At 41.7% G+C, this 576,716-nt stretch overlaps 1 protein-coding gene and 1 non-coding gene across 3 annotated transcripts; one reads left to right on the top strand and one right to left on the bottom strand.

Moving 5' to 3' along the window:
- Positions 1 to 107,204: 107,204 nt before the first annotated feature.
- Positions 107,205 to 406,819, bottom strand: MED13L (mediator complex subunit 13L). Of its 2 annotated transcripts, none has more exons than XM_065889573.1 (31): positions 406,650 to 406,819; positions 361,316 to 361,553; positions 240,571 to 240,655; positions 228,974 to 229,057; positions 169,592 to 169,737; positions 166,504 to 166,698; positions 165,949 to 166,137; positions 161,464 to 161,629; positions 159,441 to 159,545; positions 154,615 to 155,346; positions 153,363 to 153,588; positions 152,287 to 152,389; positions 151,870 to 151,994; positions 148,987 to 149,086; positions 143,537 to 143,754; positions 143,039 to 143,244; positions 137,832 to 138,769; positions 133,465 to 133,644; positions 132,627 to 132,850; positions 130,595 to 130,787; positions 129,489 to 129,915; positions 128,685 to 128,904; positions 127,208 to 127,396; positions 123,602 to 123,825; positions 123,269 to 123,411; positions 119,742 to 119,900; positions 118,274 to 118,450; positions 116,520 to 116,677; positions 113,697 to 113,858; positions 111,111 to 111,223; positions 107,205 to 110,041 (listed from the first exon to the last, which is right to left on the bottom strand). In XM_065889573.1, the coding sequence occupies exons 1-31, from the start codon at positions 406,719 to 406,721 to the stop codon at positions 109,909 to 109,911; spliced, it is 6,630 nt and encodes a 2,209-aa protein (XP_065745645.1). In that variant the 5' UTR covers positions 406,722 to 406,819; the 3' UTR covers positions 107,205 to 109,908. The 2 variants fall into 2 exon arrangements, with proteins under 2 accessions (XP_065745645.1, XP_065745643.1); XM_065889571.1 differs by having other exon boundaries at positions 143,537 to 143,757.
- On the top strand, positions 142,302 to 142,409 carry LOC136133350 (U6 spliceosomal RNA). The gene has a single exon (XR_010656499.1). It is a non-coding gene; the product is annotated as a U6 spliceosomal RNA (small nuclear RNA).
- Positions 406,820 to 576,716: the final 169,897 nt, after the last annotated feature.

Consider the following 576,716-nt stretch of genomic DNA (forward strand, 5'->3'; position numbering starts at 1 on the left):
TCCCGGTAAGACACCTAAAACCACACTCACGGGAAGAAAGGTCCCCGGACTGCATACAAAACAGATATCATGCAAACCAAAACCACAACGAGATATCACTCCACACCCATCATGACGGCTACTATGAAAACAAACAAACAAACAAAAACAGGAAACAACAAATGTTGGCAAGGACGTGGAAAAATTGGAACCCTCCTGCATTACCACTGGTAAGAATGCAAAATGGTGCAGCCACTGTGGAAAACAGTATGGTGGTTCCTCAAGAAATTAAACATGGAATCACCATATGATCCAGCAAGTCCACCTCTAGCTATATACCCAAAAGAACTGAAAGCAGGGACTCCAACAGATATTTGTACATCCATGTTTCTACCAGCATTATTCATAAGGTGGAAACAACCCAAGTGTTCATCAAATGATGAAAAAAATGAACAAAATTGTGGTATCTACAGACCATGCAATATTATTCAGCCTTTAAAAGGACGGAAATCCCACCACTTACTACCACATGGATGTACCTTGAAGACATTATGCTAAGTGAAACAAGCCAGACACAAAAGGACGAATATTGCACAGTCCCACTCATATGACCCAAAATAGTCAAATTCATAGAGACAGAAAGTAGTGGTAGTTGCCAGGGGCTGGGGGGAGAGGGGAACGGAGAGTTAGTATTTTTGAAGCATGGAGCGTCAGCTTGAGATGATGAAAGAGTTCTGGGGGTGGATGGTGATGATGCTTGTACAAAGTTGTGAATGCACTCCACGCTACTGAACTGTATATTTAAAATCGTTAAGATGTTCAGTTTTATGGTACGTATATTTTAGTAGAATAATAAAGAAAAAAAGAAATATAGTTGTGTCTAATTTCCTTACCATTTCAGCCACTGGAAAAGTCCTAGACTCCATGTCAAGGCAGAAGAATAACAGTGTGCCAGGGGACACGTGAAGGAGAGAGCATTCCAGGCAGAGCGAGGCAAGGAAGAATAACCACTCTGTCCAAGACATGGAGTAATTTTCATTTTCTTCTGTTGTTGCCACTCATGTTTTCAATTTTCTAAAATTGCTACAGCTCTGGGTTTTCAAATGTCAGGGACAGAAGTTTTCTCTCCATACAGAATCTCCCAGAACACTGTCATCAAATTATACACTGGACAACAATGCCGTTAACATTCATCTATGTCACAGATGAACATCATATTTTATAGCAACTAGTCTTTTTAAAAAAATGCAACTTTAGACCAAAGGACATAGACTTGGCTAAGAGAGTGGAAAAAGAAGCAAGCAGGAAGGGAAATGTTTTTCAAAGAGGTTTCAAGATGGGGAGGAAAAGTCATTGGTGATAAAATGTGGATTCTGTGGGACGAAAGCAACATAATTTAAAGGACAGTGTGGATTTACCCACTTTCATAGGCAAGGAGAGAATGGTTGAGGACACACTCTGAAGAATTTAACACAGTTATACAAGTAAAAGAACTGATTACCATTACACATACTTAAGTAATATATAATTTTTTGACTCTTCATCTTATGGCTTCCAGATCGAGGAGCTAGTATGGTCCAGGTTCGGGTGAGAATCTCATCAGTGAGTGTTCCACCCTCTTGACCTCATCACCTCCCAAAGGCCCTGCCTCCTCATACCATCGCCTGCTGGGTGGAGGGGATAAGTTTCAATATCCGGAATTTGGAGAGAGACACAAACATTCAGACCATCACAGAGAGGAAGACAGCCAGTAAATGCACATTACATGGGGTGCAACAGCTTCATAGATATGAATTTCCTTTAGAGATAATGAGAGTGTTTTGGAACTAGAAAAGGCGGCGGTTGGTCCACATTGTGAATACAGTAAATGCCACTGAATCTCTCACTTTAAAATGGTTAACTTATGTTATACGAATTTTGTCTCATTTTTTAAGTGTTTTATCGATTTTACCACACTGTGGATGATTTAATCTCTTAATTTCTTAAACTCACTGTGGAGCTTAATCCTTCTGGGGAAACTCAGGGTGTGTCATCCACGCACATCAGTTATCTCCCCCAAGTGGTGAGGGATCTGGGGTGTCAACTGTCAGTCCAGGGTTGAGAACTCTCCCTAAGGGATGCGATTTCACAGGCACTTCCAGCCTGCAATGGAAATGGCAAAGTAAGTGGGCTCCAGCTGGTGGCGCTGAAGATACAAGCACAAAGTCACAGGTAGAGCAGGTGTCAACAGTGTCACCTGCACCAAAGTTCACACACTGTTGCCATCAGCATTCTTCATTGTTTTGCCTGCTGTGTTATGTTTCAGTGTTTGAAAACACCTCACTTTTTTCATCCACTTTATCACCAATGTGCACTCAGTTTGTCTCTAGCCATTATTGTAAACAGTAGCTGGGATCATTCTTATTTCTCTTGGGTAGACATGTAGGAGAAAAATTACTAGATCAGAGGATTATGAATTTTCAACATGATACTATAACATGAAGCTGTTTTGCCAAAGCACTTGTGCCAATTTGCATTCCCGCTGCACCCCACATCCTTTTTCATCCTGGTTTGAAGATGTAATTTAATATTGAGTCAAAAATAAGCATATCAAAAAAGTAGTATGTGTAACAAGTTCTCATAGTATGTTTTTTTAAAGTTTGATAATATACTGTGTTAGCAAGCTTGTGGACTAAGAAGCTCTCTCATTCATTACTGTTGGGTGGTGTGCATTGATACAATCTCTAGGAAATGGAATTTGGCAATGTCTATCCAAAATTTTAATGTACATATAATTTAACCCAGCACGTCCTCTTCTGGATATTTACCCAACCAATATCCTCACCTGTGTGCCAAGAGACACAGAATAATAGTCACTGCAGCTCTGGTTAATAGCAAAAGGTTAAATTATGAGATAGCCATAGGATAAGATACTAGGTAACTCTTTAAAAACACAAAGTAGTCTATTGTATTATAATGAAATCATCTCAAGGCCTATTGTTAAATGAAATGAGTAAGAGGTTTTTGTATGATACCATTCGCAATACAAATATTTAGAGCTTTGTAACTTCTTTGCATGCATTCTTTGTGTAGACTATCTCTGGAAAAAAGCAAAAGAAACGGGTAACTCCTTGCTTCCTAGGAAGGGACCTGAGTGGCTGCAGGGCAGCCTCACAATCTTTTCAGGTAAAAAATATTATTATAATCATTGGAGATGAAGACACTGTGAACAGAGCATTCTTGAAGACCCACTGGGGTAAAAAGAAAAGAATCCAAGGAAATCACCTCTATTAATTCACTCCAAGTGTCGTGATCATTTTCTCTACTCCAGGCTCTGTGGGATAATAATAGCACCTGTGCCTTGGGGTGGTTTGGTGATTAAATGACACCCTATAAGCAGGAATTTGCACCCCATGAGAGCTCAATAAATAGGAGCTAGTTATTAAAACAATATTTTTTCGTAGTATAATTTATTTTACAGGTTATCTCACTTGGTTTTGCCAATAGCTCTTTGCATTAAATAAGACAAGGATGGCTTCTATCACACCCATTTTAGAGAAAACTGAGGCTCAGAAAGGTTAAGTCCATAAGGGTTCCTCACCCAGCTTTGGAGAACACAGAGGGGGCTTCCTGGAGGTGGCAGTGCCCGACCACAGACTCTGCCACCAGATGCATGGGATCGTATCCTGGCTCTGCCGTTCACGCACTGTGGGACCCTGAGCAAGTTCCTTAAGCTCTCTGTGCCTCCATTTTTGCATCCGTAAAATGGGAACAATAAAGCTACTGCTTCCTAGAATTGTGAAGATGAGATGAGCTCATTCGTGTTAATTGCTGCAGCCAGTGAGGCTGTTAAAAATCAGATCACATCACTCTTCCACTAAACCCTTTCATTGGCTCCTATCTCACTTGGAATAAAACCCTAATTCCTTCCAGGGAGGGGCCCACGAGGTCTGACAAGGGCTTGGTTGTCCAGCTACCTCCCTCTCTGGTCTCATCCTTTAACTCACTCCTCATCGGTCAACCGGCTTCCTGGCGGTGCCCTAAACACACCCAACTCCGCCCTGCCTGCAGGCCTTTGGACCTTTTGTTCCCTCTGCCAGGAAGGCCCTTCTCACAGGTATCCCCGCGGCTCCCTTGGCCACTTCAAATCTCGCACAAGTGTCCCTTATCAAGCCAATCGTCCCTGACCACCTACCTCCTTATCCTAAGGGGTTATTTCTCCCTGACACTTATCACCATATATCTGTTTATTTGTGGATTCATATCTCGTCCTTAAACATAAGCTTGACGGGGGCAGGTAAGTCCTCTGTTTTGTTCATCACTGCATCCCCGACACTTAGAACAGGACCTCTCACCCTTCGGGCCCCTGGTAAATAATAGCTCCCCCAAGAGGCAGGAGGGAAGGGTGTTTCGGGCAAAGGGGGCACAGCCCGAGCAAAGGCATGGCAGTGGGGAACGGAGCATGACCCCAGCAGGAGCCGCAGATGGCTCCTTTGACCTGGCTTCGCCTCTTCAATTACAGAAATGGCCTCTGCATACCACCAAAAACTCAGATGCGTTGATTCCTTAGAATCCCAGCTAAAACACTTTGGACTGACACGTCATCCAAACCCTTCATCTCCCTCGTCCTTTCCCAGGGCCGCTGCCGCCTTAGTCTCCAGCCCCCAAGGCTAGACGTACAGCCAGCCAGTCCCAACCAGCAGCCTGGGGGGCCTTGGGAGGGCCTGTATCTAGCAGAATGAGGGAAAGACTTTGGGGGAGAGGGATGCATCCCTAGAGTAAAGCCGCCTAGTGGAGCATTGTCAGCTCACAGCAAATAAACAGGAAAAAAAAAAATACTAGAAAGGGCCTGCATCTCCTCTACCCCTTTAAGAAAGACACCTCTGGACTCTGGCTGGAGGTCGCAGCAGGAAACCAAACACACACAGAAGGGCTGCCCAGCCAAATAAATAGTCATTTATTAAGGTACTTGTCTCCACAGCAGGAAATCAGCATGGGGGTCAGGAGCCTCCCGAAGTCGGCAGGCATCTTTAAGAGAGAGGGGGGAAGAAAACTTGATTTGAAACACTTGTCTCCAGATGGGACCAGTAAAAACGCAGGCCCTCAGACTGGTTTCAAACCTTGCAGGAAAAGGAAGAGCAATGAACAGCTTTCTAGAAACTTCCAGGCCCGAAAGAATGGCCCTCTCCAGGCCACCATGCAGGCTACATTGCCTGAGCTCCCACCAGACCTGTCCCCCCATGGCTTCCTCTGGGTTTCTGGCTGGAGCTAAGATGGTAGCCCAGTGGCGTGTTTCGTTTCTGCAAAAGGAGGTTGTCTTTGAAATGGAACCAAGACAAGGTCTGAACAGGTAATTCCTGGGCAGGGAAGCTCTGGGCAGTGCATCCGGGATGGGGCCTCTCCAAGAGACAGGCTGCCTTGAGCACTGTTGGTCTCCTTTCCCAAAAGCTGCATGCTCTCTTCTTCCATGGAGCCATGCAGTTTTCTCACTTTGTCTGGAACACTCTCTCCACACCACCCCGACCATCCCCACCATCACCACCTTCTCATCCTTTAGACCCCGGTCCTCCAGGGAAGCCTCCTCTGATCACTCTGACAAGCTCAGACGCCATGCAACGGACTCTCCTGTACCTACCCTCTCTCCAAAATGCACCTTGGCGATGCTTATCACAGCTAGCATCTCACATCTGATACAGGCGCAACTGTCTATTGCCATTCTTCTCCAGTCCTTCTGCCGTGCTCACCATGAGGGCCACAGTGCACGACACATAGTAGGCCCTCAATTAATATGGGTTCAATGAATGAATAAATGGACCCTCAGAAAAAAATGCGCTCAGGCTCCAATGCAAGCGTCCAAACTCTTGAATGTATGCACGAATGAGTGAATGAGCGAATGAATGAATGAGGGAATGAATGAATCAGAGTGAGAGATGAATGAGTGAGAGAATGAATGAATGGGTGATTAAATGAGTGAATAAGTAAGCAAAAGACTGAGAATGAATAGTGATGGCTCCCTCAGGGGTGGCCCCGGAGTTCATACCTTTTTTCTGTCTCTCCTTTTCTCTATATGCCATTAGCGAAGGAGGTAGGAGAGTTTGGCATGAATATGGCTCTAACCAAAACACGTAGGAAGAGGAGGACATTTCCCAAAGGGGCACCTGGTTGGGAGGCTTCCAGGCAGAAGCTGACCCGCAAGGGGCAGCTCTGTCCCTGACCCCTTTCACCTTCCCTTGTTCTGATCTTTATGGGGCCGTCTGCCTTTTAGCATCAAAGGAGACAGCAGGGCCCTGATTTGTCCCACAACCGCTCTATAAAAATGTAATTAACCAATAACCCTCTGTCTGACAAACAAACCATCTTCCTGTTTCTTCTCCCATAAAAAGCATTTGACAGCTCTGTTCTATCAGCTTATAAAACCTGGAGAGAGTCGACTTAGCCCTCTTTGGAATGAAAACCCCCAAGGGGGGAGTACCCAAAGTGGGGAGAAACACACCTCTGATCTCCCAGGCAGTCGGCGGCAAAGTCTCTGGAGGTTTCTAGGGAAGGAAAGGGAAGCAAGTCATTTTGGTCCGATCTGGGACTGGACAATGCAAGTCTCACCTAGAAAGGGCAGGGGGAGCTTGGAGATGTGGAGAGCCCAGGCCTGCCGCAGCCATAGGCAGCATTCTCACCGCTGCTGGAAAGGTCATTCCTTCATTTAGTCACTCAACAAACACAGATCAGGCACCTACTATGCACTGGGCATTATACTAGGCCCTGAGGGTTCAAGTTCAGTACAACATGTCATTCAAGAAACCCACATCTATAAATATGCATTTAGTTTACATGATGATGGAGCACTTTGAATTGATAGACATGCAAAAGGTGTGTAGAGTCCAGCATTACATGGATGAAGCAGATTATAAAACAGTAAGGACACTATGGTTCCATGTTGATTTTTTTTTAAATGAAAGAAAAAAATAATGGAATTTGAGGGAGGGGTGATAGAATTGTTCTCTATCTTGATTGTGGGAGCTATGTCATGGGTTGAATTGCATCCCCCAAAAAGATACGTCCAAGTCCTAACCCACGGTACCTGTGACTATGACCTTATTTGGAAACAGGGTCTTTGCTGATGCAATTAGGCAAGGATCAAGATGAGATCATCCTGGATTAGGGAAGGTCCTAAATCCAATGAGAGTGTCCTCATAAGAGGACGGGAAGGGAGATTTGATACACATGGGGAAGAGGACATGGGAAGACAGAGGCAGAGATCGGAGTGATGCAGTCACAAACCAGGGAATGCCTGGAGCTGGAAGAGGCAAAGAAGGGTCCTTCCCTAGGGCCTTCAGAGGGAGCGTGACCCTGCTGCCACCTTGGTTTCAGACTGCTGGCTTCCAGAACTGTGAGAGAATAAATTTCTGTCGTGTAAGCCACCAAGCTTGTGTTAATTTGTTACAGCAGTCACAGGAAACATACAGGGTGGCCACCAGACTAGATGCATTGAACTGTTCACTACAATTCTACTGTATTTAAATTATGCTTTGATTTTTGAAGTATTTTAAAAACAGGGAGCTTAAGGACTTGAACACACACTTCTCCAAAGAAGATACACATATGCAGGAAAAGACTTTCATCGTCTTCATCAGTCAGGCGGAAATGCAAATCAAAACCACCATGATATACCACTTCACACCTAGTAGGACGGCTATTATCAAAAACAAAACAAAATAACAAGTGTTGGTGAAAATGCAGAGATATTGGAGCCCTCATACATCAGTCGTGAGACTGTTAAATGGTGCAACCATTGTGGAAAATAGTTTGGTGGCTCCTCAGAGCTAAACACAGAATTACTGTATAATCAAGCAGCTCCACTCCTAGGAATATACACAATAGAGCTGAACGCAGGGACCCAAACAGATACTCGTACACCAATGTTCACAGCAGCATTATTCACGATAGCCAAAATGTGGAAGCAACTCAAGTGTCCATCAACAGACGCATGGATAAACAAGATGTGGTACGTACCTACAATGGAAAATTATCCAGCCTTAAAAATAAATGAAGTTCTGACACAGGCTACAACATGGATGAACCTTGAAAACATGACGCTTAGTGGAAGAAGTGAGGCACGAAAGGACAAATATTATATGATTCCTCTTACATGAGGTACCTAGAACAGAAAAATTCGTAGAGAAAGAAAGTAGAATAGAGGTGACCAGGGGCTGGAGGAAATGGGTGTTAGTCTTGAAGAGGGGTACAGAGTTTCTGTTTGAGATGATGAAAAAGTTCCGAAAACAGATAGCGGTGATGGTTGTACCATATTGTAAATGTACTTAACGTCACTGAATTGTACACTTAAAATGGTCAAAAAGGTTAAAATGGTAAATTTTATGTTGTCTATTTTACAAATATATAAAATATGTGTACATATATATATTTTTTTTTTTAATAGGAGAGATGCCTAGATGCTACCAAGGACTTGTTTTTGTTTTCTTCTTCATAATTTGTGGTGTTTTTAATACTTGTTTTACTATGAATATATGTTGTATAAAGAATTCACAGTCTGGGGCTTCCCTGGTGGCGCAGTGGTTGAGAGTCCGCCTGCCGATGCAGGGGACACGGGTTCGTGCCCCGGTCCGGGAAGATCCCACATGCCGCGGAGCGGCTGGGCCCATGAGCCATGGCCGCTGAGCCTGCGCGTCCGGAGCCTGTGCTCCGCAACGGGAGAGGCCGCGACAGTGAGAGGCCCGCGTACGGCAAAGAAAAACAAAAAAAAACAAAAAAAATTCACAGTCTGGTGGGGGGATAGATAAGGAAATCAGCTACTACAGTATACGGTAATGTACACACAGAGCCAGGGCATCTAAATCAGACTGTGGGGATACCACGCAAGAGTCTCCAGAGAGAGGGCAATAAGCAGGAATGAGCCAAGGAAAGAGGTGGGGTGGAGGGGAGAGGACATTCCAGTGGAGAACTGACATAGGAAATGCAAAACACTGCCCAGTTTGATTCTTGGCTTGGCTACCTATTTGCTGTGTGTCATTGGGTGAGTTAGTTAACCTCTCTGTGCTTCAGTTTTCTCTTCTGTAAAATGAGGATCAATAATTGTACTTACCTCATAGGGTGCTGTGAGAATTCAGTGAGTTATTACATATAAAGCAATTATAACAGTGCCCAGCATGTAGTAAAGACTATGTGAGAGTTAGCTTTTTTTTAATGACTATAAAGAACAGGAAATTTCTGGAAATAGTACAAAAGAGAAATGGAATGGCTAAAGGAGCCTGGGGAAAGTGCAATGTACGAACCATCTTCAGTGAAATGTAAAGCAAATAAAGCCTCGGGAAAAAAATAAAGGGAAATCGCAAATCTGAAAATAAAGTGTCTTATGATGATGGGATTACGTTTTGGACCAAGATATTTACAGCTAACAAAATTGAGTTAAAATGGGTTTTGACTAAGTGAAAAGATGCTGAAAATGCATAAAGGAGTCAGGCTTGAAAGACTGAATATAAGTCAGCCTCCTTGTTAGAGAAAGCTCCACCGTATTCAACATTTGGAATTGATGACTTGGTGGTTTCCTTTGGGGAAGAAAATATCTTGACATTTCCTGGTAAGTCTTCCTTCCTACCCACTTGCTCTCAATGACATTCTCTGTCAGCATAATGTCCCTGCTTGAGCACTGATGGGTGTGTGTGTGTTGATACGCAGGATGTTAGCAGTTTGTAGGCTCAGGTCAGTATCTGCCATCTTCATGAAGATGCAAGCAATTCTACCGCCTAAGCCCCCCCTTCCAGTCACAAATCACCGTTCAATGGATTCCAGGATCTCAAAGCTGTGGCATAAATTTCCAAGCCAGAAGAAAAGCATGGAAGCCTTAAGTGCTGGGTTTCAACCCTCTAGACTCCCTGGAACCACTGTCTGGGGTTCTGGCAGCATCAATATGGCCCTTTCATCCTTCCAAGGGATATGGATAGTGTGTTAAGCCAATGAGAGATCGCATGTGGTCTCTGAATGGAAGCCACAGCATGTACTTCAAGGCCCTTGGACACACTTTGAAATTCTGAATGACGAAACTCTGCCCCTCATTCCTCTGCATTATCGTCTTTTAGATGGGTACAGCAGTGTTTTATTCTGGCACAGAATGAAAGGTCTTAAAGTCTTTGAGGGAAGGGAGGCGGGGTCAGTGTAAGCCTATAAATATTAGGACTTTATTTCACATTTGAAGGAAAGGTTTGGAAATATCCTTTTATCCATTCAGCTTCAAGTAATAGAATATCTCATTACAGTGCCTTAAATTAATAGGCATTCATTTTTCTTACATAAGAATTCTGGAGGTGGTCAGCTATATATCTTGATTCAGCAGCTCAACAATGTCCTGACCAAAGTTTTGACAAAGGAGCTCCCACAGCTCCAGCCATCACATCTAAATTCAAGACAGGAAAAACACGGAAGGGGAAAGTGCCACATCTGTCCCCTTTTTCTAGGAGAATAAATTTTTTCCCAGAATCTCTTGCAACACACCTTTTGGACAGAACTGGGTCACGTTCCCTCCAGGTGCAAAGAAAACTGGGAAATTAGGGATCAGAACTTAGACCAATTATGACCCATAGCCTGGGAGTCACTGTACCACCTTCACAGGCTGGTAGAGAGAATTAAATGAAATGATCCATAAGGAACTATTGGCACTGTGCCTGGCATACAGTGTGTTCAACAACTGATAACTATTACTCAAATTCTGAGTTTCTGTGGTTCATTTGGTCTCTTCTTTAAGTCATCTTGGCCTGGGTAATCTTTGGCCCCAGCCATGCCAACCGATCAATCTTTATAGGCACTTTGAGATGTCCAAGATCAAAGCATGCCAGAGCATTTGTTCCTTCTTCTTTTTCCTTTCTACACAAATCAGGAAGTACCTAGATTAACATCTAACAACCTGTACATGAAGAAATACATCAAAGAGTGATGAGAGGTTTAATTCAAAATAGAGAAAGACAAAGCACCTCCCAGATCTCTTAAAACCCATAGCTGTCGGGGAAGGCCTCAAAATTAGACTCAAAGACTTTCTGCCTGGCTTGAACCATGAAGAAATTTCTCAGGTGATGGAATTGGGAACATATGTCTTGATTCATTTGGGGCTCTGCAGCCTTATTAAGCCAAGTCAATAAGAGGAATTATTTAAGTGACATTGTATTCCATACCTAGCAGAGAGAGAGAGAGAGAGAGAGAGAGAGAGAGAGAGATGGAGAAGGGGGGAGGGGGAGAAGGAGGAAGAGGAAGAAGGGAAGGAGGAGAAGAGGAAGCAGGGGGAGGAAGGGGAAAAGAGGGAATGAAGCACACATGTGGGGAGGGATGAGCGAGCAGGCATGGACCTTTGCCTAGAACCCCATGGTAGGCGTGGGAGTGTGTCTGGTATCTAATTTCTGCTGGCATGTGTGGCCGGGAGAAGCACATGTGTGACCTGACCTGGGAGGAGGTCAAAATGACCCACAAACAGCTGAGCATTCCTGATCATTCCATTTTCCAATCCAGGGGTTGTTTCCAGGAGCTCAGCAATTTCTGCCCCCCTCCACAGTCTCCCCACAGCCATGATCTCCCATGCACTCCCCTTCACCTCTCCCTGCCCATGGGAGAGCTCACCCAGATGCCAAAATGCGGAGGCCGGAGGGGGCAGTGGGGTGGGGGCGGGGGTGAGAACACTGCAGGACTCAGAAGATGACACAAGACAGCTTACTCAGAAGACAGAAACGTGATCTGTCCTCTCATAGGCAGGCACCACTTGCCTGGGGGGTCAGGAGCCGCCAGGTGTAATTAGCCTAAGCCCCAGCAGCAGGCGCTGTGCCCCATTCAGGTCAAGACCCTGTTCCTGGTATCTGTGTCTACTGCCTCGGCAGCACGGCGTTATCCAACCACTGACCTAGGGGAGCCTCCCAGCAGAGAAGGGGCCTGCAGCTTGCTTCTTGGATGGCCATGGCCATGGCCATTATTCTAGGAAAACTAATAATAATAATAACAGATAGTTCGTAATAATGATTGGTGATAATAATAGAAATAATAATATTACAATCATAATGACCACCTTTTGAGGAGAGACTTTGTGGCAGGTACTTGGCAAGGTGGTTAATGCACCTTGCGTTAAGGATATCACCGTCCTCGGGGGGTTGATGGGTGGGTACTCATCAAACCTATCCAACAACCCCACAAGGAAGGTAACATCCTCATGTTCCAGATGATGACAGTGAGAAAAGCAGGAACTGAACTCAGCGTTTCTGGACTTCCAGGCACAGATGCTTAACTGCTATGTTCTATCAACCAATGATGGCTTTCAAAATATGCTGCTACTCTTCCAGCTTGTGAGTGAGCTCCAAACTCCAACCTAGGACTCTGAGAACTGGATTCGCTGGATTCTAACCCAAAATTACTAGCCCTTTATCCTCTGGTTTGAGGAAGCCTTGCATACATGGTGGTAAGTACATAGCAGGACAAAGCTGAAAAGGAAAATTGACCCCCGATCTTGGAAGGCATTAAATAAGGTGTGTGAGGAAAACACTGAAACAAACTGAACTGGCCTCTCTTTCGATGTATGTATTTCTGAACATCCTTCTCTGAGCCCAACTTTTGTAACAGGCCCCATACATGAGTACTGGGACCCACAAAGCATTTATTAAGCCCCTGCTGGACACGATAGGCTGCTACAGGCACTCTATAAAATGCAGGGAGGGTCCAAGTAATGACTCCCTAAGAGGGTCTAATCATTGATTGAGGCAGGAAACACCTAATGCAAAGATGTTCGTCAGTGCCTGCACTGTTTTAGCTGATGGCTACAAATCGCTGTTTTGTAGCACCTGGAGCAGGCAGGTGAGTTGGAGAAAGCAAGTATTCTCCTCTCCCGGCCATCAGTGTCCACAACTTCCCCACCTGCTCACAAAACAAACATTCTCTGCATATTCTTCCTGCTCCCACTACATATCCTTGAGGTGAGAATGAACTGTCCCCCCCCACCTCCATAACTTCAGAACCATCAGTGTCATTGGGGGCAAAGGTGCACATGGAGGCTGAGAGTTTTCTCAGATGGGATCCAGCCCAATCCCTCTTATATCAGAATGCCTTGTTTACCCATTAGTGGAGCTTTGGACACTAGCAGCAGACAGGCTGGCTCCAGGGCATTTAAAAGGTCACAAACTGAGAGCCCAGGAAGGCAATCAGCTGGGATTCTGATCAACTGAGCTTCCAGGGATGAACACAGTTTTCTAAATGCACCAACAATGTGCTTTGTCCTAGAGGACACTGGGACCCATCGGTCAGAGGTGAGCCTCTCTAGAAAATGATCTTTCTCTCCAGCCCACGATGGCTAATAAATAACCCTCGGGCACCTGCCCTCAATCAGAAGCACTGCCTGAATCACTCTGACCTTGGGGAAACTGAGATGACCTTGGGGGAACTTGGTAAAATCACTGCCTTGGAGAAACTGAGGCAGTAAAATTAAATGGGACCCATGATCCTCAGGAGTACGCTCTAATCCCAAACTGTTGGAATAATAAGGACTTAAACATAACAGGCAGAGCCTTTTTAAATCACTTGTATGCACCAAACATTCCTGCTGAGCACTCTAGATGCATTCTCTCATTTAATACAAAAGCCCTAAGAGGTACCTACTTTTATCCCTATTTTACAGGTGAGGCTCAGAGAAGTTAAGTCACTCACCCAAAGTTATCCAGCTAGTTAAGTGGTGGAGCTGGGATTTGAACCCAGGTCTCTAAATCGAGGTTGGCCTCATCCAACCTAGAAGGGAGGAAATGGATGGAATCTAGCAGAGGGGAATTATAAAGGTGTCAGGGCAGAGAGCTTGGTGAGGCCCAAATTGGAAAGAAAGGGTATTTTTGTTCATTGTTTGTTTTTCCCAGCACAGTTCAGGGCAGAAGGTGCTCTGACAGGCTGAACTGGTCAGACTTGGGGGTAATATTGTGATGGACTTAGAAGATAAATGCTGACTCACCCTTTGAATGTTTTATAGCAGGTAGAAAGCACAGGGAGGGAAACTTGTTGGCTAGTATCTTAGAAGAAGAAACTCTCCTTATTTTGTAGATGTGGAAACTGAGACACAGATGGAAAGTGTCCTGCCTAAACACGGACTGGGATTATTGGTTTCCTGGTTCCTAGAACACCTCTTCTTTAAATAACAACAGTAACAACCACAGTAATAATAAAAGCGGCCCACATTTTACTGTGTGCTTTGTATGTGTCAGGCTCTGTGCTAAACATTTTATATATCTATAAATACAACATTGTTCAATCTTCACCAAAACCTCACAGATAATTTCAAAGGCTCAGAGAGGTTGAGTCAATCACCTAAGTCACACAGCTAGTAAATGGCAGAAGTAAGATTTTAAAATTTAGGCAGCCCGACTCCAGAATCTGAGCTTTTTTTTTTTTTTTAATTTTTTGGCCACACCATGAAGCATGTATGATCTTAGTTCCCTGACCAGGGACCGAACCCACGCCCCCTGCATTGGAAGCGCAGAGTCTTAACCACTGGACCACCAGGGAAGTTCCCAGAATGTGAGCTTTTTTTGGGGGGGGCGGTACACTGGCCTCTCACTGTTGTGGCCTCTCCCGTTACGGAGCACAGGCTCCTGACGCACAGGCTCAGCAGCCATGGCTCACGGGCCCAGCCGCTCCGCGGCATGTGGGATCTTCCTGGACCGGGGCACAAACCCGTGTCCCCTGCATCGGCAGGCGGACTCTCAACCACTGCGCCACCAGGGAAGCCCCAGAATGTGAGCTTTTAACTCTTCAGCTCTGCTTCCTTTATAGAATAGCATTCATCAACAAACACTGATTAAGACCCCACAGGGTTCTGGGTGAGTGAGAGGTTCTGCCTATCCTCCATGAACTCACCAGTGCATCAAAGAAACAAACACATACATAGGGAATTTAACACAGTGTAAAAATGCTTTGAGTGAAGGAGGAAGCAAATAACCACCTGAGATGGACAAAGACTATCAAGAGATGTTGTCTGAAGGGCTTCCCTGGTGGCACAGTGGTTAAGAATACGCCTGCCAATGCAGGGGACACGGGTTCGAGCCCTGCTCCGGGAAGATCCCACATGCCGTGGAGCAACTAAGCCCATGCGCCACAACTACTGAGCCTGCACTCTAGAACCCGCGAGCCACAACTGCTGAAGACCACTCGCCTGGAGACCGTGCTCCACAACAAGAGAAGTCACCTCAATGAGAAGCCCGCGCACCGCAACAAAGAATAGCCCCCGCTTGCGGCAACTAGAGGAAGCCCGCACACAGCAACAAAGACCCAGTGCAGCCAAAAATGAATAAGTAAAATAAATACATTAAAAAAAAAGAGAGAGATGTTGTCTGAGCTGAGTTTTGAGGGATAAGCAGGAATTTACGAAATGAAAATAGGGAAAGGCATTTCAACAGGGGGAACAGCAAAGTGTGAGGGGAGAGCTATGAAGCATGTTGTGTCTCTAAAGAACAGCAAAAATGTCTAGCTGGCTAGATTATGAAGTGGGGAAAAAGCCCAAATGCCTACCGACAGGTAAATCAATTTTTTAAAAATATGGCAGAACTCTACAATGGAATATTACTCTGCGATAAAAAGAAACAACTAGTATATGCAATAATATGGATGAATCTCAAAGCCATTATGCTAAGTGAAAGAAACCAGACCAGACACAAAAGAGTATATACTATATGATCCCCTTTAAATAAGATTCTCGCACAAAAAAACTAAATGAGAGAAATCAAAAACAATGGTTACTTCTGCAGGGGAAGTGTCACTAGAAAGACAATGAAGGAAGCTTCATGGTGATGGAAATGTTCCATATCTTGATTGTTGTAGTGGTTAGATGGGTGTGCGAATTTGTCAAAACGTGCCAAATAAAACTTGTAAGGTACGTGCATTTTATTATGTGTAAATTATATTATGATTTGAAAAGAGAGAGAGAAGAATGAAGTGGAGACGGAAAGAGAGAGAGAGAGATCTTAGCCTGAAGGATTGTGTATGCCTTGTACGGAAATTGGACTCCAGAGGGTAGGAGGGAAGTTATTGGGATGTTTACACAGAGGGGTAACGTTGTGGCTTGATTTGAGAAGAATCATTCCAGACTCAAAAGGAGGACAGAGAACTGGGGGAGGCAAGGAAGAAAATTAGGAAGCTGGTACCTAAGAAATGGCTACAGATTCAATTAACGCAGTTGCCATAGAGATTAGGGAAGGGATGGGAACATTCAGAGGCAGAAGTGGGAATGCCTGGATACCGACTGGATGTGGGAGGTAAGGGGCAGGAAAGAGCTTTGGATAATTCTAAGGTTTCCAGGGGAGCAGGTAAGTGTCAGCATCCTTAACAGAGATGGACACTTTTTTTTAAGGCAGGTTTGGGGACACAAGAGGGAGTTAGAGTAATGAGTTTAGGTTAGGTTTACACGTGGTGAGCTTGAGGGGCTGGTGGGACATCTAGGGGGTGGATATTCATGGAGCAGATGGATAGCGGGGACAGGAGAGAGACTGGAGAAAGGCAAAGAGAGATTCAAGAAACAGAAGTGGGGGATGGTTATAGAAGTTACCATTGAGAACATGCTTCCTGCATTCATGACATCTCTTGGTCCTCACGACACACACTGAGGAAGCTATCTCCATAGAAGGACATATGATTTGCTCAAAGTCACCCAACTGGTAATGGGAGAAGCCAAGATTCAAACTTGAGCTAACTGACCCCAGTGCTGAGGAAGGTTCCTGACCACCATGCCACACGAGTGCATAGGACCCCTCCAGGAAAGCATTCACCAAGCTGAAGCAGACCTTCCATTGGCCCATAGCTTTTTGCCCCAAAGTCATCATCACCTGCCTCTTCCCATCATGCAGTTAAAATCAACCAAACCTGACTGAGTACCCTAGGCTTCAGGGAACACTCAGTTTTAAAGGACAGGGTTCTTCCCCTCTAGGAGTTTACAAATTCAAGGCCATCCTCAGACTCACACATTTGAGGAAGCGTATATTCCATGCAGGGGTTCCTCAAGGCCAAATTTAGATCTGGTTCCCAAAATAGATTCACCTCTCCCTATAAACCAATTCTGGGCTCAATGTGCATACCCTAGTCTTATATAGGTAGCAGGAACCTGCATCAGTCCTGAAGACAGTTCTTGCAAACTTTCACTCAACAAATGTTTATTAACTGCTGGCAATGTGCTAGGCATTGTGATAGGCACTGGTGAATACAAGTGTTTTAAAAAGATAGAACTTAAAGTATCAGCAAAGCAAGGGCATCAAAAAATTAAGAAGGAAAGTCTTCTTTAAGAATTTCATATTTTATATCCACCCTTAAAAAACATACAAGTAATCATAATAGCAAAAGTTGAATTTAGGGACCTCCCTGGTGGTGCAGTGGTTAAGAATCCACATGCCAATGCAGGGGACACAGGTTTGATACCTGGTCCGGGAAGATCCCACATGCCGTGGAGCAACTTAAGCCCATGAGCCACAACTACTGAGCCTGAGCTCTAGAGCCCGCAAGCCACAACTACTGAGCCCACGTGCCACAATTACTGAGCCCACGCGCCGCAACTACTGAAGCCTGTGTTCCGCATCAAGAGAAGCCACTACAATGAGAAGCCTGCACGCCACAACAAAGAGTAGCCCCCACTTGCCCAACTAGAGAAAGCCCACACGCATCAACGAAGACCCAACACAGCCAAAACAAAAAACCGTAAAATAAAATTTAAAAATTGAATTTAGGGCTTCCCTGGTGGTGTAGTGGTTAAGAATCCACCTGCCAATGCAGGGGACACAGGTTCGAGCCCTGGTCCGGGAAGATCCCACATGCCGCGGAGCAACTAAGCCCGTGCACCACAACTACTGAGCCTGCACTCTAGAGCCCGCGAGCCACAACTACTGAAGCCCGCACATCTAGAGCCCATGCTCCGCAACAAGAGAATCCACCGCAATGAGAAGCCCACACATGGCAACGAACAGTAGCCCCCACTCGCTGCAACTAGAGAAAGCCCGCATGCAGCAACAAAGACCCAACACAGCCAAAAATAAATATAAATAAAATAAATTTATATTTAAAAAATTGAATTTAAAGGGTATATTTTCAGTACTCTGGGTCTCTAGTCCAAGAAAAAGACATTAGTCCCCAGTCTTTATGGAACTGGATGAAATGTTTGAGCATGGTAGTTTTTGAGTCAGACAGGACTTGGTTCAAATCCCATTTCTGCTACTTTGTAGGTGTATGATTGTGGACTAGTCCCTTAAATTTTGAGTCTTGGTTTTTTCATCTATATAAATGTGAATAGAAACAACACGCTCTTAGATTTGTTATATGGATTTCATAGAGTAATGTCAATAAAGTATACAGTCTAAAGCAATATATTTAGGTTATATATTTATATCTCTTTTTATGAGATCTTCCTTCTCCGTGGTTGTATTAGTTATCTATTTCTGCATAAAAAATCACCATGAATTTAGCATCTTAAAACAATGCACATTTACTATCTCACAGTTTCTGCACATCAGAAATTCAGGCATAATTTACCTAGGCTCCCTCTTTTTGAGTCTCTCACAAGCTTGAAATCTAAGTATTGGCCAGGGCTGGGGTCCCATCTGAAAGCTCAACTGGGGAAGGTTTTTCTTCCAAGCCCACTTATGTTGTTGTCAGGATTCAGTTCCTTCTGGGCTATTGGGCTGAGAGCATCAGTTCCCAGATGGCTGTTAACCAGAAGCCACCCTCAGTTCCTTGTCACATGGGTCTCCCCAACATGGCAAGTTGCTTTATCAAAGCCAGCAAGGGAGAGAGTCTGAACAAGATAGAGTTTACAATTCCCCCCCCCGCCCCAAGAGGGGCAGGAATTCAGATGAGATGGCTTTCTCCACCTCTGGCTAAGACCAGGTTGCATTCCAATATCAGACCAGAGCATTGGAACCACCAGCCTTAGGAATCTTGGTACATGGAAAAGCAGGAGATAGGAGTAAGCTGAGAATACAGGGCCTGGAGCAGGGGGTGCCAAACTTCTTCTGTAAAGAACCAAACCAGCTCCACAGGCCAGACAGTCACTGTGGCACACAGTGGCCATAGGCAGCACAGAAACAAATGGGTATAGCTGTTTTCTAATAAAACTTTATTTACAAAAATAGGCAGTGGGCCAGATTTGGCCCCTGGGCCATAAGTTTACCAACCCAGGATCTAGATCCAAATGAACAGCTGTGAAATCCCAGCTGCATTGTGCTGTGTGTCCTTGTATGTCACCTAAGTCTCTTGAGCCTTAGTCTCCCTCGTGAAAATTCAGAAAAATAAGAGTACCAGCTTCACCATGTTGCTGTGAGAATCCTCACATTTTAAATACAAAGTATTTCACATCATTCTGGGAACTCAGTACACCAGGATAAAAGTCAGCTGTTACCACTGTCTGGTCTAGATCGCCAAGGTTCTGAACGTAGCTCCACCCCTTCCCAGCTGGGTGACCTTGGGCACGTGATGAAACCTCTCTGTGCCTGAGTTTCCCGTATGTAAAGTAGGAATAATAACAGTCATGAGAATTCAATAAAACAATGAGTGCAAAATGTTTAGAATAACACCTGTAAAAGCACTCAAAAGTTAGCTTGAGTTATTGTTTTGTTATAATAGGATAAATTATAAATTATTGTTTTATAATGTTTCTCACAGAGAAGAGATTGAATCAACAGAGTAAGGGGGAAAATTCCTTCACAAGCAAAGAAAACAGCACCAAGAACCTTGCCTTTCCCAAAAACTCTCTAAGACGTGAGCCTTTCACCAAAGACACTGAGTGTGAAAATGTCTTTCTCTGCACCCACAGGCCAGCCAGGAGACAGCCACACTGAAACCAGCAGGGTCAAAGCTGAATAGTATTTATCACACTTTGCTTTGCCTCTAAATTCCTACTAAAGATGAAACACAACATTTTAGAACCTTCGTGGGAGCTTTGAGACAAAGTTATGGGATTGGGGGGGGTGACTATTTTACTAAATGGATTATTTTCATCTGGTTTTAATCTTAGTTTCACATTTGTTTCAGCTTTTATTTAGTCTCCAGAATTTGCCATCAGCTTGTCAAAGACAAGTGATTCTTCAGCAACTATGTTCTCTTTTGTTATTCATATAATATATATGAATGTCTCTTTGGATGGGGGTTTTCCTACCACACACAGAAGCCAACACAATTAATTTTCCTTAAGGAAATTCCATCACCTTTGAGAAAAATGGTTCTTGATCCTCTCCTGTGAGTTGCTGCTACAACACACACACACACACACACACACACACAAGTCCAAACAGCACTAAAGTAATTAAAGCAGCTGGGATTGATTGGGGTTTTGAGTGACCTTTTGCTAACTTACCTATGCCTGCCATTTAGAGAAAGAATAATTTATGATGCAAGTTGAAGTGCAGAAAACCAAGGCAGACAGAAAGAGAATTCTGATTAGCCAAGAGGGGTGAACTGTCAGGAAGAGCCCCCGGAGCCCCTTGTCAAAACAGGGAACAAAAGCATTAAATGTCCAGGTTTGCCCAGACACAGACGCCTGCGGTTCCCAGGGTGCGTCTGCTCCTCTGGTTTGTAGAATCCAAGAATTTCAAGGCTAGGAAGGTCTTAAAGGTCTGACCAAGCCCGCTCATTTGACAAATGAGGAAACCGAGGCTCAGAGGAGGGGCTGACTGGCTCCAGATTTGACTGTAGGTCACCTGCCTGTCGGGTGCTAAGTTTCCCACTTTATCTGTTGCACTCAAACCAGAGGGATCTTCAAACTCCAAGATGCCCTTTAATTGTAAATTATAAATAAGTTTGCGATTAAAGTTACAAGCTAAAATCGCAGAATGAAAACTTGACAACACCATGGATTATTTTCTGCCTTCTTCAATACCATAACCTCAGCACCTAGACCAGCAGCTGCTATGTGGTAGATAATACGTTTCTCTGGAATAAGCTTTCAGGAGCAGCTGTCCCTGGATTCAAGAGATGCATGAAGTGCTGAGGAGGCTCTGTATCCAAAGTGGTACCCATTTGGGGTACCAAGTCAGGAAAACAAGAGATCTAGAGGCCCGATGTCTTTCATTTGCATTAAGATTATTACATGGCTTCCCAATTAACAGTCCCAGAGGCAGGGATGACCCCTGATGAATCTCTGCAGCTAGGAGAATAGACTAAATGGTTGGGACTTCCCTTAATGCGTTCCCACCAGTGCTCTACCTCTGTTTCCGCTGTTACTCACACCTGGGAAATACTTCACCCACCTCTGAATCTTCACATCCCACCCACATTTTAAAACCCAGCTTGCGTGCAACCTCCTCCATGAAGCTCTCTCTTCTTTTTCCTACACAGAAGCAACCCCTCCTTCTTTTGAGCTAACTTCCACACAGCTTTTGGGAACTTAGTTTAAATGCTACTTTGTCAGGGGAACCTTCTCTGACTTTCTGGATGAGGTCAGATTTTCCTACTTCTTATACTTTTACTCTCATATCACTAATTATGCTTTCTTTATTATCTGTCTTCCCCTTTTGGACAGTAAGTTTCATGGGAACAGAGACTATATCTGCTCTGTTTCACTGCTGTATCCCTAGAACCTAGCACAGTGCCTTGACCACAGGAGGCATGAATGGAAGGATGAATGGATGGATGGTTGGATGGATAAATGGATTAATCAATGAATGGTTGAGTGAATTAACCAGTGAATGAAACAATGAATGAATGATGAATCAATGAATTAATCAAATGAATCAGTGAATGAATCATTTATATGCTATTTATCCAATCTCTACCATGCTGTTGAATTTATGTTTCAAAGACAGAATAATGCAGTGGTTGAAAGTATGGTTTCTAACAGACTCACGGACATAGAGAACAGACTTCTGGCTGCCAAGGGGGAGGGGAGTGGAGGGGGGATGGATGGGGAGTTTGGGATTAGCAGATGCAGACTGGCATATATAGGATGGATAAACAAGGTCCTACTGTATAGCACAGGGAACTATATTCAATATCCTGTGATAAACCGTCATGGAAAAGAATATGAAAAAAAGTATATTTGTACAACTGAATCACTTTGCTGTATAGTAGAAATTAACACAACATTGCAAATCAACTCTGTTCAGTAACATAAACTGAAAAAAATAAAAGTGTGGTTTCTAGAGTCAGGCTGCCTGAGATGAAATTTTAACTCTTTTTACCACCTGCATGGTGCTGGGCAAGCTCGTTAACATTTCTGAGCCTCCCTTTCCCCACCTATAAAGGAGAACAATCATACTGCCCACACCTCATGGGGCGACTGTAGGTTTAAATGAGATAATGCACGTGACGTGCTGGGCACATCACAAGTACTCAGTAAACGTCAGCTTTATTGTTCTGATTATTACCTCACTTCAGCACGCACTGTCAAATTCATCTTTGTAAGGCCCAACGCCTAGCAGAGTGCACACATTTGGTTCTCAAAAATATTGAACACTTAGGGCTCCCCTGGTGGCGCAGTGGTTGAGAGTCCGCCTGCCGATGCAGGGGACGCGGGTTCGTGCCCCGGTTTGGGAGGATCCCACATGCCGCGGAGCGGCTGGGCCCGTGAGCCATGGCCGCTGAGCCTGCGCTTCCGGAACCTGTGCTCCGCAACAGGAGAGACCACAACAGTGAGAGGCCCGCGTACCGCAAAAAAAAAAACCAAAACATATTGAACACTTAGACGACCTAGAGGGATGGGATAGGGAGGATGGGAGGGAGGCTGAAGAGGGAGGGGATACAGGGATATATGTACACGTATAGCTGATTCACTTTGTTATACAGCAGAAACTAACACAACATTGTAAAGCAATTATACTCCAATAAAGATTAAAAAAGGAGAAGATTGACTTTCCTTTGCTGTTTTAAAGTTCGGAAAAAAAAATATTGAACACTTAAATGGATATTTTAAACCCCTCTGCCAGAACACTTCAAAATTCTGAGAATGTCAAACATGTCAGCATCGTGGCAGGAAGCTAGAGACGTGACAGCTAAATGTAATAGCTGATGCTAAGAAGGACATCCTTGGGTCCATTGACAAAGCTGGGTTACAGATGAAGATGAGAGATGAAAGTTGATAACTAGTGTGGTTACAGGAGGCTATCCATATTCTTCGGAAATATACACTGAAATGTTCAGGGGTAAAAGACCATGATATACGCAATTTACTCTCAAATGTTTCAGAAAAATCATACACATATGAGAGAAAAGGAAAAAGCAGAGTAAAATATTGACAAGTGACTCCAGGTAAAGGACTATAGGTATTATTCATGCTATTCTTATTCTTGAAACTTTTCAATAAGTTTGAAATTATTTCCAGATAGATTTTTTGCAAATGATGGAATGAATCTGGAACCACCAAATTACAGTTCTGGGTTTTCAGATAATTGTTATACCTGAAGAACTAGCTACTGAGCTAATCTCCAGTAGGGCATCAGCAGATAAGCCTGCAGAGGAGGCAGACACATGACTCCCGATCCCTCTTTCGGGGTAAACATTACCAATCAAGATGGCATCTTTAATAGTAAATCCAGACACAAACTCAGAATCCTTCTCAACACAGCTACTACCAAGCAAACGAGCTGACTCTCTGGATGAAATAGCCATGGACTTGACCCCGTTCTGAGAGTATTCGGTTCCAATGGGGACTCGTCAAAATTCAAAGCCTTTCTACACTTTTTTTTTTTTTTTTTGTCACACTTGTGGGATCTTAGTTCCCCAACCAGGGATTGAACCCAGGCCCTCCGCATTGAAAGTGCAGAGTCCTAACCACTGGACCGCCAGGGAATTCCCCAAAGCCTTTCTAATGAAAGCGCATTAGCCCCTGGAACACCTAGGTAGAGGGTCTACAAACTACCATTCAAAACCTTACTTCCACCAAAACTTAGAATTGATTTTACTTTGGTGAAAGGAGGTTCTATGTGGTTGGAAGATTCTAGCAGTCAGATTTCTTCGTGTTTGATACCATCTCTTCCAACACACCTTCCAACTTGACAAGTTGCTTTAACCTTCCTGTGCCTCAGTTTCCCCATCTCCGATAAGGAACACACAACCCCCAGGCTGTTAGGAGGACCAGCTAAGGTAATGAATGTGAGCATCTTGTACCCCTTTATGGCTAAATTATTTGATTATAGTGATCGTGATTATCAACATCATCATAACCATCATCTTTCCCCCTTTCTCTGCTCTCCAATTACCACAGCTAATGGAGTCCCGTTTCTCTTTAAAGTGTAGAAAGCAGCCTCTGCCCAGAACATTTCCAGCTTGGGTTCTTCAACAGCCCACAGAGCTCTCCTGCCTTGAACCTGAATCATGCCCGAGTTTGGAGAGAGCAGTTACATGTCCATTTTCTTCGATTATCAGTGAAAGGTTAAGTGCTCCAGCCGTCAGCCTCAGATGCCCATCTGGGTTTTCCATTATGAGCGGAGGTAGACCAACCGGGTCTGCGAGTTCATTCTCTGGCCCTGGCTCTCCAGCTAATAGAACCTCAGCCACTCTCTTGAACGTAAAGCTTTATCTCCAGGCAAAGCCAACCAATTTAAATGGCACTCACAGCTCATGCCCGCAGGTCATGGGCTCTGAGTACTCCAAGGGGCCGGAGCAATAAAAATCTATTAGGTCTCCTTTGTCCCATCTTGTTGTGAACTTATAAGAAAAAGGCACTAAGAGGATCGGTACCCAGAAAAACCTTCATAATTGTGGCTTCTACACAGCGAATGAGGACAATTACCAAGGCAACCAGCCAATCATTCTGGTTAAGGGCAGAGGGGGTTTAGTCCAGAAGAGGCTGTTTCGAACCTCTATAGCGCTCTAATCAGAGAGGAACCAACATTTTAAAAGGCCCTTGTGTAAAAACAGGAGGGACAGCAGGGGAGGAAAAGAGGAGAGGGGGGAAAATTAATTTCCTCTCATTTCCTGCCTGCTCCATTGATTGCAGTCCAAAGGCGAGGTGATGTACTCTACCCTGCGCACCTGGGGCCACAGGGGCTGGCAGCCGAGGCGGCGATGTTGTCTGATTTTCTGCGTGTGTTTATTTACTTATTTTCCCCTCTGGATCTGCCATCCACAGTGCAGATCTCATGACAGGCACAGCAAAGGTGTCAGTAAGAATCTTTAAAGGACAGTATAGAGTCTCTTCCTGGATCGTCTAGTCCCCTGAGAATAAAAATAATAGTGCATCCTTCCTTACTCAGCCTTCACCCCCTCAGTTGCTGGTTTGGGCAGATCATTTTGTGACAGAAGCTGTTTTGTTCATCACAGTGTCTCCTATGAAGTTATGTAGGAAATCAGGGAAATGGGGGCATTGGGAAATCTCCGGATGCTTTTCCACCTTGGGGACTCTGGAGAGTCTAGCTGATACTGAATTGGGGACTGACTTTTTTCTCCTGGGCCGTGCGAGGCGCCTGGGAGGGTTGAGGATTGGGGTGAGAATCTGTCTTTGGTCTACAGTGTCTGTGTTCTCAGCTCTGTGTCCCCATGATTCCTGTGTCCCCACCCCCAGCCACCCAGCCAATGGCAGCAAAACACTAGATAACCTGCCCCGTGTTTGCTCATCTTCCTGGTAAAATTAACAAAGCCATCCAATGAAATAAGGAACTACCTTTTCCACTGGTGAGCTCCCCATGACAGGAGGTGTGAAAGGAGAGGTATTCCCCAGGTGAAAAAATTCACTGATTCACTCAACAAACAGGCCAGGTACTATTCTCCCGGCACTGCATAGGAAATTATTTCTATGGTTCTTTCCAACTAGCAGAGTCTATAATTCTAATTACACCGAGATGACAGTAATGAAAACAACAGGATAATATGACAATAACAACAAGTGGATTGAGCATTTGCTAGGTGCCAGCCCACGTGTCACGATCTCTCTGGGATATTATGGCATCTGTCAGGGTCCCAGTGGGAAATAGGTGGTACATTCAAAGGGTTTAATTGAGGAGAGTTTAATAAAGGGGCTCTCTTTTTTTGTAGATGTATTGCCATGGTTTTCTTTTTCCCCAGCTTTATTGAGATGTAATTGACATGTAACATTGAATACGTTTAAGGTGTACAAAGTGTTGATTTGAGACATTTATATGTTGCAATAAGATTACCACCACAATGGCCTTGCCTAACACCTCCATCATGTCACACAATAACCATTTCTTTTTTGTGGTGAGAACATGTAATATCTACTCTCTTAGCAAATTTCAGGTACATAATACAATGCTGATAAGTCCTGGGGATCTAATAAAGGGGTCTATTTTCACAGGTGCTAACAGGGTTAAAGGGACCAGCAAGGGATGTTTAAATTCCTGGGGCCAGCAATGGGTGGGGAGCTGGTACCAGCCAAATGAAGGGGTGTAGGGCTCGCTGGTGAGGGACCATGGGAGAGGGGCCACCCAACAGGAGCTGGGGAAATAGAATATGCCGGTTGTTCCCTCCTACTACCCTCCAGTCTCTCACCAGCGATTTCCACTGGCCAATTGACTGAGGTTGAATCAATCACCAATAGCCAATGAGTTAATCAACCGTGCCTATGTAATAAAGCCTCCATAAAAATCCAAAAAGGAGGGGGTTCAGAGAGCTTCCAGGCTGGGGAACGAGAACACCTCCATGTGCTACCGTGCTGGGCTTCCATCCCAGGAAACAGAAGGCAAGGGAATCTAGTCCATGCAGGTCGGCCCCCAGGAGGGAGCACAGAGCAGGGAGAGAAGGGTGAGGGGAAGATATGGGGGTAGGGGAGGGGCAGATGGATAACAACCACCATATCAGTGTCCCCAATTTACAGACAGGGATACTGAGTCCCCAAGAGAGGAAAAAACTAAGAGACGGAAATCCATATTCTCATGTGGAATCTTGCCCTTTTTTAAGTGAAGGCAAAACAAAACCCCATTATGGGGGCCAGAAAACCTATGTGAGGGCCATGTGTTTGCAAACCCCACTGCAAGCAAAGCCATCCAGGATCCTCAGGTTCTGGGGCAAGTGCCCAGGACTTTAGTCTCCGCACTGAAGTGAACGCCTTGTGTGTCCTTGGGCAGGTTCTGTCCCCTCTCAGGAACCCTGCTCCCTCATTTGTTTCCCCGAGGAAGGTAGAAGATGACAATCCCAAAGACTCTTTTCTAGAACTTCAAGTCTCCTGATTTGACATGCTTTTTCCTCGGAAGGGAAGCTATTCGATCCCACAATCATTTCTGAGAAACTTCCACTGTTACCTTTAAGAGCTGCTCTTCCCAGTCGCCTCCTACAGATGTTCGCATCCTCTCCAACTTTGATCACTTTTCCCCCCTTTCCTTGAGAAGCAAGAAAGTTCACCAAAGGTTATGGAATAGTTATCAGGGAAAGCTTTTTAAGGGCAATCTAGAGCCTCTTCTAGTCCTATGAGCAGAGAGATAATAGGGCACATTACGTTGCTGCTTTGGCCGGGACGTTTCGTTACTGAGGTTGTTTTGCTCGTCACTGAATTTATAGAAAGTATGCTGGAAATCGGGGTAATGTTGGTGCGATGTTGTGATCTATAAAAATATATTTCTCATATATATCACTATTGGGTCTTCATCCACAGTTCTGGCTCACAGCTCCCAAAATCTTTAGAATTTCCTGAGATAAAAGCAATACAAGCATCTTTTGTTATAATATTTGGTCTCACGCTCAGTTCCTTTAAAAAATGCTTCAGAGCCTTAAAGGTGCAATGGGTGTCTTGTTTTTCGTAAGTAGCCCCTTTCTACCTCAACTGGGCCTATGATAATGAAGGTGATTTTTGGAAGCACCTAAGGGTGGGGACTAACTGCCAAGTAACCATGTAATTAGAAGGTTGGAATTTTCCTTTTTTTTTTTTGAATTTTATTTTATTTTTTATACAGCTGGTTCTTATTAGTTATCTATTTTATACATATTAGTGTATACATGTCAATCCCAATCTCCCAGTTCAGCCCACCACCACCCCCCCAACTTGGTGTCCATACATTTGTTCTCTGCATCTGTGTCTATTTCTGCCTTGCAAATCGGTTCATCTGTACCATTTCTCTAGATCCCACATATATGTGTTAATATACGATATTTGTTTTTCTCTTTCTGACTTACTTCACTCTGTATGACAGTCTCTAGGTCCATCCATGTCTCTACAAATGACCCAATTTCATTCCTTTATATGGCTGAGTAATATTCCATTGTATATATAAACCACATCTTCTTTATCCATTCATCTGTTGATGGGCATTTAAGTTGCTTCTATGACCTGGCTATTGTAAATAGTGCTGCAATGAACATTGGGGTGCATGTGTCTTTTTGAATTATGGTTTTCTCTGGGTATATGCCCAGTAGTGGGATTGCTGGGTCATATGGTAGTTCTATTTTTAGTTTTTGAAGGAACCTCCATACTGTTCTCCACAGCGGCTATATCAATTTACATTCCCACCAACAGTGCAAGAGGGTTTCCTTTTCTCCACACCAAGAGGGTTGGAATTTTCAATCCCACCTCCTGATTTTTGGGGAGGCGAGAGGGGCTGGAGGTTGAATCAATCACCAATGGCCAATGAGTTAATCAATCATGCCTATATAATGAAGCCTCCATAAAAACCCAAAAAGGAGGGGGTTCAGAGAGCTTCCAGGTTGGGGAACCAAAACACTTCCACGTGCCGTCATGCTGGGCTCCAAGTCCTAGGAGGACAGAAGCTTCTTTGTTCAGGACCTTGCCCTATGTATCTCTTCCATCTGGCCGTTCCTGAGTTACATATTCTTTTATAATAAACTGGTAATCTAGTGAGTTAATGGGTTTCCTGAGCTCTGCGAGCTGTTCTAGCAAATTAATTGAACCCAAGAAGGGGGTCACTGAAACCTCCAATTTGTAGTCGGTTGGTCAGAAGGGCTTCTGACCTGGGCTTACGATTGGATTGGCATTTGAATTCTTGAGGGACTGAGCTCCTGTGGAATCTGATTCTATCTCAGCGTAGATAGTGTCAGGACTGAGTTGAAACCCTGCTGGTGTCTGAGAATTGCTTGTTGGTGTGGGAAAGTTGGAATTGGGTCCAGGAACCTAATTTAGTTGGAATGCTACTAGATGATATGGCCAGAGGATTCAGGAATATTGGAACCCTGCCCCAGACCACATGAGGTCCTGAGGGAATTCCATGCATGGGACGGACACACGGAAGGTGAATCTGCAGACTGACCATAAAATCTCACGCCTAATTCAAATGATCACGCCTGGACCGTGGAAAGAAACTTCAGTTACAGTAGCCCTAGAACAGAAGCAGGCCAGAGCCCTTTCCATTTACTTCATCCCCTACATTCAAGCCTACGTTTCAGCATCACTACTTTTGATGCAAGATTCACTCACTGGTCCCCTCCAAGTCTGCCCTATTTCCCATCTGGATGATCGCAACAGACTTCTAACTGGGCTTTCTCCATGTTTTTCCTGAACCTTCTCTAATGTTTACTAATGCTTTCTTGACATCTTTATTGAGGTATTGACAAATAAAGACGGTATAAGGTATACAATTTGATGTTGTGGTATATGAATACATCGTGAAAATAATCCCCACAATCAAGCTAAATAACATAGTCCCCACCTCACATAGTTATCTTTGTGTGTGTGTGTGGGTGGGTGTGTGTGGGGGGGGGTGTGTTGAGAACACTTAAAGATCTACCCACTTAGCAAAATTCAAGTTTACAATATGGTATTATTAACTACAGTCACCATGCTGTATGTCAGATCTCCAGAACTTAACTGCATAATTGAAACTTTGTACCACCAGACCCTCAACTCCACATTTCCTCCTCCCCTGCCCCTGGAAACCACCATTCTACTGTTTATATGTTTCTATTTAATGGTGTTTAAATAGTTAAACACCATTCTACTGTTTAACTCTTTTAGAGTCCACATGTAAGTGAGATCATGCAGTATTTGTATTTCTGTGTCTGGCTTATTTCCCTGAGCATAATGTCCTTGTGACTTGCTTTGACTAATAGAAAATGGTAGGAATGACATCTGGGGATTCCAGAGCACGATACTTTCAGCTTCCACATTTATCCCCTGGGAACCCAGCACCATGCTGTGAAGAAGCTGGTCCAGAACACTGGAGGCAGAGAGACCACATGGAGAACTGAGGCCCCCCACCAAGAGCCAGACCAATGGCCAGTTGTGAAAATGAAGCCCTCTCAGACATTCCAGCCCCCGCCATGCTCTCAACAGATTACAGCCACATGAATGACCCCAGCCAACACACCACAGAGCAGAAGTGTGTGGTCCCAGCAGAGCCCTGAGCCAATAAATGGTTGCTATTTAAGGCACTATCTCTTGCTTATAGAAGAGATAACTGAAATAAACATCCCTCCCCAAGAAAGAGTCTCCAATCAGTGTATTAGAATCTCAGTTATGCAAATCAGTGATTCCTATCCCCGGGGTGGAGTAAAAGGGATTGGGGGATGGGAGGACCCCTTTTCTCCTAGAAGAGGACAGAAGGACCAAACCTTTTATCTTTCAAGCTCATACATGCCGGTAAAAGCAGCTCTCATGAGTTGTTGAGTTTTTTAATTGTGGTAAAATTAAATTAAGTGTGGGGAAATTTAAGAATAAAAGCAAGTGTTCCACATAACATAAAATTTACCATTTCCACCATTTTAAAGTGTACATTTCAGCAACACTGGGTACATTCACCGTATTATGCAACCTCCACCACTGTCTAATGCCGTAACTTTTTCATCACCCCAAACAGAAAACCCCTTACCCATTAAGCAATCATTCCTCATTCGCTCCCTCCCTCAACCCCAGGAAACCACTTATCTACTTTCTGTCTCTATGGATCGGCCTATTTGGGACATTTCATATAAATGGAAACACACGAAATATGAGCTTTCGTGTCTGGCTTCTTTCACTTAGCATGATTTTTTCAAGGTTCATCCATGTTGTAGCATGTATCACTACATCATTCTGTATAATATTCCATTGTATGGACAGACCTCCCTTTGTTTATCCATTCATCCGCTGATGGACATTTGGATTGTTTCCATCTTTTAGCCCCTGTTAAATAGTGATGTTATTATGCACGCTTAACATACAAGTTTTGATCTAATTCGGTGGTTGTCAACAGAGGGCCCTTGTGCCCTCCCCCCACACAGGGGGACATTTCGCCGTGTCTGGAGACATTTTTTTTTTTTTTTTTTTGGGAGACATTCTTGATTGTCACGAATGAGGCAAGGTGCTATTAGCATCTACTAAACAGAGGCCAGGGATGCTGTTCAACATCCTACAGTGCACAGGACGCCCTCACCACAGGCATGATCCAGCCACAAATGTCACTAGTGCTGCGGCGGAGAGACCCTGCTCTAATCCAACCTCTCCCAGCCTCCGTGGGTGTATAGGGACTATACCACACTTGCCCTTTAGTGGAGATTCTTTCAGAGCCCCCCAATAAATGATAAACTTTATCTCCTTCCCATCTCAGAATTCACAGCCTTGTGGCCAGTTTAGAAACGTGTGATTCTTTTCTAACACCCACCATTTCCAAGAGGGAAATCAAAACAAAACCCTCCAAATCAATTTGCAGGAAAAAAAATAAAAGGATATTTCTGATGTTTTTCTAAGCTTTTCATCCTTTTTAAAACATGGGGGGGTCAAGTGGCAACTGAAGAATAAAAGCAAGTGTTCAAAAGCATCAGGGACCAAAAGTCCACAGAAAATCAAAACAAACCTGGCTCTCAGTGTGCGTAATTACGGGTACAACCCAGTAATGAGAGCTTTATTAGTTTACTGTGATGCCATCAAGTACCAAAAAGCGGGAAGGAGTGGGAGAAAGAAAGAAAATGGATATGAAAGAGGAGAGGGAGGGGGGAGACATGAAAGAGGAATACGAGAGGGCAGAGCGGGGGAAACTAAGATGCATCTGTAAGTAAAGTGCACATTCTGGGTGTTGGACCAGCATTTATCCAAAGGAGCAGCGGGAACAGACCTGAACACCTTCTCCAAAATGTGCACCTCTGCATTCAACCAACAGATCACTTGCTGATGCTCTGAGTTTGACCCTGTTTTCAGTAGTGGGGATGCAGCGATGAACAAAATAGACAACAATCCTTCCCCTTTTCCCTGGAGCTGACACACTCAAGCAGGAAAAACAGACATTAAATGAAATAGTGAGTGCAATGCATGGTACCTTACGCAGAGAAAAAAGAAAGCAGGGAAGGGGGATAGGAAGCGTCAGGGATGGGGCAAGTGTTGGAATTTCAGAGCAGGTGGCCAAGAAGGGGGTGACAGATGGGCGAAGATCTGAAAGGAGTGAAGGCATGAGCCAAGGGTAGATCTAGGGAAAGAGCATTCCAGGCAGAGAGCAAAGGATGTGCATATGTCCTGGGGTGGGACGTGCCTGTGGAGGAACAATGAAGGGGCCAGTGTGGTTGGGGCAAAATAGGGGGGCCAGTGGGAGAAGGGGCAGATCCCATAAGGCCTCATAGGGCACAGGAAGGCCTTTGTTTTTATCCTGAGTGAGAAGGGGGTCCTGGGTGGGTTTTGGACAGAGAAGGGACAACAGGATCACTCTGATAGGGACTAGGGTGAGGCGGGTGAGACCCTGGAACAAAGGGTCACCTACACCTTGGTGCGAGGAATTTGCGATGGACACCAACCACCCCCTCCAAGGAAGGTCTCGTAGCCCCACCCACCGGGGGTGCTGCCGGCAGATGGTCTCCAGTTGTTGATCCCCAAAGGGATGGCCCTAGATGCAAGAACCTGCCTCCTCCAGGGACCCACCCCTTCCCCGGGTGTGCGGTTTTTTTCCCTTTTGGCCGCACTGTGTAGCATGTGGGATCTTAGTTCCCCAAGCAGGGATCGAACCCATGCCCCCCCTGCAGTGGAAGCACGGAGCCCTAACCACTGGACCACCAGGGAAGTCCCACCCAGGGTGTGCTTTTAAGTCAGGATGCTGTTATCTTTCAGGTATGGTAAGGCCAACAGATCAGGAGATGACTGTCATTGAAAAGATAGCCTGTTATACTCACAGATTTGAAGAGGAGGGGCTCACCACACCACACAGGGCCACCTGGGGAAGCACCAGGGCTGGGCAGAGCAGGAGGGAACAGGGCCAAGAGCCTTTATTGTGGTTTCCACAGAAAGGAACATGGGCGACGTGAGGCAGGGTAAGCAGGCTTAGGGTTGGCTGGTCTGAATCGTTTGGGCAGGCTCTGGGGTGTAAGGGGCTGGCCCCAGTTGTGTGGTAACTGGCCCTGGGGTGATTCGGGCAGGTGGATAGTAGCCCAGAATGGGAGAGCCCCATAAAGGAGGTCCTTGGGGTGTGAACTCTGAACTGGTTGGTTTGCATAGGAAAGATGAGCTCACAGGTGGATCACTTACTCTCTCTAGGGACTGGCTAGCCCTGGGAGGGATAGTCCCTGCAGGGGCAGCAAGGGCCCAGATGTCAAAACATCAGGATACAAAGACATGCTTAATACAGGGTGACCCACATCCAAGGACTGATCCACACAGGGGTACAAAGGCCTGGGCCTCCCGTTTTTATTGCTGTATAATATTCCTCAGCACAAAGACACCCCATTTTCCATTCTACTGTAATGGACTTTCGAGTCAACAGGAAGGTAGTAAAAGAATTTCTCCAAATGGCTAATAGACACATGAAAGATGCTCAACATCATTGGTTACCAGGGAAATGCTAATTAAAACCAAAAGGGGACACTACTACATACCCACCAGAATGGCTAATATTAAAAGCTGGAAAATACCAAGCGTCGGTAAGGATGCGGTACCACAGCATTCCTCTTTCATCAAGCCAAGCTGGGTGGTAACCAGGTTCCTGGATGAGAAATTGACTGTGTTCACCAAAACCAAAGGAAACCAAGAACCACAGCAACTGATTACAGACTTCAAATCAACCAAGTAGCTCTTCAATATAAACACAGACACCAGGCAAATTCTCCAGCCCTCCCTCACCTCAAATTTACCATTCTCCCTCCTAAGCCCCTCATCCAGCTTGGTTTTCCCCACTAAGGCTATAAAGCCAAGCACAGTTGAATAGGGGCATATATTTGGACCTCAGCACCAAACCAAAGGGGGCAGAGATGGATGCGCCATCTCTGACACAGCTGCATGCTTGAACCTTGTGTCGTGGAGAGCCAGTGGGTACGTGGACAGTCATCGCTCTCTGACATATTGCCCAAATGCAGGTCTGGTTGTTTTGACAGGCATCCAAGTGCCTTTCAAAAACAAAAATATTCTAAGAGGTACAGTGATGGATATTGAAATCCAAATCCTAAAAGCCTTCTGACTATGGTGCTCCAGGTGGCTCAGAGATATTTTTTTTTCCTCTTTTTAATCTAAATCATGTTCCCAGACAGCACAGAGCCTGGTATAAATTCTCTTCTGCACTAATCTTTTATATACTTTTATGCTTGTCTGAGATGATTGAACATGACTCATTCATGGTTCCGTTTTCCACCACCACTGGTCGCTTCCAGTCAGCAACATCTGGTTTTTTGCAGTAAAAGTTTCCCTCTGTCTGTCACATAACTCTGCGGTGTTCTTAGAAGAGGAGTCTACACCAGGGGCTGGTCAAATGCCAGGAACTGCCATGTACGATAGCAGAGCCTGGATCATCTACACTATTTATTGATGGTGATATATGAAATTGAAAGTCAGCTGAACGAAAACTACCAGCTCCACAGTGTAGACTGGTGGGTTTCCACCTTTTTTTTTATTGTCTTTGCTGCAAATCCTTTTTTTGAAACAAAATTTCAATAAAATGGTGAAAAACGTTCCTGTTCTGGGGGAGACATACCCTCCCCTCTACTCTCAAGACAATTCCTGGGGCGCCTTCTCTGAAACACAAGTGCTCCCAAGAGCTGCTCGAAAACCACTACGTAGACCAAGCTCATGGCGTAGTTCTGGTTAATGTAGGTTATCTCCAGGCGATTTTGATTTTTCTTCTGCTTTTTCTGTATTTTAAATTCTCTACGATGAACATTTATAACTCCATAATCATAAAATAAATTGGAACGTCTTAAAGAAAACTGGCATTGTTTGATATTCCTTAAACATACCCCATAAAGCATCAAGTCAGTTTCTGGCAATTGGTCTGTAAGTATAACAACCAAGTGCTAAATACATGCCAGGTACTGTTCTTGGCATTGAAGATACAGTGGTGAATAGACAGAGAGCAGCTGACTTCAAAGGTCTGACAGTTTAATGGCAGGAAGACGAGGGCAGAAGCAGCTCTGCCCACCACGTTCTCCAGCAACTTGCTTGAGGAATTCTCTGTGACTTGGAACTCTGTGGGTCTAGAAATACTAGTACCCAGAGCGAGGATGCTTCCCCCTCAGGACTCAATAATAACCCCATTCAACGCAAAGCTATGGCTGCCTCCTGGTCACTTTGAGTAACACATGCCAGCCATTCAGAAGGCGAAGCAGCCACCATGCTGGCATAGGGCATTGACCTTGATCATTATCAGAAGGAGGGGCTGCAGACACACAGCGGAGACAGGGAGGTAACTGCTTGGTGCTCGGGCAGTTTGCTAGGACATCTCTTGGTGCCTGCGTGCCTAGGAGTAACTGTACATGGGCAATACAGCCACCCCAGCCTGATAAGGACATGGTCACCAGGGGCTCAGACCCCTCCAGGATGAGGGTCTGGGTCACCTCACCAGGCCAGCCACTCAGACAACCAGAGGGAGGGGGGAACCTGGAATGAGTGGTGGTGGAGGAAGAAGATGAGTATTCGTGATGACATGGACACCACCTGCAATAGTGGGGGCTCTCGTTCAACCCACTACCCCTCCTCTTAGAAATGTCTTCAGAAATTGTGGCCAACCAGAGTCCTGGAGAAACCACACTTGGATGAAACGAACGTATGTGAGAAGCAAATGGCTCCAGCCTGTGCTGGGGGCGGAGTGTGGGAGAAGATGTTGGTGCCCCATCCAGATCCTCTTAACTGGACTGTGCACCCATCCCCCAGCTGCACTGTTGTTGGCTCAATACAACTCATAGCTCATTCCTTCTCCAGATAATTACCCTAAGCCAACATGGAACAACCTCTTCCAGGAAGCTAAGCTACCCCCCCCCCATGGGGGAGACTGACTAAATGACATGGAAGTACAAAATCCCAGCCCCCTTGCCATAAAGAGAGACCAACTCCATGATGCAATTTATGTTCCAGAGTTGCCCCTGGGATCAGACTGAAGTTGTCTCCAGCTGTTATATTCTCTTGTTTCTTTTTCTGATGTTTCGTATTTTGTCGATTGAGATAAAATTTATATACAGTAAAAAGCACAGATACTAAAAGTACAATTCAATGAGTTTGACAAAGGTCTTCCAATGTAACCAACAACCCAATCAACAATTAAACATTCCCATCATCAGCTCCTGCCCCCTTCCTTCCAGTCAATCCCAACCACTGAACAATCACTTTTCTGATTTTTATCACCACAGATTAATTTTGTCTATTCTTGAGCTTTATATATATATGGAATCACACAGTATGGATTCTTTTGTATATATCGATTTCCATCAACATAATATTTCTGAGTTTAATCTGTGTTGTATATATCAGAGGTTCATTTTTTATTGCTAAGAACTGTTCAACTGTATGAATAAACAATGATTTATTTTCCCATTCTTCTGTGGATGGAAATTTGGGTTTCTAATTTTTACCTGCTATAGGTTAAAGCTGCTATAAACATTCCTGCACGAGATTTTCTGCGAGCACACGTTTTTATTTCTCCTGGGCAACTACCTAGGAGTGGAATGACTGGGTAATAGGTGGGTGTATAACTTAACATTATAAGAACCCTCCAGCTTTCCAAAGTGATTGTACCGTTTTACACCAACAATGTATGAGAGTTCTAATTGTTCCACATTCTTGTCAACATTTAGTGTTGTCAGATTTTTTACTTTAGCCACTCTAGTGGGTGTGAAAGGATATCTCATTGTGGTTTCAATTTGCATTTCCCTGATGGATAATGATGTTGAGCATCTTTCCATGTGCTTACAAGCCATTCATGTATCTTTCCTTCCAAAATGTCTCTTCAAGTATTTGCCCGTTTTATCAAGTTGTCTTTTTATCATTGATTTGTCAGTATTTTAAATATATTCTGGATACAAGCCCACAATTGATATATGTGTTATATTTTCTCATATCTGTGGCTTGCCTTTTCATTTTCTTAATGGGGTCTTTTGGTAAGCAGGAGTTTTTAATTTTGATGAAGTACAATTTATCTATTTTTTTATGGTTAATGCATTTTGTGTTTTCTCTAATAAGTCTTTCGCTACCCCAAAATTGCTAAGATATTCCCCACTGTTTTCTTCTAGAAATCTTATAGTTTAGCTCTCACATTTAGGCCTATGATCCTCCCCCAATTAGTTTTTGTGTATAATGTGAAGCAGGGATTGTGGTTCATTTTTTCAAACATTTATCCAGTTGCTGAAAAGATTTTCCTAATAAAATTGGGGCATTTGCTGAAAATTATGCATGTGTGAATCTATTTCTGGATTCTGCTGCATTGATCTATTTGTTTATCCCTGAGGTCATATTCTTGCTTAGATTTTTTTCCCCTGCTTTACCATCTTTCCCTCACCCCTCATCTCCTAAGAGAACTCTCTTAATGAATCACTTGTGTAACATTCCCATCACAGGCTCTGTTTTCAGAGAACTAGACCTAAGACCACAGACAACAGACATGCAAGTTAACTGTGAAATGAGATACTTTCAGGTGCTAATCAGTGCTGGGAATAAGGTGAATATGGAAAGGACTGGCTTGTGGGTGGAAGCTAGCTTAGAAAAGGCCTCTCTGAGAAAGTGACATTTAAGTCAAGTCCAGAGTAATGACAACATAAGTGGATGGCTGAAGGGCAAGGAAAATAATCACTGGAGCCAAGAAGGTCCAGGAACTGAGAGGGAAGAGTGTTGAGTGTTGATCTGCAATGTCATGGCTGAAGCCAGAAGCATGATGGTAAGAGAAGTGATGGAAAGTGGGACAGAGAACCAGCTGCCAAGACAGGCAGGAGTTTATTGAAAAGCCCTTCACATTAGCTGGGAGTTTTTATGGAGGAAGGACTAGAGATCATTTCAAAGCGTCAATGGGAAGCAAAGAGGACACCCATCCCATCTCCAGGTGCGGAGTTCCTTGGGGGCTAGGAGGAAACCACAGCCTCCCTGAAGGGTGCTGTAGGGGGAAAGTATCCTCAGGCAGCAGCCAAGATTCACATGGAGCAAGAATTTGATGAGTGGTTCTCGAAATTGAGCATGTAGCAGAATCAAGTGGAGGGCTTGTTAAACACAGACTGCTGGGTCCCACCCTAACATTTCTGACTCAGAAAGTCTGGGGTGGTGACCCAATTGTATTTCTAACAAGTTCCCAGGTGATGTTGATGATGGGGTACCAGGGACCACTCTTTGAGAACCACTGGCTTAGACAAGACTATGTCAGGAGACAATCAGTGGTTCACCACTGGCAAGACCACTGATGGTTTCTGTTAATAAAGTTTTATTGGCACACAGCCACACCCATTTGCTCACATGTCATCTACAGCTGCTTTCCTGCTACAATGGCAGAGATGAGTAGTTGCAACAGAGATTGTGTGGCCTGCAGAGACTAAAACGTTTACAATCTGGCCCTTTATAGAAAAAGTTTGCCGATCTCCATTCTATTTTATCACTAGACTTCTGAAATTTCTTGATGGTGTGTCTAGAGGAGGAGGTGAGCAATGAAGTAGCCAAGATAAGAGTCATGATCTTTTGCAACCTAAACTCTTCTCTCCTGCTCTCTTTGAACTTGTAGGTTAAAGGTTATTTAGGGCTCCCCTGGTGGCACAGTGGTTAAGAATCCGCCTGCCAATGCAGGGGACACGGGTTCGGGCCCTGGTTCGGGAAGATCCCACATGCCACAGAGCAGCTAAGCCCGTGCGCCGCAACTACTGAGCCTGCGCTCTAGAGCCCGTGAGCGCAACAACTGAGCCTGCATGCCACAACTACTGAAGCCCACATGCCTAGAGCCCATGCTCCGCAACAAGAGAAGTCACCGCAATGAGAAGCCCGCGCAACGCAACGAAGAGTAGCCCCTGCTCGCCGCAACTAGAGAAAGCCTGTGAGCAGCAACGAAGACCCAACACAGCCAAAAATAAATAAACACATAAATAAATTAATTTTAAAAATATAAAAGAAGGGATTGCAAATTTACATTGAATAAGAAACAAAACATACAGTCATAGTTTCATGTTTTGTTTAAAGGCAAAAATAGAAACTTATATTGCAATATATATTGCATGTGATTGTCTTCTTAATAGAAGGTTGTTCTCTGGGAGGAACTCTTAGGTGGCTTAATTTGAAGTAAAACTCATCTAATTTATTCCAGCCAATTATTTTCATATAATTGACTGAAAATCCGTTTTCCCCTATGAATGTGGGAAACACCCACAGCACCTTCACTGACCTTTCAGAGTCTTAACTATTCTGGGCAAAGCTAGAAAAATGCAGGAACCAGGCCTGTAGGTCTCTGGCTGTTTCTCCTGCCTTCTCACTTCAGGGCCTTAACAAAACAAAAGTAGTGACTACAGGTCTGAGTTCCAACCAGCAAGGGTTACAGTGAATACATATTTCTTCAACTGATTTTTTTGTTTTTTAAATCTAACCTACTACCAGGCACTTTAAGAGCCTATTAAGGTCTCAAAACCGCCATGTGAAGTACATACTACAGCACCCACCTCACAAAGGAGAAAATTAAAGCTCAGAGCAGTTAAGTGACTTGCCCAGGATCACACAGCATGAAAGGAGTGAAGACAGATTCAAACCCAGCTCAGCCAGATGGCCAGGCTTACTTACTCAGAATGCATGCACGTGGTGCTCACTCAGGGCTGGCTCCCTTCTCGAATTTCTGCTCCCGATGGGTCCTGCCAGGAGTATTCCAGCTGAGGGAGAAGGAAGACAGTGAAGAGACACAGGCCTGGAATTGTTTGGGCTGGAAGCAGGATCAGACACTGGCCCATCCCTGGACTTGTTGCTGCTTCCAGCACACAACCCGAGTCCAGCTGGGCTTCTCCATAAATACAACGCCCTGGCAGGCCCCCTGGTCCAGGTACCAGTGAAATCCAACCTAAAGAAATGGCTCAGGGGACACCAGGCTCCACAGGCTTGATGAGCAGAAAGGGCCTCTAACGATACATGCATTCAAAACCCACTAGGCCAGGTCCCGTGTACCGCTCCCTCCACCCGGCCCTGGGCCTGGAAACCTTTTCTTAAATATTAAAACGTGGCCTCTAAGCTGGGAGATTAACCTAGACGCAGCCTTCTTATCTCAGGTAGGAGTTTCAGAGGCCCTCCTGGTGGAACCGTAACAAGATCCCTCCATGAGGGGAACTAATCACCGTGAAAGCTTTGGAGGGTGGAGGGGAAGCCAGGAGCAGAGAGACAGCCCCACCCAGCCCAGCCTCATTCCCCACAGTGACCCAAATGAGGGGAAGAAATCTACCTGCTGCAAACCTGGGCCTCAGCCTCCCCGCAGATGCAGAGTGCAGAGCTGTAGACACGGAAGGCAAGCCATGGCCAGACCCATTTCACAGGTGGGGCTCATCAAGTAACGCTCAGTAAGCCATCCAGGGCCCGGGACGTGCAGGGTCCTCTTGCAGTTGTAATAACCAGCATGGTTGGCCTACGGCCCAATCTGAAAAGTGATCCAGGAGCATGCTGGACTCGGATAGTTAAAGAGTCAGGGGTTTTGTGAGTCGGTAGTCGAACTGTCGGTAGCTTGAAATCAGCCACCACAATCCTTCTCCCAGCAATTGTTTTTATGGCCCAGATTGCGGGCGTCCTTTGAAAGCCCACGTGCCTGGGTTATCATGATATGAAGGCAGAAGGAGGTAACTGAAAGAATTTGAACTTTAGAACCCCAAAGACCCGTGCAGCGTCCCAGCGCCTCATCAACTAACTCTCCGCAGGTGCTTGAGTCACGTGACTGATCTGACCCATGCTGTCCTCCTGAGTTAAAGCGAGAGAGGATATCTACCAGCAAGGCTGCTTCCACAATTAAATGAAATAAATGTTTGTAAAGCATACACAGGGGCTTGCTGCAGGGCATGGCGGCCGATGAAATTGACACGGGGGTCATTTTCAGGCCCATCTTCCCCACCGAATTGTGAGTCTTGCAAAGGCAGGTTCTGTTCCTGGCGCCCGGTAGATGCTCAGTGAATTCTAATTGAAGGAAATCAACACCAAGACATTAACAAATGCCTTTCTCACCTCCACTCTCCCGGAGGGGCGGGTGGGGGGGGGGGGTGGTGTCAGCTCTGTTGCCAGCAGCAGAATAAATGTTGGGTGGTGCCCTTCAGAAGCCAGAGGCATCACGGGACCTAAGCCACCATTCTAATCAATACGTCTTATCATAAGAGGTACATAGGGGCCAGCTGGTCTGTTTTTTTAAAATTATAATCCCCATTTCCCAACGAAACATACACTGTGCCATCTGCACTAGTTTGCCCAAGCCCTTCCCTCTACTCGGAATGCGTGCCCTCCCCTGCTCTGGGAGTCCTGTGCACCCTTCAAGGCTCAGCTCAGGTATCTCCTACCCAGTGAAGCTTCCCTACAGAGGAGGGAACCTGCCTCTGGTTAGGGACACGCTGACCTTCTCTGCTGGAGGCTGAGACACAGGCTCCAGACACACAGACCTGGGTCCCCATCCACTTGGGTGACTTTGAGCAAATCATGTGATTTCCCAGAGGCTTGAGTTTTTGAAAAACTCCCCAGAACTACTTCAGGCCTTGAACAAAAGTATGTAAAGCACAGGACCTGGGACTTAGTGAGCCCTTGATAAACGGGACTTGTTATTTTTACTGAGGACAAGGCCCATATTCTCCAACTCTACCTCCCACTCCCCAACACACACACACACGCACACGCACGTACACGTATGCTCACACACGCAGGCCTCTCTAAACACACAGGATGCTCAGCGGGCCCTGGTTGGTGAGTGGCTGGTGGTGCAGGACAGCAGAGGGCAAGCAGCACACCTTGTCTCCATCACGCACCTACTGTGTGCCAGAATCACACACTGAGAAAAATGGGGATAAAGGGATGAGCTGGGGCGTCTGGACATGAGGGAGGCTGATTTGCAAGGGGAACAGGATCTGTCTGCTTCGGGAAACGGGACCAAGCTGTCGACCACCAAGCTACAGAACTGCCCTGAGTCCCAAACTTCCTTATCTGTAAAAATGTTCTAGGATTCACGTCATGGGATTATGTGAGCATTAAACAGCCCACATAAAGTACTAACACAGAGGAAGTGTTAAAAAATGTTAGCCTTTATCAATGTGCTTGTTACTAGTGGTAATAAACCCTGGAAGGTATTAGCATTGGGCACCTAGAAGTCAAGGGAGAAAAAAGTGATGAAAGAAAACCTGGGCCTCGGGCTTTCCTTGTGTCTTCAAACGGGGAACGCACCCGCGCTGGGAAGAGTCGTATTAGTTAGGATGTGCTCAGCTGCAGGTAACAGACTAGCTCGCCTTAAACAACAGAGTTTAACTTCCCAACTAACAGAGCTGCCGGGGCTGTTTGAGAGCCCAGGGAGGCCAAGGTTCTGGATCGATGTCACTGAACTCTCTAGATCTCAGTTCCTGGACTCAGCTCCGCGATGGCCCTCACCTGCCAGCCTCCAGAAGCAGTGGGGAGGGGAGGGGAGGGGAGGGGAGGGGAGGGACATTTCCTCGAGCCCCACCCCCCAGGGCTGCGTCACGCGCCTTCCCAGAAGCCAAGGAAAGCCCAGGCAAAGGGAATGGGTTTACCATGACTACTTAGGGCCTCAAGGTGAAGGCGGTTCATCCCCTGGGGCTGCGCCCACCTCCCCTGCAGACTACACACACCCCCTTGTTTGCCACAAGTGATGAGACTCCATTAGCAGGAGCACCAGGGGGAGGCTGGCGCTGCCCACCATGGTCTTCCCTGGATGCCCATGTGGGAAGAGCAAACAGCGGGGGCAGAGGATTCCATCCCCAATGCCCCCAGGAGCTGAAGGTCAATTAAGGTCTCAGGTGGGACTTATTAGATGCCTACTGTGTTCCCGGTCCTGGGCCTGATACAGTGGGGGGTACGGGAGACCCGGCTCCTGCCCCTAAAAGGACAATAAAGTCAAGTCATAGACACAGCTGTCTAAAGAGCGGACCCCTCGATTGCTCCAGGCTGGCCAGATCCTGTGGGTCTCAATGCCCTGGGCCGGCAGAACGAGCCGGGCCAGTGGGTGTGGAAGAGGCGAGAGCACTGAAAGTAAATAAAAAGTAATTCAATTAAAAATAGGGTGTTACTTGGGATCTAAAAAAATGGTACAAATGAACGTATTTATGAAACAGAAATAGAGCCACAGATGTAGATAACAAACTTATGGTTACCGGGGGAAAGAGGGGAGGGATAAACTGGGAGATTGGGATTGACATATATATACTACTGTATATAAAACAGATAACTAATAAGGACCTACTGTCTAGTACAGGGAGCTCTTCTCAATACTCTGTAATGACCGATATGGCAAAAGAATATTAAAAAAGAGTGGACATATGTTTTTTAAAAAGAGATTTGAAATATCAATACATTGGTTTAGAACAGTGGGGAAAAAAATGAGGCTGTGTCTCTCAGAAGGTCAGAACCTTGTGGGCAAGTAACCTGATCAGAGCTCGGCCTCTGGAGGCAGACCTGGGTTCAGATCTTTAGCCTGCAACTTGCTGAGTGGGTGCTGTGTGACCCTGAGCAACTGACCTCACCTCTCTGGTCCTCTCTCCTGCCTCTGTAAAACGGAGGTGAGCAAACTACCGACTTCAGAGAACTATCCTGAGGCTCCACGAAATACACTGATTGATGAGTGAAAGTTATTTCTCAGAACCACAGGAAAGCACCTCAGGGGTTTGACGAAGACCAAGAACGCTGGGCCGGAACTTAAGCAGTCACCCAGCGGGGTAGAGAGCCAAGGAGCACAAGCTTCCAGGTTCCGAGCCTGGCCACCTCCCTCCACCCGCGGGGCCAGGGAGCCTGACTCACCTGGTCCCCAGGCGCGGGGTGGGGCTCCCGGCTCTCACCTGGCGCTGCAGGCGGCCCACACCCGCCACCCGCCTTTCATCTCCCCTCCCCGTGGCTCCGGGCGCTGCTTTCCCAATTGCCCAGGTGACGCCAGGGCCCGGGCTCTCGGCTTCCGCGGGGTGCGGGGCGGGCAGGTGCGGCCGCCGCCAGGTGAGGCCGCTGCCAGGTGAGGCCACCCCGCGGGAGGCCCGCCCACCGCGCCGCTTCGCCTCCTCCCGGTCTGTGGCGCCATCTGCTGGCCTTCTCCGGAAGGACACAACCTCTGCTCTGACTTCTGCCTCAGTTCAGCAAACTAATGCGTATGGTGTTAGGTGTCCGCGATTCGCACCATCCCATGCTCTCCGGGAATCTGCAGACTACCAGAAAGCTCGGATGTAGAGAAGACAAGCAAAGAAAAGATGCAAGTTGCAAGCATTCCTTGTTCAGATACAGAATGACTTTAGTTGGGGAGGTACCAGCCCATCCTCTCTGAGGTGATGACAGGGGAAGACTTCAAAGAAACCAAGAAAATCTCCACGGAAAGAGGGTGAAAGTAATCCACGCAGTGGAAACAGAATGTGCAAAGGCCCTGAGGTAGGAAGATACCTGGCTTTTTAAAGAAAGTGAAAAGCCCAGAGGCTGGAACATAATGGCTGTGGTATGAATGAAATAGGTAGAGATCAGATAAGACCCTCTATCTATACTCTCACTGTTCCCACAAGAGAACCAAGATCCAGGGAAAGGACTTGCCCTACTTGCAGAGTGAGGCAGTGACAGCCAAGCCTAGAGGACTCCTAGCCCAGAGCTCTTTTCACCACTCCACCACCCTCTCCAGCCTTGACTGCTGCTGGTGTCCGAAAATCCATTCATTCATTCATTCAACGAACATTTCTGGAGCAGCTATTATGTGCCAAAGACTGTGCTAAGCATTAAGGACAAAATGGTAAATGAGATATATTCCTTGAGATCCTCCTAATATAGTGAGGGCATCAAACCAGTCTAGGAAGATTAGAGAACGTTCCCCATCACTCACAAGAGACAAACCCAAAGGAATGAAACTCTAATGGTGGAAATCTGGGACAAGCAGAGGCCAATAGAGGAGACATCTCAGCATTCTTCAAAGCATACCATAGGAACAAATTATTTTAATCAAACCCTATCCCCACCTTTTTGTAGAAGTGAAACATTAGGTCCTAGAGGGATTGAGTCAGGATACACAGATGGACCTCTACTGAGATGCCAGAATCCTGGGGGCAGATTCAGTTCAGGGGATATGTTAGTAATAGGAGTTCACCCCAGTTTCCAGAGGAGACAGCTTGTCCTCAGCCTTCTGCAAGAGGGTCCTCAACACATAGTGGGCCAGTCAGGCCGATGAGGCCAGTGTGACCCACGCCCGTCCTCCTCCTCTTCATCATCATCAATATTTGGACTCATCATCATTGGCGTTATTCAGAAATTACTCTCAGCCACCTTCCAATTCTTGATTTATTAAACCAAAAAGACTTATTGATCACCGCCCCTGTCCCAGCATTGCATCTGGGGTTGGGACACACTTAGAAAGGTAAAAGCCACCCTTGAACAGCTCACGGAAGAGGCAGGTTGATATTTAAACAAATCATTTCAACCTGGTGTGAAAAAAGTGCTGCAATGGTGCTACTTTCCACTTGGGAAGAAGCACAGTAAGACCATGGATTCATCCTGCCTGGGGAGGTCTTGAGAGAGAAGTCCTGTGTGAACCACAGAAACCTTCATCTGGGGCTTCCCTGGTGGCGCAGTGGTTGAGAGTCCGCCTGCCCATGCAGGGGACGCAGGTTCATGCCCTGGTCCGGGATGATCCCACATGCTGCAGAGCGGCTGGGCCCGTTAGCCATGGCCACTGAGCCTGCGCGTCCGGAGCCTGTGCTCCGCAACGGGGGAGGCCACAAAAGTGAGAGGCCCGCGTACTGCAAAAAAAAAAAAAAAAAAAAAAAAAAAACCTTCATCTGAACCTCCAGTCCCGTAGTACTACGTACTTCGAGTAGTTCTCAAATGCTGTCCTGAAGCAGCAGCATTTTCACCACTTGGGGACTTGTTAAAAATGCAAATTCTGAATCTGAAACTCTGGGGTGGGTCCCAGCAATCTGTGTTTTAACATCCCTCTAGGTAATTCTGATGCTCCCTGAAGACTGAGAACCTCTGGGTGAGGCAGGAAAATGCAGATGAGCCTGTAAACTGGTGTTTTCAACAAGCATCCAGGTAATTTCCCATGATCCCAGCGTCTGGGAACAGTACCGAGGTTGAAACTACTGATTTTTCTTTTCACCCAACTTTTACATTCCCTTTTACTTCTCAGAATTATTGTCTCATCTTAATTCTGTGAGTGTTGTCATAGACTGTCAGGACCACACCAAAAAGAACAAATGTGGTCAAATAAGGGATAGAGTGACCAATCGTTCATTTGCCTGGGACACTCCTGTTTTAGCACTGAAAGTCCCACATCCTAGAAAACCTTTAAATCATGGACAAACCAGAACAGCTGGTCATCCTAAGTGGGCATTTATATACGTGCTTTACTGTGACTAAATAACCAACAACCCAAAATGCTGAGAAAGCGTTTTGAATTATAATGTCCTCAACCTTTTTACACCAGTCCTAATCCCAGCCCCAATTTTGTAATCATCATGGTTTCTGATCCACTCTAATTAATTAATCCACTCTAATTGACAAAGTTCATAGGCAAAATGTTACACATTTCATTTTTATGTAAATATCATTAAAACTTGACTGTAAGGTTGAAAAGTTTCACTTAGGAGAAACTTCTAGAGAAATTAGGTGGAAGAAAGTTAATTGCTATATTAGTTGTCAGTGTCTTGAGATATGGAAACAACATGAGTTATAAACAGGAGGATGGGCCCTCACATGGTACCAAAAAACAAATGAACCAAAGCTATATGTATTTTAACTCAGCAGGACACTATTGGGGCCTTCCCGGGACAGACACCTCCCCCATATCCTTTGCTTTAGCTCCTCTCTGAAGTACCCAAATAACAGTATCTGACGCATATTTCCTGAGTTGTTTTTTGGCTCCTAAAACCACCACCAAATGGAAGAAATTAACTACTTGATGATCATGAGCAAGTAGCCCTCGACCTTCTGGTGTGTAAGGATTGATCACCATCAACCAATCAGAGAATTGTGAATGAGCTGATCACATACTGTGGGAAGACCCTCCCTCATCTGTCCTTTTAAAATGTTTTGCTGAAATCCCTATCAAACTACCAATGGCATTTTTCACAGAACTAGAACAAAAAATTTCACAATTTGTGTGGAAACACAAAAGACCCCAAATAGCCAAAGCAATCTTGAGAAAGAAAAATGGAGCTGGAAGAATCAGGTTTCCTGACTTCAGACTACACTACAAAGCTACAGTAATCAAGACAGTATGGTACTGGCACAAAAACAGAAATATAGATCAGTGGAACAGGATAGAAAGCCCAGAGATAAACCCATGCACATATGGTCACCTTACCTTTGATAAAGGAGGCAAGAATATACAATGGAGAAAAGACAGCCTCTTCAGTAAGTGGTGCTGGGAAAACTGGACAGCTACATGTAAAAGAATGAAATTAGAACACTCCCTAACACCATACACAAAAATAAACTCAAAATGGATTAAAGACCTAAATGTAAGGCCAGACAGTATTAAACTCTTAGAGGAAAACATAGGCAGAACACTCTATGACACACATCACAGCAAGATCCTTTCTGACCCATCTCCTAGAGAAATGGAAATAAAAACAAAAATAAACAAATGGGACCTCATGAAACCTAAAAGCTTCTGCACAGCAAAGGAAACCATAAACAAGATGAAAAGACAACCCTCAGAATGGGAGAAAATATTTGCAAATAAAGCAACTGACAAAGGATTAATCTCCAAAATATACAGGCAGCTCAATATCAAAAAAAAAAACAACCCAATTCAAAAAATGGGCAGAAGATCTAAATAGACATTTCTCCAAAGAAGATATACAGATTGCCAACAAACACATGAAAGGAAGCTCAACATCATTAATCATTAGAGAAATGCAAATCAAAACTGCAATGAGGTATCATCTCACACTATTCAGAATGGCCATCATCAAAAAATCTACAAACAGTAAATGCTGGAGAGGGTGTGGAGAAAAGGGAACCCTCTTGCACTGTTGGTGGGAATGTAAATGGATACAGCCACTATGGAGAACAGTATGGAGGTTCCTTCAAAAACTAAACCTAGAACTACCATACAACCCAGCAATCCCACTACTGGACATATACCCTGAGAAAACCATAATTCAAAGAGAGTCATGTACCACAATGTTCATTGCAGCTCTATTTACAATAGCCAGGACATGGAAGCAGCCTAAGTGTACATTGACAGATGAATGGATAAAGAAGATGTGGCACATGTATACAATGGAATATTACTCAGCCATAAAAAGTAACAAAATTGAGTTATTTGTAGTGAGGTGGATGGACCTAGAGACTGTCACACAGAGTGAAGTAAATCAGAAAGAGAAAAACAAATACCGTATGCTGACACATGTATATGGAATCTGAAAAAAAAAAAGTTCTGAAGAACCTAGGGGCAGGACAGGAATAAAGACGCAGATGTAGAGAATGGACTTGAGGACACAGGGAGGGGGAAGGGTAAGCTGGGACGAAGTGAGAGAGTGGCATGGACATATATACACTACCAACTGTAAAATAGATAGCTAGTGGGAAGCAGCTGCAAAGCACAGGGAGATCAGCTCGGTGCTGTGTGACCACCTAGAGGGGTGGGATAGGGAGGGTGGGAGGGAGACCCAAGAGGGAGGCGTTATGGGGATATACATATATGTATAGCTGATTCAGTTTGCTATACAGCGGAAACTAACACACCATTGTAAAGCAATTATACTCCAGTAAAGATTTATTTAAAAAATAAAATAAAATGCTTTGCTGTAAGCCTTCAGGGAGCTGGGGGGGGCGGGGCGGGGGCGGGTTTGAGCGAAAGCACCTGTCCTCCTTGTGTTTACAGTTAAGTTGCACTTTCCTTCCCCACAGCCAGGCGTCAGTAGATTGGCTCTTACTGCGCATGAGCAAGCGGGCCTGCGTTTGGTTTGGTAGCAATTTGGCAACCGACTTGGGGCTCAGTCGCACGTGGATGCCTCACCCTGGCGCATGGGCCCTGGCTGGCAGCTGCTCCTGGGGGCCTGTCCAGCAGCTGCCTGAGCACCTTTGTCTCAGAGACGACCCCAGAACTGGCCAGCGGGCGTCCCTGGCCCTCGGCGCTTTGAATTTTGGCGGTGATGGAAACAAGGCACTCGCACTGGCCATTGGAGCCATCTTTGGTGAGTAATGGGGCTTGCGGTGTGATAACACCCGTCTACTCTTCCCTATCGCGTTGGTTTTGCCTGCGGCAGAGCATTGGTTGGGATTTTCCCTTTTGGACCAGCCTTGGTATTTCATTCGGCCTCATCTCTGATGGGCCGTTAGTTGGGGTTCTCCCTTTCTGGGGCTCGGGAACTTTGACCCTGAGAGGCAGTTTTGCATTGGATATATTTCGTAACACCTGCCGTAAATAGTTAATTACGGGTTATCAGAGCTCTGTTCATCTTAAAATCCCCCTAGGGTGAATGTAGCAAAACTGGGAGATCTTCAGCTATGCTCTCGTAAATGAAAGAAAATGATGTTTTGATTGTAACATTGTGTGGCCTCAGTACTCCCTGAGATCTGGAGAACAGGGGCGTCTAGTGAGCTTTTCCATTGCTTTGGCTTTTATCTTGGGGGTGTGTGTGTGTCTCGGCACCTGAGTCCTCAGTACTCTTCCTGGTTTTGCTGAAAGTGGCATGCGAATGTGAGCAAATTATGGATATATTGTTTTCTATTACTGTTATTTGTTTAAACTGAATTGGGTATTTGGAAATTGGCAGGGGCGGGAAATCCTGAAAATGGCCAAGATGGCTGGGCAGTTTTCAAGGAGGAATCTACATTTCTCTTCCTGCATCTTTGAGATGTAAATGATCTACTTGGGATCTCAGGATCTACCTGGGATCTCAGGAACATATCTAATAATCTGTGTCCCTGAGGCTGAGGGGGGGAAAAAAAAAAGCCTCTTTTTTTCTCAAGCAGAAAAACTAAGATTTCTGGTTCTGTGTTTATGTAAAACTTAACTTGTAAATAAGCTGTATTTAATTGACTTAAAAGTAAGCGCTTGTAAATTAAATCCTTCTAAGTATAAAAGATGCTAGCCAGAACAAATTTCAGGTTCACATGATCTAGGAATTATTCACTATTAAATTAATATCTGGTGTTAAACCTAGTTTAAGCTTGTTGGTATACTCAATACAGGTGTCTCTTGTTGGGCCTAGCTTTACTGAAGGTCAATAAATTTATGTTACTTGTGTTGCAGTTTGTTAGCAGAAAGAAAAAAGTTAACTTGGTATGATGAAATTCTTATAAATAAATGCAAATGAGATAAGAGCTTTTGGGTGAACTCTTTAGAAATAATTGTGTTTTAGGAATGTCTACTTTAAAATGATCTCTCCAGGTATTTGGTAAGTTGAAATTTTAAAGTTGTGCTACATTAAGTTAAATGACGGAAGTTGATTGAATAAGTCATTCCCAAACATAATAAGATACTGAAAATTACTAAACATTGGCTTCCCTTTACAGAGAAACTGAACGTCTTTTTGGTGCCACGCTGAGATATTTTCTATAAAAAGCACATGTTTTTAGAAATTATTATTGGTATTTATGTTTACCAATTTACAGAATGTTAATGTAAAAGGTTATAATTGCTTCTTGGTTTTCACTAGAAATAAAGGTTTTTAAGAGTTGAGGATTCTAATTTACGTGCGTAATTAAAGCTACTAAAAACAATAAAGGAAACATTTCACTCTACAGGAGGAAAGTAGGATATGTGTTTTGAGTAAAAGAAGGTATGAGGAATGGAATTGCATTTTATTAAAGCAGATAAAGTGATTTGGTCCTAGCGCTGGTTGTTTCTAGATGGGAAAAAAATATGGGACATAACTAATACGGATGCAGAAGGCTGTGGAAGGTTTGTGGAAAGGGAGCCCTGAAAAAGTTCTGTGCGTGGTCGGGCTGAGATTAGAGTAAACGCGATTAGGTAAATGGATTTTGTTATTAAAAGGCTGGTGGAGAGCTCCAGCAGGGTACTGTGCTTGTGGAGGTGTGGTTGGCGGTCACCGTAGGGGTCACCGTGGACGTGCACGAGATGTTCAAGTACCCCTTAGAGCAGGTGGTCACCAGCTTCCTCCGGAAGTATCTGAACCCCGTGGATAAAAATGTCATCTCTGTAAAAAAAACTGTGTAGGAAAAACAGGATGTGTCAACAGGGATCATCTATAGAAAGAGGATTGCAGTCTGTCAGAGTGTGGTTCCAGAAATTTTAAGGAAGGTGAACATTTTAAAGGTGCCTCATATCCAGTTAGAAGAGGAACCGTGGTTCAGTCCTCAGGAAAGGAACGTGGCAATAAGGAGCCACTGTCTTACATGGACACAATATGCATCCATGAAGGAAGAGTCTGTCTTCTGGGAAAGTATGAAAAATCCAAATTGGACAGAGTTCATTCAAAAAGACGGGAGTTCAATCACAGGGGCTGGTTTTCTCAACTGCGTTTTGGAAACTTTTGCCAGCACATTTTTAAGACAGGGCTCCCAGAAGGGAATTAGATTAACGGAGATGCTGCTAAAGGAACAGTGTGGTGCCCCCTTAGCTGAATAAAGAACCCCCAGGAAGTTGTGTTGTGTCTACTTTTCCTCGAGAATCTTTTCTCAGATACAACACAATTTTCGAAATACAGGTTTAAGGATGTGGTGTTGGCAGCTTACAGAAGAGGAGACCTTCCTGCCAGGACATGACAAGATACACTGCCCTGGGAGCTGGCCTCAAATAGCGGCTCTATTGGAGCTGAGACCTTCTGGCTGATTCTTGTGGCATAATCTCTATGATTTTACAAATAAAGGAAAAATCCCATAGAAGGTGGTGTCTGCCCTTCTTCAGGATTCATGAGAGGATTCTGGGACAAATAAAGGAGTTAAACCAGATACCTGATTCTTAGGTGGCCTGGAACAGAAAGGAATATACCAGACCTGTGTTGAAGTTAAGCCATATTCATAGTAATGTTGAAGATTCTCAGAAATCAGGAGCATTTGATTTCTACCCATCAGTACTACATAACTGCCATCAGCTGACTTGTATAACGTAAGATGTGAACTGTGATTGGTCCTTAAAAGAAGCTGGGGAGTGGGGAGGTGGGCTATCATCTTGACTCCTTTCTAACTCACTCTGGGATCTGGAGCAGATCATGTGACCACTCTGTCTTTCACTGGGCAAAGGGGGATAATTGGGCACAGATCTTTCTATTTGTGATGATTAAACAAGGTGGTTTGGTATGAAAAGCACAGGTTTGGGAGTCAGAGACTCGGGTTTGAATTTGAGCATGGCCACGCAATAACTCGGTGATCACGTACGTAATTTAAAATCTTTCTGGAATTCATTTTTTAGGTTTGTAAAGTGAGATTATAGAGTTAACCTTATGATGTTGTTGGAACAATTGGAGATGGTGTGATAAAGTGCCTACCATGTCACCTGGTGCACAGAAGTAAATAGAAGCTATTATTAGTACACGAAACCAGTTTGGAAATGTACTTTTCTGACGTAACATAACGTAGGATTACTGTTTGAAAGTTAGATGACGGTAGTTTGCATTTCCCGCGATCGGAAGCCAAGACGTAAATGCACACTACCTAAAAGAAAGCTTGAAGAGGGGCAATAATTTGGAATTCATCTTCTTAAAATAAAAAAACTGGGCCATTACTGGAAAGTCTTGGGAAATCATTTTTTTAATATTTGAAAATGTTTCCATTTAGCGAATTGATGAATTTCAAAGCAATTGTTGTTTTGTTTTGCTTTGTTTTTTATACAAGCCTGCCACTGTGAGCTCCTCTTACTGTATTTGAGCTGTTTGTGCTGCCTGAGTTTTGTGTCTTAGGATAATTTCCCTTCATTTCCTTAGTGTTTCATTCCTCAGCTGTGTTGGAGGGAAAATGAATGGTAGAAACCAGAACACACTTTGACCTCCTTTTCCAGTTTGTAAATGGCAGTTGGCAGGCTTTTGGAATAATGGCGCATTTCCAAAAATAAAAGGTGATGTGAATTATCACAGAGGTGAGAGGCAAGAAATCTGTACTTGGAGGCTGACGTTAGAATGAACGTAACCCTGGGAGTTCCCTGATGGCCTGGTAGTTGAGACTCCGAACTTTCACTGCCAGGGCCCGGGTTCAATCCCTGGTCGGGAAATTGAGATCCCGCAAGGCTCGTGGTACAGCCAAAAAAAAAAAGAAAAAAAAAAAGAATAAACGTAACCCTTCATACTCAACAACTTGCATTCTGTGAAGGCAGGAGTTCTCAACCTTGGCTGTCCATTGGAACCACCTGGGAGCTTTCTGCACTCCTGCTGCCTAGGTTACATCCCAGACCAATAAGTCAGAATCTCTGGGGGGTGGAACCCAGGCATCAGTATTTTTTAAAGCTCCCTAGGTGATTCCAATGGGCAGCGAACACTACAGTGAATTCTAGGTGATTTGCAGATATTATCTGATTCCTTTCTTAACACCTCCAGGGTAAGAAAGTATCTTTGTAGCAAGAATTATTGTTAGAAAGAGTGAAGTACAGAGAGGCTGACTTTTTGCCTTAATTCCTTGAAGCTGGGGTGGCCAGTGGAAATGCCTACAGGGGTCTGGCAGGTGACCTGATGCGTGAAGCAGGCTGGCAGCCACTGGGGAGACTCCAGGAGTATATGGCTGGCAAAAGGTGGGCAGCTGCCGCCTGGCTGGTTTCCCTAGTTCTTCCAACTTCCAATTTTCCAGGAAAAGATAGAATAAAAAAAAGAAAGAAATCACCCAATTTTTATGTGTTGGCAACGAATTCAGGATTGTTTAAAGCATGGTGCCGGCCAAACAAAACATGATTGCCAGTAGTTCCCAGCCTTTGCTTCAAGAGTGTTACGGACCAGTTTAAACATCTCAGCCAACTTTTAAGAGATTTTCACTTCCCTATTCTGGATGTAAGCTGCTTTCTGCCTCTCCTCCAAGACTGCTTTTACCATGTATTTTCCTCCCCATTCCCAAGCAATCCTCTGAACTTGCACTAGACACTTTTCCTCGTTTTTTTCACCCCTGCAGGCATCCCTTATTTCAAGCTTCACATATGTGGCTTAGAAATCATATGCTCCTTTTAAAATTAATTAGGGCTTGTTAAACTTTATTTTTATTATGTGTCAGGATCTTCTTCCTGTGATAAAATATTTAGAAGTCCACATTTAATTTGATTATCTAGAAAATGTCAATACCGGGAGTAGAGCCTTCCTGGGTACATTAGGAACAAGGGTGAGAAGGGTTCATTCACAGACCTGGCCAGGCTCCTGCCGGCTGAGTTGCTGATCCTACACAGGAAGGTACAATGATTCCCAGGCTTCTACTTGTACCAGAAATCCTTGGGTGGGTGGGCTCACCTGCCGGTCCCCAGGGCCTCCCCCAGAGATTCTGATTCATGGAACTTCAAATGGGACTCGGGGACCTGCGTTTTAAAACAAGTTCACCAGGAGACTTGGTTGTGCTGTTTCACAGACCAAATTTTGAGAAACAGTGATCTAGGGGAGGTGTTGGTGGCTTCTGTGTCTCCTATCGTTTAAGAAGGGTTTATAGCCATTTGGGCCCACTGATCAATCCAGCTAATCACTCCGGACACAATATGAAGTTCTCCTGCACAGAGAAGCTGACTTAGGCTATCCCTACATGATTAGGGTGCTTTTACCATGAACGGGCTTTTATGGTTTCGATCATGGGGTTGGAAAAGGTGCTACATTCTTTTGATATAAATTGCTTTGTGTATTTTATAAACAGTACCTGTGTAGTAATATCCCGTTTATCGACGTCATGGTGCGTGGAACAGCTGACTCAAGTTTATTCTTTTAAGTTGCACGTCTTTTCTTGCTCTATTTCAGCCATTTACACGGAACTCTTTTTTTTCACATCTTTATTGGAGTGTGGATGCTTTGCAGTGTGGCGTTGGTTTCTGCTGTGCAGTAGGAGGTATCGGCTATACGTATATGTGTATCCCCATATCCCCTCCATCTTGAGCCTTCTCTTAATTTAGTATACCTTTCCCTGCTTTTGCAAACAGAATGTACTGAAGATAATGAAATCATTTCAGGGTCATCATTTATGTTTTGAATTCTTTCAGGTCCTATTTAGGTTTGTTAAAGCCCCTCCACTGAATGGCTCTGCTCTTTTGAGTTTTGCCACGTTTTTCATAGTTTCTTCTTTTCCGTCCCTGTTCCCTGTTGTTTCTCTCCTCCTTAACTCTGCCTGCCTCTAGGAACTTTGCCCTCCCTTACTGTATGGAGTTGGGAAATGCTGTAATTGCATACTGTATGTCAAGTAACAGTAAACAGGAGCTGAGTGAGTCTTTGGGAGGCTTTCTTTAGCAGTGAAATGGATGAACGTTGCTGTACTGACTTGGTGACGTTATTTTAGTGGCTCTGCTACTTCCTCTAACTTATCCTGATCCTTGACTGCAGTTGTCAGATCTGTGACCTCAAGATAACTGAGATATTGCTACCAATGATTTACTTAAATCTGTAAGCTGTTGTCTCCCCAGTTGTGTTAGTGTTTTTATATGTACTGTCCTATAATGCGAAACGTAAGTAGATTACAAATGAACATTTCTGTGACAAGTTTCTTTGCAGGATAAAGTGTTTTTGATTCAGTGTTACTGTGATTTAGAGCTATAAATTAGTTGTATACCTGTGAAATTCAATCCTACCATCATTCTGAAATAAAGTTGTCACAACTAATTAAAAAAAAAGTAGGCTGGTGCAGGACTAGATTTGTTCCTCTAAAGAGAATAAGTATACTTAGAATCCTGATTTTTTAATTAAATTATATCTTTTTTAATTAATTTATTTATTTATATTTTGGCTGTGTTGGGTCTTCATTGCTGCGTGTGGACTTTCTCTAGTTGCGGTGAGTGGGGGCTACGCTTCTTGCGGTACGCGGGCTTCTCATTGCGGTGGCTTCTCACGTTGCAGAGCACGGGCTCTAGGCGCACGGGCTTCAGTGGGTGCGGCATGTGGGCTCAGTAGTTGTGGCTTGTGGGCTGTAGAGCGCAGCCTCAGTAGTTGTGGCGCACAGACTTAGTTGCTCCGCAGCATGTGGGATCTTCCCGGACCAGGGATCGAACCCTTGTCCCCTGCATTGGCAGGCGGATTCTTAACCACTGCGCCACGAGGGGAGCCCTAGAATGCTGATTTTGATAACCCGTGGTATGAATTTACTTGCCTTTAAGTGATCTGTATTTGCTTTTTTTTAAAATTGAAGTATAGTTGATTTACAATGTTAGTTTCTGGTGTACAACAAAGTAATTCAGTTATATATAGACATACATGTATGCACATATACATATATATCTTTTCATATTCTTTTCCAATGGTTTATTACAGCATATTGAATATAGTTCCCTGTGCTATACAGTAGGACCTTGTTATCTGTTTTATATACAGTAGTTTGTATCTGCTAATCCCAAACTCCTAATTTATCCCTCCCCCATCCCCTTTCCCCTTCAGTAACCATAAATTTGTTTTCTATGTCTGAGTCTGTTTTTGATTGTAAATAAGTTCATTTGTATCATATTTTAGATTCCACATATAAGTGATATTATATGCTATTTGTCTTTCTCTTTCTGACTTAACTATGATAATCTCTAGGTCCATTCATGTTGCTGCAAATGGCATTTTCATTCTTTTTTGTGGCTGAGTAGCATTCCACTGTGTATATATACCACACCTTCTTTATCCATTCCTCTGTTGACGGACATTTAGGTTGCTTTCATATCTTGGCTATTGTAAATAGTGCTGCTATGAACATTGGGATGCATGTATCTTTTCAAATTAGAGTTTTCTGCAGATACGTGCCCAGGCGTGGGATTGCAAGATCATATGGTAACTCTATTTAGTTTTTTAAGGAACCTCCATACTGTTTTCCATAGTGGATGCACCAATTTACATTCCCACCAACAGTGCAGGAGGGTTCCTTTTTCTCCACACCCTCGCCAGCGTTTGTTATTTGTAGACTTTTTAATGATGGCCAGTCTGACTGGTGTGAGGTGATACCTCACTGTGGTTTTGATTTGCATTTCTCTAATGATTAGTGACATTGAGCATCTTTTCATGTGCCTGTTGTCCATCTGTATGTCTTCTTTGGAGAAATGTCTATTTAGGTTTTCTGCCCATTTTTTTATTGGGTTGTTTGCTTTTTATTGAGATATATAAGCTGTTTGTATATTTTGGGAATTAAGCTCTCGTTGGTTGCATCGTTTGCAAATATCTTCTCCCATTCCATAGGTTGTCTTTTCATTTTGTTTATGGTTTCCTTTGCTATGCAAAAGCTTAAAGGTTTGATTAGGTCCCACTTAGTTTTGGTTTGCTTTGACGGTTTGCTTTTATTTCTTTTGCCTTGGAGACTGACCTAAGAAAACATTGCTACAATTTATGTCAGAAAATGTTTTGCCTATGTTCTCTTCTAGGAGTTCTGTGGTGTCACATCTTATATTTAAGTCTTTAAGCCATTTTGAGTTTTATTTTTGTGTATGGTGTGTTCTAACTTCATTGATTTACATGTGACTGTCCAGCTTTCCCAGCACCACTTGCTGAAGAGACTGTCTTTTCTCCATTGTATTTTCTTGCCCACTTTGTTGAAGGTTAATTGGCCGTAGGTGTGTGGGTTTATTTCTGGGCTCTCTATTCTGTTCCATTGAGCCACATGTCTGTTTTTGTGCCAATCTCACACTGTTTTGATTACTGTCGTTTTGTAGTATTGTCTGAAGTCTGGGAGGGTTATGCCTCCACCTTTGTTCTTTTTCCTGAGGATTGCTTTGGCAGTTCTTTTATGGTTCCATATAAATTTTAGGATTATTTGTTACAGTTCTGTGAAAAATGTCATGGGTAATTTGATAGGGATCACATTAAGTCTATAGATTGCTTTGGGTTGTATGGCCATTTTAATAATATTCTTCCAATCCAAGAGCACGGGATATCTTTCCATTTCTTTGAATCATCTTCAATTTCCTTTATCAGTCTTTTTCTTTTGCTCAGCCTATGAGTCTTTTACCTCCTTGGTCAGGTTAATTCTTAAGTATTTTTTAATGCAATTTTAAAGGAGAATTTTTTTAACTTTCCCTTTCTGATATTTTATTGTTAGTGTAAAGAAATGCAACAGATTTCTGTAGGTTAATCTTGTATACTGCTACCTTGCTGAATTCGTTTATTAGTTCTAGTAGTTTTGGGGTGGAGTCTTTAGGGTTTTCTATATATATGGTATCACGTCATCTGCATAAAATCACAATTTTACCTCTTCCCTTCCAATTTGGATACCTTTTTGTTCTTGTCTGATTGCTGTGGCTAGGACTCTCAATACTATGTTGAGTGGAAGTAGTGAGAGTAGGCATCCTTGTCTTGTTCCAGATGTTAACAGGAAGGCTTTTGGCTTTTCACCACTGAGTATTATGTTGGCTGTGGGTTTGTCATAAACAGCTTTTATTATGTTGAGATATGTTCCCTCTATACCCACTTTTGGTAAGAGGTTTTTTTTTTTGATCATGAATGGATGTTGAATTTTATCAAATGCTTTTTCTGCATCTATTGAGATGATCATGTGTTTTTTTTATTTCTTTTGTTGATGTGGTATAGGTTGAACCATCCCTGTGACCCTAGAATGAATCCAACTTGATTGTGGTATATGATCTTTTTTATGTGTTGTTGGATTCGGTTCGCTAATATTTTGTTGAAAATTATTGCATCTGTACTCATCAAAGATACTGACCCGTAATTTTCTATTTTGGTAGCATCTTTGTCTGGTTTTGGAATCAGGGTGGTGGTGCCTTCATAGAATAAGTTTGGGAGTGTTCCCTCCTCTTCGATCTTTTGGAAGAGTTTGCGGAGGATGGGTATGAGTTCTTCTTTTATGTTTGGTAGAATTCGCCAGTGAAGCCATCTGGTCCTGAACTTTTGTTTGCAGGGACTTTGTTGTTTTGTTTTTTACAGATTATTTCACTTCTAGTAATTGGTCTGTTCAAACTGTTTCTTCTTGACTCAGTTTGGGTTTCTAAAAACGTGTCTATTTTTTCTAAGTTGTCCAGTTTGATAGCATATAATTGTTCACAGTACTCTGATGGGTTTTTTTCCCTGGAGTATCAGTTATTATTTCTCCTCTTTCATTTCATATTTTGTTTCTTGCAGTCCTCTCTCTTTTCTTCATGGTGAGCCTGGCCAGGGGTTGTCAATTTTGTCTACCCTTTCAAAGAACCAGCTCTTGGTTTTATCTTTCTTTTACTATTATTTTTTTTAATATTTATATCCTCTCTGATCTTTATTATTTCCTTCCTTCTGCTGACATTAGATTTTGTTTTTCTTTTTCCAATTCTTTTAAGTGGTAGTTTAGGCTCTTTGAGATTTTTCTTGTTTTTTGAGGAAGGCCTGAATCTCTATGAATGTTTCCAAGGACTGCCCTTGCAGCATCCCATAGACTTTGGATAGTAGTGTTTTGTCATTTATATCAAGGTTTTTTTCCTTTTGTTTTGTTTTGTTTTGCGGTGCGAGGGCCTCTCACTGTTGTGGCCTCTCCTGTTGCTGAGCACAGGCTCCGGCCGCGCAGGCTCAGCGGCCATGGATCACGGGCCCAGCCGCTCCGCGGCATGTGGGATCTTCCCGGACCGGGGCACGGATCTGTGTCCCCTGCATGGGCAGGCGGACTCTCAACCACTGTGCCACAAGGGAAGCCCTATCAAGGTATTTTTAAATTTCCTCTTTGATTTGCTTATTGACCCATAAAATTCTTCATCTTATAGATGAGAAAGCTGGGGCTCACAGTGAAATGGTTTAGCTCAAACCAGCTGCTGATGTAGAGGGAGAACACAGGCCCAGCACCTGAGACCTTCAAATTCTCCACATGGTTCCTGCACTGGCGCTTCTCAAACTGTGTTCCCTCTCTGTTTTGGGGAGGCAGGGCCAGCAGTAAACCTGCACAGCCTTGCCCCAATTCTCCTGTTCTCTGCCCTAATATAGCCCACAGAGGCCTCCGTTTCCCTGGTTCACTACATTGAGAACATCATGCTGATGGGATCTGCTGAGCAGGAAGTAGCAAGGTCTTCAGAGGCTTTCAAAACACATGCAAACAAGAGAGAGAAGAGAACCGCCACAAGCACTCAGGGCCGCGACCTCAGTGAAGGGTCTGGGACACAGTGGTCTGGAGTAGTTGGAGATCTCTCCCCCAGGGTGAAAGACAAGTTACTGGTGGAAGGGGTGGAAGGAGGAATTTGTAGATATCTATGAGGGCCTCACAACCAGGATTACAGAAACGAGGATGTAATGACTTGGCATATCTTCTATTGCTGTGTTTTAGGGATGTATTTGTTTTTATGTGTCAACCATCCTCTTTTCTTCCCATCATTACTTTATACACGATTGTCGGACGTTTAGTTTACGATTTAGCCTTTAGGGACTAGAATGTTCAGCGGTGCTGTGACTGATTTTCAGGAGTGACGTATATACGAATCAGTTATGCATTCAGTGACCCTTGAAACTGTGCATCCCCTCATTTTGGGGAAAAGAGTGAGAATTTATTTGGAAGAAGCATGGCTGTATCTTGTCAGATAGGAACATAAAGTTGTTTGTTGTGTATAAAATTACAATGTGTGGAGCAGGTACATATAGAAGCTGAGTTGTGGAAGGAGGACACTGTGCAGTTTTCAATTTGTTGCCTCTAGTTCCAAGTTCACCCATTGTTACCTGCTCCTTGGAGAGGAATCTGGACCTCTTAAGCGTTTTCCCTTTCCCACATGGCACGATGTTAAGTGTTGCCAGGAGAGGGCGCTGGAGAGACACTGCCGGAGGAAAGGGCTCTTCCTAGACCTGATGGGTTGCTCACCAGGCTTCTCCAGCACGCCCCCCAGTGGCCGGCTGCTGCAGTGCATGGCAGTCAGCTGCATCCAGAGGCTTCCCCCGACCTCCTCCCCACACCACAGGGTAGTTTTGTAACAGCCTGCCTCCTGTGAGACCCCTCCCAGTGCCAGCTTTCCCTGGCACCCGGGAGGGGCAGGTGTCCAGGGAGTCCTCCAGCATGGCACTGCAGCGCTGATGCCATCTGCTGAACCATGGCCATGCCCTCCCAACAAAGTCTGGATCTCAGCCCTGTTGGGGTCCAGGGTGTGAGGGTCTTTTGGGTGCTCTACCTCAGCCCCAGGGGGAGGAGCTAGTCCTTACAGCTGCTCTTCTTGGATTCTTTAGACGTCTCTGAACTTCTAACTTATTTCTCACTAACAACATAAGGCAAATCCAAAGTGCCTTCAAGGAGGGGAGCACCTGGCAGTCATCTCAGGACTGCCCTCCCTCCACAGCCCCTCTTCTACCTTTCTGCCCCTCCTCCCATGCCCCCCATTTCCGTCCTTTCCTCTCTGTCCCCCTGTTCTCCCTCCCCCTCTTCCTTGCCTTATCACCAATTTTCCTACAATTGAGACGAAGGTTGCATGAAATCCCTTAGTGCCTGGCAGAGGGCTCCCTTCTTCCCCTGTGATGTCACACTGGGAAGGGGTGGGCAGAGGGCACCAGGCGGCCACCAAGGGCCCTCATGGTCACCTCCCCAGCCCGGAGGCCCACACAGCACTGGCTTCCCTTCAGGCACTTCCTGCTGTCTTGCTCTCCAAAACTCCTTCAGGGACTGAGGATTGAAAAAGGTACACAGAAGAGTCTAAGGAAAAGCTGAGACACACGAAGACGCCCCAAGGCACAGAGGGGCTGGAAACTTCCTTCTGGAACCAGAGTTCATTGTTCCCCCCACCCCGCCCCTGTGGGAGTGAGGAAATTGGCAGAGCGCGGGACGGTCAGTGTGCCCCCTACTGGCCAGTTGTATGTATGGACGTAGAGAAACACACACATTGTATGTTACATGATAGCGTGAGTTATATCTTATTGGGTGGCTCTTGATAACAGATTGCAGGATGCGCTGTGCCTGTCCATCAACCAGGGGCTGTTGGGTGGATTACAGGAGACCCACGCGTTGGACTGCAAGGCAGCCATTTAAAGAAAGGGCTAGATCTGTGTACTAGCATGGAAGCGTGTCTGTGATGCAGTGATGAGGAAACAGAAACGGCCTGTAAAAGTAGATGCAAACATGACATTTTCTATTCAACCTGGAGGGGTTAAGCCCCACCTCGTTAAAAATCATAATCTCAAGGACGAAGGTGCTGAAGAGCAGACACCATCACTTTCAACCTAGGCTCTGGTGATATTTGACTACAGTGTGCACACGGGCATTCTGTAATAGAACTGAGGTATTTCCAGTCTGGAAAATGAATATATGGAAGACACAAACAGACTTAAGGCTGGTCAAGGCCCCGCCCCAGGCCTCAGTTTTCTCATCTGTAAAATGGGGATGACCTTCTCTTCCTCTCGTAGTTTTATCTATGTAACAAAGATTTGTAGAAACAGTTTCTCTGTGCCAGGTACCATTCTAAGCGCTTTCAACATATTAACTAAATCAATCTTTATAACGAGCTAATGAGGGAGGGACTATTATTATCCTCATTTTATAGATGGAGGAACTGAGGCACAGAGAGGTTGAGGAAATTAGCCAAGCTCACCCAGCTAATAAACGGCAGAGCTGGGATTTGAACTCAAGAAGTCAGGCTCCTGGGCCTGGCTTCTGAGGTACCATACAACGTAGCAGAGTCAGTGAGAATGTATGTGAAGTGCATTCCGCATAATATGTGTCAGTGATATTTGTGGAAGGTGACAACGCTTCTCAGATCTACCTAAAGTGTGTGCTCTCCACAAACTCCTAGAACAGCCCCTGGCTCAGAAAAGCACACAGGACCCAACTGCTGAATTAATGAATGCGTGAATGCATGAATCCACAGATATCTGGATTAAAACCTCGCATTTCTAAGCAGTTTTTTGCATGGCAGCATCTAGCCCACGAGTTGCCACATAGTAGGGCTAAGAGATGCAGAGATGAATAGTGAGATGAACACATCTGGCACACAGTAGGCTGGCAGGAAATGAGGGACGAATTACAGCAGGATGGTTTTCCTTCTGTTTCCTACAGCCCCATCCTGACTCCCACTCGCCTGGGAGCTTCACGCGGGCAGGGACCCCGGCACCCGGCCCAGGGCCTGGCACACAGTAGGCGCACAGGAAAGACTGAAGAACACGTGGCTGACGAGAGAGGGGCCTGCAGGACCAGAGGGGGTCAGAGCTGGGCAAGCCTCAGTCCTGAGAGCTCAGGCAGGATGACCGCAAGGGGCCAGCCCACCGCCTCCGTGGGCAGCTCAGGATGGCGCCTGGCTGCGCCCTGGGTGAGAGACAGGAGGGTCTGCCTCTGGAGGGGAGGAAAGTGGACAGGAAGGCAGCTGCGGGGCGGCCGGAGCCCCAGGCAGGCGGGGCCCAGGAGGAAGCCCGCCGGCCTCAACTGCGGGTCTGAAGCCAGGAAGAGCTTCCCCGCACCACGTCTTCTGGGGGGACCTCCTCCTGGTTCCCTCCAGCAAAAAGCATCCTGACCTCAAGGAAAAGGCTCCTGAAGGAAAATACATGCGGACTCCCCGCAAAGTCCTCCTTCCACCGCGCAAAGCTCCCACGTCCACCCTGTAAGTAATCCCACGCCGGGAAGAGTGTCCCTGCCTCGAAGCCCCCAGAGGCAGAATTAACAATCCAGCTTCCTTCTCCCTGTCTGCCCAGGCCCCACCCACCCCTCCTGAAACCTGGTCCCTTGCAGCCCCCTTCCACCTCTGGCCCTCCTGGGGAGGAGCCTCCCATCACTCATCCTCGCAAAGGTCCCTGTGCTTGCTGAGAACGTGGGTCTCTAGCTGTGCGGTTCTAGGCGTGTCCATCAGAGCTGGGCCCTTAGTTGTGTGGTTCCACTCGTCTGCGTTCTCACCTCCTTGTTACACAGCTGTCAACTGCTGAGAGAGGCCTGTCAAAATCTTCTGCTGTCATTGTGAATTGGGGATATGATAAGTGCGCCCAAGTTTGAAATTCTTATACCTCCAGTGAATTAAGTCTTTGGACATTATATCGTAAGCCTCTTCATTTCTGACAGCGCTCTTTGCCGGAAAGTCTTTTTGGTCAGATAGTAATATAGTCCTACATGCTTGTTCTTAGTATTTTGTCTTTGCACTTGTAGTCTTTCTGTGCCCTTATAGTTTTAGCTGCATCTTTTACAGACGGTGTATTGCTGGTTATTATTTTTATTTCTGTTGTTAATCCAACATGACACGGCTTCTTCTCGCTATTACTGACATACTTAGATTTACTGTGATTGCTGATATATTTGAATCTAGATCTACCATCTTCTTTTCGCACGATTTTTCATGTTTTTTCTATGCATTTCTTTTTTTCTTCCCTTTTCGGCCTTCCGCTGGACTGACTGAGTTTTCTCTATTTCCCCTTTTATTTCTCATGTTGGAAGCTGTACATTCTGGCCCTATTATTTTAATGTCGACAATGACATTTAAATTTTTCCCCTTGGCTTCAAGCTAATTGTGGGTAACTGAATTATTCAATATCTATACGTTCCTCTCCAGCAATACAAGGAATTAGATCACATTTATTCAGATTATCCTGTGACAGGATTTATTTCCACATGGTTTTAAAACCTCAAAAACACTCATTGTTGTTTTCTATAAATTGTGCACTTTGTTTTACCCACATATTTACCAATTTCCCTTCCCCACTTCTTCCGGTGGTCCATACTTCCTCCTGCGTTTGGCATCCTTCTTCCTAAAGCACGTGTCTCAGCAGTTATTTTGCATGGCAGGTGATGATTAAAGCTCCTTTTGAAAACAAAATATTTATTTATTTGGCTGTGCCACGTCTTAATTGCAACACGGGATCTTCGATCTTTGTTGCAACATGTGGGACCTTTTTCGCTGCAGCACAAGGGATCCAGTTCCCTGACCAGGGATCGAACCCTGGCCCCGTGCACTGGGAGTGCGGCATCTTAGCCACCGGACCACCAGGGAAGTCCCAAAGCTGTTCTTTTGTCTAGTTGAAACTGTCTACTTCAGCTCTCATTGTTGACTGATAGTCTCACTGGGTATAGAATTCCAGGTTGTCAGTCACTGTGTCCTTGGCACTTTGAGGACTGTGACGTTTATCTTCTGTTGTTGCCGTGGAGATGTGTGATGTCAGGCCTTCCCTGGAATCTTTCCTTCAATTGATTGTGATATTTTCTTTGCCTCTGCGTTCTGCAGTCACATTATGTCATGGATTTCTTTTTACTTATCCTGCTTGCTTTTTATATATGATCCAAAATTGTTAGGTATTTTGTAAATGCAGGGGTTTCTGGTTTGGTAGTTCACAGTATAGCGGCGGGGGCAGGAGGTGGGGGGGAAAGCCGAAATCACTCTTGGAGGTGCAAGTGTATCCCCAGCACTGCCTGGCCCCTGGCCATGTGCAGGTGTGGGAGAAGAGGGACAGAGTCGGACAATTCCAGGCCTCAGCTCTCAAATGAGCCTGGCCTTCAGCTAGCCCTCTGGGTGCAGGACATCGGGGTGGGAATAATTGGCACAAGTAAGTAAGATAACTTGCTAGGTAACTCAGCCGTGTTCCTTTGGAAGGGGATCTCCATGACTGAGAGCGGAGAGAGGGGTGAATTCCTGCCACGTGTCAGGGCTCGTCCAGGCGCTGAGAGAACAGGGACAGTTGAGGGGAGAACCCCCTTTGGGGAGCTCACAGTGCAACAAGGCCAGGGCCGCTCTAATGTAACATCGGGGTCGGGGGAAGCTGAGGCTCAGAGGGCAAATAGGCTAACTTCTCTGTGCCTCAGTTTCTTCGTCTGTCAGACGGGATAATACTGGTACCAATCTCTTCCGGCTGTTCTGAGAATGCAGTGAGTTGATATCTACGAAGCGCTTTCAGTAGAGCAGGAGTTAAGAGTAAAGGAAGGTACCACACAAGTGTTAGTGACGAATATCCCCCACGCCAGCCCAGAGTCCACCCCTCCCCACTGCCCTCCACCCCTCTACCGCAGTGCCCTGTCATCGTTTTCTTCATAGCCCTTGCCCCTGTGTGAAATCACACGTTCACTTACCTGTGCTCCTGTTTACTGCGTCTCCCACACGCATCACACGTGCCACGAGGGCAGGACCTCACCTGTTAATTCACTGAGTGTCCCTGGCCAGGTGGCACTCCATAGATGTCTCTGAGCCTGAGAGTAACTAAGCAACTGATGGGGGCTACCTTTCAAGGAATCCCAATTGACCTTGATCCACGGGCCAAGGACTCACTCTGAGCCATGGAAAATAGCCTCTGAAATGCACATTCCCGGCCAGGCACAGCCACACTTAGAGTCAGCGTCACCCCATCCAGCCCCGCCTCCTCCAAGGGCATCCGCGTCCCTGGGCTACCTTTATTTTGTGCTCATAATACACTCTCCTTGGGCCTCGGTTTGTTACACCCATTGGCAATTACTGATCCCCTCCCTGCACAGCCGGGGAAGGTTCTCACGGCAGGAACGAAACCAGTCATGTGAGTCTCCAGCAGGTGCCAGGTATCTGGAAGGTATTCCTTCACCCGGATTCGGCAGTTCTCTAAGTTTTGCCAACCTCGTTGTATTTATGCCCTCCCCCCGCCCCCCGCCAGCACGCACTTATTTCCCCCATGAGTATTTTTAAAGCAAATCTCAGACGTTGCATCATTTTATCCAACTTTACAATTCTGAGGGGTTTACACACCCACCAGCTTCTCTCTGAGAGGTGGGTGCCGTAACCCCATTTTACACATGTGGAAACTGAGGCTCAGAGAGTTGAAGTTCTTGTCCAGAATGACAGAGGTGAACGGTGGGGCCGGCACCAGGCTGGCTGGACCCCCGGTCCTAAGATGCCCCTCCCTCCACGAGGCCCCTGGCCAGCCCTCCTCCCCTTCCCCGGGGCAGGGCTCCCAGGGCCAGACTTTGATCTCCTCCAGGGCCAAATTCCAGATGCAGGCCTCACCAGCCGGCTCGGGCAAGACGATTGATGGGGTGTTGATGACGTCAGGGTTTACAGACAAGCTCCGGGCTGGGCCGGGGTGCTGTGGGCTGATTGTCAGCCGTGATGGGAACCAGACACCTCGGCCCCTGGGCTCCCGGAGGAGAAGGCGAGGGGCCAGGAGAGGGGCCTGGGGGCTTCTCACCCTGGAGCCGCCACAGAATCAGCAGTACCTGTCAGGTGAGAGCAGGTTTCCTGGTTCCTCGAGGATCTCAGGGAGGCCCTCGAGGTGTCGGGGGTGCCCTGAATCCCCTCCGCGTAGGATCTAGCAGGAAGGGCTCTCAATTCAGAGTCCAGTGTCGGCCGCTGAAAATGACCTCACTCCGTCTTTCCCTCTCTGGCCCTCAGTCTGTTCATCAACAACAAAAGAAGGTGAGGCTAGACTGGGGGATCAACACACTTTTCCTGTAAGTGGCCAAATACTTCAGCTTTGGGAACCACACAGCCTCTATTGCCACTACCAGACTCTCCACTGTAGCCTGAAAGCCACCAGATGCAAGATCTAATCAAGTGGGAGAGGCTGTGTTCCAATAAAACTTTATTTACAAAAGCAGGTGGTGGGCCTGATTTGGCCCTCCAACTGTAGTTGGCTCACCCCTGGAGTCGCCAGTCACTAAAGGCCCTTTGAACTCTGGAAAATGTGCAAGTCAGAGAATAGGGGGCCTTGTGGGGGGCCGGTAGATAATGTGAATGAACCAAGCAAAAGGCAGCAGAGGCATTAGGGAGTGGTGAGGACTGCAGCAAACTACAGAGCTGTGCCGTGACTCAAAGGGGATGTGGTGGGTTATTCCTTGCTCTCGCCAATCATGGCCAGGTGGAAAACAACTGACTCCCAGATATAAACGAGTATTCAAGAAAAGTGGAAATCTGCTTGTTAAAAAATTGTGAGTTACCCGATTTTGAAATGTTACGTCTAAACTCAAACTTGTAAAAACCATCGTGTGGTCCAAGTCGCGTCACACACGCTCACGGGCCATATTAGGCCCAAGGGCCACTCTTTGCAAACTCTGCTCTCCATTCAGACCTTTCCCCACAGCTGCAGATACCGGGTTAGTGTTTGCAGAAGTTCAGAGATTTGGGGGCTCACCTCGGTGGGCTGGCTATTTTCTTCCACCCTTGGATGTCCACAGGGTGATGGGAAACTTACAAACGCTGATGAGGGAAGAACCCGGCCTCAGCTCGTGGACCTTCATAGGCTTCGGGGACCTGGACCACAGAATCCCCTTGGGGAAGCGGCTTTGCTGCCAGGCTGGGAGGAGTGATGTCCCAGGGTTCCCGCCTGGGGCTGCGGACAGCACGGGGGCTTCTCTGCTTGGGAGGGATGCAAGCAAGCCTGTCACTCCAGCCACCTGCCCTGATGTCCCCAGATGGCCAACCAGCTCAAGCCCCTGGAGGCTTGTCCCTCTGAGCTGGCTCCCCTCGGAGGCCCACACTGCTCTTGTCAATCGCCGTTCTCCTGCTGGCATGGAAGGGGCCCGGGGCTCCAGCCTGTTGCGGTTTCAGTGCCAAGTGTCTCTAAGGCAACATCCAACCAAGATGTGCGATTCTGGAAATGGCTGTGAGAGGCGGGAGGCCGTGGGCGGAGGCAGAGGCGTGGGGCTGGCCCGAGACCGGGATGTTTATTCTTCCTTCGGGGCCTGTGGGCCTGGGAGCCATTAAAAATGTCGATTAATCTTCCTGCTGGTCTCAGAGGGTAAAATTAGAGCCAGAAATGAGTCTGGAGCTACAAGGACATGGGAAGGATATGCAGAGGCTCTGCCCCTGTGAACTGGTGAGGAAAACAAGATGCCTTCCACTGCCACTCCAGAGTGATCCAGTGGGTCTGTCTTTTCATCTGCCTTTGAAAATCAGGTTTATTGAGGTATAAGTTACCCTCCAAAAAATACAACCATTTTGGTGCAGCTCCTGTGGAAAACAGGAGAGGGCACTTCCGTGGCGGTCCAGTGGTTAGGATTCTGTGCTTCCACTGCAGGGGCATGCGTTGGTTCCCTGGTCAGAGGAGTGAGATGATTCCACGTGCCACACCGTGTGGCCAAACAGACAGAAACACTAAAAAGAGAATGACTGCATGATCCAGCAATCCCACTCCTGGGGATCGACCCCCAGAGAACTGAAAGCAGGATCTCCAAGAGATGTGCATAGGGCAGCAGCAGCCTTCACAGTAGCCAAAGGTGGAAGCAACCCACATGCCCATGGATGGACAAACAGAACGCCGTCTATTCTAACAGTGGACTATTATCCAACCTTAAAAAGGGAGGAGATTCTGACACACGCCACAACTTGGACACACCTTGAGGACGTGATCAGTGAACTAAGCCAGTCCCAGAAAGACACATGCTGTGTGATTCCACGCGTGAGGTTCCTGGAAGTGTCAGATCCATAGAGACAGAAATAGATGGTGGTTACCAGGCTGAGGAGGGGGAGGGAGGGTGGGGAGTTGTTGTTTAACGGGGACAGAGTTTCAGTTTTGCAAGATGGAAAAGTTCTGGAGATCAGTTGTAGCAAACTGTGAATATACTACACACTGCTTAAAAGTGGTTAAGAAGGTAAATTTTATGTTGTATGCTTTTCCCCACAATTAAACATTAAAAATTTTTAAATGCGCCCATTTTACGTGTACAATTCCTTGGACTCTGCCAAATAGAACATCACCCCAGTCAAAATAGAAAGCGTTCCCTCACCCGGAGAGTCCTTTGTGCCTCACTGCAGTCTATGCTGGTTTTAAACATCCTGCTGAATTCAAGTTTAACTAAAAGGGAAGGATACCCCCAACTGCCCTGGGGTCTGGGTCAAGCCTAAACCTCTGTGACTGCTGCGAGCTGTTTCCCACTCAGGCTCCGTCCTACCTGGTCCTCGAACGTGTCTGTGGGAGGGGACGGCGGCGAGCAAGGGAGACACATTTGCTTTGGCTTCTTAATTTCTAATCAGCTGTCCAGGTATTGAAAGTAGCAGCATGAAACACCGGCTCGACAGAGGCAGACAGACACACACACGGACACGGACACACACGCACGGACACGCACACATGAACACGGACACACACACACGCACTCCCCCTGGCGGCTCCCCAGCCTTTGCTCACTGCCCGCTGTGCTATAATTGGCCACGTAGGAGCCAGGCTGCTCTTGAAAACCACCTCCACCCATGGCCCTGGTGTGCAGCCGGCAGTGTGTCCCCTGGGGCTGTTCACCCAGGCGAGGGCTCCCCTGGGAGAGTGAACGCAGACCAGCCTCCTTGAATGCCCCCTCCTCACTGCCCGCCCCCCAGCTTCGACCTCTGGCTTTCAAACTCCCTGACTTCTGCCTGTAAAGAGTGGTCGGTGAAGGTCGCCCCCTGGTGGAATATCTGGGACATAACAAGAATTGGTCTCTGCTTTCGTGGTGTTTCGTTGAACTCATTCAATTCCAAATATTTGAGGAGGGGGAAATATGACAGTGGAGAAAGCTGGAAGACACCTTAACCAAGTGATCAGGTTCATGTCACCTGGAAGGGGACAGAGGGACATCGTGTACCCCTGGCGTGATGCACTGAGAAGGGCACCTCCTTTCTCAGGTATTCTTACCCCCCAAGTCTGTACTACTTTTCCAACTTTTCCATGAGCCTAAAATTCTTTCAAAGAATTTTCCAAAATTTCAAAATAAAAAGTTAGAGTATTTGTGGGCTTTCTTGCATATGTAGAAGGCACTGATCTTTAAACTGGGGATACACGCCTTCATGGAACTAATGTTTTCATGGGAGAGAAGACACAAACCAACCCAATGCTTGCATCTATGTCAAGTAATAAGGGCTGGGAAGCAAAAGAAGGAAGGACAAAGGGTCAGGGGTGAAGGGCCGAGGGCAGCTGGTGGCTGGTGGTCGGGGCAAGCTCTCTGTGGAGGTGACTAATGGCAGGGCCGTGAGTGGCTGAGGGGGGCACACAGACTCATTCATTAAACCAGCAGATATTACCCCAGAGCCCGCTATGTGCCGGGCGCTTGGGGACACAGCAGTGAGCAGATTCTGTGTCCCTCGCAGTGCTTACCTTCAAGGAAGGCAGAGAAAAAAATACAGTCACGTTGTGCTTAGTGCTGTGAGCGAGAAGCCCACCTCCAGACCTCTGCACGTCCTGCTCCCTGCACCAGAAATGCGCGCTCCTTCTCCTCTGGCCTCTGCTCGCCCATCACTCGCCCATCAAGACCTGTGTCACACACATGTTCTGTTTGAAAAGCACACGCACCCCCTTTCCATGCTGCCAGCCCCCTCCCCTGCTTCCTGCCCACAGCACTGAGCACGATCCATCACACGATGTTACTTATTAATGAATGAGTTGGAAAAGTAGTACAGACTTGGGGGGTAAGAATACCTGAGAAAGGAGGTGCCCTTCTCAGTGCATCACGCCAGGGGTACACGATGTCCCTCTGTCCCCTTCCAGGTGACATGAACCTGATCACTTGGTTAAGGTGTCTTCCAGCTTTCTCCACTGTCATATTTCCCCCTCCTCAAATATTTGGAATTGAATGAGTTCAACGAAACACCACGAAAGCAGAGACCAATTCTTGTTATGTCCCAGATATTCCACCAGGGGGCGACCTTCACCGACCACTCTTTACAGGCAGAAGTCAGGGAGTTTGAAAGCCAGAGGTCGAAGCTGGGGGGCGGGCAGTGAGGAGGGGGCATTCAAGGAGGCTGGTCTGCGTTCACTCTCCCAGGGGAGCCCTCGCCTGGGTGAACAGCCCCAGGGGACACACTGCCGGCTGCACACCAGGGCCATGGGTGGAGGTGGTTTTCAAGAGCAGCCTGGCTCCTACGTGGCCAATTATAGCACAGCGGGCAGTGAGCAAAGGCTGGGGAGCCGCCAGGGGGAGTGCGTGTGTGTGTGTCCGTGTTCATGTGTGCGTGTCCGTGCGTGTGTGTCCGTGTCCGTGTGTGTGTCTGTCTGCCTCTGTCGAGCCGGTGTTTCATGCTGCTACTTTCAATACCTGGACAGCTGATTAGAAATTAAGAAGCCAAAGCAAATGTGTCTCCCTTGCTCGCCGCCGTCCCCTCCCACAGACACGTTCGAGGACCAGGTAGGACGGAGCCTGAGTGGGAAACAGCTCGCAGCAGTCACAGAGGTTTAGGCTTGACCCAGACCCCAGGGCAGTTGGGGGTATCCTTCCCTTTTAGTTAAACTTGAATTCAGCAGGATGTTTAAAACCAGCATAGACTGCAGTGAGGCACAAAGGACTCTCCGGGTGAGGGAACGCTTTCTATTTTGACTGGGGTGATGTTCTATTTGGCAGAGTCCAAGGAATTGTACACGTAAAATGGGCGCATTTAAAAATTTTTAATGTTTAATTGTGGGGAAAAGCATACAACATAAAATTTACCTTCTTAACCACTTTTAAGCAGTGTGTAGTATATTCACAGTTTGCTACAACTGATCTCCAGAACTTTTCCATCTTGCAAAACTGAAACTCTGTCCCCGTTAAACAACAACTCCCCACCCTCCCTCCCCCTCCTCAGCCTGGTAACCACCATCTATTTCTGTCTCTATGGATCTGACACTTCCAGGAACCTCACGCGTGGAATCACACAGCATGTGTCTTTCTGGGACTGGCTTAGTTCACTGATCACGTCCTCAAGGTGTGTCCAAGTTGTGGCGTGTGTCAGAATCTCCTCCCTTTTTAAGGTTGGATAATAGTCCACTGTTAGAATAGACGGCGTTCTGTTTGTCCATCCATGGGCATGTGGGTTGCTTCCACCTTTGGCTACTGTGAAGGCTGCTGCTGCCCTATGCACATCTCTTGGAGATCCTGCTTTCAGTTCTCTGGGGGTCGATCCCCAGGAGTGGGATTGCTGGATCATGCAGTCATTCTCTTTTTAGTGTTTCTGTCTGTTTGGCCACACGGTGTGGCACGTGGAATCATCTCACTCCTCTGACCAGGGAACCAACGCATGCCCCTGCAGTGGAAGCACAGAATCCTAACCACTGGACCGCCACGGAAGTGCCCTCTCCTGTTTTCCACAGGAGCTGCACCAAAATGGTTGTATTTTTTGGAGGGTAACTTATACCTCAATAAACCTGATTTTCAAAGGCAGATGAAAAGACAGACCCACTGGATCACTCTGGAGTGGCAGTGGAAGGCATCTTGTTTTCCTCACCAGTTCACAGGGGCAGAGCCTCTGCATATCCTTCCCATGTCCTTGTAGCTCCAGACTCATTTCTGGCTCTAATTTTACCCTCTGAGACCAGCAGGAAGATTAATCGACATTTTTAATGGCTCCCAGGCCCACAGGCCCCGAAGGAAGAATAAACATCCCGGTCTCGGGCCAGCCCCACGCCTCTGCCTCCGCCCACGGCCTCCCGCCTCTCACAGCCATTTCCAGAATCGCACATCTTGGTTGGATGTTGCCTTAGAGACACTTGGCACTGAAACCGCAACAGGCTGGAGCCCCGGGCCCCTTCCATGCCAGCAGGAGAACGGCGATTGACAAGAGCAGTGTGGGCCTCCGAGGGGAGCCAGCTCAGAGGGACAAGCCTCCAGGGGCTTGAGCTGGTTGGCCATCTGGGGACATCAGGGCAGGTGGCTGGAGTGACAGGCTTGCTTGCATCCCTCCCAAGCAGAGAAGCCCCCGTGCTGTCCGCAGCCCCAGGCGGGAACCCTGGGACATCACTCCTCCCAGCCTGGCAGCAAAGCCGCTTCCCCAAGGGGATTCTGTGGTCCAGGTCCCCGAAGCCTATGAAGGTCCACGAGCTGAGGCCGGGTTCTTCCCTCATCAGCGTTTGTAAGTTTCCCATCACCCTGTGGACATCCAAGGGTGGAAGAAAATAGCCAGCCCACCGAGGTGAGCCCCCAAATCTCTGAACTTCTGCAAACACTAACCCGGTATCTGCAGCTGTGGGGAAAGGTCTGAATGGAGAGCAGAGTTTGCAAAGAGTGGCCCTTGGGCCTAATATGGCCCGTGAGCGTGTGTGACGCGACTTGGACCACACGATGGTTTTTACAAGTTTGAGTTTAGACGTAACATTTCAAAATCGGGTAACTCACAATTTTTTAACAAGCAGATTTCCACTTTTCTTGAATACTCGTTTATATCTGGGAGTCAGTTGTTTTCCACCTGGCCATGATTGGCGAGAGCAAGGAATAACCCACCACATCCCCTTTGAGTCACGGCACAGCTCTGTAGTTTGCTGCAGTCCTCACCACTCCCTAATGCCTCTGCTGCCTTTTGCTTGGTTCATTCACATTATCTACCGGCCCCCACAAGGCCCCCTATTCTCTGACTTGCACATTTTCCAGAGTTCAAAGGGCCTTTAGTGACTGGCGACTCCAGGGGTGAGCCAACTACAGTTGGAGGGCCAAATCAGGCCCACCACCTGCTTTTGTAAATAAAGTTTTATTGGAACACAGCCTCTCCCACTTGATTAGATCTTGCATCTGGTGGCTTTCAGGCTACAGTGGAAGAGTCTGGTAGTGGCAATAGAGGCTGTGTGGTTCCCAAAGCTGAAGTATTTGGCCACTTACAGGAAAAGTGTGTTGATCCCCCAGTCTAGCCTCACCTTCTTTTGTTGTTGATGAACAGACTGAGGGCCAGAGAGGGAAAGACGGAGTGAGGTCATTTTCAGCGGCCGACACTGGACTCTGAATTGAGAGCCCTTCCTGCTAGATCCTACGCGGAGGGGATTCAGGGCACCCCCGACACCTCGAGGGCCTCCCTGAGATCCTCGAGGAACCAGGAAACCTGCTCTCACCTGACAGGTACTGCTGATTCTGTGGCGGCTCCAGGGTGAGAAGCCCCCAGGCCCCTCTCCTGGCCCCTCGCCTTCTCCTCCGGGAGCCCAGGGGCCGAGGTGTCTGGTTCCCATCACGGCTGACAATCAGCCCACAGCACCCCGGCCCAGCCCGGAGCTTGTCTGTAAACCCTGACGTCATCAACACCCCATCAATCGTCTTGCCCGAGCCGGCTGGTGAGGCCTGCATCTGGAATTTGGCCCTGGAGGAGATCAAAGTCTGGCCCTGGGAGCCCTGCCCCGGGGAAGGGGAGGAGGGCTGGCCAGGGGCCTCGTGGAGGGAGGGGCATCTTAGGACCGGGGGTCCAGCCAGCCTGGTGCCGGCCCCACCGTTCACCTCTGTCATTCTGGACAAGAACTTCAACTCTCTGAGCCTCAGTTTCCACATGTGTAAAATGGGGTTACGGCACCCACCTCTCAGAGAGAAGCTGGTGGGTGTGTAAACCCCTCAGAATTGTAAAGTTGGATAAAATGATGCAACGTCTGAGATTTGCTTTAAAAATACTCATGGGGGAAATAAGTGCGTGCTGGCGGGGGGCGGGGGGAGGGCATAAATACAACGAGGTTGGCAAAACTTAGAGAACTGCCGAATCCGGGTGAAGGAATACCTTCCAGATACCTGGCACCTGCTGGAGACTCACATGACTGGTTTCGTTCCTGCCGTGAGAACCTTCCCCGGCTGTGCAGGGAGGGGATCAGTAATTGCCAATGGGTGTAACAAACCGAGGCCCAAGGAGAGTGTATTATGAGCACAAAATAAAGGTAGCCCAGGGACGCGGATGCCCTTGGAGGAGGCGGGGCTGGATGGGGTGACGCTGACTCTAAGTGTGGCTGTGCCTGGCCGGGAATGTGCATTTCAGAGGCTATTTTCCATGGCTCAGAGTGAGTCCTTGGCCCGTGGATCAAGGTCAATTGGGATTCCTTGAAAGGTAGCCCCCATCAGTTGCTTAGTTACTCTCAGGCTCAGAGACATCTATGGAGTGCCACCTGGCCAGGGACACTCAGTGAATTAACAGGTGAGGTCCTGCCCTCGTGGCACGTGTGATGCGTGTGGGAGACGCAGTAAACAGGAGCACAGGTAAGTGAACGTGTGATTTCACACAGGGGCAAGGGCTATGAAGAAAACGATGACAGGGCACTGCGGTAGAGGGGTGGAGGGCAGTGGGGAGGGGTGGACTCTGGGCTGGCGTGGGGGATATTCGTCACTAACACTTGTGTGGTACCTTCCTTTACTCTTAACTCCTGCTCTACTGAAAGCGCTTCGTAGATATCAACTCACTGCATTCTCAGAACAGCCGGAAGAGATTGGTACCAGTATTATCCCGTCTGACAGACGAAGAAACTGAGGCACAGAGAAGTTAGCCTATTTGCCCTCTGAGCCTCAGCTTCCCCCGACCCCGATGTTACATTAGAGCGGCCCTGGCCTTGTTGCACTGTGAGCTCCCCAAAGGGGGTTCTCCCCTCAACTGTCCCTGTTCTCTCAGCGCCTGGACGAGCCCTGACACGTGGCAGGAATTCACCCCTCTCTCCGCTCTCAGTCATGGAGATCCCCTTCCAAAGGAACACGGCTGAGTTACCTAGCAAGTTATCTTACTTACTTGTGCCAATTATTCCCACCCCGATGTCCTGCACCCAGAGGGCTAGCTGAAGGCCAGGCTCATTTGAGAGCTGAGGCCTGGAATTGTCCGACTCTGTCCCTCTTCTCCCACACCTGCACATGGCCAGGGGCCAGGCAGTGCTGGGGATACACTTGCACCTCCAAGAGTGATTTCGGCTTTCCCCCCCACCTCCTGCCCCCGCCGCTATACTGTGAACTACCAAACCAGAAACCCCTGCATTTACAAAATACCTAACAATTTTGGATCATATATAAAAAGCAAGCAGGATAAGTAAAAAGAAATCCATGACATAATGTGACTGCAGAACGCAGAGGCAAAGAAAATATCACAATCAATTGAAGGAAAGATTCCAGGGAAGGCCTGACATCACACATCTCCACGGCAACAACAGAAGATAAACGTCACAGTCCTCAAAGTGCCAAGGACACAGTGACTGACAACCTGGAATTCTATACCCAGTGAGACTATCAGTCAACAATGAGAGCTGAAGTAGACAGTTTCAACTAGACAAAAGAACAGCTTTGGGACTTCCCTGGTGGTCCGGTGGCTAAGATGCCGCACTCCCAGTGCACGGGGCCAGGGTTCGATCCCTGGTCAGGGAACTGGATCCCTTGTGCTGCAGCGAAAAAGGTCCCACATGTTGCAACAAAGATCGAAGATCCCGTGTTGCAATTAAGACGTGGCACAGCCAAATAAATAAATATTTTGTTTTCAAAAGGAGCTTTAATCATCACCTGCCATGCAAAATAACTGCTGAGACACGTGCTTTAGGAAGAAGGATGCCAAACGCAGGAGGAAGTATGGACCACCGGAAGAAGTGGGGAAGGGAAATTGGTAAATATGTGGGTAAAACAAAGTGCACAATTTATAGAAAACAACAATGAGTGTTTTTGAGGTTTTAAAACCATGTGGAAATAAATCCTGTCACAGGATAATCTGAATAAATGTGATCTAATTCCTTGTATTGCTGGAGAGGAACGTATAGATATTGAATAATTCAGTTACCCACAATTAGCTTGAAGCCAAGGGGAAAAATTTAAATGTCATTGTCGACATTAAAATAATAGGGCCAGAATGTACAGCTTCCAACATGAGAAATAAAAGGGGAAATAGAGAAAACTCAGTCAGTCCAGCGGAAGGCCGAAAAGGGAAGAAAAAAAGAAATGCATAGAAAAAACATGAAAAATCGTGCGAAAAGAAGATGGTAGATCTAGATTCAAATATATCAGCAATCACAGTAAATCTAAGTATGTCAGTAATAGCGAGAAGAAGCCGTGTCATGTTGGATTAACAACAGAAATAAAAATAATAACCAGCAATACACCGTCTGTAAAAGATGCAGCTAAAACTATAAGGGCACAGAAAGACTACAAGTGCAAAGACAAAATACTAAGAACAAGCATGTAGGACTATATTACTATCTGACCAAAAAGACTTTCCGGCAAAGAGCGCTGTCAGAAATGAAGAGGCTTACGATATAATGTCCAAAGACTTAATTCACTGGAGGTATAAGAATTTCAAACTTGGGCGCACTTATCATATCCCCAATTCACAATGACAGCAGAAGATTTTGACAGGCCTCTCTCAGCAGTTGACAGCTGTGTAACAAGGAGGTGAGAACGCAGACGAGTGGAACCACACAACTAAGGGCCCAGCTCTGATGGACACGCCTAGAACCGCACAGCTAGAGACCCACGTTCTCAGCAAGCACAGGGACCTTTGCGAGGATGAGTGATGGGAGGCTCCTCCCCAGGAGGGCCAGAGGTGGAAGGGGGCTGCAAGGGACCAGGTTTCAGGAGGGGTGGGTGGGGCCTGGGCAGACAGGGAGAAGGAAGCTGGATTGTTAATTCTGCCTCTGGGGGCTTCGAGGCAGGGACACTCTTCCCGGCGTGGGATTACTTACAGGGTGGACGTGGGAGCTTTGCGCGGTGGAAGGAGGACTTTGCGGGGAGTCCGCATGTATTTTCCTTCAGGAGCCTTTTCCTTGAGGTCAGGATGCTTTTTGCTGGAGGGAACCAGGAGGAGGTCCCCCCAGAAGACGTGGTGCGGGGAAGCTCTTCCTGGCTTCAGACCCGCAGTTGAGGCCGGCGGGCTTCCTCCTGGGCCCCGCCTGCCTGGGGCTCCGGCCGCCCCGCAGCTGCCTTCCTGTCCACTTTCCTCCCCTCCAGAGGCAGACCCTCCTGTCTCTCACCCAGGGCGCAGCCAGGCGCCATCCTGAGCTGCCCACGGAGGCGGTGGGCTGGCCCCTTGCGGTCATCCTGCCTGAGCTCTCAGGACTGAGGCTTGCCCAGCTCTGACCCCCTCTGGTCCTGCAGGCCCCTCTCTCGTCAGCCACGTGTTCTTCAGTCTTTCCTGTGCGCCTACTGTGTGCCAGGCCCTGGGCCGGGTGCCGGGGTCCCTGCCCGCGTGAAGCTCCCAGGCGAGTGGGAGTCAGGATGGGGCTGTAGGAAACAGAAGGAAAACCATCCTGCTGTAATTCGTCCCTCATTTCCTGCCAGCCTACTGTGTGCCAGATGTGTTCATCTCACTATTCATCTCTGCATCTCTTAGCCCTACTATGTGGCAACTCGTGGGCTAGATGCTGCCATGCAAAAAACTGCTTAGAAATGCGAGGTTTTAATCCAGATATCTGTGGATTCATGCATTCACGCATTCATTAATTCAGCAGTTGGGTCCTGTGTGCTTTTCTGAGCCAGGGGCTGTTCTAGGAGTTTGTGGAGAGCACACACTTTAGGTAGATCTGAGAAGCGTTGTCACCTTCCACAAATATCACTGACACATATTATGCGGAATGCACTTCACATACATTCTCACTGACTCTGCTACGTTGTATGGTACCTCAGAAGCCAGGCCCAGGAGCCTGACTTCTTGAGTTCAAATCCCAGCTCTGCCGTTTATTAGCTGGGTGAGCTTGGCTAATTTCCTCAACCTCTCTGTGCCTCAGTTCCTCCATCTATAAAATGGGGATAATAATAGTCCCTCCCTCATTAGCTCGTTATAAAGATTGATTTAGTTAATATGTAGAAAGCGCTTAGAATGGTACCTGGCACAGAGAAACTGTTTCTACAAATCTTTGTTACATAGATAAAACTACGAGAGGAAGAGAAGGTCATCCCCATTTTACAGATGAGAAAACTGAGGCCTGGGGCGGGGACTTGACCAGCCTTAAGTCTGTTTGTGTCTTCCATATATTCATTTTCCAGACTGGAAATACCTCAGTTCTATTACAGAATGCCCGTGTGCACACTGTAGTCAAATATCACCAGAGCCTAGGTTGAAAGTGATGGTGTCTGCTCTTCAGCACCTTCGTCCTTGAGATTATGATTTTTAACGAGGTGGGGCTTAACCCCTCCAGGTTGAATAGAAAATGTCATGTTTGCATCTACTTTTACAGGCCGTTTCTGTTTCCTCATCAGTGCATCACAGACACGCTTCCATGCTAGTACACAGATCTAGCCCTTTCTTTAAATGGCTGCCTTGCAGTCCAACGTGTGGGTCTCCTGTAATCCACCCAACAGCCCCTGGTTGATGGACAGGCACAGCGTATCCTGCAATCTGTTATCAAGAGCCACCCAATAACATATAACTCACGCTATCATGTAACATACAATGTGCGTGTTTCTCTACGTCCATACATACAACTGGCCAGTAGGGGGCACACTGACCGTCCCGCGCTCTGCCAATTTCCTCACTCCCACAGGGGCGGGGTGGGGGGAACAATGAACTCTTCCAGAAGGAAGTTTCCAGCCCCTCCGTGCCTTGGGGCGTCTTCGTGTGTCTCAGCTTTTCCTTAGACTCTTCTGTGTACCTTTTTCAATCCACAGTCCCTGAAGGAGTTTTGGAGAGCAAGACGGCAGGAAGTGCCTGAAGGGAAGCCAGTGCTGTGTGGGCCTCCGGGCTGGGGAGGTGACCATGAGGGCCCTTGGTGGCCGCCTGGTGCCCTCTGCCCACCCCTTCCCAGTGTGACATCACAGGGAAAGAAGGGAGCCCTCTGCCAGGCACTAAGGGATTTCATGCAACCTTTGTCTCAAGTGCAGAAAAGTTGGACTTTATTTTTCAAAGGTGGTGGGAGGACAGTGATAAGGCAAGGAAGAGGGGAAGGAAGAACAGGGGGACAGAGAGGAAAGGACGGAAATGGGGGGCATGGGAGGAGGGGCAGAAAGGTAGAAGAGGGGCTGTGGAGGGAGGGCAGTCCTGAGATGACTGCCAGGTGCCCCCCTCCTTGAAGGCACTTTGGATTTGCCTTAAGTTGTTAGTGAGAAATAAGTTAGAAGTACAGAGACGTCTGAAGAATCCAGGAAGAGCAGCTGTAAGAACTAGCTCCTCCCCCTGGGGCTAAAGTAGAGCACCCAAGAGACCCTCACACCCTGGACCCCAACAGGGCTGAGATCCAGACTTTGTTGGGAGGGCATGGCCATGGTTCAGCAGATGGCATCAGCGCTGCAGTGCCATGCTGGAGGACTCCCTGGACACCTGCCCCTCCCAGGGTGCCAGGGAAAGCTGGCACTGGGAGGGGTCTCACAGGAGGCACGCTGTTACAAAACTGCCCTGTGGGGTGGGGTGGAGGTCGGGGGAAGCCTCTGGATGCGGCTGACTGCCATGCACTGCAGCAGCCGGCCACTGGGGGGCGTGCTGGAGAAGCCTGGTGAGCAACCCATTACGTCTAGGAAGAGCCCTTTCCTCCCGCAGTGTCTCTCCGGCGCCATCTCCTGGCAACACTTAACATCGTGCCATGTGGGAAAGGGAAAATGCTTAAGAGGTCCAGATTCCTCTCCTCCGAGCAGGCAAAAATGGGTGAATTTGGAACTGGAGGCAATAAACTGAAAAGAGCACAGTCTCCTCCTTCCACGACTCAGCTTCGATATGTACCTGCTCCACACATTGTAATTTTATACACAACAAACAACTTTATGTTCCTATCTGACAAGATACAGCCATGCTTCTTCCAAATAAATTCTCACTCTTTTCCCCAAAATGAGGGGATGCACAGTTTCAAGGGTCACTGAATGCATAACTGATTCGTATATACGTCACTCCTGAAAATCAGTCACAGCACCGCTGAACATTCTAGTCCCTAAAGGCTAAATCGTAAACTAAACGTCCGACAATCGTGTATAAAGTAATGGTGGGAAGAAAAGAGGATGGTTGACACATAAAAACAAATACATCCCTAAAACACAGCAATAGAAGATATGCCAAGTCATTACATCCTCGTTTCTGTAATCCTGGTTGTGAGGCCCTCATAGATATCTACAAATTCCTCCTTCCACCCCTTCCACCAGTAACTTGTCTTTCACCCTGGGGGAGAGATCTCCAACTACTCCAGACCACTGTGTCCCAGACCCTTCACTGAGGTCGGGGCCCTGAGTGCTTGTGGCGGTTCTCTTCTCTCTCTTGTTTGCATGTGTTTTGAAAGCCTCTGAAGACCTTGCTACTTCCTGCTCAGCAGATCCCATCAGCATGATGTTCTCAATGTAGTGAACCAGGGAAACGGAGGCCTCTGTGGGCTATATTAGGGCAGAGAACAGGAGAATTGGGGCAAGGCTGTGCAGGTTTACTGCTGGCCCTGCCTCCCCAAAACAGAGAGGGAACACATTTTGAGAAGCGCCAGTGCAGGAACCATGTGGAGAATTTGAAGGTCTCAGGTGCTGGGCCTGTGTTCTCCCTCTACATCAGCAGCTGGTTTGAGCTAAACCATTTCACTGTGAGCCCCAGCTTTCTCATCTATACAATGAAGAGTTTCATTCAATACTTATTCATTTGCAAACGTTAATTGAGGATCTACAAAGGTGTGAAGCTCTTTGCTAGGCAGGGGAAACTCAGTGATGAACATGGAATGCACAGATCTTTTCTTTAAGAAAGCATACAGGGCTTCCCTGGTGGCGCAGTGGTTGAGAGTCCGCCTGCCGATGCAGGGGACACGGGTTCGTGCCCCGGTCTGGGAAGATCCCACATGATGTGGAGCGGCTGGGCCCGTGAGCCATGGCCGCTGAGCCTGCACGTCTGGAGCCTGTGCTCCGCAACAGGAGAGGCCACAACAGTGAGAGGCCCGTGTACCACAAAAAAAAAAGAAATAATAATAATAATTTGTTCCTATGGTATGCTTTGAAGAATGCTGAGATGTCTCCTCTATTGGCCTCTGCTTGTCCCAGATTTCCACCATTAGAGTTTCATTCCTTTGGGTTTGTCTCTTGTGAGTGATGGGGAACGTTCTCTAATCTTCCTAGACTGGTTTGATGCCCTCACTATATTAGGAGGATCTCAAGGAATATATCTCATTTACCATTTTGTCCTTAATGCTTAGCACAGTCTTTGGCACATAATAGCTGCTCCAGAAATGTTCGTTGAATGAATGAATGAATGGATTTTCGGACACCAGCAGCAGTCAAGGCTGGAGAGGGTGGTGGAGTGGTGAAAAGAGCTCTGGGCTAGGAGTCCTCTAGGCTTGGCTGTCACTGCCTCACTCTGCAAGTAGGGCAAGTCCTTTCCCTGGATCTTGGTTCTCTTGTGGGAACAGTGAGAGTATAGATAGAGGGTCTTATCTGATCTCTACCTATTTCATTCGTACCACAGCCATTATGTTCCAGCCTCTGGGCTTTTCACTTTCTTTAAAAAGCCAGGTATCTTCCTACCTCAGGGCCTTTGCACATTCTGTTTCCACTGCGTGGATTACTTTCACCCTCTTTCCGTGGAGATTTTCTTGGTTTCTTTGAAGTCTTCCCCTGTCATCACCTCAGAGAGGATGGGCTGGTACCTCCCCAACTAAAGTCATTCTGTATCTGAACAAGGAATGCTTGCAACTTGCATCTTTTCTTTGCTTGTCTTCTCTACATCCGAGCTTTCTGGTAGTCTGCAGATTCCCGGAGAGCATGGGATGGTGCGAATCGCGGACACCTAACACCATACCCATTAGTTTGCTGAACTGAGGCAGAAGTCAGAGCAGAGGTTGTGTCCTTCCGGAGAAGGCCAGCAGATGGCGCCACAGACCGGGAGGAGGCGAAGCGGCGCGGTGGGCGGGCCTCCCGCGGGGTGGCCTCACCTGGCAGCGGCCTCACCTGGCGGCGGCCGCACCTGCCCGCCCCGCACCCCGCGGAAGCCGAGAGCCCGGGCCCTGGCGTCACCTGGGCAATTGGGAAAGCAGCGCCCGGAGCCACGGGGAGGGGAGATGAAAGGCGGGTGGCGGGTGTGGGCCGCCTGCAGCGCCAGGTGAGAGCCGGGAGCCCCACCCCGCGCCTGGGGACCAGGTGAGTCAGGCTCCCTGGCCCCGCGGGTGGAGGGAGGTGGCCAGGCTCGGAACCTGGAAGCTTGTGCTCCTTGGCTCTCTACCCCGCTGGGTGACTGCTCAAGTTCCGGCCCAGCGTTCTTGGTCTTCGTCAAACCCCTGAGGTGCTTTCCTGTGGTTCTGAGAAATAACTTTCACTCATCAATCAGTGTATTTCGTGGAGCCTCAGGATAGTTCTCTGAAGTCGGTAGTTTGCTCACCTCCGTTTTACAGAGGCAGGAGAGAGGACCAGAGAGGTGAGGTCAGTTGCTCAGGGTCACACAGCACCCACTCAGCAAGTTGCAGGCTAAAGATCTGAACCCAGGTCTGCCTCCAGAGGCCGAGCTCTGATCAGGTTACTTGCCCACAAGGTTCTGACCTTCTGAGAGACACAGCCTCATTTTTTTCCCCACTGTTCTAAACCAATGTATTGATATTTCAAATCTCTTTTTAAAAAACATATGTCCACTCTTTTTTAATATTCTTTTGCCATATCGGTCATTACAGAGTATTGAGAAGAGCTCCCTGTACTAGACAGTAGGTCCTTATTAGTTATCTGTTTTATATACAGTAGTATATATATGTCAATCCCAATCTCCCAGTTTATCCCTCCCCTCTTTCCCCCGGTAACCATAAGTTTGTTATCTACATCTGTGGCTCTATTTCTGTTTCATAAATACGTTCATTTGTACCATTTTTTTAGATCCCAAGTAACACCCTATTTTTAATTGAATTACTTTTTATTTACTTTCAGTGCTCTCGCCTCTTCCACACCCACTGGCCCGGCTCGTTCTGCCGGCCCAGGGCATTGAGACCCACAGGATCTGGCCAGCCTGGAGCAATCGAGGGGTCCGCTCTTTAGACAGCTGTGTCTATGACTTGACTTTATTGTCCTTTTAGGGGCAGGAGCCGGGTCTCCCGTACCCCCCACTGTATCAGGCCCAGGACCGGGAACACAGTAGGCATCTAATAAGTCCCACCTGAGACCTTAATTGACCTTCAGCTCCTGGGGGCATTGGGGATGGAATCCTCTGCCCCCGCTGTTTGCTCTTCCCACATGGGCATCCAGGGAAGACCATGGTGGGCAGCGCCAGCCTCCCCCTGGTGCTCCTGCTAATGGAGTCTCATCACTTGTGGCAAACAAGGGGGTGTGTGTAGTCTGCAGGGGAGGTGGGCGCAGCCCCAGGGGATGAACCGCCTTCACCTTGAGGCCCTAAGTAGTCATGGTAAACCCATTCCCTTTGCCTGGGCTTTCCTTGGCTTCTGGGAAGGCGCGTGACGCAGCCCTGGGGGGTGGGGCTCGAGGAAATGTCCCTCCCCTCCCCTCCCCTCCCCTCCCCTCCCCACTGCTTCTGGAGGCTGGCAGGTGAGGGCCATCGCGGAGCTGAGTCCAGGAACTGAGATCTAGAGAGTTCAGTGACATCGATCCAGAACCTTGGCCTCCCTGGGCTCCCAAACAGCCCCGGCAGCTCTGTTAGTTGGGAAGTTAAACTCTGTTGTTTAAGGCGAGCTAGTCTGTTACCTGCAGCTGAGCACATCCTAACTAATACGACTCTTCCCAGCGCGGGTGCGTTCCCCGTTTGAAGACACAAGGAAAGCCCGAGGCCCAGGTTTTCTTTCATCACTTTTTTCTCCCTTGACTTCTAGGTGCCCAATGCTAATACCTTCCAGGGTTTATTACCACTAGTAACAAGCACATTGATAAAGGCTAACATTTTTTAACACTTCCTCTGTGTTAGTACTTTATGTGGGTTGTTTAATGCTCACATAATCCCATGACGTGAATCCTAGAACATTTTTACAGATAAGGAAGTTTGGGACTCAGGGCAGTTCTGTAGCTTGGTTGTCGACAGCTTGGTCCCGTTTCCCGAAGCAGACAGATCCTGTTCCCCTTGCAAATCAGCTTCCCTCATGTCCAGACGCCCCAGCTCATCCCTTTATCCCCATTTTTCTCAGTGTGTGATTCTGGCACACAGTAGGTGCGTGATGGAGACAAGGTGTGCTGCTTGCCCTCTGCTGTCCTGCACCACCAGCCACTCACCAACCAGGGCCCGCTGAGCATCCCGTGTGTTTAGAGAGGCCTGCGTGTGTGAACATACGTGTACGTGCGTGTGCGTGTGTGTGTTGGGGAGTGGGAGGTAGAGAATATGGGCCTTGTCCTCAGTAAAAATAACAAGTCCCATTTATCAAGGGCTCACCAAGTCCCAGGTCCTGTGCTTTATATACTTTTGTTCAAGGCCTGAAGTAGTTCTGGGGAGTTTTTCAAAAACTCAAGCCTCTGGGAAATCACATGATTTGCTCAAAGTCACCCAAGTGGATGGGGACCCAGGTCTGTGTGTCTGGAGCCTGTGTCTCAGCCTCCAGCAGAGAAGGTCAGCGTGTCCCTAACCAGAGGCAGGTTCCCTCCTCTGTAGGGAAGCTTCACTGGGTAGGAGATGCCTGAGCTGAGCATTGAAGGGTGCGCAGGACTCCCAGAGCAGGGGAGGGCACGCATTCCGAGTAGAGGGAAGGGCTTGGGCAAACTAGTGCAGATGGCACAGTGTATGTTTCCTTGGGAAATGGGGATTATAATTTTAAAAAAACAGACCAGCTGGCCCCTATGTACCTCTTATGATAAAAGGTATTGATTAGAATGGTGACTTAGGTCCCGTGATGCCTCTGGCTTCTGAAGGGCACCACCCAACATTTATTCTGCTGCTGGCAACAGAGCTGACGGCCCCCCCGGGAGAATGGAGGTGAGAAAGGCAGTTGTTAATGCCTTGGTGTTGATTTTCTTCAATTAGAACTCACTGAAAACCTACCGCGCGCCAGGAACAGAACCTGCCTTTTGCAAGACTCACAATTCGGTGGGGAGGATGGGCCTGAAAATGACCCCCGTGTCAATTTCATCGGCTGCCATGCCCTGCAGCAAGCCCCTGTGTATGCTTTACAAACATTTATTTCATTTAATTGTGGAAGCAGCCTTGCTGGTAGATATCCTCTCTCGCTTTAACTCAGGACAGCATGGGTCAGATCAGTCACGTGACTCAAGCACCTGCGGAGAGTTAGTTGATGAGGCGCTGGGACGCTGCACGGGTCTTTGGGGTTCTAAAGTTCAAATTCTTTCAGTTACCTCCTTCTGCCTTCATATCATGATAACCCAGGCACGTGGGCTTTCAAAGGACCCCCGCAATCTGGGCCATAAAAACAATTGCTGGGAGAAGGATTGTGGTGGCTGATTTCAAGCTACCGACAGTTTGACTACCGACTCACAAAACCCCTGACTCTTGAACTATCCGAGTCCAGCACGCTCCTGGATCACTTTTCAGATTGGGCCGTAGGCCAACCATGCTGGTTATTACAACTGCAAGAGGACCCTGCACGTCCTGGGCCCTGGATGGCTTACTGAGCGTTACTTGATGAGCCCCACCTGTGAAATGGGTCTGGCCATGGCTTGCCTTCCGTGTCTACAGCTCTGCGCTCTGCATCTGCGGGGAGGCTGAGGCCCAGGTTTGCAGCAGGTAGATTTCTTCCCCTCATTTGGGTCACTGTGGGGAATGAGGCTGGGCTGGGTGGGGCTGTCTCTCTGCTCCTGGCTTCCCCTCCACCCTCCAAAGCTTTCACGGTGATTAGTTCCCCTCATGGAGGGATCTTGTTACGGTTCCAACAGGAGGGCCTCTGAAACTCCTACCTGAGATAAGAAGGCTGCGTCTCGGTTAATCTCCCAGCTTAGAGGCCACGTTTTAATATTTAAGAAAAGGTTTCCAGGCCCAGGGCCGGGTGGAGGGAGCGGTACACGGGACCTGGCCTAGTGGGTTTTGAATGAATGTATCGTTAGAGGCCCTTTCTGCTCATCAAGCCTGTGGGGCCTGGTGTCCCCTGAGCCATTTCTTTCTTTTTTTTTTTTTTTTATTTATTTATTTTTGGTTGCACTTGGTCTTCGTTGCTGTGCACAGGCTTTCTCTAGTTGTGGGAATAGGGGGCTACTCACTGTGGTGCGTGGGCTTCTCATTGCGGTGGCTTCTCTTGTTGCGGAGCACAGGCTCTAGGCGTGCGGACTTGAGTAGTTATGGCACTCAGACTCGGTATTTGTGACTCACAGGCTCTAGAGCGCAGGATCAGTAGTTGTGACGCATGGGCTTAGTTGCTCCGCGGCATGTGGGATCTTCCCGGACCAGGGCTCGAACCCGTGCCCCCTGCATTCGCAGGCATATTCTTAACCACTGCGTCACCAGGGAAGCCCCTGAGTCATTTCTCTAGGTTGGATTTCACTGGTACCTGGACCAGGGGGCCTGACGGTGTTGTATTTATGGAGAAGCCCAGCTGGACTCGGGTTGTGTGCTGGAAGCAGCACCAAGTCCAGGGATGGGCCAGTGTCTGACCCTGCTTCCAGCCCAAACGATTCCAGGCCTGTGTCTCTTGACTGTCCCTTCTCCCTCAGCTGGAATACTCCTGGCAGGACCCATCGGGAGCAGAAATTCGAGAAGGGAGCCAGCCCTGAGTGAGCACCACGTGCATGCATCCTGAGTAAGCCTGGCCATCTGGCTGAGCTGGGTTTGAATTTGTCTTTATTTCTTTCATGCTGTGTGATCCTGGACAAGTCACTTAACTGCTCTGAGCTTTAATTGTCTCCTTTGTGAAATGGGTGATGTACTGTCTACTTCACATGGCCATTTTGAGACCTTAACAAGCTCTTAAAGTACCTGGACCTGGAGGAGATTAGTTTTTTTGTTTGTCTTTTAAAAATAAATTAGTTGAAGAAATATGTATTCACTGTAACTCTTGCTGGTTGGAACTCAGACCTGTAGTCACTACTTTTGTTTTGTTAAGGCCCTGAAGTGAGAAGGCAGGAGAAATAGCCAGAGACCTACAGGCCTGGTTCCTGCATTTTTCTAGCTTTGCCCAGAATAGTTAAAACTCTGAAAGGTCAGTGAAGGTGCTGTGGGTGTTTCCCACATTCATAGAGGAAAACGGATTTTCTGTCAATGATATGAAAATAATTGGCTGGAATAAATTACACGAGTTTTACCAAACTCAGGTCTGCTCACCCGTAAGCAGTAAAGCCCATCTCCTGACACCCGGCTGTGGTGAAGGAAGTACAGCTTTATTGTAAAGGTGCCAGTAGAAGGAGGACAGGTAGTCGTGCCCCAAAACCCTGAGCTCCCTCAAGCCTTTCAGCAAAGCATTTTTTTTTAATGATTGCTTATTTATTTATTTATTTATTTTATTTTTGGCTGTGTTGGGTCTTTGATGCTGTGCACGGGCTTTCTCTAGTTGCGGCGAGCGGGGGCTACTCTTCGTTGCGGTGCACAGGCTTCTCATTGCAGTGGCTTCTCTTGTTGTGGAGCATGGGCTCTAGGTGCACGGGCTTCAGTAGTTGTGGCTTGCGGGCTCTAGAGTGCAGGCTCAGTAGTTGTGGCGTGTGGGCTTAGTTGCTTCCTGGTCTGGGAAGATCCGCGGCATGTGGGATCTTCCCGGACCAGGGCTCGAATCTGTGTTCCCTGCATTGGCAGGCAGATTCTTATCCACTGCGCCACCAGGGAAGCCCCTCAGCAAAGCATTTTAAAAGCCAGGTGAGGGAGGTTCTCCCCAGGGTATGTGATCAGCTCGTGCACAATTCTCTGACTGGTTGATGGTGTTCAATCCTTAGGTGCCAGAAGGTTGGGGCTACGTGCTTGTGATCATCACGTAGTTAATTTCTTCCATTTGGTGGTGGTTTTAGGAGCTGAAAAACAACTCAGGGAATGTGCATCAGATACTGTTATCCAGGCACTTCAGGGAGGAGCTAAAGCAGAGGAGATGGGGGAAGGGTCTGTCCCAGGAAGGCCCCATAGCGTCCTGCTTGGTTACACTCAAGTTATACCACCTAAGAGTTCCCCCCAAATAACAACCTTTGATTAAGAAGACTATTACATGCAATGTATTATTGCAAAATGTTTTATTTTTGCATTAGAAAAAAGTACACAAAAATATGACTGTACATTTTGTTTCTTATTCAGTGTAAAGTTGCCACCTCTTCTTTATGGGGAAAGATGGTCTTATACTGTGTGACGGTGTCCTTTTTATTTTTCCCGTGGTTATTAGAAAATGCCCTTTCTCTTTGAAATGATAGCGGTGATCGTTTTAAGTTTTTGGAACTTATTGGTGAATAGGCAATATACATACAGAGTTCAAAGGACTCCAAAGGTAAACAGGTCAAGTGAATCTCCCTTCCTCCCTCCCTGACTCTCAGTGATCAGTATCTCTCCCTGAAGGAGGCAGCTTCTTATAAATTACTCCTGACCTAGTCTAGTCCATGCATTCTCATGGCAAAAGGGCTGCATCATCCCTAAGGGGGCAAAAATTGGTTCTTTGGCAGAGCTGTGACGGTGGGGGTTAAAAAGATCTTAGATGCTATTTACATTTTATAATTGTGTACATAGTGCCACTTTGTGTCCTGTTTTGGTTTGCTTGGGGCCCAGTCATTGGCTGTGCACCAAGCGTAACATTGTTCCTCTGGGAAAGTGGGATCTGCTTTATGATAACATGAGTGCATCCGTCTTTGAGGCCATCTCTGAGGTCCTTACAATGAGCTGTGTTCTGCAGTGGGTGTGGCTGCACCTGATTTCCCTCTCTTGTTGCCTTCAGGCATGTTTGTGAACAGGCTGTGGGCTCCGTGGTCAACGAACTGCCTGGATCTCAAAATCAGACCTAGAAATATGTATTTACTGATAATAATGCTCATTAAAGATAGCAGGTGAAGGCAGCCCAGCCTACACTGACATTCTGCACCTATGCAGACATCACTAATCAATCATTGCACACTTTCCTGTGAGCTCAGACAGGACTTCAGAATCCTACTTAACGTAGTGTTCTCAGGTTAGGGTCAGGGAGGTGAAAGGCACTGACAGCACTACTGTAAAACCACAGTACATTGGTTGCCAGGCTTTGTTTATGGTGTGTGTTTTGTTGTTTTTATTTTATTGAAGTGTAATTTACAATGTTGTGTTAGTTTCAGGTGGACAACAAAGTGATTCAGATACACACACATACACACACACGTGTGTATATATATGCCTTTTCAGATTATTTTCCATTATAGGTTATTACAAGATATTGAGTATAGTTCCCTGTGCTATACAGTAGGTCCTTGTTGTTTCCCCATTTTATAGATGGTAGTGTGTATATGTTAATTCCAAACTCCTAATTTAGCTCCCCACCCCCACTGTTTCCTTTGGTAACCATCAGTTTGTTTTCTATGTCTGTGAGTCTGTTTCTGTATCATTTTTTTAGATTCCACATATAAGTGATATCATATGATATTTGTCTTTCTCTTTGTGACTTCATTTAATATGATAATCTCTAGGTCCATCCATGTTGCTGCAAATGGCATTATTTCATTCTTTTTTATGCCTGAGTAATATTCCATTGTGTATATATATACCACATCTTCTTGATGCATTCATCTGTTGATGGACATTTAGGTTGCTTTCATGTCTTGGCTATTGTAAATAGTACTGCTATGAACACCAGGGTGCATTGCATGTATCTTTTCAAATTACAGTTTTCTCCAGATTTATACCCAGTAGTGGGATTGCTGGATCATATGGTAGTTCTATTTTTAGTATCCTAAGGAACCTCCATACTGTTTTCCATTGCGGCTGCACCAATTTATATTACCACCAACAGTAAAGGAAGGTTCCCTTTTCTCCACACCCTCTCCAGCATTTATTATTTATAGACTTTTTAAGGATGGCCATTCTGACTGGTTTGAGGTAATACCTCATTGTAGTTTTGATTTGCATTTCTCTAGTAATTAGCAATGAGCATCTTTTCATGTGCCTGTTGTCCATCTGTATGTCTTCTTTGGAGAAATGTGTATTTAGGTCGTCTGCCCATTTTTGATATTAGGTTGTATGAGCTGTTTGTATATTTTGGAAATAAATCCCTTGTCAGTCACATCATTTGCAAATATTTTCTCCCAGTCTGTAGGATGTTGTTTCATTTTGTTTATGGTTTTCTTTTGCTGTGCAAAAGCTTTTACGTTTAATTAGGTTCCATTTGTTTATTTTTGTCTTTAATTCCATTACTCTAGGAGATGAATCCAAAAAAATTATTGCTGTGATTTATGTCAAACAGTGTTCTGCTTATGTTTTCCTCTAGGAGTTTGGTAGTATCCGGTCTTACATTTGGGTCTTTAATCCATTTTGAGTTTATTTTTATATATGGTGTTAGAGAATGTTCTAATTTTATTCTTTTACATGTAGCTGTCCAGTTTTCCCAGCACCACTTATTGAAGAGACTGTCTTTTCTCCACTGTATATTCTTGCCTCCTTTGTTGTGGATTAATTGACCACAGTGTGTAGGTTTATTTCTGGGCTTTCTATCCTGTTCCATTGATCTATTTGGCTGTTTTTGTGCCAGTACCATACTGTTTTGATTACTGTAGCTTTGTAGTGTAGCCTGAAGTCAGGGAGCATGATTCCTCCAGCTCAGTTCTTCTTTCTCAAGATTGTTTTGGCTATTCAGGGTCTTTTGTGTTTCCATACAAATTAAACATTTTTTGTTCTAATTCTGTGAAAAATGCTATTGGTAATTTGATAGGGACTGCATTGAATCTGTAGATTGCCTTGGGTAGTATAGTCATTTTCACAATATTGATTCTTCCAATCCAAGAACATGGTATATCTCTCCATCTGTTTGTGTCATCTTCAATTTCTTTCATCAGCATCTTATAGTTTTTGGAGTACAGGTCTTTTGCCTCCTTAGGAAGGTTTATTCCTAGGTATTTTATTCTTTTTGATTAAATGGTAAATGGAATCGTTCCCTTAATTTCTCTTTCTGATATTTTGTTGATAGTGTATAGAAATGCAACAGATTTCTCTATATTAAGTTTGTATCCAGCAGCTTTACTGAATTCATTGATGTGCTCTCGTAGTTTTCTAGTTGTGTCTTCAGGATTTTCTATGTATAGCATTGTGTCACTTGCAAACAGTGACAGTTTTATTTCTTCTTTTCCAATTTGGATGCTTTTTGTTTCTTTTTCTTCTCTGATTGCTGTGGCTAGGACACCCAAAACTATGTTGAATAAAAGTGGCGAGAGTGGGCATTCTTGACTTGTTTGTGATCTTAGAGGCAATGCTTTCAGCTTTTCACCATTGAGAATGATGTTAGCTGTGGGTTTGTCATATATGGCCTTTATTATGTTGAGGTCGGTTCCCTCTATGACTACTTTCTGAAGAAATTTTTATCATAAATGGATGTTGAATTTTGCCTTTTCTGCATTTATTGAGATGATCATATGGTTTTTATTCTTCAGTTTGTTGATGTGCTGTATCACATTGATTGATTTGAGGATACTGAAAAATCCTTGCATCCCTAGGATAAATCCCACTTGATCATAATGTATGATCTTTATAATGTATTGTTGGAGTCAGTTTGCTAGTATCTTTTTTTTTTTTATGGCTGCGCTGGGTTTTCGTGGCTGCGCATGGGCTTTCTCTAGTTGTGATGAGCAAGGACTACTCTTCGTTGCAGTGCACAGGCTTCTCATTGCAGAGCACGGGCACTAGGTGTGCAGGCTTCATTAGCTGTGGCATGCAGGCTCAGTAGTTATAGCTTGCAGGCTCTAGAGCGCAGGCTCAGGAGTTGTAGTGCACCGGCTTAGTTGCTCTGCGGCATGTGGGATCTTCCCAGACCAGGGCTCAAACCTGTGTCCCCTGCGCTGGCAGGCAGATTCTTAACCACTGCACCACCAGGGAAGTCCTAGTTTTCTAGTATCTTGTTGAGAATTTTTGCATCTATGTTCATCACTGATACTGGCCTCTAATTTTCTTTTTTTGTGATATCTTGTCTAGTTTTGGTATCAGGGTGATGGTGGCCTCATAGAATGAGTCTGGAACTGTTCCTTTCTCTGATTTTTTGGAATAGTTTCAGAAGGATAGGTGTTAACTCTAAATGTGTGGTAGAATTCAACTGTGAAGGCACCTGGTCCTGGACTTTTGCTTGTTGGGAGTTTTTAAATTACTGATTCAGTTTCGGTACTGGTACTGTCTTTTCATATTTTCTTTTTTTTTTTTTTTCTTTTCTTTTCATATTCATTTTCTTTTCATATTTTCTATTTCTTCCTGGTTCAGTCTTGGTAGATTAAACTTTTTTGTGAGTTGGTCCATTTCTTCTAGGTTGTCCATTTTATTGGCATATAGTTGCTTATAGTAGTCTCTTATGATCCTTTGTATTTCTGTAGTGTTGTTTGTAAATTCTCCTTTGTCATTCCAATTTTATTGATTTGGGCCCCCTCCCTTTTTTTCCTGATGAGTCTGGCTAAAGATTTATCAATTTTGTTTATCTTTTCAAAGAAGCAGCTTTTAGTTTCACTGATCTTTTCTTTTTTTATTTCTGCTCTGATCTTTATGATGTTTTTTCCTTCCACTAACTTTGGGTTTTGTTTGTTCTTCTTTCTCTAGTTGCTTTAAGAATAAGTTTAGGGTGTTTATTTGAGATTTTTCTCCTTTCCTGAGATAAGCTCGTATCACTATTAACTTCCCTTTTAAAACTGCTTTTGGTGCATCCCAGAGGTTTTGGATCATCGTGTTTTCATTTTTCTCTAGGTATTTTTTGATTTCCTCTTTGATTTCTTCAGTGACCCATTGGTTGGTTAGTAGCATATTGTTTAACCTCCATGTGTTTGTGTTTTTTTGCAGTTTTTTTTTCTTGTAGTTGATTTCTAGCCTCATAGTGTTGTGGCTGGAAAAGATGCTTGATACGATTTCAGTTTTCTTAAATTTACTGAGGCTTGCTTTGTCACTCAGGATGTGATCTGTCATGGAGAATGTTCCATGTGCACTTGAAAAGAATGTGTACTCTGCTGCTTTCAGATGGAATGCCCTATAAATATCGATTAAGTCCATCTGGTCTAATGTAGCATTTAAGGCCTGTGTTTCCTTATTGGTTTTCTGTCTGGATGATCTGTCCATTGATAGAAGTGGGGTATAAAGTCCCCACTATTATTGTGTTACTGTCAATTTCTCCTTTTATGTCTGTTAACATTTGCCTTATATATTGAGGTGACTCGCGGGTGCACCTTTGTTGGGTGTATATATATTTATGTTATATTTTCTTCTTGGATTGATTCTTTGATCATTATGTAGAGTTCTTTGTCTCTTGAAACAGTCTTTAAAGTCTATTTTGTCTGATATAAGTATTGCACCTCTAGCTTTCTTTTGATTTCCATTTGTGCGGAATACCTTTTTCCATCCTCTCACTTTCAGTCTGTATGTGTCTGTAGATCTGAAGTGAGTTTCTTGTAGGCAGCAAACATATGGGTCTTGTTTTTGTATCCATTCAGCCAGTCTGTGTCTTTTGGTTGGAGCATTAAGGCTGTTTACATTTAAGGTAATTATCATTATGTATGTTCCTACTGCCATTTTGTTAATTGTTTTGGATTTGCTTTTGTAGTTCTTTCTTCCCCCTTCTCTTGTTCTCTTCTCTTCTGACATGATGATGATCTTTAGTGTTACGTTTGGATTCCTTTTGCTTTTTCTGTGTGTATATCTATTATAGATTTTTGTTTTGCGGTTACCACGAGGTTTTTGTATAGGAGTCTATATTTATACATGCTTAAGTTGCTGATCTCTTAATTTCAAACACATTTCAGATACACTGCATTTGTACTCTCCTCCTCAATTACTGTTTTTGTTTTTATATTTTACATCTAATTGTTTTTTGTATCCCTTAATTGCTTATTGTGGATACAAATGATTTTACCCCTTTTGTCTTTTAACCTCCCCACTAGCTTTGTGTGTGGATGATTTCCTACCTTTATTTTATGTTTGCCTTCACCAGTGAGATTTTCCATTTCATAATTTTCTTGTTTCCAGTTGTGGCCTTTTCTGCCTAGAGAATTTCCTTTGGCATTTGCTGTAAAGCTGGTTTGGTGGTACTGAACTCTTTTGGCTTTGCTCATCTGTAAAGTTGTGATTTCTCCATCAAATCTGAATGGGAGCTTTGCGGGGTATTCTTGTTTGTTTGTAGGTTTTTCTCTTTTATCATTTTAAATATATTTTGCCACTCCCTTCTGGCCTGCAGTTTTTGATGAAAAAAAAATCATCTGATAACCTTATGGGTGTTCCCTTGTATGTTATTTGTTGCTTTTCCCTTGTTGCTTTTAATATTCTCTGTTTAATTTTTGTCAGTTTGATCACAATGTGTTGTGATGGATTCCTCTGCGGGTTAATCCTGTATGGGCCTCTGCACTTTCTGGACTTGGGTGACTGTTGCCTTCCCCCAGGTTAGGGAAGTTTTCAGCTATTATCTCTTCAAATATTTTCTCAGGCCCTTTCTCTCTCTCTTCTCCTTCTGGAACCCCTATAATGTGAATATTAGCATGCTTGATGTTGTCCCAGAGGTCTCTTAAACTGTCCTCATGTCTTTTCATTCCTTTCTCTGTTTGGTGACAGTGATTTCTGCTACTCTGTCTTCCATCTCACTGATCCATTCTTCCACCTCATTTATTCTACTACTGATTCCTTCTAGTGTATTTTTCATTCCACTTATTGTTTCCTTTAATTCTGTTTGGTTGTTCTTTATATTTTCTAATTATTTGTTTGAAACTTCTAGGAATTCCCTGGCAGTCCAGTGGTTAGAACTCGGTGCTTTCACTGCTGTGGCTCAGGTTCAATCCCTGGTTGCGGAGCTAAGATCCTGCAAGCTGCGTGGCGTGGCCAAAAACCAAAACTTTAATTTCTCGCTCTGTGCATCCATTCTCCTCCCGAGTTCTTTGATCATCTTTACGATTGTTACTCTGAACTCTTTCTCGGGTAGATTGCCTATTTTCATGTCACTTAGTTATTCTTCTGAGGTTTTATCTTGTTACTTTGTCTGAAACATATTCCTCTGTCACCTCATTTTGTCTAAATTGATATTTGTATTTTTATGTATGTGGCAGGTTGGTTACATTTCTCAACCTTGGAGAAGTGGTTCTCCGTAGGAGATGTCCTGTGTGTCCCAGCAGTGCACTCCCCTCCTGTCCTGCAAGGGCCAGGGGCCAGCTGGTCCCAGAGTAGTGTCTGGCCTGCATTTGTGGGCTTACTCTGCAGACTGCAGAACTGTAGTTTTCTTGCTTCTGGTGTCTGCCCCCGGCTGGGTGAGGCTGGTCTAGACGCTTGTACAGGCTTGATGAGGAGGAGGAGAAAGAACAGAGTTTGAAGGAAGGATGGACTCAATCCAGAGTGACTGTGGATTTCCTGGTGGAACTATCTGGTAGGTAGATAGAAGTACGGAATCCACAGTTACAGATTTGGGAGTTGTGGGGAAGGATGAGCTCATCTAACAAAAGTGTATAGGAGAAAAAATATCCCAAGTTTTAACAGAGTAAATGCAGTCTGATGTACTAAGGTGTCCTTTGCTAACTCCTGCCTGCCCATATTGCCCTAGTACAAAAAAGTTAAGTTGAATTGGACAAGTATTTCTCAAACTGCAGTCTACTGACCCCAGTATCAGAGTTACCTGGGGTGTAGAGAGCATTTAATGCAGACTCCTGGGACCTACCCACCACTGACTGGACCAGAAACTGTGGATGGCCTGGGAATCTGCATGTTAACCAGCTCCCAGCAGATCAAGGGCTGAGACTATGCCAAGAGGCATGAAGAATCCTCAGTGGGAGAGGAGGTCAAGATGGTGGAATAGAAGGGCTTGAAACTCACCTCCTCCCACAAATACATCAAAAATACAGCGACACGTGGAACAGTTCTCTCAGAATACCTACTGAACGCTGGCAGAAGATCTCATACAACCAAAGTTGCAAGAAAGATCATCAGGCAACTGGGTAGGACACAAGAAAAATAAAAAGTAATCAGGACAGGACCTGCACCCCTGGGAGGGAGCTGTGAAAGAGGAGAGGTTCCCTCACCCTGGAAACCTCCTTCACTGGCTGGGAGATCAGCCAGGACAGAAAGGGAGCTTCAGAGGCTCAGAGGAGAACGCAGCAGCTGGGTTGCCGCACGCAGAACAGAGAGAGACCAGCACAGACGGTCCTGGCCACTTCCTTGCACTCCCAGCCCCAGACGCACGTCTGCTGGTGCACATGGGGCTGGGCGCTGCAACTTGGGCTTCAGCGGACAGACCTGGAAAGAGGACTGGGGTTGGCTGTGTGGAGACAGCCTGAAGGGGCTGGAGTGTGGGCTGGGCTGCAACTGGGGGTATGCACAGGATGGAGCCCGTGTCCCCCATGGGGGCATCATTAACACGTGCATGAAGGGAGGGGCGCCGCCACAGCAGCCTCATTCTCGGGGGGCACAGCTCTGCCTCTACAAGTGCTGGGAGCACACCACACCAGTGGGCTGCCCGCACGCGGACGCGGGGCTGAAACCTGAGCAGCGTCCCAGCGGTTGTGCCACCTGCAGATTTACGCTGCCTTCTGTGGCTCTGTAAGCTCAGTGCCTGTGGGACATCCCAGTGGATTGCCGGTGCTCCGGGGGTTGGGCGCGTCTGGAATTAGCAGCTGTGGGCTTTGCCTGCACCCGCACACGGAGGTGGGACTGAGGTCTGGGCCCATTCCATAGCCCCCGTGGAGGGTCCAGGTGCATGACTGCAGTTGTCCCAGTGCCTGACTTCAGTGGATCTGGGCCAACAGATCTCTGTTGGTGGCTTTGTGAGCACAGTGCCCAAGGGACACTCAGGCCGGTTGCCTGCACTCCCATCGTTAAGGAGGGGCCGAGGGCAGTGCCAACAACAGGGCTCACCTGTATGTCTGCACATTAGGTAACAGGTGACACTACAGAGTGCAGTCCCTGGTGGACAGCTCCCGTAGAGGAATCCTCAGTGGCTTCTCCCCCGGCAGAAGTGCTCCAGTGCACCTACTTCAGAGTGCAGAGCAGAAACAGATCCGGGGGCTCCAACAACTAAAGGACAGTCCCTGCCCCCGACAGGGCTGTGATAACCACAGAGCAAAGAGGAGGCCCTGCTCAACATCCAGCGCAGGCTCTGGTCACCACACCACCAATCACGCCCCCTTTCAAGGGGATAACGGCTAGCACACACCGAGGAAGACACGGCAGGCATCCACGCTAAAAACAGTCCTCGCACTGAAAATATTAGACTCACACGGGCTACACAGGGACGCTCCCACAAAAAAACAGCCCTGGGGCTTCCCTGGTGGTGCAGTGGTTAAGAATCCGTCTGCCAATGCAGGGGACACAGGTTCGAGCCCTGGTCCGGGAAGATCCCACATGCTGCAGGTCAACTAAGCCCGTGCCCCACAACTAGTGAGCCTGTGCTCTAGAGCCCGCGAGTCACAACTGCTGAGCCCATGTGCCTCAACTACTGAATCCCGTGCGCCACAACTACTGAAGCCCACATGCCTAGAGCTCGTGCTCCTCAACAAGAGAAGCCACTGCAATGAGAAGCCTGCGCACCACGACGAAGAGTAGCCTCCGCTCGCTGCAACTAGAGAAAGTCTGCAAGCAGCAACAAAGACCCAACAGAGCCAAAAATAAACAAATGAGTTTATAAAAAAACCAAAACAAAACAGCCCTTCAAGACGACAGAAGATAACTGTTTCTCCTAAACAGAGAGTCAGAGAAATGTAAGTAAAATGAAGAAATAAACCCACACATCTACGGTCAATAAATCTTTGACAAAGAAGGCAAGTATATTCAATGGAGAAAAGACAGTCTCTTCAGCAAGTGGTGTTGGGAAAGCTTAATCTATGTTGATTCCTCTAGTTTAGCCATTTTACCTGCAGTGCAGCATCGCTCCAAATGTAACGAGTGCTTTGAACAGAAACAACATTGGGGAGGTCACTTTAAAGCAGCTTTATTTTTGTTTTCCGCTGACCCCTTAAATTTATTCGAGTTATTTCTCCCCTTGCTCCTAAATAAAATTTAGGGTAGGCCTCATGACTTTTCTGATCACTATTCCTTTAAGTTACAAAACGCAGTCTCAGCGGGCACGTGAGTCTGACTCTGTGTCATGGGTGCTTTGGTGAGTTCTTTGGAGATTTGCCCATAATGGAGCCCATAATGGAGATCCCTCACTGGCACCTCTCTGATATGGGCAAAAACATCTTTCCCACAGCTGGATAGCTGCATGTAAATCAATGAAGTTAGAACACTCCCTCACACCATACACACAAATGAACTTAAAATAGCTTAAAGACTTAACTATAAGACATGACACCATAAAACTCCTAGAAGAGAACACAGGCAAAACATTCTCTGACATAAATCATATTAATGTTTTCTTAGGTCAGTCTCCCAAGGCAATAGAAATAAAAGCAAAAACAAACAAATGGGACCTAATCAAACTGTTAAAGCTTTTGCACAGCAAAGGAAGCCATAAACAAAAAGAAAAGACAACCTATAGAATGGAAGAAAATATTTTCCAACGATGCAACTGACAAGGGCTTAATTTACAAAATATATTGATATATACAGCTCAATAACAAAAAACCAAATAACTCAATCAAAAAAGAAGACAGCAGACCTAAATAGACAGTTCTCTAAAGAAGACATACAGATGGCCAAAAGGCACATAAAAAGATGCTCAACACCGCTAGCTATTAGAGAAATGTATATCAAAAGTACAATGAGGTATCACTTCACACTGGTGAGAATGGCCATCATTAAAAAGTCTACAAATAACAGGTGCCGGAGAGGGTGTGGAGAAAAGGGAACCCTGCTGCACTGTCGGTGGAAATATAAATTGGTGCAACCACTATGGAAAACAGTATGGAGGTTCCTTAAAAAACTAAAAATAGAACTACCATATGACCCAGCAATCCTACTCCTGGGCATATATCTGGAGAAAACTCTAATTTGAAAAGATACATGCATCCCAGTGTTCATAGCAGCACTAATTACAATAACCAAGACATGGAAGCAACCTAAATGTCCATCAACAGATGCATGGATAAAGAAGATGTGACACACACACACACACACACACACACACACACACACACAAATATGGAATACTACTCAGCTGTAAAAAAAAAATAATGCCATTTGTAGCAACATGGATGAACCTAGAGATTATCATACTAAGTGAAGTCAGACAGAGAAAGACAATACCACGTGATATCACTTATATGTGGAATCTAAAATATACAAATGAACTTATTTACAAAACAGAAATAGACTCACAGACATAGAAAACAAACTTACAGTTATCAAAGGGGTTAAGGGGGGGTGGGGGAGGGATATATTAGGAGTTTGGGATTAACATATATACACTACAATATATAAAACAGATAAACAACAAGGACTTACTGTGTGGAACACGGAACTATATTCAATATCCTGTAATAAACCATAATGGAAAGAATATATTTATTAAAAAAAATATATGTATACACATAAACGGAATCATTTTGTTGTACACCAGAAACTAGCACAACATTGTAAATCAACTATAGTTCAATTTAAAAAAATCATCGGGGTAGGGAATTGAGGGTGTCAGCAAGAGAGGAGCTCAGAGTGCTGTACGGCTCAACTGTGGTGACAGAACTGGATGAGGAATGCTTCTGCCCTATGACAGAGGCACTCTGACGGAAACTAGTTGGGGACAGAGCCGAGAAGACTCGAAATTGAAGACAGGCATGGGGGTTACTCATTGCCCAGGCTGGGCTGAGAAGCGCGCTCCTTTTTGGGGCTCCTTTAGAGGTGGGACCACTGTGTCACGGACACTGGCCTCCTTGACCCTCAGGATACGGGTGGGGTATCTCTTCATTCGCTAGCACAGGGCTGGCACCTTAGAGGCACAGGGTATCTGTTGACAGAATCAACAGATTCATTCTGCAGATATGTTATGGTTCTGTGTATGGTTCTGTATGACAGGGACTGAGGGAACCTGATGGTAAAAAATGTTCCGGTGTGAAGTGGCTTCTGCATTTCTTAGGGAGAGAAGCCTGAAACTAAGGGAGCTACTCAAGACTGAAGGGCAGCGTCCAAGGAAAAGGAGGACAGAGATGAACAAAAATTCTGCTCTGATTCACAGATTTCCCCGGGGCCTAGGAAATGAACACAGCCGAGTGAGTCTTGAGAGAATAGGGTGGAGGTGGAGGTAGGACTGATGGATGAGAGGATTTTTTTTTTTAATTAGAATGGGTACTTGTAGAGCAATAAGTGCATGGTGAATGTTTGTGGACTGTTGTAAGGTAGTCACTAATTGAAAATGAAGGTTTCTTTCCAAAATGTTTGAAAGATAAAAGCAGACTTCATACACAAAAAGGCAAAATTGAAAAGTAAAAGGAAGCAAATAAATATATACGTGCATTTGTATGAACTGGCTGGTAAGTCAAAGGGTAACACAGAACAGGAAATGCAAATGGTAAAAATTACCCTATTGAAAGGAGATTATAATTCTATGGGACAATGAAACGCAATGATTTGTATGAAGAACAACTAACACAAAATGACAGAGTTTGGAAATAAATAGTTGGTCAAAGATATAACACCAGAATTCTAATTAAAGGAAATAGGGGGGGACTTCCCTGGTGGCTCAATGGTTAAGAATCTGCCTGCCAATGCAGGGGACACAGGTTTGATCCCTGATTGGGGAATATCCCACATGCAGCAGAGCAATTAAGCCCCTGTGCCACAACTACTGAGCCCGCACGCTGCAACAAATGAAGCCCACACGCCTACAGCCCGTGCTCTGCAACAAGAGAAGCCACTGCAATGAGAAGCCCTCGTGCTGCAATGAAGAGTAGCCCCGCTCACCGCAACTAGAGAGAAAAGCCTGTGCGCAGTAATGAAGACGCAACACAGTCAAAAAAAAATAAAAAGAAATAGGGGTGGTAATATTCATATCAAAGGATAATTTAAAGCAAAAAATATACACAGAATAGTCATTATACAGAGATACATCATAAACCTTTATGCAGCAATAATGTAGAGCAAAAGGAAAAAGGACAGCCAGAATCACAGTGGGAAATTTTGACTCCTGTCTGCCTGAGACAGAGTTGAGATCCAGACAGAAGATATGGAAAATATACTTGAGGCAGAATTAATCCATCTCAAATCTTACAGGCTGGCACTGCCCTGTCCAGCAGGTTAGTGTGTGGCTGGCTGTTGAACACTTGGAAACGTGGTGAGCATGGCTGAGGGAACTAATTTTTTTAAATGTTCATTAAAATTTAAATTTAAGGGACTTCCCTGGTGGTGCAGTGGTTAAGAATCCGCCTGCCAATGCAGGGTACTGGGGTTCAAGCCCTGTCTGGGAAGATCCCACATGCTGCGGAGCAACTAAGTCCATGAGCCACAACTACTGAGCCCGTGCGCCTAGAGCCCGGGCTCCGCAACAAGAGAAGCCACCGCAATGAGAAGCCCGCGCACCGCAAGGAAGAGTAGCCCCCGCTCACCACAACTAAAGAAAGCCCGTGCGCAGCAACAAAGACCCAACACAGCCAAAAATAAGTAAATAGAAGATAAATAAATTTATAATTATCAGGGACAAGTTAATTTAAAAAAATTTTAAATTTAAAACCAGAAGCAGTATACAATATGTTTTTCTGTTAAATCCAACTTGTTTTGGTACAACTACATTTTGCCTTAACCACTGAAAATTTGGCATCCAAATTTAGATACACTGTAAACAGGAAATAAATATTGGATGTTGAAGACATTGCAAAAATATCTCACCGATAACTTCTATATTTCATGTTAAAACATGAAAATTTATATATATGGGATTAATACAAATACTAATTTCACCTGTTGTCTTCACATTTTTAATGTGGCTACTAGAAAATACAAAATTACATTTATATGGCTCACATTATATTTCTGTTGGACAGCACTAGGAAATAGGATACACCTTGCTTTGAAGGCGTTGGAGACTGTAAAACCCAATCATTACTAGATTATGCGTAGTAAGAGAAAATTACAGTCCAAGAGGCTTGAAATCCAAAGAGAACTTTCCTTTATTAAAAAAAGGGCAGATCAAAAAAGAAATAAAACACTGAGTCTAAAAATAAAAACGAAAACATTAAACATCAAAACTTGTAGGATGCAATCAGCTTTAACATAGTCCCAGAGCAGTAATTTTTATCTCTTTTAGGATCAGATACCTCTGAGAATCTGATACAATAGATCCCCTCCCTAGAAAAAATGCAAATACAAAGAATTTTGCATATAATTTGAGGGGGGCCACACACATCCAAAAGCCCCCAGGCTATAATGCCTGTATCATAAAAATGGAAAATAAATTAACTAAGCAGGCAATTAAGATTCAAGGAAACTAAAACAAAACCCTCAAGGAAACTAGGAAAAGGAACAAGATTAAAAGCCAGGATAAAAACAGCAGAATTGTTAAATGCATGAGCTGTTTCTTTGGAAAAATCAAACAAAACTAAAAAACAGCAACTGTTAGAATAATCCATGGAGAAGGGAAAAAAATGCATAAACAGTTAGAAATGAGGAGGAGCATATGTTACCAAAAACAATAGGTTCGGAATTAAGGGAATACTCTACACAATTGCATAGTAATATGTTGACAAACTCAATTTTTTTTCCCCTGTAAAAATCCAAATTACCAAAATTGACATAAGAAATAGAAAACCTAAATCAGCAACAGAAAAATAAAAGAAATTCTTATATTTTCTAGTATATAAAATATATATTTTCTGCTCCTCCAAAAAGCAGCAGAATGGATGAATTTGCTGGTAAATTTCAGATTATTGATGTGCACTCCACTCTTTCAACAAACATTTCCCGGGTGCCTACTCTCGGTGCAGTATATATAGTCAGCCCAATCTAAAGTCAGGTAAGGTAAACTCTGCCATGTCACAGAAATGACTGGAAGGTCATTAGTTCATCCTGTGAAACAAAATGACCTTGATCTCTAGACCCGATAAGGAGATAAATTCCTAAGCTTTGTGGTGATATAAGAGAGATCAACAGGGAAAAAAAACATTGGTGTGTGCATGTATAACTGTATAAACATTCTCTTCTACAATTAAAAATCACATACTTAAAGGAAGCAGATAGGAAATTATTTACGTATTAAATAATGCATATACGTTAATAAGAGCTACATGAAGCCAAGCCTCTAAGTGAACAGAGTAAGATTTAAGTAAGAGGGGCTACTTGTAAATGCTTACTGAAAAATGTTCAAGCTCAAATGAAATAAGACAATTACTATCTTACACGTTAAATTAAATTGATTACTCCCACAGCAAACATCTCCTTGTGTCAGCCCTCTCATCTTAGCTCTTGCGGGGCCAATTTTCCTGAATATCATGTGGTTTTATGAAACTGGTAGATTGAAACCTGCCTAATTTGCTAGTAAGGCAATGAAGGCATAAAATAGCAATAACCAGAGAAATGCTGACAGGGGCTGCTGATTTCAACGTGTTTGCCTGTTCTGAGATTTGGGTGATTTTAAGCACTCTGCAACAGACCTGCTTTGATTCCTACATCTGAACAGAGCACTGAGTCACAGCCGGTACACACACTGTTTTTAGATTATTGAGATAAAACAGGCTTTTCTCACTTCCCTGCTTTTCTTAAAGGAAAAGTGAGGCTGACCCCAGTGTCTGTCTGCATCTTCCCTGGTAACTAATGCTCATTGAGGAAATAACCTTTGCAGAGAAAAATCAATACTTTTAGTCTTATCCAAGTCTTCTTCCTCATCAGCTATTTCTTACCTGCTTCATTACTTTGGAGTTCTAACCAGAAGCAGTTAAGTGCCAAAAAATCTTTAATAAAGTTGACCTGAGAATTTCAAGTTAAGTGGTGGGAGGCTGGTAAATCTGGTTCCCAGCAGAGTAAGATGCCCAGGGCAACTGCTGCAACCACGTATTACCTGGCACCACAGAATTTTCTAATGGCGTCTCATTAGGTATTAATGACATGAAATAATTACTGTTTAAGTGACATTTTTGTCAAGGGGATTTATAAACAAGCGAATCATTTAACACCAAGATAAAAATTTTACTGGTAATACATTCAAATTGCCTCTTGATAGGATTTTAGCAAGTGGCGAATTCAGAAGAGAAAGAAATGACAAGCGGCAAAGGCTGTTTTCAGTTGTGGCTCTCACGCTTAGGCACTAAGTCTTATGAAAAGTCTGTCTTTAAAAACTCCTGTGGACAAACTGCACTTTTTATAAGATTTTTATTAGCTCTTTGACACCAGTTGGGGACAAATTCCTGGCCCTGTGACTTCTCGAATAGCAGGAACATAAAACTATTTGATGGCATCCTTGGAGGGGATGAACTGGCGTAAGGCAGAATGTGAGCAGTGCAAACGGCTAGCGGCAGATGGTTCTTGAGTGACAGGTCAGATTTACCTACATCTAATTTGCAAAATGTTTCAATGCATTTGACAAATAATTTTTCCTACCTCAAGGAGATTCAGCTAGTATTGCTGAATTGGTACAGCAAATAGTGGCTATGAAAACAAAGTTCCTAGCATAAATAAAATCAATATTCATTGATTGTTGGATAAAGTGCCATCCGCTGTATGAGCACAGAACCCAAGTAGATCAATTGGTTGGGAAAATACCACCTAATTCTGATTTTTACGGGGCACAGGAATCATCGGACTGACCTGATCACATAGGATCTAGGAAATGTGTGGTTCTTTAATGCTTTGGGCAGGCAGCGTTACCAAGAGTGCTGTGAACTATGCATAAGGCAGTGTAACTGGATGAGACAGAGACCGATGTTATCTGTTCACAGAAAAGTGGCCTCACTTTTCTCAGGCCTCTTCAATAGTACAACTATAATAACATGGACACAGCTTTTTAGTTTGCAAAGCATTTCTCATGGAATTGCCCTCATCCCTCATTTGCAGATGAAATAACTGAGGCTGAGTAGTCTCAACACTTTATCGTTAGATTCAGAACAATGTATACTGCCAAAGAGTTGGAGGAAGATTAAAGGCAAGGTCTTTCAATTTATTCAAATTTCGACAGTAGGTTCTGCCAGGTCCTGTTGTTTACTATTTTAGGGAGAGCTTCTGCCCCCACAGGTGTTTTTCCTACGGAATGGACCCAAGGAGAAGAGAACAACGTAGTGGGTGCCATGCAGTCAATGAGTGCCTTGCTTGTTATGTGTGTTAGATGGCATACTACTGTCACCAGGCTGTGAACTGGGAAAACAGCAAAGCGATGGAACTGTTCTTTTTAAGGAACATCAGAAAGAAACTGGCTGAGACCGTGAAGAGAAAGCAAGTAGAAAACAGACTTGTAAACTCTTCTAGTATTGACCGCAATCTTAAGAGCTAGGAGACAAGTGGCTCACTGTTACACGTGTGATCACTGTTAGATGTGATCTACTCAGAACAGTTAAGGAACTAAACACCAGAGCTCCAAATCCAGTGGTGTGTGTGTGTGTGTGTGTGTACGCTAAAACTGATCCAGGAATGCCCTTGTATCCTGAATATGTGAAAACCGTCTGAGAACAGCTACGAGATGTGCTGATCAGGGGAGTAAAACTTTACGCTGGAAGGTAGAGCCTGGCTGCTGGTCAAGGACTGTTCATAATACTTAACACCTTTTGAATAGGCGTAGATCACTCCCATTACAAAAGCAGGATGGAAGGGGAAAAAAGCCACTCAACGTTTCAGTAATTCAATAATTTATTCCTCTAAAAAAGTGTGTAAAAGTATATAGCTCTCATTCACAAGGTATATATGAATGACATTTAAAATGGAGGCCTTTTAGTATTGTTTCTTTTTATCAAAGTCTTTTAGTGTACTGTACCAGCGCTATACTGTAGTTTTTTTAAATGAACTTCACATATTTTTGTATTCTTTCAAATTGTTTGCTATATATAAAAGAAGCTCACTGCAAAATGCTTGAAGGAAAAAAAGGAAACAAAAGAAATTCAGAACTTCCCAGAAATGTACAGCTTTTACATTTAAAAAAGGTTCTGAAATATACATACAAGCATGCTGGACAATCCCACCCCTCTCCCCTCCCCCATTTCCCCTCTTTAGTTCAAACCATGGTAAGAGTTCTGATTTCTGCAGAATTTCCAAAATTAAAAATAAAAAAAAAAATAAAATAAGTTCTCACTCTGTAGCAAATCCAGGGCTTGTACATTTCAGATTAATTCAGTAAAAAACTCACAAGTAAAATAATGCATATTTAAGGGAAATATTATACAGACTTTTTCACACAGAAGTACATAATAAGATTTTTTTAAAATCTATTGCCATTCATTTATTTTTGCACAAAAACGTATAAATATGTCACCAGCTTTTCTTAACTTAAAAAACTTAAATAAAAGACACCAGATGAAAACTACCCTTTGCTGCTTTTTTTTTTTTAATTTTTGTAGGGGTTTTTTTGTTTTTTGTATTTTTTTTCTTTTTTTTTTGCTGAGAATTGGGTTTCTAGGGAAGAAAAGCCCCTGCATTAAAAACAGCCCATTAAAAAAAAAAAAAAATTCAAAGTTCTGATGAATTCTGGGAAAAAAAGCAACCCCAAAGTGGTAAAAGATTACAAATATCTACTTTACAATTTGTCTTCTCACCAAGATAGTTTTATACAAGTTTACAATCTTCATCATCTTATGCTCTTCAAAAGGCCTTGAGAATTTTTCCTTTCTGATTAAGAAAAAATAGCACTGCAATATTTTTAAAGTCAATTTTACACTGTACACATTAGATACAAATGGTTTGATATATCAGATTTTTTTAACCTATACACTGCGAAAGTCGACCCCTCCCCCCCAATTGGTGGTACAGAGAACAAAATTATCCATTTACAAGTTACTTCTCTGCTTTCACATTCCCACCACACAACTTTTTTTTTAATATGTTTTAAACGTTAGATTATTTCAAGAAAAATACTTTTACAAAATCATATCAGTTATTACATTTTTCCTTTTTTTGTTAATAACCAGAATATGGAAGTCTCTTGGAAGAACTTTTAAAATTTGCATGATTCTCTCCACAGGTGACTAGAGCTCAACAGCCTGACCAGAGCGGCTCATGGGAGGCAAGCCCACGCCCACTGCCCTCAGACAGAAACGCACAGCAAGGTAGGGGTAGAAATGGAGTCCTAAAGACAACCCTCTCGGGCCTGGATAAAATACTTCAATTAGCCTTAATGATTTAAAAAGGCATGTTTTTTTTTAAAAAAGTCCCACCACGAAGGCTCAACTTCAAGTACTAATTTAATGGTTAGTTGAATATTTCTTTGAAATAATATTCCTATGGTCCAGAAAAAATTTACCATATTTATAACTGGTTTTATGAGCAAACACTTTCGATTGTGATATATACATGAGTCCCTTTTGATCTAATGAGAGGAGAGACCTGGCTTTCAGTAAGAATTCACTAGAAAATATATTTCCATTGTGACTATATAAAACTAGTGAAGGTACTTGCCTCCATGGCTCTGGGTTGAGCTTGACTGCCTTCTGTATAAAAATGTTATCCTTCAGGAAACGCTGGCCACTTTTAATAAGGAATATGGCAGAATGTTTACCCAGTTTATTCTCAACAAAACCTACTGCTGGGTGGTTTTGAATATATTACTTGTAAGCAGGATCTCCCCAATTTGTTTTCACTCCTTTTCTGGCTTCTAGGACAGAGGTATGTAGTCAAAGAATCCTATGGTGGATCTGAGTTGGGTTTCAGCTACTGTACCTGGTCCTTGTGAATTAAAAAAATTAAAAGAAAGTCACAAAAACCATATGACAAAACAGCCTAAAATAAATAAACAAAATGAAGATGTCTCCAGACCTTTTGTATCTACACACAGGTATAAAGTCAACCAAAGCACTCATGCCAATCTGGATGGGAGCACTAGGGAGACAGAAACCCCATTATGAAATCATGTACTTGAGCTGGTTCTTGTTTCTCAAAAGTCCCAGATTATGGAGTTCAGGTAACCCACAGGCCATACACCAATAACTAACTAGAGGATTTCATCCAGAGGGCTGAACTGCCCTTCTTAAACAGAGGCTGAAAACACAGACTCTTGTGCAAAAGGATACTGTCTCTTCTGGTTCCCTCTTGAAAACCAACAACAAAAAACTTCCTGTGGCCCAGTGGTTTGGGGCCGCACACACCATAACACTGGCTGAAAGTCACTGCTTATGGAAGTTTCCAGGTCCATGAGAGAAGTGTCTGTGAGTCACTCTGGTAATGAACACTGCAGAAATGACATGTGCCTGCTGAGAAGTAATCACAGTGCAGGACTGCAGAGTGGTCTCAAGAGGAGGGAGTAAGGTATTTGAAGAGTGTAGCAGGTTCCTTGGACTGAGGTTGCGGGGAGAAGGAACTGAGCCAGAGAGAACAAGTGCTTTTCCAATTAGAGTATATTCATGATGGCGTTGTACAACTGAGTGAGCACCACAAAGTGGACGGGAAGGCAGGAGGTACGGTCCTGGGTGGCCGGGTTGCACGTGAGCCAGGACAGGGCGTTGTACTGCTCCAAAACAAACCTGCCAGAGAGAACACACGGGTCAGGGCATCAGGCACGACAGAAGTAAGGCTGAAAGTTCTAACGTGCCAGTGCCAGATGTCAGCAGGAAGAAGGCCTAATATCATTTCATAAGTTGCCCCAGGCTCTTTCCCAGAGTTCGTTTCCTCATGTCCCCCCTTCCTTCTAGACCTGCACTGTCCAATATGGCAGCCACCGGCCCCCAACTCCGTGAACTCAGATATGCTGTACATAGAGAACAGGCACCGGGATTTCAAAGACTTAGTATTTAAAAAAGCATGGAAAACAGCTCATGAATATTTTTATATTGATTACTGTTCAAATGATACTATTTTTTATATTTTGACATCGTTATCACATGTTTTTATATAACTGATAAAGTTATTACTAAAATTAACTTCACTAATTTCTTTTTAAAACTTTTCTAGTAGCCACACTAAACTAGTAATTATATGTGACTCACATTATACTTCTATTGGACAGTGTTGCTGTAGAGGCCCTGGAAGCCAAAATCATGTAGATTAGGTAGGTTCTTGCTTTAACTATAATTTCCAAATCATTTAAGAGTTAGAAAACATTAGGAAGAGCTTGCATATTTTCCCAAGGTACGTGAGGAATGTTTACAGCCTGCTAAAGTACGAGACAAATCTGGGAGGTATTTCCCAGCTATGGAATTTATGTTTTACTTAACTTTATTTACATAATCTATGTCAGGGAGGGCAGAAAATGTTTCCAAAGTCAAGTGCTTTAAGTTCCAGACTTTGTCTTCTAACTATCCACCCCCTTATTCTGATCTATTTTCATCACCATGAAATGCCTCCTCTGAATGGGAAGCAAGGGCAGTTGTACTTGCACATAACTACCGGATTTAACAAAGTATGCTACACTGTCTGTCCTATGCAGGTATTGGGGGGGATGTGGCTCTCACTGGCTAATCAGACAGTGCTCCACTGCACAGAAGGTAGCACCTCTTGCACAAATACCACACTTTAATTAAAACACCTTGGAAAAACAAGAGTAAAGTATATAATTTCAAACTGCACTGCTATGTTGCCTAGGTCTGAATCTACCTTAAAACATCAGATGTGGTTTTGGAGTCAAGAGGATGTGGAACCCGCTGAGAATTCCTGGCAGGGAGAAGTTCGTCCGTCTGTGCTACAGAAATGTGGTGATGTAGCGAAGCCTGGTGAAAGAACAAAGACAGTTACCTTCCTGGTCTAGTCAACCATGGGGCAGAAATAAGGCCACGTCTACCAGAAGGAGATGCTCTCTAAAGTCCATTGTAGTCAGGGCTTCTATTCTAAGTCCATGAATTTAAGCTGCTCAGTAACCCCAATGTGACCCCAAATAACTCCATATCCTAGAGTAGAGGGGGAAAAAAAAAGCTAGCTTTGCAAATGGACTGAAAATAATTAGTGTCCCTCTTAAGGTTTTTTTTTTTTTTTTGGCGGTACGCGGGCCTCTCACTGTTGTGGCCTCTCCCGTTGCGGAGCACAGGCTCCAGATGCGCAGGCTCAGCGGCCGTGGCTCACGGGCCCAGCCGCTCCACAGCATGTGGGATCTTCCCGGACCGGGGCACGAACCCGCGTCCCCTGCATCAGCAGGTGGACTCTCAACCACTGCGCCACCAGGGAAGCCCCCTTTTCAGGTTTTAATCTGTAGAAGGCTCCACAGTCGGGATGTGGCTGACTGTGTTGTTGTGGTGGTCTTCTATCCTGATCCCTGTACTTCATAACTGGTGCTGTGCCCTTCTTACAGCATCACATCCAAAGGCACCTGATGTCTGCTGTCATCAGAATATGACAGATCCCTGGATCCAGCAGGTACCAGCACAGTCCATCTACTATAAAGTTCCCCATCAATTTTTAACGTAATAGTTTTAGTATAGTTTTACTTTATTAATTGTAAAATATAAGAGGACGCAATATATGGGCTTCCCTGGTGGCGCAGTGGTTGACAGTCCGCCTGCTGATGCAGGGGACATGGGTTCGTGCCCTGGTCCGGGAAGATCCCGCCGAGCGGCTGGGCCCATGAGCCATGGCCTCTGAGCCTGTGCTCCGCAACGTGAGAGGCCACAACAGTGAGAGGCCCGCGTACCGCAAAAAAAAAAAAAAGAGGCGGGCTTCCCTGGTGGCGCAGTGGTTGAGAGTCCGCCTGCCGATGCAGGGGACACGGGTTCGTGCCCCGGTTCAGGAAGATCCCACATGCCGCGGAGCGGCTGGGTCCGTGAGCCATGGCCGCTGAGCCTGCGCGTCCGGAGCCTGTGCTCCGCAACGGGAGAGGCCACAACAGTGAGAGGCCCGCGTACCGCAAAAAAAAAAAAAAGGCGATATAAATGCTTGATTCTCCTTACTTTTCGATTTTCTGATTAATGAGCTGCTGCTCTGGCAGCTTCAAAAGGTGACTTATAAATGTTTTGTTTTTCAGCACAACTATGAACCCATAGATTGGTATCAATCTACTGCCACCATTGTTCATTTTAATGACTAAATGATCCCATCCCTGGGCAATGGGAACCCCTCCAAGTTGGCTACTGGGTCCTTTGATAAGACTAATAATCTTTGGTAGCTTCCTTGCTTTTTAGGCATGACAGGATGTCTCAGGTACACCTCAAATATTTCTTACTTTAGCCCTGGAATCAGTCATTTCCTCAAAGAACTCTGGTTCTTTAATGATAAACAGACAGTATTGCGAAACCATAATTGTGTCAATAAAGCTGTTTATTGCTGCTAGGCTATCATGGCTCCTGAGCCTTTTCAGTAAACAGAGCTAAAGAATGTGTATACTTTTCAGAGAGGAAAAGATAAATCTAGGTTCAGACTAGTAATTCTAATTGAGAGATTGCAGGATTTTTATATAAATTCTTTGATTTCATAAAGTCATCAGGAAAAGAAAATTACTTCAATTGTTTTTGGTTTTAACCTTCCAGATTTGTGTGTGTGTGTGTGTGTATATGTATGTGTACGTGTGTGTATCTTAGTGATTACTCTGTAGTGGGACTTCTGCATCCAAAGGGAAATGTGCAGGGTTGTAATATTTGGCCTTCCCACCGTACCAGGGCCATCTCCCCACAGCTCGGCCAATACAGTGTGTTGTCAAACCGTTGGCTTTTTGGCAATCCATGGATTTCATTCTAGGTTCTCTCATCCAAACTGGAAGTGAGAGATCTTTTGTTTTTAACTCTTAATTTGGATTAAAAATTTCCAAGAAATATACAGGAAGGCGCAAGCAGAAACATGGAATTTTTTAGCTGACTCCTGCCCTACTCTAAAAAGGAACGCTGACTGCCTGTGGCAGTGGAGGAAGAGGACAACTAGTCATCATCATCCCCCCGGGCCCGCCCCCCCCCGGCGTAACTTCCCTGACCGCAGTGCCTTATACAGAAACACGTGGCCACCCTAGATGTGTCCTTTGGGCCGCGGGAAGTCTCCTCCTTGGGTGAATGTCATTCATTTCTTTGTGACATGGTTTTGGGCTCCTCTCCTAAATGCTGTTCTTCACCTCTACCTGTAATCAACATACCCTCAGACTCTTAAGTAGATGTGAGAGAGTCGGGGAGCAGAATAAGACGATGGTGCCCAAGGCAAATTCTAACCAAGACTGATTTTGAGCATAAGTCACTCACGCCCCAACTTCAAATACAACACCAAACCAACCTTGAGGAAGAGGGGACACTGGTTCTGAGCCTGGGGACACGATGACCAAAACCACTGGGGGAGATTCTCAGCTTTGGCAGTCGATACAAAATACCCAAGGGCCAGAGGCTGCTGTTTCAGCTCCTCAGGCGCTTCCCTAGAAAGAAGACGCTCACCCTGGCTCTGAAAAACAAAAGTCCCAGAGGCGTGATCAGCATTTATTACCAAATAGAGCTTTTTTAAAAACCAACTTTTTAAAAGAAATTGATATGACATATTAGTTTCACGTGTACAACATAATGATTCTAACTGTGGGAAATAATCACCACAGTAAGTCTAGTTAACATCCACCACCATATAGAGTTACAATTGTTTTCCTTCTGATAAGAACTTTTAAGATCTACTCTCAGTAACTTTCAAATATACAACATGGTATTATTAACTAAAGTCACCATACATTACATCCCCAGGACACTTACTTTATAACTCAAAGTTTGTGCTTTTTGACCACCTCCACCCAACGTTTTATCAATTCTCCCTGCACACTGTAGTGACTAATCCCCTTCCTGGCAGCATCTCACACCAAAATGTCAACTGACCAAGAAAGTCAACAGGGGAGGCAGTGCCTCTGCTGTGCACACAGATATCTGATGAAAACTATGGCTCAGGAAGAAGGTGCCAGTAAAACTGACATCAGCCAAGGAAATACAGGTTTCTTTTCTCTGTTTCCTTTTCTTCAGAATGTAAAATCTGCTCCGTGGCACTATTAGGTAATAAACTAAAAATGGAAAGAGTGGAATCTGACAGCTGCGGGTACCACCACACCCACATGCTCTTTCACCAGCAACCAACCAAAAATACACACGCACACCTGACTGTCCACTGTCAATAACGTTCTAACACTTCACCGGTATCTGACCTGCCAGCAGCGTGAGATCTGCTCCTGAAGAAGCCCTGTTTCAATTTACAGCAGTCCCGGTAATAAGGGACTCCTGTGAGAGCCACCGGGCGTTTCTGCAGTTGACATTTTCCTTCCTTGACTCATTTAGCTAGCTTCGAGAGTTGAAAATGTACCTTTTATGCAAAAGCAGTAATAAGTCATCCATTTGTTCTCAAAAGCCTTCTGTTTCAAGGAAGAAAAAAAAAAAATCCTCAACTACTACACCAAGCTGTATCATTTCTGAGTTGGTTAAAAAATAAAAACTTACTGCAACCTTGAACAAATTTTTTCTCCTGTGGTAATTTCTTAACTGGATATCAAAGAATGTTTAATGGTTCGGAAAGAGGAAATGCCGAAAGCCTCTCGGGTCACCTGGCTGCAGGTGCTCAGGATTAGAAAAGGCCACCTGACCAGCTTCAGCATAGTACTGTTTGGAGTGTGACATTCAGTGGCTTGAGGTGCCAACAAAGGGAGAAAATAAAGCACGCCTCTGTTTCTCACAAAACTAACACTACACTTCAGTTACCAATTCTTTGTTAACGGAGGAGCTAAATTATAACAACCAGTACTGGGAGGTAGCTGCTATTATTTCCATTTCACAGATAAGGTAACCAAGGCTGAGAAAGGTAAAGTAAGCTTGCCCAAAGTCACAAAGCTAGGAAGATGTTCGGCTATAATTCAGAGCGATATTTATCAAGCTCCAGGGCATGCATTCTTAGCTGCAATGCTATTTGCCTCTAGAATTCACGTTAATCCTAAATTAAAACTATCCCATGTAAAATTTGTGTTTTTGGTCCCCATCACAACCATCTCCAATGAACCAATAAATTGTCATTAACTGGCAAATGACTGGAGGAAACAGACATTTACAATCCCTTCCTTGCAGAAGGGAGAATTAGGGGGCAGGCAGTAACGTGAGGGCAGTCTACTGAGGTGGCCTTCCCTGGTTTCATCTTCTCTGAAACTAAAGTTTTCAATCTTCTTTTCTCTAGACTGTCCTTCAGTGAACTCAGGGCTGGCAATAAAAGTCCCACCTGACAGAAACCTAAGTCCTCGAAGGACACCTTTGTGCCTAATGAGCGTAAGCAGGGTGCTTGTACTTGTCCAGTTTAAGGTATTAGACATAGCTATTTTTCTGTGTCTTAACCCCTCAATCTCTTAACATCTTAAGTAAAAAGTGTAATACAGTGATAAGGCATGAATCACCTAGCTTTTAAAGAAACTTAACGTGAGCTGATGGCAGAACCTTTAACGCCTCAATCGTCTGCTACTTCACCTCTAATATCCTGGGATATTTAAAGGTGAAAGCAGCTGTAAGCCCTGTTTTTCCCTTGATACGCTGGTACTAACCTGCGCACTTCTCCAAACTCAGCCTCCTGTGGGCTCCTCCCACTCCCGCAGGCTGGCCACAGAGAACACCTAACATGCCTAAAATAAAGGCGCCATGACCTAAACCAAGACCAGTTGAGCTCCCTTCCGAATTAATTAACCATCAACAATGTGTTATTCAATTAACACAGTTACTCTGAATGTTAAATAAGCAGGGTTATTGAACTAGCCTCTGAAAAGCCACTGTTCTGGCAAAAAATTAAAAAATAACTGGGAAGCAGCAAGCAACCAAAATTAATTTTTGCTCAGAACACAGTAACTGCACAAAACCCTTGCAGCTGTAATGGGACTATTCTGATTAAACACATTCATCAGGAATAATAATAACATTTCTTTAGAATTCCTGCTTTGTTCGAAATGGAACTACAGGGTTGCTGTCCCACACTTACTCCTCTTGTACCAGGGACCAAGACCGTCAGGGAGAAAGGTGTGTGTAGTAAAAGACGACAGCACTTCTGGAGGATTTTCCTGAAGGCTGAGGTGGTTTTAAACAACCTATTTCAAGTCGTCCTTACCCGACTATGCTGGAAGTGAGAGCCCACACCAATTCCAGAAGGAGAGCCTGGGGAGGGAACTGGGGAGGAGTTGGGAGAGGAATGGAGGTTCCCAGTCATTAATATGCCAATATCATTGTCCATATCATCTGGGAATGGAAGGTCAACAAACATGTCATCTAGAGGGAGAGAAAAAAAGGACAAAAATTAAAAAGCTAATCCATAGCCCCAATTTAAACCAATGCACAGTTTATTGGCCTATGACTATTACAGGCATGTGTTGTTAACAACTTAGTAAGACTTAATGCGTGCCCACTGGGTTCAAGGTGCTGCAAATTATTCTTGCATTTTGTACTCTCTCCAATGATCTCCTAATGTGAGGTATTAACAGAACGGAGAAATAAAGAACGTAAAACTCTGCATTCTGCATAGCCTCCAAAGGCACATAAAAAGAAGGCAAAACAGCTAAAGAAGCAATTTAATTATTAAAGTTAAAACTGACACCATTCAAGAAAACAGCAGACACCATCTATGCATCCAATTAGCATCTAAAATACTTAAGGCTGAATTAATGCATGCTAATAAGTGTGAACTTGCCCTCAAACTGGAGGCCTATTATACGAGCAGATCAAAGCATGATGTTTTTGTTAAGAAATCCTCTCTCCCATATCATAAAAGTAAGGTACACGCACAGCAGAAAATTTGGAAAGAGAAGTATAAAAGGGGAAACCCAATCACCATGAACATTTTTGCTGATCCTTTTTCTGTATTTATTATTACACTGTGATATTATGTGTGTTTTCTATATACACACACGCAGGACAGTATCCTTTTACCCTTTATCCATTTAACAGGAGTAAATGTTGGTAGCTGCTAAAAATTCTTCAAAGAACAATGCAAACGGCTGCATAATATTGAACATTTTACAGTTTATAAATAATCATTGCTTAACAGGTGCCTTAAGATATTCAAACCATAAAAATCTATTAAGAATAATCAAATAAGGGGACCTCACTGGTGGCACAGTGGTTAAAAATCCACCTGCCAATGCAGGGGACACGGGTTGGAGCCCCCTGGTCCAGGAAGATCCCACATGCCGCGGAGCAACTAAGCCCGGGTGCCACAACTACTGAGCCTGCACTCTAGAGCCCACGAGCCACAACTACTGAGCCCGCATGCCACAACTACCGAAGCCCACGCGCCTAGAGCCCGTGCTCCACAACAAGAGAAGCCACCGCAAGGAGAAGCCCGCGCACCGCAACGAAGAGCCACCCCCGCTCGCCACAGCTAGAGAAAGCCCGCGCAGCAACGAAGACCCAACACAGCCAAAAATAAATTACTTAAAAAAAAATTTCAAGACTAATCAAATAAGGAGTTGTTTTAGAGCAAGTTAGATTCCCAATGATCAGCTAAAGACAGGTGCTATCTTCATACTGCCTAGCAGTCTTCATACATTTCACATCAGATCAAGAAATCTTTATTGAAAGAGTGACACCCATGTACAGGACACTATCAAGCAGATACTATTTTTTTGCCCTTAATGAAAAACAGGAGAAAGTTAATTACCCAAGAGAGGAAAGTGTTTATTTGGTCTTGGCAACAGTGCAAATTAAATCTTCAAAACCAAAACGATTCTCAAACCTTCAATTCCCTCTTCACGTTTCATATGCTGTTTACTACGACACAGAAGAACCTGCAGCGGCCAGGCGACTCTTTAGCACTATGTCTTGTTGAAGGAGCGGAGCCGCTCTATGCATACAGGGTCTTCCACTCACCATTGTTGGGGCTAAACCCATCTTCATTGGGATAGTTGGCTGGAGCCACTTGGATGGTTGACGATGTTGGGAACACCAAGATGTGTGTACAAGAAGCATCTTGAGGGGTGTTAAGTTGAGATGACTGCATGTTCAGTGCAGTACTTCGGCCAAAAACAGAGCCCATTGTGACAGCATCTTAAAAAGGGGGGGAAAATGTATCAATGCCTTTTGTGCAGCAGTGAACAACTCCAGAAACGACCGGAGCTGGATTGATGTGAGTCTGACACAACTGCCATGATGGGTACACATTTACAGTTGAGCCCACTTGTCTAAATATTTTCAAGAAACTGACTCAGAGCAGATAGCTATGATAACTCAAGCCACATTTCACTCTGGCAAGGTTAAGAAAAATTTGGATTGAGTCGACCAAATATGTTTTAATTACTTAAATAAGAAGTATTTCTAAAAATAAAACTTTCTTTCCTCCTGTGACTGCTAATAATTTATAACGGACTGTTCCCCCAAACAGTGCAATTCTGTAGAAATGGTATCATTCAACTAATAATTGTTACAACTAGTATTTATTGAATGCATACTACATGCCAGATTCTGTACTGAATTCTTCATTCATATCATATCATTCAATCATCAAAGCTACACCTCAGAGGTAGGAACTACTACCCCCATTTCATGAGGAGGACAGAACACAAATGATGTAACTTGCCCAACTGGTGCGGGTGACAATTAACCCGAGGTCTGACCAGCAGGCCAGTACAGACATCTGTCTCTCTCTAGACTGGCCACAAGCAACTACATTCTCATACCACAACACTTCTGTTGGTTTTTACAGGGAGGGGACAAGGGTCTGCTGTTTGATCAAAGAAATACCTGGATGGTAAAAACAGGTTTAAAAAGTATAAAACTTCTTAGCTATTAAATTATAAAACAGCTTAGTTGCTGTTTTTAAAAAAATTCTGTGGCCATGATGTTTCGTCTGCCCACATCTTGGCACTTACTGAGTACTGTGGCTACCAGACACTGTGATAAATGCTCTACCCCTGTCTACTTCACATTCATCCTCAACCACAGAGAGACTCTAAACGTCCTCTTGAGGCTGCTTGAAGAGTCTATCAAATACCTTTCTTCAAAAGGGTATTAAAATACGTATCATGTTGGTGTCCACTTAAGTCATTTTTGGAGGGTGAACTTCATAAACTAACAACAGATTGGGGTCAAATAATTCGCCAGGACTCTAAGAGCTCTCAATCACACCCAGGACTTGGGCTCTCTCCCAAGTGACGGGCAACAAAGATAATAAAATCACAAACCACTCCCTTTGGAAGAGACCAGATGGTTTCCATTTTGAGCCCTAAGTACAATTTTTTCTCATAAAGATAATAAAGATCATTCTATACTTGTGTGTGGACTTAAGATTGAATGGACTGAACTGTTCTGATACCTAATTAACAAAACTGACGAGATTTACCTGGCATCACTACAAAGGACCCCTGGGGCTCCATGGCAACCAGGCAGGCACTAAGGATAGAAGGAGAGTCTGCGGCAGAGATTCCACACATCCGGCACACGTCCTTGAGCCGTTTACTGATTGTCTGTAGTGAACATTCTCCAAGGAGGATACTCCAATCTGGAATCAAATATCACAATCGCACACAGTCTCCAGAAATTCATATTGATGTGAGGTTTGAGCATTTTACCAGTTTTGCCTGATAACTGAATTTCCAGGATTGGGCCCTGAAGGGAATATGGCTTTATAGAGGTTCCCCGCCTTGCTACAAAGAAAATGTTACTTGACCTCGATTACACTTCATTAACAAAGAAACGAAGGCCAACGACTATAGAGACTGAAATCATGTCTGAAATGACCTGTGAGTCCGGCACAGACCGGGCAGACTTAGGCACTTAAAATAGTTTTCAATGGTGATGCCAGTATGTTCTGTCCTTTCTCCTTCTCCAGGTCTGGTTCTTTCACTACCCCTATGAACACTTTTCTTTAGAAGAGAGCACAGTTTGGGGTGAACCTCAGTTTTGTTTACTGCTAGCGTCGATTGGTTGTTTCATGAAATGCAAGCAGCAGAAGAAACGAAGGGGACCCTTTCCTGGCATGCCCAAAGCAATGGGTGCAAGTAAAGTGCTCCAAATGATGCCACATTAATTGTTCAGATTAAAAAGATGTCATCAATTTTCTATCATCTGTTTATTGCCTCCAAACAAAAGCACTACGTCTCCTCACAGAACTGTTGAGGGTAATGTTACTCCAGGAATTGAAAAGCACTTGGTACTCCCTTTATTTTGACCCCCGACACACATGAAGCACGTCACATTACTGCAGCCGTACACTGCTGTCATGTCACATCCCACTGATGTTAACACCACTCCACCTCTCTACCTCCATATACTTTTTTCAAACAACCTGCTCTCTCCTTAAAAAGTGAAAAAAAAAAAAACTTTCACATTTCATATTCCTAATGAACACTGAACTGAAGTGGCTGAAATAAAAGGGTCAAGGAACATAGAGGAGGGAGTATTTTTAAAAACCACAGAAATACCAAAGAGAAGTGAGTTTGGTAAAAACCAAGTAAGAAGGAAAAGACAGTATGATTATTTTTATCACAAACACTCTGGTGATAAAGAACAGAGATTCACAAAACTGACTCTGAAATCTGTGGACTCATATCTGATACTGCCTCACAGAGATGCAATGTGGTGCAGACCTCAGTTCCCCAAAGGAAGAAACTGTAGATTGGGAAGCTGATGTCCTGGACACTAGGCTTTTCTCTGTGTTTTTACTCCTTGAAAGTACATTTGCTCTCAGTCTTTTGATGGAGCCCTCAGTCACACTTACATTCTTCTCCCCCAAGAGATAAGAAAGAAGAGTGTGTCCCTTCTAAAAAATCATAAAAGGGAAGGCGATGGCTTTAATAATTTTCCAAAATACCAAGTAACTAGACTACTAGGCTACATTTTTATCCCCTCTACTTCTTTTCTATTATATTCTAACTTTTCCCAAGGGTTAAGAGTAGCTCAAAGCCTTTAAGAAATAAGATTGACTAAAAGGCATACTAAGAGAGAAGATAGGAATTCTGACAGAAATGAAATGATGAATCCCCTAATGTATTAGACCTCCAGGCTACTGATACAGACTCATTATAATATTCTTTTAAAAATGAAAAGGGTAATATTTTCTATTGGTCTACAGTATAATTTAATACAAAAAAAATTCTGTGTATAACAGATTCCTAAGAAAACACTTACTTAATACATATTATATAATATTTGTATAAACTGCTGTTAAACCCTAATAATTAACTCACTTAGGCACTTACTACAAGGCAAGTTATATCTGTATCAGGGGTTTTATTTCAGGGTTTCCACAAATACCAGATATAAATTTCATGTAAAGAAATAAGATGCACACTCTAACGCAAGGGTCAGCAAACTACGGTCCACAGCTCACATCCTGCCCACCACCTGTTAGTAAACAAGGTTTTATTGGAACACAGCCACACCAATTCACTGGGGTATTGTCTATGGCTGCTTTGGCATTACAGTAGCAGAGTTGAGTAGTTCAACAGTGACCAGCTAGCCTGCAAGGTCAAAAATATTTACTACCTTGCCCCTTACAAAGAAAGTTTGCCAACTCTGTTCTGATATATACTTAGCACGTGCAAAACCACCAAGCTAATTTGTGACATATGCTTGCTTTTGTGCAGACGTTAGAAAAAAACCTCTCCCGGGACTTCCCTGGTGGCGCAGTGGTTAAGACTCCACGCTCCCAATGCAGGGGGCCCGGGTTCGATCCCTGGTCAGGGAACTAGATCCCACATGCATGCTGCAACTGAGAGTTCGCATGCCATGACTAAGGAGCCCGTGAGCTGCAACCAAGGAGCTGATGTGCCGCAACTAAGACCTGGCAAAACCAAATAAATAAATACTAAAGGGCTTCCCTGGTGGCGCAGTAGTTGAGAGTCCGCCTGCTAATGCAAGGGACACGGGTTTGTGCCCCAGTCCGGGAAGATCCCACATGCCACGGAGTGGCTGGGCCCGTGAGCCATGGCCGCTGAGCCTGCGTGTCCGGAGCCTGTGCTCCACAACGGGAGAGGCCACAACAGTGAGAGGCCCGCGTACAGCAAAAATAAATAAATATTAAAAACAAACCCCAAAACTTCTCCCATCTATATTCATATACTGAACTTTTTATAAATGTGTCATTAATCGATAGGGCTTTAAATTAATAATCTAGGCCTGTTCATATCGCTCATATAAAACTGTACAAGTAGCTGCGCAAGGATAATAAATGAGCTGGGCTCAACGCCAGGCAAGGCAGCTGCCTGTGGTGGTCAGTTGTGTTATGTTGCAGTTACTTTTAGTGCTTTCTTATATTTATGGTAAGAAATATAAGCAGTCGGTAGATATATTGGGGGATTCAACTTAAAAAAATCTGCTCTCTTAAATTTCCAGACTGAAGAATATCAGACAGTGGCAATGTGAATAAAGACTCTTCCAATTTGCAACTACTTGTCCTTGTCAATCAGGATTATCTTGCAATCAAGCCACTGAAACAAAAATAAATACAAAGCTCATCACCAGCAACCACCAAAAACAAACCAGCAAACGAAAGTAAAGGCTGTATATGACTTCTACTCTCATCCATAATCTCTGATATAAAATTTTCCAGTTAAAACTGACTTGTTCTTCTCACAATATATAAATAAATGTTAGAAATTCTAATTTACCAAGTATCATTTTTATATTAAAAAATATTTTTCCGTTTTATATACTGGGGTTCAATTATTATATTTAAGATTTTCTTTGTGTAAATGATTTCGTTGCTAATGAAAAGTCTAAAAGCCACTGGTTTATCCTGTACATTTAAAAGAATCAGAAAATATAATCTGCTTTATTCTTACCACCAACTTTATAATTTTCTCCCTCAGCTTAGTTAATGACATTAGCTCAGCCCTTTTCCTTTCCTTTGTTTCAGGAATTTCTCACCTTTAAGTTCCCCATGGCCAAGACGCCCAAGTCGCCCAATTACAACTCTCCAGGGCAGAGATGTCATTTGGACAATACCTATGCACCATTCCCATAACTTCTGTAGTCCAATTTTACGTGCAGATACTTTACTCCTCCGTGATCTAAAACAGACATGGAAAAGGGTCCCCAAATGAATCAAAGCTATCATTTAGTACGACAAAACCAAGAAAATTCCAAAGAACCCACCCACATGTTACCCACTGCATTTAGATAGGAAAGTTAGAAAGATCCATTATCTGAGAAAAGGCACAGCATCAATTTACACACACCATAAACACCAAGGCTCCTCACCTGTTTGGTAAAGCAATATTTACAATACATGTTTCTAATAATTCTCCATGGAGGTCAGTGCAGGAAGCCAAAAGCCAGCGCTGGTCGTGAGACAGACAATAGCCCACAAAGAGCACATTGTATTTCTGGCTCGCTTCACCAAATGTCTCTCCCAGCTCTGTCTGCTTGTCTTTGATTGGGGCCAATATAAAAGGAGGGGAGTAAAGCTGGATTGGGCTGGGCCGCTGAAATCAAAATCAAAATCAGTATCAGCACAAAGCCACTCCATGTTTACAACAAAACCCATACAGCACTGAGGGAAACCGACAGGGAGAAATGACAATAGATTGCTTCCCGACTAGTCCTATATATACAAATAATAATGATACAAAAAAAATTGTTTAAGGTAGGGAACCCAATCAAGCCAATTATTTCCTTATTAAAAGAAGTTATTATTGGCCCAACTTCATTAGTCATTAGGAAAGCGGATTAAAACCACTACACACCCACCAGAATGTCTGAAATATAAAGGACAGAAAACATCAAGTATTGGTGAGAATACAGGGCAATTAGAACTTTCATACATTGCTGGAGTATGATGTGCTTCGGAAAAGTATTTGACAACACCTGTAAAAGCTGAACAAACGCATACCCTCTGACCCCCCAAAATGCACATATATGTTTACAAAGCACAGGTATAAGCATGTTTACAACACTATCAATCTTAATAGTTCCAAAGAGAAAATAACCTAAATAACCATCAACAGTAAAATGGATAATAAATTGTGATAAAGTTACACAAGCAGAATATTAAACAGCAGCAAAGAGAATGCAAAAAACTACTGCTACAAGCAACAAAATGGATGATTCTCAACACTGAGTAAAAGAAGCCAGGCGCAAAACACTGTAAATTATGATTCCATTTATATAAAGCCAAAAACAGGCAAAATTATGCTGTTGTAAGTCAGAATAGTGATTACCATTGGAGTGACTGGAAGGGACATTAGAGAGGTTTCTGGATGCTTGTTATGTTTTGTTTCTAGTGCTAGTTACGTAATATTTTTACTTAGTGGAAATTCATCAAGCAGTATGCTTAAGACTGGGTACTTTTCAGTATGTATATTATACTTTATGATGTGTGTGTGTAAGTAGTTAAAGAGATCAAAGTGTTAGCTGTTACCTAAGACAAATATTTTAGATAAACTGTGATGAAATTTAATTGTCATCTTTGTTTCTAGCTTTATATACATTTCGATATTTAGTAAACTACAGCAGGGGTCAGCAAACTTCTGTAAAGGATCAGACAGTAAATACTTTAGGCTTTATGAGTCTCTGTCACATAATCTTCTCTTTGTAAAAATGTAATAATCATTCTTACCTAGCTGGTCATATAAATGCAGGCTGCAGGCTGGATTTAGCCCACAGAATTGCCAACCCCTGAACTATATAGCATAAGAAACAGTAATAACGGAATTACAGAATTTTAAACTTAAAAGAGACCTTGGAGACAAGTTAATCCAATTCCTTCATTTTAGGGATACTTATTCAACAACTTGCTCAAGTTTCAAAGCTAACCTTATCACTGATCCATTCACTCTCCACAGACCCGGAAATTCTACTCCTAGGTACTTACCAAGAAAACTGAAAACATATAGCCACACAAAAACTCATACACAAATGTTTAGAACAGGGTTAGTCACAATAGCCAAAAAGTGGAAAAATCCATACGCCCATCCACTAATAAATGGATAAACAAAATGTCGTCTATCCATATAATGGAACAGTACTTAGCCATAAAAAAAAAATGAAGTACTGATACATGCTACGACATGGATGAACCTCGAAAACATTATGTTAAGTGAAAGAAGGCAGACATAAAACATTCTATATTGGAAGGTTCCATTTACAAAAAACGTCCAGAACAGGCAACCCCACAGAGACACCAAGTAGAACAGTGGTTGCCAGGAGCTTGCATGAGACTGTGCCACTGCAGAAAATGAGAATTCCTGGAAGCAGGGGACTGGTGTCTTGTTCACCACTGCACAGTCGACACCTAGTACAGTGTCTGGCACACGGCAGACACTCAGCTATAGTTGCTGAATGAAAGTACAAAATTCTAGCTGCAGACTGGGGGGGAGGCAGCATTTAGCAATTAGCCATTGCACCTTAATGCAAGTAAAAATTTATAAACCTCAGTAAATGTTCACAACATTTGGTTCTTACATTTTTAATTAAGTCAAATGATTGATTTCTCTCTTCCTGTTCCAAAGCAGAGGGAAAGAAAGAATTTTTTTGTGTGATTTATTTGAATCTAAGCCTCACTATATTATCTCATGAACTCTCATGGTGTTCTGCCAGTATGTTATATAATCTTTTAAAACATTACATAATGCCTCGGATCTTAATATAGGTAGTCAGCCTTTACTCTCTTCTCTGAAAATGCAGACTACTATTAGCTGTCATCTGAAATTGTGGTAACTTCTGACCAAAGCGTAAGGAATGATTGCATCTGAATTGCAGAATAAGCACAAGAGGTAAGAAACTAAAAGATTCAAAGTTTATAAAGAAAGGCACAAACTCAATTCCTGGACACAAATTTGAAACAAGTAGAAACATATTTAGTTTTATTCCAGAAAAAACTAGTAGTAGAGAAAACATATGACATGCTCACAAAAGTAAAAAATACAGACTCAAGAGAATAAACTAATCTAAAACTGCCAGAGATAGAAATTTTCTATAACCCCAGAGCGAATATAAGTTGTCAGCTAAGCAGTTTCCTCTCTTGGGACCAAACTGACCTGAACCAAGTTACAACAAACGCAGTATTAAGTAGTGCGTCATTTTTTTAGTCTTCCACAAAAACTTACATTACCAACTAAAATTAGCGATTTTTTGGTGTTTTTAAGTTCGCTAATGGTGAAGAGGTGTTTGCTGGCCTTTATTAATGGGTAATTTTTCATGCAAAAGTTGTGGGAACTGATTTTTGAAGGCTTTGAGCGTTCTGAACACTGCCCTGTATATCTACCTTCTGAAGGTATATCTACCTTCAGGATAAGGTGATTAGTAAAACAAAAGAAGTGTACAACTTCTGTTTAAAACATGTTTTGCTTTGGTGTTTTAGAATTCCCCCTGAGGTACTTATCTGTGGGAAACAGGTTTACAAAGATGGAGAGCAAAAGCGTTCATTTACATACAGAAGCACTGAGACAAGGGGAGGAGAAAGCATCAGAAAATGAGGGGCCTGTGCAGAGTAAACACATACACAGCGGCCGTTCCAAGGGAACAAAATGAGCGGGGGAAGGTGGAGAGTGATTTAAGACACAAATTAGCTTCAAACAATGATGAACAAAATAAATATAGGAAAACTGAACTTTCATAAGTAAAAGGGATAAGTGTACTGTTGCCTTAGGTCTTACATCAAAAAATGGCAAGAGTCTGCTTGCCTCTTTTCTCAAAAAATTATACAAGTTCAGAGAAGTATCTCCTCTATTTCAACTTAAGGATTAAAGAAACCTACCACGCTTATAATAAAGGTAGAAGACCAACCAAGCAAGCAACTCTCCTGGTTTGCATCTTTAGCATAAAAGTAGTCTTTTTGCAAATTTCTGCCCTGTTGCTGCTACCTACCTCTGGGTTCTTGAGAGTCATCTCAATGCTGGCGGCAGGCCCAAATCCTGTGAGGGATTTAATGTGGATCTGTGTAGGCAGAGGTCGCCTGCACTGGCAGTACACTGAAAATGCCATGGACTTCAAGTATTGAATGTAGAAAACTTGTTCATCCTTCATTGTCTGCAGCATGTACTGGCAAGGCACAATCTACAAATACAAATAAAACTAGAAATAGAGATCTAATATGCTAACAAGGCAGTTCGAAAATGAAATGGTATGAATTCTTTACTTGAATGGGGGAGGCAACTTTAGTTTTAAAGTACAGAAATGCCAAACATCGTATAATTCAATCTTAATTCCTTTCAGTGACATAAAGTCCTATATTCCAAATATACCAGCAATTTAAGAGGAGGTGTCACTCTGCTGGTCAAGTTACACTGTCACTTAGAAATTACCCTGTTCCCATTTTAGAGATAAATTATCAATTTATTGTTGCCATGCCCCTAAATTTAAAAACTTGCTTTTAAATATATTTCTCACTTTTGTAAGGTTATACGCATAGTATGCATGGCATCTTTGGAATTATTGTCTAGTCATCTGAGGCACAAACTTCAAATCAATGAAAAACTATCAACAAACTATACTGGTAGCTTTAATTTCAATCTTTTAATTCTATAATATGGCTTGAGTTAAAGTGACAGAAAAACAAGATTCCAAACACCCAAGACATCATTTTTCACCTATTAAATTATAAATTTTTAAAAATTATTACGCTATAAAGCTGGCAAGGGTGCGCTGAAAATGAGCACGCTCCTTCACTCCTGAAAGAAATGTAAATAACTGTAACATTTTGGGAGAGGAACCTGGCATTAGTTATCAGTATCTTTATCAAAGAATCCACTTTAAGAAATGACTTGAAATGTGAAAGACAGGTTACACCTGAAGATGTTTATTATGGCTTTATTAATTAATTAATTAATTCATTCATTCATTTACTTATTTATTTATTGGTCATGCTGTGCAGCTTGTGGGACCTTAGCTCTCCGACCAGGGATTGAACCCAGGCCCCGGAATTGGAGGCACAGAGTCCCAAACACTGGACCGCCTTATAGTTGTATTTGTAACAGTGAAAAGGTTAAAAAAAAAAAAAAAAAAAAAGTAATTATATCTAACTGTAGAGAAACAATTGCACATGGAAAATATGCAGTCTATAAAAAATATGCTGCTTGGTGAGAATTTTAAATAAGGTGGAAAAATATCCATGAATAACTTCAAGTACAAAAAGACTAAAAATTATGTGAAAAGTATGATCTCAATTGTGTAAACAAACACAGAAAAAAGGCTAGAAAAACACCAAAATGCTAATAATGGCTGAATCTAAAAGGCAGAATTAAGAATACTTTTTTCTAATACATACAATTTTTAAAAAAATCATGAACCTGTTTACTTTCATAAAAACATAAACAATGTAAAAAATAAACTTGCAAATAGTTACCTGGAGAATGAAAGAATTTCTCATATGCTCAGGTAAATTATCCAGCATTTCTGTGTAGCAGCGCATCAAACTCAACAGCCAAAAATTTCCAGAAGTGGAGTCTTCCTCTGCGGTATAAGTGAAGGGGTCCACCATGTAAATGACAACAGCTGGAGGGTAGGCTTGGCTGTCTGCAGAGTCAGGCTCTGTGGGAATTCCTATCCTCTCCCTTTCTGTAACACTGCAGAGAGAGTCACTTATGAGATGCACAACATAAATATAAATTATACAAAATAAATCAATTCCAGAGCACACTGACTCGGGGACAATGATTACAGATTAAATGCAACATTAATATGTACCAAAATGAAGGCAAAGCAAATCAGTTAGCATCCAGATGGATGGAAAACAACAACATGCTCCTCTAAAATGAGATCTCTTTTTTTAACTCCCCCCCACCACACCGTGGCTTCATTCTACAAAGATGTTTTATAATGCTGTTACGTTAATAGTAAGAGCTTACTATTATCCATATATTATGTTCATATAATAAGAGTATTAACGGTAATATTAATTACATTAAGTATATTAATTAGTAAGTATATATTACCATTATACTAGTAATATAATAATAAGTTTTAAGGAGTTCTCAAATTTCTTATCACTGAACTACAGACTGACAGTTGTTACTCTCTGGAGGGAAGAAGAGAAATACCACCCTTTACAAGGTTTAGAGACTCATGAAGTCGAGGGGGCTGGGGGTGCAGAGGAAGAGTAGACAAGGGGTCCGAGCTGAAGCCACTCGTCTTGGTCAGAGTACCGTACCTTTCCTGTCCATCCTGTGAGGGCTGAGAGGAGCTCTGCCCAGGCTCAGTGTCTCCACCACAGCCTATGTTCCCTTGCGTTCTCTCTGCAGAGCTGGCCCCAGCGCTGGGGTTCTGCGCTCCGACACTACCACTGAATCCTGAAGAAGAGGTAGTGCTTATCTGGTTAATAATGGGAGCAGAGGCAGATGTCGAGGCTGGTGGCACAGAGGAACCAGATGCGGAGCTACTTGCTGCCAGGTTCACAGAACTGCCATTGGAGGTGGGATTAAATGCACTGCCAGCTGAGGGGGCTGCCGATCCTGGATTTGAAGCTAAAGGCCCCGCATTCCCAGGTGTAGCTTGTCCCTGTGCTGCTGCTGGTGGGGTCTGGTACTTAGGTGGTATCAACAGGCTGCTGTCGAGCTGCAGAGTGGCTAGATAAGGTGCTGAAAGTGTACACGCAGAGAGGTGACTTTAGGAATGTTCTGCAGTGTCTGGCTGAAGCAGATATTTAGAACAGTCACTTTAAAAAAATTATGCTTCCAGGTTGCATTACTCTATGACACCCAAAATGCTATCTCTACCACTGAACATAAGCTTGTAGGTTCTGTAAACATGGAAATAAACATGGAGTTACTTATTATAAATTCTGGGGAAGAGCCTTATTTGGGGGGGGGAGAGGAGAAAATCAATCATTTGTAACATTTGCCTTTCAGACTGATTCCATACGCATTCACTGAAAACGGAGAGGCCGTATATTCTACAGCCATCATGGTATATTATGCTCCTATGTGCGTAAGGCTTTGTAAGCATCTAAGATTCTCTTGGGAATCTGGGTTAAAATAAAGCAGTTAATACCAAGTCATGCTGCTACATTTTCGAAATGTGGAGTAAATTAGATATGACTTCCTTAGGCTACTGTAAATAGCTTTTAAAGAATATACATGCACATAAAAATTAGCATTTAACTACTTAGAATGCAAAAATTAGACCTAAATAAATACAGTAATGGAACACTAACATTTCCCAAGACAAAAGAAGTATAATGTGGCATGTCTAATAGGGAGCAGGGGGAATGATCTGCTATTTCTCAAATTCTACTTTGCCAAATACATCCCCATTTACCTAGGTGATGGCGGCAAACTTGCGCATAAAGTTTGAGTCTGGAATGATTGTCACTCTCCTCGCTGCCCCACGGCTGGTTAAACCACTCGCTCACAAGCTCTTCCGCCAGCTTCTGCGCCACGGTCTTCCCCACGCGCATGATCCCATCGCGCAGCACTTTGCAGATAGGCTTGTGCTGTCCAAGCCTACACATCTGACGGCACAAACCAGATCACCGTTTACAACAGGAACCACTCCTTCGTTCAGTACACATCGTTACCACGGAGATCCTTGACCATACACATGGAAGCATTTTCCTTTGTCTTTTAGCGTTACCACACGCAACCAAACCAACATTATATGCTGGTCCCTTCTGGTAATTATAATGTACCTGAAACTGTTCTCTGTCTCTCATGAATGTTTCTTCACCCCAACCACTTCCTCCAGCACAAGGGAAGATTGCTGAGCACTACCTGATTGCTAATGGTCAAATAAAGAATTAACCAGATTCCTGCCTACTTAGGCTGACTGAGACATATGTCCACTAAAACCTCTTAAGTAATCCCGACTTATGATGTTCTCCCATAAGATAACATTAAAATTTTATAGGCCATCTGTTACATTGTTAGAGACATTTGGAGATCACCAATAGCAAAGGCCACGGAAACAGTGGATATGCTGATCACTTTTTAAAAGTAAATAGTTGTTTTAGCACAATGAGATTCTGTTACTGACGTGCAGGACATTAAGTGGGTGCTTATGGCAGAGAATTAATATGCCTGCACAAAGTAAGCTACCTAGCTACCTGTTCACCAGCAGAAGAGTCCATATCATTAGCCCTCACTAGAGTTGATGAACAGGAGGCTTACCAAGCCCCTAAAAATTCTCTAGTGTACACTCTTCTGAAGCAGGTACGCATTACTGCCAAAAGAGCAATCCTAAAATGATCTGGCAGTCCTTTTATGTTTTGGAACTTATGTTGAAAGCGTCACTCAAAAGAAAGGCTGGGCTTTAAGATTGCTTAGACAAGTTTTCTGTGTTAGGGTAATTATGATTTAATATTATTAGGCATCATGAACCAGGCACTGTTTAGAAATTACTGTAACCAAGGATTTCCTTCAGTGGCTTAATTGATGCCATTATCTCATACTTTAGCATCTTCTCACTTCTTGGTAGCAACACATAAGTTTACTATTTCATGTGTACTCATACACTTATAGATAGTGAATGTTCCGTTATGGAGTATTTTTGAAATTCAACTTGGCATCTTATTTAGCAAACACTTTTGTAATGCTTATAATATGCCTGTCGCAGCTCTAAATACTTTATAAATACTAATTTCATTTATTCTTGTCAAATATAAAGATAACAGAAGTATAAGGTACAAAAACCTTATGTCTATGTACTTCAGCAGAAGAAATGTGGCACTAACTCTTCAAAGACAGACATGATTCTAATTTTTCAAAAGTAACAAGCATTTATGTACTAAATATATAAAATTATCTAAGTGGCTTTTATATTACTATGGTTATCACATTATTAATCTGTACCAAAATTTTAGTATTAAGATGAATGGAGTGTTAAATAAAACAGGGACATGAGTCATTAAACTTATTATGATTCAGAAATTTTCAAGCTAAACATTTTTATACTGTTTTCAGGAATTCCCCCCCCCGCCCCCGCCCACCCCAAGAGTAGATGTGCTTTCTTTTCATAAAGCTCATCTTCTGAACAACCACTATCCCCTGGTGAGTAATACTTTTAAACTTGAGCCCATAAATGGGGAAAAAACAGCTGACGGGACTTTAAGATGGGTGGTAAGGCTGGTAGAGGAAAATCTTTAAATCTAATAAAATATAAAAGCTAACATGGGAAAGCAATGTACTCCTTGAAAAACTTGCCAATGTAATCCTTTTCTTCATCCTCCAACTATGTGAAAATTTTCTTTGAGTCCTACTTTGAAAATATTTTTTCTTTAAAATTTAGTCACAACTAGAAACAACCTGAGGACTCATATCATACAAACAATTTTCATCTTTCATATCCTTCTCACCTCATATACAGCGCTCAAGTCCCTGAAAAAAGTTTTGGCTCCTTCGAGCAAGGCCTCATTTTCTGGACACACCACAATATAGGCAACATCACGGTGGCCCCCGTATGGGTCCAACAACAGCCTCTCCCAAAATGGCAAGGAGAATGGCGAGATGGTGAGGAAGTCCTTGTCATAGCCTACCAGCAGAGTGGGGATGGGCAACGGCTCAGGAGATTCTTCAGAACCTAAAACAAGATTGCAGTTTAGGAAAGTGCTTCAGGGTCTGTTTCCCACAACCTCGACAACTGAGAATTCTCTGGTGCATTAGTCTTATTTCTGGCATCAGAAATTTTATTGTAGGTTGACATGATACTCTTAAAAGTACTCTTCAAATCCTCTTATTACATGGCCCCTGATGAAGAACCTTAATTAAATGAGTCAGAACATGCTTATAAAGTTTCAGTAGGATCAGAGAGCAGACTAGAGCAGGTTAAAGTTAGTTTTCCAAACAGCACTATGTCGTTTCCTTTAAGAAACGCACTATAATCCTGACTATGAAGAAGCTGACAGAACTAGTTCAGAAGTTCATCCAGATGAAAATGCAGTGAGGACCAGGAAGATAAGGAGACCCTAACAAATGGTCTATTTAGGGATTATCTGCCCCACTGACCTTGATTATGCCAAAGACATTTAGAAAAATTATCTCCAAAACTGACTACTGGAAAACAGGCAGATTATAAAACTTAATAGTCAGGAGGAAAAAGGTTCTATTTTGTCAGTGAGGGAAGAACTTGACTAACTAAAGCTGCTTTTCATAGAACAAAAATCTGAAGGAATTTAAACAGGGGAAGGATTCTACCGTAGGTTCCCCGTCCTGCCATTTTGTGGAACTGCTGCCAGGTGAGTGGTCCCTGCACGTGCTGGATATTCTCCCAGGTCCTGCCCGTGCGCTTCTTCTGGATGGCGTCTTGGAGAAAGGGCTGCAGGGACAACAGCATACGGACCACATCTTGGGAGGAGAGCATGCTGATGTCCAGCACTGGAAGAGAAATGAAATGAAAAGGAAGGGGAATCATAAAGGGGGGCTGGCACACTCCTCTTCTTGCCATCATTGTGGACCTCAGTTATACTCCACGACAGAGACATCACTGGCAGCAGGGTCCACTTACAGTAGATTCTAAAATACCCGACTTAGGAGTCAAGAGGAAAGACAATCTTCTAAAGTAGAAGATAGTTTATTATTTATTACTGGAAATAATAAAAGGGAAAATAGTTTACTCTATATAAAAGAGGTTAACTACAGGACTGCCTAAAAGTGGAAAGGTAGATAGGCCTGACTTTTAAAATCATACAGACTTGTTTCCAAGGTTGTTCTTAAGAAAAGAGAGCGGCAAAAATTTCTTAATTATTGTTTCTTACTTTTAGTTTCTTAATTACTTTTATTTACAAAAATCCATGTTTTGATTATATGATGAGTGGGAAAAAGGAACTTGAAGCTTTTAAAAACTTCAAAAACTGCTCTTAATGAAAATATTTTCACAAAATACAAAATGCATAAAGAGAAAGATGACCTTCTACACAGGCAGAGGCACATGAAAACAGGGCAGAGGCAATGACAGGCCTGAAATTCATCTGTACAGAGAGGAAGGTAGGAGATTCATGGTTTCAGAACATGTTCTTCCTGAAAGAGGGTTTCTTAACCTAGAATTTGAAAAACCTCTGAAACTCCACCCCAAACTGCATATGCATGCATGAGCATAGGTGTATTTTACCCCAAGGGAGAAGGTCCATAATGCTCGTCAAATTCTCAAAAAGATCTGAAGGAAGAACTACTTAAGCTGGAGATGGTCAGCTATGAATCTGCACAGCTGGGTTCCTAAAGACCTTTCATTCCTCTAGCTTTTCTAGCTGATTAGGAAAGTGGCATGGATGGAAATCTGTGGTTTATTTACCAACTAAATCTGAAACACAGGGTGCTAAAGGGGTCTTAAGACATTTTTAGATGTGTCCCCACATCAAACACAGGCTGCAACTTGATGGCACAGAGTTTTTGTTTTTCAATCTGGAACGAATTTCTCAGGAAATTTCATATGCAAATCTGGATTTCCAGCTTCTCTTGAAAAACTGGAAAACTGCCTGACAGCCCTGGGGCTGAGGCCATCATATTCCTGGATGACCACCACTTGGAGCCAAGGAGTAGCTGTCCCCTTCAGACAGTTCTTGACGCTCCCCCGTGCCTCCCCCCACCCCAGCTGGCCTGAGACTGAAGCAGCATTTATCACCTTGATCTTCAAGCCTGTGCTTCTTTTCTTCTTATAGGAAAGGAAAAAGTAAAGTATCTCTTGTATCCATGGCTCTATCAGAAGTAGGAAAATGACACACCAAGAGAACCACAGGTTAGAGAAAAATAAAAGTAGAGGTAATTCTTTGTGAACTCTATTTCTGTGCATACAAAATAGAAAGTACATTGCGAAACGACACGATTTAGGTCGCTGACTTTTGCAGACCTGGATCTGCACATCATTCATTTACATCATCTGCCTGGTAGTTTCAAGCATCTGAATTTGGAACCCACATCTCGCCTACAAAAAAATGTGCTGTTCTTCATATCCAAAGATGCCACTACTGATCCACCCACACAGACTGTTTTTCTACCTGAAGGCCACTGTCTAGTAAAAGAAACCACCTAAGATAATCACCCACAATTCTTTAGGGGAAAGAGTTTAATTCATAAATTTATGCAGCGGAAATTGAAGGCCTGCTAAGTATAAGGTACTCTACTTAAACCTAAGCAGTTATAAAAATGAGTATGACCCTTGAAATACTTCCTCAGGAGTCTCCACCTCCAAGAAGTCTCCTTGCTTATATAACCTTCTCCCCTGCAAGACTGACGACTATTCTGAAGCAGGGTCCATGTTTCTTTCACACACAGACTCCTCCAGCTCGGCCTCTGCTCCCCCCTGTCTACAGAAACAGCTCTTACCATGGTCAAAAGACTGGTTTAATCCTTAGCTTAAAAGCCTGGCTGAATCTGAATGCCTGTTGACCACGCTCTCGTTCATGAAACTTGGTTACATGGCAGAACTCAGTAAAGCTCTGTCCCAGGCCCTCCTCTCTTTCCATACAGTCCTCCTCCCCAGTGAGCTCTCCTCCTCCTCCGAGCTCCCGACTTGGGTTATCATCTACGTGCCATATACTCCCTTTCCCCTGAGCTCCAGGTCATGAAGTCCCAAGTGTCTACTTGACACCTCTACCTGGATATCTCAAGAGAAATCTTTAAAACTTCCAAAACTCAATTTATGACCTTTCTCCCAGACCTGATATTCCTCCAGTACACTCATCTTTTTAAAATGATTTTATTTATTTTTGGCTGTGTTGGGTCTTTGTTGCTGTGTGCGGGCTTTCTCTAGCTGTGGCAGGCAGGGTCTACCCTTCGGTGCGGTGCGCGGGCTTCTCATTGTGGTGGCTTCTCTTGTTGCGGGGCACAGGCTCTAGGCTCGCGGGCTCTAGAGCACAGGCTCAGCAGTTGTGGCGCATGGGCCTAGTTGCTCCACGGCATGTGGGATCTTCCCGGACCAGGGATCGAACCAGTGTCCCCTGCATTGGCAGGCAGATTCTTAACCAATGTGTCACCAGGGAAGCTCCCAGTACACTTGTCTTTGAACGACACCACTGTCCGTCCAAGTATACATGTCACAAACCTGGGTGTCTTCCTTAATATCTCACTCTCCCTGATCCCCCAAATCCAACCCATTTCCAAGTCCTGCAATAATACTTCCCAAACATCTCTTGAATGTTTCCACTTCTTTTCCATCTCCTTTGCTAAGACACTAAGCCAAGCTACTGTTTCTTATTTCATCTACTGCAGGAACTTCTCAGTCTCCTCAAATCCATTCTCGCCATTTTCTAATCCACAGCCTACCTTAGAGAGTACATTTTTTCCTAACTATACAAATCTGATGTCAATGTCTCTTCGTAAAACCCATCATTGACTTAAGACTCTTCGGATGAAGACCCAGTGCCCAGCATGTCTCAAAAGGCTCTTGACAAGCTAGCGCTGCTGGTCTCTAGGCTTCTCTGAGTTCTCTGAAGGCCCCACGCTCTACATAACGCTGGGCCATTGCACTCGCCCCTCCTCTGCCTGGGACAGGGCTCCCCGCCCCCTCCCTCGTCACCCAGTTAACCTGTACTCATCGTTGGGATCTCAAATGTTACTGCTTCTTCAAGGAAGTGTCCCCTGACATACCGTGATTTCAACACTTATAATGGTTTGTAATAATATGCTTATTTATTTATTTGATTCGAATAATTAAATAAATAAGCGTATTATTTAATTGGAGGATGGAGGAGAAGGCTTATCCATTTTCCAAAATAGATTAGAAAGTCCCTGAGGGCAGGTACCTTGTCCCTTTCATTCACCATTTTATCCCTTCAGGACACATTATAGCATAGATAGTGAATCAATAAGGAAAGGGAACAGCAAGGCTGCTGCTCAGCACTCTTAGAGCCCAACTCTAAAGACGTTTATCAACTGGAGTTTTTTTTTTTTTTTTTCCCCTGGTACGCGGGCCTCTCACTGTTGTGGCCTCTCCCGTTGCGGAGCACAGGCTCCGGACGCGCAGGCTCAGCGGCCACGGCTCACGGGCCCAGCCACTCTGCGGCATGTGGGATCCTCCCGGACCGGGGCACAAACCCGTGTCCCCTGCATCGGCAGGAGGACTCTCAACCACCGCGCCACCAGGGAAGCCCTATCAACTGGAGTTTTTAAGACAGTGACGTGCCCCAGTAACCACAATGCAAAGTAAAATGTGATCATTGTTACCAGAGACACAAAATGCTGGGAAATCAGAGGAAAGAGAAAATACTCTGGTAAATGGATAGAAGGCTTCCTGGAAGAAGTATCATGGAAACTTGACCCAGAAGAATGCATAAACTTAAACTAAAAAGAAGACTTAAACATGAAAGGGTATGCAAATTATCAGTTTGTATAATCTAGACAACTTTTTTTCCACAAAATAATTACTCTTCTCTAAATGTGTTTCAATATAAAACATCTCCCCGTTCTTAACTTTAGGGTGATATCAAGATAGCTCTCACTTTAGTTATGTCTATTTTTTAATAAATGAAATTTAAAATTTTGTCATATATAACAAAGTAAAGAAAGTTTGCAAGTTATCATCACACCAAGACAATTTTCAAAGCAAATTTGTATTCTGGGAAACCTACCATTGCTATGAGGCCAAGAGTGCACAGTGGCACTTCTCACCAGAGCTTCATCCACTTTGCCACCTGTGGGATTATCCACATACTGCCGACCCTGCTCCAAGGCATTAAAACATTCCGTCCAGTAATCATTATTATCTGCTTGCACCCGGTCGTAACTCCAGCTCACACAGGGAAGAGTTTGGCGATTGTTACAGGAAATGTAGTCCAGGAAACTCAGTGAAGCAAAAGGTTGTGTGTGTTGATTCTGCAGGAGGAGGAGAAGGCTTATCGGTGGCTCCTGGGATTTTCTGGCTCCTTCCATCTGCGGAAGGAAGGTGGTCTGACACATCATTAAGCGCCTTTCGGCAGCCTGACCAATATCAGAATTCTTCCCAAAAATATCCAACTCATCTTCCAGGAAGAGTCCCGAATTGTAACCAAGTTTGCGATTCATGATCGCACTAAACCCACAGGTACAGCGGTACTGGTCCTCATTGGAAGAATCGGGGATGTAAAGCCCAACATCCGCCCCTTTGATGTTCATGTTGCAGGCACAGATGCAACAGCTGTCAAAGTTTCTGTCTTTAAAGATATTCATCACGGAATCAGAAAGAATCAGAGTCACATAGAGACTGTGAGCTTCAGGAATTGGCTGCATGGTGGCGGGCTCCACAGAATTAAGAGGCCGTGTGGTAGAGGGGGTAGAGGCTGGTGACCCCTGATCGGTGCTGTCATATTTAACAGACCCTTGACCACTGGCAGTGCCCCCTCCTCTGGGAGTTCTTGGGGTCCTGGGGGTTCGTGGTGTGGGGACAGAGAAGCGAGGTGTTGCTGGAGATGGCAAAACTCCTGCTCCACTGTTGCTGGCTGGGGCAGCGCTGTTCAGCGTCACCGGGGTGTTCATCTGTGGTGTGTTCAGATAATCTGGATCTGCTAGGCTCCCGACACTAGGCACATTACTGCAACAAAGAGACAGCACCAAGTGAGAACGGGAGGCCGGTCACAGGTGCTGGAATACACACATAATCACCCCAACCTGGCCTGTGCATTTCCTATTTATGCACGTTGTCATTTGGTTTATTCAGTTTTCTATTAAGCCTCATCTTAATCTTTTGAGGGAACTGTAACTACTTTTACAAGAAAACATGATGCTGGATTTGGGCAATGTAGTTTTGAAAACCTATAACTACTAAATAGAACTTTAACACTTGAGCTCAGATGCCAAAGTAGCTAGAAGACCATAGGATGAAATTTCCATCTAATTTGCAATTACATTTTTGTCATTTTTTGAAATTGAAATTCTGCCAGTGTACTTGTTCTCTGAGGCTATAATCTACATATGATTCTAAAGTAGTTATAATCAAATGCTCATGAAAATTTAACATTTTTCTAATTTCCAAAATGTAGTCCTATCTAGGCTAGCATTTTTATAGTAATGAGTGACCATGAGGGAATTCTATTTTAGGAAGAAACCCACTGGCCAGTACTATATTACAATTAATACAAATACTACACATGCTGCTAAAAGGACTTAGTATTAGTTAAGTAGCTGCCCAGAAGTATAGATATTGCATCACAGTTTCCAAACTTCTAACAGATTTCTGTAGGGTGGTAGGCAATTCGTTCATTTTTTTATTTTTCAATATGTCATGCATTATATAGCACAATTATTTTTAGCTCCCAGAGACTGATCACACTGTGCTACCTATTTTCTCATAAGCAGCGACTTCTTTTTGGAATAGCCACATGGAAAACAAAACAGTGTCTGCAATGTTCTGCTATTTTATTATTGTAATAAAATTTTCTTGATATGTATTCTTAGATGTACATGTAAAACAGCGCAGGATTATTCTTTCCAGTTAGAAGGTATCAAAAGAAATAGATTTTTTAAATACTTAAAATTCTTCTGAGATCTGTTAATACTGTGCTTAAACTAAATATCCCTCCAATAAAGTATGCATTCATTCACTTATAATTTGAAAGAAGAATGTCATAGAGTAATGGCTCTTCAAATCATTTTCTTATGACTTTTAATCAGCTGTGCCTAACTTATCAACCCGAAAATCCAAATCAGTCACTGCAACGAAATGTTAAATCTGAGGCCCAGTGGTATCTTTTATACAGATAACAAATGACCCAGAAACCTCGATCAGCAATCACTGCTATCTCAGAGACCAAAATAATAAGTGTGTAATATGAGTCTAATTGGACTCCTTTCAAATTTTTCTGTTCAACAAAACCCCCAAATTATTATGCAGTTCAGATCACAAAAGGAACTATGACGATTAACTGAAAACCGAAATAATTAAATTCCTCCCGAGGCAGTAAAAATGGTTTATCTTGTACAGTAACCTGACTTTTCCCATTCAATAAAAATGAATTGGGTACCAAACCCATGCTAGATGCTGCATACGCAACAGTGAAAACGAGGGAGAAAAGTTAGCTCACAGCAAGTATGACAGCCATCAAGTGAGTGCTGGTGTGCTCTGTGATAAAGCGGGGGTCCAGGGCGATGGACACCACAGCAGGAGGATTTCCCATAGCCTAGAACTGTCCTGTCCAGTAAGTGAGGTAGTCACTACCCCCATGTGATGAATTTAAATCAACTTAAATAAAAATTCAGTCTTGATCTCAACTAGCCACACTTCAAATGGTGCACAGCTACAACGTAAGGGTAGTGGATGCTGCACTGGAAGGTGCAGATACAAACACTTATTTCATCAGAGACAGTTCTATTAACAGCACCAGTTTAGAATACCAAGAATCTTTGGGGTGGCAAATGATAGATCTGATAGATCTAAACTAAATTGTTTGTTACTGAAACCATCAAACAGCAATGGGTTGCATGTCACTGTTTGAGAAGCTTGTGTGTGTAAGAGATTAAGCTGTGGAATGGGTTCGGAAGCTGTTGCACTACTTGCAAATGGCCTGCTAACTCCTGGGGTACTAGTCGCTCTAGCTGTGCTGGACCAGTCTCAGATTAAATAAGCTAGGGCACAACAGGAGACCAGCAGCAGAGAACTAGCCAGGCCCTCCCATCCAGGGTGCTTTGAACACACGCTTTCACACTGCTGGTGGTTGTGGAAATACTCAGAGTTCTCAGAAAAAATCTTATGTGGGAAGTAGGGCAAGATAACCCCATTTTAAAGAAGGGAAGAACCAGTAAAATGATCATTTAAGGCCATACAGAGACTGAACAAAAAAGGCAGGAATCTGAGCCCTATGACTGTACAGCCCTATAGCTGTACTTCCCCAACTCTAAGGTTCTTTTAAACCACTTCTCTGCCACACTTTTTCATTCCCATACAGACTTTATATACACAAGCATAAAGCCTGTTTATAAAATTAAACTTGATTTCATCAAGATGATATTTATATGAGGTCACAAAGAAGTAGCCCACAGACTGGACCTAGATCATAAATTTTTCTTAGCTCCTAGAATGTAACTCTGGATTAACTGTCAACACTTTTTCTTTTTTTTTTTGCCTGGGGGGGTGGGGGTGGGGTTGTGCCTTGCTGCATGGCTTGCAGGTTCTTAGTTTCCTGACCAGGGATTGAACCTGTGCCCTAGGCAGTGAAAGAAAGCACCGAATCCTAACCACTGGACCACCAGGGAATTCGCAACTGTCAACATTTTTAAAACGGAAATACATTGACACATTTAATTCCAGGTCTCCAATTCCCTGTATTTAAATAGCAAAAAAAAAAAAAAAAAAAGTCCCTTTAAAAGGGGTGTACTCTCAACAGTTCATCATTGACCCTGCTCGCTCCCACTGCCTCTCTCAATGATGCCGAGCATCAGTAGTGCCAAGTCTTCTGCTTTGCCCAGTCCATTTCATCCACATATTGCTTACCTGGTCCTGACAGAAATTTGAGTTTGTGGCCTTTTATTTTATGGAATTTAAATTATTTTATTAAGAAATTATCACTCAAAGGGGAAACTGATTCTACACTGTTGCAGTAAGAACTTTTTTGGCGACAGTATGAAACATGTCCAAGCTACAATAAACACTTCCTTTTCCTTCCCCCGTATCATAGCACCATTCTGTTGCTGCTTTCTTACATGACATGGTGTCAGTAACAGAGAAATTATCATGTGAATACTTCATTTTAAAGTGCCTTAAGTAAACACATTTGAAATCATCAAATTATATAAAACAAAGTACTTACCACCGTCACCCTAAAAATATTACCCACTCTAACTAATGCTTGATTCTGTGATAGACACTGATTTCACATTGAATGACCATGAACATCATGGCTCTCTATACAAATAACCTTAATTTTTCCATGTATATGAAATTTAGTTTAGAAAATTTTCAACGTATATTTTCAACAGAAAATAATATGCACAAAAACATGAATGGCCAATAAAGGAAAGTTTCAAATGAAATGCTGTGATCATTTAAAGTAAATATTTAGTTAAGATAAAAATCAGGAAGCAACCTAAGTGTCCATCGACAGCTGAATGGATAAAGAAGATGTGGCACAGTGCTCGCTTCGGCAGCACATATACTAAAGTTGGAACGATACAGAGAAGATTAGCATGGCCCCTGCGCAAGGATAAGATGTTAAAAATAAATAAATAAATAAATACTTCAAAAAAGAAGATCACTATAGAACTATTAAAACAAAACAAAAAAACAAACAAAAAAGAAGGTGTGGCACATATATACAATGGAATATTACTCAGGCATAAAAAGAAACGAAATTGAGTTATTTGCAGTGAGGTGGATGGACCTAGAGTCTGTCATAGAGTGAAGGAAGTCAGAAAGCGAAAAACAAATGCTGTATGCTAACACATATATATGGAATCTAAAAAAAAAAAAGGTTGTGAAGAACCTAGGGGCAGGACAGGAATAAAGACACAGACATAGAGAATGGACTTGAGGTCACGGGGAGGGGGAAGGGTAAGCTGGGACGAAGTGACAGAGAGGCATGGACACATATACACTACCAAATGTAAAACAGATAGCTAGTGGGAAGCAGCCGCATAGCACAGGGAGATCAGCTAGGTGCTTTGAGACCACCTAGAGGGGTGGGATAGGGAGGGTGGGAGGGAGACGCAACAGGGTGGAGATATGGGGATATATGTATATGTATAGCTGATTCACTTTGTTATAAAGCGGAAACTAACACACCATTGTAAAGCAATTATACTTCAGTAAAGATGTTTTAAAAAATCATATTAAATACAGCAGATAACTCGACACAATCCCAGCACATACTTGTAGCCATCTCTAATGAAAGTGGCTGCAGGTGGCATGGGCAGTTGTTCAATTTTAGGAGGGATTGCCCACGAAGGCCGAAACAGACAGGCATCAGGAATCTTCAGAGGTAGCAGGCATTGGCTCGGCAACATTTTCAGTGGAGCAAACATGGAGGATCCCACAAAAGGTTGTAAAGTTGGAACTTTGTGCACATATGAAAAGTCCTGTGACAACAAAGTGGGGCTGGTGATAATGCTGGTAAACAACTTTAGGATACACCATAATAGCAAAAAAATCACTATAATTCAATACTTCTCTTTTATCTGATCAACAGAAAAATGCTAAAGCTAAAATTTTAACTTAATCAAAACACTATAATTACCTCATGACCTAATTCAGAGAACTCTTAGGAACTTATGTATACATGGCATACAGACAATACTACTTTAAAGAAGTTGTATAAAAATCTGCTTTCAAACCACCCTGTCTTTGTATAACTAATATATTGGCAATTACCTTTATTTCCTCTGGCTTGGGACTTCCTAACCCGTCTTCCACTTCCACTTTGAATTCAGTAAGCTGTGTTGAAACCATACTGACCATAGGGCTCTCCATCATGCCTAATGCTGTCACTGTCTCTGAACTGATTCCATCTTTATAATTCATCACAGGAGAAAATGCAGGGTGCTGTTCCAAAGAAGGAGGGGTGGGGAACATCCTTTGCAGGTCTGCAACTGCTAAAAAAATAAAGATAAAAAATAAGAAAAAAAAATTTGTAACAGGCCTGACTTCTAAAAAAAAGAAAACAACCTAGTTCATAGCCAGGCCCTCTAGTTGGCATCAGAAATAATGCTGACTGAATGGTCATATCAGTTACATAATAGACTATTAATAATGGAAGTATCTAAGAAGAAGGCCATCAGCAGGAAATTATCCTTTGCTGCAACTTTATCACTATCCTCTTGATGCTTTATGATTTGGCTTCACATTAATTATGTGAACAAAGTCTACATAACATACATTTTTTCTTCCAACAACTGATTCCCTGAAAAATCTAAGGAGATGAAACTTCATAGTCAGGGTTAATAATCCTATCTAGAACCAAAAGACAATTTATTGAAAATCAGCTGGGAAAAAAAGTACCTTTTAAGAAATACTTAGATCAGTGATTCTCAACCTTTAAAAAAAATCATTGTTATATACATTGGGTTAACCATCATCACTAATAGTGTCTCATTAAGGGACTGATTCTTAAGTAGGAGTGTATGCAATGAAATGCAAGTTGCGGTTGTGAAATTTGGCCACTAGGGGGTGTCCTGTACAGCAAATTTATTTACACATTTGGAGCCACAAGTTCAAATCAGTGATTTGGAATCATATCTGGTGTCCCAATTTCCAATTACATTGCTCTTTCTAGCAACTTCAATATTTAAACAGGTAAACAGTAACCACTGAACAGATCTTAATATGACTTACAGCTCTGAATCAGAAATTAATAAAGAATAGCTGTACCATGCTCTGACCTGAGCTAGAGTCTAAGGTAGAGCTGTACAGAGAAGCTGCAGTGGGCTGGGTTCCCCAACCCACGTGCTCCCAGCACAGCGCTGCTGTGGTCTGGTCACTTCCTCCCTCAGGGCCTCAGTTCCATCATCTAAAAGGGAAGGCTTGACTAGATGTGTGATTCTCATTAGGCTTGCTTTCTTTCCTTTGTTTATGGGGGGAAGGGAAAGCCTCCATGATATGGAGCAGAGGAAAGGTGAGAACCTCTGCATTAGACGATTTTTACCATGTTTCCTAGTTAAACAATTATATAATCCTGAATAATTTACCCGCTCTTGGCCTCAGGGGCCAACAAGGGGAGAACAAGGCCAACAGGCAGGGTTTCAGATCTAAACTTTCACTTCCATTAAGAGAAGCTGCACTTCTATTTATTTTCTACAATACAATTCTGTATGAGATTTCATTAGACAAAATGGTACCTGCTGCTGTTAAGGAAAAAAATTTTTAAAAGACAGAAAAGAAGAAGAAAACCTACAACCCCCAAGTTGATCTTCAAGTCACCTTGCTGTGACAGTATTTTACCCTTAAGAACATACAATTCACAGAATTAGGGATACAAGCCAAGCCAGAAACTATCATAGAACCATTGGACAGATTATATAATTGATAAGTTCTGTGGCTGAAAAACAGCTCTTCAGATGTAGCACCAACCAGATCAACACATTTTTTTTAAAACAAGGCTGAAGACTTTAATATAAAGTTGAAGTACGTTCAAAATATAAAGTTGAAATACATTCATCATCTTTAACTTCTAGTCCCTATACCTTTTCCCAAGCCAAAGAGCAGCTCCTGGTCAATTTTAATATAAAATTAATTTGTAAGTGGAGTATTTTAAACCACAAGTCTGCTTCATAAAATCTTCAAACTCATATTACATGACAAATCTTAATTAACAAAGTATTTGGAAAATATGAAACTATATAAATTCACTTTGAGTTAAAATGACAGTGAACTTCAACACAGCCTTTCCTTAATTTATTAAGTATTTGGGCTGTGGTACAAAATTTTGTCCTCAAATTATTTTATTAAATTTTTTAAATCTTCCCTAAGAAATGTAATAAACACATTTTCCATTCAGGGCTACTCAACTTCTTTGATGTTACCTAACACAGTTATGTATCTCAGTTTTCAAAGCCTCAGCCACCTTGATAATTTTTGTCAAAGGTAAAAGAGAACATACACAAAAAGCATGGATGAAATGAGATTCCACCTGCCAGAGATTCACGTTAAAAAGTGGTCTTCACCATTCTTATTATCAGATATTCTTCAGGAAGACTCTTAACCTCTCTAGCTTCAATTTCCTCATCTACAAAATGAGAATAATATTTCCCTCATTTTTTTTTTGCACATTAAATGAGATAAAGTATGCACTGAAGTAAACACTTTGCTATAGGTACATCTACACACTCATAAAGTGATGAGAGTCAGCAATAATTAGTCCTTCCTCCCAATTTTGGTTTGATTAGAAAAAGATGGAAATGCTGTTCAGTCACAGGGAATGAATTTCTGAAAAGAAATCACCCTAAGTTTTGAGATGAAAAACAGGGAACTGGACTCAAAGTGGGTAAGGCAGAAAGAAAATAGAAACCCAGAGAAACATTCTGGTCCTCCAAAGTAGAAATACATGGCTTGCCTGTTCAATTTTCTTCCCATAAAATGACTAAAGTGAGTGTGGGGAACAGCTACCAGGATGGACTGGAGTTGACATGTCTTCCCCACAATGCTCCACTTACTTATACCCACCTATTCTCAAGAATCACTGCCCTTCAGCAGGAGCTCACCATTAAAGACACCAACCATCTCCTATTCTGAACATCAAGTATTTATGCACAAGACAGAAGCCCTCCAACAAAAGCATCATCACTAATTTCTCAGTATTCTTCCCAGCCCAGAGCACCTAGCAGAGTCCCTCACAAATAGTGTTTTTGTTTGTTTTTTGTGGTACACGGGCCTCTCACTGTTGTGGCCTCTCCCATTGTGGAGCACAGGCTCCGGACGCGCAGGCTCAGCAGCCATGGCTCACGGACCCAGCCGCTCCACGGCATGTGGGATCCTTCCAGACCAGGGCACGAACCCGTGTCCCCTGCATTGGCAGGTGGACTCTCAACCACTTCGCCACCAGGGAAGCCCAGTAAGTGTTCTTGTAGAATAAAATGTCCAACTCTTTCATTTTGCCTCCTCAAAGACCCATACTTCAAAATTGACATGCTTTCAAAGACAAAAATTCATAAGTGACTGGTTAACAATAAAACCTAAGAAAAACACTTGTTTTAATTAATATAACACAATACTATCTTAACACAGACTTGATACTAAACTAAACCTCACTGATACTGTGTGTCGCTTTCTTTCATTATTATATACACAAATGAATAATTATGTATCTATGGTGTCCAACACAGTATCCACTAGCCACATGGCTACAGAGCATTCAAAATGGGCCCCATTCAACCTGAGATGAGCTGCATGTATAAAATATACCCCAGATTCCAAACAGTTAGTACAAAAATGGAATGTAAAACATCTCAATATTTTTATGCTGACTACATATAAAAATGACAATGTTTTGGATACACTGAGTTAAAATATATTATTTAAATTAATTTCACATGATTCTTTTTACTTTTTTAATGTAACTATTAGAAAATTTAAAATTACTTATGTGGCCCTCCTTTGTGGCTTACCTTGCACTTCTGTTGTGGGTTTTTTTTTTTTTTTTTTTTTCCGGTATGCGGGCCTCTCACTGTTGTGGCCTCTCCCGTTGCGGGGCACAGGCTCCGGACGCGCAGGCTCAGCGGCCATGGCTCACGGGCCCAGCCGCTCCGCGGCATGTGGGATCTTCCCAGACCGGGGCACAAACCCGTGTCCCCTGCATCGGCAGGCGGACTCTCAACCACTGCGCCACCAGGGAAGCCCTGCACTTCTGTTGGATGGTGTTATTCTAGACATTACATATTATATGTCTCCCATTTCCATGTACAGTAAGCTACTGCAGAGATGATAGTTTCTTGACATGCTATTTTCATTGCCATGTCTTGGGAGGAAATACTATGTATGTGTCCCCCCCACACACTTACACACACATACTTTGAGACATTAATAAGATCCTCTTGACCTTGGTTTATCTGTATTTTCCTCATGCCAATATTTTTGCTATATTTCAAATTCATTAATTTTTATAACCTGTACTTTATCATAAAATTCTGAGTAGCTTCTTTTTGAAACAATTTCTTTTGGAATAAAAATGAGAGAAAGAAGAGAGAGTACACCATATACTTTACTGGGTAATGACACCCACTAGCAGGATGGTTTGTGAGTAAATAATCTTGGACAAATTATCAGACATTTTAACATTTAACACTGCTACATATCACTTAATGTCAAAAAAAAGCAGGAGTAACTGGTTTAATAAATACAAGGGAAAAATTCATTCATCTGCCCTATTCCAGATGAATCTACTTTAATCATGTTTCTTTTAATCTGTGAGTTTCATGTTTGTAAAATTCTGCAGTGCAGAGTAATAAAAAAAGAAAAATGTTTAATTAAAAAAAAACTACAGCAACTGGCTGGCTATCATCATTCATTTTCATACATGTCATGCTTGAGAAAGCTTTGCATATTTTAAAAAGCTATGGATCCACTAAAGCTGTCAAAATCCAATCTCTGTATACTTCACACTTCTACATTTGAGTAAATCAGCACTACATTTATAGGTTCATAAAACTTTTTGACTCAGCCCTATGACATGGTGGTTTTTCCCCTCAATTTGTTCTCATTACCAGCTGAATTAATGAGAAGATATTAAAGAATGATTTGCAATGGAATTGTTTCAGCTTCAGAGTATCCATATAAGCTATCCTGACTTTCTTTTCTCTTGTAGAATGTTTCTTAGGGTAAAGAATAAGTAGAGAAGAGCAAGTTTCTCTTTTTGTCCACATACATAATAAAACTAGTTGATCTCTTAAGGAAACACAAAAACTTCAGTATCTGTTGGAAAAAGGACCACAGAAAACAAACATTCATTATCCTTGTGTGAATTAAATTTATGAAAACTGAAACATTTTACACAAGCTCTTGCAGTGGAATATTTCTCTGAAAACCACTATGCAGCATTTATCCTACTAGGAAAGGGCTATTGCAAAAATAAACCTAAAACATGTTTTTTCACATTTTAAACCACAGAAGTTAATTTGAAAACAAAAGGAAAAGGAATTCAAATTTAAATGGGTCTCTTAGCTGCCTGCCACCTTAGGAACACCAATTTATACAAGTTTTAATTCACCGCCAGTATTCTGTTAAAATGGGGGGAGGGGAAGGAGGGGAATCTCAGACAAGGCACCACTGAGTATGAAAACATAATATGTAAATTATAGGCACTGAGCTGAAGCTCAGTTTCCTTTTCTTACTTGGTGGGTAAGGAACAGCAGCTCTTCCATCCTTCCCAAGAGGGCGGTCTTCTGTCCCAACCGTAGGCATTTTTGATGAGCGTAGTGCAGGTGACACAGCCTAAGAACAGATTATTATTAAAGCGGAGCAACACATTTGTACGTAAGTAGGGTGAGAGTCCACTGTTCCTTAGAGTGTACGCCTATTGATATTTTAAAATAAAGGAAAGATGCTTCCTTACATAGCATTCATCAGGTGAACTTCTAGAAATACCAGCAGACAGTGACACAGAAGAGATGGTTACAAGCTTGTCAAGTATGAGAAACAGACTGACTGAGTCTTCTTGTCATGGATCTGGTGAGAGCAGACTGTGCCATCAAAGCAGAGCTTGCAGACCTTCAGCAAATCTTCCCACCCAGGTCATTAGAGACGCAGTTTCAGGGACACAATAATCACATTAGGGTGGTGCCTCCAAGTAGTGACTGGTTATCAGTCTGGTTTTCCTTCTGTTTGGAAGCAGGCAGCTAAAAGGGAGGACCTCAAGCCCTCCCAAACTATTATTCTTTTATTTTTCACCACATAAAAATACGTATCTCCTATTCCTATTTCTACAGTTACTGTTCATCTTCATGAAAAATAACCTTATCTCACAAAATTATTGAAATGCACAGAGAAGGTTTTTCTCTGATTTGTTATTCAAAACAAATTAAGTCCTTTAGTAAGCAAGATTATCTTTAAGAACTCAAATGAACTGATGGCAAGATAAAATAAAGCAAAAAGATTCTCACAAATAGAAGGTCTTTTATTTATGTACACGTATTCAATATCATAGAGTTGAAACATATAAAACTAACTTTAAAACCTATGAGATGAAAACTTGGACAACAGTCTCTCAATTCCAGTTACTAATAAGTTGAATTAGTAAAATGACTCTAAGGTAAACTGTTCCCTTGATTAAATGTCAGGCGAGAACTCAAAGTAGAAACAATCATTTCAGAGAAATGAAAATTCGATAAACAATGTCCAATCTCCTTTGCATATTAACATTACTAACAATACATTCAAGCAACAGAGTAAACATTTATTCATTTAGTCCAATAGTAATTCATAATTTATACAGAGAGTAAGGACAATGGCTCAGAGCACAGCAATCACTAGGGATGGTGGCTGTGAACAGAAACCAGGCTACTCTACGGTTTGTTTCTTTTCTTTTCTTATATCTCCCTTCCTACTTCCCTTTGATTCCTTTACTTTTCATACTTTCTTCCCACCGTCCCCACACCAAAGCATCTGAACTAGCCCTCGTTAAAACCAATCCTAGATAATGCATGGCTTAATGGAGACAGTCAAGTTCAAAAAGGATCTCCAATGCCTGGGTCACAGAATAAGGAAACGTGTCATTTCCTCTACTGAAGTTTTTCACATTGCCATGTCCTTTCCCTTCATGCAGCCACTGCCCGATTTTCGGTCCTCATGTTTCAATCCAACGAGTTACCAAATAGTACGCCTGCTTTCTGTGTATCAGACTGATGGAAAACGACACTCACTTCTACCAGGTCAGTTCCACACTCAGCAGCCTCCAGAAGGGCACATTACCAGCACAGTTTGAAGTCTAAAGCCTTAAGAGTGGCCACAAACCTTCCCAGCCCCACCAATCTTTACCCTCCATTCAGAAAACAGATCCATGTGCACACTGTCCCCCAAAGCCCAGCCAGTTCATTCTTGTAGCTTAACCAAGGCTCCTTCCAGGCTCAAAGTAACATTCCTCCCCTGCCTCCCCCTAACCTAGTCGTTCCACATTTCAAGTCAATTTTGTTCTTTGAGGTCATTATTATCTCCTCATCTTCTAAGTACTTAGAATAGTAATGGTGTACAATATCTGTTAATCGGATACATTTTATTTTAAAGTGAGAAGGGGCTGTAGAAATCTGATTCCTACTTAACCTTCAAGCCTTTACTTAGACACTGCTTGCCTGTCATGTTGCACTTGAACATGTAGCATCTTTAGATTCAGGTCAATTACTGCCCTCAGAGGACTCAGTATATTTTTAACTTTATATGCTATTTCTCCTGAAGTCTGTGAGTATCTCAAGTATAAGAGTGGTAATTTAATTGTATCTGTAAACCTAGAGTACCTGCCACAAAGGAACTGATCAATAAATGATTAACGAATACATGTAAACTGGATAGATGGGAAAGTAAACACATAAATGAAAGAAAAATAAACTAATAAACTGACCTCCTTGAAGAGGGGCCTATCTTACTCATCTCTAGGTCCCCCAGAGATAACAGGCACTTTTATTTGCACAAAGGTACAGGGTTGGTTAGGAGGACGAGGACACAAATTTCCTGACTTAGCCGAGTTACTCTCCAGAGAATTATAAATTCTTATCTGTCACTTTCATCATATGACGCCTTGTATTATTTAACGTCTATGTGTATAAATTCTATCTCCCAACTTATGATGCTATAATCCTAAAAAGTATATAGATCGTACTTGTAATCTCTCTCAAAATGTTGACTAACCTATGACTTATTAGATGAATAAAAAGTTATATGGGCATTATTTTTAAAATCTGAGCTAAAGGGACTACATAATACATTCCTGTTAGTCTCATGATATTGAGAAGGATTTTTTTTTAAATGTGTAAGATTTTAATATTTACAACAGGAATAACACTAATGGAAAAAAAGCCATCAACAAACAAAACTCAAGGGGTATTACAGACTACACTAATAACTTTTAGAATCCTTTCAAGGTATACAAACGTTTTTGAAGAACATTCAGAACCTGAAATAAGAGCCCCCAATCCAGGAGACCAAACTATAAAGAAATACTGAAACACTGATATAAGTCCATGCACTTAAGTGAATTTTTGTTTGTGTAGCCACAGCAGACTCACCCCAAGTTCGTCGTCATCAGAATTGTCAAAGATGTTGTCTAAGTCATGAAGGGAAGGTGCCAGATCTGTCACCTGTGTGAGGCTACTGGAGCCAGCCCTGCCAGCAGCACTATCCTGCCGAACATCTGTGGGAAAGGAGGCAAAAGGCACAGAATGAGCAACTTCATCAAGGGAGAAGGAGCGAGGAGAGGACAACGAGCAAGCCCTGCCTGCCAACTGTTTCCCTATGTTTTCGGTTAAATTTAGCGACAATTACTGCCAAATACGTTTATCAGTTTTGAAAGGAACTGAAGAACAGATTAAAGATGAGATCAAATTATTGCTATTACAATAAGGATATAATTTTAAATAGAGAAGCATCTCCCTCGCATTTATTTTAGCAACAATCCAAGTGAGGCAAATAATCATTGTACACACCTGTTTTAGTAGAACTGAAAAGGGACATGGCATTTTTCCCTTCAGGCACCGGCGTGGAATGACCTGGTGTAGTGACATCCTTGGTACCAAATCCATCCTCTGACTGTATAATAAATTCAGCCAAACAAAACACATGAACACCAACCCAAAGTGTGGAATATGAGGGAGAACACAAAGAATTAGAGGGTAGAATGGAACTTGTTATGAGCACAAGTATGATAAACCATGGTCTATGCAACCAAAGGAAATAAAAGATATGTCCTTTTCCCTGAATTTAAACCGAACCAAAAACTCCCACGCTTTCCCCTCAATCTGGGTCAGTCAGGGTTTTATGCCTCATGGTACTGGTGGCATGTGCTTACAGGCCTGCCATGGTGGTAAAAGCTGCCTTTAATATAGTAGTTTGGTTGCTGAATTATGCTTCAAGCTTTTTGGATCTAGATGGATCTCTGTAAAGGACTCTAAGAAGTATTCTCCTGAACTATACTGGTCCCTCTTGTCTTACTTCCTCTATTCTTAAGAATACCTCTTTAAATAGCCCAGTAGTTTAGAATGTTTTAAAACTTAAGGCTAAAGACAGCAGACACCCATATGACAATGGAACCAGTACAATTATACTGACACAGTCTTGGAGTGGTGCTGGTATTAATTCAGAGAGACATAGAGGTAAAGCGCTTAGCACAGTAAACACAGTGAGCGCTCAATGAACAGGAGATGTTGTTACCAAGATTTTTTCTTACATTTTGGGTATTTTGGAATAATAATTAAAAAGAAATAAGCAGGGAGCATAGGCCAACAAGAATTAGCATATGAGAGGAAACATGCACTGTACAAGCTATAGCCTGGAAAATATGAGGCTTCATTTATGTTCGGCTGACTTTTGAACAAAGGTGAGCCATGACATAAAAAGGAACAATACGCTGTTCGATACAATAGTACCAAGAGCATGAATATGGGGACAGAGCAATCAGGCAAGACTATCTCAAACATTCTGCCTCCAAAGTCTTCCCACATGTGCTGTACTGACACAGACTGAAACCCACAGCAGGCTGGACTCTCTCTATGTTAAATGGTACCTTATTCTTTTTCAGGGAATCTTTCTCTGTCCCTTGTTTGCATTTTTTGTTCGCTGTGAAGATGTATTTTATGTCACCATCCTCAAAGGTGTATGGGTCATTGACTTCTCCCAAACTGTCTCCAGGTTGTTGTGATAGAGGCAATGGGTCAAGGAAGTGGAGTGGCTGCATCTGGGGCTGCTTGTCTTGCCAGATTTTAAACCGTTTGTTAGGTTGTGCTAAGAGTCTGAAAGAGAAAACAAATGACAATTTAAGCAAGAAACATAAAGAGATTAGATTTTTTTTAAAGCAACAGTTAATGATTTAAAGCATTTGTAAAGCTTAAACTAAACTTAAAAAAAAAACACCTAAAGGGCTTCTCTGGTGGTGCAGTGGTTGAGAGTCTGCCTGCCGATGCAGGGGACACAGGTTCGTGCCCCGGTCCGGGAAGATCCCACATGCCGCGGAGAGGCTGGGCCCATGAGCCATGGCTGCTGAGCCTGCGCATCCAGAGCCTGTGCTCCGCAACGGGAGAGGCCACAACAGTGAGAGGCCCGCGTACCGCAAAAAAAACAAAAACAAAAAACACCTAAATATTCACCTACAAGTGTATTTTAGAGATTGTATTCACAATTAAGTAAATCTCAGTAGCTTTTATCAAGAACATATACTTTTGTCTCTGATTCTACGGATTCCACTTAAGAGCATAGGTGGGCTCTGACAAGACTGTCCAGGTTCAAATTCCACCTGTGTCATTTACTAACTGCATGACCCTAGTTTCTTTCTCAGCTATGAAATTAAGGTAGCAATACAGCTGTGGTGAAAATTAAATGAGATAATCTGTGTAAACTGTTTAGAATAATGGGTAGCTCAAAAGCACTCTGAAGTATTATTACTAGATGCGTGATACATACCTGAATGCATGCAAAGCCTTCCTTAAAAGTGTGAACATACAAAGAGGGCACTGACCACAATATGGAAGGTCCCATAAAGCTATATCCTTTGATTAACAAACAGCAGGCCAAAAATAAAGCGATACTAGTATAGCTAATCCTATGATGAAACCTTTTTATGCCAGCATTGAAATAATGACATGTGTGGTAAACCTCACGATGGATAAAGCATTTGACTTTTAAACATTTTCCAAATGCAGAGTCTAGAATGGTGAAGAAAGGCCTCTTCAATTTTGGATCTGAAGGCCCTGATTCTTGGGAACCTACAGCCTTGGGCTTCTGATGGGTGATCATGTGGATGGGGTGGAGAGTCACCTTACCTTTGCAATGCAGTGCTCTCTGAGTTTACCTCCATTTTGGCATCACATCTCTCACCCTGGAGCTCTGGAGGCCGGAACTCAGCATCATCAACGGATGGGAGATGATAACTATGCCACCACTTATCTGATGACTCTGGGTTCGAGGGCCTAATCCCACAATATAAGGCGGTCTCACTGACCTCTGCCATCAGAGGCAGTCTTTGGCCTACGAGGACAGTTCTGTCATCCAGAGTAGACAACTGCTGGAGTTCTAGCCCATTTCCATAGAGGGCCGGATTCACAGGGACAGATGGTGGGTCCAAATTCTCCGTTTCCTGACCTCGTGGCTGAGGGCTGAGTGTTGGCGGCAGAGGGGAAATAGGGGAATGAGGTGAATCCATAGGATTCAGATTCATTTGCTTGCTTGTATTTCTGGAAGGCACGGCCATTTGCTTATCATACTTCCTACTGCTAGCCACCTCTAAGGAGGAGTCTATCCCTGCCAAGCCTAGCTTCTGTCCTGGTGGATCTTGTTCCATGCATAACTCTTCGGCCACAGAGGGCCTATGGTGAAATGGTATCAAGGGTCTCTTTTGCAACTTGTCTCCCTTTTCCTGTCTTTCTGTTGTTTTGTGCTTAGAAGAAGCAGGAGGTGGTAAAGATGAAGATGATGATGGTCCTGCACTGAACCCTGGTTGTGATATTGTGGGAGGTCGACTGGGTCCTACTGCACAACGTTTTAAAAGTTTATGCCTGAAATGAGAATTAAAATGAAGTCAGTAAATACACAGATGAAAATAACTGCATCATTCTAATTACAAAAGAGATGCATCTAACAAGGTTATGTCTTTTTAAGCACACGTTATATGCAATAATACATCTAAATGGACTCTGGGTGTTAAATATATTGATAATGACTAAAAACTGCAACACACCCTGACAGAAAACAATGAACCAGTTACATACAAGTTAAGTAGATAAGAGATGAACTTAAGAAACATTAATTAATATGCTGCTAACCTCTACAAAAATACTAATTTGAAAAATCCCCAAATCTTTCAAGTTTGGTGAGGGCCTCAGACAATCTATTCATATTGCATTTTAAAACTAACAGTAATGAGATCATCTGTCAAGAAAAGAACCAAAAAAAAGCTTCCAATTTCTATTTTACAACATTCTACCAACTCCAATACAGAATGGCTAATCAAAAAAAAAAAAAGAATGGTTTATAAAAGCTTATAGCGTTGTAAATCAGGAATAAGATAACTATGCAACTCTCCCCCAAAGTGTGAAACTAAGGGTCAGTTTTAAGAATATTTAATAGGGGGACTTCCCTCGTGGCGCAGTGGTTGAGAATCCGCCTGCCAGTGCAGGAGACACCGGTTCGATCTCTGGTCCGGGAAGGTCCCACATGCCAAGGAGCAACTGAGCCTGTGCACCACAACTACTGAAGCCCACGCGCCCTAGAGCCTGTGCTCCGCAACAAGAGAAGCCACCGCAATGGGAAGCCCGCGCACCACAAGGAAGAGTAGCCCCCACTCGCCACAACTTGAGAAAGCTTGCGTGCAGCAACGAAGACCCAAAGCAGGGAAAAATAAATAAATAAGAATATTTAATAGGATAAATATACTAGGAACCTTATATGCTACTATTATCCAAGAAAGAAGGGATAAAAGACAACTTTGGATCTTACAGAAACATGTTAAAATGAGACAGAAGCAGAAGGTTGTGAGTGAATATTAAAACAACACACACATACAAATGCATCTGTACTATCTAAGCAGGAATAGCAAGTCTGCTCACATCCTAACACACTTCTTGGCAAGCATGGGTGTGAGAAATGCTCAGTAAGGGCCCACTAGATGATCCTAAGGTTTAATCTGTGCAAAAAAGTTATATAGCAGGTCAGCCAGTTCCTCCCAATATATAAATCACTCCCAGAAAAAATGTAAGCTCTCCTGCCAGTGTATCAGTAACTCTCTGAGGCCACTAGGGTGGCATTAAATTACTGTTGCATTGCACTAAACAATGCCCTAGTGGGAAGTAAAACGGATTTGTGTGGCATAATGGGATGGTTTAGTGGGACAGCAGGATGGCCACCCTGCCCCATAAGGCCGTTAAATAGTGTGAGGAGAGGACCATTCCATAACGGGTTCGGTAATCTTGCAGTAGATAATCTGAAAACACTCTTGCCAAAGTCTTTGCTACACTTTAAAAAAAAAAAAAAAATCCTGACTTTGAAGAAGGTTGTCTATGCATAAGGCTATTGTCAATAAGGCAAAAATTGGACTTTAAATCTCCAGGGCAAAGTACCACAGTAAGAGACGAAATGTCTCATCTGAAAATATCTCAATTATCTCAATATCTTCTAAGGGTGCTTACTTTAAGACCTAAGCTCTAAAAGTCTTTCACATAAAACTTTTTGATTTGGATTTTCTCAGAGAGCATTTAACCACACCAGTCCTTTGACAGATATTTTATAGTAGCCTCTTCAAAGTAAGGACTTTTTGCAAAGTGGATAATCTTATAAAGTCATTTTTTTCAACTGCATTTAACAACTCAACTACATTGTGGAATGGTTAGAATAAGGGATACACCAGTAAGTAACAGACCATCATTGCAAATCTGTGAACAGGTAAGGGACCTCACTGAGGCAGGCAGCAGGAAGATCGGGCTCAGAAGGCTAACTATATGAGTGGTTTGGCCTTAATGGGAGGGAAATCAGAGGCAGGGCCAAATAGTGCAGAAACACATGGTGACTAAAAGAATAAGGAAAGTAGAATGACTATAACAGACATTTCAAAGGAAATCATTGTGAAATGCAATGATAAAATTGATCTAGAAAATTAAGAAAAATAAATAAATAAAGTTTCTAGGCTGAGAAGGGGAAAACTGTGACAAAAATGACTGCAATCGGGTACCTGGTTTGTGAGGAAACAGGTATATCGATAGTAAGGGTTTATCTTAAAAGCACTCCCCCAAATACAAGATTAGAGTACATGTAAGAAGTCAGGTCTAGAGATAAACATTTAGAAGTCAGTGGAATAGAATGCAAATGCATGTCTACAAATAAGACCTGAAGGGTATAAGAATGTGGTGAGGAAATTGAGCAATAACTCCGGAGGACAAAAGAAAAAGTGTTATTTGTTTATTTACACTTCAGGTAAAAATAATGCAAGGTAGTAAATAAAAATGTGATAGAAATCAGTAAAAAAAGTTATTTTTAAAAAGTGAAAAAAATATAGATTAAGGAAAAGAGCAGGAAAAATAAGATGCAGGCACAAGTGAACTTAAATACACTAAACTTTTTATCCTATGTACTTTCTAAAGGTGGACCATAACTTGGCTGTAAGCTGTTTAGAAGCCACTGTTCATAGGAAAATACTTTTTGTCACACAATTTACAATGGCCTAGAGATGAAAGTAAACCAGGTATTCAGCTGGTATACCACACCTATCCTGAGACTAGAGAGATTCTCACATGCTCAGAAAGAGGACCCTTAATGAGCAAATAATATCATTGAAAACATCCTCCTTGAAAATTCAATCAAAGAGTTTCATTAGGTACTTACAGCATCTCAACAAAAAGCTGACTACCAAGGCAGAGCTTGATAAAAGAGAATCAATTTATAGGGAAGGGGGAACAGGAAGAAGCTGTCAAAACTGCTGCCTAAGTGTACAAACACACATGTGCACACGTGTGTATGTGTGTTTGCAGAGATTCTCGGGCACCATACCACCTCCCTAGCCCAAAGCCTATTCATATATGGCACATTAAGAACCCTGTGGTCTAAACTAGAGAAATGAATGGCCATCTTCCAAGTACACTTATCTCAACTGGCCGAAGTACTGAGCAGCATCAAATGGAAGCAAAGATACTCTAAGTTGCTCACTAAGTGAATAATCATCGCCACATGCTCCTACAGTGAGCTGAGCTGGTGGGGGAGGGGGGTAAGGCTGATATACACTTAAGAAATTTAAGAACCCCCATGAAAATCTGTGACAATAAGATTCTCTATTACCACAAGGAGTGATAAGTCAAGGGAACATACATGAGTGCAAAAATTTTCTACAGAAAATAATTTGGGTTTCCATTCAAATATCTAAATGAATGAGCAATAATTTTAGCTTTCAGCAGGTGTTATCACCACATACCTACTTCAGTCACCAAAAAACACGAGCACCAACAACAAAAATTTTCTATGAAAGGTCTATTTAATCCAAATTCTATTAATTCAAGCCAACCTGTTTGATATTTATCTCAACTTTATAATTAAGAGTAATTAAATAAACTCAGTTAAAATGGCAAGAGACTGTCTTGTCAAACTGATGCTTTCAGTTCTGAAGAAGTTATCCTGAAGAAATCTGTGGGAGCAATTTGGTAACAGGGCCAGTTGTCTAAGAAGGCTCATTCTGAGTCCCAACAATAAAACTGTAGCATCTGCATAGAAGAAAAACACCAAGCTTTTTTCCACCACTGGAAGCAGAAGATTTAAAAACAAACCAAAGCGGGGACCTCCTTGGTGGTCCAGTGGTTAGGATTCCGTGCTCCCAATGCAGGGGGCCCAGGTTCGATCCCTGGCCAGGGAACTAATCTCACGTTCCGCAACTAAGAGTTCACATGCCTCAACTAAAGACCCTGCAAGGCACAACGAAGATCTCACATGCCGCAACTAAGACCTAGCGTAGCCAAATGAATAAATAAATATTTTAAAAATAATAAAAAATTAAAAATACATAAATAATAAAACAAAATAAAGCAAAATGATGTGGAAGAAGTGGTCTGAGAGGCCAGGAGACAACCAACGAAATGTTCTATCATACTGTTCTGCCTTGGCCCCTACCTACCTAGAGCAAGAACAGCTGACTCTTTGGGTTGGATCCACAAAATCCCAAGTAGCAGGATTGTTAGCAGGCTCTTCTTCAAGAGTTGGAGTTGACATCTGGCTCCTCCTAAAAAAGGTTAAAAAATGTGGCTTGTGTAAACATGAGATAATATCCATACCTCTGGGGGGAAAATGTTAGAAAGACATGAATACATTTTACACAGTAATGGTATCTTGCTGATAGATGACTGAAAGCAACTCAAGGTGGGAGGTTGCTGGGGTGGGAAAGGCAACTACTACTGCCATGCACTAGAAGAGTCGGGATTCCAAATATTTTTATTTAAGTTTAATATACATTTTAACATGGGTGGTACACATAGCAATTAAAACACTACCTGGCAATATTATCTGTTGGTTTTTAAAAAGTCACCTAAATTCTGTAGAAATTTTAGATTTAAAAAAATTATCTTTTCACAGCATCTATGAATTATATACCCTCAGATAGACTGTTTAAATCACTCTTAAAACACCTATATTTACTAGCATTTAAGGGCAGCACTCCACACAAGTGATGTGAACTAAAACACAAAAATCAAATATATCTCCTGCATGTTACTAATAATTGGTAGCAAAAAGTAGATGTCTACTACTGCATAAATAAGAACACTCGGCAGTATTTCTGTATCGTTGATTTTGCTACAGCTGGTACTGCAAAGTGTTTCACTGATGGCTCTGCAAGGACTTCGCTTGCTCTCCACGCTCCCCCCCCTGCCTTTCTGGGTGTCTCACTTCCCTGTTCGGTGCTGCTGATAGAAGGCCTCTGATTTGTTAGACTTGGTGGAAAGGTTAGTAGTGATAAAAATCAAAGATGGTAAATAAAAGGAAAAGAAAAAGAAAATGTTAACATGGAAATTGTCTAGGCATCGCAGACATAAGTGAAAATATCTGTACCAATAATTCTAAAGGAAAAGATCATTTTAAAGTGAATAGAGATACCTTTTAAATTCTAGAACTTGATATATGATTTCCCACTGCAATTATTTTAGATTTTTCTCTACTAAATCTTCTTTAGTAGCCTATTCTAGAGTCAACTATTTGGGAAATAAATACATAGTAGGAATTTCCTAAAAGCTAGGTCCAAAGGACAGGTTTTAATTGTGTATATAAAGCTTTGAGTAGCAGTCACTGAAGAAACACTTAATTGGCTTCTAAATGAATTCTTAGGAATTACTGACAAGAATGTCCATATTTATTCTGCTCCAGAGAATGAAGACTCTTTTGTTTATCTGTATCAATCAAAAAGTTGGACACCTCAGTCATATCAAAACAGATGTGAAAATATGCTGAATATGTTTATGTAACTCTTGATAAGTGAAATAGTATTTACTGACTACTGTTTGACATTATCATTCCTGCAATTAAAATAATCACCAGCCATCTCTTCTTAGAATCAATTCCTCTTCTTTTCCAAAACTATGTTAAGGAAGGAGGGAGGTCAGAGGGGATGGACGGGAGGGAGGTGGGGCAAGGAAGGGAAGTTGAGTAGGGGAAGAAAAGAATTTCCCCAAGTCAACAAACAGAAGCACAGCAGCTACTAAACACCCCTCTAATTGTCAACAGTTCAGTTCAGAAATGCATTGTCAATTAAAGCATGAGGCTAATGTATAATAGAAAACATGGCAAAGAAGGTCATTTCCCTTTGTAAACAGGAAACATTCATTAGTAGGTATACAGGGAAAAACCAAACCCACAATTACTGTCCTGACACTCAGAGTGAATCTCTGAGGCAGCTGTGCTAAAAAATGTCAGATGAACACCATGACAATCTTGAGATGATCAGGAACTTCAAATTTTTCCTGGATAGTCAAATTATTTAACATCTTTGTTTTGAATTTTACCCTATTATGTTCCAAAAGATGAACTAACAATCCAGTGACCCCCTCAGGGTGTGGTCACACAACAGCACAATGTGACTGATCCTCTTCATGTAGTAATAAAAGACATGGTTACTAAACCACGATCCAGACAGAATGCAAAAAACATACTTGGACTGCGTTCTGTTGAGGATGCATTCCTTCCAGACTCGGTGGACCATATGATTGTGGAGTTTTGGAGGAATCTTCCCCGATCTCTTTGGACTGTGCATAGTTATCATCCCCCCATCTTGGGAACCTAGGTGACTGACAGCACTCTGTGTCCCTCCACTCTCACCTAGGAAAGAAAGACAATTTGGAAGGTCAGAATTTTCTGAAAAGGTCTCCTAGTGCACAGACTACTGGCTTATTTAACATAAATATTTCATTGTTGAAACTGATCATGTAACTCTGTTGCTGCCCCTGACAATAACAGTATCTGTAGCTATGAGTAAATTTGCATCAGTATAGCTTTCAATCACATCAATACTCACACTCACATACCCTCAATGGCATATCCATCCAGAGGCATTCCTGCTCCACAGGTATTGGAGACAACTTACATGGGAGGATTCAAACATGACAATATTAAAGATATAAACATGCATGGGTTGTTTGAATTTTTAAAGCCCAATGCAGTAAATAAGTCTCAAGGCAGAACAAAACAGTAGAGGGAGCTTTATGCTCATGTAGCTAAATGGCTGTGTAACATCTGCACGCAGTGCCCTGGGTAAGAGAAAGAAATTCTTAAGAAGGTCAAATTTCAAATCTGTGTGTGGAACTGTTCATCCTTATGCCTAACACTACTTATGAAAGCTTAATACTAAAACACTGAAAGAAGCTGACTCAACATTTTATATCAGAGGATTAAAAATTCACTGGTTTCTCTCTAACAACTCCACTTAGTTTTTCCAACTGTACTTGGTATTACAATCCATTTTCTACTATGTCTACTATAATTGCTGATAATACTAGTTATTGGTTATAAGTATTTTACTACTTCCATCTCATACAAGACAAATACTGAAGTCAATTTCCAGTATTAAATTCTGATTCAACTACTTTTATCTATTTGAGTTCATAAACATATTGTGGGTTTTAACTCTTGATAGTACTACGATGCAAAACATCTTGATTGAAATAATCAATTTTAAGCACTCTGAAAGGCCTCCACTGTCGTGTGAAAAAGAAAGAAACAACCTTATATCACAAACTAATATTCTTGGTATCACTGCAAAACAAGCATTATATGAGTTGAATGGTTAGTCTCAGCTCTATTTTTTTGCGGTACCCGGGCCTCTCACTGTTGTGGCCTCTCCCATTGCGGAGCACAGGCTCCAGACGCACCGACTCAGCAGCCATGGCTCACGGGCCCAGCCGCTCCGCGGCATGTGGGATCTTCCCACTGCACCACCAGGGAAGCCCCTCAGCTCTATTTTTTAAAAAAAGAAAGAAAAAACAAACCCCAATGCTTACATTCTTAGGAACAGAAACTTTCTTGTTCTCCAGAAAAGTACTGTTATAATACAAATTAGATAAATTAACGGAGACAAGAAATTTGATCTTTCATTGCTACCTTTTATCTTAAAAGTTCTCTGACTTGGTTCATGGTACAAAATAAATCATTTTGATTTTACAGTGGATTTTCAAATGCCTATTATAAAACTAGGCAAAGTGAAGAAACAAAGAGAAGTAGATAACATAGCCCTTTGCCCCCAAACACCCTACAATACAGCCAAACAGATCGTAAATCCATGGTATCATAAGGGAATTATTTATGGCGAAAACAGGAGAGGGCACGGGGAAAGCAAGCCACAAAATCTTTTCTGATTAAAGTTGGGTAAATGCTTTTCAGTAGCTTTTAATGATTTAACTAAAATGTGAGTCAGACCTTATATGGAATTAAATGAGAACTGTACTCCATGCTGTTAAATGCATATTGAATGTTTCTTCTCACAATTATCTCCATAAACAGAAAACACAAGCTGATGTACCTATCCACACGAGGCAGAACTGTTTGGCCCTCCGAGAATCCATGCTAATCTAGGAGACTCTTGGCCATTCTAAGGGGCAAAGTAACCCACTTTGTCCTATGTCTAGGAAAACACGGCAATGCTCAACATCAGTCAAGTGCAGAACGACAAGGCTGAGCAGGACTCTTGCTGATGGAATGTTAGGAGTCCTAAGCTGTAATTCAACATTATTATGATGTATAAACTTGGACAAATTAATTTTATTACAAATATCAGTCATTTTTAGTTTTGTTTGTTTTTGGGAATGAGGAGGCATCAAGAGATTTATTTACCCAGGGCCTAGCACAATGACATACACAGAGTTAGAAGGGAAGAAATCTGAATATCTATAGTTACAAGGTACACACTTGAAACCCACCATAACAAAACAACTTTTTTTTTAGGTTTACTCTCTCTCTCTTTTTTTTTTGCCCCACACGGCATGTGGGATCTCAGTTCCCAGACCAGGGATCGAACCCGTGCCCCCTGAAGTGGAAGCACAGAGTCCTAACCACTGGACCACCAAGGAAGTCCCCAAACTTCTTTTTTTTGAATTATGGATTTAGAGTTCTGAACTGATCAAAGGTCAAGGCATCATGCATACAGCAGGCCTTCAGTTTTAAGGTGAACACAAATTTCACTAAGTACCAGGCAAAACAAAAACAAACATAAACAAAAACTGATGCCAACTTATGTAGTATAACTCTTAAAAATCCAAATCCAAGCTTTGATATGAAATATGATTAACATTTTTCAAAATACTGATAATTCTAGACTCTTTAAAATATATCTTCTCTATGATATTATTATAAAAAACTATACAAGTATTTTTATGCTTTTTCAGTTTAAAGTAGTTTTTTTTTTTGCGGTACGCGGGCCTCTCACTGTTGTGGCCTCTCCCGTTGAGGAGCACAGGCTCTGGATGCGCAGGCTCAGCGGCCATGGCTCACGGGCCCAGCCGCTCCGCGGCATGTAGGATCTTCCCCGACCGGGGCACAAACTCGTGTCCCCTGCATCGGCAGGCAGACTCTCAACCACTGAGCCACCAGGGAAGCCCCAGTTTAAAGTAGTTTTAGTAAAAACTGATTGACAGCAAATCCTTTCATAAGAGATCATCCAAATTCTCTGCTCTACCATATTAGAGACGGACATAGTACATTTTTTCACCATCTTAGTAACTACAAGGCTCTTAAAAACAAAGGCTAGGGACGTCCCTGGTGGTCCAGTGGCTAGGACTCCCGCTTCCACTCCAAGGGGCAGGGGTTCGATCCCTGTTAGAGGAACTAAGATTCCGCAAGCCATGTGGCACGGCCAAACCCTCCACCCTCCCCAAAAAAACCCAAAGGCTACGTGTTGTCCATTTCTGTCTCCCACACAGTATCTGAGTAATTCCTTCCAGATAACTTAATACTGTGTGCTGAACCTGGAGCTTTGAGCACTGCTTTAAATTTCTTACACTACTGTTTGTATATTGCTTTATTGTTTACCAAGCACTGTCAAGTACGTGATCTAATATGTATAATAACCCTGGAAACTTTATAGTATTTCACAGAGAAGGAAACTGGTGTTCAGAGCAAGTATGAGAATTAAATAAGGTCACTCACCTAGTAGGAACTACAGCTAGGTTTTAAAATTAGATTCAATCACAAAGTCTATACTTTTCCCCAATATATTATTTAACCATGAACATTTACTGAATGCCACTACATGCCAAGCACTATGCTAGAAACTCTGAAAAACTGTCTTATCTGACCCTCACGAAACTCACCACATGATGAGCATGTATCATGACTGACAGTCTGTTTTCAAAGTTTAGCGGCCAAGGCTTTACTTACTCTGATGCTCCTGACAACACGGCCCACATTAAATACCTATAATTAATCTCATTTCAGCTCAAGTATGATGAGTATCCTTTTCTCACTGACTAGACTTTCAATTAAAATGAAGTCAACTACAACAACAAAGAAGTTAATATAGGATATATACTACTCAACAAAGAAGGCAACATTCTCCCAAATTAAACAATTTCTGTATTTTTCCAAGAAGGAAGAATGTTGAAATTGACAAATTTTTCAAATGTAATTAATATTTGTCATTACTGTAGACAAATACATTATTGAAAGGACAAGGCATTTATTCAGAGATCCTGGATGTTAGACTAACTTTATAATATAATAAGGAAAGATAATTCATCCAAGACTTGTCCCTGGCTGGCAACAGCCAATTGGGCAAAGGCATCAACTATTCTCTGATTTAGTATTTTCCTTTTTTTAAAAAAAAAAAAAAGAAAGAAAGAAAGAAAGAAAAGAAACTCACATCTTGTCTCCTAAATGCACCCACATCAGTATAAAAGAGCAGATGCACATGGAGAACTTACGAGAAACAAACTGTGTAATTTGAGGAAAGACTAATACAGGCAGAATTAAAATTCTGAGCTCATAAATTCTGTTTGTTTACAATTTTCTTTCTCCATTTTGTAAAACCCCCACATTACTCTATCTCCATCTCTTCCACCAGGAATTTCTCAATGTGTTTTCTCACCTGTTCCACGGCAAGGGAACTACACGACTTTCTGGGATCTCTTCCACACCCGGACTGCACTCACCTATGACAGCCTGTTCTGGAGAGGTGGGCGGGGTGAGCGGCATCCCACAGTTACTTGGGTCCTTCACGCTACCAAGTCCCTGCTGCCCAACTGTAATATGGCCTCCGGTACCAGCAACACTCTGAGGAACTGGGAGGTCATTCTGAGAGATCAAAACAAAAGCTGAAGGATAAACCATCCGAACACCACCTGTGAGGCAAGAGAGAGAGAGCACAAGGCCTGAGAAAAAGTTCACACTCGACCGCCAAATTCATTATTCCAGTGGTCAGAGTCAAAGGTCGCTAGGTACTGCCAAAAGTGATAGGTTTAGTCCTTTCATAAGTTAATAGCTATTTAAACATGTGTTCCAACATTATCATAATAGCATTTGGAATATGGGGACCATTGGTGCTTCAGGCAAGATAACTACTCAGCAAATACCACTGTGTCAAGAGAATTCAAAAAGATGGGAAAATTATGGAGATTATTTTTGATGAATCTGAATGATTATCTCTTTAAATTAAGGAAGACGAAGAAGATTGAATTAAGTTCTTCAGGCAAAATATTTTCTCTTACCAACAATTACTTCTACTGCCACGGGGAAATCATCATCATACCCCAACTCCTCCTCTTCTTTCAATTCTTCCTTCTTTTTCAGCACCATTGGGTAGAAATACTGCCATTCCTCAATCAACTTACGGGTGGCTGGGTCTGACATCTTGTATGCTTGGCCTGTTAGCGTGCCATTTAAGCCATAAGGACTTACCAGTACTAAAGCAGAGAGGAGAAACATACGTTACAGATCACAGTAGTAATTCTTGCTTAAGTGTAATGCTACATGTATGGTAATTTTTAGGGTGAAGCACAGTATCACTTAATGTATATTGCTCTTTATTTCCTAACTCCTTTTAAAGTGTAATTTTTAAAACTTTCTCATTTTAGTACTTCTTATTTATATGCCTCTCAACGCAAATCAATTTTTGAAGGAAATCAGATGGGGGAGGTATAACACTGTCTGACAGCTATATCAACACACAATATATAAACTATCTATACATTAAAGCATATAAACATCTGTTTGGTAATAGTTTATATAATGTGAATACTGAATCTTCCATGACAAAAGAAGACCATTCAATACATATACCCCAAAACCAGTCTAGGACTTGAACATTCTTCCTATGGTTTCCTGAGACTTCCTAAATATTTGAGGTAATTTTAAAATAATATATACATAAAACATCTAATAGCAGGAAAGCCTTAATGTACCAAGTCTGAAACATAATGTTATGTATAATTTCAATTATGACTGTTTTGGAGGTCTGCTGATTAAACAACTCTAAATAAAATTTATTTTACGCAAAATAAAGGATTCAAAGTCCCTCTCTCTCTTATTCTTTCACTGTTTGACCTCGATGTCATTTTCACTGAGCTAGACACAAAAATGTAGCTAATGTAATACTGTATAACTCAGCCAGTTCTTAGTCTCATGGTGAGTATTTTGACCTTCCGAATAACACTTTTCTGGGGATAAAGGTTACTTCTCCTTAATCCTGATTTATAAAAAATCTCAGCATAGGCATTAACTGGGAAGTCCATTTTGGGGGATGGCTTTATTTTTTTAACAGCTGGATGATATATCACATCAATCAAGACAGAGATGGCTGTAGACATCATATATTTCGTGTTGCCTTTCTGCTGTTCCATACTGATCCAAATGGGATAAAAATACTGATCTAACCAACACACATAATCAAGGGCAATTTTCCTGTTTTAACACTTCTAGGAAATCTCCACATCAATATGGTTATGTTCACTATAATTATCTATATGCCAACACCTGCCTAAGGATGTACCTTCTCCTCACCAATCATGGGAAATAGGCAGGATAATGCCCCACAAAGTCGTCCATGATTCAAGGTATTAGTAAGAAACCAGTAAGATTTAAAATAAGTAGTCTATAGGGACCTGGTATTGCCAATACTATCTTTCCTCATGACTAGTAATGCCCTCTGCTATTATCATAAGTAAATGCTTTTATTTTGCTCGACAAAATCTAAAGTCAGGGACTTCCCTGGTGGCACAGTGGTTAAGAATCCTCCTGCCAATGCAGGGGACACAGGTTCGAGCCCTGGTCCAGGAAGATCTCATATGCCACGGAGCAACTAAGCCCGTGAGCCACAACTACTGCAGCCCGTGTGCCTAGAGCCTGTGTTCCACAACAAAGAGAAGCCACTGCAATGAGAAGGCCATGCACCGCAACAAAGAGTAGCCCCCGCTCGCCACAACTAGAAAAAGCCCGCGCACAGCAACGAAGACCCAACGCCAAAAAATAAATAAATAAATGAATGAATAAATAAATAAAATCTAAAGTCAGATGATCCTCAACACTTTCAGAGTCAAGGAAACACAATATTTAAATAATCTCATGTATTACTATCTGAACTGCCTTTTAAATGACTCTATAACAAGGAAACACGGTATTTAAATAATCCTGACACAGTATTTAAATAACACAGTTTTTAAATATGCACATACTGTACAACTCTTAAGTGTACAGTTTGAGAATTGGGTCATTTCGAATTACATAGTAGTTCATACACAAAACATCCAAAATTACAGAATAATAAAGTAAATAGCTTAAAATGTGTTGCAAGATGGAGGAAAATGTAGGCAATAATCAGGACACAATTACATGAGGTTCAATGTTCTTTTTTACCTTAAAAAAAACCTTAATAATCCTTAAGGTAAGAAAAAGATGCTTTCATCAAATTAAATCAGAATCATTTGTAGGAAACCAAAAAGTCATCGTAAATAATATGGAGGCTAAATACTCATTTGACAGACTATTATATCAATAAAAATACTTTAGTTAATTTTATTAAAAAACATTTTAAAATTACATTTTGTGATATACTAAGACTGTTTCAACCAGACATCGCTAGAACTGATAAATCAGATTGAACTAAAAAAGGTATTTCTATATGGTTCGATTTAATATTATAACATTTAAAAAGAGTTATTCATCGAAAATTATGAATTCCAAACACAAAATCAAAGCTTTAGAATGCACAGCTAGAGAAAAAGGGACATAGCATTATTTTGGTGATATCTAGGTGATTAGTTGAGAACTAATGAAAATATGAATGTAAGTTAAATTACAACCAAATACCTACAAACAATGTAGCCTGTAATTAAAAGAAAATAAGATATTAATATCAATGAAGAAACTACATACTATATAACTCTAGAAATTTGATTTTGGTTGAAATTTCAAATAGTACAAAGTTTAACAGTAATTTTCTGTAAGTCATTACATTCCTAAAACCACGGGACACTGAAAACCTTTAATTTATAATATTTGTCAATTACTCATTGGATTATATTTTTCAAATACTTATTAATCCTCTTTTGATATAAAGTAAATTCTCCACATTTTATTCCTCAATACACATAAGACCATGTTGTATGTGAGAAGCTTTCAGTAAAAAACTAGCAAGCTATTATCACTTGCTTGTGGTCTTCTCTTTCTTCTTCAGAAATCATCCTTATTGCTTAGCTTAACTATTCAAGATAGTATCTCATTCTGTAAAACCTTACTGGGAAAGGTGGCTATCCACTTGGTGGGGAAGGGTGGAGAGCAGGGACATCATCTTTTACTTACCTTGAAATGGTGCAGGTGAAGACTGAGCCATGTGTATATGCTCCTCATTGATCAAATAAATTGGCTGGTGTTGGGCAATCTCCACACTTGTGCATACATTACTTTCCCCATGAAGAAAGAATGTGAAAGCACAGGACAAATGCTCACTAAAATAGAAAAAATGAGAAACTCAGCTCTACATTTTCATAGGAAACAGGTGCTAGAGACAGGAACTACAGATGTGACACAGCTTTACTTTATTACCATCCAGCAAAGCCTGCCCCTGATGATATTAATAAGCACAAACTTTTAGTTGACTGTGGACAAATAACAATAACTTGACAAACTAAATTTAAAATTCCAGATAAATAGAAAAATTAGTTATGTTCCACTCTGAAACTGAAAGCTATTGTGCAGAATGCTTTCTGTTTCCTTTGCATAAAGTCTCCTATGCCAACTATAAATTCCTAAGGACAGAAGAATCATAACATTTTTCTACCTTCTCATGTATTACTATCTGAACTGAATGGCTCTAGAACAATGACAAAAGAGTTCTGCATATGTTTGGTATGACATAACAATAAGACAACAATAAGATCAAATTTACAAGCTTACAATGTTACAGTAAGGTTAAAATTATTGATCTAAAAACAGCAATCAACAACCCTGCTGTATGTAAATTCCCCATATACAACTGCTAAGGTAATATGAGCCTCTAAATGGGCTGGTAATCTATTATATTTAATTTTTACAATTTACCTCTGATCACAAAATTTTATTAAAGCATTCCACTTCTCCATTTTCCACACAGTTAGCTAAAAATTGATAAAAATGATGTGTCTTGGAGAAAAATAATTTCAAAATTAATATAGTGGCACATTCTTTCAAAGTTGTTAACTTTGGTCCTAAGCCACCCATAACATCTCCATTTCTCAAGACAGCTTATAAGAACATTTGCCTGATGAACCAAAATCACTGTTCCAGGCAACCACCATTTAAAAACTCATCTCCAACATTTCCTTCTTTTCAAAGTTCTCCAAAACATTATAAAGTGTACTTTGAGTACTACTCAAAAAACTAAATTTAAGTATAAAATTATAATGCTTTACAGAAAAATTGAAATAAAAATGATAAAATTTCCACTCTATCCCACAGTGAAGCATATATATTCTTCCTTGACAAGTATGTTGAGATGATCTGAGAAAATTTTGTATTTTACTAGAATGTGCAGCTTCGTCAATAGGAAACACTAGTCTTGATATTTGGGTATTTAGCACAACAGAGTATCTTTTTTTTTTAAATTAATTTATTTATTTATTTATTTTTGGCTGTGTTGGGTCTTCGTTTCTGTGCAAGGGCTTTCTCTAGTTGCTGTGAGCAGGGGCCACTCTTCACTGCGGTGCGTGGGCCTCTCACTGTCGTGGCCTCTCTTGTTGCGGAGCACAGGCTCCAGGTGCGCAGGCTCAGTAGTTGTGGCTCACCGGCCCAGCTGCTCCGCGGCGTGTGGGATCTTCCCAGACCAGGGCTCGAACCCGTGTCCCCTTCATTGGCAGGCAGATCCTCGACCACTGCGCCACCAGGGAAGCCCCACAACAGAGTATCTTAATCTTAAGATACCAACTAAAATTTTGTTAATAATTTTGAAAAATTTAAACATCTCCTTAACACCATACACCTAAGTTTCAAGTTCACAAAGAGGAACAATGCATGTAATTTAAATGTATATAAGTATAAAGCAGTATCAATAGTAAAAATGTGCTGTCCTTTATTTACGGAAATGACACTGAAAACATATCATCCTCCATGCACAACATTATGCCAGGCACATAAGAACACCAAAATAAAGATTAATTGATTGTGGATTTGTAATTTTCCATTTGTAAAATTCAGTGGAGGAGTTGGAGCTGACTTATCCCTACTGTGCCTACTATCCCATGCAGTCATCAGAACATTTATAAGACAACTGGTTAGAGTTACAGATACTGAGTACAGCCCAGAGTATGTTCTCATTCCACTGAACACAAATGCAACCAACATTTGTCTATCAACCAGTAAGTGAGGAGAATGGTGCAAGAAGCCTGAAGTGACAACAAATAAAACACGATCCTTGTCCTCAAGGAGCATATAAACTAACAAAAGACTGATATAAATGCATATTAACAAAATAAAGCCAAGCACAAATCCAGAAATAGAAAAACCAAAATGCCACGGGAAGGCTAAAGGATACTAATTTTTTCAATTTGGAAGATCCAAATGCTTTAAGAAGATGAAATCAAATGAGCTGATTTCAGTGCAGAGAGAAAAGAAAGAGAGGAAATATGAGGCAAGGAGTAGATGCAGTGAGAACAGGATATAGCTTCGAAATTCTAAAAGGAGGAGAGACATGACATGATGGGAAAGGAGTCTGGAAAAGAAGTCAGAGGTCACCCTTGAGACAACCAAAAAGTCTTGCATGTAAAAAACAGCAGGGAGCTGATTTAAGGTTTGGTTTTTAAAAGTCAGCTAAGTCTAAAGAATCGTGATAAAAACCTCAAAATAGCATTCATCTGAATTTGCTATGTCCCAAAAGACACAGAGAAGCACAAATGAAAAAGGTAGGAAGTGAATCAATGGCCTATTTTTTATATTGATAACTTTAAAAACAAAACATGTTTTTTTAAAAGAGACAAAACTACACAAGAAAAAGAGCAAGTTATGGGTGAAATATAACAGAAGCCACCAGTAACTATATAATGTTTGGTATGTTACTTCACTGTTCTGATCATAGTTTCCTCATATGTAAAATCAGCTGCTGGCACAAATTGCTGGGCCCCCCAGAAGTAATAATTCAGAAGGTCCAGGATGGGCCCCAAGAAGCTACATTTCTACCAAGTTCTCAGTGATGCTGCTGCTGCTACTCCTAGCCCAAGGACCACATTTTGAGAATCATTGAACTTTATGGTACATAAATCTTTTTCCAGCTATAAAATTTATTTTTCTCTAATATTACATGAAACAAGAGGGCAGGGAGGACAATTCTGACACTAGAGAGTAGAATTCTCCTGAAGTATACACTTAAAAACCTAATAATTTTGGTTGCCTTTGGGGAATGAAGTGGCATGACCCCAGGATAAAGAAAGAATTCACAGTATTCTTTTATGCTTTTTGCATGTAGGGCCATGTGTCACACAGAAGTAATGGAGGCAAGATCTGAAGGAAGCCCCTGCCTCTCATCTTATGCAGTGTGCTTGCTGGCCCAACCAGAGGAATCCACAGGGTTTCATCTCGCCATTCGGCTCTTAGTTGAAGTCTGCTGAGATCATCTTTGACTTTGATTCTGTTATCCAGCATATAGGATATTTAATCAGCAAGCCATCAATATCTTTATTCATGTCATTGCTAAAAACGGTGAATAAGACTATACTGAGGAAAGAATCCTGTGTCATTTTATGAGGTAATTCCCAAGTTGCAAATTCTCCCAAGTGCTGCCACACATTTATTATTTCTTGTCTACAAAGGACAATCTAAAAGATTAATATGTCAAATGTCTTTATAAAATGCAGACACGTAACAACTACCACATTACCCTGACCTAGAAACCTGCCTAAAAGTAAAATTCAGGTAGTATGATACAGAAGTCAACCCCCCTAATCTACAGATGAGAAAATAGGATAAAACCTGTGGCTTGCAAATGCCATTCTTAGAAACACAGCTGGAATTAGACTTGAAATTTAGTGATCTTTCCTCTAGCTAGATTGTCTATAAATGAGAATACTAATTTCTATCTCTACCAACTTATATTTTTAAATAGGTAAATGAGATCAGAATTGTGAATGAACACTGAAAACAAGTTCATTGATTACAATGAACTTTGTAACATTTATTACAAAGTTAGGAGGTAAAACTTATTACAAGCTTCATACATGTTCTGACTTCTTCTCACCCGTTACCCACTCTTACCTGAACCTTTAATCACTCAACTCCATCTATTTCATATACTCTCATCATCTGAAAATTGAAAAGGGCTTTAGAGATGATCAGGCTCAACCCCCTTCTAATTCGGGGGAAGGCAAATCTGTGCTCAAAGTTACACAATAGTTTGGAGCACAGTTGGAATAAGAATTCAGGTCCCCCTCTTAACATGGTGTTCACAGTGCATTCATGATGTTTCTACCTTCGATGTTTCTACCTTAGGCCAATGCTACCTTCGCCCTGTATAATACATTCCATCATCAGCATGACCACATACTTCGTAACTTAAGTCACTCCCTGCATCATTTCTATTAACCCCCTACTGCCATAGACCAGAAGGTACTATTCAAATGAATACACATTGTAATAAATGAATACACATTGTAATTTCACCCTAACTAAAGTTGGAGCCTAACCTCTGTTCTTTTAGGGTGCACCACTTAACAAATATTCCAACGTTCTCAGCTCCGTTTATTCTCCCCTCTTTACTCAGTAAATAGGGTCTGATGTAGGCAATTCTTCATTTAACCTCCTTTTCGCCTTAAACATGTATGTAAGTTACACTTACCTCACTCTTCCCAAGAATCCTAGAGGATTACAGATTTCCTTTTCTCTGTAAAAGTACTCCCATTCTCATTCTCTGCCACTCCTGAGTAGTCTTTATTTCTACCTCTTTACTTGCTCTTCACTTGAGCATGTTACTCCTTTAGGGCTCCTTTATCTTTCTCCCTCTATTGACTAAGATCAAATAATCAACATGTAAATAAAATGATTAGTATAATAGTAGTATTAATACTAATATCACTAAATAACCTGTCTATAAATAACTTTTGTGTTATAAAAGAAATTTAAAAAAAGAAATAAATATACTAAGATATAAAATAATGGGAGTGCTATTTTAAAAAGGAATAGGTCAGAGAAAAACTTTTCTGAAAGAAGGGGGAGCATTTAAACTGAGGTGTGAATCTTAAGAAAATTATATGTGCAAGGATATTGAATTAGAGATATTTCCTTTTTAAAAGGAAAGGAAATTTTAAAAAGGAAATTTTTAAAGCATTTATTCTTTAAAAAAATTATTATAGTTGATTAAAAAAGGAAATTAAAAAAATTTTAAAACATTTTAACGGCTGCATCATTGTGAATATGAAGACAACTGTAAGATGAATTTGGAAATACGGATATAATTTGTTCCCTCTCTATCAAAAAGATAAAGGTCATCAGAATAGCTGAAAAATAATAAATCCATCTAGATAATGCTTACACAAGGCATACAAAATCAAACCACACCAAAAAAAAAAAAAAGAGTAGAAAATGATATTCCAGGTAAATCCAAATAAAAATAAAGCTGGTACAGAAACAGCAATAAACAAAATATTTTTAAAACTTAGGTTCATCATTACAGAATAATAAACAGAGAATCCAATAAGAAATTTAAACAATCTTGAGTGTGTAAGTACACAGCCATATGGTATGCAACGTAACTTAGAAATATATAAAGAAAAAAATGGTAGAATTACAAGGAGAAACTTATAAATCTTTGATAAACATTTTAACACACTTTTCTCAGTATTTAATAAGCAAATTATTCAGAATACCAAAAAAAGATAAAAATATACAAACTTAAATATATATGTTGGCTTTCAAGAAATAATCTATTCTCTTTCCAAGGACACATGGAAGATGTACAAGAAAGGACTGGGAACTAGGATACAAGTCCTAAATTTCAAAGAATTGATACCACACAGACTATACACTCTTTAATCCCAGTGCAATTTAGTTAGAAATCAACAGTTTAAAAAATAAAGGTTAAAGTAAAATCACTTTGTTTGGAAACTTGAATATGCACTCCCTAAATAAATCATGGGTTACAGAGGAAATCACAATGGAAATCAAAAAATGTTTAAAACAATGACAACAAAAGTGATACATGTCAAAATCTGAGAGATACAGTGCTTTGAGAGTAATTTATATCCTTACATACCTAAAAGGAAGTCTTAAAATAAGTGAGATAAGCTTTCAAATCAAGAAGTTGGACAGGGAGACAACAAAAAAGTCAACTCAATGGAAATAGAGGGATGAAAATAATGACAAAAACACAAAAACTTAGGGTGCGGGGGGAGAAGTGAGGCAATAGAAATGATTAACAAAATCAAAACTTGGACTTCCCTGGTGGTGCAGTGGTTAAGAATCCGCCTGCCAGTGCAGGGGACGTGGGTTTGAGCCCTGGTCCAGGAAGATCTCACATGCTATGGAGCAACTAAGCCCATGCGCCACAACTATTGAGCCTGTGCTCTAGAGCCCACGAGCCACAACTACTGAGCCTGCGCTCTAGAGCCCGCGAGCCACAACTACTGCGCCCGTGTACCACAACTACTGAAGCCTGCGTGCCCAGAGCTTGTGCTCCGCAACAAGAGAAGGCACCGCAATGAGAAGCCCACGCACTGCAACGGAGAGTAGCCCTCGCTCGCTGCAACTAGAGAAAGGCCACGTGCAGCAACGAAGACCCAACACAGCCAGAGATAAAATAATTTAAAAAAAGAAATGTATCCTTTATTAAAAAAAACAAAATCAAAACTTGTTCTTTGAGCACACTAAAAGAAAACAAACCACTAGGCCAACTGATTCGAGGAAGGGAAGGAGGGAAGATGCCTATGCAAGGAGGGAGGGTCACCATCAAACAATCCTGAAAACCAAAAAGAGGAAGTAACCTGAGGCACTGACCACTGGGCACCAAGACTGGACACTTACTGCAAATGCCTTTTTTTGTTGTTGTTCATGCTGTTCTTTTGTCTAGAATAAACTTCCCCTCTCTTTCATCTAATTCCTACTCATTTCTTTCAAGAAATCATCTTTAAAGCCCCAGAACAGGCAAAATGCTCCCAAACTACTCTGTATATATCTCAGTCAAAGCACCTCAGTGTTCTTAAGTTTTATGTCTAGTCCATCTGACTAAGTTTTGTGAGGACAAAAATCATGTTTTATCTATCATTTCTGGACACCCATACTTAGCATGGTGCTTGGACTGGGTAGATGCTGCATTAATCACTTACTTGAGTTTGTGATACGCTGTAACTTTCTTCTAAAATTTTCTGGCATTTTATTTGGAGACTGTGAAATAACCATGGAATTCTCAGTCATGAGACAGTGAAGAATATGAGGGGGAAAAAAAGCTGTGATACTCCAGCCAAGAATTTATTAGGGAAAACCTACCCCTAGTCTTGAGAATTTCTGACGATCCCTCTATCTGTTCTTCTAGAGGGAACCTGCTTGGGGGATATCACTGACAGCTATGGAGTATACTATGGTATGACTCTCTTTGGGACCCAAGATAGTTTATATTCTCTGAACTAGAAAGGAGACTAGCACAGAATAAGGACTAACCATACAGATCAACAGGGTATTCTCTTCTGTAAATGCCACTGAGGAATTCTGTTCCTTTACTCTGTCTATTATCTACTCTAAGTAGTATGGCCAAATCAGTCCTCCTAAAACATTTATTATCAAAATCTATACTACTAAATCAATCCCATGTCATAGTCCCCACTGCCCAGAGGGAAAAAACTACACCCCCTTCATATCAGGCAAGGCCTTCTAGACTCTGGTACAACCCACTTTTTTTTTTAATGTAGTATTTAAAACCTTACTTCCATGTATAAACTCTCAATGACAGCCAGTTTGGAACGGTTAATACTCTGTGCATATCCCACCTACATTCTTATAACTCCACACAATTTCCTACTCCTTCCTTCTCCTTAAATCCCATCTTTCAAAGTCCAATATCACTTCTTTCTCCATAGAGCCGTCTATATGAGCTCTTTTCACACAGACCTCTTAATTCTGTGCTGCCAAGAGTATTTACCCTTGTTTGGCACCCATACTTTCAAAAGAACTCATTTAATTAACAAGTATTTACTAAGCACACCTACCAATCTTGTACCAAACACTCTGCTGGAGTTAGACATGTGGAAATAAACAAGACCAGAATCAGCCCTTGGGTATTTTATAGTTTCTTAAGCAAAGTACCTAAAAACTTTAAAATGTAGCAAGACCCCAGAGACTTTCAAAGGGGTAGAAATACGAAGATTAAGACATTCTGGTTACCCTCAGTTAAAACTGTGTGCTTTAATATTAAATCTCAAAAACGGGCCCTCATCATATAATTACAATATCTTATATTGGTTTGTAACCTATGCAATCTTAAAGAATTAACAGTTTATAGAAGGAATGAAATGAACCCATGGGAATGAGGAGAGGTTTAGCAAAAAAATCAGAACAAACTTTCCTAGCATTTATAAAATATCATATATTCCATCTTAGTGTTATAATTGACTCAAATTCTATCTTCTCAGGGGTCCAGTAAGTAAAATTAAACTATATTTCAAGAAAGCTGGTTTCAATCTATCTTCCAGTGTCATCTCTTGCTACATTAATTCATACATCCAGTGGTTCCATCACCCAATTTGTTTCCTTCATAAGCCTTTGTCACAATTTGCAAGTATTTATTTTGATGGTCTCCCCCACCATAATGTAAGCCCCCTGAAAGGAGGAACCATGTCTGTCCCACTGCCCTCTGTATCCTCAGCACCTAGACATATAACACTTAATAGTCACTGAATGGATGAATGCAGTTTTAGTCATAACCAAAGACTAAATGACTTTTCTTTAGCGAGTTCCATCATGAAGAGAACAAGAACAGTTGATGTGCACAATGAATATTTTTTTTTTTTTTTTTTTTTTTTTTTTGCGTTACGCGGGCCTCTCAATGTTGTGGCCTCTTCCGTTGCGGAGCACAGGCTCCGGACGCGCAGGCTCAGCGGCCATGGCTCACGGGCCCAGCCGCTCCGCGGCATGTGGGATCCTCCCGGACCGGGGCACGAACCCGTGTCCCCTGCATCGGCAGGCGGACTCTCAACCACTGCGCCACCAGGGAAGCCCCACAATGAATATTTTTAAAGTGAGTAGATTAATTATTATTAAGAGAAGGAGGTAAATGTAATTTCCAGTGAGAGAAAAAAGGGAACTTTAAAAACTGTTTACTTAGGAAACACAAGGGGGGCTGGTGTGGGTTGCATCTGTATAGTTGGGAAAGGATTTGCAAAAATGCAAAAAAGGAGGTACTGTCTTCCAAATCATTTTATTCTCTTACAATATTCTAAATCTTAAGAACAATTTTTTTTTTTTTACTTCTTACACTGAGTTTTCAGAATGCAAGTATTACATGTGCTTTCAAAATGCATTAATGAATATTAATAAACTCCTGTTCTTCTCACAGTGTAAAAGTGTTTTGGTAACAGATTCACAATGCAGAATGCATTTAGATAATTTCATCTAAATGCTTTCTGTGTTATGAAATTATTATCTTAAAATTTTCCAAGCTGTCATTAACCCAATCTCTTGCAAGAAGTAATTTGCCTCACTCTATACATCCTCATTTGGGAATATTTTGCTAATGTTACTTTATCATTTCCTTTCCTTAAAAATATACCATTTACTTTGTCAGCCTTCACAAAGACTACGTTGAGATCCTTTGCTCACTGGCATACTGACCTTTCTCTTACTGGACAGGCCTTAACTTTCATCTCCTTTTTAAAAGATGGTGACATTATATAATATTCAAATAAGAGTTGATTAAATTATTTTATAAAATCCTGAGATGCTCTATTTCAGATATCTTCCCTTTAAATTAGAAGTTAAACCTGATTACAAAGGCAATGAAAATGTCCAGGAAAGTTAATGGCACATACTTTTTTTTTTTTAAATGAGAGAGTACCTGCATTATAACTGTTAAATTATCATTACAACTCTATGAATGATCACCCTTCTAAGAAAGTTACCAGTTACATTGTTTCAATACAAAATTGCCTCAGTGAACAATTTTTCTTCATGTATATAGGTATACACATATGTGATACAACACATATGTATATTTATAAATACACACACACATGCAATATAATATATATATAAGAGAAATTAAATCAGCAAGCTCTATGACTGTTCCTTTCTATCCTTCCAACCTCAAAGCTAAGTCGGTCCTCCTCAGCAGTAAATTCGGCACTGTGGTGGTGCATTAATTCTTCCCCATCACAAGGGTACTGTTCCTGGCACTGTAGTGGTAACAGAGCAGCAACGCCTCTTGCATTAATGCAAAAACAATGCTCTAGTGGCCTAAAGGACTTAATGTTTCTCCCTGGGTATCTCACGTACTAGAAGCAAATGACAGTGTGGAGGCTCTGACTCAGTGTTATCTTTGATCAAAAGGCAGGAAGAGTGTGAGGGTTCCCATCCTGATGGTACAAACAATTAATTTTCAAGATGCCAAAATAGACATAGGAGCTGCTCTAGTCAGTGATGTGTGCTTGGAAATCAGAAGCTGATATACACAATATTTGAGGAGACTTACGAAAGTCATCTTATTAAAATCTCTCTTGAGGTTTACTAAACTAGGCCAGGTTATCTAGTCTCAGCCTCTGGATAACCCTTTGAAAATTCAATGGGAGACTGCCTGGCAGAGAATACAGATTAAAGTGACATTTATATTAGGTAACTCATAACCATTAAAGTACTTTTACTGCTCACTTTAAGACGTGCTTGGATTCTTTTTTTTTTTTTTTTTTAAGTATGAAACAAAACCTTTAATCTATTTTTTGGTTACTTTAAAAGACAGTAACAACGTTGGGGGGTAGAGTAGTGGAAGGGTATAGGGAACCACATACATTTTTCTACCATTTTCTCATAAAGTACTAATTAGGCATTATATATTGCTAAGAACAAAAAAGGATCAACTGACACTAAAATAGCTAAGATTTTATATATATGCCTGAGAGCATATACTAGCCTTTCTCTGTCACTCCTTACTGCTAAACTGAAATGCTATATCTTCCCAAACTACAAAATACATTTGTATAGTACATCTTAAAATCAGTGACTGTTTACTTGGTATTTTACACAAACGTCCAACCACCATGACAGATTCTGCTGCTGGAGGAGGAGCCTGAGTGACAGACATGGTGGAGTTCTTGCCAGCTTGAAAGAAACATAGGGACAGACCTCTGACATCTGTCTAGATTCCCACAAGCAGCTCACAGTGGGAGAAATAACTTGCCAAAAAGCATAAAGCAGATGGGAATTCCACTATGCTGCCATTCATCAGGTGAACAACAGCAAGTAGGACTTTACCTATATGGCCAAACAAAAAAACAGAGACAAAAATAGAAAATTTGTTAACAAATAAGTGCTAGGTATATAGCCTTTTTGCTTTCATAGACTGTTATTTTTCCATACTCCATTACTATAGTTTCCATCAGGTATGAGTATCAACCCTTATTATTTTTTCCTGCCTCATTCTATTTATTATACGTAAACTACCTTAACACTTCTAGAACAAGATGAGGCAGGTTAAAGAGGGAAGGATCCATGTTGAGATTTTCTTTCTGTCTCACACCCTAATTCTACTCCATAACATGTTACCAAAAAGCCCGAACGAGCTTTTTGGCCAAACCAATATGTAAGGAACTGATAGTGTTACAGAGTTATGTTACAGTATGTATTTAATGAGAGCTAATACATAAAGAAACAGTACAACAACAAAATTATTTTATGTCTCTATTTACAGTGATGGTTCTAGCTATATTTTTAAGACACTGTCTACAATAAAGCAGGAAGAACATCTAACTTTTTATATTGCTCTATTTCAGATCTAGCAGCTGACACTCTATGTAGCTTGGCAAGTTTTTAAAGGCTTTCCAACATTTGGCATTAGCCTACCAGAGAGCAGGGCCTTTTATATTCAGCTTTGCTGCAAAATGTCTCACTCACCAGTACTCAAAGGAGGTCACAGTTTTCCCAGCAAAAGGAAAATAAAATTGGAGCTGACACTTATTTGGTAGACTGCTGTTATCAGCAAGTATTTATCTTCCATACTCTTCCCATGCCACAGGCCTACACCAGAAGCTAGTTTTTTCTCTTCTTTATTCAAAACACAGTGCAGCCTTTAATCATCAGCACTGCTTGCAATCCCAACTCCCCTATCCCTATTATAAGAAAAATAAATCTGTTGGCTAAAATGAACAAAAATAAACATAAGATGCTTCTATACTTTTCTTATAGTGTACTTAAAACTATGAAGTCAAAGATAGCTACAGGTTTAGCAATATGTTAAACAAATTCTGAACAGAATTAACTTTGATTCTTAACAGTTAAAAGCAATTTCTCCTAATGAGGTAAAATTCAGCTGAGAGGATATAAAAGAAAAAGTAGATACTGGAACTAACGGAGTCATTAGTTGCTATAAATAAGGATGGCATTAGCATCTCATTTAAGAGATCAACAGAATACACAAGATCCTTCAGGTGATGGATGCAGCACCTAAAGAGTTGGTGTATACCCCAGAGACATCCAATAAAAACTCACTCTTCAAACTATTCTAATATATACAGTTGTTACATCAACACTTATTTAATGATAATGACATACAATCAGCATCTGGTCATTACCAACAGTATGAATGCTTTAAATTATGGATGTTTGATTTTTTTTTTTTTTTTGAGAGCACCAATTTGCAAAAGGTTTCGAGGAAAAAAGAATTCTGACAGAGAATCTCCTTTCATCATCAAGAATCAGTAGCTTAGCCACCTTTCAGACAGTTTAGAAGTTTTTTAAAAGATAATTTCAGGGGGAAAAGAAAGCTCTGAAGAAAACAAAACAGATGCTGTGTTCAAGAGTGGCAGTGGAGGGAAGCAGGGGGGAAGAGATGACACATAAGACGGGAGGCAGTGGTGGGTACAGAAGGCGTCTTCTCTGAGGAAGGGCAAACGAGAAGTCAGCCCTCGTGAGACCTCAGAGAGAGGAGTTTAGGTAGAGGGCACATACAAAAGCCAGAAGTACAGGAAGAAGCTTAATATGTTTGGGGAACAGAATGCTCACTGTGTTTGAAAGCTCATAAATAGGAAGGAGACAGGTACAAAATGAGATCAAAGAGGTGAGCAGGGGCTGCATCATGTAAACCTTTCAACAATGAGATGGGGCTTGAATTTTATTCTAAATACACTGATAAACCCTGCAGGATTTTAAAGCAAAGGAATTACCATGGTCTCATTTATATTCTGAAAGGATCACCTTTAGTTACTCTCTCGGATAATTCATTATGAAGGAGTTAAGAGTAGAAGCAGGAAGACCAGCTAGAAGGCTAGCTTGGAAGCCCAAGTGAGAGAAAAACATGGCTTAGAGTAGGGTGGTAGCAGTGAAGACTAAGGGACATGGATTCGAAATGTATTTCAAAAAGAGAGCTGACAGGACATGCAGGCAGACACACTATGAAGGGAGTTGGACACATTAGTAAGGAAAGAGGTAAGGGTGACATATCACACTTGGAAGATGTTAACTTAGAGATGGTAGTTAAATCAAGGGGATAAGTCAGAGCACACAGGTCTGAGTCTGAAAGACGCCAGATATAGAAAAATGATACAACTCAACCTCTGTTGGCTCTTTAAAGAGGTGGGGGGGGGGGGGGAATGCAACCATGTTTTCAGTAAGCCAGTATGTGAAGCCTATCTTTTAATGATCTTTCTGCAAACAATAGGTAAAGAGAGAAAAGAAAGTTACGGTGTATTTTTCTTAATTTTTATTCTTTTCTGTGACAGAAACTCCCCCACCCTCCACCCCCACGTGCTGACTTCCATCTGATATTTAATGAATTTAACTGAATCAAACGAACCCATTCAGATTTTCTTTCAAAATCATCTTTTTAAAAAGAATTCGCTAAGTTTAGTAATAAAATTAACTGAAAACAAATAATGAAGTTATAAAATACTATTTGATTCAAATTATCATCTGAATACCAGTTTTTCTAATTAGTAATCACAACTCTGATTAACATCACAATCTTAACAATAAATGAATCAATCATACAATTTATTTTACATTAAATTCTGAGATTTCCAATTAAAATAATTTTCCCCTTTCATAATGCTAATAAAGGTGATGGAGAAATGTGTTAGTCATTGCTTTTCTATGAATCAGGCTGGGTCATCCACTCAAAACACCAGACTCCAACAGATCTACCACTTTCTCATTGAATGACTCTGACAAAGTCATTTACTAATTTTAAACATATATCAGGACTGGAAACTACCCAAACTCCCATCAATAGTAGAAAAGATAAATAAACTGGGGTATATTCACACAATGGAAAACTATACAGCAAACAGAGTAAGTGAACTAGAACTACACACAACAACCTGAAAACTAGCACAACCAATGCTGAACAAGAGAAGACAGAAATAAAAAAAATACATACGTAGGATTCTATTTATATGAAATATAAAAACAAACTCAACTAAACTGTCAGAATAGTGCTCATGCTTGGGAGGGGAGAGGCAGTGACGTAAGGAGAATGAGGGAGGTTTTCGGGGTGCTGGTAATATTCTATTTCTTGATATGAGTGCAGATTATATAAATGTGCTCAATTTGGAAAAACTCACTGAGCTTTATACATTGTACTATATATTATAATTCAATAAAAAGTTATACACATGAAATGTGAAAGAAATATAGCAAAATGTAAACATTCTGGACCTCATTAGGTTAAACGAGTTGTAAAAGCATGAGTATTTATCTCACTCCTGTGATAAACAGAAAAATGGTTTCCCAAATATGCCTGTGTCCTAATCTCCTGAACCTGTGAATATGTTATGCTACACAGCAATGGGGAATTAAGGTGCCAATCAAATAACCTTAAAATAGGGAGATTATCTTGGATTATGAAGTGAGCCCAATGTAATTACAAGAGTCATTAATTTAATTTATTGTTTATTAATTTTATTTAATTTATTAAAAAATATTTTTAAATACTTTATTTAAATAAATTTATTTAATTGTGCAAGAAGGAGGCAGAAGAGTCAATGTCAGAGCTGCAGAATGTCAGAAAGACCCAACTAGCCACTGCTGGCTTTGACAACAGAAGGGAGCCACAAGCCAAGGAATGTGGGCAGCCTTTAGAAGCTAGAAAATGAAAAGAAATAGATTTGCCCCTAGAGTGTCCAAGAAGGAATGCAACCCTGCCAACATCTTGATTTTAGCCTGGTGAGGCTCATTTCAGACTTCTGATTTCCAGAACTGAAAAGATAATAAATTTGTAAAGGGAGCTAATGATCTACTCTGCTCCAGCTCTATGCTAGTCAGAGAATGCTTAGAGTGTTTGGTTTAATTCTGGATGCCACATTTAAAAGGATATTATGCAAACTGGAACACACTCAAAAGAAAATGACCAAAAGAACTTAAAGCCACCCAACATGACAACAATTGAAGGAAGTGGAGATATTTAACCAAGAGACAAGACAACTTAGGGAAGAGACATAATCATACACAAGCCACACTCAAGTATACCATGTCATGAAACCTACTTTGCTCAGTATGGTATTTTACAATCATTGTTGCAACAGTATGTGCTGCCCTCAATTGTGGCAAATATCAATTTTACACACTGATTAAAATGTGGCAACACACTGGTCAAAACTTCATGGTATACTACAGAACACAGGCACACTGGCCAAGCACCACTGATGTAGACACTACAGAAAAATAGATTTCAATTCAGTATAAAGACTTTCTAACTGGGTTGTTTAAATAAAAAATGGGCTTACAAGAAGGGTAATATATTTGCTGTACCTGAAGGTGTGACGAAGGAAACTCAAGAGTATTGAAAAGGGAAAGGGACAGGATGACCTTTAATGGTGCCGTTGATCCTGAGATTCTAATGATTCCACATTTCGATTCTCAGATAAGTTGTGCCTATTTTAAAATATCCCATATGGACTGATTATTCAGAAGCAAATAGAATACTAAAATGCAAAGCACATCAAATTATAAAGGGAAGATGTACTGAGACAGGGTAAAGAGAAGTATCTTGAAGACACTATTCTTTTTTTTTTTTTTTAAGACACTATTCTTGAAACTTGAAATGTATATTGCTAGTAAAGCCACAAATACATGAATTTGTTTTTAATTAAAAATTTTTTTTTTTTTTAGTTTATTTTTGGCTGTGTTGGGTCTTCGTTGCTGCACGTGGGCTTTCTCTAGTGGCAGCGAGCGGAGGCTACTCTTCAGTGCGGTGCGTGGGCTTCTCATTGCGATGGCTTCTTTTGTTGCACACAGCATGGGCTCTAGGCCCATGGACTTCAGTAGCTGCGGCACATGGGCTCAGTAGCTGTGGCTCATGGGCTCTAGAGCACAGACTCAGTAGTTGTGGCACATAGGCTTAGTTGGGGCGCAGCATGTGGGATCTTCCTGGACCAGAGATCGAACCTGTGTCCCCTGCATTGGCAGGCGGATTCTTAACCACTGTGCCACCAGGGGAATCCTTTCATTAATTTTTTAATTGAAGTACAGTTGATTTACAATGTTGTGTTAGTTTCAGGTATACAGCAAAGTGGTTCAGTTATATATATTTCTTTTTCAGATTCTTCTCCATTATAGGTTATTTTAAGATATTGAATATAGTATAGTCCCCTGTGCTGTACATTAGGTCCTTCTTGTTTATCTATTTCATATATAATAGTATGTATACGTTAACCCCAAACTCCTAATTTATCCCTATAAATTCTTAAATCAAGTCTACCAAACCAAACTTTTCTGCTCTCCTTTTGTTACCAGGATTACTTTTCTAAAGCAGAGCTTACATGAATACCTATTTGTAAAAGCAGCAATATAACAGAGGTGAATAAACACAAATTTACTCTCCCTGGAAAGGAGACATGAGACTGATCTGATAGCCTTCAAGAGCAGCATCCTGTCAGACTGAAGTATCAGCCTGTGAGTTAGAATGAGAAAAATCAGTATCGTTGAATAGAAAAAGTTATAAAAAGAAGAAAACATTCACTGGGTATGGTGCCGTTACACTGTTTATCGTCAAAAGCTTAAGTCTCAATTCAATTCTCTCATGGATAAAGGGTTGTATTTACCCAGTGTTAGCCCATGTTCATCTTGAACAATGTACTCACAGAACATAAACTTTTAAATTTCTTATTCAGTAACATTTAACTTCTGTGCTCGGGGTCATCATTGGTAAGAGTTCTTAGAAATATTCTTTCTCTGGAGATATCTTCAGCTACCCTGGAAGAACTACCATCTTAAAACCAATGGATGGGGCTTCCCTGGTGGCACAGTGGTTAAGAATCCGCCTGCCAATGCAGGGGACACGGGTTCAAGCCCTGGTCCAGGAAGATCCCACATACCGCGGAGCAACTAAGCCCGTGTGCCACAACTACTGAGCCTGCGCTCTAGAGCCCACGAGCCACAGCTACTGAGCCTGCACTCTAGAGCCCGCCAGCCACAACTACTGAAGCCCATGTGCCCAGAGCCCATGCTCCACAATGAGCAGCCCCCGCTCACTGCAACTAGAGAAAGCCCATGCACAGCAGCGAGGACCCAAGGCAGCCAAAAATAAATAAATTAAATAAATTTTTAAAAAAAGACTCAATGGATGGTTCCATCCCTCTATCCCATTTAATCATTATCCACTGAATTCCCTCTGCATCAGTTAAGCATACAATAGAGTGCAGTACACAAAACCACAATAAGCAATAGAGAAAAAAGGATTAAAGCCATGAAAATGTATTAATTTATTCTACGCAATGCACTTGTAATTCTTTCACTTTCAGTCAAGATCACAGTACAGTTTAATAGTCTAGTTCAGGGACCAATTAATCCTTTTATATTTAAATCAATCACTGACTCCTCTCCGAATAATTTAGCTTCTACATGCTGCCTCCCATTTGATGTCTTTGGGGAAAAAGCACAGTTAACACTTATGTGGCACATTAATCATGTTTAGTAATAGAAAAAGAAATGCATTATCAGAGAAATCTCTTACAGAAAGTAAAACATGCTCTAAAACATGTTATCATAATCAGTATGTGTTGTCATTTTCTTAAGTAAAACAGGGAAGTTAAACCTGGAGCTAAGAATGTACCCTTCATCTGCCTTTTTGCAGTATGCCAAATGCATGTATCTATTTATTTTTATTTTTTTGTATCTATGTATTTTGATTATGTATAAAATATATATCCAGGAATAAAGCCACTCTATACAACCCCTCCCCTCCACTGCTGTCAGATTCCTCTCCCCCATCCCAACCCAAAGCAGAATGACTTGATGATGCTCAAACAATGGGAAACGGGAAAAGTAACAGAAAAGCATGTTATTTTATTCAAACTGGCCTGTGTTTGGCACCTTGCCACAAAGCTGTGTCCTTTTCCTTGAATAACTCTGAAGCCTAATTAATAGCATTAATTCAATGCAATAGTTATGTGTTGTCTGAAGATCCTTACCACTGCATGTAAAGCAGTTGTTCATGTTTAAGAACATTTTCCCTAAATAAATGTGTCAAGAAAGCATTAAGAGTTCATGTGATTTAGAATGCTACTTCTTACTCTCACCAACAGCATGAGAAGGAGGTGCTCCTTTTTGTTCCTTGATCTTATTCACCACAAGAATAAGTCAATTTTGTATTCTAGTGGCCACACCATGGATTATAAATGCGGGGTTTAGTTTCAGAAATTTCAAAGCAAATGTAAGCACTTTTCAAACAGTCCATAAGTGAGTATTTTCAAAAAATTTTAACTGATTAACTTTGGATGTAAATCCAGCACTGAAAAAAGTGGTGTCTGTATCCTGGCATAACCCAAATGCACTGCTGACTCAGGAGCTCTGCCAGTTCAAACAGTTCCAAAGGGAGGGAAGCACACAGTGAATGTTAGCTCTGTGTTCACTTCACACCAACACAGAGAAATCAAATGGCAACAGTTTAAGATCAGGTCTATAATACTAGTAGGAAGAATAATTTAAAAAGAGGCCATGATATAGGCGGTAATCTGAACTCGTAAGAGCACACAGCATCTAAAGAAAGAAATTCAAAAGCCTAACTACATTGTCACATTGAAGAAATATTTCTCTGGTGTGTGAATTGTGACAGCCTCTGAGAATCTGTTTGACAATTATGACCTACAAATAATCATCAGGTGGAAAAATAGTGAGTGTCATTTCTCTCTAATCCCTAGAATAGTCATATCAAAGAAACATTCAGAAAGAACAAAAGCCTTTTGTCTTTTTTTCTTCTCAGAATAGAACACTACTAACCGAGATTAAACAAGTGAACCAAAGCTTATCATCAAAAATCATCTTGTCCCTAGAATATGAAGTCACACCAGCTAACAAGCTACCGTCAGCAGGATGTGTCTGCCTTGTGTTGAGTTCATGGTGGTTGCGATTCATTCACACTCCTCAGTCTAGTTTCCCCTTGCTAAGCGAGAATTAAAAGTGCCACAGATAGACAAGATGGTAAGAGACCGTACAGATCACTAAAAAAACAAATCCCAGGAGCTAAATGCAAGGGGGAAAAAAGCCTCCTGTATGTGTTTGGGTAAAATGCACTGTTACTGTATTTCAGGGACCGTACCTCTCAGATGGTGAATCCCAAGGGGTAAAACGCTACATGCTTTCTGGATTCAGTTTAGGATAGTGTTCAAAAGAAGATCATAAAATGCTAGACAGTCTTTTTGAACACTGGTGTATCTTTCCTTTCTCTTCTCGATCTCTAATCTAGCTATCTTAAATCTGGGCCCAGATGGCACTGACGTCCCCTGGCTGAGACAGCAGATGAAAACCTTACCACGTCCCCAGAGTGCTCCTCTCTCAAGGTCAGCCCCAATCTGAGCTGCTCTGCACAATCCTCTCCCATCATCCTGGCAGCAGAGGCTGCACAGCCTCTAGATGGGGATCTCAGGTACCTCTTCTTTTCTTTAAAAAAATTTTTATACTAATTATTATTTAGTATTTATTTATTTTTGGCTGCATTGGGTCTTTGTTGCTTCGTGCAGCCTTTCTCTAGTTGCAGCGAGCGGGGGCTGCTCTTCGTTGCGGTGCGCGAGCTTCTCACTGCGGCAGCTTCTCTTGTGGAGCAGAGGCTCTAGGTGCGCAGGCTTCAGTAGTTGTGGCAAATGGGCTCAGTAGTTGTGGCGCACAGGCTTAGTTGCTCCACGGCACGTGGGATCTTCCCGGACCGGGGCTCGAACCCACATCCCCGGCACTGACAGGCGGATTCTTAACCACTGCGCCACCAGGGAAGTCCCTCAGGTACTTCTTAAGAGCCCCCGACGTGGTAGGTTCTCTCTTCTTTTACTAGGCTGTTTGTACTTGCGACTAACATATCTATGGACAGTCAGTATTGAAAACTATAGTGTGACACAAAGTATGAGGCACAGCATATCTGGTGTTCTTCTATAAATCTTACATTGAACATAATTTGATCAACATCAAGACACCAGACTGTCAAATAAATAACTCAGTAAGCATTATGATTACCAAAGACAATCCAATTTAGAGTTACTATTATATTAGCAGTCATCTTCAGACAAGTTACAAGTAAAAAGGGAAAAGAAGCATATTGCAACAAAAATTATTAATTCACAAAGTTTTTAAGCAGCCTTTCAAAATCATCAATAACAAGATGTAGTAGGTAATAAATAAAAATTAGGTGAATAAATGGTGGTATTTCTAAGTCAACATATAAAAGTTACTCTGGAAGAGACTAATGCTTAAAAAAGGAAAAACAGGTTTATAAAAACATCTTAGTTGTAAAGCTAATATTAAAATTCAATCATTATTCTCTACATATTCTTTAATATACCATGTCTAAATCATAATATGATAGGCTGGCTTATAGTTACTCACACAAGGGAAAGAATTCTTCTGTTATTTTAAAAAGTTGGATCAGTTAATTTTAAATAGTCATTGTTTTTTAAAAAACCGAACACAAACACATTGAGTATCTATTTGAAAGGCACTGGAATGCCCCTCCACTGACTCATTAAAAAAAAAAAAAAAAAAATCACAAAAGAAATAATTAATACTGTGATATAAAATCCAGAGCCAAATGGAGGTAAATAATTCCACCTCCCAAAATAATAGCTGGAGTGGCCATTTCAAAGAAATTCTGTATATGTAACGCATTTATCTTACATTCCGTTATCTTCTTTTTTAAATGGAATTAATTCAACATTCAAACATAACTTCAACAGTACTTTATATATATTAGAATATTTTAACAATTAATATATATGTAGTAACGTGAAAATATAATTAAATATACCTGTTCAATTCATAAGGAAATTTGTTTTTTAGGAATCTATACTACTTTTTTTTTTATTTTTACAACTTTATTGAAGTGCAATTGATCTACAATGTGTTAATTTCTGCTCTACAGCAACGTGACTCAGTTATAAATATATATATTCTTTTTCATATTCTTTTCCATTATGGTTTATCATAGATATTGAATATAGCTCCCTGTGCTGTACAGTAGGACCTTGTTATTTATCCATCCTATATATACTAGTTTGCATATGCTAATCCCAAGCTCCCAAACCTTCCCTCCCCACCCTACCCTACCCTGGTCCCATGGCAACCACAAGTCTGTTCTCAATGTCTGTGAGTCTGTTTGTTTCACAGATATGTTCGTTTGTGTTATATTTTAGATTCCACATATAAGTGATATCTCATATGGTATCTGTCTTTCTCTTCATAAGGAAATTTTTAATAGCAGGGAAAACCAGCATAGTATTTCTTTTTCATTTCCACCTGCATACAGTGAATTAAATTTTCTTTTTTTTTTTTTGCGGTATGCGGGCCTCTCACTGCCGTGGCCTCTCCTGCCGAGGAGCACAGGCTCCGGACGCGCAGGCTCAGCGGCCACGGCTCACGGGCCCAGCTGCTCCGCGGCATGTGGGATCTTCCCAGACCGGGGCACGAACCCATGTCCCCTGCATCGGCAGGCGGACTCTCAACCACTGCGCCACCAGGGAAGCCCTACATTTTCTTTTTAAAAAGATAAAAGAAAATGCTTTCCTTTCCTCAGCACACAAGGAGGACATCGACCCTTACTGACAAGGACATAAAAAAAATAAAGACAAAAATATTGAGCTAGCTGTTTTACAGGTTTACAGAAAAATGTTGATAGTGGGGAAAAACTACTGCTTTCATTTTATTTGATAAGTGGGTTCCCTTTATCCAACAAATCGGCCTAGGTTAGCTACTTGGTACAAGTGACATGTTCTTGATAGTCAATATAACTTAAGGTAAAATAATGTCAGTGATTAAAAACACAGAATTAAAGAAACTAGATTAAGATAATGAGGAAACAGAAGCTGACAGTAACATTATCCGGAGACAGCTCAAGGATATTCTCCAGGGTCTCCTAGTGAGACCTAGGGATCTTTACTAGTAGTTCCTGCCCCACTCCACCCTCTAGCAAAGTCCTCGTGATAAAATCCCAGTCCTCAATACTGGAACTCTTCCCCTTGCCCTTCTATCTGAATAACCTGTACATTGTATCTGAGACACTAAAAAGTTAAATAAAGGTAGGGTTCCAGTCTTCCCTCTTGCTTTTTCTTCCAATAGTATGGAAAGACTAGATGGTGTTAAGAAAAAGAGAAGTTTAACTACAACATTTATGGAATGTGTTTTTATTCAGGTTAGTTTTTATTTGGTTTTATGAAAAACCTACAGTAACAGCTGTGCTTACAAAGATATGTTACTTTTAATTGTTCCACTTAAAAACCCATTTACTACTATCTGAAAAATCTGGGGACAAAAATTTGGAATAGAATAAATAAATCTCTGACTATCACTAGTCACAAAGGCACTGATACCTACTCAGGGAACCAAGAGTAGAAATAGTCATGGGGGCAGTTCCTCAGAAACCACTGGGCTGAATGAGGGGTGGGAACCCAACCCACCCTGCCAATTCCTTCCCAGCACTTGAAACTGGGATAGAAAGAGTGAGTTCTCGTCTCTCCAGTAGATCGCACCTATTAGAACCCATAACCCTGATATCTGTATGTGATCATTTCAGGAAAGGGGCATGGGGTGGGGTGTGTGATGAGATATCGTGAAAGGAGTAGGGAGTAAAGCATTAAAAGGCTACTGCAGTACCCCAGAGTGCAGTGATGAAAATTTAAGATTAGAACATGACAGTGAAAATGAAAAGGAAATACATTTATAGGTAGACAAACCAAGAAGTATAACCTTTTGATACCGTAATGGGTACATTCTTCAACTGGTAATGTTTAAGACATAAACTAATTTATAAATCAGAATGAAGCTTCGTCTTTTTAAATATCCAGAAAAATTATTTTTCTGCAGAAAAATGAGCTAAGTTATCCACATCTTACTTGCAGTCTTTTCTTATGCCTTTTAACTGGGAGGTGGGGCAGTGCATCAAGTTACAGACAGCCATTACTATTATTGATTTCTATTTTTTAAATCTCTGTGTTTTTAAATAATTTTTTAAAGGAGGAGACAATGATACTTACATTGTCTCTACTTAACCTTGTTCCCAAGGAAACAGCTTAAGTCTCAAAATCAGACCCTGCATAATTGTTGACTACAAAGGAAGTATGCTACAATGAGACACTGCACTTTAGCAGAATGAAAATGGCCAGCTTGGTTTTTGCCTTAATATCAAACAAAAGTCTCTGATTTTCATATAGAGACCAATACTTTCTACTAAGCATATGCTGACAGGAATAGGTTACATCACTTAACATGTTCTCAAGTGCGGAATGTTACTATTTTCAGTGGCATTCTATTCTAGATTAAAACAAAGATGTAACTGAAACCATCTTTATTTTTAGATACTAGGGACGGCCTCTTGGAAGAAACTCAGCTTTGAAGTCATTCTGTTAAAAGTGGAGATAACTGCTCATAAACCATCATAGATGAACATATTTCCCATGACCAAATAGCTTGAGATTAAAATGATTTAAATTTTATACATTTTATATTAGTAAAAGAACCCAACAACAATTAAACATAAATCTTTTTGAATATACTACATAATTTCTAATAATATAACTGTGAATCTCCTACCTTTTATAACCAGCTCTTTTCTAGAGAAAGCATTTAACAATTTGGCATAGCCAAAGAAAGAGTGATACATGAATCATTTGCAGACTTAGGAAAAAGTAAATGAAATACAGAGAATTCCATAATTACAGTCAAAACCTCTATACTTCTAAATAAATGTTTTCTTGTTAAAGATTTAGAAATATTTAAACCAGGCAGTTCTAACATAACTGGTATTGAGTCTAAAAATGTAACACTGCATGGACATTTTATTTTGCCCAAAATATACAAATGGTAAAGGAAGCCTGGTTAACTCAAAACTTAGCCTCATTTACCACTATACTTCAACAAACTAAAATAAACATTAAGAAAACACCTGGGAGAAAGAACCTTACAGAAAGTGCACCCATCCAGGGCCCTTCCACATGGGGAGAAATGGTTCTGGGAGCATAATAATGATATGATTTCAGATGTGACAACCGAGATTCATGATGATGGTCCCACATCCTCTGGGAACTATTAAATATATTCCAAATATTCTGATTACAAAGACAGAGAATTAGGGAACATATTTGAGAGATTTACATTAAAAAGAGGAAAATGAAAAAGGAATTTTGAGAGAGAGAGAAAAAAAGAGAGGGAGAGAGAGATAAAGAGAAAGAGAGAGGGAAAGAAAAAGAAAAAGGGAAAAGGAAGAAAGGAGAGAACAGAAAAAAGAAAGAAAAAAGGAAATCCCTGGAGAATAAAATTCTAGGACAGGATTTTTCAAACAGTTGGGGTCATAAAACCAGTTTAGTGAATTTCAACCAATATCTTTTAACTAAATAGAACAGAATAAAATAGAATAGAAAACATAACAGAATCTGAGACTTGTTTTCAAGAAAGCGAGAGAGAGACACAAACACATGTACGCTAGTTGCAATGTAAGATTCATTTCTTTGAATGCAGTTAAGAATAATTTAAAAGTTCTTTCAAAGATCAAATATTGTGGTAAACCTCAATTTAATATCCCAATAACATGAAGATTTTTCATTAATATTGGCCTTTGAAAATGCTGTTAAAGCCCCAAACCATAATTCACAGCTAGATTCTTCTCGGTATAACTCCATAACTCAAAAGTTAAAATTCTGACTCTGAGAGTTCATGATACAAGACATAGCACTGCTTTTCTAATACTGGTACCCTAGCAGGCCAGGACAGTATATGCAATCAGAAAATAATCGAGAAGATGCACGAAGTCTGAAAATAGAAATAACAATTTCACTAACATTTATTAGACCAGTCTGTGCGTGCTATAAAATTTCTCTGTGCGAGACTTCCCTGGTGGCACAGTGGTTAAGAATCTGCCTGCCAATGCAGGGGACACGGGTTCGAGCCCTGGCCCAGGAAGATCCCACATGTCGCGGAGCAACTAAGCCCGTGCACCACAACTACTGAGCCTGCGCTCTAGAGCCCGTGACCCACAACTACTGAGCCCACGTGCCGCAACCACTGAAGCCCACACGCCTAGAGCCCGTGCTCCGCAACAAGAGAAGCCACCACAATGAGAAGCCCGTGTGCAGCAACGAAGACCCAATGTAGCCAAGATAAATAAATTAATTAAAAAAAACAAACAAACAAAAAATTTCTCTGTGTACACATGGAATAGGGACCATCAATACTAAAATTCTCTATAAACTAAATGTATCTACTGAATGGGAAATTAAGAGCCAATACCACTGAGACATTCTAATAACCAGTGGCAGAAAGCCAAGCCTGGTTCATACAAAAGCAGTAAATTTAAAGACTTCTCCCTCTGAATTAAAAGCACATCGTACATAGAAGATGGTAATTCTTTTTTTCATTAAATCGTTATGCAAGCTCCATTTATAGATATCCAAATTCACTTGTTTTAAGTTTATAGTTCAAGAAATGTACATTCTTCAAACTTAATAAAAATGCTCATTTTTCAAATATTTAGCAATATACTTTAAAGACATATCTTGTACAAAACTGCATTCATAAAACGAACATATAAAAATACCTAAATTAGGAAGCCAATGTTTTATAAAGTCTAATCCTAAAAAAATGGGTTATTTGTAGATTCTTCTATATCATAAGCAATTCCCACAGAATGAAAATATGAAAGAATATTATATAACATCAAGAAACAGAAGATATATTTTGCTAAGACAAAACAGTAGAATCCAGTTAGTCAGTATTTCATTTAAATAATTTTTTTAAACTAGAAATACAGTTTTACTCTCCCTATAAAGGGAGTAAATCTTCTGTATAATCTCTATGACTTCAAAATCATAAATGAAAAATTAATTCTAATTAACCTAGATATTAACTCTGTCATTAGGAGTAAAAGTTGGCTAATAGGGTCATATGCAAAGAGTAACAATAAATGGCAACAAATTTTATCAAGAGATAGTCCCTAAGGAGGCACGCTAATTGATAACAAGACAAGAAACAAGGTGAACCACAGCCATACTTCTAGCATTTAAAGAGATGCATACGCTGAGAAACCACATGCCAAAAAGCCACAATCAAATGATAGCTTGCCACTCAATTTAACAGCCGCAGCCAACCAGTTTTCTGTTATTGAAGTCTAAAGTATATTACGTGCTTAACTAACTTTCAAAAGCACATTTCATTTGGCTGAGAAGCAGAAAGACAGTTTCTTGGGGTAAATGTCTTTCACAGAGCAAAAGAGTCATTAGGGGGCAAGGATTAGAATTCAAAGCCATGAGTGACTTGTCTTTTGTGAGCTCAAAGAGATGACCTGATACACAGGACAGAGACACAAAAGGGTCAGACTGAAAGGATGATGAAAGTCTTTAGGAAATACAAAGGTTGAGAGAGAGGGAGTGTTGTTAGGTCCAATATTACTGGAAGTGGGTCTTACCGAGCCCAAAACTCAATTTTGGATGCCTAAAGGCATCTGTTTCATTCTGCAAGAGACAGAACCTAAAGGCATTTAACTAATGGGAAAACTGCTCCAAGATTTTACTGAGTTTTGCTGTAGAAATTAATTCTTTATCATCCATTGAGAAAAACGTTTTGGTGTCATTCTAAAATGGTGTTAAATCAATTGTGATCTTTGTGGGGGCAAAAGCTGGAAAGCATCATTCACTCTTAAGACAGCCAGTTAAGAACAAAAATCACTAGTCATGTGTTGGACTCTGGTTTGCATTACAGACCAGTCTCAAAGAGACTACATTTCATAATCTCCGTGAAACGGCCGAGGCCCATTCCACATGAAAGATACAATATACTCTTAAATGATGACAAAGACAGTAGCAGTAAACCTCAGAAGAGAAGCCAAATCTTCAGCATCCAAACTCCGAAGCTCTATCTACCCGTATTTTGTGCAGCAGAGCTAATTAGCTGCATTAAATGAGTTCAGTATTCACATGCTATCCAGAGTTGCATGCCGTCTCTGCCATCAGCCCTGTCATCAGCACTTAAATTCCAGTGAGAGCTTTCTAGGTAATGATCTAATAAATGAAGATGTAGCAATCTGTTTATGAAATATTGGTGACTGCTCTTTTGCTGCTGGATAAGCCTAGTCTGCCCCATATTCAGACTAATGGTCTTTATTGCAATCTCTGAAACAGTTTACACATGGAGACAGTCCAAAAGTCAATTTCAGTACCTTTACATTCACCTGGCAATCTAGCACATTTATAAACAGGATTCAGTTCATTAAAATGTATTATTGCATATGTTTTTTGATACAATGTCTTATGAATTCTGAAATAACTTTATCATTTAGTCAAGGACTCAACCAAAACTTCACATATTTTTCTTACTTATTTCTGGTAAGATGTATAACAGAAAAGTTTTTAAGCCCTTTAAATTACTAAAAGAGGGTTTCCCTGGTGGTGCAACGGTTGAAAGTCCGCCTGCCGATGCAGGAGACACGGGTTCGTGCCCCGGTCTGGGAAGATCCCACATGCCGCGGAGCAGCTGGGCCTGTGAGCCATGGCCGCTGAGCCTGCGTGTCTGGAGCCCGTGCTCCGCAACGGGAGAGGCCACAACAGTGAGAGGCCCACGTACCGCAAAAAAAAAAAAAAAGAATTCAACTGTAGCCAACCAAAAGACATAAATTCCTGACCAAGAAAAGGAATCAGCTAGCACTCTTAAATTGAAAAGCGGCGATTATTTCCCACTTAAGTTCTAAAGGAACGGCATCAGCTTCTGATTTGAGGCACCCATCCTTCTCAGTTGATCTGATTTCTCATTTTAAGACGTGAACAAGGACACAAAGAAAATACACCTTCATTTGTTTATTTTCAACCTAAGCAATGTTAAACTTCTAAAATTCAAAAGTACTATTTCATATATATTCTGGAGATAAGTATATATAATTATTATACTCATACATCTGTATAAGTAGTAAAATTAAAATAAATGTTGAGATTATTAAAAGTCCAAAGAAGTTTATACTATAGCATAAGTCAGCAATAAGACCTTTCACTTTTTCATCTCTATAATGGAAAAGAAACAGACCACAGGCTAATCTGGTATCTTGTTAACCATTTATACAGCCATTTTTAAGTCCCCAAATGTTTTTTAAGGTCATCAAAAGATGAAATGGGAAGGCTTTCTTTCAGACATAAGTTGCTAATAACTGTTTTTAATCAGTGTTGCTGGAAAGAGAATACTGTCCAATTGGGAAAGTTGAATTAAAAGCAATTTAACCAACTGTAAAACAAGGACAGCATAACAGAGTACATAGTGGTTTATGGACTTCCAAATTTAGCATTTATGTATTCTCAAATATTATCATATTCCTCCATTCCCCCTCAGTTAACATTCTAAAACATCAGTAGTTTTTCATCCCTTTTAGCTGAATGTCTTATAAACACAAGTGTAAAATACAAGTACGTTAATTAAAGATCTTAGAATGGTACAAGTATATGTAGATGGTACTTAATAAAGTAATAAGTTGTTATGCTTATAAAGACACATGAAATAATCATTTCCATTTATAGGTTTATATGAAATAGATGTAATAGAACAAAAATTTTAAATTTGTATGTCAAGTGTCCTTAAATAAGCTTGATTTCACAGGCAATGCCCCCCAAAAATCATACTGTGCAGAAAAATGTTTTATATATAAAATGTAATTGTTTAAATATTGAGGGAAAATATTACAGTAATGAAACAGAAGAAAAAACACTGAGGAACTAAAAACATAAATGAGGCACCAAGAAAAGGGCTTGAAATTATACTTTAAATCTGATTTATGTGATATGATTTTTAACATAATAAAAGTTACAGAAGTAACAAAAATAAATCAGTGTCATAAAATCCAACATTATCACCTTAAACGAAATACTTGGAAAAAGTCTTTTTCTCAACTGTGAGGCAAAAAAACCCTTCAAATACTATACAATTCCACGTATGAAATTCATATATTGTGAGAGAAAAGTAAAATAAGTTCAAGACTACTCCTGCACACTCCACAGGAAACAGTCCAGGATCACCTTCTCTGAACTTGGAGAACATCTCTGTGTATCCCTAAAGGTATCCGGAGTTGTGCCAACTAGGCAAATTTCTAATAAGCCAGGAGGTGTCACTTTGTATTAATATACTCAGTATTAAAAATCTGAGAAATATTTTAAGGCCTAAGGTGTTAAAAAGCAACCATATGTATGCCAATAATTTGATAATTTAACTATAGATTACAATTATTAAACTGCATTGGGAGGAAAGATTCTAGATTCAACCATATCTTAAGTATACACACACCAACACAAATGACGCTTGTTTTATAGAGCTTTTTCTGCAGAATTATTAATTCACTGAAGGTAAATGGAAGTGAAAGGACAGAGATAAGAAAAAAGTTAAAGACATAAAAGCATGGTGTCATCTTTAAGAAGAGGAAGTGGAAACTGAAGACAGTGGTGTAAGAGTATCTGTGTCTCCTGTTATTCTCTACAGTCTGCTTTCCTTCCCCTTCCATCTCTGAGGCTCAGCTCACATCTATAAACATGCTAACCACTAACCCAAAGCCTTCTTATCACTAACTTGATAAGAATATAAATTACTTTTTTTCATCTTTAACTTTAAAAATTCTAAGTAATTTTAAAGCAATCTGGGGATAGGGGAAAGGTTTCTTTCAAGTCATGAGACTCACTTATTTCCAAAACTAAACCTTCACTGTTTGTCCTGCCTAACTTTTAAATTCCACCTTCTAAAGTTGTCCACATAAACATTTTTTACCCAGATGCATTTTTGGTTTATTTGAAAATAAATTGTAGTTAGGGACTTCCCTGGTGGTCCAGTGGTTAAGAGTCCATGCTCCCAATGCAGGACGCCCAGGTTCGATCCTTGGTCAAGGAACTAGATCCTGCAAGCTGCTCAACTAAGAGTTCACATGCTGCAATTAAAAGAGCCCGCATGCTGCAACTAAAGATCCCACGTGCCGCAACTAAGACCCAGCGCAGCCAAAACCAAACCAAACAAACAAAAACCCAGGTATTCAAATAAAAACTTACTTAAAAAAACTGTAGTTACATAAAACATGGCTATTTTAATGCAAGGCTATAAAATCAATTCTCAATTGTTCAGCACTAAGAAAGGCAATGTCAGAGGGTCTTACAATTAGGCAGACCTGAGTTCAAGTGTGATCCATTATTAACTGCCTTAAGTTAATTAACCTTTCTGTATTTTAGTTTTCAAGGCTCTAAAATAGAGATAATAATGCCTAACTCACAGAGATATAAACATTAAATAAGATAAGATGTGATCATGCTCTGTATATAATAGTTACTGAAATTAATTAAAGTTCTCACTACAAATCAGAATGAAATCATCTACTCATCAGTACTCATCTCAAATTACCTAATGTGAGTTTGGGAATGTAAGTTCAAATTTTACAATTCAAATAAACATATTAGAAAACATACTAGGGCTTCCCTGGTGGCGCAGTGGTTAAGAATCCGCCTGCCAATGCAGGGAACATGGTTTCCAGCCCTGATCCGGGAAAATCCCACGTGCTGCGGAGCAACTAAGCCCGTGCGCCACAACTACTGAGCCCACATGGCGCAACTACTGAAGCCCACGTGCCTAGAGCCCGTGCTCTGCAACAAGAGAAGCCACCGAACGAGAAGCCTGCGCACCGCAACGAAGAGTAGCCCCCGCTCGCCACAACTAGAAAAAAGCCCACGCGTAGCAACAAAGACCCAATGCAGCCAAATAAATAAATAAATAACTTTTTTAAAAAAAGAGAGAAAACATACTAGAAAGGAAAATCCACTCCAAAAATCCAAATAACAAAGTATTACAAAAGTCACATCCAAACAAATCAATTGTGCCACTGGTTTTTAAACTCTTCTGAGCAATACTGTCTTCCTTTCACACAAAATTTTACACAGCATCCGAATCTATTTTAAAAAGGAAAGACCAGAGGGGCCCAGACTGGAGTGAAGGCTATTTTCACTCAGATGGCCTCACAGTCCTGCACACCACACCAAGTCCCAGAGCTCTTCATACCCCTTACCTGAGAACTGCTTACTCTATGCCAATCTAGTCTGTCTACATGATGTTCCATACAGAAAGTGGACACACTTTGTGCCTTTCCTCCCTTCTTGCAAGGTACCGGCTCCTCCACCTTTCTGTCTACTTTATTCCTCAAAAGAAGATCAAGATTGTTCCCATAGGCTCTACAGGATAGCCCAAAACAATACCCTTCTTTGAACTTGGAGTATTCTTTCTGTATCACTCATCTGGACCCTCAGGACAGCACCTTGCTTGATATTATTCAAGTTGGGGCATTTCTGTCTTCTCTGCATACCTAGTCCCACCCGTGAGAACAAGGTATGTGTCGGCCTCTGAACAGTCCTGAAGAAAACCCAGCAGATCACTTTTTTGTATTAGTTGTAGGCACTGAGTGTGCTTTGAGAAATGGGGGGGGAGGAGTCATTTTATTATAATTACACACTGTTTTGGATTATCTAAGCTACTGCTAGTTTCACATACCTCCAAAACAGAATCTCATTAACCCTAAGTAAGGCAAAAGCCTTTTTTTAACCTCCAACATTAAAAAATTTTTTAATTGCAATATTGCAAAATTGTGCTACAAACACTTAGTTCCATTAAGTAGTACTGCTATGCTATTACTAACACAAAAATACAAACAACAGTTAGTATTTACTTCTTACGGAAAGAGGTTAATTTGATTAAACTTCTCTGCTCCTAAAATCTTTGGAATTTGGTGCCCCGGATGTCTGGAGCATGACTGCCTGGGGAAGAAAGCATGATTGAGAAAGCAAGAGGCTTTGACAACAGCTTAGTTAAGTCTTAGACTAAGAAGGGCGTTCCCAGGGTCTCATTAATACTCAGCTAGTCTAACAGAGGGCTGCTTTGGCGAAGGCACACAAGGAAGACTGCTTAAATACACAACAAAGCAACTGAGCCTTCTACAGTACTAAGCTGCCGAAAGGGCAGATTCCTCTCCTTATAGCTCTTCCATCTGACACTCCTTCAGCATTAAGGCTCATCACAGCAGCACACAGTCGATCTCTGCTTTATAGTGAACTATTCAATTATAAACAGCGTGAGGACAGGGGCCACATCACTTCTGTCCATTGTTAAACCCCTTGCATCTAGCACAATGTATGGCATACAGCAGGCTCTTTTAAAAGGGGGGTGGGGTGGGGGAATCTATGTATATGTATACATATATGCTGAGTATAATAAATGGGTGGCAAGAACAAAGAAAAGCGTTTTCACGCTCACCATCACAATGTCATATTGATTTTTTACAATATGACCTGAAGATAGTTTTTAAATTACGTTAAATATAAGCTATCACATTAATAAATTTCCCTGCAAGGCAGGATTATACGTAGAATATTTAATATTATTTCTGACCAGATCTGAGCTTAATGTATAAACAGTTTTTAAGAATCTGAAGAAAATACGACTGCAATACAGTAGAATCTCCTTCTGCATTCTGGCAGCACATCAAAAAACCTGTCCCAACAGGCCTAATATTGCATGGTCAGCGAAGAGGAAAAGTGAAAGGAGTCTTCTACTTTGCTGCTTCTCTGAAAAGGGAATCACATTAGGCCATTAAGTAGTCAGATACATTATTTTATTGCTTGCAAAACCCTTGGGTAATAAAGAATGAGTACAAATTGCCACAGGCAGTTTTGGAGGAAAAAGAGAACTGTGCAAAACAATGACAGCTGCTCTATGCAGCACTGGACAACTGCAGTAAAGAAAACAGTGCATCAGTTGTAGTCTTTCTGCTCAAGTAGAGCACTCAGCCATGTGTGAGAAGGAGCTATATAAGCACGTCATTCTGCAGAATCTGGGTGTAAGTGCATAAGGAAGAGAAAGGTGAGAGAAGAGGGAAATTTATTTTGTAAAAGCGATCACAAGTCAGATTCAGTCACACACATACATTTCCATTCTCTTCTAAATAAGACTACCATGGGCAGCCACCATGAAAAAAAGCACATGCCCCTGGGAAACACATACGTAAAAGGTCAATACTCTTTACTGGGGGGAACATTAATATTTTCCCATGAAAATAATAAGACATAAAAATAAAGAAGGATATTTCTTTAACGTGGCCTATGATCTAAGAAACCAACTTAATTTCTAGACAAAGAAAACCAATTTGTGTCACATCTTGTACAGGAAAACAGCAAGAATGAGTGCTTTATTTTCATGGGATTCAGAGAATAAAACTGGACTCTTACCTTTAACCTTAAAAGATATTATAAAATATCAGATTTACTTCTAAAGACCACTGCTTTACTTTAACCCCTTTATTGTGCTATTTTAAAGTACTGTGCTATTTAAAGTAAAGTATAAAATCTTTATTTTATACACTACTATACTGTTAAAGTTTTAGAAAAAATTATAAGAACCCTTTAATACTATGGTTATAAAAATGTAAGAGCTTTACTTTTAAGTTCATATAGAATCTCATTACAAAATCATGTAAGTTTTATCTGTAACAAAAAACAGAAAACCCTTATTTATGAATTTTCAACTTTCAAATTTTCATTGTAAAGAAGAAAAACCTCTTGAGCAAAAGAATCAACTCTACCAGCTACCAACAGATGGCACAGGTGGTCACAAGCAGCCACTCCAATATCTGCTATCTCATCCTCTATAATTGGCAGGTTCATATTTAGTTTTACGGAGTTTTAATAAGATGACTGACCCTATCGTGTTTAACAAACAAAAAAGCAGGACAAAGAAAAAATGTATAGTCTACGTAAATAAAATCCGAGATCATTTTTAAAACTAAAAGTGATGAGAAAATGATGAACATCAGTGGAAATAACTGTGGAGGATACAAAGTGAGCCCTGCACTACTGGAAACAACAATAATCAACATGAGATAAGGTCAGGAATTCCCTGGCAGTCCAGTGGCTAGGACTCAGTGCTTTCACTGCCAGGGGGAGGAGGCTGGGGTTTGATCCCTGGTTGGGGAACTAAGATCTTGCAAGCCGCATGGCATGGCCAAAACAAAACAAACAAACAAAACAAAACGAGAGCTAAGGAGAAGGTGCAAGATGGGAAAACACAGTATGAAGAATAGCATCAGTGTTTGAAAGCTTTCTGGCCCAATAATACTAATTCAGGAGAATTTAGAGGATAAACAGAATTAAAATATTCAGAGGAAGAATTCACTGAATGTGCTCAAGGCCAGATGAAATCTACACAACACTGAAATGGGTGCTACAACAACGTAGCTCTCTATGACACCTATGCTGATCATCCGACGGGAGTTTACCTGCCTCAACAATTCTAAAATGGTCCACTTCAGTATGCCCTGGGAAAAGACACTTGGGTAGCGCTTATATTGGCAAGAGCATTCCTGTAACACAGATGATGGGAAATCAGAAAATTCTAAGCAGGCGAGATAAAAGTAAAAACAAAACATTTTGACTACATACTCCTATCAGCTAAATAATAAATGAGCACACATCCCCCAATATGTGTCTATTTGTTTACATTCTAATTTTCTACACATAACTCTGTATTTCATTGACTCTAAGAAACAATAAATTGTAGATACTGTCATTTTATTAACCACAAAGGAATAAAAAACACTAATTAATTCTTACGTAAGAAATACCACAATTTGAGATGTTAAAATGCAGGGGGCGGGGCGGGGGATACATCTTAGAGCCAATGAAATGTAGTATGTGGTTAACACTAATCTATTTGTAAGCTCTAAAACATCCACAAAGTTGGAATTTTAAATAGAAAGGAAAAACGAAACAAAGTAACATTTTTATTTGTGCACTTTAACAGATTGTCTTTGGCACACAAGGTTGGAGATCCTTATCAGAATATAGGATGAAAGAAGGAAACTGGTAGATGATGATGTTAGATCTCAATAAATAAATGGTTACTGAATGAAGAAGTAGATGCTTTATCTCCTCTATTACGTTTATTACACATCACATGAACATGATCTGTGATGAACTCAACAAGAAAAGAGGAGGAAAAGCAGACAATAAATATTTCTCATAAATTACCACCCCTCTTAACTTCTTCATTAGAGTAAATGCAGGAGTAAAGAGCACAGATTTTAGAGGAGAACAACTCTGAATTTGTAGCATGACTATGCCACTCACTATGAAAAGCACCATGGATACTTCAGTGTTCTCACCTATAAAATGAAGGTAACAGTTCTTACATCACAGGATTAAAATGGGGGATCAAATGAGTAAATGCACATAAAGCTTTTAGCAGATTCTCAGAACATAACAAGACTCAATAAATGGCAACACAGGGATCATATATGGGAATTAATTTCACATTTTAAATTACTTTAGATTACCTGAGGTGACAGGTGCAAAAATGATATTTGAAAGTATTTGACTTAAAATCAGTCTTATTTACCAAGACTATGTTTAGATGTCACTCTAACACAAATATTCATGGGAAGAATCCTTAAATCAAAATCCATTTTTATCTATAACCTTGAGGAAAGATCAAATAAGGGAACAGCACCAAAAATTACATACTGCCTTCTTTATTTGACATCAGGATCTGGGTGGTGGGGTGCTTTGTTAATCTAGCCCTGGGGAGGCCTCAGATGTGTCTGACAGCTGACAATACTAATGGGACAGCAAAGTACACAGTCAACAACACAAAGCCAGAAGAATCTCCAAAAACAGCAGGGTTCATTTTAACAAGACACGGTCTTCTTAACAAGTGTCTTTAAAAGAAATACCAGTTTAAGTAAGAATTTATTGATAATCTGTTCTGTAAGAATGTATTCTATTGATTACCACTTTTCAAACACTAACATTTTTCGAATATAAACACTCCTGATATATGGTTTAGAATTTCCAAAATGGTCAACTAAAGAATTCTACCTGGGCATAAACCCGAATGTGGATGATGAAATATTGACAACGTTGGTGGTAAACAGGAACCACTGGCCTATAAGTTTGTTTCCTGACCCCTGCTGCCTCTGTTTATTTTATTGTCTTAGGATTGGCAATAGCTTTTCTCAAAATAAGAAATCTGAATTCTATGTACTACCTTGAACTGACTTGCCGCATATGCTTTTCAGAATGTCAGTGTTTTGGATTTGAACTCTTAAATTACATTTTAAGGACACTCAGTCTGTGCTCTCTCTAGAACTGTTAGGATTCTAACCTGAAATAACACCGGTGTGTTACTGTTGTGCACAACCACGTGCTAGCACTGGCATCACCTTTTATGTACTCATGGTGGCCCACATTAAAAAAGCATATGTTTCCAAGATATAAAAATCGAAAGAAAAATAAAATTAAAAAAACATAGGGCTTCCCTGGTGGCGCGGTGGTTGGGAGTCTGCCTGCCGATGCAGGGGACGCGGGTTCGTGCCCCGGTCTGGGAAGGTCCCACGTGCCACGGAGCGGCTGGGCCCATAAGCCATGGCCGCTGAGCCTGCGCGTCCGGAGCCTGTGCTCTGCAACGGGAGAGGCCACACAGTGAGAGGCCCGCGTACCGGAAAAAAAAAAAAAATCAAACGGGGGGAAAAACGGCAGGGCCCCAATTTGAGGTCCGCCACAAGAGAGCTCTGGTTGTAACATGAGAAATAACCTGGGCACAAGGCCAAGGTACTCAAAAGAATGCAGCACTGATATCATGACCTAGTCCATGAGAATGATAAAGGTGCTGCTTCCAAAAGTGACTGAGAAAAACTCAAGGGCCAAGGAATACGGAGGTTCTAGCTCATTTGAAGATTTAACATCTTCTCCCTGCAACAGCTCATAAGGTAGATGCTTCTTATCAGCCAGAAACTTAGTGGTACAAATGGATAATAATAACAAAGGAATCCTAAACAGCCCTGTTAAAGCCAATACTTGGAACTAAGACTTGTTAGCCAAACTCATTCCTCATTTAAAACAATCCTAGCTTTAGTCTTTTTCCCTGAAAGATGATGCCTACCCTAGCTTCCTTCACTCTTCAAGTCCTGATGAGTTTTTTCAACTGGCCTGGGTTCCCCATCTCCAACCAGCAGGTGCACTGCCTGGTCTAGTGGTAAAACCCTGCCTGACCCACATTCTTGCCCAGGCTACCCAGTCTCAACACATGCCTATCAGAACCCACCAAAGTCAAGGGCACTGAGGTATGAGCAGAGTTACGGGAGCAGAAGGTATGAAGACAGGCTCAAAGTCCAGCCCCCTTTAACTTGCTGGCTGTCCAACTTTGAGTAGGTTACTTAACCTTACTGCACCTTACGTTTTACATCCATAAACTGAGGATAATTATTACCTAATAGGATTAATATCAGGATTAAATCTTTGAAAAAATGCTTAGAAGAGTAGTACACAGTACTACTTTAATCAATAAATGTTAAGATATTATTTCATTTATATGAACAAAAGGCTTACTGCAAAAAAATACTGCAAGAGTATTATCTGTTCCTTATTTAACCAGCTTTACAAAAGAAATAAAAACTAGTTAATGTCAATTATATCTCAATAAAACTGGAGAAAATTTAAAGAAATAAAAACTATAACAGGGTTAGTCATTAATTCATCTATCCGCATACCACCCGCTGACTTACTGCAATCCTACACAAAAGACTGGGCCTTGTGCTTAACACATTAGTCATCAGTCAAGTATCAGTCAAGCAGGGGTGGGCAGAGAGAAGAGGGGGACTTCATGGCCACAAAAAATAATTGTAAGAATCCATCCCCTCTTGCCATTTTTGGTTCACAGCCTTCACAGAATGAGTGTCAGGTATTATTTTGTCCCACACCTTCATTTTACAGATAAAGAAACTGGTATTTAGAAAGAAGATTTGTACAGAACCTTTATCATTATTAATAAGTTATTTTATATGTATGTAAGCAACATGTACATTTGGTATTCTTGATTACTTAGAAGCACATGTTAGATTTTATTAAGAAACCTCAATAGTGAAAATATAAATCCATATTTGAACAAATATTTTTGCGTAGCTATTGAAAATTAAGGGAGGTCCCAGTTTTGGGCTAAATATAAATAATATAATTAGAAACATCAATGAAAAAAAGAGTTTTTTCCATAATACCATTTGTCAGAAATGGTATTACTAGGTGAAAGAATAACATGAATTTTACAGTTCTCATTTTGTGGTACCATATCACTATTTAGAAAGACTGGATTTATTGACATTTTTTTGAAGAGTAGCAATAAATGAGTAGGCTACCCTTCAATATCACCAGCCTTGGTTTTTTCCATTTTATTTATTTTTGCTTCTTTAATACATGTGAATGGGTACCTCCCATTTGTTTCCATCTTCATTTGTTTTAAGAAACAGGATGGATGAACAAAATACTTTTCTTGTAAAGTTTGTTAAAAAGATTATTGTAAAGACTGACTGAGGGACTCCCTAGTGATGCAGTGGTTAAGAATCCACCTGCCAATGCAGGGGACATGGGTTCAAGACCTGGTCTGCGAAGATCCCACATGCCGCAGGGCAACTAAGCCCGTGCACCACAACTACTGAAGCCTGCGCGCCACAACTACTGAAGCCTGCGTGCCTAGAGCCCATGCTCCACAAGAGAAGCCCCCGCAATAAGCCCATGCACCGCAACAAAGAGTAGCCCCCACTAGCCACAGCTCGAGAAAGCCCACACGCAGCAACAAAGACCCAACACAGCCAAAAAAAAAAAAAAAGGCTAAAACTGAGTCTTTGCTTCATAAATAATGGCTGTTTTTATTTATCAACCATTTGCACAGAGGAGAATGGTCTAATTAATGTTTTCAGTTTTAGTATTTTCTGGGTATTATACTTTATATATTTCTCATGATCAGACCGTTGCTTTTCTTTTTTTAGTATTGCTGGTTTTGAAGTACTTTTTGAAAAAATTTTAATGAAACCACCAAAATACAGATAAATTACTATTGCTTCAATAGGGTTTTCTTAAAGCTTTATTTTGAAGTACAGCCAAGATAAATAAACTTTTCTGGTGTACGTTTTTTTTTTGTTTTTTTTTTTTTTGCGGTACGCGGGCCTCTAACTGTTGTGGCCTCTCCCGTTGCAGAGCAACAGGCTCCGGACGCGCAGGCTCAGCGGCCATGGCTCACGGGCCCAGCCGCTCCGCGGCATGTGGGATCTTCCCGGATCGAGGCACGAACCCGTGTCCCCTGCATCGGCAGGCGGACTCTCAACCACTGCACCACCAGGGAAGCCCTGGTGTATGTATTTTTAAATGAGGATGTTTCATTCCACGTTTGACTTCAATGTATATATCCTGAATTATCATTTTCAGGTTTTTTCCATATTAACACATACTTTTCTCAGTTTATTACAATGTTCCTTTTCCCAATAATTTTATTTCACCCAAACAGGTATTTGTTATATTCATATACAGTTGATTCTATTCTAAACTATGTATCCTGCGTAACTTTTTTTTTGGGGGGGGGGGGGTTGCTGGGTTTTAATATCGTAAAATTTAAACAACTTGTACTTTTTTAATGTATTAGAAACGGGTGATACAATCCCACATATGTCCTTTTTACCCATTAGAATCATGCCTGATTTTTTTTCATGCATACTTGACTATAATTATGCCAAGTTTTATATAGCATAAGCATCAATCACTTTTGACATGATGCATTAAGGGATAGACTAGATAAAATAACTGCCAAGGGACATGTCCAAATGCAAGGGCTATTATAAGATAGGCACTTATAATCCCAACACACATTTTTGGACAGCCCAGAATTAAATCTCAGATCCACATCACTAGCTGTGTGACCTTAAACAAATCACATAATCTCTCGTCTGTAAAATAATCATCTCTCTCTTAAAGTTATTATGAGGATTACATGAATGTTCATTTGACTAATAAACATTAAATATGTCAGGCACTCTTCTAAGTACTTTGTAAATATTAACTCATTTAATTCTCATAACAATCCGATGACATAGGGAGAACAATTACTGTTCTTTTACAGATAAACTGAAAAAAGAGGTTAAGTAATTTTTACTTGCCTAAGGTCACACCATTAGTAACTGGGAAAGCTAGGGTTTGAATCCAGGCAGTCTGACCTCAAAGTCCACGCTCTTAAGCACCACACTTAAGTGTCTCTCAAAATACTGAAAAGCACTTGCCTGGCACCCAGCATAATGATAACAATGATGATAAAGCACACAGTGCCCAGCCTAGCATAGAAACATACAGTCCTCCAGAGGCCCAAAGATGGCTGGGGGCCCCAATGTTGATCAAGATGACATATAAAATATACAAGTACTTCTAGATTAAAATTACACAGTACAGAAATCTCTAAAAATACAAATTAATAATACTGCTTTAAGAATTTAAAAAGAAATCACTAATGAACTATACTATAAAACACTCTCCCACTGAGAGCTTGGTTTTTCTCTTAACATTGTTAAATGAATCTTAAAAATAACTAGCAGTTGATATTTTGGTACTATCGACATTTAGCACTCAATTTCAATTATAAACTAGAGGCACTAATTTTTAAAAGGAAGTGCTCAAGTGTATTTATTACTATAAAGATTCAGAAGAAAATTACATGTATTATTTTATGTTTACTTTTTTAAAATACCAGCATTATTTGTTCTGATTAATAATGTAATATATGTTCATGATGGAAAACTAAGAAATACAGGGGGTTTGGGAGAAGAAAACAAGAATCACCAGTAATTCAATATCATCGTGTACAGTTTGAGATATTTAATTTTCAGATGATGACAGCTGCTTTCTTTCAATTCTGAAAACAGATGAAATTTCAAGAACTAAAGTAATTATTGTCAAGGTGCTTCAAAAAGAAATGTTCTTCAATTAAGTGAGAAACATTAACTCCACTTACTATCGTTTTAAATAATGAATGTTTTCTCCACTCTTTATGCTTAATATAAACTAAGTTCAGTCAACAGGCATGATTGACTGAATCGGACTAAAATGTTTTTTAAAACAATTTAAACAAATTTTGATAAAATCAGTCACATGTTTATAAACTGATTACTAATTAATGACAAACACTGGAATTAAAATTAATTCTCTTCCACAGTACAGATAAGGCCAAATCACTCAGTTGGTATCGCTTAAGCATAACATGATTTAGCTTGGTTCCAGATATGCTAACAAATTGGAAGAGAAAAGTAACTTTTCTTCTTCTAAATGGAGTACCCTATGAAAAAGAACTTTCAGGCAAAACCAATTTATTTAGATGAATACCTATTCGAAAGGCATTTACACTTTCAGTATATTAACATCAATAGCCCTCAGAGGCCAACCTTCAAATTCCAACAAAGGGCAAGGAAAATAGTGTTAAAAAGTATTCAAGTAAATTGCCCTTCTCCTCCTACACCTGTACCCTGATAGTCTTATGGAACCTTTCTGGGTTTTCTACCATAATAAAGGCTTATTTGATATGATTTTATCTTACTCTTAATTTACAGGACAGATAAGACTCTTTATGTACCTTCCAATTTTCCGAACTAGTAACAATTAAGACTTAATGCTTAAAATAATTCTTTTTAATATCTTTTTGTGTCATTTTAAATCCATTAATTTATTTAACTTAAATAAATTAATTTAATTTTAAATCCATTAATTTGAGTCACCTCAAATAAATCAGGTTAGTAAAGGCACTCCAATACTGTAGTAATTCAGTATTCACATCAGTTTTGGGAAGCGACTCCTTACACTACAGGAAATTAAACTTGTAAAAGCTTTCAGCTTCTATACCTTATTTGATTTAATGTTAATCAAGCTAGCACTGATTTTTAATATATGTTCAAACAGGTTTTTAAGCAAGTTGTTGATCTGCTATTTGAAGAATAAGCAGGCTTGCCATTCTGCCAGATACTCTTGTTAATGACCCTTTATGCCCTGTCTTTAACCACACTGTTTAAACACAAGGAATATTTTTGTTATATTTCATATACAGTGACAAAACAAAGCAAGAATTCTTTCGATGAATGAATTTTATAAAACCATAGAGTGCCCTTAAACTTCGCAGATGTTTATGTACCCATGGCTGACTGCACACTACAGTATGTCAAGGTAACTGGTAGATGCATTCCTGCCAAATCTTGGCCAATAAACATTATTTTCACAGGCCCTTAAAACTACTATCCTGCTTAACACGACACTACCACCAGGACCACCACTTAAATTCCAACCAGCTTGCTGCCCCAAACTTCATACTCCAATTTCCAGCCATACTCCCCCCCACCCCCGTATGAGGGGGACCATTGGGTAATAAATCAGCTCACTAAAGTATGCAGGACAGAGTTGTAATCTGATCTGAAATGTATGGGAACCCGGTTCCATTTTGCAACTTTACATAATTTTTAAATTTCCCTTTAACTGAAGGAAAAGGATTAACAGGAAACCTGGCACTTGAGTGTACCAAACACTGCACAGGGCACAGGTAGATTCTTGTCTTGCTGGGAAAGGTAGTCAGGACTAGCCACCCAACACAATAGCTTTTGAGTCTGGAGAAAAACAGCTTGATATTCTGAGGACAGAATGAAACTAAAATTAAAACCATAGACATTTATTGTGGAAAAGTCCTTAAAATGATCAGGTCCAACCCCCTCATTTTCTTAACAAACTGTAGTGAAAAATTAAGTTTAAATTATTTCAATCCAAATATTCAAGTATCTGCTGTGTGCTGGGTATTAGTTTATGGATTAGATTTTTAAAAGAGACTTCTTGAGTACACACATGAAACACGCCTGTTTATGATATACAGTTCACTTTTAAGCCTATAAGATGAGTTGAGAGGCAGTATGGATTAGTGGGAAGAACAGAAATCTGGAATCACTTACCAGAATTAAATACTGTGGAGCTCTACGCAAATCACTTAACCTCTTATTTTAAAAGCTAAGGCGACTTTCTTACCTCACAGGTCCTTCCAACTCCAGTAACATAACAAATCGGATTCTTTTATTAAAAGAATCCGGATTCTTTTATTAAAAAGTAGCACTGAGTAGTTTGAAAGTCTACACTTGGAAGCTAGGAAATTGGATTAAGATGGAAAATGTTTAATTTTCCTTAATTTTGTGGTAGATTAAAGAAAAATTACTATTATAGAGATACAATATTAGAGTCTTCCGAATAAAATTCTGAAAGAATACATAAAAGACCATTCATAGGGACTAATTCGTGCAAGTCTGGGAGCAAAAGAGGTGAAGAGGGAGGTTTTTGTTGCCTTCGAAACTACCTAACTTTTTCAAGGGCATGTATTACTTTTATAATTTTTTTAAACCTCCAATTTTTAAAAACCTTATGAGCACTTAAATCATAGAAGGCAATGTAACGTAGCAGAAAGTACAATGAACTACAGAAGGGGAGAAAAGATTACTAGTCTGCCTCTCTAGCTCTGTGACCTTGGGAAGTATATTTGAGTTACAACATTCTAGCTTTCTTATGAAAACAAGAATGAGACTACTCAGTGTGGTAACTATCCCGCTGGACTCAATTTTATATTAACTGGTCTTAGGTTACTTTTCTCTCATTTAGTCATTAAGTGCATCCATCAAACACTGAAAGAGCAGCAGGAACTAAACAAAAGTAAGATAGAGTGAAAATTAATTTCCCTATAATAAAAATAATTAACAGCCAAAAACAATCTAACAGAGTTCTGGAAATGTTTAATTTGCTGAAGAAAAATAAGGGATAAAAGATAAACTTGGGGGTTTCCCTGGTGGCGCAGTGGTTGGGAGTCCGCCTGCCAATGCAAGGGACACGGGTTCGTGTCCCGGTCCGGGAAGATCCCACATGCCGCGGAGCGGCTGGGCCCATGAGCCATGGCCGCTGAGCCTGCGCGTCCGGAGCCTGTGCTCCGCAACGGGACAGGCCACAACAGTGAGAGGCCCGCGTACCGGGGGGAAAAAAAAAAAGTACCAGTCACTGAATATTTAGGCAAAGCTTCAAGAGACAGACGGAAATTCACCTCTCCATACCCCTGATCTCTATTCCTTTGACCCAAGGATTCAAACTGATACCTAGAAAGACTTCCAGTTTGACAGCTCTAGGGGAATATGCAAACCATGTAACTACCACAAGGGAGCCGTCAACTGAGCAGCTTCCAGCTTAGCCCCTTAGGGCAAGTGCCCTGACCAATGCCCAAGGCCCGGAACCTCTTTCTTCCTTCTAAATATGCATTGAAATTTCCTATTTGGGACTTTATTGTGCAAACAAGGTCCAGAAGAAGCATGATTAGGAATCTCCTTCAGAACCTTGAGCACTGCCATCTCTGCAGTCTTCTCTTTGTGTCCCTTCTCCACAAATAGTTTTTCCATTGTTTGCAGTTAGCCCGGGAACTAAAAAGTGAATCATTTGTTTTTTATTTGTTTTGGAAGAAGACAGTACTTATTATTTGTTTGCTAAGATTAAGGGCAAGAGCCTTGGTAGCACAGAGATCTAGCTCTGCCCCATAGCAGTCTCATCTCCCCATCTCTCACCACCACTCCTATCACTGACCTCACAGGGTTGCTGTGAGGAGTAACAAGACACAAGTACCTAGCAAGCAGTATGCAGAAAGGTCCTGTCCCTATCCCAGAAAATGTACTCTTAGCTCTGGCACTTTCTTAGTCTTTTACTGAAATTCTCTAGGTCTCCACGTTCTCACCTGTAAAACCAAAGTAAATAACACAAAGCTGCAGGTATATAGTGAAGACTGGAAATAATTTATGTTGAGCATTTAGCACAGTATCTCAATAAATAATAGTCTTAAACAAATATTAGCTCCCTTTCCTTCCAACTTGAAGTTGTTTTACTGAGTATCTCTATCTTGGTTGCTTTTTATTCTACCATTTCAATTTGTCTTTCAGAGCACATCCAAACCTGTACTGTGGACTCTGGGAAGCATGATTACCTTTCTACTGGTGCCTTCTCTTCAAGTTTCAAGTAGAGGCCAACTGATTAAACCCATACAGAGAGGCTATAGTGGCACCAGGGAGCGCTATAAGGAAATTCACTTTAATGCTATAATAAGGCTTAGGTGCTTCTCAACTGCAATAATGTGAGGCATACCGTAGCTTCAAAAAAAATTTATCATGAGCAATAAGAGCCTGCAAGTTGTAAATGCTAAAATCCTTGGCAAGAGACAAAATATGACAATACACAAAGCACTAACTAAAAACAGTCCCAGGATACGTTAATAAAATCTGAAGAAGCAAGGAGACAAGAGCAATAGGGAAAAGTTATACATGAATTGCCATAATTTAGTGGCAAGTTTGGGCTAGGCCATCAAATGAAGGCTTGGTATTCCTGTCTGTTTGTTTAAGATCTCTAACTCTCAGGACAATGCTTATTGGTGGCTCTTCTGCAATTCTTAAATTCTAACAAGGAACTACTCTAATTATTTAGTCATTACTAAAACAACGTTTAAGTCTCTATTCTCATGAACCATCACAATTAATCTAAGCTTCATTAATTTAGAACTTTGTCACAGAACTTCTATCTAACTGTCTAGATCACTCAAGGAGTTCTCTTATTAGAAGTTATCTCTTCCTATGTTCATTGCTGTTAAGCTGAACTTTCCTCTCTAGAAGCCAAGTCTTTCCTTGAAACACCACTGTGTACATGTCTTTGTTACTGCTATTTTCCTTTCCACGATTCTACCCCAAGTCATCCAAACCTCAGATTTAACACAACACATTTAACTTCAAGAATCTTTTCTCTTCACTAGAACCCACATCAGTATCTTCCAATTTTCACCTTTAGCACTTAATATTCCACAAACCAAGACACTAATTATATATAGTGTCTTATGTCTAATTGCTTTAAGTGTTTATATCTTACCTTCCTGATAACACTAAGTTCTTTAGCAGGACTTTGTCAAGTTATCTCACTTATGTCAACCAAATACCAAAACAAAACGATTTTTTAAAAAAAACCAAAAAGAACAAAAAAGAAAACTGTTAGAAAAGCTACTCACAGAACACAGATAACAAAGCAAACAAATTCTGAAATTAGAAAATTTCCTATATAGTCCTATATGCATGTCTTGGATTGATCTTCAACACACCATCACTATCTATTAAGTAAAATAAAGCAATGGAACAATGGGTAGGGTATGGGTACCATTTGCTATACTATGTGTATAGAAAAGGGAAATATATACAACACACTGTATATCTGCATAAACCAATCGCTGGAAAGACAAAAAGAAACAGGTAATATGATTTAACACTAGGAGAGAAACTGGCTGGCTGGGCAGTGACTGGGGAAGAGACTTCTTTGCCTATATAATTTTGTGCTGTTTAAATTTTATACTACATACATGTATTGCCCATTCCACATAATAATTTAAATAAGATAAAAATAATTACTCAGAGAGCTCATCAGTTGAAAAGAAAACACTTTCAGGTATGTATATTTTAGTGAATTATCACAAGAATTAAAATGCTGTGCTGTGCGTAAGATTTATTATGACAAAGACACATACTCATCCAATCATTTCTCAGGTATCTATGAAGATTCTAAATTCTAGCCCTTATATAACTTTGTAATCAGATAAAATTTTACCTTAAAAATTTATTTCTAATCAATAATCACTCCTCCTACATTAAAGGTATAATCATTAACCTTATTAGTGAAGACAGCATGAAGAACTGAGAAAAATAGCAGTTGTGAAACTAGAAATGCCTAGATCTGAATCCTCAGCTTTCTAGCTGTGTGGCTTCTCAGCTAACCACCTCAGCGTATCTGGACAGCAAATTTCCTCTTAAGGGCAGAGGTCAGCAAAGTTAGGTACCAGGGCCAATTCCATCCCGTTGTAACCGAAAGTGGGGGTCTGGCTGCTCATCACTCTAAAGCCAATAAAGAGGCAAGTTGGTGGAAAGGAAAGTTTGCTTTATTTCGGATGCTGGCTACCAGGGGCAGGGCAGGCTCCTGTCCAAAGGCCGACTCCCTGCCACTGACAATCAGTGGGCAAGAGCTTTTATAGACAGAGGGAAGGGGCTACAGGTAGAAACAGCACAGTCAGCTCTGACAGTCATCTTGAAATTGGTCATCGGTGGTCTGACCAGCGTCGTCATCTTGATTGTTTTAAGTACAGTTAATCTTCAGTTCCAGGATCGGTTTGTTCCCATTTCTTTGAGGTCATTTCTCGGAACTGTAGCTTATGTCATGGCTACAGTCTGGTCATCATGTAGTTAACGTCTTTCACCTGCTGGGGTTTTAGTATCTATAAGACAGCTCACAGGGTATGGCTCAGAATATTATCTATAGCCCTTGAGGAGAAGCTAAAGGTCCTTGACTTTGCTTAATGAGTAAACTATTATTATTATTTGGTCTCCTTTGGCTGTTTTCCTTTGTTTCTGCATTTTCTCACTTCTCTGATTAAACTTATTCTTTGGCTAAAGTTTTTCCACAGAAAAAAGGCAGGCTGAGGACATGGGTGGGAGCGGGGGGAGGACCACAGGGTCCTGCTCCATTTCACGGTCACCTATTTTTTGTAAAATAAAATTTTGCTTGAACAATCTATTGCCCATTTGCTTACATATTGTCTATGGCTGCTTTCACAGTGCAATGTCGACTTGACTAGTTTTGACAGCAACCATATGCCCTGCAAAGCTGAAAATATTTACTATCTGCAGGAAAAGTTTACCTGCTCCAGCCTAAGAATAAAATGCAGACAAACCACATCTTTGTTGAAATTTTTTAAAGTATTGGAATGCCGAGCAGGCAGCAGGTCAAAACTATTTTCAAAATAACATGAAGACATTATTTATCCTTTTCACTCTAATTTTCTCCAAGCGCACAATGGAGTTTTCCAGAGGCTACATCGTGTGTGATGTCACAATAGACTACAAGCAGAAGCAGACACAAGAATACAGCTGTTTTCCCTTAAGCCAGAGTTTAAAGAGATTTGCAAAAACAGTGCCACTCTTCTGACTAAATATTTTTTCTTTTAGAAAAGTGTTATTTTAGTTAAAAAGGTTGTGTTAACATATAATGGGTTTGTTACTGTTACTTTAAAAACTCATAAATATTTTAACTTTTCTCAGTTTTAATTCTTTGGAGTAAATATTGATAAGTATAACCCAATAAACAAAAGCTCTTTTGGGTGCTCAGTAACGTTTATAGGTGTTTTAACAACAAAAAGTTCAAGAATCTGCTATACTACAGCTCTAGTGCATCACAGCAGCATGATTAACTGGCCTACTAGAACAGTCAATACACTGGGCAGGGACTGTGGATAAACACAGTGTCATTTATTAATCATGGACATTACCAGGACAATCAATGACAACACCCCATCCCTCAAGCTGTTTCCGAAGGAAAATCTGACAATTCTCATTAGAAGCTCCTCAGGGGACTTTTTAAGACATTTACTCAAGGGACTTCCCTGGTGGTCCAGTGGTAAAGGATCCACCTTCCAATGTAGGGGACGTGGGTTCCATCCCTGGTCAGGGAACTAAGATCCCACATGCTGCAGGGCAACTAAGCCAGCGTGCTGCAAACTACAGAGCCCATGCGCTCTGGAACCCGTGCGCCACAACTAGAGAGAGAACCACGCGCCACAGAGAAGCCCACGCGCCACAACGAAAGATCCCGCATGCCTCAAAGACGATCCCGTGTGCTGTAATGAAGACCTGATGCGGCTACCTAAATAAATAAATAAATAAGAGAGATTTATTCAAAACTTTGAAGTAAGGTCGATGGAAGACAGCTTGTCCTTTCAATGCCATATAGGCGAAATGCCCATCCAAGGATTATCTAGTGCCTCAGTTCCTCAGCTGTGCACCAAACCCCCCAAAACACTGCAGCAAATTCACATGGATGTGGTGGGATATTTTAAATTTGGTGGCGGCGGGGGGGGGGCCCTCAGCTGTGACTATGACATAAAGTAAAATCAATATGCACAGGAAATGAGAGTAGTAGCATCCAATCTGATTCCAAGGTTTGAGCAGTTGTACAGTGCTCAACAGGCATACATGTCCTATTTATCAGCAATTCTGGGTAAGAAGAAAATACATTTTATCCTTTCAATTTATGTTCATTTTTTGTTCAAACAGCTACTAAGCTGTAGATACATATATACCTATTAATTTTCTAGAAAAACCTAGCTACTCAAATACTCTTTGAACTGGTTTTCACATCTTACCTGTTCTTTCACTAATTAATGAGTTGATTAAAATGTATGCCATTTGTTCATTTTATATTTGCATTAGAGTCCAAATTTTACCTTTCTGTAAATTATACTTTAGTGTGCTGAAGTGACCCTTTTCCAGTGTATCTAGAAATAACTCTATTTTTAAAAGCTAAATTTTCAAGAATTCACTAAGTAATCATCAAGCACTATGGAGGGATGTATATATAGGAACATATAAAGTATCAAGAAAGACTCCATATACATTACTATGTTCAAATAAAGGACATATCTATGTGTTAGAATTCAATTAAACTCTCATAATTCTATGTGGTTTTCTGAATTTTACTATTTTTAATAAATACATTCAATCTTTTTGTTATAGGAAAATACACGACAGATTTTTTTTTTTTTTTTTTTTTTTTGCAGTATGCGGGCCTCTCACTGTTGTGGCCTCTCCCGTTGTGGAGCACAGGCTCCGGACGCTCAGGCTCAGCAGCCATGGCTCACGGGCCCAGCCGCTCCGCGGCATGTGGGATCTTCCCAGACCGGGGCACGAACCCGCGCCCCTGCATTGGAAGGCGGACTCTCAACCACTGCGCCACCAGGGAAGCCCCCATGACAGATTTTTTTTAAGACGTTTGGAATGACTTATGAACACATTCTTCAAACAAAGCAGTATAAAGGCAAGCTTTAAAAAGTGAGTGAGTAATATGGAATTAAATTCCCTCCAGGGAAACATTTTAATATTATTCATTAAACACAGGGCTAAGAACAAAAGAACAAATGGCCACATTTGTATAATTAGTACTTTTAATGCCAGATATGCCAGTAAACTAAAAATATAGATAACAATTTATTTTATCCTCAACCTCCCACTATTTTTTTCTACTGTTCTTCACTCCATATCAAATATTCTTATCTAGACCATTCTTCTCATTTCAAGCTACATAAGTGATAAATGTGTTTAAGAAGGAAAAAGCATAGGAAAAATGTTCCCCTTTTTGGTACCCTTATGAGGAATGGCAGGGGAAAAAGCAAAGTAAAAAGCAAGCGTATAAATATGTTTCTAGAAGGTCTGAATGATACCTATCCAAGTGAGAAGAAAATCCTGGAAGTGGTGGTGGTTTGTAAGGAGCTTCCTTCTTTCCTCATCTGGTAATTGTGACTGCTGGATCCATTTCTGTCTGGGTCACTTTTCACCTATGCTGCCTCCTTTTATTATCCAGGGTAGCTATCTCACCTTACTACTAAAGACACTTGGCTTAACATTACCTAGAAGTGTATTTTCTATGTGAAATATGGAAAATAGACTCTCACGCTTTATAGTGAACCTTAATAGTCAACAGGCTTCTTTATAACTACATATGTATATGAGACCAAAATCAAACCTATGAAAATACTTGGTGTAAAGGGGGTGAATTTTATGGAAGTTCTATCATCTGCTTTTAATGCATGGTTTATATAAATTATACAACTTTCATATATATACATAATATTAAATGATCTGAAAATGGAAAAATAAAATGATACATAATGCTATTCCTGAATTATGATCATTTAATTTTGAAAAGTTGAATGGTTTCATTCATAATATAGTGAATAGTATATAAAGTGCTTTATAAGAATCTAGGAAGAAATTTATGAAACAGGCTTTAAATAATTTGTCTAATTATTTAGACTTTCACATTATCTCATTTAATCCTCAAAACAACCTATATAAGGTAGACATCATTATACCTTTATTATTATTCCTACTCAGAGTTTAAAAAACACAGGAACAGAAACACAGGATATAGTAAGTGGATCAGTTTGACTGTGTTCACTGAGAACATAACTAGGAGTTATAACGAAGTTCTAAACTTCTGTCATTTACTCCCATCAATAATACTTGTAATAATGTATATGTATGTGCATCAGATTCCTAAAAAAGTCGCATGCACAAAAAGTTCTAATTCCTGAAGTCAATATTTATGATTCTGAATACTTACACTGCGGGTCAGGATGACTGGCCCCTACTCATCTGCCTCACCCCAGGTTCAGCTCCAACTTGGTTGCTCGGTAACTTCAGCTGTTTCTGAAAATAACTGACTTGTTCAAAGGAGTTGCAGGAGTACTGCATGCATCCTTAAAAGAGATCAGATACACAAGGTGCCAATGGCCCAACTGTAGACTTCTCCATGATATACTCAGAAGAATTAAGAGCTCTGAAACTTGGGAAGCTTAGTTTACAGAAAATCAAAGCACAAATGCAGAATGCTTTGTTCTATAGCAGCTACAGAACATACCCTGTATTGTACTTCAAACACACAGTCACGTTCGAACGTATCCATAATATACTTCAACTAAAGCATCCTCTGGTTTGAAATGTACTTAGCAAGTATTTTATTGAGTCTTCACTGGGTATTTTTAACAGCATGTGTTTCTAAGGGTTGGGGGACAGGGAGGCCTTGCCATTATTAAAGTAGTGTCCTTCAGTATTGTAATTTACCTTTTTGAACCTACAAAACACGCTTAAAATGATCAAGGGTAATACAAGACAGTACATGTTTAATTTAATACTTGAACATAATCATGTGTCCCAAACCAGTACTATAAGTTTTTAGAGACTGGGAAAAGGAAGGGCTACTGGGATAAAGTTGAAAAGTAAAAGCATATAATCCCAATTTTTCTGTTTTCACAAACTGGGTGTTTGTGGGCTATCACAATGTCTTATTCTTTCCCTAAGAAACTCTAGTTGAAATCAAGGCCTAGAAACACTTAAGGACACAGCAAATCATTAGCAGAAGAAAGCTGTTATTTATTTCAGGAATGTGAACCATACTGTGATAGAAAGCTTCAGTTCTAGATCTTGAAATGTTAAGTAAGAAACAAAGGAGAGGAGGTGGCATGCTACAATGAAATTGATAGAATACTTTAAAGACCATTGAGACAAACTCAAAATTCTCCAGCTAATAGTCCAATTTTCTCATTCAGTGAAACTTACCTTCTACAGTCTTTTATTTTTTAAAAATTCATCTAACATAGAAATACTTTAGTCAACTGTCTTCAATTATACATACTAAGACGTTCCTTTGTTTTCTTAGATTCTCAGTACCAGATAAACTCTGTAAACAACACTGGTCAATCTCAGTGATACATAATAATCCTTCAAATGTTCCCCAACAATGCTCCCTCTTCTGTGTGCAACCAATTAGAGAGCCCTCCTTCTTTCTATGAGGCCTGTTAAGATCTCAAAATGTGTTGAGTCTGCTTCCACTAGCAGAATTGCAATTCATGGGCTAGCAATGGGGGACAAAGTCCAACAGGGTATATATAACGTATGCTTTCTACTAGGGAATACTTGAATTAAAGTAACCATCATAAAGAACCCAACTGCTCAAACTTGAACAGACCACTCAATAAGAAATAATACTGAGGAAAAACTCATGCAAAACTGACAATTATAAGAAACAAGGATTTTAACCCATTTATAAAAGATAATATTTTAAAGGATCATCTTTTAAAATAAGAATGATAAAGAGAATGTTGTCTTAATGACATAACTCAATATTTTGTTTTACATTAAATGAGTTTTAAGACCTCATTTTTTACTTTGATCCTAGAAAACTAAATAGATTTACAACAGAAAGAAGTTCCATTCAGTTCCTCCAAACCTGTAATATCCTTTGTACTAGGGATTGTAATAGATGCTGAATAGAATACAAGGAGAAATAATGATGTATAGTAAACACCAAAATAAGTATGATTCTGTTTTAAAGATTCAATTTAGGAATAATGAAGGAATGGGAAAAGGAGGAAGGAGAGTAAATTCTCATCTTCCTTAGTACAAATTCAAGAGAAAAATAAAAATTTTTAAATAATAAAATAAAATTCAAAAGAACAGTAAAAACATACTATTGATAAATATAGAGGTAAAATGTCAGAAACAAACAGCTAGAAAAGATGCCTCAGGGGAGCAGCTCAAAGAAGAGAGATCAAAGTTAACTTGCCAGGGAAGACAGAAAGAGTGGGGTAAAAAAAAACACGAACAAAAGAGAAAAGGAGTTTAGACTATGCTAGGAATTGTGAAGGGCAACTATGGCTGGACAAAAGGCTTCGACTGGGGAACAGGAATGCCCGATAAAGTTCGGGTAACATCCTAAACACTGATGGCACATTATGTTCTTATGTGGGAGAGCGCTTCACCAAAAGTAGACTAACAGAAGGATACACAGAGCAGAGGGATTAGAAACATAAGCAGTTTGAAGTCAGAAGACCCAGACAGGCAGAAGACTGTAACAACAGACCAGATATGAACATTATAACAAAGAGGAAGCTTCACAGTTACATAATTCAGTATTTCATCTTAGCACTCACAGTGTTCTATATTCTTTAGCCATAAATATTGTTATAATAATACTTCGAACTTACACAACTATTAATAAAACTCTACATGAAGTACACTGTCACTCTCTCCTGTCAGGTTCTCAGATAGGAATTTAATACTTTCTAAGAACCACTCTTAATAAATCTTTATTTTTATAATATCCTCTAACACTCCAGAAACATCAAAGAAGTAAACCAAATACTTATAAAGTACATTATGTACTTTCTGGAGACATGCCTAGATTCTACAATTCCCCTAGATCAGAGAATCGAAAAACTGAAAATTATTTTAGAAATGATAAATGCTAAAACTAAAGTCCAGAGGGATTCAGTAAGTCCCACAAAGTCAGACAGTTAATGGAAGATCATCCATATTTCTAGATGGACCAGTGATCAAGGAGAGCTCTGTTTCCAGCTTAGTTTCAGTCCTCTAGGAGGAATTACAACAATGATATTCACAAAACCTCTCTAGTATATATATACATTTTTAAAATAAATGTATTTATTTTATTTATTTATTTTTGGCTGCGTTGAGTCTTCGTTGCTGCGCGCGGGCCTTCTCTAGTTGTGGCAAGCGGGGGCCACTCTTCGTTTTGGTGCACGGGCTTCCCACTGTGGTGGCCTCTCCTGCTGTGGAGCACCGGCTCCAGGCACGCGGGCTCAGTAGTTGTGGCTCGCGGGCTCCAGAGCGCAGGCTCAGCAGTTTTGGCGCATGGGCTTAGCTGCTTCGTGGCATGAGGGATCTTCTCGGAACAGGGCTCGAACCTGTGTCCCCTGCATTGGCAGGCGGATTCTTAACCACTGTGCCATCAGGGAAGCCCGATATATACATTTTTTAAAGGTGTACCTCTTACTGTAAGGTGTTTAAAATCCTTTTTGAAACTGACAGTATATATTTAAACTGTGAAAATAAATTATTGATATTCAGGATATAAGTTTTTATTGTGTACTTTTTAGACTGCTAATAGGACAAAAAACTAACAGTGATAATTGCCTTTCAGTTATTAAGGAAAAAAAGTAATTTTTAAAAAGTAAACAAGCTACCTCTGGTTGAGCTGATCTTTCAATTTGACACTCTATGCATAATGTGTGAAAGTACAAAGCAGAGTGCCTGGTACATGAAAGATACTTTTAAAAACAAAAGACAGTACCACTTAGTTTTATCATAGGCTCCTATTAAAAGTTTGTCTCCTCCCTTCCTAGATCCAACAGTTTTCTACTTTGCAGCTACTTATAACAAAATATAATAAGAAGTCTACGTTCCTATCTTCATTTCAACTGCCATTTGTAACTCAGGCTACTGGAACCTGAAATTCACTACTGCAACCTGAAATTGACTACTGCACTGAAACTGCTCATGTTATGTCCATCATGGATGCATAACTGCCTTTTAGAGTGTATTTTATATGGTCTCTCTGGTAGACACAGCTGATTAATCTTGAAACTTTAAAAATTCATGGTTTTGGTGACACCGATCCTCCTGGTTCTCATTTCTCACTGACCTTTCCTAGTCTCCTTTATGTACTCCTTTTTCTCTACCCATCCTGTAAATGTAGATGCTCCCCAGGACTCTAACCTCACTGTCTTCTCACTTTTCACACAATTCTCAAATTCAAGTGACGAAATACACAGAACCTTTTGATATATCTTCCATCAAATAAACCAGCAGAAAATGACTACATTATTTTATAGATCCACCAAAAACAGACAAAAAATATGGTAAAACTATTATGTTGATTAATAAATCCAAGTTGTCCCATTAATTTTATTTATGAATTTCCCATTGGCTAGTCCTTGTTAAAGGTACCACATCACTAATGACCTTAATTTTTCTGGACACTAATAAGAGATTCCCTTTATCTTTCACACTGTAAGTAATTGTTTACATGTCTGTCTACCCTCTAATGAGAGATCCCTTTCCCTGACTTTTCATCTTTGCACCTCAAGAAGGAAACACAGATGACTGGGCTATAATATAAGGGAAGTACAGCAAAGAGGAGGATGGGAAAGAAAACAAGAAGAGGTGAAGCGATAGGGTAGGGTGAGGAAAAACAGGGAATGAAAATTTTAAAGTGCTAAAAAATATTCTCCTACATCAAAATATTTCATCTTGTTACACAAAAACTGATTTTTGCTACTAAAACCAAAAGACAAGGGCATCTCTTGCACATTAGGCAGTGTGAGAACATAAAAAAAGAAGTTAAAGAAATAATCTCAGGCTTAAGAGTCAAGAAAATATCCAGATGAAGTGACACAAAAGCACCCAAAGTAATGTACTTCCCATCGTGTATGTGCGTGTGCATCTGTTAACAGCACACACAAAAATAATGAGAATAGTTGAAAACATGTGAGGTTATTTCGAGTATCACCCCAGAGTAGGCCAGGTTTGCTCACAAGGAAGAAATGGTGAATTAATTCAGAAAATGCACTGGCAAGTTGGTATTTGTGTTAACTCAGCTACTGTACACCTGATACTAGGAAAGATCAAAGGTCCAAACTGTTATTGGGGGCAATCAATTATTTTGCTAAAATTGGCATTCAAAGACTAAGGAATTATAAACTTCAAATTCTGTGGTAGTCAAATGTGGGTTGAAACTAGACTAAATTAGAAAATAAACACCTTTCCAATAGAAAGAAACTCCATCATTGGAACAACTTCTAAATTATTTTAAAAGAACATATTTTTTTACTGGTTTGTTTTTAAGAATATTCTGAAAGCAAAGGCTTTTTCAAGTTCAACATACCTTAGAAATCAGAAATTTTGTATGCTTGATGTTAGCTGCCACAACTCTTTAGGACAAAGCCAAGTTCTCTTTCCTACTTATTATATTCCCAAGGATGAGTAACAAAAGATATGCTACTATAGCAAAAAAACGATATAAATTTCTTTTATCTTTTTGAAACTGCCTGGTCAAATTTCTATAAATATCCCAAACTTCATCTCATATCTAACACTGAGAACTCTTTTAGTCTACCAGCAAATGGTTTAGTTTTGCTATCAATATGGAGAGAAATGATAGCTCAAAAAGTAATATGCTATTAATCGAACAGGTGAAACCTAACCATCAATATATTCATTTGTCGCCACTATTAGAATTATTTTAGCTTACATAAAGTAGTGTGTTAGATCATCTTTTTAATCTATTGAAAAGAAGTATCTATAGGCTAATATCACTACTTTAAAAGTGTATTCCTTCTATCTGGGTCTAATGGTATCAAATAAGAGAATTCCTAAAAATATTAATGTGTATATATAATGTGTTTAACACTGGGCAGCAAATTTTCCTCTCCCCTGGTTACTAAATTGGTATGTACTAAAAAAAAAAAAAAAAAAAAAAGCTTCAAGAAGATTAATTTGTTCTTGCTTTTTCTCAACTAAATTATAAACTAGCCACATAAATTAACTCATTTAATCTTCACAATAACCCTCTAAGATACTAATTATTATCAATTCAATAACAGCAAAAATAAAAGTTCACCCCAGAAAAATTAAACAACTTTTCTAAAAGCAAATAACTTGTAAAGAGAGGTACGGGATGTGATCCCAACTCTTCTTATTCTAAATGCCCTCCTCTACAGGGCCACTCTGTCCATCCAAAATGACTCAAGCACTGAGATCCTGTTTCAACATCCAACAAGATGCTCTATTTTCCACTCAGAGAATGAGTGGAAAAGTCATTACACCTAATAAAGTTTTATTATAGCAAATGCTGAATTTTTAAATTGAATCTTTGCTTTAAAATGTTTTCTAATTGTTAAAGTCTTCTAAAATAGTTTTTTTAGTCATCAATATTTCTACACTACAAGAAAACGAAGTTCCACGAGGTTCAACCACAAATATAAAGTCTTAAAAATAATAAAATAACTTAATTACATTCCTCAGAAATCAACAGCCTCCCAGTTTTACACAAAATCAAATATCCAAATATATTACATGTATTATTTACATCTGGCTTGCTTAAGTTAGGAAGACTCTATGAGTATCTAAATAAAGTGTAAAGATATACAAGCTATACAAAGATCATTAAGCACATCTGACTTTTAAACATTATTTTTTACATTAAAATACTAATTGCTACTCCTTCAATCCCTTTTTTATTTCTACATTTCTTCTTCATCCCCAAATTCCTCTCAAATCATCACACAAACATCTATACCTATTGATCAAAAGTTTTAGGACTGGCTCAGTCACTTCATCAGTGACCAGCTGTGAGAATGCACACTACGCATGGAGAGGCACACTAGGAACGGCAAAGAAGAACAACGTACTAAAGCAAATCCATATATAACCATTCAGACTCCTCAACAATAAAAGCCCAAACTTTGACCAGTAGGAAAATCTAAGTCCTCTGTAAATTTTAGGAAAATGCTAAGATGAATTATGTCCATGAAACATTCATTAGTTAGACCAAATCGATAAAAATAAAAGGAAAAAAAAAGTTCCTCTCCATCAATCAAAGCATCCGTAAACAGAATCACACCCATGCACACTAGTACCTTTTTCTAAAATCTGTATTATCCTTTTCAGGCAAACTTTGATACACATAATACCTACTGTCTACTTAAATATAATTTTTAATAAATCCTAAATGTACTAAAAAGGGGGAAATATTTCAAGAAAGTTCATGGTGATTTGGGGGAAAGAAAAAAAAAAGCCAGGCCCTAATTTATCTGATTTGAAAAAAGAAATCCCAATTTTCATAAATTAGATTTAGTTAATGAGGAAGTGGTTACATTGCTCAGAAATCACTTCATCAAAGCTTTAACACAACCACTTCATCAAAGCTTTAAGACACACAGGCTGGAGAGAAGGCTGCTATTAAATCTCTTACAGGAAGAAGTGGCAGGAGTAGCCAGCTGAAATTCTGGCCAGCTCTCCAAAAGATCTAATCTACCACATAAGGTTTCAAGAGCACCTGTCTGCAGCCAGAAGCTGGGACCCTTAGCTTAGGGCAAGTTCATGGATGGTAAAATAGAATCAAGATTGTGTACCCAGCTCTACAAAAAAAGAAACAGTCACCAACTTCCAATTAAATCTACACTGTGTTCAAAGGAAAGTGAGATAAATATTAGATTTTGATGGTTTTCATTTTTGATTCTGGCTTGATTGATCTAAAACTCTGTATTTGTTTAGTATCAAAGGCTGCCTTTAAAGCCATGCATATAATAAATGATGGTTAAAAGTTTAGGATTATTTAGAGAAGTAATTTCCAGTTCTGGTTTGACAACTGTCAAGGATGTGTTGACTGACTTTTAAGGGGCATCAAACAATTCTACAAAAACTGTCACCATTTGAATTCACTCGACTGTTGATTTAAAGTTATGCCACATAACACTATAAGGAAGAAAGATAAATGAGAATAATGAAAATAACAAAATAGAGTAATTCAATTCCAAATAGTGTGGTTATAAGGGACTTAGACATGGGTTACTGATCATCATTTTTCTAGTCAAGATTTAATATTCCACAAAAATTTAATAATAGAGTATTTAATAAAATGTGATCCAGGAATCTATTTCAAACATCTAAACTACTAACATTATTGGAAAATAAATAAAAGCTACTTCCTCCATTCACCTCTTCCCCAAAGATAGCTGTGGTCAAGCAAAAGAAACCAAAAACCCAAAAGAATTCTAAAGACTCACCTTTTGTTGACCGGCTTTTCATCTTTTTCATAGGGCCGGACAAACCATTTCCCAATCCTAACGAAGTTCTTATCCATTAGGCACCTACAATAATTACATCAAGAATACAGTTTCAATAACAAATTAGCAAGTCGCTGAATTAATAATCACAGATAAGATCCACCATTGAAAATAAAAACATCACCAATTAAACTGTCAAAATGTTTTTCTAGTACTTAAAATTCTTACACTATACTTACTGAAAGAATTTTCTGACTTTGGGTATAGATTTTTATTATGTATTATTCTTATACATGTAAAAAAATCAGAATTAATTGGTTGATATATTCCTGAAACATCTTACACTTTTGAATTGCTTCAAATCCAATCACACTTCTATATTAACTTTTGTGTGATCAAGAATGTTGGGAATATAGGCAGCATTTCTTAAAAGTACTTCAGAGATATTCTTCCAAGCCACTGACACCCTTTTTGCAAGTTTTAATGCTGGATCTTTCTTGCTTGGTGTGTGGTAGTCAATTCTTTAGCAGGGATTTCGGTAATAAAAGCATAGCACAGCCTCTTCTAATTAGGTATTTTCCTTTTGTAGACATGGTAAAGCACTTGATTATGGCTTTGCAAAAAAATGAGGAACTGCAGTCATTTCTTCAGTAATGAATATTTTGCTTTCTTCATATCTAAATTGTGCCCCGCTTCTGTTTTCATGCCGTTTTGTGTACATTGTTTTTCCGTGTCAAATCACAGGGTACTCTTTCTGAAGACATGTTAATGGCAACTGAACTCAACTCATATAATACCCAAGGTGCACACAATTCAGCTGAAGTGACAACAATATAAGTAGCTATGCTCAAGTTCACTAGAGTACAGGCAGATGACAACTATATCATAACTCCAGTCAATTGTGAGATGCCATCATTTGTAAAGAGCATCCCTAATTTTAACAATATAAAAATGTGGGAGAAAATGTGCATTTTGAAACTGATGAAATACAGTAATCTCTAATACTATTCAATGAAATGATACATATTTTGTAAGAAAACCTGTCAGAAAGGTGGATATAATTCTCCTATACAAGGTTCTACCTACCAGCAAAAGAGCAGCACAGCAATTCTTTGTTGAATATTCAGGTAATTCTGCACGTGGCTTTTGGCTCTGTCATTTCCACTCCATCAAGGAGGATGGAAACAATTCAAGCCTTCGCCCAACTCATTACAGATTTGCATTAGTAAATGGCAATAGTTTCTGCTGGCCACAATGTAACTCCCTATGGGCAGAGCCAATATGAAGCAGTGTCTCATCAAAAAGTCACTTGCTTCAACTAGTTTTATTTTGAAAATGAACTTCTACAACAATCTTCCTTGCTCACAATGAAAAAAAAAAAATCATTTTCAAAGTAACCAGTCTGTTTTCCTAGGATGATAAGTGAACTTGCTTTTTAGGGTTAAAGACTGTATGACTCCATTAAAGTTAGAATAGAAAATATGGAATACACAATAAGGTGAAAGTGCTCAAGAAGCAAAACTGAAAAATAAAATCGCCACAGTTTATTCCCTAGTTAAGGGACTTAACTGTGTTTTTTAGGTAGACTACATATATACTGTCACATTTCCTCAGTTCTTTACTCATTTTTAAAGCCCAGATCTATCTTGTAATTGATTAATGTTTCTTTATTCTCCAAAAGCTGTTATTAAATTGAAGGTGTATCTTAAAATCAAAAATGCTTAGAATGAAAGTAATAGGACATGTACAGAATCACATCAAACATTAAACAATGTCTTCTACTGATACACATCTTCACTTAAATAAATACCACTTCATTATCTCATAAGTCTTGAAGGTCAGAATTCAAAAGAATCATTTATTCAACAGAGAAAACATGAATTTACAGGTTATGAATAGAAAAAACTTCAAGGCTTTAGACAGTATAATATGAAAGAAAAACATAAAATATTTCTGATCAAAAAGGACAATGTACAAAGTCTGTTTCAAAACCCTTGCCCTTCTATGAAGTAAAACCCACAAATTCTATTTACTGTTTTCATTCCAGAACAAATGAGGGATTGGAGTGGAAGAGCAGCAGTGCACAGCCAAGACCACTCAAGGACAAAGGCAAAAGGCAAAAAGCTAATGAAAATGCTGGGAGCCTAACTCTCTGTGCTAATGTATCTCCTGGAGTTTCCACTACAGATCACATTTCTTTGTCAGGCAAAGTCAACAAAAGGTTATTATCACTAATACATAAAACAGCCATGGAAACTACTGATTCTTCAATCCAAAATCATCTGGTTCCAAATGAGAGTCATGAATGATTTACGTGATTTTCAACCACTAATCAGCTTCTATGTGATCAGTGATTTCCCTCTCACTGAAAGGAAAACATGAAAACACACAATTGCACTGAATGAGCAGTGTTTTTAACACAGTTTGGATTTGCAACTGACTTATTTCTGCATAAGGGAGTCGTCAAAAGTCATACTGTCACCAGTGATGTGGCAGAAAGTTAGCAAAGTCACCAAGTACCTCAGAGAAGGTTGGGACCAAATTAATGAAGATGCTGAATGTGCCCCCTTTCTCTGCCCTGACCTGCAACTCAATAGAGAATTAAAGAATTGCTGAGTTAGATGTAGATATGGTTAAGTATGAAGGCAAAGTTTCTTTTTACTCAAAAACAGGTAAAAAGAACTCAGCAACTATCACCATCAATTTTTACACTCCTCAGTCTCTTAAATCTCAACTGTGGCTGGTCCAAAAGAGAAACTCACTCACTCTCTCTCTCTCTCTCTCCCTTTCTCCGTCTCTCTCTCTCTCTCTCACAGACACACACACACACAGAGATACACACACACGTATACAGATACACATGGAGCCTCCAAGACTAAGCAATACAGAAAGCATTTCCATCTGGTGTTTTGTACTTTAAGTTACGGGAAGAAATGTGATGAGACATGTGGCTTTGCTAAGAAAGACAGTTCTACCACCTGATTGATACCTGGGACTATGCTGGCTCAGGAGCAGATAATATATTGTGGTACTAATAAGCTCTTGGTTCTCAATCATTCTGGGGTCATGATTCTATGTTTAAAAAAAAATCTAATGAAAGTTATTATAGACTCTTTCCCCTAAAAAACGCAAGGAAAAGCAAAATACTACATACAATTCCACAGTGTTGATGAACTCTGAAGCAGATCCTAGAGTGAGAACTTCTGAACTAAACACTACCATTAATCACTACTAACCCTGCTTTGGCCTAGAATCCCTGTCTATCCCATTATATCCCTTCCTCCTCTATTTAATTCTATTCATCCTTTCTGTCCCAGATCAGAACAGCATTCTAACATCTACAACTTTGTACTTTCTCCACTGAGTTGTAATGAATCATTTCTGTGGCTCTTGTCTCCCAAGAAGCTATGAGCAATTTGGGGGCAGACACAGTTATCTACCTTATTTACTGGCAATATTCAACAAATATTTAAGTGCCTATTATGTAATATGCTTTATGTTCTGCTCTAAAGTAATAGGTCTTCAATGAATATCTGAGAAATGAATGCTATTATACACCAATGAGTATTTTCCTATTTGCAGTATAATACTGTTACCCTTCTTGTTTGTAACCACTAATCATGGCCAGACTCACACTGTTATTTGAATTTTCTTGTGTGCATGTGTTTGAGGTAGAAAAAAATTATGTATTTCATTTCTTTATAGTCCATCACCACTCACTCCAGACTAAAATCACAGTAGATACTCAACGTGTGGAAATTCACATAGGTGTTAAAAAACTTTAGGAAGGGAGACTTCCCTGGTGGCGCAGTGGTTAATAATCCGGCTACCAATGCAGGGGACACCGGGGAGCCCTGGTCCAGGAAGATCCCACATGCCGCAGAGCAACAAAGCCCGTGTGCCACAACTACCGAGCCTGCGCTCTAGAGCCCCCAAGTCACAACTACTAAGTGCGCGTAACACAACTACTGAAGCCCGGGCGCCTAGAGCCCATGCTCCACAACAAGAGAACCCACCGCAAGGAGAAGCCCACGCGCCACAGTGAAGACTAGTCTCCGCTCACCGCAACTAGGGAAAGCCGTGTGCAGCAACAAAGACCCAACGCAGCCAAAAATAAACAGAATAGAAGAGAAGAGAACAGAACACAATAGAATAGAATAAATGTTTAGGAAGACTGGCACTACTGCCCATATGTTTTAATTATACTTGAAGAACAAAGTTAAGCAAATCTTTTTAAGAGAGAGAATGCTAAGGTATAAAAACTACAGAATATCAGAAATATAATTTTCCCTCTTTTACAACTCTATCAACCTTTATTTTACTGTTTTTGAGGGACAAAATTTATATTTAAGTTGATAAATATATAAACCTAGCAGACAAACTTCATCTGCCAAAAAGTGCTTTAAATCAACATCACAAATAGTGCTAAGACTACGTATCAGTTAACCCTGGCTGTCCACTCAGTATCGCCAAGCATTGTTATTGAGATTTTCAAAATTACCTTACTATTAAGATACGACAAAATTCTGTAAAGTAGTTCAATATTATCTTTAAAGATCACAATGTGATTTCAGATTTATAAAATGTTTTGTAAGCAACAGTTCTAGGTAAATATTCCTCTTTAGAAATAATTCCAAGCCCCCTACTACCTCCCTAAAAAAATCACTGTTTCAAGAAGAAAGGAAACAAACACGTGCTGAAAAATAAAAAAGAAATCAGGTTGTGTGTGTGTACATGTTTCTGTGTCATGCCCAACAGCTCTAAATAATTAACTACAAGAACAACTTGACTCTGAAGCTGGCAAGCCCCAATCTCTAACCCCAAAGCCATGGGCTGACCTGACCTAAGTTTACAAGAGCCACAGCTGCAGCCGCAGCATAAATCAGCAAGCCATTTCACAGACGGGATAGTTGGGAGGTTTAGAAGGGAGCCACCACTGGCTTGGCTCTTCTGCGCCCCTCATATTACGCAGGTGTGACAGTTTTCATAGATTTAAAAAGTCCAAGGATAGTGTTCCTCTACCACATCCTCAACTAAACTGCCCCTCAGTGTTATCTACTTACAGAGCTACTTAGATAGACTAAATTTTATATAACTTCGTACCAGAACATCCTCACCAGCATCAAAATCTTTACCTCACCAATCCAATTTACATCAAACATGTATGAAGTCTCCTCCCAAGAAACTGCAGTGCTCTCAATTCCCAACTAAAAACAAAAAAAAAAAACGCAAAAAAAACCCAACCCATATAATTTAAGGCTGAAGAAACCTTTTTCAACTAATCCCTTCTATCTTCATTACTTCGGATTCCTACTGTGCCCTAGTGGATGCTGTCTCCTCTGGCCAAGTAATTCCTATTATTTCCACCCTCTCCAAAATCTCTGCAAGGCTAAGGTCTTTCGTAGGACTAGCCTCACCTGCAACATCCATTTGACTTTCAAACATTTAGTGTCTAATCCCACTCTCTAACCACACTAATAATAATAATAAATTTAAAGTCTTAATCCTTTCCCAGTCCTAAAAATATTAATAGATGAAATAATTAGTCTTAGGGTGAACATGTTTTTCTCTAGACATTTTCAATTAGATATATGCTTTCATTCACTGCGTCTACAATGTCTGTAGTGTCCCTTCCTTTAATGCACATGCCCCTCAGGTCTAAAGGCTCATTTTTCTACTTCTTTTAAAGAACTGCACACTGTAGCAATTTAACAAAACGGGAATTTATTAATTACTCATTTCCAGCTCCTCTAATCACCTTATTTACCAAAGGATCCTCAATGTTGCGGTATCACATAACCATTTCTTCAACTAGGGCTATACTCTATCACCGTTCTCTAATGAATATATTCGTCGCCTTGAAATCCTTGAACCACCACATCCAAGGACCTTGCTCCTTTGCCCTCTGATAATCACCTCTATTGGATCACAATGCCACAGGGCATTGAAAGCTACTAATTTACAAATATAATGTTACTGTTATCATATAATTCCAATTTTCTCCATGCTATTTTTACTGTACTTTTCCAAATTATCTTCACTCTAAACACCAACTCTTGGCAAATAAGAAGCTCTGAGCCAAGGCAATTTTACAGCTGTGTTATAAACTACCATGGGTGAATAGGCTGACAATCCATTAGGAAAGCAGCACCAATGGACTACTCCAAAGAGCCATTATGTTTTACAAATACCAAATACCCATAGATTAAAGTCTCCCTAAGTAAGCATGGACCGGACAGAGCATAACAGCTTCAAGAGACCCACGTAATCTTCCATTGTGTGCAAAGCAATGATTTGCATTTTAGAGGGGGGAAAAAAAACACAACAAAACCTTTCCATCAAAATCAGCTGTGTTTAATTTTAAAAACTTAAGAAAATTATAATTAAAGTATACTACCACACATAATAACAATTTGACAGCATTATGGCAGACATTTTAAGTATTTCTTCAAAGCTACAAAAGCAAGATTTTCGTAAGTCCCATACGTGGTGCAAATCACTAACGCATTAGTAAAAACTCTGGGTGGCATGAACTGCACACATTTCCTGGATTTGTTTTAAAGCTTTTCAACCAAATGTTTTACTTTATTTAAATAGTTACATGAGAACGATATGGCATATTATGAAAACTATACAAATTATAATAACGTAAGAGTAATAGCCATTAAATCTGCAATGTTAAAAATGCCAAATGAAATTTCTGAAAAAACCTGCAGGTTTTTGTTTTCCAAACTCTATTCACAGCAAAGTGCTTTTCTATTACTGAGTGTGAGACAACCTAAACTTAAAATACAAAGTGTAACCTTTGACAAGTTCATTAGAAATACATACAAAATCCCATGAAATTGCAAAGACTGATGAAGAACAGTCTGAAATAGAGCATTATTTTTACAAAGAGAAAGAGAGAGAAAGCAGGCACAAAAGGGTGAAGCCGGGGAGTCAAGTCAAATTAGCAGATTCTATAGAAGTAAAAAAACAAAATGGTATTTTATTATTCTGGTCATTTTGCCAAAAAGGGATAATTGATCATTAAGAAAACAGGAAGCACACTACCTTCTAAGAGAGGAAAAATAACCATGATTGTATGATCTAAAACCATAAGAGTTAGAAGGCCTACACACTTTCAGATACTGAAATTGTGACTCAGAAATCACAGGTGAAGAAAATACCCTAAGAAGCCAATATGGCTCAAAGGTTTCAAAAACATGTATAAATACACCGATAATTGTGTCTTAGAAACATATCTGTGTTTTTAGTAATATAAACAGCACCTGTTTGGAGTATAGGTTATTAGAAGAGGGAAGACCTCAATTAAGAGGTATGGTAGATTGTATCCTTTTCCCAAATATGTGCTATCGTTCCCTGTCCCACTGACATCAAGCTTGGCCATGTGACTTTGGTACCTCCCACTGACGGATAATACCTTCTCATCCACTTGACTTTAAGCTTGGTGGTAAATGTCCTGGTCAATGAAATATGAGCAGAGATGGCATGTACCACTTCTGAACAGAGGCTTCAATGAATGCGCTATTATGTATTTTGCCATTGTTCTTTGCTCTTTATCGGGAATCTTTGACAGGGGGTGCCCCAACAGCATAATTCCTGCCTGGATGTAAGAGGACATAGAGCAGTGCTGCAGTAAATGACTCACAATGGTCAGCAGCATGAGCAAGAAATGAACCTCAACTGTCAAAAGACAGTAAGAGCTTTCAAGGTCTTTTGTTACTGCAGCATAACTGAGTCTAACCTGATTGATTAAAGAGGCCACTGCAATACTTCGTGAAACACATGAAGTTTTAAAGTAGGTCAGTGGCAATCAAAATGAAGAGAACTGAACTAACTAGAGGAATATCTGGTAGGCTGGAGGAAAGCGGTGAGGATATATAATAAGAATATATAAGGATATATAGTAATATATAGTAAGAACCACAAACAAGGAAAAATAAATAACTTAGGGGACCAAGATAGTAAACAGGCCACCCCATGGAAGTAGGATTAGATGAATTATATATGACCCCCAAAGAACAGAATCAAGGTAAAGAAAAGAAAACTACAGGGAGACAGACTTCTGCTCAGCATAAGAAAGACTTTCTAACAGTGAGTATTCTCAGAAGATGAGAAGAACTTTGGAAAGTTCGGCTCACATAATCAGAAGTATTCAAGGAAAGGATGGAGGAACACATAAAAAGGATATTATATTTAGAATGGTATTCCAGAATTAGCTGGGTCAACAGACTAACTGACTTTTAATGTTGTATCCAACCTTGGAAATAGTAATATCAATACTTCTGTTAGCGAAACTAAGTCAATCTTATCTAAATAGAAATGCAAAGACATAACAGAAAATTGCTGAGAGTAAGATAGTAAATTAGGTTGTAAACAGATAAGTAAGTTACAGCAAGTGCTCTAAGCTATGAGAAGAACAAAAGGGCAAGCATGTATTAGCCAACCCAGTTTCTGTTGACAATGAATAAAGAGAGCTAAAAACAATCATGTAAAATGCTTCCCTGGCTCATGAGTAGGGTAATTTTCATTCATATAACACAGTTACTTAAAGTTTGATGAAAAGACAATATTATTTTAAAGGACAAAAGAACTATTAAAAATTTTCAAAAGAATCTCAACTCATCCATTCTAATAGTAGAAAGGCAGCCGAACAGCTTAATTATTCATTATTTTCTAAAAGAAACATTGTTTTGTTTCAAAATAAACTCCTATAGTAGAATTCAAATTAAAATACGCAAAATAATAATTTATGGGGAAAAGGAATTAATAATTATTGAAAATAGGTCAAGTATTACGTGGCAGGCATCATATACAACATCTAACAAAAGCTCAAGATGCATAGTATCCTACATTTAATTTAAAGGGCATTAACTAAGACTTTGTGAGGTTAGGGCAACTGTCCAAATAACAGACCCTGAAATCAAACCAAGGCCCAACCCAAAGTTCTTCTGAACTATCTCAAGCTTTATTGCATGACATACTGCATATGACACAATTAACTTTCTTATAAAATAATAATTCAATCTGACCTAGACTACAGTTTCTATCATAAATTCTGAATACATGAGCACAGAATGAATTAATTTTCTGCATTTCTCTTTTCTCCCAGTTTTTCTGCTCTTCTAATTTTCTTCCAACAAAGAAACATGCTACCATTTAAAACACAAAATACTAAAAAGAATACAATTCAATCACAAATTCATTAATATTTTTCTGAAAAGAATTATGATATAAAAAACAACACAGTGAGCTACAATTTTTAAAAATATGTACTTTGTTCCATATACATTAAAAAATTATTGGGGCTTCCCTGGTGGCGCAGTGGTTGAGAATCCGCCTGCCAATGCAGGGTACGTGGGTTCGAGCCCTGGTCCAGGGAGATCCCACATGCTGCAGAGCAACCAAGCCCATGTGCCACAACAACTGAGCCTGCGCTCTAGAGCCCGCGAGCCACAACTACTGAGCCCGCGAGCCACAACTGCTGAAGCCCATGCGCCTAGAGCCTGAGCTCCGCAACAAGAGAAGCCACCACAATGAGAAGCCCGCGCATCACAACGAGTAGCCCCTGCTCGCCGCAACTAGAGAAAGTCTGCACGCAGAAATGAAGACCCAACGCAGCCAGAAATAAAATTAATTAATTTAAAAAATTATGTTAAAAGGACTGTGTTTAAAGGTACATTAATTACTATACAGATATAAGAGCTTTATTCTGGCACAGAATTATGGAAATAGTAAATTTTCCACATTTTCCTGAAGGGACTTTGTGTATACGTGTGTTTTGTTTTGTTTTGCAATGGGAGAAAGAACTGCCAAATATCTGGAACATTTAAGAGTACTCAACTCTTAAAATCAATGCTTCTAAAATATACTGCCTTAGTAACAGATAGCCTCTAGGTCTACTCCAAATCACAGAAGCAGGAACAAAAGTTCAGAATGAAAAATAGATAAATTTGGTGGGAAAGGTCTTTCTGAGTGACTTAAATTATGACAACTTATTAACTGTAACTTAAGAATCCTAAGCAGTGATATTACCCTAGATAATAGCTTGGATAAGAAACTTAAAGGTACTAGAATGTCCTTCCAGTTTTGATCACCTAAAAGAACTATATATAAACTCAGGGAAGGAAGTACAAAGTTTTTCCCATAGACATTCTTAAATAATCCATTCTTTCTCATCTATGCCTCCGCTTAAAACACCATCCAGAGCCTGGGACATGTTATGCCAGCAAGGAAGGAGGTGTTCAAACAATGATGAGGACAGGTCAAAAAACCACAGGAGCCCTCATGAAGGGGCTTCCCCCCGGCCGAATCTGCAAGTACTTAGGCATCAAATTAAATGATACTGATAAATTATAATTCACTGAGTAGAACAGGAATCCCTCTTTTCCAAATTTATATAGATAGAAAGATTAAGGGAGAAAGAGAAATACATAATCAATCCATGGCAGAAACTGAAAATCTTTTCCTTACAAAAGAATGCCAACAAATAGAAGGAATGGTGACATTACAGTCATACAAGTAATAACTGATATAGACAAGGACCACCAATAGAAGCTTAACCAAGTGACTCAGAATTTCATAACAAATGGGATAATTACACAATCTCATTGGATCTGGCCACAAATTACTTATTAATTTCAAAGACAGAAATAACAAAGATCATAGTTACTTATTAATCTACAGTGGAGAATCTTGGCAGAACACCACTCACAAGAGGGATCAATGTTAATAATCGTCAATAATGAGAGGCTCAACAAATGGGCCTCCTCTTTTGATACACTGAGAAGGACACAACATGATTTCTATGGTACTCCTATTGAAGAAGCATAAACTAAATCTAATCATGAGGAAACTATCTCAAATTGAGGTACATTATATAAAACATATGGCCTTAACTCACCCAAAATGTCAATGTTGAGAAAGAAAAAGAAAGGTTAAGGAACTCTTCTAGATTTAAAATGACATGAGAACTAAATAATAATGCATGATTACAGACTAATCTTGGGGGAGGGAAGTTAAGCTAAAAAGAACGTAACTGGGACAAATGGGAACATCTGAGTTGAACTACGGATTAGATAATGGCATTTTATCAAGGTTTTATTTCCCAATTTTCATAATTGTGCTGGGCTTATAGGAGAGGATGTCCTTGTCCTCAGGAAATGTACACCTAAATACTTCGGAGTTACAGAAAAAGAATCTCAAGTGTGTAAATGACTCTCAGGCGTTTAAGGGAATAAATCTGAATGCACACACATGCACACACATGATTCACATTGGGTGCAAAAGCAGGGTGGGTGAGAGGGTGAGGAATCACACCCTCTCTGTGATTTTATAATCACAAATTATAAAGCAAACTGGGCAAAAGAAAAACTGTTAGTGAAGCTGTGTGAAAGGATACATGGAGTACTTTGTGCCACTCCTAGAAATTCTCTAAGTTTGAAATTGTATCAATATAAAAAGAAAGAAGAGATTTATATACATTTTTATAAAGTTGTATGTGAAAGTGTTTTCAGAATTACAGGAAACCCTCTGAGTATCTAGCATTATACTTGGGTGTGTCAAAACCACCATGATGATATTCCTTCTCTTACCTTTCTAACAGATTGTGGATCGCTTTGAAGAGCAGCGTCCGACATTCGTAGGAAAGGCCATTTTCCCAGAGTCCTTCTTCCACAACTGAAAATAAAACAAAACAAAGCAAAACAAAAAAATGAACCAGTAAGCAGGGCATCCAAATAAAAATAAAAGAAACTTTAAAAATATTTTTCTAAAGCAAAGTTAATGAGCTAATTTAAGTAGATTAAATCGCACTGAAACACAGAAAAGAAGTTAAATAATTGCCCAAAGTCATAAGATACTTATGTACAGAAGGGAATAATGTGTTTTGATTTTAAAGTTATTGAAATATAGGCATGTTACAATCCCCCTCCACATAAAGGTCTTACCAACCTGCCTCTTCAAAGTTTGAAATCATCCAAAATTCTCAAATTAATCTTTCTACCTAATAATGTCACAAAGACTAATTTTGTTAAAGTTCTATTTAAAGTAACAAAATGTCACAAATTAATACAAAGGTTACCATATGTATATTAAGAGAGAAAACCAGGAAAAAATATCCAAAAATGACATTACACAAATTTCTCTAAATGTTTTGAAAGCAGTATGTGAATATGATTTTAAGGACATGATTTTAGGGAGAATGTCAGAAAATTAAATCTTAATATAACATCAAATTTATTTCCTGAACTCATGATTTCATTAATGTTTAACATTTGGGGAAGCATCATATTTGCCTTTGAAATATGTTGTAGCATTACTTAGAGCCACAAGTAACTCTAACACAAGAGAATCCAACAGACTAACAATGCCTCATGTATTCCTAATGTTCTTTTCATATGTAAAAATTATAAAATGCCCTAGAGAAGATAGCTAATTTTCTTCTAAACTATATTAGTTCATTTCAACATAGCAAAAAATTGAAAGGATGCAAACAACATCTGCAGAAGAAAATTTCCTCTGCCTTTTACTTGGTGTCTTGACAAAAGTACTCACCAGAGAAAATTTTGACAGAGAATTGAAACACATGTTAAATCCACAACGCATTTTTAATGCATTTACCACACCAACTGACATCTCAAAATGCATCTCTCCTTATTTTCCAATCAGAAAGAATTCAAAAAAGTGTACTTACATTTAAGGGTTTTCTCTACAGGACTTTTTTTAAATGATAAAACTGGATAAATATTTTTTTTCTTGGGATGTCAGATAACTCTTTATCTTCCTGACTATGTGGCTAATCATGACCTACCAAATTTTTCCAAATTAACCTCTTCAGAGACATTTTGTATTATTTATAACTAGAGAAATGGAAATGAAGTACAGCAAATAAACAAACATTCCTGTTATCAATACATTATCTCTGTTCAAGACAAAACATCCAAAAATTTTCTACAGTCCTCTAAAGGCATCATGAATCTCTATTTTCACACATTTATCTTTGGGGTAGAGCTTTCCTGAGTGAGAAAGCAAGCTAACATTTCAATAAAAGGAACATCCCATATTAATTTGCTTTTATTTCCTAACGTACACTAAAAATTCCTAAAACTTCATCAACATTCAAAGTCCAACTCTTCTGAATTACTCTTCAAATCAGTCACCAGTAACAGTTTTTTCTACATATTAGTCTTTTGTGCCATAAAGAGTACTGGTGATGCAGTGTTTATGAAAAAAGTGTCCCATTTGTCTTTCCAAGATTTTCTTCCAAGTTGGTGACACCCATTCTGCATATTAAAAAAAAAACTTTTATAATTAAAACCTTCAAACATATTTTAATATAGAATAACAGGCCTCAAATAAATTCCTAAACCAAATTATCAACATTGTGTCATCTGCTTAACCACCCTTTTTTCTTTCTTTCTTTTTGTTTTTCTTCATATATTCTGAGGCAAATCCCACTCCCAAGTACTTCATTATATATCAAATCAGAATCTAAACAAGGTCTATCAATTACCTCTCAATTTATATCTCTTAAGTCTCCATAATTTGCAACAACTCATCTCCTCTTTTCAAACATGGCATTTATTTACTGAAGAAACCAGGTTAGCTGTTTTATAGAATACCTCACATTGTCATCTGATTGTTTCCTCATGATATTATTTTTTAATGTTGGCGCTACTTTGACCTTAACAGAAGATGTCAAAGGAAAGTTCTCAAATAACAGAGCTCTATTTCTTCCTCAAATGATCCTCAAATAATTTGTTAACTGAAATGCTGAAGGGTTATAGCTGTCTAGACATGCAATGTGGAATACTAAACAAATGTGAGCATGCACAGGCAATGCCAGTTACATCACTGTCTTAAGACACCACTATGATTTTATCCTGATTTTAACAATTTTTAAAATAGGTCTTAGAAATTTTTTCTTGAAAAATAATCTTACAAGAGCAATTACAAAAAACCTACACCTAACATCGTACTTACAGTTAAAACCCTGAATATTTTCCCCTAATATCAAAGACAAAGCAAGGATGTCTGCTCTTACCACTCTTATTCCACATTACAGTGGAGGTCTCAGCCAGTACAAGAAAAAGAAGTACCAGGCATACTAACTGGAATGGAAGAAATGAAATGATCTTTTTTTTTTGCAGATGACATGACTATTAGAAAGTCCTAAAGAATCAACAAAAAAAAAGCTACTAGAACTAAAACTGAGTTTGAGTCAGTTAAGGTCAACAGATACAAAACAATCATATTTCTATAAACTGTAATGAATAATTAGAAATTTTTAAAAATTTGAGTACCATTTATAATAGCACCAAAACCCATGAAATCCTTGGATCTAAATCTTACAGTTGGGAGACTTACACCAACTGATTTCCAGATTTACTATAAAGCTAGAATAAACAAAACAATATGGTACACTACAGAAAGGACAGATATACAGATCAATAGAACAGAATAGAGAGTCCAGATATAGACCCACAAATATATGGTCAACTGATTTTCAACACAGCTTGCAACGGCAATACAGTGGAGAAAGAACAGTCTTTTCAACAAATGGTGCTGGATTTAATGAATATCCCAATGTAAAAAAAATCAGCCTCAAACCCTACCTCTCACACCATACAGAAAACCTCAAAATGGATCATAAAACAAAATGCAAAACCTGAAACTATAAAACTGTGAAAATATAGGAGAAAGCTTTTATAAGCTTAGGTTAACCAAAGACTTCAAAGATACGACACTAAAAGCATGATCCATAAATAAAAACTGTTAAAAAGAGCTTCATCAGTATGAAGAACTCAGTTCCTTAAAAAGCACGCAAAAGTTACATTAAGCTATGGAGAAGATAAGCCACAGATGGGGGAAAAGCAGTTACAAATCACATATCTGACAAGGACTTGTATTCAGAAGATGCTATTCTTGAAAAAAAATCCCTAAACAAATTAAAAAAAAATTTTTTAGAGAATGGACAAAAGATTTGAACAGATACTTCACCAAAGAAGATACATGAATGGTAAATAAAAACATGAAAATATGCTCAAAACATCACTAGTCATTAAGGAAATGCAAATTAAAATCACAGTAAGATAACACCCATTATAATGGCTTAAAAGAAAAACTGAAAATACTAAGTGCTAGTGAGCATACAGAGTAACTAGAATTGTCCTATACTGCTAACAGAAATGCAAAATTAGTACAGTCACTGTGGAAAAGTTGACTTTGGCAATTTTTCTAAAGTTAAACATACACTTTACATACAGCCCAGCGATATCCTTCCTAAGTATATATTCAAGTAGAATAAGAACTTAGGTTCACATGAAAAACTTCAGCAAATGTTTTTACTTGTTTTTTTTTTTACCCCCCATAATTGACAAAAAGTGGAAACAGTTGTCTCTCAACTGGGGAAAGGACAAACAGTGGAAAATCCATATAACGGGATACTATTCAGAAATAAAAGGAACAACTGATACACTCAAACCATGAATGAATGTCATTATGCTAAGTGAAAAAAGCCATACTCAAAAGACCACATGCTATATGATTTCATGCACATAATTTCCTGCAAAGGTAAATGAGGTAATGTAAACTGCTCAATGGTCTCCAGGGATGGGGGTGGTTGGAGGAGGGCTGATAACAAAGGGACATGAGAAATTGGGGCAAGGGGTGGCTGGGGGTTGGGGGGGCAGGTTCTAGATTATGCTTACATTGATTTTTTGAAATACATTTTTAGTGCTAAAAATGAGAACAGGGTGTGAATTAAAAGGACTCCTATTCTAAATATGTATTCTAAACATAATTGTTTTTACCCAAAGGATTGGTGTCTATTTGGTTAATCTTCACTCATAAATTATTAAAAGCAAAAAACAAAAAAACAGTTTAAGCAAAAAGAGACCGCAGACCTGATCACAGTGTTCCTCCCCAACAACACAATATACTGTTATTTACATTATGTACTTTATGTTAATTCCTATAATACAAATAGAACAAAGTAATTCAGGAAAATATTTTTGGTTTTAAATATTAAAAATTAATTTGAAAATGAACCTTTATTAATATAATTAAATAATTAATTAAATTCTTATATCTCCCTCATATAGTATTAAAAAGTTTAGGAAACAATGTAAATGAAAACAAGGAAGAAAGTAATTACATGAAGTAAAACAGATCCCACATTAAGCTCTTGTTTAAGAAAAGTAAACTAAAGGTGAAAAAAATAGAAAATTATGAATTATCCTATAAGTTAACCAGTAAAACTTTAAATAAGTCAGTAGAGGTAATTAAAAAGGATACAGTGTTTGGACTTCATATAAACATTAAAATTTCATAAGTTACATATTTTATTAAAGATTTGAAAGCAGTCAGTAATTCACTAGAACTCAACAACTGTGATCCAAGATTAACCACTCTAATAAATACTATTATTTAAGCTATGGATTTAAGGATAATGCATTAACATGCTAACCCTTTTAATTTACTATCTGTATATAGCAAATAAACTTGTGGAAAGGAATATAAGTCAGACCATACTTTATTTCTTATCTATTTCACATAAAAAATTTCCAGAAATACAAGAGTGATGTATATTTCAATGAATCTCTAAAATTCCAAAATAAGTTAAATCTAGAATGACATTTTTGGAGTCTAATAATAGATATTTGGCCGATAATCACTGTCCAACAGTTCTTGGCTGTGTTATACTTCAAGCACCAGGACAGAAATTAGGAATGCTCTCAAAAATCAAATAGACTTTGAAAACCACTGTGAGGCAAAATTACTTTAAATACTTGGCAGAACTGCTATCAAATGTTTAAAGTCTTTTATTTTAAAATAATAAGAAGAGGGCTTCCCTGGTGGCGCAGTAGTTGAGGGTCCACCTGCCGATGCAGGGGACACGGGTTTGTGCCCTGGTCCTGGAAGATCCCACACGCTGCGGAGCGGCTGGGCCCGTGAGCCAAGGCCCCTGAGCCTGTGCGCCCGGAGCAACGGGAGAGGCCACAACAGTGAGAGGCCCGCGTACCGCAAAAAATAAAAAATAAAAAATAAATAAAATAATAAGAAGAAAGTAAAATAACTTAAACAGTCAAGGTTAGTTTTCTACCCAGAAAACAATCTTTCTCATTTTATAAGGCTTTATGTACCAAGTTTGAACCAAGCACTACATATAAATGGAGGGGAGGGGGAGTGCTACTTTCCACCACAACGCTATGAGACAGAGTAAAGGACACAAAACATTCACTTTTCCCACTTTTGCCACTCAGTACCTGACTTCTTCCCATAGGCAAACTGCCTATTTCATGAGTTCTGGCTGGGGATGAAGATGGTCAGTCACCCTTAACAGGAGTTGAAAATGCTGACTCACCTACAATGTGGACAAGGATATATCCTAACTACTAGATGCTCCGGCACCATACTTTGACCACGGATCTAGGGACTCAAAAGGGAGTGGATGGAGAGATCTTTCTGTCAGCACTAAAAAGAGAGGCTACAAGATCAAGTTTCCTGAGGTTAAAGTAGCAGAGGTACTGTAGCATCCAGTGCTTGGTGTTGATAGCACCAGTTTCTCATCAGACCAACCTGGAGCACTGATCCTAAAAGTGAATACTCAGTATTCTTTTAACCACCTCCTTTTCTTAGTTTACAACTAAGAACAATGATCAATAGTTTATTCTTATCTCTATTTTATAAATGAAAAAACTAAGGCTTAAAAATCTTAAACTTGCCCAAGGTCACATAATATATTCAAAAATCTAGTTTAAATGTATCTATACTCAACAGCTAACGGGATCAAATGCATTTTATATCTACTTTTGTAAGTAGTAAATATACAAATTATTCCATTAATTAAACTCCTCAGGGGAAGCAATTTATTTTCATAACGGCACCGACTAGGACATTTCAGATATTCATAAACCTGTTTTGAACTGACTTGTTATTATGTGTGCACATACTTTTCAAATTTCATTGGAATTAGCTTCAATCTAAAATCTCCTTATATTCAGTAAAGAGGATTAGTAGCAAAGATGGGATTCAAATCCAACTTTTCTGCCTATCGCCCATGCTCTTTCCATTACACCACTTCTCCATAAGGCTTGTGTTGTTAAACTACCCCACCCCCCTTTCATTCTTAGGACTGAGGAAAGGCAACCTTCAACACTTAAATTTCCCCTTGGATTCACAATTTGCACCTTAAATTATTGTCTTCTAAATAGCTGCAAAGTAACCTTTTCAAAGGTTAAACAAAACTGAAATCACAGAAACAGGTTTTTTAACTAATTTATCTGATACATCCTCCTCCCAAGGTAAAATTTAAAATTTAAACCAACACTTCATTTGCTTCATACTGAGATTTTTCAGAAAGTATCCTCTTTTGAGGGGGGCAGGGGGAGGGGAGCCAGGGCATAGTTGCTCTAGGTTAAGTTTCTATAAATGACATGAGGCGCATTTACTACTTAATTCTCTATCTCCCTTCCAATGTGGACAGAGAAGAATAACAACTGACAAGAAGTTTTACAAGAAGGCCAGCAGGTGCAGGGCCCTATCCTTATGAAACCTACAATCTCCCCAGGGCATAACTGTCTTCATCTTTTAAAGAAAAGAAAAAAGCCTTTCTAATTCTTTTGATCTTTCAAGTTTCAACTTAAATGTTTATCAACTCCTTAAGATTATAAATTAGCAAGAAGACTATCTCTATAGTGTATACTTAGGTATAATGGAAAATTGTTTCTAAAACTTTGTTAATAGTCTCAGGAAATAAAAGCACCAAGAGAAGTAAAATGAATGTACAATAAATGACTGGCAAAACTCAACCAAAATAAATTCCAAAATTAAAACTTTCTCTTGATGTTATGTGGTCAATTATAGCCAGACTGAAACTGAAAAATAAAACGAAGTACTACCACAGCTGCCTACTTAAAAAGAAAAACTATTTTGGCACTAAAGTTACTTCACTTAAATTGCAAAAGCTATAATCAGAATTTGTTTAAATGGCTCTTATTTAACCTTTTTTAATATAGTAATTCTCATAATCAAATATTTAAGCTGCAAAAGTATTATATAAATGTTTTCTTTTAGCAGAGAGACAGTGTTTTAGAAAGGAAAATTTAAATAGCAGTCTAATTATTGCTTAGTTCCCAAATAATTTTTCAAAATAATCACAAATTGTAATACAACTTCTTTCAACTTTGCGAAACATGGCTCCTTGCAGAACTAATAAGCTTCTCTGAAAGAAAAATCAAATAAAAGGTTCAGAAAAAAAAAGTCAATATGGCAAAATATCAAAGCAGCATATACTTCAATGATTTTGTGTTTCCCAGCAGAGATCCTGGAAAGATATCTTTTCCAATTCGAGAAATGAAACTGACATACTTTACTTGAAGGGGAAAAAAATGGGAAGAGGGAGAATGGAATAGGCTAGGGAGGAGCATAAAGATTGTGAAACCTTCAAGAAATTCAAGCTCATGCTTTTAGAATTCAGGTCACCATGCCTTACACAGTTTAAAAGTAGAATTACTTTCAAAGAATACATATTTCCTCTGAGCTATGATACATATTTCCTTTTAATGTATCATATTGCAGCAACAGCTGAAATGAACGTCTAGACATCAAAAACACTTCTTGCTCCCACCTACTGCTTTTTTACCTCAGGCATCAAAACTTAATGAAACCTATTATCCAGAACATTGAGTTCAGTAACCACATTGGCCATTGCAAATACTGGAGGGGGGAGGGACACTTTCAGGGATGGCACTCCTTATTCAGCCATTAAAATTACTGAAAATCAAATTGTACTCCAAACTCCAGAAACACAAATAGATTAAAGCAAGGCATATGAAACGAGGAGATTATTTGCCAGTTAGATTTCAGTGACAAAATGCTAAAGATAATGCAGCTCTGAATCCAGGATTTATAATTTTCCCACTGCCTTTATGTTCAACCTTTATCTGCAATATATAAAGCCCACTAGTTTTGTTATTTTTAACTATTAAATCTACTACCTAGGAATTGTACTAAGCAAATATTATAATAATGTTTATCAATTTATCATTTATCCATTTAATTTTAAGGGTTGCAACAAATGAAATATTTTAAAGATAAATATATAGAGATTTTTGAAGTGTCTGCTTTCTTTTCTTTTTTTTAATTGCGCTATAGTTGATTTACAGTGTCTTCTTAAAACTGACTCACAAAAAAACTGAGTAACAAAGTAGCATAATGCTATGTTAATTCTGAAATACAGCATTATACCCATAAAAAATCCAATTACATAACAACACTATTGATTGATCACAGTTATGTTGCCATTGACTGCCTTGTAAAATCTATATTTGAAGTCATTAATAACTAAATGGACTGACTTATTACTTAATTCAAATTCAACCCACTTAGAGTTCTGATTTCCTTGATTTGCTTGTGGGTGTAGAATATTTGGTATCAGTTAACAAATCTATGTTGAAATGGATTTTAACTATCCCAATGTCAATTCATCAATCAAATAAGAATTAAAGATAGAAGATATATATATCAAAATGCTCCATTTGTTTTGACCTATTTGCCACTTTAAATGATTATGAACGTTGACAATATTCATCAGACAGAAGCACCCTTGTAATTCAAAATTTTAACAGTATTATGTCTAACTAAGGAATCTCTAACAGCATGAGTTCTCTGCCAGTTGCAGGATAACCAGAATTTTAATGACGGTTTCTACACAGCACTGTAGCAGTTGAGACATGACCCAAGTTAGCATTTCAATGGATCACAGGACTCCACGTAAAGCCACTAAACTTTAAATTGACGGAGACCATAAAACTAAATTTCTAGATAAATTGAACAAGACCTTCAAAAGATAACTGCTACAGAAAACAGTCAGGCTGCAGTGTTACTTTAATAGTCACACAGTGAAAAAGAAATCTTGCACAATGGCTGTTACTGACTTCTAAGAACTAAACTTGCCCTCATTTGCTACTCTTTTCAAAGATTTTTAAGTAATAATTACTTTTTCCCCTTTCAAGCTATTAATATGCTCTTAATTTTGTTAATAATACATGTAAACAAATAAAGGCCTAGAGGGACAGCCATCAAAATTAACAGTTATTTTTGGTTGCTGGAATAATTATTTTCTTCTTCACCTCTTTGTGCACGTTAGAGATTTTCTTCAATGAACATGTTCCTTTAAAAAGATACATCATATTTGAAATAGATTTTTTAAAATAAGGCTACTATTATTTATTAAACAGCCACATGCTTTTAAAAAAAAATGCTGTGTGTTCATAAATTACAAGAAAGATCAGCATTCTTAGGACAGGAATCACCACAGGAGAAAATTAAATTTTGAAAGAGGAGGAAAACCAGATATGTGATTCAGGTAGAACGTTTATATTTAAATCCGTCAACAATGCAAAACAAACATTTTATAAACTTCCTCTAAGACAATGACTTTAATCAAGATGACTCAGCTACTGATTTCAAGATTGGCACAATTGAGCAGTAAAAATTAAAAATACTTCCTTCCACTCTTCAGACACAACCTGATTTGAAACACAACACACACACACACTCACACACCAGACTGCTACTAAAATTCTGAGAGAGCAAGTCCCCAGATTGCCTTTTACACTAAAGCTCAAACAGTTGTCTGTCACTGCTCTTACAGTGAGTAATCCATGCAGCTGTAACTGTTTGAAATGCAGCTGTCTCGCTGGCATTCTCTCCCCACCCCCACTCATCCAGCATTTCTGTTCTTGCTACAATAATCTTACAGAGCATTTTACAGGAGGCTTAGCCCTGGCTGAGGGCACTCTACAGCATGACCGAGAGAACATGGAAACACGATTCATTAGACACGCCTGGAGTGATAACAATGGTGCTGCTTCTTGCTGCCTTTCATTTCGTACATCAGGCTGAGACTAATGCATTCTCGTTACACAACAAGCACATTTATAGACAGGAAAAAACTGTAATCACCTTTGATTAAGAGACAGCATATTTTTCCTATATGAGCCGCCAGCCATACTGACAGAATAATTATTTTTTTAACTGACAGGTTAAAATAGCAAATGTAGCAAAAATAACATCTGCCTGAGGGGGAGGGGACGGGGAGGGGCTGGGACGGGGAGGGGCTGGGAGGGGGAGGGGCTGGGGAGGGGAGGGGCTGGGAGGGGCTGGGAGGGGCTGGGAGGGGGAGGGACTGGGGAGGGGAGGGGAGGGACTGGGGAGGGGAGGGGAGGGACTGGGGAGGGGAGGGGAGGGGGTAGGGGTTGGGGAGGGGAGACGACTACTATTGAAGACTTCGTACACAGAGGTTTCTTAGACCAGGCTCGGTGTCATATCCTTGAGACCTGGTGGGTACCTTGGCTTATATTTAAGCTACACAGTCTATGACAAATAGAACAGGCCCTTATCAAGCAATCTCATTCTATACATCTAATTCTTTACATGTAAAAATTACAGAATTTCTTTGGTCACTTCATGTGTAATTCTTACTGACCTCCCTTCTTTCTACTTCTTTCACCATAGGACTACAGAATTCAACAGTAGTATTAATCCTCTTCTCTTTTTCCATTATCCTACTTTTACTACAAAATAATTTATCCTCTTTTACATAAAATGCTAGGCCAAAACAGAAAACCTGCTTCCTATTTAAAGAAAAACAGCAAAAAATGTAATTTTGATTAAAAACAGGAATATAGAATAATTATTTTATATCACCCAGCTTCCTCAATCACTCAAAGCACCCAACAAAGGTTTGAATTATAAATTTAAAAGACCTAATTTAAACTGAAAAAAGTTGTAAGCCACATTATACTGACAACGTGTAAAGTCAATTTTCTTAACAGGAATTTTGTTACCTCTCCATATACCCATACAATTGCAGTCTTTTGTGGGTTCATGTATGTATGTTGCTGGATTATTGTTTATGGGGAGTTTGACAGTTGACATAAAAAATATATTTATTAGCCAGGAACTGAAAGTTTATACGTTAAACCAAAATATTGGAAAGTACTTTTTCAAGGTTAGCAGACTATATAATTAAACATTTTTTAAAAGATGGTCAGTCTCTCTTTTAAGCTTTCTATAACATTACTCTATTTTACACTAAGAATGTGCTACAAAACTACCAAAACAATCTGTACATGTGAACATTTGTTAAAACAGTAAAGAACCAAAAGTGAGCAAATAATTGAAAAAGTCTGGTTCACAAAACTTTGAGTCCTAAAAATAGCCTTTTTAAAAAATGGTTATGTAGAGCAAATGAATTTTTGTAAAACAGCAAAATGCTTAAGCAATTTTTAGCTGTTGGATTTTACAGTTTGCTGACCTGAGCTACCACACCAGGCTAGAAACTAGGAAATCTGCTGCCTATCTTTAATGTTTCTGTAAGAGGACCACTGACCCCTAATACGCATTTAAACACAGTGTGTTTTGAAGAGAAGTCTGATGTGCTCCACACTATGTTAGAATTACACATTTAAAAATTTTATCATCTGGCATAAAATAACATCTACTATAGAAGATAACATCTATACAATTTCTACTCTCTAAGTGCCCATCTTGCCTCCCTTATTTTGGTCTTTTTTACTGTAACAAAGCATGACTCCCCCCAAACTAATCAAATTACGTCCACAAGCTTTCCCGGCCTGTTTTATGCTTGGAAAATACAAAATTAACCACCAATATCAAATATGTCACCACAAACATTATTTTTAAAACTTCAGTATAAATGAATTCTTACTTTAATAAATAACTTGTTGGTTTACATATGAATTTCCATTATATTAACCCAGCTCTTAGAAGAATCTCATATCATTATTTTTGACTTTTATAAGGTGGAATGTATAATTCTCCCCTGAAGTCTTCAAAGTTAATTTATGCTTAAAAAACTTTTTTAAACAACCTATTAGAAAGCAATAAAAGCTTCTCAAAACTTTAAATTGAAACATATCCAGAAAGACGTTGTCTTTATTCCAAAACTTCTGACATACTTTTAAAGTTTCCAACTCCTAAGCGATAAAATTTAAAAATGACCTAAATATTCCAAAACTGCCAACATTTTTACTTCACGTAGGTGTTTCAACACTAAAAGATTCCTTTGCAATAACATGCTTCAATTATGAAATTTACAAGTGCTTTGGGAAATGAAGATCAGTTATTTACACAGTGGTGTGAATGAGTTCAATCCTATTTTCTTTCTAAACTTGGCCAGAATGGCATTTTGATTGGAGGGTGGGGCGACCCAGTAATTTTGGATAGGGCACAATCTGGAGCTGGGAAGGGATGAGTAGGTTCAATAACACAGAAGGCAGTGGTTTAGTCCCTGTGATCCTGGGAGCACGATATCCTGTGAAAGAGCCCCAGCAAGTTTCTGGTCTTTTCCATCTCCACATTTAAAGTAGTATGGCTACAGTTTTATCCAGTTATAAATAATGGAGTTCTTCTGAGGGTTCGTTTGAAAACATAAATAAGTACAAAGAGTTTGTAAAGAGGACAGAACTTGCAAACCACTAGAAAAGGAAAAGGAGTAAATAGGACCAGAAACCCACAACGCCTGGGTCATTCCCTAGCACTAACACTCCCCGGCACCGCTGCTTCCTTCACAGTTATCTCCACTTTCCTTGAGCTTCTTTCCAGCTTGGCAATTGCATGATTCTAACTATGTGCTCTATAAGGTGGGAAAGCCTTCCAAGACAGATGGCGAGGACTTCAAATACAGAGTCAATTCCTACCCAATCCACTGGTTCTCATCACAAAACCCAGTACACAACTCAACACTAAAGTTAAGCATTACTGGTTAAATCAGTTTACATAGGCTAGCCTTAGAATCTATCCACCGGTTAGAACAGGTTTTTCATGGGGAAAAAAAATATGCATTTTCCAAATAATTAACTTATAAATGACCTTTTGGAAAACACGGTATTAATACTTACTTTGTCAACTGGTGTTTGCCCATGTTGAGTCTCCTTTCTAGTTTTTAAAACCAGCTATTAAAAATACAACAATTAAGTTACCTTAATGAGCATTTATTACTGAAAGGAAAAGGAGAGAGTTTTGATAGTGAAGAAGAAACTCAGGAAGCTTCTGGGGTGCCTGTAAAATTTCTCAGGAGCTATATATTAGATGTTTGTTGTACAATAATTCGTTTATTTTGAATGTAATTCTCTATCATAGCTCACAATTTTAAAGCTTGCTTTCAACTATGCTCCAGAAACAAAAAATATATATGGAATAATACAAGGTTAAAATTCAATTATATATATACTATAATCACAACTTTTAAGATGCATGTTCAAGTATCTTGTAATGGAATAAACAAAAATTATAATAATTGCTATAAATTTTAAACTTAAGTACATGCATATAGTCCTTAAAATAACAGTGAAAACCCTCACTAAAATATGCATATATTCAAGGCAATATTATTCCTAGGAAGGGCTTAGCGAATCAAATGTTTATCAGATAATAAAGAAAATAGCCTAAAGACAAAATGCAGTAAACATGAAATAGATGTCGTTTGGACAAAACATATACTAACACTATGTAAAGATACTGTTTTACAATCCAGCTTCATGAAGAAGCAAAAGCTTCTAAACTGCTCTCACTGCTTTCACTCTTAGCATCCTAAAGTCCATTCTCCATGAGAGAGCCAAGGTGATCTTTTCAAAACTTAAATCACACCATAGCATTCCTCTGCTTAAAACCCTACTCCAATGGCTTCACATGGCATTAAAAATCTATTTAAGCACCTTACCATGGCCTACAAAGTTCCATATGATCTCATCTCTAGCTACCTCTTCCATCTCCCACTAGTTTACCAGTTTCAACAGCACTGACCTTCTATCTGTTTCTCCAACAAAGTGAGCTTGGAGGCTTTTGCCCTTACTTTTCCCTGTGTCTGCATGCCTGGATGGCTTCAAGTCTCAACCCAAATGTTGTTTCCTCCCAGAAGCTTTTGCTAACTAACCCCCTTAGCTAAATAAAGTACCCCTGCCCTTTCCTAGTCACTCACTTTCTCATCATTTGCATTGTAGCCCATGACCATATGAAATTATTTATTTGTTTATCATCTGTCTTTTATCCACAGAAAAATGCCACTTCCATATGCACAAGGGGAATGTCAATACTTGTGTGCTTAGTATACCACACAGAACCTTCCACAAGGAAAAACACTGTGATCTCAAAAAAAATTGAAAATATTCAAAGTGGAACAAAAGGCAACCTACCACCCAAAGACACAAAGACAATTTAATGTTACTCAACTTTTCAGACAAGGGAATTATATATGATATGGTAGCATGGTATAGTATGAGTCTAAGGGTTTGGAAACTATGAAAACAGTTCCACAGAATGCTTAGCTTTTATCCTACTGATGATTTAAGGAAAGTTGCATTCTCAGACTTGTGATTTTATACGGTTTTCATGGAAACCAAATAGGGTCATAATTAAAGCATAAAAACATTTCTAGAGAAACAGTATAAATGAAAGATGTGATGAAAATAAGATCTTATTTGAACCTATGATCATTAGCAAGATTAGACTAATGCGAAGGATTCTTGACAGGAAAAAAATCAATTGAATTAGATTAAATTAAAGTGCTTTAAAATAATGACAATAAACTATCACAATTTAAAGCAGTTAATGTAAGGATGTGAGCCTATGAGTTTTGTGTGTTAAAATCAGCCAACTCTAAATTATAAAACTTCTATCCCAATAAGCAACATTTAGAAATGGAATTAACTTTTTGTCTTTCCTAGGCATAATTCATTCTAGTAATCAATTATAGATAGTTGTTATTAGTATTATTATTAATAAGGGCTCTTCACCACTATAAATTCACAATGTTCTCAAATTTCTAATGACTATCAGTCACATTCATCAAATTTAGAACAACAAAATAAAGTTACACAATTATGGAGCAGTATTAAATTGTTAAATTCATATTATATATTGATATAGTTGTATATAAATGTGTTACTTTTCCATTCTATAAGGTACAGGGAGCCAAAAGGCTCACTATAGTTATCTGAAGCCACATCTACAAAGGCCACCGGAACTTTTTATTTTCCCGGGGCGGGGGGAGGGCAAAAAAAATTTTGTAAAAAAATACTGCAGGGCTTCCCTGCTGGCGCAGTGGTTGAGAGTCTGCCTGCCGATGCAGGGGACATGCGTTCGTGCCCCGGTCCGGGAAGACCCCACATGCCGTGGAGCAGCTGGGCCTGTGAGCCATGGCTGCTGAGCCTGGGCGTCCGGAGCTTGTGCTCCGCAATGGGAGAGGCCACAACACAACAGTGAGAGGCCCGTGTACGGCAAAAAAAAAAAAATTGCAGAATCATTTCTGTGTAAGTTTTAGCAATTTCATATGATTTTCTTCCTGGAACATCAGCTTCAATACCATTATTCTCAACTTATCTCTGGCTTATTCATGGACACCAAATTTTGTGATTCTCAAAAAAAAAGTTAACTGAATTTATTGTTTTTAATCAAAGTATAACTTGATCAATTTACCAACAGTAAATTCTCAATTTGAGAGACAATATTTAAAAGACATATTTTATCTATCTGAGGATAACCCAAATATTATACTTTGAGCTAGTTATTAAAAACCCCATTTTCAGCAGAGATGTTTAAAAATGAAGGTGAATAGAGAAGAAACTGTAACACAATGGCTCTTTTAAATTGACTAGACAACTATTCACTGTTCACATTCATTTTGTATCCTTCAGTCTGGAAAAAGTAAGGCCCCTTTCTAACTTTCAATTAGTCATATGCTGTCCCATTTAATTTTTTCTCTAACGATTTTGCCCTCTTGAAGGTGAACTCAAATTAAGTCAAAAACATATACACAGACAGTAATTTGGGAGTGGAGTTCCGCCTCTCCAAACCAGACATTATGCCTTGCCAAGGCAGAAACTGTATAAATAAGGCTATTCACAAGATAGGAAGCATCGGCACATGCCCATTTACCTTCAGGGTAGTCACTGAAACTTCAAAGCGCCATTACGCACAGCATCAATGCTTTTGTCTAAAAGATCTCAGAAACTGTAAGTGATCTTGGTTTCATAAATATCTAAGACTTCCCAGGAAACAAACAGGTTTCTTAAGTTCACAAGAAACTGCCTAAACATTTCTTATTAGCAATGAAAGTCACCACCTCTTTCTTTGAAGGTGATTGACCATACTTGCATAAATTTAAGAAAAAAAATTTCTTGGCCATAATGAAATAACATAAAGATGTTTTATACTTGCTTTGCTTTAGTTCAGGTTAAAAACAACTATTTTTAAAATAAAACTCCAGATTGTGCGGTTTCAATTTTCCACTGCTCATTTTCTATGACAATCTGACCAAGAATTTCTCTGGTGAGGAGAGGAGATGATATTCTGAAACCTTTTTCTCAGAAAAATAAATATATTTGATAACATATCCAGTTTTTCTGTAAATACTAATGAAAAGGTAATGATAGCATAAAATGAAAGTTGGTTTTCAGAAATGAGTGAGTCAAGCTCATCTAAAGACCAGAAAGGACTTTCTGGAAAGACTGATAAGCATCTTAGAATCTCACTACATCTCTCACACACTGAGCCAATCTGCAGCCATTTCCCTCTGAGCCAATGCACTTGATGGGTGTGATAACAGATGGATCATTGTATCTGCCAACTTCCTGTGATGTACTGTATGGAGACTGATAATTTAGTGACTACAGAAGTCCTACAACAGACAATGCAAGCAATCCTGGCATTCAGTAAGTAACTGCATGCAGTCCTTTGACAGTCTGTAGGTTGAATATATGTGGATCATCATACAATGTAAGCTCTCTGCAAGTATCTATGCCACCTTGAAAACAGAAAGAAATTAAACACTGGGCAAGCTAAGAACTAAATAGAAAAACAGGAAAGAACTTAAAGTAACATTTTTCACTTAAAAACATATGAAAAATATACATTGCTCAAAAAGTTATTAGAGTCTCATAACCAGGTTAGCTAGAAATACAGGTGAACATAGAAAAAACATCCATTGTGGGCCTGAATTTCACGTTTCACAACCTGGGTGATATTGACATTTTGTGTGAAATAATTCTTTGTTGTAGGGGGCTGTCTTGTGCATTACAGGATGGTTGGCATCATCCCTGGCCTCTACCCATTAGATGGTAAATGGCACCCTACCCCCAGTGGTAACAACCAAAAAATGTATCTAAACACTGCTAAATGTCCCCTGGGGGACAACACTACCACCCTTGTTAAGAACCACTGGAGAAGACAGTCTAGAATTGCACTCCTCTAATTCTAATGTGCATTTTGGAGGGGAGGGAGAGAGTATAAGGGGAGTGTTTATTCATGGAAATTATATGCAAAATACTCAAACATAATCTATACAGAGTGGATCAGCTAAGCACATATTACTATGAAGAGGAAAGGCCATCTAAAGATTCAGTGGCAAAATTGTTCAACAGGTTGCAGAGGGAACTGGAAAGGCAACTTCCATCAACAAACATGAGAAGTGTGCTTGATTCTCTCTGCAAAACAGGAAAAAATTCATAGCTTTGCTATAACGCTGTATACAAATGATATTGATGATACTTCCGTCACAAATTCTCATCAGATAAATTCTCCATTATGCTGGGCACTGATTTACATAATTGTCAACTTTAACAGATGCTTAGAGATGAAACTCTCTAGGTTTTATGTTCTGGTTTTTTTTTAAAAAAGTCATATTTATGCATATACATACAAATGTGTGTGTACGTAATATACTCAAAATCCCAATGTAGTCACATTTGAGAAATATGGGTACCAAATTAAGTATGACCATGTTATTTTACTTGCACATCTCTGGAACCTGACAAATGTACTCAAGTTATTCGGGAGAGGATCAGTTTGTCATTTTTGCAGCACCTCTAATGTAATGCTCTTAAGTATAAAGCACAAAATCTCTTTTAAAATATTGTTTTAGGATACTACAAAATATTAGCACTTGGAGTAAATGTCCCATAATCAGATTAAGTATGCTATTTGCACCTGGAAATGTAGTTCTCTTTCTCCTCATTCTCTTTCTGCCTGTTCTTTTTGCAATTTTACTACCGGGCAAAAAAGGTGGATAAAGAGCGGAGGTGGGAAGAACAGACTAACTGGGGGAAATGAACTCAACATTACTTACTGCACAGTTGCAATTCTTTGATTAGGAAAAATTAAAACTAGAAATTTTTGAAAACTATGAGTAAATTGGATTTACTAATGATAATATAGGCATAAAGAGAAGAATCCTTGGTAATCTGATAGAAGGACATGAGTGAAGGGGAAAATTTTCCCCCAACTAGTAGAGGCCATTAGCAATACTGAATAAAACCAGAACCAATTTCCGGCAGGCCCCACAGATTTTCTTCTTTTTCCGAACTTCTCTGTGTTCTTCACTATACAAGCAGCCTTTATTTTCAAATTCTCAAAGTGCATCCATAAAACATAGCACTTTACCCTGCAACACTCACCCTGCCAGTCAGCACTGCCTAAAAGTCCAATACTGGACTTCCCTCTCCAAATGCAAAGGCTCAATCTAAGAGTAGAAACAGGAACTCCTAACAATCTGGGAGCTCTGTAAGCATGGAGGAGAGCTAGATCCAGGATGACTATAGAGCTGGTACTACAACTCACGGTCTGCTCAAAAACTGGCCTCAACAGGCTTCAAGACCATGGTGACTAATTTGTGGCCTCGGGATACAGACAGGCCCTCAAGGCCATAGCTCACCCAGTTTGACAGTCTATTTTCCAAAGATGGCTGGCACAACATATTCCATCCTACATGTTCTTTTTACATTGTGATATTGTCACTCTTCCCAATCAAGTAATAGGGAATATGTTGCCTCTCCTGAATCTAGATGACTGTGAGTGCCTCAAAGTGACAGTATGCCAGTCTCCAGGTTCAAACCTTCAGAAACTGGCAGTCTCCACGTCCTGCCTCTTGGAATGCTCATTTTTAGAATCCAACCACCTTGCTGTGAGGAAACCCAGTTCACATGGTGAGGCCACATGTGGCTGTTCTGGCTGTCTGAGCTCAGGTTCTAGCCAACAGCCAGCATCACTAGGCTAGCACCACTATGTGAGCAAAGACATCTCCAGAGAATATCAGGCCCCAGCCATAGAGTCACTCCAAGTCTTGGAGTCTTGCTAGGGGTCCTCAGACATCCTGGAGCACAAACTAGTCCCTGTTGTATCTGAAGTTCTGACCCACAGAGTCCATGGGCGTAATAAAATAGCTGTTTTTTGTCACTAAGTAACTCATCCAGTGCAACCATCATCCTAGGCAGAGTAGATTCAAGATTCAGTACCTCATTCACAAAAACAAAGTCATTACTGTATTTCACACCAGTTTTGCAATAACATAATCTGGATGATTTATTGCTGGGTCACAAATCATTAAGGTCTAGGTGGTATACTGACAGTGAAAATGTTACATTTTAAAGGCACGATTTCATTACCAAGCACAATATAAACAAAGATATAGAGATTCAGTGAAATGAAATAGTGAATTTGTAATTTACAGCATTATATTAATATAGGAAATTTCTATGAGAAATATTATGATGGAAACAGAATACTAGGATGGTATTCAGACAGATGAGTAAAGAAGCCACCAGGTAATTCTAGCACCCAGCCATTCAGGTGTCCTAGTTTTCCCAGCTGAGCCCTCAGACACCTTGATGCAAAGGCAAAACAGATCTACTATGCCCTGTCCAAATTATTAACCTAAAGAATCTGTGAGCATAAAAAATGGTTGCCATTTACCAAGTTTAGGGTGGTTTGTCACACAGCAATAGATAATTGGAGAAAATGATAAGGGGAAGATCACTACAAGGAGGTAGCAATTGTTCCAAGAACTAATGCTATCAAGCCATGAGGATGTGAAGAAAAAGCTGTCCAAAAAGGGAGAACAGCAAGTACAAGTCCTAAAGCAGGAAGGAACTTGGAGGTACGAGATAAGTCAATCAGATGGCAAAGCCTAGATGATACAGTTTTGTATGCCTTGATGAGTTATTCAGAAATTATCTTTGGTGTACAAGGAAGCCACTGTAATGTTTTAAAAGTAGGACAGTCTTTCAAAGATTCTTTTGGCAGCTGTGTTTCTTGATGTTAAATGAGGAAACTGAACTAAATGCCATGATTCCTTTAGGTCTACCATCCATATACTCAGTGTTTTTCAAATCTAGAACATCCTTAAGCTCTCCACAATACATTTACCTTGTATTTTCACTTATTTGGGTCATCAGAATGACCTCCTCATAACCGAATGCCACCACACAATTTCTGGGTGCATGCATTTACATGTGTGTTTCCCCCATGGAGGTGTAATGAGCAAAGAACACAGAGAAGAGAGAGAGAGAGAGAGAGAGAGAGAGAGAGTGTGTATGTTGCATTCACACCACATGAGGGCAGAATGAAGCTCCAGTAAGCTGCATAAAGGAAAGTTTTACAGCAGTTCCAACAGGAGGAAATGGCAGAAGAACTGAGTCATCACGCCATCCACAGAATAGGCAAGTCAAAATAACAGATCTCTTTCAAAGCAGACAGTACCAAACTCTTGCAGAAAGTTACATTCAAGTAAACATCAGGTAGCATAAAATACTGTTGTTACTCTGTTTTTATTGGTTAGTTTTGATAGTTACATTTAACCTGTAAAATTGCTTTATAGTTTTAAGTTTTATAATTATACATGCTATAATATAAGCATAAGGCATTTATTTCAAATTAGTGGTGTTTGTCTTTAATATCACAATATAATAAAATGCTGTCATATATATGAATATATTATAAATCGGTGACTTTCACATCATATAGTATGACACATGTTATATGCACATTTTCATCAACATTTTATTTTCCTGAGTAAACTTAAGATCCCTATGTAATTATTTTAAGTTAGCATAAACACAAGGTAACTGAGGTGAATTAACAGTAAATAAACAATAGTTATTTTGAAATAATTCTGTGTTTTAAAGAATAGTCTTCTCCTTCCAACTTGTCTTTACTTGACTAAATCTTTTTCATTCTTCAAAGTCTAATTTAAGTACCATCTCTCTACATGAACATCCCAGGCTACTCCAGCACAAGTTCTTTTCAGTACCTCTGAGCTCCCAGATAATGTCTACGTCATTCCTAGGCATGCTTCCTGACATTGTGCATTCTTGTCACTAAAATGGCTGATGATGAGATGACAATGGTGATGTAGGTGCTGTGATAACAATGGCAGCAGCTATCCTCTACTAAGTGATAATTTACGTTCCAAGCAGAAAATTCCCTCTCCATGATAATCTCGATCTTTTTTTTTTTTAACTCTTTATTGAATTTGTTATAACATTGCTTCTGTTCTATGTTTTTGTGTTTTCTTTGTTTTTGGGGTTTTTTTTTTTTGGCTGCAAGGCATGTGGGATCTCAGCTGCCCGACCAAGGATCAAACCCACACCCCGTGCATTGGAAGGCGAAGTTTTAACCACTGGACCACCAGGGAAGTTCCTCCATCTTACAGATAATTATGAAATTTTCTCAAGGCCACAAAAACTACTGGATGAGCTAGAATTCAAAAACTCTGATCTGTTTTGTAACACCAGTGTTAATCAAAGAATGGACCTTTGAAATAACAGAATCACCGGGGTAAGTTAGACAGAAATTCTCAGGTACCCTAAATTACACTAAAATCTAGGGAAAATGATTTTGAGAATCTATTAACAAGCTTCCCAGGTACATTCTTATATACAATGAAGATTAAGAAACACATTGCACCTGAATAGCACTGGGTGCCTCCATCTAGATTATATTTTTTCAGAATATAAACAATCTTATATAGCTCTCCCTTGTCTAAAGAATATAGACAAAAATAAGCCATTATTTAAATTTTATAGTTTAAAAATATATAATCTAAATTATATAAAATATAATCTATTATTAGATCTAATTACTCTACAAGATAAATTTTATAAAATGTAGTCTCCATTCTATAGGTATATACAGTCTACACTTAGAAAACAATGATAATTTCCATGTTTTCAAGGATTTTTTTTTTAAACATATAGGAGTCTGTTGGTGTTGTTAAGTATAAAGACTGGAGGGGTTGAGTACAGGAAAGGGAACGGATGGTAATGACATAGAAGGCTGATAGGGGAAAGACTATAAAGAAAGGGAAAGAACCAAAAACCTCTTGGGTGGCCCCTGTTGTCTGTCAACCCTCTATTCTGCAGGAGTAGCAAAGGCCAAGCTGGAATGCTCCTACAGCTACAGTGTCTTTTTACTTTTTCTATCTGGCTCTAGAGTTTTATGATTCAGTGAGGTGGGTGGTGAGTTAAACTGCTGTTTTCTATACCAAACATTTGTCTGTGGCCATCAGGATAAATCTGGGAAAGCTCAACTTAACACATGTCTGACCCTGGTCAAGTCATAATTCCTCAAAATACATCTGTAATATTGTGACCTACCAGAAAGGTGTGAAAGGTGTGAAATTTTTATTCTGTAGTATTTTCTTTGTTCTGTTTTGTTTAACCAATGAATCTAAGGCACTACGTCCAAGGTGTTTTAAGACAATTAAATCTCGGCCTTAGGACATTTTATTATATAAGAAAAAAGGAAAGAACCAGTATTTTCAAATCAAACCACCCTTAAATGCCTATTTTATTAGTAACTGCTGAAAATCAGAGCAATTAACACATTTAGTTAATAGAAGACGTCACAAAACCATAATATAGTTGAGAAACATTTCCGGATTCTCTGAATCTACAATGATTACCACCTTAGAGGTAACCAAGGGGTCAAGAAATAAGTGTGCTACATGCAATCCCTATCAAACTACCAATGGCATTCTTCACTGAATTAGAACAAAAAAAATTTTTACAATTTGTATGGAAACACAAAAGACCCAAAATAGCCAAAGCAATTTTGAGAAAGAAAAATGGAGCTAGAGGAATCAGGCTCCCTGACTTCAAACTATACTACAAAGCTACAGTACTCAAGACAGCATGGTACTGGCACAAAAACAGAAATATAGATCAATGGTACAGGATAGAAAGCCCAGAGATAAACCCACGCATGTATGATCACCTAATTTATGACAAAGGAGGCAAGAACATAAAATGGAGATAAGACAGCCTCTTCAATAAGTGGTGCTTGGGGCTTCCCTGGTGGCGCAGTGGTTGAGAGTCCGCCTGCCGATGCAAGGGACACGGGTTCGTGCCCCGGTCCAGGAAGATCCCACATGCCACGGAGCAGCTGGGCCCGTGAGCCATGGCCGCTGAGCCTGCGCGTCCGGAGCCTGTGCTCCGCAACGGGAGAGGACACAACAGTGAGAGGCCCGCTTACCACAAAAAAAAAAAGTGGTGCTGGGAAAACTGGATAGCTACCTGTAAAAGAATGAAATTAGAACACTATCTAACACCATACACAAAAATAAACTCCAAATGGATTAAAGACCTAAAATGTAAGACCAGACACTATAAAAGTCTTAGAGGAAAACACAGGAAAGACACTCTTTGACATAAACCACAGCAAGATCTTTTTTGGCCCACCTCCTGCAGTAATGAAAATAAAAACAAAAATAAACAAATGGGACCTAACTCAACTTAAAAGCTTTTGCACAGAAAGGAAACCATAAACAAGAGGAAAAGATAACCTTCAGAATAGGAGAAAATATTTGCAAATGAAGCAACAGACAAAGGATTAATCTCAAAAATATACAAACTTGAGGGTCTGCCTGCTAATGCAGGGGACACAGGTTTGGGCCCTGGTCTGGGAGGATCCCATATGCCGCAGAGCAGCTGGGCCCGTGGCCACAGCTGCTGAGCCTGCATGTCTGGAGCCTGTGCTCCACGGCGGGAGAGGCCGCGATAGTAGGAGGCCCACGCACCGCGATGAGGAGTGGCCCCCACTTGCCACAACCGGGGAAGGCCCTCACACAGAAATGAAGACCCAACACAGCAAAAATAAATAAATTAATAAACTCCTACCCCCAACATCTTAAAATAAGGGGGGGGGGGGGGGGGGCGGAAGACCTAAACAGACATTTCTCCGAAGAAGACACAGAGATGACCAAGAGGCACATGAAAAGATGCTCAACATCACTAATTATTAGAGAAATGCAAATCAAAACTACAGTGAGGTATCATCTCACCCCAGTCAGAATGGCCATCATCAAAAAATCTACAAACAATAAATGCTGGAGAGGGTGTGGAGAAAAGGGAACAATTTTGCATTGTTGGTGGGAAGTGATACAGCCACTATGGAGAAAGTATGGAGGCTCCTTAAAAACCTAAAAATAGAACTACCATATGACCCAGCAATCCCACTACTGGGCATACACCCTAAGAAAACCATAATTCAAAAGGACACATGTTCCCCAATGTTCACTGAAGCACTATTTACAATAGCCAGGACATGGAAACAACCTAAATGTCCAATGATAGATGAATGGATAAAGAAGATGTGGTACATATAGACAATGGAATATTACTCAGTCATAAAAAGGAACAAAATTGGGTCATTTGTAGAGATGTGGAAGGACCTAGGGTCTGTAATACAGAGTGAAGTAAGCCAGAAAGAGAAAAACAAATATCGTCTATTAACACATATATGTGAAATCTAGAAAAATGGTACAGATGAACCTATTTGTAGGGCAGGAATAGAGATGCAGATGTAGAAAACTGACATATGGACACGGGGTTGGGTGAAGGAGAGAGTGGGACAAATTGGCAGGTTATGTTTGACATAAATACACTACCATGTGTAAAACAGATAGCTAGTGGGAACCTGCTGTATAGCACAGGGAGCTCAGCTTGGTGCTGTGTGACAACCTAGATGGGTGGGATGGGGGTGGGTGGGTGAGAGGGAGGTCCAAGAAGGAGGGGACATAGGTATACATACAGCTGATTCACTTCATTGTGCAGCAGAAACTAACACAACATTGTAAAGCAATTTTACTCCAATAAAAAAAAAAAAGGAAGTGTGCTATAGATGACACACTGAGCTTTCATGAGAAAAACAGAAATGCAATGATATGCCAACCCTTAACACTGCTTAACCAGAGGCCCTTTGAACCAAGAACATCATTGAGCATGTTTCTCAAATTTTAACTATGCCAACATTTCAAAGTTTGAAAAAAGGGAACTTTATATAGTGTCCTGATCACATAAACTAAAAGATAAATCACAAGGTGATTCATTGATGAACTGATGAAAACTTGGTAGGTTTTCCAAATATACTCAGCAGGAAATAATGAATCATAATGCAGATTCTCCTTTTTTCAGAGAGTGATATCACAGCCTCTAGAGAAAATACTGATTTTCAGCAGTCGGTATTATAATCCCACCATGGGGTCCCAGCTCGTAACAGAAATAGTCTGTCATATAAAGTCAAAGCTAAAATATTTTGTTATACCTACTCCTTTTTTTTTTAAAGAAAAAAGATAAATGATTCTCCTACAAGTTACCATAACATGTTATTTTTTTAAATATCTTTCCCATCTGATTTTGAACTCCTTAAGGGTAGAGAATGTGTCTTTTATCTCCTTTGTTTCATGGAGTACACAGGACAAGGTAATATGCTTGCTGAGTATTCACTAGATGAATAGATGGATGTGAACTGTTCTAGTTTCCAAGGCAGATAGGACATTTAAAACAATTTTAAGTATACTTTATAACTCACCTAGGAACAAAATTATCTGGAAAGGAAATTTTGCATAAAATGAACAAAAAGCATATCCCCCTCCCTTTTTCCAGCATGCGCTATCCTCCTTATCTTGCTATATACTTGTGTGTTTATTGTCTGTCTCCTCACCCCATCCCCTACTAGAATGTAAGCTTAATGAAGGCAAAGATTTGCATGCTTTATTTCAAGGCTATATTCCCAGTGCTCAGAAGATTCCCTGGGACACAGTAAACATTCAGTAAGTGTCTGTCAAGTCCATCTTCAGGGTTCATTAATGGTGTTTTTATTTCTTCTAGCAACATCTTTAGAGCTCTGGCTTTATACCAACAAATAGTAAGTCTTACAGACGTATATGCATGTAATCAAAAATTATTTCATCCCTTATGAAATACTGCTATCTTTGAGTTGTAATATAGCAAGTACCTGGAGAAAGGCATGTTAAAGATAGCAAGCCATCACATCCTCATCTAATCACAAAAAAGGACCCAGAAAAGCAGACGACTACTAAAACTAGTGTAAAACCATAACCTTTAATAACAATTGGTCATCCCTCACGTTAAATATCTCTCATGCAACAGCAAAAACCCGATTCAGCACTGACTTGGAAAATATCACATTACTAACACTATTCCTGTAACTTCTTAAGTTATTTCAGGAAGGTGTCTAACTAGCATCATTCCTATGCAGCAAGAAAAATGGCTAAAATGACAGTCATTACGTTTTAATCTAATTACATTTTAAATGTCTACCTGCTTTGTTCAACTGTAAGTTCCTGGTCTACAGGGTCTGTACCTGTTGCCTTGTTTGTCTTCATCAGTTGCTAATTACTTCATTATTTGTTTACTCACAAAACAAAACAAAACAGAACAAAACCAAAAACCTGTCTCCTGTCAATTAGAACACAATAATCATGAGGGCAGAGAGATGACAGGGCTGAGCACAACAAATAAATATTTGTTGAACTGAATTCAATACAGAGATCAAGATGCCAATAAAATTAATCTTCAATCTGCAACCTTATTTCTAGACAATTCAACTATCATATTAAAGATCCATACCAGGATCTAATAGGAAGGCAATTAAGTAAGCCTCAATCTGTTAGCGTTCTGTTTCAAACCAATATTAAAGCTATGCATAACCAGTTATTGTAATTATGTAAATGGGCTATAAACATTAGGTGGCAGCAGTGGTACACTGTACTATAAACCTGAAATTGATTTTTTATATCCTCATATATAGAAATCTGATCCATAAATGGGGCTACATTTAAATAATCTCACATATAAAATGTGCAAAAGGAACTGAAATACAATAATAAAACATAAAAATAACATCTCTTTGTATCCAGATTTTTCAAATTATTTCTTTAATAACTGAGCAATATCAAAAAGCACTGGCAATTTCCTATAAATGTATTAAAATTTTTGCTTTATACTGGCTCTCTCACAATCTACATCCAAGCAGCCAATTCCTACCTTCAAAATTATATCTACAATATGACCACTTCTCACCATACCAACTGTAGTCCAAGCCACCATCAGCATTCACCTGGATCATTACAACAGCTTCCCCTGCTTCTGTGCTGTGCCCTCCCCATTCCAGCCCCACCCAGCCCCACCCAATCTACTCTCTGCAGGGTAGCTAGAGGGATCCTTTAAACAAGTTAAGTTAGGTCACCCCATTTACTCTGCTCAGAACCCTTCAATGACTTCCCAACTCAGAGGAAGGTCCTACTTTGTCTTCAATACCCTTTGTGAACTGCCCCCCACCACATGCACACCCTACCCCAACTTCACCCCCACTACTCTTCTCCAAGCTCACTCCACTCCAACCATATTCATCCTTCATCAAGTCAACAAGCACTCTCCACCTCAAAGGCCTTTGCATTTGCTGTCCTCTCTTCCTGGTATGCTCTTCTGACAGCTATCCAGTTTTTCCCACACATCTCCTTCAGGTCTCTGCTCAAATGCTACCTTAATCAGTGAGACTTTGTATGACCACTCTATTTAAAACAGCAACTGTATCCTAAATACTTCTGTTTTTCTCCATGATACTAATCGGGATCTGACACACTTTATATTTTGTGTTTACTTCTTTACCACCTCCTCTGGAACTTAAAAGCCACAATAACCAACATTTTAGTATGTTTTGGTCACTATTTGGTCCAGTGCCTTAAACAGTACCAGGAGGTAAGTAGTGGCAGTCAAATATTTGTCAGTAAATGACTCCTACTATCAAACAAGCATATAGCAATAATTTTACACCTGTTTCTTACTTAAGACATAAGACTGCATTAAAAGTTCAAGACTACTACTGGTTTATTCACTACTTTTAAGTTCAAGTATGCACAATTCAAGTGTATGTATAAAAATGAAGTGACTTTTTAAAATACATTTTAAAGCAATATGAACTTAAGTCAAATGTGTTAGTGACTTAATATCTTAGAATTATATTTTTGTTAGAATATTATTAAAATATACTGATTAGAATTATATTTTTTAAAAATAAGAACTACTGTTAGTGTCTTTAAATATTAGAATTGCATGTAGCCAAGTTCTTCCACTCAAATCAAACAGGTGAATTCAAAATTGCCTGCTATATTTTCTCGTGTCTACTGACAAGCTTTGTGGGTTCAGACTCTGCTGGCTTCAGAGAGAGAAAGAATTACAGGTTTGCGCTCCACCAAATGACTCTATAATCGGTGCTGATTGCTTAATTCTGAACTACATCAGTAGCCAACCACTGATTATAAAATGCTTAGATTTAGTCTATTTTCTTTACTGTTTACATTCTGTAGAATAAACATTTGAGCAAGAGATAAAAAAGAACCTTATTAAGGGGCTTCCCTGGTGGCGCAGTGGTTGAGAGTCCGCCTGCCGATGCAGGGGACACGGGTTCGTGCCCCGGTCCAGGAAGATCCCACATGCCGCGGAGCGGCTGGGCCCGTGAGCCATGGCCGCTGAGCCTGCGCGGCCGGAGCCTGTGCTCCACAACGGGAGAGGCCACAACAGTGAGAGGCCCGCGTACCACAAAAAAAAAAAAAAAAAAAAAAGAACCTTAAGGAATCTTCAAAATATAGTACACCTTTAAAACTCTCACATGTCCTTTGTCAGGATGATCAATATTATAGCTAACCTCCTAAAAAAGTGACTTTGAAAGCATCTAAACTAAACATATATGTGAAAGAGCCATCACTGTCACTTAACTGTAATATGTGGCAACTGCTTTTTTTTCCATATAAGCACACTTGTACATGTTCCAAAGAAAAGGTTATAAAATTGCTTGGGAAAGGTTCTTGTCTTCGTTTTGCTTTGTATTGTTTGGTTGTTGTTCAGAGTAGGGAGGGGGGAGAGAAAGGGTAACAGAGTATGAAGAGAAATTTTAGAATTTAACGAATGTGGAATATTTTTCTTGTTCCTTCGGTGTCAAACTAAACAAGGCCATGTGCTACTTTGCCACAGCAATGTACACAGGAAATTATCATGCCACATCTTATGCACATAACAAATAAATACAACACAAAAGTATTTCCTTGGGCACAAATTAACTACAAAGAAACTATGATGACCAGAGCCATGTAAACTTAGATATAGCCTTCTTTCCTGAAAGTTGGATTAGAAAGATCTCAATTACAAATGGGTTGTGCTCCGAACTTTCGTTTGTAAATCACTAACTTGGAATTCAAAACTTTGTTCTCTCATGGGAGCAGTGTTAAAAAAATATGGCCGTTAGGCTTCCAGCTTGTCCATAACAGCTGATACTACCTTAATTTACACTTCCTCTTAAGAGTTAACTCACCTCCATTACTCTTCTCTGGGATCCCTTTCTTCTAAAAGGTTTTAATTAAATTGTGTATTAATTGACTTTTGTGGTCTAAGCTAGGTATCACCACCATGCTTCCTATATATTGCTATGAAAACAAGCAAACTGAAGGGCAAGGCAAAAAAAGAAGAGTAACTGAGAATACTTTCTGTTCTTCATGTCTCTGGAGAGGCCTAGACCCAGATGAGTTGTTCATGTTCGTCAATGGGATAGATTAAAGTTACAAATCCTAAACTATGTAAATTGAGTATACAAAACGTACTTTCAAGCAAAAAGAAAATCACAGTAATTTGTACCTTTATAAAATTAGGTTATAGATTGGCTAAAAGAGACCACATACATACCCCTCCTTAAAATTCCCAATTATTTAGCTAATGCACAGAACTTAATAAAAGCCAGGTGGCTAGACAGAGCCACAGAATAGGTACATATGCAGCTTATCTTTGTTTGGCTTTTCCTTTGCCCCTGGGTTCCACATGCCACACACTAGCAAGGGTCCTGACTGAACTGAGAAATTCTTGCTATTCCACTGTCCCAAAGGCTTAACTCACCATTTGGAAGTACTCACACCATGATTCCATCTAAAGCAATGTTTGAAAATAAGCTTGCCTGATTCCTAAATCAAACTTAGCAGCAACAAGGCCACATCCTCATCTAGGGTGAGAAAGCAAAGTTGGTGCCCAAGTATTCCCGAAAATTCCCCTATCTCCTGCCCTCCACTGTTCCAAACAGCTTGGCTCCCCTACTGTCCAACCCTAACTAAGACTGATTTCAGATAGCTTTTCTAAAATTCTGGGTGATTTTGACACTGACATATCTGAGGATCTTTGTCCCAAATCTATTTTCCCACCAAAAAAAATTTTTCTTCCTTTAATGAGAGAGCCTACCCCAAAACATGGAACTTTTGCTCAAAGCACTCTTAATATAAATTCTGCATGCTAATGGTTAATCAATTTGGCTAATATAACTAAAGGCTCACATACTGTACTTTTCACTATGAATTCATAGCCACTATGAATGTACATCCTCTAAAACTCCAACAACTTCATGGAGAGACTTTTAAAGGATTAACTGAGATAATACCTAAAGGTACCTAAAACAGCGCCTCCAGCAGAGAGTAAATGTTCCTTAAAAGATTATGGTAGTCTGTGCACATAAGCAGTCTGACTGCTGTATGCTAATACATCTAACGGATTTAATTATTTGCTATCTAATAATCAACATCTATGCTACACTGCTTTCAAGGTGCACTTCACAGCATCGCTACAGTGTTTCTGCCGTATGGTTGCTCCACTTAATTCACCCCATACCACTTACAAAGGTAATTACACGTGTCTGTGTATCCAACAAAATCACATTGCAGGGCAAATGACTCTGTTGTCAGGACACTAACTTCATATTGTGACCCCATTACCTTCACATAGCCATTTAAATAAAACTGGCTTATCAAAATCATCTCCTTCTGATCAACAAATTACTATCCATCTGATACCAAATAGGGCAGCCAAACTTCTAGAAGACAAAGTGCTCTTTGGAGGAGATGGAGGGAAGTTTACTTCTTCTATAGCTCCTGGTATATTGTTTGACAAGGCAATGCTAATGTCAACCAAATCAATGACAGGTCTAAATGGCAGATAAAAATTTTCAATTTTTTCTGACACTTAACCTCTATGCACATCAGTATGTTTCCTTTAAGAGTTACTTATCATAGGCTGAAAAACAACTTGCGATGGATTTCCTAGAGCTGAGTTCCAGGGTAGTTGGATGCTTGGCCTAGCTCATCTTTAAAGGTCCCTTCCAGTCCTGAGATTTTATATTCTCTCCTACTCTTTTACGGTTTTCAAAGTAAATAGCATATAGTAGTTCCTGAGGAACTGTTTCAGGTACTTTATCAATTAGTCTCAGCCTAATGAGGGAAAATTTTAAAAATCCCCCGCACAATAATAACACGTTTGAATAGCATGTTCCAGGTTCTCTGCAATATCTAAACAAATCAACAAATAAGAAAAATTGAATCCTTTCCTTTTTGTGACAAGAAATGTTCAAAAATTGTGCTAGCAATACAATTACAACTGACCCTTGAATAATGCAGGTTAGCAGCGACCCTTGGTGCAGTGGAAAATCTGCTTCTATCTGCATCCAGAGTTCCACATTCCTGCATTTTACCAACAGTGCATTGTGTAGTACTGTAGTATATACTATTGGACCTGTGGAGTTCAAACTCTTGTTGTTCAAGGATCAAATGTACTTTAAATTTTGATAAAATCCTCTAAGTGGCCCCAACTCAAGAAGAGTGGCAATGGTACAGATCAAAATATGTCTATTACAACAAAGACAAATACCTCTCAAATATTTGTGGTGTGCCTTTTATGTGCAAGAAGGTATTACTGGAGCTACAACAATAATTATACCCCTGGGCCCATGCCCTCAGAGATGACGAGACATATATCCATTTAACTAATATTCAACAAATATATATATATATGAGTGTGGTTTTTTCTGGCTGCGCAGCATGAGGGACCTTAGTTCCCTGACCAGGGATTGAACCCATGTCCCCTGCAGTGGAAGCACGGAGTCCTAACCATTGGACCACCAGGGAATTCCTCCAACAAATATTTACTTTGCAAAATTTAGGCTTATTTAGACAGCTTGCACTGGTGGGGGGCGGGAGGGGGAAGGAGAGTGCTAATCCATGTATCCACTGTCAGGTTCTGGTAAAAATGAAAAAAATGTAGTCAATCAAAAACTTACGAGAAATAGCTTTTTTGCTTTTCCTATTACAAATGTAAGGAACAGCCATGTTTCTGAAGCCCTGATATCACTTATTCCACATACTAAAATACAGCACCTTACTTCCATATACTTGTCTAATTTAACAATATTATATTGGATCTATGCATCTAGTTTTCTTCATGGCCTGGGTATACTGCTGACCTTGAAACTTAAGAGAAACACCAGATAGTTATATCTTATCGGACTATTCACATCATGAATAATTTTTATCAGTAGCAATAAAATATAAAACAGAATTGTTTTACTGTTACTGCTATCCTTGCTGGATACAACCACTGTAAAAGGTATGGGAAAATATGTCCACACCTATAAACATTCCTGTAGACAACAGACCAATTTCTGGCTTAACAGCAACCTGAAGAAGGCAATCTGGCACTGACAAATCTGCCACAGAAATCTTGATAGCAAGTTATTATTAATACCCTAATGATGGTAACAAAATTTCTCCCTCACTGTATATGAGGATCAGCCTTGTTACTCTGGCACTGAAATAACAGCAACAAAATCAGAGAATGCCCGTGGGGGATGGGGGTGGGATTTGAGGCTAAGATGAGCATAGAAACGCATAAAGATTTAGTCTTGCCCTACAAATTGGGAGAACAGGTTATAGGACAGCCTTTATAGGATGAAAAAGAATGAAATTTTCTTTTCCGATTTTTTTTTAGTCTAATCAGATAAAGACTCAGGTGACAGATGCAAAATCCAAACCTTAATATAAGAATAAGATTCGAAACATAAACGCTAAAGATTTCTTTCTAGGCTTTAAAATAACTCATCCTTAGTATACCAAACTATAATTTTGTTACCTTACAGGTAGAATGATGTGGACTTACACTTTATACAAAGTTTTCAAGTGCTTTTATACAGGGAGCATTTTTTTTTTTTTTTTTTGGTTTGGTTTTTGGGGTTTTTTTGGCTGCACTGGGTCTTCGTTGCTGCGCACGGGCTTTCTCTAGTTGTGGCGAGCGGGCGCTACTTTTCGTTGTGGTGCGCGGGCTTCTCATCCCGGTGGCTTCTGTTGTTGCGGAGCACGGGCTCTAGGCATGTGGGCTCAGTGGTTGTGGCTCACGGGCTCAGTTGCTCCGCGACATGTGGGATCTTCCCCAACCAGGGATCGAACCCATCCTGCACTGGCAGGTGGATTCTTTTTTTTTTTTTTTTTTTTTTTTTTGTGGTGACCGAGGCATGAACCAGTGTCCCCTGCATCGGAAGGCGGACTCTCAACCACTGCGCCACCAGGGAAGCCCTGGCAGGCGGATTCTTAACCACTGCGCCACCAGGGAAGTCTGAGAGCCTGTGTTAAAAATTTTGTGATCGTGAAAAGTAAATTATAAATAAAAATGACTCCTTAATCTAAGAAACTACCCTATTAATATTATTGGTGTTGGATAACAGGAAATTGTTAAATATACTGCTAAAAGATGAATTTTTTTCAAGCTGCTAGGAGTGATTTAGTGTTAAAGTCACTTGTTTACAATCATTCATGCATACATATACATACATGTTCATTTATTTAATTACATGAAAGTTCAGGTGGGGAAGAAAAAAGTATTAAAATAATTCAACTATTTCCTGAATTTCTCACTCTACCAGTACTCAAGTGTCCTCTCTACAATTATATTTTGTTTTTTAAAAAGAACAAATATTAAATGTACTTTTATGGAGCTATGCAATATCTTACATTAAAATTATTTGTGTAATTGTTGTTGGTGAAACTTTATAAATGTGGATTATATTTCTCTCCTGCCTGCAAAGTGAAGAGAGCTAGTGCAGGTAGCTCAAAAAACGAAAAAGAGGGAATAAAGTCTAAAATAAATTTTATGTCAATAGCAAAAAAGTACTTTATATAGTAACCGCCTAGAGATAAAATCAGCAAAGTGATGTGTTCAGTTTTCAATCTATACCAGAAATTTGTCTGCTTGTTTTATGTATACCCACTAACCCGCTTTGCATTTTTAAGCTAAAACCACCCTGCTTTCAAAAATAAATAAATAAAAGTAGCTTCTTTTGATTCTGTTATTTTGGGGAGAGGAGAGTAAAAGGAAGGGGAAGTACTGGAATTTAGGGTACTTTCTGGAGAATGCCAGCCTTGCATTGAGGGCGGGGGGGAACTGGATACAGTGTCCATCTATTCAATCAATACTGACCCTTTCAAATTTTTCACTTGTCTTCAGTTTCCCAACTAAATTTGTTCCTCATTACTGCCTTTGATTCACTCTTCTCACCACTTCTCAGGCTGTCTTATACACAGCTCTGATCATGCGACTTCCTTGTTCAAAAAATTTCACTGCCTAAATAAAGTCCAATGATCTCAGAATTGCACTTTTCTTGCCCCATCTATTTGTCTTTTCTTCCTTCTGTCTATAACATTCCCAACCACTAACCGTTCTCTATTTTACTTTGATCATACCCTATATTCATGCCTTCGCTCATATACTATAGTGACTATACCATGTACCTGTAATAGGTTACCCAGGTTCTGTCTCTGCCTACTACTATGCCATGTTTTTCATACTATTTCCCTCATATAACTCCAAATGGAATTAATTTCTCTCTTTCATGACTTCTCAAGGCATTCTTATATTACAGACCTGCTCACATCTTGCATACACTATAATGAGCTTTGTAAAATAAGTCTTACACCCCAATAGATTATAAGCTTATCAAAAGGAACTGCCTAGAATTCAGCAATCACTTCCTATTTTTAAATATACCCCCCAACAACCCTAAAAAAGAATTCCACATCTTAGCCAATAAATATGTTAGATTCACCTGTGATTCTGTGAAACATGCTTCCATGTTTTCTCTTTTTATTCTCATCTGACAAACAGAGCTAGCTTCATAAAGAAGACGCCAGGCTCTGTCCAACAACTCAAATGGCTTGTGACTGAACAAGAAAGCAACTTGAAGATTGATATCTGGTATTTTTGACAGAAGTTTCTCACAGTTTATCTAAATGCCAATCTTCCACCAATACTTAATCAGACCTTGAAGAACAGGTAATAATTGGGATAAGGCAACAGGGAGATGAAGGAGAGATGGGAGAACAGAGATGACCCAAGCAGAGGAAACAACATGAATAAAGGCAGAGAGAATTGGCATTGAGAATGGTCTGGCTAGAGAAGAAATGAGTGGAAAATGTTAGGTTCCTTTCAGATGCCCCCACAGAGCCTGGAACTAGTTGGCAATGAAATATATTTGGTAAATGAATGATAAAATGACGTTCAAGGAAAAGGGGCTGGGGGTGGGGGGAGGGAGAAGAAAGGGAAAGACAGACAGAAGGAGAGGGACAGAGAGGTATGACATTTCTTTCATTTTGGCCTCTGATAATTCCATAGTGACATAAATGGATACACTCATTTCCCTCATACTGAATCATGTACAAAAAAAAAAATCCTTAAGTATATACATTTAATAAATGCACACATGGAGAGATCTGGCTGTCAAAAGAATGGCTCTAACTGTAAAAATCTTTCAAAGACCTAATTGGAATCAGAGCTGACGTAGAGATCGCTGCTATACCAGTATGGCCCTAAGCCAAACCTCCTGTTCTGGCTGACCATGCAGACTGTGTCATTGGACATTAACTTCACACAACATGCAACAAGCCACCAAGTATCTAGTCCTCTTGTGTCTGCCTAAGGCCAGATTCTACCTTCACTTACAGTAGAGTAGATTGCCAACATACTCAAAATATTACAAGAAAGTCTTGGAAAGAAATCCAAGAAGACAAAAAAATGTCATTTCTGCTCTTCTTATTAACATCTAGATATTGTCATCATTTAGTAAACCAAATTTCTATAATGAATAAGATGAGAAAGCCTTAATTCACCAGGCTGGCATTCCAAATCTCCCAAGTATCCATCCTGGTCTCATCTTCTATTGCTCCCTTGAATGCACCTCTATTCTCCAGCTAAATTCCACTGGCTGCTCCCTGAAGGAGCTCCACTGACACTCAGAATCATCTGTTATTTCTCTGACCCTCCCACAGAACTCAAGCACACTGCTCTTACATCTGGCATTTCCTAACTTTTACAGTTATCTGTATAGGATTCTAAAGCTGGGAAGATAGTGAAAACTTACCTTATTAATGGGTACTCTAGAATAATGCAAAAAATATAAGCTTTGGAATTAGATAGATCTTGATTTGAAACCCAGATCCGCTGATTCTTGGTTGTATAGTCTTAGGCCATTTATTTCTCTCAATCTAAGTTTCTTTTTCTGTAAATGCAATCTATACTGTATCAGTACCAGTTATTCAAAGAATTAGAGCTAGTGTATGTAAAGCATCTGGCACTATACTAGGCACATACTAAGACCTAATACATGGTAGTTATTATTGTCATTCAGCATTGTATACCCCTCAACTCAACTCCCCACAGGTCCATCACATCACCTTACTATTAAAAAAAAAAGAAAGAAAGAAAGAGAGAGAGAGAAAACTAAAATAACAGAGAAGAAACTGGGCCCACAATTTAAATTTCATCTTAACCAGGCTTGCTGCCACCAGAATCACTTGTGTGTGGGGGGGTGCTGTTTAGTTATAACATTGTTATTCAAAAGAAATATATATAAGAGGTCTTCATGAAGAAGCCAGTTTTTACATATAATTGGTTAAGAGATCAGAGATGTCTTAAGTTACTACAGAAATGTCAGAACTGTTAAATGCTTTAAGCGAAAATGTTTCTTCACATTCTATCTTTAAATTGCTTCTTCGATGAAAAAGAAAATTATTTTAAAAGGTATCATGAAGAGACTCCATTAGCAAGGGGTTAGGACAGAGATTTAACAATAAATATATACAGTGGAATTCCTTTCTTGCACTGATTTTGGAATAGAACAGTGAAACTATATTATACACTGCCTGTAGGAAAATGTGGGTGTGATGCATCCCATGGAGTAGCTGAACCTGAGCAACAGGAAGCCAATTACAACAGACCTAACTGCAGGAACAAATCTACAGCAAGTTTCAGAAAATCAGAATTAACCATAATGTCAGAAAGTAAAATGCCTTCTGCCTACAATGGCTATGGAAACGGTGCAAACCAATGTATGTTGATTGTTAACATTCCCAAAGGTGATGGTAAGTACAAAAACACAGGGAAGCAAAAGGTAATGTAGGTCTTTTAGAAAGACATTTCCTAAATCTAAAAATTAGGTAATTCCTAAATTTGAAAGACAGTAAAATACATTAACACTCAACTTCTACTCCCTATGCTTTCTCACCTCTATACTTCTGTTTATCTTCTTCAGTTTGTCCAAGATGCCTGAATGCCAAACTCTGCTTGTCTGGACCACTCAAATACCATCTCTTCCTGCTCCCCTCCCTCCCTTCACAATCTCTTCAGCATTTTCACTTACCCTGACTTGTGTACTTTCATGCTCCATATGATATGGAAACATCTTTTGTTTCATTCCCCCAATGGATTACAAACTCACTGTCGACAGAATGTTCTTATAAAGCCCCAAAAGAGTTGTGAAAGAGTAAATATTCAGTAAATGTTTGCTGAATGAAAGGGAAGTAAGAAGTAATTTTTGCAAAGTCTGAAATTATTTTTAGCATAATTATGTTCTAGCATAATTGTATTACTGTTCCATATCTAAACAAACTTTAATAGCAACAATGGTCCATGTCCTGCTAACTTACAGGAGGTAATAAAAAGATAGTATTTTGTGGATTTTTTTTGGGGGGGTGTGGAAATAGGTGATTAAAGTATCAAATTTTGTCTGCAGTTAAAGTTGCTTCAACTTCCAGCACATGTCTACTACTCAAAGAATGCAAGCCACGATTTAGTAACATTTTATACAACACCTTGGGGGCTTCCTACACACTTGCCCTCCGCTCCCCACTTCCTTTGCACCCGGGCCTCAGAAAGCAAAAGGAGATCGTGGGTAAGAATCTGGAGTCACAAGACCCAGTCTTTGCAAAAACCCAATGGTATGGGGAAACAGGAGCAGGATGGGGGGAGAGCTGTTCAACAATCAAAAACAAATCTAAGAGAAATAACTAAATAAAATGTGTGAACAGTACAGTGTGGTTATAAGAATACAACCTTTTTAAAAAAAAGAATTATAATGAAATAATTTATAGAACTTGTTTTAAAACTTTCAAGAAAAAAAATGATGAAGCAAATATGGCAAAACAGTATTAACTTTTAAATAGAGATGAAATGTATGTGAGGTATTCAGTATAATATTCTATCTAGCTTTTCATATATTTCAAATTTTTCATAATAAAATTTAAAAAGAATAAAAAACTTAAAAAAAATATTGAGCTGTGAGACGTGAATTCCAGTCCCAGCTAGGGCAGGTACTGATAGACACAGACAAGTAAACTAAACCTCTGTGAGTCTTAGTTCTTCATTTGTTAAAAAATGACAATCATACAATGCTCAGATTACATACAAATTAATACAAAGCTTCCAGGATTAAATCAGTATGTAACATAATGAGGGTGGTGACATCACACAGTAATTACACCATATGTGTTAGCTATTATTACTACTATTCCTGCTGGAAGGTGGAATAACCTGGTTTAAACAGTTGTATCTTCCCACTGTATACAGAACTTACTGCTGATGGCAGAGGGGGTACCTAGAGGAAAAGATCAAGCCCCTTTCTCTGGTCCAGTATTTGTAAAGAAACTACGGTGGCAGCTAAAAGCCACAAAATAAAACAAAGAAAGGAAGAAGCTAAAGGGCCACCTCCATCAGCAAGAGAATGCAGAGCTTACTTTTGTGACTGACAGCTGCCACAAATCCCCACTGCCACGACCTCCACCTCCACAAACAAGTAACAGAGAACTAGAAGCAATCAAGTTTTTTTAACAGCAAGAATGTGATCTGTCAACAACAAAAATCAGTTGTTACTCGTACAATAAAGAATTAAGGTAAGAGTTGTGTACACTTAAAGGCTGAGAGTAAGTTAAATTCACTCTCTTACAAGAAATGATCATCAATATTCCAATGGCACCTGCACACGGGAAGCAAATGATTTATCTTCTCTCAAAAGAAACAGACCAGACACATCTGCTTCTACTTCAACCCATTCCCCTTACAGCAGAAAATTTTTGTAACCGGACAGAAAAACCTTCTAACTTAAATATGCAAAGACTATACTTAGCTTAATTCTTCCTTTTGTGCTTAGAATATATTTGCCCACGAGCAGACTTACACCATAGCCTCACAGGTTCTTCCCTTCCCCAAACTGACAACATTCAGATAAAAAGGAAACAACCCTTTCATTAAAAATAGAAAATAGAAAACACCCTAATACATATCAATGTCAGTGAAAGGAAAACTAATGAATAGTAGACATAACAGCAACAAGAAGAAAAGTCATTACTGCCTGGAGCACTGTTCTTGTGGCAGTAGCAGAAATAGTGATGATATTCACATTAACAGCTTATGCTTAGTTTTCTATGAACTAAGTGCTGTGCTAAGTGATTTCCATGTGTTAACTCATATAATCCTTGAATTCAATGAACTATTATGACTCTAATTCCCCACTTTGCAAATGAAGAAAATTAAATTTAGTAGTTTGCCAAAGGTCGTACAGCTAGCATCCAGGAGAGATGGGACTTGAACCTGAGTCTAACACCAAGCCCATGCTGTTAATTACTGAACTTCACAGCCTCTAAAGAATGGATCCCTACAGCTTCCATGAGCCTGGAGCTACGACTCTGTTATTGCCAAGGCCAATTAGGGGCACTGACAATGATAAACCACAATCATCTTGCCACCTCCCAATTAAAAAAAAAAAAATGTTAAAAGCTAATTCTAGTAAGTATACTTTTTAAAAGTTCTACTGTTTTTTTAGAATTAGTTCCATGCAAGACACTTATTTTTCCCACGTTGTGAGTTCAATCTCATCTTATTCAGAAACTTCTGTTTACAATGATTCGTTCTCTCAGGGTTTCAGACAATTAAAGTGTTAATGTACTTAAGAATGGAAATTTTGCGCCAATGATTCAGAGAGGCACTAGTAATTCAATAAAATAACATGTAAAGTACATGTTAGCATAACATAACACACTCAACTTTTACTTTTTAAAACCTATTAAAAGAGACAGATATTTAATCCCATCCATAGAAAATACTCAAATTTTAAAAGTAATATTAAAAAAATACTCTTTATAATATAAAAATTTAAAAATACTTTTTCAGGCTCTGAATACTTCCAAATCCCATATTTATTTTAAATTAATAAAATTTAATGAAGGAAAGCCAATGAGGTAGATAAAGCAAATATGCCACAGTTCAGTCACAATATGTGCATTTCATATTTGCTCATGAAAAATGTTCACAGCCTGAAGTAGGACAGGCCTTTTGATCTGAGCCTATTAGGGCAGTGCTGGGGTTCACTTAACTGTTGGGAGTAGCATTTTGCCAAACACTGTCTTAAATAAGCGTCTGGTTCATACTTATCTATAACCAAGATTTAAAAAACCAAACTTGAAACTGTTGACATATTAGGTATTCTTTACTGATTCTATTCATAGAATTTTTTTGTCCTCCAAAACACAAAAACATAAATATATTGATTCTTGTTTCCAAGTATTCATTCTTTCATTTTAATAATCAAAGATATGTAAGCATACCCATCAATTTTTGACTATATACTATATATTTTAATGATTAAAAAGCAAGGTAGTAAGTAGAATTTAAAATACTATTTCCATTATTGTATATATAAATTTATACTCCAATTAATTTTTTACTCAACTCAATAGAGGAAAAATGTCTGCACATCAATTATTTCCATGTTTCTACAAACAATTCACTCTAGAACTTTTTTTGTTTTTTGGGGTTTTTTTGGCGGTACGCGGGCCTCTCACTGCTGTGGCTTCTCCCGTTGCAGAGCACAGGCTCCGGACGCGCAGGCTCAGCAGCCATGGCTCACGGGCCCAGACGCTCCGCGGCGTGTGAGATCCTCCCGGACCGGGGCACGAACCCGTGTCCCCTGCATCGGCAGGCGGACTCTCAACCACTGCGCCACCAGGGAAGCCCTTTAGAATGTTTTTTCTTAAACCTTTTATTCCGCCTAAGAATTTTTCTTAATTCTTTTATTGTAAACAATTGTCATGATTTTATTTCTCAAAAAAAAAAAGTGAAATCTCTTAAGTCTGTATTACTATTAGCAATATGTTAAGGTTCAAGTACATTGACTTCAGTTTTAGTTTTGCAATGGTCCTAAATATCTGTCCAGCTGTATGATCAACATTCTCCAGCAAAAATAAGTTATAACTCATAACTTTTCACTGAAGTACATACTATACATAACACGAGTACATCCATTAAGATGCCATTTTTTACTCCAAATTAACTAATGAAAGAATACTGAATTAAAGGTGGCAAACTATAAATGTGAAGCATATCCAATGCCTAAGAAAAAGATTTAATAGTCCAAAATTAAGTTCAGTACATCTGAGGGGAGAAAAGTGATGTTCATTCCAAATCAAACATCAGCGGTAAGTTAAGGAACAGATGCTGCACCCTGCAAGTCAGGTTTCCAAGTACCAACCTCCCCCTTAGCCCACCAATATCAAAGCGTCAAAAGTATAAACAACAATTATAGGTGTATGTATGCTGAAGCAATAGGTAAAGTTAAGTCAGATTTGGTGTTATTTAAACCAATGCATGATATTAACTCTGAGAATCTGAAAGAGAAATAGAGAATACATGACTCACCTAACAGAGTATGTTCATAAAAGATTCAGCACTTGCAAATACAAGGAAACACAACACCAACAAAACAGCAGACATAAATTAGAGATGAAATGGAGTAAGGAGAAGAGATAAGGAACCAAAATTACTGCTCATGTGACTAGCATTTTGATAATGTTGATAATGGTTAAAAGATATTGGATATTATCTCATTTATTAATTTCTATAACCCTATGAGGTAAATACCATTAATATCCCCATATTACAGATGAGGACACATAAAGCTAAAGTAACATTTCCAAAATCACATGGCTAGTGAGTGGTTCATTTGGCTTTAAATGTTTTTCTATTCTGTAACAAACCCAGAAATTTAGAACAAATGGTTTCTGTCAACCATCAAACAACAGTTCTTAACATCTTATTTCTCTCTGGAAACCAAAAAACACATTCAATTTCACCTTCCTTCAACAACAACAACAAAACCCACAACCACAACTTTCTAGGAAAGGATTTTCTTTATTGAGTTTTCTTTGAGTTTTAAAAGAAGGGCAACATTAAGAGTTGAAGATCTACAGTATTCAGTTTCTTAAAAAATAATAAATAAATGAATTCTCTTTCCTGCATCATCGAATACAATAAGGTCATAGTAGGGGCTCTGAGATTTTATGTCCAACAAATGAAGGTCCCAATCTAAAGCTTATGTAGACATTACAAAAACCGTTTCAATGGTAAGCGTTTATTTTAGTACTGGCTGTCTGCCCAGAGAATACCCGAATACGTTTTAACGAAGTGGACAGAAAACAAAGTGGGATAGATTTGAACTCCACTTTAAACCTACTAAGGTCTACATAACACCACAATTTCCTCTCATTACTTTTACATATAATTAGACTTGGGAAGTGAATAGGTAATTTTTTTACATCCAGTAATTCATATCTGATCACTTTAACTTACAGTTCACATTCTTATATATTTTAAAGTTATATTTCAATTGAATTTTGGAGATTTAAGGAAAAAAGCACTAAACCACCAAAACTGATATCTTGTTTTGTAAGGTAACATCTGTGAAAAGGATATAATATTAAAAGAACATACATGGGTTTATTTAACTGTCTGGAAAGAATTAGAAAGGTTGCACTGTGTTTGTGAAAACATATAAATATATAAAGTTATCTATAGATCATATGTGCAGCATCTATACATTCAATTCCATAATAACAGCTTCTCTTGCTTTTTAAATTAAATCTTGAACTTTATGCTAAACAATTCTCAAGAGGAAAGAATTATAAATGTGCAACATCCTGTTCTTTATTTCAAAGTGTCAGTGTGAAATAATGAAGAGCTAATGTGGTCCTAACGATTACTGTACGTTTCATTAAAATTTCATCTTTGTCCCATTTAAGGACTCACTACATGCTTCTGGCCATATGGAGTCAGTTATGCAGACCCTGTGATTTCTTCTCCATAAACATTACTTCACTACTTGCACAGCAACAAAAATAACATAAACTAAGAAATAATTTATACCATTTTTATAGCTGAGTTTTCCAATGATTCCCTTACAATTCAAATCATCAACATATCATCAGGTCAAATTTCATTACAATGAAATCAAGAGAAATTTCAAATTTTTCACAAAGGAATATAGAAGTCCCAAATAAGTATTCATTAACTTACAGTTTTAAAAAAAATGATTTTAAGCAATAGGGTTTAACTGTTATGATGTATATGAACATACATTTCAATGCTACTGAATGAAACAACCTAGTCAACATGAAACAGTTAATGTGAACCATGAAAGCATCACAGTAGTGACCAACTCTTATTCTTCCAAAGGTCTGTAAGCACTGCAATAGCCACCCCAGAAGCACTATGGTATAGCAGGAAACAGCAAGAGCAAAGCGATGGGAACCAAGATCCTCCTCTCCTACTACTTGCTATGGAACTGGACAAGTCACTTAGTCCCCTGGGCCTTGGCTCTCATCTGTAGGAGGAAACTGAACTAGAAATTTAGTTGGCAGACTTTTAAAGGAGAATCCTGGCTACAATTATGCCCCCAGAATAAAACAGATAAAAGTAGACCTGCACTGAACTCTCTCCAGCAGCAACTCCTGAAGCGGTACCGAGCAAGCACCTAGGGCCTCAGTAGAGTGCAACCAGAAATCTGGGGGTTTGAAAATACTTATTACTACTCAAACAGCTTCCAGCACTTAACTCCCAGATGCTATGTACTGAGATTAAATTAACACAATCACAATGCATTGCCACTCCCAAAAATATCAATCAGAAACTGGATAAAGCAATTACATGCAATAAATATTTACTGAATTATCTACCAGACACTAGATCTTGAGGATTAATGGCAAATAAGACATAGTCCCTCCCTTAAAATAAGCCTCCCTTAAAAAGCTACAGGAGACACAGGTACAACCAATTACAACGCAAACAAGCAAAAGCTATTGTGGGAGTAGCAGAAAATGCTACTAAGACACATAGGAGGGGCAGCTTATTCAAATTGGAGGTGTCAGGAAAGGCTTGCCAGAAAAAATTACATCTAAGCTAACAAATGAAATACATACTGAAGCTATATATGCCATATATGTCATAAATTACAGTGTTCTAACTTGAGTGAATTCACTCACTTTTCTAACCACTCCTCGCAAGTCTCCCCCTTACTCCCCACACATTCTAACCTACTCATTTTTTTTTTTTTAATAAAGTTGTTTTATTTATTTATTTTTGGCTGCGTTGGGTCTTCGTTGCTGTGTACAGGCTTTCTCTAGCTGCAGCAAGCGGGGGCTACTCTTCGTTGCGGTGCACGGGCTTCTCATTGCAGTGGCTTCTCGTTGCAGAGCAAGGGCTACAGGCACGCGGGCTTCAGTAGTTGTGGCACGTGGGCTCAGCAGTTGTGGCTTGCAGCTCTAGAGCACAGCCTCAGTAGTTGTGGCACACAGGCTTAGCTGCTGCGCGGCATGTGGGATCTTCCTGGACCAGGGCTTGAACCCATGTCCCCTGCATTGGCAGGCAGATTCTTAACCACCGTGCCACCAGGGAAGTCCCTAACCTACTCACTTTTATTCTACTGTTCTCAGTAAAACTGACAACGGGTACGTCCATGTGAGTATCTCATTTAAGAAAAATAATACGCTTTCAAGAGTGAGCGCTATATGGAAATATCCACATGGGTGTGAGTTAATACCAGAGGGCTACAGAGGAGTAAGGCTGCATGGTTATTGATATAAAATTTATCCATGCATTTCTACTGAGGGTAAGGGCTACTTTATGCTCAGTATATTCTTAAGGTCCAAAGATATTTTAAATGTTTCAATGTTGTCACATGTCTCAACCCAAAAGAGAAATTGTTTTGAGAAGATCTGAGGATATATATATATTAACTATATTAACTATATATATATAAACTATATACATTACATATTAATTATATATATAAAATATATATTAACTATGAGATTTTTTCAGAACCAATAAAATTTTATGTCTCCAAATAACCCTATGATGGAAGTAGTATACTTTGATTAATTTGCTATCTTTTTTTTTTTTGGCAGTACGCAGGCCTCTCACTGTTGTGGCCTCTCCCGTTGCGGAGCACAGGCTCCGGACGCGCAGGCTCAGCGGCCATGGCTCACGGGTCCAGACGCTCCTTGGCATGTGGGATCTTCCTGGACCGGAGCACGAACCCGTGTCCCCTGCATCGGCAGGCAGACTCTCAACCACTGAGCCACAAGGGAAGCCCTAATTTGCTATCGTGACCTTCAATTTTTATATTTAATTCCTTATAAATTATAGTTTGGGGGCAAGTGATTTTTACCCATTTTTCTCTTTTACTACATCTTAACATTTTAGTTGATGAAAAAATTCAAGTTCAACTGGCCATTAAAGTCCTACTAAATCAAGACATTTTCAATGCAAAATACAACATTTTACAACTCTCAAATAGTAACAAATATGAACAAAGCTGCTTAATATACTTGGGGAAAAACAAAAACCCACAAAGCTTTAGGTATAATAGAAGACAACCAAAGCAGGTATTTACTTAAAATCAATAAGCTTATTACCATATCACCCTTAATAATGAAAAATATATATCAAGTCCAAGATACTCATTAACTACACCTCTCTTTATATAATAAAAACTTGTAAATAACTGCATTGTACATAAGATGAATAATTTTAAAATGTACATGGAAAGGGTTTTTAAAAGATTCATAGTAAAGGTCTTCTAAATAGAAAAGTACACACATATCACACATAATATCTGTTTAGAGATAAATTAACCTGAAATTGAGTTTTTAAAAATTTTATAAAACAGACTAATATAAACGGACTTTCCAGTAATATTTTCAAATTGCTAAGCCTTTTATAGTAATCAAACTCAGAATAATGTATTTTCAATGCTCTAATATCAAAAGAACAAAATAATGAGTTTTTTAAATCACTGAATGCATCACATGACAGAAGAAGTAAAATTGAAAATCTTGCGGAAAGGGGGAAAACACATTACGTTGCAAAGGCAAGATGGCCTATGTAATATTTATCATAAAATTTTACATCTTTAAAAAAATACAGGTCCACTCACAGATTCATAAGTTATACTGGGTTCAAATGCTGTGGGTTTGCTTACCCCACAGGTACTAACTTGCTGCTCTTCAAACATAATCTCTGATCCTATCCAAGTCATTCTTTTCCCATCAGTACTGTGTGCCAAGGCACTGTGAACATGCGCATCAAGAAAAGAAAATTAAATCGTTCCTCCCCACAGTTTTACCTTTATTACTTCAGATTGCCATAAAAAAGTATTCAACACTCTCAGATCATTCACTCATGAGCTGAACCCACCTGTCTATAAACAAGTCAATTTACTCAACCAAAATCCTATGTATACAAAAGGAAAAAATCCAACAACAAAAAGGAGACTTAGGGCTTCCCTGGTGGCGCAATGGTTGGGAGTCCGCCTGACGATGCAGGCGACGTGGGTTCACGCCCCACTCCGGGAGGATGCCACATGCCGCAAAGCGGCTGGGCCCGTGAGCCATGGCCACTGGGCCAGCGCGTATGGAGCCTGTGCTCCGCAACGGGACAGGCCACAGCAGTGAGAGGCCCGCGTACAGGAAACAAACAAAAAAAGGAGACATAAGGGACTTCCCGAGTGGCACAGTGGTTAAGAATCTGCCTGCCAATGCAGGGGACAAGGGTTCGATCCCTGGTCTGGGAAGTGCCCACATGCCAAGCAACTAAGCCCGTGCACCACAACTACTGACCCGGTGCTCTAGAGCCCGCAAGCCACAACTACTGAGCCTGCGCGCCACAGCTACCGAAGGCCACACACCTAGAGCCCATGCTCCGCAATAAGAGAAGCCACCGCAATGACAAGCGTGCGCACCGCAACTAAGATAGCCCTGCTCGCTACAACTAGAGAAAGCCCATGCACAGCAACAAAGACCCAAGCAGCCAAAAATAAATTAAATAAATAAATTTATTAAAAGAACAAAAAGGAGACTTAGGAACAGAGCAAAAAAATATGAAGGAGAAACACTTATTGTTTATTTAAAACAGAAGCTGTGGGCTTCCCTGGTGGCGCAGTGGTTGAGAGTCCACCTACCGATGCAGGGGACACGGATTCATGCCCCGGTCCTGGAAGATCCCACATGCCGTGGAGCGGCTGGGCCCGTGAGCCATGGCCGCTGAGCCTGCGCGTCCGGAGCCTGTGCTCCGCAACGGGAGAGGCCACAACAGTGAGAGGCCCACATACGGAAAAAAAAAATAATATTAAAATAAATAAAAATAAAATAAAGTAAAACAGAAGCTGCTGCAGCTGCAAGGAACCTCTTCTGTTATGAGTCCCTACATTTTTTTTTAACAGCTTTATTGGAGTATAATTGCTTTACAATGGTATGTTAGTTTCTGCTTTATAACAAAGTGAATCAGTTATACATATACATATGTTCCCATATCTCTTCCCTCTTGCATCTCCCTCCCTCCCACCCTCCCTATCCCACCCCTCTAGGTGGTCACAAATCACCGAGCTGATCTCCCTGTGCTATGCGGCTGCTTCCCACTAGCTATCTATTTTACATTTGGTAGTGTATATATGTCCATGCCACTCTCTCACTTTGTCACAGCTTACCCTTCCCCCTCCCCATACCCTCAAGTCCATTCTCTAGTAGGTCTGTTCCTTTATTCCCGTCTTGCCCCTAGGTTCTTCATGACCTTTTTTTTTTCTTAGATTCCATATATATGTGTTAGCATACGGTATTTGTTTTTCTCTTTCTGATTTACTTCATTCTGTATGACAGACTCTAGGTCCATGCACCTCACTACAAATACCTCAATTTCGTTTCTTTTTATGGCTGAGTAATATTCCATTGTATGTATGTGCCACATCTTCTTTATCCATTCATCTGATGATGGACACTTAGGTTTCTTCCATGTCCTGGCTATTGTAAATAGAGCTGCAATGAACATTTTGGTACATGATTCTTTTTGAATTATGGTTTTCTCAGGGTATATGCCCAGTAGTGGGATTGCTGGGTCGTATGGTAGTTCTATTTTTAGTTTTTTAAGAAACCTCCATACTGTTCTCCATAGTGGCTGTATCAATTTACATTCCCACCAACAGCGCAAGAGGGTTCCCTTTTCTCCACACCCTCTCCAGCATTTATTGTTTGTATTTTGTTTGTACTTTTTGATGATGGCCGTTCTGACCAGTGTGAGATGACATCTCATTGTAGTTTTGATTTGCATTTCTCTAATGATTAATGATGCTGAGCATTCTTTCATGTGTTTGTTGGCAATCTGTATATCTTCTTTGCAGAAATGTCTATTTAGGTCTTCTGCCCATCTTTGTATTGGGTTGTTTGTTTTTATGTTAGTGTTTGTTTTTTGTTATTGTTTTTTTGCATGAGCTGCTTGTAAATGTTGGAGATTAATCCTTTGTCAGCTGCTTCATTTGCCAATATTTTCTCCCATTCTGAGGGTTGTCTTTTGGTCTTGTTTATGGTTTTCTTTGCTGTGCAAAAGCTTTTAAGTTTCATTAGGTCCCATTTATTTTTGTTTCTATTTCCATTTCTCTAGGAGGTGAGTCCCTAAATTTTAAAACACACACTTTGAACAGACGGCTATTTGGCTAAAAAGGCTTCAGGCATTATCTCCCATTCTCACTCACATCTGCCAAAGAAGAGGACACTAGTTTTCTGCTACAGCTTCAGTATAGATATCACTGACAATATTACACTCAGGACCACAGATTAATGATAAATAACTGCTACCTACCATAATTTACATCTGTAAGAGTGTTGCTAGTTTCAAAGACAAAGCAAGAAGCAAAATTTAAAGCCTAGGTAAAGAATTAATGCCTTAAATGTAGGCTATTATAGCTAACACACAATTCAAAGACAACTCTGTACTAATAAATATTTCAAGTTATGGTCACTTTTAGTCATTTGTTTATATCAGAAGTTTACACTGCCAAAGTAATAACTAGCAGAAAGTGTAGCTAGGGGCTCCCCTGGTGGCACAGTGGTTAAGAATCCGCCTGCCAATGCAGGGGACACGGGTTCAAGCCCCGGTCCGGGAAGATCCCACATGCTGTGGAGCAACTAAGCCCGTGCGCCACAACTACTGAGGCTGCGCTCTAGAGCCCGCGAGCCACAACTACTGAAGACCGCGTGCCGCAACTACTGAAGCCAGCGTGCCTAGAGCCCATGCTCTGCAACAAGAGAAGCCACCGCAATGAGAAGCCTGCACACCACAAGGAAGAGTAGCCCCTGCTCACCGAAACTAGAGAAAGCCCGCACGCAGCAACGAAGACCCAATGCAGCCAAAAATAAATAAATAAAATAAATAAATTTACTTTAAAAAAAAAGTGTAGCTGGAGTAAGGATCACCTTATACTCATATAATTACATTTTTAAGTCAGTCTTCCAAAAGCACATTACAAGACATGCTTATGAATACCAGCCTTCGTATACCTGCTTTTGGATTATGATTCTGTGCTAATAATCTAAAGAAACAAGCAGTCTTCTGCCCTCGTGCTGCAGTAAAACGCTGGGATAAATAACATCCAGACTCCTAACACAAAAACATACTAGAATCTGACTCTGAAAAAAGGCTTAAAACTATTTAAAAAAAAAAAGGCACCATCGTTTCTTTGGACGACTACAAGAGCTTCCCAGAATGCCCATGCCCCCTTTTGGCCACATCCACTTCTGCCCACCTTGCACACTAAAGCCTGCCAAAGTCACACCATTCCTGTCTCAATCCTCATCTGTACACATTCCCCCAGCTCCCCCACCCCCAATTCCTGCTTAAAATATGTGACATGGATTCTCCTTGTTCTTAGGATAAGTCTTTATCATGTCTGGAAATCTATTTGTAGCCTGGCTCTGCCTACTCTAACCCCCACTGACACTCAGATCTGCCTCATCTGATAACACACTCCCAGTCAGTCTCTCTGCTAGAACCACACTGGTCTTCTTTCATTCCTGCAATACACCAAGCTTCCTGCCACCAAGGGCTGCTGTCTTACCTGCCACAGAAATACTGTCACTCCTTTCTTCATCTACTTCAAGTCTATTCTACTTTCACATCTCAGTTCAAACACCACTTTCTCAGATAATTAATTTTCTTTTACTAAGTCCCATACTATCTACATAGCACCATACAGTTCACAATTCCTGTACTTAACTTAGGTGCAATTGTTTTCATTTATTTATGTGACTTTATTAATGCCTCCCCTTCCCCCACAGTCTAAATTCAAAGATTGCCAAGTCCAAGTTTGTACCCACCACTATAAGGCCTAGTGCTTACAGCACAGTGACTGGTACAAACTGAGCAATTAATAAATATCTGTTGAACGAATGAGTTAAGAGGGGGGATTAAAAAATCAATATACATCTTTCAGTAGGAAAATTTATTACCACATTTTCAGCTGCAATCTCACAACAATTTATTTTTACTGAATTGGAAATTTGTGAAAAGTACCCTTTAGAGAACAAATTTTTCATGCTTTGACTTCAAGCATGAAGATAAAATTCTTCATACATAACCCCATGAATTTACATCACAAAAATAATAGGCTATTCTAGAATTAAATCTTTAAAAACCAGACTGTGCTTTAGAGAGACAAAGGATTAAAGATGAGTTTATAAAAATAAAGAAATGGATAGGAGAAGGGATTGAAAAAAAAAAACAACTCAGAAAGTAAAGCAACTTCCTGAAGGGAATAAAATGGTTTACAGAAAAGAATATATTTTAATTCACTGTTAAAATAAAAAGATACTAGAAATTGTTGGCAAGAAAAGATTAATATGATTTTTTTATACATAAAAGAATCCCCTGGGACTTTCCCTGGTGGCACAGTGGTTAAGAATCCGCCTGCCAATTCAGGGGACACGGGTTCGAGCCCTGGTCCGGGAAGATCCCACATGCCGCAGAGCAACTAGGCCTGTGCACCACAACTACCGAGCCAGCGCTCTAGAGCCCGTGAGCCACAACTACTGAAGCATGTGCGCCTAGACCCTGTGCTCTGCAACATGAGAAGCCATCACAATGAGAAGCCCGCGCACCGCAACAAAGAGTAGCCCCCCTTCGCCACAACTAGAGAAAGCCCGCGCAGCAACGAAGACGCAACACAGCCAAAAATAAATAATTTTTTTTAAAAAAATGGATCCCCTAAATGAAGGCAGATTAAACAACTGATTTTTTTTTAAATTGGGAAGATGCAGATTAGATGCAAGCCTGTTAAGGATGTAATACTTTATTATAAAAGTGTCATAATCAACAGCCCAGCATATATTACGTGTAACATTCATTTTTCCTTGTTAGAGTTATATTGACTTAACGTGGAGGTTTAATTTTTCCGCATAATATTTACACTTCTAAAAATCTCATTCTCTAAGTAAAGGCCATCACAAGTACTTCTTTTATGTAGAGGTCACTATGAAGTGTCAAGAGATCAATTCATCATATTACGTGTATTCCCTTATGACACAATTTACTAGAGACCCGAATACACAATGTCAAACAGTAACCATTTAAACTTAGCTACCTTAAAAAAGACTGCGCTACTGTCATGTAGATATCCCATTGTGTTCTTTCCTCACCTAGATTTTTATTTTCTTGACTTCCTTATTCATTATTGCTTCATTGTTAACATTTCCTTTTGATGTGTATTGATCATGCTAATAGCTATAATACTCCTTTTTGTGCCTGAAACGGACTGTATTTTGTAAAAATTCATATGAACTGACAAACAAGTTTGTTTAATGATGTTTATTCAAAGGAAGAACATTTTCTAAGACATTTTCACATTTAAAACATTCAAGATAAAATATATGTTAGATTTTTTTTTTAAAGCGTAACTCAGAGAATCTTTTAACGCTTTATAACAAATTTACCGCATGTAATTTTCATAGACCACCTAAGGCGTACCAAGTCTATCACCAACACCTGTTAAGCCAACCTAATCTTGTGCTACCCACCTGTCAGGAGTACAAAATAGCGAGCCTTATGTGACTGTAGTTCTCGAAGTTCAAAATGAAGAAATTGTTATTCCTATATATAAAATCCTAAATGTGACAAAGATTTAACTAAATTAGTCATGAGAACAAATAAGAGAACTAAACAAAAGGAACACACTTCTTTAACTGCTAGAATAGTACCTGGTGCTTAATAAACATTTCCTAAGTGAATGAACAAATAAATGGCACAAATCTTTGTGATGAGAAGCTATTAGGCTCCTTCCCCACTTCTTCCCTGGACTCTAACCAGAAGGAAGGTGAGAAAACTAAACCTGTCTTACATAGCCTACAGAATCCAACTAATTCTACATGTACAACTATTTAATCCTGCCAGATACTTCTTGGAAGTCTCCCTGTTTTATAAACTACCATGATCCGAGATGCAAACTAAAATTAGAATCTTCTTCTTCAACATTCCTGAAGAGACAGTCTTCTGTTTAAACAATTCCAACAATGATTGTATGAGGGAGGAAAAAACAAATGCCAGGCTTATAATATAGACACTGAAATACTTCTTGAAAGAACATGATCCAAAATGGAAACCCTCCAGATGCTACAGACAAGGTCAGGGTGGGGGAAAAAACACCCTATGAAATGAAAGCCAATAAGAAGCATAAGCTGCCTAAAGGAGTCTTCAAAATGTGACAGAACTAAGTTGTCTGGTGAGTCAAATCAAAATGATCAGACTCTGGCCTTAGAAAAACATTACTAAAGTGTTAATATTATATACAATTGTTACAACTGTTACACTGAATCAATTATGAGACAATGGGGCTTTGGGGAATATATATTTTTTAACGAATTTAAGGGCTTCCCTGGTGGCGCAGTGGTCAAGAATCTGCCTGCCAATGCAGGGGACACGGGTTCGAGCCCTGGTCCGGGAAGATCCCACATGCAACGACGCAACTAAGCCCGTGTGCCAAGGCTACTGAGCCTGTGCTCTAGAGCCCGCGCGCCACAACTACTGAGCCTGCGTGCCACAACTAATGAAGCCTGCACGCCTAGAGCCCGTGCTCCGCAACAAGAGAAGCCACCGCAATGAGAAGCCTGCACACTGCAACAAAGAGTAGCCCCTGCTCGCCGCAGGTAGAGAAAGCCCGCACACAGCAACAAAGAGCCAATGCAGCCATAAATTAATTAATTAAAATTTAAAAAAAAGAATAATTTAAAAGGAGTTTGTCCAGGGGCCTCCCTGGTGGCACAGTGGTTGAGAGTCTGCCTGCCAATGCAGGGGACACGGGTTCGAGCCCTGGTCTGGGAGGATCCCACATGCCGCGGAGCAACTGGGTCCATGAGCCACAATTACTGAGCCTGCGAGTCTGGAGCTCGTGCTCCGCAACAAGAGAGGCCATGACATTGAGAGGCCCGCGCACCGCGATGAAAGGTGGCCCCCGCTCGCTGCAACTAGAGAAAGCCCTCGCACAGAAACGAAGACCTAACACAGCCAAAAATAAATTAATTAATTAAAAAAAACCAAAAAACAAAACACTCACTCACTTAAAAAAAAAAAAAGGAGTTTGTCTGAAGCAGAAGCAATGGTAAACATACAGACACTAGACAGCAGAGAGGAGCTCACTACTGTGGAGCACGAGCACAGTATCAGGTTTCTCATAATCCAAGTAAAATGTCCCAGAAACACATCCAATTCCTTTGATCCCATGTTTGCCAAGCAACCCTTTAACACTGCTAGTTTAGTTTCCCAGCTACCAAGACACCATGAAAAAGAGATGTTGGAGAGCAACGACGTTTCCTAATAAGTCCACTGTCAATTAACTAACAAGTATTGTGGATTATAAACCAACTTCTTTCTGAAAGTGTCTCAGGTACGCTTTTATGTATGCCTTAATAGAATATAACTAGATTGTCAACCTGCTTCTAAATGCAATAAGTTTTAATATGTTGTCTTGGTTAAAGTTTACAAAGAAAATCTACCTCTACACAAATAGGTACCTGGAAAAGACAGGAGCATTTTTATAACCCTTTCAGTTAACTGTGGTTACTATACCAAAGCTGATAAATGGTAGTTTCCAAAACATTAGTAGAATCTAAACACCTGTATCAATGAACTTTCCATAGTCTGTCACATTAAAATCCAACAGTTTGTCTTGCCCTCTGAATGGACCTTTTACCCATGCAAGATTTTGTAATATCATGCATTGATTGTGTGGAAGATACTCGTTCTGAGTTATGCAGATCTTCTATATGCTGACACATTTTACCTTACAATATTAATTAAATACAATATTAATTACAATAATAATTACAATATTAATTAATTAAATACAATATTAATTAATTAATTAATCACATTTATTGTTATCACCAATGATCTCATCAGAAAAATCTTTACGTATTGGGAACTTAACAACACACAGTAGCTGATACAAGTTTTTATTTTGGCTGCACTGGGTCTTCATTGCTGCGCTTGGGTTTTCTCCAGTTGTGTCGAGCGGGTACTACTCTTCATTGTGGTGCGCGGGCTTCTCACTGCGGTGGCCTCCCTCGTTGCGGAGCACAGGTTCTAGGTGCATGGGCCTCAGGAGTTGCGGCACACAGGATCAGTAGTTGTGGCTCGCGGGCTCTAGAGCGCAGGCTCAGTAGTTGTGGCACACGGACTTAGTTGCTCCGTGGCATGTGGGATCTTCCCAGACCAGGGATCTAACCTGTGTCCCCTGCACTGACAGGCGGACTCTCAACCACTGCGCCACCAGAGAAGTCCCTGATACAAGTTTTTAAAACCATAATTTTCACATTAAATCATGAATTTTATCATAAGCAACAAATACTGTCAGTCTTTCTTGACAAGCTCACTTCAAGTTCATTTTAGAGAAAATACCTGCACCTAAATCTGAGAAACTATAGTTTGTCAGTTGTTCTTTGAAAACCAAAAAAGTGGCTGGTTTAACACAACACTCAGATAATTGCACAAATGCTTTCCCTTGAGATAACCACCATATGCAGCAGAAGTGCTTTATGTATGTTTATACTTGCTAGTTTCTCGCACAGAATATTAAAAAGACACGTACTCAAGGGCAAGATTTAATAAAATTAATAATTTTTACATCTTGATCAATGACACTCTTAAATATAAGGTACTGTCTTCTGTGAATGTGTGACAGTGAAGAATAATACAATCACTACTACAGTTTGATGCCTCTGCCTTGATTCATACTGAGGTACCAGCAGTTTTACCCACCATTGCTTTTGCACCATCAGTGCAAATGTCAACACAGTGAAAAAGGCAAATACTATAAAAACTGTTTTCAGTCCCTGAAAAGAGTCTAAAGGACTCCCTCTCACCCCTGTGACTGCAGACCATACTTGAAACTGATGGATTATATATCAACTTCTAAGGTTTCTTGAGCAAGCATCTAAAAACCATCCACTGGAAAGCCTTGTTAGAAATAGCCAAATGGCTTCTCTCCCAGAAATTTCTTTTAGTTGCAAAGATGGAAGCTCCCTACCTAGTGAGACAATGGATTTATATAGACCTCTAATAATTCTTATACCGAGCTAATCTGTAGTCCTGTAATTTACATCCACTTCTTATAGAATAACACAAAATAAGTTTCTGCCTACAGTGGAGACTATTTTATAGGTCTCCAAAAGACCAATATTTTTATTTTCCTCTCTAGGCTAAATATATCATTGTTATAACCATTCCCCATACGTCATGGTCCCCAGATTTAGCACCATCCCAACCACCCTTTCTGTCCTGTCATGGCTCCAGTTTTCAAAGTCCTTCTGTAAAATGAAGCTTTCTAAAACGAGCATCTAATTCCAGACATCTCTGATGAAGACAGAGAGCAGTGAAACTGTTAACGTACCCTGATCTGGACACAATGCTTAGACCAAGACAGCCTATTAACTTCATTAGTCACATACCAAAACAGCAACAAGCTTTTTTTCACTCACAATACTGTTAAGCCCCATCTCCTCCTACTATACCTGCCAATCTGTGTTTTTAAAACGTCAATACAGGGTTTCACCTTTATCCTTATTACATTTTACCCTGTCGATCAGATACACAGACCAAAGGTAATCTTTTGAAAATTCTCAACTTTATTATTATTTTTTAAATCGGCTTTAAGCAGATTTTACAAATATGACGTCTTTCTCATTATCCAAGACTTTTCCTGTTTTTGTTTCTAAATCAACAAGTGGTGAATAAGACAAAACCACAGGCAAAGCCCAGTGACATCAAACTGTGGAGTCTCCTTCTGGGCCACAAAAAACTCAATCAAGACCCACTTGGGTTTAAGTCCCCCTAACACATACCCCTAAATTTCATAGAAGTTAAAAGTCTGTACAACTGCTTACCTCTAAGTCAATGACTCTAGAAAAGGACCGAAGAGCTCCTTTCTAAAATGAAAGACTCACATGTTTTCAGATGTAAAAAATTCAGTCAGATACCAGCATGTGATTTCCTCCCTTCAGCTTCAAAGAGAAAGGTTATAGCAAAGTGCTATTGTATTATTTCAGGTAGCCAGTTATGTCACTACCAAAGAGATCCTTTTTGCCATATATCCTAGACTAATAAACATTATCTGAAAGAACATCTTCCAGTTTCTATGCTCTAGAAATGAGAAACCTCCGGTTTTCTGTAAATGGCCACAGAAAATGAAAACACATTTAATAGAATTTAGGCCATTTTCTACTCCCTACTAGCTACTTTATCTGGAATGCTAAGCATCTACCCCCAAAGCTACAAAGCATACTAAAAAGGTTTGAAGTCAAAAAGTCCTAGAGCCCTAGCTTCACCACCTTAAAACTGGGTGACCGTGAGCCTTCACTTTGCATCTGTGTAACCCTGAATCTGTCCATTTATTGGAACCTCAGCAGACTCAGAAAATTTCATACATCACAGCATAACTGTAAAGAATAATAACTGAGATAACAAACATGAAGATGCCTCATAAACTGTCTAGCATTAAAGGCAAGTTCTCAATACACATGAGTTTCCATCCTTCTTGCCACAGTATCTACCAAGGAGTAAGCATTCCCGCATTACAACATTGTGCTTCCTTCCAACCCACTTAAGGTAAAAACCAAGTATTATTCTGAGTTCCCACAGAAGACAAAAGTTGTCACTCCCAGTCCAAGAGATAACAGGTTTCATACAGAGCATTACAGATTGAGATAAAATTGATCAGAAAATAGGCCCTGCTCATCTTTGGATATAGGTGCATGGCATACTAGAAGAGGAAGGAAGGAAGGAAGGAAGGGAGGGAGGGAGGGACAAGAAAAGAAAAGAAAAGGGAAAGGAAAGAAAAAGGAAAGGAAAGAAAAAGGAAAGGAAAGAAAAAGGAAAGGAAAGAAAAAGGAAAGGAAAGGAAAAGGAAAGGAAAAGGAAAAGGAAAAGGAAAGGAAAGGAAAAGGAAAGGAAAAGGAAAGGAAAAGGAAAAGGAAAAGGAAAAGGAAAAGGAAAAGGAAAAGGAAAAAGGAAAAGGAAAAGGAAAGGAAAGAAAAGAAAAAAGTCTGCCAAACTAGTGATCCTCAACCTAAAAAACTATCACCCATGGAAAAAAGTACAGATTTAAGAGTGAATTTTTTTCAATCAAAAGCACCCATCGCATGTTTTTGAAAACACAGGGTAAGAAAATAAAAATTTCAATGGCTAAATATAACTTGGCTAGGTATGGCACTGTAGGTGTTCTTCAAATATAATTATCACATACAACAATAAAACCACTATAAGCAAAGAGAACAACAAGATCAAGAAACTATGTCACCATGATCCAGAGACAAAGACATAGGACTGTCTTATTTTAATATGGCAGGACATAGGGTAGTAAAGGAGATATTTTAAATATAGTATAATAAAACACATATATGCTATAATAAAAAGCACACATTCTTGTTTCTTTCTTCCCTTGCAAGCATGGCAAGACAATTCAATCAGAGATGTTTAACATACTACATTTCCTTTCCTCAACTGCCTGATAGTGTGTACATTTGTTAGATATCAAGATAAAGAAATATGAGATGCAGTGAAATCGGTAACTATTCCTAAATATTGGCCCAATGACTGACAAACAAAATACCACATATTATTTCCATCTCACCAAATTAATAAAACTAAACATTTCAGTATCACACAATTTGCATTACAGGAATCAAAAGGAAAAAGGACTATCCATATAAAGGGTCAATTGAGAAAATAATCCCACTATACTATATATGAGAAAGAGGAAAAATGGCAAAGCCAGGATAACCCAGTGCAAACACTGATATTAAATTTGAGAACATAACTCCATATTTGCAGGCAAAGGTTAACCAAAGTACTACACAATATAAACAGACAAGATAATAACCAAAAGAGATGAAGGGTTCTTACTGGTTAAGCAGAAAAAATTCCAGCTACAAGTATACAAACTAGAAAAAGTCACCACATAATAAAAGATGTAAGGCTTCTTACATAATTTATATACATTTTTATAGTTATTCATCTGTCTCCCCAATGTAATTCTTGTTCTCCCTGTGCCTAAGTACTTAGAAATATCACTCTGCCTTAAATCTCAGACACTTCACATGAAAATTTTTCAAGTATAATTAGTATAATCTTAAAATTTCATTTTACACTGTTATTATTAATTTGGTACCCAACCACACTGTTCTTACTATATTTAATAGGCCTCTTTCATTATTGATTATCTCCCTGCATAGTTAATTTTGTGTTATTAAAAACACACCAAAAGATAAATCTGTCATGTGAAAAAAATTATTACATTAAAAGAGTACATTATAACATTTAGAAGAAAGCCAGTGTCAGAAAAAATATTTACTAACAGCAACTTAAATTTTATAAGATCAACTCTTTCACTGGAATTCCCAAGACAGAATTCTTAATATAGATCACAGAATTTTCAGAATTAATTCCACAGATCTGTGTTATATTTATGATGGCCAGATATTATAGTACTCTATGGTACTCAGACAAAAACTCTGATAACGGAATATTTTGTATTGAAATATTTGCAGGAATTTAACTTTATACAATTTGACAAAAGATCCTAATTTCTGCATAGTTAGGAAGACCTAGAGTCCTAAGGACTTGCAGAGCTAATTGTTCTTTGAGACTAACCTGCAAAGCTGTATGTAATAAATAATCCTGAAAATTAAAGTCAAATTTAGAGCTAAACTCAACTATGTAACTATGGAAAGCTATGCAGTCATTTGAAAGAAAAAATATTAATTTCCCTACTCACGTTACACAAACAGAAGAAGATGAATATATTTTTATTGATAGCAAAATAACGCTGTGATACATTTATACCATTCTTAATAACCCACTGACCTTGTCTTCACCTCTTAGTAAAGAATAACATCCTTCCTGACTGACCACCTATTAGCCTCTTGACAAAGGAGTGTCTTAATCAACCTTGTAGCACCCAGGACGTATTAGGAATTCCAAATTTTTTCTTGATGACTTTTCACTCCTAAAATATTCTGATTACTTAGCAGTTTGAAATGAGAAAAAGATCTAACTCATCTTTTTATTAAGTGGGTTCTGAATTAATATAAAGAACTTACTAGAGACTACACAGTTTTGCTGTTAGCAAAGCAATCTGTATTGGAATGAATTTTTGTGAAGTGAATTAATATTCTGCACTGCCCATTTTAAAGTATACTTATTTTCTCCACAGAATTTTCACTTTAAAAATACATATATATATGTTTGTATAAAACAAAAGTAAAAGGGGAATACTGAAAGCAGAACACAGTTGTCCAAACTGGAAAGGTAATGAGTAATTATGGTTATGCTTCTTAAGACTAGACAGAGTTGTTTAAGAAGTCCTTCCAATAAAGACTTAAAATCTCCAATTTACTTATGTGTGTATAGGTACACAATTTTTAAAAAAGAGAATATTTGGGGGGACTTCCCTGGTGGTCCAGTGGTTAAGAGTCCGCCTTCTGGTGCAGGGGGCGTGGGTTCAATCCGTGGTCAGGGAACTAAGATCCCACATGCTGCAGGCCAACTAAGCCCGCACACCACACCTACAGAGCCCACGCACTCTGGAGCTCGTGTACTGCAACTAAGACCCAACACAAGCCAAAAATAAATAAATAAATATTAAAAGAGAGAGAGAGAGAATATTTTCGTGTCAAGAAGTAGTACAGATTATCTCCTTTTTTAAAACTCATACTGCAATATAGAATTTTAATATAAAACTCGTTTTGCCTGTATTTAAACTCAGAGAAACTGTGGACACAGATAAAAAATAACGTTGTCTATATGGGTTAAAGATAAGTGAGAAGGCTTCTCAAGGTCAAACACTGGTGTCAAGTAATGGGGACAATCATGTACCTGAGCAGGAAACAAACTGTTTTTAAAATGCTACAGGAAGAACTTCCCTGGTGGCGCAGTGGTTAAGAATCCGCCTGCCAATGCAGGGGACACGGGTTTGAGCCCTGGTCCAGGAAGATACCACATGCCGTGGAGCAACTAAGCCCATGCACCACAACTACCTAGCCTGTGCTCTAGAGCCTGCAAGCCACAACTACTGAGCCCACGTGCCACAACTACTGAAACCCATGCGCCTAGAGCCCGCATGGGCTGACCCATGTCAGCTGACCATGGCAGGCTGAAGTGCTACTGGGACCGTATCTTGACCAACCAACATAAATTTCTAAAATGCCAGTGTTTTCAGTGTCAACTATCATAGAACAAAGACAAAGCTAAAGAAATATTCACCTGCCTGCCACTTCCTCTCATGACCTCACTTCCAACTTCAATAAGGAGCAACAAGAGAAGCTGCCACAATGAGAAGCCTGCGCACCACAACGAAAAGTAACTCATGCTCGTCACAACTAGAGAAAGCCCGCGTGCAGCAATGAAGACCCAACGCAGCCAAAAATTAAATAAATAAATTGATTTAAAAACAAATGCTACAGGAGAGTAGACTGGAAGAAGGAAAAGGGAGAAGGGAAGAGAAACTAAAGAGATTCAGGGCAAAATCTTGAAGTACAACTATAGATGATATGGCCATTCTCCATGGAACAGTCCCTCATTACAGAATTAGTAGCTGTTTACCGAGCTACCACCATCTATATTCTGAATCTAGAAGCATATCTATTAAAAGGAATTTAAGTAACTACTTGAAAGGGTTATTGTAAAAGATTCCAATGACATACCAGTAAGCACCAGTTAAGATGCTGGTCACATCTCATAACTGTCAACATTCTTTATTTGAGTGTCTCTATAATCTAAGTGACTTACTTCATGGCTTTTTCCATTCCAAACTGCTAACAGGAGCAACTGTAAGGATTTCACCTCAGTCTCTGTGGCTTGGCCACACTGCCTTGGTCATAAATCCCCAACCTAGTGCTGTTTACAACAGAAGACTCTTTATTACTATTATTGCCTATCTGTGCAATGGAGCTCAAGAAAGTGGAGAAGAAAGAAAGCCAAGAAAGTGAGGCTCAACAGAAGGCAAGAATGGAAATACTTTCTGGATAGAACAAATGGTTAGATGTGCCCGAAGTCAAGTCAAAAAGAATGAGAACTTTATTTTAATAAGTCCACCGGATATACAAAGAAAAATATGACTTGTTGAATAAGTCTATAAAGATTACAGCTGACCATGGCAGGCTGAAGTGCTACTGGGACCGTATCTTGACCAACCAACATAAATTTCTAAAATGCCAGTGTTTCAGTGTCAACTATCATAGAACAAAGACGAAGCTAAAGAAATATTCACCTGCCTGCCACTTCCTCTCATGACCTCACTTCCAACTTCAATAAGGAAAGTAATTGGAAAATAATCTCCTCAGACTCAGAACTCCACATCTACCCAAACACCAGAACCTTGGTCTCTCTTCTATTACCGTAAATCACTGGTACTCAACATGGGGCAATTTGGACCTCTAAGGTCAAAGTTTTTGATTGTCAAGACAGTGCACAGGACAGCCCCCCAAAGAAAGAATTATCTAGCCCAAAATGTCAACAGTGTCAAGACTGAGAAACCCTGGTACAAATGAATTATCCATGCTGCTAGCTAAAGCAAGTCCCTAAGAGGATGCACTAGATCCCATTCCCCTCAACTACTACAAGACACTGGTCCAACAATTCTAACCATCACTATTATATCAATTTGTGTGCAATAAAAGGCAGAATCTTAATTCAGGGGATCCAATCGAATTTTATTTAAAGTAATATATATTTTAAGCTATCTACAGTACTAATCAAACCTAAGGGGCTAATCAAAACTGTAACTGTAATTATATAGCAGTTCCTCCTTACTATATAATTACATTGTTTGTATGTGGAAGAAACTTCTAAAGAACTTGGAAAGAAGCTCTTTGTTAAATAGAAACAAGTCTTGAAATTTTTATCTAAATACATCACTTACGAACATTTTCTTTTTTAAAAAAAAAAGTACAATCTAACTTTTAAAAAAATTCTCATTCAAGCATTCAGTCTTCTGTTTGAGATTATATATGACATCAGCTAAGCCTAAATTTCCTTTGCACATCATCCAACTGGAATCTGGCACCAGCAATTTAGACAACAAGAATACAAAACAATCTCTCATGTCATCACAAATTACACTGTAAAACAATCATTTCTTTTAAGTAAATCAAAGTTTTAACTAAAAAAATGTTTGTGAGATGGAAAAAAAGGGGGAAAAGAGTGTATTTCTACAGATTATGCCTTTAAAAAAATTGGAACACTAGAAGAATCTCAAAACAAACTTTTTTTGGGGGGGGGGGATTAACACACTCTTACTACCAATGCTAAGACCTAAAGTCATATTTCAAATTGGTATTACCACAGTGAACTTCAGGCAACTGGAAAACTCTGTGGAGTTCATAACCCACAGGTCCCACCACCTTTCACGTCCCTCACTCTCATGCTTTCTCCTAGTTTAAATTCCATAGTTGCTCATTATAGTCACTCCTGTGCATAAACCTTCATCTACCTTGGCCCTCTCTCATTTCCTTGTATACTGTGACAAAAACTCTATTTAAATCCAACTCCCCAACTAATCAGTGCCTCAACCTGTACAGTTGAATGTGACTACAAAACCACAAAGTGGTCATACTGTAAATTTAAAACCACAACTAAAGTGGGCTCTTGCCATCATGCAGGGAATTAAATCACCTTTCCCTAGGCCCTTCACTTTACTGCTCTCCTAGAAGACTAACCCTTTTCTTCTTTACCCTCCACAAACCTCTGACACCTCTTCCTCTATCTTTGCTCTCAAGTGATGACCTTGCTTCCTTTTTCAATGACACTTAAAAACCACTGAAAGAGAAATTCCACATTCCACATCTACCACCTACGTGCATCCGTACTCATCAACTCCGTCTTCTCTCTTATTACTACACATATGTCCTTGCTCTTATCTAAAGCCAACCTCTCAGTTCTGCACTTTCCCCCATTTCCTATGGCTTACTGAGGAACACTGCTCCAGCAAATTCTACCTATCCCATCTGGCACTGTCAATTTCTCATTCTCTACTGTATCATTCCCAACAAATAAAACAAGTAAAGAAAAGAATGGAGAAGTAGAGAGACACAGATACCTTCTCATAAACGCAGAGATCCACAAAACACAACGTGGGAAGCGATGGACTCCAAACAACAAACATCACATGATTACTCTCCCCACTGGGAAATCTTGGTCACTATTCAAGGACCGCCCCCTTTATAAAGTGCCCTCCCCCTGAAAGTTCCTGCAGGGCACTATCAGAGCACTTTGATCACCCTGCTAACACACTGCTCTTCAAGTACTGCACAAAGATACATATGTTTACCCCCCTCTTGAGATTTTAAGTTCCCTGATGTGTGTGAATGTTCATCAAAGGAAGAAGTGAATGAATTTTTGCATATATTTCCTGTAGTTTACAAATTTGAAAAAACATGACCAAAAATCTCTTGAGAGAAAAGCTGATTTAAATAAATGTATTGTAAACACCTTTAAAAAGGATCAGAGAACAATGTGAACTTAATGCGAATCCACAAGTGACAAGAGTTTATAACAGATACGTGCTTGGGTGTAAATACTGGCAAATAAATTCGCAGTGGTTAAAGGAGCTGTGCAGATTTTGACAGTGCTAAAACTTCTGAGATTTTCACAAACCCTGCTGTGGGCAATTAAATATTTTAATACAGTTCTTAAATGAAACATCACCTATGAGCAACTTTTCACTGATACTTAAAGATCAGTGGGCTAAATTTTCAAATGCACATTTTAAAATCTCAATCTCTAAAACTGAGTTAATGTATAAAATAGTATTATAAAGCATACTAAATAAAATGACTAAGTACCACCAAGAAACACATTTGATTTTAAAATACCAAATTTCAAATTTCTGAACACCACCTTATAAATTCCTTAACTGCCAATTCCTAGCATTTATTAACAAATAGGTACTTTGGTACTAAGACCTTTAAGCCAATTCTGTAATACAAGCAAAACAACCATTAAGGTGAAATGTCAACTTTCAACTATAAGATAAATATGTTCATAATCTCTGAAAGTTTACTTCTGTTTTACAATTCATAGGAGTCATTAAACAAGACGGACTTAATTGATATTTATAGGACATTCCATCCAAAAACAACAGAATACACTTTCTTCTCAAGTGCTCATGGAACATTCTCCAGGATAGATCATACCTTGGGTCACAAATCAAGCCTTGGTAAATTTAAGAAAATTGAAATCGTATCAAGTATCTTTTCTGACCACAATGCTATGAGACTACATATCAATTGCAGGAAAAAATCTGTAAAAAATACAAACACATGGAGGCTAAACAATACACTACTTAATAACTAAGAGATCATTGAAGAAACCAAAGAGGAAATAAAAAAATGCCTATGAACAAATGACAATGAAAACACGACAACCCAAAACCTATGGATGCACCAAAAGCTGTCCTAAGAGGGAAGTTTATAGCAATACAATCAATCCTACCTTAAGAAACAAGAAACATCTCAAATAAACAATGTAACCTTACACCTAAAGCAACTAGAGAAAGAAGAACAAAAAAACCCCCCAAAGTTAGCAGAAGGAAAGAAATCATAAAGATCAGTTCAGAAAGAAATGAAAGAAACTACAGCAAAGATCAATAAAACTAAAAGCTGGTTCTTTGAGAAGATTTAAAAAATTGATGAACCATTAGCCAGACTCATCAAGAAAAAAAGGGAGAAGACTCAAATCAACAGAATTAGAAATGAAAAAGAATAACTGACACTGCAGAAATACAAAGGATGAGAGATTACTACAAGCAACTATATGCCAATAAAATGGACAACATGCAAGATGTGGACAAATTCTTAGACATGCACAACCTCCCGAAACTGAACCAGGAAGAATCAGAAAATATGAACAGACCAATCACAAGCACTGAAATTGGAACTGTGGTTAAAAATCTTCCAACAAACAAAAGCTCAGTACCAGATGGCTTCACAGGCGAATTCTATCAAACATTCAGAGAAGACCTAACACCTATCCTTCTCAAACTCTTCCAAAATATAGCAGAGGGAGGAATACTCCCAAACTCATTCCATGACGCCACCATCACCCTGATACCAAAACCAGACAAAGATGACACAAAGAAAGAAAACTACAGGCCAATATCACTGATAAGCATAGATGCAAAAATCCTCAACAAAGTATTGGCAAACAGAATCCAACAGCACATTAAAAGGATCATACACCATGATCAAGTGGGGTTTATCCCAGGAATGCAAGGATTCTTCAATATACACAAATCAATCAATGTGATACACCACATTAATAAATTGAAGGAGAAAAACCATATGATCATCTCAATAGATGCAGAGAAAGCTTTTGACAAAATTCAACACCCATTTATGATAAAAAAACCCTCCAGAAAGTAGGCATAGAGGGAACTTACCTCAACATAATAAAGGCCATATATGACAAACCCACAGTCAACATCGTCCTCAATGGTGAAATACTGAAACCACTTCCACTAAGATCAGGAAAAAGACAAGGTTGCCCACTCTCACCACTCTTATTCAACATAGTTTTGGAAGTTTTAGCCACAGCAATCAGAGAAGAAAAAGAAATAAAAGGAATCCAAATCAGAAAAGAAGGAGGAAAGCTGTCACTGTATGCAGATGACATGATACTATACATAGAGAATCCTAAAGATGCTACCAGAAAACTACTAGAGCTAATCAATGAACTTGGTAAATTAGCAGGACACAAAATTAATGCACAGAAATCTCTTGTATTCCTATACACTAATGATGAAATATCTGAAAGTGAAATTAAGAAAACACTCCCGGGCTTCCCTGGTGGCGCAGTGGTTGAGAGTCCCCCTGCCGATGCAGGGGACACAGTTTCGTGCCCCGGTCCAGGAAGATCCCACATGCCATGGAGCGGCTGGGCCCGTGAGCCATGGCCGCTGAGCCTGCGTGTCCAGAGCCTGTGCTCCGCAACTGGAGAGGCCACAACAGTGAGAGGCCCGCGTAACGCAAAAAAAAAAAAAAAAAACAGAAAACACTCCCACTTACCAACAAAAAGAATAAAACATCTAGGGATAAACCTACCTAAGGAGACAAAAGACCTGTATGCAGAAAATTATAAGATACTGATGAAAGAAATTAAAGATGATACAAATAGATGGAGAGATATGCCATGTTCTTGTATTGGAAGAATCAACATTGTGAAAATGACTATAATACCCAAAGCAATCTACAGATTCAATGCAATCCCTATCAAACTACCACTGGCATTTTTCACAGAACTAGAACCAAAAAAATCTCACAATTTGTATGGAAACACAAAAGACCCTGAGTAGCCAAAGCAATCTTGAGAAAGAAAAACGCAACTGGCGGAATCAGGCCCCCTTACTTCAGACTGTACTACAAAGCTACAGTAATCAAGACAGTATGGTACTGGCACAAAAACGGAAATATAAATCAATGGAACAGGATAGAAAGCCCAGAGATAAACCCATGCACATATGGTCAACTTATCTTTGATAAAGGAGGCAAGAATATACAGTGGAGAAAAGACAACCTCTTCAATAAGTGGTGCTGGGAAAACTGGACAGCTACATGTAAAAGAATGAAATTAGAACACTCCCTAATACCATACACAAAAATAAACTCAAAATGGATTAAAAACCTAAATGTAAGGCCAGACAGTATTAAACTCTTAGAGGAAAACATAGGCAGAACACTCCATGGCATAAATCACAGCAAGATCCTTTCTGACCCACCTCCTAGAGAAATGGAAATAAAAACAAAAATAAACAAATGGGACCTAATGAAACTGCAAAGCTTTTGCACAGTAAAGAAAACGATAAACAAGACCAAAAGACAACCCTCAGAATGGGAGAAAATATTTGCAAATGAAGCAACTGACAAAGGATTAATCTCCAAAATTTACAAGCAGCTCATGCAGCTCAATAACAAAAAAACAAACAACCCAATCCAGAAATGGGCAGAAGACCTAAATAGACATTTCTCCAAAGAAGATATACAGATTGCCAACAAACACATGAAAGAATGCTCAACATCATTAATCATTAGAGAAATGCAAATCAAAACTACAATGAGATATCATCTCACACTGGTCAGAATGGCCATCATCAAAAAGTCTACAAACAATAAATGCTGGAGAGGGTGTGGAGAAAAGGGAACTCTCTTGCGCTGTTGGTGAGAATATAAACTGATACAGCCACTACGGAGAACAGTATGGAGGTTCCTTAAAAAACTAAAAATAGAACTACCATACGACCCAGCAATCCCACTACTGGGCATATACCCTAAGAAAACTGTAATTCAAAGAGTCATGTACCAAAATGTTCATTGCAGCTCTATGTACAATAGCCAGGACATGGAAGCAACCTAAGTGGCCAGCAACAGATTAACGGATAAAGAAGATGTGGCACATATATACAATGGAATATTTACTCAGCCATAAAAAGAAACGAAATTGAGTTATTTGTAGTGAGGTGGGTGGACCCAGAGTCTGTCATACAGAGTGAAGTAAGTCAGAAAGAGAAAAACAAATACCGTATGCTAACTCACATATATGAAATCTAAGAAGAAAAAAAAAAGGTCATGAAGAACCTAGGGGCAAGATGGGAATAAAGATTCAGACCTACTAGAGAATGGACTTGAGGATAATGGGGAGGGGGAAGGGTAAGCTGGGACAAAGTGAGAGAGTGGCATGGACATATATACACTACCAAATGTAAAACAGATAGCTAGTGGAAAGCAGCCACATAGCACAGGGAGATCAGGCATAGCACAGGGAGATCAGCTTTGTGACCACCTAGAGGGGTGGGATAGGCAGGGTGGGAGGGAGGGAGACGCAAGAGGGAAGAGATATGGGGATATATGTATAACTGATTCACTCTGTTATAAAGCAGAAACCAACACACCATTGTAAAGCAATTATACTCTAATAAAGATGTTAAAATATATAAAATAAAAAAATAAAATAAAATTCATAGGAGTCAATGAAATTAAACAGCACTACTTTTTTAGTGTGACGGGAGGGGGATATCAACATTAGATTCTTTCCTAAATGGGTTATACATTCTCCCTGTGTAGAAAAAAGGAAGGGTGTGTGTGTGTGTGTGTATGTGTGTCTGTGTAAGTGTAAAGAAGATGAACAACAAAATAAAACAATAGATTTTTTGGAAAATAACTGAGAGAACGCTCAGAGGTTTGAACATTACACTGGGGGGAAACCAGAAAAGCTCCAAATAGTTTACAAACCACCATTCCAATTCCCCTTAAGTCTCATTTCAGGATTACTGCCTGCAATCTAACCTCACTGTTGCCACTGCTTCAGTGTAAGTCCAAAGAACTGACTAAACAAACATGGCGTTTCAGCAAATGTACTCTTCATAAGTTACAGAGAACACAATGGAGAAGGCTATTCAAAGTTCAGAAAGTCAGACCCCCTCTGGTAAGGCTGCCACAAACTTTAGTTAAACCTTAAACTTTTATAGTAATTACAATCAATCTGAAGTAAATGTGGTGAACAATATTCTACTGCAATATTAAATAACAAAAACTAACAGAAGTAAATTAGCAATTAAAGAACATGGATGGTATGCAAAACAGAGTTTTTAAAAGTGCACAAATGGAAACTGAATACTTTCAGGAAATGTGGAGTTTGTATAACAAAGAGAGGGATGTTTTCAGCTAAGTGGCAACTAGCCAACGTCTCACTTTGAATCAAATCTGTGACTGAAATGAGGTTTTCCAGGAAGCAATAAGAATAATAAAACTGTAGGCTTCAAAGAAACCGAGCTTAAGAAAAAATTCTGTGGCAAATACTCAAAATATCAGTAAAGTAACAAAATCATTTTATCCAACCTCAAATATGAACAATTTCCGGAGACGTCAATTAAACCAGACCTCTGTTTAAGCTGCAGGTTTGAACTATCAATACTTTACTGATGTCAAATATTTTCTCTCTCCCTCCCTCTCTCTCTCTCTCTCTACACACACACACACACACACACACACACACACACACACACACACATATACACATACAATCAAAAGAAGTCACTATTTTGATTTAAATCACATATCTAAAAAACATTAACTATGCTTCACTTGAACTGGCGTTCTTGGTTTTACAAGAGAAATAAAAGTCATTCCTATTAAAGTTTCAGTACTACATAAGGCTTACTTGACAATCACTACCAAACATCTATGACCTATGCCTATTAGAAATAGTATTGTGTGTGGTAGTGGGATTTGAAACATTCAGGAACATCATCATAGTAAGTGTCTCCGGCGTTAGGGAATCACAAAAGGCCTAAGAGAAGCCAGCACACCCAAAAGATTTGTTTCAAATTATCAGCAGGAAGTTTTATCACCAAGAAATTTTAACATACAAATACCTTTATTCTTTTTTTTTTAATATTTATTTGGCTGCGCCAGGTCTTAGTTGCAGCATGCATGTGGGATCTAGTTCTCTCACCAGGGATCGAACCTGGATCCCCTGCATTAGGAGCACAGAGTCTTTAACTACTGGACCATCAGGGAAGTCCCCAAACATCTTTATTCCTGAAGTGTCTCATCTGGTAAAAATTCGTAACTGTTGAAAACTAGGATACAATTCAACCAAACTTTGAAAAACTACAGAATCTGTACTCTCTTAAAAAGTAGTCAGTGGAAAGCAATAAATTGCTCTCACGTAATAACTTATGATAATCAACAGGATTGCTGATCATGACATTTAACATGTAGAGTTCAAAGTTCCTGAGCATACCAATCAAGCCCCTTGGTAATCTGGTCCCATCCTACCTTTTTGATCTACTTCCTATTACTCTGGCGCAGCCCACTTATTATAAAACTACCAAATTTTGTGACCACACACTTTTCTTTCTCTGTGCCTTTATTCACTGTATTCTCTTCTCCTGAAATAAATAAAACCTCTTCATTTCGGCATCTCATCATACCCCTCTTTCAGTACTTCCTCCTCCTCCTCCACAAAGCCTTCCCACTTCTCCCAAGCAACAATAATCTCTTTTGAATTAGCATAGCGTAGCCATAATTATTTCATAAACATCATTTTGTATACAACGTTATATTGAATATGTTTCTCTCCTCTACTTGACTGAGTGTCCTGTGACCGAATCATACCTGCTGAATAAACAACATCAGTGAGCCATAAACCGCAAAGCCAGAGAGATTAGATATCAGGTGTATAGAAAGAAGCAACGTCTTCCCACTCACCTGTATTTTAACTCCTGTTTAGCAGCTTCATTGCTTAGCAGATTGTGTTTTGAGGAATAATTTATATGGATCCAATAAGTTAAAAGCCTTAGAATATCTCACTTAATTGTCACAGAAATCTTAAATTAGGTATGTGAAATTGGCCCATTATACAGCTGAGGAAATTAAATCTTGTGATTAAGTAACCCATTTCAAGGTCATTATACCAAGAAAGTGGAAAAGCTGGTACTAGAGTCCAAGCTTTGTGATACTTGGTTTATTGCTTTGTTTCACCACACTACCCCACCTGTGGATAACCAATACAAAACTTAGCCTAGGGGCAGAGAGACTAAAGAGCAACCTTTATAGTCAGCTCTAGCTGTAAGAGTCCGCATACAATGTACCTATGATAGATTTTGTTGCTGTTGTTCCTCTAAACAGCAACCTAGAAAATGTGTTCCCAAGTCCACACTTCCAATTCAAAATTCTTACCCTAACTAACCTACCCATGTTTTCTGCTGCTCTCCCAAACAAACTTTCAGCTCCCAGCAGCTGCTTACTGCTATGCCACATGCAGCATGTTTAGTAATACTCAATGCTTTGTGCTCAGGCTGCTAACACATTCCTATGTACACGTGTCCTAATTTTTTGTTTTCTCCAGGCAAACTTCCTTAATGCCTATTACCTACGAAATCACATTTCACATTTTATTATATGTGCTCTTAGCTCTCTGCAGAAGTCAGTATATAGTAATGGTTAAAACCAAAGACCAGAGCCAGATGCCCCTTCTCTTCCACTTATGTGTCCTCTAGGAGTTCTTAACTTATGCATGCCTCAATTTCCCCGTTTATAAACAGGAAATCATAGTATAGTCCCTACCTCACAGTAATGATATCATGATAAAATGAGTTAATACAAAAAAAAAAAATGCTTTGGACTTCCCCGGTGGCACAGTGGTTAAGAATCCGCCTGCTAACGCAGGGGACACGGGTTCAATACCTGGTCCAGGAAGATCCCACATGCCACCAAGCAACTCAGCCCGTGTGCCACAACTACCGAAGCCCACAGGCCACAACTACTGAAGCCCACGTGCCCAGAGCCCGTGCTCTGCAATGAGAAGCCACTGCAATGAGAAACCCGCGCACCACAATGAAGAGTAGCCCCCACTAGCCGCAACTAGAGAAATCCCACACACAGCAACGAAGACCCAATGCAGCCAAAAATAAATTAATTTTTAAAAAATGCTTTGAACAATGCCCAACATGTAAATAATGCTCCAAAGTTAGCACTATCATTGTCATTTCTTCCAGTACCATGGTTAGTTTTATCTCCTCAGAACTATTAACTACCCCACAATGCTACACACATATTGTTTCATTTATAAGTTATATTTTAATAATATGCTTTTAAGTCTTTCCAAAAAAGTTCAATTTATCATGTTTTCTCTGAGATCTCTTTTGTTTAATAAGGCAAACCAGTACATGCTAAATGTTTATTTTTAATAATACAGAAAATATAACTATGCTAGTCATAGGGGATGAATAGAGGTGAGTATCTGCTCCATTAAATCTGGAATCTGTACTGATCCAACTGTTCCCTTCATTTAATCAAACACCATGCAGACTTTTAAGAGTTCCTTCCCACTTTAACAGCCAATTTCTCAGAGAAAGAGCAAATGCCTGCTAAAAGAATAATTCACAGGGCCTGGAGAGTACTGCCTTTTTTCTTTTTCTTTTTTAAGTTAAAAAAGCCTTTTCCTCTCAACAGAAATTAATGAAAAGCCTCTTGAACAAAGCAAGAAGATAAGGTTGATTTTTAGATACAATGTAAGTCCCTACAGAATTTCAGAGTGCCAACAATAGTGTCACTTTTCTCATTCATTGGATTTATTCCTGTTTTTTCAGGACTACAATAATCTGTGCAATGTTATTAACTCCTCACCAGTATTACATTTTACATAACATAATTAACAAATCATAAAAATCACTGTCGTATCACAGCTGCTATTAGTCCTGAAATGAAATTCTAAACATGAAGGAAAAAACTGTATTATGACTAATGAGACCAATTTTACATTTCTAAAACCGTATTTTTTTGAGTAGTTTGAGGATAGCTAAGTATTCATGTTTTTAAAAAGGCAGGGGAGGGGGGAATCTGTGCCCAGATTAAAGGATATATTATTCAAAGATCCTCAATTTTCAACAACTCTAAAAGGATAAGAATAGTCATGGAAATAGATAATGATTTGAGTTTAAATTTTATACAGCCAGCAAATGATACAGATGCCAAGAAGCAAAGTAAAACAGAAAGTAAGTCCCTATCTAGTAAAAAGGGAAACAATTCACTTACATTAATTTTTAATTAAGCATTTTATTTTGAGATAATTGTGTATTTACATGCAGTTGTAAGAAAAAAACACTGAAAGATCTCATGTACCTTTTATCCAGTGTCCTCAATGCTAAGCGCTTACAAAACCATAGTACAATATCACAACCAGGATACTGACATTGATACATCAAAATAGAGAACATTTCCATCACCACCAGGATCCTTCATGTTCCCTTTTTATAGCCATGCTAGCTTTACACCTCTCCCACCAGGACCTAAACTCCTTATCTGTTCTCTACGTGTATAATTAAGTCATTTCAAGAATGCTATATAAATGGAATCATAGAGTATGTAACCTGGGGTTTGCTTTTTCACTCAGCATAATTTTCTGGAGATTCATCCAGGTTGTTGTGTGTATCAGTTTACTCCTCGTTATTAACCAGTAGTATTCCACTGTATGGCTGTATCTGAGTTTGTTTAACCTTTCACGTGTTGAAAGACATCTGCATTGTTTCCAATGTGGAACTTTTATGAATAAAGCAGCTATTTTGTTTATAGCTATACACATTAAAACTTGTTGGTTTTTTTTTTGCGGTACACGGGCCTCTCACTGTTGTGGCCTCTCCCGTTGTGGAGCACAGGCTCCGGACGCGCAGGCTCAGCGGCCATGGCTCACGGGCCCAGCCACTCCGCGGCATGTGGCATCCTCCCGGACCGGGGCACAAACCCGTGTCCCCTGCATCGGCAGGCGGACCCCCAACCACTGCGCCACCAGGGAAGCCCTAAGACTTGTTTTTATGTGAACATACATTTTCACATATCTGGGATAAATGCCCAGGAGTATAGTTACTGGGTTGTATGGTAGTTGTATGTTTAGTTTTTTAAGAAACCGCCCAACTGTTCTTCATAGTGGCTGTACCATTTGACAATCCCACCAGAAACGTATGTGATCATTTCTCCACATCCTCCCCAGCATTTGGTGTTGTCACTATTTTTCATTTTCGCCATTGTGATAGGTATGTAGTGATAACTGATTATAGTTTTAATTTAGATTTCCTAAATGGCTAATGATATTGAAACGCTTTTAATATATATATTTGCCTGTGTATTTGTCTCTTCATGTCTTTTGGCCATTTTCTAAGTGAACTATTTGGCTTTTTACAACTGAGCTTTGAAGAAATATTTACATATTTTAGACACTAGATCTTTGTCAGATACAGGGTCTGCAAATACTTTCCCCCACTCTAGCTTTTAATCCTCTCAAAGGGGTTTTTTGCAGAGCACCAGTTTTTTAAATTAATAATCAATTTGTTACTTTTTCCTTTTATAAATTGTGCTTTTGCTATCAGGTCTAAAATCTCCTAGATCATAAAGATTTTCATATACATTATTTTTTCCAAAAGTTCTATAGTTTTACATTTTACATTCAACACCTGTGATTCACTTTTTTTTTTTTTTTTTTTTTTTTGCTGTGTTCGGTCTTCGTTGCTGCACGCAGGCTTTCTCTAGTTACAGCAAGCGGCGGGGGTTACTCTTCATTGCAGTGTGCGGGCTTCTTATTGTGGTGGCTTCTCTTGTTGTGGAGCATGCACTCTAGGCGCACAGGCTTCAGTAGTTCTGGCACGTGGGCTCTAGAGCGCAGGCTCAGTAGTTGTGGCGCACGGGCTTAGTTTCTCCATGGCATGTGGGATCTTCCCGGACCAGGGCTCGAAGCCGTGTCCCCTTCACTGGCAGGCAGATTCTTAACCACTGCGCCACCAGGGAAGCCCAAGCCTATGGTTCACTTTGAGTTAATTTTTGGATAAGGTATGAGACCTGGGTCAAGGTACATTGCTTTTTGGTTTTTGGATGTTCAACTACTCCACTACCAATGGTTGAAAAGGTGTATGAACTGTCAGCATATGAGACCTATACATTTTTTGTTAGCTTTGGGGGACAATTATAAATGGTAATGTATTCTCAATTTTGTTAGCCACATGTTCATTGCTAATATAGAAATAGAAATACAAATGATTTTTGTATGTTTATCTTGTATCCTGTGACCTTGAACTCACTTATTAGTTCTAGACTTGTCTCTTTTTTTTCTTTTTTTTTGGTAGCTTCCTTGGAATTTTCTACAAAAAACATTTTATCTGCAAATAGGGACAGTTTTATTTCCTTCTTTCTGATCTGCCTCTTATTTCTTTTTCTTGCCTTACTGCACTGGCTAGAACTTCAACATTAAATTGACTAAAAGAATGGTTAAAGCAGACATCCTTGCCTTGTTCCCGATCTTAGGGGGGAAAGTATTCAGTCTTTCATTATTAAATATAATGTTAGCTGTTGATTTTTGTAGATGTTCTTTACCAATTGAGAGAATTCCCCCATTACTATTTTTCTGAGAGTGTTTACAATGAATGGATATTAATTTTTGGACTTGAGTTTGCCACTATTTGCAAAGGGAATTCATGAAGTATTGCTCTGAAGTAGTTTTCAATTGTTTGTTCTTTAAGTATGAAGCTTGTGAATAGAGAAAGGTGCTCACTATATCAAGTCTGAATTAAAGTGCATTCTTCTTTATTATACAACTATGCCTTATATCAATAGCTTCCAGGGGGTTTTTTTTGTTTTTTTTTCCAGGAAGCAATCCAAAACACGATCATTTGGGCAACATGTCAACAACCTGATACTCATCAAAACTAAGTACTGCTTTGCAGTCTAGACTCTTAAAAGTTAACTTGTTTTAATTTCAGCATAAAATGTGATGTACTATACCATTTTAAACATAAAAACAACACAATTTGACCTTGTCAATGGAAAGATGAGTGGTTTTCTTATCCTGGGATGTTTCTGTTGCTACCTTGAAAATCACAGCTTAGTTCAGTCAGTAAACAGTCATTTCCTGTCAAATACCTCAAACAAAATTCTATCCTCCAGTCACTATTTATCTAGTATTAAACTGCAGTAGTAATCTCAAGGAGTACCACTCAAGGATTAGTGGTAAAACACTAATCAAACTCTGAATTTAAACATGCATCTGTTTAACTCAATTTTAAAACTGAGAATTTTAAGGGCATAGAAATTTAATTTAAATTTAAACTATAGCATCAAAATTTAAAAGTCCAATTATTTCAAACAACCAAGGGACTATCAAAGGGAAGACAAAGGAGAGGCAAATACACCCAAAGTATCAATAATCTGTATCCTACCTAAAATGGTAGTAATTTCCTTAGTCAATAAGGGCAATAAATAGAAAAAAAGTAGTTAAAACAGGTATGCTAAACTAGTTAACATTCAAATGCTAGAAAAGCAGATTAAAATTATTAAAGTAAGATTTCTTTAAAGTTTAACATCCACTAAAACAATTAATGAAAGAGAACCAAAAGCAACAGGGCTATGAAAGGGTTGTGGCTGCTGCCCTTGGAGAACCAGCCCCCTCCACATATTCCTCTCAGTGAAGATACCCCACCCCTGATCTACTGCAGCTAGGCGCTTCTGCACCCCAAATGACAAAGCATAATAAAATACTTTTTAAATCAAGTGTAGCAAAATTTGAAAATTGCTAGCTAGCATAGTTGGAGAAAATTTAGCTCTCTAATATCTGTTAGTTATGTTTGCCTTAAAGATAAAGGAAATAAATGGGATTTCTACCTGCTTAATCTAAAAGAGTAAACAAAGGAAGAGTAAGAAAACAGAAATACAAATGCAAAAACAAAACTGAGAAAAGCAGAAATGAAAATTAGAAGTTAATCTCAATTAACAGAATATATCACTAATAAAAGGTTTTATTGTCTATGATTTCATAGGACTTATTCTGCAAACGCAGAACTGTACTCCCTTAAGTTACATAAGATATATTGGGGACCAGAATACACAAGTGTTAAACTTCTGTTACAAACGTACTCAGGAACTGGACAGTTCTATACTCATCAACTTCCAGGACAGTGACAAGAACAAGGGAAGGAAACAAGAAAAACTGACTCTTGTTTTTATACTTCACCACTAAATTAAATCATTTAAAAACTAATTTCTTTTTAAAATAATTAGAAGTATTTTTCAATGTAATAGAAGTATGATATTGCCAGTGTTTTGTCTTAGAACCTAAAACCCTGAACTTTAAATTTAAGTAAGCACAAATATCGATCGAAAACATGTCTACATATTAATTTATTATTTTAGAAATAACTTGAAATATGAGCCATCTACTTCTACAAAAAAAAAAATCTCAAGTAGCATATTTAAGTACATTATCAAATCTAGTCAAGATGAAGATTTAGCATTAAATAGAAATCTCAGGAAAACCCAGCTCCTCACAGGTAAACCCAGCTCCTGACAATCGCCAATGCCCCCCCCAAAAAAAGATAAGTAAGAATTCCTAATTCCTCGTAATCAGAGTCCCAAAATTAAAGGAAAAGGCACAAAGAAATGAAAACCACATGTGTATGCCTCAGAAGGATATCATCCTGGGAATAGTGATAATCAGAAACTGCCTCTAGTCCAAAGAAGAAATTCAATTCACCAGGAAACTGATTACTTGACAAGTATCTCAAAAATAAGAATATTAAAGCAGAGTCTCTTCTATATTCCATTTTTTAACAAAGAGAGACAAAAATGACAAAGAAGGGAGAGAGAAGGAAAAAAGGAAGGGGAAGAAAATCCTATCTGTAGCCACACCCCTAATTATTTTAAGTACAGGGGGATTTCTAATCATTAGAGGGATAGCAAAATTCATATATTTTAAGACTACTTCATCCATAAATTTTTAATCAATCTGATTAAATTCACTTTCACCGCACTGATAAGTACTTCAAAAATATAAAGCCCACAAAGCAAAATAAATTTTGGCTGAACTACATAAGGACAAAAATTTATATGTCTTACAGAATATAAAGAGATTCAGAAGATTGTTTTTTAAAAAAAATCAAAGGAGTTAAATATAAACTATGACTGGGAATATAATAAGCTAGAATCCATTCTAATTTTTTAATTAATTCAGTCATTCTTAAAGTAATAAACCTCAGGACTTCAGTCAAGATGACATCATAAATTGCTTTGGAAACCCATCCTGCTCCAAATATATAGCAATGACAGATAAAATACAGAAAGACAAACTTACAAGGCATGACTACACTTAAAAAAAAGACAAACATCACGACAAAGAAACACACAAGAGTAAGCTCTGAGCCTATGGAGCTCTGGTTTTAGAAGAATACCGCAGAGGCGTAGATTTCAGATCCTGTGAGAAAAGAAATAAAAATGGTCCACCCAAGATGAGATACTAGAGCCGAAATTGGGCCGAAAAAGAATTGCTGTTAATAGCTGCCCACGGGTAAGTAAGCTGTGTGCATGGAAGTGTGGCTTCTAAACTGTCTAGGAAAGTGAGAATATCCAGCTTAACAACTAGGACTTGAGCCACACCATCTAGTTGCCTGGCCAATGGAACAAAGATATATCTAGCATCACAAGAGGACCAGTCAGTCTAAGACCTGGTTTTGGATTGGGGGTTGGGGGGAAGAGGACAGCAGGGAGGGCCAGTTAAGAACACCTGCAAAACCACTAGCTAAGAAGGGACTGGGGGTTGGGGGGCGTGCCTTGTTAGTAAGGTTGTACCGTGACATATGAGGAAAACTAGTAAGAAAGACAGCCTACAAATATGGCAACTGCAATATGAAATCCCTCCAAACAAAAGAGAATCAGAAAATTACCTGAGATTACAAGATTAGGTGGAAATGAGAAAATCAATCAGAAAGATTGAAAATTAAGTTTTTAAAATTTTAAATGAGTAATGAAAGTTAGAATTCAATAGAAGAGATAAAGTTTAAACTGGAAAAGCTGAAAAGGAATTAATGAACTAGAAGATAATAATGAAGAATTTAACTAAGGGTGTAACAGAGACAGAGTTTTAAAAAATACATACTATGAAGGACAGATACCGAGGTTTCAAAATGTATTTAACAGCAGTTTCAGAACAAGCAAAGAGGCACTGGTAAGAGATTTAACCTTACGTTAGAAAAGAGAAAAATTGCAATGAATCACGTATTATCCAGATGGATGAATAATATAAAAATATCTTACAGGGGCTTCCCTGGTGGCGCAGTGGTTGAGAGTCTGCCTGCCGCTGCAGGGGACATGGGTTCGTGCCCCGGTCCGGGAAGATCCCACATGCCGCGGCAGCGGCTGGGCCCGTGAGCCATGGCCGCTGAGCCTGCGCGTCCGGAGCCTGTGCTCCACAACGGGAGAGGCCACAGCAGTGAGAGGCCCGCGTATCGCAAAAAAAAAAAAAAAAAAAAAAAAAAAAAAAAAAAAAAAAAAATATCTTACACAAAAGGAACATTCTAAACTAATGTAAAATATTTCAAGTGGCAAGGAAAAAAATACTAACAACTCATCTAATTCTAAAACTACATGTTGAAAGGTTTTGTGTGTGTATAAATTATCTATCTATCTATCTATCCATTTGGCTGCGCCAGGTCTTAGTGCGGCATGCAGGATCTTTGTTGCCGCCAGCAGGTCTTTTACTCGACGCATGTGGGCTGTTAGTTGCAGCACACAGGATCTTTAATTGCCGCATGTGGGATCTAGTTCCCAGACCAGGGATCGAACCCCGGCCCCCTGCATTGGGAGCATGGAGTCTTAGCCACTGGACCACCAGGGAAGTCCCTGCAAGTTTTTTTAAAGGTGACCTTGTCTTGGAAAGCCAAAATCTGTATCGCCTACATGCTACCCAAGAACACCACAGGGGTTTCTGGGTGTTTTTATAGAGTAAAACTGAAATGGAGGGCCAATAAATAAGATGTAATTAACGAAAAAGTTCAGCTGGCCCAGTCTTCAGCTGCATCCCAATAGTCATTGAAATTCAGTTTTAACACTCAGAGAAATGAGGCAGCAGATGAGAGTACTTTTCTTGTCAAAAGTGTAGTAATAAAATTCGTGAATGGGGTAGAAAAATAACAGAACAGATTACAGACCTGAATAACAGGAATTCCAACAAAGAATAAAATTCTTGTTTACTAAAATCACATAAATAAACAAAAAGTAAAACTAGAGCTGTCAACAATAAATTATTCAACCAAAAGTATCTGTTAACTTTCCCCTCTAGGGACTTCCCTGATGGCGCAGTGGTTAAGAATCCGCCTGCCAATGCAGGGGACACGGGTTCGATCCCTGGTCCAGGAAGATCCCACATGCCGCAGAGCAACTAAGCCCGCGTGCCACTACTGAAGCCCGTGCACCTAGAGCCCGTGCTCCACAACAAGAGAAGCCACCGCAATGAGAAGCCCACGCACCACAACCAAGGGTAGCAGCCCCCACTCGCCGCAACTAGAGAAAGCCCACAACCAGCAACAAAGACCCAACGCAGCCAAAAAACAAATACATTTATATTAAAAAAAAAAAAACACTTTCCCCTCTATATTTAAAACAAGTAGTCAGAAAAACTGTAAAGCTGACAATGGAGCCTGCATTTACAGTAAAGTTTTTGGTAGTTCAGCTATCTGTAAGGCTGAAGAATCTGCTGATTTTACCTGAACTGGTTAAGATACACAACTGGGTAAAGTTATGTGTATTTTAGCAGGACTACTAGATTAATGCAGGACTACTGCATTTATCATTATGCAGACATGGCTTCAAATAATCATCTGCACTAATCATTTATTTTGACGGGAATACATATTTAGGCATTTTTCAGAGAGATAGTTTGAAAATTACGCAAGAATGAAACGCGAACTATAGATAGAACATCTGTTCGGCGTCAGTCTGAAACTCCACCCAGGTGATCCATAAAATTACACTGAGCTCCAATTGATGAAAATACAGCAGAAGACATGCAGCCTAACTGCAAAAACGAAACTGTGTATGCAGCGGAGGGGTTGGCCTTGCTAACAAGCCAAGTTCAGGCATCATCTAGCTGACAGTAGAGAAACACTCCAAGTGCTTTTTTCAGTTATCTGTAAATGTCAGTAGCCCTCTAGCTCGCTGCCGTAAGGAGCTCCTATCTCTGTTCTCTGCTTTATCTCTCTGTCCATTCTTCAGTCATTTAGCACAACCACTACTCTATTTTCATCAGTAAGATGTTCCTCTGGGACAAAAATGGGAGCTCCAACTGCTTCAAAAGCAGTTACTCACCAGCTGGCAGCTAAAATCATGAAAATTAGAAAGCAACACTTTGTGATTTTTTTAATCAAAGGAGCATAACATTTCAAATTGGCATTTACCACCCAGCAATCCATCCTCTTTTATAGAAAGCCAAATATATATATATATATATATATATATATATACACACACATACACACACACATATATGTATCAATATATACATATTATCATGTTCACATAAAAGCAACCACTAATAAAAATTTTATATAATTGAACACTTAGAAAATGTCTATGAAATCACAAACTCATTAACAATCAGAAATAACTTCAACAGTGTTTATTTAAGTATAACAGATAACCAAAACATCAGCTGTTGTTACTTTCCTTCCACACATCAAGAATCCAATAATTGGGACTTCCCTGGAGGTCCAGTGGTTATGACTTCGCCTTCCAATGCAGGGGGTGCAGGTTCGACCCCTGGTGGGGGAGCTAAGATCCCACATGCCTTGGGGCCAAAAAACCAAAACATAAAACAGAAGCAATATTGTAACAAATTCAATAAAGACTTTAAAATTGGTCCACATCAAAAAAAAATCTTAAAAAAAAAAACCCAATAATTCTTCACTGAATGTAAAAAAAAAAAAAAAGCACTTTTTCCTGCTTAGGTCTGAACTGTACCATCAATCTAACATCACACGTCCTAGCCTCAATCTGCCCTCTTCTCCCCCACTGACATAATATTCTACGTTTAAATGGCCTAAGAGTATTCAGTGTATCCTGTGTGTGTTATATACTCAAATAAATAAACAAATAACAAAAAACATGTCTTTTTTATATTGTACTGTCTGCTTTGAGTGACTTTTCCTTCCTTTCCTAGTGAAATCCTACTCTTTTTAAAGATGGTAGCTCCACCCACTTTTGCTAAGTTTTCATCAATAACCAAATAGAATAAATTGCTTTCTTCCTATGACTCCATACAGAATTTTAGGCCTGCCTCCTTACATTGAGACTTGTCTGACAACTTCATTCATGGGGTTGAGGACAAGCAGAGTGTTTCAACTGGAAAACATCCTGAATAGTAGTTACTGTTGCCACAATGTACAGCATGATGGCTAACTTTCTCAGTGTCAGTCATCCTGCCTCTAACACCTCCTCTAGACTAAAAGCTCCTTCAAAGCAGGGCCTCAAGAAATTCCTCTTACCACATAGAGCTTACAGCTCTCCACATGATGACCATGCAAAAACTGTTTGATGAATAATGAAAACTGAAAGCATGAACACACGTCGAGAAAATTAGTCCAATGAATTACAGCTATATCTTTGGATAAAGACATAGATGCTAAGGAACGTAAGGCTTTAAGAGTACAATTACACAAAGTTAATGTCTCCTACTATGTCTCTCTAAGCCCTAATACCCACCCTCTCTACCCCTAGGAACCACTAAAATGTATACATCTACAGCTTGACACACTGACCTGGGACTGTTAAGTATGTATGGGTTACTGTCTGATACACTCAGAGAAAAAGTTACAATCTTCTTATCTGCTGTTTTTTCTGTCTGCTGTAAGCATCTGATACTGGCCACCTCCCTGATTCCCTTTCCTCTCCAGTCCCATTCGTCTCTCCCACCTCTTCTATCTTCTTTCATATATCAGCTTTTACATGAGAGGGCTGGCCCATTTTATACAATGCTAGTCAACCAGGGAAACACATTTTATTCTATGCAGTAAAGCAAGCTTTGATTTTAATAGACTTTGTAAACATAATCTCAGCCATTTCTGCCTAAGAAAATTGAGAAAAGAGTTTACACAAAAGTGATAGAGGCTTCATGCACACTTTATTTTTATGTCAAGTAGCTTCCTATAGCAATATGCTCATCTGTAGTAAACACTAAGTCCTTATTTAGGAGTGCTAAATTGTGTCACCCTTGAGGCTTACAGAACCTTATCATCTGACTTCTAAACATTCTCTATTAGAAAATACTTTCATCAAATGCCTAAATTTCTACTTTTAGTAAGTATAAAAACATTACCACTGATTGCCCTAAAGCACTTTCAGGAAAACAGTTCCTATTTGGTTAAACTGTCATCAAATTTTAAGACTGGGACTCCATACTTACACACTTTGGTGGGGGGTTGGGGGGGGGGGGGAGGATGTCAAACCTGTACCAAAAGAAATAATATTTTGATACAGTATCAAATTCTACTCTTCCCCACATTCCCCCAAATAAAGAAATGTATCAATATCTTCCCTAACACCATACTTCCCACATTTAAGAAGCTAATCAACTAAAACTATTAACTTTATACAGTAAAGGACATCAATTAAAAGGGCAAATTATTTTCTCAGGAAAATAATTTCACGTTCAAGGTTATACGAGCATTCTCTCTCTCTCTCTTTTTTCTTTTTTTTTTTTTTGTGGCCACGCAACATGGCTTGCAGGATCTTACATCCCCAGCCAGGGATTGAACCTGGGCCCCGGCACTGAGAGAGCCAAGTCCAAACCACTGGACTGCCAAGGAATTCCCTATATAAGCATTTTCTATCCTAGATTGTGTTGTCTAGGTAATATAATTTAAATCAGCAAAGAGCCAAAATACTTTGTTATGTCTGAAATAAAGGAGGAAAAACAAACATTTTAAGCAGCCTATTGAAAACATCATATGTAATTAAATTCACTTACCAATATAAAGTTTTGTTTGATAAAGTGACACCAATCCTCTGCCTTTTTTTTTTTGTGGTACGCGGGCCTCTCACTGCTGTGGCCCCTCCCGTTGCGGAGCATAGGCTCCGGACGCGCAGGCTCAGCGGCCATGGCTCACGGGCCCAGCCGCTCCGCGGCATGTGGGATCCTCCCGGACCGGGGCACGAACCCGTGTCCCCTGCATTGGCAGGCAGACCCCCAACCACTGCACCACCAGGGAAGCCCCCCCTCTGCCTTTTTTAAGTGTCTCATTTCCTTCTCAGACCAGGAAAAAAAGCAATAATAGCCACGTGGCAGTCGTTCAACATTTCCAAAGCACTTTTTATAACTTTTTAAAAAATATATTTATTTATTAATTTATTTGGTTGCACTGGGTCTTAGTTGTGGCAGGCAGGCTCCTTAGTTGCGGCTCGCTGGCTCCTTAACTTGTGGCATGCGAACGCTCAGTTGCAGCATGCATGTGGGATCTAGTTCCCAGACCAGGGATCAAACCTGGGCCCCCTGCATTGGGAATGCGGAATCTTAACCACTGCCCCACCAGGGAAGCCCCAAAAGCACTTTTATGCCTTTTGTAATGTTAACAGTTCAATATAATTTAGCCACCGTTCTCATCACAGGCTGCATAAATGATACTAAACCATGACATCAATTATATTCACAATAAATTATCACAGTTATTAGAACACCACCATTTGTAGTTCAAAATAATTTGAACCATCAACAGAAACAAGTAAAGAAAGTAATCTTTCTTACCAGGTCTAAATGGTAAAACTCTTGGGAATTCATTCAACTAGCAACTGTTCAACTACTGTTGAATTATTTAGCAAACACTATGTTAACAGTGCTAACAGTATGTATGGAGACCGTCCTCAATGAGCCTACAGCCCATTGGGAGGGTGAGTAAGCTAACAGTTCTGGTGCATGAAACCTATGATAACACAACTGATACATACATATGAAGCACGCTTCAAAGACAGTACCCTCACAGAACCTCAATTTCTATCAATAAATTCTAATTGTTTTAATGAATAAAGATAAATGATAAAATTAGAGAACATTAGTCAGCAAGTTAAAATTCTAAAATAAAGGGCTGGAGATAGAGAATATCATAAAAGTTCCTGTCACACAGTAGATATGATAGCTATTGTTGTTGTTATAACTTAAAAGGGGAAGAGGGGAGCAGCATACAAATGGGCCCATCCTCTGAGTTTAAAATAGACAGAGATCCAATTTGGAGAGGAGGTTACAAAAGAAGAACAGCCATCCTCAAGATAAATTAATAAATATACATGCCAGCCTTGAAGCCACTGGCAAGATTCCAAACTGTAACAGAAAACTGACTACACAAAGACTACTGAATCAACGAAATATAATAATACACATCCACTGGTTTGATAAATGGGCCCCCATGGCTTGTCATATGAGAGTATCTATCCCCACCTAAGTCTTAATTTTCTCTAAAGTATACTATCCCAATTTGAAAATACCATTTGGAAATGTTATTATACACAGAAAGCATAAAGGAAAGAACCTCTACAAGATGAAACAGATAAGCCTATTCTTATTTTAATACCATATAATCTATCTTATAAACTTTGGTGATCAAATGTATCCAAATAAGGGCTGTAGAAACCAAGAAACCCTGAGATGGATATGTTTCCTTCACTGAAAAAACTGTAAGAACGAGGAAAAAGAATAAAAATAGACAGTAAGACAATGAAATAAAAATGATACATATGTAGATCAATATAATACATTTTATTTAAAATAGTGACTCAAATATTCAATGAATCTAAAATCCACATACAAAGAAGGCAACTTTGGTCCATAGTCAACAACATTATTAATGTACTTAATAATAACACATGTGAAACAAAGGACATCAACCAGGAAGCAATGTACTTCACGGGATCTGCCCTAGTGAGCTTGACCTCCCTGCAACTGTACAGTTTTAGAAGCATGTGCATAGGTGCTTTTTCTAGACCATCCAAAGCTTTCTGCAGATCTCAAATGGGTAAGTGACCTAAAAAAGTTAAGAGTCACTCACCTAAGACTGTAAGTTTCCAACATTCCTGATATTAATTTTCCCTGACAATGAACAATAAGAAAACAAATTATAAGAAGAATTAGCTTAAGAATTAGGTTAAAACAAGCTATCATAAAACTCAGTGGAAATTTTTTTACAGCATAAAAGAAAAATACTTTATTCGCTTTATAAGCTGTAAATTTGAAAATTTAAAGCTTTATGAAACTAAACTAGCTTTACAAAACAGATGTTTTTGCCTATGCTACTTAATCAATTCAAGTCACATTCCTAGAAGACAATATAGCCATCTGATGATTTCAGCGTCAATGGAATGAGCCGAATCCACACAACAGCATTTTACAAAAATAATCAGTGGTTTAAAGCAGGGCATGTGCAAAATTCCTGAAATAACACATACATAATTCACTGCCAAACTCAGATCAATTCAAAATCTGCAGAGGCAAGAAGCGTTATTACGGCTCTGAAATCCATATTCAGTAAGGCTGTGTTCAGAAAAGTTTCATTTCAATTTCAAGAAAGTAAATGACTAGAGAAGTTCAATAATGATTCTGGCAGATATCAGTACCTCTCGTTCAAAGCAGAATCATTTTACACAGCTTAAGATTCTTTAAAAGAGAAAGAGGGCTTCCCTGGGGGTGCAGTGGTTGAGAGGCCCTGCCGATGCAGGGGACACGGGTTCGTGCCCCGGTCCGGGAAGATCCCACATGCCGCGGAGTGGCTGGGCCCGTGAGCCATGGCCGCTGAGCCTGCGCGTCTGGAGCCTGTGCTCTGCAACGGGAGAGGCCACAACAGTGAGAGGCCCGCGTATTGCAAAAAAAAAGAGAAAGAAAAACACCAATTTATAGGATGTAAGTCTTGAATTTAAGGATGAAATGTCATCTACTTGAGAAATATAACACTGCCTCCTCTCAAATATTATAGCCAACAGTTAGAGGCAAAAGAGCACAGTGGAAAAGGAAAAAGCACAGCCTTATTATAGATCAGGCTGTAATTCTGGCTCTGCCACTAGCAAACTATATGGCTTTGAGCAAGTTACTTCACCTCATTATGCCTTGGTTTACTCAACAAAATATTAGCAAACTGAATCCAACGACACATAAAAAAGATCATACACCACGATCAAGGAGGATTCATCCCAAGTTCACAAGGATGGTTCAACACACACCAATCAGTCAATGTGATACATCACACCAACAAAAGACAAAAAACCACATGATCATCTCAACAAATACAGAAAAAGCATTTGACAAAATTCAACATCCATGCATAACGAAAACTCTTGCCAAAGTGGGTACAGAAGGACCGTATCTCAAAATAGTAAAAGCTATTTATGACAAACCAACAGCCAATATAATAATACTCAATGGTGAAAAGTTGAAAGCCTTCCTGCTAAAATGTGGAATGAGACAAGGATGCTGACTCTCACCACTTCTCTTCAACATAGTACTGGAAGTCCTAGCCACAGCAATCAGACAAGAAAAAAAAAAGGTATCCAAATTGGAAGGTAAGAGGTAAAACTGTCATTATATGCAGATGATATGATACTATATATAGAAAACCCTAAAGACTCCACACAAAAACTACTAGAACTAATAAACAAATTCAGCAAGGTAGCAGGATACAAGATTCACATACAGAAATCAGTTGAATTGCTTTACACCAACAATGAAAATATCAGAATGGGAATGTAAAAAAACAATACCTTTTAAAATCACAACCCCCCCGAAAATAAAATACTTAGGAATAAATCTCACCAAGGAGGTGAAAGACTTATACACTGAGAACTATGAAACATTAATAAAGGAAGCTGAAGATGATTCAAAGAAATGGAAAGATATCCCATGCTCTTGGACTGGAAGAATTAATATTGTTAAAATGGCCATACTACCCAAAGCAATCTACAGATTTAACGCAATCCCTATCAAATTACCCATGACCTTTTTCACAGAACTAGAACAAATAATCCTAAAATGCATATGGAACCATAAAGACCCAGAATTGCCAAGACAATCCTGAAGAAAAAGAACAAAGCAGGAGGCATAACCATCCCAGACTTCAGACAATACTATAAAGCTACAGTAATTGAAACAGCATGGTACTGGCACAAAAACAGGCATATGGATCAATGGAACAGAATAGAGAGCCTAGAAATAAACCCACACACCTACAGTCAATTAATCTTTAAAGAGGGAGAATATATAATGGGAAAGAGACATTCTCTTTGTCAAGCGGCATTGGGCAAGTTGGACAGCCATTTGTAAATCAATGAAGTTATTAGAACGCACCCTCTCGCCATACACAAAAATAAACTCAAAATGGCTTAAAGACCCAAACATAAGACATGACATCATAAAACTCCTAGAAGAGAACATAGGCAAAACACTCTCTGACATAAATCATATTAATGTTTTCTTAAGTCAGTCTCCCAAGGCAATAGAAATAAAAATAAACAAATGGGAAAATAAACAATGGCATATATCCAGACAAAACTAATCAAACTTACAAGCTTTTGCACAGCAAAGGAAACCATAAACAAAACGAAAAGACAACCTACTGAATGGGAGAAAATATTGGCAAACAATGCAATGGACAAGGGCTTAATTTCCAAAATATACAAACAGCTCATACAACTCAACAACAAAAAAACAAACAACCTAATCAAAAAATGGGCAGAAGAGCTAAATAGACACTTCTCCAAAGAATACAGGTGGCCAACAGGCACATGAAAAAATGCTCAACATCACTAATTATCAGAGAAATGTGAATCAAAACTACAATGAGGTACCACCTCACATCGGTCAGAATGACCATCATTAAAAGGTCTACAAATAACAAATGCTGGAGAGGGTGTGAGAAAAGGGAACCCTCCTACACTGTTGGTGGGAATGTAAGTTGGTGTACCCACTGTAGAAAACAGAATGGAGGTTCCTCAGAAAACTAAAAATAGAACTACCATATGATCCAGCAATCCCACTCCTGGGCATATATCCAGAAAAAACTATAATTCAAAAAGATACATGCACCCCTACGTTCATAGCAGCACTATTCACAATAGCCAAGACATGGAGACAACCTAAATGTCCATCGACAGATGAATGGATAAAGAAAATGTGGTATATATACACAAGGGAATACTACTCAGCCATAAAAAAGAACGAAATAATGCCATTTGCAGCGACATGAATGCAACTAGAGATTATCATACAAACTGAAGTAAGGCAGAAAGAGAGCGACAAATACTATATGATATCACTTACATGTGGAATCTAAAACATGACACAAATGAACCTATCTATGAGACAGAAACAGAATCGGGGACATAGAAAATAGACTAGTGATTGCCAAGGGGGAGAGGGGTGGGAGAGGGATGGATTGGGAGTTTGGGATTAGCAGATGCAAACTGGCATATATAGAGTGGATACATAACGAGGTTCTACTGTATAGCACAGGGAACTATACTCAGTATCCTGTGATAAACCATAATGGAAAAGAATATGAAAAAGAATATGTGTGTGTATGTATGTGTGTATACATATATATATATATACGTATAACTGAGGCACTTTGCTGTACAGCAGTAAGTACCACAACACTGTAATTCAACTACACTTCAATAAAAAATAAATTTTAAATAAATAAATAAATAAGCTGCCTGGAGCCGTGATGCACAAGGAACTCCTAATCTCCCCTATTAACCACCAACCCCTATCCACCCCATAGCTCAAGTCTTCCTTAATAAGACAATTTTAGTGCTTTAGGAAAATTTAAATTCCTTCTCACAAAAGGCTTGGGAGTAAATGCAAAGCTAGAAGATTCTCAAAAATGTAAAAACATCTTGCAAAAGAAGGACAAAAGAAAGAAATTACAAAGTTTTACAAAAGCACTGCTGTTTTTGCCAGGACCCAAGCTAAATACCTGGAAATCAGAGGAATGAGCTTTGCTAAAACTTCAGATTTGATTCATGATTGCTTTCCACAGAAATCTATGTGGGACCTTTAGTATGAGTTTCCTCACCGGCCAAGGTATGTGTGTGTGGTAGGGGGAGGTCAGGGGCGGAGTATGCACTAAAATCAGTGCCTTTCAAACCACATTCCTCTGAACTCTCAGGTCCTGTGAAAGTACCTCATAGGTCTCAGGACCAATGTCTTCACACCATCTTCAAGCAGGAAAAGTAACAGTTGTATTGTTTTACGTATGATGTGGTTTTACATTAAGGTAAAATCATGTTAAGTATTCCATGTAAGATTTTGTCTTACAAGTAGGTTCTGGTTATAAATGCTGGCAAATGATGCACAAAATAAATAGTTCTTAAAGTTCTGACATTCTCTAAGTTCATGACTATCATTTTGAAATGGAATTTAACAGTAAAATGAGATTTGCTTTAGAGAAATTTGCTTTTGCAGTAGATACAATGACAGGCTACTTCTATTTAATAATACTGCAAGAGATACCTAGCATTACTTTTCAAGTAATATCATGGTGTGGTGCCACCTATAGAAGTTAATTGAAAGCCTCAACATAATTCAAAAGAATGGGTAAAATAAAGATGACTTTCTTTATTAAATGTTAAAACTCTTACTGAAATTCATTAATTCTTTCAGTCAGAACTAAGAAAAGTTTGAAATGCTATAAACTTGAAAGCCTGGCATTACAACTAAAGGGACCCCCCAACTGTAAATTATTATAGCATAGGGATCCCCCAAAAGCAACACAATGAGGGATAAATGATTAAATAAGAAGTCCCAATAACTACAGCATCAAGATATATTTAACATTATGGTACATAACATTTAAAACCAAACTTTGAAAGAAACTATAACTTGAAAATTAGACATATTAAAGTATTTGATAGCAAAAATTTAAAGGAGGGGAGGAGAGAGATAAAGTCCTTGTACTCAATTAATTATTTTATGGACACAATTTTATTCCACCGAAAGAATTTCTAAATGAAATTCATTGAACAAACTATGCAATAAACATTTTATAAACTTCAAAATTTCAAAATTCTTCTATACCAAGAAGAATTCTCAATCACACAGCTGAAGTATTAAATATATTTAACCATGGTTTTCAAATGTAATACCAAAATTGATCTATATATCTTCAAAGACAATGCAAGAGATTCACTTTTAAAGACGTGTAAGAAAAACCAATAAATATTTAGACTTTCCTTAATGATAGGTCCAAACAATCATGCTTACTTTCTTACTTCTACGGGCAGGAAATGTTACTTGTGGTATTCCAAGGACAATGGTGATTCAAGGACAAAGGACGACCCTGCCTGAAAAAGTTTCAGCATTGCAGCCCCTACCGGACCCTTAATTGCCCTCCAACCATGTTGAGATGGTTACGAAATTCCTGAGCCCCCCTGGGTGACGCCCACCTAGGCAACGGGACCTGTCCCAAATAAGGAAAGGCATATGCCCTGTCCCACTCCCACCCTACAGAAGGAAGGTATATGTGCCTCGACCAATTAGTAAACAAAAATTTCACCTCGGACCATTCCTTTGTTTTCTGGCTATAAAAACTGATCAATAGCACATGTTCAGGCTCGACTCTCCCAGACTACTAGGAAGTCAGCCGGCTGTTCTGTCGGCCGGCTGTTCTGTCAGCCGGCGACGCTTCCCTCTAATAAATTCTCTCTTCTTTACATTCTGTCTTATGTCTGGAAATTCTTTTCCAACCCGCGTTCAGACCATGACATTACTAATTGGTAGAGTTTATGAAAAATGGTGGTAGTAGGATGAGAGTAGAAAACAATGATAACAGAAGGTAACGCACCAAAATATGACAACAGCTACAGTAACTTATAAACTGATGAGATTTCCAAATAAAAAAAAAAGGCAAGCAGTAACCCAAAGAAATCACAAACATATGTTTCCAGATAAGCAGGATGTCAGAAAATTATACCATTACATTTATCCCCACCTTGGGACAAAGGTAACATCTAAAATGCTATCTTCATGAAGTTTTAGAGGGAAACACGAGAAAACTAACAAAGTCAGATACAGAAATACACAGTTTAATTCTTCTACGTCTCTTGTAAGAACTTTAATATGGTTAGAATCATAAAATCCCTGCAACCCAATTATTGCTAAAGTTAGTGTTAATTTACAAATGAATTGCTTTGAATTTTTTCCAAAGAAAACCCACATATGAAAGTAAGAATATACAGAAATTCCTTGGCACTGACAGATTTAAAGTTTTTACTTTCAACTACTCAAGACGCAAAAGAAGGGCCACAGAAATGCAGTAACCTGCAATTTTGCAAAGGCTAGAATGTGAACTGCTGGCACAGTGAGGTTGGTGAAAGGGAGCAGTCATTTCACTTGTAAATAAGCCCCACAAGTGGATTGTTTACGGTTTTTTGCTGTTTATTTCTCTCTACTTGTTGCCAGAAATACAGTAACTTTCCTGAAGTTATTGTTTTAAAAGATTTTTTTTAATCAGAAATGGACATAAAAATAAAAAACCAGCCAATTGCTAAAGCTGGTGGTAGATGTGAAGAGGTCTAAGGAATGACTAGTGTTAGCCAAAAATACAAGGGAGGAAAGTCATTGGGGACCACTCAGACTTACGAACTGAACCAGTGAACCATATGCTTAGTCAGAAACAAGAAAAAGTAATCTGCAAAAGTATTTTTGGTAAGTGGACCAGCCAGGGCAAAAATTATATTTTACAGAGGAAAATTCTATGTCATAATGCTGTCTGCAAAAAAATGGAACTTTCAGAAGGCTTCAAGATGCATCTCTTCCAAATGTCAATGATGTATTATATCACAATAAACTAGTGATCTGCTTCCAAAAGTCAACATAACTTGACGTGTCTGCATACAGATGAAGATTTTATGGACCACAATCTTGAAATCTGTCTACTTTGAGAGAGAAGTGAACTTAACAGAATCTAACTTAGCATAAAACCCTAGTGTATTCCAATAATGCATGAAAAATAAGATGGCACTTCAAAAACATGTACTGCAAAAAAATTGTTTTCCAAGTCATTTTTTTTTTTACCTCTTTTCCCCTAGCTTCTTTTCACCTAGTTGACACTCAATTAGGACCAGACCTCTTTCTCATCAGTTACTTGGGAACAAAGACAGGGGTTATTACTAGACTGTATCAATGACTGCTAGAGTTATATCAAAAAGGACCCAGAAGCCATCTTGCATAGGCTTCTACTGACCAAAGACAAGACAATTTAAACATCAAGAAGGATGACAACGGCAACTGACTGAAACAATGTGCTTAAATCCACGAGTTCAAAACATTCAAAAATAAAAATTCACAGGTCAGTTTCTGAAGAACAGTTGACTCTCACTCCATAAATTAAAGAGTTTTTTTCAAATACTAGTCACATCACACCTGCCATTTCAATAATAACTCTAATAAGATTCAAATGTTCTATTCATAGGGGAATGGAAGCAAAAGTAATTCATATATTCTGTATGAAGAGTAAAGCATCAGGAATAAAAAAGAATAGAAGAAACGGTGTTACCTGGTCAAAAGTGTGATATAAAAGACGGAAATGTTAATGCCCCCCTCCCCAAAAAGGTTCGTCGTGTATATTTTATGCATTCCAATCAAAGTGTCTACATATACATGTCCTAGTTTTTAAAAAAAATCTATGCAAGAATTATCAATGATTAAGGGGACTGCTGAGAGTCTAATGGTTTTTTAAATTGCCAACATTTTAGGTATCCGTTACCAGTGGACTTTAAGTATTGCAAGTATATTACAGAGAGGGGAAGGACTTGAAGTTTCTGATTCCTGAGTAAAAATTACAAACCAAGGACAAACACCTCAACGTTCAACATCCTTTAATAACTTCTATTTTGGACTAAATGAGAACCCTAAGGCCACACTGAGGAAATATTTTTAAATCGTCCCGTGAAAAATCACACAAGCTAGAGGTTTATTCCTCTTGAATTTTATGGTTTTGTTTAAAAAAAAAGATTACTACTACAACTGTGTAGCATGATCGATCTCAGGACTTTTCTGATGCCTTGTCCAGCTAACCAAGAGCATCCCACACTTTTTCCGAACTCTGACTCAAAAAAATCACTGCTCTTTTCCCAGTTTACATACTAGAGTATATAAATCCAACTATCCTCTACCATGCTTTCCTTCCTAAGTAATTTTCTTACTACTCCTCATTGCTTTCTATCAACTGCTAAGGGAGTGGTCAGATAATTATTAGGGCCAACCTCCTACCACAGTGAGATCTGTTCCAGACCTACTTACACGGTCCCAAAGCCAAAACAAAACCAAGATGACACTTCCTCAAATGATACAGAGTCCTCAAACTGTGTAAGTCCTGAAGATTTTCAAGTGGTTCTTCTCTAATCTAGGCTCTTAATGCTAATAACACTTAACCATGGCATAACCAAAATTAGCCTTCCTCCTGAAATACTCTTCTAAAAACTCTAAGAAAGTTAACTATCTTTCCCCTAAATTTCTCTAATGTCATGGGCAGTCAATTGCCACAAACTACACTAAGCGAATCTAAGTGAAGACAAATTCAACTGCTTTCCCTTCCCATTTCAACTTACACACTACATGAGATATAGCATCACAGGAGGGAGGGCAGGCAGGTTTACTCTAAAGAATAAGCCTCATGGGCTTCCCTGGTGGCGCAGTGGTTGAGAGTCCGCCTGCCGATGCAGGGGACACGGGTTCATGCCCCGGTCCGGGAGGATCCCACATGCCGCAGAGCGGCTGGGCCCGTGAGCCATGGCCGCTGAGCCTGCACGTCCGGAGCCTGTGCTCCGCAACGGGAGAGGCCACAACAGTGAGAGGCCTGTGTACCACAAAAAAAAAAAAGTCTCGTTCGTTAGCAGAGGCACCTGAAAATGAATTCCAATCACCACAACAGCACACAGACATTCTCTCTACTACACTCAAAGGATCAGAATCTTCAGTGAAATCATTTCAGGATAGAGTGAAAGTTAAATTGCACATCTGGAACTTCAGCTACACTGAAGGAAAGCAGACTGCTTTGAAATGCTGCCACATTTACATTCTAAAGGAAATCACAAAATCCACTAAACAAATGGTATGAATAACATTCTCACTTTTCCCAAACCTGAGGGCATTTAGTAAATGTCTATTGAATGAATTGCCTTATTTCATGAAATACATATTATAGCTCCTAATTATCTTTCTACCATTTCCCCAAAATAGAACAAATGGACCAAAATCAATCTTAGAAGGTAACGAACATATATGACATTTCCATAATGGTATCACAGACCCCTAAAATCCAACCCCATGTCCTTCAGGGAAAACGAGTATGTTCTGTATAGCACCTAACGTTCACTGCACAAACAGACTACAAAAAAGCCACCAAGGATTCTAAAATCCAAAACTGGCACAATTAATCTATCATATTTATATTTGCACACAAGCAGAATTGTACCAAAATAAGCCTTCATAAATCCTGCCTGGGTTTAGGAAAAATGTAAGTAGTAAACTGGCAAGATCATAAATAAAGAAACCTCTACCTAATGCTAATGGAAGTGGAGAGGTATTTACAAATGAAAGCTCATCAGGAGATCAAGATAAATCATGTGAAATGGAGACGTTGAAAAGCACTCTTAGGTTTACCACTTGAAGCTGTAAACTTGAAAAGCCTAGGAAAATCATCAAGAAGACTAATTCCCTGCATAATAAGTTCACCACCATCTCAAAAAGGAAGAAAAGGAGGAAACACACAAATAGAAGAAAAGAGGGAGGGGCCAAGGGAGGACTTAGGGAAAACTTCAGGGTACCCTTATTAAGCCCCCAGCCAGATGAAGAAAACTTTCTATCACATTCCCCTGATCAATGGCCTTCTGTTAGAACCCTTTAGTGCCTCTGCCTTAAAAAGATGGTGTCTAAAATGGCCTTTCTGCCATTTCCAACCATTGTTGGTTTTGCCCCCTTGACCAGCCAGCCCTGCCAACCAAACTTTCTGTGGTGATGGAAAGGTCTGCACTATCCAACAGGGTGGCCACGTATGGCAACTGAACACCTGAAATATGTTGTGTGATAAAGGTTCTATGTTTTTCATTTTATTTAATTTTAATTAATTTAAATTTAAATAGCCACACCACACACAGTAAGTAGCTACCATGCCGAATAATGCAACCCTAGAGTCAAAATGTGTAATCTGATATTTTATTGTTGAAGGAAGTTTTACTGATAAAAGGTACCTTTAATGTGGCTGACTGAGGCATAAACTCAGAAAAAAAAATTTTTCTTGAATACATCTCTCTATACATCAGCCATGCAGGGTCCTTTGCACTGAAAGGCATACCCCGAAACTGCTTTATTTATACTTTAAGACAGCTGAATTTTGGAGTCTGAAATAATTTTTATGATATGCAAGAAAGATAAGTGACAATAGAATAAAAAATAAATCAGAAAGCTCCAAGATTTTTCTTAGTTTAACCTGTTTAAAAATAAAAACAGGAATTCCCTGGCGGTCCAGTGGTTAGGACTTGGCAGTTTTACTGCCGGGGCTCGGGTTCAATCCCTAGTTGGGGAACTAAGATCCTATAAGCCCCGTGGCACGGCCAAAAGAATAAAATAGAAGTAGCTACTCATCACAGGTCCCTAAAATAGAAGTAGCTACTCATCACAGGTCCCAAAGTGCCAATCACTACATCTCTATTAAAAAGTTTCCTTCTCGGGCTTCCCTGGTGGCACAGTGGTTGGGAGTCCGCCTGCTGATGCAGGGGACGCGGGTTCGTGCCTGGGTCCGGGAAGATCCCACATGCCGTGGAGCGGCTGCACCTGTGGGCCATGGCCACTGGGCCTGAGCGTCCGGAGCCTGTGCTCCACAGCAGGAGAGGCCACAGAAGTGAGAGGCTCGCGTATCGCAAAAAAAAAAAAAAAAAAAAAAAAAAGTTTCCTTCTCAATTATACTACTGTCTGTATCATATTTTAATCTTTCATTACATTCAGTTTTAAAACTTTGTTATACATGGCTCTGTTAGGTAACATTTTCTAAGAATATTGTAACATATTCTTAAGAACACTGTAAGGCAATATGTAAACAGGACTATAGTAGTTCAATAAATAACCACTGAAATAAGTTGAAATAATGAAAAACAGTTTTTAATGTTTATTGAATTAAGTGTATATATAACATTTTCCCTGAGGAAGTCAAATCTACCACATAATCATATTATACTTCTGTAATTAAATTTTAAAGTTTGCAAATAACATCCTCTTAGAAACCCACGAGATTAAGTTGCTAATTGTTTAATAATGATATTAAGGGCTTCCCTGGTGGTGCAGTGGTTAAGAATCCGCCTGCCAATGCAGGGGACACAGGTTCAAGTCCTAGTCCGTGAAGATCCCACATGCCGCGGAGCAACTAAGCCCATACACCACAACTACTGAGCCTGCACTCTAGAGCCCACGAGCCACAACTACTGAAGCCCGTGTGCCTAGAGCCTGTGCTCCACACCAAGAGAAGCCACCGCAATGAGAAGCCTGCGCACCGCAACGAAGAGTAGCCCCCACTCACCACAACTAGTGAAAGCTCGCACGCAGCAACAAAGACCCAACGCAGCCAAAAATAAATAAATGAATTTATAAAAAATGAAAATATTAAGTTAATTTTTATAAATGATTAAAATTGATATTATTACTTCCCTATTTGAAAAATATAACTCAAGAATAACACCTTCTCTCATCTGAAATCATCAAACTTCTGAGAACCACAGAATTTGACCCCACAATTTTCTCTGGTCTTTTCAACTATGATGATATTTCTTATAACCTGGCCTTTCTACTAGAATGATTTTTTTTTTTAAGCCAAACAATTACAGATAGTTAAAAACTATTCCATAAATATAGTACATATGGAGCATGTTAAAATAAAAGCTACTTCTCCAACCTAATACAGTATTCACACTTCATCTCCTGCAACTCATATAGCCAAAACAAAAACAACACACACACACAAAATTTTAACCTACAGCCTGAGCAAAACGCACGTACAGGAAACAAAATCGAATATGTTCTGCCCTGATAATCAAATTATGCAAAAAAAAACAAAAACAGGCTTTATATAATATCAGGAAACTCAAGTGATTCATAAAAATATATAGTTCTCACAGACAACAGAACTACAGCAGAGAGGACACTGAGAGAACTATAACATACATTATCGCCTTTCTTCTGAAACTAAAAATCCCAGTACAATCTCGGAAGTCGAGAGTAACGCTCAAGGCAACTCCTTGACATGCTGCCATTAGATCAAGTAGACTGTCTTCTGGGATGCTGCTATGGCAATCAGAGATGGCTACCCTAAAAAGAAAAAAGCAGCTACCATTATCAATTATAGTCTCAATACCAGCATCTCAAAACAAATCCAATACTGGAAGAAAAACCATTTCTTAAATGAAGTATAAAACCTACTGCTCCCGTAATTTGCATGGCCTGATGAACTTCTACAGTTTAAACTTCAGTTTTCATTCTCCTTCAATAAACCAAGCAGGTTTTCTTCCCACCAATTCCCCTTCACAAGGATACAGGGACCAATGGACTGAGAGATAGGCAGGAAAGGAAGGGGAACAGAGAGGGAGGTGAGACCTCCCAGCTGTATAAAAACAAACCATGAGTTGTTACCTTTGCTTCCAAATCAAAGGCAAAAGCAAGTACGGAAGGCAAAATATTTTAGGACTAAAAAATAAATAAATACTAAAATTACTTGCAAGTTTCTCCTGCAGTACAGGTTACTTTTTTCCCAAAAAAATAAATTTTTTTTTTTGGCTGTGTTGGATCTTCGTTGCTACACGCATACTTTCTCTAGTTGTGGTGAGCGGGGCTGCTCTTCGTTGTGGTGCACGAGCTCCGCGTTGCAGTGGCTTCTCTTGTTGCAGAGCACGGGCTCTAGGCACACAGGCTTCAGTACTTGTGGCACGCGGGCTCAGCAGTTGTGGCTCGTGGGCTCTAGAGTGCAGGCTCAGTAGTTGGGGCCCACGGGCTGAGCTGCTCCGCGGCATGTGGGATTTTCCTGGACCAGGGATCAAACCCGTGTCCCTTGCATTGGCAGGCAGATTCTTATCCACTGCGCCACCAGGGAAGCCCCTTGCCTACCATTTTGCAACCTATTCTTCCAAATTCCTAAATTTGACGCTTCTGATTTACTTGGACATAATGAACACTACCAAATAAGAGATCCTTTTATTTCAAAGGGCTATTTCTGGTGAAGACTAAATTTAGTTACAAGGTAGAAAAGCCAAGAAATGCTCATAAGCCCAGAATTTAAAGTTTATATCTAGGCAAAAAAGAATTACATCCATCTTGTATAGATTCCCTCGGTCACCCCCTCCCCCACACACACATACCCCCTTAAGGAAAAAACAAAAAACCTGAGGTATCTCTAAAAGCACAATTAAGTCACAGAGTAAAGTGTAAGTAGGATTCCTTAGTGATGTAAACAACTCTACTGGATACAAAGTTCTGAAACTTTTTTTTTCTAATCAACAGGTCAGGTTAAATAACAGCTACAAAATATAATATTCTCCTGCCAATATGCTGTAGTCATGGTAACAACAACAAAATACTAAACTATTTCTTTCCCATCTGACTCATCTTGTTATGTAATAACTCAGTTCTGAGAGTCAAGAGCCACTTAATGAAACTGGAATTACTTACAAAGAAACCATCTATCTTCCCTTAGACTGTAAAAAGATTTTTTAAAAAACAAAAAGGAAAGGAAAAGGAAAAAAGGCTTTGCAACACCTATTTCAAAGGTGCGAAGCTGGATCAAATATTTTCAAAATATTAACTAAAAACCCAATTAACCCCAAATCAAAACTTCAATACTATATTTATATTCACCCCCAATTTGGATGAAATAGAAGTAACACTAAAATTTCCCCCCACTCATGCACCAGCAATATCTAAGGAGAACATGGTTTTCAGAAACAGCTTCTTTCTCTTGGTTTCCTATCAAACATCTTAGATATAGGAATGAGTAAAAATGTTAGCTCAAAATCACTTTATTCAACATATGCAAAAGTAAATAAAATAGCCCAGTCCATATTACAACTAAAAACTTTTTATCTAACTCATTGTAATTGCTTTAAAGTGGCCCCAAAGTGTATTTGGTAAGCTCTGCGCTACTTTATCACTAAAAAATATCCTCATACATAATAATCTTTGCTGCCCCACAGATATATGCATTTATTGGACTGACAAACTAAATTCAGGCTGCCTTATTTGAAAATGTATGCCCACCAATCTGGCTTCATACAACTACTATCAAATAGTGTATCCTAATGTTTTTGGGGCACTCTTAATCTTACAAATCATCAAAATCTACATAAAAATTTCAAAGGATATCATTATATATATACAAACTGAACTAATAATAGGTTAATTCTTTAAATGTTCCAATAAAAACACTTTTGGGGAAGGGGGTGGTTTAAAAGATTTTATTTTTGCTTTTGTTATGCTCAATAATCTAGCTATTATAATACGATCTTTGTTCTTTCTCACCCGCAAATGAAGTTGTCTAAATGATAATCAATACTTCCTTTAAGTGAGCATTCCCTAATATCTTTCTTTCAGAAATGACAAAAGCATATTTACAGGCTATTTTTCTCAGCAGTCACAGAAATCGGTCACCATGCATTCCATATAACTTTCAGTGGCTCTGTCTACCGTCTCAGGGGTAAACCCGAGGAAGCCTTGCACAACCTGATTCCTATCTATCTCTTTCCAGCCTCAACCACCCTCCCCTATCCAGTCACCTCTTCTACCACATATCCTGTAAGCCCTGAACAAATGGAGTTAATCAGCCTCAATTCAATTCAACTTCTCCTATTCTGTTAAAATACAAACACCTAAAGCGCTGGGATCATATCTTTCTTACTTTTAGATTCACAATGCCTAACACAGTATTTAGGACAGAGTAATTATTCAAAGTATGTTTAATAGACAAAACATGGATCCAGCCTCTTTCCCTACACTTCAGGTTGATTAATTTTAATATCAATAAATTAAAACACACATAAATTCAATACTAAAGAATCAAAAAATAGATGTGATTAAAAATATACAAAACAGCTATTTAATAGCTCTTGTATTTCACCAAGAATGATAGAACAGACTCCTAATATTCTCCTTGCCACCAATTTCCTTGTTCCAATTTATTTAACATACTGCAGCCCAGATTAATCCTTCTAACTGCTCAAGACTCTGAAGAGATCCTACTAATGGTCTACCGAACGGTGCTAATGCCTTGACCCACTACTCAAGGTCCCCCGTTATCTGATTTGAACTACCTTTCCAATCTTATTTCTTCCTCTTCTCTTTATCACACCCTTCTCAACAGCCAAGCTGAAATTCTAGCTATGACCAATACTTCACTACTTTGCCTTTGCCCTTGGTTAGTCACTTTTATTAGATTATCTTTTCTTCCTCCTGCCCCTTAAAGTCGCATGTCCCAAAAGCATCATTTTTCTTTACTGGTCAATGTAAGAAGCACAAGCCACGCTGAGTATTGAATCCATCCTCCTGCATTCCATACTCAACAAACATCGTCTTCAACATAAGAGAACTACAGCTGGTCAAGAAAAATTCGGTGGCTTGAGAGACAGTAACTGTAGCAAAGACCAACATGCTACTACTATGTCTGATTTAACACTGAAAATCCCCAACAAAGATGTATCTAACTACAAGGAGATCTGGTATGTGTAATACATAAAAACATGTCATATTAATATATGATAGCAAAGTTGATATTAAGGACAGGAAACTTTGGGCAAAATCCATTTGTCTTGCACTCGAAGAAAGCTTTAATATTCTGACATTTTTGACAAACCTGATAACTTGGGAAGTCTTAACCTTTAGCTTTATAGAATATTAATTGAAGACCCTCACTCAATTGGGTTGAAATGTTACTCTCACCCTCTGAAGGTTATCACTACCCAGCAAAGACAGAGCAACATATGAGCATGACTAAGAAGTTGCTTGAGCACCTATCTATCTAGATGAAAGTAACAACCTATGTGGGAAAGAAGCAGGAGCCCAGAGAGAAAAGTTGAGTTTTTATAACCATCTGTCTTTTGCTACTAAGTACTCAACATGGAAAGACAATTTGGGGATGCAGGAAAAGATAAATACACAATTTTTTTTAAACTTTATATTTTGGACCTGCAAATTTAGCTGTCTTGAACCATAACTACATACCCCTTGAGTTTCAAACATAGATTAGTACTAAAGTTCTATCATCTTCTTCCCACAGGAAAAAAAAAGTTCATGTCTAGCTCATCTTTCTATCATCTCAAGAAGGCATCTTACAAAAGACAAAAACTCGAAAAACTTAGCTGGCTAAACATTTTAAACTAAAGAAACAAATCCCTGATGTCACAGAAGGAACTTGGAGGAGAAACAAAACATGAACAGAAGTACTACCCATATCAGAGCACTTATCACACTGTATTGTGTACTTATCTAATTGTCCCACTAAAGAATAAATCTGAGAGATCAAGAACTGAGTTGTCCAATTTACCAGTGAATGCCAAATGCCTAACATGGTATCTGGCCCATGTTCAAAGTACCATAATACCTGAAGATTGAATAAACAAAAAGCAAGAGTAAAGAAAACTCACTAAAACCTCACAAGCTCCTGAGAATTACATCAAAATAAGATGATCTAAATTCAAAATTTCATTAATTAAATTTCTGGGAAAATGAACAAGTAATTACATATGTCAAGATCCTAGAAGGCAATAATCATTGTCATTCCCAGCACAGAGGACTGCCTAGCACTTGACAAATGTGTGTTGAACTGAATTCTACACTTCCCTCCTCCTCCAAGTATGAGAGATATAATACAAAGAGATTCAGTAAAATAACTATCTAATTAGTCTTTTTCTAATTAAACCTTTGCCAGGTCATTTTAGGAGGTACAGAATTTTATTTTAACCCAGAGGCATTCGGTGATCAAATTTACCTCAAATAAAACTTTTTTTTTTTTTAAGCTAAAACACAGAATAAAAGACAGGATTTTAATTCTTCTAACTTTCCTTAATAGTGCCCTTAATCTTAACCTTAATCTAGCTCTATAAGCAAAGAACTCTCTTTAAATCTATTATTCAATATATTAGGCAATTATTACCCACTGCCTCTAAATATAACCAAGTCAAAACAATTATTACACACTGCCCCTAAATATAACTCTGTTCAAAACAACAGGCACGGGCTTCCCTAGTGGCACAGTGGTTAAGGATCCGCCTGCCAATGCAGGGGACACGGGTTCGAGCCCTGGTCCGGGAAGATCCCACATGCTGTGGAGCAACTAAGCCCGTGCGCCACAACTACTGAGCCTGCGCTCTAGAGTCCACGAGCCACAACTACTGAGTGCGCGTGCACAACTACTGAAGCCCGCGCGCCTAGAGCCTGTGCTCTGCAACAAGAGAAGCCACCAAGATGAGAAGCCCACGCACTGCAAAGAAGAGCAGCCCCCGCTCGCTGCAACTGGAGAAAGCCCGCACAGCAACAAAGACCCAATGCAATAAAAAATAAATAAATTAATTAAAACAACAACAACAGGCGCTCGAAGACAACTCCTGCAATGCCAACAATTATAATTATGTCAACTAGCCAACATCAGCAATAAAAACAAGCTTTTTATATCCAACATGCCTTTATCCTAACTCTACAATTCACAGTTTGGTACTCTGTACTTCTTGGCATTTTCCAGAAATTCAGTCTCCAGCAAACAGTTTCATTCTTGACACACCAGGATTTTTTTATGACACTGAGATCACACTTCTGAGAAAACAATAATGAAGTTGTTAAAGACTCTAGGGCTTCCCTGGTGGTGCAGTGGTTAAGAATCCACCTGCCAATGAAGGGGACATGGGTTTGAGCCCTGGTCCAGGAAGATCCCACATGCTGTGGAGCAACTAAGCCTGCGCTCTAGAGCCCGTGAGCCACAACTAGTGAGCCCACGTGCCGCAACCACTGAAGCCCACGCGACTAGAGCCCGTGCTCTGCAACAAAGAAGCCACTAAGATGAGAAACCCACACACTGCAATGAAGAGTAGCCCCCACTCACCGCAACTAGGAAGACCCAATGCAGCCAAAGATAAATTAAATAAAAATTTTTTAAAACTCTCTAATATCTAATTTCTTCTTCAAATAACCCAAGACAAATTCTGTAATTTAATACAATACTTATCAGCATTTTGCAAAGCACTTAAGACTAGCAGTAAAATATTCTAATGCTGGTTTTACCAAAGAACTGACTACATTTAGAATTCCATGGTAATTTATATTTTCCTCACTATTTTCAGAAATCCAGAAGCCCACAAAGGATAACTTTAAAGACTCTGCCAATTATAAAAGGAACACAAATGAATTGGATACATATATAATTTTTAAACGACCTAAACAAATGAATACCTTAAGAATTTATATCATAGTTCTTATAAGTTAGAATGAAAGTATCAATGGATATTTAAGGTATAATAGTCAATTCCATACACCATTTTAGTCAGCTCAAAATATTCTGGAAGCAGACAGAATATTAACAATAAAGAGATGGGATTTAAAATTTTCTTTTCCTAACTGGACTTATTTGTAATTTATACTTAATTTTTAAAATATATAATCAAGGAAAATGAAATTAAAACAAACATGAATAATTAAATGTATGTTATTAGTGTAGTTCGTATTTCTGCCACATTAAAAAAAATCTAGCAAACTGTCAAGGGTAAAGGCAGATGTCTATTTTTACCAGTGTTCCAGTATTATAACAAACTATTTAGGGGATAAACTTTAGATCAGCATTATAAATATAAAAATGATGAAATAAATTTATTTCAGAAGAAAATAAAGATTTCTACACCCAACTCATTCATTTTATGAATCTTTAGGACTTCTTAAAGAGAAATATATAAATATGGAGATTGATTCTTTTTTTCTGTTCATAATGTGACCCCAAATAAAATCCCTGGATAGCTGACAAACCAAACCAACAAATCAAAAGCATTCATCTATTGTACATCAATTGTAATTTAAATTTTGTAATTTCAAATTTACATCATTTCCAAGGCAAAATAATTTTGAGAGTAAAATGTTAATAGAAAAACTGAACCACAGTTCTTCTTCAAGAAGTATTCAACCTTTTAATGCCTAAAGACTGAATTCCAGAATGCTCTTCTCAAATTAAGTTCAACTGCCAAACATCTTTTCATGTGAAATAGCAAAAATATCTGTAAAGCCACCTATAGAGACTAAAACTATAATGTATGGATTACCTAAGCTCTGTCAGTGCTATTATAAACTGATGAATCTTTTCACAAAATACATATTCAATAATCACAGAATCATTTTAAATCTCCATACGATAATAATCTGAATTATTGTTCCAATGAATATTTTTCCAAACACTTATTTTCTTCTACTCAGAGATTTCCAACAGAAAACTATTTATTTATATAATTTCCCACTTCTTTCAGCAGGACAAATATAGAGACTGAGTTTTAAAGAAGGCTACAACCAATCAAAGGTTTTTTGCTTTGATAGACCTAGACTGGCAGAGCTTAAATTTTATAGTCCATACACTTGAGAATGAATCAACCAAATAAGATGCCAGGTAAACTTTTGCACACAAAATTTAACCTTAGGAAAACTAACAGCTGGAAAAAGCTGTGTGGCTCTGCTATTTAAATAAAGCATCTCAATTAATATACTACTGAACTAAAAAGTCAGTGGTTAGTTTGCAGTCCCTCTAGTGTTCAACTAGTTACATTAACAGTCTCGAAATGGTAAAGACTGCTGTTTATTTCTTAACTACTAAATCTATTCCACATATTAAATAAAAATGAATTTAATAAACACAAAACAAGGTACAAAAAATATCAGCAGAATCTTACATTTTCCCCTGTAAATCATTCAAATTAAGATTTAAAAAGAAAGAGAACTATTTTCCAATGCAGGATTGATCATCAAGTACCCAGCATGATGCCTAGCACTTAACAAGTGAACTATAAATATTTGATTTTTGTCTGGTTCCCAGTTTCAACATATAATTATTTCAAGCTATCATTTACTCTTAGTTTATTACTACTATAAAATTAGAAACAATAAACATAAACAAAAACTATTCTGCAAATAAAAAACCAAATGTGGAAAGAGAAATAGGCTGATTATGGCATGTAACACAAATCTGTAGTAATCCTTGTTAATCAAATATTCTTGCTAATTATCTATATGCAACAGTCAATAAAAGTCCCAAACACTCTGGCCAATTAATAATTCACATACACCATACACTTACCATAATTATCAAGGATCAGGTCACAATCTCTATTTAAAACAATATGGGGGGCTTCCCTGGTGGCACAGTGGTTGAGAGTCCGCCTGCCAATGCAGGGGACACAGGTTCATGCCCCGACCCGGGAAGATCCCACATGCCGCGGGACAGCTGGGCCCGTGAGCCATGGCCGCTGAACCTGCGCGTCCAGGGCCTGTGCTCCGCAACGGGAGAGGCCACAACAGTAAGAGGCCCGCGTACAGCAAAAAAAAAAAAAAAAAAAACAATATGGGACACAATTTTAATTTTTTATTCTAAAATCCCTTCAGCACAGGCATAGATATTATCATCATCCTTGTACTGCCAAAGCCAGAAAACAGTCAGTTATAAGAGACAACTTTTTAAAAAATCAAATGGCTACATATAATTTAACTAAGATGACACTGACAATACCAGGTGAAAAAGAATTCAAATTTTATCTACAGGCAGAAATTATGACCAAAACTATGAATTATAAAATAAGTTCATAAAGATTTAAATATTCTGACAGCAGAGTTCATTAAAGGAAATGTATGACTATGAAAAGCATTTATACAGCATTTAAAATCTATGAACTTTTTGTATTCACGTCATGTTATATCATAAAGTAAAGCTGTAATTCCCATATTACAGCCAAGAATAAAAGACGAAGCAAATTTAAATGACTTGTCTGTCATGACAAGTATCACTGGAAGAGACATGCTGTGAACACTCAATCTTTTTTTTAGTTTACTTATCATACTTATGGTCTCTACCTCTACAAAGGTAAAAGATAACAAAAGAATGGTAAATTTCCTCCTGGCCTCTGTTTCATTTTGGATATGTGAGATTGAACAGCAGGGAGTAATCCACAATCTGTGACCTATACTTCTGCTGAATGCCAGCTGAGCTAAGGTCACAAATAGAAAAAGAGAATGAGAAATGGTTTCTAGCCAAGAAGGTGTGACTTGCTGAAGGTGGAAGGACTCTTCAAGCATTCTCTGTGAGACAGGGCTGCACTCCATGTGCTGCCAAATGGAAATTTCAACTAGCACAGGAAATTCGAGTAATTGCAGGTATATATGTGACTATGTTTCAAGCATCTTTGGAGAGGACAGATCAACTTTGTCTTTGAAAAATGCCATTTTAAAATTATATAACTAACAAAGCAATAACTTGCTATCTTAAATATTTACAAAGTAGACTGAACCAAAAGGCTATTTTTAAAACAAAAGAAAAAGAGATGTATACTGACACTAAAAAACGTCTATCAAAGATTTCCTTGAAAATGTTTGCCTAAATTGTATACTAACTCATTTTATCATGTAGTCTATAGACATGATATTTAAAGAGGTTAGTAATTAATTAAGGATTTTAGGGTGAGAAAGCTCAATGAAAGCTTTCGGTCAATTTAATTTTATAGTAAAACATGCGGTTACCAGTGAGAGCCTCGGCCAAGCAATCTTAGCTAATCATTTCTATGTAGCAATAATGAACTTCAGTATTGGGCTGGCAATTTATAACACATGTAGGATAGCCAAGGTCATCCAATCCATGACATATTCGTAAGTTAAGGTTCTGACACACAAATATCATTAAGCACTTTAATCCAATAAATAGTATTCTTCCAAAGCCCCTGTTCTATCAATACATGACACAAGCTTTTTTCCAACTGTCCAAACTACTTGCTATCTACAAACTAATAAAAATAATTTACGGAAAATTTATGGAAAATAATTGAATAAACGTATTCAATTAATTTTAATAAAACCTTTAAAATTAAACTATAAAAAATAAGCAACTACCCCCCAAAAAGTGAAGAAAATTATATCACTGTCTTTTTAATATGCAGTTAAAAAGAAATCAATGCACCAAGAAAATCTTTCAAATGTGGTCATATATTTTCTTTAAAACAGTATTCTATAACAGCATGTTTTCTTTCCTATGTGATCCAGAATACTAGAAGGAGTTCATAGTATGCAATGGTGCTAGACTGATAATCTTTATACAAACTTCTCTTGCACTCACATTCATTTACTAATTAATTTATCCCATAAATGTGTCAGGAATTATGCTGGTCCTGCAATCACAATAATGGGCAAAGCCAGATGCAGGTCTTACCCCCAGTGCAGTTTACAGCCTATAGGAAGCTTCCCATCTAATCCTATCCAAAAACTCTCAAAACCACCAAACTACCTGTAAGTCCAAACTCCTCAGCCTAGTATTTAAGCTCCATCCCCAGCAGGCACAAATATGCAGTTTCAATCAACTGTAACTCTTCCCCAACAGATATTCCAAACTTTCCTACTCTGTGTCTTTGCACATGCAATTTCATATAAATGAAATGTTCTTCCCCTGACATGGCCATATATCCAAATACCCAAATTCTACCCATTCTTTAAGGCTCAGCTTAAGAATTAACTGTTCCTCAAAGCTCTGCCTCCTTCCAAATAACTCCAATAATACTGTGTGCCCCTCTTAGGACATTTGTAATAACGCTCTAGGTACGTATGCTATCCCCCCTATTAGACTGTCAGCTTCTGAAAAACAGAGCATGTTTCTGATTCATTTCTGTATTCTGTACAGCACCTAAAACAATATAGGCTCAATAAATATCTTTTGGATAAATACACGATGGTAATTCTATATATTAAAGATCATTAAAGAGTGATAACAATTTATAAGGCTCAAAGAATGTTTATAAGGGCTTCCCTGGTGGTGCAGTGGTTGAGAGTCCACCTGCCGATGCAGGGGACACGGGTTCGTGCTCCGGTCCGGGAAGATCCCACATGCCGCGGAGCGGCTGGGCCCATGAGCCATGGCCGCTGGGCCTGCGCATCCGGAGCCGGTGCTCCACAGCGGGAGGGGCCACGGCAGTGAGAGGCCCACGTACCGCAAAAAAAGAATGTTTTTAAAACATCTTTTCACACATTATTTTATTGCTGTTACAGAATATTATAAATTTAAATGTGTGGGCAACTGAGCTGAATCAGCACTCCAGGACATCCTAGGAAAATGTTTTTGTCCCCTGAGTATAGTCTACCTTATTGTGCCAATCATACTGTGAATCAAACTGATAGTGACGGCTCTGGCAAACTGAGTTGTGGTTAACGAAACCTTTACGGTAACAGTGGGGATAACTGACCCAGCCCCAGATTTGCTACTGGAATCAAGGGCCCCTCCTTGTTACACTCTTTATGAAACCAATAAATGGCATGATAAATTTTTCCATAACAGTCATTGCCAACAAATGTTATTTCCTCCCTAAACAGAGTTGTATGCAATTTGTCCAAGGATGCCAAGGCAGGCGCCCTTTCCATTATTAATATCTACTAGGCTACTTTTAAAGTAAGTTAAAAATATACTGCCTGAAACTGAAATGAATCTAAATTTTTCCTTTAGACTAAATATATTTCAATGTGAATAACATGCCCTCTTATAAAGAGCAAACATCAAAACCGCTTAGCATTTAAACAAGCCCAAGATTACCAGTGAAAAAATAAAATAATCTTAAGAGACCTCATCTTGATGATGTTCATACTTTCCTTCTTCAGACAGTCACTCCACAAATATTTACTTATTTCCTACTGATGGCAGAGTATAATAAACCTTCAAAAAGATGAGCAAAAAGTTTACCTCCCCCCCAAGGCTAGTAAAGCCATAAATAAAAGTTTTTTTAATGAAATATATTTTGCATATGACATTGTATTAAATGAGAACGTTTTTGTTGTTTTTTTTTTAGGGCCTCTCACTGCTGCAGTCTCTCCCATTGCAGAGCACAGGCTCCGGACACGCAGGCTCAGCGGCCATGGCTCACGGGCCCAGCTGCTCCGTGGCACGTGGGATCTTCCCGGACCGGGACACGAACTCCCGTCCCCTGCACTGGCAGGCGGACTCTCAACCACTGTGCCACCAGGGAAGCCCCTGAGAAAGATTTTCGATGACAAAAAGATTTGTGAATGCTCTACTTCGCTTTACCACTGTATTCACACAATCCTTTTCAACTCAAAGACACTTCACCTTTATCCAATTTTTAATTTTATTCTTAAATATATTTTTAAGTCAAGCCAGTTTTGCTGCACGATTAACTGCAAACTGCAGGGTATTATTCTACCACAACACCCTGGTAACCAGCTCATGTTCAGTTACACCGTCAGAGCACCCATAAAAAAAAAAAAAACCTAATTGTATGATCATGTGGATACTGCATAAGTCCTTTAGCTCAATCCTAGACGGGCCTCAAGAGGATAATGCTTATTCTGTTGGACTCACAAATCACAATATGAAAGAGCCAGGATCAAAACAAGACCCAGGAACTTCCCTGGTGGCGCAGTGGTTAAGAATCCGCTTGCCAACGCAGGGGACATGGGTTCGAGCCCTCATCTGGGAAGATCCCACATGCCACGGAGCAACTAAGGCCCATGCGCCACAACTACTGAGCCTGCGCTCTAGAGCCCATGTGCCACAAGTACTGAAGCCCGCACACCTAGAGCCACTGCTCCGCAACAAGAGAAGCCACCACAATGAGAAGTCGGCGCTCAGCAACAAAGAGCAGCCCCTGCTCGCCACAACTAGAGAAAGCCCACGCGCAGCAACGAAGACCCAACGCAGTCAAAAATAAATAAATAGATAAATAATAAATTAATTTTTTTTAAAAAAGACCCAATTATACAAAGAGTGCATTTTAGCAATGTTGGGTTTATAAGAAATAGGTATGTGGCCCAGTACTTGTGGAAAATTGTACAAGAATATTTATGTAGATGGAGCAGTAAAGAAAATTATCAAACACTTGCCATAATGATACTCAATGAGAAACTCTTCAGGTAGCATCAGGCCAGCTTAGGTATGAAATATTTAAAACAACAGAATCCAATTTCATAATTCTCTAGTGCTTGAAACACTTCTAAACCTTTGGGATCTTTTGGGAGGACGGAGGAAAGAAGCATATTTATGTGTTATTTCTGCCATTAAAACAATTTTTATACAGAACAAAAAATTTTAGCTCCTAATGATGCTCATGGCTGAGTATATTGATATCAAGTCCCTGCGCCACCAGCGAAGCCCCCAAAGTGTAATTTTTTTTACCAACTCTTTAACTTTCAGCTCATTAGAACATAAGCCCTTTACATGCTATTTCACTACAATCTCTGTATAAATGGTTCATTTTTCATAGAAAAAAACTAATTACATGGTTCAGCAAGTTGCCTGTGGTAACACATCGATTTTATTTACATTCAAAAGTTAGACTTTAGGGCTTCCCTGGTGGCGCAGTGGTTGAGAGTCCGCCTCCGATGCAGGGGACACGGGTTCGTACACCAGTCCGGGAAGATCCCACGTGCCGCGGAGCCATGGCCACTGAGCCTGCGCGTCCGGAGCCTGTGCTCCGCAACGGGAGAGGCCACAATGGTGAGAGGCCCGCATACCACAAAAAAAAAAAAAAAAAAAAAAGTTAAGACTTTAGCTTATTCTCTCAATTTCAAGCACATTTAGCTTAATAATTCTCTCTAATCCATTAGATCTTTTCCTATTCTTCATATGAAAGAATTCTGAAGTGATTACGATCTTAACCATAATTTTATAATATAAATTTACTGCTTACCAAAGTCTTAATAAGTATTTTACTTTCTCTTTTAAGGATAAAATGTATGATTTTCTATTAAATCTAATATTTTAGTAATTATACAGTAGAACCATTTGGATAATCATACCATGAAAGCTATTACCATTTTATAGTTTTTTAGCAAACTAATTCTTTCAAAACTGAACAGTGAAAACAAGGAATAACTTACTTTATAACTACTTAGAACTAGCTACCATTTACCACTGGGTCCATGTTTTCCCTCAAAGTGCTTGTTTCTCTTGAAATACAAATGTATTTTTCTATTGAATATTATTCTCCACAAAGTAACAGCAAATATGAAAATTAAAATAAAATTTACTTTTCAGGTACATGGTGTTAACAATCTCAAGAATTATTAATGCCATGTGATGAAATCTTCATATAAATGTTGATACATAAAACACTACAAATACAGAATGCTGTAGAATGATATAATTCACCTGTTTTCAAAATTATCAGATTTGTATACCTGAAGAATAAATAAATGCAAACAATGTAAAAAAGTCTTTTTCAAGCTAGTCAGAGATTAATTTTCATGAACCATAAATGGACCATCAATAATGAAAAAACATAAAAACAGAGTAGGAAGTCAGGGATCAGATTTTCTCTTTAGAAGAAATTTTCAAGCTGAATGACATTTTACCTAAAGATAATTTCATTCCTGTTAATTTTATATGTAAAGGGGCCATTATTTTCACAGAAAGCAATTGTTTTTCATTTCAAATGAGAATAAACCCATTCACAGTGCTGACTAAAATTCATTTCATTTAGTCAAAGATAACCAGAAATCACCAAAAATCAACTGAAAATTCACAGACTATAACATACACATACATGGTAATACATTCGTGCATACTTTATTGTCTACGATTTTAGAAAATTCAATGTCAATACTTCTCTTTTTAGTATGCTAAGCAATAAGTGGCTATTAATTTTCAAAGTCTGGCTTTACCATCATAGTTTGCCTTTGCTACATCCTGAATGTTTTTCTTCGTATCTCCTCTCCTCTGCCCACCACCCTTCTTTATTATGACTTAAGAATAGTGTTCATCTGAACTTTTAACTGCTTTTGTAAAAGGATATGATTCAAGAAGTTTTCTGGGGGCTTCCCTGGTGGCGCAGTGGTTAAGAATCCGCCTGCCAATGTAGGAGACATGGGTTCGAGTCCTGGTCCGGGAAGATCCCACATGCCGCGGAACAACTAAGCCTGTGCGCCACAACTACTGAGCCTGCACTCTAGAGCCCGCAAGCCACAACTACTGAGCCCGTGTGCCACAACTACTGAAGCCTGCACGCCTAGAGCCCATGCTCCGCAACAAGAGAAGCCACCACAATGAGACGCCCATGCACCACAACGAAGAGTAGCCCCCGCTCCCCGCAACCAGAGAAAAAGCCCACGTGCAGCAACGAAGACCCAACACAGCCAAAAATAAAATAAATAAAATAAAATTAATTAATTTAAAAAAAAGTTTTCTGTTATTTTTAAACAGGCTCAAAGTTAGGTTTTTCCTCAAGCCAGAGTGAAAAGTTATTGGGGAAATAATAATCAGAGTCTCAAAGTTTTGCCCCAAATTTATTTAACAGTTACAAAAGTAAAAAGGTATGTTTACACTGGAGAAATCTGACAGACACTACCATAACCAAGCAATCGAACTTAGCAGGATCAATACTGGGACAAATTGACATGATGTGCCTACAGTGTGATGCCACAATAAGTACACATCACCTACTCAATATTCTTACCAAAAATGTTTAACCTGAATCTCACCATGAGGAAACAATTAGACAAATCTAGAATATGGAACACTTGACAGGACAACTTCTCCCTTCAAATAACATCCGTATCATTGAAGGATCATCCCCCGCAGAAAACGACAACTTAGGGAATGTTCTAAATTAGGGGAGACTAAAGAGAGGAAACATCTAACTGCAACATGTGATTTCTGATTGGATACCAGATTGGGGAGAGGAGGCTATAAAAGGCATTATTGGGAAAAGACTGAGGATGTAGACTGAAAAGTTGAGAATTTAATTATATCAATGTTAAATTTCTTGAGTATGATTACATTATGGTTATGTTAAAAAAAAAAAAGTCCCATATTCTTAAAGGAGTTACAAGCAAAAGTATTCAGGGGTAAAGATTCATGAACTCTGTAAATTACCCTACCCTCAGATGGTTTAGCCAGAATAAAAGGTATATATATATATATATATATATATATATGTATGTGTGTAAATATTTTTCAAAATAAAAAGTTGAGGGGAGGGAGTTAGATCCTTCCTTGGAGATATCTAAACAAAGGTTACATCAATCCCATCATTTGAGATTACAGACTATAATCTATATATGCAGATTATAATAATAGCAAACTGGCTCTCCACTCTCTTCTTTCAGCCCTTCTCCATCCCTACAAAATGTCCACTTCTTCCAGAGGCTTGCAATCAGTTCAGTGGTATAAAAAATAGTATGAGAGTGTGTTAAATTATCTTACACTGGTAAATGTCAGAAAGCCAGATCCATTTTTCCTAGCTCTCTAATAATGTCTAATGCTGTTTTTGCAATGGCCCACAGCTCCTGGCATAGGTGACAGTACACTGAAAAATGGAAAAAGGCAATACTTATGACTAATACAACAATAAAGTGCTAATAACTGCCAATCTGCCTCTACAATGATAATAAAGCCAATTCTTAAGATTTCTAATACTCATAATGGGACAATCATCTAATACTCATAGTGGGACAATCATAGAGGTGGACAGATGTATTCTCATTACAATTTACATGTCTATTTGTGATCATCAAAAGGAAAGGGCAGAGCACAGATAAGTTAAATTTTAAAATTACGGACAGTAGGTATTTACAGCTAAATTTCTTTATAGAACATATACCAAAAAATGGATGTTTATATCTCACTGGGAGTTAAAAACAGAAGTAACAATGCCTTATTTTAACTAGGTTTCAATCTCCTCACATTACCAAATCATTAAAAATTTTAAGTGTATTCATTATAAGTCAACCTTCTGAGAGTACAAACTGTGCTATGTCATAATCATTTAAGATAGGTTTCATTCATTTATTCAACAAATGTTATTAAGCACACATACTACTAATCTGTATACAATACTTCTTCTGGGCCAGGGACTCTTAATGCTTTGGGTCAAGCCATCTCCAACCCCTAGAAGTCTGTGCTTGCTGTCTGTACCATTCTGGGGTTTCAAGATTGCACGTCTTTCACATTACTGACTAACAGGCAATGAAGTGGCCAAAAGATTGTGTTTGTCAAATTATTTTATTTGGTAGATTAGGAGAAGTCAATTTAGCATACTGTATTATTCTCTAAAATTCAAATTAAAAATGTGGGGAAGAATTTAATCAAGCAATAAGAGCAAAGTTAGGGCTTCCCTGGTAGCGCAGTGGTTGAGAGTCCGCCTGCCAATGCAGGGGACACGGGTTCGTGCCCCGGTCCAGGAAGATCCCACATGCCACGGAGCGGCTGGGCCCGTGAGCCATGGCCACTGAGCCTGCGCGTCCGGAGCCTGTGCTCCGCAACGGGAGAGGCCACAACAGTGAGAGGCCCGCGTACCGCAAAAAAAAAAAAAAAAAGAGCAAAGTTATAATAAAATAAAATTGACAAAGACTATCAATATAAAGTTCAGTATATAGTCACAGGTATTTTTTAACTAAATCTATATCCTAAACAGAATGCTTAAGTTCATAGATCAACTTAGAATAAAATAATTTATTAAAATAGTATGGTCTTCCTGTCCATATTCATCTTATGTATAATCTAATTGTATCTCTTTCCTCATCAGAAACCTCTAACAATTCCTCAAAATCTATCAGATTAAGTCATTGCTTCAGTGTACTCCACACTATGGCCCACCTCCCCAGTCTTTCAGTTTCCTCCAACTATCTCACTCACACACTATGTTCTGGGCAAACCTGCCCTTCCCACAATTCATTCACTGCCATCAGGCCCTTTTATAGAAGCTACTTCCTCTGACTAGGACAAGTTCCGTCCCAACCTAGGTAACATATGTATCCTGTAAGACTCACCTCAAGCCTCACCAACTCTGAGCTTCACCACTATCTCCCTATTCTTTTCCCTTGAGGTTGAATCTGATACTTCTGCAAGATCCCTAACTTAATCAGTTGCTGCTTACTCCACTGTATCATAATTATGGAGTCATTCAGCTACCTCCCCAGTAAGACTATGAGCTCCTTAAGGATGAGGACTCATTTTACATATCCAGGACTGCATCACAGCTCTTGCCTAATAGAGGCTGAGTAAACGGACCAGAAACCAAGAAGGCTTCTCACTAGGGCTCACAGTGTTCTTGCTGTAAGTTTACAGAACACTTATTTATGCATTAGTCCTGGAATTGAATGTCCGTTCATGTGGAAAGTAGTCAATCTACTATATTTCTCTTATATACTTACAGTGTTCTCTGCATTATACATATTTGTGTGCTTGTCTTATACCCTTTCTAGACTATAACTTATCAAAGGCAGAGATTCCATCAAACCCCTATAATTGGACCTGCTGATACAGGTACTTATGGATGGACACAAGGAAGGAAATATGCGTATATTCAGTGTTCAGCCAGTGCCCTTCAATACCACTATGCAGAGAAGGCAGTTAAGTTACTAATCTACATTACAGGGATCCAACAGAGTCAAATCTTAAAGTTCTGACCTCTTTATAACATAATTTAAGGTTTGTTGTGAAACTCCGTTTACAGCCTAAATCTAGACAAATTTCCTATGAGCAGGGGTATCTTCCCTCCTCTCTAATATTTTATTACTCCCAGTTATTCCACCAGACATTAACAAACTCAAAAATGATTACTTTAACCTAAAAGTATACATTGAAAACTAATATTTGACAAACATTAGCAAATACTGAATGTTATACAGAATGGACCAATTGCCAAAATGTTTTAATTTTGATGTTTGAGTAATTGCTGGCATTGTAGTAGCAGCAGCAAGAGTTACAATTATAGATTACCGTTCTCTGTGCTGTTCTAAGTACTTTAACTTTTCTTTTATCCTTATAACCCAATTTAGAGTGAGGAGACTGAAGCACAGATAAGTTAAATAACTTGACCAAGGATACAGAGGTAGCAAGTCAACGAGCAGGGATTCAAATCCAAGCCTCTGAACCACTATGCCATACAATATAAATAGCAATTCCCCAAACAAGAGCCCAAAAGTGTTTATCCAAGTGACAGGAACAGGTTAGAAATGTGTCTTGGTCTTCTCACAGGCTATTTCACAGGTATTCAAAGCATTTAAACAAAAAGTCTAGTATAAAACTGCGTGTATCCCACAGGCTTATTCTCTTTCTGTAGGGATTACTTTACACGTTTAAATCCAAGATGGTGCTTTGTGAGGTTTCTTAATAGTATGCTATTTGGGCTACACTGTAAAAACAAAGGGAAATGCCTAATAACATAACTAAAAAGCATTTTAAAGAACAGTAAAATGTCCCTAAAAAAGAGAATGCTACAAATAAGAGTACCATCATCTTAATATTAAAGGATTCTGATAAAATTTATTTTAGCCAAAATCAAATGACTCATATATACTAGAGAATGAAATAGATTGCAAAATATCCTCAATGTGTAAGACTACCAATTAAAATATTCCCCTGGTATCCTTTTTTCATGATTGCTCTGCCTGTCATATTCTCCCTCACTTGAAACAAAGTTGTCTTTATGCCACTCATTTTTCTAATTAAGTTTCAAATATTTTCTAATATTAGGTTGAAACACACAACTATCCTTTACAACCACTTTTACCTACAGAAAAGATCATTTGCTTCAATCTAATAACTTTCACAAATTCAACAAATTAAAAAGGGTAGATGTACTTAACAAAGTTATGATTGTTCCATCACTGTAGTACTTCCCTGGTGGCACGCAAAAAATAAACAGTTTACACCGTTTTCAGACTCAAAAGGAAAGAAAATTAAAAAGTAATCATTATGAGGCAAAGACATTCACAAGATACTGTTAAGTGAAAAGGCCTGAGTTACAAAACAGTACAATACCACTTTCATTTATACACAGAAACACCAAATATTAAAACTCTGCTTTGGACTTTAGGATTTTTGTTTCTTTGTTCTCTTCCTTTAGTGGTTCTACTTTCCTAATTTTCTAATTAAAATGCAGTATTTCTGTAATTTATAAAAACAATTTAAAAGAAGTTAATCTTTGCTTAATTCTTTACCACGAAAACAATACACTAACGAATCTACATATGCAATCTAAAGCAGCTATAAAATATTTAAACAGCCTACATCTTTTTGTTAACTCAGTAACAAAATCTATGAGAAATAACACAATAACTTAATAAGTTATTTCTAAAAACACTGATCCTGTGCTTTGTTGGTATGGAAAAATAACTTTATACATCAATTAAATAAGCGTAAATAACCATTGGGTTTGGTTTCATCATCACTGTAAAATGATGATTTGTGTTGCCAACAAATAAAGACCAGACCAAAAAGTTAAAACATAAGGGATCAATAGGGAATAGAAAAATGGAAGGAGATTAAGAGTCAGAAACAATCACACAAAATGAAACTATTAATAAAACAAACAAAAATGCTATATTCCTCTACCACATGTATAAAAATTTTTTTAGAGATATGTTTTGATACTTAAATGGACAAATATAAATGTTATAAGTATCTTTCAGGAGGTATTTTATTTTTAAAATTCTGATAACCAGAAACCAGATGTTTAAAACTAATTTTACCTGAGTTCACTGCTAACTACATGAAATAAGCTTCGAGATGCATATAATTCCGAGATATTGTTGACTAACCAGCTAAGTAAGCAATCTTACCCAGAACAGATTCTTATATTTATAAACCAAATTCGCTAAAAACTATAGGAGAAAGGTTTGAGTTGAACAAATGGGCCATAAAGTAAACAGCTCAGTTAGTCCACTGTGGTTTACTGCCCTCTGGCTGTTGTGGCAGGAGACATCACAGATCAAAAATGGCTGTAAAGAAAAGCTAGGAAGGTGTCAAGCAGAAGTTGGCAGGAAATCCTTTAGGCAAATTTCAATGTTTTGGAATAGATCCTCAAATACATTAAAGTTAGTTTCAATCCTTTTAAAAACAATATGAAGTAACACAACATTTCAAACACTATCTGAAAATTTTCAACCACAAATTAATAAAATATAGAGTAATTTAGACACAATAAAAGCTGGCTCAAGGAGACTAAGTCAAAAAGAGTTAATGCCCTACCCTAACTAAAGATCAGAATTAGTCCTGATTTAGAAAAATTCTTTAGCATACTAGATAGAAAGATTTAGGTGAAGAGGTGGAAAGTTTTACTAGAAATTCAAAGAATATTGATAAAATTTCCTCTGGTTATAAATCTGTGGTAAATACAAAAAGTCGCTCAGAATAATGAAACTCTTACATTAGTTCAAAATTTCCAGATATCAGATGTAATCTGAAGCTAAAAATTAGGCAGCATTGGAGCAAATATTTCTTGGAATCACCTAATTACATAAAAAGCAGGAACAAAACACAGGAAAACTTCCTATGCCAAAATCAGAGTAGGTTCTTTACATAAATCTTTCTTCAAAATATTATCCAATGTCATCTCATAATTTTGTCCAACAAGGCTTGCACTAAATTTCTATTATCACTTTACAATTTTCCACCAGAGTTCATCTGGCAATAAACCATAACAGCAACAGTCCAAAAAAAAACAATTCTGTTCATTTCACTGACTTGCTAATTACTCACATTTCACTATCATTGTAAAACAATAGATTTTAGCACATTTCACTATCATTTTAAAACAATGGATTTTAGCCTCAATCCCAACCCAAACACCCAGGGGACACTATACTTTCCTTTAATAGGAATGGCTCACAAGGTTCTGATTCCCAGCATGACTGAGAAGGAACAAGAAAATTTTCAAAAACCGGGGGTGGAAAGAAGAGGGGTGAGAGTAAGGATGTTCCTTTGACACACAGCCCATTAAACACTCAGATTTTTCTTCTCAGCAAGTCTTAATAACCTTTTCAGAATTTACCACTGTTCAAAAATATACAATGCAAATTAATTTATAAGAAAAAACAAAAAACTTACCCTGTAGTTCATGATGTATTACACCCACTAAGTTGGGTTCATCTCCCCACCAGAATATCCATAACTCTTTGCAATCTGGTTTGACATCACGACGCCATACACACAGCAAGTTGGCTTGCAGACAGCGGATGAAACTTAACAGGATTGGATCATCTTGGGCTGGGGCTGAAATTATGGGTCCGCAGTCCCCATGCCCTCCAAAATTGTACCTACGCCATTTGATTCCTGTGAGTTCAGCCTGGAAAAAGTAAAGAAAATTACAACAGTTTTGACTGTTCTTTTTACTGAATACTAAAAACAGGCTTCCATACAGATAAATGAATTTGCTAAAATAAATATTTACAGTATACCTCATATAGTAAGATTTCTTCCACTGAAAAATTTATGTCAACCCTTGATTTTTTTTAAGGGGAAAACAACTCATTTCCTCCTATCAAGATTTCTACATAGCTCTTTATATTAAATACCAAAACACAGCAAACAGAGTCATTATTTCCTGTTGAACCATTTTTTTAACTAAAATTTACTTGAAAGTCCCTATAAATAAAATTTTCTATATTATTATGACTTATTTAATTAATAAATTATATTTAGAAATGAAGTAAGAGTTTAAAAAATAAGTTTGTAGGGCTTCCCTGGTGGCGCAGTGGTTGAGAGTCTGCCTGCCGATGCAGGGGACACGGGTTCGTGCCCCGGTCCGGGAGGATCCCACATGCCATGGAGCGGCTGGGCCCGTGAGCCATGGCCGCTGAGCCTGCGCGTCCGGAGCCTGTGCTCCGCAACGGGAGAGGCCACAACAGTGAGAGGCCCGGGTACCGTTAAAAAAAAAAAAAAAAAAAAAAATAAGTTTGTAGAATTGAAATAATTTCTTTCGAAGAATTTCCTCAATTTCGTCCCATCCAGAAGCTACAGTTTAAATATTTTTTAATCAGGGAAACAGTATGCAGTACCAGAGTGCTTCACTATGAAAGCCAAAATAGCCTGCTAATAAAACTGATGGAAAGTTATCAGCAATTTATTCATGTTATTTAACATGTAGCACACAGAAAAGCTTTGCTTCTGTAACAATTCCCTAACATAGCTTCGTCTTTTGTTTTTTAAACACATTTTAAAACATGGTAACTTTAAACCAGCTGACAGCTGATCCTCTGTCTTTATTCTGTTACATGGATTTGTATTCTAAAATTTTTAAATCTTAGGTTTAAAAGGAACTAAATTTCAAGGATGTTTCAACACAAACAAAAGTTAAATTCCTTACTTAAATAACTATAAACTACAACTATGTATTCAAAACTGATAGTAAAACTGATTCCATAATATAATTCTGTACCAAACAGTCCATGTATCCCTTGCATTTAATCCTTACTCACTCACAGTCCCCCCTCCTCACCCTCCCACCACAACCAAGTTAGTAATTTTTGTCAAGAAGTTGTTTTTCAAAAAACAAGTACCACAGGGGAGAAAAATAACTGCATCTTCTACTACCATAACTGAAACAAATTTAAAGTGCTAAAACAATCACTATAATGAACATCTCTAAGAAAAAAATATCAGTTTTCTTCAATCCCCCAAAAAAGCTTCACTTAAAAAATGACTCCAAAAATAATAATATCCAAACTAAAACTGTCTGAAAGTCACTAACTTTTCCTTTCACATTATGAGATATGGAAATCTAATCTTTAATGAATATTCTTTGTAAAAACTGGTATTGGCATCATTTAGGCTTTCCCTTTGTACCACTTGGTTTCCTCCAGCTATAAAAGAACTACCTGTCTTCAACATATGCAAATCTATCAATGTGATAAACCATATTAACAAATTGAAGGAGAAAAACCATATGATCATCTCAATAGATGCAGAGAAAGCTTTCGACAAAATTCAACACCCATTTATGATAAAAACCCTGCAGAAAGTAGGCATAGAGGGAACTTTCCTAAACATAATAAAGGCCATATATGACAAGCCCACAGCAAACATCATCCTCAATGGTGAAAAACTGAAAGCATTTCCACTAAGATCAGGAACAAGACAAGGTTGCCCACTCTCACCACTCTCATTCAACATAGTTTTGGAAGTTTTAGCCACAGCAATCAGAGAAGAAAAGGAAATAAAAGGAATCCAAATCGGAAAAGAAGAAGTAAAGCTGTCACTGTCTGCAGATGACATGATACTATACATAGAGAATCCTAAAGATGCTACCAGAAAACTACTAGAGCTAATCAATGAATTTGGTAAAGTAGCAGGATACAAGATTAATGCACAGAAATCTCTGGCATTCCTATATACTAATGATGAAAAATCTGAAAGGGAAATCAAGAAAACACTCCCATTTACCACTGCAACAAAAAGAATAAAATATCTAGGAATAAACCTACCTAAGGAGACAAAAGACCTGTATGCAGAAAATTATAAGACACTGATGAAAGAAATTAAAGATGATACAAATAGATGGAGAGATATACCATGTTCTTGGATTGGAAGAATCAACATTGTGAAAATGACTCTACTACCCAAAGCAATCTACAGATTCAATGCAATCCCTATCAAACTACCACTGGCATTTTTCACAGAACTAGAACAAAAAATTTCACAATTTGTATGGAAACACAAAAGACCCCGAATAGCCAAAGCAATCTTGAGAACGAAAAACGGAGCTGGAGGAGTCAGGCTCCCTGACTTCAGACTATACTACAAAGCTACAGTAATCAAGACAGTATGGTACTGGCACAAAACAGAAAGATAGATCAATGGAACAGGATAGAAAGCCCAGAGATAAACCCACGCACATATGGACACCTTATCTTTGATAAAGGTGGCAGGAATGTACAGTGGAGAAAGGACAGCCTCTTCAATAAATGGTGCTGGGAAAACTGGACAGGTACATGTAAAAGTATGAGATTAGATCACTCCCTAACACCATACACAAAAATAAGCTCAAAATGGATTAAAGACCTAAATGTAAGGCCAGAAACTATCAAACTCTTAGAGGAAAACATAGGAAGAACACTCTATGACATAAATCACAGCAAGATCCTTTCTGACCCACCTCCTAGAGTAATGGAAATAAAAACAAAAATAAACAAATGGGACCTAATGAAACTTCAAAGCTTTTGCACAGCAAAGGAAACCATAATCAAGACCAAAAGACAACCCTCAGAATGGGAGAAAATATTTGCAAATGAAGCAACTGATAAAGGATTAATCTCCAAAATTTACAAGCAGCTCATGCAGCTCAATAACAAAAAAACAAACAACCCAATCCAAAAATGGGCAGAAGACCTAAATAGACATTTCTCCAAAGAAGATATACAGAATGCCAACAAACACATGAAAGAATGCTCAACATCATTAATCATTAGAGAAATGCAAATCAAAACTACAATGAGATATCATCTCACACCAGTCAGAATGGCCATCATCAAAAAATCTAGAAACAATAAATGCTGGAGAGGGTGTGGAGAAAAGGGAACACTTTTGCACTGCTGGTGGGAATGTGAATTGGTTCAGCCACTAAGGAGAACAGTATGGAGGTTCCTTAAAAAACTACAAATAGAATTACCATATGACCCAGCAATCCCACTACTGGGCATATACCCTGAGAAAACCAAAATTCAAAGAGTCATGTACCAATATGTTCACTGCAGCTCTATTTACAATAGCCCGGAGATGGGAACAACCTAAGCGCCCATCATCGGATGAATGGATAAAAAAGATGTGGCACATATATACAATGGAATATTACTCAGCCTTAAAAAGAAATGAAATTGAGCTATTTGTAATGAGATGGATAGACCTAGAGTCTGTCACACAGAGTGAAGTCAGAAAGAAAAAGACAAATACCGTATGCTAACACATATATATGGAATTTAAGGGGAAAAAAATGTCATGAAGAATCTAGGGGTAAGACAGGAATAAAGACGCAGACCTACTGGAGAACGGACTTGAGGATATGGGGAGGGGGAAGGGTGAGCTTTGACAGGGCGAGAGAGAGTCATGGACATATACACACTAACAAACGTAGTAAGGTAGATAGCTAGGGGGAAGCAGCCGCAAGGCACAGGTATATTAGCTCGGTGCTTTGTGACAGCCTGGAGGGGTGGGATAGGGAGAGTGGGAGGGAGGGAAACGCAAGAGGGAAGACATATGGGAACATATGTATATGTATAAATGATTCACTTTGTTACAAAGCAGAAACTAACACACCATTGTAAAGCAATTATACCCCAATAAAGATGTTTAAAAAAAAAAAAGAACTACCTGGCCGATGAAAAAGTTCAAACAAAGAGTAAACTAATCACACAAGAAATAATTATTCTCCATAATCACATCAGAAATAATTATTAGCATCCTACTTTATGTTCTTCCTGTACTTAAACTTTTTGAAGTTAGAATCATACTGCATGGTTTTATATCCTTTTCACATACTATAAATATTTCTATATATTACTAATTATTATTGAAAAACAATTCTTAATGTTTTCATACTATTCACTGTTTGAAGAAAACAATTTACTCAGAGGACTTCTGGGAAGATGGCGGAAGAGCAAGACGCGGAGATCACCTTCCTCCCCACAGATACACCAGAAATACATCTAAACATGGAACAACTCCTACAGAACACCTACTGAATGCTGGCAGGAGACCTCAGACCTCCCAAAAGGCAAGAAACCCCCCCCACATACCTGGGTAGGGAAAAAGAAAAAGTAATAAACAGAGACAAAAGGATAGGGACGGGACCGGCACCAGTGGGAGGGAGCTGTGAAGGAGGAAAGGTTTCCACACACTAGGAAGCCCCTTCACGGGCGGAGACTGCGGGTGGCGGAGGGGGGAAGCTTCGGGGCCGCGGAGGAAAGCACAGCAACAGGGTTGCGGAGGGCAAAGCAGAGAGATTCCCGCACAGAGGATCGGTGCCAACCGGCACTCACCAGCCTGAGAGGCTTGTCTGCTTCCCCGCCAGGGCGGGCAGGGCTGGGAGCTGAGGCTCTGGCTTCGGTCGAAGCGCAGGGAGAGGACTGGGGTTGGCAGCGTGAACACATCCTGCAGGGTTTAGTGCACCACGGCTAGCCGGGAGGGAGTCCGGGAAAAATCTGGACCTGCCGAAGAGGCAAGAGACTTTTTCTTCCCTCTTTGTTTCTTGGTGTGCGAGGAGAGGTGATTAAGAGCGCTGCTTAAAGGAGCTCCAGAGACAGGCGCGAGCCGCTGCTAAAAGCGCAGACCCCAGAGACAGGCATGAGACGCTAAGGCTGCTGCTGCCGCCATCAAGAAGCCTGTGTGCGAGCACAGGTCACTATCCACACACCCCTTCCGGGGAGCCTGTGCGGCCCGCCACTGCCAGGGTCCCGGGATCCAGGGACAACACCCCGGGAGAACGCATGGCGCGCCTCAGGCTGGTGCAACGTCACGCCGGCCTCTGCCGCCACAGGCTCGCCCCACACTCCGTGCCCCTCCCTGCCCCCGGCCTGAGTGAGCCAGAGCCCCCGAATCAGCGGCTCCTTTAACCCAGCCTGTCTGAGCGAAGAACAGACGCCCTCTGGCGACCTACACACAGAGGCGGGGGCAAATCCAAAACTGAGCCCCCGGGAGCTGTGAGAACAAAGAAGAGAAAGGGAAAATCTCTCCCAGCAGCCTCAGAAGCAGCGGATTAAAAAGCTCCACAATCAACTTGATGTACCCTGCATCTGCGGAATACCTGAATAGACAACCAGTCATCCCAAATTGAGGAGGTGGACTTTGAGAGCAAGATTTATGATTTTTTCCCCTTTGCCTCTTTTTGTGAGTGTGTATGTATATGCTTCTGTGTGAGATTTTGTCTGTATAGCTTTGCTTCCACCATTTGTCCCAGGGTTCTATCCGTCCATTTTTTTTTCTCTTAGTAATTTTTTTTATTTTAATAACTTTATTATATTTTATCTTACTTTATTTTATTTTACTTTATCTTCTTTCTTTATTTTTTTCCTTCCTTCCCTCCTTCCTTCCTTCCTCCCTCCCTCCCTCCATTCTTTTCTTTCTTTCTTTCTTTCTTTCTTTCTACTTCTACTAATTCTTTTCTTCTACATTTTTCTCCCTCTTCTTCTGAGCCGTGTGGATGAAAGGCTCTTGGTGCTGCAGCGAGGAGTTAGTGCTGTGCCTCTGAGGTGGGAGAGCCAACTTCAGGACACTGGTCCACAAGAGACCTCCCAGCTCCACGTAATATCAAACGGCGAAAATCTCCCAGAGATCTCCATCTCAACACCAGCACCCAGCTTCACTCGACGACCAGCAAGCTACAGTGCTGGACATCCTATGCCAAACAACTAGCAAGACAGAAATACAACCCCACCCATTACCAGAGAGGCTGCCCAAAATCATAATAAGTCCACAGACACCCCAAAACACACCACCAGACGTGGACCTGCCCACCAGAAAGACAAGATCCAGCCTCATCCACCAGAACACAGGCACTAATCCCCTCCACCACGAAGCCTACACAACCCACTGAACCAACCTTAGCCACTGGGGACAGACACCAAAAACAACGGGAACTACGAACCTGCAGCCCACAAAAAGGAGACCCCAAACACAGTAAGATAAGCAAAATGAGAAGACAGAAAAACATACAGCAGATGGAGGAGCAAGATAAAAACCCACCAGACCTAACAAATGAAGAGGAAATAGGCAGTCTACCTGAAAAAGAATTCAGAATAATGATAGTAAAGATGATCCAAAATCTTGGAAATAGAATAGACAAAATGCAAGAAACATTTAACAAGGACCTAGAAGAGCTAAAGATGAAACAATGATGAACAGCACGATAAATGAAATGAAAAATACTCTAGATGGGATCAATAGCAGAATAACTGAGGCAGAAGAACGGATAAGTGACCTGGAAGATAAAATAGTGGAAATAACTACTGCAAAGCAGAATAAAGAAAAAAGAATGGAAAGAACTGAGGACAGTCTCAGAGACCTCTAGGACAACATTAAACGCACCAACATTCGAATTATAGGGGTTCCAGAAGAAGAGAAAAAGAAAGGGACTAAGAAAATATTTGAAGAGATTATAGTTGAAAACTTCCCTAATATGGGAAAGGAAATAGTTCATCAAGTCCAGGAAACAGAGAGAGTCCCATACAGGATAAATCCAAGGAGAAATACACCAAGACACATATTAATCAAACTGTCAAAAATTAAATACAAAGAAAACGTATTAAAAGCAGCAAGGGAAAAACAACAAATAACACACAAGGGACTCCCCATAAGGTTAACAGCTGATCTTTCAGCAGAAACTCTGCAAGCCAGAAGGGACTGGCAGGACATATTTAAAGTGATGAAGGAAAAAAACCTGCAACCAAGATTACTCTACCCAGCAAGGATCTCATTCAGATTTGATGGAGAAATTAAAACCTTTACAGACAAGCAAAAGCTGAGAGAGTTCACCACCACCAAACCAGCTCTACAACAACGGCTAAAGGAACTTCTATAGGCAAGAAACACAAGAGAAGCAAAAGACCTACAATAACGAACCCAAAACAATTAAGAAAATGGGAATAGGAACATACATATCGATAATTACCTTAAAAGTAAATGGACTAAATGCTCCCACCAGAAGACACAGATTGGCTGAATGGATACAAAAACAAGAACTATATATTTGCTGTCTACAAGAGACCCACTTCAGACCTAGAGACACATACAGACTGAAAGCAAGGGGATGGAAAAAGATATTTCATGCAAATGGAAACCAAAAGAAAGCTGGAGTAGCAATTCTCATATCAGACAAAATAGACTTTAAAATAAAGACTATTAGAAGAGACAAAGAAGGACACTACATAATGATCAAGGGATCGATCCAATAAGAAGATATAACAATTGTAAATATTCATGCACCCAACATAGGAGCACCTCAATACATAAGGGAAATCGACAGTAACACATTCATAGTAGGGGACTTCAACACCCCACTTTCACCAATGGACAGATCATCCAAAATGAAAATAAATAAGGAAACACAAGCTTTAAATGATACATTAAACAAGATGGACTTAATTGATATTTATAGAACATTCCAACCAAAAACAACAGAATACACATTTTTCTCTAGTGCTCATGGAACATTCTCCAGGATAGATCGTATCTTGGGTCACAAATCAAGCCTTGGTAAATTTAAGAAAACTGAAATTGTACCAAGTATCTTTTCCAACCACAACACTATGAGACAGATATCAATTACAGGAAAAGATCTGTAAAAAATACAAACACATGGAGGCTAAACAATACACTACTTAATAACGAAGTGATCACTGAAGAAATCAAAGAGGAAATCAAAAAATACCTAGAAACAAATGACAATGGAGACACGATGACCCAAAATCTATGGGATGCAGCAAAAGCAGTTCTAAGAGGGAAGTTTATAGCAATACAATCCTACCTTAAGAAACAGGAAACATCTCAAATAAACAATCTAACCTTGCACCTAAAGCAATCAGAGAAAGAAGAACAAAAAAACCCCAAACTTAGCAGAAGGAAAGAAATCATAAAAATCAGATCAGAAATAAATGAAAAAGAAATGAAGGAAACGATAGCAAAGATCAATAGAACTAAAAGCTGGTTCTTTGAGAAGATAAACAAAATTGATAAACCATTAGCCAGACTCATCAAGAAAAAAAGGGAGAAGACTCAAATCAATAGAATTAGAAATGAAAAAGGAGAAGTAACAACTGACACTGCAGAAATACAAAAGATCGTGAGAGATTACTACAAGCAACTCTATGCCAATAAAATGGACAACCTGGAAGAAATGGACAAATTCTTAGAAAGGCACAACCTGCCAAGACTGAATTAGGAAGAAATAGAAAATACGAACAGGCCAATCACAAGCACTGAAGTTGAAACGGTGATTAAAAATCTTCCAACAAACAAAAGCCCAGGACCAGATGGCTTCACAGGCGAATTCTATCAAACATTCAGAGAAGAGCTAACACTTATCCTTCTCAAACTCTTCCAAAATATAGCAGAGGGAGGAATACTCCCAAACTCATTCTACAAGGCCACCACCACCCTGATACCAAAACCAGACAAGGATGTCACAAAGAAAGAAAACTACAGGCCAGTATCACTGATGAACATAGATGCAAAAATCCTCAACAAAATACTAGCAAACAGAATCCAACAGCACATTAAACAGATCATACACCATGATCAAGCGGGGTTTATTCCAGGAATGCAAGGATTCTTCAATATACGCAAATCAATCAACATGATACACCATATTAACAAACTGAAGGAGGAAAAACCATATGATCATCTCAATAGATGCTGAGAAAGCTTTCGACAAAATTCAACACAGATTTATGATAAAAACCCTCCAGAAAGCAGGCATAGAGAGAACTTTCCTCAACATAATAAAGGCCATATAGGACAAACCCACAGCCAACATCGTCCTCAATGGTGAAAAACTGAAACCATTTCCACTAAGATAGGAACAAGACCAGGTTGCCCACTCTCACCACTCTTATTCAACATAGTTTTGGAAGTTTTAGCCACAGCAATCAAAGAAGAAAAGGAAATAAAAGGAATCCAAATTGGAAAAGAAGAAGTAAAGCTGTCACTGTCTGCAGATGACATGATACTATACATAGAGAATCCTAAAGATGCTACTAGAAAACTACTAGAGCTAATCAATGAATTCCGTAAATTAGTAGGATACAAAATTAATGCACAAAACTCTCTGGCACCTATACACTAATGACGAAAAATCTGAAAGTGAAATCAAGAAAACACTCCCATTTACCATTGCAACAAAAAGAATAAAATATCTAGGAATAAACCTACCTAAGGAGACAAAAGACCTGTATGCAGAAAATTATAAGACACTGATGAAAGAAATTAAAGATGATACAAATAGATGGAGAGATATACCATGTTCTTGGATTGGAAGAATCAACATTGTGAAAATGACTCTACTACCCAAAGCAATCTACAGATTCAATGCAATCCCTATCAAACTACCACTGGCATTTTTCACAGAACTAGAACAAAAAAATTTCACAACTTGTATGGAAACACAAAAGACCCCAAAGAGCCAAAGCAATCTTGAGAACGAAAAACGGAGCTGGAGGAGTCAGGCTCCCTGACTTCAGACTATACTACAAAGCTACAGTAATCAAGACAGTATGGAACTGGCACAAAAACAGAAATATAAATCAATGGAACAGGATAGAAAGCCCAGAGATAAACCCATGCACATATGGTCAACTTATCTTTGATAAAGGAGGCAAGAATATACAGTGGAGAAAAGACAGCCTCTTCAATAAGTGGTGCTGGGAAAACTGGACAGCTACATGTAAAAGCATTAAATTAGATCACTCCCTAACACCATACACAAAAATAAGCTCAAAATGGATTAAAGACCTAAATGTAAGGCCAGAAAGTATCAAACTCTTAGAGGAAAACACAGGCAGGACACTCTATGACATAAATCACAGGAAGATCCTTTTTGATCCACCTCCTAGAGAAATGGAAATAAAAACAAAAACAAATGGGACCTAATGAAACTGCAAAGCTTCTGCACAGCAAAGGAAACCATAAACAAGACCAAAAGACAACCCTCAGAATGGGAGAAAATATTTGCAAATGAAGCAACTGACAAAGGATTAATCTCCAAAATTTATAAGCAGCTCATGCAGCTTAATAACAAAAAAACAAACAACCCAATCCAAAAATGGGCAGAAGACCTAAATAGACATTTCTCCAAAGAAGATATACAGACTGCCAACAAACACATGAAAGAATGCTCAACATCACTAATCATTAGAGAAATGCAAATCAAAACTACAATGAGATATCATCTCACACCAGTCAGAATGGCCATCATCAAAAAATCTAGAAACAATAAATGCTGGAGAGGGTGTGGAGAAAAGGGAACCCTCTTGCACTGTTGGTAGGAATGTAAATTGATACAGCCACTGTGGAGAACAGTATGGAAGTTCCTTAAAAAACTACAAATAGAACTACCATATGACCCAGCAATCCCACTACTGGGCATATACCCTGAGAAAACCATAATTCAAAAAGAGTCATGTACCAAAATGTTCATTGCAGCTCTATTTACAACAGCCCGGAGATGATAACAACCTAAGTGTCCATCATCGGATGAATGGATAAAGAAGATGTGGCACATATATACAATGGAATATTACTCAGCCATAAAAAGAATGAAATTGAGCTATTTGTAATGAGGTGGATAGACCTAGAGTCTGTCATACAGAGTGAAGTAAGTCAGAAAGAGAGAGACAAATTCCGTATGCTAACACATATATATGGAATTTTAGGAAAAATGATGTCATGAAGAACCTAGGGGTAAAACAGGAATAAAGACACAGACCTTCTAGAGAATGGACTTGAGGATATGGGGAGGGGGAAGGGTAAGCTGTGACAAAGCGAGAGAGAGGCATGGACATATATACACTACCAAACGTAAGGTAGATAGCTAGTGGGAAGCAGCCACATAGCACAGGGATATCAGCTCGGTGCTTTGTTACCGCCTGGAGGGGTGGGATGGGGAGGGTGGGAGGGAGGGAGACGCAAGAGGGAAGAGATATGGGAACATATGTATGTATATAACTGATTCATTTTGTTGTAAAGCAGAAACTAACACACCATTGTAAAGCAATTATACTCCCATAAAGATGTTAAAAAAAAAGCAAATTGCTAAAACAAATAGCTGAATTTAATTGGTAATCTCTATTAAAACACATTGATATCATGCAGTGTCTAATATAATAATCTGATTAAAAATTGATGGTTTGGTTTGCTTTCTCAAAAAAAATTTATTCCATAACAACTGGACAATCTTCCTATTTCACTATTATAATTATTATAATTGGTGAACATCCTTGAACATCATTTTCCTGATTACTTTCCTTAGGAGAGATTGCTTGCTGTAGAATTACCAAAGAATACAAATATTTTAGGACTCATGAAAGAATGCTACCACACTGCTTTTTAGTAGTCTCACCCATACAAATAACCTCCTGCCAAACTGAATATCTTTTAAAATACCTGTTGATTTAATAAAATGATATGCCCTTGTACCAAATGGTAGTCTTCATTCTACTAAGAGGAAATTATTATCATATATTTGATCAGAAGTATAACCTGGGGCTAGTCTTCTTGGGTTTGATTCCCAGCTGTGTACTTACTAGCTGAAAGTAGCAAGTACCTAGCAAATTATTTAATCTTTGTCTCTCAGTTGCCTTACCGGTAAAATGAGAATAATGGTATTGAGAGTTGATTAAATGAGTTAGTATATACAGAAAGTGCTTAGGACAGTGCCTGGCACATGGCAAAAACTATAAATGATACTGGTTCATTACTAGTAGTACTAGTGTAGTAGTACTACTTCCCTTTAGTTGTCTGTTCACATCGTTTCTGTTTTTCTATCATAGAAGTTCGTTTCCTCAAATAAAAGCAGTGTGTGTGTATGTTATGTTTTAATCAGAAAGCCTAAGATCAATTTTTAAATAAATATCAAAGAAGGAAACTAAATAAGACTAAGTGGGGGCAGCTGAAATCAGAAAAGTCAAGTAGAAGACTAACTTTTCTTATATCACCTAAGGTAGTGTTCTGTGCCTAAGGATCCTGAGGAAGTGGAGGGGAGAAGAGAAGAGGAGGAAAACATACCAATAAATATGAATCACTAATGCTTACATTAACCATATTTAAAAGGTTAGAAAATTAAAATACATCAGAGATTTAAATATCAGGTGAGTCAGTCCCCAAGAAAATCTACACAGTAACTTAATCACAAGAATACTTTCACCTGTAACACCCAGCATGGTTCCTCAGACAAAATACTTGGCTTTGGGCTTCCCTGGTGGCACAGTGGTTGAGAGTCCGCCTGCCGATGTGGGGGACGCGGGTTCGTGCCCCGGTCTGGGAGGATCCCACGTGCCGCGGAGCGGCTGGGCCTGTGGGCCATGGCCACTGAGCCTGCACGTCCGGAGCCTGTGCTCCGCAACGGGAGAGGCCACAGCAGTGAGAGGCCCGAGTTCCGAAAAAAAAAAAGAAAAAAAAAACTTGGCTTTGATTCAGGAGAATGGTTTCCTAATCCTAGCACTTGCACTAACTTCCTATCAGTGTTTCTATGGTCTCAGTGGTAAAAGAAAGCCGCTGCCACCTGCTCTATATCTTAATGGAGTTGTCCTAGCAAGTGATGTAATACAAATGCAAGTGACATAACATCAAGGCTACAAACTTAATCTCTTCATAACTAATTCAGCCAGAAGTACTAAAAATGTCCAATCATTTAAAAACAATTTATCCCTTTACCTTAAAACTAAAATTAAATATCACTATACCAGTCTTCACTGGAAAATGTAACAATGAAACACCATTCAAGCCTAACAGACACCTAGGTATAAAATGAATGTTCAAAGACTTAGCTTTAAATTTTGAGTTAATATTTGATTAAGAGGAAAAATGACTGAAACACTTTGTCCAAGAAAAAAAATCCTATAATGGATGTATATTTAATTACACTATTAAAATGTATCTTCACATACCATGACCATGTTTATAATTAAAAATCAATTCCACACAAAGTTCTGTTGACCCAATTTCTGACAAATGTGTATTTCCAAGACTCAAAATTCTTGAAGCAACCCTTTAAAATATTTCTAGGTGCAAATTATCCCCAAAATGCAATTACTTCTCACTGTCAAAGATGAACAATTTATATTTAAGATTACATGGTTTTTAAAATATAGAATCGGAAAAAAAATATGCAAGGAAAAAAATCAGTATTGCGCATAGATAGAACGATAACCACAACCATCATCATTTATTCATCACCTACTTAATACCAGGCAGCATACTAGGGTCTTCACATAGAATTTCTAATATGAGGCACCATACTAGTGTCTTCATATATAATTTCTAATCTTCTCAAACAGTTAAAATAATTCTCAGAAACACAAAGCTTAAATAATTCTCCAATAACCACACAGGTAGCAACTGGCAGATCCCAAACATAACTGGATTTAAAGCATAACTGAATTTAAAGCATAAACTCTTTCTGCTCTGCCATGCTGTTTCACAGGGCTAATGGTAAAAATTAGCCCTAGAGGATTATAAAATAGTACAAAGAAACAGTCATCAACTCAATTTAGCAATGACAAGAGCTCACGGCCAAACTTTCTAATTTAAGAAAGTTCCTGAATCTTTCTTTACTCATCCTGAGTTATTAAGAAAACTAGTATAAGGGCTTCCCTGGTGGCGCAGTGGTTGAGAGTCCGCCTGCCGATGCAGGGGACACGGGTTCGTGCCCCGGTCCGGGAAGATCCCACATGCCGCGGAGCAGCTGGGCCCGTGAGCCGTGGCCGCTGAGCCTGCACGTCCGGAGCCTGTGCTCCGCAATGGGAGAAGCCACAACAGTGAGAGGCCCGCGTACCGAAAAAAAAAAGAGGAAACTAGTATAAGACTGCCCACTACACCATTCCATAAATAGGAGAGACCTGTTTTATTTATTTCACTCAGATAATTACATGCCTTCTTTACATGTTAACACTATAAGACCATACCCACACAAGCTAATTTTTAGAGGATATGTATAACAAACCAAGAAAATAACTATTCTAATAGCAAGAGAGACTGGAGGAAAATTTTCTCAGCCGTGGCTGGTATCAGCTGTACAGGTAGTCGGCATCCTCCGGGAACTGAACTTAACTGGCCGAGACTACCCTGGCCTAAACAGAAGTTCAATACAGAATGGTTCAAATTAAAAAGATTACAACAGAATCAGGATAAATGCACTTTCTTATGACATGAATGTATTTAAAGAAAATTTATATTGATTCTTAATATCCTATTCTTTAGGTACTATACATAGGAAATGAGCTGATAAATTTTCCCAATGGAGGTCATTTATTTGCACTAACCCTTGGTAATCAGATCCCTCATGACCAACATATACTTGCAATGTGGCTCTCCAAAGTTAAACCTGTATTCAGAGGTCATGGAATAGAATAAAACTAACGTAACTTGGTAAGAATGAACCCAGAGTGTAGTATCATGGAAAGAACACTGGTTGCAGGTCAGGAGATCTAGGTTCAAGTCCTAGTTTTTCAACTCTTTACCTAAACAATATCAGGAAATCTCCATCTCTGGGCACCTTGGCTTCCTGGCCTGTAAGGTGATATGGTTGACCTAGATACTATAAATGAGTTCAAGTCTCCTGACCCAGGCTAATTACATCCCACTCACAAAGGCAACCTGTAAATGAGACTGACCCTTATTAGATGCCTTACAATGATCAGCGGGAATAGGAGAGCGACCAGAAGATACTTTATGAATTTTCAAGAATAGTCGAAAGAAAGATTTCTCCAACTACAGAACAATTAACTTAATATCAATCCTTGACAGGATTCTAGGATGGTATGTTGAAAAGGCAGCTGTGATCACTTGAGACTAACATGAGTACATTAGGAAATTCCAAGTCTGCCTCACCTCACTTCCTCCTGTGATAGGGTTACTACACTAGTAGACCAAAGAAATACAGCTAACAAACATATTAAGTCACCTCTCATCTGTAGTCATAGGAAGGAAAAAAGTCAGGATCATAGAAAACGTCTGTTAAAACATAACTAATCAGCTCCAGGTAAAGACAGCAGAGTAAACACACACATCTGCTTTTGCTCTCCCTTAAATCCCTCAAAAAAAAAAACAGTAAAGAAGTTTGTTTCTTTGTTTTGTTTTTTTCCCTTAAACCATAAAATCACAATGGTAGGTAGTAGTGATGAGCGCATCCAGGTTTTGAAAGGTAAGAAGCAGATGCTCGAGGTCAAGAGTCTTATAACACCAAAGAAAACTGTGGAGAAAGCAGAGCTACAACCCAATTTACACAGAATTATAAATACAGGTACAGTCGTCCCTCAGTATCCATGGAGGATTGGTTCCAGAATGCCCCACAAATACCAAAATCTGTGGATGCGCAAGTCCCTTATATAAATGGTGTAGTATTTGCATATAACCTATGCATATCCTTTAAGTAATCTTTGGGTTACCTATGATACCTAAAACAATGTAAATGCTATGTAAATAGTTGCAGGTGCAAAGCAAATTCAAGTTTTTCTTTTTGGAACTTTCTGGAATTTTTTTTCTGAATATTTTTGGTCCGCAGTTGATTGAATCCACAAATGCAGAACCCACAGTTAGAAACGTATCTTGTGGAAGTAGAAAGGCAGAGAAAAGAGCAAATAAGGAAAACTAGTTGAAAGCCTGCTTAGAAGACACTCAGAACCCAGGTACTCTCCCCACTGCCTGTCTTTACAGTAGCAAATCACTGGAAGGGTATTCTCTGGGGCCAGTAAAACACAGGGTATCTGAACTCATGGACACAGGCACAGATGAAGGCAGGAAACCAGGAAACAGTACATCAGGTGACCACATACAGAATGAAGGTCAAAAATCACCCTCTCCAACCCTCTCCCTCTAAGCACCTAGAAAGAAGGTAGCCAGTCTTTCATCCCCCAGAAAGGAGTCTGGAAAAGTCTTCTCTGGGAAAACTGACAGCTCAACAGAAAAGACCTCAAGATAATGACATCAAAGCTTCCCCAACTAAAGAGTCCACCCCAATCAGTGAACTGCATAGTAAACAAATGTCACTCCCATACTACTTCGAAGCAGTTTTTTGGTCCATCTTTCCTAAACATGAACAGATGACCAGGAATTACTAAAAAGTTGAGGAAAACCACTGAGGAATTATAGAGACAAAAATACAGAAAAGTGACTTGGAGTTAACAGACTACAACGGGAGAAGAAAACTTTAAAAAAATCTACCATTAATATTCTCAAAGAGATAAAATAGTGCAACCATTAAAAAAGAACAGGATGGGGCTTCCCTGGTGGCGCAGTGGTTGAGAGTCCGCCTGCCGATGCAGGGGACACGGGTTCGTGCCCCGGTCCGGGAAGATTCCACATGTCGCGGAGCGGCTGGGCCCGTGAGCCATGGCCGCTGGGCCTGCGCATCCAGAGCCTGTGCTCCGCAATGGGAGAGGCCACAACAGTGAGAGGCCCGTGTACTGCAAAAAAAAACAAAACAAAACAACAGGATGCTATTTCAGAAAAGCAGCACAGAGACCTAAAAGATGGCTCTTGGAAATTTTAAAACAATGATGCCAGAAATGATAAAACTCCACAGAAGGGCTGAAAGATAAAGTTTCCCCCAGAAAGTAAAGCAAACAAACAAACAAAAAATAGGAGGGTGGGGGGAGATAAAACTATAGGAGCAGCCCAGGAAGTTCTAAACTAAATACAAGAGCTTTCAGAAAGAGAAAACACAGAAAATGAGAAAGAGGAAATGACCAATAAAATAATTCACAAAAATTCCGGGGGGGGGGGGTGATGAGAGAAGAATACAAATTTCTAGATTGAAAGGGCTCACTGAGTATCCAGAACAACAGATTAAAAGAGACTCACAGGAAAGCATATTACTGTAAACTTTCAACACATTGCAGACAAAGAGAAGGGCCTCAAAGCTTCCATACAGTAAAAAGGGGACACATACAGAGAATCAGGAATCAGAAGGATTTCTGACTTCTCAACAGTAATACTAGAAGCAAGAAGGCAATGGTGCAATAACTCCAAAATTCTAAAGAAAAAGTACTCCAAACTAGATGTCCATGGCAATCTAAATTATCTATCAAGTATAAAAGCAGAATAAATACATTTCAAAATATGCAAGGCGTTTAAAAAAAAAGGCACCCTTTCTCAGGAAGCTACTGTAGGTATACCCCACCAAAAGGAGGGAATCAACCAAGTAAGAAGCCATGAGGTTTAGGAAATAGATCCAACAAGGGAGGGAGCAAAACAAATCCCTAAGATTACAGTCAATAATCAGATGATTCCAGGTTGTGAACTGTGCACCAGTGTAGAGGGCAATCAATCCAGATCATGACAGGTCAGATGGCTCCACGAAAGACTTTTGTTAAAGAATTTGAAACTGAAAGAACACCCGATATTTGAAAGACTTAAAAGAAGATTCAAATAATAGGCAAAAAGTTTGGGGATGAATTAGTTTAAAATACATAGTAAACAGTCCAAAAACAAGCAAACAAACAAAACCCAGATAATTACCATCTTCGAGTTACACAGAGAAGGAAAAGTAATCAGAGTTTACTGCATGACTTTGCCATACATTAACATAATCAAGTGAATGTTAACACTGAATATTAAGCTAACCAAAATTACTATACAACTATTTTGGTAAAATGGAAGGATGGAAAAAGGCATGTTTGCTTAATAAGAGGGAGAGAGAATAAGCTAAATCCTCATCTTCTATAGTGAAAGATCCACATTTTTAAAACCTAAAATAACTATAAACTTAGTATTTAGTAACATTTAAGAATCAGGATAGGGGCTTCCCTGGTGGCACAGTGGTTGAGAGTCCGCCTGCCGATGCAGGGGACACGGGTTCGTCTGGGAAGATCCCACATGCCGCGGAGCGGCTAGGCCCGTGAGCCATGGCCGCTGAGCCTGCGCGTCCGGAGCCTGTGCTCCGCAACGGGAGAGGCCGCAACAGTGAGAGGCCCACATACCACAAAAGAAAAGAAGAAAAAAAAAAAAGAATCAGGATAATCAACAAAAGTAGGTGAACGTGTGTGTCTCTGGAGAAGGTAAAACAGGGGCCAGGAGTAGGGGAACACTATTCACTAAACCTAGGAATTCCCTGTGCTCCAGTGGTTAGGACTTGGTGCTGTCACTGCCATGGCCTGGGTTCAGTCCCTGGTGGGGGAACTAAGATCCCACAAGCTGCGTGGCACAGCCAAAAAAAAAAAAAAAACCACGTAGAGCTATTTGATTCTTTAACTATGTCAGAGTACCACTCTGCTTTAAAAATTTTTTTAACTAATCAAAATGTGGTAACAAAATATATTTAATATATACAAAAAGTTACTATTAATATTGAGAACTCACACATTTTTATAGAGTGATTCTAGACAAATTCCTAACCTTAAGAACAACTTAGCATCCCATAAATTGTGTTGCAAAAGCCAAAGAGTTATTTACCAGGTGTTAAAATGGGTGGTCTCTCTCTTCTCTCCATTTTTAGACTATTAAAACTCTAGCTGGGCAGAGACATACTTCCAGCTGCATGCTCCACACACACACACACACACACACACACACACACACCTAGCTCTGCTCAAACTCTTCCTACTCTGAGCTAAGTGGCTTACCAGGGATCCCCTCCACAGAGGGGATGAGGACAGCAGGGCATTGGGCCTCTCATCTGACTCTCATCTAACATGGTATTTTCATGCTGTGAGAAATGCAATGTGATAACTCTCCATACAATAAAGTTGTAGATTAAAGATGCTTTCTAACACATACATACTTTTGCTGATTCATAATAACTTTTTTCCTCAACTATAATTTTCTTTCCAGTCCTCAGTTTACCAATATTAATTCAAAAATATAAGGATAAAAAATGGAATTTAGCATAAGCATGAGTGAAAAGGGCCAAGGTTTTATTGACAATGACTTTAACACAATTAAACAATGTCAAGTAACTATTTTAAAAGTTACTGCCATCTTAATAAGCTACTTTGGTAGAAGTATAGTATCTAGATCCTACATAACAGATCGTAAGAGTCGCTAGTCAATATTGCTTTTAACTCCTAGCTCCAGAGTTTGAGAGGAATCTACATACGGTGGAACAAATTAACAAATGAAGGACTGGGTTAGTGAGGAAATCTAAACATGTCAAATGACTACAGGCTATATGGCCTCATGTTCAATCCTTTCAAGCGAATAAACATAACAGCAAAAATAAAATAAAATAATAAAGCCATAGTTGAATGAATTTAATATGAAGTTAAGATTCTGAAGAAATTTGAAAAGTCTTCAGTTACACAGAAGACAGACAAATGAAAGATGGATTCAATTTGCTCAGAACTAACCCAAGTGGTAGCAGAGAATCAAATGGAAAAAACTAAAACAACAACAGTGAGAGCTCACTCAAGAAAAGAACCCTGACTGACATCCCTGAGAATCATAGATATGGGGGGTTAGGGAGAAGTTGGTCAATAGCAGATGTGGCTTCAAACACCAAAGAGCTGGTTAAACAATATGATTTATAAGGTTCCTTTCAAACCTGAAATATGAATCTCAAAGATTCATTCCTTTCAAGCATAAGATTTCTATAACTCTAATATCATCTGTATCTCAGTCAACTAGCTCAGGGGTTAGCAAACTAGGGCCCACAGGCAGGCAACTTGTTCTTGTAAATTAAGTTTTATTAGTACAGAACTACACCACATATTGTCTGTGGCAGCTTCCCCACTACAACCACAATGTTGAGCCTTAAGTAATTAACTCTCTGGTTCTCTAAGAGAAAGTCTGCTCATCCCTAAGCTTGGTTAATATACATAGGCAAATATGAGATTTAAAATATAAATAAGAAGCACCGGAATTATCCTCCCACCATAAACAATTAGAAAACCAGACAAAAAAATATGAAACTACTGTTTTCAGACATTGGACAGCAAACAACACAGACGTAGAATATCTGAGAGAAAGAAAACAAATGAAGTAGGTTCTATAAAGCCTAAGGCAGCTAGAATATGTGAAAGCAGATCACCAGAAAGGAGAAAGTTATGCAAAAAAAGAGCTCCAGGGACCTGATGGGGGTTCTTTTGAGACTGTTCCTAAATACCAAGTTGCACATTCAAACAACAAAATTCAATGGGGCCAGGAAAAGAACTACTAGAGAGCTATCATCATTCCAACAGCTCACACAAAGCTGGGGTGGGGTGGGGTGGGGGGGGGGGGAGGGCGGGTAGACAGGGAGGGAGGGAGGGAGGGGAAAGGAAGCTGGGGAATAATCTAGTTCTGAACAGCCAGTTTAAAAACAAAACAAAAAACCACAACATTGTTAAAAACCTTGGGCATAAGATAGAGACCACAGAAAAGTCAAGCCTCATAAGTGAGAAACCTAGGCCTAACACAAAGACTGCTTTAACCCATCCTAATAATCAGGCCTCAACCACCACCACCACCACCACCACCACCACCACCACCATCTTATCTAGTAGTATGATCATCATCTTACCTATTAGTAACCTAACTGCCAGCCAAAACAAAATTCAACTCTTTAAAAGAAAAAATAAAATCCAGACTTTCAATGACATAATACTCACAATGTCTAGTATCCAATAAAAGAATACTAGACATTCAAAGAAACAGCAAAAGGAGACCCATGACCAGGAGAAAAATCACTGAAGAGAAACAAACCCGGAAATGAGTGTGATGATGGAATTAAAAATCAGTTTAAAAACAGCTATTATAAGTATGGTCAAGGATTTAAAGAAAAACACAAGCTCAAAGAGAGAAATTAACGATATAAAAAAGAGACCAAAAAATTTCTAGTCCTCAAATATTCAAAATATGAAATGACAAATTCACTGAATGGATTTAACAGATTAGGCACTGCCAAAACAAAGATCAGGGGACTTGAAAACATACAATATAATTATCCAAGCTTAAGAACAGAGAATTTTTTTAAACTCAAAGAATAATGAGTAAAGCTGAAGCAGTCAGAATAATATCAAGTAGCCTCTACCATACATGTAATTAGGGTCCTGGCACACAAAGGGGGAAAGGGAGGACCAGAAAAAAAACAAAGACAAAACCAAAAACAATATTATTTAATAATGGCCAAACTGTCTCAAAGTTTCATGAGAACAATAAATCTCAGAACCAAGGAATTCGGTGAACCCAAAACAATATAAACCAAAAGAAAAAAAATCAAAATATATAATTAACTTTCTGAAAACCAGTGATAAAAATGAAAATCTTAAAAGCTGCTGAGGGAAAAAAAAGGACTCATTACATAAGCAGAAGCAAACACAATATTTACAACAGACCGCTCATCAGAAAATATGCAACCATTAAACAATGGAACAAGCTGAACGAATAAAAAAACCTCCAAATCTAGAACTCTAAATCAAGCAAATATCTTTCAAAAATGAAGGTAAAATACAGATTTTCTTAGCTCAACAGAAGCCAATGGAACTTCACTTTAATAAATGTAACTAGAATAAATGTTATTTTAAAAAGTTCTTCCAGTACAAGGAAAACAGATGGAAACCTGGATCTATACAAAAGAATAACAAGCACCAGAAAGTTAATATATAAATAAATACAAAACATGTTTTCTAATTTAAAAATTTCCTTAAAAGCTAATTAACTGTTTACAGCAAAAATAATGGATCATGGACTGCATACTAGATATAGGAGAAAAATTTATGACAACAGAACAAAGACCAGAAAGAGGAAATGGATCATATACTGTTCTAAGGTTTTAACATTACAAATGAAAAAATTTATTACTTAAAGGCACACTGAAATAAGTTAAAGATGCATATTATAAACTCTTGACAAGTCCTTAAAAAGTAAAACAAAGAGGTATATCTAACAAACCAATACTGAAGACAAAATGGACTCATTAAAAAAAAAAAAACTCAAAATAATCCAAAGTAAGTAGAAAGAGACAAAAATAAAAGGGGGGGGGGAGCAAAAAATGGATGGGACCAGGCAGGAAAAAAAAAGCCAAGGTAGTAGACTTAAACTCAATCATATCAATATAATTATATTAAATATAGTCTAAGTACTATAATTAAAAGATATCAATTCTCAGAATGGATAAAATTTTTAAAGGCCCGACCACATACTGCTCACAAGAAATGCACTTAAAGATAAGTTAGATTAAGAGTGAAATGGTAGAAAAGGATACATCATGCAAACATAACTTATAAGAGAGCTGCCGTGACTGGATTAATACCAATACCTCTTGACTCCAAGAATACTATTACTAAGAATAGAGAGAGAAATTTTATAATGATAAAAATGTCAAATCTTCAAGAAGACATAAATCTCAAATGTGTAGGTGCCTAATAACAAAATTTCAAAATATATGAAGCACAAACAGATATATCTAAAAGGAGAAACTGACAAATCCAGAATTATAATTGGAGATTTCAACAGGTCTCCTCTCAACAACTGATAAAACAAGTAGACAGAAAATCAATAAGAATACAGAAAAACGTGAACACTATCAACCAACATAACCAAACTGACATTTATAAAACATTATAACTCAACAAAAAAATACACTTTTTTTTTTCAAATGCACATGGAACATTCACCAAGAGAAACCATATGCTGGGCCATAAAATAAATATCAAAATATTTTTAATTTTTTTCTTCATTTTTTATTTATTTTTGGCTGTGTTGGGTTTTTGTTGCTGCACGTGGGCTTTCTCTAGTTGCGGTGAGTGGGGGCTACTCTTCATTGCAGTGTGCGGGCTTCTCATTGTGGTGGCTTCTCTTGCTGCAGAGCACGGGCTCTAGGTGCACGGGCTTCAGCAGTTGCAGCACTCAGGCCCTAGAGCATGCGGGCTTCAGCAGTTGTGGCACACAGGCTCAGTAGTTGTGGCGCACGGGCTTAGTTGCTCCACAGCATGTGGGATCTTCCCGGACCAGGGATTGAACCCATGTCCCCTGCATTGGCAGGTGGATTCCAAGGAAGTCCTCTATCAATATATTTTTAAAAGTTGAAACTTCTGAATAGAATTAAGTTAGAAATTAACAAAATAACTCTAATGCTCCCCTCCCCCACAAAATCTGTAAATAAATAATATTTATAAATAATGCATAGAACCACCCCCAAAAAAATCACAAGGGAAACTAGAAGATATTTTGAACTGAATATGAAAAAAATATATACCAAAATACGAGGGATACAAGTCAAACAGTGCTCAAAGAGAGATCTGTAGCTTTAAATATTTACATTAGAAAGGAAGAAAGATATAAAATTGCTCTAAGCTTCTTCCTTTGGAAGCTAGAAAAGGTTTAAATTAAGCCAAATGTAAATTAATAGAAATGATGAAGAAAAGAAATAAATGAAATATAAAACAGACTAACAATAGAGAAAACCAATAAAATGAAAAGCTGGTTATTTTAAAAGATAAATATAATTGACAAACCTCTCACTAGGTTAATCAAGAGAGGGGAAGAAAAGACAAATTACCAACATCAGGAATGAAAGATGAGAAATTACTTCACATCATAATAACACTGTAAAGATAATGAAATTACTATAAACAATGCTATGTCGATAATTAAAACTATTTAGATTAAATGGACTAGTCCTTTGCAACAATTACCAAAGTAACACACAAAGATCTGAACAGCCCTGTATCGAAGAAATGGAATTCATAAATTAAAACCTTCCCTCAAAGAATTCTCCAAGGCAAGATGGTTTCACTAGTAAGTTCTATCAAACATCTAAGGAAGAAATACCACCAGTTCTACACAAACTTTCAAAAAAAGAGGGACTACTTCCCAAATCATTTTTAAGAGACCAACATTACTAAGACCAAAAACATTACAAGAAAAGAAGTCTACATGCCAATATCCTTCATGAACACAGACTTAAAAATCAGTAACAAAATATTAGCAAATCAAATCCAACAATATATAAAAATAACATACCCTCCACATAGAGTTTATCTTGGGAATTTAAGCTCAGTTGCATTAGTCTGAAAGCCCATCGATGTAATTTGAATCAAGCTTAGTTCAAAAACCCATCAATAAAATTCCCCATATTAACAAAACAAAACCTGTGATCATATCAACAGAGAAAACATTTAACAAAATTCAACACCTAGGGCTTCCCTGGTGGCGCAGTGGTTAAGAATCCGCCTGCCAATGCAGGGGACATGGGTTCGAGCCCTGGACCAGGAAGATACCACATGCCGCGAGCAACTAAACCCGTGCACCACAACTACTGAGCCTGCGCTCTAGAGCCTGTGAGCCACAACTACCGAAACCCGCACGCCTAGAGCCCGTACTCCACAACGAGAAGCCACCGCAATGAGAAGCCCACCGCAATGAAGAGTAGCCCCCGCTCGCCGCAACTAGAGAAAGCCCCCACGCAGCAACGAAGGCCCAACACAGCCAAAAATCAATCAATTAATTAAATAAATAAAATTCAACACCTAGTCATGGTAAAAAGACTTAGCAAACTAGGAATTAAAGGGAACTTACTCAGCCTGATTAAGGGTATATTCAAAAACCTACAGCTAATATCACAATTAATGATGAAAAATTGACCACTTTCCACCTAAGATCAGGAACAAAGCAAGGATGCACATTCTTAACACACTTCTATTCAGCTTTGTACTGTAGGTCCTAATCAATGCAATAAAGCAAGAAATAAAAGGCATACAGATTGGAAAGGAAGATAACATCATCTTTATTCACAGACATCATCATCATGTACATTTACAAAAATTAAAGGACTTCAGAAAATCTACTAAAACTAATACAGTTGACCTTCCACAACACAGGTTTGAACTGTGCAGGTCTACTTATATGCACATTTTAAAAAATACTACAGTACTACATGATCCGTGGTTAGTTCAATCTGTGGAGGCGGAACTGTGGGTATGTAGGGCTGACTGTAAGTTATACTCCGATTTTCAACTGTGGGGAGGGTTGGTTCCCATAACCTCCATATTGTTCAAGGGTCAACTGTAATTGAATTTAGGGAATTTACATAGTATGTAAGATAAATATACAAAAGTTAATTATATTCTACATACTAGCAGTGAACAATTTAAAAACAATATTTAAAAGCAATGCCACTTATAAGAGCACTGAAAAACATGAACTACTCAGGGATAAATCTGATAATACATGTTGCAGACCGGTACACCAATAACTATAAACAATGTTCAGAGAAATTAAAGACTTAAAGAAACGGAGAGCCAGAACATGTTTACGGCTTAGAATACCTAAAATTGTTAACCTATCAATCCTCCGCAAACTGATCTATGGATTCAACAAGATCACAATCAAATCCCTGCAGATTGTTTTCTTGTTTGTCTTTTATTTTTTTTAACAAATTGACAGGTTGACTCTAAAACTTATATTGAAATGCAAAGTACCCAGGAGAGCAAAAACAATTTTGAAAAAGAACAAAGTTGGAACTTTACCCTGACTTTAAGATGTACTGTAAGATTTCAGTAATCATGACAGTGTGGTAGCGGCAAAAGAGGCATGTAGATCAAAGGAACAGAATACAGGGAATTTCCTGGCAGAATTCCCTGGCGGAGTGGTTAGGACTCTGCACTTTCATTACGGAGGGCCCGGGTTTGATCCCTGGTAGAGGAACTAAGATCCCGCAAGCCGCACTACACACATATATTCAATACATTCAATTGATTTTTGACAGTGATAGGAAAAACACAGTCTTTTCAACAAATGATGCAGGAATAACTAGATATCCCACATGCAAAAAGAACTTCAATCCTTACCTCACACCACACAAAAAAAACTCAAAATGGATCACTTAATCACAGAACTAAACCTAATAATGAACACTGTGATACTTCTGGAAGAAATCGTAAGAGGAAATCTTTGCTACCCTGGAATAGCAATTAGAACTCATATATAGCTGGCTGGATGTAAAACGGTACAATCATCTTTTTAAAGTTGAGCAGTACTTTACAAAGTGAAATCTGTATTTCCCACATGATTCAGCAAGGGCACTCCTGGTTGTTTACAGAAATAAAAACATATGCCCCACACAAAAACCAGTACATGAAAGTTCATAATCATTAATAAATGAATGGATAAGCAAACTGTGGTTTACCAATACAAGGGACTACAACTTAGCGCTAAAAAGGAATTACCTACTTAAGAAACAATATGAAGCCAGACAGAAGACTATATACTATATGATTCCATTTATAAAATATTCTAGAAAAGGCAAAATGAGTCTACAGTAACAGCAGATCAGTGGTTGCCTGGAGGTGGGAGGTGGTTTCACAGACTACACGTTAGTCAAAACTCATAAAACTGTACTTGCTTAAACTGGGTAACATTTTATTGTATGTAAACTATACCTCAATAAAGATCACCAAAAATTTATGTATTAATGGAAGAATCCATGTAAAAAAAAAATCTCTCAAAGAAAAAAATCTATTTTTAATATAGCCAAAGTAACCATCTTCTGTATCTCCAAGGTAACTGTGAATCTCTCTTAGGAAGATATTTTCGAAAACATTATTTTCATGCCTAACTACATCAGAACACTGGTTAATGATTTACATTTATTAACCTTAACTAAAAGAGAACTTGTGAAATTTCTGGGAACTGAACTATTTAATGTAGTTCATTAGTGAACTGGGATGATTTCTTACGCAACTGCAATAACAGACTATAAACACAAATTTATATTACTTTCTCAGTATAGCAGACATTGTTGGCTGCCGACCCAAACATGAACGGCTCCTTCCTCCACAGTAACATACACCCTATACTGCTGGGGATAACAGTGTGCTCACTTGAAGAACTACATTTCCCAGCCTCCCTGAAGTTAAGCACGGCCAGATGTGTCGTAAGGAACTTCCTAGAAGTTTCCTTTAAAAGGAGAGGTGTGGCCTTCCTACATTTCCTCCACCTTCTATCTAGAATGCCACCATGATGATTATAGAGCTTGAGCAGCCATCTTGGACAATATGCTACTTGTGATAAACTAGAGATGATGGAATAGTAAGAACGAACGAACCTGGGTCCCTTGATGACTGAGAAGTAACCAAACCAGTTCTGAAATGCTGCCTCCAGCGTGCGTGTATGCAAAAAAGAAATTTCTATCTTATTTAAGCTATTTGTCTACTTTTTAATAAGCTCATGATTATGTTACCATAATAAATCATTTCTGATGAGCATTTCAGCAACTGGCTTTTTATTTTTAAAAAACTAAAAGACTTTTAGTGAGGTGATGAATTTTTTTGAGACTATTACCGAGGTTTTTATCTTGCCCCATTCATTGATCAAAATAAACTATCTTAATTTTTCATTTTCCATCTGGTTTCTCTATTTGGAATAAAGCAGTCTAGGAGAGAAAAATCTGCCTATCTGTGGGAAGAAATTTTAAGCTGCCTTATTACTCCATGAATCTGATGAAACTTTTTAAAAATGTAAACTGTATTATCACTCCATTAATCTCAGGCAAACCTACATGCTCCAGTGATTTCTACCTTCATGCTTATGCTAAATTATATGGTCTACACTGTTAATTTTTAAAAGGCTCAGAAAAGAAAGAGACCAATAATGTTTGGAAAAGTTAGGAGAAGCTCCACAGAAGCTCTAAAGGATTTAGACAAGAAAAGAAAGAAGAGTACACAATACAATGCACTGGTTAAGCTTTTGGGCTCTGAAGTCAGTGACTGGGCTCCATCATTTGCTGGCTGTGTGACCTAGGGCAAGTTACTTTAAACTCTTGCTTCAGTTTTCTTATCTGAAAAATGGGAACAGTAGTATCTACCTCATCAGGATCTTGATGAGAAAATTTATGTAGCTGGCAAACAGTTAAGCAATTACAGGCATTCAGTAAGCACTTTTAGAAAGGGCAAAATCTCAGAGATGAGAATGTGTATAACATGTAAAGATGTGACTTGAAATAAAGATTCGTGTTAGTGAATGGTTGGAAATTTTAAATAGAAAAAGAAAGCAAAAGGCTTTTTAGAGATTAAATGCTTTTGAAAAATAAAACTCACAAAATATGTATGCCCGTTTGTATGAAAAGATGCTGATAACCTCATTAGGAATAAAAAACCTGAAAGTTTTAATACTGAGATTATTTTTGCTCAGAGTATAAAAAATTAAAATGAGTAAGTTTCACAACAGGCGAGGATAGAAGAATTGGGCATTTATGTATTGCCCAAAGAAATGTAAACTGACACATCTTTTTAAGGAATTTATGGTTAGAACTATCAAAATGCTTAACTGTACTGTTACAGAAAAAACCTGAATCTTAATGTTTCTCACAGTTGATGGTTAAATAAACAATAGTACATCCCATCCTGTGAAACAGGATACAACTGTTTAAAAATAACAATAATAAAAGAGTGAAGTATATCTAAATTTACTGACTTGAAAATATTGAGACTGATTTTATGACTAATATTTTTAAATGCTAAGCAGAAAAAGCATGTTGCAGGAAACGCTGGAGAATTAGCCCCTACCCGTAATTTTTTTAACTACAAATATGTCCATCATCAATATGCAATATGCATAAACTGTGGTGTAAGAGTGAATTATAATTGCACATTGTTGGAACATAATATTAAACTAAAATAGCAAGCTGCAGAGGAATATAGTTCATTTATAAAAAGTTCCAAAAACCAAAATTATATATATATGTATATATATACCTACACACACTAAATACTCATGATTAAAACCTTTTTTAAAAAATAGAAGATGATAAACATAAAATCCAGAATAGTTACCTCTGAAAGGAGAGGAAAGAGAATGGAAAGGAAACATATCATAAGGACTTCACAAATGCTAAAATGTTCTTTTTCTTACTCTGAGTATTAAGTACATGTTCACTGTATCATGATCGTTTCTACCTTATGTATGATTTATACACACTATTATCTAATGAAAACAATTTTGAAACTGCATTGTATAGGCACACAAACATATTAAAAAAAACGAATTTGGAATGATAAAAATTAAACTACCAGTAGTTACCTCTATATGGGGGAGGGGAACCTTCATGTTTTATGCCAGATCCTCCAATATTAACAATACTGGATTATTAAATTATTATAAAATTAATTAAATTTATAAAGTACTTTTCTCTTAAAAACTGTAATTATGAAAATGGTAACCACATGGAAAATACGTTAGGCATACAGCTGAATAAAGAACTACATTTACCCTGTGATTACATCTACTTACCAAAAAATGTGCACATTAACAGGAAGAGCTGGAATTTATATGATCTAATGGAGTGCCTGGATTATGTGTCATTTTTTTATATGTAGTTTTAATTTCTTGGAAGTTTTATTTCTTGGAAATATTTTGTTTTTCATTAGTATGACCTCACTTGGAGAGAAATTAAAGAAAAATGACAACTGCAAGAAAGCCAACTCTCCACCTTCAGGGTAGCCAAGTGAAAAATCTACCCACATGGGAAGGCTGAATGAATTACAGCCAATTGACAATGGATAGCACATGCTGTGCCAGTAAGTGCACTCAAAACAACTGGAGAGGATCCCCACCACAGCAAGGAGATTACATCAAAAGGTTCTGAAGTGCATATGTACATTTTAGCGCTTAACTGAGAACTGGTGCTGCCAAGTAAAAGTGCAGCGGGGTAGGAAAAGCTCCAGAGCACAGGGAGTCCAGGAATGTGCTTAAAAAGGAAAGGGGTATGGAAGGATGGGCAGAGAGGGAGAGAGGAAGGGAAAAGTTTTCCCAATATGCGAGGCAGAAATCTGATACGGCATAACAATTACACTCTCAGTATCTATAAAAATATTGTCCAATCAGAAAGCTAAGTGCTGAGGGTACAGAGAACAGAATGACAGGAATGAAAATTTAAAGGAACCCAAAATGAGAATGAAGAATAGCACCAAAGATACACACTGTTCTGTGGTCTTTACAAATGTCCTCTCTATTCTATCCACTATGCCAATTCCTAAAAACTGGTAATTTCCACAAAGGCAAGAAGAAAAATAGGGGTAAAAGTCTATTTCATCCTACCAAAAATATCACTAATATGAAATTGATAGAAAGAAAACCTTTAAATAAAAAACTAAGTGAAAATAATTCAAAGATTTACAGAGGGAGAATGTAATCTGCTTTCCGAGCTTACCACTTTTTTTTTTTTTGGTTTAATTCAACATCTTTATTATTACAAGGGAATATACAGTGGAGAGTTATTCTAACCTCTACTGCATTCCTTATGAGCCGGTAGTCAACTGTTGGTCTCTACATTGTATTTCTGAGGCTCATCCATGATGTTGTGAGCTTACCACTATTAAAAGCAGAGGCTCTATGGAACAAACGCTGATAGAGCCAATTGCTGTTAGGGCACTCCCCCCTCTATTTTCTTTCTTTCTATCAGAGTTTCTCCATGCCCATTTCTGATAATCAAAAATTCAAGAGCTCTTCCCCTACCAAAATATTCTTGATTCCCACCTACAACCACCACCACTCACAACCCACACCTCTCCACCTACCCCACCAGTCTTGCCTTCTCCTTTCTTCCCCAACTTTTTTTTTTTTAATTAATTTTTTTTGGGGGGTGGGGGGGGCTGTGTTGGGTCTTCATTTCTGTGCGAGGGCTTTCTCTAGTTACGGCAAGCGGAGGCCACTCTTCATTGCGGTGCGCGGGCCTCTCACTACGGTGGCCTCTCTTGTTGTAGAGCAGAGGCTCCGGAAACGCAGGCTCAGTAGTTGTGGCTCACGGGCCTAGTTGCTCTGCGGCATGTGGGATCTTCCCATACCAGGGTTCGAACCCGTGTCCCCTGCATTGGCAGGCAGATTCTTAACCACTGCGCCACCAGGGAAGCCCCATCTACACATTTTTGGTATGTATATTTAAAATATAGGACTTTTATTCCTTAATATCATTTTTTTTACATCTTTATTGGAGTATAATTGCTTTACAATGGTGTGTTAGTTTCTGCTTTATAACATCTTCCCCAACTTTTTAATCCATCCCTCTTTTCTCATAAATCTTATTCTCAATTTAGGAAAAAAATCTTGTTCCCACTGCCTCAAACCTTTTCTGAAAATAGGCAGATTACATAGGCTAATGTTTGTTTTTACTTTCTTTTCACTATCTCTCGTCCTTCTGCCCCCAGCTCTTGTCTGTAGTTAATTTTAAAACTTTTGAGTTCCACAAGGCTTAATTTAACAGCAAGAACCCAGGCTCAGTGAATACTTTCATATATGCCTGTGATCAAAGCGTAGGTCTTCTGCTAACAACTACAGCTCATGGATGTTGCCAACAGTTCTTCTTTGTTTTGTATAAACGAGAATGCAAATGCTATTAAACCAAGAATATCTCTTTGCCATTTGATTCCTCTCCTATGACATACAATATTGGTCACCAAGTTCTGTCAAATTCTACCTCCAAAATACTACTTGAACCCATTTCTTTCTCTCTATTCCTACTGGCCCTGCATAATTTCTCAGATCTAGACTATTCTAAGAGTCTTCTCTCTGCCTTTGGTTTCTCCACTATTACAATCAACACTACACAAAGCCCACGTCAGTTTTCTCTCTGAAACATAAATCTGATCAGGTCATTATCCTCCTCAAAAGCCTTCAGGCATTCCCCTGTGCATACAGAATAAACTTCCAGCTCCTTCATGTCATCCAATCTGGAGTCAAACATCACCTTTCAGGCTTGTCTCCTATCTATTAAAGACTAAGCATTAAATAAAAATAAGTTAATTTAATAAAAGAATAATTTCCAAAGATAGCTAGAAATATTGTATGACTCATTAATGTATTATTTATGTAATTATTTAGGTAACTGATAGATTTATTCATCTCAACCATATACTATTACCTCCAAACTCAAACTTTTACGAAACAGCTAAATAAAGTTCTATCTACCTAATGTATTAAAACTGGATTGAGCTGTTTCTATTTTCAATTCTAATATTAAAATGTAAGGTAGATCACAAGGATTTTAAATCAATAGCTATTTTCTAAAATGAATGTTAACATATATTGCCAAATTTCTCTCAGTTTTCTGGAAATTGTTAAAGTCAGCTCTTAGAGTTCTTAACAGTGTATCACATCTACCATATGAGAAAGTTTGACAACAAAATCAAAGTTACTGTAGGAGATAAGCACCTACCTTAGTGAATCCCATTTGTTTTCCTTCTAGACTATTCCTTGAGTTTACCATATAAACTACCAAACCAGACTACTCATCCTAACACAGTCATTAGAAAAGTTTCCTAAGAACAAGTAAATACTTCTTTTTCAAATCAAATTTATAAAATTTACTAAAGAAGACAGTTTATTAGCTTACACATATCTAAGTATGGGTTCTCATGAGAATCATTCTGTTTAATTAAATGTTACAGGACCTTGCAGACAGACTCAAGAATAGCACCATCTGTCTGGGTTACAAAGCTCAGTTTCACCATGGTATCACCAAACAGCAACAAAATATTATTTTCATACATATCTCAAGTAATTTATAGACAACTAAAGAATTTAGTCATCTGGGATCACGACATTTGATTCAATCCATGCAGATGATTACACTCTGTACACGCTGTATGTAAACCAATATACTTTGAAAAATGTTTTTAGTAAGTCAGACTTTAGGATTTATATTTCAGAAGGTAAATATTTATGGTCTTTAGTAGCTATGATGTAGATTTATGCTCTGGTATAAATTCTAAATGTTAGACTGTTCAGGTGTTAAATAAATCTGTACAATTTAAAAGTGCCTATTATTTATTTAGCATAATTATCATTTAAGTAAAATTTCCTAAAATATCTATAGCTCTAGGATTATATTGCCACACTTTCTGACAGGATTTCAATTCCCATTTTTTAATGTGAAAAGTATTTTAAGAAGGGAAGGAATTATAAATAAAATCATCTATGTAACATGAAAACCATTATTGAGAAAAATCTCACTGAATTCAAAAGTAGAAAATAATACTTGCCACTGCAACTCAATCTAAATAATATAGGCATGCCTGCTATAGGTAAAACATCCTCTGCACCTCCCCTAACACTGAATATTAAGGCAGACCATGAGAAATTAAAATCCTAAATACGTATGAGTGCTAATCTTCACCTGTGGAAGAAGCTGCTGAAAGAACATGTATGGGACACTGGATGACTTCCTAGGCAGTCTCAAATGAGTAAAGCAACGCTAAGTGGAAAAGGTTAAGTACTTTGGTCTCACAGACCAAACTTTCTGTTAAAACCTTAAGAAATTATCGCAATTTATTTATCCCAAGGCTCTTCTTTTTAATTACTTCAGTCTAGCCAAAAATGAACCTCAGGATGATATCTAACATTTGCTAGACAGACACAGACAGGGCACAACTTACAATTCCATTCCTCCTCTTATGATAATTTGCTTTGATCCCCAGAAAGCAAAAATGCCACCTCCGCTTAATCTGTCCCAATATCTAGTCTTACCAATCAGTGGGCCACTAAATCTACCTCCACTGAAACCGTACTGAAACAAAGGACACTGAAGCACTAGACAAAGAACCTGGGAGGCAACCGTACAAGCAAGGCTGGAACTCTTGGCACACATGCATAATGTATACATGCCAACAGAGTTGGCGCTTGAACTGCCCACCCCGCAGAGTTGAAAATCCACATGTAACTTTACAGTCAGCCCTCCTTATCCACGAACTCAATCAACTGCAGATCGCATAGTACTGGAGTATTTATTTATTGAAATACACCCGAGTATAAATGGACCCATGCAGTTCAAACCCATGTTGTTCAAGAGTCAACTGTATATCCAAAAGTAGAGTTCTTCCCAGGATTTTTGCTCATCACCTGTAAGACCCCCATCAGAAGGCACTAAATACTGACTTCAGCAACAAAATTTAGAGCACAAAGCAGAACTAAAGAGAAGAGAGAAGAAAAGACACTGACCAAAGAAGTATGCTTTAAAATTTATAAGATTTTCTGGGGTGGCTGACTAAACTGTCTCTAAAAGAAATTCCATAGGAAAAGGACCAAAAACATATTACGGACAATGGCATCAATATTTGATTCATTTCAAGGGGGCGTATTTTGAAAAAGCCTTCTCATTTGGGCAGATATGTACCTGTTCTGGTGTGACTAGCTCAAAATCAGTTTCGTAACTGTTAAGTGTACAACCCAAGGAGGTGACATTTGACCTACTTAAAACAACCATTAAAGGAAAATAAAAACAAAAATGGTTAACAGTAACAAGCACATCAAGTAAAATGCACATTTTTTAGCTAAAAAAATTTTTTAAGTGTTTATTCAGGCTCAAGCTCAGTATCTCTAATCTGTGAATTTAAAAAGCACTCAAGTTACAACTGAGATTGTCCACACTTACTCATTCCTCATATGCTCACATTTTTTATTTCTCACAGGTGTCTTGCTCTTTTCCAGTGCTAACCCCATCACCTGGGTTCCTAATACCATTTCCAGCCAGATTGTTTCATCAATTATCAACTTTTCTTATGTCTTTCATCTTTCTTTCCATCTCTCCACTACTGTTGCTACTAATGTATAAACACAAATGAGGCTCTTGCCTTCTGAAAAATTTCCTTCGTCTACCTTTCAATCTCTTACCTTCCCCACTCCCACATCACTGTTTGCCTCACATCAACCTCCTTCAACTGAGAAGTGTACCATTCATTCATTCTGCAAGCCACTGTAATCCAGATTCTACCCTCAACAGTCATATGTAATGATTTCAACTAAGTACCAAGCTGCCCAAACAGCAAAATTCCTCATCTTTCACTCCTAACCTCTCCCCTTCAAGGTCCACCACAGTTGTCTTTGAAAATTATGATTATTCTTTTTTTTTTTTAAGTCAGATAAAGCAAATTATATTGCCTACTGAAAGCACATTAACATATATATTCATGACTTAAATGTCTAGGCTTCATGAGAAGTAATTCTGGATCAAAATCCAATTTGTTTTAAATGAACGAAATTTTTTAAATGATAGGTTACACAGTTCAACAATTCCAATTTGTCTATGTAAGAGAGCAATCCTAGAAAAGCTTTTAAACATATTAGTAAATGTAATACCATTTAACACACTTGTTTTTCCTCAATTCATTTCTCATAATAGTTTCTATATTGTCTTGGATTATCTCCCGCTTTTAGTTCCATATCCCATCTGCTCATTTAAGATTCACGTCTGTCCAGTTTCTGAAATATTTGTCACTTTAGTCATTAGCATTTTGTGTAATATAGCACTGTTTTTTTTAAAGTTCAGAACCGAATTATTTTAGAAAACTGATTATTTTAACATCACCATTTCTTAACCTAAATCAGCCTGCCCACACTTCAAATTTTCCACCTAACAAAAACCAGATTTCAACAAGTTTTTGTACTGTTTTTTAAAAAGAAACCAAGAAGCAAGACCATAAATTAGAAGTGCTCTCCTATATACCACTTCAGGAAATATTCTCAAGGACAGACCCAGAGCTGTCAACTGAGCTTCCAAAGAATATCCTTTGCATTCCCCTCTAGCAATCCATATCCATCCATTCCTTCAAGATCCAGTTTAAAACCCCCCTTCTGAGTTTTTCTGGCTGAATTACTATGCTGTCTGTCCATGCTGCTTTCCCTCTGCATTTACCATCTACAATCTTAGAAACTAAATAGTATATGTAGGTTTTTATTCTACATATCAGACCCTTAGCCCTTTTGTAAGCCCAAGCCTGATTTCAATCATTTCTGATGTATATACATGACTGGAAAATGAATATATATTGTCCTAAATTTCTCAAGCATAACATACAAAAAAATTAGTATCTAAATACTAATTTAATCCAGTGTGGTCACCCCCAATTCCCTTTTCACTTCACTGAGGCTCGTTAAGTCCTCATTTACCACACAAAATAGCAAGTAGAAAGTTTTTCTCTTGGGGTGAGTGAAAGAGGAAAGAAGGGAAGAGCTAAAGGGCAAAGAAATACAAAATCTTTTCCTGATGACATCACAGAACCTATCACTATTCCCTACATTTTAATAAAAGTATATCAGTAAAGAGGAAGCAGCAGAGCAGTGGATACCTTCAGGTAGGGATGGGAAAATCAGCTTCAATCCTTGCTCCAAAACTGCTGTTCTTCCCATTGGGAAGGAACCACCCTCACCTCTCAACACCCTCTTCAAGCCTCTCTTTCAGATAGCAATCCTCTCCTAGGCCTTGAAGTGGACCTAGAGTCTGGGTCATCCTCACCTCACTCCCACTGCCTGCAGCATCTAAGATGGGTTTTAGGGAGTGCCTGCACTGATTGCCAGCAAGCTACTCAGAGGAAAGGTACTCCTAATATTCTAAACTTTCCCATAAAAATGCTCCCATAAATAGCATTCGAGTTCTATAACACAAGTAATTAAGTACAATACAATAGGCAAACCATCATTTATAGCAACAGAATTAAGGGTATGTTTTTATGTGAAAGCAAACTTACATACAAATTAACTTTTTCTGATATTTAGAATGCTGAAAACCACCTACATGTAAAATTCTACACTTTGGATAAAAACTTAGAACACTATTCATATTCGACATGACTAAGACAAAAACTACAGATGGGGGAGGGGCTTTCCTTCCTTCAACAAAGTCTAAACAATATTTTTAGATGTTGCCACATTATTAAATGGAAAATAGAAACTGGCTGGTAGCTGAGGATATATACTTTGTTCAAAACAAAGTAAGGGTTGTGACATGTGTGTGAAACTAAAAATGATTTAGTCTTTAAAAAGAAAAAGATATTTATTGAGTATTATTTCTTACATTCCCTGAGACAACTCTCAAAATGTTAATAGAACTGCTATTTAAAGTTCAAAGAGCACTCCAGAGCTGCCAAGGAATTAATAGCTTAAACTACTAAATAAGAGCCACAGTTCAATCTCCAGTCTCAGCCAGTCAGAGCTCAGGGCTGGTACAGCAGAATCACCTAGCTTATTAAAGACACCACACAACTGAGAATCACATAAACAAGTGAAAAGTTGTTAACATCTAAAGATGGCTTATTTACGAAGAAAACACAAGAACAATTTAATCTTCTGCTCCCGCCAAAAAAGCACAAATACAATATAGCTGCCATACTTAAAACAAGTAATTTTGCCATTCCAACTTCCTGGTTAACTGCCTAGGGCTACTCTATAACTTCAGTTGTAATTTGCCAGAAGTCTCTTCCTATTAAAAAACATTATCTAGTCATCCAAAATACTTTTCTTAAAAGATTCTCAAAAGGATTTTTCACACCTCCTGACCCCCATATTTCCTTCAAGTTTATAGGAGGAACTGAGGCACAAAACCATTATGCAAGCAACCAGATGTAGTCACTAGTAGAAAAAAAAAAGTTTGAATACCACTCAACTTTCCCTATTACCAACCAGTTTACTACCCATTTTACTGAGCTCATGCAAAGTAATCTTATAACTGAAGGTTGAGCAAAAGCCCTCTTATATGGCTTAGAGAATGGAAATGAAGGAATTCTGGATCAAGCCCCAAACAAAATCTCCAACAGGTTCCGAAATCTATAGGTTGCCTACCACATTAGACAAAACCCAAATACTAACTGAATTCCTATTCCCTTGAGGTATAAGCATGTCTCCCTTGATCAGCTGGAATTCTCTTTAATAAAGATTTTCTAGAACTCATCTAAAATATTACCAAGCCACAGTACATACAGCCTAGATAATGTATATTCAGAACACAGAGCTAAACAGCTAAATAAAATTTTTAAATAATAATAAATAACATATTGTGATCAGGACCTAAATGGGCAATGAGAACTCCCTTAGGGAACAAGGTGGCAAAGAGAACAGTTTTCCAGTCATTCGTTCATTTAACAAAGAGTTAATTAGCACTTAACTGTGAAGAGAATGGAAAGATGACTTAGGGTCACAGCCCTACAGAAGCTCATATGATTATCAGAGGTAGAGAGAAGGAGGTACACGGAACAGAAGCTCATATGATTATCAGAGGTAGAGAGAAGGAGGTACACGGAAGGAGCAAGAGTGACAAGTTCTACCTGTGGGAGTCTAGGAAATCTTCACAGAGGAGGTGACATTTGACCTCCTTAAAAGATGAGTAGGATTGTGCCAGACATATACACGCGCAAAAAAACTAGGAGCTGGTTCCTGAGCTGGATAGATGTACGTTCTTCCTCATTTCTCTTTAGGATATTAACATTCAATCATGAGAATTAACAACACAAAATGTTTTGTAACACCAATTATACTTTTGAATACCTTATTACCTCTCAAATTAAGCGCAGATGGACTGTGGAACTATATGAGGAAGCTTTATGTGTCTTATGCAAAAATACCTCCTCAGAAATGTATCAATGATCTTGGGGGGTAGGGGGAATCACAGTTTTCATGCAATTTAATACCTTTTAGAGGATCAATCTTTAAAATTTCCACTCAATATTATAAAGAATTCTATGCACAATTACATATTTTATTTGAAACAAATCATTTCCTCAAATTTCATTTTAATATCAACTGTCTTAAATATATCCAATTAAAGTAGTGACTTAATACAAATTAAGAATTATTCCAGTAAAGAAATCTAGTGAAGACTGAGAAAAAAAAATTTACCTGCAAATCTACCTAATTCTCTTTATCTTCCCCTTTTCATTTTTTTAAGTTACAAATCTAAACAATGTAAAATAAAGGTACAAATGAAATTTTCAAATAATCAACTCAGGAGGTTCCTTTAACAGTAATGGAATTTCACTGTACTGGAAAAAGTACAAAATGCAGAAAGCTGTCAACCAGGGCTCTGTGCTATTTCACAGTAGTAGAAATACGGTTTTAATAAGTTTCTACCACAATTCATCTGGAATGAGAAAATAAACACTCAGAAATATACATAATAAACTACAGAGTATGAAAATGCCAGTGACATAAACGTTCTCCCTTGGACACCATTGATTCTTCTAATTCTCACCTAGAAATTAATGGAAAAAACTTAATCTTTCTTGACTAGAATCCAAATGCACTCTAAAAGACATTTTATCAGCTTAAAAAAGGAAAACAACTGTACTCCAACAAACATAACTAAAACATGCTAATATAAATGCAAGTAAAACAGGAGTTCCTAAAAGAAGACTATGATAGCCAATTTATAAGGACAGAATCCAACGATTTCAAAACTTAAGTAACAAAACACTATAGTAGGATGGGGAGCTACCATAACATTTTAAAAGCATTTAAAACTATTTTTGTATCAGCTAAAGCAAAGATAGAAAACTATACTGATGTACATAAGTGACTTTATACTAAACAAAAATTGGGCAAACATATACATTTCATTCATGCACATGAACGTGAATTTACAATTCCTCATTTATGTTAATATTTACCAAGATTAATGGAAAATCATCTCCCCTATGTAATGAAGTGAATTCCCCCAACAGAACAAAGCTAACACCTTCAAATCTTTCGAATAAACAATGAAAGCTTATACTATAAAAGGAAATTATCTAAACAGGATCAGAAAGTTGTTAAATGATTCAAGTGGGAAAAAAAGTCCGAAATTCCAACACACACTACAAATATTGATTCATTAACTCCAAATCTCTAAGCAAGTCCTATGAAACAAATGTGGGTGCAGATTTTTTTTTTAACTATTCCCACAGCACATTTTTAGGCTATCTTCCTAATTACCTCACTTTGCAATGCATTAAATGTAATTTCTGGAAATTGCAATGTTTATACAATGACAAAAATAGGAATTCTGGTGGCTACAACACACATGGTTTGTAAAGCAGATTAGCACACAATACATTTTAAATAAGTGACACTAAAAGAAATGTCACAGAAATCCTTTTTCTCCATTTCTAATAAATGGCTGCAATGCACAGCTCAGTAATAATACCTAATATTCAACCATATTACTAATTCTTATAAACTTTGTCTAATCTGTCTCACTAGCTAACTTTTCTGTGAAATTAACATATCACCCACTTTCAGAAAAAACAACAAATCAGTACCTTCTACTACTATTTCAGAGGAGGAGATTATTATTTTCTTCTACTGAAAATAAGTCAAACCATTCAGAAAAATATCTAGTCTGCGAATTCCCTGGCAGTCCAGTGGTGAGGACTCTCTGCCAGGGCACGGGTCCGACCCCTGTTCAGGGAACTAAGATCCCGCAAGCCAGGCGGCATGGCCAAAAACAAGAAAAATATCTAGTCTACCTTTGAGTCAAACTCTGAGGAACAGTTGAATTAACTGTTCATTAAAAAAAAAAAATCCACATAAACAATCTTATTACTATTTACACTAAATTTCACTTCAATTTTAAATAATTTAACAACTATAGAATACGCTTATCTTTTGCAAATATATGATACAGAGAATACAGTATAAACTGGTGACAGTATCTTTCTTATTACTCTCAAGAGCAGAGGAGACCTTTGAAAGTGTTTGATGAATACAATTAACTCACAATTAACTAGGCTAAATTAGCCAGTGAACAAAAAAGATGAATCAATCTTTCCAAACCTAATTAATATAATCCACTACTATAACTTAATGTTAATTAAAAGAGTGCCTTAAGAGATTTTTTTCTCCAAATACCTAACACAATCATGAAAAAAAATGCCAAAATATTCCAAAGAAAGCGCTAAACTACATAAGCACCTGGCATAAACTCAACACTCATTGTCCTCAGGCACCGACCCCCCCCCCCCCCCCCCCCCCCCCCCCCCGCCTTTATTCTCACAAAGAAACAGCCCCAATCTAACTTCCTCTCAATGAGCACTTCAAGCAATAACACAGACATATTTTGCAGCATATAAGTCTTAGGTACATTATTTTCTCTTTAAAATTATGAACACGTACAAATGGCTCTTTAAAATGGTCCAATAAACTGCTACACTATGCCTTAAATTGCTGTCTATTATGTACTTAAAAATATTTACTAGCAATTGGAGGTTAATATGGCAATTATTACTGGGTAGCTATTATTGCTATTAAAAATATATAAATACTGCAACACCATGTGCTACTAACAACAAAACACTGAACAGAAAACATACATTAGCAAATTATAAACATTTTCATTCAACAAAATGAACCATCATGAAAAAAAGATGCTTTATGTGTAAATACTAAAATTGGAAATTGAGATGAAAAAATACCCTGTATATTTACTGGCACTTGAGAAGATTAATCATTCCTTCTTCCTCATTTTCAACTGATAGTCCTCCCCATCTGGTTCTAACTCAAAAGAATAGATCTCAAAGTTTCTACATTTACAACTACCTTCCTTCTCTGCAAAAACTATAATAAATCTCTTCAGAAAAAAGAAAGCAGGTCAACAACAGACTACCTTAAAATCTTCAAATATAGAGTGAATGGTCCTTAATAGGAATTATGTACTAATGTGTGTTTCAATTGAGGAAGGAAGAATGATACCATCCCCCAACTACCCCATAGTCAGGAAGATGCTACATAATTAAGAATTAGACTGCTGTTGTGTCAAACAGTATATACTTAAATCTAGTTAAAGGACACAAAACCGCTTTTCTCCACATCACCTCGACTGAGAAACAAAAGTAAAGAAACAAAACTAAAGATATACTTACATCTGGAAATTATATCTTTCCACAAGGGTGAGTTGACATACCATAGGGTGCCCTCGTACACTTTCCAAAAAGGCAGATTTAACACACTTAACTGAATTATAACTGAGTGAATATATAACAAGAGTCTCCCGGAAATGTGATGGACAGCATGAGAAAACAGTTTTGAGTCACAAAGGCACAGGCAGGCATGCATTTAATGCAGTAGCTACAAATTTCACAACTGTAAGAATAAGAAACACATACAATGACCCATATCATATATACACAATGGCATCTTTCACATGTTAGGAAAAGGGGGCAGGGGGTGACGAAGAATTTAGGAAATGTGATGCCATGCAGCAGAAATATCAGAAAGCAAAATAAGTAAAGGACTGACAAAAACCTTAAGGCATCTGACTGCACAAATCAACTTTTGCTAAGCCATATGAACACCCCAAGGTAACACAAAGTGGGTGGATCATTACTGTGTTACAGAACTTTGTAATCTCTAGCTTACATTTCAATCTACATTAATATGAGTATCTAGGTAAATTCTCTATAAGCAATAGTTTTCTCTGCTCAAAACAACTGCAGGCCAAAAAGAAAAATACATGCCATTATAAAGCACCAAGAGTTCTTATAATACATGCTTTATTTTGAACGGGTAATGATTTTATCTCCTTTGGAATTATTCTATACAATGTACTTCAGGCAACATATTTTTGTTATCCCAGGTTGCTGCTATATCTAATTTACAAGAAAATGCTCAATTTGGAATGAGAAAAATTTACAATATCAGCAGTTCTTTAACCGATTCGTAATTTTTTTAATTAGCACCAATCCACCCTCCACCTAAAAGAGAATGTAGACATTCTATAGTCCTTTAAAAAAAAAAAAATCAACCCATGCATTTCTGCATTTCAAAGTTGCTACCTAAAGAGCAATTCTGATTAAAAAAAGAAAAAGAGTATATTCAAAAATCAATTCCTGGTTTAAAGAGGTTTAGGAGAGAAATACCCAAAGCACAAACCTTTAGTCAGTCACAAACCACAGAATCCGCTCCCACAAATTGTTTCTACAAAAGAATCTTAAACATCTTATCTCTATCAACATTATCATCCTTACTTGAGCTTTAAAAGAAAAGAAACAGAAAAAAGGTAGAAGAAATGATATATACTAAAGACTGACTACACATGGATTTTTATTTGTCTACAAAATGTACTGTATATAAATTAGCCACATATAAACAAGCCATTACCAGTCAGCATGATATATGGTAATTTGGGGGCTCTCTCCTCACTAATATTGGTCTACCTGGTTATTTTAATTCCCTGATAAAGTGTCAACGTGGTCACCAGCCGCCAAACAAAAACCTTTTAAATACCCCTTAATCAATGTTTGCTAATCTATGGAAGTCCCTGAATCTGACTAATACTAAATGATAGACTGAGAGAAGAAAACAGAAGGCAAAATGAGTTTTATTCCCATATATCAAATGATCAAGGGAAAATTATCACAGTACAGAGAGTAAGAATCGCAACTTATAACTGAATTTTAAGATTAAATATCCGAATAAAAATGCTGGAAAAAAAAAAAGACCTGATCCTAGTACAAAGCACAGATACTATGTCACTCGGTCTTTGTAGGTAAAAATTACGTTTTGACTTTTTTTATCTGCATAATGAAATATATTTAATAAAATAAAGCTTCCATTTGAAAAGTTGGCGAGAATTTGTACTTCTCCACTAGTCTCAAAGAAAAAAAAAAATCTATGCTATCCATAATGAAATGTAACTAATTACAATTTGAACACTAAATTATTTATCCAGTGTAAACAAGGATTAAGAGGAAATAAAGCTCTATCTACAGCAGAGGTTACAGAAAACAATTTCCAAAATGCATGTTCCCCAAAGGCAGTCCCCCCAAAAGGGTACACAACTTAAACTAAGTTGAGTTTTTTCAAGCCTAAATTAAACCGTTCAGCCAATTTTCCAATTATATTCTACGCTTGAAACATAATTGCCCTACATCTGTTTACAAATCTTTGCTCAATATTTAAACAAATTCGTAGTCTCCCGGGCACATAGTTCTACATACGGTAACTCATGCACAGAACACATATTTAAAGACCACGCACTGCAATTATTAGCCTAAACGCCAGGTTTAACAACGTGAATGTTTTCAGAGCTAGGTAATACGACCCAATAAAAAGCAAAGATGGCATTTACCACCAAATGTCACTGCCACCGCCAGGAAAGAGTTGCTGGAGCCCTATACATTTTTAATTTCGATGAACCTAGACGGCGTCGTCGGGTGCCAGGCTTCCAGGAGAACAATTGACACCCTAACTGCTTCAAGATTAAGGCAGGCGATTCAAATCCGAAGGAAAAGTTGTCAATTATCAGAGAGAAAGCGCGAGAGAGGCGAAGGCAGATAAAAGCGATGTTATCAAACCGCCCAGCTTGTTGCTTTTGTGTGTGTGTGTGGATTCGTTGTTAGGAGAGAGAAAACAGTTTTTAAAAGACACAGGAGGAGAGAAAGAAGAAAAAGCTTTCTCCACCTTCCGTCGGCTCGGTGCAATGGCTTTACGGCTCTCCAGCGTAGTAAGCCCCGAGAGGCAGACGGCTGTCGATGTTTACAATCCCGGGAGCTTCGGGTGCAAGAGTCCTTTACTGACACAATCGCATTCAATCAACTGTTTTCGGGCGAAATTGCAGGTGTCATTATGGAATTTTTTTAAAATTCAAAAGGCGGTCGGGCGGGCAGCCGATCCGACACAAGGGGGAAAAAGCTGCTTATCGCAGGCGCGGGCATCACAAGGCAAAGCCTTCCACATTTAGGGAAGAAAAGGGGGGGAAATGGGAGGGGAAGGGGAGTGCGATTGCAACAGAGGGTGGGCGTTCGAAGTGCGACCCAGAATCCGCAGCTTTGAGACTTCCACATGCAAATTCCACGCCGAGCGCCGCGCTCACAAATGATTTTTAAAGAGCCAAATAAACACTGGAAGGGATCCAAGGCGAGGGAGAAACGATCCAAAAGGGGGAGAATCGGCGAGAGGCGAACGGCGGGGAGAAGCGAGGGAGGGGCGAAGTCCCGGCGGCGGGAGGAGAAAGTTGGTCGGCGGCGGAGGTCGGCGGCAGAGGTCGGGGACCCCCCCCCCGACACAACCCCCTCCCCGCAGCCCGACTACTCACCAGCGAGAAGAGGTTGGAGTGACAATCCTCCAGGCTCGCCCCGTTCGCCACCCAGTTCGCTGCCGCAGTCATGATCCTCCGCGAGCCCGGCCGCCAGAGCGGGGCATGTCGGAGCGAGGCGTCCGAGGCGAGGCCGGGCCGGGCGGCGGCGCCTCGCCGGGGAGCGCGGGGCGGCCGGGCCGCCGCCGCCGCCGGTGGAGGGCGCGAGGGCCGGCGGGCGGGCGGGAGGCGCCGCGGCGACGCCGCGCTGGGGGCGGCGGGCCCGGGCCGGCGGGGGGGTCCGCGGCGACCGCGCGGCTCCTTCCTGCTCGGGCGGCGGCGGCGGCTCCCGCGGCTCCGGCGGCGGCGGGGGGCGCTGTCCGCGCGGCCCGGCGCCCTCCCCGCCTCTCAGGGCCGCCGCTGCCTCCCGGGCCGGCGCTGCGGGCCGGCCGCCGCCTCCGCCTTCCCTGTTCCTCAGCCGCCGCCGCCGCCGCCGCCGCCGCCTTGTTTATCTCCAGCCACCGACTCCCCCTCGGCCCCCGCCGGCGCGTGAGGGGAGGCGAGCCCGAGTCGCCGCCGCCGCTGCGGAGCCGCCGCCGCCGCGGAGCCCGAACTCGCGAAGGGGGGGGTGCGGACGAAGCCAGCGGGCGACCCCGGCAGCCGAGCGACGTCCCCTCCTTCCTCTTCCTCCCCCACCCCCCCCTCCTCCCCAGTCAGCCTCGCTTCTCCTCCCTCCCGGGGCTCGCTCGCTCTGACAGCAATGGCGGCCGCCGACCGCGGCTCGGCCCGCCATTGGCTGGCGCTGCGTCACGTGACGGGCGCCGGCCGCGCGGGGGGGTGGTGGAGGGGGCGGGGGAGGGGTCGGAGCGGCGGCCGCGGCGGCTCGCGGGCGGCGCTGCTGAGCCGAGTGGGGCCGGATTCTCCGGCCGAGAGAGGGAGGGAGACGGAGACCGAGACGGAGAGGGAGAGAAAGAAGTGCAGGCGGCGCGGCTCTGGGGCGGGCGCGCGGGCAGCGGCCGGGCCGGCGGCCTCGCGCCCCGCCCCCTCGGGTGCTTAGACCTCCGGTGGGCGCGACTGCGAGCCCCGGGAATGCCCGTGGAGGTGGCTGCGGAGGACTCGGGGCCCCTTGCCTGTGCCCCGGGCCGCCCCGGCCGGCTGCGTGGCAAGGGCTCGCCGTGGGCCAAGCAGAAGATCCAAGTGTTTCGGGGGTGTCTCTTCGAGGTCTCACTCCGTCCTCCGCGTTTTGCAGATGAGAAAACTGAAGCACAAAGAGATTAAGTCACTTGCCCGAGGTTGCACAGCTGGGAAGAGGATGGGGTGGGATTCGAACCCCTGAACCCAGGCACAGCGCAGCTAAGGTCTTGCGTTAAGGTTTATAAGCCTCACCCAAGGAGCGCTAACTGTGAATACAGAAATGCCTTTCGAGCCCTTACTCCTAGGCACTGTGTGTATGCATTCATTCTTTGCATAAATGCTTCCTGATCTCTTGCTTTGTGCCAGAATATGTATATATTTTTTAAACTACCAGACACTGTACTAGGTCTGGTTGGGAGCAGACCTTCCCTCTTGGCTCCATTCAGTCAATAACCAACATTTCTTGAGCAATACAGCATGGGAGTCCGGAGGAATGCCAGTATAAGGAGGCTCTTCCCCAGCCCTCAAGGCCTGTGCTCCCTGCAAAGGTGGGGAGGAGATAACTTCATTAATAAGCCCCAAAACGTGGAAAAGCCATGTAGATTGGATTAAAAAAAAGGAAGAATGGGAAAACAGCAGAAAAATGGAGTGTAATAAAAGGAAAGAAGTCTTAGACATGCGAATTGAGCTTTGGAACTACCACAAATAACTGCTAAAGCAAAACCCAGGAGCAGCATGTAGTATTACCATGGCTGACACTATGTTATAACCCACCGACACTGTTAAAACGAATGGACCTACATTATTTCACATAGTCCTCAGAACAGTCACATAAAGAAGATACTGTTATTATCCTTAGACTACAAGTCAAGGCTCAGAAGTGCAGTGACACCTCCAAGCTCTCCAGTTAGTGAGTGGCTTCAAACCCACTCACTCTGTGTGGCTCCAGAGCCCAAACCTGAATCCAGAAGGCTCTGTGAGCCGAGGCCTGTAGATGACTTTGGCACCCCCCGTTGTGTTACCTTGAGCACCATGGTTCAACTCTCTGACCCTCATTTCTCAATCTGTCAGAAAGGGGTCCCAGTTGCTGACCCACTGACCTCAGGCCAATTTTGTGCATTTCTATTAAGATTTGTTGATGAAAATGTTTAGGAAAAAAAAGTCAAACCACTTTATCAACATGCATGGTGTTACTTCTGCCTGAGCAATCAGACAGTGTGATGGTCCATCATATCCAGGTGTGTTTATATCCCAGGATATCATCTTACACACCTGGTCACCAAATTCTCATTCTTCAGTAAGTTTTTTAAAAGTCTCCCAAAGCAACCTAATATTAGAAAAATGAGAACAGTACATGGACAGTTTACAGAGTAGGAAAGACATATGGCTTTCAAATATATAAAAAGATGTTCAACCTCACTTGTTGCAATGGACAGAATGTTGGTGTCCCCCTAAAATTAATATGCTGTAACTTTCCCACTGTGATGGTATTTGGAGAGAGAGCCTTTGGCAGGTAATTAGGTCACAAGGGTATAGCCCTCATGATTGGATTAGTGCCCTTGTATGAAGAGACAGGAAAGATTTCCAGCCTTCAAACACTCTCCCTCCCTCCCTCCTAACCTCCCTCCATCTCTCTCTCCCCACCTTGCCCCACCCACCAACCCCCCTGCCCTGTGAAGACAGAACCAGGAAAAGGGCTCTTACCAGGAACCATATTGGCTGGCACCTTGATCTTAGACTTCCCAACCTCCAGAACTGTGAGGCATAGATTTCTCCTGTTTAAGCCACCCAGTCTATGGTAACTTGTTACAGCAGCCCAACAAGCAGACTAAGACACTCATCATAAAAAAAAACAGCAATTAAAACCATAATAAGGGACTTCCTTGATGGTCCAGTCATTAAGACTCTGAGCTTCCACTGCAGGGGGCGTGGGTTCCATCCCTGGTCGGGAAACTAAGATCCTGCATGCCGTGTGGTACAGCCAAAAAACAAAAAAAAAGCATAATAAGTATTGACAATATTTTAAAAGCTTAGGCAACTGTGAAGAAAAGCAGAACTCTCACTGTCAGTGGGAATATAAATTAGCACCACAGCTTTGGAAAAGATCAAAATTTATAATGGACATTCCCTTTGACCGAGCAATTCTACTTCTAGGAGGTTATCCTACAGAGATACTTGCACAGATGTATAAAGACCTGTAGTGCAAGGATGTGAACTATAGTACTGCTTGTAGAAATCAACTTACATGCCCATTATTTGGGGAGTAGTTAACAGTATAATTTAATCCCATGCAGCCATTAAAAATAATGAGTTAGCACTACGTGTACTGACAGTGCTAACTATCATTAGCACAAAAAGGGATTATTAATTGAGATATCCATGGACGGTTGCACCAGAGACAATGGTAATATCAGTTGCCTCTGGGGATAGAGAGTCACAGTGGGAAGAGAAATTACTTTTCACTGTACTGTTTACATTTTTTTAGCCAAATATATATATCACCTATTCAACACAATAAGTTATAAACAACACAAATCAATCAATAAAATTGAAAACAGAATAGTCAATCAAATAAAAAAGCAAATAAACAATGCAAAAGGGGATAAAAACTTCATCTGGGGAGATTTCCTTGACTGTCAAAGCCAAGGCCCCAGAGTAGAAGAGAAAAGGTCAGAAGTGCGGTGTGCAATTGCCCTGGCAACAGAAGTACAGAATGAGGACCCAAGGGAACCAGGTTCTAGTCTCAGATGTGCCACTGAGCGGCCCTGTTATCTTAGACAAGCCTCCCGACTGCTCTGGGCCTCAGTTTCCTCCTGTGTGAAAAGGCAACATGGGTGATCCTCCATGCTAGGTCATTTCTAGCAAAGAAACCCTTGACTCTGCACTGTGGAGATGACTGGTAAATATCTGCAGTCTTTAATAGAGAAAGCAATGGGAGGTGATGGAGAGCCTCAGGAGATAAGATCAAAACCAAACCAAACCCATACTGGTGACTAGGAAGCAGCAAGACATCAGGTACTTCTGAGTCCAGTTCCCCATGTGGGGGGCTCGTCAGAAGCATCCTTGTTCATGACCAAGTTTCCCCATTAGTGAAAACGCCTAACTGCCCAGGCAGGAAATAGACGTGCCCCTCTGTACAAGTCTCAGGTCACAATCTGAGAATGACAGTTTAGTTCCCTTTCATGGTTACCAAATGTAATGGCAGAGAGAAAATGGAAGCAAAAATATAACCAGAGGAGGAACCACCCTACTAGAAAGACCACAGGAAGTCGCCACAGCTGCAGGGTGGGAGTATTTTGTAGGAGTTAAGAACACAGCTTCAGAGTAAGACAGACCTGGGTTCCAATCTCTGCTCTGTGGTGCACTAGCTGTGCAGCCTTGAGCAGGTCACTTAAGCCCTGTGACCCCCATTTCTTCCGGTGGGTTGACCTCCCAGAGTGACAGCACAGGGCGAGGTCTTAGGACAGTGCACATCCCCATCAGCAGTGATCAATAAATTATAACAAGCACAAGCACAGTCACTTGTCCATCCTCGTACAATGGAAAGTGGCACCCAGTCACGTCACTTGGGGTTTTTTTCCCTTTAACCTCAGCTTTATTGGATTTATCTTGTTGTAAATAACAAAAGTTACAAAATGCTAGCTGTAACAAGTTAAACAACACAAGAGTATGCTAAGGAAAAAGGAACACTCTTTTCTCTACCACCGAATTATCCAAACTCAACCAAATTGTTATGAACCCTTACTCTGCTTCCTACAAGCTCATACCAAATCATGCAATGTAAACACACATTCCTAAGGGAATTTTTTTTTTTACTTTTTATGAAAAAGGGATCATGTCACATATATTACTTTGCAAGCTGTTTTTTTTTTCACTTAATTTATCACAAATATACCTCTAGGCCTATATATCTAGATCCAACTCCATCTTTTATTCGTTGTATAGTGTTTCATAGAACACCTGTGCCATAATTTATCCAATTATGCCCCTATTTCTGAACCTTTGGGTGGTTTCCAGTTTTTTCCTACTATAAATAAGGGTGCAGTAATATCCTTACCCATATATCCTTATGTACTGACACTTTTATTTCTGTAGAATAAAGTCCCCAAAATAGGATTGCTTTTTTATTGTTAATAAATGTGTATTTTTACTGTTAATAAATACAACCAGAAGTCTTTCCCCAAACATTGTAGCAATTCACACTCCCTCAAGCAATACCGGAAGAGAGTATACTTCCTCACCACCTTGCCAGCACTTGGTAGTTGCCAATCTTTTTAAAATTTTTCCCAACCTGATGGTGAAAAATGGCGTCATTGCTGTTTGAATTTGCTTTCCCAAACTCCAGTGAGGGAGATCTTCTCTTAGGTCTCTTGACCATTTGCATTTCCTCTTGAGTTTTTTTTTTTTTTTTTTTTTTTTTTTTTGCTATTCAAGTCAGCAGCTGAGAACAAAAAGAGAAACAAAGGCAGTCCCAGTGAGATCAGTCAGGGGTCTGGCACAATGACAAACACCGGTCTTGGGTCCCTCTCACATGGTGTGGACAGGCCATTCATTCCATAATTCCATAAAGACATTTACAGACGCTTCCACGAAGCAGGCCTATCCTTTTCATTCCTTCACTTTCATAATTCAATTTTTAAGTTGAGGTTTTAAGTTCCCTCTGAGAGAATGGTCTTATACCAGTCAAGCTGTGGTGCCTTGGGCAATAACAGCTCTGCTCCTAACCATGAAGGATTTCCTAACTGTTCTAACCCCTCCCCTAAGGCGGTGCAGAGGATGAAGTAAAAACAAGAGCAGTTGTTGCTGGCTTGGAGCACGGCTTGAGGTCTGGCGAGGGGCGAGAACTTTAGGGCTGGACGACACCTGGTCCAGATCCCAGCCTTGCCACTGACCTTTTTGACCTCTTGGATGGTGATTTAACCTTTCTGTGCCTCAGTTTCCTCATCCCTAAAGCAGGGTCATCCTTGTATCTGCCTCTTACAGCCAATGTGAGTACTCAATGAGTTATTGCACACAAAGCACTCAGCACCCGCCCAACACATAATAGGTGTTCAATAAATGTCAGTGACTCTTCAGACCCAGAGCTTTTTATAAAATGTAGGCGGAGATGGAACTCCGAGAAACACCACCAAAGAGATCATTTAAGCCATGATTTGAGTTTTTTAAAATCCCGATGAGCTTAAATGAACTGTACTCAGTGGCATTGTACCTACACTTACATACAAAGGACTCTTGCTTCTGGTAGTGTTGAGTTTTGAATGAATTTAACGGCCCACGATAAATTGCTTTCGAGTAGCCAATAATAAAGAAATGTGTGAACGTCCCCCGAAATTTTTCTTTGACTATGCTGCCACTTGACCAAAAACAGGTGATCACGTTCATAAATTTTCGGCCTCCACTAAGTTTACATATTACACACTCTGGCCATGGCAGGTGGTGAAATACATCATATGAAACTAAATTCTGTTTCCTCTGGATGGACCCACATATACACATACACTCTCTTGGAATCTGAACGGCCTCACTTACGACAGCCAACTCTGCTTTTAGGGTGAACAAAATCACCTCTAAGAGAAGAGGGTGTTCACAAGGTGGATTCCATAACTTTTCCTCTCCAGGGTTGTGCAAGTGCGAAGTCAGTGCTCACGAAAGAAACGGCCTGCCCGGGTGGCCCAGAGCCAGACTGTGCACTGGGAGGGGAGATGCCAACTTCTCTGGCAACTGTGCCAGCCTATCTCACCCTTTCTGCTTTCTGTGCTCCAGGCCAGACCCAAGCGTCCAGGGGTTTTGTAAGGAAGAAAAGGTCTTTTCACTGGTGGCCTAAATCAGGGACTTCAGCTGAGGTCTGGATAGGTGAGAAGGCAACTGATGGAGCCGCCCTACCCGTGTGATACTGCTCTTTGAGAAGTGACATCCAGGTCCCGGCATGTTAGACAAAGGCCACCATCCTCCAGGGACCAGACCAGTTCCCTCCAAACTATCTGGCACTTTAAGTTCCCAGCCTGAGAGGACACTTTTCCTGCTCCCTGGCACAGCGGTGCCAGCTCCTTGCTGGCTGGGTCCCTGCCTGGGGGCCAGATCTTGCTTTTCTGCAACAGATCATTTTATTTAAAAGCAAACCTTAGAAAGAGCACGCTCCTTTGCTCACGCAGCACTTTGGAGGCAGGAAAAATACCACATGTGAAACTTGAGTCATCATTTTGTCTTCACGTGGCTTCAGTGACAGGTTCACTGGGCTCCTCCGGTCACCTGGGTTATAGGTTCTCAGCAAGGATGAGTCAGGCAACTCATCTAACCTGCTTGAGTCTCAGTTTTTCCTTTTTAAAATGGGCTGCCAACCTCTCAGGACGCCGGTGAGTTATAATCCATTGTTGTTGTTTTTTAACTGTGCACACAATTTCTCCATTTTCAAATGTGCTGACTGCCATAGTCGGTTGAGGATGGAAATGGAGTATATCTACAGAGTCACTCTGTTGCTATTGTCGGTACAGATCGCTTCCCCAAGGAAATAAATTACATTTCATTCTCTATCTATTGTTTACTTTATAGTCTCTTGATCTTACTTTGCTGACTTCTTGTAGATTTTCCGGTAGCTTGGTTCCCACTTAATCACAACAGCTTCTGTAAATGTTAGCGAGTTGTGTTATGGGGATTTGCTACCGGCATTTCACAACAGTTACTGAACGTAGAAGCCCCTTCTTTATTCTACCAAAAATACCTCGGTAAATATTCCCCTCGCTTAAAAAAAAATAATAGACCCTTAAAACGATTTTCCAATGAGCAGACTTTATTTCATGTTAACCATGCCATAACTCAAACCACATTTTGCGTTGTTCTGTATTTGTGGTTTTACGAAGAGGTCACTGTTTACACAGCACGTGCACCCCGATGAGCCTGTTCATTATAATCTAATCAGCCACATCTCAAAATCCCAACAGAAGACGGGCTTTCTTCTCCCAGGCAGAGCTGTGTGGTGCAACCATGAGGAGGCCAGTAAAGACATGCCGCCAACCATATACCCAGTTACACTCCTCCTTACTGTACCATCTTTTCAGGAGGGGGCTGTCTTCTGAATGTGTTTATGGAGCTCATTTTATGCCAGGTATCTACTTGTCAGAACTATCTTATGAGGTAGATCCTATCCCTATCCTAGGATCCTATCCTACCTGAAGCTTGGTCACTGCTGCCATCTGTACTAAGATGAGGTTAGAGGGCTCCCCCATGCTTCGACACCCTCTGCCCCTTATTTGGGCTTCCTGTCTTCTTCATAGGCCCACTGTGCCTCCCCACAAATGTTCCACAGGGGCCTGGAGCAATGCAGCTCTGCCACTTACCAGCCATCTGCTCTTGGAGAAGCAGCCTCACCACTCCGAGCCTCAGTCTCCTCATCCATAATGTGGGCATAATTATCCTGGCTTCATGGGAACTTTGGCAATAATAATGACAAGCACGGGCATATTTATCGAGCACTTCCCATGTGCCAGGCCCAGGCCCAGGTACTTCAATACCATGAGCTTGTTTAATCCTCCTGTGAGGGAGATACTATTATCATCCCATTTTGCAGATTGGGAAAGTGAAGGCTGAGATGGAAATATCCAGAATGTGCCCCCTCCAAGCCTAAGCCACTGGCCCCTCTGTTGCTCCCACCCCCACTATGTTTTCTTTTCCACACAGCAGTCAGAGGGAGCCTAATCAAACCTAGGTCAGATCACGTCACTCCTCTCTGCTCTAAGCTCTTCCACGACTCCCACCTCATTCAAGGTAAAAGCCAAACACTCCATCAGCGCCTGCAGGGCCCTGTGTGAGGCCCTTGGCCTCTTGCTCTCTTGCCAGTGTCCCCCATGCATAGTCTGCTGCAGGCCCGTGACCTCCCTGGAGCTCTTTTCCCAGACTCAGCCTCAGGGCCCTGGCCCTTGCAGGCCTCTCCTCCCCTCAGCTTAGATGGCCCCCACAGTGGAAAGACCCTCTCGGACCACTGCACCTAAGACAGTGTGCCCCATCCCTCCTTCTTACACCCCTCACTCTGTTTAGTTTTCTCTTAGCATTTAAAATCCCCTGACATATATTTGCTTTTACATATTTTTGCTGTCTCCCCCTCCTCCGATTAGAATATCAGGGTGATAGAATATAAGGTTGGTTTTTTTTCTCCTCTTTGTTCACTACTGTATCCTCAGTGCCTAGAACATTGTTGGTGTTTAACAAATGTTTGTCAAATGAAGGAATTACAAACTGATACTAAGTAGTAAGTCCTTGGCCAGTGCCTGGCGCACAGCAAGTGTCAATAAACATTGTCTGTCATTATCAGAGGTGTTAAACCACCTTGGGCCACAGACTGCTCTTCTCCATGGCAGGAGGACGGGGGCAGCGCCAGCCCTGAGCCTTACTCCACCTCTGTCCAGAAAAATGAGTCCCACGAGAGCTACCAAAGGGCTGGCTCCCCCCAGGAGCAGCATAGAGAGGACAGCAGCCCTTCCTTGCCTGGAGGCGGGGCAGGGGTCCCAAGCCAAAGAGGAGGGCGTCTCCCAAGGCTTCTCACGGGTCTGCAAAGTCACAGTGTATCTTTAATAGCCTGAGCCGACAATTGCCCTCCAGAGCCAGAATCAGAGTCACATGATGTAGCCTGAGCGTCTCAGTTGAGTTCTGTTCCTCACCACAACAGACTGGCCTGCACGGAGGATTAAATTCTGTATCATAATTCGATTTTCCCTGTAATTCTGAAAGTAACACATGCCCTATAAAATACTCAAGCATCAAAGAAATGTGTAATTTGGAAAATGAAACACCCCAACCCAGGTAACTTACTGTTAACAATTCAGCGTACTGGATATTCATCTAGATTTTTTTTTTCCCTAAGCATATTCTAACATTCACTATTATTCTTATTACTTACAAAAATGGGATCATACTGTATACAGCTTCTGCACTTTGCTTTTTTCCCTTAATCGGGTTTATTGAGGTATGATCTACATATAGTAAAATCCACTGGCCTTAGTGTAGAGTTCTACAAGTTTTGACAAAACATCTAGGGTTGTGTAAAGCATCACCACAATAGAGATTTAGTACAGTTCCAATATCCTCCCAATTGTCCCTTTGTAATCAACCCCTTCCTTCACCCCAAGCTCCTGGCAATGACTAAGCTGTTCTCTGTCCTTATGTTTTACCTTTGCCAGAATGTCTTATAAATGAAATTACAGAGTACATGACCTTCCACTCAACACAATGTATTTGAGGTTCCTCCATTTTGTTGCATGAATTAGTGGCTCCTTCCTTTTTGTTGGTGTATAATATTCCATCGTGTGGACGTACCATGTTTTGTTTACCCATTCATCAGTCGAAGGACATTAGGGTTGTTTCCATTTTGAGGGTGATTACAAATAAAGTCACTATAAACATTCACACACAAGTTTTGGGGGTGAATATAAGTTTTCATTTCTCTTGGGTAAATACTCACGAGTGGGATGGTTGGACCATGTGGTAGATATATATATTTAACTTTATATGAAACAGCCAAACTGTGTTCCAAAGGGGCTTTTCCACACTCCTTGCTTTTACTTTTGACTTAGCAGATATGTTATTACCTGATAATATGTATTTATTTGTTTGTGAAAAACTTTCCCATCAGAACGTAAGCTCCACGAGGGCAAGGACATTGTCTCCTTTCTTCACTCCTGCATCCTCTGCCTAGAACAGTGCCTGGAACATAGTCTGTGCTCAAGAAACGTGAGTAGGATGAATGAGTCCTGAGCCCACAGACCTCCTTCCGTGTGAGGAAACACAGAACCACGTAATTAACCCACCAGTGGCAGCGCTGTGGATGTTGCTGTCTGGCTGTGTCTCACTTGTCTCCACTAGTCCCCTTGCTGTGAGTCCTCGGTACCCTTCAGTTTTTCACTTTAAGACGAGACTAAATTGATGGGCTTGCATATTTCTTTGCAAACTTGTGTGAGTTTTTCATTAAAACAAATTCCTGGAAGTAGAATTGCTGAGTCAAAGGATACAAAAGATTGCAACTTGCATAGATTCTGCAAAAAGGTTACACCAATTTACATTTCTGCCAAGAGTGGAGGACATAGCCTGCTGCGAGAGATTATCTGCTTCGCCACAGCCTTACCTACAGCGAGGATGGCCAGTTGGGGTAAGTGTTAAATCTCTGCTGCTGAAGGTGTCAGAGTCATCAAGACCAGGGCTTCCTGGATTTTTGGATTTCATACTCTCCAGAAAGAATGGTGGAGACTGACACAAGACAGCTAGCTTCTTGTTTTGCTAAGAAAGGACCAAAAAAAAAAAAAGCATCAAGACTAAAATAAATCTATCTATAAAATATAGTACCTCCTATGGTCTTATAAATCAAAGGATGTCTCGCTCCGTTGAAAAATTGGAAAGGCAAACTCTGAGAATAAAATCGGTCTAATTGTCATCCAGTTGGACTTGGTTTTTCCATTTCACCGTGAATTGGGGAAAAGAATGGAAAAGAATGCAGCCGGGTCTTGCAGATGAGTTTGGATGGAACCTGGTTAATACCAGCAGGCCTGCGTAGGTGACCCTGCAAGGGCTTTACCTGAGAACCACAAAAGGTAGTTGGAAAAAAAATGAAACTGAATGAGGGAAGAAATGAAAGCGTTACAATTAGCTAATTGGACTCAGTTCTTCTGGATGTAGCTTTATCTCCCCCACTGTGCCTGGAGTTCTGCTCCACATCAAAGGCCACTCACTGAACGCCTGGAGAATTGGAACCAATGTTTATGGAGTGCTTTGAAGATGTAAAGTACTGTTTAAATGCTAAGTATTATTATTATTATTATTATTACTTTAAATTTTAAATACCTTTTTCTGGGTGCTGGTGGGAATTTTTCATATGTTTGCCATTTTTATTTTATGCTGAAAGGGAGCCTGTCTGTTAAATCACACCTCTATTCAGGGGTGGGGTAAGCAATCCAACATACCTTTGGAATACCGAACCCAATTCACTACTCTGTCCTTGTAAATTGTGTTCTCTGGGAAGATGAACGCTGTCAATCCGATGCTGTCAGTTTATATAAGAACATGTCTCAAGATCTAATTGAAATACAGTGTCTTTCCAGGCAGGGTTGATAGAGTTATCACATTACAGATTTTATTTGACTCTGCATCTCAATTCATTCCTTTGTATAGTTTCCAGATTTCTTCATAAAACAGAAATTAGACACAGTCTTGACATTAGAATTTCACAAAGAAGCAATCAAATCCAAATTACTTCGAAGGAGGAAAGGACTATAAAAGTGATTAAACAAAATGAAAGGAAAAAGCCTTCTGGAGGGCCCTAGTTCATGAATTAATTTTCTGATTCGGTCCTTGGGACAAGTCCAACTTAATTTAGGAGGTTGCCCGACTTAAAACACAAGACTTTTGCATCTGTGGCTACTAAGAGCTTAAAGGTAAATATTGTAAAGTTTGAAAGTTTTGTTTACTTTTCATCCTTGTTTTTGTCTTTGGCATAGAACTCAGACGATGAACTCGACTGGTCAGTATCCTTCTCATGTGTTCACCGTATGCTAATAGATTTTTCTTCTTTTTTTGAGCATTAATGGGGAATTTTTTAAATTAAAAAATCATCAACGCTCAAATGAATCACCCGACATGAAACTTGGATCCAGAATGAAACACAGTCATTGGGCCTTCGCAATTTCCTATGGTAACCGAAGACCAAACTGTGTTTTAAAAACTCTTCTAGTAATGAGATTCACAAGAGGTCTCAAGTTACTAAGTGGCTTTGAGCCTCTTTTGAAACCAAGTAAAGGAAAATCTCATTAATTTGAACTGTGCTAATAATGGAATTTGTTATAAGTCAGCCTGGCCTAAGTCGCAGTTTACCTTTGCTCTACCTGTGAAGAAAACTTTACCGGCGCATAAAGATTGTGTAAGGAGCGTTTCATGTCTTTAAAAGAATAAACTGTTTTAAGGCTTTTAGCACCTCATCTTACCCGAAGAAATTCCTGCCAAATCCAGATGAGTTTTAAATGTTGATTAGAGCAGCCAGGAAGTAATACTACTTGGGAACTCTTTCTTTGTCAAATTCTGCTCTGTACCAAAAGAAAGAAAGGTTCATTTTGTTTAAGGATTCTAAACAGGTCTTTTAATGCAGACGGATCTCTTAACCTGCCCTTCATACATACTGTCATGAATGAATGAGGTTTTATTGAAGCAGTAGCAAAGATCTGTAATTACAACCACCAACAAAGGAAGGAACTCAATATAATGTTCTTTTCCATGACACTTATGTGTGTCAGCCCACGTTGTAAGCACTTTCTGATTTCTTCATGCTGTGCCTGGTAACTAATAGGTTCTTACTAGATGGTCATATTTACTGTTAAAGTAATCTGTGTCTTCTTCCAGCTACAGGAGGACATTGACGTCTACTGACCTTATGGGTATCAGTGGACAGATAAAGGATGGTCAAAGGAAAAGGAAGAAAATATATATAAATAAAGAAATAGATGGTAGATAGGGATGGATGATGGATGGATGGATAGATTGATGGATGTGTGGGTGGATAGATGATAGATGGATGAATGGATGGACAGATAGATAGATATTCACAAAGCAAAGAAACAAGGAGAGGTGGCACTTTGGACATGCTAGCCAGGTGTCAGTGAATGGTTTTATCTCCCTCCAATCAAGAACTGTGGCAGGGCACAGTAGAAAGTTAGCCACGAACCAAGAATTACACAGCCCTCCTAGCAACTGCAGCAAGCTGGCTTAGGATTCTGTATTTGCCTCTCCTCTGACGAGGTTCCAAGGCCTCATTAAACTTTATTTAATCATTTCCCTAAGGGCAGACATGTAGGTTGTTATAAGTGCTTTTGCTATTAAATATAAATGCTGTGATGAACATCCTTACAAGTAGGCTCAATTCTAAAGGAAGTGAACAGATAGGTAGATAAACAGATAGATAGGAGGGAAGAAGGAAGGAAGGAAGGAAATAAACAGAGAAACAAATAAGTAAATTGTGGTACGTCTGTACAATAGAATACCACTCAGCAACAAAAAGGAATGAAGTACTATTATACACAACAACATGGATGAATCTAAAATTAATTACGCTGAGTGAAAGAAGCCAGACTTCTGTATATATATATTCTTCCATTTATATAAGATCTGAGATAGAAAGCAGATCAACAGTTGCCTGGGTGTTGGGATGTGAGGCTGACAGGAGGGATGACAAAGGCGGACGAGGAAGCTTTCTGAGTGGTAATATATCCATCATCTTGATCGTGGCGACATTTTCACAGGTATATGCATATGTCAAAACGTATCGAATTACAAAGTTTAAATACAAGCAGATTATTGCATGTCAGTTATAATTGAATAAAGCTATAAAATAGATGGTGGTAGACAGACATTTGGGGGGTGGTACATTTTAAGGTCAACAAGAGAAAAGAGATCCGGCAGAGACCGGTTTAGTTTGTTGGGCTGGGGACTGGGGAAAAAGGTCGAGTCAAGTATAATATGGGCTGCAGCGGGACACCACAGTGTGGAGAGGTGTTTTGGGGGTAGCCTTGAATAGTAGGGCTTCTAGGGATGAGGAGATGGGCAAGGCAAATGGCCTCACATCTGAGCCCAAACCACAGTAGCTTCCGTCCATGGGATGGGCCTCTTCTTCGCCCCTCAGCCCCAATACGGGTGGCCCCAGAGCCAAGCACTGTGCCTGGCACACAGTGGGCACTCAGTAAATGTTCGTCAACATGAACAGTCCCCATCGAAGCTCCATGCAGTCAGCACTATCACACAGGTGTCCCAAGGGACCCAGCCCTCCTCCTGGCAAAGGCCTGGACCACCTTCCCACTCCTGGCCTGGCCCTGCCTCTGTTCCCACAGTCCCCCAGCCTCTGGCTCTGCCTTCCAGCTTCTACTCAAGCTTGTCTCTTGGACATGACGAATGAACCCACTTCTCCAGCCCTACCCTGGGAGGTCCTCTTGGAACATGGATTCATCCTCTCTTCTGGCTTCCACTGATCCCCACGGTTTCTGTGGAAAGCAGGTTACCTAAGGTGGAGAGAAGGCTGGGGTAGCCCTCAGTTCATGCCCCAGCTCTGCCTCTTTTCAACTTTGTGTCCATGGGCAGATGAATTCCCCTTTCTGAGCCTCAGTTTTCTCATCTGTGAAATGGGGATAATAAGCATTAATAGTATTGTCCATAGAGTGCCTGCGAAACGAAGTCATGAGGGGCTCAGCACACTGTATGGCACACAATAGGCACCGACTAAAAGCTTATTTCGTTTTATTTTTTATAAAGTAGTTAGGAGGTTAAGAGGATGGGCTCTGGAGTCAAGCTGCTCCAAATTCAAATCCCAGATAATTGCCCCCTGGGCAAGTGACTTAATTTCTCCAAGCTTCAGTCTCCTCCTCTATAAACCAGAGATGATGAAACTGCACTGCTCAGCAACCTGGCAGGAAACAGAGGGCGCACCGAAATCGGGTAATCTGAGGGGAGTTTAATAGAGAGATTATTTGCGCAGGTGTGGGCAGTGCTGGGAGAGATCAAGGCAGAGTGCCGCACCTGGGGCTAGCAGAGGGAGGTGCTGTTCCTGCCCTGGGTCAGCAGGAGCAAGGAGAAGGGTTAATTCCAGAACCTGGAAAGGGGAGCCCGTATGGAGAGAATCACCCAACAGGAGCTGTGGCTTTTGGAAGAGGCACAGCCAGCCCATAGCCACACAGCAAGGAGGAATCTGGGGGATTAACGGCCCCAACTCATTGGCTTCCTTCCTCTGATCTCCTGCCAGTGCCTCTTCTCTTCTTGGGTAAACCCAACCAGAGGCCAGAGTGCATGGGAGCCCACTGGTGCCATTCACACAGGTCAGCCTCCTGGGCTCAGAGCAAGAGGTGAAAGGGGTCAGAAGACCTAGAGGAGCAAAGCGATGAAATCTAATATACAAAGGTCCCACCTCAGAGGATCAATGGGGTTAAGTGAGTTCATATCCATACGGCATTTAGCACATAATAAGGCCTCGCTAAGTGGCAGCCCGTGGGTACCTCGGAACCCACCCTAGCCTGGGTTCTTGAGGTTGGTATCAGGCCAGGCTTGACCCAACCTACAGTGCTGGGAATGGAACTGAGCTGATCTCCTGCTACATTCTGTGTTTACTTAGAGAAAAGTTGGCAGCTGAGAGCAAAAAGAGGTTGACTGTGGTTTTCTGCAACAGCTGGGGGGTGGAGGGGAGGCGGAGAGAGGGGAGCTGGAATCTATTAGGACTCCTGAAAGCCAAGAGACCCCAGAGCCCAGGAATCTGAGAAGAGTCCACGTCTAGGGCCGAGTTTGCCTGCGTTCTCTTTGCCAAGGGGGCTGTGGATTTGGGGGCTGAGTGGTGAGTCCTGGGACCTCGTCCCCAGGAGGCCAGGCTATGGGGCAGCCCCCAGTGCTGGCCATGTGGAATGTGCCACTCTTGGAACCGAGGCTTTTGCTTTTTAAAATTGGCTTGTAAATCTCTGTATAGTTTTCAGGGTTTGGGAATTTTATTTTATCTGGATTAAAGTCATGTTCTGCTTTGGCATCGGAAGGCGTTTATGACTGTTAAAACAAGAAATGAAAAATATAGGCCTGGAATCAGCAAGGCTGCCTCCTGCCAGACTCCTAGGGATTTGTCTTGGGGGCCAGGCTGAAGGTTTTCTGCCCCTTCTTCCCTGACTGCTCTGGTTTCTCTCAGTCAAGCTGGAGCTGACTGAATCCAAGCAGCAAATACAATGGCTTAGGAGGGAGGGTCGTTAGGAAGAAAACCTCTTATCGTTCCCTAGATGAACTTTACCACTTTCCCCTCATTCTGCTTCTCCGCTCACAGCACACCCTTTAGGTCATTGTTTAAAGGACTTTCTCACTGTCACTGTCACTTGGCTTCACTTGGTCTAGGGGGCAGATGGCTTAAGACTTTTGCTTCATCATTTTGAGATAACTTTGAACTCCCCAAATTGCAATTGTGGGCAAGATTTAAATAACTGCAATTCCAGCTTCTTTGGCCTACTTTGCCATCTTCTCTGTTCCCTCTGGCTTTTAAAGCACACACACACACACACACACACACACACACACACACACACAAACACTCACACACTTCTTTCCTAATGGCAAAAGTTATACATGCTTCACAAAGAACATTGGAAAGCAAAGAAAAGCACCAAGGGGGAGAAAAAAGCAAAATATCACGAGAGAAAATCACTCAACTTTTGGCAAAGATTGTTCTAGTATTTTTCCTCCTATCCATCTATCTATCATTTACCTATGTTTAATAGTACCACAGACTATGTGCAATCTTGTTGCCTGTATTTTCACTTATATGTTGGGAGCATCTTTGTATTGCTGCAGATAAAGTGTTGTATTTTATGACAATAACAATAATGATTGCCATTTATTAACGTGGTTAAGAATTCAGCCTTTGTAGACAGATTTGGGTGCCAATCTCAGCTCTGTCAATTTCTAGCTATATCTCTGGGCAAGTTCCTTAATCTTGCTGGGACTGAGTTTCCTCATCTGTAAAACGGGGATAAAGGGTTATCTACCTCAGAGGGAAGGTGGCTGGGAGGATCAAATAAAATTCTGACAAAGAAATAAAAGCCTGGAGAATGAGTAGGTATATAGTAACTGTTCAATAACTTCCAGTTCATATCCCTACTGCTACGTTCAGCAGTGATCCATGTAAGACATTTGTCTGTATTTTTCTCTCCATGAGAATGTTACATGCAGCATTCTAAATCAGAACTTTGTGTTCCACAGCATTTGTTTCATGGTAAGCAGCTAGATGATTTTAAACTTCTATCTTCCCCCAAGAACACGCGACAAAATTGGCAGTCTGTACTATGCAAAAATTCACCCAGAAATGGGAGAGAGGGACATTTGCACAAGCTGGGTTGTGTCTACAGAATTAGAAGGCACAGTTGGACTAATTTTAGTGCCTAAAAATTGGAAACATTGGAATCACGCTTCATAGGAAAGGCAAGTTCTCGAAAGTGGCAAAAGGAACCATCAGGGTGGGTTGAATCGGGAACCATTCCCTCAAGGTTTGGGCACCATCCCAACCTGTACACAGACTCAATGTGGCTGGAAGTTAAAAGGTTCAGGTGGGAAAGGGTTAAACGTCCTTTCAGTCTTCAGGCTAGAAGTGACTGGGGAGGTGCCCCTTCATTGTCTTGGTTCTCCCAGCTATCTGCTGTCCATTGTCTGGCCAGAGATAATTTTGATCCTGTGACTGGGCAGTTGCTGTGTTGAGGGCTTGCTGGTGTTTTGTCCTCTGGGATTTCTGAGAGGCACAGGCCCCTGTGATTGGCCTCATGTGGGCAAAAGCTGCACACAACTCACTTTGTATCTGAGGAGCAGAGCGGGGGCCTGGCTCCTTTTTGTCGCAGCCAATCAGGCCGGGGCTGAGAATTTATGAGATGAAGGGGAACCACTTTGAAGAAAGGCGCCCTTGTCTGCGGCCTGGCCATTGCTCAGTGGTACGCATGGGGCGGTGGGGAGGGGTGGGCACGGCCAGAGGGCCAGCAACCCTGGGGATGGATAGGGAAAGAAAAGTATCCGAAACCGGGGTCAAAAGTCTTTCTGGGAAGGGGAAAGAAAACAGCGCAGGCCGCCTTGCTCCTTGCAGGTGTGTTCTCACCGTGCGGAGCCATGGCCCTGCCCAAGGGTCAGGGAGGAACGGGAGCATCAAGGCCCCTGCCTGCATCTGCCCGCAGCCCCCATCCCTCCAAGAGAGCAGAAGCAGAGAGGGCGAGATTCAATCACTTCTAGAAGCAATCACGGCAGCCAGTACTCTAGAAGCAGTAATATCTCCACCAAGGCAGAGAGGTGCAGCTTCCCATCTTGCTAGCGTTATACCCTTTGGCTTCCGATCTCTGAGCCTGTGTCCTCATCAATAAAAAGAGGTGGTTAATAATAGTCCCCTGCTCACGGGGCTGTTGGGAGAAATGTGTGCAACGCATTTAGCACAGCGCCTGGTATGTAGTAAGTGCTGAATAAGTAGAAGCTATTATTAATGGCAGTATATTTGGTTTCAGAAGAGGTAGTCTGTTTTCATTAAAGCCAAAACTAAAGTCCATTCATTCACTTGTTCTTTCATTCATTTGTTCAGGCAATCAGTAAGCAGTGATCAGGGCCTATTATGTGCTGGTTATTTTACTGGAGGCGATGATAATAGCAGCTATCCCTTGCTTGGGGCGTACTCTGAATTAAGCGCTGTTGCAAGCCCTTCACATATATTAACTTATACAAGCTTCAGAAGCACGCTGTGGGGTGGGTACATTTCCCCCCCCCCCGCCCCCGCTGTCTGAAAGTACAGCGTTCCTATGACACCTTTGCAAGCCAAAACGGCTTAAAGCAAAGAAGCAATTACCTTAGGACACATCTTGCTAACGGTTGCACAAAATAAATCGAGATAAAGCACAGACACTCACACAGTCCGACGCTATGGTGACTTGATGCCGAGATGCCGAGTGTAGCTCCCGGGGAAGGAGATTGGCGGCACGACTCTTGCCGCTTGGGACACCTGTTGCCTCTATAAACAAGCAAACAGCAAAACAAACACTGAACCCTATTTTGGCTTTTAGCCTTTTTTTCCGTAAAAGTGAAAATCCTCTTCAGATTTCTTTCAGTTAGCAAAACTGGTACTGATGTAGGTCTCTGGTAAAAGTGAAGTGGTGCAAAGCAAACTTCTGATAAGCAGGGGACACCTGTATTGAGAAGATGAACTTGGCCAAGATCACACAGCGAGTAAGATTAGGAGCTGAGATTTGAACTAGGGTCTGCCCACCTCTCGCTTGAGTCTATGTCTTCGACACTCTGCTGGCTCTAAACTAATAAATAACACATGATTCCTGCCCCACCTCCTCAGGCCAGTTCTGTCCACTAGAACTTTCCGCAATGACGGAAATATTTGCTCTCTGTGCTGTCCAATACAGTGGCTACTGAGGATTTGAAATGTGGCTAATGCCACCGAGGAACTGGATCTTAAAGTTTATTTCATTTGTATTAATGTCAATGTAGATTTAAATAGCCACAGTTGGCTGGTGGCTCTTGCATTAACTAGTACAGTTCTAGGAACTCAGAGTCTAGATGAAGAAATTCACGTTAATCAAGGCAATAGGTGTTATGCTATGGCTCTGCCCAAGTTCCAAGGGCATAGAGAAGAGAAGACAGCCTTGGCGTGGGGTGTGGCCTGGGACAAGGTCACAGGAGGCTTCCCAGAGAGAGTCATCTCTGAGCCAAGTCTGGAGGAAGGAGAAGTTGGCAGGAGGGGAGGTATTCTTAAATATACCCAAATATGCTGGATTTCACAACAGGGACGGTGCTTCGTCAGTACTTGGGTGGAGATTAAAACCTGTAATCAAGACCCAGGGTCTTCTTTGAGCTACGCGATAACCAGAGCTCACCCTCGAAGGATGAAAGAATACCGGATTCAGGCATGTGTTCACTGTTTTTGTCTGTTTGGTGTTTTCTTTTCCGTTTACAGGTATCAGCTTGTGTTTGACTTCTAACTATCACCTCTCTGAGGATGTGAAAACGCCTGGAAAACAAATTTGAAAAATTCACCGGCTCATCAGAATGCTTTGTCGATACCTCGTGAAGCTAAATGTCCAAGAATCGTGAGCTAGCTCTAGGCGGACAAAAGAGTAGTAATAATAATGAGGACAATGATGATAATAGTGAAAAAGTTACCACTTATTAAGACACTTTGTGCCAGACCCAATATTAAGTGCTTTTGTGTATTGATTGTCCCACACAATCTTACAATCCATTCTCTACACGGCAGCAAAGTGGCCTTTTTAAGACATAAACTCTAAATCAGATCATGCTAGTCTGTGGCTAAAAACCTTTAAGTGGCTTCCCATTATATTTAGAATGAAATCAAAGTTTCTTGCCCTGGCCTGCCAGGCTCGCCCCCTGTCTACTTCTCCCTAACTGCTCCACTCCCCACTTACGCACTAAGCTCCAGACACAGAAGACCCCTCTCTGGTATAAAGTGCCAAGCTATTGTCTGTCCCAGGACATTTGCTTTTGTTGCTCCCCCAATATTCAACTCATCTCCCCACCCTAACCCTCCACTAGAATGAATGTGCTGGAGAACAGGGACCTTATTTCTTTGATCACTGTTGCATCTTTAGCTCCTACGACAGTAAGAACTCAATAAATGTATGTTCTGTAATTGAAAGAAGTTCAACCCAATGTACTAGGTGTTATTATTCTCATGTAACAGATGAAGAAACTGAAGGTCAGAGTGGTTAATTTGCTCAAAGCCACACTCCATAGCTGGAGGATTCTGTCCATTTTCTCCTTGTCAGCCAGCTGTGCTGAGGTTGCACAGCTACTTCTGGAGGACGAGCATCCTTCGAGGTGCAGTTTTCATCCTTTCACTCTGCAAACAGCCCTGCTTTGCCTCACTTAGTCCTTTATTGCCAGGATCTGTCTGTATAATAAGAAATCCTAGCCTGCGAAACTACCCAGTCTTCCTCTGGCTTTTACTTTATGTTTTTCTTTGATCATAAAAATGAGTACTGTAGACAGACTGGAAAGAATAGAAAAAATATATAAAGAAGCTGGGGGGAAGAAACCACTCGTGACTTCACGACCCAGAGGCAAATGGGTTAATGCTTTGGTTTCTTGACTGCCAATCTTTTCCATGGTCTTTATAACAAAGTTGATCTCATCTCTGCATGTAATTTTGTGCCCTGCTTCTATCCCTTAATGCTCTATCTTCAGAGTGTTCTCAAGGCATTAAGAAGTTTTCATAAGCATTAAAGCTAATGGTTGCATAATATTCCTTCACTTGGGTACACCCAGTTTACTCAACGAGGTTTCTTTTATTTGAGGGGGAATTCCCTTTTCTCATCTGGCAAGTCCGTAAGCCCCAAACAGGGCTTACATGTAAGGAGGCACACATTACAATTACGACTTAAATATAAAGAGATGCTTGGACAATTATGTTTCCCTTTTGAGATCAGAAAAAGGCATGTTTGTATTCCATCAGAATAATTATTGCTATTATTATAATAATATAATATTATTGTTATTATTATATTATAATAATTATTTTACTATTTCCTGAGATTTCATGGTATACAAAACCTGTGGATACTCCAGAGAAAATCCTTAATTATACCTAAACGTCTTCACCCAAAACAAATGTTTTGGGCTGTGTTGACTCCCAGCAAATCCCCTATTTGTCACCAATACCTTCTCAGCCACCAATTCTTCCTGCCGTACAGCAGCTGCCACTGCAACCAGGAGGTAGCGTAAAAAAGGGCCAGGAGTCTGGAGGCTGGAAACCAAGGTTCAAGGTCCAGCTTCGGGGCCTAACCACATGCCCTTGGTCATGTCAGTTCTCCTCTTTCCTGCAGAATGAGGATCACAGTCCTTGCTTCAGAGAACTGTGAAGGTCAAATGAGGGATCGGATGGGGAGGGTGTGTAGTAAACTCAAAAGAGCCATGAAGTTGTTTGGAATGCTTATGATCCAGTGAGTTATGACCACAGTGTCTATTTAAAAAGACTTAAAGGTCAGCAGAGCCAATGTTCTCCAGCCCAAATCTTTTAAAGGCTGGCTCTTGTTAAAGACTATATATCAATATATAAACCGGATTAGCGGGTCCTCTGCTTGTGATAGATTCATGGGGATTTGAAAGAGTGGCTGTAGCAGGCTTTGCTGGTTGTCTACCCAGTATCCATGTCCTACTTTGCTCTGTCCTAACAAAAGCTCTGTTTGGGTCAGGCATTTGCCAATTCCCCATTCAGCACGTGACTCAGGGCAAACTGACTCCACCCCCAGCTGCAGGGGTGGGCCTGATTGGTCAAAGAATAATCCCTCCTCTTACTAGTGATTGGTTCTGCAGAGGCCATGTGACCCCACTCTGGTGACTGAGACAGTGGGCACGTGTGAGACACGTGAGGGAAGATCTCCTTGCTCCTAACAAAGTGTCACAGGAAAGGAGAGTCTTTCCCTCTGGATGCCCCACCTTGAACTCTGGCCACCATCTTGCTATCAGGCTGGGGGATGAAGGCAACATGGAAAGGTGGAAGAGTGGCCAGAGGATGATGGTGGATGTGGTAATAATAACAACAGTAATAGCAGCAAACATTTATTGAGCATTTAGGGCTTGCCAGGTACTATTCTAAATGTATTATGTACTTCAGCTTAGAGGGGTGACCATACCTATTTTGGTGGCCCGTGAACTAAGAATGGTTTTTACATTTTGTAATGGTTAAAGAAAAATCAAAACAACAGTATTTCACAACACATGAAAATTATATAAAATTCAACTTTTAGTGTCCATAAATAAAATTTCATTGGAACACAGCCATGCCCACTCATTTATCTGGTGTCTACAGCTGCTTTCATGCTACAAGAGCAGAGTTGAGCGGTTGGACAGAAACTACCAACTACCTTGCCAAGAGCAAAGCCTAAAATATTTACTACCTGGTCCTTTATGAAGTTTGCCTTGCCTTGCTTTAGCAGAGACGACAGCCCTATGAGTTGGTGTACTATTACTATCCTGTTTTTAACAGATGAGAAAACTGAGGCTCAGAGAGGTTAAGTAATTTGCCCAGGGTCACACAGCTATTACGAGGTAGACTTGAGATTCACTACCAAAACGTCTGGCTCCAGAGTCAGTGTTCTTAAGCACTTTGGGAAGAACCTGAATTCCCAGTGAGACTGTTGAGATGCTGAGTCGACCAACCCCAAACCTGCCTGTTTCTGTTCTCTGCAGGTGAAAACCTCCTAGCTAATGCCATGAGAAAGCACCTTAAAGAGGTAAGAGCAGAAAGGGAAGGTAGGCTATCAGCTTCTTGGACCAACTGCTTTCTTTCCTCGGTCAAGAGAATAAAAGCTTTCCTTCTCCAGACAGTTCAAGCCTCCTCAAGTTCTTCCCTTTAAAAGGGATTATGAAGGATTTCTATTTGAGAATCGCTGCTGCTTTTGGCAATCTGCAATATTAGCCTGATGAGGAATTACACTCACTAATAAAGCATCTCAAGTTGGGTTGAGTCTAATTGTTGCAAGTGTTGGTTGTAATAGCTTGTCGCAGGGACTTCTGTGCCGGCGCATCCCTCGCTTGGCTACAGCCCATGTGGAAAATCAATTTCCTCTAAATGTTTGAAGAATGGCACAGAAGGACCTGATTTCTTTTCCCTCTGCTGGAATCAATCTGAAGACAGTGAGCCTATAAAATGAATGAAAATAGCTACAGTTGCAAAATGCAGGGTAGAACGCTGAGCTGAGCAAAGCCTGATCACAAGCTCTAAGTTCTAGACTTTTTGTCCTAAGGCCACAGACAGTATACATCTGTGTCCCAAACTGACGTGATCTTGAAAAGTCACAGAACAGAAAGGATCTGACTTCAACCCAGCAATTTCACTTCTAGGAATCTCTCCCACTGAAAAACTCCCATGAGTAAGCAAGAATATATGAACAGGGTATTCCTCACAACCTGGTTTGTGAGGGTGAAAGATAATTTGTCCGACAAGAGGAGAGTGGTTAAATAAATGGTGATGTTTCCAGGCTATGTAGCCATTAAGAAGAAACAGATAAATCTGTATGTATTCATGTGGAAAGATTTTTGTGATATGGTATTGAGTGAAAAAAAGCAAACTGCAGACCAATATATATAGTATAAGTTTGTTTTTGTTAAAAGAAAAAAAAAAAAAGCCTATTCAGGGCTTCCCTGGTGGCGCAGTGGTTGGGAGTCCACCTGCTGATGCAGGGGACGCGGGGTCGTGCCCTGGTCCGGGAGGATCCCACATGCCGCAGAGCGGCTGGGCCCGTGAGCCATGGCCGGCCGGCGTGTCCAGAGCCTGTGCTCCGCAACGGGAGAGGCTGCAGTGGTGAGAGGCCCGCGTACCGCCAAAAAAAAAAAAAAAAAAAGCCTATTCAACGATGCACACATTTATATGTAGACGATTCTACCTGAGTAGAGAAAGGCCTGAAAGGATATACACGTGGTTGTAGATGGTGGTGGCTAAACCTAGAAGTGGGAATAGTGAAGATGAGAGGGAAAACATCCCTTCCATAGGTTTAGAATTTTTACAGCAAGGGTATATGACTTTGGCAATGGTAAAGGAAATAAAGAATTGGCTTTCCTGCATGTCTGAATGGTACTGTCCTTACCACCATTTCTGAGAGTGCAGAGAATCAGGCCTCTATTCCACAGTGCTTACCATCCAATCAAGCCACAGATGCAAGTCTGTTACACAGCCTAATCTGACAGGTTGCAGCTCTTCTTAGCCTAGAGTTGTCACAAAGAGACTTCAGCCTTAGCTATCTGCGTACCAAATCAGAACCACACCAAAATGTCCTGCTACCAAGGCCAGGATTTAAAAAGATGTACTTTAAAAATTTGTGGCAAAAAAATATATAACATAAAACGTACCATTTTAACCATTTTCAAGTGTACAATTCAGTGGCATTGTGTACTTTCACAGTGTTAAGCAACCACCAGCACTGTGTGGTTCTAGAATTTTCTCATCACTCCAAAAGAAATCCTCATACACATTAACAGTCACTCTTCATCCCCCTCTCTGCAGCCCCTCTTAAACCACTAACCTGCTTTCTGTCACTATGGATTTGCCTATTCCAGACATTTCATACACATGGAATCACACCACACGTGGCCTTTTTGACTGGCTCCTTTGGCATAACATAACGTTTTCAAGGTTCATCCATGTTGTAGCAGGTATCAGTACTTCATTCTTTTTTATGGCTAATATTCCATTGTATGGATAGACCACAATTCATGTATTCATCAGTTGATCGACATTTTGGATGTTTTTGTCTTTTAGATATTATGAATAACGCTGCGAACATTCCCATACATATTTTGGTTGAGCACCTGTTTTCTACTCTTTTGGGTATATACGTAGGAATGGAATTGTGGGGTGATGTGTTTAACCTTATCAAGATTTGCTTTTAAAATCTCAGAAGGCTGGTCTCCTGACCATAGAGGACATAGCTTGAGTGGGAAAAACTTCCCCTAAGTTTCTCTATCATGTCCCCCAAGTCTAGGAGGGTAAGTACATAGATGAAGATAATTACTATGTAATTACCTTACCTATGCTTTAAACTCCATCTGCTAAGATCTCACTTTTAGAATATCCCAACTATCACTATGACATGAGCAACCAGGGAACTGTTATTCAAAGTACACTAATCAAACGGTTAACCCAGGATTTGTCATGTAAGTTTCACTTTCCGTTACACTTGTGGAAATTTAACAATTCTGACTATGACTAAGTACAGTCGCACTAACTTTGAATTGTCCAAATACCAGACCAGGTGAGCAGGGTCTTGAAATGGGCTTTTGCTGAGTGGTAGCTTGCAATAATCAGCGTATCTTAAGGTGGGCTTAACTTGGGATCAGTAAAACCGTAGTAGTTAAATTGCTTTGGGACAGTAGGACCTGGATTCAAGTCCCAACTCTGCCGTCAACTAACTTACCTTGGGGAAGTCACTTAACCCCTCTGAGTCCCCCAGTTCCATCCTCTGTAATATGGTTATAGGACATACTTCATGGCTCATTCGACAAACATTTATTACATCAGTACACCCACTGTGCAACACATACTGTTAACCAGCACTGACTAAAACAGAAAGAGGTCCCTGGCCTTGTGGGGAGAGACAAAAAATAAACATAACAATAAGTAATTATGAAGTAGTTCGATGGTGATACATTTTATGAGGAAAACAGTAGACCAGGAGAGCTGAGGGAAGGTCTGCATTTTAAATGGTGGGATCAGCATAAGCCCCACTGAGAAGGTGACTTTTGAACAAAGCCTTGAAGAAAGAAGGAGGATGAGTCATGTGGCTATCTGGGAGGAAGAGGAACAGGTCGTGCAAAGGCCCTGAGGCACGAGCATTCTGCCATGCTCACAGAAAGCAGAGGAAACTGGTGTGCCGGGCCGAGCGTGCATTTGGGGGAGAAGAGAAGGAGCTGATTCTGTGGGCCATGCTGAGGACTTTGGATTTTACTCTGAGAGAGATAACAAGCCCTGGTAGGTTTTTGACCTGAGCTGACTTCTATCTCAAAGGCATCATTGAATCTGCTATGTTGAAAGTAGACCACAGACAGACAGGGGCAGCAGTGGGCAGACCAGTTAGGCACATACTGCAGTCATGCAGGTGAGAGGAGATGGGGGCTTGGACCAGGGTGCTGGCACGGAGGTGGTGAGAAATGCCAGGTTCTGAATACATTCTGAAGGCAGAGCCAACACAATTGCCTACTGGGAGGATTAAATAAAATAATGCAGGCAAAATTCTCATCACAGAGCCTGCATGCAGTTAATACAAAATAATGGTAGTCACCGTTGTCATCAAGGTGGGCAAGAGAGAATGTATTCAGTTTCCTGTGTGATTTGCAGTGAGTCATAAGGCCACCAAAGGTAACAAGACTTTAACATAATGAAGACAAGGGCTTCTGCACCTTCCAGAGAACTGGGAAGCCCAAAGCAGCAAAACCACATCATTTAGGCCAAAACAGAGATTTTAGGGGCAAGCTTTTCAGATAATTGCAAAAGCTTCCTTCTCATAGTGTGTGGAAGGCAACATCCGTTGGGAGAAGTGTTTGTTTCGAGATTCCCTGGCTTTGGAAATATTTACTTGCAATATCATTGCAGCCCAGGTATTTATTTTGCGGTTTTTGATTGAATGCCTAACTCCAGAATTCCTTATAAGAAGAAGAACCAATCGTCAAGAGTCAACTGGATTCCTTGCCACTTACCTTCTCTTCATTCCAAATCCCAGAGATGAGACAAGAGCTCGTTTCTGAGGCTGATACAGATGGATTTTTCCAAGGGGGATGCCAGCATCACTCCTTGAGCCTCTGGTAATTATGCCCCCTGGAAGCCCTCTGCCAACCTCTTCCCATCAGACGTCTGGCCCCAGCAGGGAGAAACAGGGACCAAGGCGCTTACTTTGGTTTTGACATCAGCAAAGGAAGGCTGATGAAATTCATCATGAGAGCAAATAAAACCTACCAAACCGTATCTCTCTTCGTTGTATCACCTGCATTTCTAGAGCTGGCAAAGGTCTCACTTCCCTTTCTTTTTTCATTTTGCTCTGGATTAAGGTGTGATTTTTTTTTTTACAGTTGATTAGAAGATAATAATGCCGGCGAGCTTATTGTTAATTGTTTGTATCCGTACTTAATACTTATAAGTGTGCTCAGTTCTTGTGAGCTAATATTTGGATTGTCAGATGCATTAGTCATTGTAATTAATTGAGCCCATGTACATTTACTGGTGCCGTGGGGAGAGTTATAGGAACAGCAGCAGATATGAAAGGTCTCCACCACCTGCGCTTATCCCTAGAAAGAGAACTTTGGGGGATTGGATCCTTCGGGTGACATTCATTCTTCACCCGACCCCTTTCCTCACTCCTCCCGAGACGGTCTTCTCTGTAAGACCCTCTACATCCTCTCTCTCGTGGCTCCCTGTTAATTTCTATTGTACCACCAGGCCCACCTGCATAATAAAAACATGGATCCCCTTGGTCAAAAATTATGTGGGATTTCAAGATGGTGACAGCAGAGTATTAAATGCAACGTGGGGCCCTGTGACTGCTTAGGTCACCTGCCGGTGAAGCCAGTTCTGCATACCACAAGTGCCTTTTGCCTTTTCCCCAAAGGCATCTCCCCACCAGAAAGCATCCCATCCCTCTTCTCTACAGCTGGAACAGTGTGTGGCATCCAAGAGGGGCTCAAGAAATGAGCAAAAGAATTTTCCAAATGCAAGCCTGAAAAATGCAGAGCGTCATCATGGAGCTCCCCTGTCCTCCTGTGGACGGGACAGAGGGAAACTTCTGGAGGAACAGAAATGCTCTATATCGATGTAGGGGTGGTGGTCACGGGGCATAAACACTTGTCAAAACTCATCAAACTAGACTTCAGAGGACTGCGTTTCACTGAGTATCACTGCACATCAAATAAGAAATAGCCTACACAGCCCCAAGAGCTCCACATTAACCTCAGGATAGTCTGTTTTTGTTATATGTCACACAAGGTCCTTCCCCAGGGGTCCAGTCATAGTTTTCCAGTCTCACCTCCAGCACTTCTGTGGCTCCCTATTTTTCAGCTGTGCTGGCTGCAGCGTGCCCCACCTCTATGCCTCCTTACTCACCTGCTTCCCGGCCGCCCAGGGGTAAAAAATCAAATATTAATAACCGGCGGGGCATCAGCACTACCTGGAAAGGACTAAGGAGCTGGACTGGAGTCCTGGAGCTTCCTGCTGTACCGGGTGTTAACCCTTCCATTTCCACATTACGGGGAAGCGGCTGGAGTCCCAGGGGAGAGAGGGTGGGGAGGGAGGCACGCAGTGGGCTGCAGGCACTAACTATTTACCAATCAATACAGAGGTAATCAAACACGTGACCTGGCATCGCCAGATTCGTATATGCTTCCCGATATTCAACCCACCACCTAAAATGCGGGCCAGTCCTTCCTTCTCTGGCTGACACTTTCCTCCTCATCCTTCAAATCTCAGCTTAAGGGTCTTCTCCTCCAGGAAGCCTTCCCTGACCCCATCTTCTCTCTTGATCTCTCCTTGCATATCTCCATAATAGCATCTACCACACTGTCCTAGATGAACTGACATCTGTCTTCTCCAGTTCTTTAAGGCTGAGCAGGTGTCTTCCTATTCCCATAGGCCAGCAAGGTGCCAGACCCACAGAGACCGGGGTGCACACATGAGTGAAAGGGTTTTCTTTTGGCTTTCCTGGCACGTGTTGCAGACACAGATACACACGTGTGAAGGGATGTGTGAACGAATGAATGATTGAATGTCCTCTTTACCTTATCTATAGTTCCTTTAATTGAGGCAGTGGGGAGACTTGGTATATGGGTTTGGTGAGGGGGTATTGCAGCAGCTAAGATCTCAGACTCTGGACTCAGGCAACCTGGAGAGATTCTAGCACTTGCCGGTTGGCATGCTCAGGCAAGAGACTTGACCTCCCTGACCAGGTCAGTATTGAACTGGCTTCACAGGGCTGTTGAGAGGCTCAAAGGAGACAATATATGCAAAACACTTAGCCATCAGCAGCTCTGACTGAAAGAGAAGTTGGATCTTGCTCACCAGGGAGCCTGAATCGGTAGATGTGGTCACCGGATGACAGGAAGAGAAGTCATCTGCCATTCGCAGCCATCCTCAAATAGGCAGCTCTGACTTCTGTCTTCCATGGTCTACCTCATCTCCTGCATCAGATGATTGCACAACAAAGGTGAAAATTTCTCTGCAATAAGAATATAACTATTGGCAGATGTCACTGAACAGAAATCTGGAAGACAATAAAAATGGGCATTTTCTCGTTGGCCTCCACCTTCTTGCTTCTCTGTAGGAAGACTCCAATTTCAGCCCAGAGAGAGAAGACAGTGGTCCTCAATCACAAAAATCAAGAGAGAAACCAACGCACTGATTGCCTTCCCAATCAAACGCCTTGTTTTCTGCCTTTATGGATATTCTGCCCAAGAATAACTCTTGGCTAAACATGGCATAAATTGTCCCATTGCCCCCATACTTCCACCTCCTTCCAAACCACGGTCTCCCAACCAAGTCCTGAATTTCCAAGAAAAGGCAGTTTTGTATCCTGCCTGAGAACTCAGACTACAGAATCAGATTGGAGTTCCAATCCTACCCTTACCAGTTCCTGGCTGTGAGATACTGGACAAGGCTCTTAACTTGTCATAGTTTTATTTTCCTATGCTGTCTGGCAAGGAAAGAACAATGTCTATATGGCAGAGTTTCTGTGAGGACTAAGTGGCAGAACTTGGTGAGATTCCATGAAGCGTTGGTTATTATACTTATTGTTTTTTAAAAAAAAGAGGATATTTCAATCTTCCCTGGTGGTCCAGTGCTAAAGAATCTGCCTTACAATGCAGGGGATGCAGGTTCGATCCCTGGTCAGGGAACTAAGATCCCACATGCTGCCGGCCAACTAAGCCCACGTGCCACAACTACTAAGCTCGTACGCCTCAACTAGAGCCCACGTGCCACACACTACAGAGCCCACACGCTCTAGAACCTGCAGGCCACAACTAGAGAGCCCACGTGCCCTGGAGCCTCCGCACCACAACTGGAGAGAGAAAACCTGCACGCCACAACTAGAGAGGAGTTCACGCACCCCAAGTAAGAACCCACACGCCACAAAGAAAGATCCCACGTGCCACACCTAAGACCAATGCAGCCAAAAATAAAGTAAATAAATAAATCTTTTTTTAAAAAAGGATACGGAATGGCAAAAATACTTAAAAATTTTATAATATACCCTGCAGACCTGCAAAATCGGGAAGACCCTCACTGCATAAATCATCTCATCATCTCCCGACGTGGTAGACTGAAAAATGTCCCCTCATGCCCCCGCCAAGATTTAGAGTCAAATCCCTGGAACCTGGGAATGTGATCTTATTGGAAAAAGGATCTTTGCAGATGTAATTAAGTTAAGCGTCTTGGGATAAGAAGGGACCCTAAGTCCAATTCAAGTGTCCTTAGAAGAGAAGAGAAAGGGAGGAGACATATGAAGGCCATGTGAAGACAGAGGCAGAGATTGGAGTGATGGAGCCACAAGCCAAAGAATGCCGGCAACCACTCAAAAACAAGGAAGGATCCTCCCCTAGAGCCTTCAGAGGGAGCATGGCCCTGCCAACACCTTCATTTCTGGCCTCCCCCCAGAATTGCGAGCAAATATACTTCTATTGTTTTAAGCACGCAGTTTGTGATCATCTGTTACAGCCGCCCAGAAAACTAACACATCCTATGGCATCCTTAATGGGGAATGCAATACCTTGCCTCACAGGGCGGTTCTGAGGATGAAGAAGAGTGATTCTGCCGGTTTCCTGCCTTGAGCTGTTTGGGTAGAAGCCAGCATGGGGCCCTTACAGCCTGATATTGAGAACAGACAGACTTGGGTTCAAATTCCAGCTTCCCTTTTAACCACTGTGCGATCTTGGACAGGTGACTCAACCTCTCTGAACTTTAGTTTCTTCATATATAAAATAGGAGTAGCAATATCCGTATCTCATGAGGTAATGGGATGATTCAGAAAAGACATCTGATGCGCCCAGTATGCAGAAAATGCGATGATGACTCCTGGGGAGAAATCCACCTAGCTTCCATCTAGGCAAGATGCTAATGTGGTTATGGGGTGCGCACAAAGCTAAACAGCATGAGCGGGGTGACCCTGTGGCCGTTCCTGGTTGGCATGGCCAGAAGGAAGGGCCTGGCTGTCTCGAGGTGCCTCGTGAGGTGCCCACACTCAGGCCTCCTGCTTTGTTGTTCCTGCTGAAATCAAAGGGGACAGAAAGCCTTGAAAGTCAGCCCTGTGCTCCCAAAGCGTCGCCCTGTGTCTGCCAGGAACCTTCTAAAGGCAGCGACTTCTAAACAAGCAACATTGACTCCACGGCCATTCCTGATCCTGCTTCCTGAGTAGGTCTGTGTTCAGAAGGCCCCGCCATCCATGACCCTCCTACTTACTGCCTAGAAGGGGCACATCCTTCCCACTCAGTTAAAAGGCCATTTTTCCAGTGAGAGCAGGTCATATTTCAAACTGCATTGCCAAGGTATCGGGAGCCAGTAAAAGGGGGCATTTAACACCGTATTTATTTTGACTGGCAAAACAGGTCATGGCTGTAAAAGAAACAGCTCTTGAGAACGAGGCAGCCTCGCCGACTCTGGGCTCACTCTTTCTACCCACACACACACTGTTTAAAGCATTCCAGCGCTGCTGCCAACTTTCCTGGCAGAGCTCTTATTTCTTTACATGTATGTTGCATTCCATCTGTTTAATGTGCTCTCTGTGCCATTCGTGGATTTTGGCAAAGGGCTGGCGAGGTGGCATGGCATGCTGAGGCTTGTTCTAAGCGAAACAGGGCATGAGGCAGAGGGAGGTTGGAGGCCGATGAAAGGGTCCCATTTCCCCTTTGGTTCAGGGGGGCCCGGAGTTGCAAAGACAGAAGGGGAACCGCGAGCAGTTTTTCTCCAGATGTGGCTGAATCCTGTGTGTGCCACTCCTGCAGCTCACGCTTCGGGGGATTTGGGGCTGTACTTTTACAGTTTCTGATACATGGTCAGGAACATTAAAGTGATAGAGAAAGGTAACAGGGGGGAAATCGACTCATACTCGTGAATCTGGGGTTTCCCTAGAAACCTTCTAAGGCGAAGGCCAGAAAATGCCAACACTTGGATCTGATAGGCCCAAGGCCTAAAGAAAACTGGACTCAATCTTTACATTATTCTCAAGAACCATTAAGTACTTGGTTGGAGAAGCTGAGGCGACATGCTGTGATTTGGATCCTATTTCATCTACTTGGAAGACAGGAAAGCCAGGTTTATGCACCGCCAAAACATCTGGTGAATTCAGTTAAAAAGAAAGCGCGCCACTCCAGTTGGGGGCTGGGGGGTGCAGGTGGGGACAAAACCCTTTAGGAACAGTTGTTGGGTATTGTGTGACCAAGACCATTCTGCCAATTGACTCAAATATTCACTTTTCCATCGGTTCCTGTTGAAGGGTTGAGCTCTTCAGAATGGGGAAACAAAGGCTCTGCCACAAAGATTCTAGGGTTAAAAGACACAGAAAGGTTCTCACCTTATGAAAAAGTTCGAGTGCACATTGTTTTTTGAGTCCAGCCAAGAGTGTGAACAGAATCCCCCTGTTAAGAAATGGAATTACTCACCTGAATCCGGAGAGATGACATGGTACAGGAAAAAATAAGATACAGCCTCCTAATAAGAAACAGCCACATGTGGAATAAAATTAGTGTGAGTTGTGTAATCCCAGTTGGCCAGTTGTAAGAACAGGGAGGGGAAAAGAGGATGGGGAACATGTTTCAGATGTGATTCAACAGGTCCTGGAGCCCGTCCTGACCCTCTGGGTTGGAATTTCTGACTCCCTTCTCTGCCTTGACTCAGAATAGAAAACCGTATCCTGACCGCGCGTTTCTTTTTATAGAATTAAACTTTCTTGCCAACTTCCTCCAGAGCACAAGATCATCCCTCGTCGGCTCTAAACAATACGCCAATCATCAGATGGAAGTGAGGGGGAGCCACTGACCTGTTTGCACCAAACATAACCCAGGCCCCGAGCAGAAGACAAACAACGGGAACAGAGCTTGGCTTTCGTAGCCGGCCTGGTAAATACAACATGTCCTTACAGGTTGGAAAACAGTCTGGCTCATCTTTGTACTTTCTCTTCTTTCTCCCACTTCTTCTAACTTGGATCTCATCATTCGGCTTTGACGGGGGCCAAGTTCACATTTGCCAGATACCGAGTGGATAATGGATGGTTTGTAAGATTAGTAATAGGCTAGGGATGAGGAGTAAAGCAGCCAAGGGTTTACTGTCTGTGCGCATTGAAATGACTTCTCTTGATCCCGATTTCCCACCCAGCCCTGGGAGGCTGGCCACGTGCTGATGGGAATCAGGGGGGATGGGAACAGAATGCTTTAGTTCCCATCCGTTTGTCGCCATATTTGCACTGGCAGCAAGAGCTCCAGGATACCCGCTTGCCCTGGCAAATCGGTTAGCAGGGGTGATTTCATTTCTTGGGTGTAAGATATACTGGGGCTTGGAAGTCCAAAGGGGACGTTAATAGAACGCAAAGTGTTTAGTAGTCCCTCATTAAAAATTGATTTTGTTTTCAACGCTTTGAGGACGGAACAGTGAAGTTGGAAACTGTGCTTGTAATTGGGAGCAGGTCTCCTGCCAGATTCTAACAGCTTCAAGGGATATCCAGTTTTAGGTTTACAATACTACATTCTGGCTCATTGAAATTGCATCTAAACGTTGCCAGAATGTGTCATAAACTACAAAATCTGTACTGAGATATATCGACATAATGGCTCTGTAGCCTTAAGTCAGAGGGCTTGGGGAGCAGCATTTGTTCTCAGCAGGATCACTCTTGCTTTGTCTCCCAGAAGACTTGGGGCACCTGGGACAATGATCATTCATGGGATTCCAACCCTGGTCTGACCAGTTCGCTCAGCTACTTAGGACACCATGCTAAAGGACTCTAGACACAAAGCGTCTTCTTTCAGATCCTCCATTGACCAAGCTCTCTCCTGCCTCTGAGCCTTTGCGCGTGACATTCCCCCTGCCAGGAACCCTATTCTCCTGGCTGATTCCTAATCTATCCCTCAATTTACAGGCTGATTTTTCATGGACGGCTTCCCTGACCCCTCAGACTGGGCTCCTTGGTAGCTGTTTTAGTCCATTTGGGCAGCTGTAACAAAAATGCCGTAGACTGGGTGTCTTAAACAATAGACATTTATTTCACACAGTTCTGGAGGCTGGGAAACCCAAAATCAAGGCAGTGTCAGTGTCTGGTGAGGGCTCACTTCCTGGTTCACAGATGGCTGTCTTCTTGCCATGTCCTCACGTGATGGAAGGCACGAGGGAGCTTTCTGAGGTCTCTCTTGCAAGGGCACTAATCCCATTCGTAAGGACTCTGCCTTCAGGACCTAACTGCCTCCCAAAGACCCCACCTCCTGATGCCTTCACATTGGGGGTTAGGATTTCAGCATACGAACTTGAGGAGGACACAAACATTCAGTCCATGGCACTAGCACTTATCAAAATTGTAACTTCAAACTTCTGTTTCGTGCTTGATCGGAGCTGTAACTTCTCAAACTATAATGTTTCAATCTCAAGTTCTATAACAAATCTATAACAAGTTCTATAACAAATCTATAGTTCTCAAACTATAATGTTTCATTGAGATTGAATCTCAATGTTTCAATCTCACCTGAGATTGTGTTAACGCAGATTCTGCTCCAGCTGACCTGGGGTGGGGTCTGAGAGTGTGCATTTCTAACAAGCTCCCGGGTGACACTGATGCTGCTGGCCCATGGACCACACCCTGAGAGCAATGGCACCCACCTCTCTCAATCACAGTTCAGTGAGAGAACAAAGCCTGCCAGAAAATGAGTTGAGCTACTATCTTCTCAGTTCTCCTAAGGATGGCGCTTAACTAGAAGCACTGACTAGAAGTTAGTTCCTTGAACATCTTGTATGCCTTAAGGCAAGGTTTTTCAACCTCCAAACTGTTGACATTTGGGGTTAGATAATTCTTTGTGGTGAGGGGCTGTGTATTGTGGGATGTTTAGCAGCATCCCTGGCCTCTGCCCACTAGATGCCAGTAGCACCATCCCCCAATTGTGACATCCAAAAAGATCTCCAGAAATTGCCCAAGGTCCCCTGGGAGGCAACATTGCCCCTACAGGAACTACTGCCTTAGGACATTAGGGCATCATCCTCTGGCATGCCCAGCTGAGAAGAGTGGGAAGTCAAGGAAAGTGTTTTGCCCATGGCTATGGTCCCGTTGTCTAGCACAGCGCTCTGTACATGGCGGACCCTAAATATGCATTTGATGATTGACTGACTGAATGAATGAAAGAAAATAAATGAATGAAAATGAACTCCCAAATCCTGCTTGGCTGGTGGGTGAACAGAACTGCCTTCAAACAGTCTCCAACTTCCGCCCCTCTCTACCCCTCAAAAAACAGTAAAACTTAGTGGGCCAGTTGTCATCCAAGGCACAATTTTTCTAAACGTAGCATTTTCCAAAGTAAATATCCTTTTAAAAAAAAAAAAAAATGAAGCTTCTCGCTTGAGATCTTTTTTTAAAAGTCTCCAGTGACTAAAATCCTCTTACAGTAAGTACCCAGAGAGTTGCATTTTGCTTAAAGAAAAAAAAAAATGCCATTTTTAGTCTCAAGTGTAGAAAGTACTTGAAAATCATATACTTTTTTTCTTTTTGCATCTGACTGGGCAAATTATAAAATGGTAGAGTTAATTTTTGTTCTAGATTGATTCTAAAACTCCATCTCAGACTGAGGCCTCATGGATAAAGTAACATCAGGAACTTATTTGGAAAAAAAAAAAAAATCCCTGTAGTTAAAAACACCATGAATTCGAGGAAAAAACAGTAGTTGTAGGGTTTGGGAGGGGGGAGAGTTAATCTTATACGATTTCAAGAGGAAAATTGCAAATAAATAAAGATAAATCTGCACCTTGCTCAAAAGCTATGGACTGGGGTTCTATTAAGAAAAAAAGTGAATTCATTCAATTGGCTTGTTTCTACACACTCAGAGACTTGGAGACAAGTTTTCAAACCAAATTGCTACGTAGAAAGCAAAGCTGACCTCTCCCTCTTCTCTTTCAAACTTTGGGCAACTGGGATTTGGAGCACTGAAGAGGTTTCTGGAAAAGGATACGGTGGTGGTGACATTCCAGTGCTCTTCTAAGTATTATCCTTCTTTACTTAGTAGAGGCAGAAAATCTTCTTTATCTTGTGTGCTTACTCTGCAATTAACTGGTAGTGGATGTATGTGTGTTTTTCGGAAAACAGTGCTATGATCGGTTGGTGATGTCTGCCATAGGCAGAGGAGTGGAGGGTTGTGGTGAAATAGCTGAGTATTTGCCATTTCTGGATACTCATATGGTCTTCTCTATCATAGGTGTTTTAGGAAAAGGAGAACATCAAGGAGAAGGCGCTGCACATCTGAGCGCGATGTGTCTCACTCCATGTCACAGAGACACACCAAGACAATCTTTCAATTCAAGAAAGCTCCCAAGACAGACGTGACATAGAAACGCACTTCTGAGGGACATTTCCCTTCCTCCTCTGGACATGTTGGAAGAGGATACCATATGTGTGACCCCCCCATCTCAGGGTCAGTATGGCCAGGACATGCCGCTTCCCCCCATCCGGTTACCCTACATTCGACTCTGTCGCCGAATGCTGCCGAAACAACACATCCTCCTTCCTTGGAATAAAAAGGTCTTTTCATAAGACTTCTTAAGTCTGAATATTAATCATATTCATCATTATTCAGTCTGCTTGCTGTCCACAATATTTAAATGAAGGGAAATGAAAAAATGGAAAAAGACAAGTTTAGGATTTTCAAGACACTGATGAGTAAGTAATGATGGGGAAGAAAGCAACAGTGACCATAAAAAAAGAGTGAAAAAAAAGAATCCACAAATAGACTCAACTTTCAATATTAGTCTTTATTTCAAAAATAAGGGGAAGGGTGATTAAAGAGATGAATTCACATTTGAATAGAGTCCAAATGACTTAAGAATTATTTGGATTCAAGTATTTCAGTTGGACAAGGAATGATATTAGAGTTATGTGATACATTAGGGGCTAAAATGAAATGGAAATATCTCTTTCATTTAAAAGCAATTTTCTGGCCTTTGTGGTCCTTGAGAATTTCCTAGGTTGTGAGTGCCAACCACCATCCTCCAGCTTTGTTTTGGACACAGGGACTCCTATTTCAGACCCATTCTGTTTGGGGGGAAAATGGAGTTGGTATTCATGAGAGCTCCTTTTTAAAATCGTGTGGCTGTGAGGGAAGGCTTTCCACGGAGCACTGAGAGATCAGTAATTTTGAATCCAAATTAGAAAGTTTAGGTAATAACGATATAGCAGAATCACATCTGAATTTGGCGCTGGCTTCAGAACCTCCCCCTCATGGAAGATACCCACATGAGGTCCATCACTGATTAGTGGGGCAAACGTGCAAGTGCTAGCTTGGGAAGACAGGAAGCAGGTGGCCCAGCATTTCTCCACCACATCTCAAAAGCTGAACGTATGTGACGGGACCCATCAAGCAAGATTTAACTATAAACCCAGCAAATATTTATTCAGCACCCGCTTTGCGCCAGGCCCCGTACTAAGGACCCTTACACATGGCATCTCATTAATCTCCCCACCCCACCTCAACCTCCAGCCTTGACAAGCAGAACCGTCCATGCAGACTCCTTCATCTCTCATTCCTAAATGTGGATTTGATAGTTACCTTACAGCAGGGTTTCTCAACCTCAGCACTGTTGGCATTTTAGGCTGGATGATTCTTTGTTTTGGGAGATTGGCCTGTGCATTGTAAGATATTTAGCAGCATCCCTGGCCACTGCCCACTAGATGCCAATAGCATACCCCATCCTAGTGATGACAACCAAAAATGCCTTCTAGACATTGCCAAACGTTCTCTGGGAGAGCAAAATTGCCCCCAGTTGAGACCCTCTTCCTTAGAGACAGAATGATTTGAATCCTCAGGCAGCTGTAGATAAACATTCCTTTTATTCCCTCCCATGGTCTGACTCAGTGGTTTTCAAACCTTAGCGGTTTATACACAACACCATATATACCCAACTTTATGGGCAGGGCATTTTCAAGGCTAACTTGACTGCATCCTTTTTTGCCTTATGTGCTGACATGAGAACCTAAAACCTCCTTTAAATTTAACACCACTGGTCTCCTGAAGAGCCCTGCAGTGATCACAAAGATCTTTCCAGCACAGAATCTCCCTCATGCCCAGGCCTTTCCCATGAAGCCAAAGGTGACAACTGCCATTATTGAACACTTCCCCTGGTGTCCCACCATCTCACTAAATCCTCACGTCAACACCATGAGGTAGGTACTTTTTCTGCCCCATTTCAAGAGGAGACACTGAGGCTCACACAGGTTAAATAACTTGTCACAAATTACACAGCTAGTAGGTGGTGGAACCCACTTGATGCCAAGCTGTATGGCTTTTCAAAAGAAAATATGCACAGCATACCCTCAATAACTATTAGTGACTGTTTACTAGTGGGAAACAAATCGAATTTGATCACGAGCAGTTATTCAAAATTCTTTCGCCGAATGGAAGAAGCCTGATGGGATTGCCCAGTCCTCCTAACCTCATGGCTAGCAAGGACAGGGATCTCCAGGATATATACGTATATATACCCCAAACTGTGTTTCTCTTCTAAAACACAAAACAGAAGCCACCGAAACATGTATTAACTAACTGTCAAAATAAAATAGATAATTTCCTTTGGAACTATGGAAAGACTGGAGTATTGGCAGGTACTATAAAATAATCATACTTGTCACATCGTAGTATCATTACACATTTGCTACTACGTTTTCCCACACGGCTGAGTGCTTCTTGAGGTCAGGGACCAACTTACTCATCATCACTAGACCCTGGTCCCATGCTACAACTGTTGAGTTAGTGAATAATACATGAATACACTTTTTAACCTAACACGCATACTTTATCTCCATTCTCTCAGTAATCGTGGGCGGCATATATTTTCAAGAGCCTCTTTTTCACAGGAAGAGACTGAAGTTGAGAAAGATAAAGTGACCAGTAACAAGGTCACCCTGTGGAAAACTGTGGACTCAAGTCTCAGGCTTTGAACCCCAGATCTCATGCTTTTTTACAATAAGGGCTTCCAAGGTAAAGGTGGGTTGGGAACCCCAGGTGCTAGCATTGCCCCTGACATCTAACGTTTCTGAACTGTCTTACTACGAAGCAAATTAAACAAGGGAAATTGCTTCCTACAAGCCTTTAATGTTCATGGATTCAGCCTCACATTGCTTGTGGAGAGAAAGAGAGAACAATGTAACAAGTACAGGTAGTTCTCATAGCAAGCTATGGGATGTGGGCATGTCCGTGGTGACTTTTGGGTGGGACAGGCGGATGGCTGATCCCTTGATTCCCAGTCTCAGGAATTAGCAGCCTCTTCTCATATGTGGCCTTGGGCTGCCCTGAGTGGGAGTCCAGTGTTTATAAGTGCTTTAAAGTATTTAAGGGTCATCGTTTCTCATCCAATCTGACCCGTAGATACAAGGATAGTGCTTCTTCTGGTACTAAACCAAAGAATAATGTGGGATAAACTGGCTGGGCAGAACTTACTGTATTGAGAGATGGTCTGTGGATGACCTAAGGGATTTCTGAGGGATGCCTGTGACTATCGCCAAATATGCCGATTTCTGATCCCAAGATATACCTGAGAATTGTTGGGAAAACATCAAAACCAGACCTTACGCAAGAGATCTATGAAGACATAAAACAAGAAAGAAAGACAACTTTGATAGTTTTTTGAGTGCTAGGCATTGTTCTATGAAGTTTATATATACTAATTCATTTAATCATCAAACATGCCTATTTGGTAGGTACTATCATTATTATTCTCATTTCACAGATGAAAAAACTGAGGTATAGAGAGATTCCATAATTTGCCCAAGAACTTAGCTGGGAAGTGACAGAACCAGTATTTGAACCCCAAGAGACTGGGCCATCTACACTAAACCACATTCCTTTCTCCCCAGCTAGGCAGTGATCCCCAGGAGACTTAGGTTAGAGTTCTTCCTCTTTCTGTTTCCCCCAAACCTGACCCTAAGAATTCAATAAAGCTTGTTTTGACGTGAATCAACCTCTTAGATTGTTGACTGTCCTTTAAAACATTTTGACAAGGCAAAAAGAACAATTACGCAGGAGCTCAACATTTCAAGCAATCTATAGCTTGGTAAACACACCACAAGGAGTGGAAACAGGGTGGTGAAATGAAATATAAACAGCCTTACCATTATCTGCAGAGCACATTATAACGCACAACAGTGGCTGGTCTGCTCTCTATAGAAAACACAACCTCTTTGCAATGTTTTGTTTGTGTTACTGTTTCTGTTTAGTGTGAAAGGATTACAAATAAAGAGTTAAATATTTTAGTGAGAATTCTATTAATTGGGCCAGGAGTTGAATGTGGGCCCATATTTGTCCTAACTCTGAAAAATGCATTGCAAAGCCCAATCGTGTGTGCAAGGTAGCAGGGGAAAGGCTTAGCCTACTCAAGACAGCTGTTTTCAAGCAAGTTGACAACCACTTTGCCAGGGTTCCTTTAATGAGCTAATTGCAAAGGGCTCTTAGGTGTTCACTGCAGCCAGTCCTGGAGGAGCTCTACTTAAGAAACACTGAATGAGTCATTAGCACCTGAAATACTATAAACACTATAGACTCTTAGAACTTAAAATGAAATGAATGTATCTGCCACTTCAGACTGATCTTCTGGAGCGGTCAGGACTTTTTCAATTGCAAGCAGCAGAAAACCAACTCAAATTGGCTTAAACAGAAAGGAATGTTCGTTAGCATCAGGCAGGGCTGAATCCCTGTGCTTAAAGGATGTCAGCAGGAATCTGACTTTGTCGTTTCCTGGCTTTTCTTCCTTTGTGTTTGCTCCATTCTCAAGCAGGCTTCCCCTAAATGATGTTAAAGCCATTCCTGGCAGTTCCAGCTTTACATTCTACCGGCTTAGCATCCCAGTGGAAAGACAGCACTCTTGTTATCAATACTTCCACCAAAAAAAAAAATCACAGGGCTAAGATTCTTTGGCTCTTATTGGCCCAGCTTGGGTCACATGTCCATCCCTGAGCCAATCCCAGTGGCCAGAACAACACTGTGCTCTTATTAGTCAGGACTGGATCATGCCTACCTCTAAAGCCAAGACATGGGCAGGCCCACCTGGAGCCACAAGGATCAAGGGAGACAGGAGCATTTTCCCAGAGAAGTATCCAAATTCTGATTCCAGACAATGGGGGCAGGGGTACAGAGAGGGTGGATGGTGGGTAGGCAAAACCAATGAATGTCCTTGGAACCTTCTCTCTAAATTATCTTGTAAAGAGAAACTTTACAAGCATAATTTAGATATTTGCTTAGATATCTGAGGTTTAAAATGTGACCTGTACTGGCTGCAACATTTTGGAAATGGTTTTCTGCAAATTGCACTCACCCACATGACTTGAAGTCTGGGGGGTTTTCTTTCTTTCTTTCTCTTCTTTTTTTTCTCATTCTTGGATCTAGTCTTTAAAAAAAGAGGAACAGAAATGCCACAGAATGATTCAAAACAGACAACTCTGAGAGCAGACAGAGATGGCAAATTAACACACTGTTGACATTCCTCTGGTCTTGATGACACTTCTTATGTTGAATAATATTCTCAGGGTTCCTTTCTGCCTCTCCATTTTTATGTTATCGACTTTGCTTCTAATTACAAAAGCAGTATCGACCTAATTCAGAAAGAACTGAACACATCCAGAAAGCACCACAGGGAGCATACTCACACATATACACCATTTTAGTCAGAAATACCATCATCCACCATTTTAGTTAGAAATATCTACTGAATGAGTACCTTGCCCTAGGTATAGTCCAGGAACCATCCTAGCCCCATTTCACAGATGAGGAAACTGAGGCTTACAGCATTCCAGCTGATAAGTAGAACTGGAAACTGAATCTGATCTCCAAGCCTTCATCCTTATCCCCTCTATTACTCCTCCACTCTATCCTTTTACCCAAAGAGTTCCAAGATTAACCTTACAAAAAGGACACATTGTTCATAATGTTTTATGGCCTGCTTTTTCATATACCACTTTTGCCCGTGTCATTTAATATGCTTCTATGCAATTTTTTTGGACTGACTGAATCTGTCATATGGATGTGCCATAACTGACTCAACTAATTGCCGATTACTGGACATTTAGGTTACTTCTAATTTTTCAGGATTATATTCAATGTTAGAGCGAGCCACCTTGGAGGAACATTTTCAAATACATCTCTGATTACGTCCTTAGGATAAATTCCTATAATTGCTGGATCAAAGGGACTGGGTATTTTTAGTGTCTAAGTGTATTGCCAAGTTGCTCTTTAGGAAGGCAGGCCCAGTGTACAATCCCACAGCAACATACGAGTTTCTGTTTCTCCACTCTGTCCCATTATGCCTCTTCCTCAGAGATCACTAGTCCTTAGCTAATTGTGCCTCCCACCCCCTGTAATGGGGAATGGGGGCCTTTTCAAAGTATAAATTGTTTAATAGTATTCAAATGGTTTAATGAAAATGCACCAGTAAAGATCTGTCAGTAACAATTTGCATCCCTATCATCATTACTGCTTGCGCTGGGAGAGTTCATAACCCGTTTTCCCCCAGCCTGTGGGACTGGATCCACAGTCTTGGCACAGGACTCTGGCCAATACCACTAAGGTAACTCTGGTTATGAGTCAGGAGTTACGCACCGGCTTCAGTAAAGGAGGATATGAGGCTGACCTGCTACAATGATCCTAGCTTACGACCGTGAGTGTTATGCTGACATGGCGCCCGTCCACCCAACTTCCCTTTGTATGGAAACAGCCATGCTTTGAGGAGCCACTGTCGGCTATTTGTGTCCCATGGTGGGTCCTGTAATGTAGCTGGACTCAAAACACAAGAGAATCAGACATCTTTGGGGGATTTGAACTTGAAGAAGTGAAACAACTGAAGGCAAGTGGAGAGAGCTGAGTCCATTGGTGGGAAGGGAAGACTCTGTAGCCCAAGATTCCATGGCTCTATGTCAAGCCCAAGCTTGGAACATCAGAGCAGGTGCTCAGTATGTGTTTGTTGTTGAATGAATGAATGGATTTGCTTACAACGGATCTCTTTTTATACTGTGTTCAGTACTCCTTCCTCCTTTTTCTGGTAGCAGCACCCCTAATGGGTAATTCTAAAATGTAGTTTTAGCAGGAGGAAGGTAGATTCCACTTTGTATGAGTTGGTGCTGTCCCCTAGACCCACCTGAACTGGGAGGTAAAGTATAAACACTTCAGCCCTTTGGGCCTCTCCATGGTGTGAGGCCAACATTCTTTTTCTTCTTCTACACACTCCTCCTTGGCTTATTCCCATTTCCAGGTTGTGCCCTGTACTTTCCATCCTTTGAGTGTTTACTCTATTTCTCAAGCCCAGCATGTTCCTCCCTCTGTCTCTCCCTATGGAAATCCTACAAGCCCGTCACGAAGGCCACCTTTTCCAGGAACCTTTTCCTGATCTGCCTTATTTTATTTTCTTCAAAGCACCGGTCAGGACCTAAGGCTCCCTTACTTGTTTATGTGATTATGGTCTGTCTTCCCTACCATGAGACTCCTGGGGTGAGATCTTGTCTGTCTTGTTCACAGCTGCATCCCCAGCTCCTAGAACAGAGACTCAGATAATGTAGGGGCTCAAAAACCTGTCTCAACCGACCCAGTCTTGGGGATGTCACGTAAGCAAGGCCAGTGAAAGATTTCACCCAGGAGTTGGGTGCCTGCCCAGTCATCTGGTGGTCATTGGTCATGGCTGAGGGCTGCAGGTCTGCTTTGGTCCACCCTCTTCCTGGGACCCAGGGGCTCATCTCTTCTTTAATTCCAGAACTACCCTACAACCTTCTAATCAATTATTTCTTTGTCCATGTGACTGTTTCTGCTCCTCCATCACAGAACCCTAACCATATACTGATCTTCGTAACTGAGGCTCATTTGCTCATTTGCAGAGGAGGAAGCTGAGGCATGGGCTTGCCCCACATCCCAGAGCCAGTATCACTTGTGGGCTTTGAGGAGCTTTTCCTGAGTTCCTGTCGAGCTTGGCTGGTCAATAGCCAACTCAGAACAAGACGCAGCCCTTTTACTCTGTTTTCCAAGTGCCCACCCTTTTGTTGGTAGCCTGACCTCCACCTGGTAGTACGGAAGTAAGTGTAATCCTCGGGAAGCAAAGGACCAGGTAGGAGGTGCTGCATGCCATCTGGAAAGGTGAGGACTGAATTTGTTCCTTGGTGGCTTCCATAACTGAAGGAGACACAAAACCAAGCCCCTCTCTTCTTCGGCTTGGGTTCCTCCTGGCTCCTACACCTATTAATCAAGGTCCATCTGATGTTCTGGGTCCACATGCCCTTAGCCCCCTTCCATGCTCCTGTCAACTCTGATCGGACTCTACAGAATTTATGACATAATGTTGTGATGATCTGTTGACCTGCCATCTGTCAAGACTCATGTCTTAGCATCATTCATTTATCAAATATTTATTGAGTACCTACTATGCATGGCCTTGTTCTGGAAAGTTGGGATATATCAGATCCCTGCCCTTGTCAAGCTTACAGCAGGAGGAATAAATAATAAGTAACAGATCATAATAAATGAGCAAATAATCTAGTATATTAAAAGGTTATAAATCCTCTAGGAGAAAAAGTCAGACAAGGTAAGGAGATTAGGAAGAAGTAGAGGGGCAGGTTACAGTTTTAAACAGATTATAGGCATTCCTTGAGATGTTGTGGGTTCGGTTCCAGTCCACCACAATAAAGCAAATACTGCAATAAAGCGAGTCACATGAATTTTTTGGTTTCCCAGTGCATATAAAAGTTATGTTTACACTATACTGTAGTCTATTAAGTATCCAATAGCATGATGTCAAAAAACAATGCACATTCCTTAATTTAAGAATACTTCAGGGTTTCCCTGGTGGTGCAGTGGTTGAGAGTCCACCTGCTGATGCGGGAGACATGGGTTCGTGCCCCGGTCCGGGAAGATCCCACATGCCGCGGAGCGGCTGGGCCTGTGAGCCATGGCCACTGAGCCTGCGCATCCGGAGCCTGTGCTCCGCCACGGGAGAGGCCACAACAGTGAGAGGCCCTCGTACCGCAAAAAAAAAAAAAAAAAGAATATTTTACTGCTAAAAAATGATAACAATCGTTTGAACCTTCCGTGAGTCGTGATCTTTTTGCCAGAGTCACATAAAAGATCACTGGTCACAGATCACCATCACACACACAGTGATGAAAATGTCTGAAATATTGTGAGCATTATCCAAATGTGACACAGAGACACGAAGCGAGCCAATGCTATTGGGGAAAATGGCGACTACAGACTTGCGTGATGCAGAGTTGCCATAAACCTTGAATTGCTGTTTTGTTAAAAAGAAAAATTGCAGTATCTGTGCAGCACAATAAAGCAAAGCACAGTCAGTGAGGTCTACCTGTACTCGGCCAGCGGTGGCCTCGCTAAGGGGAGGCTGGAGGAGAGAACAGCTGCCGCGTCACACGGGTGCCGGGAGTAACGGTGTTGCGGGCCCGTAAGTGCAAGGTCCCCAAGCGAAGAGCTTTTGAGGCCAGCAGATCGGGGTTCCAACTGCTAATGCTCTACTTTCTGTCTGTGTGAGCTTGGGAAAGTTAATTAACCTCTCTGAGCCTCAGTTTCCTTATATGGGAAACGGATAAAAATTAGATAATACCCACAAAGCAGGTGGAACGGAGCTAATACTCAGTAAGTGTTAAAAACAGGCCCTGCCCAATCCCAGAGATATGGGAAATAACCGCAGGAAAGTCCGAGGTAGCAGCGGGCAGTAAAGCGTGATGATTAAGAGCATCAGCTGTCATTTAGTAGCCCTGTGACCTTGGGCTAGTTTATGTAACCTCAGTCTCCTCGCTTTTAAGTGGGATAATAATAGCAACGACATCAGACAGTCATTGTGAGGAATCAGTGAGCGAATCCTGGAACGTGCTCAGGAGGTGGGCTTGGCTCTGAAGAAGCACTCAATGAATGGCAGCTATTTTTTGGCCAAAACCATGGGGAGAGAGGCTTTCTTTTCTCCGTAGGATTGCTAAACTGGTAGGATGTGAGCCGGGAGCTGCTGGGGGCCAGCTGTGGGAGGTCCCGCCTGCAAAGGAAGCCAACCCAGAGAAGGCAGAGCTGAGAGATGGACAGAAAGTGACGACTTTTTAAAAAATGTAACTTTAAAAACTACCCCCTACCCCCAAATTAACCCAAAAAACTTACTACCAGGGGCTTGCACCATACACGCATTTAACTGATGCAAATCCAGTTCTACGCGCTCGCCTTGGAGATGTGGAAGTGAGTGCAGTCCTCAGGAAGCAAAGGGCCAGGTACGAGGTGCTGGGTGCCCGCTGCAAAGGTGAGGACTGAATTTGTCCCTCAGTGGCTTCCGTAGCCGAGGGAGGCTCCAAGCCAAACCCCTCCCTTCTCCCCTCTGGTTCCCAACCATCCCAATGTTCAGCACCTTCGGATGCCCTTTTTAAAACCTCTCAAAATCTCACCGACCTGCTCATGAAACAATTGCTTGAAAGAAGTGATAACAACAGAAAGCCACTATGAATTATTCTCTGCTTTTAAAGGAATTTTTTTTTTCATTTCACTAGCGCTGAAAATCTAGTCATATGTCTTTGTGTGGGAGGTATTGTGTATTCATTCTATGGACAACTCCAGCTGCACTTCGGACGTGCAGGCCCTCGCTGTGACTCTGGAGCCCACCCCCCCAGACGTCTGCCGCCTGGAGGTCACAATGGAGCCGTTCTCAGTTTGTGGCCTGCAGCCCACTGAGAGGGTCTGCCGCTGCCTCCTGAAGGCCATGACCTGGTCCCGAAAGGCCATCTCTTCTTCTGGTTCTTCCGAGAAAGTAACAAGTACATCCATGGATTGCCAGCTTTATGCATGACTAAGTGCCACTTTCTAGGAAACTACTAACTGAGTTACTACAATTTACTACTCCTAACTAAAATTAGTCTGTTACTAGGCTTTACTAAGAACTCAGCTGCAGCGTTCTTCTTGGAAGCCTGGCCCCTGCTCCATGTTTGCCAACATTGTAAAACTCCTACTGCACAAATCACAAAGTGGGAACTGGTGATGGAGACGGGATGAAGGGTCTTTGGCCATGCTTAAGTGAGCCAAAGGTCAGAAGAACTTGAGAGCCACTCTTCCAGGATCTGGAAATTCAGAAAGCCCCTCTCTGGGGTGCTTTAGTCCTCCCACAACACATTTCAGTAGCCCTGACATTTCCAGCTGCTCCTACATCATACTGACTCCACACATTTAAACCATGAGTTACCCATACAACACGTTTTAGACAAGTATCCATAAATAACATTAAAATTCCAGTTCTGACCTCCAGATACCTAAGCCCTCCTTCATACATTGAATAAATACTCATTAAGACTTTAAAATGTATAAGGCGTGTGTTAGTTCCGGGGCATTACAGGGATAATTGTCTGTCACATTCCCTGTCTGCATTAAGCTTATAGTCTGGTGTCAGAAAAAGACACGACACAAGTGAATGGCAAAGCAGTTATCCAATTCTAGGGGCTTAAAATACTAAACAAGGTATTGAAGTAGAGAATAGCAGGGGAGGCTCTATTCAAACACCGCGTGTCAAGGAAGCTATTATCACCCAGGCTTCTGTGGTTGCAGGCAACAGAAAATGATGCTGGAATTTGGTTGGAAGGATGTGAGGTGGCTCACAGAAGCAATGGAAAAACTAGACAAGGTGCAGGAAGAACAGGAACCAGGGAAATGCTGGGGATCTAGGGTGCAAGAGGAATGGAGTGTCTTAAATGTCTCATAGACAGGATTTATCAGGGCTGACCATTTCCCATTCCTAGTTCATTTGAGTCAAGGGCCCCTCCCTTGCTGGAGAAGTAGGGAAAGGGCAGGACACCTTGACTGACAGTTGTTCCAAGACCACATGGAACAGGGGGAGGGAAATAGGGGTTCTATGGCAGATCCCGTTGGCTGGCCAGACCAATATAGATCTCCACCTCCTTCCCTTCTGCGTGTTTCCACTGTCAAAGGTAATGCAAGCTACTTCCTTGCCTTCCCAGCCTCCCTTGCAGGAAGGGCTGGCCATATGACACAGGTCTGGCCCATGAAACAAGCTGCTGGGGGTCAGGTAGAGGGTTCTGGAAAAGCTTTTGTTTCTGAATAAAAAGGGACAGAAGTTGCCAGTACCACCACTTCCCACTTCTTCCTGGTTGGAATGTGGAAAAAAAGCCTGGAATGGCAGCCATTAGCCTTCTTAACAACCACGAGAGAAAGCCCAAGAGGATAACAGACATACTGGTCTGGATATTGCTGTGTCGCCAAACAAACTCTGGAATCACCTGAGACCTTGTTTTGTGAGAAAAATAAACCACTTTTTTTTTTGGCGGTACGCGGGCCTCTCACTGTTGTGGCCTCTCCCGTTGCGGAGCACGGGCTCCGGACACGCAGGCTCAGCGGCCATGGCTCACGGGCCCAGCCGCTCCGCGGCATGTGGGATCTTCCCGGACCGGGGCACGAACCCGTGTCCCCTGCATCGGCAGGCGGACTCTCAACCACTGCGCCACCAGGGAAGCCCCTAAACCACTTTTTTTAAGCTATTCTTTGCCAGGCATTCTCCTGTTACTTGCAGCCAACTATATTTTCAGAAAATTGTGGTAGATTGTATCACTGTTCCCAACCATTTGCTCCCTTCCCTATAGCAAGATTATACAGCCCTGTCCACTGCCACGTGAACTGCAGTCCCTCCCAGAGGTGTTCTATCCTTCCCCATCCTGACAGACTTGGACATGTGACTTATTTTGGCCAATGGAATGTCAGCAGATATGACCGTCTTTCACATGCCAAATCCAAACTAAAAGCTTTAAGAGAGATTGTGCATTTCAGTTGTTACCTGCTGTTTCTGTCAACCGCAAGGCAACTTGTCCCAAATGCAGCCTGCTCCTTCAGCCTGTGTCCCAGAATGAGAGATGCGTGGAGCTGAGCTGCAGCAGCTGAAATGGGCCAAACCTGAAATAAATCTTTGTTGTTGTAGGCCACAAAATTTGGGGCTGTTTGTTACTGCAACAAAACTGACCAATACACTGAAAATGATGCTGGTACCCCAAAATTGGTATGGATGTTGGGCAGGCAAAATTAATGGGCATCAACTATCGAAAACCTTGCTGAGAAAGTGACCGAAAATGCTGAGGCCTAAAGCTTGCAAAGTAATCAGCCAGTCAAAGAATCAGGTGAAGTGTTCTAGGTCCGAGAATCACATGCTCAAAGATCTGAAGTAGGAAAGCACCTGGCATTTTTTAGGAATTGAAAGGTCAGCATGGCTGGAACATCCTCATTCTTATTACTTACTCTGTTTCCATTTTCTCTATTTTCAAGCTTTTAGCTTGGACTCATGTTTCTGGTGCCACTCTCATGTCCTTGGACTTGCTGACCCAACTCAGATTCACTCTCCTTGACCATCCACTTCTCTGAGGACTCAGCTTTCAGTTGTCTCTGGCTCATCCCACTCTTAGTTACTTGGAATATCATACTTGCCCATTCCAGTTCTGACCCCATGAACAAAACCCCAGCCTGAATCCAGTGGAGACCCTCTGAAAACACAAGGCCAGGCACCAGACAAGGTGGACTTTCTCCCCATCTCACTACCCAGGCTCATTTTGTGGAGCTCCAATTCCGCACCAGGGAAGGAGAAATCCTTCCACATATCTCTTAATTAGTGGCCACACACAGCTCGTTAAGCTTAATTAATGAGCCTTTATCAACTTATTTCTGATGCCTTGGTGTAAAGTTGAATTCTATGTGCAGGCTGGGAAAACAGATGGGTGGGTGTGTCTGCATGGTTCTCAGCCGTAAGTTGAATTCCTGGTGGGCACTCATTGGATCTTCAGTTTAAAACAGTCAAAATCCCAAGCTTATTAAACGGAATGAAAAATCTGCTCCTAAATCCTATGAAACGGATTCATTTTAAGATACCTGCCTGCCCAGAGGTCCCATTGCTGAGGTCCTGCCTCCACCCTGCCGTGGAATGCTTCCCAGTGGCTTTCTGTTTCTCAGGAGGCTTCTCAGTTCTTTATTGATTCCCAAGAGAATTGTGTCTTTACAATAAATCTTGTATTGCTCGGGGGAGACTGAGTGGGTCTCTGTTTCTTACGTTCAGACTAGACCACCTGCTTTCAATTTTGCCCTCAGTTGTGTTATCCAGTAGAGCCCAGAGTGTCATTATCTGGAGAAGTACTGTCTGCCCACCCTAAGCTGATCCTTTGGGAGAGTGTTCAGCTTGAAGGTTTGGCTTTTTATCATAGTGGAGTCAAGGTAAGCCTAGTAGAGAAGAGCTGAGGAAGGATAGGGAAGTGGAGACATGAAATGGAAACATGACAATGGAGGCTGCTGGATGGATGGAAGAGGCTGGCAGTGCTTCTAGAATTCAGAAACTGGGGTGACTGGGGGCCCAACTTCAGCCATGCAAACATGTTTGTTTGGGCTGGAACTATCATTTTCAAACATTTGAGTGTAAATGCTTTGGGGTAGGAAAGCACTTTTGTTCACCGTAGTCCTCACCACTCCCTATAATCTTCCATCCAATGCTTCCTTCCCTTGTCTGGCTTCTGCAGCCAGCTGAGATTACCATCTGTGCTTTATGTAAAAAACCTGGTAAGAAAGGGTTAGAAGGACTCTCATTAAGTCCAACCCTGACTTCACACTTGAAATCTTTCTACCAGAGTCCCTCCCACCTTATCAGCCTCTGTTCATCATTTTCATGCATCTAACGTGCTAAAGAGTTAGGTGCAATCCTGCGTTGAAAGCAAAAGGAGCATCTCACATTGTTTTGGACTCAATCACAGATGGAGAACTAATACTTCTCACCAGTTGCTGAAGCTTGAGGAGGAAAATAACCTCAGGTGTTCCCTTTGGAAGGGAGTAGGTTCTCAGTGGGAATCATTTCTGCCTCTGGGACCACCTGACTTCTCATGGGAGGAAAAGCCAAAAAATGCCTCTCTAAAGAGCCGGCAAAAGAAAATACACTTTGGGACGGCCATGATGGGGAAGCCTGGTCCAGGGACAGTGCAGAGGGCCAGGGGCAATGTGTCCAAGGCTGGTAAGAGACTCTTCAGCTGCATTCCCCAGCTCAGCCTGAACTTTCGACCCCATTGTCTACTCTAATTACTGGAACCAGCAGGATTAATTCCTCGACCTACTTTCCAGTCCTTTTTGCTGCCACAGAGGGATAAGGCCTCACTGGGTTTCTCTCTGTCATTTTAATGCGGCAGAACTCACTGAGAAGTTACATGCAAACTCAAATTTGAACCAAAGGAGCATCTCATCTCTTGAACTGAAGAAAGGGCTCGGGATAGCTCCTTTTTAGCTGATTCTAATGTTCGGCTTCTCTAAAGTTACTCAACAAAGAGCAATCAAACACATGCAAAAAATCCCCTACTTTGAGAACAATGGGATATGGAGATAAAAACAAGGTATCATTTTATATCTACTAAATTAGCATAAGATTTAACCTGATAATAACAAGTTTTGGTGAGGTTGTAAGAAACCTATATGTTCACAAGTTGCTGGTTGGCACAGTTGTACAATACGGCAATATATACCAGGGGCCTTTAAAAACAGTGCTGTCCATTGATCCAGTAATCTCATTCCTGGGAAGTTATCCAAAGGAAGTGGTTCAAAAGAAGGAAAAAGCTGTATACATAGAGACCTTCCCGGCAGCACAGAGACAGGGGTGGCAAAATAACCTGTAGGCTGGCAAATCTATGGACAAAGTTCAGCCAGAGACCTGTTTTTATATGGCCAACAAGCTAAAAAAAAAATTTTTTTAAAGCATTCTGAAAAAGATTGTTAAAACAAGCAAGCAAACAAAGGATATATGAAGTGCAGACCCTGGAGGAAGAGAAAAACTGGATGAAGACTGTAAAACAACACGGGGAAATGTTTATAATAAGCTTTGCAAAATATAAATGGAGTGCTTGCTATGATATCAACCATGTAAAAATATGTCATGCCATACAGAGGGGAAGATAAGGCAAAAAATGAAACCTGTTGTTCGGGAGTAATTTTAAATGATTTATTTTTCTTAAAAGAATTCCTTCTTATTGGAAACAGCCCAGATGCTCAAGGGTAGGGGGTTTATCGTGTAAATGCTGTGTCCTTACGATGGAGCACTATGCAGCCATCGAGAATGGATGCTGTGGGTCTGTACTTACTGAGATGGAAAGACACTCATGACATATGTCAAGTGAAAAGGCACATTATACAGCAGTATGTGCAGTGTGATCTCATTTATATACAGGCACACCTCGTTTTATTGCACTTTGGTTTATTGTGCTTTGTAGATATTACATTTTTTACAAATTCGAGGTTTGTAGCAACAGTGCCCTTTTTCCAATAGCATTTGCTCACTTTGTGTCTCTGTGTCACAGGTTGGTAGTTCTAGCGATATTTTCAGCTTTTTTGTTATATTTGTTGTGGTGATCAGTGAACTCTGATGTCACTGTTGCAAAAAGATTGACTTGCTGAAGCCTCAGATGGTGGTTAGCATTTTTTAGAAACAAAGTATTCTACCACACACCCCACCCCCTCCTCACCACACCGCAGGGCACCGCATGCGGGATCTTAGTTCCCTGACCAGGGATGGAACCTGTGCCCCCTGCAGTGGAAGCACGGAGTCTTAACCGCTGGACTGCCAGGGAAGTCCCAATAAAGTATTCTTAAATTAAGGTTTGTACATTATTTTTTTAGACATCATGCTATTGCACACTTAATAGACTACAGTATAGTATAAACATAACTTTTATATGCACCGGGAAACCAAAAATTGTGTGTGACTCGCTTTATGGCGATACTCGCTTTAGCACAGTGATCTTAGAACTGAACCCAAAGTATCTCACCTTTACATTGAATACGGATCCATCTCTATGTATAAGGATGGAGAACAATCTGGAAGGAGAGACATCGAATATGTTTACAGCAGGTATCTCTGGGTGATGGGATTTGGGGTGAATTTTTTTCTTTTTGCTATTTGAAGATTTAGGGTTTTTTTTTTGCAAGGACCATTTATTATTTTTAGAATCAGAAAGTATTCTCATAAAAACTTTTTTTTAATGTTAAAATGTTTTTACAGTAAAAAAGAAAAATGTGCCATTTACAACGCAGCCAAAGTCACAGGAATCTGAGTAAAAATGTCCCCTCCCAGCTGCTGGCTGCCTTGTAACACTGCCTCCACCTTAAATGCTACATCCTCCAGCCTGAGGCTCTCTGACACAGGCTTGAGGTCACGAGAGGACTGAGGCTCTTGCTTTGGGTTCAAAATTTAAGGTGACACCAAAAAACTCAGTGGTCATGATAAATATTTTAATACCGTATTTTTCAAAAATTAAAATTAATGGGAAAAATTCATAATGAACGAAATATTAACATTTTAAATAAAGACAGGATCAGTATGACTGATTTTTCCTTTTGCCTCAGGGCACAATATGGCTTGGCACTGCACTGTGACTATCCTTATTTAAAATGCTGATATGAGCTTCCCTGGTGGCGCAGTGGTTGAGAGTCCGCCTGCCGATGCAGGGGACACGGGTTCGTGCCCCGGTCCGGGAAGATCCCACATGCCGCGGAGCGGCTGGGCCCGTGAGCCGTGGTCGCTGAGCCTGTGCGTCCGGAGCCTGTGTTCCGCAACGGGAGAGGCCACAACAGTGAGAGGCCCGCGTACCGCAAAAAGAAAACAAAAAACAACAAAAAAAACAAAAATAAAATGCTGATATTGGGGAGGGGGAAGGGTAAGCTGGGACGAAGTGAGAGAGTGGCATAGACTTATATACACTACCAGATGTAAAACAGATAGCTAGTGGGAAGCAGCCGGATAGCACAGGGAGATCAGCTCGGTGCTTTGTGATCACCTAGAGGGGTGGAATAGGCAGGGTGGGAGGGAGACGCAAGAGGGAGGAGATATGGGGATGTATGTATATGTACAGCTGATTCACTTTGTTGTACAGCAGAAATTAACACACCATTGTAAAGCAATTATACTCCAATAAAGATGTTTAAAAATAAATAAATAAATGAAATGCTGATATTTTATTCATTATAGATTTGGGAGCATCGATTTTTATTTTTTAAAAATATCATATTAAAATATTACTTACCTTGATCCCAGTTTTTTTGGCGCCCCCTTGATTGTATTGAAAAGCATTGAAATGTGCACTTTCAAAAGACCTTTAAAATATAAAAATTATATCTCAGTGGAGCTGTTTAAAAACTGTGGCTGAAATTTGAATTTTATGTGATTTTCACATATCACAAAAGTATTCTTCTTTTGATTTCACTCCTCCAATTTACAGGTGTATAAACATCCTTAGCTCATGGGTGATACAAAATGGATGATAGTCCCAATTTGGTCCACGGGCCATAATTTGCTGACTCCTGAGCTAAAACGTGGGAAACACTTGACACAAAACCTGACGAGCAATGGTTTAAGCTTAAAGGAGTCCACTGGCCTCTCTGAGGCTGTTTCCTTGAACAGATGATGGGCTACCTGCCCATACCTATTGTATTAATACTATAATACTTGGGGATAAGTTGGGGGAATACGGGCTATGCACCTAGAACAGAATTTCACTTTGGGGTGTCAAGATTGAGTTTCCCCACATAATCAGGAGCAGGGGTGCTGAGCCAGGCCCCAGGCAGCTTGCTCTGGAGGCCCAGGGGCTGCTGGACCAGCTCCGATCACTACTTCTGTTCTCATCACCCCTTTGTCTCATCTGCCATCCATAGTCCCCACTTCTCACTCACATTTCTCAGCAGGGTTTGTAATGACTGTCCCAGCGGCCGCCACCTCACAGCTTATCTGCTTCATTACTGTGTGACAGGGCCATAAAACTGCAGATAACTCTGGCTCTCTGGGTGGGAGGGAGGCTGCCTGATCAGACACTGGCTACAATAATTAACCACGTGGGGAAATAAAAACAAATATTAGACAGCGGATGCCTCATATGTGACCGAAAGCCCCTGACTCAACAGAGCCTGTGGGTTCTGCTGTCTCCTTATCGCTCTGCCTCTGTTCTCACTGCAGCTTTCCTGAAATTCTCACCACCCAACCTCCGGGATCACCCACCTGTGCCCTTTGAGTAGAAAACCCCATGTCTTAACGTTCCAGTTTTATTCAGCTTCACCTAGTTTTTCATGCCCCCCAATTCTTCCACTTCAATCTGTCACAGCAGACCACCAAAAAGTAAAATGGATTAATGATGCCTCCATCATAGGCTTTTTGGGTGGATTAAATGAGGCAAAGTACATGAAGGGCCTGGCTTGGTGCCTGGTCCGTGGTGGGTCTTGGTGGACAGCTGTTAGTATCATTTCAGTAGATGTGTTAAATAGCAGTGCCTACGATTTGCAAGCTTGTCCTTATTCCCAGGGGGTATGGACTGTCTATTGGTCAAACTTCCTCACCCCAAATGCAATCAATATCTTGCTGTACCAAAATGGTTCATAATCGATTTCTTTCATTCATTCATTCATTCATTCATTCATTCATTCAACAGCGAGGGGCTTCCATACTATGTTAAGTAATTTGGACTCTTCTATAGGCACTGGAGGCATTGACATTTTTTAAAAGTAAAAAAAAACAAAAAGAGGGCTTCCCTGGTGGCGCAGTGGTTGAGAGTCCGCCTGCTGATGCAGGGGACACGCGTTCGTGCCCTGGTCTGGGAAGATCCCACATGCCGCGGAGCGGCTGGGCCCGTGAGCCATGGCCGCTGAGCCTGCACGTCCGGAGCCTGTGCTCCGCAACGGCAGAGGCCACAACAGTGAGAGGCCCACGCAAAAAAAAAAAAAGAACAGACTTAGCAAAACTGTGTAACTGAACATCTAAGCAACAAAGCACTGTTCTATACAAGAGTGGCATGGTTCCTGTCCTCAAGGAGCTTAAAGTTGAGAGGGGCAGCCAGGCACACATTTCAGGGAGCTCGCCGGAAAGAGGAATCAGTTCACCCTAAAGGTTCAGCCCTAGGGGCTTCTTAGAGGGGAAAGAGTGTGAGTTGCCCTTGAAGGATAAATGGCGGCGTGGCCCAGATGTGAAGGGGGCTCAGGCATCCAAATCCCAGCACAAGGGAAAAGTAGAGACGGTCCTTGTGATCTTGGCATACTGTTACACCGGTATCTCCTCCTTCAATGTAGTTTGAAAGGCTTGCTAGGTCCCCGCCTTGTTTTGGTTAGACCCACAATGTCTAATTGGCTGCTGTGGGAGGCCGGGAGAGATGCTGAAGCTTTTCTGTGCTTCAGTTTCCACATCTAAATGGTGGAGGTGATGAGAGAGCTCCACAGGGCTGTCATCGGGCTAAAATGTAACGACGCAGCAAAACATTTAGGGGCTGGTAAAAGCTAGATATTGTTATGTCTATTTATCTTTACCAACTGCTCCCTCCTGCCTACTCCCCACCCACAGGCAAGAGAAGGGGAGATGGATGCTAGACAGTTACTACATGATACTGACAGTTATCATTTCTTAATGAATATCTCTTGGGGAGGAGTCTGACTCCGGCCTTTTAGCAGCTTTGACAGCTGTGTAGAGCCTGTTAGTTGTTTACCCAATATCCATTCCCTCATTCTCCCTTGCTAACAGAATACAATTTTGTTTGGGTTAGCAACGAGCCAGCCTCTGAAGTTGGGTGGTGATGGGTCTAAGCCAGTTTGACCATGTGACCCAGTTTTGGTCAATGAGACCTAAGCAGAAGGCTTTTGCTTTCTTGACAAATGAGGTCTGAGCTGGCATTGCCTCTGCCATCGTCTTCCTGCACTGAATTGGGAAAGTGACGGCTGGAGCTGTGGCAGCCTCAATGTGGTCGTGAGCAAGTGGTCAAGAGACTAGTCCTGACGTGACTGAGCCACTCAACCAACACCACAATTTTTTGGTGAAAAGTTAGACCCTCATGTGTTTAGCCATTGTAATGGTTTTGGTTACAGTCAGTGCCAAAGGTGATCCTGACTGGTTGAGCAGGGTTGCTCATGGACAGGCTTTCTGTTCAGAGCCAAGAACACCAAACCAAAGAACCAAGTCATGGGAGTCTGGGGCCTAGAGCCAGGTTACCAGGCAAGCTCAGCAACTTAGAACTCCGGTCCTGGCAGTAAGGCCAAGACTGGAACACAAAGAAGCTGACTGCCCCTTTCCTACGCCAGAAACTCGGCAGCAGATTAACTGGAGGAGGAAGAAGTGCCTCCATCCAACCTGGCAGGTTGGGGCACGTCGAGGCCAGGAGAATGGGTCTCCAGCTGGGACAAGAGGGGCTCAAACACCCTGACACCTGACTGGATCTGAGGTTCCCACTCTACCACATGCCCGGTTTTCTCAATAGACCTGGCATTTTGTTTCTCTGATTGCCTCTCATGAGGTCTTATTTTTACAGCCTCTCCCTTTATTCACTTGCTGCTCAGAATAAGGTAGAAAGATGATAGGGCAGCAGGCTTAAAACGCCAAGGGGCTGTAGTTCCTTCTCCCCACTGCACCCCCCCCACCATGCATAAACATTTGCTGAGTGAGTGACTGAATGCATGAATGAGCAGGTCCTGCAGATTCCATCCTGCTACTGTCTGTGCTAATCCATAGTAATTTCTATTTGACTTTGGAATGCATTATATAATTTGAATTCTGCAAATTTACCTTCCTAATTAGGTTCTTCTTTGGCTAACACAGAACTTACTTTGCACAGATTGAGTGATGGTGGAGGGAAGTTTGCTAGGTGTTGGGATCATTAGGTAGGTAATCCATATATTGGCAGTCAAGAGCTGTCTATATCAAGAAGGTCAACTAGACTGATATTTGAAGCATGAGGAGTGTGTGTGCATATGTGTGTGTCTGTGTGTGCCTGGTGTCCTCTTTCTGCATTAGCCAATCCATGGAAACTGGGTCTACTTAAAACCCTACCTTCCAGCTCAGTCTTGGTCTAGACTTTCTGACCTATCCTGTCACTGTTCTGAGAGTCACAAGAGAGTCTACAGCTTCAAAGATCCAGAAAGGAGTGTGATTACACCTGGTCCTGCTCAGGCTTCGGGACCTCAGTGCCAGGGACTAGGTTCCCAGGTTAGTATAACAGATACAGGGATACTGCATTATCCTCCTGCTTGCCCAATACATACAAGAATGAGTGAATGAATGAATGAATGAATGGTTGGATGGAGGGATGGGTGGGTGGATGAACTCTATACAATATGTCCCGACAGGGAGATCAGCTCGGTGCTTTGTGACCATCTAGAGGGGTGGGATAGGGAGGGTGGGAGGGAGGGAGACGCAAGAGGGAGGAGACATGGGGATATATGTATATGTATAGCTGATTCATTTTGTTATGAAGCAGAAACTAACACACCATTGTAAAGCAATTATACTCCAATAAAGATGTTTAAAAAAAAAATGTCCCGAGTCTCAAATCTTGGTTCTTCAGAGATAACTGCTGATGTATTGACTCCATCCACCTGGATCTCCACTGACTGACCCTTCTGTTTGGGCTGGGACCGGGTGGATCTTGATTAATAGGCTCTACTTTCCCCTGGAGAGAATCCCAAGTGCCCGACTCGGCTGGGGATACTTGGCCCTGTGTGCCTGAGCCTAGGATGCCTGGTTCCTGGGTTTGTTTCAATGTTTGATGGGGCCTGGCCTGGCCATGTGCCTTTCAGCTGGCAGGTCTCACACTAGCCACATGGCCAGCGTTCAATCCAGATGAACCACTGACACTGCCATTCACAGTCTTTGTCATGGATCATTCACCTTGACCTGGTTAGCTTGGCTTTTGTTCCTAATATCCTCTAGGTATCTTGGCTCCAGCCCCTATATTAACCCCCAGATTGATTTATGTTTCCATATTGGCAGTGATCTCATAGTTCCCTCCGGGACAATGGGTCACACTTGACTTCCTACACCAAAACTGTGTCACTGAGCTCTGCCTTCTCTCCTCAATGAAGGTGCATGCCAATCCCTTTGATTACATCACCCTTGGCAGCTTTGGGTTAACATTCAGCCAAATCCAGGACCCTACACCCATAGCATCTTGTAGCCTTCTCTCTCCTGGGTCCATCTGGCCTTAGGAATGAGAGGAGGATGTCTACACCCGTGGATCTGCTTAGGTCCCCAACACCAGCCTTTCCTGATCTCTCTTGGCAGCGTTCCATCATCAAACGTTTATCGAATACCTACTATGTGTCAGGCACTGTACCAGGCCTGAGGGATTTAACTGCAGCCCGGACATATACAGTCATTACATGAAAACCTCTTGGAGAGACAGATATGTAAACAGGCAACTGCATTGCAGCTTGTTAAGAGCCAAAACAGAAGGATGAGAGCTCTGTGAACCATCACAGCACCTCCCAACAAGGAGAAGTCAGAACTAGAATAAAGGAGATGAAAATGGTGCCGGATGCCAAATGGGTTCCAAATGGAAACCCCAGGGAATTACTGCCCCAGAGTTCCCTGCCCTGGAAACCAGAGCCACTTCCTCCTCTGGGGGGGAAGTACTGATGGTCCAAGAATGGCAACCACCAAGGCCACGTGAGCTGGTCTGATAAACAGGCTCTGGAGGGCCAGCCAGGCACCGTCCGCACGGAGGGAGACTTTATCGAGCCCCCCCTCTCCAAAGAAATATTGCTCTAAAACAAACGTGATGTTTCTGCCTAAAAGGAAAGAGTTGGAGAAATTACTGAAAACACAATGATGTTAAATTCTGCCCTGAGATAATGGGGACAGGGCTTTGAAAGAGCTCCTTGATTCTAAGAAAAAAATTAGAAGGAAGCTGAGCTCTTGTCTCCATGAGATGAGAAACCAAGAAACAATGCAGTATGGAAGTCCTGAGGTTAGACCAAGTCAAAGAAAAGAGCAAAATAAATGCCATAAAAGTAAGGTTTGTTCCCCTCTCCCACATGCCTATTCGTAGCTAATACTCACAGCATGGTACCTGGAAATCTGAACTCACTAATATGACCTGTGTGAGGAGAGAAAGTCTAAACGAGTAAGTAGTTCAAATGCTAGAATTTATTTGGAAAGAAACGATTTAATTACCTGGAAGAAAATGTAGTTGCAAAAGAAGGAATGTTAGGAAGTGGGGGAGAGATCTCCTCAAATGAATGTAGGAAGCTTATTTGGTAATAGAACATAATTGTGTTCATGAAATGATGCCTGAAGTCCTCAAGAAAGTGCTTGCCCTTCCTATTCCTGTCTGGATGGGCTTCCCCTACATCATATGGCCTGCTTTCTTGAGATGACATTCACTCTGCTCTCCCTCTTAGAACATAAGGTAGACAAGGTGCAGGGGGAGAAGCTTCTCAATAAAGGAAGGTCCAAAAATGCCATCCCTGTTATACTTGTTACACTATTAATTTCTGTCAAAACCTTGCCGGATTTAAAGCAGAAGGATTTTATTAGGGGGAAGGTCCGTGTGAGACAAAACAGGGAGGGAGCCAGGGACGTTACGAGGACCATCAGACCCCCAGTGAAGAGGAACGGGAAGAAAGGTCTTGTGGGAAGCATCCTAGACCACCGTGCAGTCTGAGGAAGGTGCAGCAAGGCCCATGGAGCACAGCTGCTGTGCTCCATCGTTGGAACGTCAGAGCCAGCCCTGGGGCCCTTGATCAGTTACAAGCCCTGCGGTAAGAGGTCCTCAAGGCACATTGTCATGGTTGCTCCACCTCTCTCCATAGTTAGGGTGGCTCCAGTTTCAAGTTCAGATCTGTGAATGTCTGGATTAGGGGTTTCTGCATAGCTTTTGGGTATGAGAGGCAACTGAAGAGATAAAGACTGCATGCAAAAATATTACAGTTGCTGAGATATTTCAACAGTTTCTGAAGACCACTGGGGTAAATATTAAAAAAATCAAGGCAGAGCCTCTCAAGGGTAGCCCTCTTCTGGCAGAAAACACTTGGGACATCTGTTTAAATGTCTTTATTTCTGCCCAGACCTGTTGAATCAAAACCTTGGGGGGGTTGAGAACCAGAGCTCTAGTAGATGCCATATTTATTGATTGTACAAAGTAAAGAAACGCTTGTTTGAGTTTATTTACACCAGACCCAAATTAAATGATACCTAAGTGAAATCTGACTGTATTTTAATATCACAGTCTTCCTGCTTTTTTTCCTTGCCACTAGTAGCTACATACACCCCTCTGTTTCAAATTCCTTGTTTTCCAAGCCCTCCTTTCAGACAGCTGGAAAAAAAAAAAGTTACAACATTCTCAGAAAACTGGGCTTCTGCGAAAGCAGTAAGATTACAATTGCTTCCCTCTTGTTAATTTGAGGATCTTAAATTATGCATGTTGTTGTGCTCACATTTGCATACGTTCAATTCACATGCCTGAGCCACCAGTCAGCAAGATAAAATCAAGCATAATAATCTAAGTAACCTGTGTCTGACTTCTCCTCACCCAAATTTCAGGGCTGACCGCCCTTGAGCCAAAGAATAGATAATTAAATCACTTGGGAAATGCAGGGGGAGTGCTGGTAGGGTCAAGAAAATAAAGACGGGTTCACCGAGCCAACTCCTGCCTCCAACCCTTCTGGATTGCCAACACTTTCTCCTTCCACGCCCCGCTGGATTTCATAACCACGAGGCCCCTTTCCCAGAAGCGACTGACTGCCTTGATTCCAATCCTTAAATCTAACCAGGCAGGAAGGCCAGAAGCGGAGTTTCTCTTCTGCCTGACGTGGGTAACCTTGAACATAAAGAAACCACCACAATACAGATGGTCCTGAAATTTGAACCAATGCGAGGCAATATGCAGATTAGGAAGTCGGAGCCACCCGTCCATTGGCTGATTGCTAGTGTGACGTCACAAAGGCCCAGCCCAAACGTGGTCAGAATTGCCCTGGGCAAGTTTCTGGATAAGTTGAAAAGCTTTTATTATTATTAATTATTATTATTATTATCATTATTATATGTGTGAGCCCCTTTAAAAAAATCAGCTGGTGCTGGGTTCCTGAATTTCCTGTTAGGGGAAAAGAAAAGTGCTCTTGTACAGCCAGAGCTGAAAGACGCAGGGCCGAAGAGCATTTTGTTCTCTGTGTGGCGGCTCTATCCCTTTACTTAGGGTTGACTGGTGTTTTGAACAAAAACGACATGAGGGAAAGCGGTGAATTCCAAATGAGCCATGGGGACTTCACGAACCTCTGCAGCTTAGTGGTTTCTGAGAAGCCCCAGCCTGACCCAAACTCTGTGAGCCAGCTAGCTAGTAGAAGTCTTTGGCTGTGATCTTGACTCCAAAGCGAAAGAAATGCAAGCATAGGAGGTTGGGGCCTCCCTGACTTTTCCCTACCTCTCTATGCCAGGTTCAAGGCAAAGAGAGAATCAAGTTCCCTGACTTGTGAGCTTCTGGCAATTGGCCCCTCAGTGTGAAGTTCCCAATTTCAATACCTCTGAAGAGTTGCAATCTATTAGAAACGAGAGAGAGAGAGAGAGAGAGAGAGAGAGAGAGAGAGAGAGAGAGAGAGAGAGCGAGCTTATGTAGAGGTAACAATATAGATAACTTCAGGGCTTCCCTGGTGGCGCAGTGGTTGAGAGTCCGCCTGCCAATGCAGGGGACATGGGTTCGTGCCCCGGTCCGGGAGGATCCCACATACCGCGGAAAGGCTGGGCCCGTGAGCCACGGCCGCTGGGCCTGCGCGTCCGGAGCCTGTGCTCCGCAACAGGAGAGGCCACAACAGTGAGAGGCCTGCGTACCGCAAAAAAAAAAAAAAAAAAAAAAAAGATAACTTCAGGCTTCACACACCCTAAAAGCTTGTCCTTCTCAAACAATTGCCCTTGAAATGTCTGGTAGTTCCTATGATACTGCCTATTTGGTCTCCTAAAGCCACTAGGAATTTTTCCAACATCTCTCACCACAGGGAACACCCTCCTCCCCAAACTGGCACAGGCAGAGATGTGACACAGTTGAAATGTTTCATGGGAAATTGGGGGCAGGGGGACACTCTACGTTGTTTGTTTGGTTTGGCCAGATACCATTTTATCTCCTGAGAATAGCATCCATTTTTTTCCTTTGGGGAATCATCCCATCATCACTGTCAGTCTTTGTTTGAATGGAGGGGGAGCCCCCCACCAACTCAAGAGATGGGCATGTGTCCCACGCCTGGTGATCGGCATGTCCCATTCTCCTGGCTACATAGTGACTGATCAGGACTGGACATGTCATGCATGTGTGGTCCAGTGATGGTCAATCCTGGGACACTGATGGGAACTCTGAGAATAGGTGCTCTCTTTCTCATTGAGATTGCTAAACTGATAGAAAGCAGCCATGGAGCTGATGGTGACCATCTTTGCCCCTACAAAGAAGCTACAGCAATCCCACTACTGGGCATATACCCTGAGAAAACCATAATTCAAGAAGACTCATGTACCACAATGTTCATTGCAGCTTTACTTACAATAGCCAGGACATGGAAGCAACCTAAGTGTCCATCGACAGATGAATGGATAAAGAAGATGTGGCACATATATACAATGGAATATTACTCAGCCATAAAAAGAAACGAAATTGAGTTATTTGTAGTGAGGTGGATGGACCTAGAGTCTGTCATACAGAGTGAAGTAAGTCAGAAAGAGAAAAACAAATACCGTATGCTAACACATATATGTGGAATCTAAAAAAAAAAAAAGTTCTGAGGAACCTAGGTGCAGGACAGGAATAAAGACGCCGATGTAGAGAATCGACTTGAGGACATGGGGAGGGGGAAGGGTAAGCTGAGACGAAGTAAGAGAGTGGCATGGACTTATATACACTACCAAATGTAAAATAGATAGCTAGTGGGAAGCAGCTGCATAGCACAAGGAGATCAGCTCAGTGCTTTGTGACCACCTAGAGGGGAGGGATAGGGAGGGTGGGAGGGAGACGCAAGAGGGAGGAGATATGGGGATATATGTATAGCTGATTCACTTTGTTATAAAGCAGAAACTAACACAGCATTGTAAAGCAATTATACTCCAGTAAAGATGTTAAAAAAAAAAAAAGCATCCTCAAAAAGTTAAACAGAATTACCATATAACCCAACCGTTCTGAAGACAAGAATAGATGAATAGATAAAATGTGAGATGATAGATAGGTAGACAGACAGGCAGGAACATATAGATATGTCTGTATGTATTATTCAGCTGTAAAAAGTAATGAAGTTCTGATATGTGCTATAACATGAATGGACCTTGAATCATGCTAAGTGAAATACACCAGACACAAAAAGACAAAAAGAAAGAAAGAAAGAAAGAAGCTCTTCAACAATGAAGTCAATATTAAAAAAAAAGAGAGAGAGAGAGAGAGAGACAGATTTCTGATAATGTTGTTGGAGCACCTGGATCCATCTGTGCCCTACACATTTTAGTCAATGGAGCCAATATATTTTCATTTTGGTATAAGTCAGATCAGGTTGAGTATCTGTTAACTTGGTAAAAAGAGTCCTCACTTATATATCCAACCACCAGGCAAGGCTTACTCTTACTCTCGAGGATGGATTTAAGGGTACATTAGACCCTTCCTGTGTGGTTTCTTTTATTTATTTATTTATTTATTTATTTTTTTTTTGCGGTATGCGGGCCTCTCACTGTTGTGGCCTCTCCCGTTGCAGAGCACAGGCTCCGGACGTGCAGGCTCAGTGGCCATGGCTCATGGGCCCAGCCGCTCCGCGGCATGTGGGATCTTCCTGGACCAGGGCACGAACCCATGTCCCCTGCATCGGCAGGCAGACTCTCTACCACTGTGCCACCAGGGAAGCCCCTGTGTGGTTTCTTACTGGTTCCCTATGCTTAGTTGGTGGAGGAAGGGAAGTGTTGGTGTGATGGCATATAGGTGACAGAGGAGACTGGTTATTCTGGAGTGGTATAGCAAAAGGATCAAATGAAGGGTACTGGGGTTAGATAGGACTGGGCAACTAACATCACTTCTCTGAGCCTCACTTCTCTCATCTGTAACATGGGAAGAATGAAAGTCTCTCCCTGTTGTATGGATGTTTTATGCTCAGTGTCTGGTGCATAGTAAATGCTCAAGAAAGAGCAGCCATTAGCTAATTCTAGACAACCCACGGTAGAAGAGATGGATTCTCTTCCCTGGCCTCCGGTGCGATGTGGGGACAATGGAGGGGAGGGCTCTGAAAGCCTTCACTGTGGTTCTAACCAACAATTCTGAGCCTCTGTTGACACTGCCAGCCACAAGCACCTGCTAAGCGGGCAGCGTGCACCTGCCACCTGCCACTCCAAGAAAGGATTCCAATCCAGCCAGAGCAGGCGGCCTCCATCCTAGGCTAGATCCTGGCTGTGTGCTGAGTACGTGAGCCCACCCACCTGTTCTGAAACCCCAGCTGGGCTCCGTTCTTTGCCTGTCCCACCTCCCACCCCCAGCTTCCTTCCTTGATCCCACACCTTCCACGCCATAGGCACTATGCTAGTGCCTATGCTAGATCCACAGGGGTGCAAGGAAAGAAATCTGCATTAGTAAAGCACCTACCACCTGCCACACAATTGCCTTTGCTTATATGCTGGCCTCAGGAACCCTGAGAGTTGTGTTAAACACACCCATTTTACAGAGGCACAAACTGAGCACTGCCCACCGTGGGTGATGGAGTCAAGATCTGAATCCCGGTGTGTTTCTTCAAAGCCTGTATTCTTCCCTCTCCTCTCACATGCTGTTTACCACAATAGAGAGTATATAGCGGAATGATGTCACATGAAAAAACGTAGCGCACAGTCGCACTTGTGGGCCTTTATCCCAGAGGAATAAAAACCAATGTTCACACAAAAAACTGTACATGAATGTCTACTGTGGCTTTATTTATAATTATCCAAAACTAGAAACAACCTAAATGTCCCTCAATTAGAGGATGGATAAAAAATCTGTGGTACATCCATACAATGGAATATTATTCAGTAATGGAAACGAATGAGCTATTGATACACACAATGACTCAGATATATCTCAAGTGAGTGAAAAAAGCCAATCTCAAAAGTTTGCATACTGTATGATTTCATTTATGTAACATTTTCAAAATAAAAAAATGGAGAATAGATTAATGGTTGTCAGGGACTGGGGGAGGGGAATAGTAGCTATAAAAGGTAGTATGAGGGAGCTTTGTGGTGATGGAATGGTCTGTATCTTGACTGTGCTGACGTTTACACAGATCTGCATGTGCTAAAACTGCATAGAAATGTCCACGTACACACAAACGAGTACACCTGAAGCCGGCAAAATCTGAATAATTGGTCAATTGTATCAATGCCAATTCCTGGTTTGGATATTATACTATAGTTATGCAAGATGTTCTCACTGGGGGAAACTGGGTGAAGGGTACATGGGACCTCCCTGTCCTTTTTTTTGAAACTTTCCTGTGAATCTACAATTATTTAAAATTTTTTTAAGTTTAAAAAAAAAAAAAAGCATAGTTTCTAGCACAGAACGAGTGCTCAGTAAGTAGCTGCTATAAATCCTACTAGGATTCCAGCTCTTATGTAGCCATGTACATGGAGGAGGGAGACAGCTATATTAATAACTGACAGAAAATAGAAAGAAATACAGAAAATAGAAAGCAGAGATGTGAAGTAGAAATATATTCAGAGCCACATATATAATTAAAATTTTTCTAGTAGCCACATCCAAAAGGTAAAATGGAACAGATGCAATTATATTTTTTCAGATGAAATATTTTAATAGGATATTTTATCTAACCTGATATACTCCAAACAGTATCATTTCAACATGTAATCAATATGAAAATTAATGAGATATTTTACGTTCTTTTTTTTTTTTTGGTACTACGTCTTTGAAATCTGTGTGTAAATATAACACATCTCAATTCAGATATTAAAGTTTCCTTGAAAATACTTGATCTGTATTTAGATTACATAATTTATGGTTGAAAAGCTAGATTTGCATACCCAAGTTGTTCCAAACATACTTGAAGTTTTCCAATAACTGAATGCAATATTAGTTTTTCTAACTTAAATTTAAATTAATTAAAATTAAGTCATTTAAATTAAAATTCCAGGGCTTCCCTGGTGGCGCAGTGGTTGAGAGTCCGCCTGCCGGTGCCGGGGACACGGGTTCGTGCCCCGGTCCGGGAAGATCCCACATGCCGCGGAGCGGCTGGGCCCGTGAGCCATGGCCGCTGAGCCTGTGCGTCCGGAGCCTGTGCTCCGCAACGGGAGAGGCCACGGCAGTGAGAGGCCCGCGTACCACAAAAAAAAAAAAAAAAATCCATTCTTCAGTTGCCCTAGCCACATTTTATTGCTCAGTGGCTGCTACCGTGTTGAGCAATGCAGGTAGAAAGGGGTGTGTGCTAGATAGAGGGTTCTAGTAAGACCTTAGGGAAGTGACGCATTTGAGCCAAGCCTCAAAGGATCAGTATGATTTTAACAGGGAGGGAATATGTCAAGTACACAAACCACCATGGACAAAAAGAGGCAAAGTCTGCTGGTTGCCCACGCAATATCTATATCCCGCTTCCTTAGCAACCTAACTTTGATTTTTGTTAAGTGGCAACAGACCAACTAAAATACATTTCCCAGCTTCCTCTGCAGATACACAAGCCATTTCCAGTCAATAGTATGTGGAAAGTAATTGGGTAGAGCTTTCAGGAAAGCTCCTTAAAGATGGGTTGACTCAGCCACTGCACCCTTTTGCTTTTCTCTCTTCCTCTTTCTGCATGCCTGGAATGAAGACATGATGGCTGGAGTTGCAGCAGTGATTTTGTGACCTTGATAATGGAAACCATGCACCAAGGATAATGGAAAAAAAAATGAACATGGGACATTGATGATTTTGAGGATATAGTATGCCAGCCCTGGACTTCTTTCTAAGTGAGAAGAAATTAAACCCCTACCTTGTTTAAACCACTGTTATTTTAGGTCTCTGTTACCAGCAGCCAGGCACAATTCCTAACCAATACAAGGTGTGAAAGTGACAGGAGAAAAGCAAATAGTTTGGTATGATTGGTGTTTCATAAAAGCATCCTGGGAAAATTATTTATTTATTGAGTACTACTCATAGGGCTTAAAAAATACAATTAATGTCATCGTTGCTGCAATAAAATTTTGTAGATGAAGAATGTGAAACACAGAGAGATTAAGCAACTTAGTCAAGGTTGCAGAGCTTACAAGTAATGAATCTGGGCTTTAAGTCCAGGCAGTCTGACCAAAGGGCTGCCGTCTTGGATGGAAGTAAAGGAATTATGGCTGAATAATGTGAAGGAACTCAGACTGGGTTCAGAGACATGGACCTTGGCCTAGATGTTCAGGCCTCACTTGCTTTGGTGGCTTCAGGCCCCTGTGGGTCTCTGAACATCAACCTCAGCTCCTCTACTTGGATTTGCCAGGCCACGTCCCTCCACTTGACTGTACCCAGACTCTGGGCCATGCTTCTGGGATTTGCCTCCTACTTCAAACTGTGCTAAGCGGTCTCAGGGAGATGACCTCTTGTCTGGATATCATATTCTCTACACCCTGGTGCTGGGGCCAGCCCTCTAGTCCTCTCCCAAACTGTCTGACCCAGCAGGGAGCTTCCTCATTTTTACCCCAAGTGCACTGGTTTCCCCAGGGGGCCCCACGGCATCATGGGTTGCAGTCGGCCTCATGGGAGCTGATGTTCATAGGTATGCCAGGCCAGGTTTGCAAAGCTGATGTCTCTTCTGATTAGCCAGTGGTCATGCTGTGCCAGTTATTAAAGACTTGTAACATTGCCCCTGCTTGGGTTATGAACTCTGTGTCTTCACAGTTATGGGATCTTGTACAAGTCACTTCACCTCTGAGTTTTAACGTGCTCATTTATAAAGTGGGACTATAATACCTCCTGTGATTACTGAGACTGCAAAATCAGATTATGTCTGTAAAGAACTTAGAAGCACACCTAGCTCCATGACAGTGCTTGGTAACTGGTAGTTACTAGTATCCTGCTGGCGATGTCTCAGCTCAAGAGTGGGCAGGTCAGCATTATTACTCCCTGGGTCTTGAACCTGACGGAGGGAGCATCCTTGATAGTGAACAACTACAACCCCCCGGCTCTGAACCTCAGTCTGGTACAATGGAAGGAACGCTGGTCTTGGATTGATGATCTGGGGTCTGATCCCAGCTCAGCTCTGATGTGGGACAAGCTGTCACTGCCATCTCTGAGCAGCCTTCAGTGAGGGGATTGTAGACGAAGGCCCGTGGGGGGCCAAGCGGGCTATACAGATGGAAGAAGCGGGGGTGGAGGTGGGGGGAGGCTTGGGATTCAATACAAGGAGGGGGCAAAGGTAGCAGGCATGAGGCATGGGGGTGGAGAGGGTCCTGTCTTAAAGGAGGCCAATCCTAGGAGCCTGGGGTGTCTCCTAGCAACCTTGTGAAGGGCAGGGAGGTAGAAATGAACATCTATTAAGCTCCAACTGTGTACCAAATTCTCTCTATATATTATCTTATGTTATTTTAGTAACAGTTCAAGGAAGGCATTTTTTTTTTTTTTTTTCGGTGCGTGGGCCTCTCACTGTTGTGGCCTCTCCCATTGCAGAGCACAGGCTCCGGACATGCAGGTTCAGCGGCCATGGCTCACGGGCCCAGCCACTCCGTGGCATGTGGGATCTTCCCGGACCAGGGCACGAACCCATGTCCCCTGCATCGGCAGGCGGACTCTCAACCACTGCGCCACCAGGGACGCCCCCAAGGAAGGCATTTTAATCCCCATTTTATAAAGATAGAGATTAATGCCAAGAGAGGGAGGTGACTTGCCCAAGGGTCATACAGCTGGAGGTAGCCGAGCTGAAATTCAAACCCAGGCCTGACTGTCCAGAGAGGTGTCTTTTTCGGTTCCTTGAAAAATGTCAACTAAAAAATGCCATCTTGGGGTTTTCTCCTGCAGGCGCCGCTCCTCAGCTGAACCCGCCCCAGCCCCCCATCTGCTTTCCACTTTGGCTGCTTCTTGTACTGCAGGCTTCAGTTTAAACAGCGCCTTCTGGGGAGGCCTTTCCTGACCACCCCCATCCCCCAAGCCCTGAACAGGCCACACCTGTCCACGTTATCCTCTCTCACTGAGGTGCTCGCTGCGTCACAAGCACAATCACTTATTAACTTTTTGTTTGCTTCCTTTATCTAGACAAAGGCTTTACTTCCAAGGAGCTCACATTTACATGGAGAAGAAAGACACGGAACCCAGAAACCAATAGTTATCCAGGATGGTGATAAGTGTTGAGGAGAAAATAAAACTAGGCAACGGACTGGAAAGTGACAGAGAGAGAAAGGGAAATTTAGATGTGTGTGGTTAGGGAAGGCTTCTCGGGGAGGTGATGTTTTTGATGAGATCTGAGAAGTGAGAAGGAGAAAGTCATATGAAAATCCAGGGAAGCGTGCTCCAAGCAGAAGGTAAAGCGCGCGCCAAGGCCCTGGGGTGGGAATGAGTTTGGTGTGTTCAAGCAGTAAAAGAAAGCCAAATGGCTAGAGCTTGGCAGTCCAGAGGAGGGTGACAGGAGATGAGACAAGGCTGGGGCCAGATCATAAAAGGCCTTAGAGGCTGAGATAAGGAGTTGGTTCATTGTGGTTTGTCTCCCAGCTAGACTGTGAGCTCCACGAGAGCAGGGCCCTTGTCCGTCTTGTTCACCACTGTAACCCTAGCCTCTAGCCCAGTGCTCGGCACATGGCAGGTACTCAGTAAATATTGGCTGAATCCATGGACGAATGTGTTCCCACACTGCCTCCTACACTCTCGACACGTTTCCTGTACGTATTTTAGCATCTCTTTCCCCCCCACAGGCTTCCCGTCTTCCCTTTGGTGTCCCATGCATCCCAAACCCTAGCTTTGAGAATGTCCCCCAACCATGTGAGATTATTTACCCACAAAGGCTCAGGGACCCCCCTTTCAAAGAGACCTGCATTTGCCGAGTGCATCGCAGAAAGCTTCCCACAAGCTTAATGACATCAAATGGTGGGATTTCAGGCCCGTATGTTCCTGTGCTCACATGCACATGTGTATACCTCGAGGTCCTCAGTTCCCCCCTCAGATCAGTGCAAGAAGGTGACCCCAACCCACCAGCTACTAGGAAACTCGGTCACATCAATAATTCCTATGCCTTGCTCTACACCGGTGACCGGGGGAGTGGGAAGTTAATTAGCTTTGCTAGAAAGGGCCTGTGAAATGTTTGGAACTCTGCAGCTGGAGAACCCTGCACACTCAAGGCGCAATTCTGCATTCCAGCCCCAGCCTGGGCTCACTCAGCCGGATCTTACACCTGTTCACAGTGCCGGGTGGTATTTACAGACAGTAGACACTCGTGGGTCAGAGGGAGGACAGGAATGGGGACACCCCTGTGCTGCGTCTGAGTTGTCGCAGAGTTAACTTAATGATGAAACAATCACCATTCATTCTTCCTTCTCCTGCGAGTGCAAATGGCTTTATAAACACCAGGCCTAGGGCGAGCGAGGAAGGCGGGGTAAACGGTTTACCTTGGGTCAGGAGTGAGCCTTCAGTCCATTAAGGGGAGTCTGAGAGCAGACGTTAATGGTCCCTCCAGGCCTGGAAGTTAATTCGGCCTTGAAACTAGTTCTCAAAATCCACTTGCTGACCACTTCGGCCCACACTGATCTCCACACCCTGCCCATGCCTCCCTGGAACATCTCCATTCACTGTTCCTTGGTCTCATTTACTCCAAGGCACCGGCCCAGGAAGTCACTGACCTTGGACTGGGTTTCTCAAAGTGGGGAGCACGTTCCTTCTGTATGCAACACAGATGACATAACACAAGTGAGGCACTCACCTCTGGTCCAAAATTTAAGGGGTTGACAAAAAACTCAGTCATTAAGATAAAATAAATACAGGCAATATATTAAAAAAATAAGATTAATGAAAAACATCCCTGATGAACAAAATAACAAAATTTATAATAAAGACAGGGATCTTATCCTTACTCATTCTACTTGGACCCTCACTCAAATGACCTTGACCCTCATTGACATGACCTTGACACTCACTCACATGGCCTTGACCCTCACTTGCATGATCTTGACCCTCACTCATCTCTCTATATTTCCAACCCTAATGCAAGATGATTTTAAGTGGTCTACATGTGAACATTTAAAATTTTAATACTTACGTATTTTTTTAAATTATGCCAAGCGATCCCAGCTTTCTATTTGTGGTAGAGATATACCATTTTTCTTTTAAAAATACATTAATTTCAATAAATAATTTAAAGAAATTTATTTAGTGAATAATAGAGCCAGTGGTATGTGCATGGCGCCAAGATCCTGGTGGGGGGATACTTGGGCAAAGGCTCCACCTGTGACCCTTCCGAAGGCAGGGCCAAGCTAACCTTCTCTTCTATTCCTTGTTGTATGAAGGTGACTTCTGATTTAAAGCAGGAGCTTAAGAAGAAGAGAACGGGGCTTATCAGAAGTGTGGCCTTGACAGTCACCAAACCTCTCTGAGTCCCACACTCTTTACCTCTAGAATGCGGCTCACAATATTTGCCACGGGCTGTGAGGTTTACAGGAGATGATTATAATGTGCTCCGTGGGGCTCAACAGGGCCACATCTTGATTTTTGTGGGCTCCTTTCCCCGTTAAAAATACTAAAAATTATTTTTTATCCCTGCATAGTTATAAAGATGAATGCAATCCGCTTCAATTATATTCACCTTTATTCCAACGCACTCAAGGTATGCATCTTGCTTATTTCAAGAAGCAAAGTATTTGGTTGGGGGGGGGGGGCTCCTGAAAGTACCATGGCCGCAGCACTGTGCTTGCTGTGCCCGTTGGAGAGGTCAGAGCTGGGCACTACAGGCAAGCACTTAATCTTTTAATCTTCACAACGTCACAAGGCAGACATTATTAGCTCCATCTTATAGATGATGAACAGAAGGCCCAGAGAGGCTGAGCAACTTCCTCAAGGTCACACAGCCACTGAGTAGCAGGGCAGATTTGAATACAGATCCCCTGATTCTGGAGTCTGCCCTGCTGTCATGCCCCGGGAAGTGAGATAATCCGGAGGGCTGCCAACCCTGAGTGATCGTGTCCCTCAGGTATGGAAACTATGATTATATTCAGAGCCAGCTCCTGCGAGGCCCATACTGTGGAAGCAACCTGCAGGAGGACCCCAGTGTCCTGGCCTCTTGGTTGCCTGCTAATTTGGGTGGGAGCTGGGTGACATGCTCAAGTTGGCTGTTTGAGAGTCTCTGGGCATTTAAGCTGCCACCCCCAAGCAGCAAGATGTCCTCAGGGCCTCTGAGACACCGAGTACCAAACTCCAGCAGACCGGGCTGCTATTTGCTTCCTGCTTCTGTGTTCTTCAAAAGGACAAAGAAAAAGAGAGAAAAAAAAGAACTTTGGATGCAGACCAAAGCCACTCAGGTTTTCCGCTGTGTGTCCTCTTGTAGCCTCCTCAATGAGGAGGTCCTGACAAGTGTCACCTGAACAAGGGGTCAGAGCCATTCCCTTCCATGCACGCGACACTGCAATTTTAAACAATTGTGGCTTGAGACAAAGATCCGCCCGGGGAAGGAAAATCTAACCGAGTTTGCAGTTTCCAGCTTTGGCGCTTCTTGAATTATACATGGGCAAAACCCCCTTGAAGGCTGCTTTTTAAGCCGTGAGGGGAAGGCATATAATTTTGGTCTCTGGCATTCTGCTAAAACACTTGCTGAAAATGGGGCCCCTCCCCAGCCAAGTGGCGTTTGCCTCGAAACCAAATGGGGGACGTTTGACGCCTCAAATAGCTTCAAGCTGCCAGCAGAAAGGATGCTGAGAGGATTGGTTCTTTTTCTCTTTGCCATAGTCTTGTCTCTGTAGGGCTTCTGTCCCTCGGAGGCCCTTCCCTTGCGGTAGCAGCTGTGACACAGACCACAGACATTCTCTTCCTTCCTGGCTGGGAAGAGGGAAAAGTGCTATATCCTTCCAGAAGGGGAGGCAGGGGACTGGGTCGGGGCTCAGTAGGGTCCAGCCAGGCCCATCTCAGCCTCCTCTGAGAGATGGCAGCTCCGGGTCCAGACTGCCCCAACCCCATGCTGGGTCCAGAAAGGTCGGCGCCATTCCTGGCCCCTGTAATCGGGCAAACTGTCTCGAGTGGTCTGGAGCTGCAAAATGCTACCCAGAAGCAGGGGCTCCCGGCACTCTTCTCCCACTGGGATTTGCCCCAGGACAGTGGTCAAGGGCATTTGAAGGATCTGAGTCGGCTGGGGTCATTTGGGTCATTGGTGGCTTAAGAGTGTGGGCCCTGGTGACAGTCACGGGGGTTGGGATGGCGCTTTGTAACTTATTAGCTGTGTGAACTTGAGAAGGTTACTGCACCTCTGGGACCCTCAGTTTCCCTGTCTGTAGAATGGGCTGATTATCTACTTCAAAGTGTTGCTATAAAAATGAAACGCATGCTGAGTGCCTTTAGCAGAGTAACTGGGCCGAAGCGCTCCAGAAATGGTGGCTATCATGATTATTTGCATGTTGAAGATAAGGAAATGACAAGTGGTATTAGTTCCCGTTGGTAACTCAGAGGGTGTGTGTGTGTTTGTATGTGCGTGCGCATGTGTGTTCCAGTGCACGTACGCATGTGTGCCTGTGCCCGTGAGTGTGAATATGTGTGTCTGTGCACTCGCGCACAGGCTCCAGCCAAAGGTCAGGGGAAGAGCATTCTTGTTCCTAGACATGGAAACCTGAGAAGGGCAAATACTTCGTTATTTAGATTCAAAAGCTACTCATTAGGCGAGACTCGGGCACTTAGAAAGAAAAGCTGACCTACGAGTGTAAAATGTTATTATAAGTAATGACAATGATTATAGGATGAGGGCTGAGCCGGAGAGGTTAATGTCCATTAGCTACCACGGATTAGGAGATGGTGCTTCTGCAGACGCTTCTGGGCGAAACCTAACGGTCTGTTTATTTACCTCACGGGGAGCTCTTAGCACATCAAAAAGGTATTTAAAACACAACCCCCCAACAATTAGCTTTAGGAAGAAGAGTAAATATGGACGCAATTTATCACTCCAAGAGAGCCCTGCTATCTGAGACAGATGCCGTCAGTTAAATAAAACAGACACTAAGACCCACCGGAAAGATCAAACCAGAAGCAATTCGCTCATTTGCCGATCAGCAGTGGACAGTAGGATTTTGGTGGCACACCAAAAACTCATGTCTTTCTGCTAGTTTTTATAACCTGAGTTACAGGTTCCTTTTTGCATCCAGCGGGGGAAAGATGACTCAGGAATGGGCTGAGGTGATTTCACTGGCTTTGTCCATCTTTGATTTAAAAAGGTAATAGAAGGAAGTTGAACACTGAAAGAGCCAATGCCATTGGGACTTGACTGTAGGGGGACCAGTCATCCCAGTTTGCCTGGCACTGAGGGGTTTCAGTGCTAGAGCTGGGACAGTCCCGGGCAAACAGGGATGGTTGGTCACCCTGTTTATGTCCCCTCCCCGAGGCCCCAAGTATGAGTATCAGTCAATCCTGGTCGGGGTAATAGTGGGCAGAAGCTGGCTTGTGGCTTCCCCGTTAGAAATTCTACCTCCCCCCATATGGCAAAACAGACTGTGAACCCATTAGCAGCAGGAATGTGGGGTCACGTGGGACTAGTGCAGGAGAGCTGCACACACCGAGGTAAACGTCCAGGGAGACCTCTGATAGGCAAAGGTGCGGGGGTCCGAAAGCTGATCTTGTACAGACTGCTTTTAACTTCCCAGAGAACTCTTGATGGAAAATTGCAGGGCCCGGTGACACTCTGCAGAGTCCAGAATCTCTGCACCCCGCCTCCCCAATATGTACCTGATCGTGTTATATAAACCGGGGCAAGAACGCACACTATGTACTCGACATGCACACCATTCTACCATTTCAGCTGTTTCCACTGCTTCTGAGATTTCTTATATAAATATCTCTGTGTGTGCGTTTGTGTGTACATTTCTTGACATATTTACGAAGTCCCAGTTTGCCAACCTTTGGGGCATAATGCAAGGACTATTTTTCATCCTAACCTGCTGTAATGACATGTTTTATTATACTATTTCAGCTGTTTCCATTGCTTTCGCTGTTTCATGTATTTTAACTAATGCTTTAATTTTAGGATGTTGTGCCCTTTGGTGATTTCACAAAAATTCACTTTGGAAAATCGACAGGGATTCACAGTGGCAGCCATTGGAGGCTCTACCCACACACAGCACAGCACAGAGGAAAGAGGGTCCGAATACAGGGCAGGAAGCAGACACACTTGAAGGCAGACTGGGGAGGCCAATGGCTTATGGGCCTGGTGTCCATAGCACCAAGATGTAGGGGGAAGCTGTGTTCACCTAAAGCTTCTGCTCCGTTTAGCCCTGAAAGTCTGGCACCCGGGAACCCCCTCAGTTCTGGACAAAGCAGGATGGTTGGTCACCCTACCAAGATGGCAAGTTTGATGCTTGAATAGGCTGGTTCTTAGCAGGTGGAGGAGCTCTTGGTGTGACATAGAAAGAGCCCAGAGTTTGGAATGCCCTCTTCTTTTTTTTTTTTGCGGTACGCGGGCCTCTCACTGTTGTGGTCTCTCCTGTTGCGGAGCACAGGCTCTGGACGCGCAGGCTCAGTGGCCATGGCTCACAGGCCCAGCCGCTCCGCGGCATGTGGGATCTTCCCGGACCGGGGCACGAACCCGTGTCCCCTGCATCGGCAGGTGGACTCTCAACCACTGCGCCACCAGAGAAGCCCTGGAATGCCCTCTTCTTAGTTTCAAACCCCAGCTCTGCCAATGCTATAACAGTCATTTGAATTTGAGGAAGTCACTTAAGCCCTCACTAAACCTCAGTTTCCTCATCTGGAAAATGGAGCTGAGAAAGTGTATTGTGCAGAAGTGCTGTAATTGATGGAGGAAGCGATGTGTGTTCTACACCTACTACATAGTCTCCTGGTTCCCCTGAACTAATAATGAGGGAGTCCCACCGGATGCTTTTGAAGTGCTTAAAATCCATGTCCTGTGGCAGAGTGAAGGGCTAAGGCCACCACCCAGACCTCCCAGTCTTGGGCACCAACGTGTCCCCATGCTCATTTAGACCCTTTGGCAGTGGGGGCTGAGGAGCACAAGAGGTATAATAATAATAATGGTAATATATTATAATTATAAAGCAGTATATTTGCATTATAAAATATTGTATAATTATAAAATATTATAGTAATCGTGGTAATACTAATAATGGCTTCTGTTTATTAAGTGCTGACTATGTGCCAGGAAACACTGTCCTTCCTCATCCCATGTAATCCCCCAGCAGGACACCTGCTGGGCAAGTGAGATCATAGCCCCTATTTTGCAGATGAGGAAATGGCGATCTGGAGAGGTGAAGACGTTTACCAAAGACCACGCAGCAAGCAAGTGTTCAGTGGGACATTTGAAACCACATCAGTGTTACTCCAGTGTCCATGCTTTTCAGCACAATGCCCTGTAGCTTCCTTTGGATGGAAGGAGTGAGGCGTCACTTGGGGCTGTAAGGCATTACAGAAGAAATGGAGAGGGAAGGTCAGTGGGCAGAGCTGAGAAGCCCTTTTGTTGTCGGGCCTTGAACACTGGCTCCAGCCTGGAACAATCCCAAGGTAGGGCATGGGGAGGGGCCTGATATTTGACACCTGCCTTTCTCCCTCCCCTTTCTCTCCCACACCCACTGCCCATCCTGGACCCTCCTGCCTCTGTGTCTATGTATGCACGTATTTTCCCTACTCAAGGGAACATAGTGGCTTTCCCTTAACACCCTACATCCTCTCTCTCTGAAAACTCCTATTCACCCTGCAAAGCCCAGCTCCTTAATGTCCAGGCCCTTGTCCCTTCAGACTCCCATTAGTGGCTTCTTTACTGACTTAATCATAGATTCTGCCCGTGCCTGCCATGAAATGATGGAAAGTTGGCAGAAAGTCTGTTGGTCAGAGAAGTCTCAGCTTGTCTTGCTCACCCCATCTGGATGACAATCAGCCATCGTGTTTCAGACCCTGACAATGTGCTAACACACTGTGTTTAATTAATGGATCCCCAGAAGCATCATCATTTCTATTTTCTAGATTACAGGAAAGCAAACTACAGCCTGTGGGCCAGCTGCCTGTTTTTGTAAATAAAGTTGTATTGGACACAGCTATGCTTGTTCATTTGTGTATGTCCACAGCTGCTTTCATGCTACAGAGACAGAGTTGAATAGTTGCCACAGAAACTGCATGGCCTGCAAAGATATTTACTATCCAATCCTTTGTAGAAAAATATGGTGGCCTCTGTAAATCAAAGTAAAGACCTGAAGTTCAGAGAGGCTTAGCAACTTGCCCCGGTTAACTCAGCCAGCCAAGGACAGCCTTGGGGTTCAAACCTGGAACCCCAGGCTTCAAAGTGGTGCCCTTTCTATGCCCCAAATGCCATTCTGGCTTTCTTCCAAGTCCCCTTCCACAGATGTACCCCAGTGCTCCGCATCAAGCCACAGAGAGGAGGCTCCCTCCCACCTGGTTTGGGGGCCAAGTGCAGTAGCTGACAACAGGGCCACCTGGGCTCAGGTGTGAGCATTTAAGGCACACTGGGGCCCAGAAAAAAAGGGAGTGGGCTGGAGAAGATTTTTGTTTTTTTACAGAATGAAATGCATTTGATAAAGAATCTCACCTAGCCTGCCGATCTCATCTTCCAAGCACTTTACAGATAAACCCATGGTATAAAGTGAATCAATCCTTGCTTAGCTGCTCTGCTGTTTCCAGTTTCAGAGGGGCCAGACCCAGCAAGGCTTGCCAGGGGCAGGGCCTTCCTTGGGTCTGGAGACCGCCCCTCAATGCAGGAGACAAAACTCCTTCCCACATCCCACAGCCAGGCTCCTCTGGTGTCCCCCGCCCCTGCCCCCTACCAGCACCCACCTTCCCCATTTCAACCCTTCAGCCTCCCCCGCCCCAGCGTCTCCAGGGGTCTGCTTCCCCACCCAGCCCTGGGAGCTCTATTTCAATCTGAGATACAATTACAGATCATGTTCCTTTTCTTCCCCCCTTTTTCTTTTTAATAAAGCCGTTTTGTGTCTCCACCGCTCCCCCTTTCCTGCATTCCTCCCATCTTAGTCTTCCCTCTCCCCCTCCTGTAGGAAATGTCTTGGATTCTCTCACTGGGGTGTAATGGTTAAATTGCTACCAGCTGATTAAACAGCAGAAGTTGAAGCTGTAATCCTCGGCGTTCAGGAACCCGGGGAGGCAGAGACGAGGGCCCTGACCCCTGACGAGGGCTTAGCCCCCGTTGACCCCCCTGCGGTGTGCCCGCCCTAGCTTCGCTCTCTGCATTTGTCCCAGGCTGCCCGACAGAATCCTCGGGGAATGGGCCAGGGGAGGAAAAGGAGAGGAGAGGCGGAGAGAGGGGAGGGAGGGGGGAGGTGGGTACCTCCCCAGCCCTGGCCCAACCTCCCAGGAATGTCTGTTCCCACCCTTGTCCCTTCCCTGCCCCCCACCCAAGCCACACACACACACACACACACACACACACACACACTCACACACGGAGACATTCTCACATACACACTCAGGCTCACACCCACACAGACCCCCAGTCACACACATTCACACACTCACACACCCAGGCGCTTTCTCGCTCTCTGCAGAAAGCGGACCAGATGAAGGAGCAGGCCCGCCCCCTCCTCAGGGAGCCCCTTCTCCCTCACTTGCCCCACCTGGGGAAGGATCAGGAAGGTAGAGAAGTGTGAACTGGGAAGGGGTGGGGAGAGAGAGGAGGAGGGCTTCGGGGATGCACGGACTCGGGCTGGACCCTGGCTCTGACAGCTGCGGAGCCCGGAGGAGTCAGGAGAGCCCTTCTTGGAGCCTCTTTGAGCCCTGTTCGCAGGCGGAGGGTGACAGCCACCTCGCAAGGCGGCTATGAGGATGAAGCAGGTGGACGCAAATCATCGTGCCCAGCCCGGCGCAAAGCGTGTCTCATCTCGAACGGCCTGGGCTCAGGACTGGGGTGGAGTGCAATCGTCGTAACTTTCAAACCACACCCCGCACCCCGGAAATAAAAGCTGTGTGCCCCTGGGCTCCTTACTGGACTCCTCTGACCCGCAGCTCTCCCCCTGCAAACTGCCATCGTCATGCTTCCCCGACGGGCCTGTGACAACTGGATGTGACACTCCACAAGCCGGGACCTCGCGAGGGTGTTCCTGTTCTGACTCACATGGTTGTCAACTCAGCCTCTGGGCGAAGAATAGCAGGGGGCAGAGAGCCTCCTTGGGAAAGTTCATTTCCATGGGAAGTACAGTTAAATGAGGGGAGGATCTGGCCTGGATTCACCCTCCTCCACACTTACTCAGAAACCAGAGAGGAAAGCTGGGATGAGGAGGGAACTGGCTGCCCGCACAGGGAACGTCTGCCACCCGTCCAAGTACAGGGCTCTTGGAAGCATCCTTTCTCTTTCCATGGGGGAAAGAAAAGCCTCTGTCTTAGGGTTCTCCAGAGAAACAAACAGAACTATCCATATGGAGACATGCGTTTCTCTATAATTGTATCTATATAGATAGTTCTGTATGTAGAGATATAGATATAGATATGAGATAGATATCCTATATGTAGGATAGATATGATATAGATAAATCCATATATATATTTAGATGTACAGTCGGCCCTCCTTATCTGTGCACTTCTCATCTGCGGATACAGGGGGCTGGCTGTACTCTCTGTGCTATGTCATTTTATGTAAGGGACTTGAGCATCTTTTTTTCGTTGTTTCATTTGTTTGTTTGTTTGTTTTTGGCCACACCGCAGCTTCTGGGATCTCAGTTCCCCAAACAGGGATTGAACCAGGGCCACGGCAGTGAAAGCGCAGAGTCCTAACCACTAGGCCCCCAGGAACTCACATCTTTGAATTTTGGTATCTGCTGGGGCTCTGCAACCAATCCCCCACAAATACCAAGGGACAACTGTAAATATATATGATACAGATGTCACATATACCTATACATCTATCTATATCTATATCTACCTATCTGTCTATCTACCTATCTATTGAGAGGGAGAGGGAGAGAAAGAGATTTATTATAAGAAATTGGCTTGCACAATTATAGGGGCCGAGCAGTCCCACAGTCTGCTGTCTGTAAGCTGGAGACCCGGGAGAGCCAGTGGTGTAAGTTCCAGTCTGAGGGCAGGAAAAGACTGCCTCCCAGCTCAAAAAATCATCAGGCAGAGACTGAATTCTCTTTTTCTCCACCTTTTTGTTCTATTCAGGCCCTCAAGGGATTGAATGTGGGAGGGCCATCTGCTTTACTCAGTCTACCCATCCAGATGCTAATCTCATCCCTAAACACCCTCATAGACGTACCCAGAAAATGTTTAACCAAATAACTGGGCACCCTGTGGCTTCATCAAATTGACACTGGAAATTGAACATCACAGCCTCCAACTGGGGTAGGAGAGAGCAGAGGGGAAGGTTGCTTGAGGGCTGAGGGTCAGGCCCATTTCTGTACAGTGGGGTTGACTAGTGTCCCCCACAAATCCATTTCTACCCAGAACCTCAGAATGTGACCTTCATTGGAAATAGGGTCTTTGCAGACACAGTTAAACTAGAATTGAGATGAGACCATAGTGGATTAGGTTGGGCCCTATATTCAATGAGAATATCCTTATAAGAGACAGAAGAGGACAGACACAAGGAAGAAGGCCCTGTGAAGACAGAGGCGGAGACTGGAGTGATGCTCCACAAGCCAAAGAACGCCTGGGGCCACAAGAAGGTGGAAGAAGCAAGGAAGGATCCTCCCCTAGAGCCTTGAGAGGGAGTGCGGCCCTGCTCAGACCTTGATTTTCAGCTTCTGGCCTCCGGAATTGTGAGGCAGTAAAAATTGCTGTTTTCACCCACCCAGTTGGTGGTAATTTGTTACAGCAGCCACAGGAAACTAATACACCCTGCCAAGCATGCATCATTGGTCCTATTTTACGGATGGGGAAATCGAGGCACAGAGAGGGGAAAGTCCTTTGTCCAAAATCACACAGCTGGTTGGAAGTGAAGGCAGGATTCAAACCCAGGTCTAACTCTGGTGCCTGAGCCTGTACTGCTGAGTTCACCCAGGAGGGACATTTCTGCAGGGGACAGATGTTGTGAAAGATGGAAGGGAAGGCAAGCGCTGGCTTCCTTTGCCCCCAGCTAACAGGCTGTCAAGGTAGCTGTGCTGAGGGGTCTGAGAGATGGGATCTCAGGGATCCTTTCCTAGGCTGAGAGTCCCTAGGTGGGGGCGGGGGCGGGAGCAGGGGTGGGGTCTGAAAATTCCACCAGTGTAATTGTGAGAGAAAGAAATTCTGGTCACACCTGGTCTTCCCGTCCAGGAGCTGCCCTGACCTTGCTACTAAACCTGGGTATTTACCTAGAGGCAGGGCTGCGGCAGGTGCCCAGGACCTTGAATTCAAGGAGGCACTTGCTCTCGGGGTCGTGCCAGGGCCCAGTCCCGGCTGGCATGAACCTGAGAGTGAGTGCCTCCTTATATTTTGCTTGCCTCACCCCAGTCCTGGCCTGCCCTGGGTGTAACTTATCAGAGGAACAGAGGGCATTCTGGGCTACTGGCAGCAAGTGGGCTGTGGAGCCACACAGATCTGGGTGTAAATCCTGGCTTTAGCCGCTTCCTAGCTGGATGACCGTGGATGGGTCTGTTCTCTTATTTGAACTCAGTTTTCTCATCTATAAAATGGGGATAATAGATTAAAACCTACCTCATCGGTTGTGGTGGGGATTAAATGAGTTGACACAAGAAATGCCTGGTACTTGGTTAAAGCTATTGTTACCATATTTGCAGCTCGGAAAGAGGAAGTTGGGGGGTAGCAACGTGAGTAATGGCTGCATCTGTTGGCAGACCAGAGGTGGCCAGCCAAGTGGACGAGCCGGTTGGGTGTAGCTTCAGAGTGAACGATAACTGGTAATTTCTTGTTTAAGAAAAACCCAGGCTCAGACTGGAAAGGCAAGGCAGCTGGTGCACACAGCTCTTTAGGAATCTTCACAGCCCTTTGCAGGGAGTCACACTTGCCAGCCAATTCCTCCTGTCTGGACGGGAGCCACGAAGTTCCTGTGGGCACCGCCCGGACCATCTCCAGGTAGGGGAGCTCTGGAGAGAGAGTCCCAGGTACCCCAGTTTTAGCTCTGAGGATGTGAGCTGGTCACCTCCCAGTGTCCTGGCATTTCTGAGCCAGAGGGGACATTGGGCTGGGTCCCTGGCGACAAGGACAGGTTGGATTGAGCAACCCAATCTGTTCCTTATCCGAGCGACAGATCTTTTCTCAAGTTCAGCTCTGGCTGATGCCCTGCCGGTGGTGGAGGCTCCTGTCCTCACCACCATGAGTTCACAATCTTCCAGGCTGACGGCGGTTGGCTGCCAGGCCCCACAACTGCCGCCCACCCGGTGAGCAAGGCAGACAGGGCCTCACATCGTTTACCTGCTCTTACTTTTTAAGCTCATTGATTTGCCCTCCTGACCCTTGTTCCCAGACAGAGAACATCCAAAGCAAGGGGCAGGCTCCAAGTTCCTATCTGGGTATTTTTTTCTTTCAAGGGTGTGGCTGCCCATTAGCTCAAGGCAACCCCCTCCCAATCTTCCAGCTCAAACTACAGCCCTTGCCTGCTTGCTCACGCCTGGCTTGAACCCAGCTCCTTGATCTGTCCCTCTGTCAGGCTCCCGATGTGAAGTTCACACTTTTCCATTAGCACAATTATCGCATTCTTAATGAGCGCATCTATCGTTTATTGAGCTGTTACTATGTGCCAGGCACTGTGCTAAAAGCTTTCCTACGTTACCTCATTTAGACCTGGCAGTAACCCCAAGAGAAGAGGATTATTTTACAGATGAGCGTAAAATAATTATTTTATGCGACAGGATTATTTTAGAGAGAATGAGCTACTTGCCCAAGCTCACCCACCCAGGGAGGCAGGGTTTGAAAACAATTCTGTTCGACTTCCAATTCTGGGTCCTAAATTTCCCAATAAGCCAACCTGTACTTCGGTTACCTGCAGATTTCTCCCCCTCTCTCAGCCTTGGGTCCCCATGTCCCCTAGGGTATAGACTCTGAGAGAGCAGAGAAGCACAGCTATCATTTTTTAAAAGAAATTATATAAAATTAAATTAAATAAATTAATAAATTAAATAAATTCTATTAAAAACAAAGGAAATAAGTATTCAAAACTCCTCACTTAATCAATTGACTGCATTATGCTATTATCTAGGCTCTTGAGATTTTTTTATGTCTATTATGTCTGTATGGTGAAAATACTATATGGTATTTGCTATCGTACATCTGCACATCTTTTCCCAACTCTGTATTCAGTGACTTCATTTTGGGAGCTTGAAACTGGCCATGGCGGAATTATTTACACCATTGTAATTGGCAAATGCTGCAAATCAGGGGTTTCCTCTGGGAAGTCAGTTATCGAAATTTTACCTGCATACCACCGATCACAACCTTTGTGGTAGGTATTAATCATCCCCTTTGAACAGATGAAGCAGTTGAGGCTCAGAGATGCTAAGTGATTTGCCCAAGGTCAACTTCTAGAAAGTGATGGGGCTGGGATAAGATCCCAGTTCATGCCATTTCCACTGCACTGATACACCTTCATGTCTACTGAAGATAGGAAAAAAATCCAGAAGCTCACTCCTTTCCAACCTACCCCAACCTCCAGGTGCTGCCTTGTGTTTGGTGAGTAAAATCTGAAGGTGGTTGGAGACACCAGCCATGCAGAAGGTCTCTGATTCAGAGAAAAGAGTGGTAGGTAAATCCTTGGCCTGGAAAGGAGGGAGAGAAAGAGACAAAAAATGACAAGGTCAAGTTTTCAATAGACTGAAATCGCATTCCACTCACCTGAGCCTTCAAGAACTAGTGCTAAGTTGGCCAATTAAAGGTAATTTCATCTCTAGCGTCTCTTTGAGGGTTACTTGAAGAAGCCTTAAAAATTAATCTTTCCTTTATCCCAAGAACAAAACAAAATTCCCACCCACTATTTTCAAATGATGAGGTGTGGTGTTAAATTAATGTTATTTATTTATTTTTTGCGGTACGCGGGCCCCTCACTGTTGTGGCCTCTCCCGTTGCGGAGCACAGGCTCCAGACGCGCAGGCTCAGCGGCCATGGCTCACGGGCCTAGCCGCTCCGCGGCACGTGGGATCTTCCCGGACCGGGACACGAACCCATGTCCCCTGCATTGGCAGGCGGACTCTCAACCACTGCGCCACCAGGGAAGCCCTAAATTAATGTTATTAATCGCAGACTGCAACTGCAGTTCTTCTGAACTCTGTGGACCCCGCACGGTTTGTTGCTTCTTTCAGTTACACATGTATTTTTATGTAGATTCAAGGTCCCTCTTGTGAAAGAATCATGAGCTCAGCAAATATCAGAAAAGCCTGAAACTCATCGGTTGGTAAATATCATTTGTTCTGTGTCTAGGAGGGCAGAGACCTTGGCTTGGGTGCCCTTGGAGAGACCAGATGCTTGCTCCTGGGAATTTTATAATCTTGTTGGGGCTTCGAAGGCAACCCTATACTAAATGGTTGAAGAAAAGTGAGAGAGGAAATGCAGATATTTAACAAATCTGGAGGGCAATTCAACAACTATTATTCAAGAGAGGCAACCTCAAACAACACTTGGAAATCATTTGTATAGACTATTTTTTTTTTGTTTTTAAGATTTTTTCTTTTGATGCGGACCTTTTTTTTGGGGGGGGCGGTACGCAGGCCTCTCACTGTTGTGGCCTCTCCTGTTGCGGAGCACAGGCTCTGGACGCGCAGGCCCAGCGGCCATGGCTCACGGGCCTAGCCGCTCCGCGGCACGTGGGATCTTCCCGGACCGGGACACGAACCCATGTCCCCTGCATTGGCAGGCGGACTCTCAACCACTGCGCCACCAGGGAAGCCCTAAATTAATGTTATTAATCGCAGACTGCAACTGCAGTTCTTCTGAACTCTGTGGACCCCGCACGGTTTGTTGCTTCTTTCAGTTACACATGTATTTTTATGTAGATTCAAGGTCCCTCTTGTGAAAGAATCATGAGCTCAGCAAATATCAGAAAAGCCTGAAACTCATCGGTTGGTAAATATCATTTGTTCTGTGTCTAGGAGGGCAGAGACCTTGGCTTGGGTGCCCTTGGAGAGACCAGATGCTTGCTCCTGGGAATTTTATAATCTTGTTGGGGCTTCGAAGGCAACCCTATACTAAATGGTTGAAGAAAAGTGAGAGAGGAAATGCAGATATTTAACAAATCTGGAGGGCAATTCAACAACTATTATTCAAGAGAGGCAACCTCAAACAACACTTGGAAATCATTTGTATAGACTATTTTTTTTTTGTTTTTAAGATTTTTTCTTTTGATGCGGACCTTTTTTTTGGGGGGGGCGGTACGCAGGCCTCTCACTGTTGTGGCCTCTCCTGTTGCGGAGCACAGGCTCTGGACGCGCAGGCCCAGCGGCCATGGCTCACGGGCCTAGCCGCTCCGTGGCACGTGGGATCTTCCCGGACCGGGACACGAACCCATGTCCCCTGCATTGGCAGGCGGACTCTCAACCACTGCGCCACCAGGGAAGCCCTAAATTAATGTTATTAATCGCAGACTGCAACTGCAGTTCTTCTGAACTCTGTGGACCCCGCACGGTTTGTTGCTTCTTTCAGTTACACATGTATTTTTATGTAGATTCAAGGTCCCTCTTGTGAAAGAATCATGAGCTCAGCAAATATCAGAAAAGCCTGAAACTCATCGGTTGGTAAATATCATTTGTTCTGTGTCTAGGAGGGCAGAGACCTTGGCTTGGGTGCCCTTGGAGAGACCAGATGCTTGCTCCTGGGAATTTTATAATCTTGTTGGGGCTTCGAAGGCAACCCTATACTAAATGGTTGAAGAAAAGTGAGAGAGGAAATGCAGATATTTAACAAATCTGGAGGGCAATTCAACAACTATTATTCAAGAGAGGCAACCTCAAACAACACTTGGAAATCATTTGTATAGACTATTTTTTTTTTGTTTTTAAGATTTTTTCTTTTGATGCGGACCTTTTTTTTGGGGGGGGCGGTACGCAGGCCTCTCACTGTTGTGGCCTCTCCTGTTGCGGAGCACAGGCTCTGGACGCGCAGGCCCAGCGGCCATGGCTCACGGGCCCAGCCGCTCCGCGGCATGTGGGATCTTCCCAGACTGGGGCACGAACCCGTGTCCCTTGCAGCGGCAGGTGGACACTCAACCACTGCGCCACCAGGGAAACCCGATGCGGACCCTTTTTAAAGTCTTTATTGAATTTGTTACAACATTGCTTCCGTTTTATGTTCTGGTTTTTTGGCCACAAGGCATGTGGGATCTTAGCTCCCCAACCAGGGATCGAACCCACACCCCTTGCATTGGAAGGTGAAGTCTTAACCACTGGACCACCAGGGAAGTCCCTAGACTTTCAAGCTAGCAAAGTTAAGGGGAAAAAAAAAACCCAGTAGTGGTCAATGCTGATGAGGATTGGTGAGCCAGACATTTTTCATTCAGGGTAAACGGTACAACCTTTCAGAAACAAGCCAGGTAGATAACGCTTATCCTGATCTTGGTGTTCACCACAAATGTCCTCAGTTGCTTTGCAGAGGTCTTTGCTGTTTTGTCCATGTTGGACCCCTTCTCCCTTCTTCTGGTAAAAGCATCCCAATATTCCTTGGGGGGATTTTTCCCTCCACTCTCCATCCCCATAGTTCAGGAGGAACTGATTTCACCTCTGGCTTGTACAGATGTGTGGTAGACAGACTTCCAAGATTCCCCCCTTGCCCCCCACCCCATGATCCCTGTCTCTTGGTGTTCACACCTTTGTATGATCCCCTCCTCCTGAGTGTGGGCTGAACCTAATGATTGGCTTCTAATCGATAGAATACAGCGAAAGTAATGGATGTCATGTCTGTGATTAAGTTACAAACGGTTGTGATTTCTGTGATGCTAGCAGTCGATCTCTAGTTCCCTCTCAGATTGCATGCTTTGATGAATAAGCCACCGTGTGGTGAGGAACTAAGGGCAACCTCCAGCCAAGGCAACAGTCAGTGAAAGTCTGAGGCCCTCAGCCCAACATCCTATAAAAAAGACTGAGCCCTGACAAAAGCCACTGAGTAAGTTTGGAAGTGGATCCTTTCCCAGTTGAGCCTTCAGATGAGACTGTGGACCCAGGGCTGACACCTTCCTAGCAGCCTTGTGAGATAATGTGAAGCAGAGGACCCAGCTGAGCTGTGCCCAGGTTCCTGACCCATGGAAACTATGAGATAATAAATGTGGGCTGTTTAAAATTGCTAAGTTTGGGGGTAATTTGTTATGTAGTAATAGATAACTAAGACAGGGTAGACATGCTCTAATCAACCAGAGCATTGCATTCCCCCAGCTACAATGATTAGTTCAGGGCTGTCCATGTGATTTAGTGTTAGGGTTAGGGTTAGGATTAATCCTGGCACTATTATAAGATCAGAGGGGGAAGAGATGCTCTGCCCATTGGTCTCAGAGTTGGGAGCTGCCAAAGACTACCTTGTGAAGAGGATCTACTTGAGAATGAAATAATATAGCAGCATGAGATAGATATTCCAGGCCTGATGACACTGTGTGAGCCCCTAGATCCAGCCTTGCCTGAAACTTTCCCTGTGGAATTTTTAGTTGTATAATCTAATAAATATTGTTTACTACTTAACTCATTTTGTATTGGGTTTCTGTTATTTATTAAAGCCTCTTTTAGTCATTCATTTGATAGGTATTCACTGAGTTTTTACATGTGCTATTCTTAGGCAATTCTTTTTCCTTTGGGAAAGAAAATCTTTCCAAGACCACTCCCATAGAAGACTTCTTGTTATATCTATTTGGGCAGAACTAGGTCACCTGCGTACCTCTAAACAAATTACTGGCAAAGAGAAACAACACTGCCTTTTTTTTTTCTTCTTCTAATTTAGACATGACCCATTACTGGGCCTGGACCAACTGCTATCTGAACAACATCAGGGGAAGAAAGAAAAAAGAAGGGGTCATTGGGCAAGTGACCAAGAGTGTCCATGACCATAATGATGATTATCTTAGGTCCCATTTTTGGGGGACACTTACAACCCACCAGGCTCTGGGCTAAGCACTTCACATGCATTATCTCATTCACGCTTCACACCACCCTATGAGATAGGTTCTACCTACTACCCATTTTTTATGGGTTGAATTATGTCCTTCCCAAATTCATATGTTGAAGTCCTACTCTCCCGCCCGCCCGCCTGCCAAGTACCTCAGAATGTGATCTTATTTGGGTCATTGCAGATGTAATTAGGACTTCCCCGGTGGCACAGTGGTTAAGAATCCACCTGCCAATTCAGGGGGACACGGATTTGAGCCCTGGTCCAGGAAGATCCTACATGCCGTGGAGCAACTAAGCCCGTGTGCCACAACTACTGAAGCCTGTGCACCTGGAGCCTGTGCTCCACGACAAGAGAAGCCACCACAGTGAGAAGTCCGCGCACCGCAATGAAGAGTAGCCCCACTGGCTGCAACTAGAGAAAAGCCTGCGTGCAACAACGAAGACCCAACGCAGCCAAAAACAAATAAGTTAATTAATTTTTTAAAAAGATGTAATTAGATAAGATGATGTAATTAGGGTGGGACCTTATCCAATGTGACTGGTGTCCTTATAAAAAGGGGAAATTTGGACACACATAGAAGGAAGGCAGTAGGAAGAGATACAAGGAGGAGATGGCCAACTACACACTAGGGAGAGAGGCCTGGGACAGATCCTTCCTTCCACAGCCCGCAGAAGGAAGCAAACCTGCCATCACTTTGATTTCCAACTTCTAGCTTCCAGAACTGTGAGACAATGCATTTCTGTTGTTTAAGCCACCCAGTTTGTGGTACTTTGTTACGGCAGCCCTAGCAAAAGAAGACACCATTTTACAGAGTAATGGCTGGGAAAGTTAAGTGAATTTCCCAAGCACTGATTCCAACCAAGGTCTCTCTGACCCCAAAGCCCATGGTCTTAACCACAAGTCTAAAATGGATTGTGTACTGCAGGCAGCTGGGAGCTGGAGAAAGTTTGAGTAGCCCGTCCGAGCCACGTTTCAGGTAGAATGTCATCACTGCAGAGATCAAAAAGTTCCTTTTTGTGTCTGTCGTCAATCTCTTTTATCCTAGGCTTGCCGCCTCTGGCCTGCTTTCTAGGAGACAGGCAGAACCCCTCCTAGAGGCCTCCTCATAACCCCGCCTTGGACGAGAAGCAGGTAATTAAGTCCCTTCTTTTCTAGGACCTGTGGTCTCAGTCTTTGATCTTTCGTCCCTCTGCCCTAAAGCTTCCCCAGCCACTGAAGGAGGCGTGAGCAGGGTGTGAGAATAGCAGGGTGTGAGAATGGCTGGGCAAGGGCAAGTGTCCGAGGAGACCCAGGACTCACCCAGAGCCACTGGGATAAGGAAGGAACACTGGCTGGAGGCCTGTCCTGGCCACTCACGATGTAGCCATGGTGATCCCTGGACCCTCAACCACCCAGCAAGGGGTTGACGATGCTGTATCTAAGCCCCCTTCTTTGCTCCTGAGATCCAAAGCCACTCGATAGCTTGGAGCCTCTATGTCCCCCACTTCAAAAGTTTACACGTACACATTTATATATTGATAATATGTTTTTGGTTAAAAAGGAAGAGAGAGGGAGAGCGAGAGAACGAAAAGCTGCTTCTTCTATCTTGGGTCATCACAGAGCTCCTATTCCCATCCCACCCTCGGCCCTGTGGCCTCCCCCCTCTCCATTCTCTATTCGGTTTGCAAGGCTGTTATTCCTGCCAAATGAGTCATTGATGTGGGAAAGTTAATTTATTTTGGCAGACTTCACCATTGCTCTGAGAAACGGAGACTGTGCACCTACTGCCGCAGAAGACAGGTTATTGTGGTGATTCATTCATTCCTCCTTGCATTCATTCATTTATTCCCAGAGCACATAATCATCTCTCACAGACACACATGGGCAGACTCACTGATTGTTTTCTGTCTCACGGAGTAGATGTGAGGCTTAAATGAGGTAATATATGTAAAAAGGCTTAAATAATAATAATAATGACAATAATAGTGATAATAGCTAATCCTCATTGAGCACTTATTATGTGTCAAGCTGATGCTAAGCTTTTTTAAAAATAAATAAGGCAATAAATTAAGCAGCCTTTATTTAATGCCTTTAATCCTGACGCTGTTTTCTGGGGCAGGGATGATTATTATCTTTGTTTTGGAGATTCAGAGACTGAAGCTCAAAGGGGTCAAGGTGGCCTGGCCACAGTCATTACACACCTCATAAGTGGCAGAGGGAAGTCAAGCCCAGCTTCCTCTTATCATGACCCATATTTATAAGGTGTTGACCACGTGGCAGACACTGGACTTACAACCTGCTTCTCCACTCCCAGCCCACTTGGTTCTTCACAGGAACCTGTGACGTTGGGACTGCAATTAGCATCTGTTTTCCAGCTGAGCAAACTACATTTTGGAGAAGGAGGGCAACTTGCCCAAGGAGGCATGGCTATTACCCAGAAGAGCTGGGTGGAGAGCAGGCAGTCTGGGCTCGGAAGACACTCTGTCCTCATTGTGAGCAGAGAGCCTGGCACTTAGCATGCGTGTCCCATTCTTGTTGGCCACACTCACCATCAGCACCATGGACACTCCTTCTGGGACGCTTACTTTGTCGTGGGCACATAGATCCTGTGACAGAGACAGTGACGTGTGCTCACCAAACCCCATGTCCTCATTCTCTGAGACACACAGATGAACTCTGGCAGTTAGGCAGGTTCATGCCACTGAATTCTGACCAATGGAATGTGGGGTAAGTGATGAGGGTCACTTCCAAGCCTGGCCCTGAAAAAAGCCCATGAGCTTCTATCTGCTGCTTAGATGCAGAGGATCCCATGGAAGATTCTGAGACCCTAGGGGAGGGGGTGGAACCACTGAACTGGAAGACGTCTGAGTGACTGCTCTCCCACTGAGCCATACTGGACTTTAATGTGCACCTCAACCGTTATTGGGGTACCCACTGAGATGGGGGTTTGTTAGAGCAGCTAGACTATCCTCACTCATACAGATAGTACTGGAAGGGTTTTTGATATAATGAGATTCTGGTCTAGGCTTTCCTTGGGAAAGGACTCACCTACGCCAGAACTCAAGCTTCATAAAAGTAGAGTCCCCTGTGTCAAGTGCAGGGCTTGGCACACAGTAGGTCTTCAGGAAATATTTGTGGAAGTGACCAAATGAATCTCCCATCTCTGAGGTCCTTGGACCACTGGGAACCTTCCTGGATGGTGATGCAGGAAGGAGGTCTTAATCATGCCACCTAATCCTCCATCCTTTCCCAGTACTCATGCTAACTAACCCTCATCTACCTCCCTGCATGTCCCCAGTACGGTGCTGGGGAGACAACCCCAGTAGTAACATCTAGAACCTGCTTGTCAAGGCTGATGTCATTCTACAAATATCAAGCTGACTTCATTCCATCCTAACTGCCCGTCAAATCTGGGAAAAGCCAAGCAGACTGGGCTCCAAGATGCACACACTACATTCAGATGTTTACAGAAAACCAGTGTACGAGGATTTGCTCGAAAGCTAAATTTCCTCTTAGCCAAAGCCCAGAAATACCTTTTAAACCCTGAGCAAATAAGCCAGAGAAGAAGGCATTCTCCCTCTGACAGAGTCCTTAGAGCCTGGGAGATCTTCAACTTTACAAGGAAGCAAGCTTGCTGCAAAAGGTGTGCTGTACAGCGGAGCCCCTCACCACTCACAGCCAGCCCCTTTGAGAACCTTCCCTTTAGTCCCAGAGCACAGGGGCACAGACAGCCACAAGCACCAACCCTGACTTCAGGGTGTGAACAGAAAACCTGAAATGCACATCTAGGTCCACTCGGAGAGATAACGTTGGCTCGGAATAAAATTTAAAGGAGCCATTGTTTTTTAAAAATTAACCAAACAAAACAATTTCCCCACGGAGTGTTGAACTGAGTAAAATGTATGCTGACCAAAAGTTTGCTAGAGCCATCACTGACATTGAGAATACTGTCTGACATTTATCAAGTACTTCTTAGGTGCCAAGTGATGGCTTTCTACAGAAACCTCATTTAATCCTCACAACAAACTTCTGAGACAGAAATGACCACTATTACCTCTTTACACATGCAGAGATGGAGCAGCAGAGACGTTCAGTAACAGGTTTGATTTCACAGAGCCAGCAAGCAGCTGTGCCAGGATGCTCACCCAGCGTGTCTGCAATTAGCCAGGTCCCAGTTCAAAGCCCAGCTCAGCTTAGCTATATGATCTTGGGCAACTTATTTAACTTCTCTGAGCATCTGAAGACAAGAAGAGTAATAATAGTACCTAGTTTATAAATTTAAGTGAGATGATATATGTGAACATAGCTAAATGATCATTTGCTCTTATTGCATTTCATCTTGCATGTTGTTTTAATCGTAAGGCATTATTCGGGCTGCTGGCAGCTGGAAGCAGAGGTCTGCTCCCGTGTCCGGGTGTGTCAGAGACTCTGGGGTGCTGAGGCCAGGAAGCAGCCGAGCAGAAGGGGCCCGAGAGCGTTGGCAGGGGTTGGAGGAAGTAGGAAGCAGCCATAGAAGGGTGAAGAGAGCTTGGCGGGATGAGCGATGAGACCTCCAAATCCACCAGCAAAACCAGTGAAAGTGGTCCCCTAGATCACGTGTGATGTGGCCCCACTGGGTATAGCCACAAAGGCACCCCTCCTTTCTACTTGCAGCGGGGAAGATGATTTGGCTGAGCAAGAGGGAAACTGAGGAGAGAGGAAAGGCTGTGGACTTCCGGGACGGTGGGGGCAGTGCCTGGGAGAAGGAGGGGCCAGCTGAGCAGGAAGAAACGGGCAGTGTACGAGTTTCCAGGGGCTGCTGTAACAAATGACCACAAACTTGTCTCTGTCTTCACATGGCCTTCTCCTCTATGTGCGTCTCCCCGCCTTCTCTTTTCTTCTCTTATAAGGACACTTGTCTTCAGATTTAGGCACCTCCCCCGCAATCCAGGATAATCTCATCTTGAGATCCTTAACTTTATTACATCTACAAAGACCTGTTTTTCAAATAAGGTCACATCCACAAGTGGAAATACCTTTTGGGGGCCACCATTCAACCTGCTACAGGCTTAGGAAATAGAAGGGTTCATTTGCTCCCTAAAACTTACAATCATTAATGCTTCTAAACATTAAAAAGTACAGAACATAAAATAACCGACATCCATCTACCCAGAACCCCAATTTAAAAGATGTTAACATTTTCCTGTAATTGCTCAGATGTGACTCAGGAAAAAAAAAAAAAGGCTATAAAACATAACAAACACATCCCTTCCCTTCCTTCCCTCCTTAGAGAGAACCACAGTCCTGAATTTGGTCTTTCACTCTCGTGCATGTTGTTATACTTTCACTGCATTTGTATGTAACTTTAAACAATTGATAGTTCCTGTATGTTTTTAAAAGTTTACATAAATGGTATTACATGGTATTTATCCCTTTTAAAATCTGCAGCTTTATAAAGATATAATTCACACATCATAAAACTCATCCTTTTAAAGTGTACAACTCAGTGGCTTTTAGGATATTGACAGAATTGTAAAACCATCAACGGTATCTAATTCCAGACCATTTTCATTACCCCGGAAAGAAGCCCATACCTATTAACAATCACACCCCTGCTCCCACCTTTCCTTTCCCTCCTACCTCTGGCAAGCACTAGTCTACTTCCTGTCTCTATGGATTTGTCTATTCGGGACACTCCATACAAATGAAATATATGTGGTCATTGGGGATCTTTAGTTTAGCATAATGTTTTCAAGTTTCACCTATGTTGTAGCATGCATGTATCAATATTTCATTCCTTTTTATGGCTGAATTATATTCCATTGTATGGATAGACCACATTTTGTTTATCCCATCATCAGTTGATGAACATTTGGGTTGTTTCCACTTTTTGGTTATTATGAGTAATGCTGCTGTGAACATTCGTGTACACGTTTTTGTGTGAACATGTGTTTCAATTCTCTTCAGTATATACTTAGGAGTGGAATTACTAGGTCACATGTTAACTCTACATTTAACTTTATGAGGAACTGCTTAACTGTTTTCCAAAGTGTCTGCATCATTTTACTTTGCTACCAGCAATGATAAGGGTTCTAATTTCTCCCCATCCTTGCCAATACTTGTTACTGGCTATCTTTTTTTTTTTTTTTTTTTTTTTTTTGCGATACGCGGGCCTCTCACCGCTGTGGCCCCTCCCACCGCGGAGCACAGGCCCCGGACGCGCAGGCTCAGCTGCCATGGCCCACAGGCCCAGCCGCTCCGCGACAAGTGGGATCCTCCCGGACCAGGGCACGAACCCGTGTCCCCTGCATCAGCAGGCGGACTCTCAACCACTGCACCACCAGGGAAGCCCTTGGCTATCTTTTTGATTTTAGCCATCCTAATGCATGTGAAGTGGTATCTCACTGACGTTTAGATTTTCATTTTTCTGTTGGTTAATGATATTGAGCACCTTTTCATGTGTTTATTGGTCATTTGTGTGTATTTTCATTTGAGAAATATTTATTCAAATCATTTTGCCTATTTAAAAAACCGGGTTATTTTTCTTTTTATTATTGAGTGGTAAGAATTTTTAAAAATATATTCTGTAAAGATGCAGACGTAGAGAATGGACTTGAGGACATGGGGTAGAAGGGGAAGCTGGGACAAAGTGAGAGAGTGGCACTGACATATATACACTACCAAATGTAAAATGGATGGCTAGTGGGAAGCTGCTACATAGCATAGGGAGATCTGCTCGATGCTTTGTGATGACCTAGAGGGGTGGGATAGGGAAGGTGGGAGGGGTGCTCAAGAGGGAGGCATATGGAGATATATGTATACATATAGCAGATTCACTTTGCTGTACAGCAGAAACTAACACAACACTGTAAAGCAATTATACTCCAATAAAGACATAAAAAATTATTTTAATTAAAAAAATAAAATATATTTCCTAGTTAAAAATAAATAAATAAATAAAATATATTCTGGATACAGGTCCTTTGTCAGATATATGAATTGCAAATATTTTCTCCCTTTCTGGGGAAGAATGCACAAAAGTTTTAAATATTGATAATGTCCAATTTATTTTTTCCATTTGTCACTTTGGCTTTTTTTTCTTTTTTCTTTTTGGCGGTATGCAGGCCTCTCACTGTTGTGGCCTCTCCCGTTGCGGAGCACAGGCTCCGGATGCGCAGGCTCAGTGGCCATGGCTCACGGGCCCAGCCGCTCCGCAGTATGTGGGATCCTCCCGGACCGGGGCACGAACCCGTGTCCCCTGCATCGGCAGGCGGACTCTCAACCACTGCGCCACCAGGGAAGCCCTGTCACTTTAGCTTTTACTTTCATGTCATTTCTAAGAAACCACTGCCTAGTCCAGGGTCATGAAGATTTATGCTTATGCTTTCTTCTAAGAATTTTACAGTTTTAGCTCTTATGTTGAGACCTTTGATCCATTTTGAGTTAATTTTTGTAGATGGTATAAAGTAGGGTTCCAGCTTCATTCTTACATGTGTCCCGGCACAATTTGTGGAAAAGATTGTTCTTTGTCCACTGAATTGTCTGGGACTCTTGTTGAAAATCAGTTGAACAAAATGTAAAGGTTAATTTCTGGACTCTTAATTCTATTTCATTGATCTGTATGTCTCTTCTTATACTAGTGCCACACTGTCCTGATTATTGTAGCTTTGCAGTAAGTTTTGAAATCGGGAAATGTCAGTCCTCCAACTTTGTTCTTTTTTCTTTTTTCTTTTGGCTGTGCTGCACAGCATGTGGGATCTTAGCTCCCCGACCAGGGATCAAATCTGAGCCCTCTGCACTGGAAGTGCGGAGCCTCAACCACTGGACAGCCAGGGAAGTCCTCTGTTCTTCTTTTTCAAGAGTTTTGGCTCTTCTAGATCTCTTGCATTTCCATCTAAATAGTAACATCAGCTCGTCAATTTCTATGGAAAAGGCAGCTGGAATTTTGGTAGAGATTGCATTGAATATGTAGATTAATTTGGGTGGTATCGCCATCGTAATAATATTATGGCTTTCAACTTATAATCATGGGATTTCTTTCAATTTGCTTAGGTCTTTTATTTTTCAATGGCATTTTATAGTTTTTAATATTCAAGTCTTGTACTTCTTTTGTTAAATGTATCCTTAAGTATTTTATCCTTTTGCCATTGTAAGTGGAATTGTTTTCTTAATTTTATTTTCAGACTATTTATTGCTAATGTATAGAAATACAATTGATTATTGTATATTGATCTTGTATCCTACAACCTTGCTTAACTCGTTTTAAAGTTCTAATAGGTTTTTGCCTTTGCTTTTTGCATTTGTGGATTCCTTAGGGTTTTCTATGTACAAGATCATGCCATCTGCAAACAGAGATAGTTTTACATCTTCCTTTCTAATCTGGTTTCCTTTTATTTCTTCCTCTTGCTTAATTGTCCTAGCTAAAACCTCCAGTACAATGTTGAATAGAAGTGGTGACAGTGGATATCCTTGTCTTGCTTCTGATCTTAGAGAGAAATTATTCAGTCTTTCATCATTAAGTATGAGGTTAGCTGTGGGGTTTTTCATAGATGCCCTTTACCAGATTGAAGAAGTTCCCTTCTATTCCTAGTTTCTGAGTGTGTTTTTTTTAATCATGAAAGGATGTTGGATTTTGTCAAATACTCTTTCTGCACCTATTGAAATGATTGTATGGCTTTTCCCCTTTTTTCTATTAATATGGCACATTACGTTGATTAGTTTTTTAATATGTTAAACCGATCTTGCATTCCTGGAATAAATCCCACTTGGTCATGGTGCGTAATCCACTTTATATGTTGCTGGATTTAGTTTGCTTTGTTGAGAAGTTCTGCATCCATATTCACAAGAGATATTGGTCTATACTTTTCTTTTGATGTCTTTGGTTTGGGTATCTTGGTAATACTGGCCACACAGAATGATTTGGGAAGTATTCTCTCTTCTTCTATTTTTTGGGAGAGTGTATGAAGGATCAGTGTTAATTATTCTTTAAATGTTAGGTAGAATTCACCAGTGAAGCCACCTGTGCCTGGGCTTTTCTTCATAGGAAGTTTATTTAGTTACATATCAAATCCTTTAAAATTTAATGAGAACTTTTCAAAGGCCTAGCTTGTGGTCTAGCCTAGAGAACGTTCCATGTGCACTTGAGAAGAATGGTCTCTGATGTCTTGGGGTGAGGTGTTCTACGGACATCTAAGAGGTCTGGCTGGTTTATCGTACTGCTCAAGTCTTCTCTTTCTCTGTTGACCTTCTCCCTTTGGGATAGTACAGTACTGACGCCTCCAGCTTGTACTGCTGGGTAGTCGAGTTCTCCTCACATTTCTGTCAGTTTTTGCTTCATGCATCTCAGGGCTCTGTTGCCTCCGTGATTGATTATCATGTTTTTGTTTTTGTTTTTTTTCTGGTACGCGGGCCTCTCACTGCTGTGGCCTCTCCCGTTGCGGAGCACAGGCTCCGGACGCGCAGGCTCAGTGGCCACGGCTCACAGGCCCAGCCGCTCCGCGGCACATGGGATCCTCCCGGACCGGGGCACGAACCCGTGTCCCCTGCATCGGCAGGCGGACTCCCAACAACTGTGCCACCAGGGAAGCCCTCATCTTCATTTTTGAAGGATAGATATACTGTGTATGGAACCCTTTGTTGGCAGTCTTCCTTTTGGTATCCTGAATATGTCATCCCACTGCTTCCCAAACTTCATGATTTCTGATGAGAAATCCACTGTTAATCTTATTGAGGTGATGGGCCACTTTTCTCTGCTTTCGAGACTTTCTCTTGGTCTTCCCTTTTGACAGTTTGGCTATCTGTAACATATCTATGTCTAGATATGGATTCTTTGAGTTTACCCTACTTGGAGTTTGTTAAGCTTCTTGGATGTGAGATTAGTTTGCTTTAAATCAAATTTGCGATATTATTATTCAGATATTCCTTCTCCCCGTTTCTCACTTTTCCTTTTGGGACTCCCATTATGCATAGTTAGTATGTTTGATGGTATACCACAGGTCTCTGAGGCTCTGTTCATTTATCTTCATTTTTCTTTCTGTTGTTCAAACTGGATACTCTCAACTCACCTGTCTTCAAGTTTGCTAATTCTTTCTTCTGCCAACTCAGATCTGCTCTTGAGTCCCTCCACTGAATTTTTCATTCTGATTATGGCACTGCAATTTTCAACACCAGAATATCTATGTGGATCTTTAAAAAATAATTTCTATCCCTTTATTGATATCTCTATTTGGCAATACCTCATCTCATACTTTCCTTTTATGATTTAGACATGGTTTATTTTAGTTCTCTGAACAAATTTAAAACATCTGATTTAAAATCTTTGTCTAGTAAGTCAAATGTCTTGGTTTTCCAAGGGACTAATTCCTGTGTATGAACCATATATTCCTGTTTTTTTTGTTTTTGTTTTTGTTGTTGTTTTTGTCTTGCGGTATGCGGGCCTCTCACTGTTGTGGCCTCTCATTGTGGAGCACAGGCTCTGGACGCGCAGGCTCAGCGGCCATGGCTCATGGGCCCAGCTGCTCCGCAGCATGTGGGATCTTCCCGGACCGGGGCACAAACCCGTGTCCCCTGCATCGGCAGGCAGACTCTCAACCACTGCGCCACCAAGGAAGCCCTATTCCTGGTTTTTTGAATGTTTAATATTTTTTATAGAAAACTGGACATTTTTAGTAACATAATATGGCAACTCTAGAAATCAGATTTCCTCCCCCAGGGCTTTTGCTTTTGCTGCTCGTTGTTGTTACTGTTTGTTTAGTGACTTCCCTGTACTTACTCTGTGAAGTCTTTAATTTTTGTTGTGCATGGTTACTGAAATCTCTACTTGGCCAGCTTAGTGGTCAACTTTTTTTAAAAATAAATTTATTTATTTAATTTATTTTTGGCTGCATTGGTCTTTGTTGCTGTGCGTGGGCTTTCTCTAGTTGCAGCAAGTGGGGGCTACTCTTCATTGCAATGCACAGGTTTCTCATTGCGGTGGCTTCTCTTGTTGTGGAGCACGGGCTCTAGGTGCGCAGGCTTCAGTAGCTGTGGCACGTAGGCTCAGTAGTTGTGGCTCACGGCCTCTAGAGCACAGGCTCAGTAGTTGTGGTGCATGGGCTTAGTTGCTCCATGGCACGTGGGATCTTCCCGGACCAGAGCTCAAACCCGTGTCCCCTGCATTGGCAGGCGGATTGTTAACAGCTGTGCCACCAGGGAAGCCCCAGTGGTCAGCTTTTTATTGAACAGAGATTTTCTTAAATGCCTTGAACCAGTTAGTCTCCCAATCTTTGCTGAAGGCTTATGTGTGTTGGGGTATAGGTTCCATGCTGTGGCAGGCAGTTTTTATAAATACCTTAACCTTCACTTCTGCTTGTAAAGCTCCTCAAGGTCAGCTAGAGTTGAGACATAAGGGCCTTCTAACGTATTTCTTGAGCATACACATAGTCTTGCATATGTGCATGGCCTTCTAGATTCCCAGGTTTATATCAGAGCTTTTCAAAGCCCCCTACAGACAGCTGATAGCACTGTTTTTTTTGTTGTTGTTTTTCTTTTTCAGTTGTTTGGTCAGCCTCTTTTTTTTTTTAATGCCATTTAAAAAAAATATATGTATATATATATTTTTTTGCCGTACGTGGGCCTCTCACTGTTGTGGCCTCTCCCGTTGCGGAGCACAGGCTCCGGACGCGCAGGCTCAGTGGCCATGGCTCACGGGCCCAGCCGCTCCGCGGCATGTGGGATCTTCCTGGATCAGGGCACGAACCCGTGTCCCCTGCATCGGCAGGCAGACTCTCAACCACTGTGCCAACAGGGAAGCCCTATATGTGTATTTTTAATATTTCTTTATTTGGCTACATCAGGTGTTTTTAGTTGCGGCACACGGGATCTTCATTGTAGCACGTGGGATCTTCGTTGTGGCATGCAGGATCTTTCGTTGTGGCATGTGGGATCCTTCATTGCAGTGCATGGGCTCTCTAGTTGTGGCACATGGGCTTAGTTGCCCCATGGCATGTGGGATCTTAGTTCCCCGACCAGGGATTGAACCCACGTCCCCTGCATTGGAAGGTGGATTCTTAACCGTTGGACCACCAGGGAAGTCCCTGATCAGCCTCTTTTAACCCTAAATGGTAAAACTGCCTTGGGTGACTGTGTTGTTAAAAAATTGCCACTGACTGTTTTCGACAAATGCCATGGCTATAGAACTGGGTGAGCTCTGAGTCAGGTCAGATAAAGACAAGTCCTAAGCATGGAGCTTTCCAGCAAGCCACCAGACTGGTTAAATGATGACAGTTCTCTGGGGATGGGACTTTTGGGGAGCTCTAAACCCATCTGATCCCTCCAGCAGCTGCTAGGGGGAGGAGGATGGAATTAGGGTAAGTTAAAACATTGCGAAGCTCACTGTTGTCGCTGAAATTCAGCCATTAAAAAAATAATCTTTAGGTTGTTGTAAGCCTTTAGTTAATTTCCAGAGTCCTCAAAAAGTTGATTTTGACAAATTTTTTTATAGTGTTCTCATTGCTTTTATGGAGAGGCAGGATTTCAGAGGTCCTTTCCCATTCTGGAAGTGCTCCCATACGTGTATAAAATTTAACAGTCCGCTTCTTCTCTTATGGTTTCCTTTTTATATGTATGTTGAGACCAAATTTATTCACGTTAATTGCTGAATAGTATTTAATTTGTAAATAAAGCACCATTTATTAATCTACCCTCTTAGTAAGAGACAGTTATTGTTTTCTAATTTTTTGTTCTTATCAATAATACTATAATAAACATCTTTGTGCATATCTGTGTATACATGTGAGAGCTTCTCTAGGACATACATGTAGAAATGTATTTGCTGAGGCATAGGGTATGTGTGTCTTTAGTTTTGCTTGATATTTCCAAATTTCTAATCCACTAGCAACTGCCAACCCACCAGCAACAAATAAGAATTCTAATTTCATCACATTCTTGCCAACACTTGAAATAATCAGATTTTGTTCATTTTTGATAATCTAATGGGTGTAAAATGGTATCTCATTGTTCCTTAATTTGCATTTGGTGGAGGATATTTTGTAATGTTAAGTGAAGGCTACGAGGAAGATAGATACTCTTCCAGCTTGGTAAATTGTAGAAAAGCCAATGGGGGTTAGTATTCCCAGCGATAAAGGTACCTTTTAGCTATTCCCGCTGAGGCAAGACCCTAATGGGTACCTTTGTCCCTCTCCTTCCACAGCTGTAGATCTTTTCCTGGTTGAGCTTCAGATGAGATCACAGCCCCAGCTGACCTCTTGACTGCAGTAAGGGATGTTAAGCAGAGGGCCAAGATAAACCTTGCCTGGACTCCAGATCCACAAAAACTGTGAGATAATAGATATGTGTTGTTTGAAGCCTCTAAGCCGTGGGAATATTTTTAGGCAGCTATAGATAACTAGAACAGGAGTAAAGGACAGATTGCCAAGCTCTGAGATTCTATGAGTCTCCTTTACTGGGTTTGGACTCCACCCTATGAGAGAGCAGGAGGGCCTTCGTCCCAAAGACCATCATCTGTTTCCTTTCTGTCCCCTGCAGGCAGGCACCATATCTATAATCTCAGTGCCCTGCATAGTGTATGGCATAGCATGACTGATCCATCATTATGTGTCAAATTTTAAATTGTTGAGTGAGCTCCAAGGCCCCCAGAGGATCAGGGAAACCCAGCTGCAAAGCACAAAGAGTCAGACCTGACGACCCTCAGGCACAGGGTCAGAGTCTGGGGCTGAAATAGCCTGTTTTTCTCCTTTTATGAGGACCAACAAGGGAGCCCCATTGCAAGTGTGAGCATTACCCAGACCATGACAGTGTGACCATGGGTCCTGAGGGAGACGTAGGCATTAGGAACAGTGCAGGGCAGTGGTTAGTGCAAGTGCTCTGGAGCCCGTCAGATTTGGCCCAAAATCCTGACTCGGCACCTTCTTGGTTCCCTTTCATTGCTAAGCCTCAGTTTCTCATCTGTAAAATGGGGTTAACAATGGTGCTCATCTTGCAGGTTTGTTGTGAGGATTCACGAACACACATAAAATTCTTAGCACATAGTAAATGCTCAGCTAATGTATCTCTCGAGAAACGTATTGGAATAGATCACCTAGTTGCGAGCTGGCAAACTCCAGGCACCTAAATTCGTGTAGACTGGAGCCCAGCTTTCCTTTCCTGGGGCCACAGGAAGCTGGCTCCACCCAACATATGCCAAGGAGAGAAGGAAGCTTGGAGGGGTGCCCTGGGAAGTGGGGTGGGATGATGCTATCTATGAAGTCACTAGTTCCTCTTTCTCCCTCTTAGGGAAGAACTGCTCCCCAGACCCAGAGAGGTATTAGAGACAGGACTAGTCTGACGTGTAAACAGAGTATTAGTTTTGCCATGTAGATGATTGAAGGGGCAGAGAGGAATCCCTCCTCCCACCCCCCACCCCCGAATCACCCACAGGCCAGTCACTGCACCTGAGATTTCCACCATTCAGTCTGCTCCTAAAGGTCTCAGGAAATGTGATCTGTCAACTTAAACTCATCCAATATCTCTTTAGTGCCTATTGCGAACAGACCATTGTGGGAGAAAGATCCACTCACGTTTGGTAATTTACGTGGTATGTGAGTAGCTAATTTGATCATGGCAACAATGCTATAAAGCAGGTATTTATGATTCTCCCCATTTTGCAGAGGAGAAAACTGAGGCCCCATGAGGTTAAGGGTTAAGGGGCTTATTGCAGTTCAAGCATGTAGTAAGTAGCAGAGTGAGCGGCAAGTTGGGTCTGGCTCCAAGTTCTTGCTGTTTTTTTGTTTTGTTTTTTCATCCCTGCTGCTCTCAGGAAGTTTACAGAAAACAGACAAGTCAGCCAATTGAGAAAATGGTCGAGGGCTTTTCAAACTTGGTGCCCTAGGGGTCCCCTGGGTACTGGGAGGTGGGAGAGGGTTGACAGGTGGGTGGCACTAGTCCCCGGGCTCCCCAGACATGATGACAAGATCTACTCCCCTTTCTTCTATCTCTGGAGGTACAAGCTGTTAGATTTTCCAGGACAGATAATACAACAGGAAAACCAAACAAGAATTTCTTGAATACCTATTGTGCATTGCGCCTGGAGTGGCAGGGAGAGCCACTTCAGGGAGTGTAAGGGAAGCTTACAGAACAGCCCACTTGTGAAAACTTGAAGAACAATAAAAAAGTTAAATAACGGCTCAGTTTAGCAACAGATGAGCTGTCCCACGGCTGCACCTGGTTCCCGAATTAATTGCTTCAGCAGTGACTTGGGTGGTCAAGGGAGAGTGAGGCTGTGTTTAGCTGAGTAACCCCGCACCACCCATGATCAGCACAGAAGCAGGAGCCTGGAGCCATGAAACCTGGGCCGGGCAGGTTTGGACGGGAGGAGACACAAGGGAAGGGACCCAGTGGGAGTTGGTAAGGACTGGCGAGGTGCAGCGTTACAGCAAGAAGCCTCTCTGAGCAAAAAGGGCAGAACCAAAGGCTGGTATATAGCTCCACAATCACTGCAGGCCTGCACCCTGTTGATGAGGATTCACCCTTTAGAAAGCACTCCCCCCTTGCCTCCCCCTGCCACTTGCTGGCATGCCAGGCCCTGCTGGGCAGGGATCATACACTGGTAGGTCCTGCAGGCTGGATGGAAACCCCAGCCCTGCCTCTCTGGAACTTAAATACATGGATGATAACAACACCCACCTTACGGGGCTGCCCGGATGGTGAACTGGATAATATGCACATAAAGGACCTGGCATCGTGAGTTGCTGGCACACGGCAAGTTCTCAGTAAATGACGTTGGCTACTCTCTGCAGCTACATTTAACATGGGCAGCTGGGGAACAAGCTCGTCTTGGTTGTTATTCACTCCTTTAACAAGCATTTAATGGGCACCTACTCTGTGCCAGGCACTGCTCTGGAAGCAGAGGCCAGAGCTTGAAAAGTTCATTTTCCTAAAGTAGCTCCCAGTCCACTGGGGAGATGGAGAGCAGACAATTCCAGTTCGGTGTAAGTGCTGGAATGTCTGCTTGGTAACAAGGAGGCGAGTTCACATGTACTGAGTACTTGCCGTGTGCCAGTTATGATGCACTTTACGTGTATTATTATCTCATTTGATCTTTATGAGGTAGGACTTGATCCTTCCTTTTACAGATGGGGAAGCTGAGGCTCTGAAAGGCTCTGAAAGGCCATGTCTTTGGCCCAGGGGCTCGTGACTCACAGGTGGCATAAAGTCTTGGCTATTATTTATTATTACAGCCGTCCTTGCTTTTGCATGGTTGTGATATGCACGAACTTCAGTTACCAAGTTTAAAAAAATAGCACTGGCCGCCCCCCCACCATATGGTTCAAATTTCACTGACCACAGCATATTAAGTGTGAGTGATTGCACGAAGTACAAACTTTGCTGCTAGCTCTTCAGTTCCCAGATCACTATGTAAATCACTGACGGGCGTCATGGTCAGTGACCCGTCACGTCACTTCTTTCCAAGTCTGTTGGTGACTGGTCACGGAGCATCTGCCATTCAGTCGACATACGGACAGCTGAGCGTGTAGCTGTGTTCCCTCCCTGTCTCGCAGACATTTTACACAAATAGATGATAAAAAGAAGGAATTGGCCAACAAAGATGAAAGTGCAGTGCGGCAAAGAAATGAAGAAGTGAAGCTGGAAATGAGATTTGAATCAAGCTTCAGTGCGGTTTGTCACCGGGGACATCAGGGGCTGGGCTTCTCCAGAGAAACAGAAATAATAGATGATATATGAGGTATATATGCAGTTATGCACAGATATGATATACTCTCCATAGATAGACAGACAGACAGATAAAGGAGGTAAGTACAAAATCTCCAGGGTAGGGCTTCCCGGGTGGCGCAGTGGTTAAGAACCCGCCTACCAATGCCGGGGACACGGGTTCAAGCCCTGGTCCGGGAAGATCCCACATACTGCGGAGCAACTAAGCCGGTGTGCCACAACTACTGAGCTTGTGCTCTAGAGCATGCAAGCCACAACTACTGAGCCCATGCGCCTAGAGCCCGTGCTCCACAACAAGAGAAGCCACCGCAATGAGAAGCCCGTGCGCCGCAACGAAGAGTAGCCCCCGCTCGCCACAACTAGAGAAAGGCCACGCGCAGTGACCAGAGACACAACACAGCCAAAATAAACAAAAAACAAACAAAAAATCTCCAGGGTAGGCTGGCAGATTAGAGAGACAGTTCATGCTGCAGCTTGAGTCTAAAAGCCATCTGCTGGCAGAATTCTCTCTTCCTTGGGGGAGGTCAGTCTTCTTCTATTAAGACCTTCAACTGATTGGATAAGGCCCACCTATATTAAGGAGGGTAATCTGCTTTACTCAAAGTCTGCCAATTTAAATGTTAATTGCATCTGGAAAATACCTTCACAGAAGTAGCCAGAATAATGTTTGACCAAATATCTGGGTACTGGGACCCAGCCAAATTGATATAAAATTAACCATGAGAGGATCACAGGCTTGTAGAAGAAACAGATCGTCATGGGAATGTTGACACTGTCTCCATTTAAGAGCCTCTAGACCTGCTGCCAGAGGAAGACAGATTTACTGACATGAATGAGGGAAGTGGCTGTGACAGAAAGGATGAAGATATCCCAGAGGAAGTGAGGCCGGCAGGAACTCTGGGATATTTCACAACATTAAAGTACAAAGTATAAAATGTTGGAAACGGAGCCAGTCTTAGAAAGGAAGATGACAATTTGCCAAGGCATATAAAAGATGCTCCCTCTGTATTATTAAACAACCAGAAGAAGAAGGCAACTGCTGTTCAAACTATTCTTGATAATTTTTATACAAGGAAATACCACACTTTAGTTCTAAATGTTTGCAATGGTCTAAATTGAAGTATACTAAATACATGTTAGTTTTACATTTCCTTAAACATTTATAACTGACAGTAAGAGAGTATTCAATGTTTTGACAAAAAATGTTAAAGGTCACAGAATAATCTTGTCGCATTGATTTTTAAGATCGTTTTGCACAATTTCAGCTGCATGTTCTTACGGCCTGCATGACTGTGTAAAGCAAGGACTATCTGCTTTATTTGTAACATCACCACGATCATCATCATCATCTCCTCCACCAGACAGGTCTGGCAGACACCCAGGATGCCAGGCCAGGCGGCAAGTTCCTTTTGACACCTTTTTCTGACTCTGGACAGGGGGCCTCCTGCAAAATCCCAGGCCAGCTCTGGCCAACCCCATCCTCCCTCGGCAGGGGTTTCAGGATTCTCTGCAGCCTCAGGAAGTTCCCAAGGAGGAGAGCTCGGTTTACACACCAATAAAAATAACTCAGGGGTGATAAACAGCTCTGTGTCTCCAGGGCAAGCCACCCTTATGCAATCTGCCTTGATTTCAAAAGGCCCACATGGCACCAGGAGGCAACTTGGACTGCGATGTACACCCTGGCTGACAGTGCAGGGAGGGAACCTCCATGGCCACAAGGTCTGGGGACAAGTGACTCTGGCTGTGACATGGGGTGGTTCATTCACAACAGAAGGCGCATGGAAATTGCACATCAATTGATTGGCTTCAATACCGATATTTCTTTTTTACTTTCTATTTTCGGTAAGGTATGTAAGTAGTGGATGGTCTTAGTAGAAAACTCAAAACACACATAGGCCAAAAGGAAAAAAATCAAAACCACCTATGGTCCAATCACCAGAGAGCACTGCTCTTGCCTTTACCCTTTCAGAGTTTTCTAGAAGCTATGTACCAAGTGCATATGGTGTAGAGCTTCAGACCACAGGCTCTGGAGCCACTTTGTAAGTCTGTTGCACGGATAGAGGGTTTCTGTTTTCTCTCCACTGAGAAAGACGGCAAGAGGAAGCCGCTTACGGTTAAGTCTTTGGGTACATCCTTAATTGTTTCTTCAGGATAAATTCTTGGGAGTGCAACTTCAGTGTCAAAGAGGATGCACATTTTGATGGATTTGTTCATTCCTTCCCCACTCAGGAACTGTTTAAAATGGGCTACGTGGGATTTCTGCTGAAGTAGGAGTTGGCAGCCTAACCAACCATCAGAGAGGAGAGGCCCAGAAGGGCTGAGCCTCCCATCGAGGGCACACAAAAATCGGCACCATTGGAATGTCAGCTCCACGAGGGCAGGGATTGTGTCTGCCCTGCTCACTGCTGTGTCCCTGCTCCCCCAATGACTGAATTAACTCAGAAGAAGAACCAGAATTTTCTGGAACCAAGTGGAGCCCTGAGGTCTTCACATCGTACTGCTAACCACTGTCTTAGAGGTACCACACCGGATTCTTTCACCATGCAGCCTTTGTTAAATTCTATAATGAATAAAATATTAGCCAACGCACTTCAAAGAGAAAAGGAGGGCGCGAGAAACCCCCCAGAAGGAGAACGTGGGAACAAAGCAAGTCTGCTGCGAGAGGCGAAAATAAATAAATGCATCATTTGTATTGTCATTTGATTGACACGTCTTGAATCATTTATGGCGAGCTCCACCTCTTTCTAATAATATGGAAATCGGGAACATGTTGCTTTCAGTCATGATTATGAGTGAGTTTCAGAGAATGTTCACAGGCGAGGGAGACAGATGTAGGTGGCGGCACAGCCGTTAAGGTATGCGGTGATTTATGGGTTTCAGTGGGCGGCCACCGTGGGCTTCCTGCACTGTGGTGTCCTCTGACAGTGATCAGAGAGGGAAATGTCACCTGTCCTTGTAAAAACGATCACCCAGTCATCAAATATTTATCAAGCACCCACTATGCACCAGGCACTGTGCTGAATGCCACGACTTTGCAGAACCCATCTTTCGCTTCCCTGGGACAAAATGCTGCACGCACGCCTACTGTGTGCTGGGTCCCATGTTGGACGCTGTGCCAACAGAAAGGCAACAGAAGAGTCTGGAGAGCAAGAGAGATGCACAAAAACGTAGCCACCTCTCCCACCTGAGCGGGGCTTATTCTTTTAAAATCATGTTTCCTGTGCATCAAGTACTTTGATCCTCCCAGAAGTCTTAGTGGCTGCAGGCTTGAGGAGTCTTCTAGACTCAGACTGACCCAGCTTGGGCTCCTGGATCTGCCACGTACTGGGGAAAGTGACTCACTCTTCCCAGGCTCCTTTTCCTCCTCTGTAAAAGGGGTGCTGCCAGATAAAACACAAGCTGCCTTGTTAGTATAAGTATATCCCAACTACTGCATGGGATACGCTTATACTAAAAATACTATTCACCGTTCCTCTGGAACGCCAAACGAACTGGGTGCCAGGTGTTTTTGTTTTTCACTAAATCTGGCAGTCCTAGAAGGGGAGACGGTGATGGTGTCTGACGGATGCCTCTCAAGGACAGTCAACACTCCCAGTTCCTCCCAGAGTCGGGGGCGGGGGCGGTGCACATCACCCCTCTAAAGGGATTCTAAGCAAGGCACCAAGAGTATCCTTGAACAACTTCTCACTCTCCATCCCCAAACCTTCACATCAGGCAGACTCCCAGGTCCAGCAAAGTCACAGGTAGACCATCAAGTTTGCAGCTAAGAATCACAGACTGTCAGCTGAAAAGACCCTTAACGATCCCCTAATCCACCTTCTGATTTTGCTGAGGAGGCCTGGAGAGGTTCGGTCATTTGCCTAAGGCTGGGGTCACAAAATCCAATGCCACAAGGGTCAGCCAGGAGCAACCAACACTGTCCAAGATGATGAGGAGTGGTGGGAACTGTGGCAAACTGGAGAGAAGGGCCCCTCTTAACGGGGCAGCAGCAGCGGCCTGTTTCCCACAGCCATGAGGGAAGGAGGCCCAGAGTGGTGAGCGCCTCTAAAATTCTCCTGAGAAGCTGGAAATATGCGGGTGTGTTTCATGTGAAATCTCTCAGTTTTGAAATGTTGGCACCTAACTGGAAATTCTTAAGAACGCTGTACAGGCCAAGGAAAATATATCAGCAGGCCAGATTGGGCCCTGGGGTCACCACGTGCAATCTCTGGCCTGTACCCCACAGGACATCGGAAGCACAGCCAGGATTCCTCGGCCAAGGTAATTTCTATCACTCCAGGGAAAGGCCACGACATGGGAGGAGGGAGGTGGGAGTGGAAGTATGGGGGGAACGGCCAGCAGCTCCTACCCAGAGCCTCCAGCGTGAGTTAGACAGGGAAATCGCAGGCACCAGTGTTATTTTGTCTTAATTGAGATGGAATTCACAGAACATAACGTTAACATTCACAAGGCCGTACAACCATCCTGATCTAGTTCCAAAACACTTTCATCACCCCCAAAAGGAAACTCCGTACCTGTTAAGTGGTCACTCCCTGTCCCCCTACCCAGCCCCTGTCAACCACTACTCTGCTTTCTATCTCTATGGATTTACCTATTCTGGGCCTTTCAGATAGATGGAATCCTACAGTACGTGGCCTTTTGTGACTGGCTCCTTTCACTTAGCATCATGTCTTCAAAGATCTTCCATGCTGTAGCATCCGTCATTATTTCATTTTTTTTTATGGCTGAATAATATTCCATTGTCTGGATGGACCACATTTTGTTTATCCACCCGTTGATGGATATCTGGGTATTTTCACCTTTCAGCTATGGTGAATAGTCCCAAGGCTCACTTTTTAAGGGGAGGTAACCCCACCTGGGTGTTTAGGGACACAGGGCCCTGATGGACCTGTTATGTATAGCAGCACAGTGTCTACGGCCCAGGAAAATGTCTTCATTCCTTTGAAAATCAGAAGTAAAAAAACCTGACTTCCAGAGTCAAAGAAAATGTTTTAATTTTGAATTTGGCCTAGATTATATTTGTCTTTATACGAAAGAAGCCATAAAATATAATTATGGAGGAAGGGATCCACAAAGGCAAAAGTGACTAAGGCACCAAAGTGGCCCTGCAGGGACATAGAAAAATTAAGGATCTGGAGTTACAGAAACCAGAGGGCGGCTCCTTGTTCTCCCACTCACTGGTCTTGGAGCGTGTGCCCAGGGGCCAGGTTCTTCGTCCTGTTCAACGTGGCATCCTCCACTGCCAGAACAGGGCCTGGCACATAGTAGGTACTCAAGAAATACGTTTTGAAAGAATTAATTAACCTAACACGAATCACCAAGCTTCTCTGTGCCTTGACCGCCTCATCCAAGACATGGGAAAAATCATCTCGATCTCTGAGGGTGGATGGGAGGGAGAGAAGGCTGTGCCCGGTGCCAGGAAGGGAGAAGGCCTTCAAGAATCCACTTCCTTCCCTTTGTTTTTTTTTGGCAGGGTGGGGGCAGGGTGAAGTTGATAGCAGACTTACGAGAAGCAAATTTCCATCAAACCCGAGTTGCATTTGCTCTTGTCTTTCTGAGCAAATACATCAGGTATTTTGACAGACTGGCTGAAGATCCCAGGGTCTGGGGAGAGGGGGTGATTAGCAGGCAAAACCACAAAGAAAACGGCAAGGAAAATGATGCCACAGAGAAACAAGTACTAACAGGGAAGGGCCAGAGAGTGAGTGAGTGTGTGTGTGTGTGTGTGTGTGTGTGTGTGTGTGTGAGAGAATGTCTGTAAATGTGTTGTATGTGTCCGTGTGAGAACTATGTTTGTGAGTGCACACACGTGCGTGTATATGCGAGGACGTGTGTGTGCACACATGGTGGGTAGGGTAGTGGGAGGGAAGGAGGGGAGGGAGAGAAAAGCAGCTCTGTGATCACAGACATGGGAATTCTGCTTTGACTTAAGTCAAGTCGAGGCTGCACATTCCTAGGGGCAGGCAGCGGGTGGGGTCTGAAAGCGGGAAAGGACCATATCTGGGTTTTGTCTTGACAAGAGGAAATTCTTTGCCCGAGGCAACAGTCCCCCCTGGGGTGTGCCCTCCTCTGTGGGTGACTGGGAACTCCAGAGAGCCTGGGATCCTCTTCAAACCCAATTTGCATTAGAAATCAATGTGGTTTTTTTTTTTTTCTTTTTCTTCAGGCCCTGAGATGCCAAGACCCTCAAGGGAGTAATAATGATGCTTTTCAGACCAGGACTTCACACTGCTTAGCTGTGATTAGTCTCCTTTTAAACACAGGAAAACTGGGCTGATTTGAAGGAATCCACTGACAGGTCAAAAGGAGGCTCAAGGAAACCTTGGCCCCATGCTGGGTCCCACTTACCTGGGGGCCATGGCACAAGGAGTCCCTGCTGGTTTCTGGACAGAAGTAAATTGAGTCTCTTATTGATGTCTCCAGGGCAAAACTCTGCAGGCCAAGGAGGCAGGCTACTGTTAGATCGTTCCGGAAGACCCTTCTGTGGTCAGCTCTGTCCAGTGGCATCCGTGCGTCATCGAATAAGAGGCAGCTTATTGGTTGGAATAAGGTTTGAATCCTGTGAGTGACCTCAGTGTTCTCGTCTGTGAAATGGGGACAGTGTCGTTTGGCACAGGATTCATTGAGGACTGAGTAGATGTGGAAGAGTTTAGCACAGTGTATGGCCCAGACCTAAGAAGTGGTCGTCGTTAGTGTCATAACATCATCATCATCATCTCCCCGTGAAAAGACTACTTCCTTAGCAATGGAGATCCTGAGAAACTCAAAGCTCAATGATCGGAGGGGGCCAAGAAAACTCACCCCACACTCCTGGACCCTCCGGGTCACTTTTGCTGCAGGACAAGATCAACTCCATAAAAATAGCGACAAGATTTCCTGGTAAGAGGTCGCCGTCCCCCATCTTCCTGGGGAAATTTGTGGGCTGAAGAGTTTCTGAGAAACCCCGTATCAAGAATGTTTGACTTCAAGACGGAACTTTAAAAAATTTACTCTCTGAAAGATCTGGACTAAGGCTGTGTGTCCACAGACCCCAAATAGGTGATTGGCTTGAGGGGAGTAGGTGTCTTGGAAAGGGATTGGGTTTGGAGGGAACCCCAGAGTTCTACAGACCTGGGTTCAAATCCTGCCTCTGTTGCATCTCAGCTGTGTGGGCCTGAGCAAACAATGCCATGGTAATACACTCTCTTGGGATGACAAATGTCAGACTGCAGGCCCATAGTAGGAGGTCCAAAATGGCAGCTCTGTTGGTTGGATTAATTCAATCAATGAATGGACTGGTTTGAGACAATCAAAATGATTATGGTGAGTTGGGGTTTGTTCAGTCCACACATTTACAAAGAAACTGTTATGTGTCAGATCTGGGGAACTCAATGGGAAATGAGACTGGACCACTGTCTAGGAGAGAAGGATGCCACTGAATGGTGGTAACATATGTAGTCTGCTCGCCATGCCTCTCCTGAGAGACATTTGCTCAAGCAGAGGGTGACACGCTCCTTTCCAGTGCTTCCCTGGCAGACGGGCCCACCGGCAGGGTGGACCCAGTCACAGAGTCTTGGAACTGCTGTGGTGGTCCCCAGAGACACAGGGTGACAGCAGAGGGCTTTCCAATCCCAGACAAACAAACAAGAACATAAGAAGAAAAACATTGCCGAGCTGTCACTTGGAGGGCGTCCCTGCCTGTAGGACCTGTTTTGGGAAGGCTGAGGTGCAGCCTGGTTCCTCAGGAGCCTCTCTGAGGTAAAATGACTCGCCCAGCATCACACCAAATTGACACGAGGCCCTTCAGGCCACCAGCTACCGGTCAAGAAGCCCCCAGAGGGCTGTTTACTGACAGAAATGGGTCTCCCTCCCCCACAACGCCCCTGCCTTACATCAAACCCGCAGCTGCAGAGGCCCACAGGGTTGGTTAAAGAAGGTTCCTGAGGAAAAGGAAAGGGAAGGGGTAGGGGCTAGTCATTTGGCCTTGGGTCTTCGGGCCCAGTGAGAGTTCTCTTGGGTTTCTCTCTGGTCAGGGGCCGGGAAGCAGCCTGGTCCTACAGCTTCCCAGGTGTGGTGCTGGCAGAGAGGAGATGAGCACAGATGAAGTTAGGACAGAAGAGGACAGGGCGTGTGAGCAGTCTCCCCTGCCTCTCCCAGGCCCCCTGGCACGAAAGCCCATCTTCCCAAAGTAGCTGTTTTAGTCTCCTAGGGCTGCCGTAACAAAGTACCACAAACTGAATGGTTGAAGACACTAGAAATTTGTTCTCACAGTTGTGGAAGCCAGAATTCTATAATCAAGGCACCAGCAGGGCCACGCTCCCACCGAAGTCTCTAGGGGAGGATACTTCCTTGATCTTTCTAGCTTTTGTGGTTGCTTGCCATCCTTAGTGCTCCTTGGAGACACATCGCCCCAGTCTCAACCCCTCCATCTTCCCATCATTGCCTTCCCTGTGGTCTCTGTGTCCAAATCTCCCTCTTCTCACAAGGACACCACCCTACTCTAGCCTGAACTCATCTTAACTAATCACAAACTATTTCCAACTAAGGTCACATTCACAGGTTCAGGGTGGACATGAACTGGGGGGACAGTGTTCAACCCTGTTCAATACCTAAGCACTGGAATCATGTAGTCCTGGGTTCTGATCCTGCCTTTGCACTTACAGATTGTGGACTTGGTTATACTTCTTAATCTCGCCATGCCTCTGTTTCAACATCAGAAAAATGGGGGTATAGTGCATGCCCAGCAGGGCTGTTGTAAAGATTTGAACTCATGTATGTAGAACACATAGTACGTCTCACAAAACAGAAGAGGCCTTTATCTTTATTACTGCAGGACTCTGTCTTGGAGGTGCCCACCCCCTGCAGCTGGTGTAAAGCTCTGGCTCCAGGTGTTTCCAGCCTGACCCACAGCAGCGCCCCCAGGCACCTGCTGGGAACGGCGGAACGCAGGCATGGGGTCATGCGCAGTCTCCTGTCGTCACCCCCAGCATCCCTGTGCACCTGTCCGTCTTCTGGGCAGAGGTCACGATGTGGCATTCTTCACAACAGGCAAGCACGTGTCCAGGGGAAGCCAAAGGGACAAGGTGGTGTGATTCCATCAGGGAGACATCCACAGGATTCCTTCTGTTGTTCCCAAGTTCCAGACTCCAGGCTGAGCCGGCAGGAGTGAATTTGTGTCTTCAGACCGGAAGCTGCCCAGCACATGGTGTCTGGCTAGAGCTGCGCTCCAACAGCTGTGTGGGCATTATAAATCTCTCCCCTGGAAATGAGCACCGAGGCTCTCTATGTCTCCTGCTAATGGTAAATCTGTCTGTGCCCACAGCGCGAGACCTGGACTCTGAGAGCATCAAGGTGAGACTGTCTGCCTCCCTCTAGCCTGTTTATTGCACCTGTAATCTACCCCTCTCCAAATGTGGAAGGCTGTCTCCTTCATTGAGAGCGTCAAGGGAGTTTTAACTGCAAAGTAGACTGTACTTCAGATCCAATCGAAATGCCTCCGAACCCAGGCTCTCACCTGAAAACTTTCTGCCAGGAAGGACCCCTCTTCTGCAAGACCCTTGGTGATTTGGATGAGTTTAGGCCAGACAGTGTCCCTTGGGTATTGTGGAGGTTTGTGTGGTTTTTGTTGTTTGATTTTTGGTGCAGTCTATCTTTAAATCTTCACTTTCAAAAAAAAAAAAGTGGTCATTAGCCTTATTTTGATTTAGAGGATGGGAAATCAGAAGTTCAGGTCCCTCATTTATCACCTCATAGACATATGACATTGAACAATCCCTTCATCTCTCTTGGATTGCTCATTGTAGAAAGATGATCGTAAAATCTTATTGGCAGGGGACTTCCCTGGTGGCACAGTGGTTAAGACTCCGTGCTCCCAATGCAGGGGGCCCGGGTTCGATCCCTGGTCAGGGAACTAGATACCACATGCAAGCCGTAACTAAGACTTCACATCCCACAACTAAGGAGCCCATGTGTCACAACTAAGAAGCTGGCAAGTCACAACTAAGGAGCCCGCCTGCTGCAGCTAAGGAGCCGGCGAGCCACAACTAAGACCCAGCACAACCAAATAAACAAATAAATAAATATATATATTTTTTAAAAACCTTATTGGAGGGATACAAGGATGAAATGAGATGCTCCATGGCTATCAATCAGAGCTTTAGTTGGAAAGATCCTGTGGTACTGCTGATAAATCAACTCCTTGAAAAATAAAAAGCTCTGATTTGTAGCACTTGCCAATTTCTATGGTGTAAATACTCCCATCGCTGCCAATTTTAAGCTACCGACATGACATTGCTGAATGAGGAGTTGGGAAGAGGAGTGAACCACTGGATCTTCTGAGCTGAGATAAGCCCGCTTGAGTACAGCCTTGAAGACAACAGACACAAACTCTGGCTAATTTTATCACAAAAGAAAATGCACTCAGAGGATATGGGGTAGCTTGCAGAATTTCCAGCTGGTAAATCAAACTTTGAGTTTGTGCAGCCAGGAGCTATGCCCTAAATCCCTGGAGAAGCAGTCTAATAGTGAAGATGCTGCTACTGTCCCCTCTGGCACAGTTACAGTAACATGCCTGTCATCACCAACAGTTCTGGACACTGGTCAATGCCACTAAAACTGCAGCCACTGATATCTCTGAAAACACCACAGAGCTGCTCCTAATGCCTTTCTCGCCAGCATAGAGAAGGCACGGGACAGGTGTGGTCCCTGCTTCCTCTCATCATTAGCTAGCTTCCATTTAACCTAGGAAGGTGCATCTGATTGGTAGATTTTTTTTTTTTTTTTTTTTTTTTTTTTTTTATGCGTTACGCGGGCCTCTCACTGTTGTGGCCTCTCCCGCTGCGGAGGACAGGCTCCGGACGCGCAGGCTCAGCGGCCATGGCTCACGGGCCCAGCCGCTCCGCGGCACGTGGGACCTTCCCAGACCGGGGCACGAACCCGTGTCCCCTGCATCGGCAGGCGGACTCTCAACCACTGCGCCACCAGGGAAGCCCTGATTGGTAGATTTGAGTCACATGTCTGTGCCTCACTGCAAGGGAAGCTGGGAAAGTGAGCGTATTAGTTTTCTGTGGCTGCTGTAACAAATAACCACCAACGAGGTGGTTTGAAACCACAGAAGTTTATTCTCTCACAGTTCTGCAGGCCTCAAGTCCAAATTCCAGGTGTTGGCAGGGCTGCCCTTCCTCTGGAGGTTCTAGGGAAGAATCCTTCCCTGCCCCTTCTGCCTCTGGTGGCTGTCACTATTCCTGTGGCTATGTCACTCCATTCTACGCTTCTGTCTTCACATGGCCTTCTCCTCTTCTCTCTCTGCATCTCTCCTCTGTGTGTCTCTTATAAGGATATCTGCCATTGGATTTAGGGCCCACTTGGATAATCCAGGAAGATCTCATCTCCAGACCCTTAACTTAATTGCTTCTGCAAAGACCCTTTTACCAAATAAGGTCACACTCACAGGTTCTGGGGTTTAGGATGTGGACATATCTTTTGGGGCCACTATTCAACCCACTGCAGTGAGTATCTGTGCTTTCAGGTTCTAAGGTAGGCAGTGAGCCCCATCTCATCAGATGGGAGATTCCTTAATTATAAGAAGGGGGTTCAGAGGCTGGGAAGTCAGAAAAACATCCAATGTCTTCTGGAACTGAGGTCACAATATTTTTTTAAAGACTTCTTTTTAAAAAGTATTTATTTATTTATTTATTTTGGCTGCACTGGGTCTTGACTGTGGCACTCGGGATATTCGTGCGGCATGTAGGATCCTTTGTTGCGGCGTGTGGGATCTTTAGTTGCAGCATGCATGTGGGATCTAGTTCCCCCACCAGGGATCGAACCTGGGCCTCCCGCATTGGGAGCTCGAAGCCTTACTCACTGGACCACCATAGAAGTCCCAGTCACAATATTTTTTCAGTAAAGAGTCAGAGGGTAAATATTTTCAGCCTTGAGGGTCATACAGTTAACTATTCAACTCTGCCCTTGTAGCATGGAAACAGCCATAGACATTCTGTAAACAAATGGGGGGTGCCTGTGTTCCGATGAAACTTTATTTACCAAAACAGGTGTCTGTCTAGATTTGGCCCAAGGGCTATAGATCAATGACCCTTGTTCTAGAACATGGAGAAGTGCTTAGTAAGTGTTGATTGAGTCTTCAATCCTCAGTGTGTTTGAAATGTATTGAACACAGAGGATGGACTCAGGACAGAAATTAATAAACAACTAAGACTCATCACTAATGCTCTATGACCCACACTCTTGAATATGCAAGGGTGAAGAATTGTGGTATCTAACCGCAAAAAAAAAAAAATCCAGTTTGTGAGATTTACCTGTTTTAGAGCCTAGTGCTAAATGTGGCCCACATTTTGAGCCTGGTTTCATATCTAGTGACAGCACCCCTGACCCGGCCAGAGATCTGGGTGCCCGTGATCACAAGGAGGACGAGGGAAGAGTGTGGAGGGATTTACACAAATGAACCTCATCGGAGGAGCCCCGGGGGCAGGAGCCCAGCACGTCCTGCTGGCAACGGAGAGGAGCCAGCAATGCCTCACAAGTGGCGAATCACATAAAATCCAGATTTCTACCTCCCGGATGGTAAAACAGCACAGGAAACAGTGTCTGAAGGGTAAAAGGGCAATGCTGGTGCTTACAGTAAAACAAAACAACAACGACAAAAAACATTGGTTTGGAAGGCAGACAGATCTGGGTCCAAGTCTCAGCTCCGCAGTGACCCAGTACAGCACCTGGGAAGGTCTCTTTACCTCTCCAAGCCTCAATTTCCTCATCTGTAAAATGGGGAGAGTTAGATCCATCCCACCCAATGGTTACAAAGATTAAAGGAGACAATTTTCATAAAAATTGTAGCACCCAGTGAATGCTCAGTAACTAACACTCGGTTGTAACTAACACTGACAAGGCTGTGGGATTAAAAGTGAATTTTTGACGTCTGCACACCAGAACATACATGGCGAAGTAAGCATGCTCCTTCAAAGGAGGCCCCTGGGAAGCCCGACCCCTGGCCAGACAGGCTGCCTGGACACAGCAGCCCTGGCACAGTATTTCAGGAGCTGGCTGCTCACTAGTCTTCAGCACCTCTGCAGTTTGTTTCCTCAGAGACAGGCGGGTCCTTGCTCTTGGAGAGTGGACTTGCTTTCTGGATGGAGCCCAAAGTTAAATGGAGCCCGGTCTGATGAACAAGGTAGGAGATGAAGCTGGCTGGGATCGCTCTGGGTGAGAAAAGATCCGTGATTGCAAAATAACGAGCAGGGATGACTTGCATGGCTTGGAGCCTGGCTCTGAAGGAAATCCCTAGAGAGGAGTTCCAAAAGGGCTTTAAGCATTGAGAGCTTTCCTGGAATAAGAGAGTAAGTCCCTGGAGAGATGACTATGGCAGGGGAAACACTTGTTTGGAAAGGCAAGTACTGGGATGTTTGTGGTCTCCGTACATTAGAGTTGTATCTTGTAAGATTCATTCATTCATCTATTCAACATTTGTTAAGCAGTAGGCCCTGTACTAGGCACTGGGTGTGGTGCCTATCACGACTTTATCCTTACCCTCAGATTTAGAGCCACAAACAGACATTATTACAACTCATATAAAGGAGCATCTAGACAATACCACTGTGATCTTTGCAAATGGTGCCTCTAGAGTTGTGCAGTGCACAACCTGTACAAAGGTACATGGAAGCCTTGCTTGAATGGGAGAAAAAATAAGGGTGTGAGTTATATGTGTAGGGTCAGGGAGCCACTTGATCTGGATCATTAAGGAGGTAAAGGAGTTTTCAAGGCAAAAGGGGTGGGGAAAGGGAAACCCAGACTCAGGAACAGTGTGTACCAAAGCACCACGAGGAGTACAAGGTGGGTTCTGAGAATGCTGGGACATCTGGTGGATTTGGGGAGGAGGCAGGCTGGGGCTGAGGGGACTGACTTCCTGCACATGAGTCAAGATCCCCCAGGAGCTTCTGGGGGAGTCAGAGAGGCCCATGAATGTCAGACATTCCATTCCTCTGAGTTGGCCTCATGGCCTCTGCCTGAGGGAAAGATGCAAGAAAGCACACTGGCCTTGGTGTGGCACAGATCAGGTCTGGATCCCAGCTTTGCAGCCTGTAGGCTGTGTGTTCTCCAACCAGTCACTTAACCTCTCTGAGCAGGAGTTTCCTAATCTGCAAAGTGGAGGTCATACTGCTGGGAGTTGGGGGATTCGGCAAGATTCGAAGTCAGAGATGAAATAGGTGTCGTAAAAGTTATTTTCTTTCCTCTCCAAGTTCTGGTCTCTGTCAACTTTTGTTTAGGGGACAGAACCAGCCCTCTGTAGGTGGAGCAGGTAGGAGATTATTCGCTTTAGGAAAGTCTCCCTCGATAGTTGGCCCATTAGCATCAGTGAGCACTTTGTGTTTAGCACTGCCCTTGCTCCTCAGTGGTTGTTTAAAATGCAAATCTGCCCCTTTGAGTCCCCAGTGCTTGGAGGTAAAAGACGTTTACCAGCGTGTTCCGTCTACCCCTGAGTGGAAGGGTGGGGCACAGAGAAACATGGGTTCCACATCTCACCAGAAAGGGAGGAGGTGGGGATTGCTTCCCCTCCTGCCCCCAGAGATAGCAAGGAAGCTCCTGGGATTGCAGTTTGAAGGAAGAAGGAAAAGATCCCCAAGGGCGTATGGAACCCACCCCACAGCTCCCTGCACCGTATTGTGTGGGGTGCATTGTGTGGAGTCCTGCAGACATCCCGCATTCCCTGGGTCGGCTCTGTGCGCTGGGCTGGGACTGTAAACACCAGTGAGCCCTCAGGGAGTCACAGTCTGGCTGGGAAACCAAAGTAAACAGATAAGCAAGGCACAGGCCAAGGTGATGTTGTAACGGTAAGCGGTAAGCGTGACGGCTACCTGGTACTGAGCATTTACTGAGTCTGGCCCTGTGCGAAGAACCATGTTACCTATTATCTCCACCTTCAGGTGGCTGTTAGGAACCACATTTTGTAGATGAGGAAACTGAGGCTCAGAGGGGTGAAAAATGCCTTGCCCAAGGTCAGAAAGCTAGCAGGTGGCAGAGACTACAAAACCCAAGTTCTCCACTGCTATGTTATTTGGCTGGAACAGGAAAATCGGCCCACGTGTCTGAGTTCAAGTGAGGGATTTTCCTCTGTTACCTTTCATTGCCTTTCACTGTAGCATCTTGGAAACAAAACCTGCCAAGCCTCTATTGTCTCATTCATGATGAGGGAGGCACCAGAAACTCTCAGAGGTCCCCTCTTAACCACAGGATTCTTCCCAAGACACCCACCCTACTGCAATGTCTTCCCTTCTATGTGAGTGAGCGTCTAACATGTGGGAGAGAGAATATGAAATAAGAAATACTGCAACATAAAAATATGTATGAAATAAAGCCTTCCTTTAGGTGCAAAATGTGGAATCATGCAAATCTTCCCAGTTTAAAACAAAGGCATCAGTAATTGCATCATTTCAAAACCGAATGGCTTGAGTGAAATTTAACCGGTGGCGCATAGCGGCCATGTGTTAGAGACATTTTAATGGATATAAACAGACAGGCTCGCCACCCCTTTCAGGGCTATGCTTGAATTCGTTGAGGTTTTAATTATGTAAAGATTTTCAAGAATACATTCCTTTTAAAACTGTGACCTCCCTCATGACTGTTGGTGCATGTATATAAAAATATGTAACCCATATAAATTATGGCTTCCCATATGGCTCCTTCTATGACTTAGTTGCATGCAAAAGAACTGCCATCTAGCTATCAAATAGTAATCAAATCCTTACTGTATGGAGTCCAAACCCCAGAGCAGCACCAAATGCAAGTTGTCCCCTCCTTTCCCCCATTCTCTCATCCCCCATTCCAAACTCCTAAACTCCAAGACTGCATTTGCTCTCTCATTTTCCTAGCTCTTAGTTATGTAGATGAAAGAAGTTTCTCTACAAAGTCTTTTCTCCCTTCCTCATTTGTCCCATCCCGTGTCTGTATCGAATGGAGATTCTACTGAGTCTACAGGGTTAAGGACTTAGACCTGGGCTGGCAAACACTCTGACGGAAGAAAGGGAAGGAGGTAGAAACACCAGCACTGGAGGTTGTAGACTCCAGTCCGTGATCACCCTTTAGTCTTATCTCTTTGTACTCTCCCCTGGGCCCCACTGTACTTTGCTGACAGCCATTCCTGGGTAGGGGTAATTCCCCAACACGCCCACCGCCCACCCTAGGCTGCCCCCTCTGCCTGGCCTGCCCATCTGCTCCTTTTCACGAGTCAGCTCTTGCATGGTCTCTTCTATGTCCCTTCCCCAGTGCCCCCAGCCACACTTAGCCCCTCCTTTCTCTGGAGTCCACCCTTCACACACCCACATTCTTGACAACCACCTGCAAAGGTTTGCTTATCGTTCAGTTTTATCTATAGGTGATGAGCTCCCAGAGATCAAGGACTAACTCAGTTTCATGCCTCGATCCTCAGCACTGAGCCCTGCATACATAGTAGGTGCTCCATATATATCGCTACATAACAGATGCCCAAGAAAGGCTTTTGGAATCGTGCAGAATTGAAAAGGAGAGTGAAAATGAAACATTCCAAGCCTAGGGACTGATACTCCCCTGGGAAAGGCGTAGCCAAGGCTGACTGCCCAGTTCCTCATTTGTAGCTCTCTTGTACATTCTGGGTGAGTAAGCAGGCACCCTTGGTGTGCTCTATCTCCAAAGATGGCTGAGCAAACAAATCCCATCTCACATGCTCTTTTGCAGTCAGCGTTGCCCCTGCTCCCATCCAAAGGCAGGGTTATCTGCCCTCTGATTGAATCAAGGCTGGCCTCAGAATAGAACACAGCAGAAGTTAGGCTGGTCAGCTTCCAGCCCTCAGCCCTCAGAGGCCTCGCAGCTTCTATTTTCACCACGTCAAGAAGCCCAAGCTATCCTGCTGGAAAGGCCACATGGAGGAAAACCAAGCACCCCAGCTGACAGCCAACACCAACTACCAAACAGATGAGGGAGGACATCTTGGGTCTTTTAGCCCCAGCCAAGATCCCAGCAGAGTGCAGCCACATGAGATGAAGAACTGGGCCCCAGCTGAATTCCTGATCCACAGAATCATAAGCAATACAATATCTGTTATTTTAAGCCACTGCGTCATGGGATGGTTTCTTACGCAGCAATAGATAACTGATACGTTAAGTTTTTTCTGAGTAAGCAAACAAATTGGTGGTGGGGGGTTTTGTGGCTTCTGAGCTGGGAGTTACAGAGGGTATGACTAGAATTCAAGCTTTTCTATTTGTTTTTAGCTTTAAAATATAGAGGCACCCCTTAACCCAGTGATCACAGTTAACCCCATCACCAGAATGGGGCAAATTGTTAAGGAGGCATTGAGGAGAATGCAGGACATTTCTGTGATCGTCCAGTTGAAAGTGTATAACCTGAAAGTAATCATGAAGAAATATCTGACAAACCAAAACTGAGGGGCGTTCTACAACTAACCGACCACTTCTCTTAAAAATCGTCAATGTCTTCAAAGACAGAAAAATGAAGGAACTCTTCTAGATTGAAAGAGGCTGAGAGATATGACAACCGAATGCCATATGGGGTTCAGAGTTTCCTTTTGTTATAAAGGACATTCTAGGGACAAATGGCAAGATCTGAATAAAGTTTGTAGATTAGATTATAATGCTGTCTCAGTGTTAATTACCTGATTTTGGTAATTACATTGTAAGATATCATATTGTAAGAGAATGTCATTTGTTTTTAGGAAATACGCGCTGAAGTATTTAGAGGTAAAAGAGGTGTTCTGTCTGCAGCTTACTGTGAAACGGTTCTGAAAAAAAATACATCTTTCTCTCCTATATATCTATCTAGAGAGAAACAGAAAAGAATAAAGCAAATGTGATAAAGCGTTTACATTTGGAGAATCCAGGTGAAGGGTATATGGGAATTCTTTGCACTGCTCTTGCAACTTTTTTGTAAGCCCAAAATTATATTCAAATAAAAAGTAATAAAGAAAAAGAAAGAAGCAAATTGTGGTGGGCGCATGGTTGCCCCCACAGAGGAAAAAGTGATCCCCTCTGGGGGCAGAACTGTCCCTGGAAATGCCTGACTCCGAGCTGACTTCTGCTCCTTTCCCATCTCCCTCTCACGGCACGCAGGGGACAGGGAGCCACCGGCCAGCCTGGGCTACCGCTAAACTCATCCCCCCCACCCTCACTCACGCCCAGGGTTCTCTGAAGGCAAGGCTGGGTTTTGGACTGTTCACAGCGAGAATCCACAGGCTCTGAGGGGACTGCTAGGGAAAGCTTTCCCTGGGAGCTCCCGGGAGCCCACGGCCATGGAGTCACAGCTCCGCCTTCCTTGCCCATCTGGATTTGGAAGATTCCAATCAGAGCCACAAAGTAGAGGATAATGGAGATGAGGGGCTAGAGCAGCCGCCCTCTGTCAGGAAGCGTTATTGAGAGCACTACCTGGGGTGGTCTCGCTGTTTTACCTGCCAGGGCCAGGCAGGGGTGAGAGGATCTTTACGGCCCAGAAGAAGGGCAGCGTGGGTGGCACTGGGATCCGGACCAACCGAGGCTCCCAGGCTGAGCAATGCCAACCGGGCATGTTTCTGGGCAGAGCTTCCTTCCGGAGGGGAGCTGGCTGAGCAGGAAAGAGCCAGGAGTTTGGAATCCGAGAGAGCCGGGAGGGCAGCCTCTGACTCACCCCTTCCTGGTTGGCTGACACTGGCGGGGAGACATCTCATAGTGCTGGGTGAAGGCCCCCATCTGCAAGGGAAATGATCAAACACACATTGAGACGTGAATGAAGTGTTAAGACAGTGCCTGGCACAAAGGAGCATCAGAGCTTCAATTCCACCCACGCTTACAGAGCACAGACTCAGAGCCAGGCACAGTGGGGTGCTTGAGGGGCTGTGCTCTGCACCTCTGACCCCGAGAATGGACACAAGGCCCTCCCCTCTTGCCCCTTCACACTGATCTTCCCCCTCTTCCATGCCAGCATCACCACCAAAGCCCAGGTGCTAGAGGGTTTCTGGGTTCAAATATGAGCCTCTCCTCTGAGTGACTGAGGTTAAGTTATCTAACCTGTATGTGCCTTGGTTTCCCCACTTGGAACTGGGCACAGTAATAGCATCCACCTTTTAGATTCTTCTGGCTATCAGCTGAATCCATCCTTGCAAACTAAATAATAGCAGTGAATGCTCGTATAGCAGTTACTACGTGCCAGACACAGATCCACACTTTTTATTAGTATCTCCCCCATTTCAGAGATGAGGAAGGTGAGGCACGGAGATACTGCATAATTTGTCCACGATCACAGAGAGAAGAGGCAGAGCTGGGATCTGTGTTCCTAAGCCCTGCTGTCTCCTGCCATGGGCATACAGTAAGTGCTCAATTCACGCCTGCTGTTACTAATGCTCTGAGATGGGGCCAGCTTCACCGATGCACCACCCGCACAGTTCCACAGGGCCTGGCACTTAGAAGGGTGACGCTTGTTCATGCTCTGTCGCTGTCTTGAAATTCTCAATGACTGTAACAAGGGGCCCCACATCTTCATTTTGCACTGGACCCCGAAAACTCCGTAGCTGGTCTTGCTCAGAATCTTATAGGAGGTGACCACCTCCTCCTCTTTCTTCCTCCCCCACCTAGACTGTGAGGTACCTTATCTCTCCATCCACCCTACTCCATGTCTGGCAGGTAGCAGGTGCTCCCCTTCTGGCCGAGAGGGACAGAGGTGGCCAGAGTCACAGCTGTTGTCCCCACCCCTACTTCCTCTCAACACCCCAAAAAGAGCTTTCAGCCCAGGGAACCTCAGAAACTGTCAGGGAAGAAACTTTTCTTGAAGCGTGCAGGGACTCTGGCCAGCGGCCACCAGAACCAGGTCTTTCCTGAATGGCAGGGGGAGGGAGGTGCAGCCAGAAGACACTGTAGCTCACTGCAGCTGGGGAATCCCAGCCGGCCCGAAAGACCCTAATAAACAGTTAATTATGATGCTGGCTCTGTAAACAGTGGCAGTGAGACCCAGCATAATGTGTAATTATGCCGGTTGGAGCTGGAGCTGGGCAGCGTTTTCTCCGGCAATGCTGGAGGGAATGCAGATCTCAGGGCAGGCTTGTGGTCAGGGCACAAAGGTAAACAAGACCTTCCCTAAAGGCAGACAGGACTCAGTCCAAATGTTCAAGTACGGCAATGACGGTGGTTAAAAGAATTATTTTCCTTTTTATAAAGGGAGCAGGCAGTGGGGAGGGGGAGGGGAGGAACAGACATTTGTTCAGCACCTACTATGTGTGAGACTTGGTTTGGGGCCAGGCAGGAGGGGGCTTGGGCATTTCTGGGACTGGATGTCATGCCCCTCCCCTCCCCGCCTGCCTGCCCTCCCCTCCTCCACACACATTTCTAATAACTGATATTTTAAAAATTGAGGTGAAATTCACATAACATAAAATTAACCATGTTAAAAGTGTACAATTCAGCGGCCTTTTGTACATGCACAACTTCTTCTTCATTAAATTGAAACTAACACAGTTTAGTTAGTTTCAGATGTACAGCTAAGTGATTCAGTTATACATATATATAGTTTTTCCTATTCTTTTCCATTACAGGTTATTAGGAGACATTGAAAATAGTTCCCTGTGCTGCAAGGTAGGTCCTCATTGTTTATTTTATATACAGTAGTGTAGTACATTCACAGTCTTCTGCAACCATTACCTCTATCAAGTTCCAAAACATTTTCATCACCCCAGGAGGAAACCCTGTACCTGTTACTCACTTACCCCCTGGCCACCACTAATTTCCTTTCTGTCCCTATGGATTTGCCTATTCTGGACATTTTATATAAACGGAATCGTATCACACGTGGCCTTTTGGGACTGGCTTCTTTCACATTGCCTCATGCTTTCAAGGTTCATCCACGTGGCGGCATGCATCAACACTTTATTACTTTTTATGGTCAAATAATATTCCATTGTCTGGATATGCCACATTTTGTTTATCCACTGGTAGATATTGGGTTGTTTCTACTTTTTGGCTTTTATAAATAATGCTATGAACATTTGTGGACAAGTTTTTGTATGGTCATGCTTTCAGTTCCCTGGGGGGTGTGTGTGTATATATATACATATATATATATATATATATCATTACCTAGGAGTGGGATTGCTGGGTCATAGGGTCACTCTATATTGAGCTTTTTGCTGCTTTCTATGGCACCTGTACCATTTTTCATTCCCATAAGTAATGCACAAACGTTCCGATACCTCCCCACCATTGCCAACACTTTTCTTTCTTTCATTTTTAAAATAATCACTGATTTCTCACGGGGGCTGAGGTAAGCTCCTGTCTGCCACTGGGGCTGAAACACAGAGCCATGTCTTCTGGAATTACAGGAAAGCCCTATAAAGGCCAGAGTGCAGGACGAACAATTTGGGTCCCCCCGGAAATAATTCATCACACAGAAAGAGACAGATAAAAACAGCAGCTCCAAGCTACACCAGTCCTACGGGGCCTGGTGATGATTTCAACATGGCAAGCTGCCCCCAGGTGCCATGTGGGTGCCATGGGGGGAAACGGCTGTGTGTGACTTGAGAGATAGCCTAGACCCTTGGAGCCCAGCCAGCTTTGCCACGGACACCTCTGCCTGACTGTCACTGAGGGAGGCGATGTTTTGCCAGCTCTGCCGGAGCACTGATGGCCTGAGGGACCTGGCACAGGGCAACGCTGACAAAATGAGGGGCCACTCGGGTACTGGCAGGTGGTGGGAACAGGGCCAGCTTGTGTGAACAGTCACATGACTTCTCCCACCCGCGAAGGAACCAAGAACAGCCATGCCTTGCTTCATTGTGTGTCGCCGATACTGCATTTTTTAACAAATGGAAGGTCTGTGGCAACCCTGTGTCAAGCAAGTCTATCGGCGCCATTTTTCCAACAGCATTTACTCACTTCCTGTCTCTGTCACATTTTGGTAATTCTCGTCATATTTCAAACTTTGTTATTATTATATATCTATTATGGTGATCAGTGATCAGTGATCTTTGATGTGACTAAAGGGAAAAGATTACAACTCACTGAAGGCTCAGATGATGGTTAGCATTTTTTAACAGTAAAGTATTTTTTAGTTAAGGTATGCACATTGCACACTTAATAGACTACAGTATAGTGTAAATGCAATTTTTATATGCACTGGGAAACCAAAAGATTTATGTGCCTCGCTTTATTTCAATATTCACCTTATTGTGGTGCTCTGGAACGAAACCCACAATATCTCAGAGGTCTGTACTACTGCATCATGCTTGCAAGGGAAGAGAACCAGAAACATTTGGCAAACAGCACTGGTGACTCCCATGTGTAACTGACTGCAAATAATGTATTGTTTATAACGTATTGATAAGTAGTAATTACAGTGGTGTTTACGAATGCTTTCTATGTACCATGGGCTGAGCTAAATGCATCATTTCATGAATTCTCACGGCAATCCTGGGGTGTAGGCATTATGATCTCTAATGATTCTCGTCTGTTATTTAGGATGCTTTAGGCTGCAAGTTACAGACAACACAACTTAGGCTCAAATGGCCTTAAACACTAAAAGTCATTATTTCACGTAATAAGAAATCCGAGGAAGGGCACACTCTGGGCGTGATGCTCATGGCTGCGTGATATCCTCAAGGTCACCATTTCTTCCCATCTCAGACTTGACATCCTCAGGGTTGACTTCGTCTCAGGCTGCAGGATTTGCAATGTCACCATGATTGTCCAGCATCACCTTCTTATGAGGGAGGAGGGGTTTTCCCAGAAGCCCCAACAGACTTTCCCGCGTGTCTCCTTGGCTGTCATTGGATCACATAACCACTGGGGAACCAATCACAGCAAGAGAAATGGGAGCCCCATGCCTGACATCCTCACTTGGGTAGAACAGACTCTGGGGAGGTGGGAGGGGTGGGGTTAAGCACGGTGAACAGATCCAGGGTTTGAACCCGGAGCTGCCTTCCTCTTGACCTCCTGGATATTCAGGAAAGCAGCCCTGGCAAGGGTGGTCCTGAAACCTCCAGCCCAGTCACTCTCCACTCCTGATTTCCTTTTTAGCCATGGTTTCCAGCACCTGGGCAACATCCTCCTTCAGTCCCCCCTGCCCCCCACGCCCCAGTGTCCAGCCAACCAGTGACCCCACACGTCCATTCCAATCAGCCAGCCCAGCTCAGAGCCAGCCAGAGAACTTTCCGTCCTGCTCCTGATCATGTGTCCACCCGCATCAGCCTTTCCTGACTGCCCGCAGGGCTGAGGCGTCTCAGAACTGTTCCTGTGCAGTCAGACATATCTGGCTGATCAGCAGCTCTGGGCGGAGGCCAGCAGGGCAAGGGCCTTTTGGATCCTGCCTGTCCACATGCATCAGCTGTTCCCAGCCAGCGGCTCCAGCACTGTTGGGCAACACGGCTGGGCCTGGCCCCATCAGCCTCTCTCGTTTGGGAGGCTGAAGCCTGAGATTGGGCGAAGGCGATGGACACTGGCGGTAAGGGTTTGGGAGGAGTGAGAGGAAGGAAGTCAGAGGAAGAAAAAAAAGAAGAGAGAGAGAAACACCAGCAGATTCTGGGACAGCAGAGACCTCATCTTGGTCCGGTTTGCATCCACAACACCTAGCAGGGCGCCTGGTACAAAGCCGGGAAGAGTTGGTTCAACCGGCCTGCGAAACAGGAGAGAGACAAGATGCTGAGCGAGGAGGGGAGGGACGTGGAGAGAGACACAGAGAACAACAGAGCAGGGCAGGAAGGGGTGAGTACAACCCGTCTTGTTTGTCTTTCCATCCTGTCACTCTCACAGCCCCCGGTTTACTGTAGCTGCTCCACAAATGTTTATCTTGCTGAACCAAGCAAAGAGGAGGAGAGGGGACCCAGAGTCGGAGAGGAAAGGAGACAGAAGGAAGAAAAGCCTGGGGTAGGGGGCTCCGGGGGGAGAGACATTGAGAGAGAGAGGGAGAGGGGAGGGGAGGTTAGTAATCAGGAAAGAGAACAGGCAGGACCAACCCAGCAAAGGAATCGGAAGCAAAGAGGTGAGGCAGGCAATGGGAGCTGGGGCAGGCTCAGCCCTTTGATGAAAATGCGCATCAGCAAACGTGCTGGGATCGACAAGTGCCAACAGGTCCATCGCAGAGTTAAAAAGTGTCAGGGTTTCAATTTTTAAGTCAGCACTTTCTTTCTCCTTCTCCCAGAATGCTGGGATTCTGCAACTGTGGTCTTTCCCGCGCGTCTCCTGCAAGCATGTGGGGCTTGTCATGGAGCCCTCAGACTTCCAGGGAGGCTGGGAGGATGGGGTGAGCATGTCAGGAGGCTCCATGGGTCTGCGGGGACGGGGTGTGTGGCTGCCCCGATGGCAGCTGTTGCAGGGGTGTCCTGCGGAGGGAGGGCACGGGAATGCAGGTAAGGTTTTCAGCAGACACTGGGAGGACCCAATGCAATGAAGCTCTGTATGTACTGGGTTGAATAGGGTCCCCCCAAATTCATGTCCATTGGTAACCTCAGAGTGTGACCTTAGTTGGAAATATGGTCAAAGACATGGAGATGAAATCATCCTGGGTTTATGCTGGGCCCTAAATCTGATGACTGGTGTCTTATAAGAAGAGGAGAGGATGCAGAGACAAAAAGAGAGGAAGGTGATGGGAAGACAGAGGCAGAGATTGGAGTGATGCAAACACAAGCCAAGAAATGCCAAGGATTGCCTGAAGCCACCAGGAGCTAAGAGAGAGGCAGGGAACCGACTCTCCCATAAAGCCTCCAAAAGTAACCAAAGCCTGCTGACACCCTGATTTTGGACTTCTGGTCTCCAGAACCGTGAGAGAATCCTTTCTGTTGTTTTACACCACTGAGTTCCTGGTAACTTGTTACAGCAGCCCCAGGAGACTAATACAACCTCCTGTCCTTGGGGGACCCATTTTGCCTGCTCTTGGGTCTGACGGGATGACGGCACAACTGTTACAGATAAGGAAGGGCTCCCGGCCCTCAAACCTGGTCCTGTCCAATCTCCAGAGCTGGAGAGTGACTTGTTTTCTCACCACCTGGGAATCATGTTTATTCTCTCCTCTCCAAAACAGGTCCCTGCTCTGGCAGCTGAAGGATCTGTCTCCGTTGGCTGGGACGGGGTGGGGGGCACTTTCATACAGCTGTGCATGCAGGGGCTAAGGGAGGCGAAGGAAACCACCAGACCTCAGAGGACCCGGGTGCCGGAGAGGGGCTACCTCTGGGTGCTCTTTAAGCAAAAGCTACGAAATCTGACAGTCCTGGGTTCCTATCCTGCGACTTCCTAGGTATGTGAGCTTACCTTGGTCTTGCCTTCAACTCTGGCCTTTGAAAACAGCCTCATCTGTAAAATGAGAAAGAAAATCCCTACTTCGTGCAGTCATTGGGAGAATTAAAGAAGAAAATGTACAAGAACAACTTAGACGAGGCCTTCGGAAATGGTGATGAGAAAGATGAAGACCTTTCCAAGCCTGTTTGTGTCTGGCCCTGAATGGTTATAGTGGGCCATAAAGAAAGATGGCCCCTGTCCTTTAGTAATACTGGAAGACTGCCACAAATGTGTGAAATTATTAGAAAGCCATTAAAATACACAACAGTAGCAAGTGACTGGGATTTAGTGCAGCCTGACTGGGATCAGGTCTTATAGGGGGTCACAGAGGCGGTAGGTAGAGTAGGATGACTAACTCATCCAAGTTTGCCTGGGACTTGCCCGGGTTAAGCACTGGAAGTTCCACATCCTGGGCCAATGGGGACGGCTGGTCACTCTGTGTGGAGGAGGTAACTTCACACAGGCCTTGAAGGAATCAGTCATTCATTCTCTGAACAGTTGTTGAGGCTCACCATAGGCCAGGCTCTTTGAGGCACTGGGCACACTGGACACAGCCCCTGCCTCCAGAGCGCTCGCATATGCATACTTGCACGCACACACCTGTCATTCAAGAGAGCATCTCCTGAGCACCTACTGGGTGCCAGGCACTCAGGTGCAGTAACAGCAAAGATAAGTGATGTCGTTTCTGATCTCAAGATGCTCACATCTACTTGGGGAGAGGATGGCAGGTAATTCCCTCCAGTGCGGGAAGGACTGCTGCAGAATTTGGTGGCTGGATAGGCCTCAGGAGAGAAAAGGGACTCCCAACCCTATTAGGGCAGGGTGGGGGGGGTTTCAAGGAGTCTTCTGGAAAGAGGTGGCGCTGAGAGGTGGCAGGAGCTGGTCAGAGGAATAGGGAAGGGTGTTGAGGCAAAAGGATCGGCTGGAACACAGGTAGCCGGGCAGGGGCCCACAGGAAATACAAGTATGGTGCTTTGGTGCCGAGAGGAGGCTCGGGCCCGCGGCGGGGGGCGTCAGGATGAAGATGGGCAAGGAAAGGGCGGGGGAAGGAGGGCGTCTGTTTTGCAAAGGCACAGAGCATGGAGATGGCAGGACCCATGGATGGGTCTTGACTGAAGGGAGGTGTTTAGGGCCTGTACCCACTCTGGCTGGGGACGGGGCAGCTGCCCTGGCTGCTGGCGCAGAGCACTGTGGGAAGGTGCAGGGGAGGGAGGACATGCATCCTTGGCTTCAGGACCAACAACTGCTGGGAGAAACAAGCAGAAGAAAGAAAAGTCAGGACACACTGGAGGCCATCCTATGCTTGGGCCCCGGTTTCGGGGATTGGACGGTGGCACTGCGTCTTCCTTGGAGTTTGGGTCAGAGATGCACATTGTCCCTACTTGTCCTATAATTGTTTCTATCCAATGAATAAAGCCGTGTTGAGCATCTTGGAGCTGGGCCCCATTACTGAGGAAGCAAAACTGGATATTGTGAGGGAGAGAGACCTGAGGGTCTCACCTTGGGGCTCGAGGGGGCGTGGGTGGCCAGGGAAGGTCTCCCTGAGCCGACCCCCCAGTGATCCAAAAGTAATAGTCTTGGGAAGGTGCAGGGAGAGGAGGAGTCTTCCAGGCAGAGTGAACGACAAGTGCAAATGCTCAGAGGTGGGAACAAGCAGCAATATGCAAGGAACAGAGAAGCCAGGACGGATGGAGCGGGAGACTGGGGGACGTGGGAGCTGATGCAGGTACAGAAGTGGGCCAGGGTCAGATCAAGGCTGGCAGAAGTGAAAGGTGAGTGAAAAGGCTCTCACTCTCATTGGACACTGAGGCCCAGACAAACAAGCTACCTCTTGTGACACAGCATGTTAGCATCAGAGCTGAGGTTAGGACCCAGGACCCCGAATTTCTGATTTCCTCTTGAGCTGATCCTGTTTCCTCCTCTGGAGAGGTGAAGACAGTGACTCAGCTGGCAGTGCTGGAGGAGACCTTTCAAGGCTCTGCTACCGCCCGCAAAAAGGCTTGGCTTGTCCGGGCAGTGGGGCACTGCCCCCAGAGCCCAAGAGCCAGCCTGTGTGCTCTGCCGCACAGCCTTTATGTCTGCCCCTTAATTTCCAGGCCTTTCAATTTACCAATCTCAGATAATTTTACAGACATGGTGTGTGTGGCTGGCTGTAATAACCGTCTGTTGAATAAATGACCCCTTCTGTCTTGACTCACAGGTAGTTAAACCTCATGCTGAGAGCAAAGGTGAAGTAGCTGGGGCTGGGGGCTGGGGGCGGTTTGCTTTGCCAGTGACCTGCAGGCTGTCTTCACTCTTGGGGGCTTCAATTTGTCATCGATAGAACATGACTAACAATGTTTATTTAACTCCTTTGGTGTTTTGGAACTACTCAAGCAAAAATATTTGGTGTAAGAAACACTTCCTGAATTCTGCTGTTGGGTCCCCCTGGTCTAGCTCCCCAATTTTCCTCTAGGGAGCCACCTCTCCCCTGCCACCCCTATGCACAACCCCTGGGCTTCAGGGATCATGTGACTCTGGACTGGCCAATCAGAACCCTGCATTTCCCGGACAAAGGGAGTGAATCAGAAATGGGCATGTGGCCCGATCAGAACCAACGGGACACAATGAGTTTTGTTACAGCCTTTGGAAAAGGCTACTCACTCTCTTCTGCTGGACTCGAACCTGGGAAAACTGACAGGAGCTGCGGGCAGCCATTTCATGGAAATTGAGAGTGGAAGCAATATGGAGTTCTGGCGACATTTGTACTCCTAGATCCAACAGTGCCTGAAGCGCACCTCTCCTCTAGGCTTTTCGGTTGTGTGCATCAAGAAATTCCTCATTTTGCTTAAATCAGCTTGAATTGGGTTATAGCCTACTTGAAACCTGAAGAGTCCTGATATGATCATCATGTAGACTGGGGTCAGCAAAACACGGCTCATGGGCCAGTTCCAATTTGCTGCCTACTTTCCCCCCCTCCATTAAGGACTTCAGTGAGATATAATTTACATAAATTTATTCACCCATTTTAAATGTAAAGTTTGATATATTTTTGTGAATCTATACAGTCATGCAACTGGCACCAAAATCAATTTTGGGAACATTTCTATCCACTCCCAAGATTTCCCTCTTGCCCCCTCTTTTTTTGGCTTTATCAGTAAATGAAATTTTTTTTTTTTTTTCTGGGCTACGCCGGGCGGGTCTTAGTTGCAGCACGCGGAATCTTTAGTTGCGGCATGCGAACTCTTAGGCGCAGCATGAATGTGGGATCTAGTTCCCTGACCAGGGATCGAACCTGGCCCCCTGCATTCGGAGCACAGAGGCTTACCCACTGGACCACCAGGGAAGTCCCAGTAAATGAAATTTTTAATAGCAGCTTTACTGAGATATGATTCACATACCATAAACGTCGCTCATTTAAAGCGTACAATTCAAAGGCTTTTAGTACAGTCACAGATAGGTGCAACCATCACCACAGTCAATTTTAGAATATTTTCATCACTTCAGAAAGAAACCCCATATCTTTTAGCCATCAGCATCCCCCTCCCCCGCCCCCAGTTCCTTGATTCTCCCCACTCCAGTCCTAAGCAATTACTAATCTACTTTCTGTCTCTATGGATTTACCCATTCCTGACTCTTCGAATAAATGCAATCATACAATAGGAGCGTTTTGTGTCTGGCTTCTTTCACTTAGCATAATTCAAGGTTCATCTGTGTTGTAGCATGTATCAGATGTACTACATTGCTTTTTATAACCAAATAATATTCCACTGTATGGACAGACCACATTTTGTTTATCGAGTCGTCAGTTGATGGACATTTGGGTTGTTTCCACTTTTTTTTTTTTTGACTATTATTTCATGACTATTTTGCTGCTGTGAACATTAGTGTACAAGTTTTTGTGTAAACTTATGTTTTCAATTTTCTTGGGTATATACCTAGGAGTTGGATCGCTGAGTCATGTGATAACTCTATGTTTGACCTTTGAGGTACCATGTTTCCCAAAGTGCTATACCATTTGACATTCCCACCAGCAGTGTATGAGGATTCTGACTTCTCCACATCCTCACCAACTTTTCAATTATCGTCATCCTAGTGGGTGTAAAGTGCTGTCACCTGTTTTTGTAAATAGTGTTTTATTGGAACACAACCATGCTCATCTGTCATTTCCATATTGTCTATGGCTGATTTTATGCCACAAGGGCAGAATTGAACAGTTGAAAAAAGATGACGTGTCCTGCAAAGCCTAAAATATTTACTATTTCGCCTTTTACGGAAGAAGTTCACCAACCCCTGATGAAGACCCATCCTTCCACTTTTTTGTAACAGGAAACTTAGGCCCAGAGAAATGATATCTCTACCCTGGGGCACACAGCCAGGACTGGAATCTTTCTGGGCCTCAGTTCCTACATTTATAAATCGGGAAACAATATCACAAGATGTGGTGAGAATTAAATAAAGCAAGGTCAGTAAAGCGCTTAGCCCGGGGGTAGACATTCATTAAATGCGACACTTCCCTAGAAGCTGAGGTGCCTGACACCTAGTCTAATGGTCCACCCACCTCCTAATTTCCCAAATAGGTGCTTTTTCAACTGGTTAGCTGGACTCAGCTGAGTTACTAGTGTGTGAACTGACACTTCGTTACCCTGATCTGGAGAAGCCTAAATGTGCATCGGACGTAAAAATCAGATTCACGCTTCTGGTAACATCACTCAGCATGAAGAATGGAGTCCTCTTTCCTCTCCCACGTCCTTTCTTCTCTGCTGTCCCGTGGGCCTCTGGCACGCCATTGCTCTTGCTGGCCTGCAAGCTGGCTCTCACAGCTCTGCAGCCTTCACTCCTTCCTAGTTCTGTGTCAAAGGGTCCCCTCTCTGGTCCCCATTGCCACCTCCTGCCTGCACGCAGCTATGTACCACGAAACAGGCCACTCTTCCGTGGTTGAGAACATGGGCTCCATCCGAAGTCAGTCAGGTCAGGGGTGGGATCTGGCCCCGGGACCTCGGATGCTACTCAGCCTCTCTTGGCCTCAGTTTCCTTAACTGCATAGTGGGGACAGCCGTGTCTACCTCTTAGGGCTTCCCTGAATATTAAAGGAGCTGAATGTATGAGAAGTACAAAGCACAGGGCCTGGCAGGGTTTAATAAATGTGTTCTTGGAAAAGTAGGGGTAGAAGACAGCAACCATGTTGCAGCTGTGCAAAGCCCTTTCTGTACATTCTTCCCATTTTACAATGGGGATGGGGGCTCAGAGGCATGAAGTGAGTTCCCCGAGGTTACAAAACAAGTGAGGGGCAGAGTTCTGTCCCAAACTTCCTGTGCCACCTCAGGCCAGGCCTTTCCCCTTTCTGGGCCTCATGTCCCCATCTGTCCCCATCACTGGACTGATGATCTAGAAGTCCTCATCCCGTTCTAGGTCTAGGGTCCTAGCTCCCTCAGAGTCCATCTCCTGGGAGGGGGGAATGGCTTACCCCTCATCTGGCCTCCTGACCAGCAGGCAGTGCCCACATCTCTCCCACTTGCTGCCCTCCCTTCCCCTGCCCTTCCTTCTCTCTTTTCTGTGGCTTAAGAGCATCCCCTGACTCAGCCAGGGAGGGCGGGTTTGGGGTCCTACAGGTGTTTCTACTCCTGGCTAACTTGTTTTCACTGACAGTTCTGCAAACCTCTCTTCGAGCTGGAAATGGGGGTTTAGTGGCACTGCTGCAGCCAGGGTCCAGAGAGAATCTTTTCTCAACTCGGATTCACGAAATGACTCCTCTTTACCAGCCCTCTCATCTGAGTCAGCTGTCCAGGATGCTGTAAAATATGTAGGAAGAGACCCCTGATGGGAACTTCAATCTTGACAGTCACTCTCCCTGGAGCTGCTGTCTCTGCTCACTTCCTGCCACCTGTTCCCACTCTTCATGGCTGACTCTTTCTCCTCCTTCAGGTCTTGTCTAAAATGTCACCTCCTCAGAGAGGCCCTCCCAGATTGCTGGTCTAAGTAGCCTCCTCCCTCCATTCTTCTCATCGTCATTTCCTGTTTGCTTCCTTCGGCACACTTAACCCAAGACAATTTTACACATTCTTGTTGATTTATCTGCATACTTGTTGAGTATTCCAGGTTCCGGGAGGGGGGTGGAGGGGGCAGCAGGGCCCGCATCTGGGTTTTTCATCTATCTATAAATAACCCAGCTCTGTCAGTGCCTAGCACATAGTAGGCGCTCAGTGCCTTTTGGGTGAATGAATGAAAACCTTGTTTGGAGCAGTGAGGGAAGTCCGGGGAAGCTGCTCTTTGGCAGTGAGAACACGCTGAGCCAGAGGGTCCTCCTGCAGGGAGCTGACTTCATCGCCAAACTTGTCCAGAGGCTACAGGGCTGCACGGAGGGTACTGTGTGTGTACAACTATTTTCACAGCTTTTCAGACTTCCGAACAAGCTGCCTTCCCAAGAAAACACATTACACAGAGCCTCCCCACCCCCTCCCGCTCAGCCAGCCAGTGTCCCAAGGATCAGCCCTTTGTTTATGATAATAAAGCAGGGCCATGGCAACGCACTGTGATGTCATGGGAGTGTGAGGTCATAAATCCTTCCAGAGGAAGAACAGGATGGAGTGGACACAATGGATTCCGAGCCTCCCCTGGCCTGGCTGGGGCTGTTGCTAGATACGTTTTTCTTATACCGAGTGGCTCGTTTCTTTTTTCTGTTTTTTTTTCATTCTCCCTCTTTTTTTTTAATCCCCCCAAAATTAAAATAAATAAATAAAAGTTTTAAAAGACTCTGAGTGGAAAGGTTTGTCCCAGGAATTTCCTGTTGGCTAATGTCCAGTTAGCAGGGAACACCGGCAGTAATGTGAACAATGCTTGCTCGTCCCGGACCTGCCACGGGAAAACTTCCCCAGTTCCCCAGTTTCATGGCTCAAATAGGGCAGAGCCTTGGAGAGTTACTGGGCTCAGGACCATGGGGTTTGCAAGGAAATCTTTCCCTTGCTCACTCTCTCCGTCTTCCCTTCCACTCAATCCTTCTCTCTCTGGCTCTTTCCCGGTCTGCTTCTCTTTTCGCTAACCTCAATCTGTCTTACCTTCTCTTAGTCTGGTTTCCTCTCTCTCTCTTTCCCCCACAACTCTCAGTATGTCTCCTTCCATCTCGGTCTCCATCTCTCAGTCTTGGTCTGTGTTTTTCTTTCTTGGGGGTTCTTTCTCCTGCTGAGTCTGTCTCTCCCAGTCTCTCTTGGTCAGCCTCACTGTTTTTTTGTGTGTTTTTTTTGACCGCACCACGCGGCACATGGGTTCTTAGTTCCCCGACCAGGGATCGAACCTGCACCCCTGCACTGGAAGTGTGGAGTCTTAGCCACTGGACCGCCAGGGAAGTCCCCCAGCCTCACTGTCTTTGACTCGCTGTCGATGTCTCTCTCTCTCTCTTGCTCACTTTCCTCTTGTCCTTCCCCTGTGCTCGTGTTACTAAAACAAATCAACATTTCTGACTCAGAGGACTGAAGGGGAGGCCCGCTGCCCAGGCTTTGTGATCTGCAAGCTGAGCGGTGAGGGGTCCAGGTTTCTGGCAGGGGGCTCCAAGTGGCAAGAGGCGCATGGATGTCGGACATCTGCACCCACTCAAGGAACTTGTTAGGCCTGTGACTTGGGAACTGCACGCGCAACTGGAGAGAGCGTAGCCTGCAGTCTGCCAGGGCCTACAGACCTTTTGGCGACATATACCTCCCCCAGCCAGCCCCTTCTCTGATGCTCATTTGGTGAGGGAAGGAGAGGATGGGAGGCAGCAGGGAGACTCTTCCAGTCGCTGGCCACCCCAGGGCCCTTGTCCTGCCCAGAGCCTCCTTCTGACTATCCATACTGTGTCCTGCAACAGCCCCCATCATATTTCACCTAAACTCAGGTTTTTCCACCTCAAACCTATTGACATGTGGGCTGGATAATTCTTTGGTGAGGGCTGTCCTATGCACTGTAGGATACTTAATGGCATCCCTGGCCTCTACCCACTAGATGCCAGTAGCACCCCTCCTCCCAAATTGTGACAACCAAAAATGTCACCAGACATGGCCAAATGTCCCCTGGGGTGGGGGTAAATAAATCACCCTGGCTGAGACTCACAGTTCTAAACCATCTCTGTGCCTTTCCTTCTACCCGAATTCCTCACTCTCATCTTTTCCGTTGCTAAAATCATCCACGGCTCCCTATTATAAGTATTATCACTATTACTATTTACTATTACTACCATGCAAACATCTATCTGGGACTGTCTATGTGGCCAGGAACTGGGCTAAGTGCTTTGTATATGTATGAACTAACTTCCCGGCACCTATCTCATAGGGCTGGTGAGGTTGGTCATGATAAAGCAACGCTTCTTAGCCCAGGGCTAAGCCAGTAGCTATTATTGCTACTGCATGTGGGTCTTAGTTTCCCTAAGCCCTTTCATGCCTCTGTGCTTTTGCACCTGCCCTTCCCTCTACTTGCATGGACCTCACCCCCTTTCTCCACCTGGCATCCTCCCCCTCTTCCCCCAGGACCTGGTTCTGATCTGATTGGTTCTCTAAAGACTTTCCTCAGGGCCTGGAGCACCCTTGGGCTCCTCCATTGGAGGCTCTTATCTCTTTTTCAGCAGTTCCCATAGTGGACCCCTGCCCACCCCCACCTCCGCAAGCTGGGAGCTGGGGGTGGGGGCAGAGGCGATGGCTCATTCATCTCTGTGTCCTGGTGGCAGACGCACTTGGGGCTTGGCGATCACTGAAAATTCTGATGAGAGTAGATCAAGTACCTTGGGTGGGAAGCCTATGATAGGGGCAGAAAAAAGAGGAGCCGGCCCAGCTCTAATTCTTCTCTCCCCATCTTGCTCCTCACTGCCCAGCCGCCCTCTCTTACTGACGCCAGAGGTGGCCACGTGAACCAGGCCTGCCCAATCAGGGGAAGTCCCACCCCCCAGCCACAACAATTGGCTCATGGGTGGGCACATGACTCAACTTGGTCCAATGACATTTTTTGGAACAAAGAAGACTTAAAGGCAATCCTGAGGGTCCCTGAAGCCTTCATGGCACCTGGAGGGGAATCAAAATTGAGAGAGACAGGACTGAAAAATGGAGCGAGAGCCCGGATGTCACTATTTGAAGCCCTGGGGCAGGTGATGCCTGAAGTCTCCACCTTGAACTCCCCATTCTGGGGCTAAAAATTTGCCTATTTCCTTGAAGCTGTTTGGAGTGAACTGTCTGTCCCTTTATGTCACACCCCCTGACTTCCAAACCAGTGCCCTCTGAGCTTCAGTGCCTCCTACAGTGCTCTTCCAAGTCCTCCTTGCTAGAGAGCCCTTCATGCTTATGATCTCAGACCCAAGAGCTCCACAATTGATGAGGGACACTTGGGGGTTCCCTTAGCTCTGCACGCTGTTTGCTGCCTGCCCTCCCTCAGCAAACTCAAGGGGGTACTTAGATCAGGAACTGAAAACACATCCTTAGGTCCCCAGGGAGGAAGAGGGGACTGCCGAGTGGCTCTCACCTTGGCGTCTGTCTGATCAGCGTCAGATCAAGACACGAGGCCTCCCCACAGAACAACGGCAGGCCGGGCGTAGGGGCGAGCTCACCTGGCCCACAGCTGCACGCCTCCCCGCGAGAGATGCACAGAGCGCTCCGACTTCCGCCACAGCCCCACCATCTCCGTGCACAGCCCTGACCCCCCCACCCCCACGAGCTTGGTCAAAGGCAACTCACTGAGAAGTGAGCAGCGGAGGACGGGGGGGCAGGGCCCCAAAGTCACTGATGTGGGTGCAACTGCACCTTCCAAAATGAACCGCAGATGGGCAAGTGTGCTCATGTGTGTGCGAGCCCAGTGCGTGAACCACCGTGCATAGCATGCCGCAGATCGCACGTTCATACTAACAGCATGATCTGGGCGCGCTAGAGACAGGCCCGCATGTATACATGCACACATGCCTCTTGAGTTAAGCACTTTCAAGCGCCTCTCCACGCAGAATTCTGAAATCCTAAACCGGGAACAAACACGGGGCATGGCGCTTTTGGGCAGTGAGTGTAGGTAAAAACCAACAGACAGCCCTTCACGGTACCCAAGGTGTCCTCCAGGCTGTCCAAATGTAACCATCCCCCAGTATCTGGGGTTCTGGAAGGCACCCCAAACTCAGCTGCTTTCCTACCACTTCCCACCCTCCGGCCCAGATGGTGCCTGCAATATAATCGAGGTATAACCCCCTCAAGGCTGCGAGCCATGGAATAAATTTCAAGCCATGCTATAAACTGTGCTTTTGGATGTCATTGAGCGCTCCCGTGCCAATGACATCACTGTTTCCATGGCAACTAATGTAATTAACATGAGAGAAAGTGCAAGGAGAAAGAGAAAGGAAAGAGGGAAAACACCAAGTCTAACCCCAAACAGAGCAAATTACACGGTGTGGGAGAGGGAGGGGGAGCGAGGGGCCTATAAAATGTTTTACTGCCACTTGTTAGAAAGGCCCGACATAACTCTGTTCATGGCTGCAGGGGTAATGAGATCATGTGCAAACTGTATCTCTCGCAAAATACAGAAAGGGCTTTGTCGCCTTCACAGTTTATGGAGTTGAAACAGACGAGCCTGCTCCAGGTGAAGCAGGAACACCTCCGCCTCCCTCCCTGTTCAAGGTTCTTATTAAGCCAGAGTCTACTCCACCCAGGGCCCGGAGGGACTTAAACAGACGGCGGGTTTGGCCCTCTGGGCATTCACGTCCTCAAACAGGCAGCAGGGACACATTGAAATATATCCAAGTGTGAAGCAGAAATGGGCAAAATGATGCAGCAAACACTGTATACTTGCTGTATACGGTGACGACACCTCACATCCAAGTCACGCTTTCCCGCACCTGAGACCCGCGTGCATTATCTTGATCAAGCTTAGTCCTAGGCACCTCGTGTTTTACACCCATTCTACAGATGGGCACATCAAGGCTCAGAGAGGAAAGCACACTTGCCTGAGCTGAGTCTAGAACCCAGCTCTGTCCAACTCCTGGCACAGCAATCTCTCTATCACCTCAGGGTCTTCCCAACGGTTCCACAGCTGGCAGCCAACTCTGGGTGGGGCTGGAAGAAACCCCTAGTCCAACCCTGGCTTTCATGCTGTGTGCAGAATAAGTTATTCTTCCTCACTGCGCCTCAGTTCCTCCAGTTATCCGTTACTTGGTGACGTTGGGCCTTGCATGACCCAGAAGGGCTGTGCCCTCTGGGTCCGTGGCCGGCCTCAGGTCAGAGTCAGCTGGGCCCACAAAAATGCCACCTGCAGGGCTCCATCCCATGGAGAGGTGGGGTTTCTCAGAAAGATTTGGGGTACAGTGTGGGGTGGGGACACTAAGGACAGTTAGGGCAGGACTGGCTATGTGTGGAGCCCAGCGCAAACTGAAAATGTGGGGCTCTTGTTCAAAACAGAGGAACAGGGCTGTTAAAAGTACTAAAATATAAAAAGCTTTCTCTTTCTCTCTTGACCTGAGTGTTTTTATTAGATATTCAATGTTGTGCTCTCTCGGGCATGGAGATACTTGGGGGCAAGTGCAGACCCGGGTGCCCAGGGCCCTGCCATGACTTGGCATGCACTCATGCGTGGCCCACTGGCTGCTGGATCCCCTCCCACCAGCCACCGGCCTAACCTGCTCTCCCCTGGGTAGGGTGGGGAAACTGACCAGGACTTCTTCCCTTCCCACAGGCCTGTCACCCTGGTTCCGGTGGGCAGGTGACCCCACGGGTATTGCAGTCTCCGTGCCAGACCCCGCTTAGCACCTGGACTGGGGTGTGTAATAGGCTTGCCCCCTCTGAGTTGCCTGCTGAATGCACCATGGCGCTGCCAGTCTAGGGTACAGATGGTTGCCACTCTGTCCCCACTCTGAGATGCCACGGGACACACACGCCCAACCCCAACTCTGCCTATACTGCCCATAGTCCTGCCAGGGACAGGGTGGCAGCAGTCACCGGGTGGGGCTGGGGAGCAGGCAGAGAGAATCCACTCTGGGGGGATGGGAAGGCAGCAGAAGTAAGACCCCAAGGTCAAGGCTCTACGCCCTCTGTGCACGTTGCATTGTCCCATCAACTTCCACTTACAAAAGACATCCAAAGATAAAAGTATTAAGAATTTCAAGATGGTGACAGCACAGCCTCAATCACCAAGTGCGTGCCCTGTGGGATGGCACCTGTCGCCTGCCCATGTAGCCGGCCCCAACCATGAGTCTTGTCAGCTGTGATTATAAGTAAGATTTCATACGGTGGAAACAAAGAAAGATTCCCTAGCTAGAAAGAATGTGAACTGTAAATGATAAAAAGATAACCCCCAGGAGGAAGAAAAGTAACTTTACAGGAGAGAAACCTGACAAACACTACCTCAGCCAGGTGATCAAGGTCAACCTCAAGTGTAAATCAAGTTGATGGTGTGTGCTCTTCATGTGATGTGAGAAACATGGCACTTTACCTCTGTGGTCTTCCCCCCTAATACCTACGACCCCAGTCTAATCAAGAGAAAAACATCAGACCAATTTTAATGGGGGGGGGGCATCCAGCAAAATCCCTGACCACTGCTCCTCAAAACTGCCAAGGTCATCAAAAACAAGGAAAGTCTGAGAAACTGCCACAGACCAGAGGAGGCTAAGGAAACACAATGACTAAATGTAATGTAGTAACCCAGATGGGATCCTGGGACAGAGGGTGGACCTTAGGGAAAAGCTAAGGAAATCTGAATAATGAAGTATGGGTTTTAGTTAATAATAATGTATTAATATTGGTTCACTCATTGTGACAAATGTACCAGACTAATGTAAGATATTAATTATAGGGGAAACTGGGTATACGGTATATAGGAACTCTTGGTATTATCTTCATAATTTTTCTGTAAATCTAAAGCTGTTCTAAAAAATGAAGTCTATTAAAAAAAGATACTCCCCCAAACCCCCTCCCCAAATCCCCCTGACCTAGTCCAAGGCCTTCCTGGTATAGATGAAGGCAGTACAGTGAAGTGGTCACAATCATGGGCTCTGGAGGCAGGAAATCTGGGTTCAAATTCTGGCCCTGCCACTCTGCTGTGTGACCTGGGCAACTGACTTTACCTCTCTGAGCCTTAGTTTCCTCGTGTGTCAAAAGAGAGTGAGAGTGACAGGGATCAAAGTGGTAACTTCAGGTGAAGCTCAAAGTACGAAATCTGGCCAGGCTAGTGATGCTGCACCGAGGGTTGGGGACCCATCTATGGATACAAAGTAGCCAAGTCTTTTCCATCCACATCGGAGCAACCCTGGGACAGAACATGTCTTTTGAACATATCCACATACAGAAACGGCTTGATTTACATGATGGCCCTATTGAGTCAAGGTGACTCTTAATTGGAAATGCCAGTTTACACCTGGTCACTGGGTTGTATCACTGGACTTCAGAAAAGATGGTATGATTGCAATCTCTCTCTATGATGAAGCCACATTCAAAGAGGAAGGTGGGTAAATCCAGCCGGAGGGACTGCAGTATTGAGAGAAGTGGATTTCTTAAGAGTTTCACAAAAAGGGGAGTTCCCCTCCTCCCCTCCCCACCTCTGAACTCTTGATGATAATGCTGCAAGGTTGTCGTGAGGACTAAGTGAGACAGGGCATATAGACAGCAGAGACCAGAGGCTTGGCAGAGGGCAAGCATTCAGCTGATATGAACTATTATTTACTGACTTCCAACTAGGAGCTATGCCAGACTTCATGTTATTATCCCCATTTCACAGATGAGGAGACTGAGGCTCAGGGAGAATAAATGACTTAGTCAAGGTCAACTAGGGGGTGAGTGGGGGACTCAGTGGTGTCCTTTTGAAGGATGGGCATCCTTTCCTAATTCCCACAGTGGTGATGGATGGACCAGCAGCAGCTCTGTGAGCAGAGAGGGGATTCAAACTCACACTTATGTTTCTCCAGAGACTGCACTCTTAGCTGGATTATTCTGTAGTAAGGGAGCAGCTCTACCTTCTGTATTTTCTATGTCCTCGGAACAATTTACTAAATCATAGCCTTGGAGCTGCCCAGGGAAGAGGAGCTATTCAAATCCAAGGTGATAATTTTCCTTCGCATGCAGAGTACAAGGTCTGCTGTTTGGGGCATTTGTACAAGGTGTGCAAACACTGCCAGCTGTAAATATAAATGTTGAGAGTCATAGCTGGGCCATTATCAGCGAGTTGACTCACAGGTGGCCATCTGAAGGATGCAAAAGGCACCACTTGGCCCCAGCCGTCCCTGCCGCTGCCTTCCCGCTGGCTGGCCTGCCGTGGCCTGAACTTCCTATATTTGACCTTCGTGGGCTCCGAGGCAGCCTGTTTCTGACTCCTGCAGGCTGCTGTGAAAATACGTTTCCTAGGAAGGACTCTGGTGCCAACCTTGCAGGCAGCTGGGATTGTTTTAAAAAGTTGCCCCGCCCACATTCCAAATTCGGAACCCAAAGGCTGGCAAGCTCCAGGCTTGGCCAGAGTGTTGTACTTCCCTTGCCCTCCACCGGAAAGTACTTTGTGCAATTATAGAACCCCAGAGGAAGAGAAGGAATTGTTATTCCGTTTGTGTTGGTTGGTGCGGCCTCCTTGATCACGTGTCTCAACTTCCCTGCCCCCCCACCCCATAGCATCTGCCTCATAAACATTTTCAAGTCACCATGGGAATAGCGCCCATCCATTTCTCAGCGGCTCTTCCTGCACCCCCCTTTCCCGTACATTTCCTCCAGCGCCCTGGGTCAGATCTCTGGCCCCTGGAAGACCTCCGTGACAAGCGCACTTTGCTAGGGCACACTGGGGGTGGGGACAGGGAGGGAACTTTGGTGGTTGTGGGGCCGCCAGATAACTTTGAAGGAGGGAGGGGGGCATAAAGTTAGGGGCACATCCCCATTGAATCTTGGCCAGGATGATTTTTCCCAGGGCTGCGTTTATTGACTTCTATAACATAGCAGGACCTCTACTGGGCACTGTATGTGCCATACGTTTCTTGGTAAGATGGGAGGATTAAATAATGATGCATGTTGCTGTTGTTGTTTTGGTTAAAAATTTATGCCCTAATTTGTGCCAGAATGTGTCCTTTCCTCTCAATGCTCACCATCACCCACAAACATTTACAAAACCCCCATCTGGTACAAACCCATTATGTACCAGATGCAGGGGGTAACACGCATCTGTGGATGGGAACTTACTGACTGCTTACATAGGTACCAGGTACTTTACCTGCGTTACTTTGCTTAACTCCCCAAGAACCCTAACAGGGAGACAGAATGACCCCTATTTTATAGATTCGGAAACTGAGGTGCAGAGATGTTAATGTTTCTTGCCTAAAGGGCAGAACTGTGAGACCAGAGCCCAAGGGCTTTCCTCTGTGGCACAGAGTCCTCATGCAGAAACAGTCTCTGCCTTCATGAAGCCATGGTCTGCGGTGGAGCAGAGAAATGAACATGTGGAAAAAGAACCACAGGTCAGGGTCAGTGACCCAAGTGAGCACCTGTACGGGCCATGTGAGCCCAGCAGAGGCAGACTTCACTGGGAACAGAAGGCTTTCAGGAGGCACTGCCTAGCAGACGCGGGAGGATTTTGGTAGAAGCGAGTAGACAGGACACAAAGAAAAAACTGGGAGAATTCAGGTTATCAGCTGGGCTTGGGGGTAAGAGGTGAGAGAGAGAGAGAGGTAATTCTGATGGAGGACCAATTGCAAAGCCCTTACTAACTAAACGAACAAGCTCAGACTTTGTTCTGCAGGCAATGGGAAACCTCGTTTGTTTTTAAGGAAGACAGTGATTAAACAAACAAACAAAAAAACAGTGCCTTGGGAAAATCTATCCAGTTGTACACCATCACAGTATATGTACAAATACTTCTACCGCTACCTTTCACCAGTGCATTTCTTTATTAGTCACGCTCTGTGCTAAGCCTGTTAAGGACTTATTTTACTGTCCAAATGGCACTTGGTGAGAGGCTTTATAATCACCCCCATTTTCCAGTGTCCATCCCTCCATTTCCAGATGTTGGGATAGGGTGTAAGTATTCTGCATTATGGGATAGATGTGAATTGTGCGGGTCCAGAGTGCGTAGTGGGTTTAATAGTGTCCCCCCAAAATTCATGTCTATCTGGCATCTCAGAATGTGACCTTATTTGGAAATAGAATCTTTGCAGACGTAATTAGTTAAGGATCTCAAGATTAAATCATCCTGGGTTTACGGTGGGCCCTAAATCCAATGACTGGCGTCTTATAAAAGAGAGGACACAGAGACAAAAGGAGAGGAAGGTGATGTGACTATGGAGGCAGTCTGGAGTGATTTGGTGACAAGACAGGGAGCGCCAAGGATTGCTGGCAGCCACCAGAAGCTACGAGAGAGATGTGGAACAGATTCTCCCTCAGAGCCTCCAGAAGGAACGCATCTTACTGACACCTTGATTTCAGATCTCCGGCCTCCAGAACTATGAGAGAATACATTTCTATTGCTTTAAGCCACCCAACTTGTGGCAGTTTGTTATGGGAGCTCTAGGAAAGTAATATGTATTTTGTTATGAGTGAGTGGCTTTCTCTGCTTTGGTCTGACAGAGCAGAAGAGGGGACGGTAGACTGGACCCCAGTTAGAAAGCCTGCTGTGGTTGAGAGTGGCAAACGGCTTCGTCCACAGGAATCTGTGCTCAGGGATGTGCTCGGTGCCCGGCACACAGAAGGGGCTGCAGGTTTGCCTGCAAGAATGGGAACTGTCCGCCCTACTAGGTGCTGATCTATGAATGGGCACGTGACCACCTTGGAGACGGATTGAGTGAAAGGAGGGAAGTGAGAGAAGATAAAGAGTCTGGGTCAAGGTTTGGGGGCCAGAAGAAAAGCAGAGACTTCCCCTCTTCTCTTTCCTTCGGCCATCAGACAGGGCTTGGCTAATTTGGAGGCTACAACTTCCATCACACATTTCAGAGGAATTTAAACCCACCTTTCTCCAGCCCAGAGAACTAAGATGATCGGATTCCCAAACCCTCATCATTCACCAAAAGCATCCACACAAGTCTCACAGCAAAGAGTCCTAAATGGTCCCTGTGACTCTGAAAGGCCAGGAAGCATATTTGACTTTTGTGTTTTTTTTTTTTTATAATTCTCATCTCTCAGCATAAGGAGAGATAGCAGATAGTTTTCAGATAGGCTGATTTTTTTTTAATCAGAAGGAAATTAGAGAATAGGGAATGATGTATATTTCTTATGGGGATAGTGGGAGCCTTATTCCTTGCTTGCCTTAAAATAGCCTTACAGAACGCAGTATTGCATTATGCTCAGGGTCAGCTGCTCTGGGGACCACGGCCCAGCCTTGCCTGGAGTAGGGAGCAAGGGGCTGAGTTTCGAGATTTACTGCATTAATGCTTCTCCAGTTTCTGTGGAGTAGCCACTGGAGAGAGGCTTGGCTGCGCATGTAGTGAAAGAAACACATGCAGAAACACAGTATCAATAACTAAATATAACTCACATCTGAAATGCCTTTCACTGTACCCAGAGTGCTTTCCAGATATATTATCTCATTAAATCCATACAAAAGTGGAGGGAGGCGGGGTCCTCACTCCCTCCTCTTATGGAGGGATGGAGATTCAAAGCCCAGGCCCTGTGACTGCATGTGGTGTTTCCTTTCATCTATACCTGTGGTTTTCCACATGGCTTCACAGAGGACCAAGAGTCCGTGGAGGTGCCCTGGGGGCAAACAGCAGGGACGGGCTAAGGCAATGCCAGCTGCTGAAACAAACTGACACCCACCCCACCCCCCCGCAAAAAACTATGACTTAACACAACAGACATTTATTTTTTACTATGTGAAATCCCAGATGGATAGTTTTGATTGGCAGGCAGCCTTCCACACGATCCTTTGGGGACCCCAGTTCCTTCCAGCTTTTGACTCTGCCCATCTCTCAGCCTCAGAATCCTCTGCATTTAGCCTACAGATGGGGCAGCATTTTACAGGCCAGGCCTGGATATGCCCCATCACTTCCACTCCCATTCATTGGCTAGAGCTCACCTACTCACAAAGGAGGCTGGGAAATGTAGTCAGTTCTGTCACATGGCTACACCTACCTGCAAAGGGGGCTGGGAAATGCAGTCTGGCTCTGTTACAGGAGGAAGAGGAATGAGTGCGGTGAAGAGCCAGCCAGTCTCTTTCATGGGACCCTCCATTCCCACTTCCTGCTCCAAGCAGGGCAATTCCGATTTTATCTATTTTATATACAGCATTCTGCATAAGATTTAGTTTGGAAAAGGACCCCAGGACGTAAAAAAATATGTCAAGGCTCTAGATAACAGGGTCACTAGATTAGGGCCACTCGATTATCTGGACCACTAGGGGAGGTTATGAAAAACACAGATTCCTGGGCTGCTCCCTTGGCGATTCTGAGTCAGTAGATACAGGGTCCAGTGCAGGTACAGCCAGTGTATATGCTGGGCTCCTCCACTTGCCTTTGAAAATTTATGAACAGATTGGTGCAGGATAAAGATGGCAGATGATCATGGTGAAGAAAAGATAGGAGAGAGTAAAAAAAAAAATGCTGGTGAGGACTTGGAGGAACAGGAGCTCTTGCACAACCACTTTCTAGTACAGTTGAAATGCACACAGTCTACGACCCAGCAATTCCACTCCAAGTTTATGTTCTAGAAAAACTCTTAACTGTATGCACTCATAGACACATGTAACAATGCATCATTGTCATGATGGCCAAAAACTGGAAATGACCCAAATGTCCATCAACGGTCTACTGCACATTCGTACAATGGAGTACAACAAAGCAATGAAAACGAATGAACTACCGCTATGGACAAGAGTATGTCTGAATCTCCCATTTTGTTGAGCACGAAGAAGCCAGGGAAAAAAGGAATTTATGAGAATGATTCTATTTATATAAAGTTCTAAATCAGGAGAACAAAACGAAATAGTTTAGGGATGTAAACGTATGTGGCAAAACAATTAAAAATAAGTATCTAAAGAGTTTAGATGGTGGATACCTCTGGGAGAGACACACAGGGGCCCTTGAGACACTGGCTGTGTTCTATTTCTTTGCTTAGGTGGTTGATATATGAGTACTTATAATTGTATTTATAATTGATGAGTATTTTTATACTGACATGTATGTTTCATGCAGGGAGGGAAGGGGGGCATCTGTTGGTCCATATGGCTCAGCAGAGCAGCACAGGATCAAGAGAACAGAAAGTCTCAAGATTCAGAAAGTCCCAAGTTCAAACCCTAGCTCTGTCCCCACTACCCGATTGCTTATCCTTTGAGTCTCTTGGCTTCCTCATCTCTGTAATGGAGATGAAAAGCCTTCCTCGTGGGAGGAAATGTACAATGCGTTTAGTCTTCTCCTTGGAAAAAAATATAGAACGTGTTTAGCACAGGAATCAATACAGAGTAGGTGCTCAATAAATTGCAGCCCGCCTAGGCAAACAAACACCTAACGTGTTTGAGCCGACAGATGGCTGGCTGCGAGACAGCAAATGCCAAGGACGCTGTGGTCATCATCATTGTACCAGCCTCATTCCTGTCTCATTTTCTGTCTCCATCTCTGTCTGTCCCGCCTTGCCCCATTCATCTCCTTCCGTTAACGTCACTTGGCTGAATTTTTCAGCTGCCTTAGATGGTTGTGGAAGGAGGCGTGTAGACATACAGACACTAGACATCCCTGCTGCCATATTGCCTTGGGGTAGGTGACATTTGGTTCCTTTCATGCCATCAATGCCCATCTGGCATGATCTCAAGGAGCATTTCAGAGGCTCCTCACCTGAGTCCTAAGCTTGTGCACCGCTCCTGCGGGGCAACACCACTCCTTGTTTTCTTGGCTCCATCTTCATTCCCTGCTTGGGATCCTCCTCAGTTCAACCCAACACTATCCCCAAGGTCATACTCCCATCAATTTCAGCACCAGGCAACAATTCTGCCCCAGTTTAAAAATGGTTGGAAAATACTGACATATGCCAATGGTGAAACTGTATCTGACCTGACATGGGCAAGGGCATTCTTAAGGTCTGGGGGCCTTCAGGTTCAGAGACCTAGGGCATTTGTGAAACATAGGGAAGATTCCCCAGAAGCTGCCTTGCTATCCTGATCACCAAGCCCATCCTCCAATGATGGCTTCTGCTTCCTTTATCCCTGACTACAGGTCCTCTCTGCAAAAGTTTTTGGGACAACAGACACCATTTAAGTATCTCAAACACAGAATTACCAGAAGGGCATCCAGGGTGTGTTAAGGGATATGTACAATATTCTGCGGTCAAATAAGTTTTGGAACTATCTGGTTAATAACAATTAAAGAGATGCCTTTACTACAGGGCTTCTCAGAGTCTTTAATATGCCAATGTACATAAGAAAATCCAATGAAAGACTAGAGATGAGCATTTTCCAAGCTCCCCACAGAATTTCTTCTGAGACTAGTGTTCCCCAAAACACTACTTTTCCCCAAAAAAACTTTTGGGAAATTCTGCTGTAGCTGGAATTTCAGATTGACGGCATAGAAATATGATTCCTGCTTTCATTGAGCCCACTGGACAAGTCTCCCTGCTGGGGCAAGGTGAGCCAGGCCCCTGGTGTTTCTTTGCCTCACTCTAACCAGCAGCCAAATGGGTACAGGGCCATTAACACCAAGGCTTTCAGAAGAGTTTATTACATTTTGTTACATGACCCTGGAAGGAGACATTATTATTATCATCAAGGGTACCTAATAGTGGGCAGCTTTACAGCATCATATAATTTCTGGATGACAAAAATGTTTCCCATTAGATCATCTAGTTGGTTCCTTTGGTCAGAACAGGAAGATCCCGCCTGATCTAATCACACCCTTGGCTTTGCAGGCACCCCTTCCTCCAAGGAGCTCAAAGGGCTTAGCTTTTATTAGGGTCAAGAGTCCTTCTGGAGGTGAAGGAGGAAGGTAAGGGGTGATTTCCTCAACTGCAAAAAAAAAAAAAAAAAAAAATTCTTTTAAGTTACAAAAGAAGAATCATTCCCAGATGCCAAATGGCAACCCTACTGGTGTAAACAACTGACACAACCCTACAGCAGAAATTATTCCAACAACACTCAGAATCTTGGATTTGGATGCCCATAGCTCAGGAAATCCCAACCCCTGCCCCCTTGAAGACAAAAGCAAGGAGCCGTGGAGGCTGCATTTTTTACTTTTCACCTACTTGATTTGGAATCATGAAGGCAGAAATGTCAATCAGTAAACAAGAGCTGGTTACAGACATTTTCTTTACCCACTGGTATGCTTTTTATTGAAAAGCACTACAACTCAGGGTCAAATGCCCTCGCCATTCACTAACTGTGTAATGTGGGGCAAGTTATTTAAGCTTTGTGAGCTGAGCCTCAGTGTCTCCTCTGTGAAATGGGACAGTAATAGTGCCTTCCTCACAGAGTCAACGTGAGGATGCAGTGGGATGGACCGACGCCATGAGAAATGTTCAATAATGGCAGTTGACCTCACAGAAGAAGCCTGGGTGTGAGAGAGATTCTCTGCTGGAAAGATCTTTGTGATCACTGCAGGGCTCTTCAGGAGACCGGTGGTGTTAAATTTAAGGGAGGTTTTAGGTTCTCACGTCAGCACATAAGACATAAAGGATGGAGTCAATTTATCCTTGAAAATTCCCCGCCCATAAAGTAGGGTATATATAGTATTGTATATAAACCACTCAGGTTTGAGAACCACTGAGTCAGACCATAGGAGGGAATAAAAGGAATATTTGTCTAGAGCTGCCTGGGCATTGAAATCATTCTGTCTCTAAATAAGTGGGTCTATACTGGGGGTGACTTTTCCCCACCAGGGGACATTTGGCCATGTCTGGTTAAGGACACTCGCATGAACTTTTGGTGGGAAAGCAGACCTGCCAGCCAGCTGTTCTGGGGAGCACTTTGGCAATAAGTAGCAGTAGCCTTAAAATATGTGTGTCCCTTGACCAGCAATTCCACTCCTAGGGATTCATCCCAAGGAAATCAGAGAGTGTTCAATGTGTCACTTAGCTGTAATGATATTCACCACAGTTTTGGCAAAAACAGCAAAAGATGGGGACCTACTTGAACGCCCAACAATAAGGAACTGATTGAAAAGGGTGGTACTGACGCATGATATAGGCACTACGAATGATGCAAAAGTGTGTGTGCTGACACAGAAAGACGTCCTTCCTGTACCGTGGAGAAAAAAGGCAGATTACAAGGAAGCAATGCAATACATCTAAAAAGTGTATATGGCTGCATAGGTATAGAAAGAAGGCTGATGGCCAACAAACATATGAAAAGATGCCTAGCTTCATAGTAACCAGGCAAATGCACATGAAGATGAGGTGTCTACCCAGGAAATTGACCAAAAAAGACTGATAGTTTCCAGTGTTGCCAAGGGCATGGGGGATCCTATTTTCTCACGCACTGTGAGGAGAGGTATAATTTGGGACAGTCATTTTGGAGAGGCACTTGATAATGTCTACCAAAATTTAAATCAAGTGATCTATAATTTCATTTCTATGACTCTTTCCCACAAAAAAAAATGCTTGCACAGGTGGACAAAGACATACACTTTGCATTAGTGACAAATTGGAAGCAACCTAAGTGCCCATCAGAGGGGAGTGGGGCTATAAATCATGGTTTGTGAATGCAATGGCATGTTATCCAGTTGTCAGAGAGAATAAGGAAGATCTGAATGAGTGGGTACGGAAAGCTCTCCAAGACACATTGTCAGGTGACAAAAAAAGCAAATCAGAGAAACATACACATTGCATGATCCTGTGTATGTTTTAAAAAATATTACGTATCTATCTATACATACATGCATGTCTACAAAAAACAAAACAGTGGACAAGTTCACACCAAACAGTTAATAGTAGTGACCTCTGTGGGGAGGAACTGGGGAAGAAGGAAAAGGGGTACTTTTTTATATCCTAACTCGTCTTCAATAGTTTGCATGCATTCATGCAATTGGCTGAACCTGAAAAACAAACAAAGAAGAACCATGGAAAGATGTTAACGCTGGGTCTTTCTGGGTAGAGGGATTATGGGTGATTTGTTTTTGTCTCTTGTGGCTTGTCAGGATTTTTCTGATTTTTCTACAATGAATATGGGTTATCTGTGCAATTTTAAAACTTTTTCTTAATTGTAAGAGGAATGATATTGTTTGAATACCTTCCGAAGGCATTTTAGTAAAGAAAGCTACTGCAAGGTAGGATCTAGTTGGGACTCTCTTTCTCCTTCTGCACACACACACACATGACAAGACAGAACAGAGGCAGTTAGTTCTTCTAGAGGTCAAAGGATACCAAGAATGGTCTGCAGTGATGTGGCAGGGAGGGTATCCTGGGGGCTCTGGTAGTTAAACACTGCCTTGTAGAAACAGGAGGGCTTTAATAGACAAGAAACCCTCCAGTAATTGAAATTCTATTATCTGTGCTGGTGGCATCCTGCTCTGGGGATTAATGACCCTTGTTATCAATTAATTCTTCCTGGATTCCAAGCTAGATATCGGCTGCCACGACTTAAGTGGCTTTCTTTTGCTTCTGTCCTTTGTGGACACAGAGACCTTTCTGTACATCTCAACAGGAAAAATAAACTGTGTGTCCCATACATCTCCTAGATTAAGACCACAAACAAAGGAGAGGAAACTCTCCCTGATGTGGAAACACACCATCCACCACTGCCACCCCTGGCTGGTCTTCTCTAGTAAAGAAATGTGCTCTATGAATCCTTTCCCTCTGCTAGGTTTGCTCGCCTGCTGTCTAATGCATGTCTTTATCATGAGCAAACTACTCAGGGTGCATCACCTCTGTCCTCAAAGTAACCCTGGGAGGTAGCTGTGATGATTGCCATTATACAGATGGGAAAACTGAGATTCTCAGAGTCAACTGACTTTGTGAACCACAGAGATCGGGTTTGAGACCTGGAGACAGGGTACCTTATTTGCATCATCCCTGCCTTAAACTGACGAGGTCAAGGATGTGGGTGACATGCTCTGAGCTAATGAGCTTCCAGCCTTCTTTGTGGTGGCTACAGCCCACTGTACCTAACCTGGGCCAGACACACAAGCTTTCAATCTCTGCGGAACAGATTGACAGAGACGTGCACCAACACGCACTTTTCCATCCCAACAAAAGCTAAGCATGAACGCAGGGGCTGGGGTTAAAGACCTCTGCTCCTAAGGGCTCACAGGCAGGTGCAGGAGACAGACTCTTAAACACACAACTTCAGTACAAGGTGGGACACGCTGTGGGGGAGGAGAAATGTCCTGGATTTGGGAGAGGTTGAGAGGGGCTTCTTGGAGGAGCTGATGGGTGAGCTGAATCTTGAAGAACAAACACAGTTTGCTGGCCAACAGAAGGGGGAGAAAGGTGATGCCAGGAATACGGAACTAAACAAAGCAGGGCATACTAGCACCAGCCAGCGTTTACTACGTGCTGGCTGTGCAGCTGTTTTTCATGGATCACCTCATTTGACAGTCACCCAATACTACAAGAGAGGAACCATTTTGTCTTCATTTAAGGTGACTTGCCCAGTGCTGTGTAGCTCGGAGGGCAAAGGGGTAGATCCAGGCCTGTCTGGCTTGAGAGCGCATGGTCCTGGCCTTCTGTATATGCCTACAGAGCAGTGATTCTCAATGGCGGGGGGTGGGGGGGTGGGTGATCGGGCCCCCTGGGAAATCTGGCAATATCTGGAGACATCTCTGGTTGCCACAACTGGGGTGGAGGGTGCTACTGGCATTTAGTAGGTGGAGGCCAGGGATGCTGCTCAGCACCTGATAATGCACAGGACGGCTCCCACCACAAAGCACAGAGGAGGCAGGGTGTCTGCTGCATGCTGCGCACTTGGTGCGTAGCTGGCGAAGGTAACGCAGGCAGTGACGCCATGGCGGTGGGCTGGGCAGTGAGGCCTGGAGACAGGAAGGGTTTGAAGTAGGGGCAGATTTGCACCTTAGGACCATCCCCCTAGCACTGCAAGGGAGGACGTCTCAGAGGAGAGAGGGACAGCCGTGTGGCAGGCTGGGGCAACAGACCAGGGTCCAGTGGAGATTTGTGGGCAGAGGTGGAGTGAAAGGGGTGGAGGAGACAGAAAAGCAGCTCCTTTGAGCGGCTGATGGGCTGACACTGCGTGTCCCACTATGAACGATGGTACATTAAACCCTCTAAATGAGAGTAGCGACCTGATTACAGATGGAGTCTAGGGGCTCCCCCATCGGGACGCACACAAATTAACACGGTTATTCAAGCAGCCGGGCGCTCCGAGCCGAGGGAGAAAGTGCTCAGCCCGGCAGTCACATCCGGCCTGTGGGCGCTAACGCTCCCCTCATCTGCCCTTAGTCTCCCTGCGCACCCCCCACCCCACACGCCCTAGTTCACCTGTCCTGTTCGTTCCCATCCCTTGCACCTGCCGATCTCCTCCCGCCCACCCCAGGAGTAAGGCAGGGGCTGGCGGAAGTGCACAGACCCAGGCCTCCTCCAGGTGAGGACTCATTGTCTGGTCCCGCCCCAGGGTGGACCAGATTGGGGGCCCAATTCCTGGGGTTGGGGTAGAATTTATTGGTGCTGCGGGTCCAGATGGAGCTGTTTGGTCTGAGCTTAATCTTTTTGCCTGATTCTTAAGACAGGAGGTCCTGGAAATGGATCCCTGAGGACTCCCCACCCTGGGTTAGGCTATTGGTTGCTTCCTTCAAAAAGGCTTGAGTATCTGAGCCCTGGGACTTGAGCTGCCGTTGCTGCTGGGGTGTGTGTGTGTGTGTGTGTGTGTGTGTGTGTGTGTGTGTGTGTGTGTGTAAAGACTTCTGGGCATAAGCACAGCCTCACTGCCTCTTAAATCAGTTAGCCCCCGGCTCAAAAGCCATGGCCACCCAAGGACCCCCATGATCCTATCCTTCCAGCACTCTGACCCCACCTACTATTTTTCTCCTGTAATGACCCTGCTGCTCCAGCCAGAACAGGTTCTTCAGCATCCCCCAAATGTACCCTGGTAACTCTCAGCCCCAAACCCTTCCTGGGATGGGCTCCCTGTGCTCCTCCCCCAAGGCCCCACCCCCCACCCTCTCCCTCTCAGGGGACTATGTTACCTTTCCTTCATTCCCACCTCCTCTCCAAGGCTTCCTCCATACTCTCAGCCCACACTCCTCCAGTACCTCCTATGACACTCACAAGTTTGGGGACGTGCATTTCTACTCAATGGTTGTTTCTGGGGGCAAGTGTCTTGGTAAATGGGAGAGGGTGATGGACATGCAAAGTCAATATTTATCATTATTATTGCTGCTGCTGTTGTTATTTTAATTCTCCAACCCCGCTCTTCCCTGCCTTCATCTCTAAGTAACCACTGATCTACTTTCTGTCTCTATAGATTTCCCTATTCTGGACTTTTGTGTGAACAAAATCATACAATCCAGGATATTTTGGGACTGGCTTCTTTCACTTAGCATAATGTTTTCAAGGTTAATATTTGCGGTGGTGTGAATCGGTCCTTCCTTCCTTTTTATGATTGAGTAATATTCCATTGTATGGATAGACCACATCTGGTTTATCCATTCGTCCGCTGATGGCCATTTGGGTTGTTTCCACTTTTTGGCTATCGTGAATAGTGCTGCTATGAACATTCGGGTACAAATTCTAATTGTGGACATTTATTTTCATCTCTTAGAGTGTGTATTGTTTTAATTGTTTTCTTTTTTCCTGGCCATGTTTCATTTATTTTGAAATTCCAAGTAACATTAAAACATGGAACGGTTGAATGTGTGAAGAGAGAAGGCACGGGTTTAAATAAAGTGTCTTCCCGATGCCACTCGAATAGTAACCCTCTCGAAGGGCAGCGATCCCATCTTATCTTTCTTTTGGATCCAAGAAATTGCTCAACAAACTCTTGTTAAGTGCTGTGAATGACTAAATCCAGTTCCACAAACATTCACGGCACCGAGTCCCTTAACACGCCTGCTGGGTGTAGGATACTGCAGAATGCAAATATCAGGCCCATTTTACAGATAGGAAACTGAGTGAGGGGCGACTGCCACAGCCCTGTGATCTGTGAGGAGCTCTAAAGACAGCTGGAGGTGTGGCCATTCGCCTTTTATTCTGCCGGCCTTCCCTGTGGGAATGAGATGCTGGGGGCTCTGCTTTAAACTGGAAAATCTGGATTGTCCCCACAAACACACGAGCTGGTATTACTTGTTTTAGAAAAGGATCCTTTATTGTACCAAAGAACTGAGGATCCCATTCTTGGCCGGGTCCCTGGGGGCCTGTGCTCTTTGCGGTGCCACAGAATGCATCATTTTACACACCAGCTGGGCTTCTAAAGGAGTAGTAAGTCAAAGTTTTATAAATTGGATCATATTTTAGAGAATAGATAAAAGAATAAGACTGAGAATCCTTGGGAAGAACCTTTGCATGAGGTGATAATCAGAACCAGATTTATGATTTCTGGGAAGACAAGAATCTGAGATAAATGTCAACAATGCCTGGAATTCTGTGATGATTAATTAAGAGCCTCCTCGGGTAACAGACACTGTCCTAGCTTTAAAGATGTTTTCTCATTTAAATCTCGCCAAAAAAGAGAAAGAAAACAAAAAACTTTTGAGTTAGGTGTTATTTATCTCCAGTTTAAGAGGTGGGGAAACAGAGGCTTGGTGATATTATGTAAATTGCCCGATGATTCCAACCAGGTCCACCCTTCTGGGGAAGCTCCGCTTCTTTCCAGGAGGCAGTGCAGCAGTTGCTTGTGGACTCTGAGGTCATCCTGCCCTGCTCGTACAGCCCGATGCCCCCTAAGCCTCAGTGCTGTGATTGGATCATCTGTGTTCCACACCCGCCCTGCCACTCACTCACGTGGGACTCAGCAAACTGCTTAATCTCTCTGGGCTTCAGACTTGGGGCCACAGATAGCACCACCCCAGAGGGGAACTGTGAGGAATAAATGAGCCACATAAAGTGCCTTAAACCAGGCATCACTCAACTGGTAGCTGTCGTTATTATCATATGCTAGGAGATTTACAGATGCTATTTCAAGTTGTCCACGATCCTGAGTGTTTTTTTACAGAGGAGCCGGCTGAGACCAGAGAGGTTAGTAATGCTCCAGGTCCTACACGAGCAGTCCAAGTGGGGCCGGGGTCTGTGCTCATCTGATACGGTGCACACCTGGCAGGCTACCTACCCGACAGCCACTCCTCGTTCCTGACTTTGTGTGTATACCATTTCATGTGTAGGGAATGAAGCCTATTTCTAGACCCAGGGGGCTATGTGGCAATTTGAGTCCCCTGGGAAGCAGACGTCAAGACTACAGACTGGCTCGAGAGACGTACTAGGGAGCCGCCTGTGAAGGACAGAGGGAGGGAGCACGAGGAAGCAGGGAGCTTTCAGATCACAACGCTGGTCTGACGCATGGGAAAGGATAGGGGGAAGGAAGGAAGGAGGATTGGTGAAGAGGAGCCTCAGATTGCAGCGCAGCTCCGAGGAAGTCTCAGCCGGGCTGATGTGGAGTTAAGAGTCCCACATGGGACAGAAACGTCCCAGCTCTAGGGCCCCCACCGAATACAGTTACTATTCTGGAACAGCCTGGGGAGAGCAGGGTATCTGCATGAATGCTGCAGCAGGTCTGAAGGTGCAGCACCTGCAGGCTGTCAGGTAACTACCCTCATTGCATCAGGGAGATCTGAGTAGCATGCCTCCATGGCCACCACTGGTGCTTGGCTTTAGCCCAAGCCATTCGAAGTGATTCCATTGCCCTTGGCAGTGCCTGGTTTCGGCAGGAGTATGTGATGTGCCTGGACCAATAAGACATATGGAGAAGGCTATTGGTGCACTTGTGGGAAAAGTGTTTTTACCTCTTTCACTCAGTGCAGTTCTATAGGGATGTGGTGTCTGGAGCTGTGGCAGCCACTTTGAAATCATGAAGAGACAAACTTGAAGACAAAACCCAGCACATTCAAGATGGTAGAGTGAGGAGATTTTAAAAATGTGGGTCGTTGATGGTATCAATGTATCACTGAATTAACCACTCTAGAATATTCTCCCTCAAGAGGCTTGCTATGTGAGATAATAAATCCCTTATCACTTATCTATTGCTATTTAACAAATTACCACTAAATGTAGCAGCTTAAAACAACACACATTTATTATCTCACACAGTGTGGAGAGTCAGGAATCTAGGAGCAGCTTAGCTGGGCGGTTCTGGCTCAGGGTCTTTCATGAGTACAGTTAAGAGGCTGCCCTGGGTTGCAGCCATCTGAAGGTTCAACTGGGGCTGGAGGATCCTGTCCCAAGATGCTTCACTCACTTGGCTATTGGCAGGAGGTCTCAGCTCCTCACCACATGGGCGTTTCCATAGGACAGCTTGAGTGTCCTCGTGATATGGCGGCTGGCTTTCCCCAAGATTGGTGATCAAAAGAGAGAGAAAGGAAAAAGCCACAATGCTTTTTATGACCAAGTCTCTAAAATAACCCACTGTCACTTTTACCTTTTTCTATTCACTAGCTGCAAGTCATGTACACCAGCTTACACTCAACAGGAGAGAAATTAAGCTCCAGTTCTTAAAGGGGGGGGGTAGCAAAGAATTTTTGGATTTAAAGCCACTACAGTTACTTGTAGTTGGGTCTTCTTTACTTATAAAGATCCCAGAGACAATATTCTTTATACCCCTACGACATTAACGGTGGTGGAAACTGTGTGCCGGGATGGAGACCCAAACCCTCAGAAGATTTTCCAACCTGGAAACTCTGCAGCTCCGTGAGATTCCCACAGAGTGGGCCTCCCAAGTGCCACAACTAAGACCTGGCACAGCCTAAAGAAAGAAGTTTTTAAAAAAAAGATAGGCATACCTCTAAAATATGTCCTACCTAAAAATAAATGTAAACACAACATTATGAGGAAATATGAAAAATATATTATGAAGTATAAAGAATAATTCAAAATTCCCATGAACAGCACCTAGCTTAAGAAATAAAACAACACCCATGTAATGGAAGTCCCACATGTTCACACGCCTGATCGAGCTGGTCTCCTCACCCGCAGTGGGAAGCATTACCCACATTTCAGTGTTTTCCATGCCCATCACTTTCTTTGTATTTTAACTGCACAGAGTGTAGCTCCGCGTAATCTATGGTATTATTTTGTATGTTTCTAAACTTTGTAGAAATGGGGTCATACTGAACAGATTCTTCGGCAACTTGTTTTTTGTCTACATTATGTCTGTCAGATTCAACCACACGAGGGTATGAAGAACTGGAACCCTCAGACATTGCTGGTAGGAACGTAAAATAGTGCGGCCACTTTGGAAAATAATCTGGCAGTCAAAAAGTTAAACGAGGAGTTGCCTTATAATCTAGCAATTCCACTCCAAGGTATATATTCAAGGTTATTAAAATAGGGACTTCCCTGGTGGTCCAGTGGGTAAGATTCCGCACTCCCAATGCAGGGGGCCCGGGTTTGATCCCTGTTCAGGGAGCCAGATCCCTCTTGCATGCCGCAACTATGAGTCCGCAGGCCGCAAATAAGAAGTCCACATGCTGCAACTAAGACCCAAAGCGGCCAAAATAATAAATAAATATTTTTTAAAAAGATTATTAAAACAAATGTCTATGCAAAAACTTGTATGTGAATGTTCATAGCAGCCTTACTCATAAGAGTGAAAATGTAGAAACAACCCAAATGTCCATCAACCGATGGATAAACAAAAGTGGTCTATCCGTACGATGGAATGTTATTCAGCCATAAAAAGGAATGAAGTACTGTTATGTGCTACAAAGTGGACAAACCCTGAAAACATTATGCTAAATGAAAAAAGCCAGTCCCCAAAGACCATATGTTGTATGATTTCATTTATATGAGAGGTCCAGAATAGGCAAATCCATAGAGGCAGGAAGCAGATTAGGGGTGGCCTCGGGTTGCAGGTGGGGAGGAATGGGGAGTGGCTGCTAATGGGTATGGGGTTTCTTTGGAGGTAATGAAAATATTCTGGACTTAGTGGTGATGGTTGCCCAATGTTGTGAATATCCTAAACACCACTGCATTGATGTGTGAATTACATCTCCATAAAAAAGACTCAACCGTAATACACAGCCCTGGTCATTCATTTTCACTCCTGGATCGTAGTAATCCATTAGTAGGAATATTCTAAATCCATCCATCCTCCCGTTAGGGACATTGGTGTGGTTTCTCTCTTTGTTGCTGTCGCAAGCGGTGCTGCCAGGAGCATTCCCTGCATATTTCTTTGTGCATGTGTGAGGGTTTCTTGGAGGTACATACCAAGGAGTGTGGTGGCTGCGGGGTAGGGTATAGTCATCTTTGACTCCACACCACCCCTTTCTAAAAATCCCTGTGAATCTGGGGAGAGGAGGCAAGGAAGCCAGCTCTGCCTCCACCCTTGGCCCCTGCAAACCACTTGAGGTCTCAGAAAATAGGGCAAATGAAATGGAAAACAAGTAACAGAAATCAAGTGGTGGGCGGCTTCCCTGCCACCATTCCAAGACCCGCCGGACGGGCAGCAGGGCCTCCCCCACCAGAAAATATTAACAGCATTTAATGAATATTCACAAGGATTCATTAAACATTTCCCCATGTGGCTGAACAAAACAGTGTTCAAATCCCCAAGCCATTAACAAAAAAGGAAGAAGAAATATTACAGGGATGATGTGCACAAGCTAGAAACGCCACAGGCAAGAAACAGCTGCTGCTTTTTTTTTTTTTTAACTCAACCTCATCTTCTTAATCTCACTGGTGTTTAAAATGTGCCCAGTGTCCTAAGCCTCTGTGACTTCTTTGAATAGGACAGTCCTGATTAATCGGACGATGGTTACATTTTTCTATTTCACGTACACAGCAAGCTGCCTTTGTCACAGCAATAGTATTTAAATGAGACAATCCTGTTGGAAAGGGCTTTTCTTTGAAACACCTCCTTAGACCCTCATAGCTAACTGATGTGTGGTCTAAGTTCTACTATCATCCGTCATTTGACAGACAAGGAAACAGGTCCATGTTCATTAGTGGACTCACCCAAGGGCACTACTTAGACAAGACCATTATGTCCTTGGTTCTTTCGGCATCTTCTGAGAAAAGTTGGCCTTGTGACCTCATGGCCTCGCTACCCTGACCACAGCCTCCTGGACCAGGCGTGGGCTTGATCCAAAGACTGAGGCTCAGACGTGGTCTTGGGTGAGAGCACTGCCCAACGGAGTTGTCTTCCACTGCACAGCAGCGAGAGAGCCGGGGAGAACTTCTCTCTGGGGGGATCTGAGGTCAAGACGTAGAACAGGCGGACAGACCCACAGCACACAGCATGACCTAGTCTTGGAAGTCACACACCGTCACTTAGCCACATTCCGTTCCCTCCAAGTGAGTCATTAAGTCTGGCTCACACTCAAGGGGAGAGGAATCAGGCTCTACCCTTGGACAGGGGGAGTATCAAAGAATTGGTGGGTATTTAAAACCACCCCAAGGCCCAAGTCATATTAAAAGGAAATGGTGAAAGTGGGATTTATCAATCCATTCACTCTGCAAATATGGGGATTTTGATATCTTTGCTTTCCAATATGGTAGCCGTTGCCACATGGGCGATGGGGCACTTGAAACATGGCTGGTGTGCCTGAGGCACTGTAGTTTTAATTTTACTTTACTTCAATTTAAAGTTAAAAGCCGTTCACTCCACTGGAAAACTTCTATGTACGTTCGGCACAACTTGGGTAAGCGAATGGACTCTCCCCATAAATTTGATATAATCCAAATAAGATTATTTCCCGTGAAAATTTAGCATCTTAATGGAGATGTGCTGTAATATAAAATATACACTGGAATTTGACTGCTTAGTATGGGAAAAAGAATATAAAATATCTCATTAACAGTCTTTGTATTGACCACATGTTGAAATAATATTTTGGATTGTCGGGTTAAAGAAAATATATTATTAAAATTTGTTTTGCCTTTATCTCTTTTTTTTTTTTTTTTTTGGCCTCTCCCGTTGCGGAGCACAGGCTCCGGACGCGCAGGCTCAGCAGCCGTGGCTCACGGGCCCAGCCGCTCTGCAGGATGTGAGATCTTCCCGGACCGGGGCACGAACCCGCGTCCCCTGCATCGGCAGGCGGACTCTCAACCGCTGCGCCACCAGGGAAGCCCCTACCTTTCTTTGCTTATTGAATGTGGCTCTTAGGAAATTGTAAATTACATATGTGGCCCACACTATATTTCTATCGACAGCACTGTAGGATGTCCTAAACGTTATGGATTCATTGCTCCTGCCTTCCTGGAGCTTACAGTCAAAAGCGAAAGACAGATATTAAGTGATTAATGAAAAGGAAAATGAGTGTTACCAGGCAGAAATCAGGGAGCCATGCGAGTTTCACAGGGGACCTGATCCAGATTGGTCTGTCTCCAAAGCAAGCCTGTGATTTGAGGGAAGGAGAGAGTTACAAAGCCCAGGGCTGGGAGCCGTGGGTGCGAGGTGAGGGGTAGAGGCTCTGTGCTGGGGGGCGCAGTGCCAGCCCTGTGGGTTTGGGGCCAGAGGAAGCGGATGTGCCAGGAGCGTTGCCACTTTGATGTGCAGGTGGTGAGGCGGCAGGGAGGGGCTGGGCTGCCATCAGCTATCAGGTTGGCACTTGCTGGCTCTGCCCACACACTAGCCGGGCTCCGGAGGCCCCCGGGGCTCTCTGGGTGTGGCTTCATGTGGCTGTGCTGGAAAGCACCTGGGAAAGCCAGAGCACTGAGCAGGGGCCTGGTGCCGGCTCTGATTCAGAGTGTACCCTGAGCTCTGGCTCTCGGGCTCCTTCCCAAGCACAGGCCAGAAGGTAACTTTGACAACTATGCTAGGACTGGACTTGAACAACTAGGACTCGTTGGTCTTTGCTTCTGGCCAAAGTGATGTTCACGGCAGTCTCAGATGATTCAAATTCCATTGCCCCCTACCTGGTCCCTTGCCACATCTTTCCTTCCCCAAACCTGCCCTTTGCATTGTCACCCAAATTCTTACTGTTCCTAAAGCATGTAAGCATGTTGCTGCCTCGGGGCCTTTGCACTTGCTGTATCCTTGTCCTAGAATACTTCCTCTCAGAATTTACATAGTTGGTGTCTTCTCATCACTTAAGTCTTAGCTCAAAGGTCACTTCTGTCCTTGACCACCCTTTCTAATATTGCCATGCCTCTGTGTCTCATTTCCCTATTGGATTTCTGTTCATATCATACTCCTCACAATCGGAGATTATCTTCTTCATTTATCAGTTTGTTGTTGTCTGTCCTCTCAACCAGAAAATAAGCTCCAGGAGAACAGGGGCCTTGTCCAGTGCCTGGAACAGTTCCTGGCATGTGCTCAGAAAACACCTGTTGAATGAATTCATTCATCTTCTGAAAACGTGGATCTGAAAACAATTACGGAGACCTCAAAGGAATGTGAACAAATGTTTGTGATGAAACGCTAAGTTAAAAAAGGAATAGAAAACGATACTCTCTGATAGTGCACATGCAAAATATATAAGTGCAGGGACAAAGAAGGAAATGTACAAGTGGTACATAGCTGTATGTTGGGGGTGTAGGACTAGAGGGGATTTCTATTTTTCAAACTTTTATTTAATATGGTTATACTGTTTTTTAATAACAGTTTTACTAAAATATAATTCATACACCATAAAGTTCACCCTTTAAAATCAGACAATTCAGCAATTTTATTTCTTTCGGTATTCTCAAAGTTGTGCATAGATCTAATTTCAGAGTATTTTCATCATCAGACCCCACGCCCATCAGACCCCACGCCCATCAGACCCCACGCCCTTCAGACCCCACGCCCTTCAGACCCCACGCCCATCAGACCCCACGCCCATCAGACCCCACGCCCATCAGACCCCACGCCCATCAGACCCCACGCCCTTCAGACCCCACGCCCATCAGACCCCACGCTCATCAGACCCCACGCTCATGAGACCCCACGCTCATCAGACCCCACGCCCATGAGACCCCACACTCATGAGACCCCACACTCATGAGACCCCACACCCATCAGACCCCACGCCCATCAGACCCCACGCCCATCAGACCCCACGCCCATCAGACCCCATGCCCATCAGACCCCACGCTCATCAGACCCCATGCCCATCAGACCCCACGCTCATCAGACCCCACGCTCATCAGACCCCACACTCATGAGACTCCACACTCATCAGACCCCACACCCATCAGACCCCACACTCATGAGACCCCACGCCCATCAGACCCCACGCTCATCAGACCCCACGCTCATCACACCCCACGCTCATCAGACCCCACGCCCATCAGACCCCACGCCCATCAGACCCCACGCCCATCAGACCCCACGCCCTTCAGACCCCACGCCCTTCAGACCCCACGCCCATCAGACCCCACGCCCTTCAGACCCCACGCCCATCAGACCCCACGCCCATCAGACCCCACGCCCTTCAGACCCCACGCCCATCAGACCCCACGCCCATCAGACCCCACGCCCATCAGACCCCACACTCATGAGACCCCACACCCATCAGACCCCACACTCATCAGACCCCACGTTCATCACACCCCACGCTCATCAGACCCCACGCTCATCAGACCCCACGCCCATCAGACCCCACACTCATCAGACCCCACGCTCATCACACCCCACGCTCATCAGACCCCACGCTCATCAGACCCCACGCTCATCAGACCTCACGCCCATCAGACCCCACACTCATCAGACCCCACACCCATCAGACCCCACACCCATCAGACCCCACACTCATGAGACCCCACGCCCATCAGACCCCACACCCATCAGACCCCACACCCATCAGACCCCACACTCATCAGACCCCACACTCATCAGACCCCACGCTCATTAGACCCCACACCCATTAGACCCCACACCCATCAGACCCCACGCCCATCAGACCCCACGCTCATCAGACCCCACACTCATTAGACCCCACACTCATTAGTCTCATTCCCTCTGCCTACCCAGCCCCAGGCAATTGGTAATCTATTTTCTGTCTCTATGAATTTACCTATTCTGGACATTTCATGTAAGTGAAATGATATAGTACATGGCCTTTCATGCCTGACTTCTTTCACCTAGCATCATGTTTTCAAGGTCCATCCATGTGTTAGTACTCCATTACTTTTAATGGCTGAATACTATTCCATTGTAGAATCTCCAGTGTGTATATACCACATCTTGTTTATCTATGCAGCAGTTGATAGACATTTGGGGTGTTTGCATTATATTGTTTTTACCGCGCCACCCCTGACCCCACGCCAAAAACAAAAAGTGAAGTGGGATATTCTCTCTGTAGCTCTATGAGCATGACCTTGTCATTCTCCTTCAAAATTTTTGCAGGATAACCATGCAGCCTCCTTTGCCTACACCTGGCTATCTTCCCAGCATCTTCTTAAACTCCTTTCCCTGGATCCCTCTGCACTTCTTGACACAGTAGTCATGCCCCCTCTGCCACTAATGCCTTGGCCAATGCTGTCCCCTCTTCCACTTCCTGGGAAAAAAATCATCCCCCTCTGCTCAGCCGTAACTTCCTTTGCAAAGACACCCCTCCTCGTGGTCCTCTGTCTGCAACTCGTTCCACTGCTAAAGGACACAGTATTTTGTTTCTGCCTGCCGTGGCCTGTGCTAGAAGTGCTCTCGGACTCCCATTCATCTTTGCCTCCCTGGTATCTGACTTGGTCCCTGGCACCCATCGGGTACTCACTCAAGTCTGACTGAATGTATGAATGGGGCTGTGAGCTGCTGTGATATACTGAATAGACATCCGATGATACGACCCTCGGGCAAACAAGACATCAAAACGTCGAGGTTGGGACTTCCCTGGTAGCGAAGTGGTTAAGAATCCGCCTGCTAATGCAGGGGACACGGGTTTGATACCTGGTCCGGGACAATCTCACATGCTGCAGAGCAACTAAGCCCGCGTGCCACAACTACTGAGCCTGCGTGCTGCAACTACTGAACCCCATGTGCCTAGAGCCCGTGCTCTGCAACAAGAGAAGCCACCGCAATGAGAAGCCTGCGCACTGCAACGAAGAGTAGCCCCCGCTCGCCACAACTACAGAAAGCACCCGCACAGCAACGAAGACCCAACACAGTTAAAAATAGATTTTTTAAAAATTAAAAAATATATATATTAAAAAAACAACAACAAAACGTCGAGGTTAAGAGAACAGGCTTTGGGGTCGGACAGACTCAGTTTGAATCCTGACTCAGCTACTTGCTAGCTGGGTGGCCGCTCAGAGATCACTTCCTCTTCTTTAAAATGGGGATAATTTCTCCCACCTAAAGAGTTGTGCAGATTAAGTGCAGGTAAACATTTAGCATAAAGCAGTTGCTCAATACGTTTTGTTTGAAATTTAGATAGACATGACATAAAATGTATCATTTTAACTGTTTTTAAGCGTATAGTTAGGTGGCATTAAGTACCTTCACATTATTGTGTCAGTAAGTGTTTTGATGATGATGATGTCAGAAAACTTAATGGTATTTATTTTGCTCGAGACTAGACATGCTTTTCTGAATTAGTCAAGTACTCTAAGTCTCTGCTTTAACTAAATCATTTCACCTTCCCAAGAAGGTGGGAGATTTTGTCATGCCCATTTATAGTGGAGGCTCTGAGTGCTCTAATGACACGTCCAAGGGCACTCAGCAGGCAGGTAGCAGAGCTGGAACAGCCCCCCAGATCCACTACCTCCCGACTACCTATCTACAGCCACCTGCTGGGTTATGATGACCTCCTTTTTGACAAGCCACTTAAATTGCTTCTCAGAGGTTTTGACTTTGGCAGTGAGAGGGCTGTAGCTGAATGGGAAAAGAGGTGATGCCATTCCAGGACCGGGTAAGTGAAGCCAGGGGCGTGTGGCATCCTCAGCTGGGACCATGCATTCCACATGTGGCGACAGGGCAGGGACTCAGCCCCGACGAGCTGCTGATGTCTTCATGCAGCTGGGATGGACTCTGCTGTGGCAGGCCCAGTGTGCATCGCCCCAGTGACAGATGATAAAGATCTCATTCAGCCTATGAGATCCACTCGAGGAACTGAATGGAGACAA

Source organism: Phocoena phocoena, chromosome 13, assembly GCF_963924675.1.
Source record: "Phocoena phocoena chromosome 13, mPhoPho1.1, whole genome shotgun sequence".
NCBI classification, from domain to species: Eukaryota; Metazoa; Chordata; class Mammalia; order Artiodactyla; family Phocoenidae; genus Phocoena; species Phocoena phocoena.

Bases quoted from the DNA above. Each gene is read 5' to 3' on its own strand.
- MED13L (XM_065889571.1), bottom strand. From the start codon at position 406,721: ATGACTGCGGCAGCGAACTGGGTGGCGAACGGGGCGAGCCTGGAGGAT. The intron at 132,851-133,464 runs GTAGAATCCTTC...ATCTTGTTTTAG, and splicing joins GGCAGGACGGGGAACCTACG to GTTCTGAAGAATCTCCTGAG. The intron at 130,788-132,626 runs GTGAGAAGGATA...TTGTGCCGTCAG, and splicing joins ACTTGAGCGCTGTATATGAG to ATGTGTAGGCTTGGACAGCA.